Genomic DNA, 441,546 nt, shown 5'->3' on the forward strand with positions numbered 1-441,546 from the left:
ATGTCCCCATCTTGCTGCCACTCACTGCGAGACCCGTAAGGGTGAAAGACTTGTGGGTCTGAGCTGAGACCTCCTCAACTCATCACATGTGTGTGTGCAGAGCCAGCCAGGCTGCGGCCATCACCTCCATGTCCCCCAGGAGCTACCACAACCATGGTGACCCGTGCCCCAGACATCACCACGCAGCGTGTCCTACCCGGCGGTGATTGCCGGCTGGCGGGTGTTAAATAACTGCAAGCGGCAGAGGTGACTCTTTTTGGTCCCGCTCCCGGGGGGCTGCCAGCCCTGCTCGCCACCCTCCCGCCCCTCCGGCCCCCCACTTGGCCCAGGGCTCGGTCCTGACCCAGCCTCGGCCAGGAGGTGCATCCCAGGCACCCCCCAGGCTCCTGGGGTGATGCCATGCTCCGAACGAGCTGCGCATCCGGGAACAAAGCTGAAATGATTATTTTCCCATAATTAAAAATACATTATTCATTATTTGCTGCTGCTCTGCAAGCATGTGCTGTGAGTGGCAGGGTGTCTTGCTGCTCGCGGCCGCCCTGTCCCGCTCCCTGGGGTGCCTCATCGGCAGGGATGCTCTTGCCTCTTATTACTGTGCCAGGTTTACAGGCGCTGCAGGATCAGCTGGTTCCGGGCAATCCTGAAGATGCTTTTTCAGTGCAGGATGCAGCTCTCTGAGATCATAAAAAATGTTTCAAACCATCACCCTGAGTCAGAGGGGGAAGAGCCGTTTTTTCCAGCTGGGCTGTAAATGGGCACGCAAGCCTCTGGGATGCAGGGAAAGGGGCTCCGGTGCCGCTTGTGTTGCCCTGTCCTGTCCGCTCCAGACAGACAGATGGATGGGTGGTGTTGGATCTGGTCAGGACGGATGGATGGATGGATGGATGGATGGATGGATGGATGGATGGATGGATGGATGGACAGACAGCCAGTGTTGGGTGCACGGCCAGGAGGGTGAGTCCGAGTGGGTTCAGAGTGGTCCAGAGGGACGGACAATGTTGGAGCGGTCTGGACAGACAAACAGATGGGCGATGCCAGAGTGCTCCAACCAGAAGAGGACACTGACAGCCAAAGCCAGCAAAGGTGACGGTGGCCACATGCTTCCTCTTCCTCACCTTAAATCTCCTGAGTAATAAATAGATGATGATTTTATTTCTCGGCTGTGGTTTCCACCTGGATGGACTCTGCACCTGGCTGGAGCTGCGGCAAACGGCTCCCGGTGCTTCGAAGATCCGAGCTGTAACAAGGCAGGGATTTACGGCTGCCATCAAGAGAGGCGAGGAGTTCCCTTCCCCCCAAAGTCCCCCCAGGGTTAGATTAGGCTGTCTGCAAGGAAACTTAATTGATTCTTTAGGTTAAAGCCTTTTCATCTGCACAGACAAGCCGAAGCATTAATTCTGTGTAATGTGACATGGAACATTTGCGTGCAGCTCTGCGGCACGGCTTTCCCTCCCTGTGCTCCCTTTTGGGCTCTGACTTGTTTGCTTTCCAAGGCAAATTCTGGATCTGGCTTCCATCAACAGCACTAATTAATCCCTTTCAATAGATCCCCAAATTTATTTATTTTTCTAAATAATTCTCAGGTAACAGGTGCATTTCAGGAGCAGGCTTCTGTCCCTTGTGCCAGTCCCAGGGGAGGACTGCATCCAGCATGTGGCTGAGCTTTGGACATCAGGATGCCCGAGCTGCTTCTGGCTGCGGGAAGAAGCTGCCAGGGGATCCCGGCAAGGGCGCAGGTATCCCCACGGCGCTGCCTAGAGACTGTCTCATCACTTCGGAAATAGTCCCACTGCTGGCATGGGCTCAGGAATAAAACATATTTTGCTGTTATTTTTAACGGTGTGGGGGGAGTGGAGCCCCGGGGACCTGCACCAAGGCCACCTCCCTGGCCAAAACGAGACCGAAAATGGCATTGCTTGCTTGGAGCCGGCAGCCGGAGTGGCTGGAACCTGGCAGGGATGCTGAGCCTTCCTGCAATGAAGCAGTGGCTGTGCCGCTTCGCAGCCCGATGCCCAATGCCTGGCAGCCCCCACACCTGTCGCCACTGGCTGCTGGCGATGGGAAGCAGGATGGGGCCATTGGCAAAGTTGGAGAGCACCAGCCAACCTCCAAAACACTTGTCTCTGCAAAGCCTTGCTCCGTGCAGTGGCCATTGCCCAGAAATTAATTGCAAGGAAAACTGGTTTTATTGATTAAAAAAAATCATAAAGAAGAAAGAAGGTTTTCTTATCAGTGTTTGGGAAGTTGAAGCCCTTTGCTGTTATTAAGACAAATCCAGCTGGTGCCTTAAATAATTGGGTATTTCCAGAGGGGTTTCTCAGCTGTGTCACGTCGATGGTTCTATTTTGGCTGTGAGATTACAGGAATACTCACCTCTATCTGTATTTTGTATCTGTCAGCTGCAGTCCCCGCACATGGGACACCGGCTGTGGGAGAAGCACAACCTGAGGATTTTTAGGGTGATGCTGAAGTGTAGCACGAAAGATGAGCCTATATTAAGCTTCAGCAGTTTCATAGCTAATGCAAGCCATGGAAGACCTGTCGGCATCATCTCTCTTCCCAGAAGGATGCTCGGCATCCAATCCCGGAGCCCTGGCAGGGCTGTGTTTAACCCCTCTCCATCCTAAATTCCCCCAGGGCCAGGGGTTGGTGACCACTGTGCCAGCAAATGAAGAGCATGGGGACCTCAGGAGAGGGCAGGGATGCTGACACCGAGCCGCATCTTCGCACCCACTGAAGTCCAGCTGAGCTTTGCACAATCTCAAATGCCCGAGTCTTCCCATTTTCCAAACCCAGAGCTTGTGGTTTTTTTTCTCTTCTGAGATGCGGATGCAAGCAGACCTGGCCTGAATTGGTTTCCCACAAAAGATGTCATGTTAAAAAAACCCACTCTGGGGGGGAGAAAAAGAGATGAATGGCACATTTTCCACAAGAAAGTGTTTCAGGGCAACACAGCGCCCAGAGAAAACACTCAGTTCTGGCAAAATTAACAATTTGGGGATAAATTGGGGGTGCAGACGGGGGGAAGACCTGTGCTGATATCAGAAGCTGCCTGGCCAAAAACCTGTTTTAAGGATAATGTAAGCACACGGACATGCACAGCATCCCCCGTGTGCCAGCTTGCTCTGCCCATAGCAAGCCTCGGAGCCATTCCCTCCTGCCTCTGCCGAACAGCTGGGGGGATGAAAATCCTTCAAATTAGCTAAAGACCATGAAATGAAGGAGCAGCACCGCACTTGGAAATTCAACTTTCTGGCCCTCATGTTTCCAAACCGCCTTCCAGGAGGGGATGGAGCATGGAGGAGTTTGCTGCACTGCAATGGCATGCAAAGGGCCCCAGAGAAACCCATTTGCGAGTGTGAATCCCAAAGGATTCAGCCGTACGCTCAGGCTCTGAATATTTATGGGAAAGCACTTGTTGGGGCTTTTTGCAGATTTATAGTGATGTCCCAAGGTGACAAATGTAATTTTACATTCACCATTAATCTTGTACAACAAAACACATGGAGAGGATCCTGCGGGGAATTCAAATTAATTGATGGAGGTGGTAGGAACTGATACGTAACTCGCTGAAAGGAGCCAAAACTGTTGTCGTTTTAATCCCTTACTTGGTGGCCTCATTTCGTGGTCCCTGCCGCATCCGTATGGCTGGCGGATGGGATGAAGGGCTCACAGGACCCACCAGCGCCTGCCACCTCTCTTTCCTTGGTGGGAAAGAAAATAAAAGCATTTTCCCCTTTATTAATGAAATCCAGCCAGAACCAGACCCATTCCCTGGCACAGGGATTTTCTTTCTGCTGCAAGGGGTTTTAATCACGGAGTTTCTTAATTTCAGTTGTGCTGTAAAAAAGAAAAGGGAACCCGGAAGGGGAATTAAAAAACCTCTTTAAAAAAAAGTGTCACATTAAGATGTTCATGTTTTTAACCTGAAACCTTGTCCTGCGGATGGGCATGATGGAGATCTCCTACCCTGATGCCCATCCACACACCGACCTGGGAGCTCACGAGTCTCCTCGGCTGAAGGTTTATCCTGAAGCATCTCCCGCAGCTCAGGATTTATTAAGGGTGGATCAGCTGTGTCTTTACTACAGCTTATGGCCGTGACATTAAATTTCCAGAGATTAGAAGCATGAGAGAGAATTTAAATGACAAATGGGCTCGAATAAGCCATCCAGCAGTGGGACCATCTCCTTGGGGGGGGAGCAGAGTATTTCAGAGCTCAGAGGTGTCTCAGCATCACTGAGAGGCACTGGATTTACAGCAAGTGGACTAGAAAGCCTCCGGGGAAATGCTGTCCAGAGACAAGAAATAAAAATAACTTTGAGAAGACAAATAAAAGGAATTTTATTTCTCCAGCTGCTCTGAGATAACAGAAATGTCCCACTCTCGTGGCATGGTTTTGGGCTGCGGGGTGGCTCCAGGACCCTGGGGTGGATGAAGATGCTGTGCCAGGATGATGTAGGTGCTGTGCTGGGATAATGAAGCTGCCGCGCTGGGACGATGAAACTGCTGTGCCAAGACGATGAAGCTGCCGTGCTGTGATGATGCCAGCGTGGAGGCACCTCCCTGGGAGCAGACTGTGGGTCCACGCGCCATTGCTGCCTAGTCCGTGTGGTTGCCTCTGCTCAGCAATAACGTGTAACATCTATGTGTGTAACCCAAATTCTCCCTGTGCTGCTCCATCCTCAGGCATGGCTGTATCCAGTGTACCCTGCCATGGGGATAAAATGCATCTGCCCAGACTCCTCCTCGGCATTCTCCAGTGGGAACCGGCACTGCTCGGTGCTCAGGTGCTTTTTAGCCAGATATCTTAAAGAGATGAGCACTGTGCACGTGTGCCGCTCCATCTTGCTTTCCTCCTCCACCAACTCATCAGTCTTATTTCGGTTTAACTTCTTCCATATTGACCAAGAGAGGTCTCAGAGGCAGCGCCAGCAAGGGGGGAGGAAGGCTCTCCCTCATCCATGCAACACAAGCTCAACCCTGGTACAAGACATCAGAGCAGCCCCCCCCCAGAGAAAGGCAAAGAAACCCACGGCCGGGGTGATGGTTTTTGGATATGCCCCAGGGCCTGTGTCTTTTCAGTGAGACCAGCCTTAAAAATCCAGGGGCTGAGGTGTGAAATTTAAAATGCACTAAATAGGTTTTTTCTCCCCAGGCTGGGCTGGTTGAAGGCAAATCCCCTGGCAGCTCAGCTGCAGCCTGAGGAGTAATTTTCTCTCTTGTACGCTCAGGAATTCATCTCCCTGGAAAGCCCCAGCATGTGCTAATTAACGCTGCAACCTCAATAAAAAGGGGGCATGATCTCGCCAGCACTGGTTGTGCCCTGTGATGAAGTTAGTCCAGAGGTTGGTGCTCAGCTGGGGAGGGGGGGGGAGCTGCTGCCCTCCTGGGACAACCCCCTGCAGGGATGCTGTGGTGGGGGCTCACACTGCCTTTGCTGGGGATGGGGGCTGTGACCACTGTGGTTGCCCCCCCAAGTTGCAGGGCTGGAGGCAAATTGGAGATGCTGAATTGGAAACCACGTAGGAGAGACCCTCCCTGAGTGTCCCCCATAAAGCAAAGGTGAAATGGAGCTGGGTTGAAGCTTTTGGCTCTACACAAAGCCCCTGAGCTGGAGCTGGGCTGCAAGCCTGGGGCTGCGGTGGGGACCCTGAGCATCCTCAAGGCTGTGACCCAAGGAGCTTTGCTGGGGCAGATGCTGCTGGTGAGATTCTTCATCCTGGACCATGAGCTCTAGGTATGAACTTCTGGGGGATCCCTGTACTGGGAGGCTCCCAGGGAAACCTGTTGCATGTTTGAGCCTGGGAATAGTGGGACTGTCCCCAAATATCAGCTCCAGCCAGGATCTCGGTTTGTTTTCCCAGTTCCTCACCAAAGGGTTATTGGGCATGTCACTGTTTGGGGTGGGGGCTGGTTTCTGAGTGCTGGAAGAGCAGTGCCTGCAGAGACGGGCCAAAAGCAGGTCGGGGTGGTTGCCAAAGGAAGATTTCATTCTGTGAGAGATGAAGCGCATCTCTGGCACGGAGATGTGCCCTGAGCAGGGCTCTGCAGGAGGCGATGGGGCAAGAGCCTGTACTGCCTCCAGGGATGTGCCAGCCAGGGCCACCAACCTGTGTCCCTGTCATTGCTTGCCTGCAGGGCAAGGGAAAAAGCAAAACCCAAACCAGTCCCATGGTTTTGTAATGTATCAAGCTGCAGGAGAGAGAAACGCAGACTAAAGTTGTGCGGATGCCCAGTGTGGACACACCAAAGCCTTTAGCTCTGCCCCCGGGGACGGATGAGGTGAGCTTGGCTCGCGTTTCGATGACGTGCTCGTTACCAGACTAATTGCTTCCTTGGCAAATGTCGGAGGCTGGCGGGTGTGAGCGGGGCTGGGTCACCCGCATCCGAGTTGGGGAAGCTCTGCCTGTGGCTGCAGGCAGGGAGCCCGGGGCAGGGTGCCCTGTCATGCTGAGGATGTTTCATCTCCTGCTTTTCATCTCGGCTGCAACGTCCCCTAATTCCCGCTGAAGCTTATTGAGTGTCCTGAGCCCCTAACGAGCCCAGGGGGATGAAGCATTGTGTGCAGGAGCCTGGTGCTGGTCCTTGACTCTCCCTTTACAAAGGGAATTGTTATTCCCCCTTGGGTTTTACTGCTCCAAATAATTTTCTTTGGTGGAAAGATGTAGGAAACTCTTGCTCTCACCCACTCCCATGTGGGTCTGGGCAGAGGCAGGGTCTCCCATGGAAAAGGCGTGAGGCTGGTTGATGGTTCCTGCTGAGCATCAGCATCTGCTCATCACAAACTTTCCTTGCTGTCTTGGGGACCGAAAGTGATTCCTGGGGAGGAGAGACAGATCCCAGAGTGCTGCTAGATCCGAGTGCTCCCTGTGCCTCAAAGGGAACCCCGCAAGACCTCAGCTGGGATTTGATACCAAGAGCTACCTCTGCTCATAAATCCCTGGCCGGGTGACATCCTGTCTGTCACCTGCCGGGGGGCTTGAAGGCAAGAAACAAGTGAATTGATAATGCTGGAAAGGATGTCCTGGGCTGGGGTTTAAAAATAAAATGAAGTTCCAGTGCTCAGCAATCCCTCATCCCTGTGCCTGGAGCTGTTGGTGGCCCTTGACAGCTCCTGCACAAATCAGAAACCGCCCATAAATTGCCCAGCATGGGTGCATCCATCACTCCCCTGGCTCAGCCGCTCTCCCCAGGGGTGAGCTGTCATCCTGCCCCCACGGCACCTTCTCAGCCTGTTTTGGGATGGAGGCGGGTGGGTGGCAGCCGATGCATGGGGGTGTCAATGGGGCGGGGTCCTGCTGGCAGCAGAGCTGTGCACCAGGAACATTTGCAACCTGTTGTATCAGCCCTGCTTTGCAAAGGGTGTTTTTTTCAGGTGCCGGAGTGGGGGAACAAAGGGCAATGCTGGAGCCATACCCCAGCACCATGGGTGTACATTGCTCTCCTGCATGTGCCACTCGTGTTTCTGAGCATGGCTTGAGTACCTGACAGTGCTCTGCAGAGGGAGGCACAGCCTGGGGAAAAAATGCTGCAAAATTGGAGTCAGATGGAGGTGTGGAAGGTGCCAGGAGTACTGCGGGCAGCGGTACCGGGAGGGTGGTTTGGGGCTGAAACAGCAGCTCTGTGGGCAAGCCTTACATCCTGCCACCGGTGCAGGGATGTTCTGGCCGGGCTGGCCCTGTCCTGCCCATCCCGGCGGTGGGATGCAGTGTGACACAGTACCTCCCACAACCAGCAGCACCGTTTGCACCCGTGGGACTGCAGCGGGTTTCGGCAGCATTGTCCCAGCACAGACATGGCTGTGCGGAGTCCTGCTGGGTTCCCGTGCCACGTTGCTATTTATAAGCCCCGAGTTGCACAAGGTTGGGACTGTTTTTTCTGTGATTGTATCAAATCAGTGAAACAGGGAAAGCGAGCAGTCTATTTGACATCCTGTATGTGGGCTTTTTATTTGTGCAATGAGTTTTCATTTCCACTTGGATTGCAAGGCAGTAATGGGATACGTAGCTCATTACCGCAGTGGGTCATGAAGCCAAGAGCAGGAGGGATGAGCTCCCCACAGCCTGCCCGTGGGAAAGGCAGGGCAACGGTTATCTGTGGGGATAAACCCAGCCCTGAAATGGGGCAGGGTTTGGGTCTGGGAAATGTGGTGGGAGCCCCGTGTTGTGTCCTCACAGCTGAACCCAGCTCCCTTTCCAGCCATTTCATGTGGTTTTTCTCTGTGGCTCTGGCCAGGGCGAGAGAAAGTGCTGCTGAATGACGGAGAAAGCTCCCCTGGAGAGGGAAAAGCTTCATGCAATTTCTTCCACATTAAGTGTGACATCTGCTTCGGGATGACTCAGGCGGGTTCCCACCACCCGCACAGGAGTGGAGGGCCAGCACCCACACTGGCTGGGTCAGACCTGCTGGCCTTGGTCCTTTCACCCTGGCTCGGCAAGGAAGTGTTTGGGGGGTTATAATAAGCCTAAATCAAGCAGTTCCTGATACCACTGAATTTAGAGCTATAATTGCTTTGCTCAGTGCGGGTGGCACTCGGTGTGCTTGCCAGGGACATGACGGATGCCAAAGACTCCACTGGCTTTGGTGCTCAGCATCGCCGCAGGAGCTGCCAGCCCCATGCCCGTGCATCGAGCTGTTCCCCATGGCTGTTCCTGCAATGCCATGGTGTTTCTGCACAGTCACCATCCCTGGGAATGGGGTGTTTGTCCACTGCTGTTTGCAGTGGTTTGCTGAGCAGGCGATGCTGAGCGCCTCGGAGGGAAACCCCAAACCGCAGCGCAGGACAAACACTCGGGATATGACATTTTATCCCAAGTCAGCATGTTTTTAACTTCACTGTCTTGCTAAGCACAGGAATAAGTGTGTGCGAGTAGGATTCTGCATCCTGCCTTGCCCAGTGGAAAAGGCAGGTGCCTAGGAAAGGACTCGGTGGCAAGGGGATGGACTGATCCTGCCCAGGCACATGGCTCAGCTCCCTCCCCAGTGCTGTGGGGTCAGCAAAGCTGGAGGAACCTCAGCTCTAAGGGACCCCTTGGTGCTGCCAGGCTGTCTGTCATTGCAGCATGGCATCCCTGCGGCGCTGTGCCCTGAGGTCAGCCCTTGGCAAGGCCACGTGCAGGAGCATCCACGGCCAAACATCCTCAGCCCCACCTGTGGTGGTTTTCGGGAGCCCCCGGCTCCCACCACGCTGCCTGTCCCATGCATGGGCTGCATGCCGCCCGGTGCTGCCTGGACCGTGCATCTTTTCAGGCCTCATCCAGGAGCTGGTCTGCAGTCACACTGTTTGACTCCAGGCATACTGAAGGAGATAACATTAGTTTGCGGTTATTTTTCCCCCCTTGCTGGCTTGGTCTGCAGGATGCTTTGCGGGCTGTCTTTACAGCCAAGGATAATTAATTAACCCTAATTAATTACCCTTCATGTATGAACATCCTTTCTGCTACGGAGATGGGTGAACTGGCTGGTGGCAAACCCAGGGCAGTGCCGGTGCCGCTTGAGCCAGCGCTGGTGTGTCCCGATGGGGCAAATCCTGCTCCTTCACCGGGCTGCGTCCTGCTGGCAGGAGGAGGGTAAAATGGGGGCATCGCCCCCAGACCTCCTTGTGCTTCCGAGGTGATGCCTTGGCACCCAAACCGCAGGGACCCAAATGCTGTGCTGGTTCTTATCCCGGCTGGGTTAAACGGCGGGCCTGGGGTGGCCGGGGCTGAGGAACACGGGAGCTACGTGGGGAAGAAAGGGATTTTCTTGGTGCCACATCAAGCGTGGGGTTATCCGAACCTCCTGCTCTGCATGGATGGGGGGTCAGCGCTCCCATACCAGGGGCTGCCTTGGAAAACCTCCTGGTCTCCTCCCCATTTGGGGCTGGGGAGCCAGGCTCCCTCCGAACCCCATCCCTGCGTCCAGCCTTGCCCGTCCCTCCTGCCTGGGGGAATCCGGTGCCTCTCACAACCCCCCTGGCACACCCCAAAAAGACTTTTTTTGCATGTGTTAATGGGGCTGGGGGGTGGTGATGGAGCTGCTACCGCAGAGCCCTGCTGTGGGCTGGGGAGCTGGGGCTGGGGGTGCTGCCTGGAAGCAGCTGCTGCATCCTGATGGTAATGAAAGCCATCAGGGAAACCAGCCCCTGAGCAGCAGCAACGGCATTTGGGAGCCAGATTTGACGAAGGGAAGTGACTCAACGTCTTGGAAGGAGTTGGGGGCGGTTTGGGGGGGAGAGCAGTAGAGGACAGCGGGTGACCCAGGGTGGGGACAGTGCGGTGGGGTGGCTGGCAGCCACCTGCCTCCCTTTGGGCTCCCCAGCCGGGGCCGGCATCACTCCGGAGCCTTCGTTAGCTCTTGTTAGGGCGGTGTGCTCCCAGCTGGGGGGGGGACGGGACAGGAAAGGAGGCCCCTTGGGAAGCAGCTTGTTGCTTCCTCGTGCTGGGTCGCGGCAGGATCTGGGCCAGCGTTCCCAGCTCCCGGCGTCACACCCTCTCCCAGCTGTTGCTCGCGGAGCATCGTGCTGCCAAGAAACCCCGGCGATGGATGCTGCCGCGACTCCTTCCCCCTCCCCTCGCCCTTAAAACCAGCAGGGATCGGCACTGTGCCTGCGCCTGGCCCCGCTGCACCGGGGTCTGCACGGGGATGAGAGCCTGCTCGTGTCCGGTGAGCCTTCGGCATTGGGGTTGGGCTGAGCAGCTCCTCTTCCTCACCGGGCCCTGGTACCCTGACATCGTCCTTCCCAGCATGGAGCAGTAGGAGAGCGTGGCACTGCATGAGGTATTTGGAAAGGTCACTGGAAGGCTCGAGAGAGGGATACTGGGGGCACTGGGGTGTGTTACTGTGGGAGAGGGCAGGATGGGTCCTGCCGGCAGAGTGATGGGGCAGAGCCAGCCCATGCAATGCGCTCCAGCCAGGACCATGTTTTTCATAGTTTTTATTGCTTTGGGGAGTGAACTGCATTTACCGCTGCTGTGAGGGGACTGCTTCGCCCGGGCACATTGGGGTGCAAAGGGTTTGCATCCCACTGGGGACCTGCCGCACGCCACAAATGCCACAAGCATGGCATACTCTGCAGCGCTGCTGGCACCCAGCACCCTGTGGAGCTGCTGCCCCATCCCAGGGGTCCTGCAAGCCCCTGGAAGCGGGACACTAGCGTGTTGGTCACGAGCCGCCTGGGTTGGCACACCCCCCGCTCGGTGCAGATGTCTGGACTTTTTGCATCTCTTCTCCTTTCTCCGGGCTGGACCTGCTGATCCGGGTGCATCAAGTTTCCTCCTGATTCAGCTGCAGGCGATGTTGCAACATGGCGTTGTGCAAAGGCGGACATTGGTCTGGGCTCCAATTCCTCTTTTTCAGCTCCTGTGGGAGCTTGGCCACATGCGATGGGGGTTAATGTCCCCACCTGCAAGGGCTATGGGGGTGGGCACAAGCTCCCCAGAGGCATCGCTCCTCACTGGGCATCGCCCGCTGTCCCCTGGGTCACAGTTGGGTGGCAGTTTTCCAGTTGCGGTGCTGCCAGCTCTGAGGAAATTCTTCCTTGTGCACGGCTGAAGTTGAGAGCCAGAAAACACACTGATACTGGTGATGGTGAGCAGGTGAGGGCTCTGCCCCAGGCTCGCTGCTGGCTCCCATTGAACGTGATGCTCCCGGCACAGGTGCGCAGTGCCAGATTTTGGTCCAGCCACTGCATATGCATGTATTTTTTTGTGTGTATCTTCCTCTGGATGGGCTTCCCTGGCTCGGGACAGAGGTTTGTGGCTGTCCAGGCTCAGCCCGTGCTGGATCGCCAGATGCACTGTGCATGCCGCGGGCAATTGCCACCTACTTGCAGGCACAGGGCTGAAGCCAGGCTGGCACTTGGCTGCTGCCCCTCTGCTTGGGGTCCCGGTGCAAACCGGGATGGGCCGATTCATCTCTGGGAACTCGCTGCCGGATCCAGATCCACCTCGGCATGTGGGGCGCAGCTGAACGAACAGCTGGGAACAGGCAGGACTGGGTGAGCGTGCCGGAGGGGACAGCATGGTAAGGGGGACACACGCTTCCCTTCTGCCACGCACCCCAGGGACAGCTTTGGGTTACCCTTCTCCTGCGTGTGCGAGGCCAGGAGCATCCCAGGTGGTGGGGCAGGGACGTGGGGGTCCTGTGGGCCAGCCCGGGGTGGAGGTGCCCCATCCCAGATCACAGGGGACTCTTTGGCTATGCTCACCCATCGCCAGGAGCCACAAGACCATGGATTTTTTTGCACCAGCGAGGGATGACCAAAGCCTACCCAAGGGGTCCTGCGGGACACCTGAGCCAGCTGTGGGCAGCTCAGGGGCTGTGGCGGATAGGGCACAGCACCGAGGGCAGCCGGCTGCCCCGTTCCCTCTCTGTGTCCAGCTGATCCGTGCAAGAAAGCGCCTCTACCCGAAGTCCCCCACATCCTGCTGCCGAGATCGCTTCCCCCTTCCCAGGCACTGCCCGTCCCCACGCCGAGCCCGGCAGCTGGTTTATGCCACCAGCTGCAGTTTTGTTTTTTTTCTCGTCCTTCCATCGGCAATACGTGGGCGTCCTTCTTGGGGGGAGAAAGCTCAGCAATATCCACGGCATCCTCCGCTCAGATGCCAAAACGACGTAACCCCAGGGTCATTTGCATGCCAGCCCTAAGGAGGTTATAGAAGAAGCAGAGATATGTAATCCAGCCTCCGTGTGCTCAAAACCCCTGGGGATTTATCAAGCTCAGGTAAATAGCTCTGGGTTTATATACATATGAGTTTATTTTTATATATATTTGGGAGGGAGGATTTGGCTGCAGCTGGCTGGAAATCATTGCTTTGCTCAAGGGATTTGCAACCAGTTGAGGTTTTTTGTTCCCCTGTTATTATAAAGTAGGTTTGGGTTTTGGCACGGCGTAGGACGGTGGGCAGCAGTGACCTCTGGGGTCCCAACACGTGCTGCGCATTGGGACCCCAGAGGTCACTGCCGCCTGCCGTCCTATGCCCAAACCCCTATTTTTTCTAATTTTCCATAAATTCCCCAGCTCTTTTGGAGATGGGGTTTGCAGCCTGCGGTGATGGGAGCCCCCGCAGTGCCTTTGCAATGTGGGAAAGCTGCAGGGAAAGGAGAGGAACTGGGTGTGAATTTGGGGGGGTGGGAAAGGGGAATGTCCTTATAGCGTGGCAGTGTCACCTCGGTGAGGACAGGGAGAACAGGGGGCTTTTCTTTGCTGTACTGATCAGCATGCAGCTGGGAGCACGGCACGCAGCTGCAAGCCGGAGGCTGGAGGATGCTCTTGCGGATCCAGGGTGACTTTCTCACTTGGTGGGGGTTGAGCTCTGCTGGACCCAACCGTCCCCCATCCCTGGCACGGTCACATCCGTCCCTCCGGCAGCAGGAGGGACAGACCTATTTCCTTTTTCTTGGTTTCCTTCCTCTTCGTAGCCTCAAAATCCTGAGCGGTTGAGAGCAGCCAGAGCAGCCCCGCAGGTGGTATGCGAGCTGCTGCCTTTCGCCTCTACACAGTGTCCCCAAGATGTGTGCTGGCTTTGTCCCCGAGCTGCTATGCTAAAGCCTGGGCCATAGTTAGGGACATCCTCGCTGGGCTGAGGCAGGTCCTGGAGTCCTAGATGGTTTGAAAATCCGCTGGGATCGCTGACGTTTCATGCCCTACCTTACCCGCCTGGGCTGGTGCGATGCAGTGGGGAGGATGCTCACAAAAAGGCAGTTTTATTGGCCTTTTTATTGCCTGCAAAGTGCCAGGAGAGCCTAGGATTAATAGCAAACTATATATAAAAAAAAAAGAGAGAAGAGGAGATGAAAGAACTTTTATTATCTTGGAAGCAGCTCGAGTCATCTTAAGCAGCACAGAAACATAAACTGTCCTTTTTAAAGAAAATCTTTGCCTGTGTAGGTACAAACGCCCAAGATTTTCCCTTTTAACACTCAACTGTTCACAAGAACAGAAAGGATGGGGAGCAAAGGGCCGGGCTCTTACTAACAGGGTGGTTCTGGACAACCCGGGCACTTTGTGCCAGGGAAGGACACGTTCCTTTGCCCGGCTCCTGCTGGAGTTTCACCCTGGGAAGAGCCTTGCATGACCTGCGTTTTGAGGTTAAGCACCAGTTTCTGGCTGGATTGGGGCACGCTCGCCATCGGGGTGACCCCACACCGTGGCTGGGGGCAGCCCATGGAGACCCATCCCATCCCGACCCGTCCTGTCCTGCGCAGCCTGGCCGGCTCTGCCCAGATAAACACTGACTCATGCTGTTATTCTGTCCCACCCTGGGCACAGCCAGCTTTTTTAAGGCTGCCTTTTCCAGCTATTCCTTTTTTTTTGCCATTCACATGGGCGGGGGACAAAGCCTTAGCTGCTATGCGGGGAGCAGCCAGGGGTGCCGAAGGCTGCCAGGCGTGGGGATCCCAACGGAGCGAGGAGGCTCTGCGGCGGTGAAGCAGGGATGCGTCCGAGTGCCATGGATGCAGGTAGGGCTCAGGCTTCCTGTCTGTCCTGCAGCCAGCCTTGGGGCAGAGCTCGGTGCCTCAGTTTCCCCTGTGGGGGTTGGCTTTGACCCCTCCCTTTGCCTTGGGGGTCTGCTGCTGCTGGTGACTTGGAGGAGCGTCGGGGGAGCTGCCAGCCTGAATCCTCGCTGGCAGGAGCCCGTGTGCTCGGCGTCAGGCTGTTGTGGATGCTCAGCATGCTGCTGCCTCTCCTGTGGCATCCTGCATTCCTGTCCCCTTCCCAGTCCCCTTCTCAGCCAGCTGGAGCTGGACAGAGGGTTCAGGGATGGGTAGCAGGGCTGGGACCGCGGCCAAGGAGCAACTTTTGGGCAGGCCAGGGCTCGGGGTTTTGCAGTGGCGTGGTCTAAGCTCCCTTTTGATGGGCATGTGGCTGGTGGCTGATTTACCCTGAGGCTCCATCCCTGGGCATCCTTGTGGGGACCAGGATGCTGTGCAGCATCTCTCCCTGCAGCAGCTGTTGCCATGGCAATTGCTTGGTAAAATAAGGGGGAATTGGTACCCAGAGCTGCTTTCCCATGCCTTTTTTTTTCTTACCCCCCCCCCCCCAAGCACTGGCAATCCCCCACATGGGACTGGACACTGCATCCCAGCAGGGATGTCCCTCCCATGTAACCCCAGGCTGGAAAAATGTGGGTGCCAGAGGGATGGATGGGGTGGCCTCAGGTGCCAGCTTAGGATGGGGCATGCATCCGTATTCCCTAGGGCATGTTCCCACTGACAGCAACGGGAGCTCGCTGTGCTCAGGATCCAGCCTGCAGGGTGGGACTAAAGCTCAACCAGAGCAATAAGCCCCCATGGGACTAGGACCAGCGTCTGCCATGGGGTGGGGGGGAAATCCAGGGCTGTGGCAGGGCTCAGAGGGGACCGGTGCCAGCAGGTCAAGGGGGACATCAAGGTGCTGCTTCGTCCCATGCCCTTCTCAAAGCTCTTCAGATAAGCAACCATGTGTTTTCCCCAAAACATCTGCCTGCAATTGCCATCTCTCACGGAGCAGGGCTGTGCCGGGGCTGCCTGCACCGCGTGGGCAGCCTGGCTGCCTTCCTCCCACGCACGCCGGAGGAAGCGGGTTTGAGTTTGGGGTGCGCATGGGACCTCGGAAACCACTGCTGGGAAGGAGGGGAAATGCTCAAATGCAAAAAAGGAAGAGCAGCTGCCTGGGGGCGACAGCAGCTGTGCAGGCAGCGGTGCAGGCAGGGGCACAGAGCACAGGAGCTGGCAGTGGTGAGCAGAGACCACCCTGGTCATCCGCCTGCTTCCCAGGGGAGTTTCTCTGTCCTGCCCCTGGGTGTCCCTTGCACACTTAGCACCCCACGGGTGCTGTGGGGGGACAAGCACTAACCCAAGGGCACCCCCAGTTTCCCCAGTGCTGGGGGAGTGCTTGTGGGGACCCCTGCAGAGGCACACACTGGTCCCAGCCCGGTTTCATAGCATCATGTTGGTAAAAGCACGATGCACTTTGACAGCTCAGGCAGGATCTTGTGTGCTTAAAAGCTGGTCTGCTTATTTTATTTGATTTTATTTGACCCCCCCCCCCGTATCAGTACCTCCAGTAAAAGCATTGCCCGCAGGCATCAGGGGGAGGCAGAAGGCAGTGCTGGCAGCCTGCCTGTCTCTATAAACGCCTGGTACAGGCAGCTGAGATCTTGGGCAGCACCCGTGCCCGGGCGGTACCCGCTGCTGGGGGGGCTGAGCATCCCCTGCCCTCCTTGGGCATGGCTGCATCCCCGGCGTGCAGATCTGGCCAAGGTCCCCCCATTTCCCCATAGCCCCGGTCACATCCATCCCCCGCCTGTCTGGGCTGGCCACGGAAGAGCTTTCTCCCAGAAAAGCTGGATTTGAACATTTTCTGCTGTTCTCTCTGTTTCCTGTTGCCTTCCCAAGAACAACATCCCTGACCTCATCCTCCCCCGGTGTGCACTGGGATGCTGCCGATGTGCGAGCCGCCCGTTGGGAATCCCACCCCGGCGCCCACGGGCCAGACTCAGCCTTCCTCGGGTACCAAGACAAATACAGCTGCGGGAATGACGGGACTGTCAGTGGCTGCCTGGACTAAAAGGTTATTTTGGGTAGATCCTGTGCTCATTTTTGTTGAGGTAGGAGGACAGAGATGAATAGACCGAATGGAGAGCAAAGTGGTTTTGGCTCGAGCCGGGTATTTTCAACCCAGAGAGGAACATTGAAACACGCTTATGATTATTATGTGGCTTTTTTTTTCCACCCCCAATCTTTGGGGTTTTTTTCAGTGAGAAATGGGGAGGTTTCACACAGCCACCCCTCAGAGACTCCATTTTTGGGAGGGTTTTGGGGATGCAGGTGGGAATTTGCTGGATGATTTTCCAGTGGATCTGGGCTCCAGCTCCTGGTGCCCATCTCACCCCTGGTGCCCAGAGCCATCCTGGGAGGTTCACGGCAGGTTCAGCAGCTGCCTGTCTGCTGCCTTGGGGTTTGTGATAGCTCTGCATGAGCCCTGGAAACAAACCCATCATCTGCCAAACCCCATGGGGAAATAGAACCCTGCTGCTCCCATTGCTCTCCAGCCATCCTCACCCCCTCATCCCAAGCGAGGACTGGGGCCACCCCGCTGCCCAACCTGGCAGAGGTCTGGGGGGCTTCTTTTACATCACCTGCCTTGTCTGTCTGTCTTGAGAAGGGCAAAAGTTAAAACCAAGAAAAAAAAGAAAATGAAGGGAGGATGACAGCAAAATAAACAGACAATTCAAATAAATAATCCATTAAATACAGCTTTGAAATGTCAAGCTGAATGTCATTGCACTCACTGGGCTCAGTGATTAAAAAATAATAATAAAGAGGAGATTTTACATTAAAAATATAGAAGTGGGCACAATTGGAAAGGAGCCTGTAAAGCTGCAGGAATCCCTCCTGCCTGCCCTGGGTGCTGTAATGAACCCGGGGTCTGGATGACCTTGTGGTGATGAGGGGCAGTGGTCCATCCCTGGGGGTCCCTCACTCACCCCATGGGTGACACCAGGGTGGAAATGGCAGGTGGGTGGCATTTCTTGGGGGTTTCTCCTCAGTGGCAGAGCAAGTTCCAGGAGCTTTGGGGCTCTCTGGCCAAGGGTAGTGGGGTGGGATGGGATGGGATGTGGTGGGATGGGATGCAGTGGGATAGGGTGTGATGGACATGGGGCTCTGGGCTCCTCCACCTTTCTGCGGCTTTGCCTTTGGAAAGGTGATGACATGAAAACTGCTGGTCCGTAAAGGCAGCGGTCAGGACGGCTCATTACCCGGGAACATTAACAGTCAGCGCTATAAGAGCCAGTTCTGCTGATACTGTTACTGCCACCGGATCATCAACTTTAATTCATGCTTTTGACGATCAAGGTTTTGCTGGGGCAAGGCCTCCTTCCAGCTCAAACTAATTCACAAGCTTTGCGCTAAAACCTTATTTATTCTGGCTGCTTATCGTCTCCTGGAGCTCGGCAAGGGGGGAGGCGATGGGGCTGTGATTTAAGCTCCCGGCCGGGGACTTTGCAGCAATGGGAGCAGCAGCAATCACAGGAAGGAACCAGAGGAAAAGCCCAGGGAGAAACAATAGGTTACAACACAAACACCATGGGGATTTCAAAGCAGGGGGACCTTGGAGCTGAAACGCCTGAAGACAGGAGAGTCCAGCCTGGATGGGCAGAACCACATCCTTCCCGCAGGGACAAGGTTGGGTGCGATGTCCCTTGCCGGAGTCCACATAGATCTCGCCCCTCTTGCCACGGCTCTCTCCGGCGTGCTCATGCTTTGCTAATTGGCTTGGGTGGCTCTTGGCTTTAACCCACTGTGACTGTTCATGGGCAGTGGTTGAACCCATTTAACACAGGGCTTTAAGTGGCTGGTGGAGACCGGCTTCTGATTATGGGAAATGATACTGTTAGTTATCACAATTAACATTTTAAAACACGCAGGGCACTGATTTAATCAGAGAAATAACCGTATGAGAGTCCAGGCACCTCACGCATATTTATGGCTTTAATTGTTTATAATAACATTGCTGTGGGCTTGATTGTAGGGTTCTTTGCGTCTACCTACTGATGCTGGCTCGCGGCAGGTGGTTGTACCGAGTGTACATTACAGGATTTCTGGACTGGGTTATCCCCAAAACTGCTGGGATCGTGACAGGACCCCAACTTCACCAGATTTGTGGCAGGGGGGTCTCCAGGCCAGCACAGCCCCCTCAAGGCATGGGGCAGCACCAGCCTGCCAGGGAGGCTGCACAGGGTTAAATCACGGCAGTGGCTGAGTCTCTGTTTCCTCCCTCAAGCCCACATCCGAGGGTGAAAGGCCTTTGTTTGATCTCAGCTTTAATATTATAGCTCCATCCCTAGACCTGCGTGGAGGGAGCTGCCTTTGTGCCGTGGGACGCTGAACCGCCACCTCTCCCCCCATCCTGCCGGGCATCCAGCTGCGCTGGGAGCACGGCCGCCGCGCCGTAGAGGAGAGGTGAGACGGTGTAATGCCACTTTCACCAGGCCAGGTGCCTGGCATCGGTGGGGTATGTGGTGAGCTGCATGCTGGATTTTTAGTCCAATTTGCTGGGTGCTCAGGAATAAAAAAGAGAAGAGCCATAATATTTTGCAGATTGGAAGGTCTCAAAGCTGTTAATGAGCTGTTAATAAGTATCATCCTAGTTTTTCCCCTGGAAGTAGGCGTGTAAAAGACATTTTTTGCAGGATGAGGCTACAGCCACATCCTGGTGGAGATGGGGGACTGAATCACGTCCTGTGGCTCAGGGAGCTGATCTCTCTTGGTCGGGGGGTGAAAAATCCAGGGAGGAACCACAGGAGCATCTTCCCCCGGGGCCAGCGGCGGGGACCCCATGGGATCCCCCGTACCTGTGTGCTCTGTCCCCTCTCTCCATGGCCCCTTGTGCCCATGCACGTTGCAGGGCTGGCATCCCTCCGGCAGGCTGTGCTCACTGTGATTAACACCATGTGTTTGCTCAGCAGAAACACACAGAGAAACATCACTGGCCAGAGAGCCCAGGACTGACCAGGCTGTAGTTTGTTTACAGACAATGGCGCTTTCCAATTTGTCCAATTACTTGGATGATGTTGATAACTACAGTGACTACCCAGATTACACCTATGAGGAGACCAGCAGCGTGTGGACAGACCCGTCCTACGACCCAAAAGACATTGCAAGGATCCTCTCTGTCGTCATCTACAGTGTGTCCTGTGTGTTGGGCATCCTGGGGAATGGCCTTGTCATTGCAATCATAACTGTGAAGATGAAGAAGTCAGTCAATGCCATCTGGTTCCTCAACCTGGCTGTCGCTGACTTCCTCTTCAACATCTTCCTGCCCATAAACATTGCTTACACGGCTATGCGGTACAACTGGATCTTTGGGACAGTCATGTGCAAGTTGAACTCCTTCCTCCTCATCCTCAACATGTACACCAGTGTCCTTCTGCTCACCACCATCAGCTTCGATCGCTATGTGTCAGTGGTTTTTCCTGTCTGGTCTCAAAACCATCGGTCGACCAACCTAGCATATTTAGTTTGCTTCATTATCTGGACCGTTGGCATCATTATGAGCTGCCCATCTCTTGTCTTCCGAGATACAGCACAAGCCCGCAACTCCGTGATTTGTTTTAGCAACTTCTCCCTCTCCAGGAATAAGTCTTACCAAGCCCTGGCACTAATGAGGCACCGAACGGTGAACATCACCAGGTTCCTCGCCGGATACATCCTTCCCATAACCATCGTCACTTTCTGCTACATCGCCATTGTCTTCAACTTGCGTCGAAACCGCCTTGCCAAGTCCAAAAAGCCTTTCAAGATCATCATCACCATTATAGTTACCTTCTTCCTTTGCTGGAGTCCCTACCACCTGCTGAACCTCCTAGAAACAGAGCCCGACATGATCCCGCGCTCCGTGTTTGAGATCAGCATCCCCATAACCACAGCGCTTGCTGCCTCCAACAGCTGCATGAACCCCGTCCTCTATGTCTTCATGGGCCAGGACTTTAAGAAGTTTAAGGTCACCATCCTTTCCAGACTGGTGAACGCCCTCAGTGAGGAGACAGGCCACTCCAGCATCGTTCACAGGAGCTTCTCCAAGATGTCTTCAATGACCGAGAAGGAGATGACAGTCCTTTAAACTCAACCTGGATGCCTGCAGGAGGGCCATAGTCCTCCGGTGTTGCCCCTGCCCATCACTATGATGGTGGCCACCCTTGTAGTGGCCCCTGGTGTGGGACGAGCATAGTCCAGCGCTGTCCTATAGTGTATTCTTTGACTTCTCTTGCTGCCTGGGGGCTGGCAGGTGTTGGAGAACACTGCTCTGTGCATGTGGAGAAGATACAACCGCCCTTAATCTTTCTTTGCGGTTGCAAAGATGATTGCATTGAACTATTTAAGAAAATATTTCAGGGCATTCCTGTCCAATCTAGGCATTGCCTGGCCTGACAAGGCCATTCCTGCCATTTCCAGAGACATCGTTATGGGGAGATTGGGTGGAGGATGTGTCTGGGAAGGCACCTCCGCTGCCAGGCTCCCAAGATGGGTGGCTGAGTGGGCACGCGCCGTGGATGATACCTGCTATGACAAAACTGGTGACGCTCTTCCTATGTCCTATGTATGCATATAGCTACTCATGTTAAAGTCCTAAAGTATATTGGTACTAGCACAATATGTTTTTAACTGTTGTGAGCACTTTGTACCCAGAGAGGCCCTGGGAATTGTCTTCATAAGAGGGGTTTGAATATCCCCAACCTCAACAAAGCTGGAAGTCTCGCATGTCTTCTAAGTGATCCAGACCCAGGGCCACCTGCCAACGTGGGGATTGGGCTCGTGCATGGGGTCACCAACATGGAAAACTGGGAGAAAAAAGAGGGAAAGATTCATTTGAAGTGTCTTTTGAACAAACCCCACTTTGATGGGCACGTTTCACATGGTACATTTTGCAGAGCAATTTGATGCTTGGGGCCGTGAGTCCCAGCAGCTCCTTGCAAAGTGCCTGGGTGGCACTGGGGACCAGGTCCATGGGCTGGGCACTGCAGTGCTGGGGGAAGACCTGCTGTCCCCTCCTGGATCCAGGTGGACCCGAGGACTGGCTCCACTGATGGCTGCTCCCTGGTGTGATCAGTCGGTCCTATGGGAAGATTTTGTCTCTTCCCGACCAGGCAGCAAGCCCATCGCCGGTGGGAGACTCTGCCAATGCACACAAATTTCTGCAGTGAAGGATGAGCCAAGCCACCATCTCTATCCAATTTCATGCACAGTTAATTTGGGAGTTCCTTCACCGTTTGGGCTTCTTGACTATGACACTGGTGTCACGCTTATTTATGTGTTGGTTTCTCCATGTCACCCATAGCCTCTCACTCCCAGGAAAGCAAGGAACAACCGAGTCCTCCACCTGCGCCGGGAGCTAGAGCAGAGCTGATCCCTGGAGCTGGGTTCAGGCAGTCCCCAGTGGCACCAGGGACATTTCAGAGGGTCCCTGGGGGTCCCACCCCATGCGATGCCCAGGGCAGTTTTATGCAGGAGCCGGGACACTGGCAATTGAGAGTCTGCTCACAGGTGCCTGCAAAGGCTGAGATATTTATTTATGGCTTTTTTTTAAAAGACAAAAAATGGAAAAAAAAGTGCAGAGGCAGCTCCCAGGAGAAGGCACAGAGCTATTTACAGGCTCCCGTCAGCAGCAGATCATGCCAGACACAGATATAAACCAAATCACAAAGCCCCAGTAATTAAGCTGCAGCCCTGAGCTGCGGGAACACTGCAGATAATAGCGGACACTACGGTAGGAGCTGGATTTCAGACAGATTATCAGGCATCCCCTCTGCCCCCCGCACTGCCTGGCTGATCTACCTTGATCTGCATAACCTCATTCGCATGGCATGATGGGGAGAGAGGGGAGCACCTGCACCCCATGGAGCTGTCAGAGTGCTCCTCTCCCATTACATGGGAGCAGAAGGACGAGGTGCTGCCTGTAGCATCCCTGCCCAGCGCTGCCAGCCCCTGGCACTGCCTGCATCTCCCCTGGGATAGGGATGCTGATAGATCTGGTGCGTTTGGCTGCAGTTTTGGTGCTGCTGGATGGTGTGTGCTGGGGCATATTTGTCCCCCACACCGGGGCAGGGAGGTGCCCATCCTTGCTAGGGTTGCGGGAGATGCTGCAGATCCGGTCTGCTAAAAGTGGGGTGCAGAGGGGTGGGGGATTTATCCTGAAGATAAAGGGTGTCCAGCCTGAAGCCAGAAGGGGAACACAGCAGGGAGATGGGGATTACAAGGGAAATTAATGGCAGATTGGTGACTGCCACCTGTTGGGTGCTGCTCTCAATAACACAGGGTCCTGGGCACTCAGCACCCAGCTGCAGGCGTCTTTGCATCTCCTCGGGGCTGGGAACCGGCAGGCTGAGCAGCACCGGCTGCTTGCCCGGGGAGCAATGCCCCGTCCCTGGGCTGCACCGTGTGCCATGGCCGAGCCTGGGGCTGCTCCTGAGCTGCCTGCGGGGACCATCCACATGGTTTTTTTCCCCACAAAACCTGTGCACAGTCCACAGCCTCGGAAGATGCTGTGACCGAGGAGGCTGCAGGGGAGGAAGGCTTTGGCGGTGGGAGGAGGCTCCCCCTTGCTCATGTTACACAGTATTTAATTACCTGCTGAAAGATGGCAGGGTTCCTGTTAGCAGTCAGATAGGACAGATGGGACAGACAGGGCAGACAGACAGACAGCTGCTCAGGGAGGTGAGGGGGACACGCAGAACTAGCAGAGCCAGAGCAGGAGCCCAGGATCTGTTTGGGGGACAAGGGGAACGGGGTGCACCCCTGAGCCAGCAGCCACCGATGCTTTTTGGGCTCGGGGTTTGGGGCAGCTGAAGAAGTGGGGCAAGAAGCAGCTGGTGCTGCTGGGACAGGACACCAGGACGCGTTTGGGGACAGAGTGGGTCAACGTGCATGGGACAGGGGGGAGCTGGGCAGCCTGTGTCCCCCCCCAGGACCCAGCGCCATACCATTGCCCCTCGGTCCGGCGATGTGATGCTCCCAGGCCATGCTGGAGTGGGGATGCTCCTCACTAATTTTCGTGGCTGGATTTTGCAAGCCCATCTATTATTACTGCAAACAGCTTTCCAAAAAAAAGTGATGACTTGGTACATAACCTTGGGTTAAATCATCATTATAATGACAGCTTGTGAAACCTAATATTTGAGTTTGTCCTTGTAGCTGTTTGCCTATTTAATAAAAAACCTGTTTTACATACAAATACCCCCGCTACATGCTCAAGCTCGTCACATGGAGCGGGAAGGATCCCAGGACTTTTCAGTAAGCAGTCGCTTCCTAGTGTATATTCCTGATCCCCAGCATTGCATTTGGGACTGCAGGAAAGCAGCCAGGAGTGGAGGGGCATGGGAATGCGCGGCTGGGGCTGTATGGCTAGGAGCCAGCGACTGAGATGGGAGTGTGGTGCTCCAAGCCTCTCATATGGGAGATCTTCCAAAGATGCTCTCTGTGGGTTTCCCCCTTTAATTTGTCCCTGAAGAGGCCAAATGGCTCTTTAAGGGGGAAAAAAAAAAAAGGTATCTGTGCAAAAAAAAGCAGCTGAAAGAGCATTGTTTCCCCTGCGCCTGCATGCGGCATGAGCCCTGCAGTGGGGGGCCTGTGTCCGCTCCCCGTCGCCTGCTTTGTGAATCTGTGCACCGAGCCGCTGCCAGCCTCTCCCCCAGGTTCGTGTCAGCCTGCCGTGTTTTCTGTCAAATAAGATCTGGCAAATGCTCTGTTATACTGATTTGAAAGAGGAATTATTAATGCCAGCTCTGAGATGGAGCTCTGTGTGGGAGCTATCTGCATCTCGCCCGGCGGAGGCTGGTTCCCCCATCACCTCCTGCACCCCACAAGCCCCCCACAGATCCACGTTGTCCCGGGGGCTGTTTTGGGGGGACGGAGCAGTGGGGAGGGGGTTGGCTCCTGCACCCCAGCTAGCTCCCAGTGCTCTGCCCCCCACACCCCACCATCCATCCAGACACCCCTGGACAAGCAGCGTGTTGCTGCTCCATCCCCTCCCTCTGCTGGTTCCCCCCATCCCGGCAGGGTTTGGGACGAGGATCGGGAAGAGAAGGAAAAAATCCCCCGAGTTTTGCCCGCTAGACCCTGTAACCCATCAGGCATTGAGCGAGCCTCCCCAGGGAATATTGGTGATTTCTGTTCCCATGTCGCCTATCGAAGCAGGCAGTAAACAGATCAAACAGAGGGCATTAAAAATGCATATATACAAAACAGAAACAGGGCAGAAATATTCATCATAAAACTTCAGCAGCAGAACTGCTCAGTGTGCATGAGCCTCTTATCCAGATTTTTCTTTCCCTTTCTGCAACACGGCAAAGAAATGCAGCTCAATATTGCCCCAATTCCTCTGATATTGCCTAAATACTACAGGCATACCCCGGCATCTCGCAGAGCAGGCAAAGATGCATCCTTTCAGCTCTCCTATTTTTTTGCAGTGCCATACATTTTGTTCATCCAGGGGAGGGAAGCTCGCCCTGCTGTGTTGCCTGCAGTCCCCTGTGGTGATGGGAAGGTCCAATATATTAAATTGTGGGTCCTTGGATGCTTCCTGCTGACCCTGGTCTATCCCACTCCTGCAGGGACTGATAGACTCGCAGCTCAGCTGAGAGATGTCCTTAGCTATGAATTAACACCGTCCTCTTGATTAATGCCGGCAGGAGGCTAATGACACTGCAGCCAACTTGAGCACGATGTGCAAAAACTGTAATTAGCATCCAGGGAAGGGGCTCAGCGGGACCCACAGCTCCAGGGCCGGCTGGCACGTCCAGCACCACTCCGTGCTGGCATGGTGGCAGCTGCCCAGCCGGGGTCTGCGGCCCCTTTTGGGGCAGGAGTTGGTGAAATCGGTAACTGGGGGTGCACCTGGGTTTAGGATCTAAGAGTCAAGGGGTGAACGGGATTCAGAGCCACCACCATCCCCATGAGACCTGCAGTTAAGGCTGTCATGGGGATTGTGATTTTAGGATAGGTCAGGACTGGCCAGGAAAGAAGAGCAGCAGGTTTGGGAGCTGGGACAGTGATCCCCAGCCCAACAACACCATGCCCAGCTCCAAGACCTCGACCCCCAGCCCGGGACCCCCAGCCCAGGACCCCCAGCCCTAGCCCAAGACCCCAATCCACAACCCCGGGACCCCATTCCCCAGCCACAGCCATCCCACCTCTCCCTACCCCACAAGCCCATTGAGGTCCCACATGCCCCACACGCTGTGGGGCTCAGCAGCCCCAGAACCCCAGGGACGGTGCTGCAGCATGCCGGGGGCCCACGGCAGGACCGGTCCTTGCCCAGCACATCCTCGCCATGTGCCAAACCTGCCTCATGCCTCTCCATGCCCCCTCCCCGCTGCTGCCTCCCCATAATTACCTGCCACTCGCAGGGCCCCAAAACTTGGGGCTGGGTCTCATTTCACATGAGCAGTTGGGAAATTACTCCAGAATATATCAAAATCATTTCTGTGGAACACACTACCGTTGTTAATGACTGTTCTTTTTCAATTAGCTGTCATGGCCCTGAAATAAAGCTGTGCTTTCCTTCTCCAATAAATCACTCCCTTTATTTGGAATTGGAATTAAGCAAAAAAAAAAAAAAGAATAGACGTGTTACCCTTTCCCTTTCCTTGATGCCAGGTGGGTTGGAGCCATGTTTAAATTATCTCTGCTGCATTCAGGCAGATTGTCAACTGTAAATTTTATGGAAAATAGTAGAGCCGATAAATAAACATGCTTCTTTTGTCAGGGATGAATATTACTGCTGCTCTGATTTATAACTCACATCTCCTCTACATTATAGAGCTTTTGTGAAGGTGCTGTCGCAGCTTCTGTATTATGCTGTTGAGGTGGGTTATTTCCCTCTCATTTAAACAGCAGCATGAACTTTGTGTGTGATTTAATTTGGGAGGAAGGGGAGCCCCTTCCCTCTGACCTGCTCTGAGCCCCCCGGCATCATTTGCATCACTGGGGTCATTGCCCAAAACCCCCTGAATTCACCCCAAAGGGCCATCCACTACCTTTGCCAGGGAAAGGATCCCTGGCCCGAGCCGCTCTCCGGCATCGTCTCCTCCAGCATCTTCTCCTCCATCACAGGGACAGGCCTGCTGAGCACAAAACCCACACGGAATTGGGGGAAATGCGGGGAATTTTGGTGCAGATGCTGTTGCTAAGGCAACGACTGAGTAACCCATCCAGCCTGGGAGGGAGGATGCTGCAGCCTCCGCCAGCACAGGGCCGGGGAGGCAGGAAAATGCTCCTGGGGATGAGAGATTGCAGAAAATAGATGATTTTTAATGCAGGAAGCCGGAGGAGGGTGGTCAAGGTCACCCCCCCCCAGCAGCCCCCAGTCCCATGCTGGGGCCGTGCAAGCTGGCTGCTCCCACCCGGGGATGCTCGGGGCTCGCCCAGGCTGAGTCAAGTGGAAAGATTCACTGCTTTTAAAAATCATCATGGAAACACTGAGTGTTGCCTACCCTGCCTGCACATTTCGGTGCTCTCCAACGAGCCAGGCTAATGGCATTACAGAGGCAGCCAAGCAGGGCGGCTATTAAATGTCAAGAGCTTTGCACATGAAAATGATGCAGAAAGGATGGTTGGCTTCTCTTTCCAGGGGGAATATAAATTTTATTATTGCATGCCAGTCCCATGTGGTAAAAAAAGTAGCCCGGCATTTAATGAATAAATAAAAATTTAAAAATAAAATAAAATAACCCTTCCGCTTCTGCTTGTGGCTTGGCTGTGCGTGCGGGGAAAGCAGCCGCCGGCAGGACGGTGAATGCTGCTCCTGCATTAGCCAAGATCGAGGCGAAGGCACGGACCCTTGTAAGCCGGGCGTGCACGTGTGTGCATGTGCGGCCAGATGTGCAGCACTCACTTACAGGGAAGTAGTGATGTCCAATTGCTCCATTTCATTGCAAATTAAAAAAAAAAAGCAATTGCGGTGAAATAAAGGCATTAAGCTTCAGTGAACCTTAAAGCCATGGGGGGAAGAAAAAAGAGGTAAGCTGATCCTGCTGGTGCTCAGGGAGCTTCCTCTGTCCTTTTGCTATCAGATCTGAAGGGGTTTGGTGGGGGCGGCGATGCCCCCCTGGGCTGTGCGGATGGGGCGATCCCTGGGCAGGGGGTCCCCACGCTGGGGGCAGCCCCCCCTCCCCGCTCCCCACGCCTCCCCTTCCGCCTCACAACCTGCAGCCCAGGACCCTGAGCATGTTGGCTGCACGTGATGTCATCTCTTAATTGTTTTATCTTGGAGATTAATTGGCTTTTGGGGTTTAATTACTTCTGAGGGTTGGAAGGGAACACTGCCCCTCCCTCAGACGATGCCTGTCAGGACAAATCACGCCCGGCTTGCATCTTGATCGCTGCAAACCCAACACTATAAAAGAAAAAAAGGACTTCACGAACTCCAGATAAGAGGGCGATCGGCCAAGAGAAAAGGAATAAATTGCACTGAGCCTGCTCTTGCTCCAGAGCCGAGGAAGGATGGGAGGCAACGGGAATAAAGCCAGCAGTAAATCTCCCTGCTCCCACCATGCACCCGAATAAACCTGTCTTTAAGGACACTATAAAGGTAATAAAACTCCCAAGAAGGAGCCACTTTGGTTGCATTGTCAGTAGTTTAGATGCGGGAATAACATTAATGTGATTAAAGACTGGGGGAGAGGAGCCATCCGCCAGTCACTCCCATGTCCCGGGGGACATCCAGCCCCTGCTCTGGGATGGGTGGGGGGTGCCGGAGTCCTCGGACAGCCCCACAAATACACGGGAAGGCAGAATAGCAACAAAAACTCTCCTTTAATAGCTGGATTGACCTGAGGATTTGTTCTGACTGAGGTAGGCAGCCCCAGGGGCCACCAGGAGCGAAGGAGCATGGGGTCAGCTCGATTCCCACTGCCGGGACAGGGCTCACCCACTCTCCTAGAAAACCTCCAGCCATTTGTCAAGGGAATAGTTAAAAACAGGGCAGCTGTTCCCTATAAACACATTCGCCCACCTCCGTGCAAAGAAACGGGGACCGGGAGCCCCCCAGCCCTGGCATCGCTGCCCATGTCCGCTCTGCATGCACGTTAGAAAAATATATTTTATTTAAATTCTCCTTTTTCTCCGTGGAGTTGTCTTCTCTCTCTTTGAATATAGATTGAGCGGTGTCTCTAGATTTCAATCTGTGCATGTATTTCTATCAAGATCAAGAGTTAAAAGACAATCATTAAATACCTAATTCTAGAAAAGGCTGCATACAATATATGGCTTTTGCACCTACATCCAAAGGGGACTTGCGGGCTGGAAGGAGGGGAGGGAGCTCGTTTACGGCAAAAGTCAGGACAGGGACGGGCTGGGAGGGTGGCGCGGGGCAGGGGGACAGCCGGGGACCGCATGCAGCTCTGCACAAAGCCATCCTGGTGAACGGCTTCTTCCCGATGCGCACGGAGATCCTTTGGTTTCGCTTGCTCGTCAGCAGGCAGCGGGCGAGGGTGTGGGCATTGGGGGGGGACCCATTGTGGGACTGGATTTGGCCGGAGGGACACCTAAAAGCTCAGCCCCAGGATTTGCTCCCTGCTGCCACATGGGTTTGATGTGGCTGGGCTGCAGCATGTGGCACCCAAAACTGCTTCTGGGGGGCTGTTCTGGCTCGTGAGCTTTTGAAATGACGCACCGACGAGCTTGTGGGTCCCGTAAGCTCTTCTGTCTGGGGCCAACGTCCCCCTCCCAAGCATTGCCCACACGCGTGGGGGTGGCTCCCACTCGCAGCCCAGGGCTGAGGTTGCTGCAGCCCCCCGGGTGGGGGTCAGGGGCTCCCCCAGGGCACTGCAGCTGGAGCACCAACATTGCCCGGTGCTGTGGCTGGGGATGCCAGCTTCGCCCCAGGGACCCCCTGTCCCCAGGCTCAGGGAGGGTCCCTGCAGAGCCAAGGGACAGTGTACGGGGGACACATGGCCACCTCATTTGGAGGCATCACTCTCCCCAGCGCAGCCTTCCCGATTTCCGTAACCTGACCGGGATCCACGGGAGCATCACCCATGCAGTGCCACCCCCCCCGGTCTCTCCTCCCTTGGGAAGGCTGATGGGCTCCATCCAGGGATGGGCAGCAGCCTTCCAGGGCTGGCCAAGGAGCAAGGGGAGTTTGGGGATACCCAGCCCAGGGGAGCTCAGCTCCTGTGGCACCGCGGCAGTGTGCTGGCACCGGGAGGGTGCATCAGGCACGTCATGAGCAATGCAGTGTCCCCTCCAGGCAGCCCGAAGGGACAGACACAAATAATCCATTGCATTGCCGAGGAGGGCTGCAGCAGCCGAAACAGGAGTGGGATGGAGCAGGAAACCTGTGGTGGGAAGGCACCGTGCATCCCCTCAGCGGTGCAGCCGTGCCCGGGTCCGCATCAGCGTCAGCATCGGCCAAGCAAGCTCAGCGATGGCTGGGGACCATTCGTTGCTCATGCAGGGAGTTGATTAACAGCTAATAGCAGCAGATGGAGAATTAAAAGAAAAGCCACCCACTGGGTGGAAGTAGGCAGAGGCCGGGAAGACCGAGCCTTTCCTTGCCACGCAGGGTCAGGTCCCCCCGCCATCGTCACCATCATCTCGGGTAGTAGTCATCCGGGACCCCCGACAGATTTCGGAGTTTCAGAGCCGTGTCCACCGTTTTGATGTAGCCGCTGATCATCTTCCTCATCTCGGGGGTGTAAGGGTCATACTCCAATTTTCTCAAGCCGGATCGCTTAAAGTTGCCATCCTTCTGCCCCTCGACGCAGAGCAGCCTGTCCTCGCAGGCGGCGATGCCCAGCAGCCCCACCATTCGCTGCAGCTGGACGAAGAGATCCCGCTTCAGGTCCTCGAAGTGGACCACCAGCACCCTCTTGCCGTAGCGCAGCCAGTCAAGGGTGTGGGTCGCCCACCACGGCGCGTAGTTCGCCACGAACTCTGGCCACTCTGGAAGGAGCAGAGGACACGGTTAGTGGGTGTCCCCTGGGTCCTCCCACACCCCCTGCATCCCCCATCCCAGGGCTACCGCCTGCACTCCCCGCTGAAATCTTTCAATTCTCGCTAATTGATCCTCCCATAAAAATCAGGTGATAAAAGGGATAATGAAACATCAATAATAAACCGCAACTCTCCTGGCAGTGCCATATACATCTATCTCACGATGCATAAAAGCTTTGGGTACCTGCCTCTTCCTCTTGTCCTCCCCCAGAAACCAATGCCTGATTAATAGCTTAACTGTATTTAATTCCCCGAAGAATCATTAAACACAGTATCTGTTTCATTAAACAGATACAGGACAATTCACCTTGTGTAATCATATCACATAAAACTTTGCTTTGGAACCGCTCCAGGGATATCGTAAAATTAATGTCACGGAACCAAACAGGGGTTTCACGGCGCCCGCGGCCGCCGCAGGCTCCACGCAGGGCTGAGAATGGTGTGGGGGGAAGGAAAATCCCCCCCAGCACCAGCAGCCATGGGTGAGGCTGGGGAGAGGGCACGGCTTTTTTCCAAAATTGCCCCCAAATTAGCTCCTGGGAGAAGGAAATGGTTTGGAGAGCCGGGCTGCAGGGAGCAAGGGGCTGTCCACAGGGAAGGCTGGGGATGGGAGCCCCATGCCCTGTCTTAATTACTTACCTTTAATCACTTTTTTTTTTTTGTCCTCTGGCTGATTTATTTAACCACACACCAGAGCGTTAATTGCAAACCTGGCACAAACAAACTGTCCCTGCTGAGTGTCTGCTGCTGGTGGGAGGGCAGGGTGAGTGCTGACGGTCCCGCAGGGACCCCCCGGGCTCCATGGCTGGGCTCCTCCATGGGCTGAGCCCCCACACAGGGTCAGCGAAACAGGGGTCTCCAACCCGTCCCTGGTGCTGCACCACAGTTCTCAGCAACCATCCCAGCCCAATTAAAGTCCTCAAGCGATGGAAAATCTCCATCTTTCTGGGCAAGTTGTTCCAATGGTTAATTAACCTGACAATTAACCCATCAGCTAATTACACCATACATCCTCTGGAAATAATTTGGTGATGTATTTTAATGCGTGTCCAAATCAGACCGTGCTGGGATGGAGGAAAGAGTCCCCTCTGCCTGCCCTCCCCTCCCCACAGGGGCACGAGGTGTGGGACAGGGGTGGGGGGGTTGGGACCAGGAAAGCTCAGGAGGGTTCCCATGGTGCTGGGGCTCTGTCCTGCATCCCCTGTCCTGGCTGTATCTGCAATTTGCTGTTGTGCTTTGGGGTGCAGCAGATGGGGATAAAAACTAGCGAGAAGCTCATACCCCATGACAGCAAGGGCAATGCCAGCCCAGGGACCTGCTCAGGGAGAAAAGCCAACAAGAAAGCAGTGGGACATTTCTTTTCCCTCGTTTTACAGGATGGGGCGGTGGGGAGAGCAGGGCTGGGCCATCTCCGGCGCTGCAAGCACATGGTGATAACGAAATCCAGGCACATAACAGCAACAACAGCAAAAGCTCCCCTTAAATAAACTCTGAATTAAGGGTAGCAGATGTTCAATCAAGCTAAATATTTTAACTCTTTCCAATGAAGTCAATTCCACAACAGCAATTTGCAAATTGCTATAATTAACAAGCCTCCACAATATGCCTGTGCATGGGAAAGGTAGTGTCTCCGGAGCAGCTGGGCACACAGAAATAATACTCTGCCACTGCTAATGTCCATAGGGATGGGCTGGTGGCTGCCACCGCTCCTGCTGCCGGCACCGGCGAGAGGGAGAGCCCGGCAAAGGGGCAGCCGGTTCCTCCCAGCCGGGGACTTTGCAGCCTCTGGGTCTAGGTCCATTCTCCCACGCCTCTGCCTTGGGGAAGGACAGATAATGGGGGCTTGGAGGAGATCGCCTTCCTCCTGCTAATTAGAAACTCGGGTGCTTGTGAGGTCGCACTGGACAGGCAGGACGAGGCAGGCGAGTGACCTGGCAGCAGCGGGCAGGACCCATTGCAGGTACTATTGCCTTAGCGAGTTGTGGGGCTTTTTTCCACCCCCCAGTGCTGCCTGTGCCAGGGCTGGCTCTGCCGGGGAGCAGGGCTGCCCGTCCCCTCCTGACCCCCCTCCCCCCCCAGGCAGGGTGATCCTGCTGGGATCCAGCTTCAGTGGCAGCATGGAGATGCTGCAGCCCCACACTGACATATGTGCCCACCAAGTGATGGATGGAGATGTCTGATGGATCCTGTTATTTTTTTAACCTTTCCTTGCTCTCCACCTGTCCAGCCAAGCGCTCAGGCCAGCTTGGCCTCAAAGAGCTGCTCCAAAGAAGGGGCAGAATTTGGGTCCTTGGGCTCCTGCCCACCCGACCCATTCCCTCCCTGCTGGCACCAGGCTGCTGTCAGCCTCGTGTCCCCAGGCAGTGCCACCTCTCTGCTCCTGCCCTTGTGACCCAACACAGCACCGAACAGCCGAGCATCTCCGCTTCCCCATCCCATCCCATCCCGCCCACGTGGGAACCCTCGGCCGTGCCCAGGTGGGTGCTGCATGTTGTGCCAGTTGCAAGCCCAGGAGATGCCCCTCCAACATGGGGACCCCAAAGGGGTGGCACAGCCCAGGCTTCCCCCACAGGGACCAGACTCGGGCTCCACTGGGCTTTAACAACAGCTTTATAGCTCCAGCAGTCAGGCTGGAGCCTGCCCACCCAGGTCCTGTGGGAGCCCACCAGCCTACCTTTGCCCTTCCAGTGGGCATGAGCCGCGAAGCCGATGTGCCCCCCGTATTTGCGGTTGAACTCTGCCATCAGAGCCTTGTAGGGGTTTCGGATGAGCAGGATGGCCGAATCGAAGGATTCGATCTCCTTCTGGCCGCTCTCATGGGTTTTGATGCAAATAGTCCTCCCGCTTCGCCAGTGGTCTCTCTCGCCCTTGAACCCTGCCGGGACAGAGCAAGCGGGCACCTGAGAAGCGGCTGGTGCCGATGTTAATAAAAATAATAAAAGCGAGCTGGGGAAAGGGAACGATGGGGGGATATCAGGTTGCAATATACACTTGGATAAAAGCAGCTGGAGCTTGAAGTAGAATTTGCATCCCTCTCCCAGATGGCAATCATTTATTTGCCCAAGTTATGAGTCATGTAAAATTTATGTATGAGAGGGCGGGTAGCGGGCATGGGGACCGAGCAGGACTGCCTCCTCCCCAGCCGTGCTCGGCTCATCTCAGTGACACAGTCTGCAACAGCCTGATATGGCACAGCCCGGCTTTCCTCCAGGGCAGAACACACTGGCATTAAATAACGGCATACTGCATTAATGTACCTTATGCTTGTATTGGGGGGTCAAGAACGTATTTTTATAGCTATAATCTCCCTGATCACAGCGTTTAAGCTCTCTCCATAAATTAAGAAGGTTAAAAAAAACATGCTCATGGGACTGCAGATAAGCCCAGGGCCACGGTGATGCTATGGGGGGTCCAGGGAGGGGACCACCATCCCCTGTGCCCCCACACAGAGTATCAGGGCTGAGCCCAGCATCACTCCCAGCCCCTTTGCACCCCCAGCTCCTGCAAAGCACAACCCAAACTACCCAGGAACAACGTGGTGGTGGCAGAGTTGAGCCAAGGGGGGAGATAAGCTGTAAGTAGCTGTATTACATCAATTATAGATGTGTAATTTGCTTTCGGCAGCCATGCCGTGTGACACAGGGACATGATGGCTAATCTGCCAGTTGCTTGGATACCTCCAGGCCCTCCGATGCGCTCAGCCTAGAATAAACATGAAACCCGTGCTCGGTTGGTTGAGCAAAACATCACCAAGGCTTTCACCTGGTGATGCTCCCCTCCGTGGGATGCATGAAGCCGGCTGCACCCTGGGATGGGTGCCAGCGCCGGGTGCTGATATAGTCCGGGCTTCATCACTCAGCGCAGAGCATCTCCATCTCTGAAAGGCTGAATTTGGCAAATCTCAAAGAAATGTGCATCGCTGCCTACAGTGTCAGGCAAATGGGGCTTTAGGGGGTACCCTGGGTACAAACCCCAGCTGGCTGCATGGGTACAGACCCCACCAGCTACATGGGTACCCCTGGTACAGATCCCAGCTCCACCAGGGCCAAGGAGGGAAGGAGGATTTCCTCTCAAAGCCACAAAAGGAGAAGGAAAAGCAGGAGAAACCTTCAAGGTCTACAAATAAAATTATTGTAAATGGCTATAAAATGGGGGAACTGGTCTTTTCGCTCCCCCTTGCAATATGGTGGGTTACTGGGAGGAGCTGGCCTCTGCCTGAAAAAGCTTCATGCCCGCCTCAAGGGTTTTTTTGGCTTGAAACTTATCCTTGCTGCTTAATTTGGGGTCCCCAAAGCCCACATGCTATCAGCCCTGGCACCAATACAGTGGGCACAGCACTGCTGCTTTGCCCCAGAAGGCACAAGAGGTGGGAGCAACAGCATCCCTCCTCCATTAAATATTTACTGGGCAAATATCTGTGTCACCCAGGATGGGAAGATGGATCTCCACCAAATCCTTCAGCCCGAGGAGAGCAGGCAAATGAGATCAGTTCCCTCCTCCATCCCCCCGTAAGCTCATCAGCGCTTTTTTGCATGGTGAATATTCATTAATTTGGGTGTTGGTGTTCCCCGAGTGCCCTGACACATCACTATTTTTATCTGCAGCTACTCAGGAAGTGCATGGGAACATTTGTCCTCCAGGATACTGGTGCCCCCAGCACCACCCGCTCCCAAATCCTGAAGCTGGAAGGCTGCACAAATCCTTCTCACCCTGCAGCCGTGACTTTCATTTGCTTCTCACTTCATGCATCCTGGGATGAGAGTGCCAAGCCCGCAAACACCAGCTCCTGGAGAAATTTGATCAAAAAACTCCACTGGCCTTTTCTTGGGGCAAAACCCACAGGAATTTCCTTGTTTGCCAGGGTCGGAGCTGCTCCGATTCCTCCTCTAGAAAGTTCCAACCCCCACAGCAGGTTAAAAACCACCAGCGCGATGGAGAAACCCCAGTTCTACCCCAAATCGGTCCTTGCCAAGGTTAGTGGGCAGCACAGGGAGGTTACGGGCAGGGCACACATGACGTCGGATCCCTCCGATACCCTTTGGAGCAGCATCGGTGGTACCCAGTTCTGCCCTCCCCTTCCTGCAGATCCAAGGGATGTCACCAGGACCTTTGCCCAGCTCAGCTGGGACCGGTGCACCCCTGGCAGCGACCCACCCCCCCTCATCTCACCTTTGTTGTAGAGAGACCCATCGAAGTAGTAGCTGCCGGTGTAGAAGCCGGTGGCCAACTCGATCAGGTGGCGTGCCCAAGTGTTGCCAGCACCAGGGAAGCTGGCCAGGGCCACCAGCTGCTTGGCACGGTTGGGGAGAAACCTCCTGTCCATGCAGCGGTTGTCTGCAGCGAGAACCGGCCAAGGCACATCAGGGTACGGTAACGTGCTTTTCCTACAGAGATATTCTGCTTCCTTACAGCGTGCTGCTGTCTCCTGGGAAGATGCTAGGGCAGGATGCGAGGAGGTGGCCGCTATAGGGAAAGGCACCCTTGCACCCTGCCCAAAGCACATAGGGACACCCCAAAGAGTCCTAAACACCCCAAAAAGTCCTACGAAGAGGGCAGGAGGTGCTCTGCCATTACCAGCTGCTTGCTGCCTGCATGATTAGAGGAGAGGGAGTAACACGGGTGCATTTGCCAAGCGACGTTCCTGCTTTTTATATCAACAAATGCACAAGCGATTCCAGCATGGCCTCAAACACCAAAGCAGGGATCGTGTCAAGACTGAGCTGCTCTGAAGCAAAACCACCTAAATTTGGGTCCTCACTTGCTCCATTCAGCCCTTTCCTCTCCCAGTAACAGGTTTCCCCTCACCCTGTGCTTCCCTGTCCCCACTGGTCCCACCGCTGGGACCTGCAGGGCAGTGGGGGACAGGAGCCCTCTCTGTGCAGCCTCCTGGGGAGCTTTTTTCCCCATATATTTTTCCCTGGAGTCTGTCCACTCCGGCTAGCAAAGCCCCAGCGGGTTCACCAGCTGGCTGCAGGCTCCGGCTCACCGGTACTGCCGGTGACAAGGAGGGACAAGCAGCAGCAAGGAGGGATCCTGCCAGAGGCAGATGGCAAACTGCTCTCTCCTGCAGCTGAATCAGGCAGCAATTAAAGCTGTTTGTTCAGGGGAAGATTGATTTCCCAGGAAATGAAAATAAATGGTAATTTTTAATGAAAGCCAAATAGATGCTGCAAGCTCATGCTCACTTTCCGCCAGTGTCCCTGGGAAGGGCTTGGGAAACTGGTGCCAGTACCCACGCCCAAGGGGTGCCTGCCTGCCCCCCTGCCCGGCAGCAGGCAGGGTGAGTTCGGTGCCAGCTCACCTTGCACTTGGGTCTGGTAGACGAGGAGATATTCAGCGGTGCCGCAGCTCTCAAACTCCTCACCGGCACATTTCTGGGCGCAGAGCTGCTCATCCTCGCGCTCGTGCAGGGTGAAGAGCGTGGTGGGGAAGCCGCAGCGGCAGGTGATCCCGGCCAGTGCTGACAGCGGGTACTCCTGCGGGGACGGGTGGAGGGGGCAGCCAGCAGCACTGTCCCTGTCCCCTGTAGCAGACCCTTCCTTTGCCCCCCACACCTGTCCTCGCTGCCCCAGCCCCACTGTGCAGCGTAGGGCAATTTGCAGCATCCTTCCAGCTGGCTGCAGCGTCCCTCAAGGCAGTTGCACAAGCAGCTCATTGCAGACACCCAAAACCACCGGAGCCCCAACTTTCCTGGGCACAGCCGAGCTGCCTGTTGGCATGGACAGCAATGCATCGGGCGCTGGTGCTCCCGGCAGAGCTGTGGCACGTCATTTGTGAGTTTGTCACCCACACCGAGGTTACTAAGAGCCATCAGACGGCCCCATGGCAGCCTCGCCGGCGTTTCCAAGCCCGGAGTTATGAGACCCATCCAGTGGCTGACAGGCAATTTACCACCAGGTTGCGGCAGTGCCAGGTTAATCAAGGGGCTCTGGTTATTTACACCTCCCAGCCCCAAGGTCTCCCAGCAGCTATGGGAAAGTGGAGCCAGCGATGGAGCAGCCACTTGTATTTAACTGGTGTGATGGTTTATTCCCCACCGTCCTCTGCTGAGGAGGCCATGAAGGGAGGACACAACTGTCCCCACCTGCATGTCTTTCTCTTCCTCTGCCTGATAATTTACCTAATTTTAATTAATAAATATTCCGGCAATGCCCCCTGTCAGCCTTTCCCCTGCCTGCTTATAGGCATCATGCCCCAGGAGCAAACTGCACTGCAGCATCCCTGGACCAGAGCAGGACCCCGTGATACCCCTGCCCACCCCCCCCGCAGGGGACCGCTGCCTGCTGGGGGGGGCAGAGCCATGGGGAGCAGACAGGGCAGGCAGCGGGTGCTGCTCCTATGGGCGGCTGTGGTCCAGTCCCTCCCCACAGCAAAGACACAGTCAATAAATTTGATCCTTTGTAGTTTGGATACACATAATTATGACACTAAAGCAGATTAAAATTTACCCCATGTTACCCTTTCTGATGATGATTTGGATGATTAACCTTTTGACCTGCACCCTCCCGCCCCAGCCCCCCCAGTACCTTCTCGGTGCAGAAGTCCACGCACTTGTCCACCGACATGTTCAGCATGAGCTGGCTGACAGGCAGGGCGATGGAGACATTGTCCGGCCGGCGGAAGCACCCCCGAAATATCGCGCTGCCATCTGCAAGGGAGAGAGGCCACAGTGGTGCTGAGAGTGATGCTGGTCCAGGCCCGAGGAGCAGGGGCTGCACCACAAAAATGATGTCACTGCCACCCTTTGCGCCCCAGGCATGGGAGCAGGAGCCTCTGCATGCCCTGGTGTCCCCATCGCTGTCCCTCACCGCTCCTCTCCAGCCACCCGTCGGCACAGCGGCTGCTTTTCTCCAGCTCTTGTCATCTGTGAAGCCACATTTGCTAACAAGCTTACCTGGACACTCACGGTACAAAATCAGAGCAAAAGCCCTGACAGCAAAGTCAGGTTTATTTTTTCCTCCCTATTTTTACCAACTCAGTTGAGCCCAGGCTGTATGAGGGATGGAGCCAGCAAGGAGAGCAGGCCTGGTCGCCCCTGGCATTGGTACCCTGAGGGGTCCTTTGCCGGGTCCTCGCCCACCGCTGCACGTACTAGGCACCCTTGGCCCCTCTCCAGGGTGGTCACTCCACTGGGTGCCTGGTGATGGGAGCCCTGAATGCCACCACTCTCTTTCCCATTGCTTGGGGACGAGGAAAGAAAAGCAGCAAATGTGGATAATTATAGTGCTGCCTAATTGGGAGCCAAACGAGCACTTCTGACGGGGAGCACCCTTGGCTCTTTCTGGAGCTCCCTCACATCCTTCATCCCGCAGCCAGCTCCACCAGCAGAACAAATTGAATATGATAATGGTCCTGTTTGGCCATCAGGAAAGAGGTCTTCATCCAAAGTCCCCCAAAATGCCCTGAATTCCCAGTGAGGTCCTTGGGGCTCCCCACTCCATCCAGCCGCCATCCCCCGGGGGATCCCCACAGTTTGCAGGAGCAAAACTGCCCCAGCCACAGACCTGAACCACTTTCAAACCCCCTCTCCCGAGCCGTGACCCAGCTTACACAGCATGGGGATGCTGGGGCTCTCCCCCACCGGCACCATGAGGGGTTCCCCCATTTTGGGTGCAAGGCGGGAGCCGCATCCATGCTGCCGACTTACATCTCCTGGCAGACTCCTGGGCCAGCTCCAGGCGGTAGATGGAGAGGCGGTTGACCCCACCGCAGGTGTTGCTCCTCTCTCCCTTGCACTCCATGTTGCACTCGGATTCGCTGGCGTTTGATGCCTGGACCTTGTGCCCGCAGTAGCACTCGGCACCGAATTCCAGCCCTGCGTAGAGGTAGCCCCTGGGGAGAGGGAGACGGAGGGGCTCAGCACGTCCCCAGGCATCCCTCCAGCTCTGTGGGGTTTTGCAGAAGTATCCCTGCTGCAGCCAGCTCCCACGCAGCGCTGGAAGCAGCACTGCATCCCAAGGATGCATTGTTGGACTAGGAGATCATTGTAGGTACCTTCCAACCAAAAATATTCTATTCTATTCTATTCTATTCTATTCTATTCTATTCTATTCTATTCTATTCTATTCAAGGGAAAGGTCTCCATGGGCCACAGAGATCATAAAGCAGGAGACGGTGACATTTCTTACAGGCAGGGAGGATGTAATGGGTGGTGGTGGGGCAGGAGTAAGTGACAGGGACTTTGCTGGGCTTCAAAGCAGGAGAGCTGTGCTGCTCGATACAGATTGGATTTGAAAGGGGGAAGGATTCCAGCACAGGCTGGTGCTTGCCAAGTGCCAGCGGAGCTGGAAACCTGCTCCAGAGGGGCAGTGCCGAACTGGTAAGTCCCACCATGGGGCTGCCGGTGCTGGGGGGGGGGGACTCTGGTGTGGAGCAGCCCTGCATCGGCACCGTCGAGGATGCGCTGCAGCACTCAGTTCGGCTCATGGCATGTGTCCATCATGGTGAGCATCCTGCTGAGGTGGATGAGCCCTATGCAGGGGACATGCCACTGTCCCAGTTATCGGCAATGGCCCTTTGCAGCAATGTCCCCAGGTGCTGTGGGATGCTGCACAGACGGGCTTCGGCTCCGGGGGAGTTTGGAGGCAGCAAACTGCCTGCAATGCCACCCACCCTGCTGGCACAGACCACATTTAGGGCACATCCTTCATGTAATGCTGGGAAAGGAGAAAACTTTGGCAGCAAGGGATCCACATGTCTCCCCAGCTGCTCACGGACACCCTTTGACAGCTCGGAAGGTCTGGGGAGGGTGTTTTGGTGGGGCCAGCATTTTGGTGGGGCCAGCCCTGCGTGGATGGAAGTGCTCAAAGCTCCTCCAGCAGCAAATTGGAGCCCTTACATCCCCCTGCCCCATACGAGGATGGAGCCCATCATCCTGCCCACCCTTTTTCAGGGGGAGGAAACTGGGGTCCTCAAAAACACCAGTGAATTAAAAAAAAAAAAATCAAAATGACATAAATCTAAAGAAAAAAGAAGGAAGGCGGGAGGAAGGGGAGGAGAGCAGCCAGAGCAGGGAACTGTGACAACAGAGAAACGCTGGCGGTGTGCGGGAATTGATGAAGATGCGGTGCACATCTCCCGCCCTACCGTTCGGCACAGTTGTCCTGGCAACGGAAGACTGTCATCTTCTTGTAGTCAAAGAAGGACACGCCGCGCAGCGTTCGCCGGCGAGTGTTGTCCACGTAGCAGCCAATGTATGTTGCTGGGGGGAGGGCAGAGGAGAAGGGGGTAAGAACCAGCCGAGGCTGAGCCCACCAATTCCCACCCCCCTCTTTTAATTTTTCCCTAAATAGGGATGTGCAGCAATGCACCCTGTTTGTTTGCTTTAGAAACACGTGCTCTGGGTACAACATGCCCCTGCAAACGCTGCAAGGAAAGGTAGGTAAAGCCCAGAAACACCCTCTACGGATTGAAAGGATGCTGTGTCTCTGCACTGAGGCTTCTCCTCTCTGTCCTCTTCCTTTCCACCGGCCTTAAAACTGAGCAAAGCAGCTCCAAAAACAGATGAATTACATGGTAAAGTAACCCATCCCCTTCACTCTGCCCTGCCAGGAACACAGGGGTGGGCAGAATGGAGAAATATGGCTTAAAACAATTTTTCCTCAGCCAGCAGCTCATTTTCCCCAGCCCCAGACATCAATGTGGAGGATATTTGCCCAGCACTAACAAAGGCTGATGCCTGTGCTGAGAGCAAATGAAGATACTGGTAGACAGGGAATAGAGCTGAATAAATAGTTACGACAAAATCATTTATTTGACAAATGTAGCCTTTCCCAATAATCTGAAAACAAACAGCCATCTCCTTGCCTCTATGCCTGTTGCGACACTCTGTGTTGGCTGTGGGCTCTTGTTAGGTGCAAGCCAGTCCACGAGCCATCCCCGGGCAGCCCTGTACTGCCAGCACCCACCCTGTCCTCACTCAGTCTCCTCGTTAGGTGCCCTCATTAGTGCTCTTGTTAGTGTCCTCATTAGTGCCCCGCTTCTGCTCCCATCTGAGCATTTGCTGTGGGGAAGATGTATTGCAGCCGATGCAGGGATGCAGCGCTGGTGCAGGGATGTTCAGCATCCTTGCTGCCACTGCTGCCCGAGGAGGACAGGGGGTTTGGGAGCCAGTGGGGTTAGCCACCTGGCAATCAGCTAACGAGGTGTCCATTAACATGTTCTGGCAGAGGACGTGCAGGTTGGCCACCCAGGGAGAGGGGAGGGTGGCCCCGGGGAACAGTGGCCAGGTCTTACCAGCCCAGGGACAATGGCAGAGCTGGCTTGGAATCCCATACCAGTCTGTTTCACCTCACTCCCTGTTTCAGGTACACATCCTCGATGAATATAATGGCAATCTTTTGCTTTTTATTATCCTGAAATATCTGCTCCACTCTCAGACCGCCTTCTGCAGGATGCTGGCACGGGGCAGCCCTGTCCTGGAGAAATCCTGGAGCCCATGTGGTGGCCACTGGCCTCTGACTTTGAGCTGTTGCTGCAGAGTCCCAACGTGGGGCCACAAAAGGAGAGGTTCCTGAGGCTCCTGTCCCTTCAGGGCCACCAGATCCCAAGCCAAGGAGTTGTTTTTCACAGTACCAAACACCCCTCCAGCTGTGCCACCAAGGGCTCTGGCCCCAGCACCGCGGCCAAGGGGCTTTGGGAAAGCACTGGGATATCTGGCAGCACAGGACTGGGCAGGAGCAGAGGTGAGGCCTCACCTGCTCTGGTCAAGAGTGAAGCCATGGCTCTAGGCAAGCAAGGTGCATCCTCCCGTACATGATAACCACCCCGTGTCTCTCCTTCCATCTCCGTGGCTCCATCACACACCAAATTATCCCTCTAATAGCAGAGCATCTCCACATGTGCCCCTCCAATACCAAACCACACTATGGGATAATACTTCTCACCTCCTGCTTGCATTTCGCATCTGTTGGGGGGTCCCTGAACCAACTCCATGTGTACACCCCACCAGTGGCGTGCCCCACGCATATACCCCCCCCACCCTCCCTACCACCCCACATGGCGCTGCAAACCAGCTTCCCCAAACCAGCCTGGAGAAAGGTGGAGGAGAAAGGTTGAGAGAAATGTGCCTGATAACTTTAATCACCAAAAAGCCATAACTCAATTGCTCCCAATTACTCTTAGCATAATGTGGCATTTCCGCAGTGCTGAGCAGGTTTCAGGAGGTCAGCTCATTTTGGTCGTGACAGATCTGACCGGAGCAGGATTACTCCAGTCATTTGTACAGAGCCGGTGACTGCTGCGCATTGCCTTCAATCCATTGCTCTTGACGTATACGTGCTGCAATTTATTAGGAAAGCAACTGGAATAATTAGGGAGATACGAGGACAATAAGTGAAGGAGGAGCGAGCAGGGGAGATGCTGAAAGGTGCATGGTCAGGTTAGGCAGAGCTTGCCGGAGGGTGCTGAGCAGCAAGAGGGGGACCTGCCCTGGCACGCAGCTCTCATGGGGCCAAGAGGAATTTTGGAACACGTTGGAAACACATGTGTGAACAGACATACAGATCCACCCAACAGTCATTAAACTCCCCAAATGTCTCACTCTTCCAGGAGCTAGGCTGGCCACTGGGGCTGTTGGGATTGCAAATTCATGTTTAACATCTTAGTGTAAAGCTTAATGTAAAGCTTGGTCTCCCAGAGAGCACCGCAGCTCTTGGCCGTGGTGCAGCACACGCGCACAAACCGCTTCAGCGCTGTGGTCCCTGTCGGGTGCGGGCAGGGGGTGCAAGCAGGGACCCCCTGGGCTATGCACCCGTGCTCAGGGCCAGCTGGTGACCCCGCTTGCGTGGGGAAGCGAGTTGTAGCCCTGCAACGCCGCCCCAACTCGCGGGGTGCACTCAGGGCTGCTCCCCTGCCCCGGCAGCAATCACTTTGGGTCACTGATGACCCCCCTGGGGAGCATCGCAGCAAATCCCCAGCCACGTTCTCCAGAGGGTTCCATCAGGACCCAGCTCTCGTGCCAGGAGTTGGTCTGTCAGGGGGCAACACCTCTGTCTGTCCATCCTCCCTCTCTGCTCGAGCAGCCCCAGCCCCTCGCCAGGCTCTCCCAGCACCGACCACCACCATTTAGCAAGCTAAATGCAGAACAGAAGTGTTTTCACAGGGCTGTTCTGCAGGGTGATGCTTGAAACAAATATATCTGCCCTTGATTTTCCAGCTGGTTGATCAAAAGCCTCGTGCTGGGCACTGAGCCCTCCCAGCTCCCCTCAACGCTCCCTCTGCAGCCATTTCTGCCCTCCACAGAGCACTGACGGCTCACCGGCGATGGGCTGGGGGCTCTCCCCGGCTGTATGAATACAAGTCCAGCATACGAGAAGGGAAATGCTCCTTGTCAGCATGGAGGGAAAGAACGGGTGGATATTGGTGGCAGCAGCTTCAGGAAGGGTGGCCCATGCGAATCAACCCTGGGACAACTGCTTTGGTGTCGGAAGGTATAGGGACGTCTTCGGCTGCGTGCCTGGGGTGACCAGTCCCCCTTTCTTCATGGCATTGCTTGTTCATGTGTCACGGGGGAGCCCAGCCCCGGCTGGGAATGGCTGGAGACATCCAGCAAGGGACCGGAGATGGATGTGGCAGAGAGGAAGCGATTCTGGGCATTGCCAGGCTGGGGCTGGATCTTGCTCCCCTCTCTGGCTTCGCCATCCACAAATGCCCCCAGATTTGAGGCAGGATGCAGGGTGCACCCCCTTCACACGGGGATGCAGATGAGCCGAAGCCGTTCCCTGGCAGATGGGGCTGCCCTCGACCTGCGCCTTGGCCTGGCCCTGGGGCTCCACCAGCGCGGCAGGAGAGGGAGGAGGAGGAAGAGGAGGAGGAGGGAGGCACAGCACCAGAGCTGCATATCACGCTAGCTAAACCACAGCTGATTTTAGGACCAGTATTCCCTCTGGAACAATTTCACGTGGCAGAGCTTCCACAGCTGCCTTCTTAAGCTGTCCCCTGCTTAATTACCACACCGTTAAAATCTGCCTGCTCCTGCCAGACGGCCCAGGGAAGCGGCAGGCGCTTCGGAGAGGAGCAGGGGAGCAAGGTGGGTGCTCAGTGCCCATCCCCTGAGGCTCCACCGGCCCCACAGGCACGTCGGGCACGCTGGGCTCAGGGGATTTCTCAAGCTGGAGAATTTCTCTGCAGCATTGTGCTCATGAGTTGCCAGGATGCTCGTGTGGTGGCATTGCATCCCCTCCAGCTGCTGGGTCTGTGCTGGCTCCCATTAACTGCTGCCCACACCGAGACTTCCCATGTGAGATTACAAAGGGGAAAGATGATATTCCCAGACCACCTACGAGCAGCTAAAGCCAGCGATGCCTGAGCCCAGCATTCCCTTCCCTGTCCCTCCCAGCATTCCCTTCCCTGTCCCTCACAGCCCCCGCCATGGCTGGGCATGGGGAGGCGGCAGCACCGGCAGAGGTTAATCGCGGTGGACATGTTGCATATGGCCAGGGACAGGAGCGCTGCTTGGGGTTTTTATGGTGACTGACAGCTTGGGCTCACAAACCATCTGGTGAGGATTCGCTAAACGTCAATTCGCATTAATGGAGCAATGCGGTCGCACACGCCTCGGAAACGCTCCCGGAGACCCCTCTGTGCGGGGGCATGATGGGGAAACCCCCTTTCATCTCATTTTAGCATGAGAAGGTCCCTTAAGCACCACAAGCCATTTTTCTTCCTGCTTCCAAGCCTGGACCGTGCATCTTGCCCGGAGTGAACATGAGCACAGACCTACTGCGGGGCCGCTGGCCGAGGAGCAGCCCTCCCTGCCCTGGGAACAGCCTGCGTTAGGGGGAACCGAGGCTGGCTCAGCATGGTGACCCCTTTGAAACCCTCAATTTACCACGGGGCTGGGGGCTCCTGCTTCTCTCTGAGCCACACACTCCCTGATCTACCAAGGGTCTGGTAGATGCGGCTCCCATCCTGGGATGCCCTGGGGAATCGCATGTGCCAAGCCCCATGGTGCAGCTCCTGAGCAAGCCCAGCTTTGGGGCACAGGGTTGCTTAAGCAAAGCAGCCTTTACAGGCTCTGGGGCTCCTCACGGGCGTGCTTCCCCCCCCCAGATTTCACCCACCCTGGGGGTCAGGAGAGGGGAGCGAGCAACGACAGGCAGAGAAGAGCCCAGCAGCATCCCGACACCTCTCCAGCAGTTCCCGCTCCCGATTCCCTTCTGACTTTCCTCGACCAGCTGATGCTGCAGCTCCTGCCCTGAATGCCGAGGCATCCAGCATGCTGCTGCTGCAGCTGCATGACACTGGAGCAATAAGCTGGATTGGTCCTTCTCGCCAGCCCACTTTATTAATGACAAGAAATCATAACGGCTTTCACAGCAGCTGAAGGCGCAAGATGCTCCTTCGCTGGGGGGGGGCTGCAGAGCTGGCAGAGAGGGGACGCGGGGTGTCTTTGGGTGAGGTTTGCTGGCACTGGGTACTCGTGGGTGCCAGTGAGGGAGGCGACAAGCTGAATAACCACTGGGATGCAAAAGCCCTGATGGGCAGCTCTCAGCCACCCAAATTCAGAGACACCGTGCGACTCTGCATACAGCTGCCTTCAGGATAAATAGTTGCCATTTTAAAAATCAATGAGAACTACTACAGTCGCTTATCCTTGTTCATTAATAACAGTCCCACTTGACAATACACCACGAACCCCAGGCAGCAGCTAGGCTGCTTGAAAGGCGAAACCCCAGCCCTGCCTGCACCCGTGCCTGCCTGCACTTCAGTGCCTGCAAGGCAATCGCAGCCGGCCCCTGCCTGAACACCCCAGCAATGCAAACAACAGGCCACAAATCTGGGTTTTGTGTTCATTGGGGCTAACAGAATTAAAACTGAATTTGGCCAGTGGCACAACCAAAGGATGGGATGAAGATGGGGTGCAGCCTCTCCCCACTGGCACTTCCAGAAGCACCTGTCCCAGCAAGGTGTGCCTTGGAGCTTGGTGATGCACAAGTGGGAAAAGTGCAAATGGAAAAAGGAAAATGGATTATTGGCACTTGTGGAGGGAGGAAGGAGGGGAAGAAGGGAAGAGAAGAACTTTCTAGCAACATCCTCTGGACCAGTGGACTCCAAAGTGGGGTGCTGTGCCCCAGGGGATGCACAGGACAGTCCTCTGGGGCGCGGGAAGAAAATTTTAGTGCTTGGGTAGCACATGCATATGGTTTGTAAATAAATAAATACACATTTAATAGGGGTGTGTGCTCAGAAATTTGTTCCTGGTGGGGGTACACAACCAAACCAGCTTGGAGACCACTGCCCCGGTGCACGAGGCTTTCCCTGGGAGGTGCCAAGAGGAGAGACCCCTGCCTGGACACGCATGTCCCCAGCCCTTACCTCTGTCCTCCTCCTTCTCGCGGCCGCTCCTGCCCCTGAGTGACCGGCTCCGGGTGCTGCCATAGTCTCCGGCTTTGGCCCTCTCTGCCGGTTCCTTGGAGGTGCTTTTGAACCAGGGTCCGTGTCGCCATCCCCCCTCCGGCATCGTCGCCGCCACCTTGAAACCACGGCTCAGCTGCATCACCCCCAGGTAGGGCAGCCCTGGCCCCTCGCCGGCCCCCGGGCTGCGCTGGCTCCCCGTCACCGTGGGCTCCCCGGCAAAGCCAGAATGCAGGAAAACCAAGCTGCCAGCCGCCAGGTAGAGAGCCAGCAGCGTGAAGAAACGCACGGGTTTTCGCCGAAAGTACCGCTGGAGTTTTACCAATAATTTGGCCATAGCGTCTTCATCCCTTCCCCGGCAGCTGGTGCCGCTGGGGAGCTGCTCTCCGGCCCCAGGGATGCTCCGGGGGGGGGGGGGGGGTTACCCCCCCCCCCGGGCTGGAGGTGGTTCCCAGGGATGTACCAGGGAAGTAGATGGGTGCCCCGAAAGCACAGCAGGGGCTGCAGGGTGAGGCCGTGCAAAGCTATCGCCCGACCCTAAAAAGTCCAGGAAGGCTGGGGAAGGCAGCGGGGGTGGATTTTGAGGCTCCCCCACCGCGCACGGGAGGTTTCTCCAGCACTGGCTGTCACCGCCGTCCCCGGTTTATTCTCCTCCCGGCAAAGCCCCCCGGCCGTGCCCCCGAGACTCGGCTGATGGAGGGATCATGTTAAGGAAATCGAGGGTTTGAAGGTGATTTGAAAGCCGATCAGCTGACGCAGCTCTTCTCACTCGCCTTTCCGCTCGGCGGCACCGGCTCTCGCAAGCATCTCTCTAATGGAAACGGCACCGTCGCCCTTTCAGACAAAGAATGAAAAGTCCCTGGACGGTCTCGGGGCCTGAAATGCTGACTGGGACCCTTTGTCTAACGAAGCGCCATTCATCTCACTCCCAGGGCAAGAAATCTCTACCTGCAAGTCAAAGAGAAAGGCACACTTAGGAAAGCATCCCAGGATGCGGAGAGGATCGCAGTCCCCAGGGCAGTTCAACCTCCCCCCCAGCCCTGGCACAAGGATGTGGGACAGGCGGGAGATGTCAGTGCAGTGGGAGCGATGCTGGCTGCTGGCAGCCCAGGGTTAGGGACAGGGGGACAGGGATGCGGGCGTGAGTCCCGACTCCAGAGCCCACACGTCTCTGCCTCGTCATGCAGGAGAGGTGCTACAGCATGGCTCTGGGACATGTGGAGGATTTCTGATTTCACCTGATTTCACCCACAAGAGGATGAGCTGTGCACGCACACATGCATGCACCCACCCACACATTCATGCATGCACATGCACGCACACTCATGCACACGCATTTCACCCCTCGAACTGAACATCTCCATGCACCAGCTGGCCCCAAACGAAGCCCCCAGCAAGCGCCTGCCCTGGGAGCTGGGTGGGCAGCGGGACAGGAGGCCCCACGGGAACATGACGTCCCCAGCGTGGCTCTCCCACATACCCCTGTGGCTGCGTTTCAGCCCATCATGCCCCCGGTGAGGCTTTTGCAGATTTTGAGGCCAGGGCATCCTCTGTTCTCCAGCCAGGACCAAAGGGCTGACCATCCCCATCTGCACTCCGCCAGCCGGGATCAACATGGTGCTGCCCCGGGAACACCATGGTTGGGGCTACCCGGGGCCATCCCTGGCGGCTCTCCACACAGGGAGAGCAGCTGAGCCCAGGGAAGGGACAGTCCGTTGCAGCCCCCCCCAGGGGCTTTTCGCTCAGGGGGATTTCTCTCCTCCAAACCCCCCAGCTATGGAGGATTCACTCCAGCCCTGCCCAGGACAATGCCACACTGAGTTACATGGTGGGGCTGGCTTCACGGTGGGAAATGCCACCGCCACCATACCCTGCCGGCACATGGGTTGTGTGGGGACGGCCCCATGCCTGGGGTGTGCTGCCTGTCACGGACTCATCTTATTTTAGGAAAGGAGACGAAAATAAATGGAAAGACAAAGTGCCATTAGTTTAATGGCCTCTGTGTTCCTGCCATCTGTCTTCAGTTGATTAAATAAAAAATATTGGTGGAACATATGGCATGAATTATACATAAATATTTTAATTTGGGTTCCCAGAGTGGTTATTCAAATACCTCTGGCTCTGTTGGGTGAACTTTTATGGAGCTCAGGGCTGGGCAGGCTGCATGGGGCAGATCCCTGGTGGGGCACGAGCCCCTCAGGCTCCCCCAAACTGCCCCCTCCCCAGCCATGCTTGGGGCCAACACAGTCTGAGTAAAGGCTGAGTAAACTCGGAGTAGGAGCCGAGCAAGGAGACTCTTTGCTATTTGGGCTTTTGCCTCTGTAGGCACTTCTGTGGCAGGATGAAGGCACAGGCAGCACCCTGGCACAGCCAGGGTGGGTGACCCAGCCCCCACCACGGTGGGCGAGCATCCCCCAGCCCAGTGGTCCCATGGGCTTGTCAGTGCTCGGCCTCTCTCCCACGGTCCCTGGCCGATGGCCAGTGGGGAAGGGCTGCTCTGTGGGAACTCATGGCTTCCCCTCCTGTGCCAGCACAACCAGCTGTTCTGCACTTCAACCCACCTTCCTGGGGCTTTATACGGGCACTGAATACAGGGAAGTTTGGGATGCTGCTGGGGTGCAAATGGGACGGCCCCAGGGCTGTCCCGGTCCCCAGCATCCCTGCTGCCGCCTGCCCTCCTCCCTGCCTGGGCTCGGTCCTGCTGGGCTATGGCAAGGAAGCATGGCATATAAAGAAGGGGCTTAAATTACTATCATTAAGCCATCTGGAGCTCATCCTTCTCCATCATGAACTGCGGAGTCGCAGGTCAATTACTGCACATTTGCATATATTCCATTAATGCTTCTGCTAATTGTCTGGAGGAGATAATGTGCTCGGCTTACGGCTCCCTCGCTACCTACAGTTTACAAACAGCAAGTGCGGCAAATAGAGGCAGCACCAATGCTCCCCATATCGGCGGAGGCTTGGGACATCAGGGGGCTGATGGGGGGGACCCCACCCTGCTGGTGGCCATCCAAGATGGGGGATGCTGGCAGCACCCCACAATGCTGCTCCGTGCACCCCACCAGCCCTCCCCATGGTGTAAGGATGGATCCACACCCCGCAGTGCAGCAGCATTGGGGTGGAAGGACCAGCCACCCCGGCTGGAGCCCGCAGGTCCCCATCCCCACCGCAGCCTGCAAAGGTGAATGTCCCCCAGGGGTTGCATCCCGCCCCCTCCGCTGCCTGTACCCTGTGCTGCCTGCAGCCCACGCTGCCCAACAGGGCTCGGGCTGTGGGGCAGCTCTTGCCTGTGCTGCCATTCAGGGGCAGAGCTGGTGCCAGCCCAGCCTGCGGCACGGCTTGAGGACAGTAGTGACACATTTTACCAGCCAAACTAATGAAGCTAACTGGGACATTAATCAGCCAGCACGGTGCAGCAGGCAGCATTGTAAGACTGGGCTTTCGTTGGCTGCTGCAGGCAGCTGGGTACAAAGGCTGTTAGAAAAACCGCTGTGGGCCGGGAGCCACCTCTGCTGCCTCGGTGCTGGGACAGCGGGGGCATGGAGGGGATTTATTCCCCAGGCCTCGCTTGGTTATTACCTGCTGTGCCCAGCTGCTCCCGGCCATGGCTGTCAGCGGGGCTCTGCTTGGGTCCCTGGGGATGGATCCAGTCCCAGGGAATCACGTGGCTGGAAAGCTCCCCCCGGCCAGCAGCGCTGGGGCTGGGGCATCCCTCCCTGCTCCCCCGGACCCCCTTGGCACCCAGAGCCAAAGCATGGCAGAGTTGAGTGGGGGCATTTCCCAGGCACTTTGCACCATTACAAGCAGGCAGCGGGTCCAGCTGGGATGGGGGTGATAGGGAAGGGCTGGTTCCTCGCCTACCTCCATCACCACGCTCCTGCCAAGAGCTAAAATCCTCATCCCGGCAGTGGGAAGCCTGGCTGAGCATCGCTCTGCACCCAACCCACCTCATTCTATGGTGACAGCAGTACCGAGGCCGGCAGAAAGCAAGCGAGCTCTGCCCGCAGGTTTGGGGCTCTGCAATTACTTGCTGTGGGGCCAAGGAAATTCTCATTAATTTGCAAGGGTTTATCTCCTCCCACCTCGAGCAGAGTCGGTGTGTGGGGAGGTGGGCACGGGTCCCGAGGGGGCTCTGCCGAGCGGCATGAGCATCTCTGCGACCGCTCGTGATGGGGATGAATGAAGCGCCGATAAATTATACATTTGGGTCTTGTCTCCAAATTGCTCTGCAATTATTGAGCACCAAGGTTCAGTTGCCTTCAAGCACCACCTCACATCTGACCACGGCAAAACACACTGAAGGGCTCACGTGGTTCCCCCAGCACAGGAGAACAATCAGCCCATTAAAAACAGCAAATTAACGAACACAAGAGTTCCATTAGGAGGAGAAGGCGACCGACCTATCCAATTTCATCACATCATTACCATTTCTTATCAGAGGGACAGGGAAAGAATAGGGCTTTAAAATACAGAGGGATGGGATGGAGTCTAATGACGACAACAGGGCAATGTGCCCGGGGGCCCCTGTCCTGCCGGAGAGCTGCGGCGCAGGCACTAACCTCGGTCCCATGGGGGAGAGCACGGTCCTGCACCCTGCTGAGCATCCTTGGGTGCACAGCACAGCTTTCCCTGCCCCCCAAAATGCTTCTGTTGAGACCTGGAAATGCGGCAGTGTGCAGGACCGAGTGCGTGGCGTGCAATATCCAGTGCATGGCATGCAGGACCCAGCACACGGTGTGCTCCCTGGACCTGCTGTTATCCAAAAGCCACCCACTTTGGTGTGGGGATCACACGCCTTCTCAGAAAGCCCCGTGTCCCTCCATCCCTGCCCTCGGCTCCACAGAATGCCGGCAACAGGTGATGGCTGCCACCGCAGAGCAGGTCCTGCAGCTTCACACCCTCGTGCCTCCCCGGTGCAGGCAGCAGGCGATGGCACCAACCAGTGACAGCAGCATGAAGACCCAGGGACACTGGGCACCCTTGGTGCTGGCATCCCTCGGTGCTGGCATCCCTCGAGCCTTTCAGCCTCCATCCCTAGTAGTGTACTGTGGTGAGAGCTTGGCATTGCTGCCCGGGCAGCAGTTGGGCAACTCGAGTGCCCAGGTAAACCTGCCATCTTCTTCTTCAGCCCCATGAAAATGGATTTTCACCCTTTCTCACTCTTTAAAACAAGCAGCAAATGAGATGCATTGGGCTGAATTTAAATACCGTTACTGCTGGGAATGAAACTGGGATGTTGAAAATCAAGGTTTCCATTGCAGCAGGGCACATCTAGATCATCTGATGCATCTCCCCCTGAGCACCCAGCAGCCACCGACTGCCTCTTCCAGGGGCAAGCCAAGCGCACCGAGCAGTCAGCTGCCTTTAAATCAAAGAAAAGTTTATTTATTCAGGTGCTCCCTGCCTTAATTTTGCTGAGAAACATGTTTGTGCATCCCCTCCATAGGGAGGGGTGTGCAGGAAAGGTTTGTGTGCACTTAAAAACAGCTGACTTGGCAGCTTTTGGATGTCACAGCCAGTGGTGGCTGCTCTGTCCCTACCCGGGGAAGCAGCTTGCCCAAGGGAGCTGCACCGGGGTCGGCACCTCTTCCTCAGCAGTGAGATGGTGCCTAGGTATGTGCTTCCCCGGGGAGTTTTTAAATTCCTTCCGTAGGCCAAACCACCAAGATATGCAAAGGAAAAACCTCTTACTTGGGATTTATTGGCCTGATTTGTAAATCCAGAGCAGGACTTGCCCATCTGCTGATAGATTTCTGTGCAGGATTTCCAAGCGTGTTGGAGGGTTTGTAAATCTTCCTTCTCGCTGGGAATTGATGGAGGGGTTTAAACTGAAATTAGGTGGCTGACTTTCTTGCCTATGGGCAAAACCTGATTTTTAAATATTCTGGAGAAGATTTATTGATGGTCTCAGCACTTGCCCACGGTGAGGGGAACCCGCAGCCACAAGCCCAGCTGGGCAGGAGGCACTGAGCTCAGAAGGTATTGCAGATCCTTTCATCTGGAGGGACAAGTCGGTCCCACACTAATTGATTAACATCTGTAAAAGCCCTCAAGATCCACAGAAATGGGGCCGTGCTAATTGCACAGCCTCCTATTAGCTCTCCCTCCACTCTCCAGAGGATGAAAACCCGCCAAGGGCTGAGTTATAAATAAATCCCGGGGTGATGGGCTGGATCCTGCCCTGGGTTATTTCGATGTACTGAGAATGACTGGCCAGCGCTAGGCAGAGAAGCCCAGGGCCTGCAGCACATCCCAGAAGGGCTATTTTATTTAAGCAAGCTGATTTAAGCAACTTTAACCCCATCTTTAAATATTACATTTGCTGTTGAGCTACCTGGGATTGCAAATTCCCATGACCGCCCCAGACCCCTGCCCAAGGGATGCCGATCCCCACTCAGACCCCGCAGCCATCAGATGGCACGTAGTGGGGATTTGCTACGGGGCAGGCGAGGGGCTCCCAAAACAAATCCAAGCCAGGGTGCAGCAGGGTTGTCCAGCCCCTGAAAGCAAAGAAACACAGTTGCCTGCAGGCCACGATTTCCAGGTAATCCCACCACCTCCACAGCGTGCAGAAGCTTGCGGGGCTCTGCTCACTTCCCCATGTATTTTGCTTTACAATGGCCCGAGCGGAGCTGAAAAGGGGGTTTTTGCTTCATGCTCTGTTCCTCCACATGCAGTTACATCAAATCCTGTTCCAGCCTCTTGTAGGATGAGTTCCCCTTGTGAGTGTGAAAGCAGCTCATAAAGAAAAATGTTTTAAGCCACAAATCATTTAAAAAGCAGAGGCCACAATGCCAAAGGCAGAGAAGGAAATAGCAGTGTATTCCAGAGGTTTAGGCAGGCAGAGGATACAGGGAAATCAGTGGGATGACTTAAATGAGCCGGCACAGCAGAGATGCTGCAGCCGTTGTACCCGGTATCACCATCCCAGCTGCTGAAATGAACCCTATGTTACAGCATTATTATTATTTTAATTAATCTGCAACAACCCGAAGCACATGTGTTATCTGACTCTCTCCACCAGCGTTATCCCATCTGCCGGTACCTCGGTTTCCTTTGGTAGGGCCGGAGCACATTTGTGGAAGGAGCGGGGAGCTCCCTCGTTTGCTACTGTGGCTAATTGCATTTGGTGAGCCACGCACAGGGCAGGTGCTGGGGAGCGGGCAGGATCCCGTCTTTGCTTTCAGCAATAGAAACAAATAACCCAGCACAACCCTCGCCTGCCACAACCCTGCCGTCCCCTGGCATCCCTGCCCGAGCATCCCTGCTGCCGGCGTCAGCCCCATCCCCATGTGCAATGCTGAGAAACCTCTGTTTCCCCATTATTTCCGCGTTTTTCCTTGCAAGGCCAGAATGGGAGCTCCATTTGGATGTGAACAGTGTCAGGCCTGTGTCAGTGGTGACACACAACAGTATTTGGGAGAGGTCACGCTGGGGAGGTCTCGGTGACACTAAGGGATGCTCCCTGGCCTGCCACAGGGTCTGCACTCCCTCTCCCCCTTCTTGCCATCCTTGCCCGTGGCACCCTTTCGACACTTAAGCCCTGTGAAAAAGGTGATTTAACTTCATTCAGATGACACTGTGTGTGTGTAAATGGGCTTAACCTAATGAGTTTTAATACGTATTATGTTCTAGGTATTTTATGCCCAGTCTGCAAAATCCAGTTATGGTTTTCAATAAGACTTAGCAAGCTGAGACGTGCACTGGAGGGGATGCACGCTCACACGGGGCTGCTCCAAACTGGGCAAGGAGGAGGAGGAGGGCGGGAGGAAGGCACGGGCTGTCCCCCATGGAGACACAACTGCATCCCAGCCAGCTGCTGGCTCAGCAAACCACCACCCCCAGACCAAGCACTGCCTGCAGCTGCCTCCAGCAGCCCGGGAGGACAAGGTTTAAGATATAAGGGCTGGCCAAGCCAGGCAGAGCACCGCTGGCTGGGCTGTATCCTGGTGCAGGCAGACGGGACAGCGCGGGCAGAGTGCGGGGACCCACTGGCCATACGAGCATCCCGGTCATCTCGGCATGCGAGGATACCTGCACCAGCCCCGCCACAGTGGCAAAGCAACCCCAAACCACAGGCACTGACACATCCAGAGCCCACAGGCTCCTTATTTCAGAGAAAGCTGCGATGCTGCTATTTTTCTCTCTTGTGCTTAACAATAAGGAACAAACCCAGCAGCCAAACCAGAGCGGCCAAGTGGCACACCTTTATCCTGAGGTTTTGAGCACCAGAGCCAGTCCTGGCTTCTGGATTCACGGGAGGTGACAGGACTCAGGTGCCACACACCAAAGGGGGATCCCCCAGGGGAAACCCAGATGTGCCTCACCAGCAGCACCTACAGGACCACCCTCATGGTACCTATAGCAGCATAAATCCCATATAGACCGTGATGAGGTCCATGGGGGCCATCAGTTGGGAGCTGGGAGGTGTGACACCCCCCCCCCGGGGGGGGTGGCTCAGGCCCCCCGAAACATCTTCCATGGGTGCTATGGGAAGGCCCGGCATGTTCAGTCCACAACTAATCCCCACAGGCCTCCCAGGCAGGAAAGAGCCAAAACTAATTTGCCTGTAAAGCCCACGCTCAGCTCGTGCAGGTCTCTGCCATGGAGACTTCACTCAGCCCTCAGTAATCTGGGATTATATGCAGCGCTGGGGCAATTAAGAAAAAACAGCTTTTCAAGCAGCAGACAATGCTTTCTGCAGCCTGTTTAAATTAATATAGTGAGAAAGATTATTTCTTGCAGCCCTTGGTTTAAAGCCTCCTTTCCCTGGAGGGCTGATTTCTTTCTTTTCCTGCTCACCCAGCAGCATTGCATCCTGCTGCACGCAGGAGAAGGAGGCCCAGTATGGGAAGAAATCTGCCTTTCCCATGAAGACCGCAGGCTCCAGGAGGGACCAGGGTTACCCTGTGCCCAGCCTGGCACAGGGGACAGACCAGGCTGGGACCAGGTGGCTGGGGCAGGGGACAGTGACTGCTCTGGCTTGTCCCCATGGGATGCAGGCTTTTCCCCACCTGGGAGGTCTGTGGAAGATGTTTCAGTGGGGCTCAGCCACCCCCCTTGGCAGGGGCCACACCTCCTAGCTCTCAACTGATGGCCCCCATGGACCTCATCATGGTCTATATGGGATTTATGCTGCTATACGTACAGCTCCCATGGCAGTGCTGCCGGGACCCTGCGCATCACAGCTCACCGCAGAAAACCCAGTACATCAATGGGCTCTTTCTTGGAGTGTCGCACTGGAGCCGTTCCCAAAATGACCCAGCTGAGATGGAAACCCCCAGACCTACTTCAGGAGCAACATTCCCCCCAGCCCAGGGTGGGAGCAGTGGGCACTGCCCAGTGGAGGACAAGCCCAGAGATCGCTGCAAATCCACAGGGAGAGCGATCAGCTCAGCAGATCACTTTCCAACCCTCTGATTTATTCTCCTGGGTCCCCCCACATCGCCTAGGATCACGCTAGCGAGAGCCAGCCTCTGCTCCCCCCCAGGGCCCCGAGATCCCCGTTCCATCTGGGGCAATGGATGTCCCCAGCAGCAGGGTGGATGTCTCACTCCTCACTGAGCAGCGCTGAACAGCAGGTTCCTCTGCCCCATGTTTGTCCCCCTGCCCCATGCTCGTCCCCCTGTCCCAGGCTGAGCTCCAGGCTCCAGAGGGGACGAGCACATCACGAAGGGGGTACCGAAGCATGGAGATTTCTATCCCGGAGCAGAGCCAGCTCCCTGCACAGGTTGGGTTGATTGAGGACTTGGGGGGGAGGTTAGAAGATGTTAAAGTCTTTTCAGGGTCTGCTGCCCAGTCCGGACTGAGCTGGGAGAGATGCTAAACCCCCAGGGAGGCTGTATTCCCCATGGGGTGAAGCTGGGAGAAGGGAATCCTGCCTCAGCCCTGGAAAGTGTGACTTTGGGTAGGAGCCTGGAGGGCTGGGGGTGCTGGGGGGGTGGCCTCGGGGACCAAGCCCAGCCTTGAATGGGGCTGTGTGGGGAGACGGTGCCAGGCAGAGGTTTAGCTCCAGCATGAAGCTGCAGTGAGCACAAAAAGGAAATAGTGGCAAAGGAAAACTCCGAGTGTGGTGCAGCTGGAAGCCACGGATGGGGTAACCCTCTCCCAGGCTAGCCAGAGCCTGTGGGCTGGTGGCCAGGGTGAGAGCGAGGGCAGCTTGCTGTGGTGCTGTGGGGCTGGTGGCATCCCAGTCTGCTGCCGGGGCTGGTGGCATCCCAGTCTGCTGCCGGGGCTGGGGAAACGATCCCCCGGGAAGGACGAGGCTTTTGTCTCTGGGAGAGGAAAAGCAGCCGCATGCCCTGGCTGGGCTGCGAGGGGGTGAGGGCACTGTGGGGGGCTTCCCTGTCTGCCCAGCCAGGGTGCAAAGGAGCAGCGCTGGGACCCCATGCATCAGGGACCCTAAAGGCAGGGGGAGAGATTTGGGCAGGGGGGGAGATGTGGCCAGGGGTGAGCCATGCCGGACCCAAGCACCTGCAGCCCTGCCGCCGCAGGCTGGACTCATCTCCATGGGCACAAGGCTCTGGGAAAGCCATCCAAAAACTGAGCAAAACCCCACAGGGAATTCTCCCTGGTCGCACACCGCTTTCCCTGCCAGGCCCATGCAACCCCCTCCTCTCACAGGCAAGCAATGCACACAATAAATAATAATAACCGCTAATGAACCCCAGCTCAGAGGAGCCCCTCGTGCTTAACGGCGCCCAGCCAGGCGAGCGGTTTCCTGACCCCAGGGAAGGGGCAGCCCGTTATAAAGGATAACTCAGTACAAGTCCCCAGAGAGGGGAAGGTTATGGCATTCACAGTGTGGGAAGGTGCAGGTGGGCCAGGGATAGGCTGGGTGGAGGCACCCCAGGGCTGGGGTCTTGGTCCCCGCTGCTGGACTGTGCTTCCCAGCTCCGGATTGTCGGGAAACTTTATTTAATCCTGCCTTCACAGAAGAAACGGTTTATAATGCTCAGCTCAAGGTAACCTTCACGTGGTTCTCCAACTGCCTCTGCTTTTCCTGCATACGTATTTTTTAACTTTATATTAAAATATTCCAATAAGTTGTCAGCATGGATATGGAAAGAAGAAAACAAATAGGGGAGGTGTATTGGGAAGGATTACCATCTCTCCCCATTTCCCTTGCCGAGATCTTCCTGCACAAAGTCTCGGGAGGAGGAGGAAGAGGAGGAGGAGGAGAGCTCTCTCCCTGCCTGTCTCCCGCTTCTCTCCGAAGCAAGAAACCCTTTCGAAAGCAGCAGGATACAGAGCGAAAAATCTCTGCCAAGGCGAGAATTATTAACAACTCCTGCAAAGCATCCTTAACCCTTGGGGAGCCGGCAAGCTCTCCCACCTCCTCCCTAACTTCCCCGCACACGCAGCCCGCATCTTCCTACCGAGCCGCCCCCCCTGCCCCTCGCCCCCCCCCAATGTGTTGCGCTTTTCGCCTTTTTTTTTTTCTCTTTTTCCCTTTATTCCCCCCGGTTTTAACCCGTTCCCCCCCGCCTAGCAGCACGGATGCCCCTTCCCCGCAGCCCAACTTCGCGGCGGACCCCCCCCCCACCCCCTCCCCGACCCCCCCATCTCCCCTCCCCACCGCCTCCTCCTCTTACCCGCACCGGCCGCTCTCCCAGACCAGCCTGGCCGCCGCCGCCGCCGCCGCCGCCGCTGCCGCCGCTCCATACACCGGCCGCCCCCGGGAGCGGCGGGGCCGGGGGTGGCCGCCGGGCGCTCGTTGCGGTTCGGTCCCCGCCGTGCCTCCGCGCTACCGGGGCCGGGACTGGGACCGGGGCCGGGGCTCCGTTCATGCCGGCCGCGGGGGGGGCCCGGCCCGGCGGCTGCCGCTCCGCTCCGCCCGGAGCCGCTGCCGGTCGCCGTTACTTAACGGCTCCATCCAGCTCCGCTGCGGCTCCGCTCCATCCGCCGGCCTGCAGCGCTGCCTGCCGCTTAACCCCTTCCCTCCCGCCGCTCCGGCCTCCGAACCCACCCCCACCCCCCGCCCCCGCTTTATTTTTTTTTTTTTCTTCCCTCTTCTTTAGGAATGAGGTTAGTGATGAAACGCGGTTCCCGGCCAGCCCCGGCCCCGCCGATGCGCTCAAGGGCAAGGGATGCTGAGGGTGCGGAGGGTGATGCTGGGGTGTCGTGTGTGTCCCCACCCCGCGGGGACCTGGCCCCGGCACTCGGGTCCAGCCAGAGATTTACTGAATGGGGCTAGCAACTAAAAATAAATAAATTAAAACAAACAAACAAACAAACATGTGTCAGATGAATCTGAAAACTTTCCAACTCTGGGAGTAGGAAAAATTACGATTTTAAAGTGATTATGGTGAGAGGGGATTGCCCCCCCCCCTTTACTGGCAACTTTAAGCATTGGGAGGGATTTTTAGGATGTGCTGGTGGCAGCTGGAAGCTCCATCGCCTGCCCGGTGCTGCCTCTGCCGCGGTGGCAGCGTGCCCGGCTGCCTCCCGCTCCACCGGCACGCCAGACCGTGGCACACACCAAGTCCCTCCAGGTCAGGAGATAATCAAAAAAGGATCTAGAGGAAAAACCCCTGCCTTAACGTGATTAAGGCAGCAACCTTCAGTGGCCATGGACCCTTCTCCCTTCTCCCACAGGCATCATTGCTGCAGACAGGGGTACAGGCTCGGAGGGCAGCATTTTTCTGGGTGATGTGCCCAGCTGGCACCAGCTGTTTGGGGGGACCCCAAGCAATGTGCCTGCAGTAGGGGGGCTGCTTGTGGCTGCCATTTGCTGGGGTTCGTGCATCCCAGCATCCCGCTGGCAGTCCCCGCTCCCAGAGCCAAAGATGGGAGACTGAGAGTTTTGGGAAAGCAGCAGTTGAGGGGAGGGATGGATCCTGCTACTGTCCCTGCCGAGGGAAACTGCAGCCTCAGCTCAGTCCATGCTGGATGCGAGAGCATCCATGTGTGAGAGAGCCAGTCGAAACTGCCCCAGGCAGGTGCAGGCAGGCGCATGGACCACGGCGGCTGGTTTCCATAGGAAACCAGGCTGGTGAGCACTGCCTCAGCTCCAGGCTGGGGGCTGAAGAGCTGTTTGTACTATTTTTATCCTCCCGGTACTAGGTTTCTTGGGTTTGGCCATGCAAACGCCCTGGCAGCGCTCCCTTCCTCCGGCCAAGGCTACAGGGGGAACTGGGAGGGGACTGGAAGGAGATGAGACCTGACATCCATCAGCTGGGGACAGCAGCAGTGGCCAGGCAGTCCCCTGCCCGGGGAGCCCCGTGCTGGGTCAGTGGGTCCCACCACCCGAGGGTTCTCCATGCTTCCAAACGGTCCCATTTTCCCCACAAAACCAGTAATTCTGTCCTGAATTTTATGAAAACAAGGATATCTTCCCTGCAGCTCCCCAACGGGGTGTTTGCAATTCCAGGTCTCCTGACGGGATGCATGGTGCCTTCTCCATGGACAAGCATCCATCAGAACAAAGTTTGCTTCCTGCAAATACCTTGTCGGCTTCTCTTTAAACCCTCTCCTGCAGGGGTTTTGCAGCACGCACAGGCCCGAGGAACAAGAATTTGGCTGGCTCTGGCAGATTAGCTGCTCAACAGCCATTTTGATGGGTGCAAGGGAAAATTTAGAGCCATTGGTTTAAAACAGCACTCACAAAAATAACTTTCAAAGACTGTTTTATTTTGCTTTTTTTCTGGGCTACGTTTACCCCAAGAGCAATCAGGGATCCACCCGAAGCATCAACTGTATTTCCCTTATTGACCATGATGTAAACAAAGTGACTCCAAATCGCACTCAGCACCCTGAGCTGCTCCTGGCAATGCTGCACCAGAAGGATCCAGTTCTGCACAGCTTTAAGGGTGTTTTTCACCCCAAAGGCCTCAAGGTTATTGCCAGGGGACTTTTGACATTGGCCCTAAGTGTCCCCAAGTACTAATGTCACCAAATAAATCCCTACGTCAGGGAAATTGGGTTTTGAGTCAAAAGTGACTGCTGACGTTTCTGCAGACAGCCTTATCGAGGGGAGCGGTCACCACAACACTTGGTGCCCTGGCACCCAGGGTGACTTTCATTGCGTAAGGGCTCGGGACAAACACTGGGTCCCTGCTGTGGTGGGGACACTGGAGCGGCCACCATCCCCTCCTCCCTGCCAAGGCAGCAGGCTGCAGCCCTCATTTATAGGTATTTTCAGAAACTTCTAATTACCCAGGCTATCTCAGAAGGGCACATCATCAGGGAAAAAAGAGGATGCAGTGCATTATAATAGTAAAAAAGGCTGCATAAAATCTCATTTTGAGGATTATGAAGTGCCAGCACAAAAAAAGCTGTAAACAGGATGTCTGAAAAGATCTTAAGCATAAAGGTCAGAATCTACAATTTAAATGGGTCGCTTGTTGCTTTCTTGCTTTGTGCCATCAATGAGCCAGGATGTAGAAAAACAAGGCTGGTTTTGAAGCCACATTTTGGTCATTTTGTGATTTGAAATGTCAACTTTTCAGCAGTGAATTTTTTACCTGGGGCAGGGTGGGGTGTGTGCAGGGGTGCAGCTGAAAAGGGTTTCTCTCCCCCTGGTCACCAGCATCCCCATGGCAGCAGCAGGAGGGGACCAGCAGGGACAGGGATGTTCAAGCCCAAGGCCTTTGCAGGCAGGTGATGCTGCAGCAGCATCCCAGCCCCGGGGGTCTTCAGCTCCCAGTGCCAGCGCCATGGCACGAGGCTTTGCCTTCCTCCCGAGGATGAGGCCAGTGCTTGCAGCCGTTGCCAGGCACTGGGTTACTAAGGGGGTGGCATCCAGGGAATGGCAGGATAAGGAGCCTCATTTGAGTCATTTACTTATTTATACCATCGCTGAGCCCCCAGTGCGCTTCTCCAGGGCTCTCACCTCCCGGGGGGTGGGAAATTTGCCCGCAATCCTGGCTTTCCCGAGGTTTCAGTGCCTGGGGGAGCTGGGCCGGGTTACCAGGGAGCAACTGATTAAAAGTCAATATTCAGCAAATCTTGTCCTCTCGGTGCTTGCCTCTGCTTCGGCCAACCTGAGCGATGTGGGGCAGAAAATAGAGAGAGTGAGCCCAGAAATAATGAACGCTGCAAACTAATGAGCTTCTACAGGCAATGTGGTTGCCTTTCCTCCTCTTCTTTTTCATTTACATTTTCTGTCATTATACCTTTGGCAGGAGCAAACCAAAGTAGCCGAAATGGGGTTGCCCTGATGCTTTCTAATTGCTTGCAGGGGCAAGTTTTGGGGTCGGGGGGGGGGCTGGGCACAGGAGGTGTGCGTGAGCTGCAGTACCCTGAGCATCGCTCACGTCCCCGGCACCACCGTGGCCACTGGAAAGGACAGACCAGCCTTTGGCGGCTGGGGGGGGAATATTGTGAAGCGGTCCCCTTCCAGCAGCCACGAGATGCTCAGATGCTCGAGGGTCCTCCCTAACGCCAGCATTTCCCCAGCCCCCCCAGGGTGGCAGCTGCATGGCCACAGTCCCCTGGGAACAAAGCAAACATCTCCCGGAGACTGCATCTCCCAGTAACCATCCCCTGAGAGCTCGCACCTCTCTTGCCCTGATTTTTCTTAATTAACTCATTAGGATGCCAGTGACAGTGATGTGAGTCTCCTGGGAGGGACCTGCTCTCCTGGTGTAGGCAGTGCAGGCAGCGACGGCTGCCCAAGCCCTGCTGCCTGCAAGCTCAAGAAACGCCCTGCGGCTGCAAATCGAGGGGGTCATTTTAGGGTAAGAGAAGCTAAAAAAAGGAAGGGGCATGTTGTAATGCTGAGACAGGCTTCTGTGAATGCTTGCCGGAGCCTCAGGGCTGGGAGGATGGACACGGGCCTCTGGTGTCTTGGCATTGGTTTTGTGATTATTTGGAGGCGGGGGGGATTAATAAAAAAACAAACAAAAAACAAACAAGAAAGAGGCAACCATGTGGATTAAAGCTGGAAGGAGGAGGATTAAGAGATTGAAGGGAAAAGAAGTGCAGAGAATGCAGATGGAGGGGATATTTCCCCTTTCAGCCATTCTGCCTTTAGAAAAAGGGGAAAGAAAAAGATTTCTATAAGCTCTTTAAAAAATTCATGAGATTTCCATTTCTCTGTTTATTTATTTGTTCCCCAGGATAAACTCCTGAAATACAACATCTCATTTGTCAGCAGGTCCTGGGGGAGCAGGGCATAATCAGATTGCCCTGCTAATAAATTATAAAAAGCCAACACTCTGCAACTCTGCTTCCATGCTGGCCTGGGGCAGGAGGGGATGGTTTGGGGCTGGAGGTGATGGTTCAGGGCAGGAGGGGATGGCTTTGGGGCAGAAGGGGATGGTTTGGGGAAGAAGGGGATGGTTTGGGGCGGGAGGGGCACAAGAGAGTGAGCATGCATTTCTGGCTGGATCCAGCCATGCCCCCCACCGCCCCCGACATGCAAAAGGGAAGGGGGCTGACAGTGCCACAGCCCCAGAAGGGCTTAATGGGGTGGTGTGGGTGGGAGGAGGTGGGGGGCTGCATGGGGTGGGAGATGCTGCCCCAAGCACTGGTACGGCTGCGGGTATGGGGGTGGCCAGTGTCCCCCAGTGCGGGGATTGAGCTGGGGAAGCCGTGGGGCACCAGCTCCATCTCGCCAGCACAGGTGCCGGGCAGATGGGAGCCAGCATTGGTGGTCCCCGGGGGGCTCTGCCGCCAGGGAGGAGAGGAAACATGGGGATCTGGGATCTCTAGCTGTGTGCGGTGAGATGGGAGCCAACACCAGCCCCCCTGTCTGCATTCAGGGACAGGCTCAGCTAATGGACCCCACAGGGGAACCCCAGACAGGGCTCCCGCAGGGCAGCACAATCCCCATGCAGCTCAAACTCGAAGCATCCTCAGTGAAAGCCATTTGCCCCCTAAATACGAAGCAAGAAGCAGTGCAGGAATTCACCAGGAATGGGCATTTTGCAATCGATGGGACTGCCACCGGGCAACCTTGGGCCCAGCACTTAATTGTTCTGGGCTAATGCAGTCTAAAGTGCAGATGAAAATACCTCCCAGGGGTGTCCTGAGGCTTAATGAGTATTGGAGAGACGTCCTGCACTGCAGTCCATGTCCCCGCAGCCTCCGTGATGGCACAGCCCAGCGCAGCACCACCCGTTAAAGTTCAAAAAGAGATTTAATTTTAATTTCTTTCCACTAATTGATGGCTCTGGTTTTGTCTTTCATGTGTTTTGTAGCTTACAAACTGCCCATTGGAGTGCAGTGGGCACCAGGCGCGGGTGCCATGCTGTGGCAGTGCCTCGGTGGTGCCGGAAGGCTGCGATAGCCGGCATCACCAAACCCTTTCTCACAGCTCCCGGCAAGCAGCTTTTCCATGGTAAGATTTTCTTCCTGCCCTGCAAACTTCTGGCCTTTGGGGCGAAAGTGTTTGAGGGAAGGAATTTTCATGCCCATTGGAGGGTCTGCATGGACCTGCGCCGGGTCCCCCAGCAGCACCCACCTCAGGGAACCCGCTCAACGCAGAGGGGATGGCAGCAGCACACCCTGGACTTGAGTGGCTGGGATGCAGGGAAATAAATCATTGGGGCCAAACCATGCCTGCAGCAAGTCCTGGGGCACCGTGGGTCTCGGGTACGGGTCATACGTGATTAAATTCCCGGGGGGACAGTGATGGATGTGGGGAAGGGCTGGGGCAAGGCCACAGGCGATGCTCTGCCCTCCGCCCCACAGCGGCAGCCAGCCCTGGCCCAGGCAGAGGGCAGCTCCACAGGTCTTCAATCATGGATGGAGAGAGGGTGTACTGCAGGGCTGTAAATTTGCTGGTGACCACTTTGTCCCCCCCCTCCAGAAGCGTTGGGGCTCAGCCTGCAGCCGTGGTTGCTCCTGGCTGTGGCCCTGGGGGTGGTTTTGGTCCGTCCCCGGGGTGGCCGGTGGGTCAGGGCATCCCCAACCTGAATGGGTCCCCAAATCCTCATGGCAGGTGAGGCGGTGCGGTGGCTGCTGCAGGGAAGTCAGTGCAGGTGTTTTGCCGGGGGAGGAATGGAGAAACCATCTGCACATGAGGGTTCATCCTGATGCTTCAATGGAGGAGTGGATCCGGAGGCGAAATTGCTTCACGTGGCTTTGCTACGGGATTTCGGCATCTTCATTTAGTGCTGGCTGATAAATGAGCCAGTTGCTCCCCCGTGCTGTGCCAGGTGGTGCCGAGCACTGCTGCGGCGAGCAGCAGAAGCTGGAGATGCTCCTTGCCCTCCCTAGGTCTGGTTTGCACTCAAGATGCCCCTGGATGGGGAAAAGATGGGGCACAGCGAGGTGAGCCTAGCCTTATTCCTGCTTGGAATGGGGAAACTCATGAAAACCTTCAAAAATCCCCATTTTTCACCCTGTTCCACCATCCTCCCCTGGCAGCTCCCGCATGGCGATGGTCAGGGACTGCTGCTGGCACAGTGATTTGCTCTGACCTCCTCGCTGGTGAGGAGCATCCAAGGACTGGGATGAGGGCAGGGGGATGGCTCCCGCGGGGCTTCACCCAGCCCCATTTGGGGAATTAGGGCTGGCACAGGGATGGAGCAGCTGCTCGGCAGAAGTGCAGCTCTCCTCTCCTTTCTTGCAAAAGAAACAATCCTTGCCTTTGCTGTCCGGAGCCATTCCCCTTATCTTGAAGGTGGCCATTGTATTTAGTATTAGTATTAGTATTAGTACTACTACTGCTGCTGCTGCTACTACCACTACTACTACTATGCACCTGTCTGGGAGTAGAGCTTGGCGAGGGCTGCCCTCCTCCAAATGACACCTGGGAGACTTCTGCAGATAATTCCCTAACTAATCAATGTAAGTGCATTGAAGGCAGAATAAAGCCCATAAAGTCCAGGTCTGCTTGTTCCCGTATAAAAGAGAATGATTATTTCAGCCATTCCCTGGCATGACGAAGGCCAACAGTACATTGCAAATTAACCGTCAGTAAAATCTGATGCTGGAGAACGAGGTAGCTTTCGAGGGTGGCCGGGCTGGCAGCTCGGTGTGTGCTGGGGTTGAAGACTAGCACAGGGGCAAGGGACAGCATGGGGTAGCCTGCACACACACAGCACCGTTGCAGGGCCACATCCTGCCCCGGGCTGGGCAGCCAGCCTGGCTCTGAGGGAGCCACAGTCTGCCTCCAGTGGTGCTGTCCTGGCTCTGCTTCCATCCCCAAACCAGCGGTGCCCCAGGGCTGTCTGCTGCAGACTGCTCAGACTTGCCCGAGACCCAGCACAGCCACAGCCCTGACCCCGATCCCAGTCCTGGTCCCAGTCCTGGTCCTAGTCCCAGTCCTTGTCCCGGTCCTGGTCCTGATCCCAATCCCACAGGTCTCCTACCCTGGAGCCGACATGGAAAGTAGCTCTAGGCATTGCAGCAGGAAATTCCCATTGGACATATGGAAAAAAAACCCTCGTCCCCATGAAAGATGTACAGCCTGGGGATGGGGACACCGAGGGCAGCTAAAACGCTGTGGGTTTAGGGCTGGAATGTTTTTTTCAGTGATGCATGGCACAGCTCGGAGCCGCTCACCTCCCGATTTTTACACGAACCGTCCTTCAGTGCTCATCACAGCCTGAGCTCCCCCCAGCATCATCTGCTGCTATTATCCCTTTCTGCTGTTCTCTTTTCCTCATTGGTGTGTTACAGGTAAGCCTAGCACACACCGTCATCTGGGCATGCTTCTCCCCGCTGGTAAGAGGGAATTAATTGCTGGTTTAAAAAAGAAAGGAAGAAAAAGAGAAAGGACTTCCCAGGCAAAGCAGTGCCCACCAACCAGTGGAAACAGGGCTTGTAAGGGAAAGATACACCTAGATCTAAGTATATATATATTCTATATATATGTATATAGAGAGATGTGTGAGAGCCAGAAGCTCCATAGTGATGGCACCCAGTGACTCCCCAATGTCTAGGAAGGGCTGGACTCATGCCACAGCCTCGCTTTCCTCCCTGCATGCCTATTTTCAGGAAAAAAACCCTAGTTTTGAACTGCCTGCCCCTCTGCTGAGCCAGCTGGCTGTGGCCAGAGCCGTGGCATTGCGGGTGGGAGGGAAGAAGGGACACGTGGCCATCACTGCCCAGCGATCCCCAGGCACTGGTGGCATCGCTGTGGGGTCCCGCAAAGCCCCAGTTCTATGACCGGGATGAGCTTCGAGGGGGTCCCCGGGGGTGGCCATCCCCTCCAGCCTCCCCTCGCTGTGGCTGAGCTGCCAGCAGTGCCGGATCCGGAGCACTCGGACACCCGGCAAACCCGCGCCCACTGCTCCCTGGCCAGAGGGCTGCCGGCACGCAGCTTCCCCAGCCCTGACCGATGGCAGGAGATTACTGTAGCTTTGGAGTAGACACGTGTAATGGCTGTGTCCTAGTTTTTGAGAGCAGAACCCAGCATAAAAAAAAAAAAAAGCCACAGTTGTGGTGAGAGCAAATATAGTAACTCACGCTCACACCGCTCTTCTGGAGTGTTACTAGCTGTAAAGCTGTACCAGGGTCACATCCTCACAGGCTGGCATGTCCCCTAGGAAAACAGTTTTTTTGTCCCCCACATTCCCCTTATCCCCAGTGGAAAAGCATCTCCAGACATATTTCTGGCTGTGTCTGACACAACCAAGCAGTCTCACCTCCTTTGGGGTCAGCAGCCAAGCCACTTCCTTGGCAGTGTCCCCTCTCTGTCCCTGTGCCCCCTCCTGTCCTGATCCCTGTTCCCATTGCTGTTCCTGTTCCTGTCCCCATCCCCATCCCCATTTGTTCTCCTGTCCTTGTCCCCATCCCATTCCCATTCTCCATTCCCCATCCCCTTCCACATCCTCATGCCCATTCCCATCCCATCCCCTTCCCCATCCTTATCCCATCCCTTTCGCCATCCCCTTCCCTTCCCCATCCCCATCCCATTCCCTTCTCCACCCCATCCCCTTCCCTTCCCCATCCCATCCATTTCCCCATCCCCATCCTCATCCCATCCCCATCCCATAAGGCCAGCTCATTGCCATTGAAAGGCAAGTGTTAATTTCACCATCATTATTAATTACTAATTGAGAGTCCTATCCCACTCGGAGCAGAGGTGGCCGGGAAGGCGCAGGTTGGCTGCGGTCTCATTTTGGCACATCTCGTTGTCGTGGTTTAACCCCAGCCAGCAACTAAGCACCACGCAGCCTCTCACTCACTCCCCCCCCCACCCAGTGGGATGGGGGAGAAAATCGGGAAAAGAAGCAAAACCCGTGGGTTGAGATAAGAACAGTTTAATAGAACAGAAAAGAAGAAACTAATAATGATAATGATGACACTAATAAAATGACAACAGCAATAATGAAAGGATTGGAATGTACAAATTATGTGCAGTGCAATTGCTCACCACCCGCCGACCGACACCCAGCCAGTCCCCTGAGCGGCGAATCCCTGCCCCCACTTCCCCATTCCTATACTGGATGGGATGTCCCATGGTATGGAATACCCCGTTGGCCAGTTTGGGTCAGGTGCCCTGGCTGTGTCCTGTGCCAACTTCTTGTGCCCCTCCAGCTTTCTCGCTGGCTGGGCATGAGAAGCTGAAAAATCCTTGACATTAGTCTAAACACTACTGAGCAACAACTGAAAACATCAGTGTTATCAACATTCTTCGCATACTGAACTCAAAACATAGCACTGTACCAGCTACTAGGAAGACGGTTAACTCTATCCCAGCTGAAACCAGGACACTCGTCCAGATTGCCTGCCCCGGCTGGAAGCAGCAACCAAAAATGTACTGTAGTGGCTAAATCTAACATCCTCACCTGGACGCCCAAATTGAAAGAAGCAATTAAAGCCATTTAATCACCCACTGGTGGCAAAAGGGAGCAAGACTGGCAGGGAGCGGTGGGTGCTACCACAGTGCAGCCATCGTCCCCCCAACATCACCCCCCCAGGATGCTGTAACTCAGCCGAATGTGGATTCACTGCCTCTGCTTCATTATCACCAATCAATATAACAGTTATTACTTAATGGGCTAAAATTGTCATTCTAATGTCCCAGATCTGCATGTTACAGCATGGCTAATTGGTACAGAACTGATTTGGGGGGCTTAATGAAATTGTAAATTCAGGCACATTAATCAAACAATTATTTCGTAACCACGAGACAGACGGTGCTAAACCTAATTAAGAAATAAACAAAGTTAATCAGTGAACAGAAAACATTTACTAATCATACAGATATGTGGCAAGAAAAAAATATTAGGCAATCATTTATTAAAGATTCCCAAACCTGCTCCTGTTCTTAATAACCCGGTACTCTGGCTTCCAGGAAGCACCATCTCGATTTTATTAAAGCATTTGTTCTGCTTTAAGGTCTACTGGGCACCAGAGAACAAAAAATATATTACTCTGCAAGATGAATAATTGCATCAATTTAAAATAATAGGGCCGGGGACTGAACGGGGGTGTGTGGGTGACATCTAATGTTGAGACCGATGCATTTTGGGCTTAATTATCAGCAGTTAGTGCTGTTCCAGCTCAAAAGTTAATTCCGATTCAGACATAAAAACTGCAAAAAGACATAAAGATGAAAGCCGGTGGCATTTCTCTTTCCTCTGACTGTTCATAGCTTCTTGTCAAAACGTGCTTGTCTGGCACAATTTCTGTACATAAATGGCAATATTTCTCCCCAAACTTCCTTCTGCCCAGTGCTGATTCCCACTGTGAAGCGATTCAAATTCCCTGCGGCATCGCTGTGCATCCCACAGCCTTGCGAGACTGGGCTGAGGCTGTGGGGCTTCCATCGCCGAGCATCCCCGGGGGTCCAGCTCCACTTTCTTCCCCCCCAGCTCCCCACGTGCACTGGTAAGATGAGACGGGAGCCGCTGGCATTTGCTGCACCCTCCCTGAACCAACCCTGAGAGCTATTCAATACGGAGCCATTAGTGCCACCGGGGATGGAAAGCAGATGGCAGGGTCAGTGCCGGGGCTGCGGGCAGCTGCCTGCTGAGGTCCTGCCTTGGTCTGGGTCTCCGTTTGGGTGCTAGCCCGCACCCAGGGGCACCCACATCCCCAAGGGTCTCCCCGCCCCAGGGAGATGCATCCCCAAAATGTGCCTGACCATGCAAAGCTGCGGTGCTGCACATCCCTGGGGGATGGAGGGCTCGGTTCTGGTCCCCCGATGGGAGTGGGGCTGCCAGGTCATTTATCAAAGCTTTCCCTCGAAGGGCGGCAGAGGAACACAGGGGCTGTGGATGCGATTACACACCTTGTGCAGCATCGCTGCTGTCACTCCAGGGCCAGGGAGGTGGTGAGGGCACCCGGTGGCATCCGCTGTGCTCTGGGATGTGCCCCCTGGGGTGGTGGGGTGGCTCCAAGCAAACTATTGCCACCGCTGCTCTTCCACAGGAGGGCTTTTATGGGTTTTCACTGCAAATTGGAAAGGAAGCAAATTTCTGAAATATCGCTGTTTCCCAGCAAACCGTCACTCGCAGGACGCACAGGGCTGGGATTCACCACACCTACCAGTGCCATCGAGGGGTTCCCTATGGCCCTGCTTTCAACATCCATTTACCCAATAGAAGAAAAAGGGCCTGACCCAAACCCCAGCACTGTTTTTTGGGGTGATTCAGTCTTTTTGGAGCTGCTCCATCCCAGGCGCACACAAGCCTTTCTTTCAGGGCAAGATGAAACTTGCCTGGGAAAACCATTCAGCCCTGCCAAAAACACCTTCTGCATTTTCTTTGGCACAATGTTTTCCCCAAACTCCAATATTTGTGGTCCCAAAGCTGCTTTTTAGTTTCCCCTTTGGTCCTGGAGCAGCGCTGGGACATGGTCCTGGGGTTTTATCCATGAACCCCTCAGCTGAGCAGGTTTCTGGTGCTCACATCCCATTCCTGCTCCTCTCCCGGCACCGGGATGAAGGAGAGGGGTGGGATGGGACTGAAAGCCGCTGGGCTCAGCGGGCTGGTAGCAGACCCCCACACTGCCCTTGGTGTGTGTCCCAAGCCCACCACCACTCCTTCCACTTTCTTTTTTTGTGTCTCTCTCCAGAGCTATTATGAAGCCCATTTTCCCCACAGCCAGGCTAAGCCGTTTATTGAAAGCCTCCGTCATTAGGTTAATGATTCTCAGCAAATTATTTCATACACAGCCTGGTTCATCCAGAAAATGGAACAGCAATGTTGACAGCTCGATCAGCTGCAGGAGGGACAGCTGCCCGAGCTGTGGGGTGCTCGGCACCATTACACCCCCATTTGATACCCTGCAATGTCCAACGCGCCTGGTGCCGCTCAGGACCCCGATCCCGGCCCCATCAGCACATCTTTGCCCTGCAGAAACAGACCCACCAAGGAGCAGGGACGGTTTCTGTCTCCCTCCATCCCAGTCTGGCACTGGGCATTTTATTCTGGCACACAGCTTATTCATCAGGCTCAGAAGCATCCGGCTCTGATTGATGCTGCAGGGATGGCTGGAGCTGACTGCAGGGGTTTGTGAACCCCCCACCCCTGCAGCTTCATAGGAGCATTACAACATTGGGGGGGGGGCGGGGGGGCACAGCAATATGGGGGACAGGAGCATCCCCCTGGCAAAGCCCCGGCCTGGGAGGAGCCCTGGGAGAGCAGGAGGAGGTGAAGGGCAGGGATGCTGCAAGGACAACCCAGGGTGGCTCGGCTCTCCTTCAGCATATGAGGCACCTCTTGGCCCACAGTGACCAGGACCTGGGGACAAGGTCTATTTGCCCACCAGCTCCCTGGGTGCTCCTTGTCCTGAAACCACCTTGTGTCATCACTCATGTCACCGAGGCCACAACATCAATTGCATCTCATAGTAGGCAGCCAGGAGCAGATTTGCTGTGCCAGCACCACATCCTGGACCGTGCAACTTGGCTCCTAGGGCTTCAAAATGCTGTTTGGTTCTTCTGGGAGGAGGACGTGCCCCGGGGGTTGGGGTGGCATCAACTGGGCAGGGGAGAAGGATTCATTGTTCAGCTTTCTGGGCCCAAATGGCAGCTGCTGTTGCTGCTCTGCAGCACCAGCCTCGTTGGCATTCTCCGGCGGTACTGCCTGCCCGGCGGGACCAGCAGCCGCTGCAGAACCTGAATTATTCAGCTCAAGCAAGGCCCATTTGCTGATGGAGCAAGCAAGGACTTGTGAGCAGGACTGAGTGCTCGGCTGTGTCAGGAAGCTGTTACTTGGGCGAGCTCCTGTGGCAGTGCCTTGCCTCCCTCCGTCCCTGTGCCGTGTCGGGCTGGCACACATCCCGGTCCCTGGCCTCTGAGCTGGTCCGTGGCACCAGCACAATGTGGGAGAAACCCTGGCTGGATGCTGCTGTTGTGATCTCAGCAGCAATAGATCCAGGGCACCAGTCACACCTTGTATCTGTCTAAAAAATATAAATAAAAAGCTGGGGGGAAAAAAAGACATAAATAAATTGCTGTTTAAAAAAGTCCCTTTCCACGCTGAGGAAAAAAGGCATAAATAAGTTGCCACGTTTAAAAATGCCCCTTTCCATGCTAATGCTTTAAGCACTTTTAAAAAGTCCCCCCCCACACACTGGTGCAGATGTTTGCCTTCCTCCCGTTCACAAATTCATCAGCATTTAAGGAGGTGCAGATTTAGGTCACCACATTCCCAATCAGGCAAGAACTGACCTTTCATGAGCTAAAGCAGAGTGATGGGTTTCCACCCCACCATAGGTCTTGCCCCTTGGTCTCTAGAAAACCTCTGACCTCTGCATCTGGGAGGGGGTCTAAGAGGTCTTGTGTCTCACCAGCCTCCAGACAAGGTGTGGGTTTGTCACCAGCGCTGCTGACAGCAGCATCACTGCCCGGTCCCAGGATTGCAGCATCCAGGGACTGACACATGGCCCCGTGCCTGCATCCCCAGGGGAAGAAGCAGCAGCCACGAACCAAACCCCATGCCAAGCATCTTCATCTCAACAGCCCAGACCTGCTGCTCCCCAGAGGAGAGGGACCAGTGCCGGCTCCCTGCCACCGCTGTGACATTTCAAGTGGCAACCATGAAGTTCAAGGTGGCCTTGGTGGCATCTTGGCACGTACCAGGTTGCCAAGCCCCAGCACTGCTAGAGATGGTCTCAGCCATCCCCTGGGATTTATTGGGATGTGCCCATGATGGATGGCACGAAAGGGCTGAAAATCAATCCAGGCATCTGCCAGCATCCAGCCTGAGCTGCTAATTCACCCAATTGCTTAAGTGCCAGGCGAATGTCACTCTGGCCTGATGGAGCTGGAAATGCTGTAGCTAGGAAGAGCAGCTTTTAAAACCACTTTTGTCAGCTTAATGCTATTAAGGTGCCTGGGAAGGAAAGGGACAGCAGTGGCCGAGCCCGGCCCCATCTGCTGGAGGTCCCCATCAGGGCACATGAATCCCCAGCACCCTGGTTATTCCCAAGTCCCTAGAGGTGGCTGGCGAGCCCTGGCTTGCCGATGAAGACAGTTCCTCTGCGCAAGGATGTGTCCCCAGGCCTTTCCCCTTGTTCCCAGGAGAAGCCCACGGTGATGTTCCTGGCTCACCTTGATTTACTCTGGAAATTGGGTTGAGAGGTCCTGGGTTTGCACTTGTGGAGGGTCCAAGTTTGTGGTTCAGCTGTCGTCACCTCTGCTGTCACCCTGGGGATGCCGTCCCCTCCCCTGGGGACAACATGCAGATGGGGACAGCCTGCCAGGGCTGCTCCCCAAACCACAGGCGATGCCAGGGAAACTGCACCTCCAAATATCTGCCAAAACTCAGGGGGCACCAACTGCACTTGCTGGTTTTAGTCTCCACCTTTGCAGACCTCCTGCTATCCAGACAGGGCTGAGTGAGCGCAGGGAGGTCAGTGGGAAGCAGTAGAACAACCGGTGGTTTCTGATTTACACCGCAAGGCTTTTTCAAACAAGCATAATAAAACCACTGTGAATCGGACATCTCAGGGTCAAAAAAAAAAAAAAAGGATGAAGTGAAGGGAGAGCACTGCTCTTCAAGTGCCGGCGGCAGCCGAGGCTGAGAACTGTCAGGTTGGCGGGTGTAAGTAGGGGTGATGGTGGGGTCCTCCCTGCGCTGCTGGGGCAAAGCTGGAGGCGAGCAGCAGGGAAAGCAGAGATGGTGCAAGATGGGCCATTTCAGTTCAGTCAGGGGAAGGATGGGCATACCATACCCCTGGGGTGAATGTCCCACCCCAGGGACAGACCAGCATCCCCCCCAACCGTGACTCTCCCATGCTCTTGACTGCAGCTCATTGGCACCAGGACAGTAATTTTTAACTCTATTTTGGCATAAGTCCTTGTCTGAATTAAATGTCAGCACACTCCACCTCCCTCCGCACACTGCCTTTCTCCTGAACTCCTTGTGTAGGATGTTGACAAGTGTTTCAAGTTGATTAGGAAAAGAAAACACAGGAGATAAACTGGGATGAATAAACTTTGCACCGCCACTGCCAGAGGCTATTCCTATGGATGGGTGGCCCCAATGCACCCGCTGCCCCCCACCTCCCCATGCCGTCCCCATCACGCTCTGCCCCAGGGATGGCAGCCAAAGCCCCATCGGTCAGTGACCGCTTCCACGAGCACAGGAAAATTTGCAGCACCCTTGTTCACTCCATGGCTGCTGCAGGACCATGAGATGCCTGGGAATGGGAAGGCGTGGGGTGGCCAACACCATCCCCCGCGGCACACGGGCTCTGCGGTGCCAGCAGCGTCCCCGCAGCACTGTGAAGGTCCGCAGCCTGTTGATCAGCATCTCCCTGTGCCACCGGCAGCACCATCAGACAGGTATGCAGATTGTCAGGGCACAAATACCTTTCCCGTGTCATTTTTCAAACGATTAAATATAAAAAGACTCAAGTGCAGCTCATATTTCAGTGTTAATGTTGCTGCCAAATATTATCATGTCGACGCTGCTTGTAAAACAAAAGCAATCAATAACATTATATATCCAGGAGAGCCACTCCGGCACAGGATTAGCTTCATGTGCACTGAGACAAGCTACCTGTGCCTGCTGGCGCAGCACCGGAGCTTTGCTGTGCACCCCTGCACCGGGGACCTTCTGGGTTTTGTTTTCCCTTTTGCTGGGCTTTTAATTTGGCAGACAGTTAATGTGCTTTGCTTCGTGCTTCTGCTTTCTAATGAGAGCTGCACCCAGCATGGCTACAGCCCAGAGCAGTCCATGGGTCAAGATGATTAATGATAGGGAGCCCACTGGGCGTTTAGAAGTTTGCACGTGTTTCTGCGGCCAGGAGGAAAGGTATTTCCCCAGGCAAGGAGGAGAAGCCATCATTTGGGTGGTCCAGCCAACAGCAAGCAGAGGTGAGCCCGCGCCGGGCACTTGGGACCCGTGCAAGCCTGCATCACACCCTCTTGCTGTTTTGAGCAAACACAGCCATAAAAATGGAACTGTTTTCCCATTGCATACAAAAACTGAGCTCATGTCTCTCTCTGAATTATTCACACTTGGCTCTGTTTTCGCTAATATTAAAAAGCTGCTGTTGTGGGAAACGTTGTTCCTTTTTTTCCCAGACATTGTTCCAGATGGTTCTGTTCAAGCCCTTCATCGAAGAGCAAGCTGAGGCTCAGTATTTCTGTTCCCCGTGTCCGAGCAGCAAAAAGGGAGGGGGAGAGGAAGAGGAGGGCTAAGGAAGGGAGCCCAGAGCATGGCAAGCCCTTTCTCCTTGTGCACGCAGGGCACACACACGATGGACAGCGCAGGTCCACTGCATGGGAAGCGTGTCCTGTGCCACTGCCACCTCCATCACTTGTCTTTATCCTGACCAACATGTCTTCTCTCCTGGTTGGCATAGGGGGGAGGTGAGGACCAGCTCAGGGTACACCAGAACCCCACAGCACTGACCAACACAGCAGGTCCGGTGAGCAAGAGCATCACCCTGCAACCTCAGCCTTGCAAAACCTGCCCTCCAGGCCAGCCTTAAAATGAAGATGGATCCAGGTCTTGTCATGCAAAACAGGGCGGGGAGCAGGAATAAGGTCCCCAAATCCTGGAATCATTTCAAGCCTGTCTACAGGCCAAACCTGGAGAGAAATCCTGGTCTTTGGGAAGACAGCAAGGCCAAGAGTCCAGCCTCCCAGGTTTCCTGGGAAGGGAAGACACAAGCCGGGGGTCCCAGCTTCTCCCCACCCTGAGAGGAGAGGACCCCCCTCCTGAGATGAGCCCCTGCTCCCTCCGCTGCCCATGCTTTGCTGAGCATCCCCCACTCCTGTGTCACTCAGCGTAGTATCTCCACCAAGAAGTGATGTATTTGGGGAGCAGAACCTTTGCAGCAGGGTGGCAGGATGTTTCCCAATAGCTTGTGAGGAAAGGATTACTTGGTGTAACCCTGAGCCTCCTGCCCGGGATGCAGCATCTCATACATTAAAACTGCTGCAAGTATGGATATGGGTGGAAAAAAGGCTGGTGGTCCAGGACTTGCTAGAAACTGCTGCATGGAGCAGGCTGGATTCAGGGGCCTCAGGTATAAGTACTATATATACAATATATATAGCATGTTTTGATCTACTTTCCTCTGGACTGGCAGAATAGCTTTCACTTAGGCAGGTTTTCCAGTCTAGTTTTTCTGCTTAGCTGTCTCAAAAGGCTTATTTCTCTGAAAACTTTCCAGCTACTCCATCACAGCAAGTCTGCAAGGCCAGGCCATTAAATACACACGGAGAGCAGAACACAGCTGGGGATGAAAGCAATGCCTGCGCATGAACTCCAGCAAGGTGAGGGCAGAGCTGGGCATTCATTAACACCCTGTCCTTGGGGACGGGCAAAGCTTTGGAGATAATGCACATAGCCGAGATATGCTGAATTCAGCCCCTGGAGATCCCACCTACCTTTCACAACTGAGTAGGAGTCATGCATATCTGAATAATTTGGATTTTAAAAGGAAAATACTCTTTGTTAGCAGGCTGAATAAAACCCTGATTTGCTGTGGCTCTTGATATCTTGGCTGTACCACTCAGGGTTTCCATGGCAAGGCTCTTATCAGGTAGATAACAATCAGCTATTCAGCTCTGCCTATCCGGCCCTTAATTAATAATGCTGACCCTCAGCCTGGGAACAAAGAGGAGTGATAGAGACACCCATGAATTTCTTAGGCTCCTTCTTTCTCAAATTCAGCCCATCCTGGTTACAAACACCCTGAATGCTTCTCCTCAATGGCAATTCCCTTTGACCAAACAGTAAATGGTGGGGGTTTGTTTTTTTTTTGCTTTTCATGTGCCAGCGCTTTTATTTTCCGGTTTTGACCTGCTCAAGATGAGTCTTTTTTGCTTTGACAGTTTTTGGAAGGAGCTAGTTTGTTAAGATTTTTTTCACAGCTCTGCCAGAAAACCTGAGAAATCAGTTATCTCTGCAACCCTAATGGATTCAGAGAACCTGCTCCGCTCTCTAAAAGCAGATAACTTCAGTTTCCGTCTTGACTCCAGCTACTTAATTCAGGTCCGAAGGCAGACACCAGGCTCCCACCGTCTGATCTGCCCAGGGCAGACAGCAGCCTGCCCGCTCCCTGCCTGGCTGCTGCTGGAGGAGAGGGCAGCACCGCGGGCAGCCAGCTCTGCCCATGACCTTACGTCATTGATTCATTGCCTAGCATCCCCAAAACATACCCGAAAGGTGCCCTCTGCATGCTACCTATGTTGTGGGGGTGAGGATGCAAAAATGGGTTTGCATGACTTTCCATAGCAATGACACCTTGGCAAAGCCTCCATGACATCCCGCTGCTTCTCGGCTCCCATCACCTTTCCTGCTGGGCTCACATTCTGCAATAAACTGTTCCCAGCTAATTTTAACTCCACCTGGATTACAGTAAAATACAATTTTCCACCTCTGACTCAGTGCAGCAGCATGATGCAAGAGGCTGTATCAGCACAGCAGGGACCAGTGGGTGGGGGTGAGCCCCTTCCCACCCCTGTGGGGACCGTGGGCTGCTCTGGTGCCACAGCATCAATTTTAGTCTTGCAAAAGGTGCTCAGTCAGAATTTTCCCTTCTTTGTTTGCTTGCTTTCCGCCAAGCCATGCCTACTTGCAGCTGTATGTTTTAACCCAAATCTGGTCCCAGTTTTGAGGTTTTTTTAATCTGAGCTGTCATATAATTTAATCTGGACCGATTAGATTAATGAAGGTGTCACCAAGGCAAAGATGGAGTGAGGACAGCCCACCACAACCTTTGCAGACAGATGTTTTTAGGAAATACGAGCTGCAAGCAGTTGTCTCATTTCCAGCATCACTGCAGGGGCTGTTACAGCCTGGTACAGGTACCCAGCACCCCCCCCTCCAACGCCTGGCTGTCACACCGGGCTGCATCCCACCTGGAGGAGATCCATCCCAAACACCCACGTGAGCACACAGCAAACAATGCTCATTGGAAATGCAGTCCCCAGGGGAAAGCTGTGGCTCCCGCTAGCTGAGATGAGCTCGGTGTGACAACCAAGCTTTGATCAAATAGCGCTGGTTGAAAAACTGCAAAGCCGTTGACCTGAAGCCATGGGACAGCAGGAGTGCAGTGAAGAAGATCAGACCTGCGTGTTTCTAATGAAATACCACTTTCCCCTCTCAACTGGATGCCATTGGCCAGTGTGGGCAGGCAGGTGGGGTGTGCAATTAGCAGGTACACAATTTGATTACGGTTGAGCCTGGCATCAATCCAGTTCCCATGTGCTGGGGGTGGTGTGGGTGCCGTGTCAGACTACCCCCATCCCAGACTAGCAGAAATACCGCAACATTTAGTGCATTCGTTGTTCCGATGCTGTCAGCTGGAGACAGGTATGCTTTCTGGGGCCTCTGCCTATACAAGAAAATCAGCATTATGCCCAGTTAATATTCAAGCTGTGATTAATCAAAATACTCCACTCCCTGTTCCAATTATGCTCACTGTTTGCCTGTACATCCGTTGTTAGTTTTGTTTAAGTGCAAGCAGAGTCTATTGGAATTGGGGATTTATGGTAGCTGCCAACCACTCTGCTCTCCAATGGCAATAAGTTATATTCCTATTATGCAGTATGTAATAAAAAAGGCTGATATTTATTCTTTGGATTCTTCTTTCCCAAGAAAGTCGCTGAAACTCACACAACCACTAAAATGTGGCTCCGTATTTCACAGGCGATGTCACAGCAGCCACCGGCACGGCAGGGATGTGGGGATGGCTCCATAAGGTGGTTAGGAGGAGGTGACCATCACCCGGGTGTCTTCACTGGCCTCTCTGGCTAGGGACCCAATGCCACCCTGCAGAAACGAGACAACCCAAAACCTCAGTTTCCCCCAGGGAAAGGCTTTGTGGACTCTCCAGACCCCACTGCAGACTGTCTTCAGCCCCATAGCCACTCTTACATGGCTCTGCAGTGGGCCAGTAGCCCAGAGGAGATGTTAGCCCCAGCTCTGTGCATCTGAGTGAAAGAATAACAGTTTATTTTTAGGCTGAGCACCGACAGATGAAAGCCATTGATCTGAGCTCATAATTACATCGTTATCTGTGCCCTACGAGATAAAGAGATTTCTAGCTGCAGGCTTTTTGAAAAGCTGGGCTTCAAAGCGGATAGAAAAGGGATTTATTTAGTTGAGCTTCTCTATTTTTTAAGTTAAATGTTAAATAGTAAAAGTTTGCTTGTATTTATTTTCTTTTTTTCCCCAGAAGATGGAAAGCCATGGAAGGTTTCTATTCTGCTCAGTGCAGCAAGAGAGCCTCAGTGCCCTCCTGATGCCCCGGGATCACGTCAGACATGTTATGAGAGCTCCATAACATGTTCTTTTTATGAATTATACCCCATGGAGATAGGTTAGAAGAGAGCACTATAGGATGCTGGCATGAATTGGGTCATTGGGTGCTGCCATGACCTTCTGGAGCAATGTGCATCTTGGAGAGGAGCTGTTTGGCCACACTCCAGGAGTGGAGCAAGAGCCCAACTCTTCATCAACATCTTCAGCCCGGTGCTCGTTCAGTGGGAGATGTCTGCTCCACTCACTGGTCCTGTAGCTTTTCCTCTCTGATTGTACTGGCCACTCTCCAAGACCAGCAAGGGACCTGCTTCCATGTCAATGGGTGCCTGATGTCACCCATGTTTTACAGCCCTCTCAATGAAGAGCAAATCTGTATCGATTTCAGAACAACTAGAGCTGTAAATTACTGGTCATGACTGGCTTGGTCAGTACTGAGATAAGAATCTATTGATTGCACCAAAGGTCTAAATCTAATTAGCACGGGAGGAAACTGGTTGGAACAGCAGAACGATTGGTTCTCAGATGTTCTGAGATGTAATTAAAACTGTAAAGCTACCTACAAAAGCAGAACATGCAAATAATGGTCCTGATCAAGCGCAATTTGCAATCCAAGGCCTCCTTTTCAGAAAGACTGAGAAGAAAATAGGAGCAGAAATATCAATCAGGGGAACAAAGGACCCTCTCTTATCCGCATGGGTTCGCTCAAAATGCCTCTTTCTCTCTTTTGAAGCACTTTCCATTCAGGACTTCACAGCCAACCACAGCTGGCGCTGCCTCGCCCACAATTAATCAAGACTGCATCTTAATCACAGGGGGCATGGGGTATGCTTGCTCTGGTGCTTCACTGGAGCTGGGTGGCCAATCCGTTGGGACCTCTTGGCTGGGCCCCCTCTGCTGGGCCCCCTCTGCTGCCCACTTGCCACACCAACACCAGGCAGCAGCAGAGAGGAAAAATCAGCAGGACGCTCTCATGCTGAAAAACACTATTAAAAGGAAGTTAAAGCTCAATTTTAAGGCTGCTAGACGTCTCTGGGAACTATTTTTTCAGAGGACAAAGACCTAACTATTTCCTGCCGTGAAAGGTTTGGAAGAGAACAAGCTTTAGCAGCAGAAAAAGGGGGATGCAATTTGCCCCGCTGTTCTCAGCACACTGGGTAATTACAGGGATGGTGGGTTGCTCTTTCTTCCACTCACCCCACCTAAAATACTACCACTGGGAGCAAGCATGTATACAGCTCCACCCTTTCTGGAAAATGACCCATTTTCTCTGCTCAAACCTCTTGGCATCCAGCATGACATGATCAAAGAGCTTCTTCGTGCTCGTTGTCCTCACAAGCCATCCCTCTCCTTGTCCTCTGGAGCCAATGCATCCTGCAGCTCACCAGGAGCGAGCCTGATTTTTCCCTTTTTCCTTGGAGTTTGCCCCCAAAGAGGAGATCACCTCAGAGAGTTCAGTCACTGCTGTGTATGTTTAACCTCTGTTTGTTTTCCTGCCACTGTGCGTGAGAACATAAGGTCTTCTCCTGACTGGTGGGACAGCTCAGGGTCCTCATTAAGAGCAGTACATACAGGCAGCACTACATGACAATTTTAAATATCTTGGAGATTTTCAATACCAGTCATTGCTGCTGGCTCTTACACAAACGCCCTGATGACAACAAAGTGGTATCTAACTTGCCATTTTGACCTTTTTGCTCCAAGATGAGTCCAGCTGACCACCAGGGGTTCTGGGGAAGGTAGTCCCTGGTCTTTCCTGGGCAATTATTCCCAAGCCAACTGCAATGTACTGTGATGGCATCTCATCAGTGGAGACACCTCAGGAGGCTTTAACTGCTCTCTCTTGAAGAGCTGCCACTGGCCTGGCCTCAGGGAAACCATGGGTTAAACCTGTGGTGTGTGGGAGCAGCCATGGGGATGGGGCAGCTCCACCCTGCCCCAAGGCCATCATCTATGGAGGCTCAGCAACAGCTTGCATGAAAACTGCATTTTGGGGGGGCCACCACCACAATGGGTGCTGCTGGAGTGGTGAGGTGTCCCACCACCAGGATGGAGGGTGCTGAGGAAGTCCCACCACCAAGATGTGTGATACTGAGAGGATCCCACCACCAGGATGGGTGATACTGAGGGGATCCCACCACCAGGATGGAGGGTGCTGAGGAAGTCCCACCACCAAGGTGTGTGATACTGAGAGGATCCCACCACCAGGATGGGTGATACTGAGGGGATCCCACCACCAGGATGGAGGGTGCTGAGGAAGTCCCACCACCAAGGTGTGTGATACTGAGAGGATCCCACCACCAGGATGGGTGATACTGAGGGGATCCCACCACCAGGACGGAGGGTGCTGAGGGGACACCAGCCCTGATGGTGGGCAGCCTTCCGGCACCTCCTGCCCGTCCTTCCCGTGCCATACCTGGAGCATCACTGACATCTGCTGCTGTCTCTGGGCATCGGCGCTGGACCGGCTCCATCGGCTCCACGGCTCAGCTCCGTGCCCACGGGCCCTTTCTGGGTACACGGGGGGGCGGGTGGCCCCGGAGAGGCGAGACCACCCCACAACCCGTGTCCCCCTGCCCAGGGCTGGGGCACGGCTCCCGCGGACCCACCGCCCGCTGCCATCCCAGGGGCTCCCCCCATCCCCGCGTGCCCTTCCCTGGGGCCTGCACTTGATGGTATGCTGGAAAGTGAGCCTAAAAATGCCAAAATTGAAAAAAAAAAAAAAGAGAATAATTTGGCTTGGGTGATGCAGCAGCTGGAGGGGGGTGTTTTCCCGCAGCAGTCCAACAGGAGCTGCAGCTACACAGGGGAACGGCTCCTTCTCCCCCAACCTGGGGAAAAGGGCTGGGGCATGAAGAAGGGCACCAGGAGGGTCATTTCTCACGGGTTGGGTTTGCTTTTCAAGGGGATACACAGAAGCACCAGAGCAAAGCAGCAACCACCTCCGCATATGCCGCAGTCTTCCCCAGCAGTGTGCACCCGTTGTGTTTGCACTCAGCAAGGCATGAAGTGAGGGAAGCCCATGGATGTCTTGCCTGTGCATGAAGGATTTTAACCCAGACTGTTCCCCAATACTGATGTCATCCCCATGATCCCCAGAGGTGCACAAGAGCCAAGCCGAGCTCTGCAGAGCTGGGACCTCTCCCCACAGGGAAGGGGCTGCAGGCTACCATCCCAAATTCCTTAACACCTTGCACCCAACATAACCTTCCAGCACCCCCAAGCCACCACAAATTCCCACAACCAGGACAACTGCCCACCCCAGGGTTCATATTCCCACGGGGAATGAAAGAAGCCAAAACCCATCATGTTTTGTTTTGTTGTTTTTTTTTCTTTTCCAATAGTCTCACTTTATTAGATACCACATCAAGAGAGGATGTTGTGCTGCATGCAGCGGAAGACTGGAGTATTTCTAGTTCCTGTGTAACATTTTCTTTTTCTCTTAATAGTTGTAAACTGATATTTTGCTGTAAAATCACTGCATGCAAGTTTGAATGCAAACAGCAGTAGAAGAGGCTTTTTTTTTTTTTTCCACCATTCCCAATCCATAAGTGCATGCTTTATTTACAACAAAAAGAAGTCATTCAGGGCAGAAATTACCATCAGAAAAACTGAGAAGAGGGTGGCAAACAGAGACAGGACTGTGGTTTGCACAATAGCAAAAGGGAGATCGGCAAGTTGCACTTTATTTTTATGGGTGCAAAGAGATTATTTGAGTATCATTTGTCTGAAGGGAAAGCAGGCTGAGCAGAGAATGTCAATAGAGGACATGGGTAAAGGCAACTGTAATTTAATTGTTCTGCACACACAAAGGAGGCTGGACTGCTACAGGTCTGGAATAAATTAAGGAATTGCTCAGATTTTTTTTTTTCCTCTTAAACATAATTTCATACCCAGACACATATTTCCCCAGCACAGCTCAGAAGTACACTGTGCCCATCTACTGCTCCGAGAGGTATAGACAAGGGCCGTGCAAAGGTTTTGGGCAGGTCCATCACTCCGGAAGGGATGACGGCAGCATCCCAGAGCCTAACCACCTCTGCCCAGAGCAGCAAGTTTTCAGTCATGGCTGCACAGGGCAGCACGGGACACAGAGGGAAACAATCCAAAACAACCAGGTTGCTTCAGTCTAGGTCTTCTGTACAGCCTGCACCGAGGGCAGCGTGGCTCAGGGCCTCCAGGACGTTGCACTTACTGGTGCAGAGTCAAGAACTTCATGAAAGGGAGAGGAAAGCCATTTTCAGAGTGCCCTCTCCCATTGCACTCTTCTGTGCATCATGCCCCGAGCAGCTCCCATCTCAGTGGCCATGCCACTGGACAGAGGCTGGGGTGATGGAAGACCTACCCCAGCTCCGGTTGAATGGCACAGAGGATGCCCACGCTGGTTTAGGTTTGCTTTCCCCATCTGTGGTCCAAGGGTGTCTCCTGGTGGAGAACTGGCTACAAGTTGCTGGCAGCACCCAGCCAGGGCTGGGGGGGGAAAGGAGACCTCTTTGAACTTGCAAGCCCTGAGCTGGGGGAGGTCTGCTCCACACCAGCAGCATCGCTCGCCATGCAGAGAGGTTAGCATCACGCAGCGACGTTGGCATCCCTCAGCACGCAGCCCCACCAGCTGCATAAGTCACAGCCCTGCAGAGATGCTCGTTGCAAGTCAGCACTCAGAGCAAATTCTGCTGGAGGAAGGTTGGGGAAATAAATAAATAAATAAATATATAATCAAGAACAGGAAAATAACTCATCCAATTCAAAAGAAACAGCTCTGCGGTACAGCTGAATTGAGAACACGCCACAAGACAGCACGCCAGCAGACTACGGCAGTGGGTTGCAAGGGAAGTCATGGGACGACAGCGTGAACCGAAGGGGCTGGGGTTCAGGTTTCATACAACATGCGCAGTGTGTAGCTGACTGATAATATATTCCAGTAGTGCTTAGTGTGCTGCTATCGACATCGCTATGCTTGAGGTTGTCCAGAGACAGCAAATGGTACCAAACCCGATCAGCATCAGTCTGAGAGCATCTTGACTCTCCTGCTATCGAGGACAAATCAAACACCTCCAGACAATCATTAAAGCTCAGGTTGAAAACAGTGGTTCTTGTGCAGATTCCTAAAAAAAAAAACCAAAACCCAAAAACAAACCAAAAAAACCCAAAACCAAACCAAAAAAAACCCCACCAAAAAACACACCAAACCCAAAGTTTGGAAGACCTCTAACTGTTCCAGCTAATCTCAGTATTTGTGCTATTTTAAAGCAATAATCCTTGCACACATCAGCTAGTTGGTGGGAAGTATCTTCTCCCTCGGCTTCCCTCCTGCATGTGGCACGGCAAACAGTTGGCAACAGAAAGGATAGTCTGAGGAAGGCCCAAGGACTGCCCTTGGGGTTCAGCTAGTCACTACTACACAGGTAGGATGGGAAGAGGAGGTAGTCACAAGCTTGAAACATGGGTGTGCTCCTACAGCAACGGAGCATGTGAGTTCCTCAGGTAAAAGGAACCGCACATGGAGGCTGGAAACAAACACAAACCAACCCAAATCTCTGTTTCCCTGCGAGCACAGAGTGGCTCCTTATTTCTGGTTATTGTTACTGTTTTACTGGTGGATCTTCTCAGCAAAGGATGTACCACAATATTACTCAAGTGTACCAAATCAGAACTAAAGCTCAAGCAGGACTCGCAGGATTACATCAGTGACACAGGCTTTAGCCTAATCACGACAACACAAATACCAGACTACGGTTACGACCCACACCAAAGCCAAACAGCTTTTTCATTATTGCAACTGAGGTATCGATATCACACAAGCAGAACAGGCCGATGCTCCGACACCAGCACTCAGCCCCCCCCCACCACACCGGAGGAGAGCACGGCCGGCCTGGTGGCCACACATCCCACTGAGAGATAAAGGAGCCACAAGCTGGTGGCAATGGGACGAGGCACGCAAGCGGAGGTTGGAGGAACACAGAGCATCACACACACAACAGGAACGCAATCACGGCGTGCGTGAGACTAGTGAGAAAGAGGAACAGTCAGAGGGTAACTATTGCTTGACAAAATTACACACCAGGATAAGTCAATGACACCCCCCCCCCCCCCCAAAAAAAAAAAGGAAGTGAATATAAAAGATCTGGGTTAGTTTTCAGGTGGAAGTGAGGACAGGGCACAGAGGATGCTTGGAGGCAGAAGAGTGTTGTTGCCCTGGGACCAGAGGCGTGTAGCAAGGCATGACTGTGCTGGAAGACAGACATCAGAGATCTACAGGGGGCTTGGCAGAGGATGGGCCGTTTGGGGAGGTTTGGGCAGCGGCTCCCTTTAATCACTGGCAACATGATTCTCATTTTGGAGGGTGTGCCAGCGTTCAATCTTCTTGTCCTTGTTCTTCAAACACTCATACCAGTGTTTCAAGCGCTCCCCCTTAGCTGTAATGCCGAGCTGACAGCCTCCTGGAAGAAAGGAAGGAGAAGAGACATCATATTCAGAGATGATGCTGATGTTCCAGCAAATCACTTCCACGGGGACAGAGCCCATGTTTACAGCATTTCTTTCCACCTCCTGGATTTCAGATCTCATGGAAACAACTAGAGATGCTCTGCCTGTGCAGAAAACCCTGTGGGATGCTGGAGATGGGGCAGTAGAGTGGACATTGAGGTGCTGGAATGTGTCCAGAGAAGGGCACCAAGTTGGTGAGGGGCCTGCAGCACAAGTCTTATGAGGAGCGGCTGAGGGAACTGGGACTGTTTAGTCTGGAAAAAAGGAGGCTGAGGGGAACCTTATTGCTCTCTACAACTACCTGAAGAGGGGTTGTAGTGAGGTGGGTGCTGGTCTCTTCTGTCAGGTGTCTGGAGATAGGACGAGAGGAAATGGCCTCAAGTTGCGGCAAGGGAGGTTTAGGTTGGATATTAGGAAAAATTTCGTTACTGAGAGGGTTGTCAGACATTGGAATAGGCTGCCCAGGGAAATGGTGGAGTCACCATCCCTGGAGATATTAAAAAATCATGTAGACAAGGCACTCCAGAACATGGTTTAGTGGGCATGGATGGTTGGACTCGATGATCTTGAAGGTCTTTTCCAACCTAAATGATCCTGTGATTCTATGTGCTGTGTTTGATGGCCTGATACAAGTGCCCAACCAACCTGCATGATCCCACCTCAAAGCTCAGCCCTCAGATGAGCTATGCATCCCTCCTGTACAGCGAGCAGTATATCAGGCTTCAAAACTGCACCCCAGAACACAGAGACTTGCAGCTCACCAATGTAATCATTTGATTTTCCGATGTCGTAATCCCAGACAGAAATGTCCAGTGACTTCTTGGCCAGATCGCTGTGTTTTATATCATAGAAGAACTCCTGCAGAAGAGAAGGAGAACAGCCACGTCACCCCAAGCATCCCAGGAAAACACACCCAGAAAACTGCAGTTAAGGAATTGCAAGTGATCTCTCTGTACAGCCTGAATTCAAAATCCAGCGAGAGAGTATTTAGAATACACTAATGAAGAGCAAATGTTCCTTCCCTGTGGCATCTCTCCTCCCAGGATCACAACATGCCGCACAAACCCAGAAGCTGAGCTCACCCCGCGTATCTAAGTGAGCACTTTGCAGGTGTCCCATCAAAGCAGCACCAGCCACAGGACGCCCAGGGATGCTTGTCCCACCCACACCCCCAGCCAGGGTGACACAGAATCGGCAGTGCCAGCAGCAGGGAGGTTTCAGTGTACCGGTGCTGCCCAGCACTGAACTGGTGAGATCTCCAGTGGCAAAGTCCTTCCTAAAATACTCCTGGGTGCAGAAGGGGGAAAGGAGCCCAAGCGAGGAACCAAACCTCGGTGAGCTTGTCTTCTACTTCCTCCGCACAACATAGTAATTAGATAAGTTGATTTAATAATATAAAAAATCACATCTGTCCTTACCTCATTAAACTCAGGATTCAATGTCTTCTTCTTAATCTGTGTCTTGTGCTTGGCCTTTTTTCCCATGTCAGGTTTCAGCCAACTGGGGGCAACAAAAAACAGTTCAAAACTCAAGTGCAAGAACAGTGTGAGCTCATAAGCTAAAAAAAGTGAGGTTTGGGGCTAGAAAAAAAAGCAACTGAAGAAATTTATTTAAGGCAAAGAAATAGGTTAGCCAGTCTCCCTTCCCACCTTCTAAAATTATCTAAAATAAATGTAAGATGAGTAAAATCCCAATTACTCTTTTTTTTTTTTTCCCCCCCCTGGATTGTCAGATGAGACATGGGAAACCATAAAGACGTGCTTTGCACAGAGCTCAGCAGAAACCTTTCTGGGGGAGCATCTCTTGCTCAGAGCAGCTGGGTAACATTCAGACACTAGAAAATAGTGAGCCTGCACACACACTCTTGATGTCCTTCCAAACCACGCATTGGTCCCTAGTCTTTTTTTTCCTCCAAGCCATGCTAAAAGAAATGGTTGTAGGTGTTTTATGGAGCAAAAGTGGATGAACTCTGCATTTTGCTGGGGAGGAACCTGCCGAGGCCAACAGGGGGGAGTGGCTGAAACAGTCAGGGAACATGGAAAATGAGCAGCCGGGTTGGTCACCAGCAGACAAGGGCAATCGCATGGCCGGTCACCGAGCCTGACCACTGAAAAAGTCTGAAGACATACAGAGGTGGGAAGAAGGCTAAAAATAGCCCATTAGTGTTTAATACCACACAGGCTGGTATACTCAGCCAAGGTAGGTTCACCTAGACAACGCGGAGGAAAAGTAGGGCTCGGGCTTTGCAGCGTGGCTGCAGACCCAGAATTAAATTGTAGAGTTGGCGTTAATTAGACCTGTGTTGGAAGTTGATTTAAAAATTGAAAGGTACCATCTTCTGTTTATGGGAATGGAAAATATAAAAAACCAAGTGTCAGGCTAAGAAGGAAAACTACTCAGTTCCACTCAGCTACAAAAAGATGTGCAAAATGTTCAACACGAGAGTTATTGAATGAGTTTTAGGGAGAACAGAGGTTTTTTTCTGAAGACAAAGAGAAAACAGCAATGAAAACCGCAGGCAGGAATGACTGCAGGGTCCTCTCTGTGTTGCAGTTTATGAGGTTTGAGATAAAATTATATTATTCCCCCATGTTCACAGGAGCCACACTCGACAAGCGCTGCTCCCCCATCACCTGCCTCCGCAGCTGAGAGCACCGATGGGTGCACTGCTGCTCAAGGAGACCTGCTTCGTGCCACAGCAAGGCATCGCCAGCATGAACCGCAGCAAATGTCACTGTCTGTATTAATTAAGCCGATTTGTTTGCAGCGGAGACATGGCACAGGAGAGAGACAGCCATGGCAGGGCAATCCCTGGACTCCCGGCTACAACAAGCATGTGGGCTTATGGGGCAGCAAGTAGGGCACGTGCTTCCCATTGTGCACGGAGGGACGTCAAGCCACCCCTGCCCTGCAGGCCTGGTGGGCCAGAGCTGGGGAGAAGGACCTCTTGTCCTCCAGCTTTGCAGCTATGAGGTGGCTGTTGGGTCTGTGAGTTTGGGAACCTACAGGGAGTGGATGGACCTAAAGGCTGGGTCAGTCTCACCTAGCTTCAGCCATGGCGGGCGCATTACCACCTTGCACAGGCATCGCTGGTGGGCAGCTTACTCCTGCATGAGGTCTCAAAGTGCTTGGGAAACACTTTGCTCTCTCCAGTGGTTTTGGAAGGAGCTCTCAGGCCATCAGCTACTGCCCAAGGACAGCCGGTGGCTCCATGACCACGTCTTACCGCACTACACCAGCCCCAGCTCCCACTTACAGTTTAACAAAAGGGTCTGAGTATCCATTGGCGTCCATGGCTGCTAAATGCACGCAGCGTACGATGCCGACAATCAGGCCGCCCTGCTGGGTGCTGTACATAAGGGAGACGAGGATCTTCCCACGCTCCTCCACATCCCCGCCACGATCTACCTGCAAAAGGAAGCGACCAGAGATGGGGACACAGGGGCTGAGCGAGGAAGCCGGTCAACTGCAGAGCAGATGAGACAAGATGGACACAAGGGAAACTTGTAACTTGTATCCCCATGGTGGGGGGTGGGGGGGGAGTGGAAAAGAGGGGCCCATACATGAAAGACAATGGGTGAAAAATGCACAGAGCATGTTGTCCTCCAAGGACTCTTACCTCCTCTTCATACAGTGCCATCCCACGGGATGAGCCAGTCGTTCCAGCACGCTTCATCTTGGATGGGGAAGGGAAAAAGAGAGACTGCCATGAGGGACCGCAGCTGGGAGAGGCACCGTCCTACAGCAAACACACCCCCAGAAGCCCAGCCCAGCCCTTTTGCTGGCCTCAGAAGTGGAAGAGAGCTCAGGTACATGCATCTTAGGGACATGGTTTAGTGGTAGACTTGGTAGTGTTAGGTTAATGGTTGGACTCGATGATCTTAAAGGTCTTTGCCAACCTAAATGATTCTATGACCTGCTCCATCAAACTCCACCTCAGCAGACACAGCTCTGGGTAGCAGAGCTCAGGGACGAAGCAACCTGCCCTCTCCTCCACAGTGACATACAACAGCATAGGCTGGCAATGCCAGCAGATCTGCAGCCACTGGAGAGGTCCCTGGAGTCACTTCCCCTGGATTCCCACCACACTCTTATCTCCTGGCCTTGACGTGTCACATCAGCCCAGACGTGGGTGGGAATCCCACTCCTAAAGATGCCAGTGAAGTCAGGCACCTACAGCTCTTGGCTGGTTCCAGCTCCAAGCTCACCGCTAACTCCCTCAAATGCCATTTATTAGCAACCTCAACATTAACAGCAGCAGAAAGAAATTTCCTAGAAACTCACTGGTATTACTCTCTCCAAGCAGATGTTGAAGTTCTTTTTCTGATTGGCTTTGAGTTTTTTCAAGGAAACTCTAGTTTCTCCAATAAACTCATTGTGGCCGAATTTGTCTTCATCACACACAGAGATCCTGAAGGGAACAGGAAAGGTGAACATCAACCAGGCTGGAGCAGAAACTGACTCTGGAGCACAAAACCACTCCTGCAAGGGCACTGCTCAGGGGTGGACAAAGCAAAGCACCACCAAAGCCTCCATCCATCCAGCTCTCCTCTGACCAAAAGCAGTCAGAAAACCAAACTTCTGTTCTGCCAGAAAAATCAACATTTTTAATATGTGCTCTGCGATGGGGCAAGAAATCAAAATTTCCTGTAGGAAGGAAGTGCCAAAAATTTTTAGAGACATCTAAATATTTTGCTGGGACACTGTCAAATCACGCACGGATATGCAATATAGCAATCTCTGTGCTGATAAGAACAATAGTAATGCCAATAATTTAATATTAAATGACAGGGTCAAAATGCCTTTCTTTCTCTTTTAAAAAAGGACCATCAAAATCAGCATGTTCATGTGAAGCATGTTGATTTTGACCAAAACCTCTGCATTTCCAGGTGCTCTATCAACACCTGCACTTCGCTGCCAGTGCCCTCCTGAGGAAGGCTGGCTTGCGATGCTCCATGCAAGGAGACCCACAGTCCCCATCCCACCACACTCCAGGATACTCCAGCTCCTCTGCTTGCCTGAGGGTTTTCCTTTGCATGTCCTCATCTGTGATGCCGTGGTACACCAGGGTCTCATTCCACACAGGGTTACGGGTGTTGCGCAGCGTCTTCGTCCTCAGCTTATTTGACTACAGCATCAAAACAAAACACAGCATAATGACACCCCTGAACTCCTCCCCACCTAAATTTCGGCTCCTGGCAGAGGAGTGTAAATTAGATGCTCCATCACCTCTGGCTCACAAGAGGTGGTTTGACCGGGCTCTGCAGGATGTCATCGCTGCCTGCTGAGGCTGTCGCACCTGTGAGCCATCAACTCCAGGCGAGCATCACCAACCTTACAAGGTGGACCTTTATGCCAGCACCAGGGACCCAGTTGCCTGCAGTGGCCAGGGCAGCATTCACTGCCCAGGTTTTTTCATTGTCTGGGGTCTACTCCCTCAAGGACCCTTGTACAAGAAAAAGTTGCGCAGGGCAGGCTGTGTGGGGCTTGGGTAATGGCTTTTGTGGTCTAAAGCAGATGACAGCTTGGGAAACAAGGAGCCCTGTCACTTGTTCATGGGTCTTTCACAAACAGACATGCAAAATAAAAAAATTAAAAGAAAGATCAGCAAACAAGAGAGCAATAGAAATCAAAGCAATTCCCAATCACGACACCTTGATTTACTCTGCACAAGACCAGAAAGTCCCCGCACATAAAGTAAACCTGTAAATATCAATCCAATGGTTTTATTGTCAGTTTTTCCCCTTGTTTTACACTTAGCTTCTCTGAGCAAAATTCAGCTGCAGGAAAAAGCTTTGCAGCCCTCAAGCAAGGCTCCAGCACCCCTTGGGCACTGGGTCTGCGGTAGTCATCCCTTCCTCAAAGGTTTCCCCACCAAGATCAGTTTAGCTGGGCTAGGGAGTGAGATTTCCAGGGCTTTCTTTGATGGGAGGCAGTCAGAGTTTACTCAATGGTTATTTCTTCACAGCTCTAACAAGAACTTGCTGCAGCTTCAAAGCAAATGGATTGTTCAAACTCAGGTAATAATTAGATTTTGTGTCAGATGTCTTGCGATGCATTAACAGTGTCACCTCCTCTGGAGCTCCCCTCCATCCCTAAGCAGAACCCTGTCTGCAGGATGAGCTGTTCCTGGGGTATGGGAGAGCATCTGCAAGCATCATCACTTTTCAGAGATACCTCCGGGGTAAAATAGCAGCAGTGAACAACTGTGCGGAGAAATCAAGGGGAGGATGTCTGATGCGAGGAAGGGACTTCAGGGGGCTTTGAGAAACCTCTGCTCCATCTCCAGCCCAAAAACACACCCAAACCAGGCAAAGCCTCACCTTGCTGGCTCCAGGCAAGAGGTGCAGTTTGACATAGGGATCTGCCAGGCCGTTTGAGTCCATTGGTTTTAAACCCTAAAAGATAATAAAGAAAACATGGTGCATGAATCCTCCTTAAGCACAGCCAGAGAAGAGAAAAAGCTACCCATCAAGCAACTCAGTACAGAGAAAATGTGTTCAGCAAGCCAAGAGCCTCATTCTCTGCCCTGAGCAGGTGTGGGTGCCACGATGTGCTGAAAATTAGACCCACTCAAGGAAAAGCCCCACAGACATCTTGGATCCATCCAAGGAAAAGCCCTACAGACCTCTCCTTCCCAGTCAGGAGCAGCAGTGCCTGGGCTGGGCTGGCTCTCCCGGGGGAACAGCCCCAGCCAGCAGCCACACTGCTTCCATCCCATCGCACTGGGGGAGCTGGGAGCCAGACAGACTTAAATTGGTGAAAGAAGGGGACCACTTACTTTGGCCTTGATGAGGGTGCAGTGCAGGGAGCTGTTCTCCTGGTCGTAGAGCAGGCTGAACTCCAGCGCTCCCAGCGTAGCTGACAGCGAGAGAGAGGAGAAGGAGTTGGAAACAGGACCTCGTTAAAACCCCAGCCAATAACTGTGTTTAATCAGCCCTGATTAGTAATAATTAGGAAGGTTTGCGGTTCAAATGTAAAAGCCAATTAATGCATGTGAGACTCCGCTGGCATCAGCCAAACTGCCACACACAAATCCAGCCAGATTCACGAGCTCTGGTCATCAAAGCTTTACAAAGCTGGAACTGCCCAGGGAAGGCGGTTTGAAGCTTTTGAGCCATCTTTAATATTCACCAAGCAAAGGACGGTGTAACCCTACAAACCCTTCTCAGGACAATGCCACCCCAGGACCACCCTGAGAAGGTGTTTCAGCTAGGGTGGCCAGCATGTCCTCCTAAGGCTTGGGCCTCGGCGTTTGGCCCCTGTTTTGACTTGTTGGAAACCAGCCATGCTTGTCTTCACATGCTCAGTGGGAGAAGATCACAGGGAGGAAGGGTTAGCACAGAACCTCAGCTGGGTCCATCTGCTCCTATCCCAGCATAGATATCCAGAGTAGCTCTTCCCATCCTGGGTGGGAACAGGCTGGACAGGCAAAGCACTGCCCTGCCACAGACACTCACCCTCATGCAGCAAATTCTCTTTTAGGGGAGCAAATGACTGAACACCAAGATCTCATGGCATAAATGTACTGAAGCCACCAAGTCTTTCCTACAGACAGGTCCGGTGGCATTTCTCACAGTGAAGGATGCTCTGATGGAAAGAGGCAGCTGCCTTCAGGGCTCAAATTTGGAAATGGGAAGGTCATGTGAGCACAGAGCCTAAACCAGCACTCATCAGACCTCAAGTAATTTGGTGCAAAACCAACTGAAGATCCCACGAGATGTGCTGAACTAACCAAGCAGGGACAGCCTGTGAGACCCTGCCCCAGCTCCGAGCCCCACGGGGAAGCAGCGTTCCCTGAGGATTCTCCCTGCCAGAGGCCCATGACCTTACAGTGCGAGCCCCAGTCCTGCAGCAACCACCTCCTCAAAATCCCAGGTTTCCCAAAGAAACTGCTCCCTCCCCTCTGGCCGGGCACCCCGCATACGTACTGCCTTCATCAGAGTCGTAGCTGTTGGCATCCTCCTCCTCCTCCTCCTGGGGCGGCTGCCGCAGCGGTGCAGCAGGCACCGGGGGGATGGCAGGGGGCTGTGGGAAGGTGGGGGGCTGACGGGCTGGCCTCTCCTCTCTGGCGGGGGGCACGGTGTAGCCCCCTCCTCGCTCCTCCCTGGTGGCAGCACGGGCTGGCTCCAGGGGTCCCAGTGGTGGGCTCGCTGCAGGAGGGACCCTGTTATCCCCTGGCACGCTCTGCCCCCCAACCCCTCTCAGGCAGCCAAATTTTACCTTGTCTCTCTGGGAACCGGCCAGCCGCCCCGGGACCCGGTCTTCCCGCTGCTGGCGGCGCTGGGGACAAATGCACCATTACTGGGGCGTTCACCTGGGTGATGCTCTCCATCCCTCTCCCACCCCAGCGCTGGCCCAAGGAGGGGGGTCCCACCCCATGGCAGGGCATTGGGGGACTCCACCCAGGGACCGAGCATCCTGGCTGTATCCCCATCACATCCTACCTGGGGGTGCTGCTGGACCAGGAGCAGGAGTGGGGCCAGCAGCGGCTGGCGGGGGTGGCCGTGGGGCTTGCAGGGAGTTGGTCCGCTTCACGCCTGCAAGGAGAGGGGAGGATGAACAACAGCGTTTCAGGCCCCAGGGGCTTTGCCTGTGTTGCAGAGGGGGTTACAGCTGGAATTGGCCAGGGAAGGGCAGCCAGAGTCAGTAGAGAAGAGAGAGGTTTGGCCGATGGATGGAGGTGGTGGGATAACGGCTCAGCCCCACACGATTTTGGGGCGAGTGCTGTGGGGAGCAGGTGCAGCCCGGGCTGGAGCAGGGAGCACTTCACTAGTGGGGACCCCGTGCTGTACTGATCCGTCTGCAGAAGAAGGACATGCAGGAAAGGTGGAACAAGGAGGATGGATGTGGTTGCGGCCAGGCACTGGTCTGAGCTGGAAGGTGAACAAACCCATGAGGATCGCTGTGATGGCCATCACAGCCCCATGCCCCTGCATTCCTGACGAGCAGCAATGCCCCAGGACCACCACTGCACAGCGTCCCCCCGGGGTGCACGCACATCCAGAGGCAGTGATGGGGCACGGGTACACCCTCACAAGGGTTATCCACCCAAACATGAATTAAAACACCGGCTCCCTACAGCAGAAGCACAGGCAGCCCTCTCTCTAATTACTACCCGACTATCCTGCCATTAAATATTCCTTTCTTTCCCAAGGAATTACAAAGGACTTGGACATTTTCCAGCCATTTTTAGCTTCACCAGTTAAATTTGCAAGCTCAGCTCCTAGATGAAAAGTGGTCTCTGCAAGTACCTTTCCCCTTCTGGAGGCACCTAGGGAATATCCAGGCCCCGCTGAACACTGTCAGCCACCCGTTTGTATCACGGCCATTTACAATAGCTTGGAGCACATCAGATTTTCGTGAAACAAGAAACAATATCCCCCGCCGGCGAAACACAGGCTCCCACAGGCAGGGCTGGCCCATGCCTGGTCCTTTCAGCAGCACCTTGTGGGGCACGTGCCTGCCCTGGCACTGGCAGGGGGCAGGGGGCATAGCAGCATGAAAAATGCTTCTGCTTAGAGTCCCAACTCGGCTGAATTGCATCTCTGCTTAAAATTAGCCTGATAAGCGCCGAGCCTACTCCTCTCTTCACTTACAGCTCTTGCATCATGCATGGGGCTTTTCAAATTCATGTCCTTCCATGGGCCATAAGATGCCCCTTTGCAGGGAAAAGCATGGCTGGATCCTGCCTCTCCTCCCTGCATGCAGGGGAAGGGACAGGGATCCCCCTCCAAGCCTCCCCCCGATCCCACTGACACCCTGGACCTCCCTATCAGCAAACCCCACAAAGCAGTATAAAACAGCAGATGAGCGGCACAGGAAGCAGGCACCAGTGCTCTGCGGCATGAAATCCCTCAGCATCATTTAGCACTGCACGCCAAGCAGAGATAACCCTCGTACGGCTGCCGGCTTTGTGCCCCCCAACCCTCTCCCTCCACGCATGCAGAAGCGTGCACGAGCATGTGGAAGCGCAGCTCTCACCAGGGCTCCTGCTGACTCCACTCTCAGCAGCATGGTCGCGGCTGTCAGCGTCCCCGCCGGCGTACTCGCTGCCACCCGGGCCCAGCCTGCCCTCGGCTGGCTTGCGACCGGGCGCCATGTAGTTCCCCTGGGCAGCTGCTGTCGCATCGCTGCCTGCGGGGAGAGGGATAAAGGCAGCAGTGAGACTCGCACCCCGACCACCCATCCATCCCCAAAGCCAGCCCTGAGAGGAGCCGCTTGGGTGATGCCCAGCCTGGGCACAAGCAGGAGGAGGAGGAGGATGGGTATGGTTGCTGCGGCATCACCCCCAGAGCATTGGGGACTGCCAGCCATCCGGCACCTGTGGGGTGGCAGGAGGGCTCTGCACCATCAAACTGGCACACAGTGGTTGGGAAAGCCCAAAGGACACGGCAAACCATGGGGACACCACAGGACGAGAGCCCCATGGGAAAACAAGACCAGAGGCATCCATCAGCTGGTCCTCAGCACTCATCAAACCCCTAATGGCGTTACACGTCCACGGTCCCCAGGACAGGGGGATCATATTTTCTTTTTGCTGATCATCTTCCATTTATTAGCAAGACAAAGGTGACAGCTGCCTTTGCCTCTCACTTCCATCCACCCAGCAGCAGCCGTCCCAGTGGATAAATCCCAGCCGCATGCGCCAGGGTGCCGAGACCTCTTTGTGGTGATAAATTGCAACCCACAGATGTGATGGAAAAGTTCTCGGTGCTCACCTGGCTTGTGCTGCAGATGCCAGGTATAAATCTTTGCTGTGACATAAATGGGATGTTTATCCTTGGCTGGGCTGTCAGGGTCGCCAGGCACAAGGAGAAAGCGAAATGCAACAAATTGCAGGAGGGGGAGAGGAGGGGGGGTAAAACTGCCGTGATGCTGAAGAGGAGGGAGGAGGGGAAATGAGCATCCACAACCAGGAGCCCCACGGTGCAGAAATAGCAATGCAATAAATAATTTTCCCAGGGAGCTTTAGGAAAATCATGGGCATGTCATGAGCATGCTGATCATCAGGAGGGAGCTACGGAGCCTGACAAACCCTCCCCAACTCGCAGGCGAGCCAGTGGCTTAATAAAAGCAGCCTGTTGTTGGGCCGGGAAGCTTAATGGCACCAGTTACCATCGCAATTAAATAGCCTTAATTAAGTGGTTTCCCCAACTGCTGCTGCGTGGGAAGATGAAGATCATCACTCAGCACAACCGGGCTGGGCACAGCCTTGCCAAGGCTCAGCTGGAGCCTCGCGCTGGTACTGGGAGGGATAGCGTGGGCTGCGTCTGAGCCCGGGTACCCCTCCATCGGTACCCCCTACCTGGAGCTCGCCCCGAGACCACCACCCAGACACGCAGGACGCGTCCCCATCGCAAGCGATGCTGCAGGGTGGAGGGAGCATGTCTCGGCACAAGGCTGTGCCACCCACCCTGCCCACTGAGATGCTGCCTGCCTGCAGCCCACCCAACACGGAGCGAAGCCGTGGGCAGCCACAACTGGGAAACACAACACAGCCCCGGGAACCAGCCATTAAAACCTCCTGCACATCGAAGGCCATCTGCCAGCTGGGTTATGGCTGCCAAAACAGACCGTGGGCTAAAGGAAGGGTGGGATGGAGGGGACCACTCCGGTGGGGGGTTGTGTCCTCAGCCCCCCCCCGCTGCCTCCTCCACACAGCTGAGGAAGGGGAGAAGAAGAGGAGGGTTTGCAGCCACTGGGCTGTTTCCAGCCTAATCATCGCCCATCCAGGAGCAGCCGGTGCTGGAGGAAGGGTCAGGTAATCTCATCGCCTTGGCACTCCGATGCCAAACTCTGAAAATGGGGGGCTATTATCCAAAAGTGTCTCCCAGCAGCACGGCCAGCCAGGGAGCAGCGGGACCCCCGACCCCAGCTCCTGCCAGTGCCAGCAGCAGCATCTGGGGGATGCGGGTCCACAGCAGCACAGGGCACATATGAGGTTAGAAATTGGTGAGCCCTGGTGAGGAACATGGCTTCATGCCTGTAAGCAGGAGGCACTGATTGCGGCCGCTTAATGCAACCCCCTCAGCCGGCATCGCTACTAAACACAATGATGCAGGCAGAGCCTTGGGGGGCTGCGAGTGCTGGAGGGAGCAAGGTATAACCATAAGAAAAAGACTCCTGCATCCTCACCTTGTTTGGGTACCCATGCACAGCACAAGCCTGAGCGCAAGGCACCAGCTCCAAGAGCTTCAGTGGAGGAAACCTCGTGTGGCCAGAGCAGAGCAGCTTGGCTGCTCCATCCCTCGCAGACATGCACAAGCCCCCCACAAGCCTCCTAAAGTTTCCACAGGAGGTTTTCTAAGGACTGTCATTAAATAACCAGAAAAACACCTGCCAATCAGCAGCAGGAAACGACACCTACAGAGGCAATTCTGCTCAGCGTTTTCAGTTGCAGTGTTTCAGCCCAGGCGTGTGCAGTAGGTGGGGAAAGCCCCAGAATAACTCAGTCCCTGTGCGGTGGGTGGCAGCAGCAAGGAGAGGTCCTGCTGCTGCCGCTGCAGCCTCCCACGGGAAACCCTGCGGGAAAACACCGCAGGGCAAGGAGGGAGGGAAAGAGGGGGCTCTGCACAGGCGACATGGCACAGGGGAGGGTGCAAACGCCGGTGCTTACCATCAGAGTCCTGCTCGGCCGGGGGCCCGGCGTCCGCCTGGCCTTGAGAGCACAAACAGAGCAAGAAGCGGTGAAGCTGCAGCCTGCCCGCCCCGCCAACACCAACCCGGGTTGTTCTGCTGCTCTTTCCCACTTTTCCTCTTTTATTCTTATTTTTTTCTAGGCTTCTGCATTGCCATATTCATACCCAGGTGATGCCCAAACCCCCAGCCGGGCACCCCAGATCCCCACCCAGGGCTGCTTGGCTTGAGGATGTCCCCGCAAACCTGGCCATCCTGACTTGGACAGCCCGGAGAAAGCCTCAGCAGGCAGGGAGGGCAGCAGGGCAATTTCTGCACCCTTTTGAAAACAGGCAGCAGCTACACAACTGCTCTGGATGCTTTTTGCTAGGGCTCACCCTTGCAAACGATGGAGAGGACACCCAACACCTTGCTGGCAGGACCCCTGCCCCTTGCAATGAGGGAGGGAGTCAGCACCCGCTGTCACCTACCTCGGGTGGGTGCACGGGAGAGGAGTTTTGGGTCCTGGGTGGGTGGCTCCAATGGGCTGGGCTCACTCGGGGCTTGGGGTCCCTTGTTCTTGCTGACGGGCATCGGCTGGGGCAGCACTTGCTTGGGCAAACCCTTGAAGAACCAGGCACCGGAGCGCTTCCACACCTGGGGGGTGCAGGCAGCAGGGTGGCACCCACGTCTCAGGGGGATACTGGGTGCGGACCTGGCAGTCTTCAACCCCCTGCATCACCAGGGTCTTGCCTCCAGCAGGCAACACCAAGGACGTGCACCCCAGTACCCTGCAGCAATCCCACATCCCCTCCTGCTAATTAAGTCTTCAGCTTTTGCACACTGTAGGTGGCAGGGAGCCGATCTCTGGCCACAATAGCCTCTTCAGCCCCAAGACTTTGTTTTTAAGAAAAAAAAAAAAAATGGCATTTTATATAGAAAACAAGATCATCCTATAAGAACCAGACTCAAGTAGCTTGGCAAGGTTTAGTGGTGCTGGGAGACAGGCTGAAAGTCCCTGGGAGCATCCCCCAGTCTGGAGCTGGTGCTGTCTCAGAGGTTTAGGGTGGGAACAGAGCACAGGATGAAACCAGGGGCAGAGACCGTGTCCCCACTCTGGTGAAAACACCCAGAGCAGGGGAAGCACCCGGGCTGCCACGCTCACCTCCCGCTGCTCACTGCAGATCTTGCAGAGCCAGATGGCATGGGGCCGGCTGTTGGTGGTCTCCACCCCGCACTTGGTGCAGACGTTCTGCAGAGAAAGCAAAGCACCAGGTGGCAGTGGGGATGCCGCGGCCACCCAAAGGTCCCACCACACCAGCACCACCCCTTGGGAGTGCGAGGTTTATGAGAGATGGTTAACGAGAGCTCTCCCAGCCCGAACACTGGTGATTGCAGAAACCCCCGGCGATGTCCCCTTGTGCCACATGCGGAGAGATGCTGGGCAATCGAAACACGCACCGAAAGACCGAGGTGCCCATTTTTGCACTGGGGGAGGGTGGTGGGAGCTGTTTGGATCTGGGGGGCTGCAGCCAGCAGCAGGGTGCAGGGAGATGCCTCACCTTCTTGCAGTCCTCGCAGACAACGCAGGCGGATCCCCGCGGCCCCAGCTGCTCCCCGCAGAGGATGCAGCGGTTCACCCCGTCCCCCAGCACGCTCCGGCGCATGTCCTCCAGCCGGGTCATGAGTCGCCTGGCAGAAAGGGGACAGGGACTGTCGGGAAAGGCACCACACGGCCGGAATGCGGGGGTCCCGCTCCCAAGGGGCGGCTGCTGCCTTTGGTCCAGCTGCTCCTTTTCCTGGTGCTGGTTCCAGCAGAGCCTCTCCTCTTCCAGCTACGGGAATGCAACCGGGGGAAAAGACACATCCCAGGGGACATGTCGGAGTATTATATTCCCCTACAGCTTTAAATTGCACGACTATTAACTTCCACTGACACTGCCACAAAGCAGATACCAGCCCCAGCTCCCACATACACACACGTGCATAAAATCCATCCAAATCAGCACCTTTGCACAAAGCGGTTTGGCATCAGTGAAGCAGCTTCTTCCCCCAAATGGAAACCTCTCCACCCAGTCCCAGTGACTGCCCACAGAAGAGCTGCGAGAAGAGATCTTGGAAGGGCTCTGGCAGGAGGACTGAATGAATGAATTAGCTTTCTCATTTTCTAAGGAAAAAATTGCATGTGATTTACTTTATGGAAATTCTTAGCCCTTTGAGTAAAATGCAAAAAGCCCACTGGAGAACAGGCTATAAAAACACATCTGTTTACTGCAAAGGTAAAAAAAAACCAGTTAAACAACTTGTGAAAAAAAAAAAAAAAACAAAACCAAACCAGCACTGGCAAAAGCAGTTTGCAACGCAGGAGCAGGAACGAGCTGCCTGCCGAGCACCCGAGAGCTGGCGGCGAGTTGTACGCTCAGTTAACCCAGAATCCTGGCCCTAAAAATAGCACTAGAAGGGAAAAAGGATGCATTATTTATGCCATTCAGCAAGGAAGGAGAAGGAATGAAGAATGGGAGAAGGAGACCCAAGCCCACCGGAGAAAACAGCAGGCCCCCTTGCCTGCAGGGCTGCCATCCTCTCCCATGGCAGCCTGACCCAAATCTGACAAAGTCACTAACACGGCATGCCGTGTAAAACACCCAACGTTTAAAAGACATTTTCCCACATGTCTGATGACAGCTTCAGATTTATGGCAGCTTGGCTGTCAACACCTCTGAATCACTCATAAACAATATATGAGCTCCCTTCTACATCGGGTGCTTCTGGGGTTGGTCTCCAGCCGCTCACAGGACAGCCAGCATCCCGTGGACTGCACATAGAAAAGGAATGGCATCATTGTACATGGGTGCTTGATAAAGGCATAGCAGCAAGAAGGGAAAAAATAAAGCATCATGGAACATGCAACCTACTACAGTTCATAAAATGCTCTGCTGGAATCTCGCTGCAGTCAACGGGAGCATCTTGAAGCATCAGCCACTGAGTCAAGCCCAAAGCAGGGACGCGGCTCTGTGACTCAGCATACATTATGCGACCAAAGCCAGGTTATTACGACATCTCGTTTAGATGGAAGACATCGGCTATGCTAAAACCCACTGGAGAATTTCCCACTCCTCCCCACGCAGGGGCTGATCTCCCTGGACTCGAGTGCGCTCAGGGCTGCTGATGTGGAGGTCCCTCCTGACAGTTATTAATGAACCTGCAGCCCACTCCCAGCGAGGAGACAGGAAAGTTGCCTGGGCAGCCAGTGGAGCCAGGCAGAGCCAGCAGTCAGGAGAAATCACTATTTTCAGAGCTACAGTGTCACCAGACAGCAGATGGGCGAGCTTGCAAGTTCCTTCAGTCTTCATCGCCTCAAGTTTCGGCAGCGACATGACCGCAGGCTCTCTAAATAGAGCAATTCTGCTTCTCATCCTTTTGTTAAAAAAATAACATCCTCAGACTGCAGCGAGGTGCTTTAATGCCTTTCCACTTTGCTCTTAACGTGAAAGCTATCTGCTAGCCTAACTCCCTGCTTCGGCGTTCTTCCCAAGAGATGCGGCTCTCTATCCCTGTCCTTCAGCATCTGCTTTGCAGATGATCCATAGGTGATTTCTTCCTCCAGAACAAGTCAGCTCCTAGAGCCACCATCCACCCTTGGCGCCCTCCCAAGCTCCACGGCTGATACACCCTGCTGCAAACACGGAGGTCCCAGTGATTTTAAGAGAGCTACATCATCCCATAAACACCCAGCCAGCGACGAGCAGTATTTCTAATTAAAACCTGGAAACTGGCTGTTCCCCAAACATTTAAATGAAATGAATCACACCACAGTTGTTCCCAGCCCACATCCCACCCCATGCAACGCAAGGTCCCCATGAAGAGCCCCCAAAAGCAAATAACTGACATTGTCCAGCTTCTGTCACAGCACATTGCTCCCACCTGTACAGGGGAAACATTTCTGGGGCAAAACCTTTCTCTTCCTAGCAGCAAAGCACATGTACAAGCCCCATATCTTCTGCAATTCCACACCCCCCACACCCCCGCCGCTGCGCTGCAGGAGCTCTGCTCCAAGAGGAGCAGCTTCCAGTTGGAAATCTGCAAGCCCAAACAAACTTATTATAGAAACTAGAACAAATGGCACAATCAAAGGAAAAAAAAAAAAAAAAAGCAAGCCTTTGCATTTCAAGAGATTCATTATTTAGCTGTAAAATCTTTCCCAGTCTCTCATTTACCAGAAGCAGCTCTTTAAGACATTGAGGTTTTTTTAACCAGTGGAAGAGCTTCAACAGCCAGTACACACACCTGTGGCACCACTTTCAAATGAAGCACATTTGCCTAATTAAACATCCATTCAAGCCAGAGAAATTAGGCTTTTTTTCCCTCCAGTTCAAACATGGCCATAAGAGGACTGTATAAAAAGTTAAAATTTAAGTCCTGGCATGAACCTGGCAGAAAGAGGGCAGGGCCTGGGAAAGGGGGTATTGCACCGAGACCAGGGAAGCTCCTGGTTAAGGTGATAACTGGGAAGAAAAAGCCCAGGTTTCTCTTCGACTCCATCCAGCACCACCCTACATGCATGCCAGAGCCCCATGCACGTGCTGTTCTCCTACTGATAACTGGAGGGATGCTCTGCTCTTGCCCAGGCAGCAGCTAGGAACAAGCTTTCTGCCTTCCCAAAAGCTTTTCTCTCCCTCTCCCCTAGACATCATTTGTTTCTCATTTTTATTGCACGTAAAACAGCCATCCAGTTCATCACTTTCCCTTGCATGTCTCTAGGACTACAGCAACATCCTCCTTACCATTATGTGCACTTCAAAGTGCCCATCCCTCTGGCCTCCATAAGACTAACTTCAAAGAGCAGAAAATATGCTTCAAATTGTTAAAATAGGGGGGAAAAAAACCCAAGAGAGGAGTAACTGAAGGCAGTGGCAGGGAGCTGGCTAAGGCCGGCACCCAGGAGCCTCACCGCTCCAGGAGACAGCCCTGCGGAGAGGGAGAGCATCCGTCATCTGCTAAAGAAATACGTATTAGTCACTGATGGGAGCAAGATATAAGAACCGCGCAATACGCTATATCTGAAATGCTTAACATGCACCTGAGATGACAACAGCAATAGAACAGTCCCCTGATAATAAAATAGTCGCCTGGCCCCATAAATCTGGTTTGGAAGAGAAAGGTGAGCAGCCCCGGGGCAGCAAGGGCTGGTGGGAGACCTCCCCTGCCCAGGAGAGACCCAGGAGCCCCGGCGCAGGCAGGGGAAGGGCTTGCACTCTCAGCAAGACCTTCAAACATCTCCCACCATTTTCAGGCAGATGGAGGGTCCCACAGGGATGCAGCAAAGGCTGCTCACTGGGCTGAGGGACCATCTCAGGCTAGGCTGAATCCTAGATAGGATAAAAAGCCGTAGCACTGCGGGTTTCATCTCTTGCACTAGGACCAAAGCGATCCGGAGAGGGACAGAGAGTCTCTGGCATTAAGTGCTGATGATCTCGGGAAACAAGACTTAACAGCGGGGCAGGCACGCAAGAGTTTGTTGCGTTTAAATATTCATTGCCACTCTGCAGAAATGAATGGCTAAAGATGTGTCTAATGCATTTTAAATCATGTCAGGGAGGACACTTAATGCAGCAGACAACAAATTGCTGCACGGGGGTGGGAGAAGGACCGGACCTGCGAGGAAGGACCTGATCCAGGGCACCACGAGCTGGGTGGTCCCCAGTCCCATGCAGGGCTGGACTTAGTCACCACTTAGGTGGCAAAAAGAAATTCAAGTAAAACACAAAGGAGGTCACAAAGTGCCTCCAGAATTAAGCACTGACTTTCCTCCGTGGGGAAATCATGTGCCTTAAAGGGCTGAATATTAAATTAAGGCTAATTTTAATGGTATAAGAGAGACAAGAAAAGAAGCCAAGCTACAAATTAAAGAAAACATAATTAAAATCAGGATAAAAAATTAGAAGCAATTTTCTTCCCTTACAAGTGCACAGGTAACTAAAGGTAAATCATCGTTTGAGCTTTTACAGGTCGACTTTCAAAGCTCATCCTGTGCTGAGAGCCCTCACTATGGAGGGAAGATGCCCAAGGAGGCCAGGGGAATTCATGCATTCCAGAGGGTCCCATTTCATGCTAGTGCATCACTCCAGGTGCTTGCTGCCTCCTGTGATGTGTTACAGAAGGGTTGTTATTTTGCAGGCTCATCCCAGTCCCAGAAATAACCTGAACAAAAATTCAAGAAGCATGTGAGCTGTCTTCTGGCCACGAATTAACCTCATCTCTTCTAGAAGCTGGCATCTCAGGAGACATTTCTGTGTGCCTCCAGCAACTACCCTGCCCTTCCTGGCCCCTATTTTTATTTTTGTGTTGTCCGAACACGAGGAAGAAACTACGAGACTGTGGTCCCCAGAGAGCATCTCTGCTGCTGGCCACCGTGGTTAATGACTTAATCCCCTGTGACTTCAGCCATCTGCTCCAGCATTATGCATGTGTTATCCCAGCAATAAGCATCCAAATTAAAATGCAATTCTGCTTGATAGCTGGTCCTCTCGGAGGGAAGGTGAGAGGCTGTGACCCACAGCGAGAGAGTCAAACCATCGCGCTTTTAGAGGGAAGGGAATAGCTGCTCCCAGGCAGGGGCACGGCCAGATCCAGGAGCGATGTGTCACATCACCCCTGGGAGAACCGGCTCCATGCCGTGAGGTGCTCTCCAGAAACAGCAGTATCTAACTTTGTACAGTTTAAGATATTTTCTTCGATGCTGAGAGCATGATGGACCTCATTAAGCAGCAGAGCAGACTCGGTGGGTTATTGATGGCACCCAATTATAGGTGCATAACAGAGCCAATTAGTGCCTGCAGGTGCTCCCACATCAGCTAGGAGGATCAGGCTCCTCATGGACTGCAGCTGGAGCATCACCACCACCACCACCACTGTGGCACAGAGCCACTGCAGGGACCCCCCAAGCACAAGCCCAGGCCAAGCAGGGAGGGAGAAGGGACGAGAACAGATCCGTCCCTGCCGCAGGTCCGCTTTGCCCTCTGATCCCTCTGCCCCGCTGGCTTTCAGCCCCTGTGCCCCTAAACTGGCCCAAAGCATTATCCTAATCCCCAGGCAGTTGTAAAGTCCTTCATCAACTCACACTTGACGCGCTCTCACTGTATCGCTGTTTAAGAGGATTTCAGCTCCTATTGTCCTTCTCTGTGCTATGAGACAATGATCCAGCCAAAAAAAGCCACACACCAAAGTGTCCCTGTCCTACAATCCTCATCAGCATCCAGATCACGTATCTTGCGGGCCTCCATCTACCCCCAGTGCTAAAAATACTCTTTCACTAGATTAATTTGAGCTGGGTTTGACATGAAGTCCAATTCCTCAAACATCTTCTCAACAAGCAGCATCGATTTGTTCCCACCCTGCCCTGGCCGGCCAAGGTAAGGGGCTCATGGGTTGGCAGATACAGGAGAGGGGACACAAGAGGGCAGGAGATGAAGGAGATGGATGGCACTGAATCAGGAGGGACTTCAAGGCACAAGGAGGTTCATTTGCAGCCAGCACCCAGCTGCAGACATCATGATTGCTCAGGTATTATATATAAAAGTTCAAACGCACACCCTCAAACACATCTGCTCATGAAGACAGCTCCAAGTATTTACTACGTTTCCCCTTTGGAAGGCACATTCATTCATGTAAGCTATTCCTTATTTACCCAAAGCCAGGTTTCTAACGGATCTTCCTTTTTTTTTTGCCCCTTCCAGGAATAGAAAATCCCAGAAAACCACAGAAAATCATGCTTTCCAGGGGCATCTCCCTAGAGCAGCTTGTCTGACCGAGGGACACAGTCACAACTGCTGCATCCCTGCCAGAGGCCAGCCTGGCAAACCCAGATTATTTTGTAATATAAGGAGCTATTCTGGATAACGTCCGAGCAGCTCCTGAACGGGTGATTGTGTACGAGACTGATATAGACACTGTCCCATATTTCTGTAGCTGCACATCCTACAGCTCTTGTTGTGCAAGCCAACAAACACAAAGGAGCTGGCAAGGCTCCTGCTACGCCTACACGCAGGAGGCAAATCAGCTGTGACTGCACATCCGCCAGCCTTCTCCTGCTCTACTCCGAGTACGGCACAAAGTCCTCCACCCGGCTTTTTCATGAATGAGGATGAGAAAACCTCCTCTGGCTCGACTAACGAAGGTAAAAGGGAGAGTTTCTGCAGGGTTGCAAACAGCTGCAGGAATGCACGATAAAAAAAACAACAAAAAAAACCACAACAAAAAAAACCCCTCCCCCACTGCTAAAGTTGATTTAAGCATGAACCAAAGAGCATCGTGTTTAAGGGTAATTCTTACTGGGCTGCAAATGGGCAAAGCTGGGGAAATGCTGTTTGCAAGCAATTTTGGGGAATGAATCCCCCACCATTCGTAGCTACTTTCACCTGGTTTCTGCCAGAAAGCAGGGAGAGGAAAGCGTTGCACATTGTAACGCCAGGCAACGCCAGCCGAGGAGAGGCAATACCTGCCTAAACTGTTCACAGACCCACTCCTAACAAAGTATTTCTAAAAACGAGTAAATAAATCCACCACTTCAGAGGCCACGGGCTGCAGCCACCGAGGAAGGCTGCGTGCTGCAGCTGGAGCCCCCATGACTGCATCGCAAATGCACACTCAATATTTAAGCATTATTAAGCAGCTGGGGTGATGGATTAAAGCTCCGGTTGCAGCATGAGGCTCTGCGGGCACAGACAGGTCCTCTCCGCATTTCACCAAGCGGCTGCCCCACAGACCCATGCGCCTGTTTGCTGAGCAAAGCTGTCCCCGAGCTACGAGTGGGGCTTTGACACTCTCTGAGGCAGTGGAGAGCACAGTTCCTGCCTGGGCCTGAGTATTTTCCCTGCAAGGAAAAAAAAAAAAAAAAAAAAAAAAAAAAGGACAGTCGATGCTTAAGCTCAGCAAGAATAAAATGCTCCTCTGTAATGAAAGAAGGCATGACGCCTGACAAACAGGATTATGGAGATCCCCTCCGGAAAACCATCCCCAGGGGAGCAAGTCGATACCTAATTATAAGAATTATTTCGCCTGGCACCTTTGCCCAGGCAGGGTGGAGATGCAGTAAAAGCCAACACAGGCACTTCTGGCCCTCTGCTCCACATCGGGTGCATTGGCACCAGGGATGCTCCCAGCACCCACCAGCGATTGTGGGGACCCCACCACGGATTCATTCAGGGCAGCACCAGCCCCCCCAGGAGCTGGTCCCAACACATGGCCAGCCCCATGGCTGGGCATCACTCAGACCTATTCAGCTTCACAGACATCTCATTTCTGGGTAGCAGGAGGGATTAACCGCCAGGACACGCAGCTGGAGGGGTGATGGATCCATCCATGTTCCCGAAACAAGACAAAACACCTTTTGGTGAGCCGTGGCTTTGCCCGCGCTCACGGGTGCTCGGGCTCAGGACTGGGCAAGCAGCAGCTTCACTCCCCCCAAAATGAGATGTTATTAATAATCCCTCCTGGACGGAAAAAAAGAAATAAAATAAAATTGATGAGACTATAAATTCTTGGTCCAGAACACAGCAGCACGCTGAGCGACAACAGCACACCGAGCAGCTCCCTCCCCTGCTTACAGGTTCCTCCTGGCCAAGGACCAACGCCAGCTCAAAAAGATCCCCCGCAGGCTCCCTTTCAGGAGAAACACTGCAGTGCAGTAGCTACTGGCCAGGAAAGCAGCCAAGCGAGCGCTTTCCCACCACGGGCACTGGCAAGGCTCGGGGTCCCTCCCGTCCCGCTGGTGCAGTAGTGCCCATGCCGCCGCCACCACCGCCTTACCCGATGCGCTCCTGCTCCATCTCCTCCATCTTCTCGGCCCGGGCGATGACTCGGTTGATGATCTCCTTCTCCTCGTCTGTCAGCTCCTCACTCTTGCGCTGCCGGTCTGGCTGGCCACCCCGTGCTGCCCAGCCGGCGGGGAGCCTGTGGGGAGGGGGGGGGGGGGGGGCAGGGCTTCGTCCACAGATCATGCATGTGCATGCACATGCATGTGTGCAACCACACGTGTGTAGGCAACAGCCAGGCACCAATTCCCAAGCACAGGAAGGAGCAGTACGATACTTCCCCATCCTCCAAGCTCTCTTCTAGCAGGAAGCCTGCAAATAGCCCCCACCCTCCAGGTGGTAGCTCTTATTTCCATTTTGGGGTGGGGGGGGGGGGTGTCATATGGAAACACTTGTTTCATAGGGAGAAAACCGATTTCCTTTTCAAAAATATTCTCATTATTTCCACGTTAAGCATCAACCGACACTGTTAATTTTGCACCCTGCTCTCTGCCATGTAACACCGGGTTTGCCAGCAAGCTGTGGTACCGGGGTGATGGCTGCAGGAGTGGGTGGTTTTTTGGGTACATTTTATCAAACATGGGTGTTTCTCCTCTCCTAACCTCATTTCCAAAGATCCTTTTGCACAGCAAGCATAGCCTGGGCATCAGGCAGCTCTAACCTGGTGACACAGTAACGTCTGCCACTCAGCCTTGCAAATTAGCAGGCGGCAGAGGGGTAACGCTAACAAAGGATGCAAAAGGCAAATGCCCCTCCTCCCCTTATCTTCCTGCTCATCTTGGGTCTTCTCCCCCTGGGCTGAGCAGACCCGCACAGTCTTAAACCTTAAATTCATTAAAACCTTCTGCAGTGCTTCCCAAAATTATTTGCTTTTTTTCTTGCATCCAGACCAAGGTTTTTCCTGTTCTCTCAAGACCATCAGAGTAGCAGGTAAAGAGCAATAGGCCAAAAAAAGCAAGTGAGATACTTACTGCTCCTTCTCGCTGCTGGGAGGGACAGAGAAAGAGAGGGAACAAGGATTAGGTGAGAGAAGGGATGAGGACAGCTCAGCCCGGGCACAGCCAGCTCTCTCCCTGCCTTGGGGGTGACAGTCCCTAACAGCGTGTCCCTCTCCATGGACCCCCGCTGCTCCTCCAAAGCAACGTGGAGCAGCTCCGAAGACAAGCTTTGCCCAGCCCCTACCTCGTCCGGGCACCCAAAACCAGCACCCATCCATGGGTGCTGCCACCAACCATCCAGCCGGGATGGAGATCTGCCATGAGGTGGGATACAGCATCACCCTACACAGCAGTTGCGTTGGAGGGCATCAGGACAGATGGATGGGGCTCCTCGTTGGCACCAGGGTGAGTGCACACGCATGGGTCTGTCCCCACCACCTTTCTCAGGGGGTTTAGGAGGCAACATGGCAAAACGTCCCCAGCCAACCGGTGCAAACCCAATTCCCAATGTCCCCCAGAGAAAGAACTGGGGCGGCTGCACCCGCATCGCCTCCCACCCCCCAGGGACCCCAGACCCCTTCTCTTACCTGGCCCGGAGAGACATGGTCCTGTCGCCGGGGCACATCCACCGGTCAGAGCTGCCGCCCACCACCGCGTCAGTCATTGCTGGCTGCCGAGGGGACGCAAGGACAAGCAGAGCGAGTTTGGGCACACCAGTGCTCCGCCGATGAGCACTGATGAGCACCGACACGGCACGCCGGGGAAGTCAATCACTTTGCTCGTCTGCCCGTGCTCTCAGGTAGCAGCGATGTCAACAAAGGTAACCTGGTGCTTTCAGCCAGGCTGTAGGGAGGGGAAAAAAAAAAAAACAAACAAAACCCACAAAATCACGCCAGGCAGGGCTTTATTTTTGGCATTAAGAGGAGTGAGAGCAGGGAGAGGAACAGGAATGTCACTTCAGTCACTGCCTCGATATCATGCATGAGACGCAGGAGCCTATAACCACCACCCTCCCAGGAGGGCAATGCAGCCATGCTCGGCACGGATGTAATTAATGAGATACCCGACCTCACATTAATTATGAGGCTTCAGAGCTGGGAGGGAAGAGGATGTTTCCATTTCAGAGAAAAATCTACAAACTAGGAAATTTTCCCCCCAATGCTCAGCACGTCTTGCTGTCCTCCCCCAAACCACATTCCCCCTGGACAAAACTCCTCCTTTTGCATTTTTATTTACTAAAGTATTTGCCAAATGAAACCGGGAGAGGCACTGAAGGAGGATGTGGCAGCAGGACCTGAACACAATATTCTGTCTACTCATCTCCAAAAGATTCATCATGAAAGGGACCTCTTCAAACCCTTCTCCTTTCAGCAAAACTGACAGCTTTTATCAAAAAACAATTTGATGTAAAATTCAGAGCCTGAGTGCTAGTTTATTGCCATTTTCTGGGGGTGTTTTACCCCTCCACCCACTGCCCCTACTCATTGCGTGGTGATGGGGACCGGATGGCAAAGCCCAAGCTGATGCCAACCCACATCATCCACGGCACAGGGACAGACCCATCCATCCCATTGTCTCTTCTGGGGGAAAACCAGTGCTTTTACACAGGATGAACACCACAGGCAGAGCAGTGTCCCCCAGTCAAGGGCAGGGCAGGATCCATCCCCCTGCCCAGCCTGCAGGATGCTGGGGGATGCTGTGATTACACTGGGAGCCACTGCCACACCTGGACCACTCTTGGGATGGCCCCCAAGAGCAAAGGGTGCAGCTCACAGGTCTGCGGATGGCATTGCCCACAAGATATCGCTTGCAAAGGGAAAAACTCGGGTTGAGCCTCCCTTTATAGTCACTAAGGTGGAAATAAAAGAGAAGGCAATCCATCCACGAAGGGCTTGGCTTTGCTGCAGCACTAATGAGAGCACAAAGCACCAAGGAGGATACAAATCCCCCCTTCGTTAGGACCCCCTGCTAATTGGGAAAGTTTGTGTTAGCTCAATTATTTCCTATCCGCAGGTTTACCCCCCTGCCCATCTCCTCTCTGGAAGCAGAGCCGGCATGGGGTACCCACTGGGATCCCCCCACGGCAGCAGCCTCCCACCTGCATTGCTCGCAGCACCTGCATTTGAATTTGCTTCCTCCTGTCTGCAGCAGAACAACAAAAAAAACCAAACCAAAAAAAAAACCCCACAAAACCCCAAACCCCTCTGCAGAGCCCGGCCCACGGGCAACAAGACTACTCCCAGCCTGTGGGCTGTCCATCCTCCCAAACCTGCTGCCCTGGGAAGATACTGTCCCAGATTCCTCCCTGGCTGGAAGGGACCGCTCAACCGCCCACATCCCGCAGGGTCCCAGCACGGAAGCCAGCATCCCAGAGCGGCCAGGGGATCCCAGCAGGACCAGAGCTCAGCCCAAACCCAGCAAATGCACCTTTGCAGGGCACAAAGCAACTCCAGCTCTCAGCCAAACTCCGACAGAGGCACTGGGGAGGTTGCCCCAAGGAGAAGATGGAAAACAGGAGCTTGCAAAACTGCCCTACTAAAATCACAAACTCTGAGCCATGAAAAAACGTGCAACTTTCCCAGAAAGGGGGACAAATATAATTCCTATCCTCCACTTTCTGCTCTGCAATATTACAGGGATTTCTCCCTCACTCCCTGAAGAGTCAGCAGACATTTGAGGCTCACCTTTGCTTCACTGATAACTTCCAAAAATACACACATACATAAAAAAAAAAAAGAAATTAAGCACATGGGGTAATTAGTGCTCCACTGGTTTCATACAGTGACCATTCCTGTGCCAAACCAGAAGGCTCTGATTGACAAGGTCAGTTAAATAAGCAAATTGTTCATTTAAGTCCCCACTGTCAGCTCCACAATCTGCACTGCAGCAGCAAACTCCTGCCAGGGATGTAGGGTCCCGTCACAGCCAGGAGAGGGGTGGGGGTTCTCGCAGGGCTGGACACAGATTTAATGGGGTGCCCCGGGAGGAAGGGCAGCACCATGCTGCTGGCACCCATTTTGGGGGAGAGGTGGGTGGGTAAGGGATTTGCCCAAGGTCACACGGAGCAGGAGCAGCCGCCCCGGCCCTGCAAAGAATAGGGGAAAATCTCTGGTTTTTCCTAGCAAAGAGGGTAGAGCAAGAACCAGCACTTCAGCTGGCAAGGAGGGAGAACTCCTTCCCCCAACTAGAACTTTCTGCTAATAATAGAGAGGCCACGGGTGTTTCGCTTTGTTGAGGATGGAGAAGAGCCAGGGGATGGCTCCTGGAGGAATACACAAGCCTTTCCCTCTGCCTATAAATAATAGATTTTGAAGATCTACTTTGCATTACTTCCAGCAACTACTCTTGCTTGTCCTAATGCTTGGTTCTGCATTTTTAGCGCACAGTAAAGAACAAAATAACAGCTTACGGTGGCTTTTTCCCCCCACCAAATCCTTGCTCACAAACAAAAGGATGTGGCAATCCAAGTCGTGATCAATAGGATGCAGCAGCGTTTAGCTAATGAAATGGAAATATCCCATCCTAGGATGATGCCAAGACCTTCCAGGGTCTGGCTGTCCCCAAAGGGTCCTGGGACCTGCTCCCCCCAGGTCTGCCATCAAGGGGGATGTGAGGAGCCCCCTCGTCCCCGCGTGGCGCCAGCTGCTCGAGATTCCCCGATTGCAGGCAGAGGTCGGGAGGAGCAAGGCGGCAGCGCCCGCCGGCACAAACGTGGCACGTCCTAGGCAGAGCCAGGAATAGAAGCGAGGTCTTAATTTCTGGCCTTAAGGAAGAGCCACATGACTCTAATCACACCGCTCCATTACTTCTGTATGATGGAGCCCATGAATTTGATCATGCCTTAATAAAAAGGGATTGAACGCCTTCCGTGAATCACTCTGCCTCTCCCCAAGCCGCCGGTGCTGTCAACCTGTGCACAGACGCTGCTCACTCTGAGCCAAGAGGTGCCCGTTCACGGGCCCACTGCCAGCATCCAAAATCCAGCAGATGCAGTGTCAGCAACCGGCAGGTCCCCCTCACCCTCCAGCAGCCCTGGGCAGGCAGGGAAAGGCAGCAGGAGCCCCATGGGTGCTCCGTGGGCACCAGGAGGGACACGGGGCTGCTGCTTCCCTGGGCAGGACCCGAAGCCAGCGGAGGTACCCACACTGCCACCACCAACCGGGCATCTGCAAAGAGAGACCATTACAGGGCTGCCCAAACACACTGGTTTAGCCATCTGGAAATAACGTACTGGGGTAGAAAACAGAAAATTCAGTAATTTAAAGACTCCCAGTGCAATAATCAGGTTTTTACAGTGAGCTCAACATTTCACACTTGGCAGTGCCTGCAGCGATCATCTCCACCAGCAAAGACACTGACACAGGCAACCTATTTCTCCAGCCTTCTCAGCTCTGCAATGCAGCTTTCTTAAATATTGAATAAGTCTGCTGCTCTACACCACCTGCCAGTGCCAATGATGAGGTAATTTTTGCATTGACAAAGCCTAATGCGATTAATCTGGTTTGAAAGGGCAGGTTTTAGAGCCGGTCCATTCACTCAGTGAAGCACACTTGCAGACAGAGCATCGGCAGCAGCTTGTTATTCACCGCCAGCAGTCAGACCCCAAACAAATAACCCAAACTGCTGCTCGGATGCCAAGTGAGAGATTATTTCTGCGTGTCATCACCAAACAGGAGGTTTTGAACTCAAACGGATCCAAACACCATCCTCCGTCAGGCTGAGGCGAGCCCGGGCATGGGAGCTGATTTATGCTCCCCAGCTGGATGGTGGAGCTGGGCATTGGGAGGGAAAAATAGGGTATGACATGTGATTGCCTGATGGGGCTCCCCAGCCCCATGCCCAGGTAGAAGGGGTGAGTATTTTGGGGTGACAAGGACCCACTGGGAACCCCCCCAAGCCGAGCGGTCAGAACAGAAAATGCAGAAGCCAGGATGCACCAGCAGCTCCAGGACGGGAATCGTGCCCCCCCGCTGCTCAGCTCGCACATGTGTCCCCAAACACTGTTTTTAGTTGGAGCTCTCTCCCAGTTAGCAGTGACATTTGCCACCATCCCACAAGTCCATCAGGGCCAGATCCTGCCCTTCTCCATGCCCCAGTACCGGGGCCGGTGCCTGGCACCCAGAAGAGCTGTGCAAACCACAGGGGATCCCAGATCCCAACCGGAGACCTGGTACAGACACTGTGCACCCTGAATCCGGCTGTGCTCTGAGCATCTTGCAACACCTGGGCTCTTCCTTTCCCAGGAAAAAGAGTTTGCCCAACGCAGGAGCGATGCACACCCCACGGCATCCCCTATGGCATATGTGCACAGCAATAGGGGCCACAGAGAGCTGCCCGAGTAGACAGCGGTGTGCTCACTACCCTCCCAGCATCAGGCAGGATTTGGTACTACTGGATTTACCTGCAGAGGGGGGGAAAAAAGGTGTAAATAGCCCCAAAACAGCTGCTGAACCAGTTGTGCAATGCTGCAAAATAATCAGCAGACCAGATGGAGGGGCAGGAGGGCAGCCCAGCCCCATAGGGTCCCACGCACCGAAACTCCCTCGAATCCCATCATCCCCGGGCAGCCAGCGTCCGCGCTTTGTCTCATCTCTGATACAAATCGGTTTAGAAAGTTCAGGCAAAATTGAGCAAGCTGCTTTATGGATGGCACTTCAGGAAACAGCCTATGTTTGAGACCTTCCTTTAAAAAAAGAAAGAAGAGAGGCAGATCTCAGCTGGCAGAAACACACGTAAGTGGCAAACTGAAGCTGCTTGGCTTGGAGCCACCCACGGAACCCTGGACGGGTCTGGCACTGGGGCACAGGACAGCAGGACAGTCACCCTGTGACTCCAGGCAAAGCACTGAGCAACCCACAGCCGCAGCAGCACAAGCTGCCCGTGCTCCCATGGGGACCCCCGCAACCCAACCACCCGGCAATGCTGCTCCGGTGTGAGATGGGATCAGACCCTGGGGTGCAGAGCCCTCTGACCCACGCTGAAGCAAAGCGAGGGCCAGGGGTCCTAGAAATTCAGCTTTCGGGAAAGACCCAGAACCAGCGAGTCCTAAACCCAGGGTCATTGCATCCTTCAGCCCCACACCAGATCCTTACAGGGAAGCGAGGCCCCGCAACTTCCCAGGCCAGCTTGGCACTAGTTGGTTAATTAAGGCTAAACGTGGCCCCGCAGGTAACCGATGGTCATTGCTGCAGTCCATGGGTGACAGTGATCCACAGATCAGAGGCATACAAGAAATGCAATGAAAGTCCTGGCTCTCCTCTGGTGCCCCAATCCCATGGCTGCCCCTATGAGCCCACTCAGCAGCATCCTGCCCACAGCACCCATCCACCCAGCCCCAGCCCCATGGCACACCGGGACGGGACCGCCACAACCTGGCACACTGCTTGACGGCTTGGGGCATTCACCCATGCGGCATGCAGGAGCCCACCACAGCCCAGCCCAGAGCAAGAGGGCCAGCAGACCTCCTGAATGCCAATGCCTTTGGTTTGGCCAATGCCTCTGCTGCCTTTAAATTCACGTAAGGTGTCAAGAGATCCCTTTTTTCCCCTCCCCCTTAATTCCCAGCTCGCTGTCATCCTCCAGACAAAGATCCATCCCAAGGCAGCTGAGCAGCAGCGCACAGTCAATTTTATTTAAGCAGCACCTTGACATTTCCTCCAGCAGCTCCTTCACAATCCAAACACTGTTATGATGCTGTCACGAGGATTTACTCCCATTGATTAATTGCTGGAAAGACAATGGTGGAAAAAAGAAAAATCACTTCTGGGTTTATACGACTTACCCATGGCTGCTGGAGCTGGGGGTCTCCAGCCAGGCGATGCCCAAGCGCACCCCAAACCTACCCGGTGCTATTAAATGCAGCGGCAGCGTTACCATCGCTCCTCTTGCCGCGGCAGAGCTGCTCCAAAAGCTGCTTAGCAACAGATCGCTGCACCGCTCTGGCACACCGATCCGGCACGCCACCCTCGATTCGGGCACTGCCAGGGATGGGGCACATGGCTGGAGCTGCCAGGATGAACCAGCCTCATCAGGGATGCCAGCGCAGGGACCCCCACGCAACAAGAGCAGCAGCAGCTGAAGGAAGTTTAGCGATGTGAAAAGGCTGGGAAGTAGCTGCCGGCCCGGCGATGGAAAGCGTGCTCAGAGGTGCAGGTCCTGCTCACTGCCCGGGGGTGGTTTCCCAAAGGCAGTGACAGTCCCCACAAGATGTGCCAGTGGTGGTCAAGGACCACGGTGTCGTGCTGTGCTGTGGGAGCCATAGCCGGATGTGGGCACATACCCCATCCCCAGACCACAACCCTGGGTGAAGGATGCTCAGGGCCGCAAGTTCGCCCTCCTCAGGGGGCAGCAGGGATGCCCAGCCAGGGACAGGCTGGAGCAGAGGAGCCACGCGGAGCCAGGCACCCCACGACAGGTCTGTGCAGAGGGGGTCCCCCTGGCACCGCAGCCTGAGAGCCACGGGGAGCTCAGCCACCAGCAGAGAGGAGCACGCAGCCGCCCAGCTCAGCATCTGCACCACCCTGGGAGATGTTGGGCTCCCAGCTTCCCCAGTCACCATATGCAGCTCCTTTCTCTCCCCAAACCCCCACATTAAGCATCTGGTTTCACGCAGCTGGACCTGCCCCCCCATCATCGACACATCAGACCCAAACAGGAGAGCCCATACCCACCTCCCGGGGCCAGAGGAGAGCGATGCTGCTCAGACCTATGCAGGTACAGACAGGGACAGAGCCAGGGCATCTTCCAGCACATGAATGTTATAAACCATCACGGTCATTACCCTCAGCCACTCCCCAGTCTCCAGCTTAACGAGGATGGGGGAATTAATCAGGCTGGCCTTGCGGCCACTGCCTTGGGGAGCAGAGCCTTCCACCCTACCCAGACCTTGAGTGCTCACCTGGGACCACCTGGAGTGATTTATTTCCTATTATCACTAATTGGCAATGACTGCAGTGACATGGTCACCTGTCTGCGGGCAGGAGGAGGGCATGGGGCCAGGGCCACCAGCAGCGCTGGCAAACAGGCAGAGGGGTCACCACTGCCAGCATAGCCCCCAAGACCTGCAGCACATAAAGAGGGCCATCTCATTTTCAGATCCCAGAGAAAGTCCCTCAAAACTTAAGCACAAAGAGAGACTCCGAAGCTGCAAGTCCCCTCACCCTTCCTCAGCGGTTTTCCTCCCCTTGCCCTTTCCAATACCAGGGAGCATTTAACACCAGCACACATGTACCCACGCGGCCACAGAGACACAACAGAGTCCCACAATGCGCTCCCGGGTTTCACCCTCACTGCAAGGAGTGCTCCACACAAAAAAAATGTGCTTTTTCTACATTCAGCATGCTTTTCGGCTCTCCTTGGGAGCCAGGGCAGTGCAAAAGCAAGACCATGAAGGAGGAGAAAGCAGATCAGCAGGCTGGAGCCAGGGCCAAGCAGGGGATGGTATTTGCACCCAGGTGGGTTGCTCCTAACAGGGTTGCTGGGTCTGAAGCAGGGGGGGCTTCACTGGAAGCCCATCCCGCAAACCATGCACGCAGGTGATGGCAAACAGCTCCCACCGCATCGCCTGGATACAGCACAGCTCTGCCGGAGGCGGCTGGCGCCCGCTCGGCTGCAGGGCTCCTGCTGTCGAGCATCGCCCACCCAGCACTACTCTCCAGGGGGATGCCCAGCAAAGTGTCCACAGGATTCTAGGGCAATCCCCAGTTCAGCATGCAGGGCTCCACGGACCCCAGGCTGATCCCCACGGAAGGGCTGAATGCAGATCTCCTGAGTCAGCCCCTACAGCAAAAGCGAGCAGCTTGCTAAATCCCTACCACACGAATGATGCATCATCAAATAAAGCCCAGTATCACAACATTAACAATATTTATTTTCAGGCTAAGCTGCAGCCTGGGCTTTTGATACCAGTAATTAAAGCAAATGGTTCATCTGTTATCATCTTTGCATCCCTGGAGCCAACTGTCCACATTTTGAAGCCCTGTATTATCTTTTTTTTATTGCAGCCTCCCGAGAAGGGGGGAGTATCAGGCTGATCCACACACACTTTTTAGATCCCAGGAGCTGTGTAGCATGGACCAAGCCCAAAGCAGAGCCACGTTCAGGGCAGCCACCTTGCTTAAAGCTTTTTAGCAGCAAGATAGAGAAGTGTTAATCACTCAAAGACAAATTGCTGCTCCAGTTTATACCCAAAAGCAGAATTAATAGAAAGACACCAGCAAGAAAGATAATCAGGTCCCCTCTCTGAAACAACCTGTCCCTGGGAACAGCAGCATTAGCAGCCTCAGCCTGTTTTCCGAGGTGGCTGGTTTTGCTTCCAGGAGGTTTCAGGCTATGACTCTGAATAGCTTTAAATACCATTTGCAACACTTTAGTCTGTCCTGGGAAAGGAGCGGAGAAGGCACCTGCTCAAGCCCCTGAGCTGGGCAGCGATGCCCTTTCAGAGCCCTAACAGGGAGCAGAAAAACCAAAGCACCCTCGCAGCACACTCTCCGCTCCGGGGCCAGGACAGTCTCTGCATCCCACCGCTGCCAGATGCCCAGGGAAGGGGCTCAGCTCCCGTTGCTATCGCAGCTCTCCCTGTTCACACTCTGGGAAAAGGGTCAAGAGCCAATTTTAGGGGTTTAACACCCCCCCCCAAATGCCCAACGCGCTCCAAAGTTGCCCGTACATGGCAAAGTCCAAAAGCAACGACCAGAGCAACCTTCTGCCCACCACAACACGCCGAAGGGGCGATGCCAGCTCCATACCCGAGCCGGGTGCCAACTCCGGCCACTGCCACCGTCTTCCCACGGGACACGCGGCCGTGGGGAGATCACCCACCACCCGCACAGCTCCGGGACGCTGCAACTTTTCCCGGCCGGCTTCTCCCCGCAGGAAGGCGAGCAGGGGAATTACCTTTGGCTGAGCCGAGCATCCCCGGATCTCCTCCCCGACCCTTGCCCACCCGGAGCGGGAACCCCCAGCGCAGCCCCCGCTCCCCCCCTGCCCACCCCGGGGCTCCAGCCCGGGGGAGAGGAGCGACGAGACACCACCACCCACCCCCGGCTGCCGCTCTCCCCGCTCCCACGCCCGGCTCCAGCCCCGTGGGAGACCCCGACCCCCCGCCCTTACCTGGGCCGGGGTCCCGCCGGGCCGGGGGCCGCGGCACCGCCAGCCTCTCCCCCCGGGCTAGGCTGGGCTCAGCTGGGCTGGGCTGGGCTCGGCGCAGCGCGGCTCCGCCGGCAGCACTGCGGAGCGGTGCGGGGGCGGCGCGGGGAGGGGACACGGCCGGGACCGGCCCCGCTCCCTTGCCCGCCCTGGGGAGCCGCCCCCGCCCCGGGGCGCAGCCCCTTTGCAAAGCGGGGCGGGTCCCCCCCGGCTCCCGCAGCGAGCTTTGGGGAGGGGCGCGGTCAGAGGCAGCGGCACTCCCTCTCTGCCCATCCTCTCCCCTATCCCATCCCTTCCCCTCTCCCATTCTTCCTCCTCCCCAAACCCTCTCCCATCCTCATCTCCCACCCCCTCTCCCATCCCATCCCTGGGGGACACAGCAGGTTTTTGTACACACACACACATCACCTGGGTGATACTGGGCTTTGGACATCTTCCCCAGCCCTGCCCGCAGCCCCCCCAGCTGCCTGCACCAGTATCTCCCCACCTTCGGCTTGGGGGGCCGAAGTGGGGCAGGCGCTTCCCCCACGCAGCGCCTGCAGCATCAGCCAAAAGCTGTGGGAGCTGCCTGCCCGTCCGGGCTCCCCATCACTGGGATTTCAGCCCCCTGCACTCGGGTTTAAGCAGCACAGGGGATCCCACAACCTGCTAGCTCTTGCCCAGATTAAGGCTCAAGACCAACCTGAGGCCCGTGCACCAGCGGGGATCATGCTGCCTCTGGCCAAGCTCTACGGTGACTTTAGCACAGCTCAGCACAGGTCTCTCAGGGACAGTTACTGCAGAGAATTGGGAAAGCAGGTAATTTAGAGCACAGGGGGAACCCCGTTCCTGAGCTGAGGAACCCATGGCTTCATAAACTGAAAGGGGCAGGAGCCTGAACACACCCCCTGGCCAGACATCTCCGACCTCCCTTCCCCTGTGGCAGGGACCGTGCGGAGGGTGGGGTACTCGGCTCACAGCCAGGAGCGAGCTAGAGCCAGGCTGAGATGGAGCCCAGCTCACCAACGTGCTTTCATGCCAAGTTCCTCAGGTCCAGCAGCCCCGTTTTACCCACTCTCAATATTCCAGCGGGAAACCACAGCACCCTCGGGCTTTCGTGACTTTCCAGAAGTTCTCCTACCAGTTGCTCCTGCATCATCTCTCACCAGGTGAAGTGAGGTGGATGGAAGGGACAGAAATCAGAGCTGGCCTGACACCTTGGCACGAGCGGCCAAGGAGAGAAAGTTAATTAAAAAGCTTGATAAAAGGATGCTGTGAGATGAAGCCCAGGGGGTGAGACATGGCTCTGGGCTGCCTCTGTGAGCAGGAGGAGACCAACAGGCTTTGAGCAACACTCAGCCGTAGCCAAGGATGTGATGCCTGAGTCAGGGAGGAAGGAAAGTTTCTCCTTCCTGTAGCTGGATTTCTTTATATAAAAGATTTTTAACCAGTTGCAAGTAAGTCTTTCATGAAAATCCTACTTTTTTTTTCTGATTTAAAAAGAAATCCCTGAAGAGACAAAAATCCTTGAAGGATGGAGTGTGTTCCTGCCTTCAGCAAGGAAAGTATTCCACCACTCAAGGTTGAATGCTGATTGGCATTCATCTAGATGCTTGATGGACATCTTCTTCTCTTCCAGGCTCAACTATGTATTTTTATTTAGTGAAAGAATGCCTCGCTTATGCAAAGTGGTTGGAGAGATGAGCACAGTACTTTCAAGCTGATATGTCTTGACACCTTACTTGGAGATTCACAAAAAGAAGCAGCATGTGCAGAAATTTGAAAATCAGATCTAAAACTTGCTTTCCAGAAAGGAAAAAAGCAATACCTGCAATTTTCTGTTCTGAATACCTGGCACTCACTCCCCTTTTTTACCCCATCTTCTAAAATAAAAGAGGCAGTTTGATTTTTGTTGAATTATAAATACATTTTGGCAGTCTGACATCTGCAGCAGATCAAAGCACAGGAGTTTTATTTATTTATTTCCTCTCAGGTTTATTTTTACATTTGCCAGCCCTCTAATTCTCAAGGATTTGTTATATTTCCCCTTGTGATCCAACTCAGCACGCAGCAAAATGCTTGGTTCAACCCCAGAGCTATCCTGCCCAAAGGCTTGGATGGAGCCCGTCCGCAGCGCTCGGCCGCAGCACCATGCACCAGCAGCTCCTGCCCACACGCTCAAGTTCAAGTGCAGAGGCAAAAATCCCAGAGGTTATTAGGGCAGCGTAGCGTTTCCCTGCTCAAGGTCAGAGAAGCTCAGGCTGGATGCATCCGGGGCACCACTGCATCGAGCGAGCCTCCATCCTGCACTGCCTACAGTCTTGGGTTTATTACCATCGGCAACCCCACTGATTTCAATGGGAATAATTGAGGAATAAAACCAAGTTCATGGCTACAGACAGCTCCAGGCATCAAATCAGCACCAGAACCAGACCTGGAGGTGGTGGAGAGGCTTCACCTCAGCTGTCTCCTGTCCTTGGCTGCAGCCGGTGCCAGTGATGGAGCCAGGGATGGAGCTGGGGATGGAGCCGGGGATGGAGCCAGGGATGGAGCTGGGGATGGAGCTGGGAATGGATCGCTTTCCCCCAGGGCAGCATGGCCACACAAGCACAGCCTGATGGCAGTGCACTGAAAACACAGTCGCACAGGCAAATTAAAGCATCAAAAGCACTGCACGTGCCATATTGCTGACTCAGCTGTTGCTACCCTTGCACCACTGCTCGGATGCTCTGGGAGGAAACCTCTCCCCTTGTTTTATAGCCCAATTAGTTGCACCTAACTGAAGTGCTGGACAGAAGATAGGCAGCAATGAGCCAGCACCGGGGTTATCCCTCTGGTATCTGCAGAGTTGGGCAGTACCATGGAAAAAGGAATACGAGCTTTATAAAACAATTTTTCTTCAACATTTTTAATTGGGATTAAAAGCATTCCAGTGGAAATCTATAAACTCTCAGAGCTCAAGCACACGAAAGCTCAGGGCTGAGTAACAGCTGCTGTTGCTGACTCTAATACCAGGAAAAATAAACCAGGAGCATGTCAAGCCCTCCCCTTGCAGCCACAGCTCCAAGCACGGTTGCATGAGTTAAATTAAAATGATTGATGGCAGCTCGGGTGCCCAAGAGAGCATTTTTCGCTTCTGTAAATCACTAAAAGCCGAGCTACTCCCCCCACAAGCCTGCCTGGCCGCAGATCCCAAAGGATGCCCCCAGGAGCTCCCTGGGACATGACAGCAAGAAACACGTGCCGGCTGCATCGTAACTCACCGCCAACCACCTTAGCACGTGCTCTCCACTGCACTCAACCCAAGTGCTTTAGTGCTGACTTAATTATTTGACATGCAAGAGAGATGGGAAAGGACCCACTGCCCGACACCTGAAATCCATAACCAGCTGCCTGGCACAGCTCCTCACTGGTAAATTATGTTTTGGAGAAAGAGGTGGAGGAGAAAAGAGGGAGAGGAGGATGGAGAAGGGGGTGATGGGCACCAGCTCGAGCTCTCTGAGCAGCAGGACAGACCCTGGCAGCCAAAACCGGGGCAGTTGTGCCCAGCACTTTGCAGACCAGAGAGTTTGCACCTACTTTTTCAAGAGGACAAAATGCCAAGCCAAGACTTAGGCCAGAGCAGGAGAAAACCAGCCGTCAGATTCTCCCTCGGGACTTCCACAGTATGCAGCCGGATCCACACTATTTAATTAACACCTTGTCCCCCTCCAGCCCAGGCTCCTGCTGGCTCAGAAAATAACGAGCAAGGCACAAGCCAGAGGAGATAAAATCCCACCGAACAAAGGGTGAGGCGGCTTCTCTTCTCATTAAACTCAGCACTGGGTGGGATGTTTACGCTAAATACATAAACACAAAAAACAACCGTAACAGCAGGTCAAGGCATCCAGGAGGTGCAGGCTCAGCTCTCAAAGAACAGCGTGTGCCACAGCCAAGCCCCTCTCCCCATGCACCCATGGGTGCATCCTGGTTCTCAGCAGCTTTCCATGCAGAGAGGTGACGGTTGTTACAGCCACATGCCGCAGACCCAGGGAAGGGCATCGCCACCCCTAATACCATCAACGCATCGTGACAACATTATAAAACCTTCAGGCAGCTCCAGGAGCACCGAATCCCTCACGAGGGGATCATTGTGCCACAGTGATGACACCTCCAGGGTCACGCTCCCACCAAGTCTCTGCTGGGGAGGAGAGGACATGTTTTAGGGCTCCCGAAAACTGGTCTGGGGCAGCCTGAGAAAGCAGAGCTTTTGGGTCTGCCAAGCCCCTGGGGATGCTCTTCCCCTTGATTAAAGTGCCATAATAAAAATAAATAAAAAATAAAAATTAAAAGGGAAAGGAAAGCAAGTTTTCCCCCTTGCCACTTGATTTGGATGCCAGGGTGTCACAGGGACACCCAGCTGCACTGAGAACTGGTAACAGGGATTCTAATTTTCTGCAGAAGCAGTGGCTGGAGAAACAGAGGAGAAAAAGCACCTTGTGCAGATGCTGGCATGCCCTTTACCATCCCCTGCGCATCTCCACAGCACATCAGCCCTCGCCAGCCCCATCCCTACTGGGGACACAGGAAAGTGTCTGTAGTGAGGGGACTTCAGCATCCCACCCATCCCAGGTGCTGGCAACCCCAGGAGAAAAATCCCCCTCCCCAGCCCACTTACCACCTCACCTCGGAACCACCAAGTCCCAAGGAAACCCACAGGGACCCCAAATCCCTTGCCAGCACCCTCATCTCCCCTTCCTGCAGCCCCCGCGGTGGCACGGGCAGGACACAGACCCCCAGCCCAGCCCAGGGGCTCAGCCCATGGTCCCAGCAGTGATGCACAGCCCCAAGCTCAGCAGGCCTAGCTCAATCTTGTAGGCAGCTCATTACACTCTTTTAATATGATATGTGCTAGTTTTACATTCATTTTTCATTTCTGATAACATTCTGTCCTATATAACTGCACTATTATCCTTGGTGAGGTGAGGGAAAGAATATATTTCCTAAAAGACTGCCTGCATTAATTTTTCAGTAAGTGCCATAAAAGATTTAATCTCCAGCTCCTCTTTTGTTAATGGGATTAGTGTAACTTATTTACTGATTTAATTAATTGACATGTCTTCCACTCAGCTGAATACAGTGTTTCAGAAACATACTGGTTTGGACTGAAAATGACTGGGCTTCATTTCATTTTAGAGACTGCAAAGACCATGTGCCTGTAAGCTTTAAATTATTTAAATGATTTCCGATAGGGCGCATTAAAAAGAGGGCAGGAAGGAGCTTTATCTCCCTTTCCACCCATGAACGCGGAGCTTCGGCTGTACTACACCACTGCCAATATATATTCGATAACAACAGTTGTCACTCTGGTAACACCCTCCAGCACTGGGATGGACCCACTCCATCCCACAACAGTCGGCGGGACCTGCCTGCATCCCACCCGCTGCATCCCCGCATGCCTGGCTATGCCGCATCCTTGCCAAACTAGGGGTTTTATTCATTTATCCATCTCTCATCCCCTCTGAAGCCCAGGGCGATGGTGCTCGGGCTGCCCACAGAAGGGTCCTGAGCTGCAGCCCCAAGGCTGGGGGACAAGTACCCCCCGACACCTTTTCCATCGCTTTATATAGGTCACCCTGTGCTCAGCGGCACAGCAGCCACGCTTGCAGCGGGGGAGGTTGGACTTCACACTCTTGCTCTCCGAGCTGCTTTTCTAGGTCACCAACCCACAGCGGCATATTAAAATAGAGTCTCTCCACTTCCCATTTCCCACGGCCGTAGGCTGAGATGCCTGGGCTGTCGCAGCCGCCAGCCGAAGGGCAAGAGGTGTGAGAGGGTGGCTGCAAACCTGGGGGTCTGTGCATGCCCCGTACTCGCTCCTTCGGGCACCCGCAGCAATGCACGGGGCGGGCTGGGGGAGGCAATGCTGCACCCCCAAAATAAGCAACTCCAAGGGCATTTGGGGTGGGTGCAGCAAGATGTGCCTGTGCATGGGTTGGGAAGCCTGAACAGGGACTAACAGGGACCAACAGGGACCCGGTGCCTGGCCCAGCCCAGTGGCACTGGGTCTTACCTCCAGCTGGTGACCGAGGATAACGGCCCCACACCAGATTTCATATGAAGAGATAACGGACACCAAACCCCAGCTTAGCCTGGGAGGTGCAGCCTCCAGCAGCGATTTTTGTTCAATCTGCAATAATTAACTCACAGCAAATAGCAACATCCAGGCAGGCGGCCACATTCCCAGCCAGGCACAAAAACCTGGAAACACTCTCCCGTAGAGAGGTGGGCTGCTCCGCTTTGAAGCAGAGAAGCATCACCCCGCTCTTATCTCACTCTCCAGCAGCTTCCAAATGGAAATTTTACACCGGGAGAGAAAAGTCCAGCCCAGCAGCAAGCGGCAGCATGCAGGTGTCCACTTGCTCCCCAGCCCGACTCCCAGAATATCTTCCCATTCTGCCAAAACACGCAGGCAGATTTCAGCTGGCGGCTCCCCCATCCCTCCCCAGCCCAGGAATCGCACACAGACCCGCAGGATGGAAGCAGAAAGGCTGCTCAGGTGGCAGGGATGGCAGCGCTGGGTCACCACGGCACTTCTCACCGAGACGCCAGAGACGCCATGGCTGTCCCTGAGCCAGACCGATGGAATAATTTCTTGGTCTTTTCAAGTAGCGGTGACCATGACCACTGGTTGTTATCGTGTCCAAGGACTGCCTGGCAGGGCACAATGGGTCTTACCCTTTTGCGTTCGTTTGTTATTATTTCTCCTCTCTCTGATTTTTAGCGGGATCCTTTTCCTGCACCCTGGGTATGCTGCTCTGCCCCTTGATTCAAGATGTCAACCCAGGCAGAAGGTTCCCTCTTACAAGAAAGGAAACCAATAATATTTAAAACCCACAAGGAGCCTCAGGGAGACATTCCTATAATGCTCCAGGACTAAGCATCAGCCCCTGCCCCACCGGACCCACCGTGAGGTCCCTTCCCGGTGCTGGCACTGGGGACGTGGCTGTGCAGGGCTGTAGGACAGCAGGTTTTTGTGGGGACCCGTCTCCATGCCGTACATGCTCCCTTTTCCATATGAATCCACAGCAAAAGTCTTGACGAGTCTGATCACCCCAAAATCTCTGTTCTTCACATGGTGATCAAGAGGTTAAATCAGCACGCGTTATACTCACATGGGGACTGAGCAAGAGAGGACTTTTTCCAGCACGTGCAGCTTGTTTAACAAGCTTAGAAATCAATACTGTCGTCAAGTCCTACCCAAACGACAGCGTGAGCGAGACACTGCTGCAAAGGGATTTGGCTGTCAAGTCTTCCCTGCGTGGAATGATTTGCTGGGGCTGATCCCAGGGGCAAATCCCAGCCCAGACAGGCAGCCCCGGGGGAGGCGGAGGGTGCAGGGGCTGCGATTTGGGTCCCCAGGGAGCACCAGCTCAACATCCCCTCATGCCCACGGGCCGCGCTCAGCCCAAAGCCACCAGCAACCGTCTTATACGAAGGGCTGATTTCCAGCTTGTTTTATTTCCCAGCAAAGGCTGCAGGATATCGATTGCTGCTCAGGCCACTGCCTTGAGGGTAACGATTCGCTTTGAAAAATTAAAGCAGCAGCAGCTGAGTTTCTCACGCGACTGGGAGACAGGGCTGCAAATGGAAAGGTTTCTTGGCTGGTAGCTCAAGGCTTTAACTCCGGAGCTGAAAACTGGCTGGTTGGAGCTCCCAGGACGTGTGGATGGTGTATTTACAGGTGCCCTTGCTACTAGCATGCCTTGCTTTGGGAAGAAACCCAGGAGATATCCCTCATCCCATGCACAAGCCAGACAGCAAACTGTGCTAAGAGCAGCCTGCTGAGATGCTCCACTCACCCAGCGAGGACAAGCAGCTCCTCGCAGCCGGCCTCGGAGCAAGCTGGAGCCTCTGCAAATCTCCCAGCACCTGGGAAGGGTTAAACCTGGAATATCTTTGCATGAATATTCTCGCCAACACCTGCATCTCATCTGCATGGAAGGGAGAGGAGAGTTTTTGAGATATGCCAGAGCTAGGTGCTTTGATCTTTAGTGCTGTGGAGTCTTATTGCTGCTGCTTAAAGGAAAAACAGCCTCTGAGTGCTTGATATTCTTGAGTACACAAACACTTGGAGAAAACAGCAGGCTGAGAAATGCTCCTTAGTAGTTAACGTGTATTCATGCCCAATTCCGTTAACCTGGATAAAGAGGCCCCTAGTGAAAAAACCCAGGTTCAACCTGAGCATCCTCACAGAAGGGTACTTGTACGATTCTTCTTCCAGGAGAAACGTGCAGAAGGTCAGAGAAAGTCATCCAGATCAGACCAATAAATACACGTTACCCATCGCTGGGCAAACTGCAGTCGGTTAGTGGAGATCTATAGCTCTGAGGTTTCCTGCTGAAGATAAAATGCTGTGACTGGACTTGTGACCCAAGAAAGGTGCGCAGCATAGAAGCCACATCATAGAATGTATTGCTGGGCGTTCGCCTGACGGACAGACACACACGGCCAACATCGCTCCTGGACATAACAGCAAGTGATTAATTTTTGCATTGCTGCCCAAGAACCACCTCCCGTGTGGGGATTTCCAGGCTTCGCCCTGACTCTGGGCAGCATCTCCTCAACCGAGTTGCTACTTCTGCTATAATGCTGCAAACGCAGATTTTCCTGGCTCCCCAGCAGTGGGGACGATTGCAGGCAAAAGGGTTAAGGCAGGACACAGACAGCTTGAGCTCAGTGCTTGGTTTGACATGTCTCATTCGATCCCAGTCCCCAAAGGATGCTCCAGTATGATGCCACTGGTGCTGGGCTGGCCATTGGCCTCAGGGTCATGGGCAGCACCTTTCCACCCTACGCTCCAATGGGCCCACAAATGCACCTGCAAAGCCTGACCTGAATTTCCATGCAAAACCTGACCGCAATTTGCAGTTCTTTCCCAGAGGATCAGATCTGGGTGTTTGGGTGTATTCGAACTTTGCTTCAGCAGACACAGCCAAAGTCAGAGACGGATGCTCCCCTCAAACTATTGTATTGGGAAATTTTAAGACAAAATAAACACATTCTATTTGGACCAAGAGATAACTAAAGAAGAGCAAGTGACTTGGCAATAGCTACAGCCCACACCCAGCCACGGAGATTTGGCCAGAGGCAGCACAAGGTCCCTGGAGCTGGGAGGAGGCACCCTGTTAGTGCCAGCACCACGCCGGCTGATGGATTAGGAATGGCAGCCCAGAGCCCTGCGGCTATAAATCTCTGCACATCCACAGAGGCCAGTGGACATTCACGAGTCAGTGCTTCCAGGTAAGAAGCTGACCCATCTCTGCATCCCTGCACGAGAAGTGGGACATAGGGCAGGAAGGAAGAAATTCAGCTGTGAGGAGCAGCTGCTTGGGGTTTAGCATGCAGCACTTCCAGCGAGAACCTCAGTGCCAACACACCAAAGGTTGGCACCAGTGAAAGGATGGCATGGATTGGCCTTATTGCAAGAAAAACTACCTCCATCCTGATTATTTTCTCCTTACAGAAAGTCAGCCTTGAGCACAGCAAGATACCATCCAGGCTTGCACGGAGCAGGATGGAGAAGGCATCTCCACTGGTCAGGAATGCCAGCACTGCCGAGAGCTCAGGAACTGGGGCAGGGGAGCTGGATGCAGCTGTGGGGCTGGCCTGGGATGCAGCTGTGGGGCTGGCTGGCCCCAGCCTCCATGCCCAGACTACCCCCAGAAGCATCGCCAAGGCCAGGAGGGTCTTCTGAAGTGCCTCCCCACACCGCCACTGGAGAAGCGACAGTCAGGACCAGCCCCTCACTAAATTAACAGAGGCAAATGTCCACATTGCAACATGCTCCGTCATTTGTCCCATCCTCCTGCAAAGCCCACCCGAAATACAGCCTGTCTACATCTGCAGCTGTAGCTCCCTTGGGTGCCAGCCGGGAGCTGCCTCTGACTGCTCCGAACGCCCTCACAGCTACTAATCTCAGAAACATTTGTTAAATCTACTTTTTCTTCCAGGAACAGATTAAAGTGACCTGATTTCCAAGACTGCTCAGACACACCTGCATCCGTGGAACGGACTCTGCTATTAATTATTTCCTGAGCTCCTCGTCCACACGACTGTGGTCTGCATGGCCGCTGCTGGCCACGTCCTGCTGCCCTGCAGCCCCCTCCTCTCCTCTGCTTGTCCCCACAGCCGGTCTGAAAGCGTTTGCAGAAGGAAGAGTGGGATTCCTGGTTATGGCTGGATGCGGCCACCTCTTGCCTACAATCACCGGAGCAAGAGCTGAGCAGCCTCTTCCCCGCTTAGGAAGCAAAGGGAGTTACGTATCCTCCTTAATCTGTCTTCAGCCAAAAGCGGTAAATCTGTGGCCGTGCTGCAGCCCTGGTGTCCCAATGACATCTCAGGGACAGCTCAGCCACAGCTTCGACACACGGCGGACGGTGCATCCTGATGAGTGGCCTAAATCTCTTGCCACATCCCCCTCTGGCTCCAGCACATCCCTGGCCGTGGGCGGGAGGTGACCCAGTTGGGGACACACACGTTCCCCAGAGCCTCGGAGCTTTGGCAAAAGCATCCCCGGTGCCAGGTCCTGTGCCTGTGCCTGGCTGCCCCTGAGGTCCAAGTGAGGGTAGGAAGGGTGACCGTAACCGCATCACCATGGCACATGCCACAATGCCGCTGGGCTCACAGCTCCGGCCAGCATCCCTTGGGCAGAGACCACGCATGAACAGAACCAGCCTGTCCCAGAGCTGCCTTCTTTTAAGACAGCAGGAAAAAAGATCTTAAAATAACCCAGGATGAGCTTATGCCCCCAGACACCCCCCGCCGCAGCCTGAGTCTATGGGACTGCACCCACAAACGTACCTGCAAAACCTCACCTGAATTTCCATGCAAAACCTGACCGTGATTTGCAGTTCAGAGGATCAGATCTGGGTGTCTTGATGAATTTAACCTTTGCTTTGGCAGCATCGCTTTTCCTTGTCCTCTCCTGCGGGCTCAGCGGGGCCCCGGCACCCTGTGCCACTTCCTATCACCGTGTCCCAGCACCCTGGGCTGGCGCCGGGGACAGGCAGGACTGAGTGGCACGGCTGCGCTCAGCGGCTGCTGCCAGCGCCACCAGATCAATAACTTTTATCTGCATCATTATGTGCCTTTGCAGTGAAATAAATTAGACATGCAGAACACCAACCAGCCAGCGTCGAGTCTTGCGCCATGGGACAAAACACCTCCTTATCCATCCCAACAGGTCAAGGCACGAATCCAAGCCGGCAGAAGACGACACATGCCCAGGACTGGAAGTCAACCAGGTCCTGCATGGTCCTCTGCTTTTTTCTGAATTTCTTCGTGTCCTTTGGTTTCTCTGACTTCTGGAGCTCAGTATGAAATATGCCAGGGGAGCTTTCCCCATGGGGCAGATGGAGAAATTCCTTCCTGCTGCTGGCTGGGGAAAGGTCCTCCCCAGCCCATCCTTGGGTGTTGACTCAGGCATGAGATACCCATGGGGTCACCTGAGCTGTTGGAGATGGATGGGAGGCACCGGGCAGATCCCCGCTCCAAACAGGCAGCAGCCGCTCAAGGAATGTAAAACCTACCTGCTAGGAAAAAATGGAAGGAAAGAAAAAAGGAAAAAAGAAGGGGAAAAAAGGAAAAAAGAAGAAAAGAAAGAAGGGGAAAAAAGGAAAAAAGAAGAAAAGAAAGAAGGAAAAAAAGAAGGAAAAAGCAAGGAAAAAAGCGAGGAAAAAAACAAGGAAAAAAGCAAGGAAAAAATGGAAGGAAAAAATGGAAGGAAAATGGAAGGAAAAATGGAAGGAAAAATGGAAGGAAAAAATGGAAGGGAAAAATGGAAGGGAAAAAGGAAATAGTGCATGACTGTGGGCAAAGAACCACTGCAGCAGCAATACCATGTTTCTGTGTTAACCCAGCTGCGAGCAGGGAGGTTGGCACAGACAAGCAGTGGTATTTTGCGATAGGCGGCATTAATTAAACACAAAGCCGTTTTCCCATTTCTGCAGAAGGGGAACGAAAGGCAGGGGCTGGTGCTGATGACTTGCTGCCTGCTTGCAATGACCTGCAAAGTGAGAGCTCGCCTTCCTCTTTCTCTTTATTCTTGGAAAGAGCTCTACAATTTCAGCCTCAATATTTTTGGCAAAAAAGCAACAAGCAGCTGAAAACCAAAGTCTATCATAGGAAACGCCAGGCACCTCAAGCGACGAGCAGCACAACCAGCCCTGACTACAAGAAAAATTGGGCTCTGAGTGTGTTTCAAGTTGGGCACAAGCGGCAGTGATGGCTGAACGGGACGCCCACGGCCGGGCGAGTGGCAGCGATGTTCTGGCCAGGACGGGACTCACCAAACCTGCAACCACAAACAGATTTTTTACACATTTTTGCACCCATCCATTTGCTGAAATGTGGCTTACTCTCAGCCTACAGCATCATAGAGCCCTGAGAAACACCCAAATCCCTTTCCAGGACCCCCCCAGTGCTGTGGATAGCCTGAAAATGGCTTTTCTTTCTGTCCTCCCAATATCTGCCCCCAGAGAGGGAAGTCTGGGGCCGGGCCAGCCCCTTCCCAGCCCACCCGAGCAGGCTGCTGTAGCCTTTTCTTTTCTAGGGCTGTAAATCCTGACACAGAGCTTTTTTTTCCTGCTTTTTACTGTTTGGCAGCCGTTCAGGTTGTATTTGTGTTTTGGCTGCCAGCAATGCAGCATTTACAAACCTGCCCTGGATTTATCTGCTGCAGCATCGGCCACTAAATTAATGAATACAAAAGTTTGCGATATTTTGGAAATGGCAATTCTATAACACCCAAGATGCGCACCGGCCCTCTCCCGCCCACATCCCACTTCTCCTGCCTTGATTCATTCCTCCTTACAGCATCAGTCGGCTTCAGTTTCCCCCAAAATGGATTAAATACACATTTTGCTTTTCTTTCCCCCCTCCCAGCTGGGTTTGCCCCGTGCAGATCCCATGCAACAGCTCCAGGAGCACTTCCCTGTGGGTCAGGGCCCCCCCAGCTCTCCTAATCTTGGGGTTCCCCCGGAGACCACATGGCACCGCAGACTCTCCCCCCTGCCACAGGCCACCTCTGTGGGGTCCCGAGTAGATTCTCTGATGTCTAATAAAGGCTGAGCGCCTGCTTCAACAGCTCTCCGGCAGACGTGTTTTTTCCTCTGCCTTGCTGTTTAAGCACACCAACTTGTAAGAACTTAATTACCTTTGAAACCTTTAATGCTTTATCAAGTGGCTCGACAGTTCATGTCGTGCTGGAGGATGGGCACAAGGCAGCAGTGCAGTCACGTGAGCCTGCGTTTTTGGGGAAAGCAGGCTCAGGAAAGATGCTCTGCAGATGCCTGGGGCTGACACTCAGGAGGGTTAAGCATCCCCGGGGGCCATTCCTGTAGCGATGCCACACCAGCGCTGCAGACACTGATGGTTTAATTAACCAACCCCAGCCCTGCCAGACCACAGTGAATCCCAGACGGACATGCTTTGTCCGTTGTCACGTATCAGCTAATCCCTGCTAGGTTTGGCTTGCAGGAGCGAAGCTGGAGCTGGAGACTGTTTGCACCCAGCAAGGCTGCGGCAAGCAGTTCTAGCTCACCCCACATCCCACTGTCCCAGGAGCATCCTGGGGACTCCTAGCAATGCTTTTCATCACCACCATGACCCAGCTCTCTCCCTGGAGCCCAGCTCATCGCCAAAAAATTTTGGCCATCCTTCCCCAAGAGCATTCCAAACCCACATGCTGAGGAGCAGACAATGGTGATGCAAGGTTACCATCCACCCAATGCCAATAAGCAGTGATTTCAACTAAAAAAGAGGATTTTCTGGGGTCCTCAGAGTCTCATTGTGAAGTCAAAACCCAGCCCTATGCTTGCCAAATTGGGCACCCAGGGAAAATTCTTGCATGCTTTGAAAGTGAAGGAAGAAGGTTTACGTGGAGAAGATAAAAGCTCCTGTCTCCTCCCTGCATACAGTGTGTTCCTCTATAACATGGATGCACGTCATGTGTCAGCCTCGGGATTAATGCCAGTTATTTAGATCTTCTCCCCTCCTCCCAGGATTTCTCTATGGAATTTGATCTCTCTGCTCATTCCCACAGTGCTCTGTAGGATGCGCACCACGCGTCTTGGTGGCTTCCTCGCAGCATTCAGATTTTTGGAGAAATGTCACCACGGACAGGGCGAGATGCAGCCCACGTCACAGCAGACTCCACAGCCAGCCAGGGTGCAGCAAGATCCTGGAGAGAAAGGCTTTAAGGTGTTGCACATGCGGTCCCCATCCCTGGGAGTCCCCTGTAGAGGGTGGCAGGACCGTGCCAGGACATCTCCCCAGAGGACAGCTCTGAAGGATGCTCACAGAAAGCCAAAAGCATGATGACACCTGGGGTGGGTGCTGCTGTGAAGTGCCAGAGCTGTTCCCGAAGGCTCTTCCCATGACAAAGATGCTCTGCACCATAAATCAAACCAGCAAAAAGCAAAGATGGTTTTGGAGACGTGACTCCTTCCCCTGGCCACAGGAAGTTTGCATCGGCATCATGCCCAGGTGATGACTCCCATTCCCCAAGAGGGATCCAGCACTGAAGGAGGACCGAGAAGCACAGCTGAACCAGGGATGATCTTTGCACCATCCCACAATGTTCAGCAGCCCTGGGCTGCCACTGGACCCACCACCGAGGCTGGGAGAGCACACCCCTCCCTGCTGCCGGCTGAGCCAGGCCAAGAGGTTAAACACAAACTCATCAGCTGCCCAGATTCAATCTCTTCCAGTGATTTAGTTCTGCGCTATCAAAGCTGGCTTATAAAAGAAAGAGGTTTCCTTTCAAGAACTGTCAAAAATTCATTAAAGCAGTGACCAGTAACCCCCAAACCCAAGGTCTGCTACGGTGCCTGGGGCAGAGCCTGCAAATGCTGGAGCCAACAGTGCTGGATGTAGCTTTTGGCCAAACTGCACTTACATTTGCATTTAGGGGGTTTAGTTGCTACATGAAAGAAAACAGCAAGCACTATTAAACTTAATAGAGAGAAAATTGAGCTCAAATGCAAATGGTAAAGATGAAATTTAGAAGGGCTAAATGCTCTTCAATTCCTAAATGGCCAGGACAAATATAACATCAATAATCCCCATCGAGTTGGCAAGAGGCAGGATTCTTGCAAGGAAAATTGGTGGCTCCTTTTTTCTAATCAGAGTTGATGGGGATGAGCCAGAGGAGACAGGGACTTTGCAGGAAAGATCAGGATTTTGGTGCATTAGCCTGCAGGACGGAGACCCAGCCAGATCCACTCCTCTTAGCTAGAGGGACTGGCGCAGACTGAGGTGTCCAAAGCCGAAGCAGCGAGACAAGCTAGAGAGCACAAAGGTGCCAGCAAAGACTGAGCAATGAAGGTCCGAGCAGACGACGGCTCTGCCTGTGCCCCGGAGCAGGACGATGCTCGGTGTGTGATATCCTTGGCTTCCCCAGCCCAGGAGACCAGAGGTCTCCTGCATCTCCAGCTACCCTAGATTTTAAAGTCTCCTCTGAAGGGCCAGCTCCTCACTCTCTTCACCTTCAGGGTTTAACTGTTCAGGCTCCCTCTGCGCAGCCATGACCCTGATGGGTGGAAGAAGAAAGCAGGTTTAATTCTGCTCCCCTTGCTCAGCCAGGTCCTGATCTCTCAACACCAGCATCAACCCAAAGCCACCGCTTACTTCCCTGGAGCTACTCTTCATTTACATCAGCATAATTGATATTCTGGCTCGTTAGGTTTTAATGCACAGCTTTGAGAGCTTATTTAAAATTCATTGAAGCTTCCCTGCTCAAAAGGATTTAAGACCCAAAAAAAAAAAAAAAAAGCAGCATGTTTGTGGAATTCTGCAAAGCACCAAAGTCAGAAGGACCGAATGTCTCCATCTGCTCCTCAGTGCAGTGGGAACATGGCTGTAGTAAATCAAGACGGGGTGACGCAGCGATCCCTCCCACCAGTGGCTTTGGCAGCCACTGGTGCTCCTCTCCTGCCAGCGCAGACGGTGGACCTGGGGTGGGAGAAATTCCCCCATGAGCTGGAAGAAACCCCTGCGCTTCTTCCTCGTGTCCCCCAAAGGGGGAGAGCCGCAGCTCCGGGCTGGCAGGGGTGGACACTGCCCCGATTAAAGGCAGGGAGATGGAGAGAACAAGCGGCCACTTGTCTGCTAGAGCATCCCTTGGGCAGGGCTGCACTTTGAGATGAAGCTGTTGGAGCAGGGACTGCTCCGCTGGGTGGGATGGACCTTCCCCATCACCCAGCCAGCAGCTACAGCCGGCCAAGCCGCTGTGCACGGAGCTGAGCTCAACCAGCTGCTCCCCGGGTCCTGCACTGCCGGGATGGGGAGAGGGACACGGCAGCAAGGACACGCTTCTCATGCCATGATTGGAACCGGCCGCCCCATGCCCTCACCCAGCTGGGCCTGCTCCGAGGTGGGAGAGAGAGAAATAAATCCCGGTGCAGCAAAGCGCCTGGCCCTGTTTTCTTTCAGCACTACTGCTTTCAGCATTTATCCTTTTGGATACCTCGTTGCAATAAAACCCTTCCTGTCCTGGTCTCCATAGGATTCATCGCAGGCGGGTGGTGAGATCAGCAAAGTGCTCGTTCTTGACTTGCTGATCAATACAGAATAGGCACCCACTGGAGCTGCACATCATCCAATTAAAACATGTGGTGGAAGGAGAGATCCTGGGGATTTTCCTCTCTTCTTCTCCCCTAATTCCCAGAGTCCAAAAACACGTTCCAGAAGCTGCTAAATATTCCAGAATCAAGAAAGACGAGACAACAAGCAAGAGGGGAAGCAAACTGGGTTCTTCCACTGTTTGATTTTTCTTTTTTCCCCTTTCTTTTTTCCTAGCCTATGTTACCACCCACCTTGCCTCCCAGTAGTTAGCGACTAGCAGCTCCCGTAAAGAAGCTGAACACAGCAGATGCAGTTATTTATTGCCTCATCAACCTGAGGACAAGGAAAAATATTCCTCAACTATTAATGCCAGATAGAGTCAGCTCCCTTCGAATGGGACGTCACGGAGGATGGCTCTCCTTCGCCACCGCGCTGTGTCGGTGTTATTTTGGGGACAGGCGTCAGGCACCGGCGCTTTGCAAACTAATGGGGCAGCCTGTCCCCAGCCCGCAGGGAGCAGAAGTCTCATCTCCCAGCGAGCCAGGACACCTCTTATGCCATACAGCCATCAAACGGGGGCTTAAAGGTTGTAGCAGAGGTGGGTGAGAGGACAGAAAAAGAAATTAAAAGGATGTTAAAAGCCTGAAGGACTGTCACGGACTATGCACCTTTCTCCCAGCTAAACCGCCCCATGAGGCTGAAGCATTTCTTCCTCCTCTTCTTCCTTCTTCCACCCCAAGAGAAAAGAAAAATAAGAGGGGAACAAACCAAGTGCATATTTCAGAGCAAATCACTTTAAAAGCACACTTAAAACTCTCGCGGCGCAGTTTAAGAAATGTAACGCGTCCTCTCAAAGGAGATGGGTTTTTCCCCCCCCATAAAATGATCCACTAACGGCTTTCCAAATGTACTGCTTTCCAAATGTACTGTGTGAGAATAATCTAAAGGCATAAAAACACTTGCCAGAGGCAGATTCTGTAGGATGTGTTTGTCAACAGCTCCCCTGCTGTGCCCACACACCCGGGTGCTCGCACCCATTTGCACGTTTGCACCCTGGAAGTTGCCCACAGGGAGGGGGGGTCAGGGCTGGGGATCCAGCTGCCCCCCCAAAACCTCTGGACATGAGGTCAGATTCTTGTGCTGTTCCCCCTCCCAAAATCTGCACAGCCATCAGCTTTCTGAAAAGTCCAAAGGGACCACGGGGTCCAGCCCTCAGTCCAGCACCGCGAGCCTCCAGGGCTGCTCCCGGCAGCCCCTGAAAACTAAAATAGATCCAAAAAGCAGATTTAAACCGAGGAAAGCAAAGAGAGAATCAAGGAGCAGCAAAGAGGCATCGTTTAGGTTTTAAGAGCAAGTTAAGCTAACGATCGCTCGGCTTTCTCATCTCTCTCAAGGCAAATAAAGCAGCAGACAGGTACCCGAAGCCTTTCAGCAGCTGTCTGTAAGGTTGCTGGTTGATGCATCGGCTTTTCAAGTTGTACTCAGGCACAATAAAGTCTGAACTGGCAAAGTCTCACACACACACATCCTCCCTCTGCTCTAAAAGGGCTAATAACACAAAAGCTGGAGACGCCAGTGGGCCCAGTCAGCTAGGAGAAAGAATTTAATGAAAAAAAGAGAGAACTGGACACTGCTTAGGGATGTTTACTTAATTATTTAAAAAGCTGCAGAGAAAGAAATTCATAAAAGCCTCGCTCAGAAGGCAAGCGTAATCACGTTTTAAAAGTTTTTTTAAAAAAATACAATATATAGAACTAGATAGTTGCTAGCAGCTAAATTAGAAAGTGAGCAAAAGCAACGAGAGCAAGCAGCGCTTGGAAGAAATCCATGGCCTCCCTCCTCAAGCCCGATCAGGTTAGGTATGGAGAAATCCAAGCAGGGGTGTCAGCCCTGTAATCAACAGATGGGGTGGAAGTGCTGACGATAATGCAGAGAAACTGAGCTTATTTAATATGGAAGAGGAAGAATGAGATGATGTTTTCATGCCATAGTATGCCAAGACATTTTGTATTGTAACACGAACTAAAATAAACCAATAAATAAAGAGATTATTAATGCCAAACTTTTTTAAAAATCAGCCAGATATGGAGCAATTGAATCAAAGAGGTTTTAAAGAGCTGGCCAAGGACTTCCCTCTAGATTTATTTTGGGTTTTGTTTTTAAGTTCTTTTTAAAAGGCTACGTTAAATCACAGCCGTGTTATTTATTTCCTTGTATGTTAAAACAATCCATGTCGTCTTCCAAATCGTTGGGCTGACATTGAAGCGAGGCAAACAAAAGGAAGATCTGAAACAGGACTCACTTAATGAAGAAGTGAAATTTAATTAGTGCCAGGCAGCACACATTTATGAAAAGCAGATTTCATTAAACCAACCTGAGCTTTTTTATGAGATTCCAAAATGAGTTTACCAACACGACAGGGTGTTTGATTCAGCTGCGGGTGACATTTTGATGAAGAAGCTGGAACAATATAAAAATCAACACCACAACCTGTTAAATCTCTAAACAGCTGGTTAACACACAGCTGCCCAAATGTCAGGCAAAGGAAGGATTCACCACTGACAGGGATGCTCTGCCGGCTGACAAGTCACTAAATAACGAGGGCTAATAATGAATGCTGGGAAAGCAGTTGTACAGCTGGGGCAATACCAAAGCTCAGGCTAAAAGATTCCTTCTGGCCTTAAAAGCCATTAATACAGAGGGCTGGGGAAAGGGGAAACATCTGGTGAAAATAGCACAGGGGTTTCTCTCTCCTCCCACCCTATCTGGATGCGCACACACACATCACCGTGTTGCTGCGGCTTCAAACAGGGCTCCATCCTCAGCGCAAGGAATATGCCCACTGACGGTTATTTTCCATGCTGTATTTGTGCTCCAGCTTTTATTCCTCTCCCGGGAAATCAGTAGCAAGCTCTGCAACAGGCAACAAAAAAAAAGAAAATTAAAAAAAAAATCACTTATTAGGACAATCAGAAAAGGAAAGTGCTGGAAATTGGGCTGCCCACCTCATCCAAAAGCCAAATGCACATGAGGCTTTGAGCAAGGGCGGCACAGACATGGGGTGGCAGAGACACTGCCAATGCCACCCAGTGTAGGAAACAGAGGTTAAACTGCAGCAAAGCAAGAAGCCATCAACAGACCCGGCCTTTTCGGGGGGGTTTTTTGGTAGTTGACACACACTGGTTGGACAACACAGGGGTTACATACAAACCCTGCACTGGAATGGGGTATTTCCCGCCCTGCAGCAGCAGGAGCAAGGCAGGACGTGGCAGAGCTGTGCTGTCTGTGTCTGGGCGCTGCTGGGTTTGGCTTCACGCATTTTGGTCCCGACACGTTTCCCCTCCTGGAGAGGGCTCAGGGCTCACCAAGCCCCACCAGGGCCAGCTCGCTCTTCTTTTTTACCTAAATTACAGGGGTTAGGAAGCCTCCTTCCTGTGCTTGGAGGTTCCCCAGGGCCACCAGGCTCCAGGCGTGGGGACACCACTCCCTGGAGATACAATGACCATGGTCCCAGCCCAAGCTACAGACCCACCACAGCCCAAAGCGGTCGCGCTGCCCTACGTAGAAGACACCCTGCCTTAGGTCACTCTCCATCGTTGCTAATTACTGCAGGGAGCCTTCTGCACGCACACATGTTCCCCTCCAACAGCATCTCCAAGGGAAGGACGTGCCGAAGCCCAGAGCCACCGTACTGGCCGGCTGCCACTCCCATCTCCTTGCAAAGTCCCTTTGACACTTCCCAACCTTCACCAGGGTTGGGGGTAGGGGAAGTCACCGCTCTGCTCAGCGCAGCCGATGCACAAAAAGCTCCAGCTGCTGACCTTGGCCACGGAGGAGAGAGGAGGAGAACGGTGGCTGTAGGGCTGGCTTGAGTACGTCTTTGGGGTGAAAAACAGCAGGATAGGGACAAAAGCACGGCCAGAGCCCCAGAGCTGGGGGGGGAGATGCAGGGGCATTTCACATCAGTGCCAGGGTAACAGCCACACAAGCCACGTGCAGGGGCTGCCGGGAGGACCCAGGTGGCAGGGGGTGGACAGAAGGGCCACTGTCCCACCTGGCCTTATGGTGGGTGAAGGTGACAGGGACGTCTGGGGGTGGTGGAAGGAAGGACGGGAGCAGGGAGCTGCAGGAAGCAGCCAGGCAGCAGCCAGGTGTTAGCACAGAGGGGTGAGCACCCGGCTGAGCCCCAGCATCCGTTCGAAATCTGGTGCCTTTATACCATCCAGGGAGAAGGTTTTCTCCCAAAGGCACCAGCATAGTTGGGCAACCAGCTCCTGCTCCGCGTTTGCCTCTGCAAGCCTGCGAGCAGCATCGCAGGGAGCGAAAAGAAAAAAAGCAGGTCTGCGCTTCTGGGCATGCAGAGGCACCTTCCTCCCCAGCCTCCCCTCCTCTGCAAAACCTTCACGTCTCTGAACAGGCACAGGCAGAGAAGCAAACACTCCTCCCGACGCTGATGAGCCCTTTTGTACCCAGCCTGTGCGCTCCTTTACCTTTGGGCAGGGATAATAGGACAGCCTGAGCCAGGCGGCTGCTGCAAATGTCACCTCTTTGGAGAGGAGGACGGCGGGTGGCCACCATGCTGCAGCTCATCAGTGTTCTTGTCTGGAAGGAGTTGTGAGAGAAGGAGGAATTAATCCTGAAAGCTCAGCTGGTACCTTTGATTTTGGGGCCCTGGAGCATCCGCCGCCCCCTGCGCTGTGCAAGGGCCTGGGAGCAGCAGGGACCCACGAGCACCCCTATGGCAATGCACCCCCGTTCTCGCATCATCCCTCCACAGGTCTGCCAAGATGCCGATTCCTGTCCCAGAGACCTGTCACAAACTGGGATTGATTTCTGCACATCAACAAGCCTAATAGTGACAGCCTGAGGCCGGTATCTCCTGATGGCTCAGGAGCACATCTCCTCCCCACCATGGTCCCAAACTGCTATGGCCATGGCCAGCCAGCTCACGAAGCCCAAAAACGCTCTCATCGCTCCTCCCTGGAGAGTTTTATACTCAGACATGATCTTCTGGTTCATCTCTCGGCTACAGCTGTCGGTGGTCCTCCCCTGCTTCCCCCTCCTCCTCCTCCAGGCAAAACCAGGAGAGAGGAACATGAAGGACACGTGTCACATCAGGTGCCTGGTCTGATGCTCAGAGACACTGAGGGTCCAGAGCGAGGGTGTGAGAAGAACCTGGTTAGATGAAGCCTCCAGAGATGACTCAAACCTGAGGGAGGACACTGAAGGAGGCACATTATGGGTCTCCATCCAAGCGCTCTCACTGCAGTGACCCATGAATAAGCTGTTAGCTCTGCCCCCAGCTCACTGCTGCACTTACATGCTCTGCTTTCACCGGAGGGATGCTCCTGAGGAGAAGCTGACCGGAACGCCGCAATACGGCAAGTCCAAGCAAAGGATGTGGCACTGCAGCAGAAAGCCACATGAGACTGGCCAGAAACAGGCTGCTCTTGGGAACAGAGAGGCAGCAGCACATGGGATGCGCCCAGTGCCCAACCACCCCGTGAAGCGGAGTGTCTCAATTCCCAAAAGCAGGAGCATCCTTCCCGTTAGCCCTCATCCCGCTGGGTTTAGACCTGGTGGGACACAAGGCAGAGACCAGATGAGCCACATTTCTGTCCACCGATCCCTTTTGGAAACCTCCAGTGCTTCCCAGTGACCTCTCACCCCCTTCTCTCCTCCTGGAGATTTATCACAGACCCTGAACGATAAACTTACACCAACAGTTTCCTTCAATGTAAATTATTCCAAGTTGTCTTCTATACATAAAGACTCCTCCAGCTTGCTGTATTAATCTGTGCAATTAATTAGGCATTTGCCAATTAAATTTTAAACATCATTTTAGTTTAGCTGAAGGTGGGGGGAAGATTTCCTGTAAAAAAAAAAAAAAAAAAAAAAAAAGGCAAGTAAAGCCCTAACGATGGAAATGATTAAAGACAGGCTGGTGAACAGGTCCTTAGAAGGCATGGATCTGCAGTCAGCTCAGATCACACCTCTCTCATCTCTAACTAAAAAATAATCATCATCACAGCATCATTGCAAAGTCAATAACTTTAAGACAGTTGAGAATTACTTCCACTTGCTTCGTCACCACTTATCCCTGCTGAAAGCAAGCTGAGAGTATTCTCTGGGTAGAAAAAAAAAGCATTTTGTCCTCATCTTTCCTTTGGGGGAGGAACCTGACGTGGCAGCAGCAGACTGTAGAGCAATTGTTTTCCCAACCAGATGAGTTCACGGGTAACTGTGACCGGTGAGAGCTTTCATCACTGGGTGAAGTGTGTCTTGCTCAGTGAGGTACAAACCTTCTGGCTCTTCACGGACAAGCCCTGGCCCTGAGAGCCCCGTGGGAGCACGGAAATTGTCCCATTTCATCACCAGCGGCACCCGAGGATGCAGGGTGCCATGATGGTGCTGTCTTCCCTTTTCTCTTCCTCATGAGCTGCTAAATCTCTGCAAAGGAGCAATTTTCATATATACTGCACAGATACGATGCAGGGATGGGCCGCTGCCATGATGGAAAACTGAACCTGCTACAGAGGATAAAGCTGATTTGAAATCCAGATGAGTATCTAAAGACAACCCAGCAGCAGCCACAGATCAAACCCATGTCCCTCGTATTCACGCTTCGTCTTTCATCAAAAGCTCTCCAGGCCCTGCTAAAGGCAATTAATTAGATTCACCTTTGTAGAGAAGATCGGCACCTTTTGTTATTTTCCAAGAGCAGGGAAGGTAAAAAAAAAAACCAAACAAATTTAAAACAACCACAAAGCAGCATTGCTTTCACCCAAATTATTTTAAAAGGTGATTATGAAGGATAATCCTCTGAAAAATTTGTTGGTGGATTTCCATTAAACCTGTTCTTCGTTCACCTGTTCGAGGGTCCCTGTCGGTCCGATGCCATGGGGAAGGCGTGCGTCCCTCCAGCCGCCCGGGTCAGTGGGGTGCTGGCCTCCCCTCCCCACCTGCCCAGCCCACGCCATCACAGCTGCTCCTTAGATTTTTCACTTTTCCTCCAATTTAAAATAGAAAATGGATAAAGCACCAATTAAATAAATAAAGCAAGCTGGGGTTTGTCTTGGGTTAAGCCAGGGTTTTCAAAGGATATTGCCCCAGTCTGTTGGAAATCAAGAGCAATGAAACTCTGCAGCAGTCTCTATTCAATGCCTTTGAAAATCGCAGCCTTTCATCCAGGTTTGAGCTGAAAGCATGAGGAATGCCCCCGCTGTCATGCTGCCTGCTCAAACAGGGCCACACACGCTGGCAGGGCAGCATCCCAGCTTCTCTGTCCCCCTGCCATAGCTACAGCTCCCAGGTTGTGCCTAGTAAGAGAAAATTTATTAAGATCCAAATGCCCATCAGCAGGATAGAAAAACCACCTGGGTAGACCTGCTGGCCAAAGAGTCAGCTCTCCAGCTGCTGAGCCTGCCCTGCTCAGAGATGTACCCCATGCTTGGGAGAGAGGGGTGGGGTTTAGAGATAAAGTCTAGAGCTGGGATTAGAAAGCGGGTATTCCTGAAAAAAAAAAAAGAGAGTTATTGATTCATTACACTAAATATTTTGGATGTCTCGCTGCCAGCAGCGGTTCTCTGTGAAAGCCCTCCAGATGTGCTGCCATACACACACGCGACCGTAGGCGACAACCACAGCGTGGTGCTGACAGCATCTTTCCATCTTTCTAAATAAAGACCATTCTCAACAGAGGAGCTCATAAAGACAATACTCCAGAAGCCATCAAGTTTCTGATGAGTTTGACCCACTCTATGTGCAAGAAGGACCCTCGCTCTTCCCTCCAGGGCTGTTATCTTGGCAATGACTATGCGTGTGATGGAGGAGCGTTGGCTTGACTGGCTGCTCAGGGCAGGTACGTACGCTGCACCTTGCCCAGGAGAGCTGTTCCCTTAAAGTAAAACCCGATCCAAGTCAGGATGTTTCCAAGAGCAGATGATCTTCTTTGCAGAGATGGACTTGAGCAGCACAGAGCTCTTGACAAACACAACTGGGGAACCTGCCCTACTCCCAGCTAGTCCTAACTTGACACCTGCACTGCCTACAAGCTGCTGTTTGAGATGGGTTTCAGAAGAGCCAAGCGTTTCGCTATATCACTGATGGGTAAAGCTCAAGGCTGTTCTCAGCAGCATCTCCATGCCGTGAGCTGGAAGAGAGCAAGAGACACAACTCAACACAGCTCTGCTTATCCAGAGCTCCCCAGCTGGCAGGGAGAAGTTCACGAACTAAACATAAAATCTGAGAGCAAATCTGCTTTTACAGATCTCATCATAGTGCCATAGGGCAGGCAGCAAGCCATGCTGGAACACCACTCTGACCTTTACAAACTTGATTTTTCCCCCCCCAGCCTCCCGCTCTCTGGTCCCAGCAGCTGCAGCAGGAGCAGGACATTCATCATCGTTTACCATCAGGACTGCAGGAGGGGATGGGGGGACAGGGGACGGGGGGATCAGAAGGGCACCGTGATTAGGCAGCCATGTTTGGCACTCATAGTCCCATCTCCGCTTCCCATTTGTCATCGCAGAAATAATAAGAAAGCAAAGCCAGCTGTAACGATCCAGCCTCTTCCTAAAAATACGCATCATTAACAGCGGCTTTATTGCTGCTGGTTTAAAGGCAAGCCAGCACGGCCTCTGCTTTCCTGAGCTTCCCGAGGATACGTCAGATAAATGTGTGGAGGGGACGCATTGCAGTGAGTCTCTACCCTGAAGCACAGAGCCCACCACGGCACCCGTGGAGAGGGATCCCACCAGGACCCTGGCTGCGGGCTGCCAGAGAGCACAGTGATGAATGTCTGCTCCTCTGAACGGGGGAGGTTAATTACTGTGATCAAAAATATCCAGAGGGAAAAAATGTTACACCAGATATTACCAATTAACCCAGAAATCTAAACATCACAACTGCTGCAATTAATAGGATCCTACATTTGCGCTAATTACCAGTCTGCACAAGAAGCGGCTGTGCCAGGAGGGAGGGAGGGTGCCTGCAGACCCACCGGAGCAGCAGATCCCAGCCCCAACTGGGGATGCTTACTGGGGGGGTCCCCATCTAGAGTCGTGCCAAAATGGAAGTGGCAGGGGTGACTAGAGGGCTCGAGGGTCCTCGAGGAGGTGACTGCCTTCAAAGCTATGCCAGGGCACTCAGGGCCTTGCACAAAACTCGTTAAACCACCAGCAAGCCAAACCCGCTCACAGCGGCATCACTGCGTGTCCCCAGACTTGCAATCACACAGGCTTTAAACTGGGAAAAGAGCTGATCCTGTACCCAGGCTCACCCCTGGCATGATCCTCCCCAGTTATGGTGGGCTGCAGACCACACCACGACCATCCCAAGGGTGTCACTGTATGCCAGGAGGACCCCGGGGAAAGCGCGGTGCATGGAGGACACTGCATCTACTCCACATCTCTGGTGGCCAGCGTGGAAGTTACCCCAAGTCCTTGTTTTAGGAGTGTTGAAAGCACAGAAATATTGAGTAAGGCTGGGTAAAACAAAAACCCAGTGCCTTTTCCTTCCTACCCTATGAGCCCATTTCAGACACAGCCCCATCACATCCCCATCAGAAAGCAGAGCCACCTCTCCTCCTGCCGGCAGGTTTAAGCAGGAGGGAGGATCCTGCTTTCTCACTGGCACTTTTATAATGTTTTAGCTCATTTAGAAAGAAGTTCCTCCGAACAGAGCAAATGCTCCCACTAACAGCCGCTTTGCTCTTTAAGTAACCTGTTGGTCCTTACTCCCAGCATGCAAATTCAGCTATTGAGGGCAAGGCGATGCAATATAATGGATATGATGTCAAGAAAAATTCAATCAAATGTCAGGATAAAATTCCAGGGGGGAACATACTTTTATGATTCATAATGCCAACCAATTATCCCCGTGACAGGCCGAACGGCAGTATTTTATCATGCCTAGCAGCCTGGAAAGGGAGTTGTGCAAATCGGCTCATAAAAAGATCCTTTAACAAACTCGATGGACATCATAATGATCACTAGCACACACTTCATTTTTCAGCCCCAAATGACAAAAAAAAGAAACCCCAGCTCTCAGCGTGTGCCAGAGCTGATGTATTCCCAAGAAAAAGCACCTCTGCCGGGTAAAAGCTCCAGGTGCTTTGCTCTCCCCTCTGCCCCATCCACTCCAGTGCTTGAGATCTCTCCCTTCTCCCACCAGCATGGGCTGGGCTCAGCCATCCATCCTAAAAACACTACAGATCTTTTCATTTTCAACAGCTGACGTGCTTCAGCGCTACTTGCTGTGGGCACCGAGACGTAAAACCGAGGTTACATTTCCATTAGAAATACGAAGTAATTTAACATCTCAACCAGGTACGAAACATTGCCCTTGGTGGTGACTGCCCCCCAAAATTACATCAGCTGATGTGATGCAGTGGGGGATCAGCCAGGCACTACGGCCAGAAGCAGCAGCAGGCGAAGCAGCGCTAATACAGTCTATCGAGGCCGAATGTGTTTTGTTTATAACCAACATTTACCCGTGGTGTCTCATCAGGTGGTGGCAGGAGGTGTCAGCCTGATGGGAAACCACCGCACTGAGACCAACGCAGGAGATCGCAGCCTCCAGGTCAGGCTGCAATGCAGGACGCCCTCAAAAAACCCTCTAGATACCAAGGTTTGGTGTACAAAATACAGCATTCAGTGCAAAACAGTATGCAGGGAGTCAAGCCATTAAAACCCAACAAAAATGTCAGCATAATTTTTAATCCCTGGCACAACCACGCTGAAAAGCAAAGGAAAAATCTCAGGAAGGAAAAAGCTTCCTGCACTGGAAGTATTTGTCTTGCATAGAAGTGTTTGCAAGATCACTGCTCGAAGTGTAATCACATGAACTTGTTATTTTGTAGGACCTACAAAGCGCTTCATACTTCAATGTCCTGAAGCACAGAAAGGAAGGAGGCAGTGACATCTCTGCCAGCAAAGATGGATGAACAATCGCTACATAAACTAGGGCGGATTAACAAAACACCCAGCCCTGCAGCCCAGTGCTACCTCTGTCCAACAGAAGGAAAAGCCTGAGGTGAAAAACCGCAGAATCTTTCTGGCTCAGAAAAAGGGTCTTTGGACCAAGAGGGGGAAAGACAAATTCCATATATTAAACCAAACCACTAGGACTCGGGCACTCTCACCAGCTGCTCTTCCCAAAATGTGGGGGCTTCCCTCCCTCCTCCCCCAAAAAAACCCCAGAGGTGTGCTCAGGACCCCCCCCTGCACCGGGGCAGGGAGCCAGCGACTGCCGCGGGGGCTCGGGGCTCTGCCTGCACCCAGGAGCCCTTCCCGGCCAGGGGGGAGATGTGCTGGCAGATGGAGCCGGGTGGACCTTCGCCTGGCCCTTGTTTGCCTTACGTGGACCTTTTCCAAGTGAGCAGGTTAAATATTTGCATCCTGGAGATGCAAAAGAAAAACCAAGCCACCACCGGCCGGGTCCCCAAGGAAGAGGTTTCTGACACTTTCCGTGCCTGCTAATAAAATATAATTCCTGGCTGGTCCAGGATCATTTTGGAGAGGTGTTTAATTGGCGCTTATTGTGGTAGCGCTCCAACCCCCTGCCAGGATGGGCCAGTTAATGAAGCAGGCAGCAGCTGCTCCTGCTCCGCTTGCAGTAACAACAGGGTTGTAGGAGGCAGCACCAAGCCACCAGCTCATCGGCCATCGCCGCCTGCACACACGGACACCCACCCAGCTCGCCCACTGCTCCCAGGCAGTCGCAGGGCTTCCAGCGAAGGCAATTTTTTTCCCATTTGTTCCCAGCCCATGCCAAAATACAGCTGTGCTTCCCTCGCCAAGGCTGTGCAGGATGGTAAAGCCGCATCCCCGGGAGCCCACGCTGTCTGCTCCCGGCTCAGGGCTTGCTGGAGCAGAAGCGGAGCCCAGATGGCACAGGGTGCCCTTCCCACCGCTGCTCCGCCTGACAGGGCCAGGAGCATCCCTCCTGCTTCACAGGGTGACTTCCACCCAGATCGTTCCTCTAGGAGAAGTAAAAGCAAAGACACCGCAGCAAGGTACGGAGAGGTAAGAGAGTTATCACCTCTCTGACAAAACAGGGGCAAGGTAGTTGTGCTTTCAAAGCCCCGTTCCACACAGGGACAGGCACCCCCGTGGCATAAGCCAGTTTTCTCAGCAGGTTTTACCACATACCCCAAGCCTTTTGGCCATCTACAGACCTCCAGAAGTGCTCCCAACATCACGACCCTAGTGAGATGGACCCGGTTATCCTTCGCACCCTCCTCCCAAACATGCATCCCCCCGTCCCAAAGGCCGGCTGGCCTCGAGGGTCACCCACAGCCGCCACGCAGGAGCCCCAGCATCCCCCGGCTGCAGCCCGGCCGGGCAGCAAAGGAGCCCCCGAGGACCCCGCGCAGGCAGGTTGAATAGGGCTGTTGACGCTGTCCCTCTGCCACATGACACAGCATCCGAATGGCCTTAAAATAAACTTCCCCTCCTTTCTTATGCATGGGTAAGCTTCCTCCCGAAAGCGCGTGTGCCTCTGCATGCACGTGTGCGTACACACACACGCTCGCTCCCCACTGCGCCGGCACCGTAGGCAGCAGCGCACTCATTATGTTTTAAATAAAGCATTTTTAAAATCTCTCAGAATTTAGCAACAATTGCCATGGATACCAATCACTGAAATCCCTCTGTTACTATGGCAACACCTTTCCCATCCTGCCTATTTATCCTGGAACTGACACACCATTTATCGTGAGTGATAGGAAGAGAATTTGAAAGCAACCTTCCCTAAGTGCACGGAAGCATAAAAATCCTCCGTGAGGAAATAACTATTAATAGAGATAAAACAGCTACAGCACGTATTAGCCCCAGACCGATGGCACATGGGGCACGTTTTGTGCCTGCACATCACTGCTAAACACTGAGGACGATGCGAGCAAAACACCCTCCAGCAAAAGGGAAGGCGGGCAGGGTCAGTAAGGCTCAGTAATGGAAAACACAAACGCACTCAGTTTTTTTTTTATTTTCACGTTTAACACGCAAATAATTAAAACGAGAGCCTGTAAGAGTGAGACTTTGTGATGCAAAGGGACCGGGGTAACCACGCTGCTGCGGTGGCACAAGGATGCTGTAGCAAACACTGCTCGCAGCCTCCTGGAAAGCTGGCGGGCGATGCTCAGGGCTTGCAGCAAGCCCTCGCTGGGTCTGGTAGCACCAGAGTACGAAATTACCTCCTCGCTCCAGTGAAGGGGCTTCCAGGGGAGCGGAGTCGGCAATCCAGCCAGGTGAACCATACATAAATGTCTCACGCTAGGTACTTATGGTACCCGCCAGGGTAATATTCGTGAGGCCCAAGATCTCCATGGTGTTTATTTTCACAATATACCTGACAAGGCAGCACAGTCTATTATTCCCCGCATCTCTGAGGGTCAAACTCAGCAGAGCCAGAGCCTGCCGGTGAATTGTTTTAACTCAACCCATTGCCCCAAAGCACACAGGAGCAGAACGTGTTAAGCACAAAGACACTCCTGCAGTCGAGCTACAAGCACTCACATGCAAGAGCCTCTGGGCTCTTACGCACCAGCAATCAGCCCGTTTGCAGCAGAGACTGGAACAAAGCCTCTCCCCTGCGTTCCTGATCCCGTGCCAGAATGCTGAGCATGCTGCGTGTCAGAAACGCTCAGCGACTGGCCGAAGAAAGGAGAACAAGCCTTGCGGAAGGAATCCCACCACCACCACAGCCCTTCTTCCTACACCCTTCATGAAACAGAGGGGGAAAAAAAAGGCTCCAAGCCCCTGGGAGGGAGATCCCTCCCAACGTCAGTCCTCCTGTGACCCTCCTGTCCTACAGCTTAAGGGACAGTGATGCTGACCAGGAGGAAGGACAGCAAAAGTGATGCAAGTCCAGGTTGTGGGCAAGACAAGGGCTCCATCCCCGATTTCATTTCCCAGGCTATGTTACCATTAAGACTGTGTAATTCATCCTAAAGAGCTTCATGCTCGAAGGGGCAAGACATAGCTACGGGGAGCAGGACCCCAACCATTCCTTTGGGAAGGATGGAGGCACAGCCTGCCACAGCTAACCACCCTGAGGACACACTTACTTGTTCTGCAGGGTGACAGCAACATGCTGGTTCCATCCTTTGGTTTTCATCAGTGGCAGGCACCGAGTTTTGGGGAGAGCAGCTTCCTATTCTTCTCGTGCCTCTGATAAAAGCATCATGATCTAGACTGAGTCCAGCCAGTGATCTGTGCCTGGGAAGAGCAATTTGAGTAAGAGAGTCTACTACTTTTCCACATTATGCAGAAATGCGTCTCTGCAATGGAAGTCACCGCTCAAAGCCTTTTGATTGATTCAACTGAATTTTAGGAGCAGATTGTCCAGATGCTGATATTACTATGCAGATCTAGGCCTGGGAAATGGACCAAAGCTAATAGAAATTCAGTGTAGCCACTGATGATTTGTACAATTATGAGCTGCTATGAATCAAAAGGTTAACTTTCAGACAGATCCTTGTGGGAGAACCCTTGGAGATTGATTTCAAATTTCATACAGTATTTAGTCAAATCTCTTTATTAGGGGACAACAGCAGTCGCCGAATCACAGAAACGAGAAGGCTGAAGGCTACACAGAGGTTAGTGCGGGACACCTAGAGCAATCCAGAGTAGATGCTCTGGAAGTATCTGCATTTCCCGGAGCTCGTGAACCATGAGGAATGTGAATTGACAAAGGCCGTTCATTACAATAATGCAAGTCACTGCAAACATCTGTGATTAACAAGAGCACTCCAGGAAACTGAAGGAAGGGGAGCAGATCGCACACGGACACAACACACCAACTGCCGCAGTGGAGACAGGTGAACATCAAAACTCAGATCTCGACACTGTTGGGGGAAAGATTTGCAAAGCACAGAGCTTGCGTGGCTGAGAAGTGCCAGGGAGGTTTGCTGTTTGCACAAAAGCCTACACAAAGAATATCCCAATTAAAGCAGCTTTCTGCTATGCTAAATTAGGACAGTGCTACAAGTACAATCAGCTGCTGTCAAAGGATGCCAGAAGCATCAGGAAAGCAACAGGAGGACGTGCCCATGTGCAGGTCTGTATCCAAAGCACAGGCTCCCAAGGAGACACTGATTCCCCCAGGAAGGCCAGGGTGGCCAAATAGGTACAGACCAAGCCAGGATTGCTGCTGTCAGGCAGGACCTGAGGTCAGACTTATCTGAAACAGTGAGTGCAATCAATCTTGACTAGCCAGCCTTCGACCTGCTCTCCATACCCGCAGCCCAAGCACCAGGAAGGACAAAGCCATTTCCTTCCTTCGAGAGGACACTCACCCGCTCTACAAATACTAAACCTTAAGCGCACAAAATAAAATGAGATCAAGCAGTTTGAAAAAGCCACCACTTACATATTATTTCTCTCTCCTGTTTCTTACACAGCACTTTATATCCCTTTAGCTATCATTCATAGTTGTAAATATACAAGGGACTTTCATGGATCTATAAAATTAAAGATTGCGGCCAGAAAAAACAATCATAAACTAAGCTCAGGCATAGGACTATTAAATAAAAAGACTAGAAGGAATCACAGCATCTTCCAGCCTGATTTCCAGCACAAGAGAGACTAGGGAGTTCCTTCCCCTCCCGTTTCACATCCAATGACACAAATAAGGAAATTGAGAAAAGCACCAGCATAAGAATCCAAAGATCTGTCCTCCATTAGGAGCAAACATGCATGTAGTCAAGAAAAAAGTGAGTCGTCAAGATGATGCACACTAAAAATGTAGCAGCCCCTCCAATACCTGGAGGCATTCGTTGGGAGAGCTGGGGTTTTTTTCAAATCAAACGTTTTGATCTATGAATTGTTATGCTGAATCTTACTCCATGGGGGAAACGGGAAGCAATCAGCATATTAAGAAGCCTTTGAAGGTATCTTTCCCAACTATTACAAAAGAAAAAAGGGAAGAAAATAGATACACATTTGAGCCTCAGGCTCCAGCTCAAGGCAAAGGAAGACTTCAGAGACTCAAAGCACAAGCGCCATGCAATGGGCTCAAGGGTGATCCCAAGCAATGGGACTAGCATGTGAAGCCTTAAAAAACACAACCAGGTGCAATACACAGGGACATGAAACAAGAACTGCTACCCTGAAAATGGAACCTGATTTGCACCAGCTCTGCCAAGAAAGATGCGCTGGAAAAATGTTTTCTTTGGAAACAGCAAATAGGTTGATTGAAGGACACCTTCATTTTACCTGACCCATTCAGCTCTTCTCGTTACAGGATCAGAAGAGCGGTACAATGTATACGTCTTGCTGTGTAACAGGAGGCATGTTTCAGAATTCACCTAACCTAAACACTAACTGCATTGGAGTTTGTACTGAAGAAAAGTCAGCCAAAGTTTCAAGGTTTTATGGAGATAAACTTGTCCTTGAGTAATATCCGATCATCTAGGTTTGTATAAACACTGAGAGTGCTGCGAGAATAAATTCTATTCATACTTACCTACACAGGGCAAGCAAAAATGCAACACAGCAGCCTGGGAGAAAGCAGGAGGTGCTGTAAGTGTCCCCACATCCCTACCGCTTTCAATCTTTGTCAAAGTTCTCAGATTGGACCGGTCCCCCTCCCTCCCCAACCCTGAAACAGCTTATAAAACCATTGCTATACACAGAGATGGATGCAAACTGCTAGACACATTCATAAACAACAACAACAAAAAAAATCTTACTCTGCAGGATAATCACCTTAAAACCAAGCTGCTCTACATAGCCTCTGTCCTCATTTGAATTCGGCTTGTACGTGAATCTGCAGAGGCCTCAACCACAGGGCTTTGCCTCCTTCCCGGCATTTCAGTAGATTATCTCTATGCTTTGCCATCGCCTTGAGATTAAGCTTGTTTTACTACAAATTCAGCTGATATTTGCTCTGTGTGCAACCGGCACTGCTCATGCTGTCTGTGTTACAACATACAGCATTTATTTCCTAAAAACCTGCAAGATGGCTCAGTTGCATTTTTACCACTCAGCCCCAAAACCAGGATCAAGGGGAGACCTAATGCTTAGCGGAACCTTTCCTTGAATTAAAAACCCTTCATATGTTAGCAAAGCCACTAAGGCTGCCTAGTTCCTGGGAATCAAAAACAGCAATGACATGCCTAATGGAACACTCCCAACAGCTTTTAAGAAAGAAAAAGCAGTATTAGTGGACCTACAATTAGACTGATATAAAATACTTAGGGGCACATGTATGCTCTTCTGCTCCTGCCTAGAGAACAGGTAGGACATTACATTTTTGGAAGTGTCTAGCTCCAAGTGCTACAGAGAGTCAGAAATTGTGATAGCTTTTGAAGTATGGTAGCAGCAGCTGGCAGAAAGGAGCCTGGGGTACAATACAGCTCCTTTTCAAAACACCAGTCCCTCTTTTGAGTCACTGCATGGTGCTGGCATAAAAGGATCTCAGGAAACAGCACAGCTCCAAAGACAAATGGTGCAAGAGATGAAAGATCTGGAAGGAAGGAGCAGCAGGAGCGAGAGCAACAGCTTCTTTCTCTCTCACCCCAGAAGAACTGGTTGCAGCTGAGTGTGATGTGGACAGAGAAAGAACAGGATTGTCCTTCCTTTCCCCTAGTTAAAACTGATTGATAATAGACTAATAGCAGAAAGATGCAGGCCAATCCCCACTCCATCCCAATTTTGAGCATGTTCCACACCATGTCCAAAATTCAGGAAAAAAAGTGATGAAGGTCAATTATCTGGAGGTAGAACAGGAAAGGGAAAGCAGGAGGCAGCAGGGACACCTGACCATTGCAGGAGCACAAGGGCAAGACTCCCAGGACAAGAGCCATGGAGGGCTAACTGGAGAGGCAGTACCTGGACAGCATGGAGAACCTCCCACGGGGCAGCCAGCTGGAAGCAGATGGTAGGAACACAAAGATAAAAGCTCGTATACATCACACTTAAGAGTTTTGCTCCACTGGCTCTCAGGCAGGACAGCTGCTCTCTTCAACAGCACCTCATCCCGCGGGGGACTCAGCAGTACAATTCGGAAACACTATGAACTAGACTTGAAGATTAGTGCCCATATAACACCATCTTTTCTGACTGCAAGCTGGAAAACAGAGTAACTGACAAACCATCTTAAGAAAATTATTTTTATTTCTTTTTTTTTTTAATTTCTTTTTTTTCCCTTTTTTTGAAGTTCTGAGGTTTACAGATATGCTTTTATTTCCGATAATATAGCTTCGCAGCAATAAAAATCACAATGCAGCTAGCAGAGCAGCTGAACTAAGACCCATAAATACCAGCACAGAAAACAATGGACAACCACCAATATTTCTATACATGAACTATTATTTTAATGTCACATTTTGACAATTGTAAATGGTCTACAGAATGTATGTGGGCAAAAGGCAATAAGTGAGTCTTTTGAAACACTAGATGTATAATAAACAGCGCATTATCAACATTTACATGATTCACATCAAATTGATGACATCCTAAATGTATTCCTTTTAAAGGATAGAAATTTTTCAATAAAATATTACATTTCATTTAATACTCTCGTACAATACTTCATACATTGCAGGAAAAAAATAAATGCAAGGTCTACTCCACCTAATAAGAGGATGCTTTTTCATTAGTCTTTAGTACTGTAATAAAAAAAAAAAAATCACAATAATGTCATAAATAAACAGGCTTGAAATTATTAATTACGTTTCACTATTTAAAAGGGAGAAATTAAAAATTAATTTGAAATAATGAAGTTATGGGTAGAAAATCAAAACCTGACAACACATCCTAGTACCAGCTGTGATTTTTCTCATCCCTACAACAAAAAAAGGAAACAGGTTTTATAATTTCGTTAGCCGTATCCTAGTTAATCATGTTTCAAACACAAACCTTAAGAGGAAAAAGTAAAGTTTGGTCAGGATTAATAGAACCAATCAGTCCTAACAACAGTTAGCTGAAACTAAAGTGTATGCTATAAAACATTCAGTAAATGAAGTCTGCAGCAAATTCATGCTGGCATAAATTATTGTGCCTTAGGAGTTGGGTTAAAGTTTCCCTTGTGGTATAAAGTCTTCTACAACAGAACACTTCAGAACTACATCCCTTTTCCATTCCACAGATATAGCAAAAGCTTGTAAACCAATGCTTTAAATTTATTCTCTAAAAACTCACTAGAAATACATGAAACCCACATTCACTTATCTCCCCTGAACCAAAGGACATTTCTCTTTCTTGCTTCATCTGTCATAAACCCCAGCCATTGTTTAAAATAATTTAAAAAATGCTTTAAGAATCATCCCTCTCTTGCCGGTGCTTGAAAGGCAGACAGATTTTATTTTGCAAGGTCTCCCCTTTGGTATTCAGCAGGGCCTAGCACTTCTGTTAAGGGAGGAGTATTTATTCACAATCTTTCAGATTCTGTTCCCCCCTCATTGACATTCCACCACCATATGCTCCCCAGGATTAATACACATTCTGCAGTAAGAATTCCCTGGTTCCGAAGGGAAAAAAAAAAAAAAAAAATCCTACAGCGGCATGTTCTAAACAGCTAAAATGAGGTCATAAGAGGCAACTTCATGTTGGCCATGTAACTGATTGCTGCTTATACAGGTCAATCTTTTAAGACACATCACATTAACTGAGTTCATAACAGAGTTCAGATTCATTCAGGATCCTTCTCTCATTTCTCTTGACTTTTCCCCTGACTTTTCAGTTTGGTGCAGAATAGCTCCAAACCTGAACACGCATTCCACCTTGCTATAACATATGAAGTGTAGAATTTGTCTAACTTTGTGCAAAGTTTTAGACAAATATTTAATTGCCATCAATTGCTCTATACAAATACCAACACTTATAACTGATCCCTGTTCAGCAGGATGAAGCTGTAAATAGGGACAGGAGAGGAAGCAGGCGATGCAGAATAGGTATCTTGCTACCAAACAAATAGATTTCTCTCTCATCATGACTAGAAATTTTAGGTCTAGAAAGGGCACAAGTATTTATGACTAGAGTGTAAGGCTATGACATTAAAACATGTATTATGGTATGCTGGTGACAGGAGTTCCCAAAAAAACCCAAAGCCTCAAAAGACAAAAAGGACAATAGGCAAAGTAACAAAAGTCTGCTTAACATTAAAGCAGCACCTTCATTCAGTACAAAGTGTTCAAATATTTGATTTTGCAAAGCACTCTCAGGAAAAGGTAATGTAATCTCCCACTTAACCTTTCACAAAGCTGCATTAATTACATTCCAGGCTTTAGCATAATTTCACTAGTAAGGCCAATAACACAATTCCATTGGCCCTGCACCCTTGCATACAGCAATTTAATGCAGCGTTCACCATCTGCACCTGCTGTATGAAAATGGCAATAATTCCTTAACACCACTTAAGTCACAGAACTTCCCCAGAAACACGGGGAAAGACATTGCTAAGACACCACAGGTACCCACTCCTAGGGACCGATTCTGCCATTAATGCACACAAGCAGCTGCTAACGGCTTCAAGGGGAGCATCTGGTCCAGATAATTGGACAGAGCAAACAAAGTGAAGAAACCCAATTAACTGGCAGCTTAACAGCAGTTCTTCGTTCTAGAGTCTCTAGAAGAGGACTTTGTCTCATTCACAACAATCAGAAGTGGTTTCAGGTGGATGTAATTTTTTTAATAGAATAGGGACAGCAAATTCAATGCAGCTCTGAAAGGCACTTCAGGTAGAATGGTAATAAACTCCTGCCTGATGAAACGAACCAGAACAAGCCTGCTGGCCTTGCTGCCCGTGCCGCCCTCTTCAACTAAGGCAATTTTAGTGGATAGCTAGCTTCCACGCGCTGCTTTCCCCACACAACTTTAATTTAGCTACTTACACTAGCATAAGGCCTTACTAAAAAACGAGAAGGCTCAACAGCTTCCACCTCCCCAACAGAAGGGGAAGAGGGTTACCTTATACTAAGGTAACAGCCTGCACAGTGGGTTACTTGTTTCACTGCTTTTAATATGCTGTCAAGGTGTCATCATGCAACTTTTTAAAATACCTTAACTCTACAAGTTCAATCTCTTGCTTAATAGACGAACACAGACAAATTAACACAGACAGTGTCCTCACAAACAGCTAGGCCACAGTGCCTATTGAGAGATACAGTAAATTTCTATTTTGGGTAGAGATCATGTAAAAGAAATCTTGTTTGAAGTAAAGGCTACCTTGCATAATCACTCAAAAATAGCCTATCCAGCCACTCAGCTAAGTCGTAATCAAAGCCATCAGTTATCACAAAAAGCACCTTCATATCAATAACTGCTCACCCCTATGAAACTCAGTCTGAGTTTGAAATGTATCAGGACTAATTTTATCATGTAGCTGATTCCATTCATGCTGGTGATCCACTGTTTTCAAACAATCAAGTATTGTTCCCATCAGTATTTTACATTAGCGTAACGGATTTATCCACATCATTGCTCTCCCACCACCCCCCGCCCCCCACCCCCCCAAAATTCCACAACTGCTCAAATAAGGAAAAAACCCCAACTAATAGGCATACTGTGAAACAAAAATACTATTTAAAAAACAAATGGATGACAGTCCAACAGTTTGCGGGATTCAAAACTGACTCTACAAAGTAGTTGTCTACACTGTAGAAAGGATTTCCTTTTATTTGGAAAATGAGCAATTGTAAATCAGGTATTGGAGAGAAGAGATATAAACAATCTTTAGATGGTCTTAAGTTTTGCCTACTGTTGAAGGATTAAAACCGTAAATAAAAAGGTACCAAGCCCTCAGGGTTCACCATTCATGTGAAGCTTCTTCCATCTCTTTCTTGACCTTCTTAAAAACCATATTCATTTCTGGGAAAAGAAGGGAGAAGAAAATAAAAAGTTATTTAGGAAAAAAAAAAGCAGTTATTTCTTACTCTGACATTATACAGAAGTGCTCAGTTTTGATTCAAAAAAGCCTTAAACTCAACCAAAAGTCTCAAACCTTGCTTATAAACTTTGGTTTATAAACTTATAAAGCATGGTACTTTGGCAGTAGAAGATGAGATTGTGTATAAACTTGGAAAAGTCCCTAGACTAAATGGATGACACATACTTACAGTTACCAAACAGAAAAGGGACAAGAGGATTTCTGAGGTCTTTAAAAACACAGGGGGAAAGATGACAAAAGGCTTTAGATTAGAATCCAAAAGAAGTTAATGACTAAAGACACATTAAATTCAAGGTATTCCTTTGCTGTATTCACAGCCCATTAACCAAAGTATCAGATAAACTTATCAGCTAATAACCTATATATATATATATATTCAGTTGCCTGACTGTGAGAACAAAATTATAACAGGTATTTAAAATATAACAAAGAGAAACGACAGATTTCTCTCCCAGCAAAAGCAAGGATTTAATTTTTACTAGTAAGACAATACTACATGAACTGCTCACACCACGCAGGCACAGCGGTAACTTTGCTCATCACATCTTTTATAAGGCTGAGCATGAGATTAAGTGTTCTTTGAATCTCTTTAGATGCACAGAAAGCCTTATCATCAACCAGGAGCAAAGATCACTTTTAAAAGACGTGGAAAGTTCAGGCTGTAATTGCTACTCATCTTTTGCTAGCATGCAGAATTTCAGTCTCCTGAATAATAAAAGACTTCCAACTTAGGTCACTGGTGAGTCAGGACACAAGAACAAAGCCCTAACTACCAAGCTAATATTCCACGTTGTTTTGAAAGGGTAGACATACATGCAACTCAATCAAAATTATAGCTTCTGGAATTTAAACACCCTAAGGGGGATAGATTACACGCATTTGGGGCATTACAAAGTCCTTCCTATAGTTCTTCTCATAGTTTGGGTTTGTGTACATTTTCTCCAAACACCACGACTCCAGGCTGGATACACACACTCGCTCCCAAACATACATACCTGCCTTTGCATGGAAGTCTCTGTACATCTTCTCATCTGAAACTTTTCTGCTGTTGCATCAGCCCCACATTTTCATATACTCTAGCACTATCTTCTCTCATTCTGAAATGAAACAAGTATTTACAGTCCAAAGCATCTAGTTGGAGAAAAACATATTTGTACATGCAATGCAATTCAGAGACAATTTATTTTGCTCAATTTATTTTAAGAGCAAAGCACAGGGCAACAGTCTAGGGCAGATTCTGTGGTAACGCATTCTCATTCGAGGTCCCTGAAAATTAGTCAGTACAGTTCAGAAAACTTACACCTTAACAACAGAAGCGAACTTACTCTGGACATGTTGGGGTTGGGGTACAGGGTGGAAGAGGGCTCTGATCCCCACTTGTCTGGTCCGATAAAGAATATTTAATGTTTGTGTATTCGTGACCTTTTCTCTTACTCTTCTGTGAAGCAAAACACAACAAAAAGCCAGGTTTTTGATTACTAATAGAAAACAATCATTGAAGTAGTGCAGAAATTACATGTGTAACTAACCATGTATGTTTTTAGAAGAAAGGTGTGTCTATGAGGAGAAGAAAGCTTAGTTCTGTAGATAACACACACAACATGGATAAGACCTAAAGGCTGGCTTTAGCTATTGGTTACAAGACCTGAAAAGGCTCACTTTTCAATATTCCTCTCTCTACCACCATCTCCAGCATGGTGGAGTTGGAATATATCAACCTCATGAACCAGCATTCATACGCAATCTTCATCTTACTTGGCAGAAGAAACCACACTTCATTCTTTAATAGACAGTACCAGCCAGTGGGCTTCCCACTGACCTTATTTCCAGCTTGGAGATGTGGCCAAATGAGTAACAACGTTGTTTGCAAGATCTCTAATAAAATAACATCTTAGCCCATTAGGTTTGATATAAAAAGAACCCAAGCTGTTATTTGTATTCTGCAGCATATGTTACAAGCTGCAGCCAATTGTGCTGGCATTCATCTAAAGATACTGAAGGCTCCAGCAAGCAAAGCTACACTAGGAAAAGTAAGGGGATATGGCTTTCTTCCTTTCAAGGCAAACATTCACAACACATGCATACACCGAAACCTACACAGAAATTAAAGACTCACTTTAAAGTTTTACAGGGTACTGGACTGGGGGGGTGGGGGGGTGTTTGTTGTTTTTGTGTTGCCGTTTGTTTTTTTTGTGTTGTTTGGTTTTGTTTTGTTTTTTTTAAATGCTTGAACAAGTACTAAATAACTGACCTGAATCAATCTCACAACAGAGGTTGTCAGAGTTTCTGGGGAGTTCTGGCTGCTGAGTTTCCATTAAGAACACTCTGTATAGCAATGTAGGTTGAAGTTTTTCCAAGATGGCCTTCTGAGACTTGCTCAAAACTTGCTCAACTTGTTCTGTTATTTTACTGAACTTCTCCCCTCTCAGCCTCCTACTTACTCCTGACAAATCACTTTCAAATAGACTACCAGTCCAGATCAATTACCTGGAAGGTTAATGCTAAAAAATAAGATTTAAACAAAACGCAAAGGTTCAAACTCTGCTGCATTCTAGTGTTATGGCTACAAACCCCTCACCTGCCAATAATATTCTGAAGCCCAAAATCCAGGGCTTGACTTCCACCCTCCCACTGCCCCCAACTGCGCGATGAATGGCAGTTCATGTTACAGATGTACTGTACAGTAAAAGCAATTTAAAAAGAATCAGTCAGTTCTTCTATTACTTAAGCTGACAAACAGATAAAACAAGCCAAGAAAAAGTAAATATCTGGCTTCTCTTTCTTCCACTTAATTCACTGTAATTATCCTTTCTAATTCAGAATAATAGAAATGTGGTCAGAATGGCTTGTTTCCTAGATGTAGGAGAATATACACATTTCCACGGGGAAAAAAAACCCAAAAACACAACCCACCCAAATTCACTTTGCTTTTGTTTTACACTTGTAAGAAGAGAGGCAATATTTAACATAACACCTAACTCTATGAAATCTTGAGGCTCTCAGCATTGCAATGCAAAAGGGAATGCTAGCAGAGCAGGGCAATTTCTTCCTGAATACGAACAAAAAGCAGGCATATCTATGTGAACGGATGCAGCTATTCATATATCCACTTCTTCAGTCCAGCTGGTTTTAAGTCCTGCATGACAACAGGTTAGCTAGTGTGACTACCTAATTTCTTATCGGAGCTGGCTTGGGTTCATCCAGATTGAAAAGCAGACAGGAAGCACAACCTCATATTGTTTCCTATACAGGTGCCCTAATTGACTTCACCAGGTTTTTTTCCAGCTTTCACTGTTTGCAATTGCAATTAAAGCAAGCATAGAAAAGAAGGTTCCAGAAGTTAAAGTTTCTCAAAACACAGCATTTCATTCCCAAACTATCTTACTGGGGTGATATTCAAGCATTCTGCATAGTATTCTACTACTTAGCCATTTTTTTTCTGCTCTATCAAAACATGCTTTGGAGCATTCCCAATTCACCATGTTTTTTTCAGGACATTAGTTCCTATAGTCACCACAAAGCTTTGCTTTTGTCTGACAAGTTCTATATAGTTTTATTCCTATAGCTGCCACTAGCCTTAGTGTACAGGTCAAGACCTCCTGAAGTAAAGCAATGTTCTATTTCCAGTTTCTTAAACTTTTATACCTGTGCCTTCTGAGCTAGTAATGGAATAGAGGATGAGACACAACTAACTGAGCCTCATCACTATAGGAGAAATACACTGCTCCACTCAATATCAAAACGATCAAGAGAGAGTTACAGATCTACTTTGTAAATGGCAGCAGCAGAAAGAGACCATATTCAAAAAGCTGAGGATACAAGGCTTGCATAATTACACACACATTCGAGATATGAAGCAGCTCTAAGGCGAAGTGAGACAACAAAGCCAGGGAAAAAAGTACACCTGCGGGATTTCTTGTTCTTCACTTTGTGTCTAATCACCATCAGATCACACAACAGCTGTCCTGGGGAGAGGAATAAAGTCTCTATCCTCTCTGCTGAACAGTGCATCTACATCATGTAGGCAATTATAAAATAAACTCTGCCACACTCCAAAGCAGCCAGAAGCCACACAAGAGTGCCAAGCCCAAGCTGGCACACTCCATCTCTAAACAGGGATTACATCTTACACCTGGCACTGCGCTAACCCTGCCGCTCCCCACATCTGCCTGACCAGTTGTGTGGGTTTATCTCCTTCTCAGCAGCAAACCAGCTGCAGAAGGAAAGATATTGAAATTCTGAAACAAAAAGATAAAAATCCCAGATGACCAGAGGTTAGGGCAGAGAATGAAAGCAACAGTGTGTAGAATGTCAGTTCTTTATTACAAAATGAGGTAACTTCTGTAAAAGACTGTAGAGTTTGAATGCAATGAAGTACTTAAACAGGAAGAGTGAGGTGAAGGTCTTGTGGTTGTCACCACATATTCCAAACCTTTTCTCATCTTACTACACCAAATCACTCCTCTAACTGCTTTTTGTTGGACACTGTACTGCAAGATCACCACACTCATTCTTTCATCTTTCAGTCCAATACACTTACCTCTTACTAATAAACATGTACTTTAAGACTCCAAAATTGGTATTAGAGTGACCAGCATTTGAATTTGATTATCATACTTTAGAAATACAGTTAACAGGTTTGAAATCTCTTTAAAACTCAACAGAACACAAGGTTCTGTATTAATTAATTAACAGCCTTACCTCTTATTCTTCTTGCACAGAAAACCAGATAATATTAAGAGAATTTGAGATCTGGGGTGCAGGGACTGGGGGACTTGGAGGACAGGATCCCCTACATGCAAGCATTTTCATGGAAGGTAAACCAGCACTAGTTGCAGTCATATGGAGAAGCCTCTCAGATTGCTGATTTTCTTTCTCTGTCAGTGGCCAAACACACTGGTTTTATTTTACAATTTTCTAATTCCACCTAATGCTTCAAGTAATTCTTAAGCATAATGAATTGAAACATAGGCTAATTTCTCTGAACAGGGTTAACAGGTTACAGGCCCAGGCTTTTCACAATGCATTCATTATACAGCCAGCAGTCATGCCTCCGAAAGTCACAGGCGGCAACTCTGCTCCCTGCTCAAATGATAACACGTTCCTATGTAACATTTTATACTTAGGACAAATATACCTGCTCCTCTTCAATTCTGCGCTGTAGCGTTTCAATGTAGTGCTGTACTGCCATGTAAATAAATCTGTACTGTGCTTCTGTCTGAACCATTCCTGACCGTTGTGACCTCACCATCTGAATGGTCTTTGGAACATCAATATCACAGTCCACACCTAGGAAGAATCACCATAATGTTAAGAACAGTAAAATAAACTTTATCTTTGAGGAGAGATTGGTCTCATCTTCCAGCAGAACATAGTGTAGTTGAATGATCTTGCAATAAGCAAGACTGCTAACATTTAACACAGAGGATTCACCCTTGACTTCTAATATACAGATCTGTAGAACTGTAACATAACATGGAAAGCTGTCCTGAGGGACGAAACTGCATCACTTCACACTGTTCCGAGACAACTTTAAATGCAACCTAGCTCAACATACATGCCAAGTTACTGTTTACAGCAGTTTATACATAGATACAACACCATTCTCCAAAAACAAGTTGCTCAAATTCAGCATGCCTGAGTATACTGACCACCACACACTCATGAATGATTTTAAAAGAAAAACAGAAAAATAAATAATACAAATAATAATAAGAAAAACATAATCAGACTCCTGACTAATCCTCAGCTGAAAGTTTTCATTATGCTGAACTGGAGCAGGGCTTCAGCACTTTGAATTCCAGCTAAGTCAAGAGGAATGAGCAAGTCCCTTTTATGCCAAACACACATGCCTAGTTTGTAGCATCACTAGAATCCTCTATTCTATCAACACTCCTGTTGTTTTAGTGTGATGTAGCTGTCAATGTCCCACAGGAAACTAAAAGTGGGAGGGGAACCTACCTTTTTCTCTGATTATGTCAATAAGAATATCAATCACAATGAAAGTTCCTGTTCGCCCAATCCCAGCACTGTAAAAAGAGAAGGGGGGAAAAAAGTTAGTTGTTTCACTCTTTCTGAACAGACACCAAAACACCAGTCCAAGTAAGAGTCTAACATTAAGAGACATTAGACTTCCAAATTATAGCCAGAGTCAAACCAAGCCAAAAAGTCAAAAATAACTAGAGACCTAATCAACTTAGCACGGAAGAGACAGAAGTCAAAACAGCACTTTTGTACCTCAGCATTTATTAACGTCCTTGAATCAGAAAAAAACTACAAGCTCAGATCTAACATTTCCTTGCCTTGTAAGTAGTATCTCATTTATAAGCCAAGACTGAGAAGAGAGCACTCACAGGAGGTGGGATGGGATACTAGAATTTCCATCATCCTGCACCTGAAATGTATCTATCCAAAACTGGTACCGCCTTCTCATACAACATCAGAAATTCTTATTCATACAGACATGTACACTCTGAAAGACAGCCTGCTTCAAAGCTAACCATTTGACACCTATCTAGAATATATCATTTTGCAAAACAGAAAGCACAAGCACCTTGACAGATCAAAGTATGAGTAGCTCTCAGGGAAACCTGTCTTCTTTTAAAGTTTTCATCTCCCGCCGCCAAAAAAAAAAAGTATCAAACATCCAACAGAACTCCAAAGGCATAGCAGGAGAGGCATAGCGTATCACCATACCTGCAGTGGACCACAACTGGTCCCGCATCAGAAATGCTCTCCTGCTTATGGTGCACCTCCTCTAGAAAGTCTAGTACGCCACCAGGGTCACTTGGGACTCCATGATCAGGCCAAGTTCTGAAGTGATATTGCCAGACTGTTCTCTCTGTGTTCCCCTGGAAGGAAGATGCCAACACGTGAAAACAAAATCCTTCAGATCAAAATCCAGCTAAAAGCATTTATGTGGCAAAGTTGAGTCAGATCAGAAGGTGGCATACCCAACCTGCTGCTCAGTATCCACAGCACCACAACTCTCTTAAAGGAGGGAACTAGCCAGAGTTCTTCCTGGCCTGACAAGTCAATCACACCATCTGCTTCCTCAGCTCCCTCTTTCTCATGCAGTTGTTTCCAACAACATTTCCATCCTCACCTTTAGAAGCCACGGCAAAGTTCTGTCTGAGGGTGACCAACAGCGAGGGACCTTCGCCTGTCATGCTCATCATTCATACCTAGTGGCACTTACCTTATGCACTTATTCCCACTCAGCTCCATCTCATGGACATACCAATCTGACACATCCTGCTTATTTGCTTCTTACACAATTCATTTTGCACCCTGATCCAAATTGTTCCTTAACAAGGAAGTGCTACTTCCACACTAGTTAACTGTTTCCTTCCTCATCTTTTGTATTCCTTCCCTTAAGTGTTCTTTCTACGTACTGGACCCATACACAACCGTTTTCTTCTAGTGCAACCATCTCCGTGAAAGAGAGCAAATGCCTAGCTAGATCTAAGTGTGATTACTTAAAAGCGCCATCCCTCTTTCCAGATTTCCCCAAAGCTCTGCAGCTGCACATCTTCTGCCAAAAATTGCTTAGGTGTAAGAATCTTCAATTATCCCAAGGACAAAGAGAAAGATGTATAGAACTAAACCTGGAGCTTCAAAGAAAGAGACAGGGCTCAATTTATTAATCTCCTAGTGCTTTTATTGATTCCAAAGAAACAGTCTATTTCTGCAAACTTTTTTTTGTGATGTGCAACCCAAATTAAAAGGACAGAGTTACTAACATACTTACTTGCCCAACTTTAGAAAGCTTAAGTTCTCTTAGTGTGTAATCGTGTGCTGCACTCTCCTTGACATTCCTAACACGCATAACACCATACTCCTTTAGGGAATATTCATCAGGCCAGTACTTGACACACTTACTCTGCAAGATTTAAAAAAACAAAACAAAACAAAACAAAAAAAACCAAAAAAAAACCCAACAAAAAAAAAAGGGAGTAATTAGTAAGAAGAAACGCTGGTTCATAAACTGAAGAAAGGCTGGTTCATAAACTGGTTACCAAACACATTTCTGAAGCTTTCATTTCTGAATACATAGGGGACAATTAGCGCCAACTGGACAGCTAGCTAACAAGGTAAAGAACATTTTAGGGGGAAGTTTCGCTTCCCCATAACAAACACCGGATGATTTCAGACAAACAGGTACAGGCAATCTCTCCTTTCAGCAGCTTTCATGATCATCTTAGTATCTGCTTTGCCTCGATAGTTTCAAAACCCAGAGATTAAAATACTGTTACTTGTATCTCCACCCAACTAAAGGTTTCAAAATACTGAGAATTTCCAGTAGAATGCTGTAGCCTTACAGGCTATTCTACAATCAAAACCCAACAGGCTGCAAAATAAATACAAGTCAGAGGTATAAGCTGTTTTGTGCAGAAATTAAACTTGGATGCTTGCGTTTTCACGACTTAGAGCAGAAAGGGCTAACATAGCTCTCTAATTCAATCACCAAAGCAACAAAGAATTGCTCCCTGTGGCAGGGGACTGAAGCCTCATGTGTCTGTAGCTTCCGAAATGTAGAGCTTTTGGCATGCTACTTCTCTCTCAAGATTATCTTTGGCCAGGGATATATTCCATCCACTGAAGAACAGATTCACCTATTACTACTTTGATTTGTTTCCTATGACAGTTCAGGAAAGAGCAGCTCCTGTTAGCCTGTGAATGCAATACAAGTCCACACAGTATCAAATGATAAATTACAGTGGGTATATAGATGCAGCTTCCAGCAAATAGCAAATGCAGACAAACACCAAGTACTACAGAGAAATATTTCCTATTTGCAGTTACTACTGCATATTTATGAGAAAAAATGGCAACAAGAAAGTTCCTTCTGCCAACACAAGATACAGTAAGAGATGATCAAACACATGCTTTCCAGCCTACTTAGGCAACAAGATGCTTTTTTGTTACTTTTGCCCTTCTTTCCCTGCCATCTCCAAAAGAGTACAAGCTGAAGAAAAGATGTTGATCCTAGCCTATGCCAAAATAACTTGCCGTTTCAATACAGAACTCTGAACACAAGAGCAGTTGGTATAGCAAGTCTGAAGAGTAACATGCAATGTTAAAATAAGCCTTAGTCTGATAGAGGGGATGCATGTGTTATTGGCTCGATGGACTGCCTCCAAAACACCACTATTTTAATTTATAAGTATTTGCTGCTTCTACAGTGCATTCTAAAGCATATTCAGAACGCTATGCAGATCTGAGACGTTTCATAGCTCCTCACTTCCTTAGGCAATGTGCTCTTGAAGTCATCTCTGATGCAGAGGTTTCTCTCCTTTCTGCAGATCTGAAAGCATCTTGGCCTGAGATAAATGTCGTGGTTTAACCCCAGCCAGCAACTAAGCACCACGCAGCCACTCACTCACTCCCCCCCCCCCTCAGTGGGATGGGGGAGAAAATCGGGAAGAGAAGTAAAACTCGTGGGTTGAGATAAGAACGGTTTAATAGAACAGAAAAGAAGAAACTATTAATAATAATGATAACGCTAATAAAATGACAACAGCAATAATAAAAGGATTAGAATGTACAAATGGTGCACAGTGCAATTGCTCACCACCCGCCGATCGACACCTAGTTAGTCCCCGAGCGGCGATTCCCCCCGTCCCCACTCCCCCCAGTTCCTATACTAGATGGGACGTCCCATGGTATGGAATACACCGTTGGCCAGTTTGGGTCAGGTGCCCTGGCTGTGTCCTGTGCCAACTTCTTGTGCCCCTCCAGCTTTCTCGCTGGCTGGGAATGAGAAGCTGAAAAATCCTTGACTTTAGACTAAACACTACTGAGCACCAACTGAAAACATCAGTGTTATCAACATTCTTCACATACTGAACTCAAAACATAGCACTGTACCAGCTACTAGGAAGACAATTAACTCTATCCCAGCTGAAACCAGGACAATAAAAAAGCTTTTATTTTATATCAGGACTGTTATTTGCAATTCTTGAATAAGTGAAATAGGCATCAAGGAAAAAAAAAAAAGAATAAAGAAAAAAAAATCAATGCGTGCAGCAGTGATTAAGTAATCGGACATTAAAATGTTTTATACAGCTAGAGCACAGAAAACAGGCTTAGCAAAATTTGTAATGAATCATGGAGGAATTGCAGAGGAGCACAAGCCATTCAGTAGGTTACAAAAAAAAAAAAAAAAAAAAAAGTATTCAAGTCAACTCTTCCAAAACAACCCCATAATTTATTTGTCCTCTTCCAAGAAAATGACCTAAGAGGAAGGTCACTGCAAAGGGGTAGCTTCTCCCTCCCTCAGTGCATTCTCAGGAAGAAAACACAAATCATGCCCCTTTATAAGGCTGATGGATGGGCAGAAGTTTACAAAGCCTAAAAAAGTCTGCAAGACAGAGTCTAATGGTTTCTGCAAACATCACCAATGGCAGTTTTGATACCTAGATTAGTAAGAGAAGCCCATAAAATCTACTGCTATTTGTCTTCAGTACATATACACAAAGCCTCTTTTTCTGTGGCAGTGGTAAGGAACCCCTGCAATTATCAGTCATCCATAGAAAAACATTAGCTATACTTTCAATTCAATTTTTTTCAAAAGTGACGCTCTTCTAACAAGATAACAGCTCTCCATTCAGAAAGAGATCATTGGATTATTGAAAAAGTGGACAATGGTATGTGGAAAAAGCAGAGAAACAAGAGAGTGCATGCGAAATTGAACAGAAGCAACACATTCCAAAGATAAAGCTACACTATACACAGGAAGCGGTATGTGACCATTGCCAGAATATCAGTATTCAACTATTTCCTATTCTTTCCTGCCATATGTCATTAGAACCCAGAAACAAAGTAATAGCCTCAGATTCACCAGAAGACAGTAAGACAAGATCTCTGTACTTAAAAAGGTAAAATGGAGGTTCTTGGGATACACCCTTGCAGGAAAATTTCCTCTTTCAGAGCATTAAATACTGCCAGAGCAGTTCACAAGGTGTTTGCAGATTACCGAGGCTGAACAGGCAGCTGTGTTCATGCAGAACAGGGCAGTCAAAGGTAAAGAACCTGACTTTTATTCCTAAAGTGCTAAAACACACCTGGCTGGGGGATTCCTAATGAGGTACAGTTTCAGCCGTAATCACTAGCTCAGCAGGTAATAAGAATGTTATCAAATTCAAGCACAGAAAGTAAAGTCAGAAGAGAGAATAGCATTCTAGTAGTCTAGTAAATGTCACTTGAATAAGATGAATCTGGGGCAACAACTTTCACATCATATTGTAGTTTTTAGGCAAGAAGCAGTATCATCTACATTCATTCTTATAATAATAAAGTCCCACAATTCTGCTTTTCTACTAAAGTCTATACAGGCTTGGTAAGCTAAAATAAATGGCAATACTTTTGTTACAGGAACAGAGAGTTTACCCCTTCAAGTACACAGAATGCCTGTCTGGCTTCATCTCATATTCCAGTGCCTCATTCGCTGAATAATGTTAAAATACACAGATTTACATTCAGTAGTTAAAATTTAATCAGTCAACACTTAAAAAAGGGAGGCCTGATGATACGATAGGAGCATACCCTCAATTCCCACCAGCACCAATAAAAAAGGACACTCAGCACTCCAGGTCTCCAAAGACTGGTGGCACACCAGATTTCAGCATATAAATCAATATAACCAAGTCAGTTTAGTCCTTACTTGCATTCAAATGTCATGACCTTTCCCAAGCCAGTTTGAGAGTCTGTTTTTACCTTTCCTCTTTCAACTTCTTTTGTTGTCATAACAATAACTCGAGAATTCTCCTGGAACACCATCCTCCAAAAATCATTCACTGTATTCTGTAGGCAACCTTGAGTAGCGATGTAGCTTTTTTTTGGCTTTGAGTTGTTGCACTTGGTTTCAAACTCAGGCTAGAGAAAAAATTTAACAAATGGTGACAAATGATTACAAGACTAACTTGGATTTAGGTGAGTATGTTAAAGAGTAGACATGGGCTGTGCCAACAAGGCTCCTGTAGGTATGAGTATACTTACCATAATAATATTAGCATTGATATAGTCTGAAACAGGTTCATTTGGATCACCATCATGTAGAACAACTCTGGTATGATCAACTGGAAGAATATATATGAATGTTAAGCACTTGCATCCTACAGTTGTGAACACACAGCTATTTTTAAATATCCCACAGACAGGTACATTTCTTACTGCTACCAGAAGCTATTAGGTTATCAAACTGAGTAAATTAGTGGCTAGAATATTCAACCTTTCCTCTTTTGCTGTTTCTTAAAACAAGTGGCCAATTCATAACAAGCTAGATCAAAGTAAGTGTTCATGACCCCTAGTAACTCATGAACACATGGACACTCAAGCACTAAGTCAAGGCAAACGGCTGCTGGATTTGCACCATGCAGTTTTGTACCACAATTAATCCTCTTACGTTTAAGCATTCCAGTTTACTGAATAACAGTTTAGGGATGTGATGTTTTTAAATGAAAGCCGAAGATAAAAACATTTGGGAATCGAAATATCGGTATCTACAAAGTGCAAATGTTTGAACACAAATTGGAAATTGCATGGGCTAATACTGACAACATAAGAGGGGAAATTATCACTAAAGAGAAGAAAAAGCACAGTGGTACTTAATTAACCCTGTATTTATGAGCTAAAAAAAAACATAGAAAAGTAGCAGGCTTACGCTATAATGAAAGAAATCAATACTTACAGGGTAAAATGTTTTTGTATCTATTTTTGTTTTTGTTTTCTTGACGCTGGCCTTCTTTACGGCTATAGAGGAGTTTGCATTCTTGCTGCTGTAAAGTCTAAATGAAAACAGCACAAATAACTGGTTTTAATAAAAGCAGTATGAACTGTTTCACCATCGTTATAGCAATCCTTTCTCACAAAAATGATGATACTTGATTATAATGCCTGAGAGTCAGAGAAAGAGAGAGAGGTACTGAATTTCTCCATTCAGACTTAGTACAGCATTGCTTCCAAGATATGTAAGAAACACAGGAGCATGAGTGACAAGGCAAGCTGTTTTCCACCTAATAATTAGAAACACCTATGAATTCAAAGCTTCTGTAAACCAAACTATAACCAGCAAGTCCTCATGATACTGTTCTGACCAAGCAGACCCAAGTTTTAGGTGTAACTGGTTACAAAGGACCACAACAAAATTTTGCCTGTGGAAATCTTGCCATCGTAAAAGGCACGCTAAATAAACCAAACAACGCAAGCAGCATTCTACAGAGCAGGTCCAAATAAACATATTTATCACTAGGTCTTTCTCGCCAAGCATAAAAGTTAGGAGTACTATTGCACTTCTTTTTGCTGCATCAGGCACGTAAGGAGTTAAAAAATTTCCACTGAACTGGCATTAGCTTTAGTACCGATAAAGATTAGTAACTAATGCATTCAAAACATTGCCAGCCTGCAAAGGAGTAAGGCACTTTGTGATCCAGTGCTTCTGTACCTGAGCTGTACTGGATTCCTCTAGGCCTTACCAGCCTTCTTCCTCTCCTTCAGCTACAGCAAGGCTGTAGTAACACTGCTAGCAAGCCCCCAAAACAAGTCCCTGAGAATACAAAGGCTGTGCAACAGCAATGCCACAAGAGCGGATCTTTGCAAGCTGCAGCCAGATGAACTCTAGACAGCCAAAGAGGAGGAAGGAGCATACAGAAAACCCAACAAAGCATATCAACACAAGCAGCTGTATTTAAATATCAAGCACAGTGAAAAGTCCTTCAGCAGTCAGAGGCAGAATATTAGGTAGATATTCTTGTCTACTCCCCCAAAACAAAGTCCACAGGGGAAGTTGGTACATGGAAGTCCCAGTACCTACAGGGGGCCTACGAGAAAGCCAGAGAGAGACTTTTTACAAGGGCATGTACTGATAGGACAAGGGGTAATGGCTTTAAACTGAAAGAGGGTAGATTTAGATTAGATGTAAAGAATAAGTTATTCACTGTGAGGGTGGTGAGGCACTGGAACAGGTTGACCAGAGAAGTTATGGATGCCCCATCCCTGGAAGTGTTCAAGGCCAGGTCGGATGGGGCTTTGAGCAACCTGGTCTAGTGGAAGGTGTCCCTGCCCATGCAAGGGGCGTTGGAACTAGATGATCTTTAAGGTCCCTTCCAACCCAAACCATTCTACCATTCTATGATTCTATGAATGCTACAGTATTTCCAGAGGTATGGATGAGACAAGTACAATGCCAATGTACAACCCAACACCACAGCCACATACCACTTTTTAAGTGCTCCAATGATTCTCTTTTACCAACGCAAGGCCATTTCACTAAACCAGTAAAAAATTTTGCTCAGACTTTCTCATATTACCCTGTTGGTGGAGGAAGGGGGGCATTAGGTAACTACAGAGTTATCCATAAATCATCCTAGTGTAGAAACAATAAATCTGCATGGTGATTTCTCCTGTTGGCAAGGAGCTAATTTCTCAGTACCTGGTTCACAGTTAATATGACAGGGACAACAGCAATTCCATGCTTCACAGCCATGCTGCTTAGCAGCAAGTCTCCCTACTTGCAATGAAGCTGGAGGGACCAGAATCTTGATGTCTTTGTTCCAAGTTTTAATCCCCAAAGCAGTACTGGCCTGACTAAAAGGAAGACTCAGGCTTTGAAAGCTGCTGCCCTTGTTATTACCACCCTTAATGCTCTTGCAGAGATTGCTTTTACTTTAAAGCTTGGGCATGTCAGGCACATTGGCTCACTTCTATTTCAGTCTATCTTATTGTTACGGCCTCACTTAGTGACCTTGGACAATTAGGCTCATCCTAAAGACAGGGAAACCAAAGAACAAAAGCAATACATGCGAGCTGTGAGGTTTCATGCTCATGAAGCAAAGACAGAAAACATATCCCCATAAAGCATTACTTGCTACTGCTAGCAATGGGTGAAACAGCACTTTGCAGTAAGCTCATCTCTTGCCACACTGAGTCTTTAAAGTGCCATTACCACAGAGCACCTTTACATGCTATTAACACTTTTGAGTCTCAGCCAAGTGAAATGCCAAGCAAAAGAAGCAAAGGCTAAACTTTGCTAGCAGGTGTGGAAACCAGAGCTTCAAACACATCTTCACTTCACACAGTTAATTATTATTGCTTTGAGCTTCCCTGAGGAGAGATCCATGAGCACCAGTGACTTTTAACAAGCCCATTAAGAGATGTACACAATGCAACAATAAATCTGAAACATAGTCTTCAATGTCACTACAACAGCCAAGCATTAAGCTCACCAAACAGCCATTTTTCAGAAGCAACAACATTACAAGGACTGTCAACATTTCTGTCTAGTGGTTCACAGGACAAGAGGTACATTCTTAAATATGCCTGAAGACAAGTAATTTATAACTACCATCTGGACTGCCAAATCATAAACAGCTCAGGCAGAGAGCCTTGGACAACCTGGAGTTTGCCCCCCTGCCTCCTGCCACCAAGGTTGACAGCTATAGCTTACCTGAGGTGAATGAAAAAGCATGACACTAAAACTGCTATGAGATTGCTTCATTTCTAAAAACACAGTGGGGAAAAAAGTAAGGTTTTGTGCTGACCTCACTAACAGCAGTGAAGGGGAAAGTGGAATGTCTCACAGGTAAAATCCTTCATTTCTTACATTTACTTTTTCTGTAAGACTTCTAGCTTGCTAGCAAATACTTTTCTTCAGGAAAGTCACAAGACAAGAAAACAATTTACTTCTAAGGACCAACTGATAAATCCGTTACAAGACTAATTTATTCAACAAAGACCAGAGGTCAGAAAAGAAGTCATAAGCATCAAGTAATAGTCCAGTCATATTTTGACAAATCAACAATCCATTCCTAAATGCATTGCACAAGAATGCTTCCCTCAAGAAAAAAACCCAACAAAACAAAACTTTAATTCACATGTCTTCTAGTATTACAAGAAGGCACCAATTACAAGAAGGGCAAGCCAACAGGGCACACTTCTTCCTTTTTATGCCCTCTGAATAAGAATAAGGTATGCCTAGAGTCTCCAGAAAAGCCAACAGACAGCCTTTTCTTGGCTAACTTGCAAATGTATGTTCAGGCTAAACCACACAGTGATCACAGGCACAATCTACATGACTGTATCATGATATGATAAAGCACACCACTAATCAGTCTTTAGAAAAAGCAGTTAATTCTCATATGCAAATTTTAGCCATTAGAGCAGGTGTGGCTAATCTTCTTTACCCTTCAGGCCCCACATCAAAGTTCCTGTGTCGAACTCTGCAGGAGAAGCAATTCAAAGGTTGAGGCCATTTTACCTCCAGGTGAGGTTCACAAGCAATAGATGAGAACTGCTCCCCAGGGGATCCACCACTCTACTATTAGGGTAAAACAGAGTCCCAAGTCCTCAGCAACAGCCAGGGTAGCCTCTGCTGGCTTGCTTCCCCCTCCAGGTAGGATTCTGACCATTCAGCAGTCCTGGGTCAAGGACTGCCCCTCCCCCACCACCACCACACTGGGCACAGGGGAAGAGGAGAAAGCTTAATCCTCATTTTATGATTACCCCACTGCCATGACCTCACCTTCTTATATTCCATCCACATTTGTAGTGAAATGCGTTACCTCTTTGGTGAGAGTTTTTTGCTTTTCATGGATTTATTTTTCTCCTCCTGACAATAATGTCACAGCAGACTACATTCAGCTAATGAATATGTCTGATCAAAAAAGAGTTTCTTCAAGAATGCTTGCTTTGCAAATCTGTCACTATCCAAGAAGTTTCTCAAAATAGCATTACAAAGCCAAAACCAGCCTCTCTGTCAAAGATCAGGACTTCGCAGTTTCCTGTTGCCATCTGCTGGTGAAGTTCTGGACTCCACTGTGGTTTTCTTGGGGCGGGGGGGTGTATAAACCAGTCCATTATATTTAAGACACTTCTAAGCTTTTGGCTATGACCATCACGTGCATGCAGCTGTTAAGTGACTCCGGTTGTCATAGAAGGGTTAGGACCCAGGCTAGGCTCAAGTAGTTTGGAATGTGTTAGTTAACACTCACAATTTGCTCTACTTGAGAAATTAACAGTTTCAGCTGTATTTTCTTTCAAACATAAGCAGCTCCCTGAAATCATCAGGACTTCAAAGAAGGGGACAGCTGGGCCAGCGCAGCTAAATTACACACACAAGAGGAGCACAGATAAGACAGAAGGAAAGGCAATACTACTTTCTGGGAGGGATATGGAATTCTGGCCGCAGGCAGAAATGAAATACCCAAACAAAACAAAAATAAATCTCCAGGAGTCCAAGGAATACATACAATCAGTGCTGCTTCATCTCATAGCTTGCTACCACTACCACTTCACAATAGTTTTAAAATCCCCCAAAAATGGCTATCAAAAAGCCACAAACTCAAGGGCAAGAGCATATATTGACTGAGAAAGCACACTGAAGTTTCCTTCAGTCACCAAGAGTAATGTAGGCTAGGAATTAGTCCTTTGCCTCCAGAAACGTTAATCCAGTCTACAGACCTCTTCCTGTCCACATGAAGAAAAGGAACACAGGAATGAAAACAATTAATTGTCCTGGTGGGCCAGATACAGTTGTACATAAGGCTCCCTCATGATGGGGAGGATATTCAGGAGGTATTGTGCTAGGTACTGAATGAATAGCATTGAAGAACATAATTAGGTCTCAGAATCAGGAAAAAAGACAAATATTTCAATCATTTTACTAGCAGACACAAGAGTGGAACTCGTGAAATTTTAACACATGCTGTACCTGACACAGGAGATGGGAGCAAGAACAGGGATCTGAAGCGACAGAAGGGGAGATGAGAAAATGTCAGGAAGGGAGTAACAAACCTAACTTTTTAGTAGTGTAGAGATTTAATACCATAACACTTGGAATGTAATGAAGTACCTCAAATTCTTCCCAGAAGCCCTGCTTGACTTTATCTGTAGTCTCTGCTAGCTTGCTTAGCTCTCGCACTCTGCTTTCAATCTCTGCAGCATTAATACGGGTAGTATTCAGAGGCTAAGAAAGATACAGATGTTAAACAAAGGTATAACAAATGACAACTGTGAGAAGACAGTTACAACACAAATCACCCACACTAAGTGTATTTTATACTGGCAATTCTAGGATCCAGGCATCTATTTGGACTTCAAAACTTTACAATTCATACAATGAAAGGCAGTGAGGGTAAAGAGGAAGGGGGCAGGGAACAATTGCTTTTAGGTAAGGTCTCACAGTTGTTCTTCAATACATTAAGTTGTCTCATTTCTGGACTAGTCCTGCAGTCCCTATGGACCACGATGAAACCGAGAGAAGTTCTGCATGCATCAGAGACACAAGAGTCTATCCTTCACAGGCATATAAAAAATTGTTCCCATTTAAATGACTGATTTCATCATCCAGTTTCATGAAGTTTAATTCTTCATTTTTGCATTAGAAAAGAAAAAAAATTATGTCTCAAAACACATGGAAAAGCCTGCACTTCAACAATATATGCTGAAGTTAACAAAGCTTAGTGGTGTCTTCTCCATTCACTCACCTGCTTGAGTTGCAATACTGTGCCCAAAGTTTCTACCATAGGGTTCTTCTTGTAATGTTCCACTAGATCTGTCAGAGAGTCAAATTTCTCCCCTCCACCAACATCATATTTTAGATCCTTGAAAGACAGATGCTCATCAAAATAAACGCACTTCATACAATGATGCTACACTAACATCATCTTTAGGCTATGCAACATATGAGAAATTCTCTTTAAAACCATATATAGAAGAATCTAGTAAAAATCCTTCTGCTAAGGGATGGTAGAACCTTAATAAAAAGAAACACACACACTGTGGAGGACATTATCCTTTTTGTCATCTAACTGAAAATCATTTTATCTGCCTTTTCAGGAGAGCTGATTCCTTCTGAACTGAGGTTCAGTCAGCTCAAGCAGGCTACCTGAGCTACATGATTAGAATCCAGGAGATAGCTTTGGAAATCAATTCACATTCCTGAAAGAGTATCATTGGGTCCTGAAAGGCTGGTATTGACTGGCGCCATCCCTATTTTAAGGAAGCAATGCTGAGTTAATTTCCTCAATGTCATAAATGCTAATAGTAGTTAACTGTAAATCAAAGAGGCTTTCTTGAAGAAAAAAAAAAAAATTGGTAGTTTAGCTTTTACAGTCTTGGTAGGCCATTTCTACCTCCAAACTATTTCTGTTATTGCATTTTAGTTGTTTTTAAACAATTAAGTTGTTGCACTGTCTTTTAGGATAACAGAAGAAAAAGATAATGACAAAATCTGTGATTTTATATATACTTTTTATATATGAAAATATCAAAAGACTATCAGTGAATAATACTTCAGTGAAGAACTACACTATATTAAATTCAAGCTTTAGATTTAAAAGCATTCCTTGGATTCAGTACTCAAAATTTTCACAGAATGTTCATCATCTATCAGGTGTAACTTTATAAACTGACAGAGAAACAGATATATTCTGATAGATCTCTATTTGTCCAATTACTTATATTCTTATATAATTCATCCAGGAGACTGCAACTCGCTTAAGAAGATTCAGGAACATGAAAGGCTCCATCAGTAGAGGATTTGAGACAGACTTCTGATGCAATCAAAAGCAAATCTATTAGAAGGTACTTGACAGCATAGTATAGTATGACATGATTCAGTCAGGCAAGCAGTCAAAAAAAATAAAACCCTAATAGAATTTTGATGCTATCAAATTAGTCAATTTGATCAAACAGAGGATACATAGTACATACAGTACCATAGGGAAAGGGGAAATTTATTCAGCTCTCTGTAGTGCAGTGCAAGATGGCCCTCCTGTTAGAATAAACCCACTGTCCATGGAAGTAGTGCTGTTAAAGAAGTTCATGCTTCATCATACCTGGCAGTGAATCATGACATGTGTCACTTTAGATTTCCCATCGTTACTCTCTCCTTTATCATCTCCTGTCCGGACAGAAAGAACAAAGTCCCCAGGGTGGCTCTGACTCTCACGCACAAGAAAGCTTCCATGTTTTCCTTTTTCTGTTAACAGTTTTTCAGCTTCTCTTCCGGAGAGATGCCCATGAAACCACCTTTAAATAAAGTAAGATATAGACAGGTACCCTACTTGTCATGCCAGCCGTGGCTGAATCTGCTTGTTCTAAATATTTATAATAAAACGCTTATACTAAATTATACACTGAACAACAGTGTCCAGGTCTACAGAAAGCCTCACAGTTTATAAAAATAAAAACAAAATAAGCCTTGGAAGTGTACACATACATACACACAAGTGATTACAGAAACACTTCAAAGCCAGCACTTCCATAAGCACTGAAATTTGCATTTCATGCAAGCTTCAAATGAAGCTTTGATTTGAATCCTTTACAACAATCCAAATGGATTCCCAGGTGTCCAGTAAACATGAGCTTACAAAGGAAATAAAAGAAGAATAAATGTTTTGACTGAGGAAAATGTTGCAGTGTGAGGATGCACTTTCCTGATAAACCTGTGGGAACTTAGCATCTTTGAGATCTTACCCTTCCACCACATTAGGAACTGGACAGGATAATCACATCAACCTCATTTCTTCAAGAAACATAGCCAAAAAGGCAATAATCCTCCCCACTACTGTTAAATACAAGCCATTCTGAGGACTGAGAGAACTTGTTTCAATATTTTTCCTTGTTTTTTCACTTCTAGGAATAAACTGGCATCTACTGGCCACAGAGGTTTATTTCTGACATACGCATACTTCCCCAGTATACATCAAGTCTCAAGTCTCAGATTCTCCTTATTAGCCACGCTCCTCAACACATGCGTTTGATCAATTTGTGGATTTGCATGTCATTCACCTTCTTACACTTATGCCCACTACTGGAAAAATCTTATGAAGTTATGCCCAGAAATATACCTGGGAATTCCTTGCAGTAAAAACAGCTTCAGGAAGCTTCGGGAGAACTTCCATAATGCAACAGTAAAAATAAAGGGAACTATGCCCTCTTTTTTAGTATTGTATCACACCAGGAAGAATGCTGAAGAAAATAGGTTCTGAGGCTTAGACTGCTTTACATTTAGTCATGTTTATTAGCCTACTTTGCAAGTAACCTCACTGAAATCAGTGGGACCACTTTTAGTACAAGACAGTGGCCACCCTTTCATCAAATGGAAGCTGACTATAGTGTTAACAGGGATAAACACATGCATTTATTAAGAAGTGCATGGACACTGAGGTTTTCACCACCATTTCTCTGACCTTTCAGATGTAGGATCAGCACAGTTCAGTGGATATTTCAACTCTATAACATCTCCATTCTTTTCCTTGAGCTGTCCATGATGTTCCATATAATACTGGACTAACTCAGCCAATGTAGCAAACTTCTCTCCTCCATAGAGGTCATAGTAGTCTCCTGTGTTCTGGATCTTGATGTGGGTGACAGCTCCAGTCCGTCTAATATTTGAAACAAAGGAAAAAAACCCACACAAGTCAGCTGATTTCCAATCAATCATTTTTATATTTAGTGTTCTGTTGTCTTAGTTAGAGAAATCCATACTTACATTTGCATCACTTTCCAACTGAAATATTGCAGAATAGCTAAGCTAGCGCACCTCTGAAGTGTGCTTCAGCCGCATTTTAGTGGCTTGCAAGAAGGGGAAGTGGCTGTCCAACAGTCAGGAAGAATAGGAGAAAAAAACCCTTAATTCCGTAACAAAGGGATCCTCGAAGCCACCATAAGCTCTGCAGCCTCACGATCTCCAACAGAAATCCCTCAGACCCCCAAGAATTGCACACACAAGCAGAATGCGTGGAGAGGTGAGAAGAATACAGCATTCTCAAGACACCCATCAGAGCTTGTTTGCTCCTTTCCCTAGAATTTCACACTAACTGCTAAGATTTGTCCTTCAGTAAACAGTTGCCTTTGCCTGATGTAAGTCATTTGCTCCCACAGTCTCCAGTATTAATGAAGAACAGCTCTCTGAAAGACCTCCCTTCTGTTCAGCAAGGCCCATTATCTCAAAGGTATCCAAGCTGCATTATTCTTATCACCAACCACACTTTTCCCTTTTCCTTTATCTACTTCCTCTTGCCATCCTTTCCCCATCCCTACCACTTACACACACAGTGCCAGGGGACAAGTGTTACAAAAGGCCTGTTTTGGAAGCTGAAATAGCACCACAGTTGCCCTTAAAAACTTGCTGACTTTTCCTGTAACAAGAGAGTCTGGATAGCATTTCCTTGCACATGCTTGATCAGTAATTCATATAATCTCTGCTACTTTCAGATGGTTATCAAATAGATTTTTAAAGGGCTAAAAGTAATGCTATTATGAAGCTACTTCTGCCTCCCCTTAAATTTTTCTGTCTTTCTGCAGAATCAGAATTCACCACCCTCCAACCTATAGTTTCCTCAAGCTGGGCAAATGTATTTGAGAACCTCTTCACAGAAAACAGGAGGGAAAAAAAAAAAGAGGAAAAAAGTGAACAGACTAAAAAGTGATTGATGCATTCTTTCATCTCTTACAAGTAGTTCATTTACAACTCTTTCCCCATAGAACAGCATCAAATGAAGACCCCTAACAATCTGGGGAGAAAGACTAAAAAACATTTAAACTTACCTAACAGAGAGCGTAAAGTCTCCTGGGTTACTTTTGCTAGGCCGTGCCAAAAAACTGCCATCCACTCCTCTTGTTAACAGCAGGTTTTCTGCCTCCACCCCAGTAATATTTGGATGAAACCATCTATAAGAAGTTAAAAATAAAGAGTGTTAATAAATAAATAGAAGATCTTCTAGTCTTCAGAGTTAACTTACACGACAAGACTAAACAGAAAAATTCAACAGCTTCAAAACCAGGAAGTACTCAATTTTGTTCCTACATAAATAAGAATCTATATCTTAGCAGAAAGTATAAATTGTCCATTTCATATTACATTGCAATTTTACATATTGGTAAGAGACGCTTTGTAAGTGAAAGGGGTGTATCTATACATATTCAGACTGCTCAGATTAAAACGATATCAAAGAAAAGTATACGATACAAACAGAGACCACAAGTCATGCATTTTCCTTAATCCTGGAAGACAGCACATAAAGAAACTGAAACACAATCAGGAAAAGTACTTAAAAATAAAACAAAACATCCAAGTGACACTTGACAACATTTTAAAGGTTAAAAATTTAACAAAACCTCATGCTTTAGGGCACAGGCTGACCACCAGCTGACGGGGTCAGGAAGGAACTTCACTTGTGGACAACCTATTCAGTTGCCCAGTCGTCTTCCACCTTCCTCAAAAGAATGTGGTGCTGACCACTGCCAGGCACAAGAGCAATGCTCTGTCTTCTAACTACCATGGCAATTTCTCTGGTCCGAATATATCCCACTTAAATACAAACACCGAGGAATCTCATATTGATGTTCACCACCCACAAACAGCTTTCTGAATGACTAATATAGTGCCCTGCCAAAGGAGAGCTGTATATGGTCTATATCCAAGAAGCCCAGTGTCCCCACCTATTGCATTAACTTTTGAGAGACTTATTCTTAGCCATTCAGTTAACACATCTGCATTTTCTCTTATCTATAATTGAGGATTTTTACTGCACTCTTGCAGTGCTAAACTACACCTGTGTGCTCTGGATGAAAGGAGTTTTTAATGAGGCACAATTTTAGAAGACACACTTAAAAAAAAAAAAAACCAAACCAAACAACAAACCACCACACAGCCCAGGGACAGAGATGTGAACACAGCAAGTAAGAACTGTTTTAGTGGCTTTGTCAGACTTGTATTTGGCAATTAAAAGATCACCTTTGTTTTTCAGAGTTGCCATAAATCAGACACTATGCAGGGCACAAGTGAAAATGCACATCCATACCTGCAGAAAGAACACAGGCTACTCCTCTTTGTAGACAAGGTCCTTAGTTTCTCCCAAGTAAAGCAAAACATTAAGGCAAAAGACTCTGCAACCAATCTCATTACAGATATGAGTGCTATATCTAAAAAAAAATTAAGTAGCATTTCTGATCACTCCCGATACAGTCAACATTTCATGCTAAATTGCTAGAACAGCAAAATATGCAAGTGCATGTCTAAATTTAGGGTTATTACTTCAATTGTTTCAGAAATTCCTTCTGTACTGAAAAGCTGACAATATTCCTACCAAGGCTTTATCCAGCCTATTCTCTCCAGAAACAGATTCTCATGGAAACATTCTGGAGAGTTTTAGAGACCCTAGAATACCCAAACCTCTAGCAAGTCACTCGAATGGGAATTAGGATTACTTATGTACCAATTCCATTTCAGAAGTAAATGATTCTTCTTGTTAATCTTGCTTTTTTTCTAGTTAAAGATATTCTGCTTGCACCAAGAAAATCTAGTGAATACTATAATACCTTGTACTGAAGAACAAGAAAAAAAAAAAAATCAAACCTATGCAGCATGGGTCATGAAAAAAAAAACCTAAAAAAAACTTCCAAGTTATTACAGCAAAAGGGAATGAATTAATAAATAACGCTACATTTATCTAATGTCTACTCAAAGGTCAAGAAAAGTTCTGTTTTGATGCAGTCTCACAAAAGAAACTGCACAAGCATTGGTACCTAGAATGAACTGAGCATTAAATAATATATTTCAGAATATGACAGGTTGGTCTGCAGAAGCCGATAGTTTATTTACCACACTTCCACCCCCAAAATTTTACTTCCACTAGGAGAAAACAAAAAGCAAACAAAAAAAAGTACAGCAACATTTTGAACAGTTTATAAGCTTTTTAAATACGCACAGGATTCAAGAGACACCTTTGCAAGTTTTTGACTTTATATCCAAAAACGTATAAACATACAAAGGAGAAATTATTGGAATCAGCCCTACAGATTGATCATATGCTGACATTCCATAAACTTGAATTAATAGAATATCTTCTGTATCTTACCCTAAACCCTAATGCATCTGGAAGTTATTATACACGAGTTGTTAAAAAGATGTGAAATGACAGAAAAATAATAATTTAATGAACAGAAGGGACTACAAATAACTTGCGCTTAAAGGGGAGGTTAAAAAGATGATAGGTTGTTTAAAAACAAAAATCTCACCCCCACATATACACTCCTACTGGAGATGGCAAAAAGCAAGTAAGTGTAGCAAAAGAAAAGCTACATCTGGGAGGCCAATGGAGTTTATTGCACTTTATGTAACTTTTATTCTAATGGCAACTTGTACTCCTGCTCTCTCATCTTTGTATTTTTGGCTTTGTGTAGGAAGATACATTTGTCAGCCACCCCAAATAGAAAAATGGGGGTGTTCATGATCTCTGTTAAATGGTTCCGGACCGGTGATCAAGATCGCTTCATTTGAAGTACTGCCATCACATGTGTGCTTTTGAACCTTGGTGGCTACATCCCTTCCAAAACTGGAGGAGAGAGCAGAGGGGACTGCAGACACAGATACCAGTAACATAAGCCCTACAGAGGACTTTCTCTTACACTTCCTTTTATAGGGATGGAATGCATCTTAGAATTTTTTTCTACTTTCCTTCTTCAACCTCTATTATGAGCAGGTGCAGAGGCTATCCCAAGCAAAGGACATCACAGCCAATAAATACAATCAAGAAAGTAACAGACACACACACGTAAACCCACACTCTTAATTAACCTAGCTGTCTTCACTATGCATGGAATACTCCATAAAGCAATTCTGATTTGGGGGGGTTTAGCAGCATACCACTCCAAGGCCCTTATTAGTTTACAGCAAGATGAAAATGTCAGCAGAAAAGTAACCACTGAAATAGCTGGGGTCTCGTTTACAAAACTAAGGGTATATCAGCTAAGCAAGAAACCTTTTGATGAAAAATAATACATGGTAGGAAATACAGCCTTGCTGCAATTCTCTCTTTTTTTTTTTTTTCTATTAACACAATCCAGAAAAGATCAGCAGGATCTGCGTTTTGTAAGTCATACATTGCCAGCATATTTGTCTCTCACCAAACTGAAGAGAGAAAAGAAAAAATCAATACATTTTTCCATGCTGTGATTGGGCTTTTCTAATCACCTTTTCAAGAGCAGGAGAGATTAAAACAGTTCTGAGTCTCAGCTGTCACACCATAGCGTTCAGGGAGGCGGTGACTGGTAGTTTAATTACTCCTATCTATAGGCTCATCGGTTTATATTTCTCATCTTTTTTTCAGTCTCTCTCACAAGTTACAATTTAAAGTTCTGAGCAGAATAAGAGGATTACTCCTGACAATGAGGAAGTTCGCAAGTGTTTCGAAAAGGTAGCTTGTATATTTGTTCCGATGTGTGACATCTAGAGACCATCCGCATGCTTCAGAAGACCCCAAATCCAAATTCAACTATAAATGGTCAGGACTGAAAACCAACCAATCTGGCTTCAACCATCTTAAGCAGAACAAGAAAGAGGACAATCCAATGTTGAAGAAGTTATACTTTAATAGATATTACTCAGAGATATATCAAATTTCAGAATAGGTATATCAAGTAAGAATATAAACATCTTTTTCCTTTTTATGACAGTAATTCCTCTCAAGTCTAACATTTACCTTAACCTCACAGCCCAAAAAGGACTGCTAACACTCGACAAACATCAAAATACGGTAAGGACAGTGAGAAGCTACAACAAAGAAACAGACTCAACTGTTTATCATCCTGATTTTGCAACACCTCAAGATTTTGAAATTAGACCGAATGCTGCTAATAAACCAAGAGCCCAGATCAGGTCAGCTTACTAACACTCTTTTTAAAGCTGGCTCACGTTTTAGTTTCAGTAACGTCGTCACTAGTGCTGGACTACCGAGAGCAACACGACCCTCCCAGGCCTTGGATACTGGACTGAGTGGGTTGCCACACAAATAAAATTCGTCTCTCGGTTCGGGTTCAAACGCACAAGCAGTCAGCGCGGAGACCCAACGAAACACACCCCCACGCCCCCCGAAGCCAACGTTACCGTGGCAGCTCTGGCCTCTGCACGGCGGTCGACGGACCCGAGGCCAGCCGGCCCCGGAGCCGCACCGAGCCCCCCCAGCCACGCCGGGGAGAGCGTCCCCGCGCCATGCCGCGGCCGGCTGGGTGAGGGTCCGCTCGCCGGGGAAAGGGAGGCGAGGCGCGGGGAGCAGAGCGAGCCAGGCCCCGAGTCGAGCCGAGGCGGCGGCCGCAGCCCACGACGGCGGGAAGGGGGACATGCCGCCCCGGGAACGGGCGGGAGAGGGGCCGGGACGCGGCTGCAGGCGGCGGGGGGGGGGGGGGGGCGGACGTGGGCTGCCCCTGCGCCGCAGGCACGGGGCGGGGGAGGCCCTGCCCGGCCAGGACGGCCGCGGGGAGGAAGCCCGGCCCAGCGACCCCCCAGGAGCGGGCGCTCAGGGCCGCGGGGGCGGGCGACCCCCTGCCTGCCTGCCTGCCCGCCCATCCGTCCGTCCGTCCGTCCCCCCCTCCTCCCCCGCCGGGCTCGGCGCCGCTCGCTCCCGCCTCACCTCCGCGATGTCATTTTCTCCCGTGGCACTGGCGGGTCGCGGTGCGCCCAGCCGCCCCCCTCGACGGCCGCCTCTCACATGGGGGGGCCCCCCCCCCCGGCGCGGGCCGCGGCCTACGGGCGCCCTGAAGGGAACGTGAACAACGGCCGCCTCAGGCCCCAGAGGCGCACGGAGCGCGGCGCGGCCCGCCCTGCGTCACCCGTCCTCTGCGTCATCGGTCTGCGACGCCGCCCCGCCCCCGCCTCCGAAGGGAGCGCGCGGGCGGCCGGCGGGGGCGGCGGTCTGTCAGGGCGGGCACGACGGCGGGGCGGGGGCTGCAGGCCCCCCGCCTCCCCGGGAGCGGGCCCCGGTGGAACCCGCCACGGGAGTAGCGGAGCCTCGTCCCGCGAAGCCGAGCCGAGCCGGGCCGGACCGGGCCGGCGCGGAGTCTTACCTCGGCCGTGCCCCGAGCTGGAGGGAGGGAGGGAGGGTCAGGCAGCGGCAGGAGCGCAAGCCCCGCTCCCGGAGCCGCTGGTCACGACACAGCCCCCCTCAGAGCCGCGATGCAGGTGTCCGGTCTGCCCTCCCGCCGTCCCCCTCGCAGGGTGACCCGGGAGTGCCCCGGGCCGTGTGGGACTCGCCCGGACTACAAGTCCCAGCGTGCTCTGCGGGCGGCGCGGTGACGTCAGACGCCACCATCTCTTTAGGCGACTTGTACCCGGATGTAGGTCCCTTTCCCTCCCCGGAAGGTAGGAATGGTGGAGCGGCGGCGGGCAGGGCCGGGACCCGGCGGGTGTTATCCGTCGCCATCTGCCCTTGGGTGGCTGCACTGGGCTCACGGGCCTGGCCCGGCGCCCTCGGGGAGACGGTGATGAGGCCCGGGGGCCAATATGGTGGGCGGAGCAGGAGGTGTAGCCGTCTCCGGAGAGACCAGGCCGCGGCGGGCTGGGGAGGCCGGGCTGGGCCGTGACCGGCCGGGCCGGAGCCTCCCCGGGAGGCGGACTCGGCTGGGGCCGGAGCTGGAGGTAGCGGTAGCCCGGGGAAGGCTGGTGTGGCCCCGCGGTGTGGCGGGGCCCGGCAGCTCCAGCGGGGGGTGAGTCCCGAGCAGGGGGTGGCTGTGACCACCCACGGGGACAGAGGGGCGACCGCGGCCTCGGCAGATGTTTGCGTTTTCTTGGGCTTCCTAGTGAGGAGGGCTTGGATGCGTTCGGTGGACTTGAAGCTGTTGGAACTAGCGTGGAGAAGCGTTTTGTGTGAGTGATGGGAGTGCAGCAAACAGAACGGCTTTTGCAGAGTCTGTAAGAGGTGGCTGACAACTGTTAGGATGGCGTAAAGGATCAAGTTCTGGTTGTTTTAAACTTAGACGCTCCTCTGCATGTCCTGTAATAAGTCATTGTTTCTTTTTTATTTGGAGCCACAGATGGCGGGCGAGAAGGCGGCTAGTGAGAAAAAGCCAGGCGAGAAGGCAGCTGGTGAGAAAAAGCCGGGCAAGAAAAAGACGGCTGAGAAGAAGCCAGCTGAGCAGAAGGCAAGCCAGAAGGAAGTAGGTGAGAAGAAAAAGAAGATTAAGAAGCATCATGCCAGCCGTAACCCTGTCCTGGCCCGGGGTATCGGGAGATATTCCCGGTCAGCCATGTATGCCAGAAAAGCACTGTACAAGCGCAAGTACACTGCTCCAGAAACAAAGGTAGGACCACAACTGCTGCATTCAAATAATCATGCTTTTCATGGTGACTTCAGTTTGAAATGTCATATGTTTCCCCTTTTCTTTGCCTACAGATAGAAAAGAAAAAGAAGGAAAAGCCACGCGCAACCATTACCAAGCCAGTGGGTGGAGACAAGAATGGAGGCAACCGTGTGGTTAAAATCCGCAAAATGGTAAGAAAAAGAACTGGGACACTCACGGTTCAAGGCCGTTATGTGTAACTTTTGACTAGATGATGCGCCTCTTGGCTGGCGCAACGTAGCAGCCTCAGCCTGAGCCATGCTTCATAGAACTGTTGGCAGTTATCTCCTTGAGATATGGACCCAGTGATTGTCGTTCTTGGGGGAGATACCAGTAATTTAGAGAACGATTAGTAGGCAGGAGTGGGTTCTCCTCTGCCATTTGCGTTGCTGTGCTGGATCGGAAGCATGTGCAGAAATACAGAGCTGGTCTCAGCTTTCGCTGTTGCATGATGGTACAGAAAATACTCGGTGTGTTCCTGAAGTGCTGGTTGCAGCACAAAAAAAATCTTTCAGAAGGGTCATCTTTAGGGAAATAGTATCTCTTACAAAAGGAAGAATCTAAACTGTTTGTGAAAGCTTTCTGTCCTGTGGAATACAGGGTGGTACAACATTTTTGCTCCTCTTTTTCTAGCCCAGGTACTACCCCACTGAAGATGTTCCTCGCAAGCTTTTGAGTCACGGCAAAAAGCCCTTTTGCCAGCACAAGAGGAGGCTGCGGGCCTCTATTACTCCAGGAACTGTTCTGATCCTTCTGACCGGTCGTCACAGAGGCAAGGTAATGGGGAACTTCTTCCTCTTGACTCTCACAAGGGCTTTGCAGCATTTCTGTGCTGAAACCATTTTGACTGAGCAGAGGTATCCTGAATTTACCAGCTGATTTCACGGGACATTGATCAGCCACAAGATGCAAATCTGCGCATCTGCTTTTCTGTGAATTCTGTCTAGATGCTTTCTCTCATCCTGCCTTTAGGGGAAACAGTCTTTAAACTAATTCTTCTATAGAGCTGGAAGAAAACAGGCTAGTCCAGTTGCTTAGACAAAATTAAGGGAGTCTTGCTGCAATGCAGAAGGAAAAGTGTTATATTAAGATGTGTTCTTCATCTTAATGATGTTTACTAACAGGTCTTAACTGACAGCCTTTATTTTATTGAATTCTTTGGCTTTGATGTCACATTACTTAAAAGAATGCTGTTCAGAGAAGGAAAACTTGACCACAAAGAATAAAATGCAACTGGGGGATGGCTCTGACCAGGTGATATGTTGTGGTGCTCTTCTGGTTTTTATCTAGTTCCTGCCTTTAACTTGTACAAAGGATTTGGGTGACAGGATGGCTGTCTCACCGTCCTGTAAAACAGACAAAAATTAAAAAAACATACTAATTGGCTCTGCTCAGCCTTGAATGATGAAGCATGTGGAGAGTCATGATCTGTCGTAGATGAGGTAACTGGTAAAGCTGTACTCTGAGAACTGTTGGTAGCTTGGCTTGTGTGGCAGTTACTTCAAGTTGCGCCTGTGCCTGAATGCTTTGTCAATGCTTATACCGGTAACACAGGCTGCGTGCGGGCATGGTCCCCATTGGGTTGCAGTATTTCAGAGTGCTGGGACCTGAGGACTGATGTCACATCTCATCTCTTTTCAGCGTGTCATCTTCTTGAAGCAGCTTGCCACTGGCCTTTTGCTTGTTACAGGTAAAAAACTTATACGTGTGATGATATTTTTTGTTTTGGGGGAGGGTTGTGGATTTGGGGGTTTTTAAGTTCAAGTTCGTCTTTGGGGTCAGTAGCGCTACAGATCTGCATGCAGATGGTTTGGTGCATCCTGAGTTCATGTAACTATGTGGAATCACGTTTTGTGACTTTCCAGGGAGGAGGAGGGGAGATAATTAAGCTTCAATATCTGACTACCTGGAAGAGATCAGGAAGCATTTTTTGGCTTTTCTAGAGGCTGTGGGGAAGGGCTTGTTGATTGTTCAGATTTTAACTGCAGGCATCTCTGCAGAAACTCGTCATCTCATACATTACAAAAATTCCACTTAAAAGCAGTGGTTGTTGCCAGGAAAGCTAACCTTGTTCCCTCTTCTGTCTTGCGTCTGCCTTTAGGACCCTTGGTTATCAATCGTGTCCCTCTGCGTAGGGCCCATCAGAAATTTGTTATTGCTACATCTACAAAGGTTGACATCTCTGGAGTGAAAATTCCCAAGCATCTCACTGATGCGTACTTTAAGAAGAAGAGGCTGCGTAAGCCCAAGCATCAGGAAGGCGAGATCTTTGACACTGAAAAAGAAGTAAGGAACATGATTGTTCATTCTTTCTATATGCCAAATCCAGGCCGGAAAGGGGGAAATACCATGACACAAATGGACAATTGAATTTTAAGTGGTCCTCAATAAAGTGAGGTAACACCATTAAAATGAGTCAATACAGCAGCATTGAGAGAACCCCCTTTTAAATTTGGGGATTCTTTTCTGCTTCTACCTTAGCAGAACAGCAGCAATGATTATTCCAGTTAAAGGTCTTTTTTTGACCGAGAAACACCTTTACTGTTTTGATACTGCCAACAGCGTGCTGCTGGCTCTGATACCTGCAACATAAGGCAAACAGTGGCTTCAGTTCTCTCTGCCACCTCCGGTCTCCTACCACCCTTCCCATATTTAGAACAAATGGAGAAAAGATTTCTTGAAAATGCCAGAACCCAGGGTTTGCCCTGAATTTTCTCATCTCCACAGAAGAGTCTGAAGTCACTCTGCGGGATTTTAACATTATTCTTTGTACTTTCTAGAAATACGAGATAACAGAGCAACGCAAGTCAGACCAGAAGGCAGTGGATTCACAGATCCTTGCACGAATCAAGAAGGTGCCTCAGCTCCGTGGGTACCTGCGTTCTACATTCTGTCTCTCAAATGGGGTCTATCCTCACAAATTGGTGTTCTAACTGTTCTGAAAACACCATATTAAATTCGAAGGGAAAAAAGCAAGGATTTCTGGTGTCTTCATTGCAATCCATACTGGCACGTGTTGCACAAATCTTGCAATGAGTGTTATTTAACTAATAGGAAAACTGCTTGTGGCGTGGAATTCTGAGGGCCTATGTGTATGTTAGATGACTAGAATTTTGAGTGTATAAGGTTTGGGGTGTAGGGGTTTTGATTGGTTTGTTTCAGGTTTGTGGTTGTTGGGGTTTTTTTAACTAGTATAAACAGGAATTCAGCTTTCTTAACTATGAATGAGTTGGGGGGGATGGGGACACCAAACAAAAAAACAACAGATTGTCTTTTGGGAATAGTGGATATAAATACTGGATTGACTACCGATCAGGACATGCTGCAGAATAAAATCCAGCCCAATGTCTGTGCTGACATATTTCTCTGCACCCTTACTGTGCTGAAAGCAGTGCTTCAGGTATCTTTTGTGAAGAGCCAGGTCCTAGCAACAAACCACTGCTACATAACTCATTAGCATTTTAAAGCTTGTGTACAGCTTTGTTGAGATGGTTTTTCTGACAAACAGCTTTGATCCCTCAATCACCACATAAACCTCAGCAAATATAGCAACTTTTTAGAGGCATTTCAGGAGCTGTGTCTTGCATTTTGAAGTGGAAACACTGGAATACTCCAGAGTTCTGCAGGGTAACTTAATCATCCCTGGAACTATAACAAAATTTGGAATTATGTCCCTTCCCAAATGCTATATTTTTTTCCTGTTCCTTGTTTATCCATGTGGGATGTAATGCTTTTAGTCAGGAAGAATACCTGCTTAGATCGAAAAGCAAAAGCATGATTCTTAATTCTGTAGGCTCACAAATGAGTTAAAGCAGAAGCTGTTTCTGTGAAAGGCAAGTATTTTTCTATCCTGGGAGACTTCCAGAGGCTCAACAATTTTTCTTATCTCAAAAACTAGCAGAAAGTGAGTTGAGAAAGTTAGTCCTGTCTGGTTTCTTTTATCTGTTGAGGTCAGTTACCAGATATCTGGAAGAGGATGCTTGGGTAGTAATAGCTCTGCTCTTAAAAAAACTGAGGATGTACGTATTAACAAATCTGGCACATTTGAGCTCTTCTTGGCCAGACTTGGGCAGGAAACGAGGCTTATATAACAGCACCATCTGTCTTCCTATTAATTCTTAGCTGAAAGTAGCCAAAGGGGTCAAACTTGATAGGGAGTAGAGATTTCATCAAATTCATACAAGCTTCAGGAAAAGGCGATGGAATAAAGCGACCCTTGCAGAGGCAGAAGCCTGCAGCATGTCACATTCATGGGGAAGGAGGAATTGGGCTTCAAATGCTCCAGAGCCCGTGAAAAAACTCGGAATACCTGGCTCGGTGGATTCGCACACTGAGGGACTATGGTCATCTTTATAGCTGATGCTGGCTGGTGTTAAAGGATGGAAGTATATAGCACTCATTACTCTTCCACCATCTTCCTCTTGATAATTAACATGTTAAATATTAGTGTGGTTCAGCAGAGGGAGCCAGTGAACAAGCTTCGTCCAAATGCAGAACTCCTGGTGGGGTGTGTGTCTCATGTTGCTCCATGATACCTTCTGCACTCTAGTGCTCCAGGAAGATGTTCTTTATGTTTCAGTATCATTGGAACTACGTCGGTGATGAGTTACGTCTTCTGTTGTATGTGGTTTGGTGGTTAATGGGTATAGTCAGGTTTCTGAAGTTGATGTGAGATTTTACTGCAGTGATGGGACTGGCCTGTTTACATAAATCAGCTCTAAAAAGATAAAAATGTGTTGCACGCATCTCACTGCTAGTACTAAGATAAGTTTACTGATACTACCAAAGAAAGATCTTAACCCAATATGCTTAGAAAGCTCACTTAAAGGAAAAATTATACATGGGAACATTTAAATGGGAAAAGTCCAAAAAGAGCAAGTAGACCTCTTGATCAATATAGTTCATAGCAACATGTGATAATCGCAAAGTCTGCAAGCTGAGATTCAGTCACATGGTTGTGGTCTGAGAGAACACTTAAGAGGTACTAGTGCTTCAGTCATTCCCTTTCCCTCTGGGAATGGGGAAGTTGTAGTTACAAAATAGCCCTATGGCCTAGTCTAGGAATAACTAGGCCTTTAGGTACAATGGTATTTTCTATAATTATTGATTACTCTGACGTGTTGCTCATTTGTGTATCAGAAGACCTGAAATGATACTTGGAACCATTAACCTTGTTTACTGAATGGAGAGGCTTTTGTCTCCCAGTATGCTGTCAGGAGGTGATTTGGTAATACAGTTCAGTTGTCTTCATAGGTCCTGGTATGGAGAAATGGTCTCAGGTGCTGCCGTTGCCTCCCTTGCCCCAGTCCTGTCACTTGTCTGACTAGGTGGTGACCAGTAACACAGCCCTGCAAGGTGGGGAGAGAGAGGGAGGAATGAATATTTTCATGCTGGTTTAGATCCTTGAACTGAGTCACTGTGGGACCAGATGAATGTTGGTCTTGGCACAAAGGGGCGTGGGAGCAGGCCTGCTTCTGGGGGCGCTAGCTGTTAAGTAAAATTTTAACAGCAAATGATCCTTCACAGTGCCGAGCAGCTCCTCAGGCTTTGCTGCAGAAAATGGAGATGGCAAAACCCTCGCCTTTCATAGGGAGAGGCAGCCGGTGGACAGCTGTGATTTGTCTCTCTTAACCTTTGAAATATTTTCCTTGAGTTCTGTGAAATCTGGCTTTTTCTGAAATGCTCTGGGGCGGGGGATGGAAATGAGGAAAAACAAGGACTGTGCAGATGACCAACACAGAAACAAAGTGAATATTCAGAATGATTTTTCAATCTAGATAATACTGACCACTACCTGAAAAATACTTCCACCACATAAAGAGCTTTTGTGTGTGTTCTCGCTGTCCTGCAGCTTTTCTCATTCTGAGCATGTAAACAGTTCTGCAGTCCTGGCTAGATGAGTCATTGCTTTTCACTGAGCATCCCCCACAGAAGAAGCTAGAGACATCCAAAGCCCCAGTCACCCAATCAAAAGTGCTGGAGATGTGCAGGTCCAAAAATAGTGACAGACTCAACCACAGCAGCACTTCATTAGCATCAAATATGTTCTTTGCTTCAGCTGCCTAATAAAGTGATGTGTAATTATAATAAAGCATCCTTTTGAGAGGAAAGATAGAGGGATGTTGGCTTTCTCAGGGAATTGGTAGTAAGATGCAATGCCTTATCATCTACAGGCACCTATTTTTACCTATTAGCTGCCTCTGTGAAATGACCTGGTGGATTCAGTCCAGCCCAGAGAGGCTATGTCCCAGCTGCCATGTTGGCAGGCAGTGTCAGGGAGGCAGACACTAGCTTTGCTTCTGAGACTCAGAGCCTTAAGAGAAACTGAGGCTTATTTGCAAGACAAAGTATTTTCCAGTGCCAGTTTGTGGAGAATGTTACCTTTGGCATTTCAGGTGCAACATACTTGGTTTTAACTTTAATTAAGAGCAAGACGCTATGGCCGGAATGTGAAAGTGCTTTTACAGGACTACCACACGTACTATTTTGGCCAGGTGTTGAGGAAAATATCCCAAATGCCCAGAGGTCCAGTGATCAGCTGCTCAGTTCACCTATGCTATAGAATACCTATAGGATGTGCCTTGTCATGCAGGGATAGCTGAACCTTTCTCCACCAGCATATTTCCACCGGATCCCTGCCCTTCCTCTCCTTGTAGTTCACAGAACTGTTGCCACTGGTATACCCAGCCCCACTTCTGCAAAAAGTCATTCTGGATCTCCCCACAAGCTCAATAAAGAATGAATAGAATTTGGGGACAGTTTCTTTGTCTTCACCACTGGGAAGAAGCTCTGCTTTAGCCTGACAGAAAATGTAGGCAAGATCAGCTGAGAAACCATTCATAGAAAAGAGCTGGCCTAGGCAGCCTGCCTCTAGCAAATGCTAGATAACTCTTTCCACTCTTCTCCAAATGCTGATTCCCATCTCATTTTAAATGATTCAAGCATTAGAAACCCCATCCAAATGGATTTTACTAACAGAATTTGTTCCAGATTCTCTGTATATTCTTCTTGCAGTAGATTTTGTTTCTTGTCTTTCAGTGACGAGGGCTTCCTGGTCTCTCTTTATGAAAAACAACTGGTTTTTAAGATCAAAACTGTTTTTTACAGTTCTCTAACAAGCGCTTAAAACTCCAGGTGAGCAATTACCAGTTTGAAACTGGACAGCAGAGTTCTGCCCTGTCCCTGGTTCACTGTGGAGGCTATGTTACTGAGGTCTCTTAAAGTTCCATTAGGATAAGAGATCACACCATTTTCCTGTGCTGTTTAGGGGATTAAGAAGCATGCCAATCTACAAATATCAGTGGCTCCTACGATTTTATCAGCTCTGTCACAAGACGGACACATAGACAGCTTAGTCTAAGAGATCTAGAACTACACAGAAGAGTCATGTAAACTCCACTACGATTTCTTCTGTCATTATTGTCCTGAAGTAGCAGGTCACATAATCATATGTGGTATAGGATTAAGAGCTCCTGCTCCTATTCTGGTTTGGAGACAGCATCTGAAGTTCCTAGTGACTTGTGTGGGAATGTGAGGATAAGGAAAAGGGGAACTATTTACCTGTTAATTTGATTTCTCCAGTTCTCCTGCATTACAGTCTGCACTAAGCACTTGACAATTCATTGTTTAAGCAATTAAAGCAATTAAATCCATATTTTTATAAGGATCTTATTCATAATAGTTCTCGCTATTTTTTTTTCCTCATTGTTCAGGAAGCCACTAATTGAACAAAGCAAGCCAGTCCCACTGGCTGTAGTCAAATCTTGCACTGAGTCATGCAAGAGGGTTGGTCTGTGATGGTTATACATGGAATTTAATATGCTTGCCAATAAGCAACCATGAAATTTCTTACTTGTTTAGTTGCTTTTTCATAGTTTGTTTGTTGTTGGATCGGTTGGTTTTTAGATCAGACCAGTTTTGACCTCACAGATGAAAAGTCATAAAACATTTTTGTCAGCTGACTGCCTTTTGTGGCCCATTTTATCCTGTTTTTTTCCCCTTTATTTCAATGTTTATCTTTCTTAGTGGAAATGACTTTATGTGATGGATTGTACACACTGCCAGCAACTTCTATGACCTAACCATGGTTCACACTATACCAGACATAAATACTTATTAGTAGTAATAATGATAAGGAGAGAGGAAGCATGGTAGTCAAAATATTACTTGAGATTAAAGAAATCCTATTTTTTTTCTCAGCTCTATTGATTTTCTGTGTGATCCTGAGCAAGTAACTTAATTTCAGTGAGGTCAGTGTTCACATACCTGCAGAATAGCAGTAATACTTTCTCATATTGGGTCTCAAGAAGTGTTTTAAACTTCTGCAGACGTACAATTTATGACAGTGCTCTAAAGTACATAAAAGAATAAAAAGTCTATGCTTGGATGACACTGAGGAGGGAACCTGATCCATTATTCTAATATTCCCCTACTGAGATCGTATTGATATTTAATACTAAAAAACAAGAACATTGTGTGGTGTTGAAGACTGGCACAGGTGGCATGAGGAATAAATGTTTTTATATTCCTATTTATCAGTTGTAATTAATTTTTTGCAGAACTTAGTCCATTATATTTGTACAGGACAGTACAGCTAAAAGCTTTAGTCTCTGGTGACGTTATGTGTTTCTGCGTTTTGCCCAATTAGCAGTTCCTAGCACTTTGCCTGCAGAATTTTTTTAATTATCATAATAAACAGCTTCTCATACTTTACATACACAGAGCACATTGGCCTCATGATACCCAGCAGAGGTAAAACCTGCCATTATAACACCAAGAAACTGTATACAAAGGTAAAATGATTTATTCAGTCCATTGGAGCAAGTCAGTGGGATACAGAGAACCACACCAAGTAGCGCTAGGAAAGGCTTTAAACCTCATGAAGAAAATAGGAGACTAAACTAGAAGCAATTACATCTTCATCTATTTTGTCAGTCCTACTTGATCTAGAGGTTTTCCATTCGCTTGACAGATGCACTTAGGATGTAATTGTTTTTAAAATTAAGGCTTTCAGATATCACCATGTGCTATACATGGTATCCTATGATTCAAAATGTACATTTTCACATGAGGAAATAAAATACAAAGATAAAATGTACCAAAACAGTCCTAGGCAGCAAGCTTATGTCCTTGATAAACAAGGCAAGAAGATAATTTTTCAGAACAAGGAAACATGAAGGCCCTGAAAAGAATGATGCACCCTCAAAATGTTTCACTGGAGATGTTTAGGTAAAATCAGTATTCACATTACTGATGTGAATGTCCTGTTAAGCTGAAATGAAGATCTATTTCATGGAATTTCATAGAAATTGGTGGGTAACTATAACTGTTCCTTAAAACAAGCACAAAAATAAACAAATGCCCCTCTAGCATTAGAGAACTGAAACAACAGCAACTATTACTCAATGACAGGCACATGGCAAAGCTTCTGTACATTGCACATTATCTGCATGGCTTCCCTCTGGACTGACAAAGAAAGTGCAAAAAGGGCATTTGAAATCTGAAGCTTTGTGTTTATGTGAGAGAAAAAAAACCAAACACATGCGCATACTAGGGACACAGAGGGAGAAAAAGGAAAACTGCATTTTGAGACTGCTGATACAAGAGAAAACTCTGAGAGCGCTTTTTTTTTTGGTCAAAATTCTGGCTTTGGTCAAAGCACTGTGCACAAAAATCTGTGGTTTACTGAATCCAACACTCTCGGAAAGAAGACTTTGTCATGCTTTGCAAATAAACAGGACTTCATCAAGGCAATGTCTAGCATCATCATGTAACTCTTCTAACACAGGCAACCCATTAATCTGCAAACTGGCTGACAGCTTGGATCGAAAAAATGAAAATAATACAAATAACATCACAAATTATGTGGCTTGGGCTTACTTTAAATAACAGCTGATTTCACAAGTATCTGAGAAGGGTGTCCCAGCGTAAGACAGTCAGTGCAGCTGTCTCCTGGGGATTTATAAGGTTACTCATTAGAATTTCTGTCATTCTTCCCATCCTGTCACCCTGAGCTGCAACTTTGCATGTCATTCAACTGGCCACTGCACCAAACCTGGGTAGACTGGATAATCAAGCCTAGGAAATGTTTTTTTAATGTGTTTGTCATGCACAATCAACAACCATATGACAACAATCTGGAAGAATGGAGGAATGAGCACAATACACGTAATATGGTCACTATTGCCTGTGAAAGGCTGGGCTGATGCTGTCTAGTTGTGAACCAATAATCTAATGAAGGCGGTCATGCTGGTGTAGTCCTCCAAACAGTCGGTTGGCTTTGGATGACTGAAGATAGCACTGCTCTCGGTTCTTCCGTTGATTGGTTGCTGATGGAGTTATTTTAGTTGAAGGGTAATTAACTGTTCTTCATGGTTTATCTGTAGGCTGCTTGTGGTGATGTTCTTTTTAAAGAAACACTGCTGTGTTGTTAAGCATAAAGTCAAGGGTTTATAAAACAATTCCAGAAAAGACTGACTTTTACCTGTCAAGACCAGGACTTTATTAGCACTTGACATTCCACTGCAGCATTCATAAACTCAACTCTACAATATTACAAGTGAAGAAACTGTCTTACCTGTAGCAGCATGAAAAGATTTTCAACCATCCTGGTTTCATCTGGGGGCCAGTCCATCACAAATCTGTGGAATGATGAATTATTTGGCCTTTACTGGTTTATGCCATCTGGCTGCAAGGAACAGAGGGAAAAACAGGTGGGTCATATTGAGCATAGGAAGATTGCACCTCTCACAGAAAACAGCAACATCCCTTCACTAACAAAACCACAGTAGACATCTATATCCTTTTCTGTTTGTCTCTCATATTTATATCCCATCAAGTTGCTCACCCAGTGTGACTTTATTGTATAATAGTTCTCACTCTCCCTTTAAAAGTAGATTATTGGCTGGAAATTAGAGGAAAGAGATACTAGAAAGAACAGGAGAAATGCTTCAATAAAGAAAGGAAGGGGAGGAAGGCACTATGGGAAGAGCACCTTTAAGATGTGGGCACTTATAGCTGCAAAGCACCACCACACAGAGAGCAAAATTGTTCTCCCCAGAGGAAAAGGCATTCCAATTTGTGCTGCATGGTTTCAGTTCTCAATTAGTGGCTTTCAGTTTTAAGTTTGTTTTGAATGCCTGTCCCCATTGAAGAGAAAATCAGTACAGACTATAGCATTTTCTCAGGCCAGGGATTTACTGACCTGGCTTCCTCTTCTTAGGAAAAAGGGTAGTTAGTGCTGCAATGCCTGTGAAAGCCTGCTAATTAAGGCTTCACAGGATCTTGGAACTGATTTGTGAATTTCAAGTAAAAGACAAAGATAATAAAAGTTCAAAAGCCACCTCCTTTAAAATTCTCATATAAAATCCTGCTTTAACTCTTTTCTTTGGTGTCCTGTTGTTTCAGATAGTCAGATAGGTGTTTCAATAGTCACTGTTATCTGTTTTATAAGACCCTCGCAACTTATCCTTACTTAGAGATGTGCTTATGAAAGGCAAGTCATTTTGGGTGAATAACACGTAATGAGTTGTGGGTTTTATTCCCAATAATATGCTAACTCGGCATGAGCGACCGAATAGGGTTTTTTGTCAGGATTGGCTTACCTTTTTCTAAAACTTATACAAAGACCCAGCTTTAGCCTTTTGTAGTAAACAGCAGCCTCAGGCCTTTCATTCTGGATGACACCTACAAAATATGGCTGATGGAAGCAAGCTGGCAAAATTCTGCTTCTTGCCATCTTTGAGTAATTCCTCCATCATTCCCTCCATCACTACTTCTCCCTGTGGACAAGCTATTACATGACATTCCCAAAACTGCCCTTTTTTTTTTTTTTAAATCTTTTTCCTTCCTACAGGTCCTTCTGCTTTCTCCCTGCCATGGGTATGGAAAGTGCTTTCAACAGAATATAGAAAATAGCAAATGGACTATGAAAACCACCTAATCCTGCACCATGAGATCAGCTAAGTCCCAGTCAGGCCCAACAGATACTTGCCTACTGCATTGCTGAAGCCCTCCATTAACAGAGATCCCACAACTTCAGAAGGCAATCCAGGCTCCTGCTGAACACGCCATACCAGTGGGAAATGTTTCCTGATGTCTGCCCTGTATCTCCTCAGTTGCAGTTTAAGCCCATAGCTTTTTGTCCTGTCAACAGCAGCTTACTTCTTCTCTGTGCTTCAGCCTTTCACACATTTGTTACCATGTCTCCTCTCTGCCTTCTCTTCTCAAGACTGAACATATCAAATCCTTTCAAACTACCCTCATAGGCAGTGTTTTCAAGATGTCTGATTGCTCTCATCAGGACTTTCCCCAGCCCATCCATGAGCTTCTTGAAATGTGGTGATCAATTCCAAATGCAGCTATCCAAGTGGTGCTTCCTGTTTAGCTTTTAAGCCGTTCTGTTCTGTGTCTGTAAAACATCACAGCAAGATTTTGTTTTTGAATGAAGCTTACAGCTGCTACAGAATTATAGATCATAAGAAAAAATAAGTAATACAGACAAATTCTTGCCAGTCATAGTAATCTCTGCTTTCCACCCCCTTACTTATTCATACATTAAATTTTACTGTATATGTATTTTAAACTCTCAATGTAAAAATATTCTTAACCTTACCATATGATGGATTTGGACTGAGATATGTGAATGAAATTAAACTAGCCTAATACTTATAAGTTTTCCTAGATAGTTTGATGTTCTGGTACTCTAAAAAGCCATGAAATCTTATAATTCATTTTACTCCTAAAGTGTTTCCTGTAACAAATCAAGACTTTTATCAACAGGAAATGAAAAAGCCAAGATGCACTCATTTTAATTTTTTGATCAGTTCTGCTTTGTCACAGAGGAAAAGCATCCTCATTTGTGAAGAGTAGCTCCTGAATTGGAATTGTTTGAAATCTGGTTGGGGTAGGCTGATTATTACTCTAGCAGAAAAATGCTGAAGCAGAGTGTTGGTAGCCCGGCCACAGGGAGCTCATCCCCGCCTCAGCACCTGCAAGTACAAGGTATGATGCTTCCCCACCTTGAGATGCAGCTGCAGCTACTATCCCCATGCTTCATGTTTCTATCAGGCTTTGGTGATGTGAACATCCTTATCCTCCCCCGGGAAGTCTGATGGCAGGTTTGACAACATACTTCAATCAGCGCTGAATGAACATTTCAGGGAGTCTAATGAATCAGACACAAACCCTGGCAGATCACCGCACCCATCTCCTGTAGGAGTCGTGGACAGGGAGTTAACATCCTGTTTGCCTGTTTGTGCACAGGGGCCCTCCACTGGGACAGCAGTGTGATCCTGAGGTCAATGCATCTAATTTTCTGTATGATGTACTGAGGACTGGACTTTACATTGTAATTGCCCTTAAAATACAAGCGTGACGTGTTCATACTATTTAATGTAAAGGAGGGAAATATATTTAATTTAAAGATGAGAGGGCTTTAACCTGTTTAACTGATCCATTCTCATTTTTTAACTATCGGAGTTTTAAAATTATGATATAGGGCTGTGACTCCATGTGGAACTTTACTAAATCACTAAATTATTTAGTGATTTTACTAAAATTAAAGCTGAGGTCTTTTAACACAAAAGAGCAAAAAAAAAGGACATTTTAGATGTCTGCCTTGGAACAAAGGACATCTTTGAGTAACAAGGCAATGCTCCTAGAAGAAAAAACAAAAGTCTGCATGTTCTGTGTCAGTAACTGGAATTCTTTCTTGTTATCAAAGAATAGCCCTCAAACATGGAGATTTGCAGGATTAGGATTTCAACCCATATACTTGGGAAATTATAGAAAATTACTGAAACACAAATGTAGAAACTCAAACTGTTTCTTTATAGTCTAATAGAAAACCAGCTTATGACACTTTTTCTTTCCAAGAGTTTTAAATAAAACTTTGTGTAAAATATGGGATAAATATGAAGGTAGAGACAGTTCTGATGAAAGATATATTTTGTTTTTGTGTCTAAGTATCAGCCCTACCTCTATGCTGACCACTTTCAGCATTGCAATCGCATTGCCAAGCGGTCCTTCTCCCTTTTACAAGAAGAAGAAAACACTGCCGATCTTGCAGCATACATTGATCCGAAAAACTACCATTTTTGTAACTAATTCTCAAGAACTGATTTTAAAATCCTCAGATCTCAGCCAAGCTATTGGGAATTTTGTCAATTTAACATTACAAACCCTGAGAAACACTTTATAAAGTGGACCTTGTAATAATGTGTATGATTATATAAATCCACCTTGTTACATTTATATTTTTACAATATTGAGCAGAATATTGTAGCAGACTTTTCTTCATTTATTTTTTTCCTCATTTTACTGCACCAGTTTTCAGGGAGGTTGAATTTTAAAACAGTACCGAATAGCTGTATTTAAAACCTACCTATTTTTGGATATTAATAATGAGTCTTCTGAGACATTAGAGATTCAGAAATTCAGGACAACCACTAAGGGATCTGTTCAGCTCCCAACCACTCTTCCTCACTGATGGGCAGCATTTAAACACTTCCCTCCATAAAAGGCTACTTGCATTAAATTCTTGAATAAGAAAATGAGACGTGAGTTTACCAAGAGTAGCGCTAAATGCCAGCTTTCTTTGGGTCTGCATGTGAAATACCGCAAACAGAATTTAAGCATAAGTTGTTATTTCATTTACAAGCCCAGCATGAGTCAACCATATCACACAGCTGCAGAGAAAGCAAAGATGATACTGAGACACTTAACAGGAGTATTGCATAGAAGACACAGGCATCTGTCCAAACCATTTCACACTGGTAAGGCTTCATGTAAAGTACCAGCAGCTCAAGAGAGATGTGGACAAGTTGGAGGAAATCCCAAAGAGCAGAAGAATGGTCAGACATCCAGACCATATGGCCTACAGAGAAAGTTTGAAAGGACGGGGATTATTTAGTGCAGAGATGATGAAGAGGAATTGTGGTCACAGCCTTCACACATGAAAAAGACTGCACTTAAGAGGAAGGAAATAAACTGTTCTCTGTGCCTACAAAAGCTGAAAAAAAATTAAAAGGCTTAAATTACAGTAACACAAGTTCAATTAAGCATTAGGAAACTCCCTAACTGTAATGACAATTCAACAATGGAAGAGATTGCAGGTGGAGTCTCCATCACTCTAGATGGGACAAGTATATGTCACAAGTAGTGTAGTTACAGCTTGGGTCACAGCACTGGATTAGATTGCCTCTAAGAAAACATTCCAGCATTTTTATTATAATTCTATAATTTACATTTGTTTCATGTCCAATTTAACTAAGGCTATGTTTGCGAGGTAGGTGATTCATACTCATGTTCCCTGTAATAAAATTGTCCTTATTGATTTTAATAAAAATCTCTTTTTATTTGTTCTTCCTTCCTCAAGCCTACCTTGCTATCAGTCAGAGCCTTCTTCAGAGATTATTGCTAATATATCAAAATGAGAAAAATATGAATAATTTTCCTTTGCAATTAAAATACATTTCTGAAGTTTGAAATTATTTTATTTCACTGTCTAGTTTGTTCTTTCTCCTCTGTCAAATACTGATTTTTTCCACTTCACTCCTTTCTAAGTTTTAACTTGGAGAAAAATGAAGAAACTGTATTTCTTAATCACAGTTAGTGTGCCAAGAAATGCCAGTATTCCTTGCATAGTGGCCTTATTAATGATGGCATTTGGGCTCTCTGTATAACATGTACTAAGCAGAGGAGCCAGGATTCAGGGTATGGAAATCTGGTTATTGCAGACCACATAAAAATAGCAACTATTTCTTCTGTTTCACACATTTCTTAGTGCCACAATGGTCATTAAAACTGAAACTGCCATTTCTAAATTAAGAGAAAGATGTACAGCAAAGCCTTAGGATGAAAAGAATTTCCACCATATGTTAGAGCTGTTAATATAAAATTAAACTGGAGGGCGAGACAATGTTCCTTTAAATTCCATTACATAATAGGCAAATGGTCAATTCGAAGCATGAATGGTGAATTTCCATTTTCAGCTCACTGGACTGAATTTTTGCCCATAGACCATGAGCATCTTCTGCTAAATCTCAGCAACCATGATGCACACACAGAGAAGCACAGGGGCACATTCTGCTGCAGGCCCGGAGACCTGCACGTAGAGAAGCTCATTCCAGAATCCAGCCGCCAGAGGCAGACACGACCACAGCCACAGCAGCTGTAGACAGCTGCCCCATCTGCTCAAAAATAATTAAAGCAAAAGACTGGTTTTCTGTATAAGCCTATTTACAAGTTAGGGGGTTTATTTCTTCAGCTTGATGATTTGTGTCACAAAGCTATTCTAGTCTGTTTTTTAAGTCGCACCATCTCCCATAATGTACTACAAGACTTCTTTGTAGTTACTGCAGTACACCTGTGAATGCTACATTGAAGTTACAGTGGCTGACGTTTTCTGGTGACATGCAGAACAAAAATAGGTTGGTTTTTTTTTCATTATATTATACAACACTTTCTGCAGCAGATGCCAGACAAACTGCATTATATTTGCTGAATTCATTACAGGGCCCTAATATTGAAAATTTCATGTAGAAAGCTATGTCAGCATTCCATGCTGTGTAAGCTTATAGATTGCACAACATACTGTTAATTCCTGAATGGCAGGCACCTAAAATAATTTAGTAAATCTTACATTTACTAGTAATTACTTTATTTACCTGCACTGAGGCAGGACAGGACACATTTCTCAGTTTTATGGCATTAGACTAATTCAATAACTGACTTTTAACTTTGAATTGTCAAATCAATACAATTCATAAGAACTCCAAATAAGCAAATACATAACTATAAAATCATAAACATCCCTTGTGTTCAGCTTGGGATGTCTTCACACAAATACGGCTAAAAGGGATTTCTAAAACGTCTGCACAATCTCCAGTTCACAGTAAAGTGGCTGGCTTTTCACTCAGGGGCAGCTCAGGTTACTTACCACACAAAAACACGTGTATCAGGATCCTCGCTGTGAGAAATTGTTCGCCAGCCCCCAGTCAAATGACAAAGCACAGCCTCTGGCCAGTATATAATTTAGCCATGCACCTCTTCCTCTGCTTAGTGTGGTATGAATGCACCCAGAGTTACACATACCTCTCTTCCAGCTCTGAGTCAGCTCCTTATTCAAATACAAGGCCTTGGTTTGTATTTCAAAGCAATTAGTGGATTGAACCGACAGCTATATCAAACCCTGAGTCTCCATCTGGGAGCTACTGTGACAACCATATTCCTCTGGGATACAGCAGACCAGAAGGCCTTGGAAAGAGCATGTGAGAACTGGAGACAAAGAATTTTCAGCCTGGGGGTTACCCAGCCTATGAAACAGTCTTTGGAGAACAACAGATACATCCAAAACTCGGCCACCTCTAGAGAACACTGCAAATCTTTTCTGTTGACAAGCCTTCCTGGCATGAGTGTAGCTTGTGAAGTGAACATCCCATTTTACTCCCAGCTCTGCTATTTGTATCAATTTTGTGGAACATATTCAACTAGTACCATGATAGTATTACAAAATCTAAAGACAGAATTTTTTTCAGTTTTACTCCCACTAAAATGTATACATACTTTGTGTTTCTCTTCCTTTATTCCTGTCTCATATGAATGAATGAAAACAATGTAAAACTCCTACTCTGGTAACAAAACAATACCACAAGTCACCATCTTGTAATGAAATATTGTGACTAATCTAGCCTCAGCAGCTTTCCCATTCCTCCAAGGAGACCTTGTGAGCCCAGCTTATCTCAACTGCCAGAACTCAGCTGCCACGTCCCACCTGCTGTAAAATCTTCAAATCTCAGCATTCTCTCTCTTCTGAGTACTAGCAGGGCTCCCATGGGAGGATCAGGGTGGATTTCATATCTATGGATGTGTCCATCCCATCTGCAGCCATTGTTCTCTGTGTCACATCTTGACCAAAAATAACAGATGCCCATGAATGGTCTCTCCCTTACAAAAACATTTGATACTAACTCTCCATACTCTCCCTGTTAAAAAATGACACTCTCTAGCACAGAGGCAAATAGTATCTATTGCTATAATAAAACCAAGCCTGGAGACTCTTCTGCTCTCCAATACATGAATGGCAGTGATAACCTCCCAAATATAGTGTACTGAGCTATCACACAGATCTGTAAACAACTGCTCATATGAACTTAACTGAACCCTATGTTCTCTGAACCGGCCTCAAAGACAAACTATGCAATTGTGTGAATGCTCATGCTGCTCAATCAGTGATACGAATATGCTTTGTGTGGGTCGTCAGTTGGGTGGTGGTCCATTAAATGGAAAAAATGCTTCTTCTCAACCAGATTGAATAGGACATAAAGCATTAGCAGTAGATCTCATTTTACTACAGCTTTGAAGACACTTTTCCTCCAATACCACAGCACATTTGTTTTAATGCACTGATATATTAAATAATTTAATCTGATCAAACAGGTAAATAAATCTGTAGTGCTCCATCTCTGTTCTGTTGTGCACAGTCACTGTTTCATGAAAAGCAGCCACTTGCAATGGGAATCCCCACAGTAATTATACACTAAAAATATTTAACATTTATCATCATGTCTTTCTCATTAACATGATTTGTCTCACAAGCACGTACTTTGCTGAACAGTCAGGTACGGCTGCCTGTGACACTGTGCCTCTCTGAACAGGCTCAGGTGGAGGTCTGAGGCAACTGAGTGTGAAATTAGGCTGATGGGAAATGGAGAAGGTTACACGATGCTGCCCAAAAGAGAGAGACTGAGAAAGGTCAATTTTTCTTTGGATCTCCTTTTTCCCACACATACTGTAGTGCTGTGAACATTTTGCTTCGCACCCTCTGGCATCCTCATTAGATAGATAAATCTGGAAGTATGGATTTGAAGGGACATACCTGCTTGCTCACAAGTCCTTCAGGGAAAAGGCTCCCTGAGAGGTGACAAGATTCCTTTGAGGAGGTGATGTAGGGGCAGACAAGGGAGGGGAAGGGAGAAAGGGAGGTCATTCTGGAAGGAGAGGAGGGCAGACAAAAAAAGGGTGACCAGAGGTGCCAGCAGCGGAGAAACTACCCTGTGGGGAACGCGAGGCACCAAGAGGGATCAGTCCTTAAGGGAAAAGTGTAGTTTCAGGGGAGCCCTGAGTAGCCAAGGTGAGGCTGAAGAGGGAAACTCTGAGGGGAACGGCCTCACCCTCGGGGCAAGGAGCTGAGGGAGCAGCTGTCGGGCGAAGGGCTGAGGACAAGGGCCTTTGGGTGAAGGGAGGTGAGGCGCTGAGGGGAGCGGTCATCGCGTGACGGGGCGAGGCGCTGAGGGGAGGGGCCCGGGGCGGGGGAGCAGGGGAGAGGTGCTGAGGGGATCGCCCCTCCGTGCGGGACGAGCAGGGCGAGGCGCCGAGGGGAGCAGCCCCGGGGGGGGGGGGGGGAGAGGCGCTGAGGGGATCGCCCCTCGGTGCGGGGGCGCGGCGCGTCGGGAGCCGCCCTTGGGGGCGGGGCGTCGGGGGGTGTCGCCCGAGCCCGTGGGGCGGCACCGAGGGGCGCTGGGGGGCCGGGCCCGGCGGGGGAGGGGCGCGGCGGGGGGCGGGGCCCCGCGGGGCTGGGAGGGGGGAGGGTGTATTGTTCCTCGCGCGGTGCATGCCGGGCCCGCCTCAGCCCCCAACATGGCGTCGCGCTGTCACCTGTGTGTGTGAGGAGGGAGCGGGACGTGGTGGCTGCGGGCGGGCACGGCGGCTCCCGGAGGTCCCCGCTCCGCTGGCGCCGCGGTGGCAACGCGCCGCTCCTCGCTGCTCCCCACCGCCCTCCGGCTGTCCGGCACCCAGGCCGCTGGGGACCCCCCTGCCCCCGCCCTGCCCCCGCCATGGGGGGGTAGCGCGACCCGCCTCGCCTCAGCCCTGCGGAGCCCCCCCGCCGTCCGCGCCATGGGGTCCCCGGCGGGCGCCTCGGCGGCGGCGGCCACCGACTCGGCCCAGTGGCTGTCGGTGAAGGAGGAGACCATCTTCCTGCACGACGGGCTGATCCGGGTCACCGACCTGGCTGAGCTGCCCAGCGAGATCATTGGGGTGGCCGAGCCCGGCGACACCGAGCTGGAGGTGAGGCGGGCCCGCGGCCCCCCGAGCTGAGGGGCGGGGGTAGAGGCTTGGGAGCGGTGAGGAGGATGCCCTCGGGGGAGGGGGGACAGTGGCAGCGGGGGTCTGAGGCGAGGAGGAGGATGGTGTTATGGGGGGGACGCAGGGAGAATGACTAGGGAAGGATGGGGGGGGCCGGGGTGGAGAATGGTGGATGCGGATGCAGGGTGAAGGATTTGGGGTATGGAGCCAGCTGGTATTGAGGCAGTCTACTTGTTTTAAGTCAATCTAATTTATTTCAAATAATGATGAAAGTGGAGCTGGGCAGGAGGGTGGTGAGGCGCTAATGAAGATGGAGGGTGAAGTATTGCTGCTACTTCCTTGTTTTGAAGCAGTAGAGTTAGGAAATCCGAACCACGCTCGTGTATTTCAAGGTGGCCTTTGGCTCATTTATTTTTATTCATGGTTTTGTATCTTTTTGCTGTTACTTTTAGATGGCTTGTAATTAATCAGCCTTACAATAAGATGCTTAGGGTACTGGGGTGTCTGGGTGTTTTATTTAAGCTGTTGACAGTGATCATTATTGAAGAGCCAGGAGGGCAGCTGAGATTTTCATTCCAGCTTTTTACCTTCTCAAAACGCCTGGTGGTTTTGGCTGCAGGCAGATGGTACAGCTGTTTTATCTTATGAGGAGACGGTGAAGGACTGAATGTCATGGATTGTAGGTTGCATCTATTTTGTAGACTGCAATTTTTTTTTTTCTTCCCCTGTGTGCCTCCCTTCTCTTCTTTCACCCCGCCCTCTTCTCCAGCAATGTGGCTTGCAATGACACAGGGTCTTTGTCAGAGGAGCTGAGTGGTGTGAGCTGAGAGGGGATGGTTCAGCAGGAGCTTTATCTGTGTGCTATGTTAGGTCACAAGCATTTAGGCCGCAAAACCCTTTAGTGAGGCTTTGGCTGCTAACTGGGGTGTTGCTAAGAAGAACTCATGAGCCAGGCTTGCAGTTCTGACAACATCATTGTTCGCCTTGTGACGTGAAATCTTTATGGTGTTTATGAAAACTTCCCACAGCCTTATCTAAGGAAAGATATTTTTTGCTGAGTGTGTGTTTTCTTTTCTGTGTGATGTGACACTGGGGATTGGGATGGGAACATTAGCTGCTCCCATGAAATGGATGTTGGCAAATATTTCATGAACAGGAAAAGAGAGACTTTTAAGGTGGATGACTTATTTCTGTGTGTATAAACATGGAATGATTCTCCCTTGTGATCAGAGTCTACTCTGGCATTCAATGCAGCTTGTATTCAGGAAAATATTTCTATTCCATTACATAGTTCTTGAAGCAGCATCGAGTCTAATAACCGTGTTAGAAAAATAGATGTTCCCACAGCATTATTTGTGTTATATCGTAACAAAGGAGATATCCTTTAAAAAACAAACCAAACCTCAAACCAAACCTTATTTTTAAGATCTTGCAAGCTGGACCAGAAGTATGTTCCAGCATGAAACTTGACATACAGCTTCACTTGACAAACACTTTAGCTCTGGAGAGTTTTTTGTTAGTGCTAGGAATATCTGTGAAACTGTAATTGTTTGGGGAGATGGGGATGGAATTAGTGTTACTGTGTCTTGTCCTGTATGACACTTTTATAATGAGTGTTTCAGCAATCCAGTGCCACTGATTCCCATAATTTTTCCTGTTCCAGAGATTTTTTTTTTTCTGTTGTGCATGTTTGCAGTGTGAAACTTTAAAATAAATAAATAAATAAGACTTTTTGCTATGGTACTTATTTTGTTGTATAGTCTTAAGTCACAGAATATTACAGCATTTTATTTCCTTCCACTGAAAGAATTGATGACCACAAGTGACTTATTTTTCAGATCTTGTTTGTAAAATGGTTTATAGTTTTTGGTATTGAGGGGGGACAGTTAAAAAACAAAAAGTGAAATTTCAAGTGGTGTAAATGTAAATTATTTAGTTCATAACTTTTCTCTGCCTTTTTTTTTTTTAATGTTGTTTTTTTAAATAAAGGGCTACCTTGGTAAACTGGAATGGCTTTGAGGAGCCATTTTGTGGAAGTAGGTGCATGCATCTTATTGAAGTGTGGCCATGCAATCGACTAATACACAGAATATCTCATTTGCACTGTTTCTACTCCTACTTGCAATGTAATAAATATATTTGAAAATGGTCCAAATAGAAATCTCTTGGGATATGTTATTGGACAAGGGTAGGAGATGCTGCAGCTGCTGCTTTGATTAGTAAACTTCCTTAATACACTTCTTGTGCTTCATCAATGGTGGTCAGAACCCTGACTGAATTTCTGATATGATGTGCTTAATTAAAAAATGTAGTATACTTAAATGGTTATTTTTTGCGGGGTGGAAGTATCATTCTGGTCTATTTTTGCTTAAATATCCCTTTAAAGAGCTTATTGGTGAATAATGTCAATGTATTTGGATGTGTTTCCTTTGTCCTTCTGTTCAAAGGTGTTGTCTATTTATAAAAAGAAAAGCAGGGGAAAAAAATGTTATGGTACTGGTATTATGCCAAGAAAGGCCTATGAAAATTTATTATTTTGTTGTTTTGACTCCCATACAACTTTTACTTATTTTTTATATATTTATATCTGTGTGTATATGTTTGGGTATTTTTTTTTTTCCCCCTTAATGGTAGGTTACAAAAGTGTTAACATTCTCCTTCATGTGAAGGTAACGTGTTCTAGGAGTATCTTTAGATTTAAAGAGTGTGTGGGGTTTTGTTTTGTGTTTATTTTTATATGATGTAAATGATGTATGACAACTTCTTAGACTGTCTATCAGCATATTTACAAAGAATATGTATTACCAAAAAGAAAGGGGGCACTTTTTTTATTTGATAGAATTTTGTAATGATGTGCATATAAAAGCTGTTCCTGGTATGGGTTTCCCAATAAAATCTTCTAGTCAAGAGACCTGGATTAGTTAGCAATTATACAAGCTTTTGCACCCTTATTTTTAAAGCCTTTCATGCAGAGAAATGACTTTCAAAGTGCAAAGTCTTGTGCTTCTTGGAGACAACCTTATGTGACTAACAACTGAAGCCGTTGCCATGACATTTTGTCTGGTCTTTGCCCTGGATGTCAATGCCTGCACAGGAGGGACAGCTTAATGGAAGATGAGCTGTTCTTTAATGTGCCACTGTCGTGGTTTAACCCCAGCCAGCAACTAAGCACCACGCAGCACTTCCAGAATCCTCCCAGTCAAATGTCTTTCACAGAGACAACAACCCCTGGGAGCCAGGCAAAAGTTATGTCTGAAGGTAGAGGTCCCTTAAACCATGTAGTTTTAATCTGTCAGTATGCCAGAGTCAACATGCTGAGACTTATGAGAGTGCCAGCAATATAAATTGATGTGTTAACCCTTGGTAACTTAATAAGAAGGACACTACTGAACAGTGGTTGTTCACATAGGCTATGATGTAGCCATCTGATGGCAAAAAAGCATCCACTTGTATCTAGGCAGTTTAGTTTGGTTGACATACGTTACCATTGTAATCTTTCCATTTGAGGAGGCCTTCTTTCTGATCTTCAAATTTGTGGCCAGTATTTTCATTAGTTCTAAATTTGCAGTATCAGCAATTTTTCAGCTAACTAGTGATAGGCTCAGTTATTTTGTCCCACAAGGAAATAAGTGGGAAGACAGACAAATCTTCAATATATAGTCACAGTATCAAGTAGAACAACCTTACGTGTGACTCCACTTAAGTCATAAGCACTCTGTTTTACATAACAGCCTAACTGAGATAATAGTCATTTGGATATCTGTTCTTGCTGCTCTCCTGCATAGCCTGGAAAAGTTCTAAATACTTGATTTTTTTTTTTTCTTTAATATATTTTTAAAATGAAGCTACAAGTATAGCTCCTACCTCAGTAGCTGTCTGGATCATATATATCTGTCCTTATCTGATGTTTTGACTCTTGTCAAGCTCTGTTATTGTAGGTCAGAGTATGAGATGCCACTGGGCAGCTGTCGCTCTGCACTGCAGATATGTATTTTTAATCAAATATAAGTGTAAAAAAAATAAAAATAATTTAAAAAACCCATGTCGTGTCCTTTCCTTTTCCCCCCAGTATGGTCTAGGCTAGCCCTCTAGGAAGAAGTTGAACAACTGAAGTCCAGTGCTATTTTAACAGCATGTGCCAATCCTGTGACTAACTTGTGTTTTCTGTCAAAATGATTTAGACTTGAAGGTATCTCCTAAACTTGAAGCTTTCACCTATTTTCCTCATGGACTAGAAGAAACATTTTATCACTTTTCCCTGATTGCTGAAGGAGAGAGTAGTTCTCTGTAATTATCTAGGTCAGTGCTTCCCAAATCTTTCTGGTTGTGACCTTACTTTCATCTACAAGCTTCACCTCTGTCAAGATAGAAATCCCTAATGCCAGCATAAACAATTAATTGACTTTTTACTAAGAGGATGACCCCTCTTGAGGTTACGACCTCTAGCTTGGGACCTGCTGATCCAAGCATGTATGTCAGGCTTGTAAACTTGCCTAGTCCTGCCTTTTGCATCCCCTTCCACTTCAAATACTCCAGTATTCCTCTTTGAGAGTGTTTATAGCTTTCAGAGTAACACCAGATAAAGCTAGTCCTTGAAGTTAATTCTGCACAGGAAGATAACCCTACAAATGTGAGCCTTGGCTGTTACTTTTGCACAGGAGTTGATGGCATTCTTTCAGGCATCAGCATAAGTCTCTCATTTGCCTTTTGAGAGGATGCCAAAATCTTGATCGCTTTCCTTTTAAGCTCACTTTCATTAGATAATTGTGTAAACCACCAATATTGTGTGATTTAATCTTCAGCAGAGTTGCTGCTGTTATCAGTTGTCATAAAATGACCTGTTTGAATTTATTAAACTTCTGTAATATGGACTACTGTGCTTCTTGGCTTTTTATTTTTAAAGTCATGTTTTAGTTTTCCTAGTAGCCAAATATTAGAAAACTTCTAAAGGATGATTTTGCAAATATATTTCCCAAATAAAGTTCTTATTACCAATTGCAGCTGATTAGTTCAGTGATCTGCGCTCTCAGATGTTTAAATGACAAAGATTTTTCTTTACCTTTCAGACACTTTCATCTACTACTTAAATAAGAGCCAGAGAAATATTTCAATAAACAAATGAACAAATAATGAAACAACTCTTTCTCTTATAGTATTTGCGTGTGTGTGTGTTTACAGCTTGCCTGTACTCTGTAATTCCTCTTAGAGATCAAGGTTATTTGGTAAATTTGTACAGTTACAAAAAAATTGTTTGGTACGATATGTCGTATGCAGTAAAAGATACAGGTTTCTTAGTGCTTATTTCTGAGCAAGTAATCAGGTTTCTAATGCTTTCACAAGGGAAAATAGTTCATGCTTTTAGCTGAGTTGTTAAAAAGCTGTGCTGCTATATACAGGATTATGAATCAGTAGAGGCTTTGAACAAGGTGATACGGTTAAAATTTCTTGGAGCAGAAAAAAACAGAACAATCTTGAAACTTGTAGTTTTCAACTGTAACACTAAAAGCATAGCGTAAAGTATGCAGCAGCTGCTAAGAATCTATAAAATTTCAATACCTAAAACATCAGGATGAAAATGTTTGCACATATTTATATATTTTACAAACACACAGACGTATCAAACAGAAAGCCTTAGAGAGGGTTTAGAAAAATGTTTTAAGAGAAATGAAGGCAATGTTCTACTAAGACTACTAAGCTACTAAGGTAGCTTCCTACTGTGTGTCTTCAGAAATTGCCCTAAGCAGAAATGCTATTACCCAGCACAGCAACACAAAGTGGAAGACTAGGAGTATGTATACAGTGTTTGTTTATGGGAGCAGTTTAAATTTTGATGTGTATTTCAATTTTCAGGGTACCTTTAAAACTGGTATTTCTCTTATAGAATAATCTATAAATCTTGTAATTCAGTCTTTTTTACATGGTTTTATTTGTATTTCTAGAGACAAAAGGACCAATTAAACAAGTGGTGCTCCCTATATGTTAACTCTGTGGTACAAGAGGAGTGACCTTATAGCTGTAACGTGGTGTTGAAAGTAACGTAGTTAATTTTTTTCATGCTGCTGTTAAAGATACCTTATGATTTTGGGGTTGTTTCTGGTTTTCTGTATGGTTTGTTCCTCCTGTGAGATGGGAATAATACTTGTTTAATACTCAGGGGGGTGTTATGGATCTAATTGATATTGGTAAATGTACCACCATCTTCAAAAAGTTGTTATCTTTATATGTGAAGTTCAGCCAATTTAATTATGTAGAGAAAGAATTAAAAGCTATTTTGGAGATTTAAAGGCTTTCACTTGCAACATGTAACTTTAGGAAAAAATACACCTTTGAACAGCTTCATTGCTCATCAATTCCCTATGTAGCAGAATTAAAACTGATCAATGAAACCAGCATATTCAGCCCGAGATTGCTGTTTAAGCTAGTACACTGGGAGAGCTGTTGCAAAAAGTCCTCGTTCACGTCTATCATTGGCCATGAATTTTCTTCTTTCTTTTCTATTCTACTTGTTTCCATTCTACCTGCTGTTCCATACCAGGGAGCTGGTCTAAACCAAAAATCTAGCTTAAAAAAAAAAACCAAACCAAAACAAAACCAAAAACCAAACAAAAAAAATCCCACAGGCACTACTGCCGGCACCAGGGAGAGGATGAGGGGGCAGGAATTTTAGCCAGAGGAGAAAGCTACCTTTTAGTGGCAGCTCACTTTGAAATTTACTTGATGTGGTCATAAAACCTCAGGCTAAAACTCTTCATGTAGATTAGTGTGTCTTAATTGTATTACATCTGGTATTTACTATCAGTAGAGAAACACTTTACCCTACAATAGTGAATGCCAGTGACTACTTTCTGGAGCAGTATTGGCAAAAATATTGTTTAGTGGGAAGAAGTATCTGGTTAAGGTCATGTAGTAGTATGAAACAGGACAAAAATTGGGTACAGCAGGAAAGATGACATCCTCCCCATAGTTGATGATCTAAAATTAGATACCTTTTGTGCCTCTCAATGTTGAAGATGATGTCAGTGACCAATTAGAGCGATTGAACTTTGGATCAACCGTTTTCTAATTAAAATTTATTAAATTTATCAATTTATTAAAATTGATTTAAAACATTAAACAAGGAAATAATATTTAAGGACAAGATACTGCAAAATTAAAATAGTGACAAGCTTTTTACTGATACAGTTTTTGATTATATGTAACTACAGGCTGTTAAGCGTGAGGCTTTAAAATCAAAACTTTTCAAAGGTAGTCTTTGCTATCTAGAAGTAGACAAAGTTGGAACATAGGTAATGATCATAGTCACAGTGTATCAACTGTAATTTCAAAGTGAGTGAAGAGTAGGTTTCTCATTTGCAAAAAGTGTCAACGTGATGTTTGCCCTACTTACAAAATGAGGTATAGAAAAAGCTCTTCTTAAAAAGTAATGTTGTTTTATTTCTCCCCCTAATTCTAGTGTCTTTGTTACACTAGAATTTATACTAGAATTACTTGCGTTACATTAGAATTACAGTTTTTGCATATTTTTCTTGTTCATTAGAAGTTATTCTTTAGAACTTTACATTTCTATTATTTTTTAATTAATATTATTGATTGTTCCTAAGGAAAATGTTAATATGTGTTATCTAAAAGCAGAAAATGGACTATTTTAACACTACCAATGTACGTAAGGTAGACAGACTTTAAATTTTATCTCAATTCTCTTTACATTTGTCTTTATAAAATGGCTGTTATTTTAACTGCTACTGAGCATCTTAAGTTTTTTGTGTCCTTGTTTTCATACTATATTAATCTGCATTATTTTTGTAGCTGGGCGAGTTATCTTTTCCTAATTCTGAATATAATCTGTACATTCAGATTTTGTTTAGTATTCTTCATTTAAGCATATATTTGTGTTTTTAGCTTGATGGTGTTACTGTTAAGCTGCTATTTCTGTTAGAGGTTGTCTTTTGAGATAAGGTAGGTACTTGAGTAACTTGTTCTATGGCAAAGCAATGTGATTTTTACATCCTTTTCATCCTCTTAGATTCTGTTTAAGCCTTGTTAGACAAAAATGATTAGTGCTGTGAAATGATCAATTATTTACTGGTTCAAGTGACTGCTTGTGATGTGCTAGCTTTTAGTGGTCTGCTTCTGAGATCTCCCCAAGTGTTGTATAGGTAAATATCAAGGCAAGGTGCCCAAATACCACTAACAAAAGGATGCTAGAAATCAGTTCTAAATCGGAGCTCAAACTCAAGTGTAAATATTGAGGCATCAAGGAGGCAAGGGGAAAGGGAATTTTTCCTCTTGCTGAATGAGGAATAGTTGTTTGTTCAATGAAGTATTGGAGGGGACAGCTTAAGTAACAGCCATGTTTCCCATGCAGCGAAATGAATCTGTGCTTATTTTAACAAAGAGAATGGTCAGTTCTTCTAGATAGGAAGAGAATAAACTAATTTGGCGGAGAAGGATTAAATTTTGCTGGGGGATTTAAAAAGGGAGATTTGGCAGAGTACACCAGCTTTTATAGCCTGCAGAAACCCTCTTTAGTGGGTGCAGCCTCGGGCAAAAGGTGTTCAGAATGGGAGCCTCTGACAGCCATGTGCCAGGGAGGTTTGCAGTAAATCAGCTGCGTAAAGGATGGGGAAGACCTTTCTGATTCAATCTTAGTACAAGTCATTTTAGCACATATTTTCTATTCCCTTTCTTCACCTGTGTCTTTTATAAACACTGCTAGTTGTATTGTCTGTTTCAGAATTTGTGAATAAATGTGGTGGGTATTTTTCTTGCATTTTATTTTAACTTGCTTTGACTTTAGATAGCTTTAAGATAACAAGCTTTGCCTGAAGATATGAGAAAACTGTAGTCAGTGTGCAGAGGAAGACTTGGCAAGGGCTGTGATTCCTTTGTGAAGTCTTTAGACTATCCAAAGGGAAGCAGTATATATAGCATGGACCAAGTGAAGCTCTGTCATCAGCGTTGGGTTACAAAGAGGTGTGTTTTGCTAACCAGTGAGAACCAAAATGCTTCCCTGGTGAGCGGCAAGATCTTAGGAGCGTGTCTGAACCCTGAAAGCTCCCAAGTTGTTTGTCACAGCCAGTCACTGTGAAAATTTGGTATTGAAGCTCCTTTTTAGAGGTAGCTCTGAGTACTTACCTCTAGTCAGTAAAATGCCTCATGAGGAAAACAGACTTCAACAAAATTTTCTGAAGATTCCTGTATGATAGATGACCTTACACCTTTCTCCTAATAGCCTGTTATTTTCCGGAAGTGCAGATGCCTACTTAGACCTTCAGATGAAGTTGAATGGTTAAGTTTTTTCACTGGTTCCATAAGCTGTGTATGAAAACTAGATGATATAAATTGCTTGTAAATCTCTAAGTCCCATTTTGGAACTGTTTTCTAAATCTATTGAATGTTGTGTACTTCGTATATTGTTAGCCCAAATTAGTGCATATTTCCTTTATGGAAGACCAAAGGAAAACACTCTTAACAGTTCCAAACAGTCCATATTATGCTTATAAAGCAAATTATAAACTGTGACATCAGTGAGAAAATACAACTTCAGTGGGGAAGGGCTTTTCATCAGCATATCTGCAAATATTTGACACTGACATCTTGTCTTGATTTATACAAGACAGATTCAGAGGTGTAGAGCAATATCAAGGACAAAAAAATCCATCATCCTGCTAAACTGTGGGACCTGAGGAATAAGAGCGTGTAACACAGCGCGACTAGTTTTTGTAAGTGTACCTTCAGTTGGACCCTAACGAGTGACAATTTGCAAGGTTAAATTGTATGCAAAATGTGGACATTCTGCAACAGTTTGGTTACAGTTTTGTTGATGAGAACCCACCAAACATAACATTGGTAACTTGAAGGAAACTGAAAAACCATTCATCAGTTGCAGTTGGAACTCAGTCTTTGGTTGCATTTGCAATTTGGCTAAAGCAATTCTCATGTGTTTGTATATTTGAATATTTAAACCTTCTGCTTGTTATTACATACTGAGTACAGATTTGGTTCAAAGTCCACATGAGGTTGTACAAAGTTTGTGAATTGACATAGTAGTATACTTATAATTTAGGTGGGTGCAACTTTTTGAAATGCTATCTGGCATGGATTGCAGGGTTCCACTATGTTTATGGGAAGGGGAGAAGACTAAGCTGCTCTCCCCATGGAAGTATAATCTAAAAGGGAAAGCCCACTAAGCATACCACAACTTGTCTTTTGTGGTGTCTTTGTTATTAGCATAGTCAAAGACCATAGACCTATTTTCTTCAGCATTCAGCTCTCAAGATGAAAACATTAATCCTCATTTTCTTCCATTTCTGCAGCTTATTATGGCTTAGTTGAGGATCCATCAGGTATTTAGTTTAGTTCAAGAACGTCAAAAGCAAACTGGTTTAGAACGTGATTGCATCTATAACAGGAAACAATTAAACTTATTTTTGAGACAATAGAACACAAATTAACATGAGGTAGTTACTTTAAATGTATAATATGTGGTTTAGCGATTAATATTCTTAATCTCTTTGAAGAAATTAATTAAAAGAGGTTCATTAGTTTTAAGAAGCTCAATACTAACATCTATTCAAGTGTAATTATTATGTGAATTACTTTAAAGTGAACTTTTCATGACTTTAGTAAGTGTTCTACTGAAAAGCTGTTTCATTGACTTTAGTCGGGGTGTTTGTAGAAATGGCAGATGTGATTTGTCCCGAAGTGTTTTATCAAGCTGTTCAAAATTCTACAATTAGACATAAACATCTATTTCATATTCTGTATGACTACTACCTACAATTAAACAAACAACCAACCCTGTATGAAATTACCCATTGCATCTCTTAATCTCTCCCATTCCCTTTCTCTTTTTTGTTTGTTTGTTTAATTAAATGAGGGAAAGACAGCTTTACGGCATAAAGATGGGCCAAAGAGGTGGGGGTGGGGGTGGATGAGATGAGGCAGTGTGGCATCCAAGCAGAAGCCCTTTGGACACTGGATCCAAAGTATCAGAAAATATTTGGCTTGTTGCTTTCCTTGAGGTTGTCATAGCTTAAGTGACTTTGCTGATCTCAACTGTTGTTGTATGCTGTAGGGAGAAAAGTTGTCTGTAAATTACTTGAAATTCTGAGTTCTTTCAAGTACTGGGCTGGGTACTAACCCATAAATATGTTTCTTTCCATCGTGGTTTACTTGGTTTTTGTTATTCCAGCTTTGTCTCCAATTTTACTCAGAAGTACCAAAAAGCCCTCTTTCTTCTGTCTGAAATGATGATGATGAGACTTTTAGGTTTTTAAACTGTGGCAGCAACTGGAAATATTTTGAGAAAGGTGTAGCTAAGTGCAATATGACAAAATTGAGGAGGGAAAAAGGGGAGGGAGAGCGTATAACAAAACTCATGGATCATTTTAGATAGCTGGTTTGCTTGTTTGAAAAGCTCTAAAACTAGAATATATATATTCTTATTACAAAATATTGTTGACCTATTGGTTTCCATAGAAGGGCTCTAAGCTCAGCCCCAGGGACCTTCTACCTTCTCAGTCCTTTTGAAGTTCTTTGCAAAATTACCTCGATTACAGAAAAAAAAATGCTCCAGGGGAGGCTAGTCTTTATTTTCAAAGATACTCTCTCGTATGTGTTTTTCTTTACAATCTATATAACTGTTGTTTTAGCATCACGACTGAAAGTTTAAAAATCTCTGTCAGCAACCCCCAAGGCCAGGCTTCAGAGACAATGCTGACTCAACAATAACAGACTCCATACCACTTGCATGCTCTTTGCCCTCCAGTGTAACTTTATTCATGCCCAGAAATTAAAAAAAAAAAAATTATCCCAAAATCTGTTGCAGAGGACAGCTGATCTAGAAATCATACTAAAGGCATATGTTCCTTTTTTTTTTTTTTTAACCCTTAAGAAAAAGAAAACCTATATAAATACCAACTTTTTCCCTCCTTTCAGATACTAACATTTGAGACCAAGAATCCGACGGAGCTGGCTGAGCGCTTACGATCTGTGTGCGGAAACCAGAGCAATGCTTATGCTCGATTGCTGGAGTACCGACTAAATGCTTTGCGTGGACTCTGGAATGCCCAGCGCCAGCTAGCCTTGGAGGAGCAGCATGACCGGGAGAGCTCGGGGGATGAAGAAGCCCTGGCCTTGCTCAAGCGTCAAGGCTTATTACAGCAGCCTGAACAGGCACCGTTTACTTCACGAATGGGGCTTCTATTGGTCTTTCCCCTCATTCAGTCTCAAAGTAGAACAGACCCTTCTCTCTGTAACATAACTGCTGAGGTGCTATTGAATTGCCTTCGAGACTGCCAGCCTTTGAGTTTGACTAAAGAACCAGCTGACTGTCTTAATGGAATAGAGTCTTTGCTGTGCTCCTGGCTGGAAGACACTTCTGCTTCAGGCCAACAGATTCCATATAAGCAAAAAGAAAATGCTGCTGCTGCCCTAGTTGCCTTGGCTTGTGCAAGGTGAGGAAGCTGTACTGAAATGACATGTGGTTGATATTGGTAGTAAGTGTTTATATTTAAACATAAGAATCAAAAATGATGTGACCATGCTGTTGATACTAATTTTTGGTTCACACTTGTCTTTTTCATTCTAATATTTAAATATTGGTTTGGAAAGGGTGAAACTGATAAACTAAGCATATGTAAAAACAGAAGGATCTAGGTTAGAAATGCCTCTTGTGCATAATGCTGCTTCTACTGCAGTGATCTGTTCTAGGAATGGTTCCAAATGTTTTTATCATGGAGGAAAGTTGTCTTACTTTTCCCTTTGTATTGCCCCTTTAGTCCTGCAGCTTATGCACCTTCATTTGGCTGTAGAAGGTATTACCGCCAAGTTTCAGAGCAATTCATTTTAGATTTCAGTGTTGCCTGTGAAACATCTGGAGGCATTTTTTCATTTCGTTGCCAGTGAAGAGTTCAACCACTGTAGGTTGAACTATCCTGTGCCCTGCATGGGTTTAGCACAGCATCAGGTGATTGAGGACAAAGTGGCCATAATTGCTTTTAATAAAAACTGACTCTTTTTAGGGGATGGGGCTTGGGGAGACGAGTATGCAAAACTTAGCTTCTGTGCCATATGAACGTGGGTCTAAAGTCACTAGTAGCCTCTTGAAAAATCTTGGCTTTAATGTTTCTCAGATTGCAGCCTTGTCTGTCAAGTTTAACTCTGATTTAAGATGTTGAAATTCTCAGGAGATGTCATGATTTGTGTTAGAAAAAGGTTTATTCAAATGAAAAACACTTAATTTCTAGTGTACTTGTTTTAATGAAGTCAATGAGAAATCTACTGTATGTGGCAAACTCTTCTGCACTGACAACTGCCTTATCTAAAAGGCAGTGTACTTGAACATAGCTCAGATAAATTGGATTTGATAAACACAATCTCATTTATTTTTTTTTCCAGATGTCTTACTTTCAGGAAGTATGGGATGTTCTTTTGCAGCTGAATTTGTAAAAGAGCTAAATTTCAAATGCAGCTTTTGAAATGAAGGTTGATCATATATTTTCTTTGCAAATCTGTCTTGCATTGCTTACAGAGTTGTAGTATCCTGACGTACTTTGTTCACCTATGAAAGCCTTGCATTTTTGCTTTTAAATATGGGAGTCATGTTGGGTACCATTATGAAGAAAAAGCCTTCAAAATGAGACAGTTATTGAGATTCCTAGTTGCAATCCTGGGTGCTTCATATTACTAAGAATAAAACAACAGGGTAAATACTGCTTTAAATAATTAATTGAGGTGCTTTGAAGTATGCAGTGTCAATTTTCTCCAAGCTGAGGTTTATCAGTGAAAGCATATGGCTGAAAATGACAGTGGGGAAAACAGGGTTTGGGGCATGGAGGGGGAAAGTTAAGGAGCTAAGACTGACCATGTGTGACAAAGCAAAAGGCTATATTCAGTGGAGTGCATGGAAGGCATCTCTTCAGTTGATCAGTCATGCTTCTGAAGAAATTGATTCATAACTGTGACTACTATCACACCTAAGACACAGTCAAGATTCTTGTATTTAGCTGGGCTATTGTGCCTGAAAATAAAGCCACTATGTCTTTCAGAAAATGACTTCTTCCTAATACCCTGACCTTTAAAACAGAAACTGTAAAATATATGTTTTCAAGACCTCTATATCTCTTTATTTCTACAAAAAAACCCAGGCGTTTTCCACCATATTAATGTACAGGTTTCATAGGTTCTCCAAAAAAGTATTCAACTTATGAATGAACAAGAATTATAATTAGAGCTACAAACTCCATATGTTTGTAAATATCACAATAAAATTTTAAAGCAACACACTTTTAGGCAAGATTAGAAACAACTTCTGCTGTGGTTGAATTTTGTTTTCAGAAGTATCTAGTCGTTTTATATGTTTAAATGCATCACTTCAGAAGGGGAAAAGCTTCCAAATCTGTGTTTGGAAGTAAAAGTAATCAGAATCTTGATAATAAATTAATTAGTCAGGTCTTTTCTATTTTAGTCAAGAAAACCATCTCTAGCTATGTCTGCACCAGCTCTTACTAATACTTTGGCTCAGCCCCAGGAAGACCCACAGATTGTATGTGAAGTTCTAAATATGATTAATAGCTACAAGAAATATTGAAAGTAGCTGTCTGTAATAGATGCAAGATTGAGGTATTTTATCATGTGCCTAGATTGCATTTACTATACATGTTTTTTATGACAGCCCATGTTTGCTGATCTCCCTACCTGCATGGTGCTTCATCCTCTTCCAAAAAGATAGTGTGATTTAGACTGGCAGTTCGCCAGCATTCTTTCTTTATGCTACCCTCTCTTCCTCTTTTCACTTCCTCCACAAAAGACTGAAAATCATCCTGAAAAGAAATGCAAATTAGAAAAGAAGCTTGATGACATATCTTGGATATTCTCTCTTTATGGTACTGGGTATTATATTCTACATAGATGCTGTTGTCTGTGTGTATTCAGTTTTGTTTCAGTAGACATCTTTAATTCATGTTTTTCTTATCCTTTTAGAGGGTCGCTGAAAACCTTTGTTCATACAGTGCATCTATTACAGAAACAGACTGATCTAGGATCCTTGCCTGTGGCTGATGTATTATACAGGTTTGTAGTGCCTTTTCTAATTGTAGCACTTTTACATCAGGTCTGAAAATGTGTAAGTGCATTTTCAGATAAATGGCTTTAAATGTGATGAAAAGGCTTTAGAGTTATTGAAAGCTCTAGGAAAGATCGAAATTTAGTCAATTGCAGAAGGAAGACATTAGAAAGTCAAATATAAAAGGATCTACTAATTGTTTTTTGGGTGTTAAGTTTTTATTTTTTTAATTAAATATTGATGATTCCTTTAAGTGGCTTATGAACTCTGACAGAGAATAATCAGTTAAAATATATCTTCATCCTAACTTTTGATTTAGCTAGTTTTTGCTATCACTGTTCTCTATGCATCTTATTTTATTTTCTGCTTAAAGGTTGTTGCTTTTGGAGGGAGGACCTGGATCACCCTCTTGTTTGCTTGGAGGAAAGCATATAGTGTCTTGGGGCTTTGAAGACATGTTACCTGCACCTGATGCCAACAGTAGTTCCAGCAGTGAAAATAAAGGTGAATTATTTCATGACTGTCAACATGAGCAGGGGAGGACAAGATGCTTTTAGTGGTTATAATTGTTTAAAAATTCATGTAAAGCGTTAGAGTTGGAAGGGATTTCTCCCTTCTGTTGGAATTAATGTAAAAGCAAGTATAGTACATATCTAATAACTGAAAGCTGAAGGGTTTAGAAGGACCATCTGCAGAGAGAACTGGGCATCACAGGAGTGTCTCGAAGCCTGATACGTAATGAGAGGGGGAGGGCAGCAACTGTCTGGGCACTTTGTTGTCTTAGCTTGTAAGTTCAAAACTGAAGTTTTGAAAACATGGACCTGATTTACACAAGTACTAAATTGTTTACATTGTTTGGCTTGTCATACCTATTCTCTTTAAGTTAATCTAACTAGATATGTAAATGATTTGTTTGCTTTTTTTATTGGGGATCAGGTAGAAAAAATTATCCTGTTTTATATTAAAATTAAGAGGCTAAATCTTAAGTCTAGTGTGTTAATGATAGTATGGCATATCATTTTTTTAAAGTACAAGATAATGGGGTTCAGAAAAGCATTACTTTTTGGTTGCTGAAGATCAGGTGCTATTTTAAATTGTGTAGTAGTCAGGTTGTAGGAAACCATCAAAAGCAGTAGATACAGTGACCCTCCCTGACTTCAGTGGGAATTTTGCAGAGAGGTCAAACTGAGTTTGGATATTATCCACTTTAGTTAGTCTTTCAGTAAGCGTAATTTTTTTTTCCCTGTGCAGTATCACTGTATTCAGTAGCTATCACTGGCAGAGCATGTTTATTTTTAGAAGTACAAGTTCATTGCTTTTTTTTTTCTTCCCCTTTTCCTATTCTACTTTTGTTTCTGTTTTGTATGGGGTTTTTTTTATGCTTTGTCTTGTATTTCTTTCCCTGAATTAGTTCTCAGTTTTTACTGCTTTGTTTGCTTACTATTTTTGCACTAAATGAGAGAGTTCGTATTGCTTTAGAAATATTAGTTGAAGCTTTGATGACATCTCATTAAATTTAGTGCAAGCCATAGGAATTTACAAGTCTGAGTTGTCATTTTAGGCTATCTGCAAATTTAATGTAGACATGTATATTTTGAAGAGGTTTTCTTGCTGTGAGAGTGACTAGATGTGGGTTTTGGTTTTTTTTTTTTTTTTTTTTTTCCTTTCCCTAGCTGACTGTTCAGATTCTGTGAACTTAAATAGGTTGACTGGACTGGTTTATTGACATCCCTGTTACAAGGCTTTGCCTTGTGCGTCCCATCTTGATTGTTAATAATTACTACTTTGTGAGTGACACAGCTGTATTTGAAATACATTTTGTCTTCATTTATGGTGTTCAGAGGTGAAAGGGTCTGTTTACTAGCTTTAAGAGAAGCACAGAGTTGTACCAGAAATTAGATCAAGGCTCAATATTAGATTATTTCTTCCCCACAAACAGTATGTTAAATCAGCGGTCATGAGCAAAAAGGCTTGCATAGTCATAAGGCTTGCTTGTATTTTATCTTGCTGCCAGTTCTGAGTTCTGAACAGCATTACCTGTTGCAAGAACAGAAGAGAATGGTCTTCTGCTCCTTTGCGTCATTCTGAAGGCATTTAATAGCAAATACTCAAGTTGTTTTTAATTTAAGTAAAGGAATTTTCCACTTGAAATAAGTTTGGTTGAATAGTTCTGTGTTCCTAAGCATGGTTGTGTATGCTAGTCTAGTTCCTACTATATTTATAGTTTTGAATAGTGTGCAGAAAAAGCAAGTTCAAACTTACTGGTTTTTTTTTTTACAGCAGCTTGGGCCATAATACCCAAAGACAGGTCTTTAACACTGAAATAAGAACACAACACAGGAAAAAGAAATTATTCAGAAATGCATGATGTACATTTGAATCATGAAAAAACAGTGCTAATGTCATTTATTATCTCAAAAGAGAAGCTGAGTGACTAGCACCTAATTCTTGTTATTTGGCAACAGCAGATTTAAATAGCCCTAGTATTCGTGTGAGTGAGTTAGGCGTAGTCTAGGCACCTCTGTAAGGCTTGAAAGAAATGTAAAGAAGCTACTGTAAAAAGAATGGACTTTGACTATGTTACAGTAGCTCTTAGAACACTGAATAATAAATTCAGCATTAAAAAAATGGTTCTGACCCATTGGTAACGACCTGTCATGAGCATCTGTTGGTTTTCAGTTGCTGTGGTAGCTACCACAGGAGTGTAAAGACCATGGAGAATTTCCAGTTTTGTATGTTACAGAGGAGGTCTGCTCTATTCTTTCTTCCTGATTCAGATGCAGACTTAGGGCGCTGTCTTGCAGCAGATGGGCTCTATCTTTATACAACTAATTCAGTGGGCAGAGGAATAAGCAAATTAGGATCTGGATTGCATGGTACTTTGCGGTAAGTGACAGTTGAATATTTGCTATTCTGCAGATCTGTTTAAAAAAAAGTTATTGTTTTGGTAAACCTCTCTCATGTTAAGTGTGACAAGACTAGAGCATATTATGCATTTTCATTAAATGCTATTTTAATGTTTTGGTTTTCTCATCTGAAACTCTTCTTGAGTACTTTTTCTCTAGAACTGTAGAATAATTTAGGTTGAAAGGGACCTCTGGAGGCCATTTAGTCCAACCTCCTGCAAAGAGGTATACTAGAAGAATAGCTAGTATTTTAGATTTTATTTTATTTTTTTAATGTGTAATAAGTTGGTTTATTATTTGCTGAGAGGGATATACTATAGACTAGTCTTGTGACTTTTTTATATTTATAGTTGTACGATTGCTGAATTTGTAAGTATTTGTTTTCTAAGTGTCATTCATTATATAAATTAGTGCAGATGTGACTCACTGTACCTTCTTGCTGCTTTATTGCTTGAAGTCATGAGGCTTCTTTATGCTTTTAAGTCTTTTACAGTCAGAATTGTTGCCTTACGCCCACTTGAATTTAAGTTCAGTCAAAGTTCAAGAATGTGGTTGCGAGTTGTTCTTAGAAAAGCAAGAAAATAGCATGGGGTTTTAAAGAGTTTAATATACTGCTTTTTTTGCCAGAGGTTTTGTGTACTGCCGTAATGAGGAGCTGGAGACTGGGTGGGTTGCTTTTGGCAACAGCAAACTTCTTCATCGGCCCGTCTCTTTTGATAATAAGCCTCACTCCCTTTTCCAGGTTGTGGATCAGCATACCCTTCAGGTAAAAGGAATAGTTCATTGCAGTTATAGTAGAGTAAGAAAATGTTCTTAATTAATCACAATAATTTCTAGCTTTAATAAGTTTTGTCCTTGAAGTTTCTTCTTTTTACTTTGTGAAACTGCCTTTTTATAAACCCCCATTGAAAGCATTGCATGATAGAACTTGTAAGTTATGTTATAGATATTACTTTGTTTCTGTGTTAAAGTGTGTATATGTATGCATGTATATGTATGTGTCTGTATATACACGTATAGAGGTGTATACAGACTTACACTGTACTTACAGTACATGTGTGATGTACTCATTGTACATGTAATTATGATAGTATTGTAAGAGCTAAAATATAGTATGGTCACATTATAAAACAATCAAACAATAGCAAAATGGACTTTTGACTTAAACTGAAAACATAATCTTCCTGAACAGCTCATTATTATTCTACTGTAACAAAATTCAGGTATTGTTTCTGATCTAATTGTGTTTTGTAGATATACAACTGTCATCCTTTGTAAAAATGGATAGTTGGTTTACTCTGGGTTTTTTCCTGCCATGGTTTTAAGGATGGATGCACATTTATGTCCAGTGTGTTTCCTGAAACTAAGAATGTTTGGATTACCCTTTTCTTCCAAAGTTTCAAGTAATGTTTCGGAGAAGTTGCAGAAAGTAGATAACTCTTTAGCATGTATATTTTCCTTATGGTATTGTGGGTATGCTTGCAGTCATTAGAGAGGAGATGATCCTTTTATTTTTAGATATGTTAAGTGTTTAGATATGTAAGCTGTTCTATACCCAGCAAGTCCATTTGGCAAACTTTATAGAATAGCTCTTTGTAATAAATAAATGTAATAGTACTATTATATCCAATAATAAGCCTCTTACAGACTAACTGCGCTTGATCTTAATTTATTTATTTATTTTTAAGTACACTGTTAATAATCATAACAGACTTCAAAATGAGAACTGTTAAGATGCTCTCCTTCTCGTAGGTATGTCAAATAATCCCAATGCCAGTAAATCACTTCCCAGTTGGCAGTACTATGACTACCGTGCATCTTTCTTCAGATGGCACATATTTCTACTGGATTTGGTCTCCTGCAAGCCTCAATGAAAAAACACCAAAAGGCCACTCTGTCTTTATGGATATTTTTGAACTTATAGTAAGCAAATTATGTGTTTTCTATGACTCTGGGGTTGGTAGCATGACTACTGCTTAATTAAATATTAGCATTTTCAGTTCAGCGTATTAGGTTTGAATATTGATATGTGTAATCTGAATAGCTGTTTGTAATGTGTTTATGAAATAACTTTTAACAGAACAGAAGGTGTATTGTTCAGCTCTATGTTCAGAGGATGTATGACTGTCATACTGCAGCAGTATGAGTTGTCTTGTAAAACATATTTTATTATAATTGGCAATTAAGTTTTATGCTGGGACAGTAATTCAATGTATTAGGATTTAAAGCATTGTTTACTGTGGATCCGCTTCATTGTGTTAAAAGCCAATCAGGTCCCACAAGTTACAAATACAATTGTTTTGTCTACACTCCATTTTATAGCCTAAAATGGTTTTTATGTTGTATGACAGTCATTGGTTTTAGTATAAAAAGAAATGCATTTCAAAATATTAAGTCTAGAGAAATGTATCAGTAGTTTGAACTCCCTTTACTCTCAGTGGCTTATATATGTGTATGTATATATACATATATATGCTTGCATTTCTATATGTGCATGTATTTTAATTTTACAATGAAGCACCTCAGTCTAAAATTTATTCATTTATATAGCAGAGTTTACAGCAATTCATAGACCTCTAGTATTGATAATTGAAATTGTATGAAGATTTAGTTTTGATGGAGTACTTTGGATGCAATGTCTGTGTATCTGCTTAGCAGTTGCTGTACAACAGCTGTACTTAGTGGGATGATGGAGCTAGAAGTGGTAGGCTATAGTAGTACAACTTATGGAAAATGCCTAACGCTGTAAATCAGATCTTACTTTCATTAAGAGATCCATTCTTTAATGACACGTCCCCTGAAGATTACGATCTAAGAAAATCATTGCTTACACTTTCTGGCTGGCAAATGATTTAAAGGCCTCTTTTTACAAAACTTGCCAGTGAAACATCATTAAGAATACAGGGAGGTTAAATATTTTTAAGTAGAGTTCCATGAATAAACTTAAGATTATGACAAGCAGTCTGTCTTTGAGGGCAGACAAAATAGAAGATACTATATTGAACCACAAAGTCGCAAACAAAACAAATACTCATCTGTCTAGCTTTTATAACACCTTTTTTGTTAGAAATTCTGCCAGCAGGGTTTAAGTTTGTATCCCTACTTGATATATTATATTGTTCAATTTTACTGTTCAGTTAGGGTAATCTGTCTCCTATGGATTTCAATATCTAAAAGTATTTTTTTCCCTCCATTTTAATAGGTTGAAAATGGTGTATGTATAGCAAATCCTCTACAGGAACGAATTATATTAATGAGAAAAGAAGGTGAATCTGCAAAGAGTATAAATGAGATGCTTCTGAGTAGGCTGTCTAGGTATAGAGCCTCCCCGTCAGCAACATTGGCTGCTCTCACTGGCTCTACAATCTCCAATACATTGAAAGAGGACCAAGCAGGTCAGAAGAGGTTTTACTGACTCTCAGTAATTTTTCGTGCTTTTAGTTCCAGTAGTTACTAACCTCTTAGGACATGTAACAAAACAAAACAAAAAAGCATGCATTTTTTTTTCCAAAATAAGTGTTTGAGAAAAAAAAAAAGATAGATATATATATGTAGTATTTGCTTAATGCTTGAATGATGAGTTCCTTTCCTAAATTAAGCATTGATTGTGAGAAAAGTTTAAGAATTAAAAACGCGAAGAATACTTGCAGCACCCTTTTTTCCCCATGTATTCAATTGTAGGACTGGTTTATGCCACATTTGATCAAACTGATAATTGCATTTCTCTGCTGGCAGTTCAACTGGGCTTCTAATTGTTATGTAAAAATGGACTGCAGTTTAGAAAATGAAACTATTGTTTCACAAGTAAGTTGAATATTATAAATTGGAGGTAATTTTGCTTTTTTGAGGTAATTTGCACAATGTTTGGGTATTCTTTTATGGGCTTGCTGAAACTACCCAAGTTAATTAGGGAATCTTTAATGAACAGCATTGGTGGCTTTCAGGATGATCTGGAGCTTTGTAAGATTTGTCTTAAGATTTTGTTTGGTTTATCCTGAATTAATTCTCTTCTTCCTTCATATGTACATGAGTTTTCCTTCTTCAATTTTAAACAATTACAGGCATTTCCATAAAAATAAATTATACAGGAAATAGATATGCTTACAGGGAAATGGGCAAAGAATAGCTTGAAGAGCTATTTTGAAGGCTGTGTTTTGCCAGTTAACAACTAGAGTGCTACAGAAGACGGAGAAGTGGTTATTCTTGGATAATTCTTTAGTCAGTGCTCAGAAAAGTGTTGATCAGCTGTGACAGGAGCTAGATCATTATGACTGTATGCATTTCATGTGGAGCAGGAGAACTTAAAATAGTAAATGCGTAGTGAATCTCAAACGATCTCTTCATGTTAAAAGATTATTTGGCTCTGAGATACTGCTTTCAATATGTTTATCACCATGTAATTCTTAAAGCAGTTTTGTTTATACTTAAATTTTAGGCTCCTAATTTTCCTGGTTTGGAAACTAGAGATTGCCGTCTTTTTTTTAATTGTTCTCTTTAATTAAATAACCTGTGAAACTGTTTGTATCTTTCTGGGGATTGAAGCTGATTGTGTGGGAATATGAGGCCACCCCTATATACAACTTCTTAAAGCAACTTTGAAATGCTGCAAAATGTAGCTTAAATGAATTTCCATATTGATTTATTTGAAGCCCTAAATAGAAATCTGCCTTGTTTGCTGCCTTTTATTGTGAGTTTTTAATGTTATGAAGAAATATATGTTTGTGTTATATTTTTCTGTTGAATATTTCAGCTGCAAACACTAGCTGTGGGCTGCCACTGAAAATGTTAAGGAAGACTCCAATATACACATGTGGAACGTACTTGGTGATGTTGGTCCCACCTCCAGGTGGATCAGGCAGTTCTGCAACACGCTCGCTCTTTGGAGGAACAAGTGCTTTGTCATCTTTAAAAAGTAAGTCAGGTACATTTGTGGCAGATTTTAAGACCTTGGTTTTCTGAAATACAATAAACTTCTCAGAAATTTATCGGAGACTTTTTTCTGTGTAGTTCTTGCTTCAAGCTTGGTGTTCAATATTTCGGATGGGCAGTTCACAAGCCGAGCAGATCTCATTGATGCTGCAGGAAGTTCACTTGGACGTGGTGCTCTAGTTCCAGGACTTGGTAAGAAGTAGATCTCTTTTCTGGGAATATTTCAGAACTAGACATGTTCAACACTTAGATTCTAAATAATCTATCTGGATCTTAATTTGCAGTAAGCAATTCTGCAGTTGGTGGAGTTTCATTTCTATGGTGAAAATTTGTAAATTTAACATTTTTGAAAGTTCAGAATTCCCTGAAGGAATTTCCGGTATTTTGCTTTTGCAGTTTCAGCTGCACACAAGCTCAAGAAAAGTGTTTTCTGTAGCAGAAAAGAGTCTTGAAAAGTCTGATATTTATACCCTGCTTATGCTGTAAGGTGCTACAAAGTTCTGAGTATCTTATCTCTATATTTGAAAATAAACAAACGCCTCTTAGCTGGAAAGACTTTGTAGGTATTTCTGATTTCCCTATCACTTTGTGACTGAAACTTCATGAGTGCTTTCTTCAGGACTCTTTTTTTTTTTTTTTTTTTTTTTTTTTCTTTTAACCCTGCTTGGTATAATAAAATAATCTTTTGAACAGTGTCCATGCTACTTAAACACTGCATATCACTGCTAGCGTTTTAACAAGCAGTGGTTTTATGTTGCCTAAAAATGAAAGTATGTCTTAAAAATGTTTGAGATAAATAGCTTTAAATAATATTCTCAATACTAGGATGCATGAATAAGTATAATTTTATGTTAACCTGTTGGCTACTGTTACTGGAGATTAAACTCGGTCATTTGAAACATGTAGACAAATAGGTAATTTTTGAATTTTTAAAGTACGGTAAATGCCTCTGTCATAGAACAGATGCGCCTATAATCCACTCATCCCTTTCCTTTTACTGTTTTGGACCTGCTTGTGTTTGTAGGCTTTAAGCTTTTGAGGAGATGAGTCTCTAAGCTTAAAATTTTTTTTTAACAGTTGTACCATGCAAACTCTCAGTTTTATTAAAGCTACTATGTTTTAAAGGCCTTGTGGTAAAAACAAGTTCTAAGGTGCTTAATTGTCAATAGCTGTAGCAAAATAAATTTGAGACTTTTCCCCTCTACTTTTCCTAGAAGTTACTAGTATCTGATGCCAGACTTGAGTATTTTTGGTTTATGCACTGTGGCAATGTGTGGTAAGTTTGTGGAGGAATGATACAGATTATGTACTTGTAAATACTCCAGTGCTCATTATTTATCTGAAACGCATGCTGTTATACATGTACTTGAAACATCAAAAGGGATGTGCATTTGCTTCATTCCTTTGTTAAGAAATCTCCTTTTAATGTTTTTCATTGCAATGCATTGTTACTAAATTGCTGTCACATGACAGAGAACTTTTAAAGCAAATAATTTGGATTTATATCCGCTACAAAAATACTTTAGTCTGGTTTTCGAACAAACGTTCTAAAATTTGGTGTGCAAAATATTTTCCTTTTCTTAGGTGCCTGTTATGATACTATGAATAACATGATATGGACATGCTCTAATGATTATATTGATCAGTGGTGTAATCCCGGGAACCAGGCATTCCATTGTGTCTGTCAGAGACTGGGAGTGAGTCATGTCATTACAGAGCCCAAAGGTGAGGTAAACCTACAAGTCAGCATTTTATACAAAGTGGAAGTGAAATGTGTGATTATCATAGAGTAAATACACAGAAACTACCTCCTGAAATTTTCTATTAAACATTGAGTTCATTCTTGAAAAGTTGTTCATAAATATTCGTCATGGTTTATCTTTGCTTTAAGAGAGGAAAAAGCGAGACATATGTGGAAGTTTCCAGATTCTTCCTACCTTTAGCACATTAAAAAAGTGATGTGGGTAATTCTTTTGTTTATCACGTGGGCAGGTGTCCTGAAGTTAGAGATGATGATGATGATATTTTGCATTCTAGAAGCAAATGCTAATGCTATGGTCTGTGTTTATAGACAGCATTTGAACTGCTTTTCTTCTTCTAGGGGATGCAACAACCACAAATGAGGTTATTAACCAGTTACTGCACCATGTTGGTGCCATGTGTATCCACCAACTCAACCTGCTTGCAGCCAGCAACAATCTTCCCATAACAAATTTTTTGGGCAAGCAACATCCAATTGAAGCACATCATCTCAGCAGTATTTGTGACATTATGGAAAAAGCTATGGTGAATGGAGATACATGTATAATACGCTGCATCCTTGTTGTCTTTCAGGTACAAGGGCATTTTAAATGTACTATGCAATAAACACACACACAGAAAAAAGTTGCTTTAGCATACAGGCAACCACTTGATTTTATTAGTTGGGGTTTTTTTCCCCTCCATTGCATTCAATTTAATGGAGATTGACTTAGCAGTGGCTTTGCAGTATCTTACACACCCATTCAAGAGTCCTAATTTAAATGTAAGTGTAATTGCTACCTTTATAGATTAAAATAAAATCCAGAGAGGTTGCTTCCTTCTTTCTTTCTTTTTTTGTTTTTCCTTTTTTTTTTTATCCAAAGTCAGTTTCTGACTCTGAGATTTCTAGTGACCTAGACAACTAGTTTGAGAAACTGACTGCAGAAAAAGAGTTAATGTGAACAATGTTTAAGTTTTTAATATTGTTGTGTTTAATTTTTCTTAGGTGGTTTTTAAATTTTTCTTCAGCCCACAAACTGAAAGAAACAGAGATATTGTTAGAAGGTCTGGCCTATTACTTTGGCAGTTACTGATGGCACCAAGGGATCAGATTTGCTCTGAAATTCAGAAGGAGGTTTGTCTGGCTATTAGGTAAATATCCGTTTTGTCAAATTAAACTTAACTTAGATTTTAGATTATTTGAAAATGTTGTAACAGATGAACATTCAAATTGTATTCAGCTGTTTAATTTTAAATTAATATGATAAAATTTAGGTTGACATAGTATGATAAAATTATTATGATTTATATCTGTGGAAGAAAGGAAATACAATGTGTTTGTCATGATGACAGTGAAATAACAGTAATTACTTTCCATACTTTTCATTTGTTGCTTTTTATTGGCTTTCTTTAGGTTTTTTTAATGTTTATTATAATACAGCTGCTATTCAAGCAAAGTCTTCTGCATTTCAGTGATGGCTAGAATGTCTTCCACATTTAGCTTATATAGTTTATTGGAGTTCTGGAATGGGCAAAGCTAATGTTGTGAGCTGTTATACCTGTGTTTCAAGTGACAGTACTGAAATCCTCCTAAACGAAAAGAATATAATGGAAAGCAGTACGAATAATACTTGAGGAATGCTGTAAGACTGAAGGCCCAGGGAAAAACACGAGCACAGTAGTAAGACTGTCTTGAGAAAGTCAGGTTTATGTTTAGAAAACAGGAATCTATTTTGGTAGAAGGGTGGGCATTATGTCTCTGGGCTGGTATACCAGGTCATCAAACACTTAAACAGGATGGTTGCTTTAGCTCCACCATCACATTAGCTACTGCATCTCTTGAATCTGATGCTGTGTAATTTCCTTTCTCCGGCTTGTCAAAATAGCAGAATGACTAAGTACAGGGAAGCAAGGAAAAAGTGTGATTGCGTATCACAAAAACGAGATAATGTAAATCTCAAGGACAAAGAATGCTGTCTCAAACGTCCTAAGTACAAATAATCTGCTTTCAAGTGCGAAGTGCTCCAAAGGTTGAGAACAAAATCTTCTGAAGATCAACCTGCATTTTTTTTGTGTGAATCATGACATTCCAAATTTCAGTGGTTTTATGCAACTCTGTGAGTGAAGAAGAATAGTGTATCTTAGTATGATTAGCTAGCATTTTCAGGATCTTGCTTTTTGACAGGGGAAAGTGTATCCTGTCAACTGTATGGACAGCTGCTGCATTTTTCCCTTGTTTAACCCTATAGCCTCCAATGACTTGTAAAAAAATCAGAGGTGGGGATTAGGCAATATCTCCTTCTTTCTGTTTTTTCATTAGGGGATTCTGATACCAATGGAAACCTCAAACTTAGCTTACAATGTATAACTTTTCCTGATGTTTGTATTGCAAGTTGGTCAGCATGAGCCAGAGGGAGGGAAGCTGCAGTAATCTCTGCTTCAATGTGAAGCTGAAAAACGTATCAGTTTTCTTTTCTATGTGAGTGTTACTGAAAAAGAAAAGGGAAAAAGAAAAGAAGTCTGCATAATAGTTTCAACACTTCAGATAGTCACAAAGTACTCCTTTTAAGTTATTGTGATCTTTCTATCTTGATGTGGTAATTCATGTAGAAAGGATGAAGTTCATCACAAGTTAGAGGGGAAAAATATCTCCACAAGGAGTGTTTATGTGTAGCTGTGTTGTTTCCAAAATGCTAGTTCTAGAATCTCCTGTGTAGCTGAAACTAAGACTTCTACAAGGAGCCAGTCTGTAATAAGTATAAAACTGTAACAGTAGTGACTTCTTGATTAGTCTCTTGCATTTTCCGTTGTTCTTATCACAGATAAGTCACAGCTCTTACCCTATCACCAGAGTTGAGTCATTTTCTAAGCCATTATCCATTTTTTTCTGACATCTGTCTGTTTCTTGAAAAAATGATTGTGCCATCATATATACAAGTGACTAATGTGGAGTTTCTCAGAGGGAAGCAAATAGCTCTTGAAGAAGCTTTGGGACCTAAACAGTAAAAAAACAGTTGGTTACAAGAGACTTCTGGAGAAATCAGCTACGTATTTTATGACTAATATAAATGTTAAAATATAGACAATGCCTTTCGAAGTTGGAAGAAGCTATTGCATAGTATCTGACGTAACATTTAGAGCGACTAAGCTGAGATTCTGTGATGCCATTTTTCACGTGTCCATTGAAATTATTTTGTTCACTTTTAAATACGTTAAGTAATACATGGTTTTATTTTTTCTTTAGCTCTGGTTTAAATATCCTGTATCCTGGGGAAGCAGAAATCAATAATTTATTGAAATTGGTCTTAACTGAAGGTGAGAATGTCTTATTGACATGTGAGAGTGTGGGGTTTTTTCTAATTGAATACAAAAAGTGAAAATACTTCTCAACCTCTGGAGAGAGAACAGTTCAGAATATTGAGCACTAGTCTGTTTTAAACCCATCCTATTCTAGGAAATTATGGAATGCTTCAAATTCTGAAACTGCCTTCTGAATGGCTACATGGTCAATCTATGTAAGGTGTAGAAAAGGAAAATTTTTCTCAATCAGGCAGCTGTTTGAAATTGAAAAGCATTAAAGTTCTGTTTTGTCACTATTAGTAATGTTTCTTGTCCAGGTTGTATTTTAGAACACCTAGTTAGCAGTTAATGTTACCCATGGCAGTTACACAGTAACCAGAGGTAACTTTAGTCCTTAGTGAAAGAGTCATAATCTACTTGCATTCACCATGAAATGGGAGTCTGGACTTAGAAGCAGCTGATGCACAGTAATTTGTTACTTTGTAGGAACATGTTTGTGTGTCAAAGTCTTTGGAGTTTAAAACAATGCTATGTGCAGAGGAAGTTTCAACAGCCTGTAATATTTACAGGGAATTGGGTTACGTTGTAAATATACTAATTTCTGAGAAGTAGCATATATTAAGCAAGATATCTGAAGAAATAAAAATTAATTCTATAAAATGCTGTTTTGCAAAAGTTTTTGCATTCCATTTTAGGAGAGAGAAATAGTGGTCTCTCTCAACTTCGCGACGTTATCCTGACTAATTTAGCTGAACAGCTTCAGAACAACAGATTCGGAAGTGAAGATGATGATCATTATAGGTAAAATGCAACGATATGCTCCCCCTCCTCCCCTTTTATAACGTAGGTTTCTTATATGCTCCCCCTCCTCCCCTTTTATAATATATGTTTCTGTTATTTGCTTTAGGTAAACTTGCATAAAATTCTGCTGAAATTGCTTGTTACCTTACTGGCAGTGTGAGCTGAAATACTATCTTTGTGTCCATAGTGGGTAGAATTTCACTAGGACAAGGGAGAGAGGTTTGACATTTTAGGGGAAACTTTGGAGACTTCTGTACGCTGAGTTAGTTTTGGATTCCCTGCTACTTACCATGTATATGGTAAATGTGGATGATAATTCATAAGTACAATGTTATGACATTGCTCTCCATATCACTATGTTAGGTGACTTTTCAGCAGTAAAACTGTCAATCTCAAGTACCTGTTCAAGTTGGGAGGAGTCTTTTTTTTTAGGAGTCATTAGAAGTCATAGATTTATATCAGCACAGAGCAGGAAGTCACTGGTAATGTGTTGCATTGATTGTTGTTCAACATTTCAGGCTTGATTTTCTTTGTGTCTGAATCTCTGAAGTTGAACAGATACTTGGTTTGGTTTCACATAATTTATGATAAAACTTGCAGAGATTTTTGAGACGAGCTATACAAAATACACCATAATTAGGCTATTAACATTTTACATCTTTCTTGCATTTTTTTGAAGACTAAATGATGAGCTGTTGCACTACATTCTCAAGATTGTTGTCCGAGAATCTTGTGTCTTAATCACCAAGTGCCAAACTGTATCTAAAGATGATTTTCAAAGGCTTCTTTCAACTGTGCCTGTAAGTAAAATGTATTTTGATAAAAGTATATTTGCCTTTGGCTCTTTTCCTCCTTAAATCCGTCGTCTTCACTGAAAGTGTAGAGGTGAAACTTTTATAGTTGTATGTCTTAACAAATACAGGAAAAGAATGTCTTGTTTATGCTGTGCAGGGAAGGAAGAAACAATTTCTTACAGCAAAGTAAATTGTACAGTAATGCCAAACCAGGTTTATATGTGGATGTATTTTCCAATTGCTCTGATAGCTGTTTCAATTTAAAGGAATTTTGTTTATCTCAATCTTCAAAGCATTACAACTTCAACAAAATAAACTCTTTCTACAGTTGCGAATAATGATTCATACAAGCAGAAAGGATTATCATTTACAGACAAAAATGAGTGAAAGTTGACATTATTTAATGGTAAAAGTATGCACAGATGTTTTTAGCAGGATCAGCTCCCTGATCTAGTTGATGGCGAAGGCAGGTGAGCTTGCATGCAAACACTGGGGAGGGGACAGGAAGTCATGGCCTGTGCTGCAGGAGGATCGGAAAGGAGTAGTAGCATGGAACCATCACCTTCAGGAATGTGAACTAAATTTAGCTCTATGGTGGCATTATCTTCTAAGAATTAATTAATGTTACAGTAGTTGAATATTACTATAATGTTACATACTTGAATAAAATGGTACTGCTTCTTTATGTGTTTTGCAAGTTATTTCACAAAATTCAGTGTTTTGCAACCAGCTCCTTCACTTAAGTATGTATTAACAAGCTTGCATTAAATCAGCAAAAAAAAATTTCTGTTCAAGGGAAATTATTTTTTGCTTTTGCTTGTCCTCTCCCTCAACTTTTTTCGTCTTTTATATTTCAAAGTACAAGGATTGCCTGTATCAAGGTTGGTTAAAGAGTTTAGATAATGTAAAGTGTACTTATTTATGTTAAAGGCTGCATCTTCGTGTTTGCGGTATCTGATGGCTGTACAGAACCACCTCCTCAGTAACACTATTTTGATTAAACCTGATGAAAATGATGACAGTGACAGCTCCTTGCAGGGAGAGACATTGAAGGTACAGGTAAACACCAAGTTTTATTCTAGTATGGTTCTCTACAGTCAGTGTTCCTGTGACACCTCTTGTTTCTGCAATGCATTCTACTAACGCTGTTTTGTTGGTTCTTCTTGTCTTGATATAGTTAAATTACTGTAGACATTTTTTTCTTGTTCTCCAGCTAAAGTGTGCAATTGTTTTGTGTTCAGTGTTCCAGCTTGGGCTCTATGTTATCAGTGAGAGCAGACACTCCTCTTCCTAAATATACATATAATGTGGTTTAAAATGTATTTTAATTAGTATGCTAGTAAGAAAATTCATGTGCCAAGAATCCTTTTTGGACACACTACCCCCACACACACACTTTCTCTTCTCCAAATTACTTAAGTAGTCCTTGAAAATATATTTTTCAGATTTAAATAGGAAAGGATTTTCTTGTTTGCCTTACCTGGCTTCTGCTTTGTTGCAGTTTTAACTAATAAAGCTTATGTAGAACCACCTACATCTGTTGTCTGAAATAGAGTGAGTAATGTTTGTGGCAAGGAAACTGTTAGAGGACAAGTTTTGTGGACAGTGGTTGTTTAGTTGGTATGAGGTTTATTAAAATGGTGTCATTTCATATTACTGCTGGAATAGTCTTGAATGAACTCCATAGAAGCCAGATTTGTCCTAGCATGCAGACTGTCTCGTGTCAGTAGTTTTTGTAACAGTAGCAATTCTTCTATAATGATATTGACTTCTGAATTTCTGGTATTGTTTAAGCTGGTTTTGTCTGCTACTCTTTGAGACTTTGTGTGCTTGTAATCTGCTGCAGTTGAAAGTTATTTGTTCACGCTCATTAAGTAAATGCTAAATATTGTAGTACTTTTCTTGTCTCACTATTCACCCATGTTTTCATTGTTCAGTTTCTCTCTCTACAGTGATCCTCATACCTGCTATTCTGTCACCAATGCTGTACCTTGGCTGGCTAACAGCTCGCTCTCCTGTGCTGGACTTGGGGATTCCTTCCCTCTAGAAACTGGATGTGCATCCTGTAAAATATGCACCTAGTTTCTCCCAGCACTTTGGGGCTTAGCATTAATCAAATTTAAGTCTTGGATGAATCTACTGCTGCAGGCCTGCCAGGTCACATTATCATTATTTTAATTTGGAAATCCATCGTTTTGTTCTGTTGTCCTTTTTTTTGTATTCTCTAAGAATTTAAGTATCCTGTAACTCTTTTTGTACCTAGGAGCTAAAGACCAGCATTTTGTCTCTTGCTACACAAATTTTGACAGGATGTGATGAAGTCTTAGAAATGCTGCAACAAGTCACTACAGCACTAATAAACAGTGACATTTCTGATAGAGAGCAAAGGTAAGACAAATATGAGTATGCTAACTTGAAAACAGTAAACTGTTGCTTTTTGTGGCTTATTGTACAAGCACAGCGTTACTTATTCTTTATAATTTCATACTTGAACTTTGAATGTATAGGAGCTATTTCTTACTATAGCATTTGCTTAGCGCTCATCTCTTGAAGAATTTATAATCAGACTCTCCATGTCAGTACTACTAGCTTGATAATCTATAGAAACTTCAAATTGGTAAGGTTTTAGTGAGTTACAATGGTATTTATAAGCAGGGTAACTGGAAACAGACTGTAGTCAGTCAGCTGGGAATATTCCTGTAAGCTAGGGCAATTTTTTTATTTTTAAATTCCTGACTATTACATCTCTAGTAGCTGGACTAGATATTTTATCCATGACAAGTCTTGGATGTTGTTATGATATCCTGCATGTTTCATCAGATAGCATCACCTTGCCCTTCCCTGTCTCCCCTCCACTTAAAAATATATGTCAGGAATGGGATGTAGACAAACGCTGTGAACCTTTTCTCTCATTAAACAAACACCTCCCTCTCCCAGTTGTGTTTCAGGTTTCAGTTTCTACGCTTTTCTGTGCCTGCAAGATTAGGTTTTTTTATTGACAATACACAATTGCTTTAAGATGTTTTCAGATGGGTTTCATGCTCAAATATATTTTTGTAGATACAGATTGTTTTAAAGTACTTTGAGCTACGTGTGCTAGGAGCCTGATATACATACTGAACGAATACATTTGTCTTTGATGTGGACTTTCATCCCATGCCCATGGGAGCTTATAGTTTTCTAAGTAATTATTAAACTCTTGATTTACCGTCTTCTGGTCTGTCATTGTTTAGTAAAAATTGACAGCAAAGACTAGGACGCTAACACTTTGAAGAAATTATAATGTTTGCAAGATACTAAAATTTTGTTGTGTTTTTTTAAATATAATGCAAGTGTTCTCTGCTGAATTTTGAATTGCTGACTTACGCAGTCTGTTACAAGATTAAACAGATGACTAAAAATAGTAGTGATACTCTATGAAAATAGTTGTTACTATGTAAACCTTGACTCTCCCTACAGATTAAAAGGCCTGGAGCAAATTACGAAGGCCACTATGCTTGGTCATCTGCTTCCTGTCCTACTGACATCTCTGATGCATCCAAATTTGCAAACTCTAACTATGGCTGATGCCTTGATGCCTCAGCTGGTGCAGCTGGTTCTTTACACAAGTCAGGTAGGGTCTTTGTGTCAGCAGTTGTCTGCAAAGGGAAAGACATGTGGCATGCATATTCTAAAATGCTGTAGGTCTTGGTCAACTTTCTGCAGTTAGTGATCCACAGATCATAGTTTAAGAATTGCTCAACAGCTACAAAAGCTGATAATGCTGAATATTAAATTTGACTTGGTACAACAGCTGCTAAGTAGTGATTTATTGTCAATAACAACATACAGTGTGATTGTTAATATATTTCAATAACAAGATCTTAAAATGATTACTGTTTGCACGTTTCTAACACTGTATATTTTGTGCCACAGACTGCACTGCTGCTTAAAACTCAGTCTCCAGTTTTCTCAGAACTGAACAGTTCCCCCAGTGGTGCATCAGAACAGAAAGGGAAACTGTTACCTGATGAGAGGTGATTTTCTTTACATTTCGCTGTTTTCATGGGATAAAATATCTTAACTGTAATGTTCATTTGACCATTGCTATGGGATAAATCTTAAAGCAGCAATTTTTTAACATTTTTTTTTATTTAAGGCAAAGCTGTAATGGTTTGTAAGGCTGTCTTAGAGATATATAAGCCTTTACGAAAGGCAATTCTAAAATTTTTCTGCATATAGAATTAAATGATTAATTTCTTCAGGTTGTTTGCACAGGGTATGGTTTGTTTTATTTTTTCCCTCACTCCAAGCATTAGGAATTAATTCTAAGTGTTCCTTTTACAATAAATTAGGCTAAGGGAGACCATCATGAGAAAATGTAAATTGCTCTAGCAGCATGAGATACAGTATTAAAACCATTGGAAAGATATTAAATGGTTTCATTTACATAGAGCAAAACAACCATTTTAAGTTCTGCATTTAAATCCAGTGTCTCAGCTCAAAGTTACACAGCTTCTGCTTAGAAATAGTGATAATGTGTAATTTACTGTGTGAAAACTCAGAAGAATTTATTTTCAATCCTCCTCCAAATTATAAGCTTCAGTGATATATTAGACGTATTGTTTTATGACAGTATAATCTGTTTTGGGTGCGATTGCAGGAGGGAAGGTTTCTTTATGCTACCAATCATGTGTTAGAATCCATATATAGTACCATTTACTTTTTTTATGGTGCTACTGTAGCTTGCTTACCATAATTTGGAAATTGGAAAGCATAGGAAGAAGTTCAGACTTTACAGGTTAGAGACTGGCATAGTTATTTCTAATGTACAGAGTTCATGCTATATAAGTTCTGCATATTCCCTCGATACAGTTATGCCTAAAGTGAGGAGTCAATACTTTGTGTAGCTAAGTATCAATACTGAGAGGTGATTTTAAGTACTTTGTAGTTTGATGTCTGAATACATAGTAGAAATCTGTGTGTTGAATTTTAAGACTAATTTTTCACTCTAATTTCAGAATGCTGGAAGAGAAGGAAGAACCAGGTTTTCTTACGGGTTTGAAGATTCCTGCTCCCTGGGCTGCGGGGAAGACTGTAGAAACAGTTCATCCTGTCAGGGATAACTATAAATTTAAAGAAACTGTACATATTCCAGGAGCTCGCTGTTTATATCTTAGATTTGACAACAGATGTTCTTCACAATATGATTACGATAAGGTAAGCAAGGGCCAATTCAGAAATACTTTCTTTTCTATATATTTCCAGCAGCAGCACTTCCCATTTTCATCTTTTCTGCCCCTTGTCTTTCATGGCGCCTTATTTTGAGTGATCAGGATAATGTGGGAGGTTTTTATTGATAGGAGCTTGTTAGTGTACACTGTAATGTCACAGTCTACTTACTTCAAGGCTGTAAAGTACAGGGATGCAGAGAGGTTATTTCTTGTGTGGCACAAGTGTGAATAACTTCAAAAGAATTCTTGAATTTCATCTTACAACTAGACTTAGCTTAATGATAGAAAATGTACAAAGAGTTGTTGACATGAAAAGGTAGGAAGATGAAGATAAATGGTTTGTGTTTAATTTCTATTATTCTTGAAGAAACAACCCAAAAAGAATATATGCTTAATTCTTCTTGTGTATTGTTTCAGTACATAATATCCAGTGATTGTTTCAGTGTTTAAAACCTATCAGTTGTGAGGATCTTTTGTTAAGAGTTAAGCTCTGTAATAAGGAAGTTTCCTCAAAAGATATTGGAAGTAGTGGTAGTTATGAAATAGGGAAAATATAGTAGACTCCAGAGGGATGGGGTTTTGGGGGGAGGGGGGTTGTTTTGTCCCGTCCCGTGTCCGTGTGTCCCCCCCGTCCCCCTCCCCCTGAAATTCATACCAACTCTTCCATTTTCTAAGTTCATTTCATGATGGTTCAGACTGTCAAAGTTTGACTTCCTTCTCATTTTTGCTGTTGTTCTGTTTTCCTTCTCAAATTTTAATCTACCTACCTACTTTGTAGCTTTGTAGATCAGCCCAGTTTGTTTAAACTGGGCAGAACTGGAAAGGTTACTTTTTTTTTTTCCCCCCGATGATAAATGGCTTGTTTACATGGATTAATATGAACAAGTATTTTCAATTTCAAGAACACAACTAATAGCACTTATTTACTTTGTATAATCAGAGGGCTACTTGTGCTGCTTACTAATTGTTGCCATATATTCTTCAACATAGAGCAAGTCCTGTGATGCTCACTCCCATTAGTTAATAAGTGTCTTAATATTAAAATGTCTCCCATTACTGGTTAAACTCCTACAGAAAACTGTGGGCCTCATCATGTTCTCACTGAAGTCACTGACAAAATACTAACTTTGGGAGCAGGATCAATCCGTTTATTAGTAGAGAGGCAGTATGTTCTAGTTAGCTCAGCATGAGGACTGGAAGTTAGGATTTTTCCTGATTTCTGCTCCCAGTTCCGCTGCTGACTTGCTGTGTGACCGCGGGGGCAAGTCACTCAATTTCCTCTCTGCCTCAGTTTCCCCATCTGTAAAATGGGGATAATAATACTTGCCACCTCACCTCACAGGGCTGTTGTGAGGATTTGTTAATGTTGATAAAGCGCTTTGAAGATATAAAGCGCGGTGTAAGTGCTAAGTATTATTATTATTATTAGATTTTCTTGTTTTTCTCTTACAGTCTAACAGTGTATTTTATGTTTTGAAGTTGGTGATCTATGCTGGTCCTAACACAAACAGTAGGAAGGTTGCTGAGTATGGAGGCAATACACTGGGATATGGCAGCCGTAGTGTCTTAGGAACTGGTTGGCCGAAAGACTTAGTAAAGGTACAGTATTATAATCCAACAATATTTCACACAGAAAAATCCCCCTTGGAAACCATGTCGAGTCCATTTTAACCCTTATAGCAATAAAGTGCAAGCTTTTAAGTGTATGGTTATCCATGATGAGATCACTTAAGTGGGCTTTTATGTCCTTGGGGAATAACTTTAAACTCAACTGTATGTTATGTGTGATGCCTCTCTTTGAGCTTATGTTGTTTTGTTATGTCTTACTGGAATTCGTTATTGGTATGATTCAGTCCTGGAGTCTCTAATGGCACTACTGTTCTCATAAGTATATCTTCCTAGGAGAAATTCTTGCACGCTCTGAGGCTGTGCATATTTTCTTAAGGTCCATGGTCATGACTGCATTTTTTTAACAGTAACCCACAAATACAACAAGTAGTACATGTAGCAACTTTCCAGCCATTTGTGTTTGTGTTTTAAAATTGTATTGGATGCTTTTGGCAGTAAAGCTAAGACAGAAAAATCCCTCAAACATGAAACTTTAGTATTTCAAGAATTTTGCAGTATGTTCCCTCAGACTGTATGCAATATGATTTTTTTTTTCTTACATGTTTGTGCTGCTACATTGTCCCACACTAAAACTGGGTTTATATACTTAATGAAAAATGATTTAAAAAAGAAAACCAACAAGTAATAAACTGGAAAGCAATTTCAGACAAGCACTCCATTGTTCACAATTAATGGAATTTCATTTATTTTTCAGACACAGATTTTTATACTGCTTTTTTAGCAAACTCTTCTATTAATGCTTGACATTCTTCTCCTTGAAGAGCTTGTCTGTCTTCCTTCAGGAAGAGAACTGTCGATTATTGCATGGTTTCTTGCAGACAAACAATGAAAGTGTTCTGATGAAAATCAAGGCCAAGTAACACAGACTGATAAATTCTACTTTTGATTCTACAACTATGGTGGTTTGTTTTACTATAGTTAGCTAGCAGCAAAATTAAAATCAAATTGTCCACTAAAAGATATTCTTACAAAAAGGGAAGAATCTTAAATCAGAGTATATAATTGGAGATAAAAATAATACTTAGATAACTGTCATTAAAGACATTACTCCATAAAATAAGCCACTTTTATGAAAAGCCCGTTTGTTTGCCTCAATTCTTAAATGTATGTTCTTTTTCTTTTTTTTTTTTTTTTTTTTTTTCCCCTCCTCCCCATCAAAATTTTAAGGTGGAAGGAGATACAGTCACCTTCTCCTTTGAAATGCGGAGTGGTCGTGAGCACAACACTCCAGACAAAGCTATGTGGGGCTTTGCTTGCACTGTTCGAGCACAGGTACTCAAACGTGACAGATTCCATGGGATAGGTTCAGCTTCAATTTATCTTCTGTCTGTTACACATCTCAGCTCAGATAGAAATGTACTTCAAAGTTGGAAGTTAATGTTTGAAATGTAAACCAGTAATAGCTTACTTATTTTGGCAATAAAAAAAATCATGTTTTTACAATGTAAAGGACTTAAGTTTCAGACGTTTGGCTTCCCTAGCTAGAGATACCCTGTGGCATGGTCTGTAGCATGCTTAGGGTTTTATGAAGATAGTTATTACCAAATATGTCTTATCTAGCTCTTGTCATTGGCACTGGACTTGGATGAAGTCACTTGAATATCCCTTGCTGCTTGTAGATCAGGTTTCTTTGGAGAGATGGATATCTTGTAACAACCTGGAAATTGGAGATTTAATGAGGGAATAATGATTCCAGCCTATAAAGAAGAAAGGGGAGGGACACTGGGATCAAACAAAAGGAAACTTGAATCCCACTACCAGGAAGCTAGGACTAGGCCTGTGAGATGACAGATCTGCAGGCCAAAGAATGACTGAACCAAAAATAACTTTACTTTTTTTTTTTTCTTGGTTCAGGAAAGTAATGTTTAAATGCTTTGTTTCTTGTCTTGAGTTGTTCTTATATATTGCTTTTAATTATTAAGCATTTTTTCAGTATACTGTGTGTAAAAGACATATGATTGATAGATAGATATCTGTATCTGTTTTTATATATAAGATTATATATAAAAATACAAAATCTCCTATCTTGAAATATATTGGGGAAGGACTTTATAGCTGATTGATTAGTGCAACTTATCACTATTCCTACTACAGGAGTCTTCAGAGGATGTGTCGGGAGGCTTGCCATTCTTAGTAGACCTGGCACTTGGCCTTTCTGTGTTAGCTTGTTCTATGCTGCGAATATTATACAATGGACCAGAAATTACCAAAGATGAAGAAACCTGTCAAGAGCTCTTAAGATCTAAACTATTACAAAGGTAAAAAAAAAAAAAAATTTTGATCTGAGTTCCCATGCGGGTTTTTTTCTGAGGGAAGGTGACTTTTGTAGTTGTGCTCAAGTCTTGTGTTTTAAGGTGATGATGTGATAATTTTTCCTGCAGAGTTTGTTCAGGAGTTCTGTGTTGCCTAAAACTAAGGGAATATTCTGTAGAATAGAGGTTTTCTTTAGAGTAAGTAGAGGAGGATTGGGCTATGCTTGGTACAAGCCACACTTTATATGTTAATATGTAGTCTGTCTTTGTAACGTGTTGTTGACTAATGTGTCTTTCTGAATGAGGGAGGAGAGGGGAGTTAGGGGGGAAAAAAAAAAAATCCTTTTCATCTGTTTTTATTTATTTTTCCAGGTGCCAGTGGCAGGTGGAAGCTAATGGTGTAATATCTCCAGCCCTTACACCAAGTCCTTCTCCATTGCCTCTTACTATAGATGAAGATAGAGAATTTACATATCCTTCTGATGTTCTAGTGCCTCCCGTTGGACACTATTTTGATCTGCCTAGGATTAGGCTGCCTCCAGGAATCATGATAAAACTCAGGGAAATTTCTGGACGTGCTCGGCCTCAATTTAGACCTAGTATAAAGTAAGTAGTCATTGTTTTGCTCTATTTTTCTAACTTGACTTTTATTGTTTGAAATGTTTGGTGCCAAAGTGAGCTAAAAAAGCAACGGTGAGGATGCAGCGTGCCTGTCATGTACGATGGTATGCGTTTAATATTCTGTAAATACTTGTTTGTGAATGCAGCATCTAGTGAATTATAAATATGAATTGTCAAAGTTTGTCTGTTATTCTTGCTTAATCAGTTTGGCTTTACCTATAACCCTAGGGAAGTGATTCAGCCAGAAGTAATGGAAGAGATGGTAGTTTCATGTGTGATTAAACATTTGAATTTGGTTGATGCGCTCCAGTCCCTCATAAATTTCCAGTATCAGGAAGAACATGCTGAAGAATATGATTTACTTTGTAAAATTATGGGAGAGACCTTTAAGAAGCTAAACGCCATGGAGAGACAATTGCAGGTAAAAATAAAACTATATAAAAAACCAGGCGGCTTTTTTTGAGAATAAATGTGTATTAACAGCATTTTAGAAACATAGAAATATAAAATGTACTCGGATTTCTTCTTTTAAGATCTCTTCCACTCCTTAAGATGAACAACTGCAATAAGTGTTATTTTTGTCTCTATTAGAGTGTGGCTGAGCTGGAGCAGAAATGGCAGAACGAGGTAGATGACGCCACGCATGGGAAGCTGGAGAACAATGTCCCATTCTTTTATGATTATCACTTCAATGAGGTAAGCATTGTGGCTGCTGTGTGTGCTCATGCTTCATGCTGCTCTCTCAATACGTGTTCATCCTTTTCCTTCACTTTGTTTAGAGCAAGATGAAAGAATTGGAACTTCTGTGTTCGATGAAAGAAGTTTCTTTTGATGGAAGTGATCTTGAGAATGTGGTCCTGGCATTAAGGTTAGTAGCGGGCTGTGACGTTTACCATTTAGGCAAGGTACTTAAAAAATAGGCAACTTTAAGCAACTGTGGAATTTCAGTGAGTTCCAAAAGTAGTTATGCAGGGTTAAAGTTGCTTACATACATTAATGCTTATTGAAGTAGGCACTTGAATCTCATTGTACCCTGTGACACCTAATGATGTGAAACAGAAGCTGGCATTAAATGTTTCAAAAACATTTTATGTCTCAATTCCATTAAAGGCGGGTAGACCTATAGAAAGAAAACAATCTTTGGGAGCAGCAACATTCAGATTAACTTCTAACGAGGGATGCAAATACTTTAAAACTTAATTTTCCTGTCTGTCTAGCAATATCTCATTAAATTGTTAGAAACGTTTGTGCTAAATATATTAATATTAGTACCTACAGCTACTAGTACTTACTAACAAATCACTTGTTTATTTCTTTAATTTTTTGTGCTTTCTACTTTGTTGGCATAGAATAGATTGATGCTATATGTCTTCTTTAAAATAACCTTTCTCACAGTAACGCTTTATTTCAGAAGGCATTAAAACATAATTGAGTTTGCTTCTTTTATTTTTCCTTTGTAATCTTAGGGAAAAGTTTTTTCAAGAGGTGAATTCACTGATACAGAAGACCTCTCATCCCCTAGCAAAAACAAAGACATTAGTTAAGAGCTTGATGAACAGAGCAGAGCTGTTATTACATGTCACTATTGCAGCACAGTCTGGTATCACAAGAAGTATATCTGGTACTCCTGCAGAGACTCCAGGTATATATCTCATTACCAGCATTGTACTTTTTTTTTTCTTTTTTTCTAAAGATACGATTTATTCCTTTCCTCTCATTTTCTCTCTTTCACTTAAATTAAAATTAAACTTTTCTTTTTTTTACTTTTTCAAATTAAATAAGTTCTTTTACAGTAAATGAAGTTGATATTTGTTTTCTGATTGCCATAATGATGGTAAATTAAGGTCTGAGTAATAATATCTGGAATTTAAACTTTAGTCTCCTGAATTATTGGGGAAAAAAATGCTTAACCTAATCAAAACAAAACTAACTTGAAACAATACCTGAAAACAGGAAAGTCCTCAGAACTGAATTGCAAGTTCTTGCTTAGACTGTGTTTTCTTCACCCTATGTTGTAGCTTTCACTGGAATGTCCACAGTAATTTTTAAAAAGGTTTATACATAACCTCCTACACCAGGAGTGACATTCTTTCGTATTGTGTAATATTGCAGCCTGTAAATCAGCATCTGAAACAAAAGTGATATCTCACGCAGTGCGTCAGCCCGTCTTCCTTCGCAGTATGTCAGCACCATCTGACTTGGAAATGATTGGTAACGAAGATATCGAGTTCGCTAGATCAAGTCAAAGGTATACAAGGGTTTAATCCACTAAGCTGCTTTGCAACACTGTGGCCTGTGTTCTTAAAATCATCATAAACTTTGCAAGCATAGCATGGTTTTTTTTCATTGGATGAGCTTACTGCTGCCAGATGTAATTATCTGATATTCTCGTAGGCGCCGCCATGTTACCAGCCATAGAAGTAGCTCTTTCACTCTTCTCCAGTCACTGACCATTGAGGATAGCAGAGATAAACCCACGTACAGTGTCTTACTGGGACAACTGTTTGCTTTCATTGGAACAAATCCTGACCAAGCGGTATGTCATTTTAAATGTGCTAAATCGTTATAATTTCAAATTCAAACTTTCGCAAAGAAGGGAGGTGTCTTGCTTGTGTCTCATTAACAGAAACAAACAAACAAAATCTCATAGGTATCCAGCAGCAGTTTTCTGCTGGCTGCTCAGACAAGGTGGCGGCGTGGGAATACAAGGAAGCAAGCCCTAGTGCATATGAGGGAGTTGCTGACGGCAGCTGTTCGGGTTGGTGGTGTGACGCATCTTGTAGGCCCAGTGACCATGGTACTTCAGGGAGGACCAAGGTTTGTTTATTTCTATGAAAAATAATTAAATGTTTCAGTCTCTGTAGAAGGTAGTAAATTGTTTCAGTCTCTGTAGAAGGTAGTAAATTGTTTCAGTCTCTGTAGAAGGTAGTAAATTGTTTTGTGCAAAGAAAAACCATGAGAAGGCAGAAACTTCTAAGAAATGCTTTTATTTGGCAGTAGATGAACTTTCCTTTCATACTGGGATGATGTGTCCACAAAGATGTATATGGGATATCTTACTCTCCTGACTTAATTCTGAATTTGTGTTAATTAGGTATTGGTGGTAGATTTAGCTGATGCTGTCATCTAAATTTGATAAACATTTTGTAGTTATTTTGTTTGTAGTCAAATTTCAATCATGTCTGAGGTAAAACTACTGTACTATCTTGTTTACATATGTTTCATATTAAAACATTAAATGACTTGCAGTTTTGCTTCTAAATCTTCCTCGAGTAATTCTTAATATGTGCTGATTATTTTTTTCTTTTTAAAAGCTATATTTGGAAGTTTGCTTATTTTATTTAACCTAGAAAGCCTACTGTTTCAAATTTCTAACTACCAACAGAATTGAGGAGCTCACGTGTGGTGGGATGGTGGAACAAGTCCAGGAAGCTTTTGGAGAGACTATGACGTCTGTGGTCTCGCTGTGTGCTCGCTACCCCATTGCTTGTGCAAATAGCATTGGCCTCTTATGCACTATACCTTACACAAGGTATGAAACTATTTCTTTCAGAAAGGGAAGGAGGACATCCACAACTGTCCTTATTAGATTTTGCCTCAAGGAGAAGCATTATATAGTACAAATATACTCCCTTTCTTCATAATGAAAAGCATCTGAGAACATCGTCTTAAATTTTCTCAGAATATAGAATTTAATCTGGGAAGGACAAGGGAGAGTCAGAACCATCTTTCTGTGAAGTGGAGTCATTAATTGCTGAGTTAACAGCAAGTTCAGGAGTTTCGTTGTGTCTGTTGTTAGTGACTGAAAAGTTACTGAAGTAAAATCTGAATTTCTCTTCTCATACAGGAGTGAAGAGAAGTGTTTGGTACGTAGTGGCCTGGTACAGCTTATGGACAGGCTTTGCAGTTTAAGCAGCCAGACAGAATCCAGTTCGAATGAAAAACAGACTAAGAAACAGAAGGTGGCCACCATGGCTTGGGCTGCCTTCCAGGTGCTAGCCAATCGGTGTGTTGAATGGGAGAAAGAAGAAGGTAGGGACACTGCCAAATATATATCTACTGCATGCTTTAGAATTGCCCAAGTGCCTGAGAAGTGGTGTAAATGTATTTAAAACAGGGCATTCACTTACCATGACTTCAGCACTGTGTGGGTTCTTTAGAACCCACAAGTGGATACAAAAATAAGTTAATTTCCTTCTTGTTTTTTTTAAATTCTAGGTTTTTTTCCTCCTCATGGGAGTGTTTATGTTGCAGATAATTTCAAGTCTGCCACTTGGTTCTGTCTAGACATAACCAGAGAACATGCAGACCTTGAGTGATCACTTACACATTTCTCCTGTGGTAGGATTCACCCATAACATACATAAACTTACAGACACGTGGCTATTGGCTAATGGGACATAGATGTTGTATCAGGTTTTATTTTTAATTAAAGATACTTTACATATAAAAGTTTTGCTATAGCAAAACAAAAATATTTTTTACTATTTTCAGCTTATAGGTGAGGAATTTGTAGATGTGTACGTTCATTTTTGTTAATTACAATTGTGTATTCTTGCATTACTTTTAAAGGTGGTTCAACAGAAGCTGTTCACTCTGGTCTGGCTCGTCAGGTCTCCAGCCTTCTTACCAACCACCTTGCACGAGCTACAGAGTGTTGTGGTAACCAAGCTGCAGGAAATGATGCGCTTCAAGATGTTCTCAGTCTTCTTAATGACCTGTCAAGGTACTAGGCCATGTCTCTGGAGTATTTTTTCCTATGTATGAAAGCAGGTGGGGGTTCTTTTGGGGATTTTTTTTTTTTTTTAAGTAGTGAAGGTAAGATAACTTTCAAAACCATTCTAAAACTTGATTGTAAACTGACACTTACTCAGTCTTAGTTGTTTAATCAGTGCTATCAGATTATGTAAGAATTGTTGCAGATAAGGTTTTGCCAGACACTGAAATTTTTTTTAATTACATCTTGTAAAAAATAAATTCATTTGTTTTTAATTCCAACAGCATCATCAAAGAATCATTTTTATTTTTTTTTTCAAACAGCAGTTACCTGTTTTTTTTCCCTTTCAGGAGTCACATAGGTAAAGCAATCCTGAGCCAGCCAGCCTGTGTGTCCAAGCTTCTGTCACTTCTCTTGGATCAGCGTCCTTCTCCAAAGTTGGTCCTTATAATCCTCCAGTTGTGTCGTGCTGCACTGCCTCTCATGAGTGTTGAGGACTGTGGAAATGTGGAATTGCCTCCCTGGAGTTACTCGGTACCCTCTCTGAACAGTGAACAAGATGATCCAAGTGACCCAGCCTCCAAGATTGCCTCTCTGCTGTTGGCAAAGCTGGCAGATTATGTAGTACCAGGTACCAGCATCTTTTTTGTGTCATGCTAATTTGAGAAATTGCCAAGCAAGTCATGTTTCTGCAAGGAGCTTTTGTATTGACAGAAGGCTCAAGTAGGAAAAGGTATATGATATGTCAGTGCTGAAAGATAGGATATTTCTGTGAATTTCCATGTGCCTCTTAATTTAACTGTTCTCAAACTAAGATGTGTGTCACAGTCATGTTCTCGATGCATCTCGGGTGTGTTAGCATTAGTTTCAAGGGCAAAAAAGTTTGTCAATGGAGCTCATGGTTGTGTGTTTTTTCTTTGTTTTGGTTTTTTCCTTTCTACTTCAAGGATGTCAGACGGTTCTTTCTCCAACTGCCTCTGAGCCAGATACTACTTTGGCAAAAGCCAGCCCTAAAAATTCCATAAAAGGTGACAAAGATCCTGGAGAAGAAAGCGAGGCAGTGGATGGTAAACTTTCTATTTTTATTCATAAACGGGAAGACCAGTCGTCCCATGAAGTCCTTCAGCCATTACTAAGGTAATCTTAACTCACTGCATTGGAATTAGCAACCAATTTCGCCAATTCCATTTTTCTTCTCTTTTTTTAGTGCTCCAGCTGTAGAAAAATGCATTCTAGACATAATAGTAAATGGGCAAGCAAAATGTCTTCCCAATTTGTTGTGTTTACTGGCAAAATAATAAGATAATGCAAAAACACTTTATAGGGCTGATGCTTAGCATACTGTTACCTGGATAACAATGCGTACCACTGTACTGAATTTGTGGTGAGGCAGCAGCAGAAAGAATCTAAATCCCAGTGCTTCCTGGACTTGCCTGTTTTGTAGAAGACTATTTAGCAATGATGAGAGTAGCAAAGCTGAAACAGAGCAGAGTATACAGAGGTGAGGTATAAAAGGAGGAGGGGTATATGAAGTGTGACATTTTGGTTTTGGCTTGCTTACAAGCCATGTAAGCCACTAGCAAAGGAACATAAAACCATCTTAATCTGTCTGAAAACAATCACATGAAAAATTAGCTACTTAAATGATACTCCATCAGAAAAATTGAACGTTATCTTGTTATGGTATTACAGACTATGTAGGACTAACAATTAGAACTATCAAAGCAAAATGGCTTTAAAAGCATTGCTTTTAATAATGCATACGCTGGATAATAATTTGCTATTACAGCTTCTTTAGTATTCTTAGTACTCACCTGGATTTTGAGATCTCTGAATATCAAACAGCTAATGTTATCACCTCTTGCATTTTGTACTGTTTGTTTCGTCTTCCTCCACTCAAGTTGGTTTTGAACCCATGCCCTAAAAAATTACACTAAAAGGTACAGCTGTTGGGTGTTCTTAGGTGAAAGTTTGACTCGGAGCCCTTAGGCATTTGTGTTCAGTAAAAGCCAATTTCATTATGCTTCTTTTTGAGGGGGGAAGGGTTAAATTGCTATGCAAATAACTACATTCAATAGTATTAAATTCCTTTTGTAAATTATAGTGCAACTGGTTATGTCCTTGAACTATCAAGTGTTTCTATTACTGCTGAGCAATTCAGTTGCAAGGGTTGCTTTCAAATAATTTAAAAGCACGCATAATATATTAAATTGGACTGTATAGTTCAACTATTTTTTCCCCCAATGAAAACAAAGCTAATGTGTTTTGTTTTCACTTTAATAGTAGCTCAGAAGGTCGTCCATTCCGACTAGGAACTGGAGCCAATATGGAGAAAGTGGTGAAAATGGATCGAGACATGACAAAAGTAAGAAAAGGAATAACTAAAGAATTATTCAACATCGTAAAAATTGGTGGCCAGTCAGAATTCTTGTTTTTTACTGATGTTAAATCCCCTTTGTTAAATGTTGTTTAATTTACAGAACTGTTTAGAAGGATAACTTTATATGTAATGTTAGCATTATATAGTTATTGATGTAAATACAGGGGTAAACGATGAAAAAGAATTTCAGCTAATGCTTCCTCCAACAGTTGTAGGTCATGTTTGTCCCTTTAATATTCTGTTTCCTGAAGTATTTTATGCATGTCGATAGTAGAAATTTTAAACCACATATTTCAATTACATGTTCATGTATATTTTCAGACAAGTTTTTGAGTATTTGCACCAGAAATACTCATGTGTGGTTTTTTGACCAGAGAAGAGAAACCATACTGTTAAGCTAAGAATGGAATCCACATTGATCTCTGATCTCTTTGTAGATGAGAAAAAGCAACAGAGAATTTCTCTTATGACTGTGACTAATACATACACAGGAGGATGTTTTGATGTGTTCTCAGTGCTTTTACATATGGAGAGGGAGGAGAGTTAAATCCATCACATAGTGTGGCCAAATAGAGCTAATGTTAGTATTTGTCTTACATGGCAATTTTATTTGCAGAGTGGCTGCTGTGAAGTTATTACAGAAGAAGCTGCTGCAGCTCTTCGAAAGGCGACTAAGTGGGCACAGTCTGGTCTAATAGTTAGTGTTGGGCCACCCATAGAAACTGTCAATCCAGAAACAACTAGTGGGTTGTCCAGTGGGGACAAAAAGAAGACTGCGCAAACATCTATTTGCAGAGAGAGGAATTCTGAGCTTGCCAGGTAGGTCACTTCGATTCTATACTTAGAGTCTAGATTTTGCTTCTCTGTATACCAGTATTTGTAGTTCCCTAGAAATAATGTGGGTGTTCATAAACTTCCCTTTTTTGTGCCGCATATTGTTGTTGACAATTGAAGCTTCTTTTCTTTCTCTTGTTTTGAAATTCATGGGCAAATTGGTTTCTTCTTCTGTATAGGACTGATCCTGTGAGGCCGTTCATTAGTGGTCATGTTGCAAACAGCATGGCAGCAGAGGTGATCGCTTTGCTACATAGCTTGTTGATGGCACCAGAATCAAACGCAGCTCAGATATGGACAACAACTGCTGAAAAAGTAAGCAAACACAAGATTAAGTGTCAGATTCTACACCAAGCATGTGTTAGGTAGTTAAGAGAACTTAATTATTAGCAATTTGCTAAGCTATTTCTTTCTGACTTACTACTTCTAACACTTCAAACCGGGATGTGTAACTTCACAGAAGCAGCCCTTTCTAGTAGATGGTATCTATCTGACGTCTTGGGGTGAAATAAATAACCAAAAAATGTCCAGCATTAGAGAATGTGTTGTCATTCTGTATTTCACCTGTCATTCTTTTCAGTAATTAATAATGCTGTTTGTTTAGGGAGTTATCTTGCCTTTGCCGGGTAGTTATTCTACCTTTGCTATTCAGTCCTCTGCCATGACGTCTGAGGGTCTAAAGTGTTGGCTGGAAAGTATGGCACATTGCTTTTATGTTCCTCTGAATTCTGTAGCACCTAATCTGTTGCCTAGGCTAAATCCTTGAATGAAGACTTTTGCTAAGATATATATATATAACTCAGTGATTCTAAAGTTATTAGGGAATGGAGGTGGCTTTGATGGTGTTCACACTTCAGAGAACTTAGAATATTCTGAGTTATATAATTCTCTTCAAGAACAAAAATAATTCTTCTGAGATTGTGCATGGGCTGAAGGCTTGGGGTGTTGGTTTTTGTTTGAATTGTGCTTTGAAGTCATTCTCTGGTATTTTTGTTTCTGTCTTCAGGTTCTGTCTCGGGCTCTGATGTACATTCCACAACTTGGGAAATATGCAGAGAGTATTTTGGAGAATGGGAGTAGCAGTGGAAGGAAACTTGCTAAACTTCAAAGAATTGCTCGGCAGGCAGTAGCTGCCCTTTGTGCTCTGGGTGGCTTTAAGGAGACGATTAAAATAGGTTCTGAAGTTCAGGTAATTCAGCACTATTCACATTTTATATCTTAAATGAGAATTGGTGCTTTTGACGATGTTTTGCCTGCATTGGCATACTTGTGAAGCAGTGTGCAGATGGCCTGCGATTGTGAAGCAGTTGCAATAACACTTGTGGAGACTGCTGTTGTGTGTTATTCCTGCTCCTAAAGCACCCAGCTCTAATTGTGTGTTGAGTTGGTGTGTGGTGTTAAACACTCAGTGTTTCTTGTTTGTAAAGACTTAAATCTTATGCAGGCCTTCTTTGGTTGTAGGTTTTAGGTAAAGGAATAGCAGGAAGCATTGGAGTTGTGGCATCTATTAATGAACAAGAAGGTATAGCAACGGTCAAATTTCCGCCTACCAGTATAGACAGTAGAAAGACCTCTCAAGCATCAGACACATTAACTATTCCATTATCTAGGCTCTGTGTTCCAAGATCTGAGGTACGGTAGTTTTAAGAATTCAATATTAAGTATAATATCAATTATTTATTTTTTTGTCACAGCATACTGGCAGTTAATCTACAGCATGTAAAAAGTCTATTTCATCTTTGATTAAAGATTATTTGTAAAGTTTGCCTCATTATTTTAAACATATCTTAACAATATCTATATTTAAGTTCTCATTCAAGTAACATGGATATTCATCTTTTGGTGCTTAAAGATGTTCCATTGCATACTGTGTTGTTTCTCTTGGTTTTGTTTCTATTTTTTCTCTTTTTGACTGGTGTTTGGTGCTGGTTTTGTGATAGTACAAAATGAGAATTAACTCCAGGTAATAAAACGCCCTCATTTCTTAGAAACTAACTGCTTGAATTTAACTTTTTACCGTGCCCCCCCACCATCAGGCATTGCCTCTTCATAAACTGTCCATTACTGAGAAGGTAGTACAGGCAGTCCAGTCCATGTTGCTTCCTCAGGAGGGAAGTCTATCTATTCACACCTCACTTCCTGCAACAGGAGATGGCTCAACTCCAGTAATGGCAGTGGTCCGGCTTCTTGCTGAAATAAGAACCAGGTGAGTTGTTGGTTTTTGTGTAGCATGTCAGTCTGTTTTGATGCCGTACACAAATGTTCAAGAAAATTGCTTGGGTTCTTGTTTTCTTCCTCTATGGGTATTGACGTATGACAGCAGGGGACAATGCAAAAATTCTTGTTTGCTTCCTTAAGTACATTTAGTGTCTGGATGTTGTTAACATGAGTATCAAAAATAAAGTGCTCCCTGTAACACTGACAATGCATTGAGCAAATTCTTCCTATAAGTAAGTGTTATGAACCAGGGGAGGGCTGTCATTGTGGAAGTTCCAATGGATAGCTAAGCAACCAGACATAGAAATAGATCAGTCAGCGTGCTGTCTTTTAAATTAGTCTTGAATTCAATTCACGTGAAGACAACTTTGAATTCAGCGTCTACTTTTGTAATACTTGAAACATATTATTTTTCCATTAAGAGCATGCCTGGTGATGGCTCAGCTGTTAGAAGACAGCTCATTCTGTGAAGAATTCATTCAACAGTGTCCAGCTGCTGTAGAAGTTCTTAATTTGGTAGCTCAGGAGTGCAGTCCTGGTAGGTATTCAACATGTTCTTGCAGCTTCATTGTCATATTCGGTTCAGAGACATAACAGCTTTTAAAATAATTTCGGTGGTTTGTCTTCCAGCTACTTAAGAGTTTGATAGCTAGCACAGTACAGCATGTCTTGTCATAGCTGCAGAGCTGTTAATTTAAGAGTAGCTAATAATCAGACTAAATAATTTTAAACATTAGGCATAAATTTTAGGTCAGAACATGGGTATCCTACGCATCACAGAAGATGCAAGTCCTGGGACTAGCTCTCTACTGCTATGCTTCTGAACCCTCTCCACTTTTCTTGCTTCCAGTATAACCAATTCTGTATTCCTTGACATTATCATTTATATGTTTTCTTTTTATGACCTCTTTGCTGTTTTTTTTACAATGCCTTCTTATATTTCTTATGATTGAGCTCTTGATTTCCTTCCCTCTTGTTTAAGGATAAGCAGTGGGCCCAGCAGAAATCTTAGTTCAAGGGCAAGTTTTAGGAACATGTCAGAGCCTTTCATTGGAGGAAAAATGGCTGAAGCAAAGGATGTTAGGGTAGGAACCAAGTGGATTTCAGTATGATCTCCAGTGTAAAAGGGAGCGTACTGATTTTTTGACAGTAGGCATAAATTCTTTTGACTTCCTGCTTTTGCTGGGTCATAAAGTTCATTTAAGTGAGCAAGTTTATATCTTAATTAACATAACAATGTCTTTGCTAACCAAATATAAATTAAACATGAGGAAAACAAATGCTTGTATACATTAGATTTTGTCCTTAATTTTGTTGATTGGGAAAGTGAGACTATTTGATCAGATCTCTGAAAATGCGAATGTCATATTTGTTTCAGTTTACCAGTATTAAGATTGCATTGTTGGATTCAAGTAACTAGATTTGCTTGGAAGCTCATGACTTGGCTTGGTTTGTTGTTGCAGGGGAGAGGCTCCTTGTTGTAGAAATGCAGTGTGAAAGGTTACGAATGTTGTATCGTGACTGTGCTCGACCTCCCCCTCCTCCACTTCAAGCAGACAGAAGACAGGTGAGCACAGAAATGGTGCTGAGTCTTCCGTCCCTTGCAAATGAAGCCAGCCACTGAGTGCAGAGGGTCTGCCTGTGGTGTTGGAGCCAAACTGGTTGGATTCTTATTTAAACATTTCATTTAATGTGAAATTCCGTAATGGGATGTGGTCTGTTGTGATTGCAGTTGTGGTAGTGCATGTGTTGTGTTAAACATGCACTTCATAAATGTGTCATTGGATTTCAGTAGATGACTTCAACTGTCACTGGTAGAATGAAATGCTCTGTTCCTGTTTGTAGCCGAAAGAAATCACTTGGAGCCCGTCAAGAGTGTTTCCCCCTGTGCGAGCATGCATGTTTTCATCGCATCTCACAGCTGTGACCTTTTTGGCTGATCCTAGCGCAGGTGGGGGACTTCCTCGGGGCACATTTATCTATGCCACTTCACCAGTTCCAGTACAGGTAAGAACTCAAACTGTACAACAGTTTGTCATTTAATATTCAATAGTGTGTGAAAAGAAAAAGACAACTTTCTATTTTACCTATATTTTGTAAATAATTTTTAAAAAAATTATTACTATTTTTATTTCTAGGCACCATCATTCTACTGGGAAATTGAAATAGTTTCCTATGGAGATACAGATGATGACACTGGACCAATAGTTTCCTTCGGATTTGCTACAGAAGCAGAAAAACGGGATGGTGCTTGGACAAACCCCGTGGGCACCTGTCTCTTTCACAAGTACGTTGGAGAAGTACATGAAAAATCGTGGTCTTGCTCACTACATTTGTATGCTTCTTAGGGAGGAGTATTGTGAGCGCATTGTAGTAGGCAACACATATGTTTTAATTGAAATGTTAAAATGATGAACTAGAATATCTCCTTATCAAAATAAGGAGAGTTGAGTTGCCTTTTGTCAGTATCACAGCTACCTAGACTCCAGCTGGTAGTGAGTTGTAATCCTTATTTGTTTCAGTGCTCCTCTTAATTTTCTTCTTGTGTTAACTTTGCAGCAATGGGCGAGCAGTGCATTACAATGGCTCCAGCTTGCTACAGTGGAAGAGTGTTAGATTGGATGTGACTCTTTCTCCTGGTATGTAAGAGTACAGCTAACTCGCTTATCTGGTAAATCAGAAAATTGCCTAAATGTAAGGGAAACAGTGGATGAGAAAACAGATTAAATCCATGTTCTTCTTTTGGTGATTGTATTCTTCTACAGGTGATGTAGCAGGAATTGGATGGGAAAGAACAGAAGGAACTCCACCCCCTCCAGGGCAGCCAGCTAAAGGCAGAGTTTATTTTACGTATTGTGGGCAGCGACTTGGGCCATATCTAGAAGATGTGTCTGGTGGAATGTGGCCAGTTGTCCACATTCAGAAAAAGGCAAGTTTTTAACAGAAGTACATTGTTTGGTAGATATTCTTTCAGAAATATTAAAAACATTATATAGAAAGTATTGAGCCTGCTTACCTATCTATAAAAAAAGTAGAGTGATAGGTTTTACCTTTATTGAGTTAGGTTGAGATATTCGATTACCCTTCCCAGGTGCATATATGTTTTTGTCACTATTTTGAACTTTTTCTGCCCATTAAGACATTAATGTGCTTGACGAGATGGCATTATTCTGTAATAGTAGCCCTTCTATTAGTATTCCTTCCCAGCAGTGACCTTGCTTCAAAGTGTACTAAGTATGCTGTTATCTTGAAGCTAGAAAAAAGGCAAGTTGAAAGTTTGTGTTTAGAAGCTTAATACTTTCCCTGCTGCATCCAGTTTTATAGCTAGTGATGCTGGGAAAACCATATGGCATGGAGATGTGATCAGCTTATTCCTCTGGCTGAGTTTTTAAAAAGAGCAAAGAGAAGGATCAAAACAATCCACAACTCATCTTAATGCTTTCATGTGTAACTTCTTTCAGAACACGAAAATCCGTGCTAACTTTGGATCTCGCCAGTTTGCCTATGCTGAAGGACAGGCTCACAGGAATGCTGCTGATCTGTGTATTGACCTAGCTGAAGAAATAAGTGCCAACTTTGAAGCGTTGCCTTTTGCCATGGCTTCTGATAGCGATAACGATGCTGGCACCAGCATAGCTTCTGATCCGGGGACCCATGGACCTCCTTGTAGAATTGCTGCTGTTGCTACAGCTCAACAACGTAAAGTGATGATGAACTTTTTTTTTTAAAATCTCTTTCAGGAGAAATTGCAATCAATTAAATAAGTTTTAAGTACATCCTGGCTGCAGTCCTTAGGTACTGCCTGTTTAGGTAAAGCAGTACAACAAGCATGGTCAAATACATGCTTATTTGCTTTTAGACAAGGCAATTAAAAAAATTTTACTTTTGTCTTTGTTTATATGGATGCACAAATTATTCTCAATGCAACTGCAATGAGAAATTATCTTATTAGGGCTTTGAATACAATAAGATGTTATAGTTGATTGAATCAACCAATTGGTTATGCTATGTCAAAATGCATTACATTTCCACAGACTGATTGGAGATTATGAAATGCAGTATTTTGCAAAAACCTCATGGAATATTTTTGCATGCCTTCTAGTGCATTATGATCTCATTGCTTCCTTGTACATTTTGCAGAGTATGACAGTGACACATCTTGTCACTATAAAATGGAACTAAGCTATGAGAACTTTATCACGTCAGGCCCCGATCCTCATCCGCCTCCTATTGCAGATGATGAAAGTGATGATGACGATGACGATGATATTCCCCGGGTAAGGAACGTGGCAAGCTCTGCCTGCTGTAACTTGTGGTCTAAATACAGATCTTGTAATTCAGATTTTTAAGTTTTGCCACACAAGGGTTTTTCCTGCTTCCTTAAGGACAATATAGCTGCTGTTAACTTTTCTTTCTTCTTGGTGTTCTAAATAACCTTTGTCTTTGTAGGAGGATCACTATGCCCTGTTGGTTAAAGCCTGGGAAACTAAAGTTTTCCCTACAATTCGAAGAAGATTCCGTAATGAAGCTGAGAGGAAGTCTGGGTTGGATCAGATTAAAGGAGCTTTACAGTTAGGTATGGCTATGTTTGTTTCTATGCACGTTGTTTTATATGATGTGCAGTAAGTGTGAAGATAACACCTGTGTTTCTTTTATGTTTTAATGTATTCAGGGCTGGAAAACTTAAATTGAAGAAAAAATAATTCACTTGCTGTTTTCGTCAAGTACTTAGAATTTGGTTTGAGGTCATGATTTTTCTTTAACGCTTTTACTTAAGTTGGACTATTTAGGTAGGGAAAATGGCTTTAGAAATAGTGGCAGAATTTGTTGTGCTGTTGTGATGTGGATGCAGAAATACTTTGGAATAATAGTTTGGGAAGAAATTATCTACATGCATTTTCTGTCTATGACTATATCACAGCAAAACTTTTGAGGAACGCTTTAATAAGGGGGAATTTCTAAATTAATACAGTTCTGGCAAGATGACCCTTTTGTGGGAAAGTCACAGTAAGAGCAAAGTAGGAGTTCTGAGCCCTAATGAGAAGCATACACGTGTCTCTCAGGAAAGCTTCACTCCCTGTCTATCAGTCTGACTGCAAGAATATTTAAGTAATTCAGATAGCTCATCTGCTTATTAACTTCATCTGCGTATGAAGTTAATAAGAACTTACTTCAAGTGGCTGTGGAAAATAACTAGCGCTCCCTTCTGTCTGCCAGGAATGGTTGATATAGCACGACAAACTGTAGAATTCCTCTATGAGGAAAATGGTGGCATCCCGAGAGACCTCTATCTTCCTACTATTGAGGATATCAAAGATGAAGCAAACAAATTTACAATTGACAAAGTACGAAAAGGTAAGGTCAGCAAACAGTATCTTGAGGGGAAAATAAAAGCTAAGGGGCTCTGGTGCTTTGGATCTAGTGCATAAATTGTCAATCTTAGGAAAATGCTGTACCTTAAAAATTGTGTTGTCCCTTTCTGACCAGGTCTTACAGTGGTGACTCGCTCTCCTGACAGTAACAACGTTACCAGCAGTGCTGTTGGAACAGCTTTACCCAAGTTTGCTATTCGTGGGATGCTGAAGACGTTTGGTCTTCATGGTGTTGTTCTAGATGTTGATTCAGTAAGTAAAGATACATTGGGAGGGCTTTTAATGTGTCAGCATCACGTGTCTGTGAGCAAATACAATTAAGTGTACTAAACTGCTTAGACTGCTGTTATGGTGCTCTTTTTGAAGGAAAAAAATATTATCATTACTGTGTTTACTGACAGCATTGGTTTTGGTGTTCCAGGTAAATGAGTTGGTGCAAGTAGAGACATATCTCAGAAGTGAAGGAGTTCTGGTAAGATACTGGTATCCTATTGACATGTTAGAAAGGCCACCTGCTGGTTATAGGAGGACTGCAACAAATGGATTGGTTACCCTGGATAATACCAATATCCAAATTCACAGGTAAAAAAAAGAAATTTAGTTATAAGGCATTTGTATTACCTGACTTGATCTATCACATTTCCTATAGTACAAATATCTACTGCAACCTTCCTTTTAGCAGCAGTAAACTTCTGAATCTTATTGTAGTTATTGGATTAAAGCTGACAAAGATTCATGTTTTAATGGGTAGTGGGGTTTTCATTTTTTTTGTAATAAAGGAAATTGGTTAGAATTGTCTTGTTGGAAGGATTTTACTTAGTCATGTGAAAGTGTTTTTATACATGCTGGTGTAACAGGTACCTTCGCTGAAGCTTAGGTTTCTTGTACCATTGGTCAGTTGCTACCTAAAAGCTCAAGAACTCTTGACTGACTTAGTGGAGAGTTGGCTACTAATTCAGGTGCCTTAATTTGGTACCAGAATTAGATGGGCTGAGTGCTATCTTAAGTGAATAAGAAAGATTTGGGTCTCCCCGAACCTTTTAAATAATTAGGTATATATGTTTGGATTCAGGGCCAGGTTGCTGGATATGGCTTATTTTAAGTGTGGTGAAGAAATTTTGTGTTTTGCTGTTTGTATTTTCTAGAGAGCTTTTGCGAAGTGAAGCTTCTCTGGCCAAGCTATACTGCCGCATGGCTCTCCTCAATATTTTTGCCCCCAAATCTCCACATATGTTTACTCGGCTGTTTCATATTCCTGCTATCCGTGATATCACTCTGGAGCACCTGCAGTTGCTATCCAACCAACTTCTTGCGCCACCTCTTCCTGGTAAACACTAATTTTTATCACAGCTCATTTTTGGTACAAGAGTTTTCTGGGGACAAAAAAAAAATCTAATTAAATTTGGCACTTACTGATTAATTAGTTAATAACGATGTTTTTTGAAAAAATGGCTCGATGGACTCCTGACCTTAGTGATAGGGTACTAAACTGAAATTCTTGCTAATGATCTAATTAAAAGCGTTCAAGAGTTCAGAGTCCCTCCTAAGATTCCATTCAGTGTGCTTCTGTCCCTTTGTCATCAGTGGTCTTCTGTTTATTGGGGGGTGGGGAGAGTATCCATATGAGATGCTTGTAAGGAATTGAGAATGTTTTATAGTTCGAATCCAGGATAGTAAAACTAAATGCCAGTTGGGTCTCGCAGTTTTCAAAATTCAACTCTTCTTCATTTCACAAAGTGGTTTGTCCTTTTCCTACTGGAATCACAGATCTGGTTAGAGAATGTATATGCTGAATCATGGAAAAGAATCTTTGGCTAATTCAAGTGAGTGTTAACAAAGACAATTATCGTGACAAAGCTATTCTGCATGCAAAGAAATGTGTGTAACGTGGCTGGAGCATAAGGAGGAAGTAGGAAGTGCTAAATATAGGCTATTAATAATTGAAAGTAATTATTTACCATTGGAAAGAGTCCTGTTCCCTCCTCCAATTACTTTGAAACTTGGCTACCTCTAACAGATGCCGCATTGTAAAAGATCCTCTTGCAGAGTACAGCACTACTTTGCATGGCTTTGAGAATTTTACAAGCTTTTATTTAGTTTTTCCTCTTTAAAATATGTCTAATTCAAGTCCTGCTAATACATACAGTTTCCAAACTGGCATTTTGGTGAATTGCCCATTCCTTTGTGCACTGCACTTTGTTTTTCTTTGACTTCTCCCATTAGCTCCAGAATGACAGCCATGAGATGTCGGGGCTTGCGACCCACTCGGGGCCACCCAAAAGCTATCTTATTCATAAATGGGGAAAGCTTGAGGACAGATAAAGCTGCTTTCACCTCATCTAGAATGAGTGGGGAAGAGAGCACTTCTGGTCACTTGTTCTCATGGTACTTATGCAGTAAATTGAAATAAGCCTGCTTTCATATGTGGGACAAAATGAGGCAGCTGTGAACCCATAGCTCTGTGTTACGTATGGCAGGCCTCCTTAATGGTTGGCTTAGGGCAGGTGAAGAATACAGCTGGCATTTAGAGGGCCATCCCATCTGCAACCAACCATGTCAGGGGTTCAAGTCTGGTCTTGGGTGGATCCTTTCAGCTGCTGACCTTTAGGGAGAGGTTTGCACTTGCTCAGGAGTGAAAATAGAGGCTTGTAATCTTCCAAGTGTTTTAAAACTTCTCTTTCCACTGTCTGTTTCACAGGCTACGCAAACATGTTGAACTGATCTCCAAATTTGTCACCCCTTTCCTGTTATTACAGATGGAACAATCAGTTCAAGTTCTATTCTTCTGGCCCAGTCCCTGCAACACTGCGTCCATTCCCAGAACTGTGCTGCCACAGACCTCTTCTACCAGGGCAATTCACAAGCCATCAGAGAGTGGCTTACTGTTGCCATTACTCGGACACTGCATCAAGGAGAGGAGAGTCTGTTAGACCTCACTAAACAGATCTGCTCCTTTTTGCAGGTAAAATATTTAGTAATGTTTTATGAGCAGTGTTGTTTTTAAGGCCTGCCTTCTTTCTAATGAGCCCTTGCTTTAAGTGTGTTTCTAACTTCCATAATACTGTCCATCACACTGAATTGTTTCCCTGGATGGATTGTATTCCTATTCTGATCATAGTGGGCATGCTGAAAACACAAGCGGTAGCAATACCCTGGATCATATTAAAATGGAGTGGCCTCACACTATGTCATTATTTACAATGCTATGTTTTATTTGAAAAAAGAGGAGGGAGGTGGTTTGCTGCAGCTGCTGCTTGGGAGCTTTCATTATCAAATGTTATGTTACAGATGGCACCAGAACAGTTTCCTGCTGAAGAATTCCCAATTTCAGAATCCAAAGTCAATATGGATGTTAATTTTCCTGGGGCTGCATTTGTAATTGTGTCCTGTAAGGAAAGTCAGTCTGGATTCCGCAAAGAGTAAGTAATTGAGTGGCCAAGAGTGGCAAGGATTAAAGATGTGCCTCTGAGCCTCTGTGGACCCTGAGTATGTAGGTGCTAATTTTTTTTAGATTTTTCTCTTCTCAGAGACTCATTTTCTGGGTGGTGGGATAAATACCACAGAGTGTTTACTCTTTCTGTGACTGGGTTGGGATTTTTAGTAGCTACTTAGTCTAACTGACCTGTTCTTGCTCTCTTCTCAGCTCATCCCTGTATAAAGCTCCTTGGGCTCGAGTGCTTGTCTACGGGCTTGGGCATAAAGTTAAAAGGAATGGTCAGTTAAACCTAATTGAAGCAGTGTGCTATCCTCGAGATGCTTCTCCAACCAACACAGGCCTAACACCTCCCCCAACGACCAATCAATACCCTTCAGTGATCACCCCTACAGACAAGGTCCACATAAAACTAGGTAAAAAAAAAAAGAAAAAAGAGAAATTAAAAAAACCCTTTTGAACTGTATTCTCAGAAGCGAGACAAGCATCATCATTGCCTCTGTGTAGGAGCTTCCTATATTGTCACCAGTCCTACCATTGGTTAGGACAGTATTTTTGTACAAGGTATTAAGAAATGTGTCCTAGCAGAAATATGCAATCATTCTTAACCAAGAAAGCATGGTTTTATAAACATTGGAAGCCATCTGACTCTGATTTTGTTAGTTCTGTTAAACCTGTCAGGATCTGTGGGTTTTTTTCTGATTTTTGTCTTCCATGAGCTCACAAAGCAGTGTTTTTGAATATTTCTGCAGCATTCGGGTTGGTGCTATTGCTGTTTGAGATGCTGTTTTGCAGATGGAGATTATAATTTTTTTTTTTTTTTGCTTTTCTCGGTGATTTATAGGGCCCTTTAATACGCAGAGTAATATATATATATGCAGTATAGTAGTACACAGGTCATCCTAGCTTTTCAAGCAAGAGCAATCATTAAAATTTTTTGTCTCTTCCTTAGGCTGGAAGGGTAAAATGTGATTTATTTAGAGAAGTGAAGGTGACTGGGCTGCAGTAAGCTCTTAAAACTTTTGTTTGGAGGTCCTTAAGTTCTTTTGCTGAACTACAGCATCTCTGATGTTTTTATCAGTACTGATCACACACATCATACTACAAAGAAATGGTTTAGTAAAAGTCCTATATTATTTAGATATGAAATAGAACTGGTTTTAGCCTGTACATGTCATGTAAACAAAATGTTATCTATATTTTTAGAATTATAGATTATATCAACAGCTCACTATAGATAAACATTCCTGTTTGTTTATTACAAGGTACTTAATAGAGAAAATTCTCACTTAGTATGAATTTAGCCTCAGAAAAATCCTAGAAGATATGGTACTACTTTTACTTTACAAACGCCTAGAGTCATGATAAGTATTTTCTTTGACCTTTTTGTTCAGGAGTATCTCCTCCTCCTGGAGCTGTGTTGGTCTTGCATTCTCTTCCTCTTGAATTCCCCCTGGCAATGGCATTCGCAGAACAGCTGTTAACTTGGAAATTAGAAGATGGGGATGGAAAATCAGAAGACGAACTGGATACTATTCCTGCTTCAGTTCTCTTGCAAGTAGTGGAATTTTTAGGTGAGAATGCAGTATTTACTTACTAATGGGCACCAGCAATGTGCTGGCTCAGACGGAGAGTTTAGGAAAAATAAGAAAAATTACAGTCACAAAGTATTTCTGAGCTCTTCCATTATATAGAAATTTTCTTCAAACTCCAGAAACTTTCTGTTGGTATGCACTCCTTGGAATAGCCTTCCTGTCTTTCTTACTGCTGACATACAGCTATTGAAAGGACCTTTTCTTGTGCTTTTTTTAATGTTACTGTTGCAACTCATGTGATAAAGTTACTAACAGTGAAATACTGCTGACTCCCATGTCTTGCCTTCCACACACAGGGAACTTTCTCTGGACAACTGACATGGCAGCATGTGTGAAGGAATTAATATTTCATCTCTTGGCCGAGTTGCTTCGCAAAATTCACAATCTGGAGCAGAAAAAAAGTCCAGCAGGATTGTCATCTTCTATTGCCCTTCAGCTAAATCCCTGTCTAGCTATGCTTATGGCCCTGCAGTCAGAACTTCACAAGTTGTATGATGAAGAAACACAAAACTGGGTGTCTGGAAATGCGTGTGGTGGTTCTGGTGTTGGAGGGGCTGACCAAGGAAGATTTTCAACATACTTTCATGCTCTGATGGAAGTCTGCCTTGCTGTAGCGGAAGTAACCTTACCTATCAATATGAGTGTAACAGCTAATGTGATGTCTTCAACAAGTGCCCCAAATCTTAGTGACTCTTCATCCTCATCTTCATCTTCTCCAGGACAGACACCACAGAGTCCAAGCTTGCTGTCAAAGAGGAAAAAAGTCAAAATGAAGCGGGAAAAGACATCATCTTCAGGCAAACGGTCTTCATCCAGAGCAGCTGAAACAGATGCTGCAATCCTCAGTATAGGAGGAAGCAAGCCTGAGGATATGTTGTGGTTTCATAGAGCACTGACTCTGCTTATAATTCTCAGACACCTAACTAAAAAGGATCCGCAAGGATTGGGTGTGACAAATGACGCTGTAGCAGATGCGTGTCAAGCACTAGTAGGTCCCACAGCTCATAGCCGCTTGCTTGTCATTTCTGGAATACCAACCCACTTGGAGGAGAGTACCGTCAGAAGTGCAATCAGAAAGGCATGTAATGCACATGGTGGAGTCTTCAAAGATGAGATCTACATTCCTTTGCAGGAAGAGGATCCCAAAAAAATCAAGGATAAAGCAGAAGGAGGAGAATGCAGAACTGAACTGGAAAAACCAACTGTTTCAAGTAGTGCAGACAGTTTGGATATCAGCAGCTCTAGCAGTGTCACACCTGCCATGAGTGTTAGCGCTTCAGCGTCTACAAGCCAGGCTTCCCTCTGCAGCTCGCAGGGTATATCTCGGACCGTTAGTGATATCTCAGTTGACCAGTTTCAAGCTGGACTGGAATTGGCCATCCCACCAGGGTTGCTAGAACCACATGTTGTTTCCAGCCAGGAGAGTCTGGATCTTTCACACTGCAGTACTGGAAGCCTTGGCAGCCTTGGCAGCCTCGGGGAACCACTTGACAATGTGGAAACAGCGTCTGTGTCTGATGTTGGATCAATGTACACAGTAACATCTCTGGACAACCAGCCGCTTCTGTCGCGGCCAATCAAAGGTTTTGCAGTAGTGGAGGTAATAGCCTTCAATCAGGAGAGGGTGCCTTTTGGGTCAGTTTTTTCTGGAAGAATGAGATCTGCTCTAGTAACTTTATTTTAACCTCTGGCTTTGAGAAATACTGTATTTCTTGTGGTTTGTGTGTAATGCCATGATCTGACTGTTAAGGGAAAAGTGTGCTGTATGTTTTCTTCTATAAAAATTCTTCTGCTTGACTGAGGCCACAACTGGAATGATGGAGAGTGAAAGGTACTGTTAGCAAGGTGTAGCTCAGCATAGGTCATGGGTGTAGAATAAATGTATGTCAATGTGCGCACAAGACTAAGGAGCCTAGGAGTTCTCAGTTTGGACACAATAGCTGAGGAACACAGAACTTTATCCTCCATTGACTTTCTCTGTACCATTCACAGTCTTAGAAGCATTCACTGTCTCTCAAAGGACAGAGGGGACCTAGTAGTGGAGTTAAAAAGTAGCAACATTAAAACAGAAGGAAGAACTCTTGCACATTCCAAGTTGTAGAGCTCATTGCCACATGGGGTTTCAGAAGCCAAGAGTATAAATGAATTGCTAATGGATCACGTTCATGGAGGATGTGCAAATTGGTAACTATTAAGCACAGCAGTCAATGCAGCCTTCAACTGAGGAAATCTTTAAACTGCTGATTTCTGGAGGCTGAGAGAGTATGTAAGGGAAAAGATCTATTCATTTCCTCTTTCATGTAACTTTCTTCAAAGATTTGCTACTGGCCACTACTGGAGATAAATTGAGAGAGAGATGGCCCTTTGGTTTGACCCGCAAGGCAATTATTTAATGTTTAATGACTACATTTTCACATATTTTAAACCATCTACAGATTCCTCTATAAAATTACTTTAGAAGAGATGATAAATTTTGTTGATGTCTGGTTCCAAATTAATTTTTAGAAGCATTGTGGGTGGTTGTCATTGATGCCAGGTCACTCCAGGTTTTCAGCTATGCACAAGAACCCTTCCTCTCTGTTTTTACAATAACTGCATGCTGCAGATTTATCAGAAGCTTGCAAAAGCACAGCCGTTTCTGATAGCTTGTGAATGTAGAGAGACATTTTTGCATACTATGGGATTGTATCAGTTTCCCTTGTAGAAGAAAATCAGCTTATTCAGAGAGAAAATCTTCAGTTGCTATTCTTAAGCTATTAATTGACATGAAGACACCAGAGTTGAAATAAACCATAAAGTGCGTACAGAAAGCCGTCAGTGTATTCACATGGAAACCTACTCCAAGTCTGTAGCTGATCTGATAATGATACATGGTGGTTATTCTTGGAATCAAAGGAAGTTATTGTTCCTGCTCCCAGTTGGTGCAGCTGAGACTTCAAAGCCTGTGCTAATTTAGATATATTTTTTCTAAATGGAGAATTGAAGCAAGGACAGCAGAGTCGCAAATAATGACAAGTTACCTACCTGAAACTTGGAACTTCTTATCTGATATTTCTAAGGGCTGTCTCCAGACTAAGAAATGGAATAGCTGGTTCAAAGCTGTGCCTGATTAACTTGCAGCATGGTGATTTCAGTGGCCAGATGTTCTTAGAAAGGATGTTTTCTAGGCTGAACCTGAACTCTGGTATCAAATTATTGATGTAGAAGAATGTTACAAGAGATGGAATAGTGATTATCTACATGGGGCGGGGAGAAAGCATATGACCCAAATTCATATAAATGTAAGTTAATTTGTTTTGTCAGAATTCCTGTTAACTAGTTTCATTATTTGTACAGATAAGGTCAAGAGCTAAAATAGAGAAAATCCGAGCCAGTCTATTTAACAGTAGTGATCTCATTGGTTTGTCAAGTCTGGATGGTGAAGATGAACTGATGGAAATGTCAACTGAAGAGATTTTAACCGTTTCTACCGTAAATCAGAGTTTATTTGACACACAAGGGAGCCCAGCACTAGAAGATTATTTCAATGATAAGTCAATAAAAGGTATGTGGTTTTCATATTGGCAAATACCTCACTTGTATTGTGCATTTTTTTGGGACATACAGGGGTCAGATTCTCCTTGTTGGTGTAAATTCAGTATGACTCACTAATTCATGGGTGACAATGAGGGGTAGCTAGGAAGTAATTCCAAAGCCAGTTTCCTCCCTCTCATCAGTTGGCAAGCAGCTATTTGCAGTCTGAACATTTCTCAGCTGTCCTCACAGCTAATCAAACAGAAAGGAAAAAAAAAACCAAAACCCAACCAACAACCTACCCCACCCCTCCCCCCCAAAAAACACCCACAGAAAACTCCCTACCAACCCAAAAAACTACTGAGTTGTTCAGTGACTTCTTTGAGAAAATAGCCACTGTAATAATTTACCACTGTTAGACATGACATAATTTTAGAGTAGAAACTGTTCAAGTAGAACAGCTAGTAATTTATATTCTCTAACAATGTGAAAGCTATACAGACCCTAATACACCTGGAATGGGCCAGAATCCTGACTCAGGGGACAGGGGAGGGTAATACTTGCGGGAAGTTCAGCTGACTACTAATTCAATTAGTAGGTGTTAGTGTGTACCTACACAATGTAATTTTTATACTGGCATCATAAATAATCTACTTTTTTCATTACCACTGCAGTCATGCAAATAATAATTACAGTATGTGGCCAAAATAGGAGAAGGCATTCAGTTCTCTATCATAAATGGGGTATTAGAGTGCAGAAAGGTCAGGCCTGCTAGTAGAATTTTTCAAAGTGATTTTCTCTTTCAGAGCAAGTGGCATGTGATACAGTATTTTAGCTGAATGCAAAATGTTTTTTCACATTTCAGATTCTAAACAGTTGTCATGGTATTTTGTACCATATTGCATTTATTTTTTTAATTAGGTGAGAAATTGGTCCCAGGTGCTCGGGAAGTCCTCACAGAAATATTTAAAAGCTGCGTCCATTCTGAGCAAATGCTGAGCCTAACTCCAGCAAAACCCATTAAGGTTGCTGATATCTATCTTAGTAAAGAGCAGATAAATTCTCAGACTCCTGGAAACCTCCTTCATGTGTTCTTCACAAACGTCCGCCCTCCAAAGAAAGTTCTAGAGGACCAGCTTACTCAGGTAGTGCTTTGAAAACTATTTTCAGCATATTTTTATGTAACTTGAAAGCATTGGGTAATTATTCACTTTCTATGTTGGAAGATTTTAAGGAAATATGGTGTGCCCAAGCCAAAATTTGACAAGAGCAAGTACAACAAGGCGGGCAAAGAACAGCATCCAGTGAAAGTTGTGAGCACCAAGCGCCCAGTGACTAAACCACCTACAAAGGAAAAGTCGATGCTCAATAGTGTCAGGTTGGTATCTTCAGCTTTTTCACAGTTGCAAACCCTTTGATTTCTCTTTAGGAATCCAGATTTTTATTTCCTCTCTGTGTTTCCATGTACGGATTGGAAGAGGGAAATGTGACTTTGAGATTATAAAAGAACTTCAAGGAATGTTTTGGTTTCTTGAACAGACGAAAGAAAACTTTCATCTTAACATTCACTTTGTCCCTTAGCCGAACAGCCTTAAGTGAGAAGAAACCTACTGTAAAGCCAAAATCTCCTGAGAAGAGCAAACCTGAAGAGAAGGACCCTGAAAAGTCTCCCACAAAGAAACAGGAAGGTAGTACCTGTATAGAATTTTTCTATAGTATTACATCGTAGAAAAGAAATAAATTTTTGGTATTGGCATGCTTATAGATGTCATGATAGATTTGGCTTGTCTTTGTTTTTAATGAGGCTAACTTGATTTTTTTTTTTTAATAACGATTTAAAATGCTGCTTTTATTTGTATGTCTGTAAATCTGGACTCATCAATGTAAGTGAGAGCAAACCATGCTCATGCAATTCATGCAACAGTGTGCGTAGGCCATGTGAATACATTGGGTAGAGAACTGACTTCCTAAGAGGTATAGTTTCAAGGCTTTTTTTTGTACAGTGGGGATTTAGGATATCATGGGGTTGACTCAACTTACATAGGAAAATTATTAAGTTACAAGAGGAAGATTGGACGAAAGAGAAGCTTCAGATGCCTCATAACTAGTCTATCCATGGAGGAGACAGCACAGCCATGTCATGATAGGGGTTAGTTCCAGGGTCTTGCTTGATACTTCTTTCTCTGGTCAGGTGGAAGAGTGAATAGACGTGAGCTTGGACTCTGCTCTTCACTGTAGGAAATGCCAGGTTAGTTCAGAAGAGGGGAATTTCAGCATTCAGCTAAGTATGGATCCTTGATACCTGGGTAGATATATTGGTGGAGCTATTCCAGAGGGCAGCTGGAGGATTTGCGTCCTGGAGAGGAAAGAATAAGTGCTGTTTACTGAAGGTCTAATCTGGACCGAATAGCATGATGTTTAGAACTACTCGCGAAACAAGCCATGGTGGGATGGGTAGAACCAGGATAAAGCTGACAGGTAGCCACCTTGTACACTGACCATTTTCCTGTGTGGTGTGTAGACTTTATAGTAAGTCATTAACTATTTGATGGTTGTATTTTTGCTGTCAGTTCCTGAGGAGAAGTATTTGACACTGGATGGATTTCACAGATTTGTGGTTGACCGATCTAAACAGGATATCCGTAGTGTGTGGAGAGCTATTCTGTCCTGCGGATATGACCTACATTTTGAAAGGTGAATTTTGCACATCTTTTTGTAAAGTTGATACTGATTAATTGTGCTCACTTTAAAAAAAACTTGATCCCAAGTGTTCCTACTCCAAGTAGCTTTAACCAGTGTGTCAGTAACATGCAAACTTCTATCCATGGCTGCAAGGCGTGTAGAGAAAATTGTTGGTTATTTTCTTAAAACATGCTTTGAAAGAGTCACTATGCTGTCAAAATGCAGGTTCCTGACTCTCTTGTACACAACATAGCTGACAAAATCGTATGCCATGCTGTCCTTTACAGCTTCCAAACTGTGTAATAAATTTGCCTGATGAGAATTGTAGATCTGTCTGCCTGTCTGTTTTCCTTCCACAACAGCTTTCTATTCTGTGCACCGTGTAATTGTTTAAACTGGCAGTGTTGTTACTGGGTCAGTAGTAATGTAGAGGAGGGAACGGTTACTTCCTTGTTAATATTGTACAGGAAGAAAGTCCCTTAAATGAATCCTCCTTATCTCCCTGTGTCAAGCCACAAGCTAATTGCCACATCCTCTTCCCCTATATCTGCTTCAGAGCATAAAGAAGATAGTGCAGTAAGTAAGCTTAATAGGCAGTTCCTTTTTTTCTTATTATTTAATAAGTGAGGCAAGGTAGGTGATAAATCAGTTCTTATACTCAAACTGGAATTTTTCTAATGAAACAGCTCTGCTTAAGAAAAGGGGAGAGAAGTAGAACAAGCTACCTCGTGTTGTGCTCAACATGCTCTTAGTAAGCAGTATTGCACTTACATTTCAACAGGTCTAATGCCTTTTACATTTCAGGTGTGCCTGCATTGATGCAAGACATGCTCAAAAAGCATCCCGGAAATGGACACTGGAAATGGATGTAGCCCTTGTCCAGTATATTAACAGGCTTTGTCGTCACCTTGCAATTACACCAGCACGACTCCATCCCCATGAAGTTTATTTGGATCCAGCTGATGCAGCAGATCCCAGAATTTCCTGTCTGTTGAGTATGTATAGATCGTTTGCATAGGGGCTTTCTTCAATGGAAGAGCTTGGGTAGTGCTCCTGAATGATCTGGCTGTCACTTGGGTAGTCAGGACATTCCTTTGGAGGCTGCAGACTGGAGCCTCTGTGGGCCAAGGGCAACACTGACTCTAGGTCTTCTCTCTCCTTGGGTGTGCTTGGGCACTGCAGTGCCTTTGGCAGCAGTGTTAGAAATGCACTGCAACTGTTCTCTGCTCTCCGAGCATACCTCCTAGATCATCACGCTGGAGCAGGAAAATACCTGGTGAGTTTAGCTTGCAGCGGGGAGGTAAGGTTGGATTGCAATTCTGGACCTAGGCAGACTTTAGTCACCCAAATCCTGTTCTAAGCACTAAGTTCCTTCAAGAGGGTCTCCAGATAATGCAAATTCAGTGATGATGAAAGATACTGGATTCAGACACCTAGAGACTCGAGATCCAGGAAGGAACATGATGGATCATGGCTGTTCTTGTGTCTTCAGCCCTCTTGTTGATGTGCAGGGATCAGGAGGGGCTGCTTTAGAAGGAAGCTTGTGTGGCTCCTGCAGTGAATCTGCTGGGAAGATGGACTTTGCAGTAGGTAGGGAATGTCTTTATCTCTCTGACTGGATGTTTCCCACCTCAGATGTTCCTGTTGAAAGTCTACGCCTACGGTTTGCACTGCTTCAGTCTCTCAATACAACATTGGAGACATTCTTCTTACCACTGGTGGAGCTTCGGCAGACTGAGATGTATGCTAATAGTATTGCTGCGTTACTGCAAGAGGCCAAAGGTCAGTTTTTCAGGGAACATGGTGGTTGCCTGAAAGGGTGCATTGTGCACCACACTGAATTTCTTAGATGTTTTGCAGGAGATTTTAATGAGTGTATACATGTGACAGAAAGGAGAGCGTGCAGGGGAGAGGGAAAGCGAGATAGTGAGTGGTTTCAGCGTGCTAACAAAGGCTTATTGGCTTCATTCTCAGCCTGATAAGCTGGCACACGGTCTGTCTGAGGTGACAGCCAAAAAACATCATTAACCAAAGGGCACTTCTCAGTGTGGGAGTTTTTTCTTTTTCTTGGTTTGTTTTTTAAAGGTAAGGGGGATTATTCTTGCAGGTAGTTAATAGACACTGTGCAGCTTTCTTGTTGACCATGGAGGGCATTGGTCCATCTTTTCTGTCTGTGGGTGGCCTTCAAATGTGCCTTTATCTTCTTGGGGATATCGAGAAATTAAAACTCTTTGCTAGTAAACAAGCAGCAGATCAGGTGAAAGTCTCAGGACTTGTTGGCATCCTTGTTGTCATTGAAGTTGTAGAATTAGAGAGATCAAGAAAATACTTATCATACATCAGCATTTAAAATAGTTTTTAAAAGCCTTCATTAGCACACAAAATGAAGATTTAGGTCATTACATTTCCCAAACTTGTTTTCTTCTGAAGAAGAAGATACAGAAATCACCAAAGGTGTCAATGTGCGTAAGTAGGCTTTTATATTGGCCCAGCTAGCAAAAAAAACTTGTAAAGCCAGTATGGGAAAGTGAGGAATATTCAGAGATTTGTCTTTATAGAGCCCATATTTATGGTGCAATATGACAGCCCTATTTCTTATCATGTTTTCTTGCCTCTAGCATTATTGTCAAAACGTCTCAGATTTCTGAAAGCTGTTTGGCAAAGTGTTTCTGATTTACAGAGATTCTGGTGGAGTTGCTAAGATCTATTTATATAACATTAGAATTGTGTTCATCAGTGTTCTAACCCAATGCATGTCTTCCAGTAAACATTAGTAAAAAATACTTTAAAAAAAAAAAAAGAAAAGAAAAAGAAAAAAAAGAAAAAGAAAAACGTTGTGGATTAGCCATATCTTACCTACCTAATGAAGGTGAAATTATTATTCTACCATTGTCCATTAGAGAATTTCAGAAAATAAGATTGTAGGAGGATAGATTAACTACACTGAAATGTGTTTCTTTATTAGGTTTAATCTTTTATGACACAAAAGTAACTGTAATGAATAGAGTTTTGAATGCCACTGTCCAAAGAACTGCTGATCACGCAGCCCCAGAAATCACCCTGGATCCCTTGGAAATCGTTGGAGGTATGAGAAACGTTGATCCTTTTCAAAATCCATTGTAATCCATTGCAACAAGTCAGATCTGTTTTAACCACACTCAGATGCTTACTAATGCAAAATACTCCAAGGATGGGGATTTTATTTTCTTCTTTTGTTTTTAAATAGGGGAGATCCGTTCTTCAGAAAATTCCTATTTCTGTCAGGCAGCAAGACAGCTAGCCTGTGTGCCATCCTCGCAGCTCTGCGTTAAACTTGCCAGTGGTGGAGACCCTACGTATGCTTTCAACATTCGGTTCACAGGGGAGGAGGTTCATGGAACAAGTAAGTCAGGATTACAGAGTTACCAGCCTGAGTGACATCAGGTACAGTCGTGAGAACTTACTCCAGGTGGAGTGCAAGTTTTCACCAGAATGTGGCTTGTTAACTTTAAGGGGCAGCGTTACCTTTAGTGTTTGTAGTCCTGCAGATGGAAAAGAATGAAGCTTCCAAGAACTAAGTAAGCTAGATGGTTAATTTTCATATTTTAGCTAATACAGCAGGAAGTATGTGTGCCTAGGCATGTGACTTTGCTAACTAGAGCAAATCAATATAAAGTAATAGTAAGTTGTTTGAAGCATAGGGAGAGCATTTAGTAAGAACGTCTCTTCAGGTTGTTTTGATGGGCAGTCATGCTAAACCCAGACTGTGCTGATAACAAAGATTTTTTTTTTTTTTTAAGCACTTTCTTGGTATTAATGAGCTGGGTAATGCTACTGTGGTTTTTATTATTAAAGTGATGTGAGATTGTATAGCCAATAGATTAAGATACCATTAAATACTAGTATAGGATACATTATCAAACGTAGCTGTCAAGGAGTATGCAAGCATTAACCATTAAAAATGGTCATGCTGAAGTGAGGTGATTTTGAGAATTGTTTTCAGCTTGCCATCAGAAATATGAAGTTCAGCTTGTCCCAGCCAAGCTGAAGAGAGGGTGAGTATGGTAAGGGTTTTGTTGCTTTAAGAACTGTCCTTAATTTTTGCAGTAGATAGCATTAAGATTGCATCTTCCTCATTTTTTGTGAGATGATGTACAGTATTTCTTGTAATCATTTCAATAATTCTCATGTGACTGGTTAAAAGAATGAACCTTTTAAAGGAATAGACAATTAACTGCCCTAATTTCAGCTAACCGGTACAGAGACAGACTCTTCATGACATAGGAGTACTACTTTTCAACAGAAAGTGTTGAGCAATAATCTTACTTTATTAAACAAGATTATTATGCCTTCTCTTCTCTTGACACTACACTTTAATTTGTGCGGTTTCATTTTGTAAGATCTTCTTTATGTGGATGTTGTCCAGCTCCTTTTGGATATTGACTTTCTTTGGGGGTGCTGGCTCCCTTGGATGCTACATGGGTTGCATGTACTCCAGGAAGAGACTTGATTTAACCAAGAGCCAAGAAAATCTTGCTTTGCAGATCTGTTGAATAATTGATAGGGTATTGAGGCAAAATATCAACTGTGTGTCGAAGAAGAAAATTGATCGCTGCTATCTAAATTAATGCAGTCTCTGTGTACTGATTGTAATAGGTCCTTTTTGGAGATTCATGGGGGTATACGGAGTTAGAGAAGAAAAGCCCCAAATGCACTTCTCATATTACCAACTAGTGCCATCTATCAAATTGTGTAAAGGAAAATTCTTGTCAGTGTGCACTTATTAGCTGAACAAAGGGCTCCTTGATGCCTTCTCTCGAGGGGAATTCTTTTCTTTTTAAGGTCTGTGGTGGTTATTGACAGTATCTATAAAGAGATAAATGTTATGTCCACAGCTCAGCATTTGTAATGATTTCCGATGCATTGCCTCACTGCTTTTAGCTGTGGAAATGCTCTGTCATTATGAAGACAGCACTATTCATCTTCTAATCAAGTAACGAATTCCATTTGCAGGCCAACTGGCGTAACAAATGTTTGTGCTAGTCTTACACATACAGTGCTGGGAGACAAAGCAGCAGTTTAGGAATTTAACAGGAAGCAATTAAATGAATATTTTTTGCATGCAGTTAAACTATTTAAATGTGGACTTGCACGTGAGTAGTAGGCTGGCATGGCTGGCAGCTGCCCGACCTTTGTTTAAGCCACGTGTCTGTGTGGCCAGAGAGGTTAAGCATGTAATTTAAGGCATGAAACACGATTTCAAGGAGAACGGCAAATCCTGGATTAAAAGGCAGTGGTAACAAGCCTCAGAGGGCATTTCATTATTTTGCCCCTCTCTTTTTCAGGTGGATCTTTCCGTCACTTCCTTTGGCAAGTTTGTAAAGAGTTACAGAGCTCCTCGCTCTCCCTTCTCCTGTTGTGCCCGAGCTCTGCAGTCAATAAGAATAAGGTGTGATATCTCAATGCAAGAAATGAAATTGCTTTTCTCTTTTTGAATGCATGTGTTTGACCAGGAGTAGAACACATTTGGTTAGCGATACAGAGGGAAGCTTCAGATCAACAGCCTATGTGATCATGTCTAACCAGATAGGTCTCACATGCCTGATAGAACTGAAAATGACTGTTGATGAATACCCCGTTGCACTTCAAGTGGCACTGCAGGTACTTGAAGAAGTAGCCAAGTAGTCAAAACTGCAAAATGTAGCAGAATTAAGACTCCTGGTCAAAATACACTTAAAGTGAATCTGGTTCAGTTGTCTGATTTGGAGATTGTCTGTCCCAAACTAGCAAAGTCACATTCTGCTGGTATTACTCTGGGAATGTCACCAGGAAAGTCAGTTGCATTGCTAGTAGAGTAAGACGCTCCATCCGTGCTATTTTATTCATATTTAGTGTCCTCCTATTTCATGCAGTAGATATATTATAGAAACAAGATAAAGCTTATGGCTCAAAGAATTTACAGTAGTTGAGGTGTAGGTCCTTCGCAGGAGTATTCACAAGGTAGGAAAACGGCTCGTTTTCCACAAGACCAACTACGTAAGCAAACCTGGCTTTGTATATCCAGACTGTATTTCAGACATGTGCCACAACTGAAAGACTCGGGTATCAAACTGATAATACAAATACAGAAAAGTCCTGTGAATGCCGATTAACAGAGCTTGTAAAAGCAGGGCTTTCAAGGAAACCAACTTTATGGTATTGTTTTTGATCATCAAGTGATAAGATAATGTGATATGATTTCACTGTGTAATATATATAGACTCCATCCCACGCTTGAGAAAATCCTTTTGTAGCCAGCTAAGTAGTATTCATCATGTTCAAATCAGTATTTTCACAAGCCTATTAACTTGTGGACCTGCAGGGTATGCACGAATTTTTAAAAACTGGTTTGTGTGCTCTATTCTGTTTTCTTCTTTTCTAAAGGGGAAGTATATTTTGACGCCTAGCCCTATAACCTATGCGGAGGAGCAGTTATTCCATTTCTTTGGGCAGCTCTTGGGTATTGCAATTCGAGCAGATGTTCCTCTGCCACTTGACCTCCTGCCCTCCTTCTGGAAGACCCTGGTAGGAGAGCCACTGGATCCTGACGTTGATCTCCAGGAAGCTGACATCCTCACCTACAACTATGTCAAAAAATTTGAAAATGTAAGTAACTTTTTTCTTTTCCCTCCTTTTTTTTTTTTCCTCAGAGTTTCCCCCATAAGCATGTTGTTCTAGAAGCAGCTAACTTTACTGCCTGCCCTAAATAGTAGTGGTTGGCTTCATGGCTAGCAGATGTCTTCATGTGAGCAGGGTTGTGAAGTGTTTTGACTGATCTTGGCTCCAGGATTTTACATCCTGATGGCTTGGAAAAGCTGCTCAGTCTCCTCTGCTGCCAGGTACAGTGGAATTAAGGCTTCTGAAATGTTTACTGGAACTTGGCAGTGCTAAACCAGAAAATAACCCACCAAAGCAATTACTGGCTTTCACTGTCTGTGATGTCTCCAGATGACAGAATGAGTGCACTTTGTACGTTGTGGTGATACCTTAAATGAGTCACAAGAATAACACGGTACGGCATGCTGGTCACCAGATACTAGTCTTGCGTTTCGTGACAGATAAATGATGAGACAGAACTGGAAGCTCTGTGTGCAGAAATTGCTTCTCAGCATCTAGCAACAGAGAGCCCGGACTGTCCTAACAAGCCATGCTGCAAATTCACCTACCTGACCATGACAGGGGAAGAAGTGGAGCTTTGTCCCAGAGGCAGGCACATTCCGGTGGGGTAAGTAACAGCCGCCTTAGCAGGACGTTGCACTGGGTTACATGGGAAAGAAGCATCTCTAGAATAATTTTCCAAGCACCAGGCTCTGCAGAGATGCTTTTGTAACAAGCTGAAGGCTGGAACGATCTGGGAAAGCTTTACATTTGTTGGCAGAAACTTGGAATCACTAGGGCTATTTACTGCCTTTTGTTCTGTAAGAAACAGGCAGCTGAGGAGCCGTGCTTATTGGCTGATTGCTGGCTTCACTAAACAGCCATGGTTAGGAGGCTTGTGAGAAAGGGGCAAGCATGAGAGAAGAGGAAGAAGCTGAGGAAAGTGGAGTTAAATTGGGAAGCATCAGAATGCAAGTAGCTTAATGCTCACTCTCGATTATTCCAAAGTGGAATCTCCCCATAAAACCCCTCCGTGTGTAACGGTCTGGGGTAGGGCGAGAGGGCTCTCACACGCTCTGCTTTTTTGTCCTGAATCTCTGCCCTTGCAGGTGGGAGAACAAGGACGTGTATGCAACAGCGATCCGGAACTTGAGGATGCGTGAGCTGCAGACTCCCGAGTGCATGACTGCAGTGCGTGCTGGGCTGGGTTCTATCATTCCCCTGCAGCTTCTGACTACACTGACCCCTCTAGAGATGGAGCTGAGGACATGTGGGCTTCCCTACATTAACCTGGAGTTTCTCAAGGTGCGAAGAACTGCAGCTTCTTTGGCAAAACTTACCTGTCTGACACACAAAGGAGAGGACCCTCCCATGCGGGAGGTGTTAGGGGAGGATCTTCTGCTTGCGGTATAGCCAGGATGGTGCTTGTGGAACGCTGGCCTGTACTCGGACACCCTCCCGCTCTGCCCCTCAGGGAAGTTTTTTAAGATTTCATTGGATTCAGGAAAAAATAGGACCGGAGCTTGTTCCAGAGAGGAATAGTGAATTTACTTTTTAACATAAAATTTTTAATCTGTCTCCATTTTATTGAGCTTTATTCAATATTTGCCACTTGAGCTAAGGGCTGAAAGCGCCATTGCCCTGATTTTGAGTTGCAAATAGTTTCTGAAAATCTAAAACTGATCTGTAACAGACAACTTCTGGTCCTAAATACTTTCATTCTGTTACTGTAAGAATTATGCCATAAAAAGAACTGTTCTTTTGTGAAGTTGTATAACATGCTCAACCACGGGTGTTAGCATTGTTTTGCGTTTTCCTTGAACAACGGCAATGCTGAACTACCCCAGTACTGCATATTAAACAAAAAGTAATGTGCGCTACCTGCACTAGAAGGACACACACCAAGACAAGCCTGTTACAGAAGTTGATGGGCTAAAAAGATACAAAACCACGTACATTAACACTCTACCGTGGCTGGATTTCCGAATTGCTTTGAAAAGGCAGGAGAACTTGGGGAGATGGGTGTAGTTCGCCTCCCCTTCCATCCTTTTAAAGTGTAAGTGGGGAAGATGTATGAAGGAAGAAGGCGGCAGCAGCAGACATCTTGCTTGCTTTTCCCTTAGGCACACACCATGTACCAGGTGGGCTTGATGGAAACCGATCAGCACATCGAGTTTTTCTGGAGCGCGTTGGAGATGTTCACTCAGGAGGAGCTCTGCAAGTTCATAAAGTTTGCCTGTAACCAGGAGCGAATCCCCTTCACGTGTCCTTGCAAGGACGGAGGCCCTGATACTGCCCACGTCCCGCCATACCCCATGAAAATAGCCCCCCCTGACGGAGCTGCAGGTGCGTTTGCCCTCTGTCTCCGAAGGCAAAGAAAATCAGTTCTGCTTGCATCATGGTTCTAGCTTTCGGTTCCCATTTTTTTAATTTAAACTTCTATTTAATGCATAAAGAGTGACAAAAGAGGGGCAAGTAGTTATGGCTGTAAGTGAGAAGAGAGAGAACTTGTTTATAAACTGTGTAAAAATAAAATATAAAATAACTACTTAAAACTTGGCCCTCTAGAGACAACAGGAGACTTTGTATAGTATTTGTCTCGTATGCTTTTAAAATGGTTGGACTACCAGAAAAACACCGGCCTGAGGACTGATGGGGAAGCACGGCAGTATTTAAGGTTCAAGAGACGCATGACGGGCAGGAATTTTATTTCGATACTTCTTAGCAAGGGGCGTGGGGGAAGGATGCTTTTGGAGAATAAGGTGAAAAGCAGTGGGCGTGTTCACACCCTTTCTGGCGCTTCTTCCCCCGCAGGTTCTCCAGACTCTCGGTACATCCGTGTCGAAACATGCATGTTTATGATCAAACTTCCTCAGTACTCCTCGCTGGACATCATGCTGGAGAAGCTCCGATACGCCATCCACTACCGGGAGGATCCGCTCAGTGGCTGAGCGGGAGAAGGGGATGCCTAGAGGTGACTGTCTGGATTGTTTCATGACTCTGCTGACGTTGGAAACCCTTCAGTTCACATAAAAATACCTCCTGTAACACTGTGTGATGAGCTGGAGGTTAATTTATTTTCTGAACTTTTGTTCCCGTTACAACAATTACTGGAAGACTTACATTTTGTATTTGTAGACTTTGTGGTGGACTGGTTATTTTGCTGCCTTGTTTGTGGAATATTTGTAGGATAGTTTAGTAAAGACCAGTTTGTGTATTATTTAATTTTGAAAAACCTTTAAACATGTACATTTCTAATTTTGTAATTTAGAACGATCTTATCCATGCAAACATAACAAAAGTGAGGGCGTTCTGAGTTCGGGAGCACTCAGAGGTGAAAGCTTGTAGATCGCTCTTCCCTGAAACATTTTTGAGTACAAAAACAGAAAGAATCTGGTGTGGGGAGAGAGTTACTGCTTGGCACCCGCAGGAACAGAGCATGGTACCTCTTCTGTCACAGGCAGAGAACGTGCAGAATTTCTAGCACTTGCTTGAGTTTTAGAGCAGAAAATATGCTGCCAAACTGCATGTTTACGTTTCCACTGTTTTCTTGTAACTTTTTGAACTATAAGCAAGCACATGGGTTGGCTGCCACAGTTAATTTGGGGCTTCAGCTAGACACTTTTGATGAGGAAGATTTATAATGGAAAGAACAGTGAAAGGACCGTAATTCAGTTGGGTTCTTGCCCTAGATGTTCCTGAATGTCTGCTTCGCTTAGTAACAAAATAATTTCTTGTAATTAAAGTATTAGCAGAAACAAAATGGCTTTTCTCTGTATGGTGTAAGATACCACAGTTCAAGCTTCTCATCTGTGACTTTATCCTATTTCCGAACAAGCTTTCAGAATAATCACTGCGTGGTTAACCACCTGGAACTCATTTTTGTACTCAAAAATGATCTTTGATCTACGAGCCAATTATCCTAGAAATGCAAGACGCAAGAGGAGGATGAGGTGGGGGGGAAAGGCACAAAGTTACGTGTTAGAAGATAAAGCTTCTATTTTCTGTGGAAAGATAAGAGCAGACTACAGAGAGAGAACAATCCTCCAGGTTTAACTTTTGTATGTTGTGAAAATACGTTCTGGGGTGGTTTCAAAACACCACATCAACACGTGTATCTTCCTTTACTCGTATAAAGCGGTTGCCCTGCACCGGGTGCATTTAAAAGTACGACATTGCTTTGTTCACCGCTTAGAACCCGGCACAAGTGGGAATCACCTGCGTGCTAAAGAACCGAAGAGAACACGCTGCGGTCACCGCTGTGCTGCTCGGCTCAGTACTCGATGTAAGTTAAGTGCCAGTACTGAGCTATGCGTTTGTTATTTTCCTTCTGATGTGCTTCGCGCGCATCAACCACACGAAAGGTCTACGATGAGGTATGTGTAACTGTACTTTAAGGTTGGTATTCTATGTCTCTTTGGAAGACAACATATGCTAATTTGGCTCGTCAGTGGTAATGGGAATCGAAAAAGCTGTATTTATTGTATATTATTGTGAATATTGGGAATGGTGAGTGTGTGGTACTTGGAAGATAAAATGTGAGTAAGAGAGAAAAGCCTAAACAAGCGTGTATATTCTTGTTCTTCTGTGAGCGAATGGAAAAATGTGTGTGCAACAGTTGTAGAGATAGTTGTTGGCATACAGAGTCTCCAAATCCTGTGGTTAGGAAAGCTGTGTTACCCTTCTATTGCATATTGCCCTTCCAAAGGAACAGATACATGTAGGAAGAATATTTACTCTTGAATCTTGTCCATTTCCTGGTAGAAGCATATACGTAGCCGAGAAATCACTCGGAGTAAGCGCAAACACACGTGGAGTTTACAGAGACCGAGGGGAAAACTAAGCAGAAGGAATGGCTTGGTGCCGGTTTCTTCCCATCCGGGACGCGTGTTCCCAAACAGGTGCCGCAAGGAAACATGAGGATTGCCAGCTGAATTTCACGGCAGAACCGTCGCTGCTGACAGCGATAGGTTCAGGGTTTCCTCCTAGCGATTGGATCGTGGGTTTGCGCTGGGTTTCAGTCACCCATTTCAAGCCCTTGATGCTTTGGGTGGACTTGCAGTGCAGTCAAACACCTCACTCGCAGGGGTTGGAGAACTCGGTATGCCAGCGTTTTCCAAGGCTATGACTACAGCTGTGAGTAAGAAACTGCTGCTAATGTCTGTCTTCTCCTTCCAGAGAGCACATTTGAGTGGAACGTATCTGCATCTTGGCCCTGAAAAGCGTGCTGTAAAGTTACTTGATACATATTTATTACAATTAATTATTTATGATGACAAATAACAAACTTTTAGTCAATGCTGTTTACACCTTGCTGTGTAAATGAAGCTTCTTATACAGGAAAAATGTCACACCAATAAATAACCTTCATCAACTTTGGGGTTTTTTTTTTTGGTTTGTTTTTTTTTGGTTTGTTTTTTTTTGGTTTGGTTTTTTTTTTTGGCTTTTTTTTTTGTCCACATTACTGGGAAGGAAGTGCTGCAGTTGTTTGACTGTAGCTCAAATGGCCTTTTAATTAAAGCTTTTCTAATCATCATTACTTCCTTGTGCTTTAAATGAACTTGACATTGTCTGTAATAGGCTTGTTTGTCAAAGCAAAGATTGGTTTGTGATGATTTTTTTTTTTTTAATATATATTCATTCAGAATGTAAAATTATACTAAACATTGGAAAAACTCTGGAGCTGGGTATTAGTTCTAGCTTGGTGTGTGTCCATCTTGGTACCGTACACAGCATTAACCTGTTAAGTGCTCTTGGCCATAGCGTGTACACTTGCATAAAGGAGATTCTTAACATCCCTTTAGATGTATTGTGTCCTTATTTGGGGCTGGAAGTAATGAAGGAAATCCTCCACTGCTGAAGCTGCATTGATGCAGAGGATTAGAACTGCTAGAAATTGAAGTTGCAGGTTACCTGCTTTTAAATCCCACTTTTATGGGTTAATACACTGTAATTTGTATTTACTTGGAACAGAAATGTAAATATTTTGTACAAAAGGGAAAGCAAGCACAACGGTTGCTAATATTTCTCTTAAGGGAGAACTGCGGTGTTTCTCATGCCTGAGGAATAATGCGGACTAAGCCACATTGTCAGCTTGGTAGTTAGTTATTCTTCATACTGATGATTTCTGAACCAAGGCATCCTGTTAACCTTCACAAACCAGAAGAGCCAGCTTAGATTCCCTTACCTTGCCATAGCAGTTTTCCCCAGAAATGCCAGCACAAGGTTGGTTGCCACCTGTTTTTAAATACCTTTATTCTGCTTTTCTTGTATAAATAAACGCTTACATTTGGTGGAAGCGTCCGTAAAATGTCTTTATTTTAGAAGCAAGATCACATCAGCCATCGTTAGTGCCTATGCTGCAGCTTGTGGGACAGGGCTGGCAGCAGAGCCAAGGCCTCCAGTAACAGCCCTGCCCTCGAGGGGTGCACTGGCTCATTAGCTTTGCCTAATGCCACCTGCTCTACCCAGTTAATTAGGCTGATGCCCATGGTCATTATCTAGGACCTGCCTGTTCCACCTTTTGCATTACCAATTCCCAAAGCACAAGGGCTGTGAAAGCAAATGACCAAAGAAAGAGCCAAAGCAGGTAGTAACAGTGGAACACAAATTAACAGAGCCTGCTGCCTGCCGTTCTGAGTTGGCCACTGCCAGGTGTGGGGTGGTCACCTCACCCTCACATCACTTCACGCGATAAGATTTTTTTTTACTGCACCGTGTTTTGGGACACCATGAGATAAATGTCATTACATAGAATTTAAAAAGCACGGACTGACACAGCATTAAAAAGCATTTTACAAGACAGCCCCGGGCTCAGCGCTTACCCCTCCGCCAGTGACCGTGTCCTGGGCACCTGGTAACACTGGAGGAGGTGCAGCTGGCAGCACAGGCCCCTCTAGCCCCCCGGGCCACAGACAGCTTCGCTGGGCTGAACTGCAGCCCTGGGGAGACCCAACGTTAAGCTCCAGGAACAGGTTCAGCCACAAGGTCTCCAGTGCTGCTCCATCACCCCTCCCTTCGGCTCTTGCTGCCGCAGAGGGCATGTTGAGCCAAACCACTTGATTCAGTCCCTGATCCCAGGCTGAACCACCCTGACCAAACTGCCCCTGCGGTGCTGGGTCTTCTGGCCTCCGCAGGACTCGTGTTAGCTCCTAGGCCCACCTCTTCCCCGGCGGCGTCCTGGCTGATGGCTTGATCTTGTTTTTCATCTCTTGGTGCTGTCTTAAGAATAACGAACTAGCACAAGAGCAGCAGGACACAGGCTTGAAGCTCAGTATGTCAAAAATTCGCTGGGTGTCACAAAGAGCCAGTATGGAAACAAAACCCAGGTGGTTCCCAGGGTAGAAGAAGTGTATTTGCTGTCTTGTGACAGTGCTAGTATAGATCACGGAAGTAAAAATCTGTAGTATACTCTCACAAATTAAAAATACACACACATATAAAATGATCACTTGCCTGTAAAAATTTAAATTCATAGAAAGTCTTCAATGACACAGCAATATAGGAATTTACTTGCGCTCGGATAAATAAGTACTATAGCACGTAGTAATAGTGCGTAGAGTGCTAAACACATTTTTTGTAAGTGGTGGATCACTTCTCCTCTGGACGTCCAGATGCTGGGCTCTGGGCTTTTGCCTCAAGGGAAGGAGGAGAAAAAAAAAAAAAGTAAAAATGCTGTTTTCAAAGAGTACTTGATAAAAAGCAATTGACAAAAACCTCACTGAAGCAGGAAGGTCTGTAAAATGAGCTCATTGTCCTGACAAAACCATCACGAGGGGCAACAGCCAGGCACTGCCCTCTCTTCCCAACCAGTCTCGCTCACGGGACGAGCCAAGCATGCAGCAATTCAGCAGCACCTGAACCCTCGGCACTTTAAAACACTTGGACACCGAGAGACTGGAGAGGTGCCTGTTGAAGCGCTCTGAAACACAGGCGTCGAATCCACACCTGATCACAGAGTGAAGCACCGTTCTCCCACGCTGCACTGAGCGCCTTACCTTTGTGTTCCTGCGCCTGAAGCCGACAGGACCATCCGACATCCCGAGGTTCTTTCCTTCTCTGTTGCTGGTGCTGTAGAAGAACAGGGACACTTTCAGAGGAAGCAAGCCTACCCATTTCAGTGCTCTTACTGCTAAATAAACACAGGTCCTTCACACCAGGGAGGCTTTGGAAGTCCTAGGAAGAGGCCCTTCATGCTTCTCCTGAACCCTGAGCTAGTCATTTTTGTAGCAGAAGAACCAGATCCTCTTCAAAGAGCAAAGAGAAAAGCTAAGATGAGCGCGCTATAATGGACAGGTACCAAGGCATTATCCTACATTTTCTTCCAGTGATCATTTTGTCCGTTCTATTTTGCTATAAAAGCCCAAGTTTGAAACTCAGATAAGCACCAGCCAAATTAAACTGAGTGAAACCCTTTCAGCCACAGGCAAATAGGAGGGAATCCAGATTTGTACCATGAGGAGATGAGGCAGAGGACTGGAATGGATTTGTCACTATTGCTGCTGTTGGGTTGCTGCCATCTGAAGATCAGAATGCACCAGGTCTAAAGCTGCGTTCCCACTTTCAGCGCAGCAAAACTTGCTCCTACAGTGCCACTGATCCCGTACCCTTTAGGGCAGGCCCAGTGTGGCTGCTTGATACAGAAGGCAAAAGCGTTACCTTGGTTGGGCTGGAGAAGTTCTCGAGAAGCTGGATGTGAAGGCTTCTGAATGAAAGTTCTGAGTAGGTCTCACATGTGGCGTTGTCCCACCTGCAGATCCACTTGCACCTCTGTTCTTCGGTCTTCCCTCGTTGCCAGCCACCTTCCTGGGCTTCCCTCTCAAGTCGGGAGCATCGCTAGCTCTCACTGAAGAAGACAATGGTGCGTTCCTGGCGTTTGTGGTATTACTCGGCGACTTGGTCCCTCGTGCAGGATAGCTGAGCCTCTGCTGCCCAAAGCCTTCTGCGCACTGAGGAGAAACATCTCCTGACAGGATAAAAATACAGCGCTTAATAGGAATAGTAAATGCAGCACAGGGCTTCATAACCAAGATCTTTGAGGATACTGAATTCCAGTGATTTAATCTTTCTTGCATAAAACTAGACCAATGGTAGTATATCAAAGATTTTTAAAGTTTGGAGACACAACAGGGTAACAACATTTATTCAGCTTGGAACACGTGCAGTGTTCCTGCAAATGTAAAGGAAAAATTGTGTGTTAAGTCTGTGTTTTGCCCACACCTTGATGCCTGATTCGTCTCCGAGCCAGCTCTGGTGATTCTCTTCTCTCTCTGTTGGCTTGAGGAGACAGCAGCTGCTGAGCTGGAAAGCTGGCTGCTGGGCTGGCTGGCCGCAGATCACAATGGTGCTAAAGCAAAACATACATCGGACTGTTTAAATGACAGCTCATTCAGACTTATTCCTGTAAAAACTCTGCAGAGTATTGCCCCTCAAAGATTCAGGTTAGTATGGAATTGTTTTTAGGAAGAGGCAGATATTGCTTGCAGGCACCCACATGTTCTCTTACACAGAGCTTAGGAATAATTACTAGCTATCACAGGACCTAAGCAAAAATGGAACTGGCAGTGTGAGCTGGTCCTGCTGAACAGAAGCACCCTGTATTTGGGGCCTCGCTGCCAGCCAGCCAACAGCCCTACGCTCTCTTATTCAGCCTTCTGCCTCTCACGCCTAAAGATGACCCTGCAAAGCCAGTCCCAAGCATGGGGAAAGCAGCCCTGAAGTACTGTCACTATAGTTCTGATCACGTTCCCAATATCAATCTGGTATCAGTGCCATCATAAAAACCAAATCCAAGGACAAAAATCAAGTTGAAAGTTGTTTCCAAGTTACGCTGCCCCCAGTAGTGCCCCTGTTGGCTCTCCTGGTTATAAAGTCATGTTTTTCTGCAGGTTAATTACACCAAGGAAAAACAAAACAAGAAGATAGAAACGCACAGGACACAAAAAAAAAATGAACTAGAAAGGAAAACATTTGTTACCTTTGTTAGATACCAGGAATACTATGTGGAACACAAAACTTTAAATACAGGGTGTCCATTTCATGGTTTGCAAACAAACTATATTGTTGCAACTCGGCTCCAGTCGCTAATTCTTAACAAGTCCTGATTATCGTAGACGAACTTCACCAAAAATATTAGAAGCTGATAGATAAAGCAGTCTTTGTGTTCTGCATTTCCAAAATAGTTAGATAGGGTGAGGGAAAATAACAAAAAAAGTCTTCCAACAGACAACTGTAACAGGAAGTGGATGGGACTTCTTTGTGTCAAGCACAACTATTTAGCAAAGGATAAGCTATGAAATTTCATCAGATCTCATTTCTATTAATACTGATTTTACTGTCACCTAGGAGAGAAAAGGCCCAGAAAAACAAACAAAATACAGCTTCACTACTTTGTTAGTTAGGACTGTAAGAACGTGAAAGAAACAGAAAATGAGGAAGCCCAGCATTTTCGTAACTTGTCTGTAATAGTAGCAAATTCCAGAGGACTCTCTTCCACTTGCACACCACCCCCCGAATCCGCTCTTTAGGCATACAGAAGCATTAAAGCACCAAGTGGCCCAGTTGGTATCTGTCCAGCATTCTTGGAAAGCAGTAACAGCCTCAGCAGTACCAAGACCTGGTGTTCTTTCTGTATGAGAAGTATGAGACAGCAACGTATAGAAGAATCGGAATACCCCAGTAAGCACTCTGCAGCACCCATCACTTCATAAAACCACCACTTCTCTCAGGCTGAGCTTCTGATGTATTCGCGCTCTTACCCTTTCCCTCTCTCTTTACATCTACCCTCTGAGACGCTTGTGTTCCCCTCCCACCTTATCTATGATTCATATATCCTGGTTTCAACATAGCTTTTATGTACAAGTCAAACATTTCTATTGTGCAATTTCAGGGCCTTTTGTTTAGCTTTCGTGGTAAGTGCTTTCAAAAATAATTGTTATTTTCCAATAAGAGCCTCAGCATACCACATTTTCGATGGGACCCAAGAGGCTTTGTTTAGCAAGATCTGACATGGGGGACAGTTACTTGGATTCCTGAAACGTGCCACAACAAGAGGCCACAGGAACAACTGGATGTGACACAACAGATCAAGTTCTGCTTAGTACCTGATGATGAAAGAGTGTCTCCTCTTCTAGTTGGATGCCACAAAATTCACATGGAATCATAATGTTTCCTTCTGCCTGGACAGCTTGGGGCTGGGATGAAGAGCAAGACCTACAGCTTTTGGACCCAATAGCACGCAGACCATCATGTTCTCGTGGATTTGGAGAACTTCTTTTACTGAATGAAGCAAAGGCACTTGCTGGGTTACAACCTGTCTGTTATGCAAGCAACACGGAAAAGTTAGTTCTCCTGTTGAGCATAGATGGACTTTAAAACCCATGCTTTGCAAAGATCAAATTGCTAGAGTACTCACAGTATCACTCAGTGAAGACTGCACCCTTTTTTGGTCATGGTAACAGAAAAAAGTCTTTACTGCAAACCCCTAGATACAATACAAGAAAGTACTAAACCTGGTGAAGAATCAGATCTTCGGCAGGGTAGAGCTCCTCACAAAATTCACACGGCAACATGATGATCTCATTGTCTGCAAAGTAAGTAACGGTTATACCCTCCACCACGGAGAAGTCTAATGCAGTTGGACCAACTTATCTTCAAAATTCCTAAGCAACAGACTATTGTTCTGTGCCGCAGGACAGCAACCAGAGCAAATGCTAAGGAAACAATTACTCTAGTCCCACTTGCTGAATTTCACATATGCAAATTCACGTCACCCAGAGCGAGAACAAGGTTTTGGGGTCAAAGATATATCGAATGGTCTGGTAAAAGCGCCTATTACTGCCTTCAATAAATCCTTTAGTACCACTTCTCCTTTCAAAATAAGCTGGCACTTCAGGTCTCCCCCATATCCTCCCTTCCTGTGATGTTTACTTCAACAAGAAAGTTGTCTCCTACTCAGTTGTTACGAAGCTCTCGCCACATATCAAGGGCAGAGGTTCACTATAGCTTTTATTTCTTCTTCCCGTGCTGTCTTGTTTGAAATAAACCATTTAAAACACTAATATTGCTAAGTTTTGAGGGAGCAGAGGATAAAATTTAGAAAGGAAGGAAGAATGGTACTCATGGAGAGTCTAATCTCCTGTGTATTAACTATCTAAAAATGATTTAGAGGTGTCCTGGTTTTGGCTGGGATAGAGTTAATTTTCCTGCTAGTAGCTGGTACAGTGCTGTGTTTTGAGTTCAGTATGAGAATGATGTTGGTAACACGCTGATGTTTTCAGTGGTTGCTAAGTAGTGTTTAGACTAAGAAGTCAAGGATTTTTCAGTTTCTCATGCCCAGCCAGCAAGAAGGCTGGAGGGGCACAAGAAGCTGGGAGGGGACACAGCCAGGGCAGCTGACCCAAGCTGGCCAAAGGGCTATTCCATACCATGTGACATCATGCCCAGTACATAAACTGGGGGGAGTTGGCCTGGGGGCGGATTGCTGCTCGGGCACTAACTGGGCATCAGTCGGCGAGTGGTGAGCAATTGCATTGTGCATCACTTGTTTTGTATATTCCAATCCTTTTATTATTATTTTTGTCATTTTATTATTGTTATTATTATCATTATTATCATTATTAGTTTCTTCCTTTCCGTTCAGTTAAACTGTTCTTATCTCAACCCACAAGTTTTACCTTTTTTCTTCCGATTCTCTCCCCCATCCCACTGGGTGGGGGGAAGTGAGTGAGAGGCTGCATCGTTGCTGGATGGGGTTAAACCACGACAAGCGACTCATTTTGACATTTTAAAATACCTAGGTAATATCTGACATTCCCAACCCAAGAATCCTCTCTTTCCTTCTCCCTTCCCTCAAACTTTAAGGAAAAAAACCCCACCACAACAGCGTTTATACTCACTTTTTATGTGCTTTGATGTGCTAAAAGCCACTAAAGAGTCACAGGAGAAGATATTTGACTTGTCTGTTTCATTAAGACAGGCAGATGGCACAGACTCTTTGGTGTAGTAGTTTTCCCAGAAATCACTGGGAATTTCAGCTGCAGTATTATTGTGAGGATTATTCTCATTTTGTAGGCTAAGAGCCAACACGTAGTCTAAATCGGCATTCCAGTCTTCATAAAGGGAAGAATGAATGTTTTCATTTCTCTCCAACTGCTCCAGTTCATCCTCTTCAAAAGATAAATACCATAAATTTGAGAGAACGTTAAGCCTGCCACAAGCAGTTCCATTCTGGACATTAGACTAGCTTCACCATGAGAGTTTCACATGTGCACATGTGGACACTCACGGAGTTCAGTGTTTCAAAGCCTAGAAGGACACCTGTATCAAATTCAGGAGGAAGAAGGAAAACAGTCATCCTATTTTTGTTTGTAACAAGCCAAAAGGGAGAACAAGAAGAAAGTCATTCCTCTTACTCCAAAAGCTTGAACTTAAGCTTCTTGGGAGCTTTACAAAGTCACTGAGGAACCTTCTGTGACCTAGACTGTGAACGAGGTCCAATCAATATACTGTAGTCTTATCCCTTTTACAAAGCTGAAACACTTCAGCTTTGTTTTTACAGTATATTGATGGGAAAACAAATTCTTTTTAATGAGATTACGTTTGACAACAGTGGGAATTATAGATGTACAGAAGAAAACCCTGAAATGTTTTCTGGTAGGAAAGCTACACCGAAAAGAAAACCAGGGTTCCAGAACAGGGCCCAAGACAACTGATGATGCCTAAAGACAGGCTAAGTGCTCCTCACCCATGCTGGCCTATTTCAAATCTCTCTGGCATTTCAGTTGTACTGATTACATGAGAATTTTAAACAAAGCTTACATGGGCATAAAAATACTATTTGTGAACGCTCTTTGGAAGTTAGTGTAAGCGGCCTACAAGTTACAGCTCTCCAGCTTATTCAGTTTTATTAACTAAGCCCAGAAGTTATTTCTGCAAGCCGGGCAGTTTTCTACAGCAAAGACTAATTTAGTGTTCTGTGGTGTTAAATCCTCTGAGCAGCCCACAGCATAAAGTAGAGCATAGATTCAGCCGAGAGCTCATGGAAGGGCTATGTCTTTAGTGTGACATGACCCCCTGCACGTGGAGATAAGAGATTAGAAGCTTAGGAAAGAGCAGAGGCATTGACAATAGTCTCAGCTATGTCCAAACAGGATGCTACTGCAGAAATGTGCAGCACTACATATGTGAACCCACATCCAGATCTTACCTACCCTTCTACTTAACTGAAGTACAGGGGAGTGCAGCTGCTAGACAAAACCAGACAGAATTTGCAGTGAGCAAACAACTGCCATTTCATTTTTAAGCTAGATGATACTTTCAGACAGAAGAACAGGCAGTGGACTGGGCTTTCACACCAGGTATCTCAGCAGTCCTCTACTTAGCTGGCTTATAACTTTGCAGTTGTATTCCACACTAAAATAGTCCGTCCCACTCACAGTGCCTCCAGAGCTTTCATTATTCAGTATTTTCACAGAAAGCAATTACAAAACCTTATACCTGGATCAGCTGCCAAATGTCAAATTAGAAGCCAATTACTACTCTTCTCTACACCTTACCTCGCTTTTGATTTCACAGAATGGTAGAACGGTTTGGGTTGGAAGGGACCTTAAAGATCATCTAGTTCCAACCCCCCTGCCATGGGCACCTTCCACTAGACCAGGTTGCTCAAAGCCCCATCTAACCTGGCCTTGAACACTTCCAGGGATGGGGCATCCACAACTTCTCTGGGCAACCTGTTCCAGTGCCTCGCCACCCTCACAGTGAAGAACTTCTTCCTTACATCTAATCTAAATCTACCCTCTTTCAGTTTAAAGCCATTATCCCTTGTCCTACCATGACATGCCCTTGTAAAAAGTCCCTCTCCAGCTTTCTTGTAGGCCCCCTTTAGGTACTTTAGGTTCTTCTTACTGCTGAAACACTTCTTCTGCTAATGTCCTTAAGGGGTTTGTCTCCTACACAGCTGCTATAAATCTGCCTTTCTAGCATGTTGGGCATCCTCCACAAAGGCCCAGCACAGTTACCTGATCTTAGTCGGTTTCTAATGTCTTGAAGGGCATGCAAATCTGCATCCTCATCCTCAAAGCGAGGCACTGTTCTGCTTCCTCTTAATTGTTTCACCTCTTGCCCACAGACTTGAGGATGCTCTTTTAGATCTTTCACCATGATGTTACGACCGCACCCACCACATGTCTCAGTCCTAGCTCCGCAGTAAATTTCATGGTCCTGGAGCTTGTCGAAAGTAAGCTGTATGTCACAGTACTGGCAGAGGGCAGGACGCAGAGGGCACGCTGACACCTGGGAAAAGAAAGAGGGATTATTCTTCACATATGGAGGACTGAGGCAAAGGTGGAGGAAGATTCTCAGTTTGCTTAAGAGTTGAGCGGCCTATTGTTTCTTTAGCCAGATCCAAAGCTACACTAAAGAATAGCCTGGAATAAGATACTATGTGAGAAATGTAAGAACAACGTGTTGTATAACCTGTGTAGTCATAAATATGCCAGCTGAAGCACTCCAAATACTCAGAACTTTTTTTTTTAACCTGTTAACGCTTGGACAGCAGATTCATGTAGTGCTTTTTGAAGTTAGCTTTTAGATATAGTCTTGAAATCCAGTACTAATCACATTTCATTGAGTACTGCTAAAAAACATGTGTTCTATTAAGGAACAGATTTACAGCTTATTTACTACTCAACAAGAATTGCTTGCATATGTTCTTTAGCCTACACTGAATGACAGGTAAGTTGCCCTTCAAAAGGGGTTAAACATAGATGCAATACATGTTATAACTGCAGATGCTGCAATAATACATCATCATTTGCTTTACAAACAAAACTAAAAGCACTACACACAAACGTGCAGGATAAGCTACTTCCAGGGATTTGAACTGGACATATCTTCAAAGAAAATCATTTTTTCCTCAGCAATAAGCAGACTTAGGTGGCACTTCCAGAGTCGTCTTTAAATGAGCCCACAGGAAGGGAAGGTACTGACATTTATAACAAGATTGCCTGTGACAGCATCAACTGGATTCAGAAACTCAGAAAATCCCACTGTGTCCTACTTTAGTCTGTTTTACAAGCTATTTTAAAAGTCTTTTTGGACATAATGAGTTATTAAACCTCACATAATGACTGCAGCAGAGTCAGAAATGGATAATGTTAAAGGAATGAAAAAAGTCAAATTAATCATATTCTGTACTTTTGAAATAGCGTACCATTTTTCATCTTAATCACTAATAAGGACAAAATCACCAATTATCACAGATACCCCTTTGATACAAAGACTTGAGCAGGCTCCACCACTTTCAGGCAGTTTCCAACCACCTTCCCTCAGAGGGTGTGAATTTAGAAAGCATGGTTCAATAAAAAGGACGCATAAATGACAGGTTGGAATCCAGATCTTGGCTGACAGAAAAGCTCTAGAATCAGTGCTTAGAGATACCGTATAGTATCTTCCAAGGGTCTAATAATATAAAATCCACAAACCTCATGATCCTTCAAGAGACTGTTTTCTATCTTCATCCTACACTTGCAGGTAACCTACAATAAACAGACCTCGTCAGATTAATTGCCACAGAAGTCAACAATTTTAGAGGAGAAATTTGTTTCTCACCTGCACATGTTCAGACTCAATATGGTTCTTCATCTCAGATTTTGGGACTGATTCACTGCAGTAGTGGCATACTTCAATATTTCTGCTACAGTGGATTTCATGAATGATGAAATTAGCAGCAGGAATATCCTTTTTGCTATGAGAAAGTCACAGATGTTACTTTGCAGAAAATACAGTGACAACAATTTCAAGCAGTTTTTCATAACAAAAAAAAATCCTAAGAAAGCTTTCTATGAATTCATGGTTTAGAGAATCAAGTAACTAAAGAGGAAGGCAAGCCCAACCAGGCCTCAGAGTTCCTTTACAGGTGGGATATTAACATATGTAGCATGCAAAAGTCACAATTTTCATACTGCATTAAGATAAAATCAAGGTGGATTTATTTCCTTATGTGAAAGACAAATTTTGCAGCATAAACAAGTTACCATCAGGTTCAAGTTAATAAACTAATCAGAGAAGATAAGTTTCTTCCTGAAAATAACTTGGCTATGAGAGGTCAAACAGTGCTCTGCTTGGAAAAAATAAACAACAGATACTGTTAGGCCAGATCTGTTCAGTGAATGATAGCTGTAACCATATTACTCTGTAGCCAAAATTCCCCAACTCACCTCATTTCTAAGATACCCATTTTCCTATCTTGAGGAGGATGCAAGGCTTACAAACACAAAAGGTCCAACTTAGCCCTTATTCCTGCCTCAAGCAGGTAGCATCATTTCTAGATGGATGTATCAAGAAATGCAAGAAATCAGCCCTCCCAAGAAATCAGCCTTCAAAACACCAAAATCAACTTTATAACCTATCATTTAGTGCCTTCCATGTCACAAAGGAAAAACACTAGAGCGGTTCAGTTTTCTGCCTTGCCAGATCCAAAGCAGCCAACAGCCTGGCAAAGCAACAGCGTCCAACAGCAGTGTCTAAACTGCACATACTCACTGCTTGCAAACAAACTAGACTGATGTTGCAAGAAACTGTTTGGATTCCGATGCCTCTTTGAGAGGGAAAAAAAAAGTTAATTCCTTTAGTTCCTTGTATTCAAGATGCAACTTCTGAGATTACATCATTATCTGTAAATGTATTACCAACACTGGAGTTTCTAAAGAAAGCTTCTGAAGAAAGAGAACTGTATCAAAGAGAAACAACTGCCACAACAATATGTACCTATCGATTCTGTTTTTACATCTCTGCTTCTGAGCCACACAGCTGCTAAAGAAAAACTTGGAATCACGTACTTCATGTGTACCCCGCTGAAAACGAAGTCGTTATTTCTATTCGAATACTTTGGTTTCTATCTAGTTCCCTGTTAAGTCAGAAACTTGAGTAAAGGTTGGGAAAATTACTGTGTAAGACTTGACAAGGTAAAACCAAATCCCAAACATTTCTAAAAAGATAGTATGTTCATTATTAATCTGCACCTTCTAGTATTTCACAGCATTTCAAGGGAATATACACCGCTTACTTACTGAATCGCCGAGCTCGCCTGCCCGAAGGAGAGGCACCAACACAGAGACACCCCTGCCAAGCATTCAGTTTCATTTCTTACCAGTTGCCACACAGCCGGGTTTCCGCCTCGCTGACTGCAGCTATAGCCATTTTTTTTTTTGTCCGGGGGCTGAAAGAGAGGCACCCCCTTTCCCTCAGCCCCTCAGCGGCTGGGGGCACCCGCACCTCACCGAGGGCGGGAAAAAGACACCCCCCCCGTTCCCTCAGCGCGGGGGGCCCGGGGCACCACCGGCGGGCGGCTGCTCCCTGCTCTCAGCCGGGGGAGAGGGCCGGGGCACCCCTGCCTCAGGGGAGCGGGAGCGAGGAGACACCCCCGCCCTCGGCAGCGCGGGGCGGCCGGTTGCGGGGGCTTACGGAGCGCGGGGGGGGGGGGGGGGCGGATGCGGATCGACCCAGCCCCGAAAAGGCGAAACGGCAGTCCCGCTGCCCGGGAAACCCGCACCGGGCCCGGCCCCGCCCCGCGCTTCCTACCGGCCTTTTCACCCCCGCCCCCGGGCCGGCCCGGCCGGCGGCTGCGCACTGCGGTTCTGCGCTCTCATCATGGCGGCGCGGGGCCATGTGCAGGACCCCAACGACCGGCGCCTGCGGCCCATCTACGGTACGGACCCCGCGGCCCCTTCGCCCCCGGTCCCCTGGGCCGGCGGGCCGCCCCGCCGCCGCGGTCTCGCGGGGTTGCCCCGGCGGCGCCTGGGGACGGCGCGGAGGGGCCCGCCGGGCGGCCCGGCCCGGCAAGCGCTGGCTGGCTCCTCCGGCGGGGCCCTGCGCTCGCCCGTCTCTCCCGCCCCATCCCCGGCGGCGGGGGAGCCCCGCGCCCCGCTCGGCGGGCAGGCTCCGGGGCAGCCCGCTGCGGGGGAGAGGGGGAGCGCGGCCCCGGCCCCGGCCGTCCCCTAGCCCGGGGGAGGCTCTCGGCCTCCTGTCGCCTTGTTCCTTCCTCCCGCGGGCGCCTCTCCGCCGGACGCCGTTGCCCCGGTCAGCCCGCGGTGTGAGTGGGTGGGTGTGTGTCCGGGGAGCTGCCGCGGAGGCCGGCGAAGCCCGGCCCCGGCTTCCCCCTCCTCCCCCCCCAACACGCCCCCGGGCCGCCCGCCCGGGGCTGGAAGCGGGAGTTTGGCTGGGCCGGGACGGGGGGGGACCCGAGTTCCGTCCCCGCCGCCCGTCTTCCAGCGGGCAGCGGCCCTTTCCTCCGAACTCCCCCCGCCCTGGGGGGGTTGGTCTCCCTGCTCAGGAACCCCCAACCCGCGTGCGGGAGAAGGCGTGGAGGGGCGAGAGCAGCCCGCTCCCAGGCGGTCCCGCTCTCCTCGGGCGGTGGTGATGGTATTGTGCTTCTGTCTCTCGGCCAAGGTAACTTTGGTCGGCGTTTGTTTTCTGCTGCAGAGACGTTAGAAATGGATTAATTCATAAAAGGAGCAAGAGCGGTCACGGAAACCTTAAAGTTGTACGTTGAAGGGTTGTGGCACGGACTAATTGTGGTGTTATGAAAATTAACTGGGAAACAGGAGTGAAGTATTTAGGAGATGGTCTTGTTAAGAAACCTCTTGTATTAAGCTGTTCCCAGATATTTCCAAGGGTATTACATGCAATTGGGATTGCTTAAGAGATTGTAGACGAGCTTGTCTCTGTTTATGCAAATACAGAGAAGAAAACCGCTTCCCCGGGCTACGGTATTGTTTTGTCCCTAAAATTGAAGGTTGGATAGAGATTTTGGAAAATGTTCTCAACTTTTTCAACACCAGAAAAAAAATCTTTCCCTACAAGCATGTGGAGAGCTGCCCTCATTTGGGGATGAACGTGCTTTGGGAATGTCCTTTGCCGCTTGGGCAGTGAGGATGGTGTGGTATAGACTTGCATCTCTGACGGATTCCAGTGTAATAGAGGAGGATTGTTTTGTTTGATTAGAAGTGTAAACACACAGCTGTCTTAAAGTTCATTGCATAATTATGAGCGCAGCTGTGCAGTTCGTCTTTATGTAACAATTTTAAGTTTTTCCCTTAGTTTTCTGTATGGGCTGTGATTGACATTTTTATTAATGTGCAATTATTTGTGTTATAACCTGTGTAAGATTTTAAAAGTTCCTAAAAGAAAAAGCTGGGTAAATTCAACCAATATTAAAGCAGATGATGTTGAGATGTATTTCACTATTCATTTCAGAGAGTATACCTATTAGGGAGAGAGCTTTAAAATAGCTTTCTGCTAGTTCTAGAAAGGGTTATCTGCATTGTAAGATTTGAATTCAGGCTTTGGTGCTGCAGAACACAAAGTGTATGTCCTTAAAGAGGTAAGTACACAACTTCACAAAAGTCATAAACTGGAGACGTGCAGCATGAGATCGAAAGTCTGGTTCTTGACTTAAAACAGTGCTTTTCTGTTTGCACTGTGTGCCTTCATTACTCAGAGTTCCTTGACAGCTATGTTTATCTTTCATCTTGATTTGTTCTCCCTTCACCTGAAGGTTCACGTGTTGCATTTCCAGCCACTGAACATCTCCACCTACGGACTTGAAACTAATATAGGCTTGAGTTTATTTTCCTTCAGCTTGAATTCCTTTGGAAATTGCCAGCTACTTTGGTTCCCAACAAACTTACTTGTTGTTAGCAAAATACAGTCTTTTTATTCTGCTGCAGTTTAGAGAAGTTTGTGGTTTATTTGATTTACTTTAGGAGACCTAAAGTGGAGATCTTATCGGCACAGTTGTTAAACAACCCAAGACAGGCAGTGCAGTGTGGCAGATAATTTGCGTGTAAGTGAACTGTGCAACACAGGTCCTTTATAAGTCTCCGCTGGTGTATGAAGAGATCGTCGGGATGTTCTGTTCCACAGTTTTGAAACCTCTTCACTGAGAAATCCCTGCTTAAGTTTTAATGTTAAAGGTGGTGGACAGGTTTTCATGAGTTAAAATGGCCATCTAACCCATATGAAGAAAGTGTATTAGAGTTTCAAACTATATCATATGCAGCAATATTTTGTTTTGGTTGGTTAGTGTGGGCAGGCTGCCTCCTTTGAGGTTTTGTCTGTATGGTCTCAGGAGCCCAATTAGCTCTACTTTAAATCTGCAGCACTTACTTGGCCATGGAATCAAATGTTAAAGCTGCCAAATATAAATCTCATTAGTGTAGATTCACACTTTGTACCATATACCAAGGAATTACTAAAGGTCACCTCTTCTTGGTAAAAGAGTTCTCTCTTATAATGAGAACTACAGTCCTAACAAGAAAAAGATGTGTAATGTAATTTCAATTAACTATTAGCTCTATTAGCAGTTTGGTAGGAGAGAGGCCAGAACAGTGTGAGCAGACCCTTCCCTGTCAGCATGTCAGGTGCAGCTAAGCTTTTCTGCTGCATTTTGGGTAGTAAGTGTTAATTTTTGAGGGAGAGGAAGCACATAGGGATCATGGTCTAATCTAAAATTGCTTGTTTGTAATTGTCTAATAACATGATGATGCACTCACTGTAGGTGAAGCTGAAAATTATAATACCAAGCTAAAAAAATGAGAAAATGGTCTCGAGGCAGGGGTTTTCTACGGCTGAAGTTTTAGTAGATAGTGGGGTATCCCTGTAGGATATTTCGTCTTTAAAACCAGTCTGGTGAAAGCATAGTGATACTCTGTTAGGGGACAGATTTGCTCTGCCTGATGTATGGATCCTGTGGACAAGTAGGTCTTCTCAATTAATGCTTTGATAGATGGTGAGTGCTTAGTTTCTAACCTACTGCCTGTTGAAAGTCATTGAAAGTCTCCCAAAGGCACACCAAATTAATTTCTACTTTTACTGAAGCAAAGAGCCTAAGCTCCATTGCTAGCAAAGAGCTGTTGCTGCAGAACCTGCTCTATTATATCTCTTTTGTTGCTGTAATGATCTATGTGGAGTAATTACAAAAGCTTGTTTGTTCGAATGACTAAAACTAGTACAGGGAGATGAATACTTCATCTACAAAATGGCATGTTTCCTGAACATTTGGCTTAGTAGTAATTGTACAAGGAAAATGTGGTTTGCACTACTGGCCTAACAGCACATACTCCACAGTAAAATTAGAGGTAGCTTTCCAGAATGGTCTTGTGTTCTGTTATAATACAATATATGTTCTTCTTACGCAGATTATCTCGATAATGGCAATAATAAAATGGCAATCCAGCAAGCGGATAAACTGCTCAAAAAACATAAGGATCTTCACTGTGCAAAGGTAAGTGTGACTGCGGTGCACTGACCTGGTTTGGTGGGCATAGCTCTGAGATGTGGAGTGTTTTCGTTGTGCCTTTTGAGCAGTGTCCGTGATCTTCCAGAGACCACAGTGTTTTCTGAACCCTCTGGAACATCTCTGGCTGTTTGAATTCACACAACATTGTGTTTGCCTGAAAACTTGTATGGATCGTCTTGGTGAGGTGCCTCTAATGACTAGAGTGTAATTGGTTACACCTCAGCTAATTGTCTAGCTCCCTGTCAGAGCCACTGCAAGCAACCTTGGTGCATGGGCTGTGCCTGAAAAATGCCTCTTAGACCTTAGGTTGGGATATCTTTGGGATATCTCTCTGTAGTAGTTCGGACCAAAACATTTCCTTGGGAGGTGTAGTCCTTAGCAAAATATAACAAGGTGATTTTGGAGGCATTGCTTTCTGCTTCTTGTTCGCGGCCCTCGTTGCTGTGCTCCTGTTGAAGGGAAAGGTGTTCTGTTCCTTGTTTTTCTGAAAATATGACTATCTTTCTACTTTTCTCTTTTCCCTGTGGATTTTCCTCTACAGTTCATACCACTTCTACATTTTGAAAGCTTCCCAAGCTGAAGTGAGTGTCATTGACCTGAATCTCATTTATGTCACTTCTCTCTGGCCAGTTATTGAAAGAAAAAAAAGAAAATTGGCAGGACTATTCAGTTTTCAGTCTGCAGTAGGGAAAACTGAGTGGCAGCTGATATCTTGGAGTGGCCTGCATATTTGTTAAGAAATGCAAAGCAACACTATTTGATCTAGCTTGCATTTGGAAGTTTTCCTCTACAGCCATATGGATTAGAAGCTTAATAAAACCTAAAGTTCTGTAGAAGTATTGAGGTGGTGAGGCAAAGCCTCTCCTCACCAGGAATGAGAGGATTTTCGCTGGTAACTGCCAACTGTGTTTCTAACAGCTGCCTCTGTGTTGTGTCAATAGGTTCTAAAGGCAATTGGCTTGCAGAGAACTGGCAAGCAAGATGAAGCGTATACTCTGGCACAAGAAGTAGCAGCACTTGAACCCACAGATGATAATTCCTTGCAAGCACTAACTATTCTTTACCGGGAAATGCATAGACGTAAGCTTTTACCTTTGCCTCTCTTAAAAATCATAATTATTTACGTTCTTCCAGAAGTATATGGGACCTGCAGTTTCATGGAAACATTAAAAGTCCAGGGTTCATGTATAGGTGTGTTAAGAGACTTGGAGAATTTAAATGATGCCTGTTACAAATGCCTCTTAAGGCTCTAGTGATCGCCATAAAGCAAAAAACCTTGTTCAGGCTTCTCTCATTAACCTTATTGTGTACACAGTTCCTAAATGAGTGGCATGCTAATAATCATCTATCACAATTGGCCTATGATTTCCCTTTTTTTTTTAATGAAAGCTACTGGAATTTGTTGTCATTGTATGTGGTAGAGACAACAAATCACATCATCTGTGGTTTGGACTGTGCTTAATGCTGTGAGATTGTAGTCAAGGTGTTCAGGCCTCAAGAAGCTGTGAGACAAACAGAAGGGAAATCCTGGCCTCTGAATTTGACCAGATTAGTTTTTTCACTATGGTTCCTTGTAGTGATATGGTATTTTAAAAAGATTAAATCATGAATGTTTGAGTGACGGAGTGAAATTGCATTTGCTTTTCTGAAAGAAGCCAGACCTTATATACTGCTTATCTACGGCTCTAAACAGTTGTTGTTTCTGGCAGCTTCTTATGGTTCTTGGTGGTGGTAGCAATGTTTACTGTTGAATTGCTGGAGCAATGACAATGAGGTGAAAAAACTTTTGTAGAAAGAGATATTTGGTATCAGTCTGTGATACAGCAATTGCTTATGCTCTTTTAATTTCTTTCTCTGTGTGTGTGTATGTATATGTGGAGTTAAAGCATCGTTTCTTGAATAATACAAGATTTTTGTGTGTATATGTGACTTCAGCTTAAACCCCTGAAAATGTCAAAAGCCTTTCTGTGATTCTAAACAACTTGCCTGAGTGTTAAGCTCAGGTTTCTAACTTTTAGGTTTATAACTCAGAAAGGAAATAGTGGGTGTTAGGCAGTTCCACTTTTGGTCCTGCAAGAAGATTGTAATTAGATGTTTTATGTATGTGTGTTGAGGATATGTAAACTATGTGAAAGACAAATTACATTTGGTTTTCTAATGCTACCCTGATATATGGTTGTATGTGTAAGGAAAAAAAATCTGGAAGGGTGAAAATGTAAGGAAGTTTTGCATATTATAATACCATAAGTATTTAGCCATGATAGACCTATTATTAAAAAGTATAGTGTGAAGTATTTGACTTGTTAAGAGTACTAAAATAGGCAATTGGGAAATAACAGGATATGACTAATGTAAGTAAACCTGCGATAAGAGCAACTGATTTGATATTAGGCTCTGAAAATGTTCTGTGTTTTGATAAATAATTCATGTGGAGCAGTCATTCTGCCAAGAGTAGAAATCTTCATTCAGTTTAATGCTCAAAAATGGATAAACTGTCTTAAGAAAAAGACTTAAGTGCTTCTGAGAAGTTTGGCTGTTGCTGTTAACTCTATTTTGAGGTTGGTTGGTTTGGTTTTTTTAAGCACTTTCCTCCTTTGACTACTGTTTGTAGTGCTTGGAATCTTGAAGGAGAGAGAGTACCATTTCTGTGGTTGATGAGTGTAATTAGATTACTGTTCAGAGTATTGCTGATGCTATCTTTAGGTAGCTGTGCTTTAAAATTATTCCCAAATTTGTCTTAACTCAAGCATCTGGTTTTGGTTTAGCGGAACTGGTAACTAAACTTTATGAGGCAGCTGTAAAGAAGGTTCCCAACAGTGAAGAGTATCACTCTCATCTCTTCATGGCCTATGCCAGGGTTGGAGAATACAAGAAAATGCAACAGGTACGATCAACAATTTGTGTTCTGGTCATTTTAAGGTGTCTTTTTCTACACATCTTAGTGTTAATTGCTTTTCATATTACATGTAATCTTCCAGAAAGCTAAGCTGGGTTAATGCAGAAGTTATACTCTGTGTTATTTTTTACAGAAAGTCTTAGAAGACCATTATTTAGGGGATGGGTTATCTGAAGGCAAATGCTTTCTTTCCCTTACATAGGATAGGACAACTGTGCCTTTTGTTTGCATATCTGATCTTATAGAGAATGTTGGTTATTTTGGGAGGCTTTTGTCCATCTGTCTTGAGTAGTATGGTGGTTACGTATGAGGAGGTGTATTATAACGGAATTCTGGAATAGATAGAAAAAGATCTAGCAAGCTCTTCTGATCCTTGTCTTCAGACTTGATTTACTCCTTAGTTTGCTGTTATGTTTGGCAAGAGTAATGGCAATTCGGTGAAGAAAAAGTAAAAAGCCCTTCCTTTAAGTACATCTTACTTCTCAGTTGGCAGAACAGTGTCATGCTGGTTAGTTTTGTTTTCATCCCTTCCAAATTAGGTGCCTGGAGAATCCCTATAAATGGAAGATTCTTTTCAAAGCATGTGTGCTCACTGTTCTGTATAAAAAAGCACAGAGCGCCAAGTAAATGAGTCCTAAACTCCCTCTCATTCCCACTGTGTTAAGGTGACTTGAATATTTATACAAGTTTGGTTTAAATAACTAAAAGAATATATTCAGCAGAAGTGTTATTCTCCATTGTAGCCCTACTTGTATGCTGTTTGAGTTCAAGCTGTAGATACGGACTAAGTTACTAATGTACATGAAATTACAAGCTTCATATGACAATCTAAACTCCAGAGACGTGACTGTATGTTAATTGTACTCCTGTGTACAACCACAAGTAGAAAAAATACGAGTCTTGCACAGATAACGACATTTAACATTTTTATGACCTTTTATATGTTTAAAATGTCATACAAACACGTATCTAGTTAAGTTATCCAGACATTGTCAGAGTGGGATGTTCCAGATTGGCCTGGGCATTTGAGCTAAGGACTTAGAGATTCAAAGAGTGTGTGGATGCTAACTGACTGGAGAGTGAAAATAAACCTCAGCGTCCTGTGTTCTGGGGTATTTCAGCTGAAAGTACTGGAAAATGCAAACTGAGACTGCAGTCAGGAAATCAGCACAGAAGTCCATCTGTGGTAGTAGACTGTATTATATGTAGTTTCTTAAAATTAATTACAGATTTTATATGGGTAAAAATGTTCTCCATTATATACAGGCACTGGAAATCTGTGAGACAAATGTGTGAATAACTGTTCATGTGTTAGGCTAGAAAATCTTGAATACTTTGGCAGGATCTTTGATGCAGCCAAGCTTTCAGCTCGACCTTTGCTTAACCACGTGCTTTGCACGTATAAGTGACCTCATGTTTCAGGTATCTGAGTATGTGTATGTATGAAATGAGTGTTGGAGGGCAGTTGCTTACATGAGGGAGGCATGTGCTTTAGTGTGCCTTTTAGCACTGACTGAGCATACTAGTGAAAGTCAGCACTGGAAATATCCCCCCCTTTCCTAAAGAATAAGTCTTCTGCTTCCTGATGTAGTTACCACTTGTGGCGGGTTGACCCTGGCTGAATGCCAGGTGCCCACCAAAGCTATTCTATCACTCCCCCCTCCTCAGCTGGACAGGGGAGAGAAAATATAACAAAGGGCTTGTGGGTCGAGATAAGGACAGGAGACATCACTCACCAATTACCATCACGGGCAAAACAGACTCAACGTGGGGAAAATTAACTCAGTTTATTACCAATCAACCAGAGCAGGGTAATGAGAAATAAAACCAACTCTCAGAACACCTTCCCTCCACCCCTCCCTTCTTCCCAGGCACAACTTCACTCCTGGATTCTCTACCTACCCCCTCCAGCGGCGCAGGGGGATGGGGAATGGGGTTTACGGTCAGTTCATCACACGTTATTTCTGCCGCTTCATCCTCCTCAGGGGCAGGACTCATCACACTCTTCCGCTGCTCCAGCGTGGGGTCCCTCCCATGGGAGACAGTCCTCCATGAACTTCTCCAACATGAGTCCTTCCCATGGGCTGCAGTTCTTCACGAACTGCTCCAGCATGGGTCCCTTCTATGGCGTGCAGTCCTTCAGGAGCACACTGCTCCTGCATGGATCCCCCACAGGGTCACAAGTCCTGTCAGAAAACCTGCTCCATGGGCTCCTCTCTCCACAGGTCCTGCCAGGAGCCTGCTCCAGCGCGGGCTTCCCACAGGGTCACAGCCTCCTTCGGGCACCCACCTGCTCCAGCATGGGGTCCTCCTTGGGCTGCAGGTGGATATCTGCTCCACCATGGACCTCCATGGGCTGCAGGGGGACAGCCTGCCTCACCATGGTCTTCACCACGGGCTGCAGGGGAATCTCTGCTCCAGTGCCTGGAGCATCTCCTCCCCCTCCTTCTTCACTGACCTTGGTGTCTGCAGGGTTGTTTCTCTTACATGTTCTCACTCCTCTCTCCGGCTGGGACAGACAGAAACAGCAGCAACTTTTTTTTCCTTCTTAAATATGTTATCACAGAGGCGCTACCAGTATTGCTGATTGGCTTAGCCTTGGCCAGTGGTGGGTCCGTCTTGGAGCCGGCTGGTATTGGCTCTGTCAGACACAGGGGAAGCTTCTAGCAGCTTCTCACAGAAGCCACCCCTGTAACCACCCCCCGCTACCAAAACCTTGCCACACAAAGCCGATACACCACTTCTAATTAAAGCTATCATCTGTTTAGGCAATCGCACGTGTGCATGCTCATGGCTGTTTCTTGTCAGACCTGCACAAAGTACTTGATCTTTGAAATATTTTCCCCTTTGCTTTCTTCTTCAGCAATGTGTATTAGGGTGGAAGGGCTCATGGATTGATAGAAGTCTTCCCATCTAGTTGCTAATTCTGTGTTGTCTGCTGCCATTGTTGCTGCTTAGCTTGTGTTCTCTGTCATGAGAGCTTGTAAACAGATACATTTCAGGAATGATGAAACTTTGTCTTATGTTTTTCAGGCTGGAATGGCACTTTATAAGATTGTACCCAAAAATCCTTACTATTTTTGGTCTGTGATGAGCCTGATTATGCAGGTGTGTACAGTGTTGCAAATGAGTTTGACTTTCGCTGCAGGTATAGTGCAAATACAGAAATGTTCTGAGTGAAAATATTAGAGGTTATTTTAAGTAGAATGTGTATTTGAACTGTTTCTGCATGATGCTGGGAGAATGACTGAGCCCTCCTTAAGTAGCACTATTGATGTGGTCCAAAATGAATGCTCTAGTGTTTTTATAATGCAAATTAACTGGTCTGCCTTACCACATTTATACAACTTGAATTATTCTCTCATCTGGACTAGTACCTTACCGTCTTTAGTTAGAAAGCTAGTGAATAAAACCTCAAATATCTGCAGCTCCTTAGTCAGAACTGTTCCTCTCTGTAACTAGGTTATAAAGGCTCTAGGAGGAGATAAATGAGAGCTCTGGACTTAGCATGTCTTTTAAGACTGCAGAAAGTCTGCAAGAGTAGACAGCAGATCAGCTGTGCTGCTGTTAGTTGATATAGCAGATTCAGGCACTAATCAGACAACCTGACAGTGTTGGCCGAATAAGCATGGGGGCATTAATCACATTGTCTAAAATACTGTGCCATGGAAAACACAAATGTGTTCTTGCTACCTGTTATTTGCCATGGGTATTGTGTGCCTAGATGCATGAGTCTCTGGACAATGTAATCAAGAGCAAGCTTTTCAGTATATCACTAGTTTTATTGCTGCCTTTTAACAGAGCTCTCTGCACGTGACAGATGGCAGCTCTGAATGTGTGGGGTTTTGGGGGTGGTGGAATTGAAGCACCTGGGGTTTTTTTCCTCTTCTAATGGGAAAAAAGCAGTGGGTGGGACAACACAAAAAGTTGATGAGTTGTTATGATAATTCTTCTCTTCCTTAGTCTATTTCAGCACAGGATGAAAACCTCTCAAAGACGATGTTTTTGCCACTAGCTGAGAGAATGGTGGAAAAGATGGTGAAAGAGGATAAGATTGAAGCTGAGGCTGAAGTAAGGCTTGCAGATACTTTCAGCTTGATTTGAACATTATTGAGACAAGGAATGCACTGTTCAAGGAAGTTGATTATTTTAACGGTTTTCCAAGATAATAATCAGTAGTGTTCTGGAAGTAAATGTGAATGTAGCGGGACAAAAGAAAAACCAAGATCAGAGGGTTGAGAGGGATTTGGAATCGTGTGGCCAGGAAAATTTTTTGGCATTTGATTTGACTCATGAAGTACTTGGTTTTGCTCCCTGGGAGGCCCCAAGAGAAACTTCAGGACTGAGAATGGAAAAAAGACCTAAATTCCTGAATGCTCCACCCTCTGGGATGCTAAAGATAGCTTTGCAGGCCTGGCTATCTCCTATTTCTAATGACAGTAACACAAGCCACTTTATTTCTTGGCACACCTGTGTATTGTTTTACTAGCAAATTTCATTGCAGTCTAATCTTTCTTTTAAGGTTGAACTGTACTACATGATTCTGGAACGTTTGGAGAAGTATAAGGAAGCCTTAGATGTTGTGAGAGGAAAACTAGGAGGTAACTTATTCTGACAATTAATAATCACAGTTGTGTGGAGAACACAGCAGTTCTCCTTTACTTCAGACTTGTCTGCTGGTTGGAAAAAAAAAAAAAAAAGCCTGCAGGAAGCCTGACTCTTAGCACCAGTTTCAAACATTGATGCTAACTCTGGAGGTGCTCTGATGCAGGCTGGTTTTACCCACCTTTTTATGGTATTTAAGCATTACTCAGTGATGAACTTTGCGGCAGTATGCTTAGCAGTAGTAAATTTATAGCATGTTAGTTTGTAGCTACCATCTTAAAAAAAAAAAGTTCCTAATATCCTATTTTGAGGAGTCTTTCTGGTGATTGAAATGCACTTGCAGTTTTAAGGAATTGGGATATGAAGGTTTCTATAGGAAATGTGTCCTTTCTATCCTTTGAGGACCTCTCTTTTCTCTTACACTTACTGTTTTGCATCCTGGGCTATAATAAGAAGCTTTATGCAGAAAGTAAAGAAGGAAATGCATCGATTAAATAAACTTGCCCTTCTGTTTTTAATTTAGAGAAGCTGACAAGTGAGCTCCAAAGCCGTGAGAACAAGTGTATGGCAATGTACAAGAAGCTGTGTAGGTGGCCAGAGTGCAATGCGCTGTCGAGAAGGCTGCTGCTGAAAAAGTGAGATTATATTTCTGCAGTCCTACTAAAAAACTGAAGAGAAATTCCTGGCTGGTTATGAATTGCCTTGTTTAGTGGCTTTTGCAAATGGTGGTTGAAATAAAAGAACATCAGAGGATCTCAAAGCATTTCCAAACGTTTGCACTCCAAACCCTGAGGAGAAGGGCAACGGAATGAAGTGTTAAAGGGACATGGTGAAGGTCACAGGGAGAGTCAGTGTCAGGACTGTAGTTGCTTCTTTTTGAAGGCTGACTTTAGTGATACATTAAGACAATAAAATTTTGTTTACCTCCTTATTTCTGAAGGCTGTGCTGATTGTCCAGCTCTAACTTCCATGGTGGGAGAGGAAGAGACCTGTGTTTACATTTAATTTTCTGGAACTTCGTTTTTCTCACTTGGCCAGACTTCATACTGGGAAATGCATGTAATGCTTTGAACAGATGCATCAGGAGAGAGCATACTAGTATGATCTAATCTGTCTCTCGGAACTGTCAAGAGAGATTTGTTGCTTGCTTTTTGTATTAAGCTGTGCCCTTATCTTACATATAAGTTAATACAGAGGAGAATCTTCTGCCTTAGCATTTTGTGGGGGTATTAATGAGCTCTGATTGGAATGTAAATGTTAAGAGGAGAGTTTGTAGCTTGCTTCAATTCTTCATTGAAATTCTTTCCTTTAATATGTTTCAAGAAATTCAGGATGATGGCATTCTTAAGATGCGAGACCTTTTCAAGGAGAAATTATTCTTATTGTAGTTGTTTTTTTCTGTAATATGAATGTGTGCTATTCCTTAAATTCAGCTTTTGCAAGGAATGCAGTTTTAGAAGTGAGTTACTGTTTTTGGCAATTCCCTAAACTTTGTTCTGTGCCTGATTTTTGTTTCAGCTCAGATGATTGGCAGTTTTATATAACTTACTTTGATTCAGTGTTTCAACTCATTGATGAATCCTGGATGCCTCCACCAGAAGAAGAGCAGTAAGTTAACAGTTCTGCTATGGATTTGCTTTTCCTTTGTGCTACAGTGAATTGTTTGCATTCGTATATTCAATGCAGCACTGTCTGCATCTTTGGGTGACTTCTTGACATCACACCCCAAATGATGTGTTCTTCCTACTTTGTTTTGGAGGCTGGCAATAGTTTATTGGAAACAGCTGTTCAGTGGTTTGTACACTACAGAACTCTTCCAGTTCGTATTTTTCATGGTGATTGATTTAGAGAATCCATCATGCCAGGTTTCCTTAAGAATATCCTGGGAGTATGCTGAACACATTGTCAATGCCTAGCAATGGAAAGAATCAAAGAACCTTTTGTCTCTTTAATTGCACAGCTCTTTGGAAGGAGAGGTACACTATACTGTAGAGCAAGCTGTGAAATTTATAGAAGAGAGGATAACAGAAGAATCTAAGAGCTCTCGGCCACTTCGGGGACCATATTTAGCTAAACTGGAGCTGATTAGACGTTTGCGGTACAGAGGTTGTAATGATGAATATAAACTAGGTAAGAACCACTAACTGGATGATGAATTAATCTTTTGGAGAGAGAACACAAACTTGGAACAAGCTCTTTGCTAAATCACTGAGTTAAATACAATGTCTGTTATGAAAATGTACATGCTGTTGTCTGTATATAAAGAATCTTGAAAGCATTAGAAGGTGAGCCCTGAAGAAAGGCAGGTAGTTCCAAACTGCTCCAGGGCTTGTAAAAGCAAGCAGGGAAATTTTCAAAAAGACCTATGGGATCTAGGTGCATATGGTCACTGACATCATAATGTAAAGTGCATTCCTGATGCACTGCTTTTGTAGAAAGTCCTGCTGTTACGCTGTAATCTCTGAATGGTTTTTCGTTCAAGTTTTTTGGCAGTAGTACCAGGTTTTGCTTTTTAAAAACTTGCATTTAAAAATCGCATTTAGGGAATCAGTGAAGGAGAGAATGAGATTAGAGCAACATCTGTGCTACTTACTAGTTCCTTTTGTATTTCAATCCAAAAATAAGTCACTGTTAGATAAGTGGAGGCTGTGTATGCATGCCTGTTATGCTGAGCTCTTATGTGCCAGAGAAGCTCGAGTGAAGCTCTTGGGGCTTTTTGTGTCCTTGGTTACCAAAGACATTGAACCTCTGTTAAAATCTTAGTAGTACAGCTATCCATTTTCTAAATCGCTATGTAATCTCAAAGGGGAGGGAAAAAAAAAAAGCATTACCAAAGATTTCTCATAGTTATTTTACAGATTCAACTTTTGATAGAGCATATTAAAAAGATGAACTGGCCTTTTTCCTAGGTGACCCAGAAGAACTAATGTTCCAATACTTCAGAAAATTTGGGGACAAACCCTGCTGTTTTACTGATCTCAAAGTATTTGTGGATCTCCTCCCATCCAGCCAATACACAAAGGTAAGGAAAGATGAAGAAGTGGTGGCAGAAACTGCAGCAGTTGTTTGCACTCTGGTCCCTTTATCTTAAAATACCTGTGGATCTTATCAAAAGACTGGAAACATCACATTTTTATCTTTTGTTTGAAATTCAGAAAACTCTTGTTCATTGTATTTTCTACAGTGCAATCTGAATACACTGAACAATTTCATTCGGAGGATTTTTACTGGAGACTAAAAACTAAGTTTGATCCTGCAGAGTCTCAGACCCAGATGTAGTATTCATTTGACTTTATTACCATTTCAAGGTGTCAGGGTGCTTTGAGATGGTCTTGGTTGAATTCTCGTATCAAAAATGAAAAGCTGGTAATGCTGATGAAAGTTACAAGGTACAAGTCTGTATCTTGTAACAAAAAGCTCCCTAGGAATTGTAGTTCAGTTGATAAGCTACCCAATTTAGCTCATTTTTAAATGCCTAATCTCTCATCACTTTTGTTTATAGATCGCAGTGTACAAAATGGAGTAATGTAACACTACAGAAGGACCACCCTGTTCATTCCTTTGTAGTTCTCATTGCTGTGTACTGTAACTTTTGTTTTACAAAGACATCCTCCTCTTTCCCTTCCCACCCATCACTTGTTTTTCCCATTAAAATTATATGTTTAATGGGAAAAATCTGCTCCCTCATCTGATGCAGGTAGGGTGTCACATAGATATTTTGCTTGGCTCTGCTGCAGTGCTAAAGAATGGACACATTGGTACTGATCAAGGGGTGACCGAGAGACCTATGGCAACTTTTCCAGAATCTCCTTCTGAAACAAGCTCTCTTTAACTGAAAAGACTATTTGTGCAGAGTCATGAGCAGCTTGTTGAATGACTTCAGCAGCTGGGAATCCTGTCACTCACCCCATTGTTTTTCTAAGCCATTGTGTAACATTATCAGAGCTGGGGAGGGCTAGACAGAACCCTGGACCAGCCAGAGGCTGTTGATAAAATGTTTGTAAACAAAGTGTAGATAGTGTTGTTGTATTCTTAGTTTATTAAAATACTCTGTCTGCTAATGCAAGTTCTTCCCACAGCCTCACTAGTAATGAGAATGGTGGCCCTGGCATGTATGGGTTGCTGCTGGTGTTTCATGTTAAAAGGTCTGTTTTTATTCCACTGGCAAGAGATGTGGTCAGAAGGATATTTAACTCATAGTTGTGGAAATGGTGATACCATTGCAAGGTAACCCTGAAGTACTGAACAGGTTTAATCCTAACTTTCCAGGAAACAAATTCTAAACCCAGAGCAGGGGAGTGATATTTGATAATAATAGTTTAGGCTACAGTTTTGTTGTGGTGCTTGTAAAACCATGACTTTGAATAAATTCTCTAAAACTTTCTGATTGGCCTTAAAACTGCTGCTGATTTAGTGAATATATCATATTGTGTCATACTGACATACTGGAATGTCTTCCCAGTGTATGGCTTCTGGCTGTTGTCTCTGAAGCATGCATCTGCAGTGGTTTAACTCAGTCAAGGAGATGTGTAGCTGAGGAGCTTTAGTGGTGCTGAAGTGCTGACTAGTTTTTGAAATCTGAAAGTTTAAGTTACTTAAAATATTTATAGATTGTCTTAACTTTATTCTTGTTTCACAGCAAAAGATGCCAAAGGTTGTTGTATCCTAGGTAAAGTAACAGGGTCACACTGAGGCTATACGCAGCTTGGTGGGGGGTCTTTTTTTTTAAAAGTACTGAATGGTGTTACAGTTCAGTAGCTGAGGATGTGACAATCTTGCTGGGCCACTAGACGCATAAGATATTGCAGAAATAATTGTCGCGACATCAGTCCTGACTTCCTAGAGGTGTAAATTGGAGTATGCAGCCTAGTGATTTGATTGACCTTGCTGAGCTTGGCAAAATCTCAAACTGAAAAGATTTGTTAACACAGTCTTCATCAGTATCTATGGGAAAACTGGAATTTGTATGCATGGTGCTATGTGTTCCTCCTATCTAGCTGTCATGCTTTTTTCCTCAGGCATGCATTTGATGCAGTTCTTGTGTTTCAACACCAAATGTAGTAAAGTTGAATTCATTGGCTTTAACTCAGTTTTGAGTTTGTAAACACTGTTGGATTTTAGGGCAACAAGAAACTGCTGTCCAGCCCTGACTGTGTGTTGTGAGAAGTCTGCTGTCTTCCATTAGAATTGTAAACAATGAGAGGCTACTTTTCTTAAAACTTAATTAAAAAAAAAGAAGTCATTAATCAAAGATTATGACCTCACTGAGTACAGCACATTACTTCAGAGTTGAGAGAAAATGTAAGGGCTAGTACAAACCCACTATTTCCTGGAAGTGTGCTGTGAAGCCTTTCGGTAACTGCTTATTTTAATTGCATATATTATTACTGAAAGTGTTAACAGGTGCTTGAACTCTCTTGTGTGTCAGTGTATTGGAAACTTGCCTGTGATTTATTTTTTTTCCTCTGTCTGATGAAACTTACTAAAAGCTATTGAGTGCAACCAGAACTGTGTGCTCACCAGCTTTAAAAACAAAAAAAAATAAAAAAATCAAAAACGTTGAATCCAGCTCTTTAACCACTGGTTCTAGTGTGATGTCAGGGTTGATGCTGACATTTCCACCTTGCTTTTCTTTTTTCTTGATTTGAAGGAGGAAATGCTTTCCTTTGTGCAGTCCCAGCTGCCCTGCAGAATTTAACAGTGTTTCTCTTTCAGTTCATCAGTCAATTGCTGGAAGTAATCCCTCTGTCAGCAACAGCAGAGAGTGAAATTGCACTGCCAGCCGATATCAAAGCTCTGCAACAACATTTGTGTGTGGTGCAGCTCTCAAGATTGCTTGGTATCTATCACGCCATGGATAAGAAGCAAAAGCTGACTGTGGTCAGGGAGTTGATGTTAAGATACCGCCATGGATTGGAGTTTGGTGAGAAAAACCGTGAAATGAATGTTGCAGTTCACTTTTAGCTTTTTATGAGCAGAAGTTGGCAGCTTTTTCAGGAGGGTGGAACAACACAAACTCTGGCAAATACCACTATTGGTGCACAGCACCTATTGTGCTGCTAGATAATACTTTTGCTTTCTCCTTTATGATTACATCCTTGGGCATACCTGAATTATCTGTTTTCTTTGAATTTTGTTTCTTTTCAGTTGTATAACTTAAAGACAAATGAGATATTCCTGGGTAGTTCAGATGGTACATTTCTATGTTTGCACAATTGCCTGTGCCTTTAAGCAAAGCCAGGCTTTATCACTGGTGTACCTAGGACAAATACACAGGCAATAATAGTGACTTGTAAATCTTGCAGTTGTAGGAGAGTCTGTTCTTCTTCAGCAGATGTCAACATACGAAGTGGCCCAAAGTCCACATGCGCGATGAACAAATGCAGCATGTATACAGTTGTTTCAGTTTTTAAGACAACTCTGGATTTTATGAATTAAGTTGTGGTTATCATCTGTCAGATAGCTGTGTCATTTGATAATGCCGACAACGTGAGAAGCACCTGACAGCACTGTTAGTAATTGAAGGGTAACTTTTTTTTTTCTATTTAGGAAAATCTTGTTTGAAAACTGAATTGCAGTTTTCAGATTATTACTGCCTCCTTGCAGTTCACCTGCTGCTCGATTTGTGGCTAGAAGGTATGTTCTGAAAATTATGTCTTGCTTAATACCACTCTGGATGGTTGTGATAGGGAGACTGTGTCCCTGTGGCCAGTGTGTACCTGGCGTGGCTTGTTAGGCCCATAGCTTTGTTTTTTCTCTCAATATGAGGTATGTCAGGAGTCCCTCTGTTCAGCTGGTGTTTGATCTGAATCTCACTGACTTCTAAAGGGATTTAATTTTTCTGATTAATTCTTGTAAGTCCTGGCAGAGCTTTGCTGATGACTCCTGCAGCTCAGTGTTAGCTGTCTTCAGAAGCTCATTCTGAGTTTCCCGTGTAGGTAATGTTTTCTTTCCCTTTGCACAGGTTCTGCTGACAACTCCTTTCTGATATCAGAGGTGTTTTGAGAGCATTTCTTTCCCTCCCTGACATACTTTGTCTTTTGGATCCCTTGCTTCTAAACCTTCTGCTGAGACCTGTTGCCCTGTCTTGAGTATTCCTGTACTCCACATCTGCTCTGCCTGTTAGTTTCCTAATCCCACAGTCAGACTTCAATGGTGGCTGTCCACAGGCACTGTTTATCTTCCTGCCCTTCCGTGTAGTTGTCAGTTATGCCTTTGTCTCTCCTGAGGAAGATCTATTCTTTAATCTGAGTAAATCCATCATCAAGTATGGGCTCTTGAATTCCTGGCTCTGTGCTACTGTCTTGCATAATGCTTGGGAGTGCTCTGTACATAGAAGCTAGAAATCCTCAACAGTCCAAGGCTCATTGGGGAAGGTCACTTCTGCAGTGGGCTCATGTGAGGGCTGTGCTCTGTACAGACGTGAGCTTGATATTCCCTGTGAAGAATTATTCCTCCACCTTTCCCTCAGAGAGCAGCTATAGTGCTGGAGTGGGTGTTAGTTTTAAGGGCAGCAGCGTGGCTGATGAATGCCATCTGCATGTTGAAATGCATGGGACCATTTTGAGAGGTGTGTAACTTGGGGAAGGAGGCTCCAACGCCAAAGTGAACTGTGCTGTTGGTGTTCAGTGCCTCACTCTGATCATGCCTGTCTGTGTGTTTTGTCTTTGTCACCAGGTGAAGAGTCAGCTGTGTGGCAGTGCCTCACTCTCTTAGAAGAAGGGTTATCTCATAGTCCTTCTAATGCTCAGTTTAAATTGCTGCTCATTCGAATCTACTGCAGACTCGGTGCATTTGAACCTGTTGCAGAGCTCTATTCCAGCCTTGATGCAAAACACATACAGCACGACACCATCGGGTGGGTAGTATTTACTGAGAATAATTGGTGATGGTGACCCTCCAGTAGCCAGTACTGAGATCTTCAGTTTCCTTTGCTACTGAAAGTTAGCAGATTATCAGATTTTCATACGGTGTTGGGCAAAAGTGTTTTGGAATTACATGAGACACATCTACTGTAGTATGCTCCCCTTCTCGTGGAGTATCTTTCTTGTGTGATTTTGACCTGTTTGGGGTTTTCAGAGTATTAACTAGGGGGAATCTGAAAGAAATTTGTGAAATGTATATCTTGATGCCAGTCATAGCTTGGTGTTCTGGCTTGTGTCATAGCTCAGCAAAGCTTGGGAGCACTACTTAAAACAAACACACCCAATGGCTTTGCCTTGGTTATTGTGTTTGTGGGTATCTAAGTAATCTCTTGCACACTTAACAGGGTGGATGGAGGAACTCCAAGCCCCCACATACTGTTTTTAAAAAATTAAGAATTTCTTCCATTACTTTTAAAAGCATAAATTTTAATGTGAATGTTGTGAATGCCCTCCTTTAAATCTCCAGACTTTTCATTAAAGCTGGACTGTACTGCCATTGTCTGTTCGGAGCTGTGTTTGAAATTCAGGTTTCCCCGGGGCTGTGTGCTGATATTTGACTTGTGCTGTGTTGCGTTGCAGCTATCTTCTGACGCGCTATGCAGAGTCTCTGGGCCATTACGCTGCTGCATCCCAATCCTGCAATTTTGCACTCAGGTTTTTCCACTCCAACCAGAAAGATGTAAGTTGAAAGAAACCTCTGTGTCCTTGTAACAGAGCAGTATGTCAAGATACCTTACAGAAGTCTGTGCCCTATGTAAGGGCTTACAGAAATGTAGTGGTTGATAACATGATAACAAAGAGGAATAATGAGTGCAACTTTGTGTTTGTAGTAAAGGTTGCCTCAACCTGTGTTTCTCATTACAAGAGTTTGTAACTTACTGTTATATGGGGTTTTGCTTTAGCTTTCTGTTTTATTAAAGCCAGTTTTAATGCTCCTCAGAAAACAGGTATAATTATTTTTAAATGAATGGATTGTGATTTTATGCAGTAATTTAAGTGAAATGTCACATGGCAAATAAGTCCTGGTGTCATATAACTTCTAGCATTTTGGAAAATCATACAACAGCCAGGGATGGTGGGTCAAGATGGTGATGGCATACTTAGCAATCCTTTATATTACAGTCACTGAAGCAGTGTGTTTTAGTGATGGCTGTCCTGGGCACACAGGGATGGTGGGAATGCACATCGTTAAAAGGTAGGGAAAGCAGAAGGAACAAGATAGGAGGATTTCAGAGGGGAAAAACTGAGTCTTGAAGTCTCAGTTTCACTGAAGGCAGAGCAGAGCCCATGACTAACTGCATTATTTTGAAGTGGTAAGATTGAATTGCAAAACCTGGTCTTGTGCTAATGGGAACTACCTGTTTTATTCAGTTCACCCCTAAAAGTGATGTGAATAAAAAAGAAAATTGTCTTGAATGAGAGTGTTGGGACTGGAATGAATGCAGTAGTGAGGGGAGAGTAGCTGAATTCCTCCGAAGAGATCTGGTGCTTCCTAAAATGCACGCCATGCCCTAGGCATCTACCGTTCTTGTAGCTGACTTGATTAGTAACTACTTGTCAATAATCTTACTTGGAAAGTACACTCTGATGTACATTCTGATACATTCATGGGGAAAGTATCAATTCTGTTTCAGAATTCCCATGGAACCCATGAAAAATGGGCTAGGTAGAACAGTGGAACAACAAATTTTTGACGTCTTGGTGGAAATATATTGGGCAAATAGGAACAGAAATAGTCCAGAATTGTGTCAGGGAAGTATATGCATGTCAGTCCATCTCCCTAAAACTTTCAAGGCAGTCCCATTCTGAGAAGTAGGAATATATCCTGTGTAATTATATTTTACAGTTTGGTCACTGTGGAGAGGTAGGTGAAGAACCTTATTTTTACTTTACTTCATAAGAAGCAAAGGTGCAATCCAGTTGTAACTTCCAGTCAGACACTGGCTAAGTTGGCTCCAAAGGCTCTGCAGTCATATAACTTGCTTTCCCACTAACCCAGCAATAGATAAAAACACAGAACTTGTCTGTACTGAATAGTAAAGATGCTCACAGTAATCCCTCAGAAAAAGTACCCTTGCTCTCTTGGCAGCCCAGGTTATTCCTATGTACTCAATAGCAGTTGCCATGTACCTGTACCTCTAAGATAGATGCTGAGTTACTGTGACCTGTGTCTGACAGAAATTTTACTGTAGGGAGTGGGATGCATAGAGGAGCACGTGGATTGTACGATGGGAGCTTGCTCTTGTTTGCTTCCCTCATTTGCTCATTGTTTAAGCACTGATTCTACTTGCTAAGAGTCTTTGGATTCCTGGGTGCAGTGTTTTGTGGAGTAAAGCCCTAGATCCAGACAGCTTTCTCCTATGTGTCTATTGGTGGTGGTGTCGGCCTCTTTTTTTTTTTTTTTTTTTTTTTTTTTTAATAAAATGCATGACTGCTGGGTGCCAGGTTAAAAAAGTGAACTGAAAAAACTATTGGATATGATTTGTCTGCTTGGGAACACTGCATTGTAAAGCATCAAGAAATCATCTTTCCCTGGAAAACAGTCTGAAGCAGCTTCAGGTGTAGTTACCTTGGAAGAAGGTTATTCTCTTTGGCATGAATCATAAAGGTGGTTGCAGCAGAGAAGAGCTGATGGTCTCCAGTAGCTCAACATCTGTACACAGACGAAGACAGCCACATTCCAAGTGCAGTTGCCAGGAAAATGCTACTCAACTCGCGTTCTAGAAATCCTGAAAAGGCAGTGCCTTGAATGGTTTGACCTGCCTTACTACCTCACATTAAAAAGTTGAAACTGCAAGAGAGGTGAAAGTGGTGCAATCGGCATTATACAATTCTTCGTGCTACAAGATAAGGATGTGACTCTGCATCATGTCTCATCTTGGAGACAGAGTATTGCGACCAAAGGACCATGAGCCATCATTGATCTTGGGTAGCCAAATCTCTTGTGTGTTCTGGACACTTCCGGTGGTTATCACCTTAAGATCCTTTTAGTTGGGAAATGCATCCAAAGCTGTACTAATTTGCAAATAGCAAGTGTCCTTTAAACTGACTGTAAGGTGCAAATTGCAGGAGGTGAAGGCTCAATTTAGGGTACTGTTTACCTAGGATGATGGTATGACAAGAATGGAGATGAAAAAAGAGATTCCTTACCATGAGACATGTCTTAAGTATCACAAGGTCAGAATCTGCTACTGGTTTCTGTGCTGCTGTGGTTCTTGCTGGGGTTGCCCCTTCATACTCAGGGTCTGGATACCAGCTTCCCATTTGAGTCCCATAACAGCATCTAACTGCGATGTTAAAGGAGGACTATCCTTTAAAAGTTAACTTTTTACGTGATTTCAGATACTGCCTGCTCCTCTCTCGGTGTTTAAGATAGCTGGAACATCTGCTACAGCACAGAGAACGTGTCCTGCGTCACGCTGTGCGTGGGACTCTAACTAGAACAGGAAGTGTGGGATATAAACTAAGTGGTCTGGCATAAAAATACAGCTACTGATTCAGACTGATTGCTTTGGATAAATACGTTTTCCTTCTGACTTGCTGAACTTAACAGCCTGAAGTGAGTCCTGTTTAAGAGTGAGTCCCATGAGTAACAGCTGTCTAGGATGCTGTGCAGTCCTGACATAATATTTCTGCTCTGGGAGAGGATGCCAAGGACAGGGAGGAGAGAGAAGGCAGTACTGCTATATTTGACCAAAACTAAAAAGGCAACTTTATCCTTCCCAAGATAGTCCTCCTTTAAATATGCAGAATCACAAGTAATCTCTCTAATTTTCTTGTGTCCGTCCGTCTTTAATTTCTCCAGATACTGCAGGCAAACAGAACACCAACGTGTCCTATGGGGATTTAAAAACCACGTCGATGCAGTTGAATTAGCACCCATAGCGCAATCCCGCAGCCTGACAATGAACTCTACAAGGCTGTTTATCAGAGGGTATGTTGTTGAATATTTGGCATATTTTTTTCATACAGTGCAAATAACCAAATTTCTTAGGAGGCAAAAAAAAAAAAGACAGAGCTACCTAGAGGATGTTTCTTATTTTGGAGGGATTAAAAAAAAAAAAAAAGGTGGTTTTCATCTGTGAGTGCTAGCTTCTAGTCTCTCAGAGCCTTCCAGACAAGTTGAGTCTTTTAGTACCGTATAAAGTTCAGTTAACCAGAGGCCTTTTTTGGTGCCTCTCATCTTCAGTGTATTTCATAATCTTGTTCAGAAGAAAATACTTGATTTGCCAGAATTTTTCAATTGTGGAGTAATTCTGATGTAAAAAATACAGCCATCTGTCTTGACTGGGAGCACAAATAGTTCACTCTGCCTCTACAGTTAGAAGTTTTCATTAAAATATAGTGCTTTTTTGGGGCTCCTTCGTCATACAGATCTCTTTCTGGAGATTACTTGGACTGATGTGAAATATTAGTTGTGTGTTGTATTGCTGTATTTTATCAGAGGGGAAGCAAACTATTCCGTGGACCCTGACAGTTTCCTTTGGTGTTTAGAATGTTTTGTAATGTGTATACACTGCGTGATATTATCTTGTGATACTGTATTCAAAAATCTAATAAAAAAGAGAAACAAAAAAATGTGTGAGTAATTTTTTTAATCTATGTTGCGGTAATATGTGATGCACATCCAAGTCATTTCCAGAAAATCTGGAATATATTTGTTTTGCCTGAAGGTACTTCTCACAATGAAACAATGATTTAATAGTTTGAATAATGCATCTCAAAAAAAAAAAAAAAAAAGCCTTCCAAAATCATCTCTCCCCTCTAAGTATTTTTCAGTCTCAGTGGTCGCAACAGCATGATGTTTCTTAGTGTTGTTTGGTTATTAAATCACACTGCCCAGTGGAGCATCTGGGCGTTCTCAAATTAAAGTAGCGAAACTGCTGGGATGACTTGGACAAGCAAAAGTGCAAGCTTCTCCCAGGGATTGAGTATCTGCCAGATTCTGTACCTCTGGGTTAATGAAAACCACAGAAATGCAATTTCTTGGCAATGACCTTGTTAAACCCTGGTTATTCTGAATTTATGGAAGTAACTAATACAAAGATGGTGTGTGTTTTCTTCTAGACCTCAGAATATATCATTCAAGCCTACAAGTATGGTGCATTTGAGAAGATCCCAGAATTCATTGCATTTAGGAATAGGCTGAACTCTTCCCTTCACTTTGCGCAAGTTCGCACAGAACGGATGTTGTTAGACCTCTTACTTGAAGCAAATATGTAAGTACAGCAGCAATAAGTGCAGCACCTTGCACATGAAAAAATTGGAGATTAGTGCATAGGAGGAACACTGGCCAAGTGAGACCTTGGCGAGTTGCATTTGCAGCTCTTTGGCAGAAACCTGTGAGCTATGTCTCTCTGCTTCTAATTTGCTCTCCCCTTCAACATCCTGGTCATACCATGTATGTGTAACATTTCTGACATCAGAAGAGTTGAACAGTGGAGAGAATGTTAGCTGTGTTTCCTATTTCCAGTGATCAAATGTTTGATTTAATATTGCTTGTTCTTATGTACAGATCAACCAGTTTAGAAGAAAGTATAAAGTCCATGAGTCTGAGCCCAGAGGAGGATGACATTCCGTGGAAAGATTTGCGTGACAACAGAGACCTGACGGTCTTGTTTAACTGGGATCCAAAAGACAGGTGAGTAGAAATATCCTCAACTGTAGAGTCCCACCTTTTCTTTACAGCACCCATGGCAAAGAAAATCCTTCCAGGGCAACTGCCATATTTAAATGTTCTCTAGGCTGGCTAACTGCAAACTTAACAAGCATCATTCATCTCTTCTAGCAGTGCTGCCTTTTTACATATTAATACAGTTTTCTGAATTTCTGACCACTCCTTCCTCTTCATACAGTATTCAGTAACTTTGGGGAGGCTTTTGTACCTGAGTGAAGCTTGCTACTTTGCAAAATTGAAGCACTTGCCTGAAAACATTTGGTGCCTTTCTCTAGGGACATTTCTGAAGAACATAGGAAACTCTCACTGGAGGAAGAAACCATGTGGTTGCGAATCCGGTCTTTAACTTTAAGGCTAGTAAGCGGACTCCCAACTCTTAGTCACACTATTCAACCAAAGAACTCTGAAAAGACTGCAGAGAACGGCGTGTCATCCAGGATTGATACAATTCGATCCCTGCTTCAGCAGCTGGAAGCGGCAGTGGATTCAGGGAAGAAGTTTCTAGAACAAAAAATTCAGGTACCCGTTAAGGAAAAAGCTATCCCCAAATATTAAATGAACGTGAATGCAAGCAGAGAAACTGAATGCATCTTGTAACGTCCAGCAGGCTGCAGAATGCACTTAACTGACCCTGAGTTTGTAGTGTATGAATCTGAGAGATGTGCCAGAGACAAACACTGTGTTCTGGATAAGGAAAAGCTGCAACACCTTTATCTTTTTCTTTGCTTCTTGCCTAGTATCCTGTCCTTGGCCCTCCTCCTACCCGAATGGCTGGCTTCTTCAGTAATGGCAGCTGTCAATGCCAGACTAGCTTGTTTTATCTTGTTAGCGATATTTATGAACTAGATACCAATGGCTTAGGTAAGTGTTTGAGGGGCAGGGGTTTAACCAGATTGCCATGTGTGGTGGGAGGGAGCGAGATGTGTCTCCATGTAGTTTGAAAACAACTAGGCATTGGATCATGTGGACCCAAACTGTTACTTGTGTGTTAATTTTTTGAATGACACTAAGTTATCTGGGAGATAATGCCTTAATTTAATGTTTTATGCAAGTCGTCTTTTTTGTACAGTATATGTCAATGTAATACTGGATCCCCTTTGAAAGCAGATGCATTTGCTTTTGACTGCTAACACTAAATTACACTTAAATGCCTCTTGGTTTCTGGAAGCAGAAAATACACAAACTTGTGGTTTATAACTTTTTTCTCTTTTTCAGAAGATTCAGCAGAAATCCAGGAGAGGATAGGGAATAGTTTCAAGTCTTTAGTAGATCGATTGACAGGTAAATGGTAACTCAAGACTAAACACTGGTAGCTAAGGTGGTGCTTCATGATGCTCTGAGGATGTGCTGCTGAGTGTGCTGCAATTATGAGGAGTGTGTTAATGCATCTGCAGACCGCTTTGAAAGATACTTGAGAATAAGGCTGAGATTGCTCTTGGCTCATCTGATCATGAAGCTGTTGCATGCCACAGAATGTCGTCATGTCCTATCATTTTGCTACCTTGCAGCCTAGTCTGAACAATTGTTGTCTCCCTGGTACTTGGTCCAGGTGTGCTAATAAATGGTGTGGAGATACTGTTTGTAATGAAATACAATTTGGCAGAAGCTTCAGAGCTGTACCTTCTCAAGAGACTTTGGCCAAATTTATCATTAACTGCTTGGTGGTCGGTCCTTTGACACCTTTACACACTACACTGAGATACATACTGTATGGAAAATATGCATTTAAGTTGATCTGTGTGTCCTGAATAAGGCTTTTCTTTTTTTCTTTTCAGACTTGTTCAATAAATGTAAAGGTGATTTGATTGAAGTCAGAGATGGCACCTTGAAAACTCATCCAAACTTGTTAGAAAACCTAGTCTTCTTTGTTGAGGTATATTTTTCTCTGGAAACCAGAAATTTTGGAGTACTTTAGGGTAGAAATGTTGGGACTAAAACACAGTGGCAGTTCTTTGATCTCAGTCACTCATGAAAGCAGAGGGGTTTTGTTGCATATTCTAATTACTCTGAGTCTTATCAGTAGGAACAGTAAAACAGTTTAGAGGCCTCCTGTAAATGCAACTTGTAACATACTTGTACCTTTTTTCCAGACGATCTCCATTGCCCTGTGGGTATCAAGTTATTGTGACAGTGTCCTCCGACCTTTTAAATCCAACCTGCAAAAAAAGAAGAAGAAAAAAAAAGAAAGCAGTGTAGCTATGGTAGAGACAATATTCCTTTCTTTTCTCCCCCACCCCCAATCCAACAGCATATTTATACTGAAAGAAAAATCAGGATAGATAACATATTAATAAAATGTTTTTCATAAACTTTGCCTTGTAGAGGCTGACATGGGTTAGAGATTACTTAGTACTAATTTTTGAAACTCAGTTTCCATTTAAAGTCAAATGGTGACATGGCACATCTGACATCACATGACAGCTTTTTAATAGGAAACAGTTCAGAGTATCACAGGCCTTCCTGCCTTGAATGTGCTACAGGAAACTTGTTAACTAGTAGTGTTCATCTGGGTAGGTAGATTATAGCTTAGCAGTGGGGGGAAGGAATAGAATGACAGATGTTACAAAGTGAGTTGTCATATAGAATAGGCATTTGAATAGGCATTAAAATGTGTTTGTAAATTAAAAATATATATTTGTTTTTATAGCCACCTGTTTTTACACATTTTCTGGATTATGTTACTGAACTACAGACATTAACTTCCAACGTAATAGATCACATCAAAGGGCTTGAAATAATTCTGACTGCACTGAAACTTGAAGACCTGTCCCTCAAGGACGCTCTGCTTTTACAGGTAAGAACTTCTGTTGTTTGTGTGTGACTGATAACAACCTGTATGTACACACCTGTGGGATAACTTTATTGAAAGCTTCTTTTTACCAAAATTTTCTATTGGAAGGAAGAAAAAGGAAAACAAAGAAACAAAAAGCTTAGTTTTAGAGTGGTGAGTTAGGCTTTTTTTATAGTGATGCAGTGACTTTGGCTCATTTGATCAGTTCCAGCTCACTGCACAAAATTTCAAAAAATGAGATCTAAACACAGGAATTTTAAAATATTTTCATTTTGTGTCATATATTAGTGAAGAAAAACTTAAGGTTTTAACATTATTTTGTTCTATTATCTGTATTTTACATGCCATAATGCATGCAAAATACTTATTCCAGGAAACTTTTGAGATTCACCTACTGCTGATTAGTCACTTCCCTGGAAACAATTACTTGATCTTCACAGAAAAGCAAGTGGCAACTTCCCCCCCCACCCCCCTAGCTATATAGGGAAAAACAGAGGCAGGAGTAATAGGCACTGCACATGCCAAACCTCATGTCAAATATAGATGTGGGAAGCACGGCCCTAATGAGGAAACTTGGCTTTTTAAGCCATTGCAGTCAGATAAGAGTTAAACTTTGTGGTAGAGTTAATGTTACTGTCATAAGGGATCTTCTAACAGTTCAGTACTTACTGTGAATGTGTTTATGTACAAGAGCAGTTGAGATCCTGAAAGTATCTTTGAAATGGTGTCAGAGTCTAGCTAAAAAGCCTAGAGGTGACTGAAAGCATAGAATTGGAATTTCTTTCATGGTGCTCTTGAAACACAGGTGGGGATAAAAGGTGCAACATAGTAAAGTGGTGGAATAGGCATCATCTTCTGATATGCAGGGGAGAGGGGCTGGGGGAGTGGTGAGTTGTGCTCCCTGTCAAAGAAGGATTGCAGATTCCAGGAGAAAGGTTTGAGAGGGGAGTCGTCTCCTCACCAGTAATAATTTTGGGGGTAGGAGAGACTGAGTAGGAGAAAGTACAGGCAGAAGTTGTGTTACTTGGGACCCCCACAAATTCAATCAGGAATCAGCACTTAAGACAGAAACAGGTCTCCACTATATTTATCTAAAGTGGGAAACTTGGCCTACAGGGCATTGGCATTAGGTTTGTCTAGATGAAAGATCTGAAGGCTTTTGAACTGGGAAGTATTTAAAAGCTGCACCCATCTATTTCAGAACTGCACTTCTGTCCACCTAAGCTGCTGTTAGCCAGCTTGTGTTTTTTCAATTAGATTGTCCTGTTTATTTCATAGCACATTATTTAAAATTTCCCTTGTCTTGTTGCTGTATGAGGCTGATGCAGAAGTATCTCAAAAAAAAAAATATAAAAAAGAATCTGCAAAAACCGATAGAAAGTAAGGAAGTCCCTTAGACTGTATTTAATGCAAATTTGAATAAAAACTAAAAAGTACATTTCCTTAATATCATCAAAGAATCCCCACTTTAAGGGGATAAGACAGTTTCAGGTAATCATTGATATTTGTAATTTTTCTGGTTCCTCACTGAGTCAGCAAATTCTTTCATCTTCCCTTTGATGCAAGGCATCAAATTACTATACAAGGCAGATCTGGAAAAAATGACCATTAGCACATGGATTTGAGCAGAAGCATCTATGGGAGTCTGCAGCTTTTCCTGTGTGTTCACGATGCTTGCTGTTCTGTTTGTTGACATTATTGACATTGTTGCAGTAAATCCTGATAAACGCAGTCTGTACAGCTCTACTCAGACTTTGAGCTATGTTTGCAGCTCTTGTGTGTTTGGAGCTAAAAGATGCTTTTGAAAGAGTCCTCATGTTCAGGTATTAGTAAAAATTCTGGCCTGATTCAGGAATGGAGCGATACTGGCAATGTGTCAGCTGAACCTTGCCACTGATGGAGATTTTCCCACTTTGGTTTGGTTTACTCAGGCTGTGCCTCACAGGCTTTTCTGCTCATTATTGGTGTCTGCAAAAGGCATCCTGATAGCAAGTCACCTTTTGACAGAACAGTGGTTATGGCTGCTGCTTTGAGTACCAGGATGCACCCTTTCTGCATACAGAAATACAGCATCATTCATGATAAGTCAGTGCTAATCTTGCCCTACCTGCAGGAACAACACTGACAATTCTGCATGATGGTGGTCCTCTTAAAAGCCTTTTAGCATGGGCATTTTAGAAAACTGCGCATGAAAGGGAATCTAATCCTTTGGGAAAGCTAGGTACCAGTGTTGCTGAATTAGTGACATCTGAACCTGTCCCAAGCACTGTGGCTCACTATGCTTTGGAATTTGGTGGAAGAGTCTCTTAGCTGGTCAGCGTTAATTTGATGTTTGACTTCAGTTCTCTGGACAAGAAATTCTCTACTTTAATAAATGCTGACTAAAATAAAATGCTACATGCACTCTCAATTTCAGCCACAAATATTTTGCACAAGGATGTTTCCAGAAGTTTGAAAAAATGTTAATGTGTTACCAGCCCTGTTTGGGCAATACCAGTACCTGCAGGAATTATTGCTGCTGAGCAGGTACTGCTTATTCTGTGCTGATGACATTCCCTTTGTAAATCTACACTGTGGTCCTCATGAAATTCTTATCAGAGCTTGAGATGGTGGGGGAAGTTTAATGGGAGGATTTAAAACACTTGCTGTGGATTGAATGATTTATCTCTTGCATTTTGCAGGAAGAAAAAAAGTTTACAAAGACTGTGCAAGGGAAGGTCCAGAGCAGTTACCATCACTCAGTTCAGGAAATTGGAGAGCTGCTGAAAAAGAGACTCGATACCATTAAAAAACTAAAGATATGAGAAGTGCATCCTTGAGAGACTCCACAGGGGAGTGACGCCAGAGCCCCAGACACAGGCAACATCCAATGTACCATCACTTTAATCCAGAACTTCCTCATAATGAATGCATGAAGGACTTAAAATCATAAAACAATTTTTTTAGGTATTACAGATGTATTGAGCTGATTTAAATTATTGTACATAAATGAGAAGCAGGGACCCTTCTTGGGGTTTGACCACTTTTTATACATGTTCATAGGCATATTGCGACAGGAGAAAATTAACTTTCTTCCCTTTTGATCTCTAGAAACAACTGGAGATGGTCTTTAGAAGCAGCAATAGAAATCCAGTGTAAAGCGTATATCTCAAAGGAGTTGTATTTTCATCACCATACAGTGTTTATAATTTTTGTATGGTCCTTGCCTTAGAAATGCAGAAATTGTAGATGTCCACATTCAGCCGCCTCCAATGAAATAAGCCTGTTTTGGAGCTGCCTGTTTTGTCCGCAAGCCACCTAGTTGGCCCAGCAGGGAGAGATGAGGCTGCACTGGAGGAACACCTTCTGCATACAGCCTTCCAGCAGAGCCCAGCCCTCTGTTGCAGGGTGGGAGTAAGCCATGCCTGGTGGTGAGGCAGGTTCCTCTAAGGAGAGAACTGCTGGAGGGAAGAGGTGGTGTCAGTCTACACACAGGTTGTTTTCACATTCAGAAAAATTGCAAACCTGATGAGGAGCAAACTTGGACATTAAGCTTTAGAGAGACAAAGATGGGAATCAGTGTTTCAGCAAAAAAAGACAAAACGAGAGACCTTGTGTATAATGGCTGCAGTGAAGTCTGACACTGAGGTCTGATTCCATGTCAGTTTAATGTAAAACAGCAATCATCATGACTTTTTAAAAGTGTATTTAGATTACTGAAACTTTAAGACTTAAATATTTTAATAGAAATTAAATCTTATTGGCTTTGGTTTTAAGTTGGCAGAGGTAACTTTTGCTTCCGCTGTGGTATGAGGCTGAGAATACTTTTTGTAACTGTATGCTTGCTTTTTGCAGTTGATCTTTGATTATTCAAGTACTAGCTCATTAGGCATTCTGTTAGAAAGTGCAATCACATCATCTGCTCCCACTGAATTTGCATTTCTGCTGGGTTTTGTTGTTTTTGGTTTTTTTTTTTTTCTTCATTTTAGAGTAATGCAGCCTAAAATTGGTAGGCAAAAAAAGTTACATGTACCTGCAATACAAGGGACAGGTCAGACTTTAGATTCCTCATCTGATTTAAAGCAGCTAGTATCTGAAGTCTATATTTAAAGTTTTAAGAGAGCTGACAATCCTACCTTTGTCGTCTCTTCTGAGTATGTTTTGTTAGTAATGCTAGAATGTTGATGAGAATATTTTTTTAAAATAAATCCCCTGTGTAAAAAAAAAAAAAAAAAAAAACAAAAAAAAACACCACACATAGCTGCTCTTGCTGGATTTAGTTTTGCTTTGCCTCATCCTGAAAGGGAAAGAAGAATGTCTGCAGGTTGTCTAAAGCGTAATGGATGTCCTGGTGGTTTAATTGCAATGTCTGGTAAGTGCTCTGGGCTGGAGGAATACCAAAATGTGTTAAGTCTGTTTTATAGTAATACTTTTCCTGAGAAGAGAGAAAAAAAAAAAAAAACAAAACTGAACTCTTACATGTTGTATAGAAATACCTTTTTTGAAAGAAGGGTGTGCTCCTTAAATTAAAGCAAGACTGATGACTGAAGTTGATGCTTTGAAATGTGTAAGGTAAATGAAAGCAGTCCCATTGCTGAGATCATGCAATTAGTAGAGAAGCACTGAGCCAGAAATCTGCACTGCCACTTGTCATTCAAGGAGGCAAATTGCCATCGCTGATGTTCCTGTCCCCTCCCTCCCCGGTGGCAGTGCTAACTAGAGGGGGCTTTGCGCAAACACCAGCGTTGAATGGAAGTTGACACAGCACCCTCATCCAGAGGGGATAGTCCAGGGTCTGACTTATGCTGGAGTTTCCTTCCACTGCTGCTACAACAGGTTGAACTCAACCAGTCGTATCAATAAGCAATGGTGAAAATGTAAGTGAAATGTCAGGTTAATCTAACCAAGCTTTTAAAATCCTCCTGTGTGCCTGAAAGCAGAACTTGCTTTAAAAAGAGGTTTTCTGTATCAGCTTCTTTAAAAGCAGAATTGAAACTGCTGGGGTGGGGGGGGCATGTGTCATCTGAAGCAAAGTCTGAGAAGAGATGGAACCATGGCTTGCTTTTGCTTCCTGTCACAGCATTTGGCACGGCGCTGGTCCAGTGTTGGTTGGTCACTCAAAGCATCCCCATGCCAGCACGGGGAATACTGACTGTTTCTCAGTGTTAGCTGCTGTCCTGTTTCCAGTTCCAGCCACTGGTGAATGATAAGCTTGTCAAACAAATACAATTTTTTGATTACTCAGTGTTTTATAAAACCAGATGCCATTTCTTCACAAGCTGTAGTTTCTCTATAGGAGGAAACAGTGTACAAAAATGGCTATGTAGTTACTGTTTGGGGGCTTGATTGAGGGAGAGGGAGAATTTCTCTCTACCCTATAAATTGTGTACAGTTAAATATATTATATATTTCTTACAAAAGAGCAATTCCCCTCCAGAATATGTCCTACAGGGACCTGATAAGAAATTCAAGCTATAACCCGCTGCTGCTGTTCCCCCTTTTCCACTCTTGGGATTTGGTTTTGTTTCTGATTTTTTCTTTTTTTTTTTTTTTTTTGGTGATGAATTGAAAAACACGCCTAGAAGAAGCTACCCAGACTACTGTTTACAGACTGAAAAAATATTGCTTTTATACTACTGGGATCATGAGCCATGATCCTTTTACAGATTTCCTGAACTCTTCTCTTTGCTTAAAATCAATGTCTGATGTAGATGAAGATCAGAAGTCTCCTACCCTTCTTTGTCTATGTACAGGACAAAATGTACAAGGCCTGTTTGTGTTGCCCATCATTTTTGTACTTAACTGTTCAAAAATTGCATTTATATTTTGCAATCATTGATAATCATTACTTTATTTTAACCGCTAGTAACCTTAGGGAATTTTTTTCTTGTATCTGCAGCCTTATCTGAACTCTCTTCCTTGATTATTCATTGTTAATTTATGACTGTAGAAGATGTGTATGCCTCAGCCTTCTGTGGACTTAAGTGACACCACTGCAACTGATCTGCTTTAAACTGGATGGGTTTATAATTTATATAAAAGTCAGTTTCGTTACAAATCGGTATTGCTGCCTCTTTCATTTTTCTGTCTGGATGGGCTGGAAGTGGCTGAAGTGCTTTCCTAGACTGTCTAGCTTTGGCAGATTATCCTGGTGCAGGGCAAGCAGAAAATCCAGTTACCGGTGAGGGAGGATGGAAAGAGGGGAGAAAAATGCTCATTGCTTTCCATCTGCGGTCTGGGTTCAGAATGGTGTCTGCCCGGGGAAGGAGCTTGGTCTGTTCTTTGCCATGATCATCCATCTGCCTGCTGTTCAGGCTTTCTGCAGTGCTTGCTTGCACTTCATCCTGGCTTTCAGTGATAAGGAAAGTAAGGGCTGGCAGCGCATGAGATATCTCTGCTAGAAACACACAAAAGTGTGCTTGAGAGGGCTGTGGCAATGCTATGGCAGTGGTCATGCTGCCTGGCCTGTTGCTCTATATAACGACATACTCTCTCTGCTGATCTCTGCCGGGCCGTAGCGCTGCAGGCTGTCCTGCAAGGCTTGATCCTGCGTTCTGCCCTTTCGCCTGCCTTCACCTTTTCCGAATTTGCTGCTGCGAGGTGCCGGCTGGTATTTCTTTTTCTGGCAGCACCACCACCGCGCGCTGCCCCCCGAGGGAAGGGGCTGCCCGTGCACCCTGCCCGTTCCACCCGCGGCGTGGAAGCGGGACCGCGTCAGATCAGCGTTCCTGGTCCAAGGATCGGGCCCGCCCCACCGCCGCGGCCTCGGCCCCGGCCCTGGCCCTGGACCGTTGCCCCGGCTCCCCGGTGGGCCCCGGGGCGGGGCGAGCCCCCGGCGGCGGCCGGCGCTCCGCGCGGTCACGTGGCCCCGGCAGCCCCGCTCCCTCCGCGCTCCGCCATGGCTGCGGCAGCCGCCGCCGGCTCCCTGCTCCTCTGCCTGCTCGGCCTGGCGCTGCCCGGCGGCAGCGCGCTGCACACCAAGGGCTCCGTGCCCCTCGACGCCATCACCTTCTACAAGGTACGGCCCGCCCGGTGGGCGCTGCCGGGTCTGGCAGAGCGCTGGGGACGGGGGAGGGAGGCAGCCGGCCGTCCCGGAGTGCGGCGGCCATGTGCACCGCCGCGAATGCCATAGCAACGGGCGGGCAGCCTCGGAGGGCCGGGGAGGCGGTGTGGGGGGCCAGGGGTGCCCAGTGGGCCGCGGGCCGCCCGTCCCCGCCCCCCCACACACACACCGCCATCGGCGCGGGGCAGCGCTCGGGGCTCGCGGAATGGCCGAGGTGGCGGGCCCGCCGCGCCACAGCCAATAGGAGAGCGGCAGCCGCGGCGGCCAGCCAATCGGCGCGGTCCAAGTGGAGCCGTGCCACCGGGGGCTCCCAGGGCAGCGCTGCGGCGGGGGACCCGGCTCGGCCCGGCCCGGCTCGGCCGGCGGAACCGGCGGGGCGAAGTCCAGCTGCCGCCGCGGCTCCTCGGCCCAGCGCCGGGCCGGCTCCCCGCGCCCCCGGGGGTCAGGGAGCAGGAGAGCCGCTGTCGGCTGGCTCCTGCTCTGCCCGTGCCGGTGACCAAGGGCAGGACCGTGCAGGGGAGCGAGTCGGGGCCGTGAGCACTCTCTGCTTGGGATGGTTTCACATCTTTTTGGTTCATGAAACGGAAAGCAACAGGCTTCTGCCAGACTGAGATCTTGCACAGGGTTTTTTTCTCCACTAAATCACTTTGAAATGAAGGTCTCCACCTGGAGCGTGGCAGGATTTTGGTTTCGGTAGCAACCAGTGCTGTGGCAGGTGTCGCAGGCCCAGCTCGAGGCGGATGGCAAGACGCCTGTCGAAAGGGAATCGTGGTACGGCAGGATTAAAGCGTGCACTGTAGCAGTATGAGCTGAAGATACAAAAATCAGTTGAGCTGTTTGGAAGTATGTGCCCTAAACAAACTGCTCAGGCATGAGCGAATATCTTGCCACATGCCAGACCCCCCCACTTGATTTTTCTGCCATGACAAACCATACGGCACTCGACAATCCTTAGGAGCTGTCAGCTCTTCTGCAACAAGAAGAATTTGAAGTAATGGGCAGAACACTGCAAGAGGGACTTTGAAAGACCAGCTGAAATATCAGAGCTGCAACACAGTAAATGAAGTGATCGGCAGACCCAGGACTGAAGACTTTTGTTAACTGTTGCAACCAGCTGTTACGTCAGTGCCCAGCAGTGCTTGCAGTGCACTTTGTAGGTGGGGACCTGTGTTGCAATCTGACCCTGTTCACTAGAAAAAAGATTTTGCAAGGTCTTATCCTGGAGGGAGAAAAAAAATCCCGAACCAGGTGGCAGATTCCATTTCCAGGCTCATTTGAAAGGGACATCGTCCGAGCAGAGCAAAATGCAAAAGCAATGGCACAAGCGAAGAGGAATCAATTAAAACACGAATTCTCCGTTTCCTGAACCAGTACAGCGTCTCCGCTCCCTCCCCGCGCCTCCTCTCTTGGCTAAGAGCTGCAGTTCTCATGCTGGGATACTTGGGAATGACATTAGATTTGGTCTCTCTCTTAATGTCCCCCTGGAAATTGTTTAGCTGACTTCCTTCCAAGATGTTAATCAGATTTACAATAACCAAATCGTGTATAATTAAAGGCATTATCAGATCCCACAAACCTACCACGTACCATCTGTATCATCTGGTGTAGGAATACGTACACCCAAAGCTCAGTCTTTCCTCCACGCTGCAGTGAGTCATTTTTGAAAGGCCGTAATTATAAAATTTCCATTCTCCCTCTGCATCTACTCATTGCACAGGAAAAGAAGACAAGCTAAAGCAACCTTAGGTGACTTGTAGATTGCTCAAACCTGAAATGCTAAAGTTTTGTCTTTTTTTTTTTTCTTCTTCTTGTTTTAGGTAATTCCAAAGCATAGGTTTGTCCTTGTGAAGTTCGATACACAATATCCTTACGGTGAGAAACAAGATGAGTTTAAAAAGCTGGCGGAGAGCTCAGGCTCCAGTGAGGATCTTCTGGTGGCTGAAGTGGGGATATCAGGTGAGGAATTCCGGACAGATTAGTACAGTATGGGTTGGTGTGGAGGAAATAAACTTCACTGCAATTTCTGATGAAAACAGGCTCTGAAGTAATTCTGACAGAGAGAAATGAGATGGGCTGGCCCTGCCAGACCAAAGCATCTGCTGTGGCTGGTCGCTGAGCTCTGTCTCTGTGCCTCCCGCCACGAGCGTAGGAGTGCTGCTTATCTCCTTTCAGCTGGTTAATGAAGCAAGTCAGCCCACGCTGCTAAACAGGATGCCACCCTCCTCATTCATAGCACTTTTTGTCTTTTTTTTTTTTTTTTCTCCTTTCTTTCTTTACCAAGAGAAACCTTTTTGTCCATTTCCAGGCAGGAGGCCTTATAAGAATCATGCTTTAGCCACAAGCCTGGTCAAACAAAGCATATGTAATATGATTAACTCATTGTAGCAAACCCTCCATTTATTGTTGGTGAAGCACAGAAAGTGGTCGTTGCGCTGTGGCTGGTGTAACTCAATGTTCTTGTAATTGGCTTTAAGAGAAAAGCAGTGAAGAGTGGATCACTGTCACCTTACTCGCTCTTACTTTGTAGGTAGAATTAAGAATTTAAGCTTACAGGAATACAATTCCCACAAACTGGGAAGTTTCACCCACGCTGACATTTCTAAACACACATGGATTTAGCTAAGTAGCATAGCTGTAATCTCTTAAGTTATGTTTTCTGTCCTCAAGAATAAATGCAATTTATGTCAGATGAGAAAACATCTTGTAGCTTGGCGTGCTGTCAGAACTAAAACATGTAAGTGTACACTCTGCACATGGATGAGGAAAAAAAATCCATTTAACTGTAAAATCAAACAAAATGGATAGAGCAAAACAAGGGGAAAAATGGCTATTAACGTCCCATAAGGAGGATGGGGTTTGTACATAGCCATCCTGCTGATGTCTTATGCTATCACAGCCCCAGCAAAGCACCATTAGAACCTTGTATTTTGCTTTAGAGAACCTAATGATGGTTTGCCTTGCACAGATGATTTTCTGGGGTGTTTTTGTTTCAGTGTGTGGCATTTCCTGCCAAAGAGGTTATTAGGACATGGTGAAACTCTGGAAACAAATATTTATCAGTTTGTGTAGGAGATAATCCTGAATTAATTTTTTCTTTTGATTAACACACTGTGCTTTTCTGTGTTTCGTTTTCTCTTGACAGATTATGGTGATAAGCTGAACACTGAGCTGGGAGAAAAGTACAAGCTGGATAAGGAAAAGTTCCCTATTTTTTATTTGTTCCAGGATGGTGACTTTAACAATCCCTTACCTTACAGCGGCCAAATCAAGGCCGGGGCTATTCAGCGCTGGCTGAAGAGTAATGGCATCTATCTGGGGATGCCGGGCTGCCTGAAAGAGTACGACATGCTGGCCAGCAAGTTTATGAGCACCACTGAGAAATCGGAACGCCAGTCCCTCCTGAAAAGGGGGCAAGAAAGTTTAGAAAAAACAAAAGAAACCGAGAAGAAGTCAGCTGAGCAATACTTGAAAATTATGAGCAAGATACTGGAGCAAGGGGAAGAGTTTGCTGCTAATGAAGTTGTCCGAATCACAAAACTGATTGAGAAGAACAAAATGAGTGATGGAAAAAAGGAGGAGCTCCAGAAAAGCCTCAATATCCTTGCTTCTTTCCTGAAGAAGAATAATGAAAAAGATGAGCTCTAATATGTTGGAGAACTTTATACAAGCTGTGAAACACTGTCAAGAGTCCTAACCAGTTCTCCTTATGCAAGCAAACTTCCCGCTGACTTCAAGAGAGCAGCAGATTTCCTTCTGGTATTTTCAGTTTAGATCAAGAGGAAGACATTCCTTAAAAACACAGTATTGTAAACGTTGGAAGAATCACCTTAAAGCAAGACACCAGTATTGTGTAACACTATTCAGTAACAGTGTTAAAGTAGACCAAAAAAAAGCACTAGATTGGCCTGAAGCACATTCCTGGTGGTTTTTACAGCTGTTCCCTGGCAAACAAATAACAAAATTCAGTCTCACATTCCCTCTTACATGTTGTACAAGGTACAGACTGGGTGCCCCTCACATCCCCACCTTTCCCTGTTCTTAGTGTCCTTAGGTTTTATGTTCTTTAATCTACCCCTCCTCCTACCTTTTGTTTTCCCAATAGGGCTCCTTCTCCAAGTCTTGGTCTCCTTACCTGTTGTTGACCAAGAGACACGGAGTTTCCTTTTTCTGCCTTCTCCTTCAGTGGCTTCTGTTTCTGACTTGGGTATCAGCCAAATGCTGGCAGGCATAGTGAAGACAGGTCCTCCACGTATCAGAACTTGCCCCTCATCTTCTGGCCAGAGTAGCCATCTCGACAAACGTTCTCCTGAAATCCTTTGTGGAATCCTGACAGAGCTAGTGATTTGAGCTCTGAGCAAGGGCAGAGTCTCCTTGAGGTGCTATTACACTTAGTCTTGCCAGTTTGTGCAAAAATGTCTTTTTTTCAGAAGTAAGTTTGGGTGAATTTTCTCATGGCTGAAGAGCACATGCAATGCCTGTGCATTTTGCCTGTCCTTCCCATCCAAGCTTCATTTCCCAGGTTCAAAATAAGGGGGGTGGGGGTGAGACCAATAAGGACATGTGAAAGTCCCAAGCCATAGTTAACATGAACCAAATATTTTCTCCAGCCTCATCTTCAGAAGCAATTGTCACTGTCAAACTAAAGCTTCATCAGCATTTGGTAGTTTTAAGTATTTGAGAGTGAGGTAACAGGAAGCAGAAGTATTTGTGCCCTTAAAAGTCTCATCTATGTCATTTTAATGGAGATACCTGGCCCAGGGATCAGGTCAGTCCTCAAAACTTGATACTGCATGTGCTGTTCACACTGTGGAATTCAGGTGGCTGGTGGAAGATGCTGTTCTCGTGATGAGGGCTATAGAGAGTTGGAAAGAGAAACACCTGAGTGTTTTACCTTAAGACTACGCTTTAAGCTAAGCAAAACTGATTTCTGTGGGAGCTTTGCTGCCTTTTGAATCCTGGAGTGGGTACAAGGAGCAGATATTGCTGCAAGATAAAATGTATTAATAATGCTATAATAATAAAATTGTTCCAATTAATAGCTGCTTCTTAAAGTAGTTTCTAGAGAAACTGCCACTGATTTCTGTGGCCAGAGGGGAAGGCAAAGGCTGATCAGCCGGACGACACCACCCACCTAGAAGCGAAAGGAATGTCCCGGAGATGAGGGGTTTACACGAAGCGGTGGGAGGGAGGGTGTCCTTCAGGCCCGCCGCCCTCTCTCCCTTGGGAGGGGAGGAGGAAGGACCCCAAGCAGGGCGGGCTTCGGCGGGGGGCAATCTTGACGAAGCCTGTGTGAAGACGCTTCCCGCTTGGCTCCTGAGGAGGGAGCCGCTGCCTCCCTCCAGCCCAGGGAGCCTCCGGGGCGCTGAAGACCAGGCGCCCTTCGCGACAAAGCGACGGCGACCGCCACCTTCCCACGCGCCCCCTCAGAGGCGCCGCCACCCCGCGCGCTCCTTAAAGCAGCTTCCCGCCCCCGGCCGCTCATGACGTCTCCAAGAGGCGGTGCCATGGAGGAGAGAGGGGGAGTCCCGTGCCAACTTACTGTGCGGGGGAAGCTAAACAGGGTCGCTTCGGGTCGGCTCCTGGAGGAGTGACCGGAGATGCGGCGGCCCGGGGTTCACCGCTGAGCTCTCCCGCCAGGGCTGGGTCGGGTGGGGATGCACGGCGGCGGAGGCGCGGGTCGCCGGCTCCCGGGACGCTAGCCCCGCTGTTCCCCCGGGGCTCCGGCCCCTCCTCAGCTCCTCTCTACCACTGAGCGCTCCCCGCAGCCGGCCCCGACAGCGGGGGCCGGGCCCGGGGCGCGGGGCGGACCGGGCGCGGAGTGGCCCCGGGGCGGAGCGCGGGCGGTGCCCACGGCCCCGGGAGCGGTGCGGCGGTCGGCGACGGCGGCGGGTACCCATGGCCCTCCCGGCTGAGGCGGCCCGGTTGGACGGGGGCTGGCAGGAGGTGAGCGAGCCCCGCCGGTACCGGGTCCCCCGGGGGAAGCCGCTGTCCCCATTCCGGGACCCTGCCCGTCCCCACCGTGCGCGCCCCTTCTCCCCCGTCCCCTCCTCCGCCTGCCCCGGCCGGCCCTTCCCCGGCCCCGCGTCCCTCTCTGTGCTCTGCCCGCTTCTCGCCGGGGCCGGCGGGCCGGGACCTGCCCCCGGCCCGAGCCCCCCCCCCCCCCGACCCCCCACCCCGGCCCCGGTCGGCGGTTCCCCGGTGCGTGGCTGCCCGCAGAGCGGTTGGCGTGTCTGTGGGGCCGTGTCGTGCTGAGCCGGGACCCGTCCTTCTCCCCAGGTCTACTCGGCTCTCCAGTGGATCCAGTTCACCATGGCCATGCTCAGGTACAATGCACTGTGAAACCCGCGTTCCCGGGATGGAGTTCCTATTGCAACGACACTTTTCTCCGGAAAAAAAGAGAAATCACTTATCCCAGCGAGGCAGACGCGCTCCTGTTCCAACCTGTGCTTTGTTTTCTCAGTGTTATAGGTTCCAGCTCAATTATTGCCTACGCCATCTTTCAAAATGCAGTACGGTCCCCCGAGGTAAGGTCTGAGCCTCCTTTTCTCTCCCTAAGTCGAGGTGTCGGTACCTTGCAGATGGGTCATGTGTGTAGCAAAGACCCACCTGGGTCAGGTACTCTGCTAGGAGCAACTGCAGATCTCAGGCTTATGTAGTTAAACCTTGTTTAACAGCTGGGAGGCAAGGGACTTGCCAAGAATTTGGCCCTTCATCTGATAGGAGTTGAAGGAATTAACCTTGAACTGTACCCACGCAGAGAGAAGCAGGTTCTTTAGCCCCGCTACTTTCTGCTGCTCCGGGAAAGTCCTCCGGTCATTCCTGGGAACAGGGATTTTTTAGTGTGTCCTCCTCTGTGGGGCAAAATGCCTGGAAGGCTGAGGAGCTGTGTACAAAGCTGCTGAAGTGCAAATTGGCAATGCCCCTGCAGGAAATGTATTTACAGGTGTCAGTCTTTGGGCATCCCTGAGTATTTTTTCCAGGCAGGTGAGCTATTAAAATTAATACAACTTGACAGTCCTGCAAAGTTCAGACAAAAAGAGGCCAGGCTGAAAAGCAGTTTGTTGTGCTGGACTCCACAGCGGGGAAGATTCACCCTGGCCACACACAGGAGCCACAAACATTTTTAATGCTGAAGCAGTGGGACTCGGGTGCAAACATCCCTTGGGGTGGGACTGTCTGCACATGCACTGCAGATCTGACATGAATGCAGTGCCTGGCATGTCCCGAGTGCATCACACGTGCAGGTCGTGTGTGCAGGGAACTGCGTGTGTCTGGGATATATCGGACATGCTGAGCAGGTGGCTGGCACGTGCGCGTTAACCTCAGACCTCCATCCCAAGCCTGTCAGGCTTTTGCTGTCCACACGCAGTCCATCTGTCTGTCCAGGATTTACCAGAGGCAGTGCACAGAGCTGATCTGTGTGAAGCTGGCGTTCATTGTCCAGGATTTGCAGACGTCTGGCAGCCCAGTCTGTGGACCACGCAGATAATAGGTTACTGCTAAGCTCAGTAGGACAGTAGAGCTGGCAGCTATGTTGTAACAAAGCTGTATTTGTACTTCCCTCATCTTCAATGTTCTTTGTACATCATGGGTTTGATCTGCAGCCCAGAGAACAGGACTTCCAGGGAATGCAGCGAGTTATCCCCAGAGAAGGCAGGCATGCAGTCAAGCTAACAACTGACACATCGTTGGATGAAGCAGGGTGGGGAGGAGAACGTGAGTCCAGGTCTGCAGGGCAAATCTGCACCTCTTAAAACATGCAGGGTAGTCTAGCTCCCAGGCAGCCAGCCTCCTGGAAACACTCTGCCCAGCACATTGAGAATGAGCTGCAGAGATCTCCATGCATTCCCAGGGAGGAATGAAGGCTGGGACTTCACCTTAGTGCTGGGATGGAAAACCTGCCTGAGCTTGTGCTGCACAAGGTGCATATCAAAGGCTCCCTCTCCCACATCCCCTGCACCTGGAGAGCTCCAGATGTGGTTCTCTCCTGGGGTCCTCCACTCTGGTATGGTACGGAGCTGGGTTTGGCAGTTGTCCCAGTGTGACTCAGCAGCCTCGGCCCCTTTGCTTCCATGGCTAGAAGCCTGCATTACTCAGGAGCCCTTGTGCTATTAGTCATATGATGTGACAGTGGCTTGGGAGCTGCACTCTAGCTGCTTGTGAGCCACACATGGCTCCAGGTCACAGATGAACCCTTCCTGCTCGAGGGAGTCCAGATGTTTCTTCTCAGATTATTTCTGCAGATCCGGATAGGAGGGACAGATACCAGCTGGAATGACTTGTCTGCATGAGGTTTCCAGGCTCTTGTTCTGCCAGGGGAGATCTGTTGCTGGTGTTTCAAAAGTGGCAAAATCTTCAGTAACTTCCCCATTGCCTTGTCCCCATGTTTCTGGTCTTATGTGAAAATTTGTAAACAAAGGGGCTGGAAGAGATCCATATCAAAGCTTGCCACAAACAGCTTATTCCTTGAGTCATGAGGCTCCAGAGTAAAATGTTTAAAAATAAACAGCTCTGGAGGCTGGGAGGAGAACAATGTTATAAACACTTCCCCTCCTGCCCCCACCCTAGGAAATCAAATATTGCACTCTTGAAGCTTGTTTTCTGTCTCTACGGGGTCAATAAAACTCTTCAGCCTGAGCTAAAGCATTCAGAAGAGATGATGGCAAGCAACAAACAAAGAATTTCCTCTGTCATGTCAACAGGTTCTGTGCAGGCAGATGTCCCTGGGCAATGGCCAGACAGAGCTAAATCAACATGTATGCTCCAGCCTGGCAGCTCATCTGAATCATTACGTCTTTACATTCCCTTCCTCTATTTTATAAATACCATTTGTTTTTTTTCTTTTCCCTTTCGCAAGGAAGAACCATGCTGCCTTTCACTTACCAATATGTCACCTACTTCTTTGTTTAGGTCTGTGCCAAAATAGCTCCTCAACCAAACAGTGGTGCCTCGCTCCAAGGACACTTCTTGTTAGAGAAAGGGGTCACCTGTTCGATTGTAGAAGTTGCTTCTTTGGTTATTCTAGAGCTGCTTGGTTTTAACCCACCGTGCTCACAAACTGGATGGTGTCCCCAGCCTGTCATGCATATGACTGCCTGCTGGGGCTTCAGTTCTGCACCAGCAAGGAAAAGCCTGGTTAAAAAAGACATTTGTAAACACGACGACGTACAAACTAGCTCCAGATATTTAGTTAGCAACAGCAGTTTGATTTACCAGGTTGTTGGGTTGGATGGTACAAATACGGAACTGGAAAGACAAGAATGTTTGAGGAGACAAATCCTGCAGAAGGCAGAGGACCTGCCATGCTGCTGCATGGCAGTGTGGTGATCAGGAAGATGCCAGGCAGATCTCCCTCAAACTATGCCATAAGGACAGATCTGGTTTGATCAGATCTACCTTACCACTTATCAATCTTACTAAGCTCTTACTTGTTGCTCGCGGAAACAAGACGAGTATAACACAATGCAATGGGTGGCAAACATTTACTTAAAGGACAACATTGAGGCAAATCTCACCAAAAGCTCAGTTCCATGAAAAAAATCTTAAAATCAAGGTCTCATGAAATGTTTCCATGCTGTGTTTAGCATTATAATTTCCTGTAGGGAAAGAAAAAAAAAGTCATCATTTTCTCTCCAGGATGTTGAAAATTAGGTACCAAAGACTGCAATTAAGAATCTAGATAATTAGGCTGCTTTTCCAGAGTGTCTGCTCTCCCACTAACAACAAAAATGTTGGCCAGAATTTTGCACAAATGCTTTCCTACAGTGTTTACAGTCCTTTTGGCCGGTACATGCAAACTGGAAATGGGCTGGAAACTGCCATTAGAGGAGACGCGACTCTGTTCCAGCAAGATGCAGTGTGCAGCAGAGAGACTAGCGGCTCTCATAGTGAAAATTAATCTGGCGTGTAAAATAGATTCAGACTTAGTCACCAAGTGAAATGACATGAAACACGTAGGAAAAATGTCTGTTTCAAGTTGTTTCAGACCTGAAGAAGGGTTTGTGTTTACTAAAGGTTTGATTTCTCTTTCAGTTGATTTAATAAATAACATCCCTTCTCCCTGCCAACCTGTCCCATTCTGCAAAATTGTCATGTTCTGGACCTTTGAGATATTTTCTGTAAGAGTTGATGCTGCTCTTGGATCCTGGGGCATTGCTAGTGGCAGAAAGGGTGATTAGAGTGGGGTATCTGCATTGAAACAGCTCCTGAGAGCAAGAATCAGCATGGGTTTTGTGTGCAAGGAGAGCTGCCCTACCAGAAGAGCTGGGGGACAAAAGCATATTTAGATGACATGCTAAAACTGCTGCTGTAGGTGGTCATGGGAGTGTTGTGACCAACACCTGCTGACCAACTTCACTTTTCCCAGGTTCGTCCACTTTTCTACCTGAGCCTCTCTGACCTATTTCTGGGCATGTGCTGGCTTGCTGGGGCGCTTCTCTATAGCACACCAACCTCCAAGCAGGATCTCATCTGCTATAACCTGCAAGCGACAGGACAAGTGAGTAGCCTTGATCTCACCATTCATGCTGTTACTGTGCTCCCTTTGCCGTGATTAGCCTCGCTGGTGATCAGAGCACGATCGTGGGGGACTGCTTCTAGACAGGCTTTGGCAGAGACTCCCCATGTGGACTTGACTTACCTTTTCTCGGTATGTGTAAAACAGAGATAATGATGCTCGGTTTTAGGTGCATCTGGTTTGTGAGAGGCAATGAGGAAGGCAAAGAGAGCATGGGATTTTGTGGTTGCCGCGTTTGGGTTGCTTGTGTAAAGTGAGTAGATGGGTCTTAATCTATTTCCTGTTGGACCCGTGCCAACAATGATCTCTGTGCCTCTCACACGGCAGCTTTTCTATTCCTCTTCATGCTTCCTCCGTCCTGGGCAGGAACAGACATATTCTGCGATTCGCTTGAGCGCAGACTTACAACATTACTCATATAAACAGCCCTGCTCTTGCTGACCTGGCCCTATCCTCTCTCAAGCAATCCCAAGGATGCTCAGGAGCTGCTCTGTCAGCGCAAGCTCAGTCCCATGCCCCAGCGATTTGGCTGCTTTCCAGCTGATTTTGTGTGCTGGAGACTAATTGGAGTGGAGTGAGTGAAATACCATTTTCCTGACAGTTTGCTTTTGTCTCACCAAGTTCCCATTTCAGCATTAGGCTTTGCAAATCACTGCTCTCAAAAAACTCTGCAGGATACAGCGAAGTTTGGGCCAGAGCAGTGGTTCACAAGTGGTGATCTCTGGGCTTAAATTTCCTTTTAAAGGACCCACAAAAACATGGCTGGGAAGAGCAAGTGGCTGTCAGGAGCCTTGATGTGCATTGTGTGGGCTCCAGCAGCTCCCTGGGAGTGTGGTGGTACCCACAGATGGGAACTGAAACGTCCTCGCTGAGCAGCAGCATCTGAAGCTGGAAAAACTCTCTATGTACTGTGGAGAGGGCAGGGAAGCAGCTGCCTGTGTGGTATGCAAGTGTTCATGCTGTTGTGCATCTGGGGATGGGTGCCTGCATCCCAGGGTTGTTTCAACAGCTGTTTTTGTGGGTAAAACCGTAATACTCATGATGGTGAGAGCAGCTGTTCCACTCCTGTCTTATCTCTGGTTTCTCTAGCTCCCCTGTGCCACTGTGGAAACACCACAGTATGTTCACATCAAGAGAGGAAAGAGTGGGGTGTGGGTAACTTGGCCACTTGGGAATGATGCAGAACAATATCAAAGGTGTTTTTCAGATGATGGTACAGGGGAAAATGAGAAGAGCTTGGGAGAGGCTTTTCAGAGCCAGAAGGTGGAAGGAGCATGTGGGGCTGAGGGTGTTTCTGAGCTTTTCCCTTGCAGCTTTGCCTGGGGGACAACTCTTAATGCTGGTGTGATCTTTTTATGGCCTGGAGAAGAGAGGTTGCACTGCTAGAGAAGTAGGTTGGATATAGACAATGCACCATCATTTCTCAGCAGAGACACTGAGACCATGCTATGCTCCCCTCCATTTCTGGCTCTTCTCTGCCCTCGCTTTTCCAGCCTGTGGCCATGCTTCTTAGGGACACCAGCAAGGGATGGGGGCAAGGTGGGAGCTTTACTTTCACACTAGGAAAGGCAACGTGGGTAGGCAGAGCTGGCCTTGGGTGAGTCCTTGCAGGACTTGCCTTTGCCTCAGCCTCACGGCAGACAGTCAGGGTGCTGTGGTGGGGTGTGCAGGGTACCTGCCACATCCTGACCGCAGCCATAGGGTCACCGGGCTTCTCTCCTGCATGCCACCAGCAGACCACCACCAGCAGGAGGACTACCAGGGTGGCAGAGCCGGCTTGCGTCTGGCAAGAGCTGTCGCTGCTGTTTGCTCTGGAAGAAATTAAAACAAATGGAGCACTTGCCATAGCAACCATGCCCGCATGGTGCATGTGACACAGTGCAGTACACCTCCTTACTAAACACCCCAGCAATGCCCTTCCGTGGTGAGAACACCTTGTGCGTAAGTAGGAGCCAGTAACAGGTTTAACTAGCAGCTTCTGCGGAGCATAAGTGATCTGTAACCAAATGAAATGAGTAAATGTCTCCTGGCCCCATTCTGCTCGTGCTGAGCGGAGAAGTCTCGCCAAGTGTTGCATTCCTGGGTGTCTCATAAATGCACGTGGCTTCTTTGCACGGAAACACCTAAATGTAAAATGCACTGAACAACAAGGGTGAGGACGGGCTCAGGACTGCTCAGCAGTGGTGTTTGCACATGGCAGCCCTTGGAGAGACTCACACCACAGTCCATGTGATGTGGTTGTCTCAAGGGATTGCCTTAGGAGCAAGACAGTACTCTGCCTTATTCAGCCTGTTTACCATCACTTTTATCACCAAGGGCTGACATTGCAGTGGATGGAACTCTTCTAACATCCATACTATGTCGTAAAGGAGGAGAGTGCTTTGTTTCTTGGACTTTCCCTGTTTCAGCCCCAGACTTTTGGTTGATGTTAAATGTAAATACTGCTCCCTTCAGCTGTTCCTTGACTTTGTTCTTTCCTCCTCCCTGCCTTGCCTTTGCGTTACAATAATAAAGTCCAGAATAGAGATTGTGGTTATAATTGCACAATTCTCCCACATTCTTCCAGTTCAGTTCCAGTGGCCTAATAATGTCCTGGCAGGCTCCGCTCACGCTGGTGAGCACAATGGGGAGCCACAGAAGTGTTATAATGAGGGACTCTCATGTCTCCCAGCCCCTGCTTTATCTCCTCATGGCGAGTGCTGCAGGGCTGTCCACAGCCACAAAGCTGGGGATCAAGAGAGCAGAATTCCCTTTGCTTTCTGCTAGCAACTTCACAAGTGGCTTTTGGTTCCCTCTTCCAAAAAAGAAGGCAGTGCTGACATTTTGTGAGCCTTTCTAAGGCATTTTGAAGTGCAAGAGAACGATCTTTGTGGACTGTTTTGATGACCTTCCCTGGAAGTAATTGAAGAAGGGCAACAAACGCTCATTAAACCTTGTCTAATGAGCTGGAAAGTCACCGTAATGTTCCTGCTGCAATGTAGCAGCCCCTTGGACTCAGGCTCTTCAGAATCAGCCAAGAGCATTTGCAACCTCAGTGAAGGAGGCCAAGTTTATTTAGTGACTACTTTCCTGGACTTAGGTGATACCAGGGTGGCAAACCTGTGCTCCTTGCCTCTTTGGCAAAGGATAGCAAATCCACAGAAAAAATCACTTGTCCAGCCCTTCCTCTTTGCCACTGAAGCATGTGTTTCCTGTAGCAAACCCAGCACACGCATATATATAGTATGATTAAGCAGCACTGTTTATACTTGACTGCCTTGGAGCAACCATGGATTCAGAAAGAAATGCAAGAAAGATTTTATTTTTTTTACAGGAGATGGTAGATATTTGGTCTCACCTCAAGCTGGAATCAAGGGCTGGGAAATTCCATGGGAAACGGTGTTCTTTATCTTTTCTTTCCTCTTTTTTTCCGTGGAGATAAAAGGGCTCTTGGGATATTAACTCAGGCTTAGTGCAGATATTCTCTGCCCTCACTTTCCTCTTTAAATATACTATTGTTTTCTGTTTCCGTGAATTCACTGTGTATTGAGCTCATTATGTGAGAAGCAAATCTAAAAGTCCCACATCTGTGTTGTTTCCTAATGGATGTAGCAGCATAGAGAGGGTCCAAGTGCCTTTGAATCCTTTGTTGCCAGGATTTGGGCCAAAAAAATGAGCTAAGTCACAAAGATTTGTATTTTTAAAACAGCCCTGCTGTCATTAGTTCTCCTGCCCCCTTTTTGAGGCCAAAGCAAAGCTGTCTTTGTGTAGTCTAAGGTGGGAACCCCTCCTCTACCTGGCTCTTCCCAGCTGGCGTCCCACTGCAACCTGGTAGACGTGAGCACAGGGGCTGTGCAGGGACCTTCACCTTCGGCAGTCCACTATGCTGTTTAGCATCCTGCCTCTGGCCCATGGGCTTTGGGTTCATCGGCAATGAACTAAAAGTGCTACAGGAACTATTATTATAGGACTGAAATACTGTCTGTTTGTATTTCTCAGATATTCTACGTGGCCTCTTTTCTATACACTGTCAACTATACCTGGCATCTGTACGTGGACCTAAAGATGAAATACAATCAGAACCTTCTCAGGATGTCCCCCCAGGTGAGTAGGACTGACGTGCAACAACTGTTGGGTACCAAGGTCTAACTGTGGGCTTGTGGTGGGGTTTAGGAGGTGCATACATTAGAGTATATCTCACCACAAGGACTTTGAAGGCCCTTCTGCCCCACGGCTGCATGAATTGATGCACCTTGCCCACTGAGGTCAGCAGAGTTACTGCTGGGTCTGCTGTAGCATCTCAGTGGAAGATTGGGCTTGCAAGACTAAAGCAGACAAAGGCCAATGGCAGTATACGTCTCAGAGCAGAGAAAGCTCAGGACTGGGTATTGGTGAAGTTCTTCCGCAGTTAGAAGAACAGTGGTTTGCATCAGCTGAGTAACTGGTTTGCTGCTGTCACTGCCTTCTGCCAGTGCACAGCAGCGGGGACAGGAAAGCAGGGGGTGCCTGGACAGCCTGGAACTGAGAACTGACAATTTCTGTCCTTCCCAGGTGTCATACAGCGTTGGAGAGCATCAGTAAGTATTGTAAGAATTTGAGATAGGAGGTGTGACGGAAGTGAGCTAGTGATAAAAGGAGCAGTTGTCTGTGAACAGTGGCCAGTCCTCACTTCATCATTGCTGGCCTTTACAAAAGCCCTTTGGGGAACCGGTATAATTGCTGGGAACCAAGGAACAAGGACATAGTACTCAGAAAAATACTCTCTGCCTTGCAGGCTAAACAAACACTTCACATACCACATGACCAAAATCTGTCCTTGAAGTTGTTTCATTCCTCACACCTGGCTAAACAGTGAGGCACTGCTGTCGCTGTAACCGGTGTGTTGCTCCTGATGCACTGCTGCAAGACGACAGATTCCTTATGCAGCTCTTCCCATTGAACCCATCAGCCCCATTTCCTTACATAGTCTTTTTCTTCCCCAGACATTTGCTGGGCACAGCAAACTTTGTATCCCATATATTTCATGTGTTGGTTTGGGAGCAGCAGGCTGGGCAGATCAGTCTATATTTCAATTGCTCTTGTCCATAGGGTTTGGATCCGCTTGTAGGACTGGTTTCCTTCTTGCTGGACCCCCATTCAAAACATAGCACCTACTGTAAGTTCCCCACCACTACAGCTCTGCCCACGCTGTATTGTCATAGCTGTTGTGTGGATGCCAGCTGCCAAAGTACATTTCTTAGTGAGCAGATACCAAGACACTCCAAATTGCCTGCATTTCTTCACCAGGACATAAAGCCTCTGAGGAACAGTGCCAGGTTAAGTGAATAATCAGTACAAAAAATGAGTAATTTACACCAGAGAGCTCTTCAAGTGTCTGCTCTTGTCCAGTTCCAAGTTCCCTTCTCAAATGCTCTAGTCTTGAAGGGGAACAAGGCAGTAAGCATCAGTTTTTTCTGTTGCAAATCAGCACGGGCTGAACTTGGCGGTGTTGATTCAGTGCAAAGTGGAAACAAACATTTGTGCTTAGTCTGGGGATTAATCAGCATTCGAAGAACCCTCAGCTGCTGAAGTGCTCCCTGGGAGCTGGTTCCTGTGAATCAGTGGCTGTACGGAAACGATCATTTAATTAGGCTCTTTGGACTTTGCAGGTTTTAGATTATGTGAGTTGCATTGGCCGAATAACAACGATCTCATCTAGGTAAGATTTAATTCTCTCTGGAATAATGGTGTGGTTTTCGTAAACTGTAGTGTGCTGATCTCTGCTTCCTACCTACCTTGAAGCAAGTTTTACTAAAACCTGTAAAGCTTATTGGTAACAGCAGAGTGACCTAACAAACTCAGAGTAAGAGGTTTTGGATGTAAGGGCCTTTCTCCAACCAAGTTAGTTATAACTATATTAACTATATGTAGTTTTTCAGAAAGTGCTCCGTTTACCTATGTATTGCCAGCATGAATGAAAGTGCGGAAGTTAGTAAAGCTGATAAAATACTCTTCCAGAGCAGTGTCAATAAAAACAATTTTTAAGTCCTCTATAGTGACAGGAGAAAAACCAAGCAGTGTTTGGTTGGGGATGGGAGCAGTGCAGTGCTATAACTAGTAACTGTGCCGTTGTCCTTTCTTCTCTTAGCCTGATCCCTTTCCTTCTCATGGTGCCTGTGTTTTGCCTGGGCAACAGCAGTAATTGCTACCAGAACTTCAGCCAGAAGCATGGGTAAGCTTCACGCATCTTCTGAGAAACCCCACTGCTTATGAGTCACAGCAGGAGCTCAGGCTCTTCCCTTTCTCCCCACAGATGTCTCTTGATGCACACAGAAATAGCCATGCCCACCAACGAGCCACAAACCCCGAGTGGCTCCGTTTGCCGTGCAATGCATTTCTATGGCATTGGGGTCTTCCTTGTTTCCTTTCTGATCAGCTTCATAGCCATTCTGGTAAGAAACGTAGTCCTTGCACACAGATGATCAGTGTGAGAAGATTTTCGCCTTTTCATCTTTACATCTTTGCTTGGATGGTACCAGAGGCCAGGCAACCTCAGGGGAAGAACTGTGTGGTGCTGCTTCCCTTTTGGAAGGGGCGGTAGGGGAGAGAAAATATCATTGTGCCAGCATATAAATCCGTCTGGGGTCCTGTGTTCTGTCAACCCATCCCAAAAAGGATTTAGTAGCTAGAGAAGGCTCAGAGCGTGGCAGCAGAGATCACCTACAGCATGCATCAACAAAAGCCCAAATCAATTCAGAGTCTTCAGTTCAGAAAAGGTCACGTACAAAGCAACTGCTCTCCCCCGAGGAGCACACTGTTGCTTGGAAAGGTTTGATAAATTGAAACGGGATACTCTGTCCTAGATGAACAAGCCAGATCAGAGCATGTGCACAAAGTACAAACAATGACGTATGCCTGTTCTTTTTTAGGTTATACTCAGTCAAGCCCGAGGTTTGTACAAAAGGTTTGTAAACTCCACAGGATTCCTGGGGGATCAGCAGTGGGCCATGATTAAGATGGTAGAACAACGAGTGGTTTTTTACCCCATCGCATTCTTCTGCTGCTGGGCCCCAGGTTAGCAGAGAGCTGAGTTACTCTCACAATATTTCCCTAGGACATAGCGCCTGGCAATGAAACTCAGAAGAGCTGGGGTTGAAGCAATACCCTCTTGTCCATCCCTTTTCACAGCTGTCCTCCTTGGAATACTGAAGCTGACTGTTTCAACAAACAGCAAAATCTACATGGCTCTTTTAATTCTACAGGTAAATGTCTTCCTCTGCAACCTCCTATGTTTTGCCTTCTCTGCTTGAACAGGCCTATTAGTGTTTGCCTGCTTCTAGTCTTTGCTGGAAAAAGTATGCTTCTAGCCACAAAGATCACTGCTGTATGAGCCTAAGTCTGATTTATGCCTTTGGTCGGCAAAGATCTTTGCTAGTTGTTTTCTGTTTTTCACAGGCTTGAAAAGGTCTCAGTAACCAAAATCACAGCATCATGGAAACTGTAGAAAATAGGACTAGAAAGGATCCCCAGAAATTAGTTAGTTTTTTTTCCTTTCTATGAAAGTCTCCAAATGCAATTCCTCCACAACACTTGTCCAGCTCGTTTCTGTGCCCGAGGCAGCATTTACCAAAGGTTATTAAAGTAACCACAAGATTCCTATATCACATGGGGATGCAGATAGATAAAATCATGCTGGAAGTGGGAGGCTTGGCATAACGTGCCAGCTTTGACAGCCTGGTAGGGAGCTGCAGAGTGCTGTGCAATGCTGGCTGACGAGAGCCCTGATCTCCCCTGTGGTCTCTCCCAGGCTCTGACAGCAGCTTCCCAGGGGTTTCTGAACTGCATCGTGTACGGCTGGACACAGCACGTCTTCCTCTCCCTCAAGCGCAACGCCTGCCGGGACGTTGACACTCAGACTCCTCTCTTGCGCTCCCAGAAGAAGTTCTATGACAGCACGCTCCCCACCAGCACACCAGACGCAGAGGGGTCCACGTCCACCCTGCTCTGATGAATCCCTGCATCAAAGGAGAACAGGCAGTGTCCTAACAAGGACTCGTCGTGTTTTAGCAATGTCAGCCAGACCTGGTATCAGGCTGTCTGCTGCGAACTGTCTTGCCAGCAGCAAAGTTAGCTGTAGTGCTGGAGGAGCCTGAGCAGATCTGTCGGAGACAGACACTTCAGTGAAGATAGTTATTTATTTTACAGGTTTGTATGGACTATAAAGGGATTCTTTAAACATGGTAAATTTTTAGTACAGACTTTCTTCTTATGGAAATATCTCTAGAAATGCAGCAAGTGGTATATAACAGCTCAGAGGTCTGGTACAGCTCCTTTGAGGGTAGGTGGTCAAAGGATGTTTTACTTCTCTAAGTATTTGCCATTACAAATTAACAGTAAAGCAAAGGTGAATATTTTTCAATCTCTGACTTTTAATTCACTGTAAAAATAAGAACATGTATCATACTAATAGCCAACTGCAAGGAATGAAAAATTGCAAAGTAGCATAAAAAAATCAGCACTCACTTCCGTGCCTCGACCTTTTGCACATTTCGCTTCTGTTCTTCATGCCAACTCCTGCTCAGCTACAATACTCAGAAAAATAAGCTTCTTCAACCTGGTGGAGCACCTCTCATGAACCAGGTGAGCAGGGCTTCGCATGAATCTGTCTATAATCTTTTAGATGCTCAAGTGAATTATTTACTAAAGTCCCACTGTTCTATAGAAAATAAACCAGATCTTTAGCTGCATTGAAAACAACTCTCTAACTTTTACACACTGTTTTCTAACAGCTTCACTTTTTGAATCCAACCCAATTTTATTTACATAGTAGGTAATACAAGAAGAGGAAATACTCGTTTTGTGTAGTTAACTTTCATACAGTTTACACGGTTACATTGTGTAAATTACTTTGTGGAAAATCTCCTGGGACTAGCAGTCCAGCTTCAGGGGTGTACCCACGGCGCCTCTAGTCCTTTCCAAACCTCAGCTGGTGGGTTTCCCACTACTTTCATGGTTTTTTAAACATCTTCTTCTTCCATACTCTGCTCCTCATCTGCAGGAGTCTCACTTCTCTCTGTGGCTAAACTTGTTCTGAAAAACGCAGTTATTGCTGTTCTGTATTTGGTTACAGCAATGAGGAGAGCAATCAGAACAAGGGCAATGGGAACTGTGATCCCAGTTACTGTCCCAAACACTTTATTTTGGACAACGTCCACCATGGACATCATGAGAGACGGTGGAGGGCCGCTGTCCACACTCCCTCCCAGGCCATGGAATTGGCAGTCCGGAGGAGCCCAGCCAGCTTCGCAGTGGCAGTGTTCGAGGTTGTTGCAAACCCCTTTCCCCCCACACAAAATCTTCCTGTCGCACTTTGTCCTGACCATGGCATCTGTGCATGTCTTGTTAATACAGATCTTTTTTGGCCCACATCTGGTGCCATCAAGCCCTTCTCCGATATCAGGTGTATCAATGCTGGCATGGTAGGCTGTGCCCCAGCACCAATCCTCAGGGCCTGGCATCTGAATGATGGTTTCAGACCCCTCCAGAACGGGTATCCTCTTCACATTGACACACTGCAGCCTTCCGCACAGAGCGTTTTGGGGTTTACATCCCACAAAACCAACTTTGGTCCCATCGCCGCCACAGTTGCCAAACCGATCCCCTTTCACGTTCTGCTTTTTGAAGCAACTTTCTGGAGCACCCCGAGCTTCTTTCCCAAAGACTTTTCTGCACAGGTTGTCATAGGTCGCACATTTCCCGCGGTAACAGTAGCTGTCATCGCTGCATGGCGTCCCATCGTGCATGTGCAAATCCTCCGGGCACCACTCAGAAGTCCCGTTGCAATATTCAGGTAAGTCGCACTCGTCCGCCTCTGACCTGCACTTGTGTCCTGCAGCACGAAAGTGGCATTTCTGACAGCATTGCCCAATGGAGCAGACAGCCCCTGGCTTCAGCCTGCAGTTTTGGTGACAGCAGGGATTGCCTCGGCAGTCCTGCGACCCACCACAGTCACACTGCTCTCCCTCATCGATCACCTTATTGCCACAATGTTTAAAATGGAAGAGTCGGTGGGGCTCTGGGATGTTGCATAAGCAGTCGCCATGCCCTCTACTGATCAGGTCTAAGTAGCTCTGCCTGCTGCAGTTGCTGAAAGCCTTGGCGCCGTCGAGCGAGTCTCCCGTCATGTAGCACTTGGTGGCTTCTCCACACACACACTCCTTTTTGTCGTGCTCCATCCCCAGGTTGTGACCCAGCTCATGAGTAAAAATAATTGAAAAGGTTATGAAATCTCTCTGTATATGTGATACAATGCCTGATTGATAACCAGGGTGGCAGATGCTACCTACATACGCCAGCCCAACGATTAGTCCGAAGTCCATGTAAGTAAATAAATGTGCAATGTCGTATTCCATCCTCTGAGAAAGATCCCTATTTCCCCAGTCATTAAAATTTTTAAGAACTTCTTCTATATCCTGGCTGTACCTGATGAAGTTGCTGCGTGTCCAGATCTCCAGCCCGATCAGGCAGATGCGAAGCTTCAGAGGATAGTAGTATGTTTCAGATAAATTGATCGTATCTGTAACCAGAAGCATCACAGAGGTCTCATTGCTTCCTTGGAAGGAAAACAGATAGTGGTCCACCACGACAAATATCTCAACATACATGGTATGCTTCAGTCTCTGAGAGAAGTCACACTTTCCTAAGGCTGTTTTAGCTCCCATCCCACCCAGTTGGTTTTGGATCACCTCATCCATCAATCCACACATCAAGGGCTTGCTCTGGGTCTTCTCTCGCCGATAGAGAAGGTGCTGGAAGGTGAGGGACCCCGGCACAGGTTCAATGCCATAGCTCAAGTTCCCAATTTCCAGTTGCCCCCTCAGACCCGAGCAGGTGCTCAGCGTGACGAGGGAGCCAGGGCTGCCCTCCACATAGCCCAGGTAGTAGCACTCCTCGGGGACATGGGGCTGCTCCACCACTCTTGTCCCCCTGGGGCTGTATGTAATGACTGGCAGGTTTTTCACCAGAAGTCCTCTCTTCTGCGTGAGGTGGATGATGCGGTTGTCCCCCTCCACCCTGAGGACGTAGGACACTTCTTCCTCCACAGCTTTTCCCACCCTGGGGGCCAGTTTCCTTGGCCGGACTATCTCACGGACAGCGTAGCCCAGCGGTGGACGATGGCTGCCTGCCCCGGGGAGGAGAGATGCCACCAACACTGCCCAGACCCCCAGCCTGAGGAGCAGGGCTTTCCCCCATCCGCCATGATGTGCCTGGAGCCATCTCGTCATGAACGCCTTCAAAATGGCAGTAATATGCCTCGAGGAGTGTCCTGCCAACCCTCGCACAGACATCTTAACCCTCTCTCCTTTGAGGCGCTCAGGCAGTGGCCATGCCAGAGTTATCCCCTCAGGGGTGGCACAGGACCCGACGAAGGAGCGTGCCACCCTGCTGCCCTGAGGGGTGGCTGTTCCCCTCAGTGCCCCTTGAGAAGGTTCTGGAAGCACTGCCACCCCTCCCAGCCACCATGCTGCCAGCTGGCTGCGACATGAGGCTGGGGTGGAGTGAGGCCGTGAGACAGGGGGCATGGGTGCTCCTGTGAGGTGACAGGGATGAAGGGCACCCACTCCCTCTGTGTTTCCCTCACTGGGGCACTGTGGGGTGGCCATAGCAGCCAGGGAGATGCGGTTGATCTTCAGAGCCACTCCCCTGCCGCTCAGTGAGATCTGGGGAGCCATGCGTCCTCCCCACCCTCTCCTCCTCCCCAAGGCGGGGTCCAGGCCCAAAGATTTCCTGTGGATCGTGAATTTGAGAATTAACCACAATAACACTCCTCACAGCAAATTAACAAATGTTGATGCCCCTTGGCTACTGCCTCGTCTCCTTTGCCAGTCTGTAAACTAGTGGGGTCCAGATATTTTTCTTAATCACACACCTCTATCAGTAAAAATATTCTGAGCAAGCACCCCCAATATATGCATATTTAGTTATTTATAAATCATATGCCTGTACTTCCAATGTTCTAATATTTTCTTTGGAGACCCTTACTGTAAACACCACCTGCAGGGCATCGGTCAGTGGTTACCCCCACACACCTGACCTGTGCCTGTCAGATGTCAGGCACAGCTTTTTATACACAGAAAAACACATTTCATACAATCCTATGCTAACCGCCAGCTGCACATGAGCACCTGCAGGTAGCAATATCTGCAGCTCTGAATTTATCATTAACCAGGTCTGCCTGGAGGTGAGCAATAGCCCATTCCAGTGGGGTAAATGCCCTTTTCTAGGATGAAGTGCTCCTGCTCTCCAGCGTTTATCTGCTGCTTTGGGAAGTGCTGAAATGTTTGGGGGTTTTTTCTTTTTTTTTTTGCACTATCCTTGTTCTGCTTCCGTGCTGCTCCTGCACCCACTGCTTCCAGCTTGTGCAGACACCCCCGCAGCAGCCTGGCTTTTTTGTCAGCTCAGCCTGGCAGGGATTGGATGCTGCTGACAGTTTCTTTACCTGCTCAAAGCCTTCCTGCAAGCTCCTGTCCAAATGATCCTGCCAGCGTTGTACTTTGCACAGAGGCCACCGACGTGAGCAGTAATGAATATTTTTCCCTCTTCTTTCCCTATTTCCTTTCAGATATATTCCCCATCTTCTTCTCCTGTAGTCAAGACTGAGCCCTTTCTTCCCTCCTCTTGTCTCCTGCTTAACATCACCTGATGTTTTCAGCAGCTCATGTTTGTTCCTGGGCTGCAGTGGAGGTGCTCAGGTATGCCCAGGATGGGCTGAAGGTGGGCACTCTGCCTGGGACCCCAGCTCCAGAGGAGATGGCTATAGGGTGTGGAGAGAAGAGTCCTATACAGTGGTGTGGACAGTTTGAACCCCTTCCTATGAGCCGTAGTGGAGTTTCTTTGCTCAGAGGGAAGAGCAGGTATCCTTTGGGAACTGCATGTTTAGTGGAGAGGGGGACTTGCTGCTGCAGACCCTGATGCTCTGGGCTGAGACACAACTGTTGCTCTTGCCTTGCAGAAGGCTCTGCCTCAGCCAGTGTCTATCAGTGTAAACCAGCAGGCAGATTTTGAACTAACCTGAGTGCCCCTGTCATTTTTGTCAATGACTTTTTTTTCTCCTATGGCATGAAGTCAAGCAAAACAATTTCATTTTGCTATTCTACAGAATAAAAACTAGGTCTCCTAACTCTACACTTGCATCTAGATCAGTTTTAAATGAGTCCACCACAGCTGGAGTCTGAATCTAGCAACTGACTGAGTCCAGCTTTCCACTGCTGCCACATGAAGTCCTACACAGGGCATTTTTGACTCTCAGCTGATTTTGAGCCGTCTTCTTCCGCCTGGTCCTTCACATCCTCCTCAGGAGCCCATTCTCTAGCCCAAAAGCATCCAACAATTCTGTTTAATGCTTGGGTTACTCTGAGCATTCTCATGTGCACAATGACAAGTGCTGCGAGCGCCAGAACAGCAACAGTTATTACAGTCATCCCGATGAGGAACCTAAAAAGCCCCTTTTTAGTGACCGGCGCAGGCCCACTGTCAACACTGCCTCCAAAGCCAATAAACTGGCAGTAGGGAGGTGCCCAGCCGTTGTCACAGTGGCAGTTACCTCTAGTGTTGCAGACACCTTTTCCTCTGCATGTTCTCTTGGCAGAACAGCGGGATGTCAAGTACTTCTCCTCAGGGACACATGTCCGATTAATGCAGATCTTCTTCTCACCGCACTGCATGCCATCCTTAATGACTCCAGCATCCAGGATGTCCACACCCAAGTGGTAGTCTGTACCCCAACACCAGGTACCACCCGCCGGGGTTTGAATGATGGTTGTGTGATCTTCCAGCTGAGGTAGACGTCTAACGTTCGTACACTGCACCCTCCCACACAGGACATTTTCTAGCTTACATTTCTGAAAGTTGACATCTGCCCCGTCTCCCCAGCAATTGCCAAACCGATCGCCTTTCATGTTCACCTCCTGGAAACATGATAGTGGAGCAGGCTTTGCTTCCTTGCCAAAGATACTCATACACTGTAATGTGCGAGATTGGCATTTGCCTGAATAACAGTACCCATCCTCAGTGCACACAGTCCCATCTTGCTTGGCCACATCTGCTGGGCAGTGCTCGGATGTCCCGTTGCAATACTCGGGCAAATCACACAGACCAGCACTCTCCCTACACAGTTCTCCTTCAGGAAGAGGTCTGCAATTCTTGCAGCAGCCTCCAGAAGTGCAAATGGCTCCTTTTTTTTTTTGACAGGTATTGTCACAACAACGATCCAATTTACACTGCATTTCTGAGCCACAGTCGCACTCCTCCCCAACCTCCAGGACGCCATTCCCACAGCGCTGCAGTGCAAAAGTCATTACCAATTCCGGGGCATTATTAAGGCAGAATCCTTGCCCTGATACTATAAAATCAAAATAGTGCTTTTTGCTGCAGTTGCTGAATTGATAGTTCACTGTGCCGTGTGCACTCATGATGCATTTAGAGGTGTTTCCACATCTGCAGTATCTGTCATCATGCTCCATGCCAAGGACGTACCCTAAAACACGAGCGACATGGGCAGCAGTGTCCATGTAAGGCTGTTTTGCAAATGATACAACAGCAGAGGCATGTTTTCTATCACATGCACTGGCAAAGTTGGATTTGCCACCCATGTGCAATGCTCTTGTACCATGATCAAAGTCCATAGAGGCAAACAGACACCCCACATCATGCACGGCATATGTAAGCCTTTGCTGTTTCTGCCAAAGATTAAAATGGTGAAGGACCTGTGTTATGTTTTTGGTAACACTGATCGGGTTCTTCTCCACCCAAACCTCTAGTGCAGTTATCAAGACACGAAGGCGGAAAGAGTAAAACAGTCCATCCACCAGATTGATTATTTCAATAACTTCCAGTGTCACGTTAGTTATACTTCTGCCAAAGGCATCAAAACCTTCCTTGTCCACCACAACAAGGAGCTCCAAATACCGCATATGCCTCTGGGGCTGGAACTGCCCTGTTGCTGTACTGGGACCTGGAATTTGTCCACCTTCATTGGGCATTTTGTACATCACCGTTCCAGGAACCGCTTTCTCCCTCTGCAACAGAAGATGCTCAGCCATGATGGAAGCTGCCAGGGGCTCGATGCTGTAGCTTGAGTTTCCAATCTGTAGCAGTCCTCTGAGCCCAGAGCAGGTAGTCAGAGTCACTGCAGAGTCCAGGATGCCTTCCACATAGCCGTGGTAATAGCAATCTGCTGGCACATGGGGCTGTTCAGCCACAATTTCCCCTCGGGAGTCACGAGTGAATACAGGGAATTTTTTTATTACAAAGTCTTTCTGCCTGAGGTGAATCGTGTAATTAACCCCCTGAATGCTGATGACATAGGACACTTGGTCCTGGCTGGCTTTCCCTGCCTTGGGGCCAAGCTTCCTTGGAATGACTATCTCGTAGGCTGTGTAGCCCCAAGAGGGCTGGGGACTGCAGTCTGTGCAGGGCAGCAGGAGCCCCTGGAGCAGGAAGGAGAAGCCCAGTCCGAGGAGAAGAACGCCTCTACCCGTTGGGGCGCACCTTGGCTGTGTCTGGCTTGGAGCCATGTTCACTGCCTCCCAGGCTGGAGGAAAGAGAGGAAAACATGGATGATGAGACATCAGAAAAGCTGCCTTTAACTCAGTGGCAAATATCCCTTCTCACTCCCAGGACACCTTCCCTCAGGGTTTTGTTCTCTTCTCCCCACTCAGTCTGCAGCCAGGTTCAAGCTGCCTTCTCCCTTCATCCATTCTTAGCTCTTCCTCACCTACCTGTCCAACAGGGAGGTAGGACATGCCAGGAGCCAGCCAGCCTGCCATCCAACTGCAACAGAGCAAACCAGCACAGGGAAAGACCTGGTACAGGGTGGGAAACCAGGGCAGAGCTGCTCTTGGGGCTGGAACAGAAGGAAGGGCCCAAGGGGCAACCGTTTCTCCAGCCCCACTTCAAACGCAAACATTCCATGGGGAGAATGGGACCTGTGCCCCAGGAACCGGCAGAGCTCGGAGCAAGCAGTGCACTAAATACACCCTATCTCATCGCTAAAAGCCTGCTGCACCCTACTTGGGCTGACCCCGTTTGCTGAGAGCCTGATGAGCCAGCACTGCTACAGCAATTTGTTTAAAAGGGGATTAAGCATTCATAAGTGGAAAGCAATAGAAGATTACCCAGGAAACAATGATTTGCTTGCTAATGGGACCTTCAGCTGCAGCAATAAGAGCCTTCAGTGTCTGTTGACAGATATCCTTGCAGGGCTCCTCACTCAGCTGAGCGTGTGTCACTGACTGTTTTAACTGTTCCAGGGGAGTTTTCTTGCTGGAAAGGGAGAGGCATTCTTTGGGCCATACAGCCTTCTATGAGTAAGAGAGAGTCTTTTCTTGTGCCACTTCTATAGGGCACTTGCAGCTGGTTTGGCTGCCTTAAATACTCCCAGGATGCTTGGAAATTGTTCTGTCACTTCCCTTCCCAATGCTATGGATGCTCTGACAGCCACTCACTATCCAACACACTATTAACTCCTCAAAGGTACCAAGCAGATGGATGTTAACTCTTACAAAGAAAGTGGCCTGGGGCACACTGGCACTCACAGCTGTCCCACTGCCTCTTTTCAGTGCCACTTTTGTTCTGAAACGCTCAGGTGACAAGGGTCTATCTGGTTGCTGTCAACAAGCCAGGCAAACCACGCTTGAGGAGAATAAAAATATTTCCAGAGCCAGAAAGCATACAAGTGCCATGCTTGACAGCACTAGTCTGTGTTCAGAAGGGCTGAGTGCCTAAGAGGCGAGAAGCACTCCAGTGCTCCCTGGCAAAGTGCACTGCCAGCCTGAACAAAGGCCAACCCGTTTCTCATCTCCTCGTGTCTCCCAAGTTGCCGGTCCTGCCACAAGTGCCTGCAGGGCTCCTGCTTCAGCCAGCCTCAGCAAAGGCACCCTGCAAAGATCGTCATCCCCAAAAAAACAGTTCCTAGCTCCTGCCCCAAAGAACACGCTTGGCAGAATGGAGGAGCCGTTATACCTGACAGGGGAAATACCACTGAACACAGAACAACGCATCCCTCGCTTCCCTGACCGCCCAAAGTCACAGCTACAAGAAAAATCCTATAGACCTTGGGGGGTTAAGCGGTAGCACTGGGCATGTACTGCTGCTGTCTAATGGAAAGCAGTATTTAACAGGCAATTTCAGGTTACGTTGCCAGGCAGAGCACAAGATTTTCTAGGGCTTTATCCAGCCTATCCTGTCAGTCATTCTTTCGTCTCAAAGCCTCACGGCACTCCTGCAAAATATAAAGCAAAGCGCTTATTCACATTTGTATGGCAGGTGGGACGGAGGACTGAGCATGGCAGGACAAGTCCGGGGGTGGCAGGAGAAGCACGCTGCTGTTACCTCCAGGCCACAGCTGTCCTTCCTCCCTTCTGTATCACGAGCACTTGGGAACCAAACAAAAGCAGCCAGGAACTTTTAAGTTTAGTAAAATCATTTATATACACCAATGCATAATATTTACAATATAATACTGATCCAAAATAAACTAACATATTACAGGTAACACTGAAAAGGAGAAATGGAAACATTTTAATACACAGAAGTTAAACATGGCATATGAGGACAGACTCAGATTTCCAAAAGAAAAACCTGAAGTAATGACAGCAAAACTCTGACATGTTGCTATTTCCAATCGAAAACTCTTTTGCCTAGTCAAGTTCTTCTAACTTTTATATTTATATATATATATATATATATATTTTAAAATAATCAAGTCACAGGAGAAGTCAGATATACATAAAATTTTGAAAAGGTCAAATGATTTCAGATTTTTCTCTTAAATAAAATTCTAAAAACAAAAAACCTACAGAGCTTTCCCATATCCTTTTAGTGTTTGTACAAAGAATGTCTTCTTTGATCCCACACAACCCTTCCACCTCAAGATATTTACAATATTCACAGTCTGCTAAAAAGGATCAGTAGATTTATTACCAAGTAAAACCTTCCATAATCAAGACAAGGTATCATCTTGCATTTATGTCAACTGAAAAATATAAAAACACAGGAAGGAGAAAGTAAAATACTACTTTAAAATATGTAAATTAATCCATTAAAGTGTATTTAATTTTGAAATCTAAACCATAACTTTTTAAAGAGGAAAAAAATTAACTCTCTCATGGAAATAAAACCATTTGACCTTGAATCTTCAAATTGTGTTTTCTTAATCTGTCCCTTCCTACCTCCATTTTACATCAGGCCATTCTTATTTATCACAGACAATAAAATCTATAGTAAATCCATAAAAAGCAGTTCCTTATCACAAAAGCCCTTAGAAATTTGGCTTCCCTCCAGATACCAAAACACACTTCACAGTCAGTCGCAAACGTACCCACCTCACTATGAGCAGCTTGAAATTATTCTGTTGTGTAAGTTAAGGGACCATGAAGAGAGGAGGGACCCTCTAATACACAGTCAGATCCTATCTTCTCTGTTCATTTCTGAGCTGCCTTGGATGTCGGCAAGCAGCAGTTGCTCTCACACCCCAAGGTGCTGCCCACTATACCAAACACACACCGGTACTGCAGAAACAGGCTGAAGCCATTTCCTACAGACCATTACACAACAGCATACAAGCCTTGCCACTGTCATCTTTAACACTAGAGAACCTGACGGAGAAAAAATAGGTCCCAGTGTGTTACACCCAGTCTTGCTCACAACGTGCTTGGATGGTATCGGGCTGTGGCGTGGCAGTAGTCTCTGCTGGCTGCACTGTGCATTGACCATAAAGAGTTGCTACAGTTTGATCCATTTTTCTGCTAACAACTTCTGGCTCCCAAGAAACTGCCCGAGTATTTTCCTCCTCGGAGGGGAGAGTTGCAAAGTGCTTCTGTAGGGAATTTTTTGCACTCCCATTCAAACAAAGGTGATTTCCTTGTTTATTTCTCTATTTGCCATACTTAGAAGTTTCAGTACAATGAGATTTCACAGAAAAAACCATGGATTTCAAGTTAAAAAGGAAATGATCTATTACGTTTAAAGACTGTGTGGATGTTGACATGACCTAGAATTTAGGGCAAGGACAGAAATGCACATAATAGGGCCTGCAAACTTGCTGATACCACCAAGAAATGACAAATACTCTCATCGCTTGCGAATTCTCTACAGTTGTCATCGATACCTGTCAGTGCACAAATATTCCATGTAGTGTCAGAGGTACAATTCTGGCTTACACAAAACCTCCCTGTTTCCATCAGAGAAAGTGATGGTTAAGTAGGGACTGTAGTTCTTACTCTGCAATAAATCAGGCATTGGAAAACTGTCAACAGGATTAAAAGAAAGCTGACAAGGTGCTGACGAAGAATGGGAAATGAAGTATCTCCTTCATGTAGAAAAACTAAGTCACTGTTTACAAAATTTTATAGAAAGAGTCAGACACTGGGTTTGCCATCCAAGCTAAAGGTTGCAAGGAAGTCTGGTATAGAAAAGAGACAAAAAAGAACAAGGCTGGACTGCCGTAAGAGTAAATTGGGAGATTCATGGCTCAGGTTTGTAAATGTAAACCCAAAATTAATGAGCTATGAAATATAACAATGATGTTCAAGAGTCATTACTAATAGCCCTGAATTGGCACTTCAGTCTGCAGACCAAACTCATTCAACGTCTGCACAGGTTTAGTACCAAAATATCTCTATAAAAAGCCTTCGACTGGTCTCAAAAGAAAGAAAAGCATCAGAAGGTAGAAAACTAGAAATATGTACAGATTCTTTTCATTTGTTTGTTTAATTAAGATTAAAAAAGCAGCTTTTGGAGCCAATGTTCCAGACTAGTGTAAGAATCTGCCCTGGGCAGCCTCATGGTCCAGGCAGCATAAGGACGTGTGTCAAGGAGCAGCCCTGCATCTGTTGCTCCCCCAGGAGGAGCTCGAAGGCATCAAAGAGATGGGGAGCTTGGACTCCAAAGGGTGACACAAGAGAAGGATCACCGGTGGATTCACACAGCAGCACTATGACCCTTGCCAGGATGATCTCTTTCAAACAAGAGGACAAGTTTGACACCAAGTGTTGGATCTTCTAGAAAGGAAAGAATGAAGTACATGGGTGGAACACACACAACTTCTGAGGTGGGGATGAAGCAAATGAACCCCACTTACTTTTGTCCGTAGAAGATCCCACCATGAAAATAAAAATAACTTGTACATAAGTAACTAGAACATTCTTCTATTCTGCTGTTGAACAATATGATAAGAAGAGGAGTCTTATGTTGAATGGCCCATTCAGCCTTAAAAAAGGTCTGAGAAAGATGGGGAAGAAGGAAGAAAAAAAAAAAAATGGGGCTAAGCCTTAAAGAAGGTCCAAGGAAGACAGGAAGAAGAAAAAAAAGAGGGCTACTGATCAGAACTGAAAAATACAGCAAGCATATGGACTCAGGTGCCCTTGGCAAGGCCAAGCATGGCTCTTGGGTCATCTAGCGAAACAGAAGGCTATTTAGTTGCCTCTACATAAAGACTCAGAATTTAGGTGCAAAGGGTAGCTATGAAGTTTGTGTTTCACAGCACTTGCTTCAAGTACTTACTGAGCAGGGTGTTGAGAAACTGTGGCTGTCTTGTTCACATACATAGTCATTGCAGCTGGCTGTATGTATAGCAGATGGAAGGCAGCTTCTGCAACTGGTTATTAAGAAAAAGAATGGTCTTTAACAATATAATTTGCCCTGTCTGGGGGACTCATGATTAACAGTACATAAGTGATCATATATACCTCAAGGAACTGAGTTTTAAAAAAATATTACAGTACCAATGATTTTTTTGTATCTACAACTATACAGCATTTTCAAGCAGTATGGAAATTTAATGAAATAATTATGATTTATTAATTTACATAAAAATACTTTTTACAGTTAAAGAATAAATCTTAAATGGTAAAAAAAATAAGATTAAGAAGCTCCAGCTATTGAGAGTCATGGGAGTTTGTCTGCTCTTCGATAACTTGTTTTACTATTTCTGCCAGTTTTAGTCGATCCACTTTATCTGTGAATCCTCTGCCTGAAAGGAAAAGAACAGGTAATCAGCTGGTGCTGGGCACAAGGAGTAAAGCAAGCATGGCTGCAGTTATACACTAACTGAACACAAAACAATGCTTTACACAGAAACTTAGGACATCTGCAAAGGAACCAAAATGAATTATGATGTCTAGTTCCACTGAGAAAACTGAGCACTTAAAAACCTAAATTAAAACCAACCAAACAAAACAAAATGAGGGAAGAGGCACGACCAAGCCCTTGTGAACCTGGCTGACGCCCCTGATCGCCTCATATTCATCAGCATCTGCTCCTGGGGGCTGACACCTCTGCCACCCTGTTTTGTCAAGGAGCTATCTGAACACTTCCAAGGCAGCTGGCCTAGTTTAATTCTGTTTCCTACCCAAACTGAGCAGAAGAGATCTTGTGCTGACATAGATGAGGGCAGCAGTCTCCAGCAGAAAGAACGCAATAAACAGCTGGAAGGAAACTAGCTCAAAACAGCTAAAGCTGTTTCTGAAGTGATGATCCATTTGTGCTGTTATGTTCCTACATGACTTGATGCCTTTGAAAAGTCTACCCTGAACCTCAAATAGAAATTTTAAAGCAGAACTTTCAACCTCATTTCTAGAACACCCATGCCAGCAGAAGGACTGAAACAGTGTCAAAACCTAAATCAGTTTGGCACAAATTCAAGAAATTCGTTTTTATTTCCATACAAGAAAGTCACTGCTCTTTCACCCAGCATTAGCACCATCCTCCATAGAAGAGAAGGAATTCCTCACCATTCCAGCTGAAGCTCTGAAGAGTGTCTCGCAGCAACTTACACTCTCGATTATACTTCCACGCCTCCTGCATCACTTCATTCAGCTTCTCATCTTCATTCTCTCCTGTTTAGATGAACAAAGATAAATAGGAGGTTTGTCATTCTGCCTCGCAGCAACATTCAGAGGTTCAGTAAACAATACATGCAGTTATTCCTCCTTGCCTCACGCAAACTAGGAAATCAGTTTGAAAGCAGACACTCCTGTTTGAAAGTTACTTTAACAGCTCTGCATGTCACTGTTGACACTAAAATATGCATGCACCAAAATTATAGTCCACAGATAACACTTTCCTCTTCAGACTAAGACAACAGGAGTTTTGTTTATCTTTCCTCACCACTGACACAGAGTGATCTTGAGGCACAGTAAAAAGTCAGTGTCTTGTCATGTTTAAGAATGTAACTTTCTTAAAAGTGGCAACCTTTACCAGCCTGTGGTAGAATGCACTGAGCAATCACATCTCTGAGCTTTTCCAGAGCCACGTTGGAATCGTTACTTCCATTCTCAGGGTCATGGATATAGACACCATCCTTTGGCTTAGTGCTGCAAAAGAACAAGGAGGAAACAATTACAATTTGAATGCAACTCAAGTCCGTTACTCATTGCATAACTGCACCAGTAAAAGGGTCTCTTTCACTCTCTGGAAAGCTGGGACGGGGAGCTAGATTTAGCATTAATTATAACAACGTCCTATATTATAAGGCCACTTTAAATATGAAGAAAAAAATAAATATTCCTTTAAATTAATTCACGTAAGGGTAATCCTAAAACGCATTATCCCATTATTTTTCAGATAGGTAACTCGAACAAAGAGAGGGAGATTGCCTGACTTTTTCAGTAAATAAATGTCAGGATCAGAAAAAAATCTTGGAATTCTTTCTCCCAGTTTGCCTTACCTTATTCAACATGTGACTCATCTTCTCATAAGGGATCTGTTCCACTACCTGTGTAATACAATAACACTATCCAATCTCCTTCCTGCCCTCACTGGCATATCTTGGAAGACACACCATATTGGGCAAGTATTACTTGACTCCAACTACCCACTTCAGCATGAAGAGTGTGTCAACCAAATCAGAAATTCAGGAGCATGGTTAGAGTTGAATGAACCTGTAACATGCTTAAAATCATTCTCCAGGCATCACGGCTGCCTACACTTTGATCTTTCAAAAACAGCTTTAGAGAGTTACCCCAGTAATTTCCTTTTGCGCAGGATTGGGTTGTTGACAGAGTGAAGGGGTTTGAGACTGACTTTGAGGTCTTGGATTCTCATGTTTGCAAGCTGTTCTGCATGAGCCTGTTGTATCCCTGCAACCATTGCCTGGAATGAAAAGGAGTTGCACTTGATGTTTTAATTAGCTTCTGTGTGAATTAAAGAACAATATATGGACAACGTTAGCCATGGGAAAAAAAAAAAAAAAAAGATATGTACCAAAATCCTATTTGTTTCAGAGATACGTAACGAAAATCAGGTTTGCATTACGCAAGACATGATTAGAGCTACAGTCATTGACTGCGGGACAACATATCCTGACCTCACAGGGGATGGATAGGACAAAGGATCATCTCTACTTCTCATGTCCACAACCTTAAGAGTGCTGACTGAACTCCTCTTTGAGCAGAGTTTAAAGGAAGCAAGAAGGGCTATTCATTTGCTGCTAATTAATGGGGGCATAGCTGTATTCAGGTATAAAACATGGGGAAAAACGAGAAAAGACAGAAGAGTCATCAGGCATGTTTACTGCCACACTCTGTTCTCTACTTGTTAGCACATGGCTGCTCTTTACTGCCTATCTTGGAGTATCTTCTCCTAGCCCAAATTTCAAATGGAACTGTCTCCATTTTCTTACAAAGATCTTAGGCTCTCATTAAGACAGAAGGGGAGCTCTTTATCTGCATAACATCACGTGAAAGAAAACACTCAAACCATCCAAGAGCTACCCAGCTCTCCTGTGGATCATTCTGATAAAGTAAAATGTTGTTTAGACCTTGTCCATCATCAGCTGGGCAGAGGGTAGGATGTTATCAAGTGCTTCGGTGGAATTGAGCCAGGGATGGTCCAGCACACCTTCAATGGTCAGCCGTTCCTCAGGTTTGACCTTCAGCAGCCTGGGAGAGGAATCAATCAGTCCATAAAGAGGTCTTTGCTGATTTACAATGTGCTGCTCTGTCTGGGATCGGAGCACTTAATCTCTAAGCATTAAAGGGGCCAAAAAAGAAACTCCTCCTAACAACTACAACACTAAGCTGACCCCAAAGCAGACTGACCTACCAGCTTCATTGACCACTGCTGTGGTGATATTTTAACACTATCACAGCTCATTCAGTTATATTCAGCAACTCAGTGTAAAAGAAAGGTGCTGAAGGCCATTTTAGTAATACCTGTGTACTACTGAACTCTATATTCACATCCTCCCAGATGGGAAGTTTTCTTCCAGATGAACTGGAAATGATCCAGACTGACACTCTCTGCAAATGCACATGTAGAGCTCATCCACATAATAGTCTATACTCATACCAAGGACTCTGGGTGTGGTGAAGTAAGGCAAAGTTTCAAAGTTGGAAACCCGTATGCTGAATTAACTGATTTCACCATGCAACTTCTTAGCTTTTCTCTGCCTCCAAAAGCCTCAAGTAATGGACACTTTGGCAGGCTACAGCACCTCAAAGTAAGAAGGAACTTTACTCTGAGATCTCTGAAAACTCCATGGAATTAAATTTTATTAGAATGAAACCCTGGAAAGAGATTTTGCAGATAAACTCCTGTTCTCATGATAATCACAACTGTTTAATAAAAAAAGTAAAATTTCACACAGAGTGCTGACGAGTTATCCCAAGAGTCTAAATTAGAAACAGAATGACTTGATGAGTTTGTCATGCTTTCTTAGACAACACTCTAAATCAGCTTCCTGCCTGCAAAGCAGAATTGTTTAATGTACCAAGAAAGTGGAAATAACTTTTACAAAATGTCAGCAGGACCACAGGCTAGCTCATAAATTTCACTTGCAAGGCCATGCTGCCAAACAGGTCATAAGTTCAGTTTTGATACAAGAACCCAAGACACATGCATTCCTTTTCCATAGGTTTTCAAAGTCCTAACCTATTACAAAGCACTCCAGCTCATAAAGCTTGAGGTCAGAAATCAGCTCGACATGCTTGAAAGGAAGCAGCTGCTTGAATGCAAAATATGACCTCCAGAAGCAAGACTCCACATGAATAGCAGTCCACATAAATAAAATGTAAACTTATCCAGAATTATATAAAGTCTAAATGTATTCCTGCACTATAAACACAGATTCAGCCTCACTGGCTGGAAAAGACAAGCAGGAAAGGGAGTCCTGATAACGTTAGTGAGAGAATTAAGTGAAGTGAACTGAAACCAAGTAACAACATTCTGTGAGCTGAGTTTCATGGCCATTTTAAAAGACAATGAAACCTATTGACTGTGGAGCTTCTGAGTGAGAATAAAGAGTTGACCTCGGTATTAACAGAAGTTTCACTGCAACGTAATCTGCAGTTTATTTGGCAAAAAGTTGTGGGCTCTCCTGCACTGCTATAAACAGGTCCCAGCACCCTTTCCAAACAATGTTAAGCCTTTGGAAATTTTACAGTATGTCAGGAGAGACAATGACAGTTTAAAATTATTTAACCAATTGATTTTTTTCTATTTTATGTTGCTTTTATCCTTCAAGTTCCTCTGGTGATACAAGCAAAGGCAGTAAGTCCCTCTCACGTTTTAAAAAATAAGTGAGGTCAAGACCTAATCAGTGCCACATTCTTGCTTTCAAACAGGACCACGGGATCACAGTCCTTGAAACATTTGCAACTGAGATGTGCATTGCATAAAAAACAGTTTCCATTAGCATTTAGAATAAAATATCAATGCAAAACCTTATCTCATAGTCTGACACCTTGTGACAGATCTTAACCTCCCTTTCCATGCCTCTCTTTTGACTCCTGTTAGACTGTGTATTATGTGCACAGGGTTTTAAGGGACAGATCTACCAGCTCCTATTATGCCACCTAAATGTCCCCCGATTTCAACAGGAGTTTAAACATTATCACAGGAGATATGTGCCTAGAGAGCACTTGCAGATGTGGCAGCCAGTCGTCTATATTGTTCTGGAGCAAGGTAGGGTACCCGTTCCCCTTAAAGGCCGAATGCACAATGCACTCTAGCAACTTCAGAGACAGGAGACATCAAAAATTGAACACAACAGTTGGGGAGGGAAAAAAAAAAAAAAAAATTTACCAGACTTCATTTGTGCTGAATACAATAGAAAATTTTTCAGCTGTATGTGCTGCAGACAATTCCCCCCGCCTTTGGAAAAATAAGCCCTTTGTGATAATGCACTTTCAAGTGATTTTCCAATTTCTTAATATAAGCAAAGAGCAATACAACATTTTCCTCAACTGACTCACTTTCGCACAATGTCTTTCGCCATTTCTGAGATCTGGCTCCACTCTTCCTCTGGAAATTCAAAACTTCCTGTCATGATCTTTTTCCGCATGTCCTTTGGAATTGTCCGACTGTGGTGTTTGGAGTAAAACGGAGGGTATCCACACAGCATCACGTAAATAATGACACCCAGGGACCACAAGTCACAGCTCTGAAAGCAAGGAAATGATCACTTTGGGGCGCAATTTGCAGCAAGCAGTGGTGTAGCTATGTTAAGAGTTCTATGTGATTCCCTAAGAAAACAGAAGCACAGCTCAGCCTCCTCTTAAAGGTCCATCTGAGGAACTTCATGGATAAATACGGCAAATACGTAAGCACAAGATAACTCCAAGCTGCCAAGCTAAACTACTTCCAGTACCCAAAAGTAGCTTGTTTACAGAAAGCGCGCCTGTAACTCTGTGCTATGCAATGGTAAATTGTATGGTAACAGCCAGTGCGTCAGAGGCATGAGCAAGCTGCGCGTTTATTACATCTCTCAGGATGCTTGAATCTCAGTCTCTCAGTACCAGAACATAAAGCAGAACACAGTCATTTTTTAGAACGTGAGACTAAAAAAAGAAGCACCATCAAACAAATGAGCTAGCAGGGATACTTCATCAGATGTCTGTAATGAAAAATGCACGTCCTGAAAGCCACGGAGATGAATAAGCTTCAGAAAGCCAGAAGCAGTATTTCACAGCTGCTTACGCTGCGCTCCCTCCTGTCCTCCCACCTCAGTCTGGAGCTCCCTCCCCTGCCCTTGCACTAGTGTTACTGCTGACATCATACAGAACAAGTTCACCCAGGAGGTGGATCCAGCCAACAACCAGCTCAGTAAAGAAGCTGAAAGCCAGATCTATTCCCCATCTGGATCACTGTGCGTTCACGCAACATAGACACTACTTGGGAAGAAAGGAAGAGGACCATAACAGCCTAGACTTCAATTCAAGCTTCTGTTGGACCACATCCTTAAGGATGGGGCTCTGTTATCACTTGACTATGGCATGGTGCAGACTAGGGCTGGTAGGACCTGCTCTGACCCTGGCCACCTACTCCCAATACTTCTTTTGTGCCAACACTAGCATTTGTACAGCTAATTATTTATTTTTACTAGCTTGGTTTTCAGCCCTATCAGTCCTCCAGGGGACTCCCAAAGGTTTATGCCAGCACAAGGATGGACAGGAACACACAGCCAAGCGTAAGCAGAAGCCTGAACTCCAGCCAGGCTCAGGTGATTGTGGAAAAGACACACAAGGGCAGATTTGGGGAACTGGGGAGGTTCCGCAATCAGTTTACACAGACAGAAGTCTGCACAGCTGCCAACTGAAGCAACCTCAGCACCACCCTTTCTGCCCCAGACTGTATATTCCACTGCCTACTCTAGGACAGCACCGGTGTTCATGAAGCTGCTCAGATGAACTCAGCAAACACAGAATCCCTGACTCCAATAACTGTTTATTGACTGGATCAACACTGACCCAAGAAGGGGCCCTTAAAGGTGAGACTGTTTCCTTCTGGAGGGAATACACTTAGATCAGCTCGCACTAATCATTATATCGAACCCTTGGCTTTTTGGCTTTTACAAAACATGTGGATACTGATAACGAAAGAAACTCCAAGGAGTTACCCCGCATACGTATGGCTTAAACAACTTGCTGAAAAGCAATCTCATATGGCTCTAGAAGTCTAAATTTCTATTTAGGTACCTAAATTCTCATCATTTTTCCATTAACTGGAGATAATTTCTAATGAAATCAATGGGGCTTTAGGCATATAAGTAGGAAACAGGCATCTAAGTTCTTCATGGATATGGTTCTCAGATTCTATTTCTCAAGAGTCAACCCCTTTCAGCCATGACATACACACTCATATTTGATCCAATACACACACAACTTAATAAAAATACTCAGGAATCAAAGATGTGTTTTTTCCCCCCAATTTAAGTCTGTGGGATAGCGCTGCTGATCATGAAGGTGGATCACAGGCATCTCCACTCAGGCTCTGAATCGCTGTGGAAGGACAGTGTACCTGGGAGTTTATCACAGTCTATTTCAGGGAACTAGGTATATGCCAGATGCTGCTTTTGCAGTGAGTCACACTTGGCAAAGTAAGGATGAGGCCGCTTCTTTCAGCAGCCTTTCCAGTTAGTGCCACCATGGCTGAAAGCAGTTCAGAGTGACCAATCAATTCTTTAGATGAAACACAAAATCACATTATAAATCCCAGAAGATCAAGGCAGCTGAACCTTCTCAGTACGTGAGTTAACTCCAGTTGGTATCTGTTTTCAAGGTTCTTCCATTCAGTACAAGAATATGACCCCTATTTTGCTTCAGGTGCCATGGCCAGAGGTTTTTGGTTCATTACAAGAACAAGACAGCTGTCAAACCGTTACCAACATGAACAGTGAGCAACCACTTCTAGGTGTCTCTAGAACTGCATCTACTCCCTTGGAGAGGGCTATAGTTGGAGAATAAATCTGCTTCAATCCACAGAAGTGGAATTCTTGACCCTGCCTTGTGAGGCTTAAAATTTATAAAAAACAATTTTCCCTGTGACTGGGGTTCACATGAGACAGGGCAGAAGAAACTCTGTATTGAAAAGACTATCGGCACCTGTCCAAGAACTCCAAGAAGTGCCTGGCTTCAATCATCAATCTGTTCTCCGGGATGGAGAAGAGATAATCATGACCCTGAAGAAGGCAGATTCAAGATTAGGAAACACATGCGGACATTCAGTGAAAGTTATCTCTGCCTGTCTTTGCTTTAGCTCTCTATAGAAGGTTACTAAAATATAACACTATATATCAAACTACCCCCTCTAGCATGTGGTGGGTTAAACAACCATCCTTGAAGCTGGAATCAGTATAGATACTTAGCACTGCAATCAGAAACCAGCTAACTTCAACCCAAATTGACACTCTGAAAGAACACTCAGTGGTTCAAACACTGCTAAGCCAGCAGCAGACAGTGATGATAATATGGAGGAAAATGTTTTGGAATGACCAAAAAGGAGTACAACCTTTCAGGACACTTTCTGTCACAACTTTGCCAAGACTCTAGCAGCAGTTGTTATTGCCCATGGCTAGTGCTACAGACAACACAAAACACTACCTGTCATTTTGCAGAAGATCCCCAATACAGACAAGGTACCACCACAGCTGCCTGAACAAGATAGCCTAAACAGTGCTTTGCACATCCAGAAACTCTGGCTGACAGCAGAAAAGAGGTTTCCTTTGAACCAGCCTCTTGTGGAGGTGAAAGAATTTCCCACATGGTCACACTCCAGCAGAATCGCTCTACTCTCTCCAATATCTTGTTAATATTTAGTGCTCCTTTAACAGTGTTTGTATATTTTTCCTTTAATTAGAGGATCATTAATTAGGCTTGGAACAAGTGTGCATTTCATTATTCACTCTGTCAGAAAGAACGCAGAGCCAGCCACACCTTTTAGCGTGCCACTTCTAAACTGAGAAAGCCAGCTACCTGCACAGATTATCTTCTAATTTGCTAGTTCAACTGAATGAAACTTGGTCTGAACCTAATACATTTAAGGGGAGAAATACCACTGTATACCTGGTCACTCCTTTTAGAAAAGCCAAAGGAACCACACTTTTGAGAAATACGGCCCCAAAGATACTACTTCCTTACAGCTGAAAATACACGTGTACATGAAATAGCAAGCAACATGACATTTCCCTACTGTTTCCTGTACATACTGCTTTTTACTCAGTGTGAGATATTTGGCTAGTTAGATGTATTCCTGTCACAGAGATCAGAACAACTTTATTGCTCCTGGCCTTAAGTGTGTAATTCCAGTGCAATAAAGTTCATGGCCTTAGGTGATAAACCATGTCTATAGACAACTACTTCAGCAGATACATCACAGGGTGGGGAGTGGCGGGGGGGAGGGCAGAGACACTATGCTTTAAAGATATTGACTTGTGGACTGTTTCATAGCTTACCTTGTTATAAGTGTAAGGTGTTGGAGAGGTGGGGATAATACCAGATTTTTCTTTCTGATGCCGTCTTTGTGCCTCCAATACCTGTTGCCATGAGAGGGGGGGGGGGGGGGGGGAAAGCAAAATACATCTCATCTACAGGCACCACAAGCAGCAATGCCTATGCCAAAGACATTTGATGCTTTTTCAATCGGTGAGTTTATTCCAGCTACTGAAGACTCTGCCAAACTCAAACTGTTCTTCCTAAGACAGACTGGAACTTTCTACATGGGGAAAATTTCGGCTAAAATATTTTGCTGCTTTGGATGTAAACTCCAGTTTTGCCTGAATTAAAGCAATTGCTCATACCTCTTTTGTTCAAAACCTCTAACACCTCTATGCTTTGGAACTAGAACCTAAACTGTGTGGAGGGTAACCCTAGCTCCAGAGATATCCCTTTTTACCTCTCCCATGAACAAATCACATCAAATTTGTCACTTGCTGATCAAATCTGGGTTTCTGGGTTTCTCCAAAAATCTCAGTTCAAATATGCTCAGGAAAAGCTTTCTATGGGTTTGGTAGTTCACTTGTTTTATAAACCCTGTCTGTAGTGCACATGGCCCTTCACCAGCAGGCTCCAGTTGAGGAGGCATTTTCAGGGCATTCGACTGTGGCTGCATGGTCTGATCTCTGCAATTGCTCTTCCCAGTCATTAAAGGCTGCCGACATGCCCAGTACTGCAATTAAATATCTATCTGCAGTTTTCTTTTCATTTTCTTCAGGACTCCAACACAAAGCACAAAAGAAAGTGAAGAAAGCAGCACTACAAAAACCAGCTTGTCTGTAATTATAGATTATGTCTTAATGCATACTGACAAGGGGGCCAAGCCAAGGTGAACAGGTAACCCTCTGGCACTGCCCTCTTTTTAAGCAATTGCCTTTAGAGAACCTTTTTGTTTCAGCATTGTCCTTTTAAATGTAATCTTGAATGAGCCTGCACTGGAAGAAGGATTGCAAAGCAGGGACTTTTCCAAACCACTGCAGTTAAAGGCCCATTGTCAAAATCCTAGAGTAGTCTCACTGGTGGGAGTCGGGCCTGGGAGAGTCAGGAGGTATCAGCAATCAGTCAGTGCTAAGAACACAGTCTGGGAAGTTTGCTTCACGATGTCCTGCTGTAATCAATAGATCACTGTGGCACTGCATCTTGAAAGGTGGCTACTATACAATTACTCAAGATTCCTGCACCCAGAAGCCCTTAATAGGACAGCAAAGGCTTTTAAAATGATGTGGTTATGGAGGCACAGGCAATAAAGATCACAATTCCCCTTTAGCCCAGAGCCGTAATTGTTTGTTACCTGAGGTGCTACGTAATATGGAGTGAACTGTGGTGTCATCAAGTCACCTTGGTCTACTTTGGCAAATCCAAAGTCACACAATTTAACAGGTGCATCCTAAAACAAGGAGAACAGGCTTCATTACAAAATTTCATTGTATCAGCTTTTCTAATACATATTTCTCGCCTTCTACTCGTCTTTGCCACACATAGTCCCCTTGTATTTATACCCTTAACGTTCCACAAAGCAGCTAAAGAGTCATAAACTGATGTTTGAAACAAGCATTTTTGTTTTCCTGGATGCTCTGGGTCAAAAGCAGTCCTCCTCTCAGATTTGGAAAACACTAAGCACATTGTAGGGGGGACACTGCATACACAGGGTGGTTATGAGCAGAAGAAGCACCTATAATGCATGTCAGAACACCCTGATGACACCCAGGGAGGAAATGTGGCAGAGCAGGTCTCCTCAGCAAAGCAAGATGCTATGCTGAAGTGGAGAACCTGGCCCATATTTAACAGCAGCAGCACAGACAGCCTGTACTCCAAGCAGATCAGAGTATGGAAGAGCATGAAGCCAAAAAAGGTCATTAATTTTTGTCACCAAAACATTGCATTAATGTCCTTTTACAACTATTCTGAAAATCACCATTGAGCCATTTTACAGTATTCAGCAGTAAACAAAGAATACCAAGTCTTCATCTTACCAGAGAGTTATCCTTGAAGAGGAGATTCTCAGGCTTGAGGTCTCTATGTGCAATGTTTAGTGAGTGGCAATGCTGCAAAGCCAAAGCTATCTGAAAAAGGGCACAATAAATCAACTACAATTACAGAACAACTCCTTTAGCCTGGACAGTTATTTTAGCTTTAAAAAAGACATTGCCAACATAGCTTAGACCCCAAACATTTTCACTCCACTGGCGTACAATCCTGAGTTAAGACAAGCCTGGCCATACTGCGCCATAGCACAGTAAAGCGACGATGGGGAAGTGAAACCCACCAAGCTATGCAGTTTGCATTTCAGTCAGAGCAAACATAAAATAAAAGCTAAGTTGTACTGGGCTTCCCGACCATCTTAGTTTGACTAACTTAGAGCATTATTAGCCCCCCAGAAGTGAAACAGATCATGACAGCATCCTTTTATATGCTGTGCTAGGCCTACAAGGTCACTACACTTGCTTGCACGCTCTCCAGCAATTACATTTTGTTTAACAGTCAACAGTGAGATCTTGCTTCAATATTTCAGAGAATATTTTATTGCATTTGCTACTGACTTAAGAGTCAACATTCAGGCAGTTTTATTCTTTAATTCTTGATGGTACTGCCTGCAATTTACTCATTTCATGGGATATTGCACAGAAATGCATTACTTGATTCTTTCAAAGACAGCATTTTACACTGCTGTGGTTTAGAAACCTGTAACCCAGTCATGAAAGCTCTACAGACTGTACATTTGAAAGTTTAATTAATTTAAAGAAAAACAAAGCATAAATAAACAGCATTACTGAAACAAAAGTAAGGCAAAGCCACACGATCCTTATTTGAAAGTATTCCTATTGGCTTCTGTAGGATCCTACCCAAACACAGTACCCTGGGTGAAGCACCAAGTCCTTAGAAGACTGCAAATTACTGTGACAAGGGAACTTCAGTGTTAACTTAGCTCAGAAACAAATACAAACACATTCCCAGAGAACATGAAGTAGCTTTGTGACAAATTTTTAACTATTACTGGGTACAAGGAAATAAGACCTGTATTTCAAGACAGTGATGAAGAATCACTAGATGAAAGAATAAGACTTTAACATTGCTTTCAAACTTCATTTGTATAAACATTAAAGCAAAGAGTTATTTGGGACATGAATAACCCAAGCATACACACAGTCAGAATTCAATTCAAAGTCTTGTCTTTTAGCATAGTTTTAAAAGATTTTCCCAACATGTTAATCCTGGAGACAGCCTTGTAATGTCAAAATCAAACAGCCCAAAGGACATGAAAACAAACTGTCAAGAATAACTCTGTAGTTCCACCTAATTTCTTTGTTGGATGAAACCAAAAAGGTAAGAGCACAATTAGCATTTCATTAGAAACAAGTCAAAGCACAAGACGGAAAAGTAAGATTAAATGATTTGGCCCTCTTTTTTGCCTCAGTACCAAAAATTATCTCCCCAGCTTAGGGGGAAGCAAGTGATCAGGATATGGATATATTCATAAAGAGTCATGTCAATTTACAACAAATGCTGTAGTATCTTGTCTCATGTTTTCTTTCCTTTATTCACTGCAGTGATCACTGGTGTGGGAGCAGGACATTTACTGATTAGTATCTCCAGCATAGCCTCTCACCTACAGTTCATATATCTCGTTTGGAATGCCAATATAACCTCTGCAAGAAGCAAACGATGGCAATTCTGGCCCTTGGCTTCATGCCATGGTGCCAATTCCCATGCAGAAGAGCTCAGCCATTTTGACAGCAAGATCCTTCTGCCTTGTGGTTCCTTACAGCAACCTGCTGGTCCTCTGCTGTAGCTCCCTAGAAAGGCTACCACAACATACAGCTATACCATCTTTCCTGCAAGCCTCCCACTAATCCAAGCTTTCTGACTGGGTAGCACAAGTCATCCAACAGCTTGGAAGTAAAAGGGAACAAGTTCACCCCAGAACTGACAGGAACTGACACTGGGGATCCCCACATTGAATCCCATGGAGGCCCTTCTGCTTCATCATCCTGCCTACTCTAACAGGATATAAGCTAGTCACACCAGATGCACTGCTAAGCAACAAAGAGCCTGATGGACACCAAAACCTCTAGTAATAAATACCGTGGAGGCTATAAAACACAACATTGAACAGTGAGTTGCATAGAGAAATGGAGAGGGAAAAATGACATCAGAACGAACAGCACAGAAAACATGCACTATAGTGGTACATTCCTCTTGCTATCTTCCATGATAGGCAAGACTTCCATAAAACCAAATACAGAACCCAGCTTGAAAAGCACTGGCCCAGGACACATGTACATTATTGTCTGCTACTCTGCCCAAGAGGTGAGAGAAATGCCAAGTCTGTGTCATGGCCAAGAGCGATTCTCAAACTGGAGCTCAGGAGCCACGCGAGGTCTGGTGAGAGCCTGTGGACTGTTGGAGGTAACACTTCTACAACAACAGCGAGGGATACAGCAAGAAGACCGTGCAAGAAAAGAACTCTCTTTGGTGAAGTGTTCCGTAGACCAGGTTAGGAAAACCATTGCTAAGGACAGCAGAGACACCGGGGTGCCAACCCAGAAGAACTAGCCCACACCTTCAAATTCTTTGCTTCTATTAAAACTTTGGCATTGTCAGGTTATAACAAAGCAGGCAATGATCATCGGATCAGAACCGAGGATTATTTTAGCTTCCTTTTTTCCCACCCCCCCCACCCCAAGAAATTGTTAAATACTTTAGCCATTATCATTCATAGATTTGCTTATATATGGGTGTTAACTTGCCTGCTTTGTTACTTGGCTTGCTTGCTTCTCAGTAAAGTGCCGGTGCTGGCTGATTCTGTGAAATAGCTCTCCCCCTTCCATCATCTCCATTACAATTAGGAGCCGAGCCCTGTTCAAAAGCATTTCATTTTGTTATATTAAAAATAATCAAAAAATAACAGAATTTCTAAGCTAATAATGCATACTTCATATCTACTGACGCAGGCCAAAAGAGAGACATATACTTGCTTCTCCTACAGTTGTTAGAGCTATTTTGGTTCCGTAACTTTGCCTTTAAGCATATAAGCTGCAGGATTTTCTGGCTCCCAGCACAATCTGACTTGCTGATTGTCAGCCAGGAATCTACAGTTTGCTCTTCATGTTGGGCTCCCACATCCAGCTGGAACAAACACCATGGACATGTCTACATGGATGCATTCAGATACATGCAAGCTCCACCCATGCTTTCCACCAGCAAGCCAGTTTGGACCTGGAAGCCATTTAGACACATTGATGTATAACTCTGCCCTCAAAGAATAATACAGCAGGTAGAGTCTTGCATTAAACAGGCTAAACAGCTTCCAGGCTGGAGCTGGCTTAGAGCACAACATACACCTGTCTGCACCCATCCTTGCAGACATGCCAATCTGCCTAGCTGTCTGCCTAGGCGCTAAAGATGTTCACGGCAACATAGAAGCAGAAGGTTGAGGAATTATCTTTAATGCTTTTGAGTCTGGATATTCTACTGTACCTCATGATTTTAATTTACAGTTTTATTGCCGTAATTATGAAGGACAACAAATAAGAAGTGTGGAGATCAGGACTGCTAGATCCTCAAGAAACTAACTTCTAGTTCTTCTCGCCACACAGCAAAATCAGATACATCAGAGATTAAGACAAGTCTCAGCTCTTTAGTCCTCCCAGCTCCAATATTTTTTTTCTCAACTAATATCCAATTAGAAGACAACGTTTTTATCCCAAGCAATATTAATGTATGAAAAATAAGTCTGCTTCATGTTTTGCTGTGTTCATTTTAAGCAGGACAATGTATTGAGAGTTGACAGGGCAGAACCTAGTATTTTTAGAAACAATTTTTCTTCCTTTTTTTTTTTTTATTTAAATGAAGACTGGCACTCTGAATTTCCCCGTGGCTCACAGGCATCACCATCATATGAAAGGATCTCACTTAGGATTCTAGGTAGCAACAAAAGTCACAGCTCCAATCCTGCTTTAACAGTGCTTTGAAAGCAGAAGGAGGCTCAAAGGTTGCAATCAATTCAAGCTACTAAAGCAATATCAAAGCAGGACGGAAGCTAGAAGCTAATACGCTCTCTCGGACAATGCAGGTATCACAGACTGAATCAATGAAAAACCTAAGAAATGAAGATGTATTCAAAACCAGTAGTGAAGGATGCAAATTCATTTAAATATGCAAAGGTCTGGGCATTGACAGGGGAAAAAGTAAGCGTTGCTTAGTCTAAAGTATAAATATCATATCTGGAACCCCCTATAAATATTCATTTTGGTCACACTGTGATTAAAAAAAAAAAAAAAGCAAACTCCACTATACCTTGGCCTAAACATGGAAAGCAAGCTGTGGGAATGAATCACCCTATGTAATCTTACCTTGGGCTGGATTCATGTGGGAACTGCACACTGTTAGCATAAACTTCAATAATTTGAACAATATTTGGATGTGTTGCACACATCATGTGCAGACGTACCTTGAAGAGAAGGGAAGAAACGTTACTGTACACAGCGACACGCACTTGACCACTTCTGCTTCTCCCTCTGCCCTCAAGACTATGGCACACGCAAGCCCATGCGCTGCCAGCTATGCTCAGCACCAGTCACATCCAATTTAAAATTATTCAAAAAATAAGAAATGCCTACAAGCTTTTATATGAGTGACCAACAGCCATTACACTACTTAGACTGAGTAAGACGAAAAGGTCATACATTGCCAACCTATTTGTTACAGGCCATGGAATCAAACCCAGCAGAGTTCCAGAAAAAGCCCAATCTTTGATTTCTTTGGCTTTTTAAAATAAATTTAAAGCTAGAACTAGCTTTAAAGTAGCAATAGAGATACGATTGAAACTGAAAATTCATGAATAAAACCTGAAATTCCATAATGCAGCTTCTTTTATGGCCCGATGATCTAGCACTCACAACACGTGAAACCTCATCTCCTGTTCTGACTATCTGAAATAGGCACCTAAGGAATTTCCCCAGTTTAAAGCTACCTGGACTGCTAAATCAAGCCAAGGCTTGATGCTCTTTGTAAACAGATTATTTTTGCCTGGGAATTTTAAATGAGGATTTACTCAGTAACAAGAAATGGAAGTTGCCTAGACCTTGAGGACAATTAACACTGCTTTCACTTTTATGACAACTTCAATGACTGCCCATCATTTTCAATAGATTGACAGTTTGGTACCTTGGCATGCTCCTGCTAGCCACAGTAAGTCACAAACAGTATCAGTGAGCTTATTTAGTTTCTCATACACAGATAAACCCATACCATTTAGAGTGCAACTTGAAGCATTCTTGGCAATTCCGAGAGTAGTGACATCCAAGAGTGAGATGTATGGAAACAAAATTCATTCTAAACTATTCATGTTACATTACATGGGACATAGGGAGAACACCAGCTTTAAACTGCAGCTCTATAAATTACACTTGTACATATACAGCTAACATCTACAGCAAACTCAAAAGTTAGAAAGACCCTCTGTTTCACCCACCACCTCATCCTATAGAAACTGAGCACAGCAAGGCTAGAGGATCAAACCCAAGGAATCTTGCCTAGCAAGATCTGCAGAACACATGGTTCAGTTTTTTTTAAACCATTGCAACAATTCACCAAAAGGGCAAGACTTTGCGGTGTATCAGAAGGCAGACAGTATAAACAGGAACTATACCTCATTTCTAGCTTTTGGACGATCAAGAAGAATTTTCAGTGCAAAGCGTTCTTGAGAGGATTTTTTCACGCAGACTCTGGTATTACAGCAATAAAATTATTCAGTCAGCAAGAATGTTAAAGAGACACTTCAAGCAATTGATCTGTAGTTACGAGTTTGCTCTCCACGCTGGAATGAACAAGAATGCCCGCAATCTGGAATATACAGGGCACCTGTCACCACGTCCCAGCTTGAAAGCCTCAGTTTTCAGCCTTCCACAACAATCAAACACATTATGTAGAAACACCTCACACCAAGTTATATTTTCAGCAATGCAGAAGTACTTCAGAGCAATGGCTAACTGCAGACAAGGAGAACGCACTCTATACATTCAGCCTGAAGAGACACTTTTGATGAAAAAACCCAAACCACACAGTGGCAGCCTGAACACCTCCAATGGAGGGTGTAGTCTGCAACAAATAAAGTGTTTCTGAATGGAAATACTTGTTTTGGCAAGGCCACCAACTGTGCTGCACCGTTTTTTTTCTCTCTTTCCCCCATTTAACATTAACAATTGAACTGCGTCAGAGGTAAGGGCCTACATATTAACAGGCAGCTAAAAGAATAAAGCACAAAGGGATATTTTAATATAATCAGAGGCAACACAGCAACACAAAATGGATGAGGAGAAACCAACTGCCTGGACAGGAAGATAAATGGTGGCAAGAGACAATTGCCTTGTCAAGCGCCCAGAAACAGAGAGGTGCAGACATTTGTTTTCTAGTGCTTGTGCACAAATTCCCGCTCCCAAAAGGGAGAGTGCTTGTTGAAAAAGGAATATATGTTTTGCTTTACAGAAAGCATCCAGTTCCTGCAGGGGTTAGAAATTCGTGACGGGCAAGTCTGGTTTGAGATGCAGAGCTCATGGCACTATCTGCTTTGGTCTCACATGATGATCTGAAAAAATAGCTGGTAAAAATAGCTAACGGGCATGCAGTGCTGATGCCCCAAATGATGATACCGTAGACGGGAGCAGCAACCTTTGCACTGCACTGACACTAGTATCAAAAGGACAAAGGTGTTTGAGGACAATTTTCTGCTGCCAGTGTTTCACAACCGACTCCTGTTCCCGCTTTGCTTCAGGAATACGGCAGTGAGACGGGACAAGGCAGAGAGGTGAGGAGAGTTTTTACTTCAAACATACCCCATAAAACACAATACCTTGCTTGCACATGAGCTACGACCCCCATGGAGTAGACACATTTATTTGTTTATAAAGAGAGTCTTCCACACATCACATCACTCTGCTGTTATCACACTCAAAATACATACTCACTTCTCCACAGTTAATGGAACAGGTTGAGATTACATACAAATCCGCAGGTGTATTGTCTTACCTAACAGGACCACTGATCCCAGCTCCCAGCTTCTGAGTCCAATTAATGTTGTACTCCTCTAAAATGGAGGTCTCCTGTTCAAGAAGAAGCAGGGGGAGGGGAAAGAGAGTGTAAAAAAAAAAAATTACTACATCCCTTCCAAAAAAAAACCAGCTCAGCAGACCTGATTTGCAAGATACCTGAGCAGAGAAAAGAGCCTACTTTGGAGTTTTGCTTCGCCTAGGAAAATTAAACATAAATACAAATGCTCACATAATAATATATCTCAGTTTAAAATTATTTCTGTGCAGCTGAGACTGCTCACCCTGGCATTTTGAAACAGGATTATTGAGAACAGTAAATGGGATCTCACGCCTTTAATACAGAAAGCATACCAAGGGCACTTCCCCCCAACTCTTAAATCCAGCTTCCTACCTAGAAATAATCAATCACAATTGAACACAAAGGCCTAATTTCAGCATTATTATGTATTTTTGGTCATATGGTACAATGGAAAATGATTTTGCTGCTTTCTTAGGGTTTTCAAACCTTTGTAATCATTATACTGTAAATTAAACCCTGCATGACTAGTTTTGGCTTGTCTGATAATGAACCAGGCTCATGTTTATAATCCTTTTGTCCAAATCCATATAAGCAGGGTTTGGTTTTGTTATGACACAGCTTGGGTGTTATCATGCTTAAACATGTCACAAGGCGGGATGTAAACGTAGCGTTGGCGCGCAGCATTTTGATTAATGCTGCTGCCATGTGCTGTTACACAGATGGTGATCTAACAACAGAGCAGGGCTGAACAGTGGAAAGGTTGTGTGCAAACTCAAGTCACTGAGTAATACACACCATAAAATTCTGCCTTTGTTCTTTTATGAACATTGCTACCTATGTTCAGGTTCATCTTTCAAAAAGCCATGCTTTCTGATAAATTGCGAGAAAAGGAGCTGGTAACAAAAGCTAGCATCAGAGAAGCTTAAGCAAGCAGGTAAAATACTTCCCAAATACACTGCAAGCAAATAGAAGAGTCTACTGCTTGCAAAGCAACTTTATTCTGATCAGATTTGCCCCTTCTGTTAACTTCCATTCAAAACCTGCAGCATTTCAGGATTCACTCATGCTACAAATCACGAGAAAACTGAGAACAACTAAGGGATTGAAAATGGCAGTCCCTAACCTGGGATCATTGGCCTCTGCTGCAATAGTCGTGGATGAACACTATTGCCAGGCTGGAGCCAGCCCTCATGCCACATGGATTGAAAACAAAGCAAGAAAGGAAAGCTGATATTTAAGGTGAGATTTGAAGGGATTAGATTGTGTTAAAAGGCAGTTTTTCCTTTCATATCTGTCTTTTGCACTGTCTGGAGTGGGTATCACATAAATCATAAATGACTAGCGTGAGAGACGTAAAGGAAAATGTTAAAGTTAACTTTGAACTGGAGGTTTTATGAAGGGTTTTAAAAGAAAGCGGAAGAGCAGCATAGTGGATCAGACATGGTTTGTTGTTTTCAAGTAGAAGCACAAATAAACTTTCTTATCAATTTAACTCACATAAATTTCACTTGTGAGAAGCATATTAGGGAAAAGCTAATTTAATTTCCTTGATATTCAGATACAGATAATTGAAGGCATCATAGGTGGAATGAAAACACAATTTTAGAAGAGCGTTAATGAGCAGAGAAAGGGTTTCTCTGAACTGAGGAGTACCTCCTCAGAACATGCTTTCAAAATCACGCTTAGTGTTTAAGTTGTGAAGTCAAACCACTGAAATGGAGAAGCAAACGCCAAAGTACTCTGGAGCACCAGCGTGATTAAGTGACTACAATCCTTCGTTATTTTTTATAGCACTTTGAAGTCTGCTGCTCCTGTTCCAAAACCGAAGAAGGGCCTGCCTGCCCCAAAACTTACCTAACCCTTTCAACTGCACACATTGGTCTAAAAAAGAGATACTGTCTCCACATACAAGCCCAGTCTTGACTAAACAGTTCCTGCTATCTGCTGCCACTTCTGTGATGGCACAGAGACCATTTGCTTCATTTCAGCTGAGTAAGTGGAACAGAGGAGCTGATTAGGAATCGGAAAGTCTGTGATCTATGAATCAAATGAAGTGAGAATAAGATCTGATAGTTCTTAACTCCTGAAGGACAAGTTCAACAACTACAAATAAGTCTACTTTTAATAAAAATGTGTTTCCTCTTTCATATTCTGCATATTTACCATTGTTTTAACTAAAAAAGCCAACATTTTTGTTTTCTGCATTTTCATTTGGATTCCAATCTTCATTCCAAAGCAGCTTTAAAACTTAGAAGTAAAAATGAATAATCTAGTGATCCAGAAACACTATTCACCATTTCCTAATGATATGAAATACAGTATTTGAGAACTTTACTGTCCATCAATGTACAGAATTGCTTACATCTCCTAGTTCAGAAACAGGAGCTCCAAATCTACCACCAAGACTACGTAGCTGCAAATCAACACAAGTTCATAACATTCAAACAGCATTAAATATTTAAAATGTACAGATATAAAAATGCCCTCTGAAAATATCCAAATCTACTTCAACGGGTAAGACTAAATGCCTTGCCTCTTAATTTAGATTAACGTACTGTGGATGCAGGCAGCAGAGGTTACGGTATCCTGTACTTAGCTCCACATCTGGAGAATAAACTGCCTTACAGTAGCACTGCTGCACAGCACTGAACTTGTAGACCGGCTGACAGGTCAGCTGGAACTAATCTGCTGCGGCTGGGAACAGAGGAGGCAGAGTGCCGGAGAGAGCGCTTTCAAAAAAAATCTGCAGTGGTGCAATTTCTTACAGTAAACTTTTTTGCTCCTACTGTTAAAGGAACTTTAACCTTCTGATCACTCCTTACATTAATTTCCAGTGGGCAAAGGGAATAAACAAATCTGAAATGTATTCAATTACAAAAAAGTTTCACACAAACTTTAAGAGTTGAGTTCTCTTCAATAGCACAATTCCCTTTCAGCAAGCTCAGGGTATCTAAAACAACGGTTTGAGCACCCTCCCATGCAGAGTCAGCAGTCTGGGATGCTAACAGCCTGGAAAGACAGGACGCTCAGATTTCTCCCAGCTTGGTCTTCAGCAAGCTGCTTTCAGACAGGGTTAGACGTGCATCAGGACTGCTCGGGGGAAAGCTCAGGCGCTTCTCAGTTTCCACTGAATACCAATGGGAGAATGTTTGAAATAAGGTACTTCAAGAATAAGGCATACTCACTACAGTCAATTAAAAGTATACAGACTGCTTCTTGGACAAAGTCCACATAGTCAACAAGTGACATGCCGACAACCAGTGTAACTCCACCTCCACTGCTCCAACACACAGCCTCTCAACTTCAGCTAGTTTGCCTTAAACAACGATCACTATCTTGAACCACAGACCTTAAACCTGCAGACGCAGGTGAAAACCAATCAAACTTGAAAAATAACCAAGCATTTGAGAAGCAGAGAAATCAGCGTAATATATAAAAGTACTAAATTAAGTTTTAGATTCAGACAATGCCTATGATGCAAAAGATTTGCCCAGAATCTGTTCTCGGTCAGAATCCCTCCAAACGGAGAGGGGCAGGAGGCAGATGCAGACTGTCCCCACACTTACACAACGGCTTCGGAGTTTCTGTTCTGTTTTTAACCCCCAAGAGCTCTGATGTAGATCTTTACCTTCACATGAAATACCACAGAAATACTTGAATAATGTTCTTTCTGAAAGCCTTCTGGTCAGCTACTTCACCTGCACTGTGCCAAGATGATAACGAAGCAGGAAGAGACAACATACAACTTCAATACTTGATCTCGTAGTTTAATTACAATCTGGGTTCCCTGAACACAGTGCTTAGACTTCCTTCTACTTGGGCTTTTTTCGTTCAAAAGGCAAGACCCACATATCTTAAATCAATTCAGATTTCAACACCACAAGTCTGTGGTGCTACTTCTCTTGCATTGATTTTTGTCCCCAATGAGCTTTGTAAAGACAAATCCCACCGTGGCAGACAGCAGGGCTAAGGAAAGGCAGCAAATGCCAATACATGGGATCTTTTTACCTACATCCTTAAGGAATTCATTCATCTTATTTCAATAAGTATTTACGAAGGCATACAGAATCCGTGACAGCCAACGCTCTGCACAAGGTAAAGAGCCTGCAGAGAGTCTTTAAAACATTGTTTTATTGTCACTTTATCTCAAAGGGGTTTCCCCAGCTTCTTCAGGAAATCCGCTCAGCCAGGTCACAGAAGGATTCACCACTCAATGCTAAGCTCACACACTGATTCTCGCCATAAAAAAAGAAATCCTGAATCTGTTCAGCTCCTCCACCACCACTTGAAACACAAACATCCCACACGCCAGATTTGTTTTCATGACAGCATCCGAACACGAACTCGGGAGACGGATCGAGGCAACGGCATTGCCTCCGCAGCCGGGGACTGCTCTGCGGCAGAGACCCCAGCTCCCCGCCGCCCCGAGTAGCCACGGTTCTGCTCCCCGCAGTCTCAGCCTCTCAACACCGATCGCCCAAGGCCGGATCCCCTGGAAGCCGCCTGCCTGCACGTCCTGTGTCCCCTGCCCGGTCTCTGGCGCTCCACACCGAAGCGCTGCGGGTGACGAACCCGAAGGCAGCCGGGCTCCGGCGGAAGGGCAGCGAGGAGCAGGGCCGCAGCCGTAAGAGCAGCGGGGGGGACGGGGACCCGCCGGGCCCTTCCCGGGGCTGGCCACCTCCCCTCGCAGGGCAGGGGACGAGGCGGGGGCCGGCGACGGGGCGACCCCGACGGCCGCTGCCTCCTGCCTACCTTGATCATCTTGTCCATCTCGTGATCCTCCGACATCCTCCCGCGGGGCTACGGGCGGCTTGGGGCGGGGGGGGGGGGGGGGGGGGGGGGGGGGCGCGGCGGGAGCCGCCGGCCCGTCCCCAGCGAGGGACAGCAGGGGCCGAAGGCCGGCGAGGCAGAAAGGAGGGAGGGCGGCGAGGGGGCCGGGGGCGCTGGGCCGCGCTAGGCAACGGGCAGCCCCGGAGGAGCCTTTGTGCCACCGCCGCACCGCCTCATCCCCGGCCGGGCGGGCCGGGGGGGTGGGAGGTGGGGGACGGGGACCCCGCGCGGAGGCGGGGGAAGCACCGCGGGGAGGGTGCGGGCGGACCCAGAGCCGCCGCTCAGCCCGGGAGACGCCGCCGCCGAGGCGCCGCCGCCGCCCGCGCCGCCCGGGAGCCAGGCATTGCCGGCACCCTGAGCCGGGCACACCCGCCGGGCGGCGCGTCCCGCCGCGGCCCTACCGCCCCCGCCGCGCCCAGCGCGGGAGGCCAGCCCGCGCCCCCCACCTCCTCCTCGCTCCCACCGGGGAATTTTAGGAGCCTCCGCCACTGCGGTGGCGCGGTTTACAGGCGGCCGCCGCCACCCCTAAATACACGACGTCGCCATCAAGGCCCCCGCGGGGCCTTCGAGCCGCCGGGTGCCTTCTAGTGACGTGTAAGACGGGGCGGGGGCAGTGCCTGCCAGAGGGGCGGAGCGAAGCCGTGCGCTCCGGCCCCGCCCCGTGGGCGGCAGGCCCCGCCCCCTGCCGGGAGAGCCGCGAGAGGGGGCGGGGCAGCGCGAAGGCTCGCGAGATCTCGGGGCGCGAGCGGCCCCCGCCGCCTTGAGGGGTCAGCGCCGCCTTTTGCCGCCTGACGGGAGGGGCGGGAAGGCGGAGAAGGCGCTCTCAGCCTTCGCCTTGTACCCTCCGCTCGTGAAGGGGATCGTCTCCCCCTCTTAGCACACCTGCCCTCCGGCGCAGGACTTACTCTAATGACTACACCATAAAGGTGTCTCCCACCGCAGCCCCAACACTCACTGAGGCACGGATCACCTACCCCCCCCCGGTGGTTTGTTGTTCTGGTGCGGTCAGCTCTTCTGCTTGCTTTGCTGGGGACAGTTATCAGATGCAGGGCTTCCTCTAACGTTAAGGCAGTACGGGGAAAGCGGGCTGTGCAGAAAGTCAGCGAAAACCTTAAAAACCGCTTGAGGCAGTGGGTAATCGATGTGTGGAAGAAAATACAAATTTGTGCCTGTACTTGAGCTCCTGCTTAGCTCGCTGACACAAACTGCTCCCACAAAGGTAGGGTTAACTTCACGAGGACAAGAACGTTTATTGCAAGTAGATACAAGGAGAGGAGGTGGGAGCAACGGAGAACAAACTTTCACCTCACAGATTCACACTGAGAGGTTGCTCTCCTGCTCGGTTAGACAACCGAGTCTCGGTTCACTTGGCTTACAGAAGAGGGACGTATGCATTTGGTGTATATGACAAGGAGTAGGTATAGAGTTAGCTGTGTAAGCCAACAAAGAATTATTATAAAACCTACTGCAGACTAGACAAGCATTTAAATGACTTCCTGAAAAAGCATATTCATCAGATACACACACAACAAGAGTACACCCATGTAATGCATTAGTACTCAATTGACTGTATTTGGTATTTTAAAAAGATAAAGCCAAGTAACATCTTTTAACAAAAGGTCGTTCAGGCACCTTCTAAAGAGACATTTCTTAATGCAGAGTTAAGTATTTTCCATCTAAGTTTTGTGTGTGTTAAGAAGAGGTTTCCTTGCTTCGTATCTCATGAAGCGGCACAGGTGTTTCCAAATGCATGGAGAGGCTGCTGTCCTTTAGGAGTTTTTCTGTGGAATTTTGATTGTCACCTAGAAAAAAAAAAGAAAAGTCACAAGTTATTTTCCTGGAGACAGTGTTCAGTTATATTCACTTGAAGGCCAAGAGGCAGCAGCATCCTGCAGAAGAGAACCAGAACCAGAGGACAGCACATCCCAGTCAGCAGGCAGTGACTGGGATCACCTTGGTCTGGAGACCCATCTGGAAGGCTCAAAGAGAGGGGGAAACTCGAAGGCTGGGTCACAGCATCTCTCCAGAGATGCCACTTCTCCTTGAGAGGTGGGAGCAGGCACAGTTGTTTGTTCTCACCTGGAGCTCTTGTACCAAATCAGCGCCTCACCAGTCACAAGCTGGAGGCCCTCAACCGTTACGCACTTGTAACTTGGGCTAACCACCTCTGCCCAAGAGCTCTGTCACCCTTTAGACATTGCAGCTGCAAGCAGACAGTGTGATAGCCCTTCTGCCTTCTCTTACAGGAAATTACTCAGCCTGCGGTGACGGGATTGCCTAACACCAGGAACCTTGGTCTCGCACATGGACCTGAGGCCATATCAGAGTGGCATTAAGTACTAGTGGTCACTGCTCAGATTCCCCCTCTTGAGCGATGAGTGCCACTGTTCATCTGCCAGTTTGTACCTGCAGAAGCTTCTGCCCAACAGGCATGCACCCCCAGCATATGCTCTTTCTGTTCACAAAATAAACTCACAGAGAAGTCTATACACTTACATTCTTTACAGTCAGAAACAGCTAAACAGTGCCAAGTGGTGCAGGCCATTGGTAATCTGTTAGGTCACATATCCTTGTTTTCCTCAGCAGTTTAAAACACTTTCTGTTTTAAATACAGTTAAATGGAGTTGTGTCTGCAGTCACTTCAGAAGTGCAGCTCCAATTTTGTTTCAAGCATTAGCAAGAAGAATTGCAACTCTCAGGCCAGCCTATATCAACAGGCACAAATACAATTTGGAGCTATGGCAGAGGGTTGGGAAGGCCTTGGATACAGGGATACTCACATTTTTCACCTCTACATATGCCTCCAGACCATATTCTCCCAGCTCTCGCCCATTCCCAGAAGCTTTGTAGCCACCAAATGGAGCTTGTGCACCAAACACGTCATAGCAGTTTATCCTGAAATGGAAACCAAGAATTAAGCACCTGTAGTTTCAGAACTGCTTAATGGAAGAGGCCTTGTGCAGCAAAGGGACATGTCAGCTGTTTACAACAGAGGGACAGCTGAATTTCTAGGCAGGATTTCTCTCTTTGTCAGTTCTCTCAGCCAACAGAATTAATCAATACTGAAACCTTATCCTCATGAACCAGGAAACAGAACATCATGAAATCAGTTCACATCTCTCATTATCACAGGACCAAACATCCAAGTTGCCACCCACACCTCCTTCAGAGGACAGATGTCAAAAGCACCTCCTTGTTCACTCACTGCCATCAAAAAAAGATAGCAAGATACTGATCTCCAAAATCTCATGCTAGAACAGTAAACTGGTGTTGAAGCACTGACTTTGGCATAGTCTTCAACACAGCCTCCGGACACAGAGAAACATCCGCTGCAGCAGCCAAGACAGCACAGACGTGCTTGGTGATCTAATCACTGCTGGCACTCAGAGCCCTGCAGCAGTTGCTGTCATTGCCACCTGCAGTCCTGGATTTCTCTTCCCCCAACCCATTCCTTAATTCACAGTGGGAGCACGGAAGCTTAATGTACCTAAATTTTACCAACAGTTAGCATTACAACTGAAGGTCTGACATTATGTTCAGTGAAGTACACGTAAAGTTGGATCCAAAGTAGAGACAGGCTCTCGAAGAGCAAGCTTAATGAGAAATGGCAGCACGCAAGAAAGCTTCTAGCAGTTTAGGGAGAAGGAGGTGTCGAGGCTCACCAAACTGTTCCAGCTCGCAGGCCGTGTGACACATAGTTTGCTTTGTCAAGATCCTTTGTAAAAACTGCTGCTGCTAGGCCGTACTTGGAGTCATTTGCTCTCTCAATGACTTCCTCAATTGTTTTGAATTTCAGAATCTGCATGACTGGCCCAAATATCTGCAAAATCCAAACACAGCATGTGAAAATCTGTGTAAATTGATCATGGGGGAGGCTGTGGTTGATGCTGGAGTTAGGTATGTATGTATGGTGGAAGTCACACAGGACACGAAATTCAAAGTATCACTTCCTGTATTAAGAAAAGCCCAGGATGTCATCTGGAGGGAAGTTTAATGTGGTAACTTTCTAAGAAGCGTCGAGTTTTGCAGTTCATGAACATCCAGTGCTTGTAGACCTGTGTTTTTTTGCATCAGAGAGGGCAAAATGATGGAGAAGTGAGAAGCTGACAGACAGAAAGGCACTGCAGGTCTCACCTCCTCTCTGGCAATCGTCATGTTGTCCTGCACATCGCCAAAGACAGTTGGCTGGATGAAATAGCCTCTGTCTGCAGCGGGGTTGCCACCACACAGCAGTTTGGCTCCTTCACGCTTCCCAGTACTAATGTAACCGAGGATCTTCTTAAACTGCTCTTCATCTACCTAAGAGCCATGAGGACAGACAAATCAGCTTCACCTTTACTGGGGGTAAAAAAAGATTCGACTACAACCTGCTGTGCATGCGACTGTGCTCTAGCAATTCCTCATTTCAACAGACTGCCAAGCCAGCTTCAAAGGGAGATGATAATTTTTAAATGCCAGCATCGAGTGGAGGTTTTGGAATCATCAGAACGGTTAATTAACTTCTCCCTCCTGCACAAGCAAGGAGATAATGGGCACAGTTCAAAGTAGATTAATCAAGAGACCAAAAGATACATTTCATTCTAATCTACTAATGCGCAATGACTCAAGACTGGGACTATTTCATGAGATAACAGTTCAGGACATTTCCTGCTCTTACCTGAGGCCCCTGTTCAGTTTTAAAGTCAAATGGGTTTCCAACCACCCTGGACTTGGCCTTCTCAACACTCCTCTCCACAAACTCATGATATATATCTTCCTGGACATATGTTCGGGATCCAGCACAGCAGCACTGCCCTTGGTTGAAGAAGAGGGCAAAATGGGCTTGATCCACAGCCCAGTCCACTAAGATTGGGGAGAGGAGAGAAAACAAATAAGCAAATAAAACCAACCAGAGTCAGTAAGTGACTTCTTCTGAAGGACTATCATGCAGACTGCTGGAGTATCAGTGATACAAAGTCCTTTCTGTTGACAGGCATTTTCCATGCTTTGGTAGGGCAGAAGTTCCATACAGATTTAATTAGTATGAGGGACTACTAAAGCACCCCATACTAGAGAAAAAAATCTAATCTGAGGCAGATTACAGTTCTCATTTGAAATTATCAGGTATTAAGGACAAGTTATTTTAGATCTAGAAGAATTTCCTTCCTTACTGCCATATAAAAGCATGTGTGTTGGCTCATCAAGACCAAAAATGAGTCTATATGCAAGCGATGAGGGAACCAGAACTTCCTAAGACTAGAAAAGAGCGGTATGCACTAAGAGAAAGAGAAAGAAATGAAAACAAAAATGGAACTAAGACTGAAGGAAGATACTGAAACGATTCTCCTTTGTTGATAACTGAACTTCTTCACAGCACTGAGAAAGAAGTGGGAGTGAAGAGGTGCTGATACACAAATACGGCAGCTACAGCAGGAGGCAAGGAGACTTCACTGGGTGAGAACAGCCAGGTGGTGTCAGAGCTGGAGACTCATACAACACAGGAGAGGTTTCCTTTCCCCTCCAGCTCTGCTTGCAGAAAGCCAGTGTAAAAGGTACAGATCAAATATTACGCTAGCAGGTGCTTACTGTCTGCATCAGACATGATTATATTTGGACTCTTTCCTCCAAGCTCCAGTGTCACCCTCTTTAGGTTACTCTCTGCTGCAGCCTTCTGGATCAGATGCCCAACCTGCATCATAAGAAGAACAGGTATTAGGAATTAAATCCTACATATAGCAACACCTAGCAGGGCGGCTTGTTTTAGATCTCAGTCAGCAGTTTAATAATAATCCCTTCATTGTCAGGGCTTTAAGGGAACAACTGAAGTCTGCCCAGAGTTTCACCTCTAGTAGGAAGCAGCTCAAGGGAAACAATAGTAAGTATTCTAGAGAAAGCACCTAAGAAGAATCTTATGTAAAGTAAAAGTAAATGTCACATCCTGAAGTCAGCTGTGTTTTTTAAAAAGAAGCATAGAAGGCAAGGCACCTCCAGTATTTTATATAGAAAAGGTGTAACAGCAATGAGATATTCTCTGTATCCCAAGGGCTTAAAAGTTAAGGTACTCCCTTACCTCCGTGGAGCCAGTGAAGGCCACTTTATCTACATCCATGTGAGAAGAGATGGCAGCCCCTGCAGTGGGCCCATAGCCGGGGATGATGTTCACCACGCCTGGTGGGAATCCAGCCTGCCGGTTCACAGCAGGAGAGCACAACGTTATTCCTTCTATGATCAAGGATTTCACCTACCCTCATCTGTTATTAGTGCTTCAGTAGGCCTCCCAAGAAGAACAGAGCCTTTTCTATTTCACTTTAATTTCCCAGGTCTTTAGTTTTAAGGTACAGTTTGCAACAACCAGGACAACTCCTCTACCCACCCCACATCCTAAGCATAGTTTGGAGCTATGTATGTTAGCTTTCTAATCACCCTATAGTTTATTTAACTGAACCTCAAAGAGTCCTTCCCTAATCAAGATTTATGTCCTCTGCATAAGCATTTGTAAGGAACAAGGGGTTTTTTTGCCAAATCAAATGCTAAGATACCCAAGACAATCCAATTTCTTCGGATCAGACAGCCCTTCTCTGTTCCTGTCACTTGCCCTCCACAGCTCACCAGTTTGGCTGTACCACACTGCGCTCCAGCAGTGACAGCGAGACAGCCGATGCAAACCCAGCCTTTTCACTCACCTCTTTGATCAGGTTAGCCACATAGAGAGCACTCAGGGGGGTTTGCTCCGCCACTTTCATCACGACCACATTCCCAGTCGCCAGGGCAGGCCCCAGTTTCCACGCTTGCATCAACAGCGGGAAGTTCCACTGAAAAACAAGGAGGTATTTGCTGGTCTGAACTTGAAAGTTTCCGATTAATCAGTAAGTAACCAGTGAGCTTCATTCAAACCAGCTGCAGCACCTACAGAAGCAGTCTTTGATCTTTCCCTAGCTGCTCTTCAACGTTTGGCTCCTTTTCAAACACTGTCTTCTGCTTGTCCAGGAAAACTGTACTCTGAAGTGTGAGGCCTCTCAGTACCACTGCAAAACCCCAACTTTTTTTGGAATTAATCTTTACTGTCACTTCAGCCATTAAACGATCTTTTGAGGCATTTTGAAAGAAAGCCTCTTTGTAACGACAGGGCAGCACACGCAGACTGGTGAGGCGTTTACATTCAGTTCTTGCTCAATGCAAATATGAAAAACATGCAAGTACAGTACGCAACAAGCAGAATCTGGCTACTCCTATAAAGAGGTAACACTATCCACGGATCGTTGTATAAATATAGCTTTGTTGTTGACAAACCACCTTGCTACGCTTGCTACCAGTCACCAAGATAAGATCACGTACATAAAGCTAAATTTTGCATGCTAGCTCTGTATTTCCTCATCACAGAGAATTTTGGTTTTAATGCTGGGTAGTAGTTTAAACTTAATTGTCGTTCTGAGCCAGATAACTCCTACAGAGGGGTTTAAATTCTTTTTTTTTTTTTTAATCAGCAGATACAAAGTAAATCTTACTCAGAGCCCATGAAATCAGGTAGTTCTATACTGCCAGAGCAAAGCACCAGCCCTCCCAGCTGGTGCAAGCATAACTTTCTTTACCACTGGAAGGAAGCAGTTGTTAACAGCAGCTAATAACTTGCATTTTAAGACAACTCTTCACGGTAACACTGCATTCTTGAAATGCTACAGAACTACTGATACATTTTACTCACCGGGATTATCTGCCCACAAACTCCCACTGGCTCATGTCTTGTGTAACAGAAGAAGTCTCCATCTAACGGGATGGTTTTGCCATGGAATTTATCAGACCAGCCTGCAAAGTATCTAGCAACAATAAAGTTTTGGTCACTGAATTTAAAATAACAAGTCTCCTGTCAATAGAAAACAAGACAGACTTCCTCCAGCTATTTGCTTGCCTCCCTTCTTCAGTCACTTCATAAAACACATACCAATACAAATATTTCCCAAACAGGTGATTTTAACAATGGACAGTAAATACAAACATTTGTCTCTCCTGCCTTTGCCAGCACTTTGCATAACATAAATTCTGTCATTCCCGTGCTGTAACACAGATCACCTCCAGTAGTGTGAGTCCTGTATATAGCAAGAGAGAAACATAGATGTAACAAAAATCCTTTGGAAAGTCACAGGAATTACAGCCTCATTCTTAGCAAAAAATAAAATTAGAGGAAAACAGGGTGTCTGACACCCTGCTATGGGCCGAATGAAACCAACAGGTCAGATCCAGCCCTGTCACCCACAACACTTGAATCAGAGGCATCTGCTCTCTGCACCTGCAGAGGTTCAGCTACCACGGGCCAGCTGAGCACAAGCGTGAAGCGTGAAGCATGAAGAGTTACTGCGCTGTCACCGTTCCCTCCACACCTACCTGAGACATTTGACTACCATGTCCAAATCCACCAGGTAGGAGATGGAGTACGGTTTGCCATTATCCAGAGTCTCCAGCGCCTACGAAAGACAATGAGATTGCCTGAAGAGCGAGGTGGGGAGAGTCACGCATATAGATTTAGATTCGAATCTCAGTTTGCAGTTTGGATCTGTTCTGCCTGTTGGCGTTTTTGCTTTCAGCTTCCCAAAACTACTTATCCATCCTTTTTAGCACTCTCTCACAGTTTTAGCTGTGGCTAAAGTCCCCATCACACCCGACGGGCACAAACCACCATCTCTGCCTCTCTCTCCCCACAGTTAGGGATCACAGCAGACAGCTCAGCCACAGAGCGTGATACGCACCGCCAGGTAAGCCCGGTCCCTCTCGATCAGGTCAGCAAGACGATTCAGCAGCTTCCCGCGATAAGAAGCATCCATCCTCCTCCAAGGCGAGCCCAGCTGGAAAGCTGCCTTGGCTGCCTTAATGGCCTTGTCCACATCTGCCTGCAGAGGAGTCCAGGTAAGAGTGTGAGAAAGGAGTAACCAGCTCCTACTCACTCTCAAAATACAGCTGAAGCCCTCCCTGCTCTCTAGGAGAAAACAGCCTTCAGCCAGATGGCACAAGTGGCTGCTAGTGCCAGCCTTTTTGGGGGCAAGAACTTGCAACCTTGACAGCTGCCTCAGTGCAAGACACTCATTGGTCCCAGGGCAGGGGAGCGCACGGGCTGCAGCCCCTGGGCCACTTGCCCCACAAGCATCAACCTGAGCAGCGCTGTACAGCAGCACAGCCTCAGCACAAACACTGCTGCTGGACCAGCTGCAGCTTTCTCACCCAATCTGCATCTGTGGGGAAGAGGGAGCAGAAGTGGCAGTGAAACAGATGGGTGCAACAGCTGTGCAGCCACCACCACCACCTGTGCTTACGCTCTCTTATTTCAGCTATGCGGAGTGCAAATATTGTCAAGTTATTTCTGCGATGTCATCTGCTGGGTTAATATTTGCATCCTAGAGCAAGGCATGGCAAAAGCTCTAGAAGTGTGCTTTTGACACTCTTTCAGGACTTGATTTCGCCAGCAGAGTCTAAAGGAGTTTTTTCCTTGATCAGATATCTCTAATCCATCATTTTGTCCTGTCAGGGCATTAACTGGTTTCTACTCAGTTCTCTGTTCTGGCTTGCTGTAATGGTCTCGCCAGGACAAGCCACTCTACCACGGACAAGCAACCAACAAAGGGTTTCCCTCACTCACCCCTCCCTTGGGGAACACAAACAAATTTCCAGACTGTAGGAAGAACCCAGAATTGCTGGGAAACACCACCTCAGCGCTGCCACAGACTTCTGGAGGGCTTTGCCTGAGGCATGGGATGATTACATGACTCTATTCCCCACTGTCTCTTTTTCTTTTTTTAATTTCCTAGGGCTGGGGACGGTCTCCCACTGCATGTGTACAGCAGAAAGGGGCTGTTCAGGTGAATCCTGACCTTTCGTCTCCTCTGCTATCGTGGCTCTGGATCACACCGCCAGCACAGCACCCATGGGACCGCAAAGGCACCTGCCTTCATCCCTGCTTGCCCCAGCAACCTCCACGCACGACTGCTCCCCAACCTCCCAACTCAGGCTCCACTGCGCACCACATCTATTCCTCTCCACCCTTCCCAGTCCCGGCTTGGCACTGGTAAGAGGCAAAGCCAGAGGGTTTTTGCTGAAAGCAGCACTCGGGGAAGAAAACAAGCAGCACTTGACATGGTATTTGTATAGGTCAGACACTTATTACTGCAAACGCAGCACTTGGCGGAGCTGCCTCGGTGAGAGATGAGTTAGTGTCTTCCTCTGCAATCCCTGTGTATCTGCTCCCGTGGAAAACAAACCGATCTCATGAAGAGAACATTTACCTTATCGCCCTCAGCAACCTGGCAGATAACTTCTCCTGTTGCTGGATTGATAGAAGGGAAGGTTTTCTTACTGACTGCATCATGCCATTCGTTATTTATGAAAATCTGCAACGAATAAAGCAAAGCACTATTAATGCTTACAGCCAGACCTAGGTGAAATCAGTAAGAGCTTTAGTTGTTTGATGGCACCTTAGCAGGCTGTTTAATTAAAAAGGACCCAACTTGTGCAGGCTCCAGATCTGCACCAATATGAAGGAGATATTTTAGCCTAAAAGCACACAGCAAAAGATGCAGCCTCAAGTTAATAAAAAGAATTCACGTCTCAGCAAACAGCACGTGAATTGGAAGTGGTTCCCTGTCTCAGTAGGTCCCTGCAAGACCTGGAAGCCTGGCTGGAGCTGCGCAGGGGCACCGGGAGGCTCAGGAGAATGAAGTGGGAAAACGCTTCAGGCATGGGTGATACAGTTGATTTCATACACAGCACTAGAGTTTTTGCAGCACTTCCCCGATTAAGCAATTTCGGGCTCCCCATGTACCGCTGTGAAACAGAACCAGGTGCCAACAGCAGCTCTTCACCAACTCTTTCTTTCTCAGTAAAGGGGAATTTGTTTTTTCAGGTCTGTGGCAAGACTGTCAGTGCAAAGATCGTGGCGCTTGCCAAGAACTTGCCGAACGCTCAGCCAACCGAGCCGAGGGCCTTGTCGCGGCCGCTGGGAAGGACTGGCTCGGCGGCCTGGGAGAGGAAGGCCAGCCCCCCACCAGCACCTCGCACAGATGGTGGGACCATGTTTTCCTCAAGCCGCTGAGCAAGGAGCACAGGGACTAATCTATGCAGACAACCAGCATCGAACCAGCACTTTCCCCTCCCTCCGCATGCCCCCTCGCGTAGTTTTCTCCTTAGGTTGTTTGCACCGGCGGCAGCGGTTAGCCGAGACAGCCGCGGGGATCGGGATAAAGCCCCATCGATCGGAGCGGGACACACACCTTGTCCCTCACACCAGCTGCTGCACCCGGCGTTCATCTTTTCCAAGACGATTTCCTGCAAGGCAAGGCTTTGGGCCCAAATGTCCGGCTGCTCCGGCGCCTGCCCGGCTCTGCGTTAAACCGGGGTGTCCCCAGCCCCAGCCACCACCCCGGCGGACCGCACAACCCCCCCCGCCCCGGGCCGCGGCCGAGCCGGGAAGCCCCAGGGCCCCCGTCCCAGCCCAGCTCGCTCCCGGGGAAGCCACCGCAGCCGCCAACCGGGGCTGCCCGCGGGCAGCGGCCGGGACGCGCTCACCCGCCGCGGGGACGCGGCCGGCTCCGGCCCCCGGCGCGGCCCTACCTTGTTGCAGGCGATATCGGGACGGGGGTTGGGCGCCGGGATGGCGGAGGAGGCGGCGGCGGCCGAGAAGGGCGAACCGAGCCGGGCCGGGCCGCGGCAGAGCCGAGAAACGCGAACCGCCGCCCGCAACATGCTGCGCTGAGCCGGGCCGGGCAGCGGGCGCGGCCCCCCGTTCTCCGGGGCGGCTCCGCACCGCCCCCCGCACCGCCCCCGCTCCGCCTCGGCACGGCCCGGCTCCGGGGAGGGGGGGGAGCCCAGCTAGGCCGGGTCCGGCACGGCTGGGCTGGGTTCTGTCCGCATCAGCACGGCCCGAATGGAAGCGGCTTGGCACAGCTCGGTTCGGCTCGGCTCGGGTCTGGTTGAGCTCGGTTCGGGCAGCGCAGTTTGGCTCAGCTGGGCTCAGCTAGGTCCCGTTCGGATCAGCACAGCATGGCTCAGCTGGGCACAGCTCAAGTTCATCCCCATGCGGGTCGGCTCAAGCCCAGCTCAAGTTCAAATCACATTGGCACGCTTGGTTTGGTGCACCGGTGGTGCCTCATCGGTGTCCGGCACCGGCACTGTCCCTGTCCGTGCCCAGGGAACTTTGCATAGGCAACGAGAAAGGCAGAGGAAAACCAGAAACGTCTCTGTTGTGCTGGTTAGTTTTTCGGGGAAGGTGGTGTGATGAGGTAAACGGTTGGGGATCCCTGGTTACCTGGACATGCTGCCCTTGGGGAGCACACAGAAATCTAAAAAAGAAACTACTGGGTACCGGAGAAGAGGAACAAAGCCAGCAAAGTACTTTCACAACAGGAATATTGCTTGGTGCATGCAAATGAGAGGCTTTGTAAAATCGCTCCCAACAATGACTAAAGGCCTTTTCTTTGTTTGCTTAAGATACCTTGTGCAACTTCAGTGTGCCAAAGGGCAGATTCACTTGCAGGGAACAGAGATGTTCTCAAGTTATCATCACCATCACTAAGGAAGGCACAGACTAAAAATATAAAGAGTTTTTAACCTCCAAAATAAACCTGTGGTAATCACCCTGCATCTGACAGCACCTCTTTGGCTCCTTTAGTGAGCGGTCTGTGAAGGGTAACTGGGGGTGGATGGCTCTGGTTTACTAAAGGAGCCAGAAAAATTGTAGAATATGTCGATTCAAAAATAGTTTCAACTGTCCCGGAAGACTCACGTCGCGGAAAGTCTTGGTGGTAGCACGGTGGTAGTTCCTGCATCTGCAGGGCTCCAGGCATTTCACTCAAGAGGGGAATATCAGCCCCATTTTGCAGGGAGGAACCACGAAGCCTGGAGAGGCAACACGACTGCCCAAGGTTATCCAGCAGGACTCAGATTAGGCTGCGTGTTTCCTAGATCAGCTGAATAGAAATCCTCTTGCACTGGATCTCAGCCTCTCTCGTCCTTGGTCGCCCATATCCCCTGAAGGGTGACTAATTCCTCTTTGTGGCCCCAGACAGTGGGTCCTGGGCAGCCCTTTAGGAGGTGGCACTCATGACAACCACTTGTTCCAACAAGTTCTCCCTCCTACTGCAGACCTGCATGTGTTAAACCACTTTTAGGAGGTGCCAGAAAGACCTGTTTCACTGGTAAAGATGTGCCTGTGTGCACTGTGCCTCTCCCAGAGGAACCGGGTCAGGCTGCAGATCCACAGGGCACATCTCAGAACTGAGCTCCAGCCAAGCCCTGCTCAGGGCTAAGCTCCCATATGCCGTCCTCTGTGTGTCTTCTGCTGACACCTGGATGGACAACTGATGACATTGAGCATTAACCCTGTGTTAATGCTTTTGGTCCTCTTGAGCAGGACCCTTCCCTTCCCTGGGGCTTAGCAGACAAACACAGTGGCACTAAAACCACGTGCAATGGAGGAAACACCTTCACAGCAGACCCAACTCTCAGCCTCAAACTCTCAGACCTGCAATAGCTGCCTGGGATTGCGCCTGCCTGAAAGATGAGATGGTGGGAGGCGCAAAGGCCTGGTGCCTTCTAGGAAATCATCCCAGCTCTCTGGGCTGGGCAGATAGAGGCTCAGATACAGGCTCCCGCCCCCTTCCACAGCAGAACCAAGTGCCTGGGGGAGAGGTACAATTTCACCCTGGAGCCTGGGAGAAACCAAAGCTCAGGTTACGAGGCTTCCCTACAGCCCTACCGTCCTGGTGTTGAGCAGCCAGCACCGCTGCCCCAGGGCTCCTTCGCAGCACCCCTTGTGCCCCCGAGAGCCGGGATGTGGTGGTGACCCCGGGCAGATGGATGTGGCCTTGTGAAAGTGGGCTGTGAGGCTGCACCTGTGCTGGAGAAGCTGGAGAAGAATTCAGAGAAGTGTGCTCATCACTTTAATATTGAATCAATACTAGACTACACATAAAGAGCCCAGGAATTACCATAATTGTTCCCACAGTTCTCCCCTTGCTGCTGGCCTCTGTGAAGCACTGAAAGCCCTCATCAATCCAGTCTGCATCCTCTGTGGTCCCCAAAGAAACCCAGAGACATCCACTGCAGTCATGGGACCATGGGTCCTCCCAGTTCCTCCCAGCTCCAGGGGCCAGGCACTGCCTCAGCTCCGGAGTCTCCCCTGAATCCAGAGTCCTCGAGGACCTGATTCAGTTCCCCTCCCCACCAAGGACTCTTCTAGCATCTGCAGTTGCCAGGGCTGTTGTGGTGAAGGAGGAGAGATACCCTGCTACATTTTCTTTATTCCCAAAACCAAGATTTGCACCCTTAGCCTGGTCACTCCTGACCAACTCTCCCCCCTGCAAGGCCAGTATTGACTGCCTGCAACCTCATGATCCAAGGGTGGATTTTGCCCCATACTTATTGAGGCTGGCAATAAAGGCACTGAGCCCAGATACCAGATACCAGCAAACGCCACTGAAATTCAGAAGCTCCCAGGCTGCTGTTAGCACGACCTCTCCCATGCCAGAGTGGCTGGTTTAGTCTTATGTCCAAGGCTCTCCAGTGCTGCAGGTAGCGGCTTAGCTTCGGTTTGGAGAGCGCTGTCCTGTGAACCATGCGGGACCTTCAGCCAGACATGGAGCTCAGGTCCAAGTGAAGCACCAGGCTGGGGTCTGCACTGCTGAGATGCTCTGCTCCAGAGACCTGTGTGAGAGTAAGATCAAAGCCCACACCAGGCAAGTAAGGGGCTGTAGGACCAGGGAAGGATGGCAGCAAATGCCCCAGCCCCTTCCAAATGCCCTGGGGAACACAGCACTGGGGAAATGTCCTCACCTGGGATCCCACAACAGACAGGACAAATGACCTCTCGTACTCATGGGCCCCAGACTGCAATGCCTCATTCCTGGTGTGGAGGAGGCCCCCGAAGGGAGGTGTCCCTGTGTTGCTTTGTTTGGGCCAGAGAAGGGTCAGATGTTAGGCACATGTGCCTGCTCACCTGGCTATCCTGATCCATGACCTTTGCAGTCATCATCAGAGCCACTGGTTTGGTCCTGGCACTCTCTGCCTGATGGAGGAGGACAAGACACGTTACATCCTCCTACATCCCCCTGCCCTGGTGCTGGCCCCCTCCGATAGCCAGTCCTGGCTCCCTCCCAGGCTGGGAGTGCAGCTGTGTGCCCAGTTGTATTGGGTTTGCGTGGCAAAGTTTTGATAGCAGGGGGCGTTATAGGGGTGGCTTCTGTGAGAAGCTGCTAGAAGCTTCCCCTGTGTCTGACAGAGCCAATGCCAGCCGGCTCCAAGACGGGCCCGCTGCTGGCCAAGACTGAGCCCATCAGCGACGGGGGCAGTGCCTCTGGGATAACAGATTTAAGAAGGGAAAAAAAAGTTGCTGTGGGACAGAAACTGCAGCTGGAGAGAGGAGTGAGAACACGTAAGAGAAACAACTCTGCAGACACCAAGGTCAGTGAAGAAGGAGGGGGAGGAGATGCTCCAGGCGCCAGAGCAGACATTCCCCTGCAGCCTGTGGGGAAGACCATGGTGAGGCAGGCTGTCCCCCTGCAGCCCAGGGAGGTCCACGATGGAGCAGATATCCACCTGCAGCCCGTGGAGGACCCCACGCCGGAGCAGGGGGATGCCTGAAGGAGGCTGTGACCCTGTGGGAAGCCTGCACTGGAGCAGGCTCCTGGCAGGACCTGCGGATCTGTGGAGAGAGGAGCCCACACTGGAGCAGGTTTTCTGGCACGACTTGTGACCCCACGGGGGACCCACGCTGGAGCAGTCTGTGCCTGAAGGACTGCACCCCATGGAAGGGACCCACGCTGGAGCAGTTCATGAAGAACTGCAGCCCGTGGGAAGGATGCACGTTGGAGAAGCTCATGGAGAACTGTCTCCCATGGGAGCGACCCCACACTGAAGCAGGGGAAGAGTGAGGAGTCCTCCCCCTGAAGAGGAAGGAGCGGCAGAGACAACGTGTGCTGAACTGACCCCAACCCCCATTCCCCGTCTCCCTTCGCTGCTGGTGGGGGTAGGTGTGAAGTTGTGCCCAGGAAGAAGGGAGGGGTGGGGGGAAGGTGTTTTAAGATTTGGTTTTATTTCTCATTACCCTACTCTGGTTTGATCGGCAATAAATTAAGTTAATTTTCCCCAAGTCGAGTCTGTTTTGCCCATGACGGTAATTGGTTGAGTGATCTCTCCCTGTCCTTATGTCGACCCACAAGCCTTTTGTTATATTTTCTCTCCCCTGTCCATTTGAGGAGGGGGAATGATGGAGTGGCTGCATAGGGCTTAGATGCTGGCGGAGGTTAAAGCATGACACCAGTGCTTTGGCCAGACGCTTTTATGGTTGCTTTGAAAGAGAAACTGAGCTTTCCTCTGCTCCTCTGGAGAGGATCTCCCCAGAGAACTGTGGGGATGGGCAACCTTCAGGACCAGTGTGCAAAGTCTGCTGGCTCCCCGTGTGGGACATGGCAGGATCAGCTGAGATGCTGCCCTGTTCAGCGAGAGCGCCTCAGCCAAGAGCATCTCACTGCCAAGCTCACTGGGACAAACCTCTTACCCCTGCAGTGCCAGCTGGCACAAGGCAGGCTTGCCCTTTCCCTTGGCCCTTCCCCAGCTTATGAGCACTGTGACAGTCCTAGGCCAGGACTACTTGGCTGTTTAACACTCTACTGCATTATCCTTCTGCCACAGGCAGCAAGAGTCCCCCCCTGCCTTTCACAACACACTTCCACAGCAAAGGTTGACAGTGCAGGGGTGATGCCAAGGGAAAAAGCAGTGGGATGGATGGAGAGATGGCAGGGATGAGGGGGCTCTATGGTTCCCCAGACAAGGAGCAGTGTCTCCATCACAAGCCCAAGGCATGGAGTAGAGACAGCACGGCAGCCCTGATGTTTGGAGACTTGGTGACTCCCTCCCAGCTCTGAAGATAAGTGTTTGGAAGAAGGGTGAGGAGATCTGCTCATCTCAGCACTTCTGAATTCCCCAGAGCTGCTGTTTCACCTCCCTTTCCACCTTCTCAGTGGATCAGCTGCTAAGCACACTGAAATGCCGGGGTTTGCTGGTTTCTGCCAGAGCACAAGGAAATGTTTCTGAAGGGCTGAATGCCAGATGGGATTTTTTTTTTGGCAGCTAAAAGGCAGTTAAGTAACCCACTAGAATTTGATGGTGTCACTAGAATACATTAAGAATATAATCTCAGTAGCAACCCAAGGATAGGGATGTTTGCTTTTGTGACACACTCTGTGTGTCTGTGAATGATTACTTATGACACCACTCCCGATAAATGTTTGCAATACCAGCCAGCCCAGAGCCACAAGCTCACTGAGCCACACCATGGCCACCAGCAGCACTGGGAAGTAGAAGCACAGAGAAACCAGACAGTTTGCAGAGGCCAGGCAAAGGACTCAGGTGTCCTGATACCTGTGTATTGACCTGACCTGCCTTGCACTGGCAGAAGGAAGAGATGTGTAATTAAAACTCTACAGTTCGAGAGCTAATGCTGCTCCCATCTCTGCCACTGACCCACCACATGACCAGGGGCAAGTCACTTTGGGAGCTGGTTTCTGCTTCCTCACCACCATACCAGGAATGACCAATGTCCCTCCATTTTGAGGGTTCAGGGCTGCAGCAGCACCTGCTCTGCAGAGGAGAGCCCAGGACAGTGACAGGGCCAAAGTCCAAGTGGCATCCCAGAGCCTGCACTGCCGAGGACCTGATCACACTTGGCTTATCGCTGGGCAGGCAACTGTTTGCTGACAGGGACAACTGCAGGGACAGCCCCAGCCAGGGAGAGGAGGATAAGAGAACACAGAGGAGGAAATGAAGCTGTGGAGCTTGCAAGCAGCTCCCTGCCCTACCTGAGGGACCTCCCAAGGAGGTACTGGGAAGGATTCTTACGAAGAGAATTAATTAGCCTTTTCCACACAGAGGCAGCAGCGAGGCTTCCCCCTGACAGAGGAAGGGAATAAGCAAGCGGCTGGACTGGCAGGAGTTGAAAAGTCCAAGTCCAGCCAAGCTCTGGGGACTCCATCAGCACTGATGGCAGGACCTTGGTGGAGTAGCACCAGTGATTACATCTGGGCTGGCGTTAATCTGCTCATCTTGGAAGGGAGTGCCAGCTTCTGAAATTGCTGTTCCCCAGACTATTAACTCTGTTACTCGAATGTAGCCAGCAATGGGAACCCGGCCCCCTTTCTCCAAGCCGCTGGACTCTGTGAATGCCAAAAGTCTGATGTGATCAAGAAAGCAAGGGCACTCAGAGGCATGCCACAATCCCCCATCCGGGTGCAGGTGCAGCAAAGCATCTTTAGGGAGGAAGATGTCTCACCTTCAGTTCTGGAAGAGGACGTGGAGTCCATCTGGGCTGGGAAACCGGGAAACCCGACTGGATGTCCATGATCTTTTCCAGCTTGCAGTAAAGACCCTGGGCCATCCCCAACAGGCTGGTGGGGGGAGTGACCAGGGGGACTTTGGGCACAAGAGCTGCCCCAGGACGAGGCCAGGTACCATAGCTCCTGCTGAGGAACGGCCCTCGCCTGGCCCAGGTGCTGTAACGTCGTGCGAGAGGCTTTGTGGTGGGGAGGCTGTCAAACACACGGAATCCTTCTTTTATGGCAAACTCCCAAGCCAGGTTGGCCACGAACTCTGTATCCTCCCGGCTGCTTTCACCTGGGGCTGGCCTCCCTGGGGACAACAGAATAGGATATCTTTGTTTGAAAGAGCCCATGTTATGTAGTCACACCCCAAACAGCGCCATGTGCCCTTGTCTGGTCCAGCCTCGAGGAGAGTCCTTTCTAAGGAATACAAAAATAACGTCTTGTTTTTCCTCTGATAACGACTCCCAGGCCAGACCTGATGTATGCAGATAAACAGCACTGAGAGTTCACACCACTTCCCTGCTTTTGAGTCTCTCTTCGAAGGTGGTGCTTACTTTGAAGGTCTGAGAGCTCCACCTGTAGGACACGGCTCTGAGCTCTGAACTCTGCCCTCTGCTCAGTTCTCCCATGAAAGAGATCACATAGCAACCTCTGATCAGCACAAACAGCAAACAGGAACAGACCAGACCCTGCATCCAGCAAAAAGCAGCCGCTGGGGAAATGCCCTGTGTGTGCTCCCCTTTGGCCCCTTCTTCTGTTTGCAGGACACAACCTGACTACACAACACAACCTGCCGGAGAGGTTACAGCAGCCTCAGGCTCTCCAGAGCCTGTGCTGGAGCAGGGAGGGAGCTCTGTGCTTTACAGGACACTCTATTCCCATCCCTCTCGCCTACATGCAGCAATAACTTGCTGCGTGATTGCTTCCAGGTCACTCATCTCCAAATGCAGAGGTGAAACAAAAAGGGCTCATTTTGAGCCCTTATTTCCCAGAAGAGCTCTATGCTGAAAGCACAAGACTGCCAGATATGACACACTTTGCTGTAGCACCTGGAATTTCGGAGCTCTCAGGATTCACAGCCAGGAGTGTCTAAACCCTGCAGCACATGCTGCCCGTTCCCACCTCCCCCGGTTCAGTGTGAGACCTCTCCCCATACCAGTGCTCACGTGTCTGTGCCCTGGCTGGAGACCTGTGCAGAACAGGGCTGGTGTGGTTGGGTTCCTCACCTGTCAGAGAGTGTTTATGGAGTCCCTGCAGCATTGCAGCCAGTTGGAAAAAGGCAAAGGCCATGTAGAAATTCCAGTTCTCAGGACACCCCACTCCCATGTGGCCACAGTACATTTGGGAATACTCTTCTGCTGTGGGGACTCCCAGGTGCCCCAAATCACACTTCCTCAAGCCTGGAAGATGTGAAGAGGCAACAGTGAAGCAGCAGACAGTGAGCAGCTCAGAGCTTTCTAGGGATGCTGTGAGGCTCTGGCAGAGCCATGCAGCTGTGGAGCAGTGGAGATGCCTGCACCCATCCAACACCTGCACTGCTGCCATGCTGTTTTCATACATAACAATGGGGGTTTGGCACCAACCCACATAGGTGAAATGCATTGGGGGCAGTTTTCTTCATTGGGGTGAGATTGTGAAAGCAGTGACTGATGGATCTTCCTCCTAAACAACGGAGTAATTTTCCTCCCTGTTTACCCCTATATTGTTCTTTTTAATAAGTGTATAACTTTGTGGACAAACCCCTTCTGGGCTGGCCTCGTTCAAAGCTTTCCACCCAAAAAAGTTCCCCAGCTTTACAGCTGAAGTGAGAGGGAAAATAATCCAAACTAATTTTTAAATTCAGTTTTGCAAGCTGTGAAGCAGGGCCCTCCTCTCTGGGGCCATCCCTGACATGACTGCTAACAAAGGTCCATGTGCATGAACAGGGTGACAGTACCAACCAGGACAGGGAGCGCATGGCAGAGTATCTGCCAAATGGGTGGCAGATATGAGACAAACTGGGGATGGGGCAACCATGCCACAGTGATTACTGCACATGCAGAAAGATGTTTCCACCCTGGAGGGATGGAGAGTTCTTCAGGGAGGGGAGAAAGGGCAGAGCAGGCAATATGGTACGAGACCCACAGCCCTTTCCAGCTGCAATGAGCCCAACTGTCAGCTGAGCTCTCTGAGCAGGAGCTAATCTGTTTCTGAACTCTGGTTCCTCTCTCCATGCGTCAAACGTGACTTTGCCCCTCTCTGTACCTCTCAGTGCATTAAAGTGAGGTGGTAGGAAGTAGGCCATACAGTTATTCGCCAAATCAGAGATGGGATCTCCTAGAGTTGAAAGCTTCCAGCCAAGGACAGCAAGGATTTCTGGCCTGTCTGGATGAAAGACCAGGTTGTCCATCCTGTATTGGAGGGAAAAAGAGATCAGAAAAGTCTCAAGAGGGGGAAAAAAATCCCAGTGCTCAGCAGCATTAGGTGCTTTCCAGTGCTCTTCACTCTCTGCAAAAATTGCTGAGTCCTTTGGGAGGCTGCACAAGTGAAACATTGATTTCTGCAAGCATAGGTCAGAGAGGACTGAGATTACTGAATAGTGAACTCCCTGGCTGATGATGAACTGAACCAAACTGTGCTTTGAAGAATGAAACAAAAGTTATTCAGCACCTCAGATCATTAACAGATGTTATAGCACAGGCTAGCCAAAAAGTGAAGCAGGTAAGTCACTGTCCAGGGAGATCTTCTAGTCATTTCAAAGGCACACAGTAACTCCAGGCCCTGCACTGTCATGTGCTGTAGATTATGTGCAGTACAGCCTTCACCAGTTTGAGCCCCAGGAGAGGGCAGCAGCCTATTGAGGAGGAAACAGAGAGGGCAGCCATCCTGCCAGGGTGCAGAGAGCTCACCAGCTTCCAGTCACACTGGAACTGTGTGTGCTAAACCTTGCGGGAAGGAGCCTTGGCCCAGAACTCGCACATGCCTATGCCGCAGCCTCACAGCCCTGGCAGCCAGGGTCTGACAACACAGAAGTAGCTCTCAGCATCCCTCACCTCTGTCGCCAGCCACCAGGCTCTTGCATGACGTCACCTGTGACATTGGCAGGTTTTGCCATACATCCTGCAGCATCTCACCAGCCACCCAAACTCTTTAAGCACCAAATACCATCAGCAAGATGCACCAGGACTGATTTCTGAGTATTGCAGAAACAGCTGATAATCCCCTGGTGTTAGACCAGTGTTTGCAGTGGTTGGGCAAAGAAACTGAAACACCAATGAGGCAGTAAGATTGGAATCAGACATCAGGAGTCCAGGATTTCAGTTCCTGCCCCTAGTTTTCCTGCTCTCGAACGAGTACTGCTTTAAACTACCACAGATCAGTAGGCAGATAAATACTGGGGAAAATGCAAGAGCTCTGGGTGCAAGACAGCACCAGTCAGAGCTCTTGGAATATGTTTCTCATGACAGATGCGGAGGGCTTGTGGCCCTCTAGATCTCGTTACCTGGGGGATGCTGAACTTGACGCAGAGCCCAGCTTTCGGACTGCTATGAAGCTGCTGCGCCAGCCCAACTCAGCATCTCTTTGGAGTCTGCATACTGCTTTACACTCTCTCTCCCTCTCTACTGCCTGGGATGTGCTCCAGGGCAGTGCTGTCAGCCAAGCAGTACCTGAAATCACCATGCACAACTGTCGTCTTCTGATATTCAGGAAAATGCAGAGGCAGCCACTCAATGAGTCTTTCCATCGCTGGGATAACATGAGTTTCCATAGCTTGATACTGCTTTGTCCAGGTCTCAACTTGCCGCTGAATGTAATTACCTGTAACAGAGGAACGAAGGCTCTCAGGGAAAGGGACTGGCACAAAGAGGCTTCAAAAGAGACGCATAAAAGGTGCATGCTGACACACAGGAGAAGAAAACAGTGATAGAGGATACATAGCCTTCTCTCACCGTGCTCCCGGAGGTCCTCCAGCTTGGCTGCTCTGAGGTCTACGCTGTGGATCTTGGAGAGGACTTGACTCATGGCAGCATAAATAGCCCTCCGCTGGCTAGGCTGCAGCGCAGGGAGGGAGACATCCCTGTAGACACGGCCAGCGCAGTGCTCCATCAGGTAGAAAGGTGTGCCAAGGATGCTGGGGAAGCAAGGTGGAATTGGCCTGTCTGAGGTTAATCCTGCTACCTACCGCCCCTCAAATCTCACCTGCACCTTGAACATGCCCCCCCAGGCCTCACCTGCATGGCAAGGTGAAGAGCAGCCTCAACAACACTCGAACACTCATGCCCAGCTGTGGCCTGGGCTCAAGCCTAACTCAGGCTGCCAGGTGGTGGCCTACGGCTGTGGCATGATCAGTCCTGGTCCCTCCAGCCCCAGGAAGCTGAGCTTGGGGCCAGGCTACAGCACCAACCGTCTCCCTGACTCCCCTGCAGTGGGCTCTGGAGCCAGGCTGTCAGACTGCATGCAAACACCATAAACGGTGGACACACATTTAACTGCAGTGCAGAGACTTTATTACTGCAGCCAGTAGAGATCTGAGCGTAGCTGTACTGACTGCAGGCTGCACAGGGTGTCCTGGTTGCAGGCTTGCTGCTATCACGGCTGTAGATCTTGGGGCAAGTCTGAGATCTGGCAGTTAGAAAAATCACCTCCTTATTGGAAGCCCGAGCATACCGAGTCAGCAGGAAGCCCTACAACACTGTTTTATAGCGGCTTTTCAAAGGAAGACAGCATTTTGATTAATTGCTAAAATAAGGACACACCTAAAACAAGCCAAATAAAAGTGTTACCGTCCTTTGAACTTCTAGAGGCTCCTCTAGCCCAAGATTGGGCAAATACTAATTAGACCAGTGCACTTGTGAGGTCTGGCTCTTTCTTCTCTCCTTGTCTTTGGGGAAATCTGGCTGAAGTTGTCAAGCACAGAGTGAAAGCTGAGGGACAAGATTACCTTGTGTCCTCGCAGAGAGCAAGTACAGTGGGAACAGGAACACCAGCCTCAGAGAGTGCCTTCAGTACCCTGCCAGGGCGAGTCAGAGCGCCATGTCAGCACAGAAAGGCATTAGGGAATCGATACTAGAACTGCATTGTTGCTAGGCAGACACACAATATCGGAGTCCTGTGCTCAGTTTTAAGTACACTAAAGTAACATGGTTGGAGGTAGGCGAAAGAAGCACACTAAAATCTTCATATGGCCCACAGCCCCAAGACCTATCCACCACACTCTGGAAAACCAAGGGGAGATCACAACTGCTCCCCCACAAGTGTCCTGCTGCTCAGGCAGGGACCTCTGGCACAGCAAACTGGCTCGCAGCATGACCCTTCCAGCATAGGTCTAGCCCTTAGCGAGGCTCCTCACTGCTCAGTTGCAGTGCTGGGCTGCAACCTCTCTCCCGCCTAAGGTGCCAGAGGTGACAGTGAGAACCTGTGTCTTCCGACATGTGCTGGGAGAGCTGTGGTGTGCTCCATGGATTGGAAGGATCACAGTGCAGGAGTGGGGAGGATGCTTTTCACAGGCACAGGGTCCTAACTGCACACTCACCACGAGCTGCAGGGCGGTAGCACAGCCTTGTCTCTCAATCCAGGACTGCTCACACTAGCTGTAGCAAATGGACAGATCATAGACCAGGATACAGAGCTGTGCAAAATGCAGGGGAGGACAATGTGGGAGGCAGGTGTGTGAACTGTGTGTGATGTGGAACAGAAAAGCCAAGGCTGGAATAGAGCACTGTCCCTAGGATGGGGTTGTTTGGGGTCTCCTACAAGAGCCTTCCCTGGTCAGCTGGCATGAGGAGCACAGCTGCCTTCTCACCTGTATTCCCTTCTGACAGCAGGGCCTGAGGGACACAGGCTGTCAGAGAGCTCCTTCTTCAGCACTAGCAAGCGATCTCCAAATTTGACGAAATAGGTCCGGGTAGACTGTCCATGGCCAAACTGCCGTAACACTAGTGGGCCTGAAGAGTTGAGAGCAGAAGGTCAGCAGACAGAAACATGAGCCGGAATTATTTCTCACCGCTTCTCCAGGTTTTACTTCTCCTTCCTGCACCTGGGTCTGAGACCTCACTTGCAACAGTCAGGAACCTACACCTTGCTCCTGTGTCCCAAATCCCTGGGAAGCATGGCAATAGCTCATAGATGGCTCACAGGCCAGGAATATTCCTGGCATCTCTTTGGCAACTTGTGCTTAACCCCTCCCAAATGAGGAAGTCCTAAAATGTTGTTTCCCATTTCTGGGAAGCAGTGACAGATCACTGAAACCTGAATGGCTGCAACATTTGCTTGGAGATTAGGAGCCTTTCATTAACATTATTTTTCAATCCATCTCTCGTATGATGGAAAGAGCCAATGGCTCCAGAATATGCAAGCTTTCAGACTGAAGAGCAAAAAGCACTATGATACCTCTTGCGTGGTCACCGAGAACATTTTCAAGGTACTTTTGCAGATGATCTTTTGGGATTTCCGCACTTGGTCTCACTGAACGAGTATATGGAACAAACCCTTGCAAAGGAAAACCCAGATAGGTTTCCAGCTCTTTGAGGGCTACTTCTAGATCACCGACCTGAAAGCAGGAGGGAGACAGTAACACTGGGTGATAGTTATAAGATAAAATTGCCTGGGAAAGAAAGAGCTCTGCACACTTGCAATGCATTTATCTGTGAGTCCAGCGGCACTGATCCACTAAGACACACAGGAATTCATGGGTCATTCCCTGTCAACACGGAGCACCATTACCAATACTCGCTGAGCCTCCTGCCTTGGTCTCTGTCCCGGAGATGTACCTGTTACAGTGGCATAGGCGCTGTGAGCTTGGGCTGGGCTAAGAGCTGGAACTCCCTGTGCGCAGTCCAGGGGAGCAGAGTTCACTCTTCCCACCAGTTCCATGCTTGTCCTTCCCCCAGTGGTCCCCTCACCAAAGTAAAACCCCTGTGCTCACTATCTCCAAAGCCTGGGGGTTAACCAGTCAGCCCCCAGCTGCCAGATCCATGAAGCCTCAGAGCTTCTAGAAATTTATTAAACGTGTCTTATTTTCTCACATCAGGTGGATGTGGTTGTCTCAACCATACGGTTAGGGCTGTTTCTCTAATAGGGAACTGAGGTCCATAAAGGAGAAGCAACTACTCCGAGGTTACACCGGCTGTAGGGTTTAGAGCCATGAATGAAACAGGCCAGTGCAGACTTTGCCAGTAATCCTCCCCTTGAACCCCACCACATCTTGTAGGAATAAGGACAGGCTGAAACAAAAGGCTTGGCAACAAGAGTCTGAGCCTGCCATTTGGAAATCCTGAGCCATTCAAGTCAAACACAGCTTCTGGACTTAAAAACCATACTCAAAGCCTGCCCTGGTTGCATTGCTTTGTACCTTCACTGTTTTAATGCCAAGCTGGGCTGCTGCTTTTAGGTTCTGGCTGCTGTTGTCGAGGTAGATGGATTCCTGGGGCTGAACACCCAAGCGCTCCAAGCACAGCTTGTAGATACGAGGGTCTGGCTTGCGCGTTCCTTCCCGATAAGATTCAACCATCTACAGCAACAACATATGGAATATGCATGAGCCTACTGAGACCACAAACATCTGTGCAGTGTTGGAGATGGAGGATGGGAGGGTGGGAAAGAGACTGACAGTCTAATTAACACGTGAAATAAAGGACACAGGGAATGGAGGGCTGACAGAGCTGGATAGGACGTGATTCAAGTGACTGTGTGGGTGCCAATTGCCTTGGCTGTGGCTCTGTCAGCTCAAATAAGCTAAACAGGATCAGCCAGTCCTTGAATGGAAGATATCCAATGAGATGTCATGATGTGGGAGACTCAATGGATGGCCCAAACCATGCTGAACCAATTGCTCAATGCTGTCCAAGAAAGTCTTGGAGTGCACCACCTTCCAAATGATCTGGAAAAGTGGTGTCCTGACCATCACACCTATCAACCATGCCAAAGCAATCTTCACAGCAGCAGAGATGTTGACCATAATCATCTATCCAAATTTGGATCAAAAAAGTATTGAGTCAGTCTCTGAATACTCACATTGCCCTCACAACCATAAAAAATTCAAGCAGCATTTCACCCCTGCACTGACAGACACTCTAGGAATAGAAATGAATCTATTAGACAGATATAAAAGCCAATGCTAATGGAAATTCACATTCAATTAATTTTTTTTCCCACTAATTACTGTGCAGTGCTGTTGCCTGCTGTTACAGAAGAGCCACACTACATGAGTGATGACACCAGATAGGCCATGGTTTTTAAAGTGTTTTGAAACAGGCTGGGATGAAAAGTACCACAGAGCATCACAACAGAGCATCACTCTACTAAGAGAACTTCATAGGCACCAGTGTCACTAGCATAATGTACACAAAGTCAAGTCGATAATGACATAATGTTGACAAGATGACTTTAACAGTCCCAGGTTTTAAATGTGTCTATACAACTCTTCTTTGCATATTTTGTTGTCTTAATCAAGGCTATAAAACAACTTACATCATGAATAAACTCCTAAAATTCAAATATGTGAGTTGGGGCACACAAAAAAGCAAATTTTCTGTCATGCTGAGCCAAGCCCTTATAGCTGCCTGTTAAAGTGAAGCCACTTGAACCAGCCTCGAGGTTCATGGCTAATCTTCTGCTTCATCTTTGCAAAAGCAAAGCGTGCTGGGAGAGGGGTCTCTGCCTGCTCATCAGCTCAGGCAGATCAGCATGTTGGGGTAGTGGGATTTTTTGTAGTATAGGGGATGCTTTGCAATTCTTTGGGATGAAACAAGCTTTAAAAGAGTAAGGACTAAATATAAAGCAGGCAGGGGCACTGGGTAATAACATTTATTTCTTGTATAGTCTTACAGCTGCTAAGTCCTTTATTGACACTGCTACCTATGCCTGTTACACATATACTTGTGGTTGCGCGGGCATTTTGCAATGATTTTTCAAATGCACAAGTACCTGCCACTCACTCAGACCCTCTTCAAGGCTCAGACAGTACAACTAATTATACCAGGAAACATTTTCACAGATCGTTACATTTATGTCTACTAACATGTGCTGCTGGTTGCCATTCATTTGGTACCTGCATGTAAAGAATTTCAGTTGCTGCTTTCTATAGACCTCGGTACAGAAATGCATTTTAGAATCCATCCAGGCTTACCACATCAAAGTGCTTTCGGTCTAGGCACAGAAAGCTCTCCCCATTCAGCAGGCAGAAGTTGTTGCTTAGAAGAGCTGTCTTAAGACCTTCCGCACGGATACACCATACTGCATCTGCCATTATGGGGAGCTGTTTTATCATCTCATTTCTGATTAAGTCCGAGAGAAAAGAGTCCACTGGAACACAGACATTTGCCTAAGAAACCAGAGAAACCCCAAGAATGATAATTAGCCATAAATGGTTTTTCAGCAGGGAGGAAAATAAGAGTGGCTGGGTAGGCAGATTGCCTGATCATCTTATCTTGCTGTTGTACTGCCTTTGGCAGCAGAAGGCAGTCAGTGAATCTCCCAGCTAAATTGCTTAGACCAAATAAACAAGCATTCTCGCATTACTAATTCTGCAGAAGCAGCAGCAGAGATGAAGGGCTGATTTGGGGAAAGAGAAATGCACTAGGACTGTGCCTGCCATGGAATCAAGGCAGGTTAGAGATAAATACTGCTTTACCATTCAGCAGGCAGGAAAGGAATCTGCATTTTAGACTGAGCTGTTTCAGAAAGGCTTTATTCAAAAGAGGATTCTTGCACTGTGTTCCTGGAGCTGGAGTGGAGGGACTCCTACTGATCTTAAGAACCCTCCCTGGAGACCATGGTCTCCATCCATCCAGCGTGTCCATGTACGAACTAACAGCAAAAGCCATTCAGCTGGTCGCTGACCCTCTGACTTCTCATCTCGGCTGATCCTAGAGGTGTCTTCAAATAAAAAAGTCACAAAATATGCAGGAAGAGGCTGGTGGAAGTGAAGGCAAATTCAACTGACCATCCCGCCTGCGTACCAGAAAGATGACGGCAGTGAAAAGTCTGCCGTGATCAGACAGCAATTCTTTCTAGGTGGTAAATCCAGACCCTTCCATCAAAGGGTTTCTTTTAAAAGCTCCTCTTTCCTCACTGAACCACCACATTGCAGGATCCCATTTCCCTGCAGTCAGGAAGCACGAAGAGAGGAGGGGGGAGCTGGCTTACAATCTCAAAGCACTGCTGTCCCAGTTCCTGCAAAAACTCCACAGTCGTCAGCTCTCCTCTTGTGTACTTCAGAGAGGGACTATTTTCCCCTCCCGAGAGTATAGCTTGCTGGATGGTGCCGGCTGGAATACAATTCCGGGCCTCCCAGTCTACATAGAGAAAAGTAAGAAAGCCAGGAAAGAGCACGTATGGCATCATCAGAACTGGGAAATTAGCTTGAAATCCCTCAGGTCTGATACATCGACCAGCACTCATGAGAACTGACGTGCTGGACAGGGGTAATTTACCCAGACGCAGAGAGAAATTTGGGCCTTCCCCCAACTGAGGCACTTCACCTCTATTTTTGGTGTGGTACCCTTGGGGTGAAAACATGGAGTTCTTAAAGTGTGCTGAAGGACTGTACCAACGTTGGGTGGTATCAACTGGTCTCACTACAGGACAGTTTCATTACCAGATGGGTTCAGGCCCTGACCTGGAGCTGTCAACACGGTTGCCGGTTGCTGTCAGTTCTAGTACTTAGGATGGCACAACAGGGTACCATCATCATCATCGCAAGTTCTTGAATATCTTACCAAAACCAGAGGCGGCTGACAGGGACACCTGGTATTTATTTTCCCTCCATGCATAGAAACAACAGGAACAAATGAGAAATGAGAATACACACCCGTGGCTGTCTTGTAAGGGGATGGGAGGAGCACTCCGCTTGCCTCAAAGATCACGGCCTTATAATGGCACCATCCAGATCGCCTCCGCCGGATTAACCACTGCAGGTGCTGCCAGATCCCGGTGCAGAGCAGGTAAGGGGCGCGGGCAACACTCCTCAGGTACATGCTGTGAACTGTGCAGAGGGTGTTAGGAAAATTTGCAACTGGCCTGTGCCTACCGAGGAGAGAGGCTAGGATGCAAAGTATAGAATTACAAGGGTAAATATTTATTCAGGAGCATGAAGTGTCCCAGCCAAATCAAGGCACTCCGAATGTGGTTTTACACAGGGTCCTTATACCCTTCAAACGTTCAGGTATGACACAATGTGACTAATCACTAACACGCACGCTACTGATTATGAATCATAGCAAAACTTTGCAAAGCGACTCTTATTTTTGCAACGTTCGGATGGCTTGTCTATTGATCCAGATGTCCGTGAAGTCAGTTTTGCTAGAGTGACTTATCTATGATGTCAGAACATGCTGGGAGGGTTTTGAAGACGTGTTAGAGCACCTATAGGATGCTGGTGTTGATTGTCCAGGGGTATCCTTTATCCTTCACGAACAGCTCTATGCCATGAAGCAAAGTCCTTATTTCCAGGGCCGGACTGTCTTTTAGTTTCTTTTACTTAAGCACAAGCCATACCAAAGCCTGAGCTGCAAGATACCAGCGTGGCGGGCGCGAGGGGAATGGAAAAAAGGTTTGGTTTGGGGTTTTGTTTTTTTTTTGCGGGGGCGTGCTTCGGCCTAAGGGGATGGGGCCTCCTCCCTCCAGCCTGCCTGCATTGCCACGGTAACAGGGCCTGCCGCTTCCACCCCCGGTGTCCCATCCCTCCTCTCAGGCCGCGGCGCGGACCCCCCGCTCCGTTCCCCGGCCCCGGCCCCCCCAGGCCTAGCCCAGGCCAGCCTCCCCAAGTCTCGCGAGAACACACCTGGAAATCTCGCGAGGACGAGCAGCCGCTCGCAGCCGCCCCCCCACCCCCCCGGTCCTCCTCTTCTACCGCCGCTGACGCGTCCTCGCCGCCTTACGTCATCGCGTCGCTGGGCGTGACCCCGTTGAGGTCAAAGGGGAAAGGTGCGGGAGGCGGAAGCGGGTGTTTCATCTCCGTTGGCCTCTTCGGAGCGCGGTGGCCGGCCCGCGGTGCCCGGGCCCATGAGCGTGTCTCTGGTGGTGATCCGGCTGGAGCTGGCCGAGCACTCGCCGCTGCCCGCGGGCTTCGCTTACAGCGCGGCTGGTGAGTCTCTCCGGTCTGGTCCGGTTCCCTTTTACCGGAGGACTGGGCCCCGCTACGGGTCAGACCTGCCCGCCGTAGCGGGGGCGGGAGCTGTGCCTTGTCCGCGGCCCGCAGACGCCCCGGGGGAAGGGGTCGGGGTCGTCGTCCCGGTGCTGCCGGTGGGTGCCGGTACCGGGGCTCCTCTCCCCCCACCCTGTCCTAACGGCTCCTTTTTCCTGCGCAGCTCCGGAGATGGCTGCGGAGAGCACCGGGGCGGCCCCGGTTGCTGTGCCCTCCTGTTTGGAGGGGAAGGGCCCCGGGGAGCGGGCGGCCATCCTCCACCAGCACCTCGGCCGCAGGGAGATGACCGACGTGATCATCGAGACCATCCAGCCGCGGTCAGGTACCGGCCTCGGGGGTGGGTAATGCTCTTTTTCGGGTCCGTGGTTGTCGCCCACCCCGCTTGTGTGATTGCAGAAGAGGAGAGCGACGCTTCCCAGGCGCTGGCCCCACCGGTGACAGCTGTCTGTCAGTGTGGGGATGGTGGAGGTGCCGCTGGGTTTGCGGGTCTTGAAAACGAGTACAGAAGCGAAGGAATGCGTGTTGGGGTCCGGAGAGGAGAGCTGGTTATTCCTGGCAAACATTTCCCGCTCAGTAAAGGGTTAGTTTATTTTGGGTATGCCGTGGGCTGGTTAGTGTTTTGCTTGCCAGCGTTGCTGGCCTGTAGCAATGAGACCATTCAGCTCTGCAGGTGTTTAAATTCCCTGAGAGGGGAGAGGTTTCAAGACGGAAACTCCCAAGTCGTGTCGAACATCCGAGCCACCATCAGAGCAGGGCAGGAGGAGCAGCCAGCTGCCGTGGGGCTCCCCTCGCCCTGTCCCAGTTCTTTGTGTTGATACCAGGGCCTGCTGGGATTTCACCGCGCACAGTACAAAACTCTCCTAGCTTGATCCGCAGCACTGGGGTCCTGCCAGAGGCTCACACTGGGTGTCTGGCAGCTCCAGAGTTTCCCCTGGAACAGCAAAAATGAGAGGTGTGTCGTTCTGCTGCTTTCCAGGGTTGTAATTTGACTTCTCGGGGCGCTGTTGTGTACATGCGGGCTGTGCTTTGGGGACAGCAGGCGTTTCCAATGTGCCATTAATAATGTGGAAACTTTGGTTTGTAAAAGATGAAACAAAAGCTGCCATGGAAGGAAGAAAATCTTCAGAGGCTGCATCTGCTGAGGACAAAAATAAACATGATGATCAAAGTAAAGAGCGTGAGGCTGCTCCAGACTCACCTTCAAAACAGCTCCCTGACCAGATTTCCTTCTTCAGTGGGAATCCCTCAGTTGAAATCGTTCACGGCATTATGCATCTGTACAAAACAAAGTAAGAATGCTTGACTAATTGTAGCTCTAGTGGGAACAGTGTTCCTGAATAATGCCACCACCTGGAAGGGTGAGTCTGTCACCCCGGGGCTGTGGCTCCTGAGCTGGGACAAACAGGAAGGGTGACTCGCACCTGGGAGGGCGGACAGTGCCTTGTGTTAATGGTAGAGCTTGAGGCTGGCCCGTGTCTCCCAGCTGCTGGTGATGCTGCTCCAGGTGGAGAGGGCTTGTCCCAGGATGGCTGTAACAGCACAAGACAATTGTGGGTTCCTAAAAAATGATATTTGAAAGCAGCTTCTCAAGGGATCCCGCAATTAAATTGTGATCTCTGGGGTCTTGGCGGCAGGCCTGAGGAGCTGTCTGAGGAGGTTTCATCCTGTATTTCAGGGATTACAATTCCACACCGTTCCCCTATAATTGCGTGAGAACTTCCATTTCAGGTCTTCCTGAAAGCTATCAGGAGACACAAAATGGGCATTTGAAATAGTAACAAACATTGCTCGCTTGTTCTAGGAATAGTTTGAGCATCTGTGGCTTGCCAACTTCAACTGTTTTTATAAAAAAACAGATGTCAAATTATTCCTGACAAAACCATTGTTTATTGGAGCTGCCCAGTTTAATCCTTTGCCAAAGAGTAATAGTTTCACGTGGGTACGCTGGCTGCTTCCCACAACCCCTTGCTTCTCTTTCTTAATATTTACAAATGTGCAAAAGAGGGTTAAGATTGACAACAAAGTTATTGTAGTAACTATGGCTGTTGGAAATGTGATGTGTCCAGCTGGGCCTTTGTCCTGTCTGAAATGACATGAAGTTGTGTCACTGTTGCCTTCTCAGCAAGATGACCTCTTTAAAAGAAGACGTAAGGCGCAGCGCCATGCTGTGTATCCTCACAGTCCCTGCTACAATGACCAGCCATGACCTGATGAAGTTTGTGGCCTCCTTCTATGAAGTAATTGAGCACATGAAAATCATCCGAGATTCCACTCCAAACCAGTACATGGTGCTGATAAAGTTTAGCTCGCAGGTAAGAGCTTGAAGTCCCTTTGCTGTAGAAGGGGCTGCACTGTCATATATAGCTGCTGTTTCAGAGTGCTGTCTGGCTTCGCTGGCCAGCTGTTAGTCAAGATTGTGCTTTATCCTCGGAGAAACAGTCCTGTCCTATTGCCCAGAGAACTCCTGAGGCTGCTGACTAGGATTAGTCCCACACCTTGACCCAGAGGCAAGTGTCTGCCATGTTCTAGCTATCCTATTTCTTGTTGGCAGGATATTTAAAAAAAAAAATAGTAAGGATGCACAGTTCTCTGCTATCTCAGAGCATATTCAAAAAGAGACTGGTGTGTTGTACTATGCTGAACAGAAAGGACCCAGCCAGTGGGGCTTCATTTGCATCTTAGGAAAGACTTGTTCTGCTTTTCTGAGGAGCTGGGTGGTCTTACAGCAACAGTCACCCCCTAAAACTGAGAGCCTAGGGGATGAACTGATAACCAGATAACACAGTTTGCTGCTTGCAGGTCTTCCTAAGCTATGTAGCTTTAAGCATTCCCCTTGCCAATTCCTTTGTGGACCCTCTCGGTTGTACCTTCTTTTCTCCCAACAGCAAATGACTTATTTTGTGGTTGGGGGAGAGGTTTCCCCCAGCCCTGAATGCTGCGCGAGATATTTCCTGTGCCTGTTGTACAGATGTAGTATTTGTGTGCATTTTGGGCTATTTGCAGTAGTTGCAAAGATGCATTTTGTATATCACTGTATCAAATTACATGGGCAAATATCTGGTGCTAAACAGCCTTGCACCGAAAACTTGTACGCAGTTCACCCCAAAATTCCTGTTTCTTAGGAAATTCCCTGAAGCCCTGTTCCTCAGTGACCCCTGATGGCTGTGTCTGCAGGTAGCAAAAGCAAATCTCAGGGGCCTTTATGCTTCTGGCCGGAGTGAGCAGAAATATGGGATCATGGCATTCAGCTAACTTGCCTTAATCTGGTGTGATCGTTTGCAAGAGAAAGGGTTTTGGGAGGGTACTGAGTGAAAATGGATGATGTATTTGACAGGTTTTGTTTTGGTTCTGCCTTTTTGCAAGTGACTCTCGGGCACGGTTCAGAGCACGCCTGAATTGTGATGGGTGAAATGGATCTTTCCCACAGCTAAATTGTCGTTCCTTTCTCTGACACAAGTATCAGTATCCTGCAATGTGGCCCTCTTAAATTTTTCCAGAGACCAAATTTGCTTTGCAAATGCACTGAAATTGCTGACAAAGTGCAAAACAGATGCTGAAGGGAAATCCGTTATTCCTGCTGAACGCTCAAATATCAGCGTAGCTGTCACTGCTGTGAACTTCACTTCTTGTCTTCAAGTGGTAACACTAAACCCAGTGCCAAAATGCAATGCCTGCTGGCAGGAGCTGACTGGCTGAAACATCTCCTCTGGTATTACGGGGCTTGGTGGAGGGGAGAAGAGAGGATGCAGCAGATTTCTCCTCCTCTTCCTCGGTTGTATCAGCTGCGAGTTTTCTTTTTAACTGGCTTCTTTTGTTCTGCACATAGGCTGATGCAGATAGCTTTTATATGGCATGCAATGGCCGGCAGTTCAACTCAATAGAGGAGGATGTTTGCCAGCTGGTGTACGTGGAAAGGGCTGAAGTCTTCAAATCAGAAGATGTAAGTTTGTTTTGTTTTCCCTGAACTTCAGAGAATTTTAGCAGGATTATTTGGACTGGGCAGAACGCTGCAAGAACTGCTTAACTGCATCAACGCAAAGCCCATTTCCCATTCTGGTGCTACTTGGGAGAGTTTGTTTGGTGACTTCATGGGCTTCATGCCTCACCACTGCAGCATCTCTGACCTAACCTGCTGTGGGTAGTAGATCTAGTGAATCCGGAAAACAGAATGGGGCTGGCTGCAGATGCAGCAGCCGCACTGAACCCGTGCTGTGATGAGGATCCTGGCTGTGGTCTATTGAATGTTGTGGATCACTTTTTTTTAATAAATTTCTAACCACTGTGTAGACTCACAGGATTACTTTGTAGTGTTTTTGTACCCTAGTGCCAGCACTAATGGGAGAGAAGTTTGACTTTTTCTTATGTGGGTGCTTAATTTATGGTGATTGGAAGGTGCTGAGCAATTTGTCTCTGCTTCTTCTTTTGAAGGGGGCCAGCCTGCCTGTGATGGATCTGACAGAGCTCCCAAAGTGCACAGTGTGCCTGGAGAGGATGGATGAATCCGTGAATGGGATCCTTACCACACTGTGTAACCACAGCTTTCATAGCCAGTGTCTGCAGCGGTGGGAGGACACCACGTAAGAGGCTTTTTTTTATTTCCGCATATAAAACTGTGTTTTGAGTGTGGTGGTTACATGCTGACAAGACTGGTTCTGCTCATCAGAGTGTGGGGGCAGGAATTACTGCCAGTTCTAATGCTCTTTTTTTCCCATTAAGGGACTCCCAGAGAGAAATCTCTCCACCAAAAGTAATTGAACAATGTTTCCTATGGGCCTCACTCCTAAGGCAGGAAGGGAGTTGTAGAGTAATGCTGATTATTTTAAAATATTGTAGGATAAAAATACTGGGGTAAACAGTATTGGATGCACACACAGCCCTATTTCACTCAGTCTTGTGTGTCTGTTCGGTCATTCGTTTCCTCAGCATAGCTGAAGCTGCAATGTAGACAGATCTGCACATCTGGCTGGAGCTTAGGAGTCCTTTTGGGAGCCCTGCAGTCTTGCTGTCTTACTTAGGTGCTAGGAGAGGATGAAGAAGAGCTGGGCAAGAGCAGGTGTACAGGGCGACAGGACTGGAAAGTGAGACATAAAGGAGGCAGGGAAGGAAGGGAAGCGGGGAAGCAGCTCTTCTTTTTGCTACTGCTAACCCTCTTCTGTTCTTGCTCTTACCATCCTTCACATCCTTGTAGATGGGGATTTCAGTGTGTCTGGCCTGACTGCAGAGCCCCTGACTGGCACCCAGGTGCTGCTATCAGTTGATCTTATTTTGCATTCTTCTGGACACTGTTTCCTGTTTTACTGCACATCAGGCAGTCATAGATACTGCAGCACAAGGCTGCCGATCTTCGCTGTGTTTTCTTCTCTGTCATTGGTACCCATGATTGCCTGATTCTCTGATGGAGTGTGAGGAAAATTTTAGCCCTCTGTATATCATTTGTAAGCCAAAGTAACAGAATCTTGGTAAGATTAATCAGATTTGTAGCTTCAAGTAGATTGTACATTCAAGTTCATGGACTGCTTTTCTCTGTAAATCAAAACCAGTTTAACTTTGAAGCAGTGGAGCTTAGCCAGTGTAGGAGAAAGATCCAAAACAGCACTTAAATATCTAATATACAATTTAAGCAGAACTTGTGCTCCTAGTCTAGCAGAACGATAAAAGAAATCCCTGTCCACCTTGCTTAGGCGCCATGGAGGCTCTAAGTGCCTGAATTTGTATAGAAAGCTGACTGCAATCCAATTGTCTCCTCCCTTGAATATTTCTGTAGCTTATCCAGCAGCTAATGAAAAATACATAAACAGTCCTGGCAACGGGATACACAGCCTCAGTTACCCTGCTCCCTAGCTGAGCTTCTAGTGCTTAGGGTCTGGACAAAGGTTCCTTCTGGTCTTGGGTCTTCTGTCTTTCTGGCAGCACAGTGGTATAGTTTGAAAAGAAATGATAGCAGGGTGCCTGCTACTGATTCTTTTAGGGTACAGTTATGGGATATTCTTCCTGGAAGAACTGAGACTGAATCCATTGGGTTGGGGTGAAATTGAAGCATCAACTCACCTCCTTAGGGTTGTTTTAAGTACTAAGGTATATTTGCAAAGTGTCAGTACCTCCCTCTGTTACTCAGCTGTCCTCAGCAGTGTGTAGTTACAGCATCCTTCCACAACAGTGTGTAGCTGCTGCTTAAAACCCTGCAGGTAATAGAGAACTGAAGATGTCAGCTGGCAGCAGTCTGGAGGAGCAATATTTAGAGATGTATAACACATGTATACAAGTGCTTCTTGCAATGTTTATGGCTGAGGCAGGGAAGTGTTTCTTGAGCTTGGTCGTGGCTTTTTTGCTTACTGGCAGAAGCTGATGTTGCTGGCAGCCCCACTAATGCTCTTGGTTGCAGATGTTCTCTACACTTGGACTGCAGCAAAACCAGATCAAGCTCAGACTTTGAAATGGCTTTGGAAGAACTGTTCTTTGTTCTTCTGTCACTTACTGGCTTAAAAACAGTAGCCTTGTGTAGAATGGAGGCAAATTTGAGTGGGGTAAGTGTGAACTGAGAGATGTGCACATGTAGGGAGTGTGCCACTGCATAAGGCATTTACTTTGAGCTGTCTGGCTCTCTTTTTAATTACCATAATATTAAGATGGAGCTCCTTGTGTCTAATCATGATGCTTATTGCCCTCTAGGTGTCCTGTCTGCAGATACTGCCAAACGCCTGAGCCAGTGGAAGAGAACAAGTGTTTTGAGTGTGGAGTTCAAGAAGTAAGTAGGTGGGTGGATGGTGAGATCTAGACTAGATCTGACTGCACAAGTGCTGTAGTTGCTTTTGGGGTTAATTCTGTGGCTGCTTTCAGGCTGATTTTTACCGAACAGTGGTGTATCTGCTTTCCGTTTGAGTTGGAATCAGTACTGGGAAGGGATCTTACCTCCCAGGTTTCCTGTTCTGACAAATCTTTCTGATTCTTAGAAAGAAGTATTAGCATATAAGCTGATCAGAGTGTGCATGATGAGTATGATAGCAGGCAGCTAAACTAACACTGAACTTGGTGATCACTTCTAGTCTGCACTCTTCAAAGCTTGCTTTTGTGGTTCTGCTGAGGCACCTTATTTGTTAGTCAAGGCCATTCTTCCATCCATGCTTGTGGTAATTTATCAACCTGCCCAGCACCTGCAGGCTCGTAATTGGCTTGAATGAGCAGGTACCTCCTTCTCTTTAGCCTTCCAGCTGAGCAAAGTTTCAAAGAAGGAGGGGGGAAAGCAAACACTGTTTGCTTTCTAAGGAAGTGACTGGATGTACACAGCATCAGCAGGCCATCGGTGTCAGATCACACTTTCTCAAAGTGCCGATACCACCACTTGACAGTGTTGTATATACAGAGCTTTCTTACTCTGTTGACAGAACCTTTGGATCTGTTTAATATGTGGGCACATAGGCTGTGGCCGGTACGTGAGTCGACACGCTTACAAACACTTTGAGGAGACCCAGCACACCTATGCAATGCAGTTGACCAACCACAGAGTCTGGGACTATGCTGGAGGTAAGCGCTCTCTCCGCCCCTCTTGAAGGATGACCTTGTTTGTAAAACGGCTTTTGGGACCCCTTAGTAAGAGTACTTGTGGTAGTGTTTGCTTGGAGATTAAGGGGTTTGCATCTGTACTAATACCTTGTCTTTTGGGAACATCCATCTCCTCTCTAATAGCAACTTTTGTTGGTCTGTAGCAGATGGAGGAGGGAGAACATGATTCGGTAATGAACTGGGGCGGTCCTGTAGTCTCTGTGCAATGTGTTTGTTACTCCCTTTCCATCAATTTGCCCTGAGGTATGGGAATGGGCTGTTGTAATAAATATCCTGTAAGGTGTCTGTGCGAAGTCTGCTAAATAACAAATACATCTGTTGTTGGCTTTCTGCCTTGCTAATATGCTGTTGCAGCAGTCTGCATGGTTAATTGTGCTGCATAAAGTATTTCCACTGGTGTCTACCTGGGTGTTCTTAAGCTAAATCTCCCTGTGGTTGAATTTTCTCTCTTCAGATAACTACGTCCATCGACTGGTTGCAAGTAAAACTGATGGGAAGATAGTTCAGTATGAGTGTGAGGGAGATATGTGTCAGGAGGAGAAAATTGATGCCTTACAATTAGAGGTAAATATTTTGGCTTGTTGCACTCTGCATTTTGCTGCTGCATGGAAGGGTTTCAAATCCAAATCCAATATGACTACAGGACAATTACATCAGCTTATGCAGCAGACCTGCTCCCTGCATGTAGGCAATCATCTTCAGGCAGAAGCAGGATGTTGTTACTGCCTTTTTTTTTTTTTTTTTTTTTTTAAAGAAAAAAACCCCCTCTTCTTGGCTCTGCAGAGCCGATGCAGCTAAGTGTAAGCTGGCTGCAGTTTCATCCTGTGTTCACTAGTAGATTGAAGATTAGCTGGTTACACTGCTACAAACACTCCGGTCATTGGAGAGAGAAATGGGTCCAAATGCCCAGACTCACTTGCCAGACCCTTCCTAGTGGATCTGTGACTTGGCTTAAGAGCCAGGATGTGTATGGAACTGTCAATTCTAGTAGTTTAGCTTGTAAACTGGACAAGCATGTAGGAATCCATAGCTGTGTGCTTATCTTGGCTATCAAAGAAGGCTGACAGGCTCGTCTGATACCAGCCCTGTTCTGCTCCCTTCTCTTGAACAGATAATGATTTTTTTTTTTTTTTTTTTTTGTACCTGTTGGCCAGCTTCTCCTATCCTAACTAGAAGGGTAAAGGAGAGAAACTCAGAATTACTGCTCCACTGAGCAGACACACTGCAGCATGATTTCAGCTGCATTAGACACAAGGGTATCTGAGGAGGAACAGCCCATAGACACCAGACTTTGTAAGCTTATTGCTCAAATAAATATTTGGTTGCTTTTCTGTGAATTTTCTGAGTAACGCTTAGATGCTAAACCAGCTATTTTTAACCCTTTTTTCTGGGAGGTTGGTGCTTAAAGTACGTAAGAATTCTCTGTCTAGCTTATGAGATCTAAATATTTCTAGAGAGAATGAATTTGGCAGTGTATTTTGGCGCTTGGATATTACTGAGAGTGTTCAAAGCTTTTTGCACATGTTTAATTCTGTAGTGAATGCCTGATTTGGTGCTTATTAGCCTGATGATAAGAAATGATCACGTTTTTGAACCCTCTCATAACTCATTTGCAGAACCAGAAAGGAAAAGATGGGATGTAAGGCATATATCCTTGTTCTGATGCCAAAATAACATCAGAATGGGCCATACATGTTGGAGAGCAATAACTGTGTATAGTTATACACCACTGAGAATGCTTTCCCGGAGATGTTCTTACAGTGAAGCTAGATATGTGCATTTACCCTTCTGCCTTGGGTTTTGGGCTGTAAATTGGAAACTCAGCAACTCAGCCTTTGGGATCTCAGATGCACGACAGGGATGGTTGATGCTTCATTTTCTTGTGGAGTGTAAAACTTATAGAGGTTTATTGCTACTACAATGAAAAAATCTGTCTCCTCTTTAAAAAGTTCTTGGCATGATACTGGGTACAGCTTGGTGGAATTTATACTTGATCCTTGCTGTTGTTCTCTAAAGGCTTTCCTTGTTTTCAAGAAATCAAGTAATTTGGTTTTGAAATCAAATTGGTGGAACACATCTGCTGGATCTGCAGTTTGGACGTATGTTCAGAAAGTCCTGTATGCTTAATTTCATCTGATTAAATTGATTTGTATATTGGAGCCCTTTGGGCTTCTTAATCAGCATAGCCACCCTTACGGAAAAGTTGACTGTTCTGTGTATATCTTCTGTGTTTATAGTACTCATATCTGCTAACAAGCCAGCTGGAATCACAGCGAATCTATTGGGAAAACAAGATTGTCCGAATAGAAAAGGATACGGCTGAAGAGGTGAGCTCTGCTCTGGGTATGTGTGAAACTCTGCTGAAACAGGCCCCTGGACACTGTTAAGTTAAATGGGAGATGGAGCTGTTCACTCTCATGCAGCCTGAATGTTGCATGACGTGACGAGGCTTTGCATAGCCTGTTTCACTACCAGCTGAGAAAATTGGCTCCAGGATGTGTCCCTTATCTCGATGCTCAGATCTAGCAATTTGCTGCTCAGTGGTGCAGAAGTAGGTAGATTGCCACCTAGATTGAAGGTTGATTTAAATGTGCTGCTCAGGAAACTGCAGCAGTGGTGAAAACAAGTCCGTGCTGCTGCAGGATCCCTGCTTGCCGATGCCATCCGTCTCACACTGACATGTATCTCTAGGGAAGGTTAGTGTAGCATAGACAATATGACTTCAATTTGCTCGGCTGCAGAAAGTGGAAGCTGTCTTTCTGCTCCAAATGCATATTGATTTGCCCTTTCTTTCTGATCCCCTATCTCTCCTCATCACCCTTTGGGAAAAGTTCGGAGTCTCCACCTATAAAGCATCCTGTAGGCAGGACTCCTTCAAAATGTCATGAGCAAAAATCCAGTGAGAATATTTTAATGCTTTTCACTCTGCGTAGATCCTTTCAACTAGGTTTAAAGTTAGTCAGAATTTAGGGTTGAGTCCTTAACTGAACTTTCTACATGACTCCTAATTAACCATTTAGTATCTGCAGTTAAGTAGCATTGTAAATGTAGAAATTATGACCGTTGAAATAGTCGTCATTGGTCTAAAGAACAGTCCCAGAAATCTTATAGAGGGCCTTATAAAAGGAAAAGATACAGCAAAAATCATCTTGCACATGACCAGAAAATATGATTCACAAAGCAACTTCAAATTGAAACAACTATGTTATTTGCCCCAAATGTGGTTTCATGTTTAAAGATCCTTATGATTTTATTCAAGGCACTTGCTCCATGTAAGTCTTGTCTGGATCAGTGCCACTATGCAGTGTATTCCATTATCAGTGCTCAGGCTACTTCCCCAAATTAACCATCAGCTGCATAAACATTCAGTGATTAAGGCCGGAAGGCTTAAAACCTGCTCTGCATTGACTCTGGCATCGGTGAAGGCACCACGTGTGCTGACACTGACGTTTATCCAGATTGCTCCTCCAGCAAAGCATTTTTCCTTTAAATTTCTGCCTCCACTACATGCAAGCATGCTTTTGACCCTAATATAGGGGAAACAAGTATTTCTGTCTATAAATCTCCTGTAGGTCTTATGTTAGAAGTTTTGACGTGTTCTGTGCAGTGCCTAGAGAATGAGAGCTTGGTTTTCTTCAGCAGTAGCAGTCTTGAGTTGTGAAGTAGAGGGGAAGAGGAAGCCAACGTACGTGTGTTTCTGTTTGCGTTTTGCATGAGTAAGATATTCGTGTCAGTAGGTCACTGCCTTATGACAGCAAGCTGCTGAGTCAGTGCTGAGCAAAGTAGCATGTTAATTTTCAGACTTTGACCATGCTTATTTGAGGTTTAATTTAAAATGAGCAAAAGCCTGGCATTATAAAGCCTTAGGATGGAAATTTAAGTTTGCTGACAGAAAAACAGCTGAGAGAATGGCTAAATGAATGCTTAACTGCAGTCAATAAGAAGTTAAGGATCTGATGCAGCTTTTGTTTGAATGGGGTGCCTGGCACAGATAGGCAGCCTGAGTTGCTGTTCTGTGAGAGCAGCTTCCACGGCAACGTGGTTCCTTGTTGGGGTACTGCGAAGTGTAATGCAGAGGGTCTTCATCAAAATTAAGCCTTTTCTTGACTCAAAGCTTTTGCTTATCTGGATATAGTAATTGGTCAAAGTCTAGAAACCGCTCCAGAAAATTGAATGTCATAATGAAAGTGCAGAGGACTTTGCTCTGTGTGAAATGCCTGTGTGTTTGTTTTTACAGATTAACAACATGAAGACCAAATTTAAAGAGACCATTGAGAAGTGTGACAGTCTGGAACAGAGGCTGAATGACTTGCTCAAAGAAAAGCAGTCTGTCGAAAGGAAGTGGGTACCGCTGCCAGGTTTAGTTCCATGCAGCCATTAAAACTCTGCACAGGGACATCCAAAAAGAAAAAATCTTGCTATTCCTGGGCAGTTTTGAGCTATTTAAACTGGTATACTGAGAAGACAGCTTATTTTAAAAAAAGCTCTCATTTCTGTAGGTGTTCACAAATTGAAAGTGCCTGTTGAGTGGAACACAGCTTTTGGGCTTTTGGCTCTTTTTACATGGTCTGCATATTTAGCATTCAGTAATCCTTCCTCTGCTTGCTCAGAAGTAGATGCCAGTCTGTTTTGCAATTGGCGGATACATCCAAAGAGAAGAAAGGCAGCTCAACAGAGGCATCTCACCCAGCACAGAGAAAAATGTAGATCTTAGGAAGTGCCTACATGAAAGATGTCAAGCATGGAGACTCTGCGGATCAGTGTGTTCCAGCTCCCTAGGTGGGACTGGTGCTCCGTTCCTCCTAGCCCACCAGGCCCCTGGCACTGCTGCCCATCCAGCAGTCCTGGTTGGAGCAGGGGACCCAGGCTAGTGAGCTGTGGTTCATGCAGCTCACCTTGCTGAGTGGAAAGAAGTCTGCGTATGATGCCAGCAAACTTTCAGGGCAAAACCACTGAGTTGTTAGGAGCAGGGAATTGAAATATGAGGCTACTGGTACCCTTGTGGGAGCATCTTGCTTCTGAGTGAAGTGGTACCTTCAGGGTCTTGTACTCGGAGTGTGGCAGGAGCCAGCATCTGGGAGTCCCTGACTGCCCTGAGCTCTCTCAGGACGCCATGTAATCTCTGTGCCCTTTTTGGCACCTATTCCCCAAGTTGTGGATGCATATTCAAGATTACAGTCCTGTGCTTCCAAAGGCACCCTGCCTTTTGGCATTTGGTACAAGATGGAATTGCCTAACTTGCAAGGGAAGGGATTCTCCCAGGTTTTGCGGTCTGAGGGACAAAGGAAGGGATTCTGCTTTACAGCATCCTGCAGGTAACACCATGCAGGCAAACAGGTGCTAGCAAGCCTTAAGCTGGGTAGAAAATCCTGGGGTGGGATTTCATAAGTCCTCTTGTGTTGCCTCCCCTTGCCCATCTTTTGCTGGAAAACCAAATTCCAGGTGGTCTTGGTGGGGCTGGGGACTGCTGGGGGTCAGCTGCCCTAAGGATGGGAAATAAAAAGGGTGCAGTAGTGTTTGATCTGGTTATAGTACACTGCTTTCCTGACTTGTGCTTCTATTTGTAAGGTGTTCTCAGCTGAATAACAAAGTGGCTAAACTTTCCAATGAGCTGAAGGAGGAGCAAGAACTGAATAAGTGTTTGCGAGCGAATCAAGCCTTGCTTCAGAACAAACTAAAGGAGGAGGAGAGAGTGTTAAAGGAAACCTGCGAACAGAAGGACCTGCAGATCTCTGAGATCCAGGAGCAGTTGCGGGATGTCATGTTCTACTTAGAGACGCAACAGAAAATCAATCACCTTCCAGCTGAGACCCGACAGGAGATTCAGGAAGGACAGATCAACATAGCAGTGGCATCTTCCGCCAGCTCCTCCACAGGGGGCACGGGCAAACCTTCTTCCAGGAGAGGCCGTGGCAAGAGGGGCAAATGAAAATCAGAATGCCGTGCTCCCATACTGGAACTGGCCGTGCTGCTGGTAGGCCAGGCTCACCTCTTGGGACCCTGTCTGGGAACGCCCAGTTCACTAAAGCTCAGCTAGAAATTGTCTTCAGAGCTGCTCATAAAACTGGCTGCCAGTCAATGGAGGTGTCTGTGGTATTTAAAAGCATTTCACTGCACTATTTAGCTATTTTTAGGCAGATCTTAATGACTGTTTTGCCTTCCTACCTTTTGAAAGCCCCTCCTATCCATGCATTTGACTTTCTTCTTGGAGAGTGTACTGTTTTGGGGTGGGTGGGTGTGTACATGTTAAACTTTGCATTCCCCAAGGGGATGCTGTAGAGTAGGCTAGGCCCAGTGTGTAAGGCTTTTGCAGTTCTTCTCCTGGATTAAAAGTATTCTCAATTAAGAAATTATTTCATTTAATAAACAGTGTAAATTAGATTCTATACATCTCTTTTTAGTATGTGCAGCCCTGACACTGCAGAACTGCTAGTGCAGGAGTAGAACTGTAGTTTGGAAGTAAAAAGGAATGAGGTGTGGAAAATAAACCATCTTAGTGGTGTAAGAAGCTGAACGAGTCCTAAAGGCTTGTAACCTAGGATATTAAATGCTTTAAGGGACTTTGCTACTATCTCTGTCTTCATTTTAAAGATGGCCTTTGAAAGGCCAGTGCTTGCTGCCTTTGGGGCAGAAAGCATGAAAGATTTATATTCTGGACACTGTTTAATGTGGTTATTTTACAGGCATTTCTACAAATTAAATAGAGCCATCTTTGCGAAGACTGGTACACGTTGTGTATTAACAGCTGCCACAGTGTTCCGATCCTCCTGGAGCAGGGTGCGTGTGTGTTCCCTCTGTGAGCTGCAGTAGCGGTATGTTGGCATAAGCTCCAGTGCTGCTATCCTCAAAACGAGGGGAGGAGAATGACGAACACAGCATTTTAAAAAATCTCTTCCTACGTGCCTGTACCCAGCCTTTGCAGTAGCTGCTGGCCCCTACCCGCAGGGCTGCCGTCCTCGGGTCTGCAGTGGAGCTGAGCGCCCTGCCCTGTGATGGGACCCTCGCCGCTAGATGCAGCTGTTGTTTCCAGTTACCGTGATCACTTAGCGCTGCCTGTTGCGCTCTGAAATGTGGCTCTGTCCAAAATCTCAGCTGGCAAAACTTTTGTATTATTTGCCCCAAAGGTATGCAGATCCTGTAAGGGAAATTTGCGGACAAATCCAGGTGGTTTTTTGTTGGTTTTCACTTAGAATATATATCAGACTTGATGCTCTGGGGTGGGAAGAGTTTTACCCTGGCTGGAGAAGCGACTGTCCTGGTTGCTGTGTTGCACTCAGCAATCTGAGCGTTTAAAGGCTAATCCTTTATTAAAAATGGGTGGGGGAGTCCTGCAGTTGTCTTTTCAGACCATAGTATGATCCTTTTCCATTGTTCGAACTGCAGGAACAGCCATGATCTTAGTCTGTAACACTGAAAATGCAGCTCTTGACTTACCAGCTCCAAACTGGAACAAAGTAGTAAAACAGCTAGTCCTTTATTGCTAGAAGTTTGGGCAGTTGAAAGGAATGAGTTACAATAAACAGAATGACTCTCGGAAGGTGAGTCGTTATAATCTGCTTCCTGACTTTATGGACTGGAAATGTTGAACTTCCTCACTTTGAAATACAGGGCGCTTGTTAATGCACTCATTGCATCCCCTGCTTGGGTTTGGAGATCTGCCCCAATCATCTGGAACTTTGACCTTTTCTAACTTTGTAGCATGAATGTACACTAACTTTTCTAGAGTGTGGATTGTACAACCAGGCCTCTGCCTTCTGTAAATTATTCTAAGGACCTAGAGATGTACAACACAGCTTGCTCTCCTATAGAAACTATTTTATTTAAGATATATTTTTACACCATCTAATATCCTCTGACCTTTTGCTGAAAGCTTGCTTTGTGTAGAACACTAAGATGCTGTACTGTATCTTGGAATTCATTTTCAAAAAATGTGATTGAAAATTAAAACTGTGCAGTATTTTTGTTTGTGTATTCAACTGGAAGCGGAGGGAGGAGATGGCAGGGAGAACAACAAAACATGTCACTTATTCTTTTTGAAGTCTTCTACTTTTTAACTTGAAGGCAAAGCTGTCCAAACGAGCTCTTAGTTGTGTTTGGGTTGGGGGGAAGTTTGGTTCAGCTGAGCTGAGAGGAGCAGATAAGACAGGCTAATTATCTCTGGCTCATGAGAAGTGGGCAGCTCATGCAGAAAAAGCAAGGGTTGTTGAATAGTTCTGTGTTAAACCAAATTATCCTCAGTCCTTGAGTCCCCTCAGTTTCTCCTAAAATCATCCCAGGTGACAAGGCAGCCTGTGGTGTCCACCTGGGTGTTCATTCACTGCTGCAGATCAACCAGGCTTCCCCCAGGCTCCTGCTGGGTGACGCTGAGGGCACCCTTCCTTGCGAGACTTCCCCCGTGGTGGGACCACACTCTCTCTGGCTGCAGGGCAGAAGCAGTACTGATGTGGCTTAAGCCCACACGTGGCTCGTGGTGAAGGGAAAAGTCCCAGGGAAGGCTGGTCCGTGACTCTTCCTTACCCATCATCTGGCCACCCGAGTGCCTGGAAGAAGCGGTGGCACTCAGACCTCTCCAGCCTGTGGTCAAGTTTTGACATCTGCAACTCGTACAACAGGTCAGCTTTGTGGCTGATGACTCAGTATCACCACAGCAGAAGGTTGTAGCAGCATAAAGCTTCCCCCAAGCACTGGACAGCTGTGATTGGCCAAGCTCCTGCTATGATTAAAAACCTTAAAATAGACTTTTTTTTTTTTTTTTAAATCATGAAAGAAACACGTATTCCCCCCCTGATGAACAGCAAAGGGGTTTTACTGTCTCTGCTGGTGCTGTGTTGGGTGGCTGGAGTGGTATCAGAGAGCTCGAGGACAAAGCCTGCCTTGGCACTTGCCATGTGGGCTATGTGGCAGTAATAGAGAGGAGATGTTGCAGCAGGAGCAAGAAACGAGGGATCTGCTCTCCCCCAAAGGGCTGCTGGTGGCCAGCACGTTCTGTGAACTTCACTGGATCCTGCTGTTCCACCTCTGCCAAAGGTCCCTGATTCACAGGCTGGCAGAGAGGGAACAGGACAGCAAAACGACTCATGATTCTGTGTACATGGGCAGGATGGTAATGGTGAAAATGCCTGAGGCAGCCCAAGAGCATCTGATGTCAGCTCTGCACCTCTGTGGTGAGAGCACCCACCTGCTCGAGAGAGGAGGTCATTGGGCACCGCAGGAAAGGCTGCGGGATTTAACATGGCCAGGGAGAAACACAGATGGAGCAGAGTGACAGCCAGAAGTCGCATGAAGCTTGGCAGAGTCCTCTGTGCTTTGAGGATGCTGAAATGATTCACTCCAGCAGCTGTTCCCGAGCAAGCGGAGGGGAGAGGCAGTGAGACGGGGTGATGCATCGGCATAGCTTCTCGTCGGCTGGGAGAAGCAGCACCCGCAGCCAGAGGGTCAGAAAGGGCTGTGCCCCCCTGCTTGGAAAGGAAATGTAGGGCAGCTCGGGGTGAGCTGGTGCCGAGGGCTCAGCTGCCACCACTTTGTGCCAGGCATGTTCCCTGTGAGCAAACGGCAAAGTCCAGATTAGCAGGAGGCAAGAGCAGGGCTGCTCGATGGGGCTCGACTCGATGGCGAGGTGGGTGTTCCACCCACCACCTCCAGCACCCCCAGGGTACGTGCCCAAGCTCCAAGCAGGATCTGCTGGGGTAGGAGGGGAACGCAGCGCCTGTGAGACCTGCGGCCATCTGAGCTCCAGCACCCCCCAGTCTCTCTGCTGATGGGTTTCCATGAGCCCTTTCAGGGCCAGCCCAGCAGCAGCTCCCTGCCGTGCAGCCCAGTCAGCCATGGGTACCGCAGTTTGGGGAGAGACATCTGGCTGACATTGCTCTGTTTCATATGGTTCCAAGGACTCATTAATTTTTTGGCGGGCTAATTTGCCCCTTGGGAAAAACCTGTCCCTTAACACCAATTAATCCCCTCCATGACACTGGTTCTGCTCTTTTAGGAGCCGAGGTCCTGGGTGAGGTGATGTCCCTCTGGTTTGTGCCCTAGAAAAACCTCGCACAGTGCCACTAGCAGAGCAGACCCGGAGTCACCCCGCAGGCAAAAGTCCGCCTGTCCGAGCAGCTGGAACACCCCACATCCACACTATGCTCCCTGTGCCTGAGCTGCGGCCAGGCCAGGCCCCTCCAAGGGGGCACACTGCTGTCCCACCACCCGCTCTCTGCTCCGTTTACCTTTTCACTGGAGCCCAATTCCCTAAGGCCCTGTGGAAAATTCCTGCCTTGATCTGCACCAACTGACTTGTCTGTTCTTGTTTGAGCTCCGAGAAATTCACATCAATTTCTCCCAGGCTTTCCCCCCTCCTCCTTTTTACATAAACTGGCATTTTGGTCTAATAATTGTATTTTAAAGGCAGACACATCCAGCTGGTCCACAGCAGGTCCTATACCAGGACAGCCAGTAGTATTTGGAAGAAAGTTGTGCAGCAGGGACATTTGTGTATTAATTCCCCAGCCTGAATTCCTGTACACGTTTCCCAAGGCAAGAGCCAGCTCTGTGCACTGGTTCACTTCAGCTTCCAAGGGGCAACAGCAAAATAGCAACAGGTCTGCTTGAAGCAGGAAGCAATTCATTATATTTGCTTTCATTTCAAGCCCAAGTTACAACCCCACACCTAACACTTCCTGCTCCCACACCACCCTTGAGCAAACATTATTTATAGCAGCAAGCAGCATTTATAGCTTTGCCCCTTCTCGACCTGGAAGTAATTGGTTAATTGAGTTAGACAACAAACCTCAAGATACTCACGTAGTTTCCCTCCACCTTCTCACAGGGAGCTGGAGAGTCAAACTCCTTCCATCCCAAGCTGGTTAAAAACATCAAACACCTCAGAGAAAACAATGTTTACTTCCCCACCAGGCAATTGGTCCCTGTTGAACCTTCTTCAGGGCCAACAGCTCCTATAAAGCTGCTGCACCTGGAGGGGTTGCTGCCTTGCTGGAGCTGGAGCTTGTTTTGGGGTAGGTGGGGGCTCTTTGTGGAGGGTTTCCTGAGCTGCACTGAGGCTGATAAGTAGTGGAAAGCTTTGCTGCTCACTGGTGGGGGGGCTGTGCTCTGAGCAGAGGTGTCTGAGCTCGCCAGGAGACTGAGATTTTGCTTTTTTTCACAGGTTTAGTAATGTGATGATTTTGTGGTTGTAGAGGTTATCTGCGTTTGTGGGCTTAAGGGCAGCAGGGTGAGGATGAGCTATCGTCTTGCCTGTGCTGTGTTAAACATGTGACTTACTCCCAACCTGAGATCCCTGGGGCTGTGCTGGGCCCCGTATGTTCTTTGTTATCGGAAAGTGGCACTTCAGTGGCGATGCTTCTCTTCTGCACACTACTGAAGCGGTTGTGCTCTCAAAAGTGCTTAAGTGGAGCTGTGAAGGCCCCGTGTTTGTGTTTGGGGGGGGTGCAGGAGCCTGTGCTGGGCAGGGAGCTATGGGTGCTCCACCTAATGCTGGTGGAGGTTGCAAAACATTCACAAAACCCACCTGTCTGCCCCAGACCGAGCGGTCAGGCCGCCTTCATGTGTTTAAGGAGGGCTTTTCTTGGAGGTAGACTGCAACTTAGCTGGTTTTGTTGCCTATTATCAGTGTCCTTATGTGGTGGCAATGGTCTTGGGGGATAATGTCAGTGTAGGACATGCTGTGGTTTTCTGGATGCAAAAATGATGTTCTTGCTGCCTGTTTGCATGCCTCTGCCTCACAGTCGCCCTCTTCCCTCGCGTCTCTATTTATATGTGACTTTGTGATATTTATTAGTCTCTATTGATGTGTGATGCTCTTAGGTGAAGAAGTGCATCCTCTTGCCATGTAAAGCAGAGGTGTTTAGGCACGTGAAGGAAACCCACCTTGGTGGGTTCTTTCTCTCTGGGGTGATGGGAGACCCCCACTACAGGTGTGAGTAAGGTTCCAAAGGAACTTCGAGGTCTCTGTGTCTGAGCTCTGTAAACCTAAAATAAAACCACAGTAAATACGTTTACATATAAAACGTGAGTAGATCTCCTAGAACAGTTCCTCTACACTACTGGTAATCTTAGGCCAAACAGAATTAACATAGGCTGGAGAAACTCCTAGTGCTGTTGGCTTGAATCCATGTTCTGTGTGGAGTCCCAGTTGGAAAACCTTCTGCGAGGGCTGGAGGAGCCGAGTGGAGATGCAGCTGAGCGAGATGGGTGAGCTGGAGTTGTCCACAGGAGACAGAGATGCCGCTGCAGCCAGCAGCCCCACACCGATGGAGAGGGAGCCAGCCAGTCTTGTCCAAGCACAGCCGTGCCAAGAGTTTCCCTCTGCAAGCGCAGGGGTTGCATGAGGAGCAAAGAGGACTTTTTCCAAGCAATTCTCCTTGGCAGCTTTTGAACACGCTCCGGCTTCACTGGAGCAAAGAAGAAATCCCAACTGGATCCTGCCTGCTCAGTGAATGAGAACTGAGAGCTGAGCGCAGCCCCAGGACCTAGGAGCTCCTGGCCTCCACTCCTCGCTGACATACCCCTGCAGCTTCATCGCTAGGAGCCAAACACCTACTCCTCCTTCCAAGAAATCAATGGGGAGGAATGAACAATGGTGGAAAAGCCAAGGTTTATAGACAGCCAAGTGGGAACGCAGGCAGCACACTGAAATCACGGCATTTTCCTCTGCAGCGATTGGAGTCAAGCTGCAGAAGCAGTTAAGAGGATTAGATATTTTTGATCATATTTGCAGCTGCACTAGCTGTAACCAGGAGGAAAAATCCAAATGCTTCGTCTTGGGAAGTGACTCTGAGCCTGGAAGGGAGTGTTCCCTCAGGACCCCGCATCTGGGTATATGCTCAGACCCGGCTGTTTTACAGAGTTACGAGGAGCTGTCATTCCTACAGCTGAAGTAGTGGTGCTTGGCTCCCTTGAAGACTCAGGCTCCTGTTGAAAACTCACTGCGAGCCAGCCCGGATGCACGGCTCTGAGCTGTGATAATGTCTCCAAAATGTCAGCTCCCACGCAGAAGGCCTACATCTCCCAAGTGCCACAGCCTAAACGAAGAACACTTTAGAAGCCCTGCCAGGCTTAGACCCAGATGTGAGAGGGGAGATCCCTTCCTGGACATCACTAAGAGGATTTCTTTAACAGTTGTCTTAGCACTGCGGTGCTTTAGCAAGGAAAACTAATTTCACTGTATAGTTAAGTTTCAGTGTCTTGTTCTCATGCATTTAGTGCTGTTACAGTCCAACTAAAAATACCTGACCATTCCTTCTGAAGCTCAACCCTGCAGAACTGCTGGTGATGCACTGCCAGCACTGTAGTAGGAAGCTCCCCTGCTTTTCCCAAGGGATGCCTCCAATAAGCCCTTGGCCCTCACTGCAGGCAGGATGGGCTGAGGGGGAGTATGGGATCCATTAAGCTCTTTTTCCAATCTTAAATAAAAACGTGGCCTTGTATCCAAGGAAGAAGGCATCTCTCCTTGACACGTGTGCATTTGCTGGAAGCGCTTGGCCCTGCTTGCAGAGGCTGCCTGGGGTTCCTGTGTGGAGGGGTAGGAGTCCTTTCTCCACAGATGGAGCCTCAGATGATGCTCCTGGCTGGTGCAGGCAGGTTCTTCCTGAAGGCAAAATCCTGGATCTGAGCCCCAGGTGTAACGTGTCAGAGGAGGGGAAAAGTTCTGCATCTCGCTTCCGATTTGCCTGATGATTTTAGCAGAGTCTTAGAGAACAAGGGAAAGAGTGCCAGAGGTTACAAATTCAACCGTTTCCAAATGCGGTCATGTGGTAGTCATCTGCCAGAAACATAAAACAAGATCATAATCCTAAATTTGTCCTTTGAATGTACCTGTGCCTGTTCTGTAGTAGTTCCCTTCTAATCCCCAGGGATTAATACTGAAGTGCATCGAAACATCTGAGGTGAAGGGGCACAGTGGAAATTCCTTGCGGGCTGGTGATAATAACTGAAAGCTGCTCTGTGAAGCAAACCTGAGGCTGACTTGGTTTTTAATGGACATCTGTCTGTAGGGGGAAAAAATGCCATGGCAACTGGCTTTCTTGTTGGCATGCCTGTCTCAGCGAAGGGACAGGGAGAGGATGGGTATTGGCGGGTCTGTGTAGCTGCGCTTGGGAAACGTGGAGGTAGAGCTCGACGAGGCTGTGAGGCAAAGGTTGTTTATGCTCTGTGAGCACCAGATCTTGAGGGATTTAAGAGCTAAATCTTGGCATAACGATTGCTTTGTGTGCTGCTGCTTAGCAGGAGCTAGGCTGGCTTCCCCCCCCCCCCCCCTTTTGTAAAAATGCGAAATCTAAAAGCGTAAAGTGCTTGGTTGAAGGTTGCCTGGAAGTTTGCTGGGCAGAGTTGGTGTCTCCCAGTTTGCAGCTCCGTCCTAAAACAATTGATACGGAGCTAGAACATTGCTGTACAGGTCCTGGAGCTTTGCCTCCTGAGGAGGGAAATGCCCTTGTTTAGTGTCTGAGGCCAATGGAAACTGAGATCAAGGTTCATTAAAATGTTGGTTATAGGTAAAACAAGCTCTGGCACTTCTGTACCTCTCTCCTGAGCTCTGTGGACATTAGCATTTCCCTTCATCTCCTGTTGGTTGCAGGAGAAGCAGCTGGCATACATGGGTCAGCAGGCACGTCTGTTATCTGCACCCTGTCTGAACTGAGCTGGAGGGGGACGCTGGTGGGCTGAGAGAAATTGGGAAGAAATAGTTATAAAAGTGCAAGTGCGGATCAAAAACTGTCTCTGATGGGAGCTGGTCTCTGCTTGGAACTGAGCTGTGAATTCGAGGGGCTGCAGGTAACAAGAAGACACTACACAGAGACTAGGGTGGAGAGGAAAGGCAGATGTAGGCAGCAGTTGGCCCACCTGGTCCGTTTGGAGCTTTGGGCTTTGGTTTTGCTCGTTGTCATGTACGTACCTCTTTCTGGTTCAGCCAGTAGCGCATTCATCAGTTAAAACTGATGGCAGCTTTGGTGACAAGCTAATATCGTATCTCTCTGGGAAGTGCTTCTCATGTGTTAGAGTACCTGATTTGTTTTCCTAATGTCTTTCCAAGTGTTTGGAGATCACTGTGCCCATAACACTGGTCACAAAGCTTTAGTCTCCAAGAAGAGGGTTAGGGATAATGGCACTAAATGGCAGAAGTCTTCAGGGAAGAGAAAACACATGTGTAGAAATGCTCAGTTCTGTGAGCTTCTCTAGCAGCCAATTTGGCTTAAAATAAATGTCGAGTGCCTGTGTCAGTTGCCCCTCCATAGGCATGTGTGTTTCATCTTGTTGAATGCTGTTGAGGATCACCCTGGGTAGCTCAAGGAAGAGAGCACAACACCTAACAGCAGGTTAGATCAAGGAAATGTTACATCACGTAGCACTTCCTGGTAAGTAATGATATTATCAGACTCATTCATCTTTGTATGCAAATACAGCCTGCGCATGTAGTCACAAATCTGAATGAAAATAGTAGTCTTGAAAAAGAGCAGCTCTAACCTGGAACGTGGACAGGAAGGGCAAAACAGAACATGCTTCTCCATTAGAAATCCTTGCTTTTCTTTCTTGACCACGGATCAGATGACTTTGAATCCTGAACATTTCTACAGCTAGACCACTGCATCCTTTGTCACAACCTCATTTGCAACCAAACTAGTAGCTGTAATGGTAGGGAATAGCAAAAAAAGTGAGGAATTGATAGAGCCAAACCATAAAGTAATAAATACAGAATATTGGGAATGGCAGGCTATCGAAGGACATATGCAGGTAGAAGTAAAGGGAATGATGTGCCGTAACGGCAGTATAATCCCATTACGCTGGAAATTTGGGTAGTCCACTGTAGACTGTGTTCACAACAGAAAGGTGAGGAGCAGTGTCTGTGCCGGCAACCACCGAAGAAGCTGGCTGCCACTGGAAACTAACCTGCACGTTCTCTGGTGGTCACTACTGCTGGAGCTATTTTAATTTGGTCACTTCTATATTTACTTTTAATGTGTTTTTTTTA

General features: G+C 46.6%; 16 protein-coding genes across 42 annotated transcripts; 7 read left to right on the forward strand and 9 right to left on the reverse strand.

Moving 5' to 3' along the window:
- The first annotated feature begins 10,279 nt into the window (after positions 1–10,279).
- On the forward strand, positions 10,280–26,237 carry CMKLR1 (chemerin chemokine-like receptor 1). Of its 5 annotated transcripts, none has more exons than XM_052796511.1 (3): positions 10,280–10,761; positions 18,804–18,930; positions 19,502–26,237. In XM_052796511.1, exons 1-3 carry the CDS (start codon positions 10,757–10,759, stop codon positions 20,588–20,590), a joined length of 1,221 nt encoding a protein of 406 aa, XP_052652471.1. In that variant the 5' UTR covers positions 10,280–10,756; the 3' UTR covers positions 20,591–26,237. The 5 variants fall into 5 exon arrangements, with proteins under 5 accessions (XP_052652471.1, XP_052652473.1, XP_052652475.1 ...); XM_052796513.1 differs by lacking the exon at positions 10,280–10,761 and adding an exon at positions 12,317–12,706 and having other exon boundaries at positions 19,437–26,237; XM_052796515.1 differs by lacking the exon at positions 10,280–10,761 and adding an exon at positions 12,317–12,706.
- Positions 26,238–28,259: 2,022 nt separating this feature from the next.
- Positions 28,260–58,766, reverse strand: WSCD2 (WSC domain containing 2). The gene is made up of 9 exons (XM_052796510.1): positions 58,413–58,766; positions 46,777–47,763; positions 40,546–40,660; positions 39,107–39,291; positions 37,986–38,107; positions 36,761–36,935; positions 35,629–35,793; positions 33,134–33,334; positions 28,260–30,408 (listed from the first exon to the last, which is right to left on the reverse strand). The coding sequence occupies exons 2-9, from the start codon at positions 47,150–47,152 to the stop codon at positions 30,056–30,058; spliced, it is 1,692 nt and encodes a 563-aa protein (XP_052652470.1). The 5' UTR covers positions 47,153–47,763; positions 58,413–58,766; the 3' UTR covers positions 28,260–30,055.
- A 23,935-nt stretch (positions 58,767–82,701) lies between these two features.
- Positions 82,702–130,357, reverse strand: RPH3A (rabphilin 3A). 4 transcript variants are annotated; one of them, XM_052797212.1, is made up of 21 exons: positions 130,227–130,357; positions 109,833–110,088; positions 109,279–109,293; positions 108,303–108,446; positions 100,058–100,187; positions 99,661–99,747; positions 98,987–99,152; positions 98,497–98,538; positions 95,862–96,014; positions 94,325–94,417; positions 94,101–94,160; positions 93,809–94,030; positions 92,659–92,738; positions 92,201–92,275; positions 90,896–91,005; positions 90,162–90,288; positions 89,497–89,553; positions 89,134–89,285; positions 87,296–87,377; positions 86,639–86,735; positions 82,702–85,831 (listed from the first exon to the last, which is right to left on the reverse strand). In XM_052797212.1, the coding sequence occupies exons 2-21, from the start codon at positions 109,907–109,909 to the stop codon at positions 85,701–85,703; spliced, it is 2,100 nt and encodes a 699-aa protein (XP_052653172.1). In that variant the 5' UTR covers positions 109,910–110,088; positions 130,227–130,357; the 3' UTR covers positions 82,702–85,700. The 4 variants fall into 4 exon arrangements, with proteins under 4 accessions (XP_052653172.1, XP_052653171.1, XP_052653173.1 ...); XM_052797211.1 differs by lacking the exon at positions 130,227–130,357 and adding an exon at positions 119,356–119,552; XM_052797213.1 differs by lacking the exons at positions 98,497–98,538; positions 130,227–130,357 and adding an exon at positions 119,356–119,552.
- A 23,914-nt stretch (positions 130,358–154,271) lies between these two features.
- PTPN11 (protein tyrosine phosphatase non-receptor type 11) lies at positions 154,272–185,856 on the reverse strand. 2 transcript variants are annotated; one of them, XM_052795933.1, is made up of 16 exons: positions 185,713–185,856; positions 180,418–180,540; positions 179,058–179,252; positions 177,702–177,894; positions 176,349–176,465; positions 175,715–175,828; positions 170,558–170,654; positions 169,867–169,946; positions 169,585–169,743; positions 165,617–165,748; positions 164,563–164,717; positions 163,828–163,895; positions 163,004–163,155; positions 159,192–159,304; positions 158,862–158,963; positions 154,272–157,787 (listed from the first exon to the last, which is right to left on the reverse strand). In XM_052795933.1, the coding sequence occupies exons 3-15, from the start codon at positions 179,144–179,146 to the stop codon at positions 158,894–158,896; spliced, it is 1,539 nt and encodes a 512-aa protein (XP_052651893.1). In that variant the 5' UTR covers positions 179,147–179,252; positions 180,418–180,540; positions 185,713–185,856; the 3' UTR covers positions 154,272–157,787; positions 158,862–158,893. The 2 variants fall into 2 exon arrangements, with proteins under 2 accessions (XP_052651893.1, XP_052651892.1); XM_052795932.1 differs by lacking the exon at positions 185,713–185,856 and adding an exon at positions 185,280–185,481.
- A 783-nt stretch (positions 185,857–186,639) lies between these two features.
- RPL6 (ribosomal protein L6) lies at positions 186,640–189,960 on the forward strand. The gene is made up of 6 exons (XM_052795934.1): positions 186,640–186,945; positions 187,038–187,136; positions 187,618–187,761; positions 188,626–188,674; positions 189,086–189,270; positions 189,765–189,960. Exons 1-6 carry the CDS (start codon positions 186,679–186,681, stop codon positions 189,915–189,917), a joined length of 897 nt encoding a protein of 298 aa, XP_052651894.1. The 5' UTR covers positions 186,640–186,678; the 3' UTR covers positions 189,918–189,960.
- A 16,634-nt stretch (positions 189,961–206,594) lies between these two features.
- HECTD4 (HECT domain E3 ubiquitin protein ligase 4) lies at positions 206,595–285,092 on the forward strand. Of its 4 annotated transcripts, none has more exons than XM_052796720.1 (76): positions 206,595–207,051; positions 219,010–219,527; positions 222,055–222,144; positions 222,510–222,640; positions 224,914–225,022; positions 225,670–225,808; positions 226,795–226,965; positions 228,245–228,437; positions 229,793–229,954; positions 230,050–230,163; positions 231,556–231,696; positions 232,073–232,305; positions 232,718–232,863; positions 234,956–235,026; positions 235,707–235,812; positions 236,492–236,612; positions 237,537–237,665; positions 238,870–238,994; positions 240,066–240,219; positions 240,522–240,622; positions 241,607–241,805; positions 243,272–243,418; positions 244,616–244,720; positions 245,543–245,706; positions 246,073–246,306; positions 246,550–246,742; positions 246,913–247,017; positions 247,101–247,189; positions 247,788–247,963; positions 248,434–248,569; positions 248,716–248,857; positions 248,972–249,138; positions 249,707–249,853; positions 250,169–250,353; positions 250,894–251,047; positions 251,389–251,669; positions 251,986–252,175; positions 253,322–253,403; positions 254,035–254,237; positions 254,432–254,567; positions 255,259–255,441; positions 255,714–255,884; positions 256,289–256,458; positions 256,892–257,007; positions 257,933–258,036; positions 258,315–258,476; positions 258,608–258,756; positions 259,029–259,108; positions 259,235–259,398; positions 259,931–260,168; positions 260,610–260,746; positions 260,919–261,045; positions 261,687–261,824; positions 261,957–262,093; positions 262,263–262,423; positions 262,987–263,168; positions 264,598–264,803; positions 265,130–265,260; positions 265,485–265,690; positions 266,669–266,848; positions 267,166–268,469; positions 270,206–270,413; positions 271,304–271,527; positions 271,609–271,760; positions 271,964–272,070; positions 272,953–273,076; positions 273,869–274,059; positions 274,700–274,846; positions 276,030–276,149; positions 276,291–276,446; positions 278,389–278,492; positions 279,467–279,688; positions 280,141–280,307; positions 280,789–280,984; positions 281,803–282,025; positions 282,494–285,092. In XM_052796720.1, the coding sequence occupies exons 1-76, from the start codon at positions 206,881–206,883 to the stop codon at positions 282,628–282,630; spliced, it is 13,284 nt and encodes a 4,427-aa protein (XP_052652680.1). In that variant the 5' UTR covers positions 206,595–206,880; the 3' UTR covers positions 282,631–285,092. The 4 variants fall into 4 exon arrangements, with proteins under 4 accessions (XP_052652680.1, XP_052652682.1, XP_052652681.1 ...); XM_052796722.1 differs by having other exon boundaries at positions 243,299–243,418; XM_052796721.1 differs by having other exon boundaries at positions 237,537–237,659.
- Positions 285,093–285,909: 817 nt separating this feature from the next.
- On the reverse strand, positions 285,910–298,227 carry TRAFD1 (TRAF-type zinc finger domain containing 1). Of its 5 annotated transcripts, XM_052796732.1 has the most exons (11): positions 297,831–298,223; positions 296,291–296,426; positions 296,164–296,217; positions 294,700–294,973; positions 292,576–292,845; positions 291,190–291,263; positions 290,782–290,994; positions 288,899–289,025; positions 288,338–288,644; positions 287,677–287,749; positions 285,910–287,314 (listed from the first exon to the last, which is right to left on the reverse strand). In XM_052796732.1, exons 1-11 carry the CDS (start codon positions 297,878–297,880, stop codon positions 287,270–287,272), a joined length of 1,623 nt encoding a protein of 540 aa, XP_052652692.1. In that variant the 5' UTR covers positions 297,881–298,223; the 3' UTR covers positions 285,910–287,269. The 5 variants fall into 5 exon arrangements, with proteins under 5 accessions (XP_052652692.1, XP_052652693.1, XP_052652688.1 ...); XM_052796733.1 differs by lacking the exon at positions 287,677–287,749 and having other exon boundaries at positions 297,831–298,224; XM_052796728.1 differs by lacking the exon at positions 285,910–287,314 and having other exon boundaries at positions 287,323–287,749; positions 297,831–298,225.
- Positions 298,228–298,285: 58 nt separating this feature from the next.
- NAA25 (N-alpha-acetyltransferase 25, NatB auxiliary subunit) lies at positions 298,286–331,910 on the forward strand. Of its 5 annotated transcripts, XR_008236617.1 has the most exons (25): positions 298,286–298,388; positions 301,879–301,964; positions 302,921–303,059; positions 304,745–304,863; positions 307,909–307,983; positions 308,839–308,946; positions 309,398–309,476; positions 310,004–310,115; positions 310,999–311,088; positions 311,441–311,610; positions 312,390–312,502; positions 315,196–315,403; positions 316,030–316,116; positions 317,158–317,338; positions 317,985–318,084; positions 322,473–322,624; positions 322,921–323,046; positions 323,358–323,601; positions 323,820–323,943; positions 324,298–324,363; positions 324,858–324,955; positions 325,173–325,283; positions 325,730–325,876; positions 328,555–330,224; positions 331,752–331,910. XR_008236617.1 is itself a non-coding variant. In XM_052796724.1 (24 exons), exons 1-24 carry the CDS (start codon positions 298,331–298,333, stop codon positions 328,675–328,677), a joined length of 2,916 nt encoding a protein of 971 aa, XP_052652684.1. In that variant the 5' UTR covers positions 298,286–298,330; the 3' UTR covers positions 328,678–331,910. The 5 variants fall into 5 exon arrangements, 4 of the variants coding, with proteins under 4 accessions (XP_052652684.1, XP_052652685.1, XP_052652686.1 ...); XM_052796724.1 differs by having other exon boundaries at positions 328,555–331,910; XM_052796725.1 differs by having other exon boundaries at positions 324,301–324,363; positions 328,555–331,910.
- A 799-nt stretch (positions 331,911–332,709) lies between these two features.
- ERP29 (endoplasmic reticulum protein 29) lies at positions 332,710–337,951 on the forward strand. The gene is made up of 3 exons (XM_052797457.1): positions 332,710–332,870; positions 334,733–334,871; positions 336,058–337,951. Exons 1-3 carry the CDS (start codon positions 332,751–332,753, stop codon positions 336,558–336,560), a joined length of 762 nt encoding a protein of 253 aa, XP_052653417.1. The 5' UTR covers positions 332,710–332,750; the 3' UTR covers positions 336,561–337,951.
- Positions 337,952–338,487: 536 nt separating this feature from the next.
- Positions 338,488–351,808, forward strand: TMEM116 (transmembrane protein 116). Its single transcript, XM_052796000.1, has 11 exons — positions 338,488–338,858; positions 339,192–339,238; positions 339,376–339,439; positions 343,282–343,413; positions 347,410–347,514; positions 349,059–349,108; positions 349,538–349,621; positions 349,703–349,841; positions 350,319–350,463; positions 350,578–350,651; positions 351,197–351,808. Exons 1-11 carry the CDS (start codon positions 338,811–338,813, stop codon positions 351,395–351,397), a joined length of 1,089 nt encoding a protein of 362 aa, XP_052651960.1. The 5' UTR covers positions 338,488–338,810; the 3' UTR covers positions 351,398–351,808.
- A 240-nt stretch (positions 351,809–352,048) lies between these two features.
- On the reverse strand, positions 352,049–357,080 carry LOC128145613 (disintegrin and metalloproteinase domain-containing protein 20-like). The gene is made up of 2 exons (XM_052795993.1): positions 356,993–357,080; positions 352,049–355,176 (listed from the first exon to the last, which is right to left on the reverse strand). Exon 2 carries the CDS (start codon positions 355,119–355,121, stop codon positions 352,407–352,409), a length of 2,715 nt encoding a protein of 904 aa, XP_052651953.1. The 5' UTR covers positions 355,122–355,176; positions 356,993–357,080; the 3' UTR covers positions 352,049–352,406.
- On the reverse strand, positions 356,418–364,036 carry LOC128145614 (disintegrin and metalloproteinase domain-containing protein 21-like). Its single transcript, XM_052795994.1, has 2 exons — positions 363,952–364,036; positions 356,418–358,981 (listed from the first exon to the last, which is right to left on the reverse strand). The coding sequence occupies exon 2, from the start codon at positions 358,962–358,964 to the stop codon at positions 356,673–356,675; it is 2,292 nt and encodes a 763-aa protein (XP_052651954.1). The 5' UTR covers positions 358,965–358,981; positions 363,952–364,036; the 3' UTR covers positions 356,418–356,672.
- MAPKAPK5 (MAPK activated protein kinase 5) lies at positions 360,861–387,630 on the reverse strand. Of its 4 annotated transcripts, none has more exons than XM_052795997.1 (14): positions 387,480–387,630; positions 382,686–382,759; positions 381,310–381,385; positions 380,012–380,109; positions 378,407–378,515; positions 375,632–375,721; positions 374,950–375,045; positions 373,619–373,699; positions 369,642–369,829; positions 367,208–367,328; positions 366,410–366,540; positions 365,647–365,762; positions 365,181–365,285; positions 360,861–364,420 (listed from the first exon to the last, which is right to left on the reverse strand). In XM_052795997.1, exons 1-14 carry the CDS (start codon positions 387,513–387,515, stop codon positions 364,326–364,328), a joined length of 1,416 nt encoding a protein of 471 aa, XP_052651957.1. In that variant the 5' UTR covers positions 387,516–387,630; the 3' UTR covers positions 360,861–364,325. The 4 variants fall into 4 exon arrangements, with proteins under 4 accessions (XP_052651957.1, XP_052651956.1, XP_052651958.1 ...); XM_052795996.1 differs by having other exon boundaries at positions 365,641–365,762; XM_052795998.1 differs by lacking the exons at positions 381,310–381,385; positions 387,480–387,630 and having other exon boundaries at positions 365,641–365,762.
- A 1,152-nt stretch (positions 387,631–388,782) lies between these two features.
- ALDH2 (aldehyde dehydrogenase 2 family member) lies at positions 388,783–399,312 on the reverse strand. Its single transcript, XM_052795474.1, has 13 exons — positions 399,129–399,312; positions 397,805–397,909; positions 396,278–396,418; positions 395,916–395,995; positions 395,239–395,350; positions 394,220–394,348; positions 393,607–393,720; positions 393,123–393,225; positions 392,215–392,399; positions 391,692–391,856; positions 391,220–391,377; positions 390,338–390,452; positions 388,783–389,359 (listed from the first exon to the last, which is right to left on the reverse strand). Exons 1-13 carry the CDS (start codon positions 399,258–399,260, stop codon positions 389,327–389,329), a joined length of 1,572 nt encoding a protein of 523 aa, XP_052651434.1. The 5' UTR covers positions 399,261–399,312; the 3' UTR covers positions 388,783–389,326.
- Positions 399,313–401,432: 2,120 nt separating this feature from the next.
- Positions 401,433–417,774, reverse strand: ACAD10 (acyl-CoA dehydrogenase family member 10). 4 transcript variants are annotated; one of them, XM_052795469.1, is made up of 15 exons: positions 417,651–417,697; positions 416,679–416,909; positions 416,015–416,163; positions 414,996–415,190; positions 413,220–413,378; positions 412,259–412,418; positions 411,672–411,813; positions 410,811–410,879; positions 409,819–410,000; positions 409,537–409,687; positions 408,134–408,279; positions 407,116–407,289; positions 405,841–406,196; positions 402,511–402,579; positions 401,433–402,218 (listed from the first exon to the last, which is right to left on the reverse strand). In XM_052795469.1, exons 2-15 carry the CDS (start codon positions 416,842–416,844, stop codon positions 402,141–402,143), a joined length of 2,196 nt encoding a protein of 731 aa, XP_052651429.1. In that variant the 5' UTR covers positions 416,845–416,909; positions 417,651–417,697; the 3' UTR covers positions 401,433–402,140. The 4 variants fall into 4 exon arrangements, with proteins under 4 accessions (XP_052651429.1, XP_052651431.1, XP_052651430.1 ...); XM_052795471.1 differs by lacking the exons at positions 401,433–402,218; positions 402,511–402,579 and adding an exon at positions 402,606–403,215 and having other exon boundaries at positions 417,651–417,774; XM_052795468.1 differs by lacking the exons at positions 401,433–402,218; positions 402,511–402,579 and adding an exon at positions 402,608–403,215 and having other exon boundaries at positions 416,679–416,852; positions 417,651–417,749.
- Positions 417,759–433,520, forward strand: BRAP (BRCA1 associated protein). Of its 2 annotated transcripts, XR_008236472.1 has the most exons (13): positions 417,759–417,953; positions 418,177–418,335; positions 419,101–419,302; positions 420,136–420,325; positions 421,840–421,953; positions 422,442–422,590; positions 424,683–424,758; positions 425,396–425,534; positions 426,028–426,137; positions 427,811–427,900; positions 429,811–429,914; positions 431,142–431,973; positions 432,012–433,520. XR_008236472.1 is itself a non-coding variant. In XM_052795473.1 (12 exons), exons 1-12 carry the CDS (start codon positions 417,872–417,874, stop codon positions 431,500–431,502), a joined length of 1,776 nt encoding a protein of 591 aa, XP_052651433.1. In that variant the 5' UTR covers positions 417,759–417,871; the 3' UTR covers positions 431,503–433,520. The 2 variants fall into 2 exon arrangements, 1 of the variants encoding a protein (XP_052651433.1); XM_052795473.1 differs by having other exon boundaries at positions 431,142–433,520.
- The last annotated feature ends 8,026 nt before the right edge of the window (positions 433,521–441,546 follow it).

Source organism: Harpia harpyja, chromosome 9 (assembly GCF_026419915.1).
Source record: "Harpia harpyja isolate bHarHar1 chromosome 9, bHarHar1 primary haplotype, whole genome shotgun sequence".
NCBI lineage: Eukaryota > Metazoa > Chordata > Aves > Accipitriformes > Accipitridae > Harpia > Harpia harpyja.

Bases quoted from the DNA above. Each gene is read 5' to 3' on its own strand.
- CMKLR1 (XM_052796511.1), top strand. The intron at 18,931-19,501 runs GTGAGACGGTGT...GTTTGTTTACAG, and splicing joins CGCCGCGCCGTAGAGGAGAG to ACAATGGCGCTTTCCAATTT.
- WSCD2 (XM_052796510.1), bottom strand. From the start codon at position 47,152: ATGGCCAAATTATTGGTAAAACTCCAGCGGTACTTTCGGCGAAAACCC. The intron at 40,661-46,776 runs GTAAGGGCTGGG...CCCTCCCCCCAG, and splicing joins CGAGAAGGAGGAGGACAGAG to CAACATACATTGGCTGCTAC. The intron at 36,936-37,985 runs GTACTGGGGGGG...CCGTCCCCGCAG, and splicing joins TGGACTTCTGCACCGAGAAG to GAGTACCCGCTGTCAGCACT.
- RPH3A (XM_052797212.1), bottom strand. From the start codon at position 109,909: ATGACTGACGCGGTGGTGGGCGGCAGCTCTGACCGGTGGATGTGCCCC. The intron at 92,276-92,658 runs GTAAGTGGTCCC...ATTATCTTTTAG, and splicing joins GCACCCTCATCAAGGCCAAA to GGTTTAAAACCAATGGACTC. The intron at 90,289-90,895 runs GCAAGCAGAGGA...TGTTCCCTTCAG, and splicing joins ATGCAAAGGAAAACCCTCAG to GATCTCTGTGTGTGATGAAG.
- PTPN11 (XM_052795932.1), bottom strand. The intron at 176,466-177,701 runs GTATGATGAAGC...CTGTCTTTCAAG, and splicing joins ATGTCATGATTCACTGCCAG to GATCTAAAATATGATGTTGG. The intron at 175,829-176,348 runs GTGAGTGAATGG...TATCTTTCTTAG, and splicing joins CAGTATTGCAACTCAAGCAG to CCTCTGAATACTACCCGTAT.
- RPL6 (XM_052795934.1), top strand. From the start codon at position 186,679: ATGGCGGGCGAGAAGGCGGCTAGTGAGAAAAAGCCAGGCGAGAAGGCA. The intron at 187,137-187,617 runs GTAAGAAAAAGA...CTCTTTTTCTAG, and splicing joins TGGTTAAAATCCGCAAAATG to CCCAGGTACTACCCCACTGA. The intron at 187,762-188,625 runs GTAATGGGGAAC...ATCTCTTTTCAG, and splicing joins CCGGTCGTCACAGAGGCAAG to CGTGTCATCTTCTTGAAGCA.
- HECTD4 (XM_052796720.1), top strand. From the start codon at position 206,881: ATGGGGTCCCCGGCGGGCGCCTCGGCGGCGGCGGCCACCGACTCGGCC. The intron at 229,955-230,049 runs GTAAGTCAGGTA...TTTTCTGTGTAG, and splicing joins TGCTTTGTCATCTTTAAAAA to TTCTTGCTTCAAGCTTGGTG. The intron at 247,018-247,100 runs GTAAGCATTGTG...CACTTTGTTTAG, and splicing joins ATGATTATCACTTCAATGAG to AGCAAGATGAAAGAATTGGA.
- TRAFD1 (XM_052796728.1), bottom strand. From the start codon at position 297,880: ATGGCTATAGCTGCAGTCAGCGAGGCGGAAACCCGGCTGTGTGGCAAC. The intron at 296,427-297,830 runs GTAAGAAATGAA...ACTTTCTCATAG, and splicing joins ACCCGGCTGTGTGGCAACTG to CAAAAAGGATATTCCTGCTG. The intron at 287,750-288,337 runs GTAACGCTTTTG...GTTCTTCTACAG, and splicing joins ACTTCTCCAGCCCAACCAAG to CACCAGCAACAGAGAAGGAA.
- NAA25 (XM_052796724.1), top strand. From the start codon at position 298,331: ATGGCGGCGCGGGGCCATGTGCAGGACCCCAACGACCGGCGCCTGCGG. The intron at 303,060-304,744 runs GTAAGCTTTTAC...GTTTTGGTTTAG, and splicing joins TTACCGGGAAATGCATAGAC to CGGAACTGGTAACTAAACTT. The intron at 312,503-315,195 runs GTAAGGAAAGAT...TTTCTCTTTCAG, and splicing joins CATCCAGCCAATACACAAAG to TTCATCAGTCAATTGCTGGA.
- ERP29 (XM_052797457.1), top strand. From the start codon at position 332,751: ATGGCTGCGGCAGCCGCCGCCGGCTCCCTGCTCCTCTGCCTGCTCGGC. The intron at 332,871-334,732 runs GTACGGCCCGCC...TTCTTGTTTTAG, and splicing joins ACGCCATCACCTTCTACAAG to GTAATTCCAAAGCATAGGTT. The intron at 334,872-336,057 runs GTGAGGAATTCC...TTCTCTTGACAG, and splicing joins GGCTGAAGTGGGGATATCAG to ATTATGGTGATAAGCTGAAC.
- TMEM116 (XM_052796000.1), top strand. From the start codon at position 338,811: ATGGCCCTCCCGGCTGAGGCGGCCCGGTTGGACGGGGGCTGGCAGGAG. The intron at 339,239-339,375 runs GTACAATGCACT...TTGTTTTCTCAG, and splicing joins TTCACCATGGCCATGCTCAG to TGTTATAGGTTCCAGCTCAA. The intron at 349,842-350,318 runs GTAAGAAACGTA...GTTCTTTTTTAG, and splicing joins TCAGCTTCATAGCCATTCTG to GTTATACTCAGTCAAGCCCG.
- LOC128145613 (XM_052795993.1), bottom strand. From the start codon at position 355,121: ATGGCTCCCCAGATCTCACTGAGCGGCAGGGGAGTGGCTCTGAAGATC.
- LOC128145614 (XM_052795994.1), bottom strand. From the start codon at position 358,964: ATGGCTCCAAGCCAGACACAGCCAAGGTGCGCCCCAACGGGTAGAGGC.
- MAPKAPK5 (XM_052795996.1), bottom strand. From the start codon at position 387,515: ATGTCGGAGGATCACGAGATGGACAAGATGATCAAG. The intron at 375,046-375,631 runs GTAAGATGAAGA...TCCTTGTTTTAG, and splicing joins TCTTCAAGGATAACTCTCTG to GATGCACCTGTTAAATTGTG. The intron at 373,700-374,949 runs GTAACAAACAAT...TCATGGCAACAG, and splicing joins CATATTACGTAGCACCTCAG to GTATTGGAGGCACAAAGACG.
- ALDH2 (XM_052795474.1), bottom strand. From the start codon at position 399,260: ATGTTGCGGGCGGCGGTTCGCGTTTCTCGGCTCTGCCGCGGCCCGGCC. The intron at 395,351-395,915 runs GTAGGTGTGGAG...TATTGTTGCTAG, and splicing joins ATGGTAGTCAAATGTCTCAG to ATACTTTGCAGGCTGGTCTG. The intron at 390,453-391,219 runs GTGAGCCTCGAC...TTTCCATTTCAG, and splicing joins CTGCGAGCTGGAACAGTTTG to GATAAACTGCTATGACGTGT.
- ACAD10 (XM_052795471.1), bottom strand. From the start codon at position 416,844: ATGTACCTGAGGAGTGTTGCCCGCGCCCCTTACCTGCTCTGCACCGGG. The intron at 415,191-416,014 runs GTAAGCCAGCTC...CTGGTTTCTTAG, and splicing joins GACAGCAGTGCTTTGAGATT to GCAAATGTCTGTGTTCCAGT. The intron at 412,419-413,219 runs GTACAAAGCAAT...TCCTGCTTTCAG, and splicing joins TTGGCATTAAAACAGTGAAG to GTCGGTGATCTAGAAGTAGC.
- BRAP (XM_052795473.1), top strand. From the start codon at position 417,872: ATGAGCGTGTCTCTGGTGGTGATCCGGCTGGAGCTGGCCGAGCACTCG. The intron at 420,326-421,839 runs GTAAGAGCTTGA...TTCTGCACATAG, and splicing joins TGATAAAGTTTAGCTCGCAG to GCTGATGCAGATAGCTTTTA. The intron at 426,138-427,810 runs GTAAATATTTTG...CTGTGTTTATAG, and splicing joins TTGATGCCTTACAATTAGAG to TACTCATATCTGCTAACAAG.